At 34.8% G+C, this 550,541-nt stretch overlaps 202 protein-coding genes and 1 non-coding gene across 203 annotated transcripts in view; 90 read left to right on the top strand and 113 right to left on the bottom strand.

Annotated features, from left to right (window-relative positions):
* The window catches only part of RO3G_06268 (uncharacterized protein), a gene marked incomplete at both ends in the record, with an annotated part of 1,033 nt that extends 26 nt beyond the window's left edge, over window positions 1-1,007 (bottom strand). The window contains 4 exons of the mRNA XM_067660858.1: window positions 1-140; window positions 249-457; window positions 526-903; window positions 1,005-1,007. The exon at window positions 1-140 is cut by the window's left edge and continues 26 nt beyond it. Coding sequence (XP_067516959.1) covers window positions 1-140; window positions 249-457; window positions 526-903; window positions 1,005-1,007 — 730 coding nt within the window. The remainder of the gene's footprint in view (window positions 141-248; window positions 458-525; window positions 904-1,004) is intronic.
* Window positions 1,008-6,358: 5,351 nt separating this feature from the next.
* On the top strand, window positions 6,359-7,830 carry RO3G_06267 (tubulin beta chain; the record flags this gene model as incomplete). The annotated part of the gene is made up of 3 exons (XM_067660857.1): window positions 6,359-6,386; window positions 6,438-6,594; window positions 6,648-7,830. 3 exons carry the CDS (start codon window positions 6,359-6,361, stop codon window positions 7,828-7,830), a joined length of 1,368 nt encoding a protein of 455 aa, XP_067516958.1.
* Window positions 7,831-8,987: 1,157 nt separating this feature from the next.
* Window positions 8,988-10,657, top strand: RO3G_06266 (uncharacterized protein; the record flags this gene model as incomplete). The annotated part of the gene is made up of 5 exons (XM_067660856.1): window positions 8,988-9,257; window positions 9,317-9,436; window positions 9,492-10,178; window positions 10,231-10,533; window positions 10,586-10,657. The coding sequence occupies 5 exons, from the start codon at window positions 8,988-8,990 to the stop codon at window positions 10,655-10,657; spliced, it is 1,452 nt and encodes a 483-aa protein (XP_067516957.1).
* A 259-nt stretch (window positions 10,658-10,916) lies between these two features.
* RO3G_06265 (uncharacterized protein) lies at window positions 10,917-11,596 on the top strand (the record flags this gene model as incomplete). Its single annotated transcript, XM_067660855.1, has 4 exons — window positions 10,917-11,073; window positions 11,123-11,294; window positions 11,322-11,399; window positions 11,449-11,596. 4 exons carry the CDS (start codon window positions 10,917-10,919, stop codon window positions 11,594-11,596), a joined length of 555 nt encoding a protein of 184 aa, XP_067516956.1.
* Window positions 11,597-12,494: 898 nt separating this feature from the next.
* On the top strand, window positions 12,495-13,418 carry RO3G_06264 (uncharacterized protein; the record flags this gene model as incomplete). Its single annotated transcript, XM_067660854.1, has 2 exons — window positions 12,495-13,262; window positions 13,320-13,418. The coding sequence occupies 2 exons, from the start codon at window positions 12,495-12,497 to the stop codon at window positions 13,416-13,418; spliced, it is 867 nt and encodes a 288-aa protein (XP_067516955.1).
* Window positions 13,419-15,870: 2,452 nt separating this feature from the next.
* RO3G_06263 (uncharacterized protein) lies at window positions 15,871-17,725 on the bottom strand (the record flags this gene model as incomplete). The annotated part of the gene is made up of 8 exons (XM_067660853.1): window positions 15,871-16,325; window positions 16,372-16,475; window positions 16,592-16,708; window positions 16,757-16,775; window positions 16,921-17,167; window positions 17,219-17,365; window positions 17,421-17,570; window positions 17,618-17,725. The coding sequence occupies 8 exons, from the start codon at window positions 17,723-17,725 to the stop codon at window positions 15,871-15,873; spliced, it is 1,347 nt and encodes a 448-aa protein (XP_067516954.1).
* Window positions 17,726-18,801: 1,076 nt separating this feature from the next.
* RO3G_06262 (uncharacterized protein) lies at window positions 18,802-19,129 on the top strand (the record flags this gene model as incomplete). Its single annotated transcript, XM_067660852.1, has 3 exons — window positions 18,802-18,947; window positions 18,998-19,018; window positions 19,060-19,129. 3 exons carry the CDS (start codon window positions 18,802-18,804, stop codon window positions 19,127-19,129), a joined length of 237 nt encoding a protein of 78 aa, XP_067516953.1.
* A 334-nt stretch (window positions 19,130-19,463) lies between these two features.
* RO3G_06261 (OPT family small oligopeptide transporter) lies at window positions 19,464-21,770 on the bottom strand (the record flags this gene model as incomplete). The annotated part of the gene is made up of 2 exons (XM_067660851.1): window positions 19,464-21,482; window positions 21,543-21,770. 2 exons carry the CDS (start codon window positions 21,768-21,770, stop codon window positions 19,464-19,466), a joined length of 2,247 nt encoding a protein of 748 aa, XP_067516952.1.
* Window positions 21,771-23,747: 1,977 nt separating this feature from the next.
* RO3G_06260 (uncharacterized protein) lies at window positions 23,748-24,530 on the top strand (the record flags this gene model as incomplete). Its single annotated transcript, XM_067660850.1, has 1 exon — window positions 23,748-24,530. One exon carries the CDS (start codon window positions 23,748-23,750, stop codon window positions 24,528-24,530), a length of 783 nt encoding a protein of 260 aa, XP_067516951.1.
* A 578-nt stretch (window positions 24,531-25,108) lies between these two features.
* On the bottom strand, window positions 25,109-27,218 carry RO3G_06259 (uncharacterized protein; the record flags this gene model as incomplete). Its single annotated transcript, XM_067660849.1, has 4 exons — window positions 25,109-25,704; window positions 25,757-26,096; window positions 26,160-26,346; window positions 26,401-27,218. 4 exons carry the CDS (start codon window positions 27,216-27,218, stop codon window positions 25,109-25,111), a joined length of 1,941 nt encoding a protein of 646 aa, XP_067516950.1.
* A 1,597-nt stretch (window positions 27,219-28,815) lies between these two features.
* Window positions 28,816-30,465, top strand: RO3G_06258 (uncharacterized protein; the record flags this gene model as incomplete). Its single annotated transcript, XM_067660848.1, has 1 exon — window positions 28,816-30,465. The coding sequence occupies one exon, from the start codon at window positions 28,816-28,818 to the stop codon at window positions 30,463-30,465; it is 1,650 nt and encodes a 549-aa protein (XP_067516949.1).
* Window positions 30,466-30,863: 398 nt separating this feature from the next.
* Window positions 30,864-33,466, top strand: RO3G_06257 (uncharacterized protein; the record flags this gene model as incomplete). The annotated part of the gene is made up of 7 exons (XM_067660847.1): window positions 30,864-31,113; window positions 31,215-31,352; window positions 31,424-31,636; window positions 31,687-32,357; window positions 32,415-32,811; window positions 32,865-33,058; window positions 33,125-33,466. 7 exons carry the CDS (start codon window positions 30,864-30,866, stop codon window positions 33,464-33,466), a joined length of 2,205 nt encoding a protein of 734 aa, XP_067516948.1.
* A 1,358-nt stretch (window positions 33,467-34,824) lies between these two features.
* On the top strand, window positions 34,825-35,370 carry RO3G_06256 (uncharacterized protein; the record flags this gene model as incomplete). Its single annotated transcript, XM_067660846.1, has 2 exons — window positions 34,825-35,087; window positions 35,271-35,370. 2 exons carry the CDS (start codon window positions 34,825-34,827, stop codon window positions 35,368-35,370), a joined length of 363 nt encoding a protein of 120 aa, XP_067516947.1.
* Window positions 35,371-36,653: 1,283 nt separating this feature from the next.
* Window positions 36,654-37,743, top strand: RO3G_06255 (uncharacterized protein; the record flags this gene model as incomplete). Its single annotated transcript, XM_067660845.1, has 2 exons — window positions 36,654-37,188; window positions 37,271-37,743. The coding sequence occupies 2 exons, from the start codon at window positions 36,654-36,656 to the stop codon at window positions 37,741-37,743; spliced, it is 1,008 nt and encodes a 335-aa protein (XP_067516946.1).
* A 559-nt stretch (window positions 37,744-38,302) lies between these two features.
* RO3G_06254 (uncharacterized protein) lies at window positions 38,303-38,787 on the top strand (the record flags this gene model as incomplete). The annotated part of the gene is made up of 3 exons (XM_067660844.1): window positions 38,303-38,335; window positions 38,395-38,561; window positions 38,619-38,787. The coding sequence occupies 3 exons, from the start codon at window positions 38,303-38,305 to the stop codon at window positions 38,785-38,787; spliced, it is 369 nt and encodes a 122-aa protein (XP_067516945.1).
* A 187-nt stretch (window positions 38,788-38,974) lies between these two features.
* On the bottom strand, window positions 38,975-40,458 carry RO3G_06253 (uncharacterized protein; the record flags this gene model as incomplete). Its single annotated transcript, XM_067660843.1, has 4 exons — window positions 38,975-39,013; window positions 39,093-39,238; window positions 39,292-39,686; window positions 39,752-40,458. The coding sequence occupies 4 exons, from the start codon at window positions 40,456-40,458 to the stop codon at window positions 38,975-38,977; spliced, it is 1,287 nt and encodes a 428-aa protein (XP_067516944.1).
* Window positions 40,459-42,676: 2,218 nt separating this feature from the next.
* On the top strand, window positions 42,677-43,194 carry RO3G_06252 (uncharacterized protein; the record flags this gene model as incomplete). Its single annotated transcript, XM_067660842.1, has 2 exons — window positions 42,677-42,806; window positions 42,881-43,194. 2 exons carry the CDS (start codon window positions 42,677-42,679, stop codon window positions 43,192-43,194), a joined length of 444 nt encoding a protein of 147 aa, XP_067516943.1.
* Window positions 43,195-48,593: 5,399 nt separating this feature from the next.
* On the top strand, window positions 48,594-49,081 carry RO3G_06251 (uncharacterized protein; the record flags this gene model as incomplete). Its single annotated transcript, XM_067660841.1, has 2 exons — window positions 48,594-48,709; window positions 48,979-49,081. 2 exons carry the CDS (start codon window positions 48,594-48,596, stop codon window positions 49,079-49,081), a joined length of 219 nt encoding a protein of 72 aa, XP_067516942.1.
* Window positions 49,082-49,685: 604 nt separating this feature from the next.
* On the top strand, window positions 49,686-50,303 carry RO3G_06250 (glycine cleavage system H protein; the record flags this gene model as incomplete). Its single annotated transcript, XM_067660840.1, has 4 exons — window positions 49,686-49,773; window positions 49,816-49,959; window positions 50,024-50,155; window positions 50,200-50,303. 4 exons carry the CDS (start codon window positions 49,686-49,688, stop codon window positions 50,301-50,303), a joined length of 468 nt encoding a protein of 155 aa, XP_067516941.1.
* Window positions 50,304-50,386: 83 nt separating this feature from the next.
* Window positions 50,387-51,415, bottom strand: RO3G_06249 (uncharacterized protein; the record flags this gene model as incomplete). Its single annotated transcript, XM_067660839.1, has 2 exons — window positions 50,387-51,078; window positions 51,259-51,415. The coding sequence occupies 2 exons, from the start codon at window positions 51,413-51,415 to the stop codon at window positions 50,387-50,389; spliced, it is 849 nt and encodes a 282-aa protein (XP_067516940.1).
* Window positions 51,416-51,627: 212 nt separating this feature from the next.
* RO3G_06248 (GTP-binding protein ypt2) lies at window positions 51,628-52,567 on the top strand (the record flags this gene model as incomplete). The annotated part of the gene is made up of 5 exons (XM_067660838.1): window positions 51,628-51,637; window positions 51,955-52,128; window positions 52,180-52,245; window positions 52,293-52,387; window positions 52,436-52,567. 5 exons carry the CDS (start codon window positions 51,628-51,630, stop codon window positions 52,565-52,567), a joined length of 477 nt encoding a protein of 158 aa, XP_067516939.1.
* A 209-nt stretch (window positions 52,568-52,776) lies between these two features.
* On the bottom strand, window positions 52,777-54,900 carry RO3G_06247 (uncharacterized protein; the record flags this gene model as incomplete). Its single annotated transcript, XM_067660837.1, has 6 exons — window positions 52,777-53,926; window positions 53,977-54,122; window positions 54,173-54,243; window positions 54,412-54,442; window positions 54,493-54,620; window positions 54,774-54,900. 6 exons carry the CDS (start codon window positions 54,898-54,900, stop codon window positions 52,777-52,779), a joined length of 1,653 nt encoding a protein of 550 aa, XP_067516938.1.
* A 336-nt stretch (window positions 54,901-55,236) lies between these two features.
* Window positions 55,237-56,066, bottom strand: RO3G_06246 (uncharacterized protein; the record flags this gene model as incomplete). Its single annotated transcript, XM_067660836.1, has 2 exons — window positions 55,237-55,892; window positions 55,946-56,066. 2 exons carry the CDS (start codon window positions 56,064-56,066, stop codon window positions 55,237-55,239), a joined length of 777 nt encoding a protein of 258 aa, XP_067516937.1.
* A 292-nt stretch (window positions 56,067-56,358) lies between these two features.
* On the bottom strand, window positions 56,359-57,134 carry RO3G_06245 (small GTPase; the record flags this gene model as incomplete). The annotated part of the gene is made up of 4 exons (XM_067660835.1): window positions 56,359-56,486; window positions 56,536-56,616; window positions 56,664-57,053; window positions 57,098-57,134. The coding sequence occupies 4 exons, from the start codon at window positions 57,132-57,134 to the stop codon at window positions 56,359-56,361; spliced, it is 636 nt and encodes a 211-aa protein (XP_067516936.1).
* A 417-nt stretch (window positions 57,135-57,551) lies between these two features.
* Window positions 57,552-59,541, bottom strand: RO3G_06244 (uncharacterized protein; the record flags this gene model as incomplete). Its single annotated transcript, XM_067660834.1, has 5 exons — window positions 57,552-58,217; window positions 58,263-58,844; window positions 58,967-59,111; window positions 59,169-59,353; window positions 59,401-59,541. 5 exons carry the CDS (start codon window positions 59,539-59,541, stop codon window positions 57,552-57,554), a joined length of 1,719 nt encoding a protein of 572 aa, XP_067516935.1.
* A 1,012-nt stretch (window positions 59,542-60,553) lies between these two features.
* Window positions 60,554-60,931, bottom strand: RO3G_06243 (uncharacterized protein; the record flags this gene model as incomplete). The annotated part of the gene is made up of 2 exons (XM_067660833.1): window positions 60,554-60,724; window positions 60,857-60,931. The coding sequence occupies 2 exons, from the start codon at window positions 60,929-60,931 to the stop codon at window positions 60,554-60,556; spliced, it is 246 nt and encodes an 81-aa protein (XP_067516934.1).
* A 2,444-nt stretch (window positions 60,932-63,375) lies between these two features.
* On the bottom strand, window positions 63,376-63,699 carry RO3G_06242 (uncharacterized protein; the record flags this gene model as incomplete). The annotated part of the gene is made up of 2 exons (XM_067660832.1): window positions 63,376-63,524; window positions 63,573-63,699. 2 exons carry the CDS (start codon window positions 63,697-63,699, stop codon window positions 63,376-63,378), a joined length of 276 nt encoding a protein of 91 aa, XP_067516933.1.
* Window positions 63,700-65,090: 1,391 nt separating this feature from the next.
* Window positions 65,091-65,186, top strand: RO3G_06241 (uncharacterized protein; the record flags this gene model as incomplete). The annotated part of the gene is made up of 1 exon (XM_067660831.1): window positions 65,091-65,186. One exon carries the CDS (start codon window positions 65,091-65,093, stop codon window positions 65,184-65,186), a length of 96 nt encoding a protein of 31 aa, XP_067516932.1.
* A 1,891-nt stretch (window positions 65,187-67,077) lies between these two features.
* RO3G_06240 (uncharacterized protein) lies at window positions 67,078-67,521 on the bottom strand (the record flags this gene model as incomplete). The annotated part of the gene is made up of 3 exons (XM_067660830.1): window positions 67,078-67,186; window positions 67,241-67,281; window positions 67,441-67,521. The coding sequence occupies 3 exons, from the start codon at window positions 67,519-67,521 to the stop codon at window positions 67,078-67,080; spliced, it is 231 nt and encodes a 76-aa protein (XP_067516931.1).
* Window positions 67,522-69,289: 1,768 nt separating this feature from the next.
* RO3G_06239 (uncharacterized protein) lies at window positions 69,290-69,592 on the bottom strand (the record flags this gene model as incomplete). Its single annotated transcript, XM_067660829.1, has 1 exon — window positions 69,290-69,592. The coding sequence occupies one exon, from the start codon at window positions 69,590-69,592 to the stop codon at window positions 69,290-69,292; it is 303 nt and encodes a 100-aa protein (XP_067516930.1).
* A 2,051-nt stretch (window positions 69,593-71,643) lies between these two features.
* On the bottom strand, window positions 71,644-73,083 carry RO3G_06238 (uncharacterized protein; the record flags this gene model as incomplete). The annotated part of the gene is made up of 2 exons (XM_067660828.1): window positions 71,644-71,821; window positions 71,873-73,083. The coding sequence occupies 2 exons, from the start codon at window positions 73,081-73,083 to the stop codon at window positions 71,644-71,646; spliced, it is 1,389 nt and encodes a 462-aa protein (XP_067516929.1).
* Window positions 73,084-74,763: 1,680 nt separating this feature from the next.
* Window positions 74,764-75,063, bottom strand: RO3G_06237 (uncharacterized protein; the record flags this gene model as incomplete). Its single annotated transcript, XM_067660827.1, has 1 exon — window positions 74,764-75,063. One exon carries the CDS (start codon window positions 75,061-75,063, stop codon window positions 74,764-74,766), a length of 300 nt encoding a protein of 99 aa, XP_067516928.1.
* Window positions 75,064-75,418: 355 nt separating this feature from the next.
* Window positions 75,419-75,768, bottom strand: RO3G_06236 (uncharacterized protein; the record flags this gene model as incomplete). The annotated part of the gene is made up of 3 exons (XM_067660826.1): window positions 75,419-75,475; window positions 75,520-75,682; window positions 75,746-75,768. 3 exons carry the CDS (start codon window positions 75,766-75,768, stop codon window positions 75,419-75,421), a joined length of 243 nt encoding a protein of 80 aa, XP_067516927.1.
* A 683-nt stretch (window positions 75,769-76,451) lies between these two features.
* RO3G_06235 (uncharacterized protein) lies at window positions 76,452-77,672 on the top strand (the record flags this gene model as incomplete). Its single annotated transcript, XM_067660825.1, has 1 exon — window positions 76,452-77,672. The coding sequence occupies one exon, from the start codon at window positions 76,452-76,454 to the stop codon at window positions 77,670-77,672; it is 1,221 nt and encodes a 406-aa protein (XP_067516926.1).
* Window positions 77,673-78,090: 418 nt separating this feature from the next.
* Window positions 78,091-79,675, top strand: RO3G_06234 (uncharacterized protein; the record flags this gene model as incomplete). The annotated part of the gene is made up of 2 exons (XM_067660824.1): window positions 78,091-78,149; window positions 78,268-79,675. The coding sequence occupies 2 exons, from the start codon at window positions 78,091-78,093 to the stop codon at window positions 79,673-79,675; spliced, it is 1,467 nt and encodes a 488-aa protein (XP_067516925.1).
* Window positions 79,676-80,008: 333 nt separating this feature from the next.
* On the bottom strand, window positions 80,009-81,229 carry RO3G_06233 (uncharacterized protein; the record flags this gene model as incomplete). The annotated part of the gene is made up of 1 exon (XM_067660823.1): window positions 80,009-81,229. The coding sequence occupies one exon, from the start codon at window positions 81,227-81,229 to the stop codon at window positions 80,009-80,011; it is 1,221 nt and encodes a 406-aa protein (XP_067516924.1).
* A 1,169-nt stretch (window positions 81,230-82,398) lies between these two features.
* On the bottom strand, window positions 82,399-84,202 carry RO3G_06232 (pyruvate kinase; the record flags this gene model as incomplete). Its single annotated transcript, XM_067660822.1, has 8 exons — window positions 82,399-82,517; window positions 82,573-83,101; window positions 83,159-83,186; window positions 83,245-83,336; window positions 83,387-83,878; window positions 83,929-84,011; window positions 84,066-84,108; window positions 84,176-84,202. The coding sequence occupies 8 exons, from the start codon at window positions 84,200-84,202 to the stop codon at window positions 82,399-82,401; spliced, it is 1,413 nt and encodes a 470-aa protein (XP_067516923.1).
* A 763-nt stretch (window positions 84,203-84,965) lies between these two features.
* Window positions 84,966-86,830, bottom strand: RO3G_06231 (uncharacterized protein; the record flags this gene model as incomplete). The annotated part of the gene is made up of 5 exons (XM_067660821.1): window positions 84,966-85,070; window positions 85,131-85,349; window positions 85,404-86,039; window positions 86,172-86,468; window positions 86,525-86,830. 5 exons carry the CDS (start codon window positions 86,828-86,830, stop codon window positions 84,966-84,968), a joined length of 1,563 nt encoding a protein of 520 aa, XP_067516922.1.
* Window positions 86,831-87,578: 748 nt separating this feature from the next.
* RO3G_06230 (dynein heavy chain) lies at window positions 87,579-102,214 on the bottom strand (the record flags this gene model as incomplete). The annotated part of the gene is made up of 11 exons (XM_067660820.1): window positions 87,579-89,044; window positions 89,101-89,568; window positions 89,623-91,771; window positions 91,833-99,041; window positions 99,104-100,195; window positions 100,316-100,760; window positions 100,823-100,949; window positions 101,006-101,098; window positions 101,154-101,391; window positions 101,449-101,891; window positions 101,950-102,214. 11 exons carry the CDS (start codon window positions 102,212-102,214, stop codon window positions 87,579-87,581), a joined length of 13,995 nt encoding a protein of 4,664 aa, XP_067516921.1.
* A 3,353-nt stretch (window positions 102,215-105,567) lies between these two features.
* Window positions 105,568-109,093, top strand: RO3G_06229 (uncharacterized protein; the record flags this gene model as incomplete). Its single annotated transcript, XM_067660819.1, has 9 exons — window positions 105,568-105,636; window positions 105,693-105,788; window positions 105,860-106,066; window positions 106,123-106,218; window positions 106,302-106,508; window positions 106,565-108,552; window positions 108,601-108,730; window positions 108,780-108,963; window positions 109,023-109,093. The coding sequence occupies 9 exons, from the start codon at window positions 105,568-105,570 to the stop codon at window positions 109,091-109,093; spliced, it is 3,048 nt and encodes a 1,015-aa protein (XP_067516920.1).
* Window positions 109,094-111,480: 2,387 nt separating this feature from the next.
* On the top strand, window positions 111,481-112,771 carry RO3G_06228 (uncharacterized protein; the record flags this gene model as incomplete). The annotated part of the gene is made up of 2 exons (XM_067660818.1): window positions 111,481-112,515; window positions 112,607-112,771. 2 exons carry the CDS (start codon window positions 111,481-111,483, stop codon window positions 112,769-112,771), a joined length of 1,200 nt encoding a protein of 399 aa, XP_067516919.1.
* A 1,151-nt stretch (window positions 112,772-113,922) lies between these two features.
* RO3G_06227 (uncharacterized protein) lies at window positions 113,923-116,256 on the bottom strand (the record flags this gene model as incomplete). Its single annotated transcript, XM_067660817.1, has 5 exons — window positions 113,923-114,125; window positions 114,183-114,717; window positions 114,824-115,882; window positions 115,942-116,032; window positions 116,087-116,256. 5 exons carry the CDS (start codon window positions 116,254-116,256, stop codon window positions 113,923-113,925), a joined length of 2,058 nt encoding a protein of 685 aa, XP_067516918.1.
* A 1,787-nt stretch (window positions 116,257-118,043) lies between these two features.
* RO3G_06226 (uncharacterized protein) lies at window positions 118,044-120,153 on the bottom strand (the record flags this gene model as incomplete). Its single annotated transcript, XM_067660816.1, has 8 exons — window positions 118,044-118,210; window positions 118,266-118,384; window positions 118,437-118,521; window positions 118,582-118,668; window positions 118,849-118,888; window positions 118,952-118,974; window positions 119,099-119,127; window positions 119,288-120,153. The coding sequence occupies 8 exons, from the start codon at window positions 120,151-120,153 to the stop codon at window positions 118,044-118,046; spliced, it is 1,416 nt and encodes a 471-aa protein (XP_067516917.1).
* A 1,420-nt stretch (window positions 120,154-121,573) lies between these two features.
* On the top strand, window positions 121,574-127,639 carry RO3G_06225 (uncharacterized protein; the record flags this gene model as incomplete). Its single annotated transcript, XM_067660815.1, has 12 exons — window positions 121,574-121,659; window positions 121,718-121,844; window positions 121,913-121,992; window positions 122,049-122,341; window positions 122,411-122,517; window positions 122,588-122,701; window positions 122,757-124,188; window positions 124,248-124,363; window positions 124,419-126,139; window positions 126,207-127,077; window positions 127,128-127,469; window positions 127,571-127,639. The coding sequence occupies 12 exons, from the start codon at window positions 121,574-121,576 to the stop codon at window positions 127,637-127,639; spliced, it is 5,358 nt and encodes a 1,785-aa protein (XP_067516916.1).
* Window positions 127,640-128,212: 573 nt separating this feature from the next.
* Window positions 128,213-128,962, top strand: RO3G_06224 (uncharacterized protein; the record flags this gene model as incomplete). Its single annotated transcript, XM_067660814.1, has 2 exons — window positions 128,213-128,321; window positions 128,385-128,962. The coding sequence occupies 2 exons, from the start codon at window positions 128,213-128,215 to the stop codon at window positions 128,960-128,962; spliced, it is 687 nt and encodes a 228-aa protein (XP_067516915.1).
* A 7,845-nt stretch (window positions 128,963-136,807) lies between these two features.
* RO3G_06223 (uncharacterized protein) lies at window positions 136,808-137,650 on the top strand (the record flags this gene model as incomplete). The annotated part of the gene is made up of 1 exon (XM_067660813.1): window positions 136,808-137,650. One exon carries the CDS (start codon window positions 136,808-136,810, stop codon window positions 137,648-137,650), a length of 843 nt encoding a protein of 280 aa, XP_067516914.1.
* A 419-nt stretch (window positions 137,651-138,069) lies between these two features.
* On the top strand, window positions 138,070-138,195 carry RO3G_06222 (uncharacterized protein; the record flags this gene model as incomplete). The annotated part of the gene is made up of 1 exon (XM_067660812.1): window positions 138,070-138,195. One exon carries the CDS (start codon window positions 138,070-138,072, stop codon window positions 138,193-138,195), a length of 126 nt encoding a protein of 41 aa, XP_067516913.1.
* Window positions 138,196-141,883: 3,688 nt separating this feature from the next.
* On the bottom strand, window positions 141,884-142,980 carry RO3G_06221 (uncharacterized protein; the record flags this gene model as incomplete). Its single annotated transcript, XM_067660811.1, has 3 exons — window positions 141,884-142,510; window positions 142,655-142,799; window positions 142,970-142,980. The coding sequence occupies 3 exons, from the start codon at window positions 142,978-142,980 to the stop codon at window positions 141,884-141,886; spliced, it is 783 nt and encodes a 260-aa protein (XP_067516912.1).
* A 305-nt stretch (window positions 142,981-143,285) lies between these two features.
* On the bottom strand, window positions 143,286-144,394 carry RO3G_06220 (uncharacterized protein; the record flags this gene model as incomplete). Its single annotated transcript, XM_067660810.1, has 6 exons — window positions 143,286-143,588; window positions 143,639-143,734; window positions 143,786-143,853; window positions 143,912-144,052; window positions 144,109-144,193; window positions 144,251-144,394. 6 exons carry the CDS (start codon window positions 144,392-144,394, stop codon window positions 143,286-143,288), a joined length of 837 nt encoding a protein of 278 aa, XP_067516911.1.
* A 909-nt stretch (window positions 144,395-145,303) lies between these two features.
* Window positions 145,304-145,766, bottom strand: RO3G_06219 (uncharacterized protein; the record flags this gene model as incomplete). The annotated part of the gene is made up of 3 exons (XM_067660809.1): window positions 145,304-145,425; window positions 145,490-145,708; window positions 145,763-145,766. The coding sequence occupies 3 exons, from the start codon at window positions 145,764-145,766 to the stop codon at window positions 145,304-145,306; spliced, it is 345 nt and encodes a 114-aa protein (XP_067516910.1).
* Window positions 145,767-146,701: 935 nt separating this feature from the next.
* Window positions 146,702-147,107, bottom strand: RO3G_06218 (uncharacterized protein; the record flags this gene model as incomplete). Its single annotated transcript, XM_067660808.1, has 4 exons — window positions 146,702-146,743; window positions 146,774-146,863; window positions 146,923-147,027; window positions 147,102-147,107. 4 exons carry the CDS (start codon window positions 147,105-147,107, stop codon window positions 146,702-146,704), a joined length of 243 nt encoding a protein of 80 aa, XP_067516909.1.
* Window positions 147,108-148,845: 1,738 nt separating this feature from the next.
* Window positions 148,846-149,792, top strand: RO3G_06217 (uncharacterized protein; the record flags this gene model as incomplete). Its single annotated transcript, XM_067660807.1, has 3 exons — window positions 148,846-148,897; window positions 148,952-149,280; window positions 149,340-149,792. 3 exons carry the CDS (start codon window positions 148,846-148,848, stop codon window positions 149,790-149,792), a joined length of 834 nt encoding a protein of 277 aa, XP_067516908.1.
* A 320-nt stretch (window positions 149,793-150,112) lies between these two features.
* RO3G_06216 (uncharacterized protein) lies at window positions 150,113-151,396 on the bottom strand (the record flags this gene model as incomplete). Its single annotated transcript, XM_067660806.1, has 3 exons — window positions 150,113-151,005; window positions 151,066-151,255; window positions 151,304-151,396. The coding sequence occupies 3 exons, from the start codon at window positions 151,394-151,396 to the stop codon at window positions 150,113-150,115; spliced, it is 1,176 nt and encodes a 391-aa protein (XP_067516907.1).
* A 2,695-nt stretch (window positions 151,397-154,091) lies between these two features.
* RO3G_06215 (uncharacterized protein) lies at window positions 154,092-154,622 on the top strand (the record flags this gene model as incomplete). Its single annotated transcript, XM_067660805.1, has 1 exon — window positions 154,092-154,622. The coding sequence occupies one exon, from the start codon at window positions 154,092-154,094 to the stop codon at window positions 154,620-154,622; it is 531 nt and encodes a 176-aa protein (XP_067516906.1).
* A 330-nt stretch (window positions 154,623-154,952) lies between these two features.
* RO3G_06214 (uncharacterized protein) lies at window positions 154,953-157,296 on the bottom strand (the record flags this gene model as incomplete). The annotated part of the gene is made up of 6 exons (XM_067660804.1): window positions 154,953-154,979; window positions 155,048-155,433; window positions 155,492-156,629; window positions 156,680-156,898; window positions 156,951-157,034; window positions 157,090-157,296. 6 exons carry the CDS (start codon window positions 157,294-157,296, stop codon window positions 154,953-154,955), a joined length of 2,061 nt encoding a protein of 686 aa, XP_067516905.1.
* Window positions 157,297-157,684: 388 nt separating this feature from the next.
* RO3G_06213 (uncharacterized protein) lies at window positions 157,685-158,541 on the bottom strand (the record flags this gene model as incomplete). Its single annotated transcript, XM_067660803.1, has 2 exons — window positions 157,685-158,127; window positions 158,187-158,541. 2 exons carry the CDS (start codon window positions 158,539-158,541, stop codon window positions 157,685-157,687), a joined length of 798 nt encoding a protein of 265 aa, XP_067516904.1.
* A 3,732-nt stretch (window positions 158,542-162,273) lies between these two features.
* On the bottom strand, window positions 162,274-163,099 carry RO3G_06212 (uncharacterized protein; the record flags this gene model as incomplete). Its single annotated transcript, XM_067660802.1, has 4 exons — window positions 162,274-162,279; window positions 162,307-162,335; window positions 162,432-162,996; window positions 163,052-163,099. The coding sequence occupies 4 exons, from the start codon at window positions 163,097-163,099 to the stop codon at window positions 162,274-162,276; spliced, it is 648 nt and encodes a 215-aa protein (XP_067516903.1).
* Window positions 163,100-165,056: 1,957 nt separating this feature from the next.
* RO3G_06211 (uncharacterized protein) lies at window positions 165,057-167,005 on the bottom strand (the record flags this gene model as incomplete). Its single annotated transcript, XM_067660801.1, has 4 exons — window positions 165,057-166,256; window positions 166,311-166,648; window positions 166,700-166,808; window positions 167,003-167,005. The coding sequence occupies 4 exons, from the start codon at window positions 167,003-167,005 to the stop codon at window positions 165,057-165,059; spliced, it is 1,650 nt and encodes a 549-aa protein (XP_067516902.1).
* A 2,204-nt stretch (window positions 167,006-169,209) lies between these two features.
* On the bottom strand, window positions 169,210-170,055 carry RO3G_06210 (uncharacterized protein; the record flags this gene model as incomplete). Its single annotated transcript, XM_067660800.1, has 1 exon — window positions 169,210-170,055. The coding sequence occupies one exon, from the start codon at window positions 170,053-170,055 to the stop codon at window positions 169,210-169,212; it is 846 nt and encodes a 281-aa protein (XP_067516901.1).
* Window positions 170,056-172,864: 2,809 nt separating this feature from the next.
* On the bottom strand, window positions 172,865-173,714 carry RO3G_06209 (uncharacterized protein; the record flags this gene model as incomplete). The annotated part of the gene is made up of 3 exons (XM_067660799.1): window positions 172,865-173,251; window positions 173,303-173,447; window positions 173,494-173,714. 3 exons carry the CDS (start codon window positions 173,712-173,714, stop codon window positions 172,865-172,867), a joined length of 753 nt encoding a protein of 250 aa, XP_067516900.1.
* Window positions 173,715-174,020: 306 nt separating this feature from the next.
* RO3G_06208 (uncharacterized protein) lies at window positions 174,021-174,786 on the top strand (the record flags this gene model as incomplete). The annotated part of the gene is made up of 4 exons (XM_067660798.1): window positions 174,021-174,063; window positions 174,121-174,205; window positions 174,284-174,413; window positions 174,781-174,786. The coding sequence occupies 4 exons, from the start codon at window positions 174,021-174,023 to the stop codon at window positions 174,784-174,786; spliced, it is 264 nt and encodes an 87-aa protein (XP_067516899.1).
* A 511-nt stretch (window positions 174,787-175,297) lies between these two features.
* RO3G_06207 (uncharacterized protein) lies at window positions 175,298-177,025 on the bottom strand (the record flags this gene model as incomplete). The annotated part of the gene is made up of 2 exons (XM_067660797.1): window positions 175,298-175,740; window positions 175,789-177,025. 2 exons carry the CDS (start codon window positions 177,023-177,025, stop codon window positions 175,298-175,300), a joined length of 1,680 nt encoding a protein of 559 aa, XP_067516898.1.
* Window positions 177,026-179,469: 2,444 nt separating this feature from the next.
* On the bottom strand, window positions 179,470-180,303 carry RO3G_06206 (uncharacterized protein; the record flags this gene model as incomplete). The annotated part of the gene is made up of 3 exons (XM_067660796.1): window positions 179,470-179,889; window positions 180,042-180,131; window positions 180,283-180,303. The coding sequence occupies 3 exons, from the start codon at window positions 180,301-180,303 to the stop codon at window positions 179,470-179,472; spliced, it is 531 nt and encodes a 176-aa protein (XP_067516897.1).
* A 2,144-nt stretch (window positions 180,304-182,447) lies between these two features.
* Window positions 182,448-184,397, bottom strand: RO3G_06205 (uncharacterized protein; the record flags this gene model as incomplete). Its single annotated transcript, XM_067660795.1, has 2 exons — window positions 182,448-184,268; window positions 184,323-184,397. The coding sequence occupies 2 exons, from the start codon at window positions 184,395-184,397 to the stop codon at window positions 182,448-182,450; spliced, it is 1,896 nt and encodes a 631-aa protein (XP_067516896.1).
* Window positions 184,398-184,963: 566 nt separating this feature from the next.
* RO3G_06204 (uncharacterized protein) lies at window positions 184,964-189,058 on the bottom strand (the record flags this gene model as incomplete). The annotated part of the gene is made up of 7 exons (XM_067660794.1): window positions 184,964-186,181; window positions 186,230-186,783; window positions 186,880-187,920; window positions 187,975-188,426; window positions 188,485-188,668; window positions 188,720-188,843; window positions 188,897-189,058. 7 exons carry the CDS (start codon window positions 189,056-189,058, stop codon window positions 184,964-184,966), a joined length of 3,735 nt encoding a protein of 1,244 aa, XP_067516895.1.
* Window positions 189,059-189,750: 692 nt separating this feature from the next.
* Window positions 189,751-191,004, top strand: RO3G_06203 (uncharacterized protein; the record flags this gene model as incomplete). Its single annotated transcript, XM_067660793.1, has 1 exon — window positions 189,751-191,004. One exon carries the CDS (start codon window positions 189,751-189,753, stop codon window positions 191,002-191,004), a length of 1,254 nt encoding a protein of 417 aa, XP_067516894.1.
* Window positions 191,005-192,971: 1,967 nt separating this feature from the next.
* RO3G_06202 (global nitrogen regulator protein) lies at window positions 192,972-193,390 on the top strand (the record flags this gene model as incomplete). Its single annotated transcript, XM_067660792.1, has 2 exons — window positions 192,972-193,010; window positions 193,085-193,390. The coding sequence occupies 2 exons, from the start codon at window positions 192,972-192,974 to the stop codon at window positions 193,388-193,390; spliced, it is 345 nt and encodes a 114-aa protein (XP_067516893.1).
* A 977-nt stretch (window positions 193,391-194,367) lies between these two features.
* On the bottom strand, window positions 194,368-197,471 carry RO3G_06201 (uncharacterized protein; the record flags this gene model as incomplete). Its single annotated transcript, XM_067660791.1, has 9 exons — window positions 194,368-195,041; window positions 195,093-195,227; window positions 195,283-195,486; window positions 195,529-196,199; window positions 196,328-196,349; window positions 196,508-196,651; window positions 196,703-196,894; window positions 196,946-197,317; window positions 197,444-197,471. The coding sequence occupies 9 exons, from the start codon at window positions 197,469-197,471 to the stop codon at window positions 194,368-194,370; spliced, it is 2,442 nt and encodes an 813-aa protein (XP_067516892.1).
* Window positions 197,472-197,950: 479 nt separating this feature from the next.
* RO3G_06200 (40S ribosomal protein S17-A) lies at window positions 197,951-198,673 on the top strand (the record flags this gene model as incomplete). Its single annotated transcript, XM_067660790.1, has 3 exons — window positions 197,951-197,953; window positions 198,016-198,321; window positions 198,551-198,673. The coding sequence occupies 3 exons, from the start codon at window positions 197,951-197,953 to the stop codon at window positions 198,671-198,673; spliced, it is 432 nt and encodes a 143-aa protein (XP_067516891.1).
* A 1,321-nt stretch (window positions 198,674-199,994) lies between these two features.
* Window positions 199,995-200,777, top strand: RO3G_06199 (uncharacterized protein; the record flags this gene model as incomplete). Its single annotated transcript, XM_067660789.1, has 1 exon — window positions 199,995-200,777. One exon carries the CDS (start codon window positions 199,995-199,997, stop codon window positions 200,775-200,777), a length of 783 nt encoding a protein of 260 aa, XP_067516890.1.
* A 1,288-nt stretch (window positions 200,778-202,065) lies between these two features.
* RO3G_06198 (uncharacterized protein) lies at window positions 202,066-203,354 on the bottom strand (the record flags this gene model as incomplete). Its single annotated transcript, XM_067660788.1, has 3 exons — window positions 202,066-202,463; window positions 202,525-202,576; window positions 202,635-203,354. The coding sequence occupies 3 exons, from the start codon at window positions 203,352-203,354 to the stop codon at window positions 202,066-202,068; spliced, it is 1,170 nt and encodes a 389-aa protein (XP_067516889.1).
* A 4,801-nt stretch (window positions 203,355-208,155) lies between these two features.
* RO3G_06197 (uncharacterized protein) lies at window positions 208,156-208,658 on the bottom strand (the record flags this gene model as incomplete). Its single annotated transcript, XM_067660787.1, has 2 exons — window positions 208,156-208,415; window positions 208,598-208,658. 2 exons carry the CDS (start codon window positions 208,656-208,658, stop codon window positions 208,156-208,158), a joined length of 321 nt encoding a protein of 106 aa, XP_067516888.1.
* A 2,609-nt stretch (window positions 208,659-211,267) lies between these two features.
* On the bottom strand, window positions 211,268-212,101 carry RO3G_06196 (uncharacterized protein; the record flags this gene model as incomplete). Its single annotated transcript, XM_067660786.1, has 3 exons — window positions 211,268-211,330; window positions 211,385-211,571; window positions 211,623-212,101. 3 exons carry the CDS (start codon window positions 212,099-212,101, stop codon window positions 211,268-211,270), a joined length of 729 nt encoding a protein of 242 aa, XP_067516887.1.
* A 2,489-nt stretch (window positions 212,102-214,590) lies between these two features.
* RO3G_06195 (uncharacterized protein) lies at window positions 214,591-215,959 on the bottom strand (the record flags this gene model as incomplete). The annotated part of the gene is made up of 5 exons (XM_067660785.1): window positions 214,591-214,614; window positions 214,788-214,829; window positions 214,887-215,219; window positions 215,271-215,791; window positions 215,911-215,959. 5 exons carry the CDS (start codon window positions 215,957-215,959, stop codon window positions 214,591-214,593), a joined length of 969 nt encoding a protein of 322 aa, XP_067516886.1.
* Window positions 215,960-216,564: 605 nt separating this feature from the next.
* On the bottom strand, window positions 216,565-218,016 carry RO3G_06194 (uncharacterized protein; the record flags this gene model as incomplete). The annotated part of the gene is made up of 2 exons (XM_067660784.1): window positions 216,565-217,434; window positions 217,489-218,016. 2 exons carry the CDS (start codon window positions 218,014-218,016, stop codon window positions 216,565-216,567), a joined length of 1,398 nt encoding a protein of 465 aa, XP_067516885.1.
* Window positions 218,017-218,957: 941 nt separating this feature from the next.
* On the top strand, window positions 218,958-220,105 carry RO3G_06193 (uncharacterized protein; the record flags this gene model as incomplete). The annotated part of the gene is made up of 2 exons (XM_067660783.1): window positions 218,958-219,480; window positions 219,630-220,105. The coding sequence occupies 2 exons, from the start codon at window positions 218,958-218,960 to the stop codon at window positions 220,103-220,105; spliced, it is 999 nt and encodes a 332-aa protein (XP_067516884.1).
* A 1,593-nt stretch (window positions 220,106-221,698) lies between these two features.
* RO3G_06192 (uncharacterized protein) lies at window positions 221,699-222,379 on the top strand (the record flags this gene model as incomplete). The annotated part of the gene is made up of 1 exon (XM_067660782.1): window positions 221,699-222,379. One exon carries the CDS (start codon window positions 221,699-221,701, stop codon window positions 222,377-222,379), a length of 681 nt encoding a protein of 226 aa, XP_067516883.1.
* A 916-nt stretch (window positions 222,380-223,295) lies between these two features.
* RO3G_06191 (uncharacterized protein) lies at window positions 223,296-224,819 on the bottom strand (the record flags this gene model as incomplete). Its single annotated transcript, XM_067660781.1, has 3 exons — window positions 223,296-224,371; window positions 224,416-224,759; window positions 224,806-224,819. The coding sequence occupies 3 exons, from the start codon at window positions 224,817-224,819 to the stop codon at window positions 223,296-223,298; spliced, it is 1,434 nt and encodes a 477-aa protein (XP_067516882.1).
* Window positions 224,820-225,880: 1,061 nt separating this feature from the next.
* RO3G_06190 (uncharacterized protein) lies at window positions 225,881-227,278 on the top strand (the record flags this gene model as incomplete). Its single annotated transcript, XM_067660780.1, has 3 exons — window positions 225,881-226,291; window positions 226,358-227,023; window positions 227,075-227,278. The coding sequence occupies 3 exons, from the start codon at window positions 225,881-225,883 to the stop codon at window positions 227,276-227,278; spliced, it is 1,281 nt and encodes a 426-aa protein (XP_067516881.1).
* Window positions 227,279-227,633: 355 nt separating this feature from the next.
* RO3G_06189 (uncharacterized protein) lies at window positions 227,634-227,897 on the top strand (the record flags this gene model as incomplete). Its single annotated transcript, XM_067660779.1, has 1 exon — window positions 227,634-227,897. The coding sequence occupies one exon, from the start codon at window positions 227,634-227,636 to the stop codon at window positions 227,895-227,897; it is 264 nt and encodes an 87-aa protein (XP_067516880.1).
* A 2,041-nt stretch (window positions 227,898-229,938) lies between these two features.
* Window positions 229,939-230,847, top strand: RO3G_06188 (L-lactate dehydrogenase B; the record flags this gene model as incomplete). Its single annotated transcript, XM_067660778.1, has 1 exon — window positions 229,939-230,847. The coding sequence occupies one exon, from the start codon at window positions 229,939-229,941 to the stop codon at window positions 230,845-230,847; it is 909 nt and encodes a 302-aa protein (XP_067516879.1).
* A 777-nt stretch (window positions 230,848-231,624) lies between these two features.
* On the bottom strand, window positions 231,625-232,590 carry RO3G_06187 (uncharacterized protein; the record flags this gene model as incomplete). Its single annotated transcript, XM_067660777.1, has 1 exon — window positions 231,625-232,590. One exon carries the CDS (start codon window positions 232,588-232,590, stop codon window positions 231,625-231,627), a length of 966 nt encoding a protein of 321 aa, XP_067516878.1.
* Window positions 232,591-233,873: 1,283 nt separating this feature from the next.
* RO3G_06186 (uncharacterized protein) lies at window positions 233,874-234,122 on the bottom strand (the record flags this gene model as incomplete). The annotated part of the gene is made up of 1 exon (XM_067660776.1): window positions 233,874-234,122. One exon carries the CDS (start codon window positions 234,120-234,122, stop codon window positions 233,874-233,876), a length of 249 nt encoding a protein of 82 aa, XP_067516877.1.
* Window positions 234,123-235,949: 1,827 nt separating this feature from the next.
* On the bottom strand, window positions 235,950-237,380 carry RO3G_06185 (uncharacterized protein; the record flags this gene model as incomplete). The annotated part of the gene is made up of 4 exons (XM_067660775.1): window positions 235,950-236,024; window positions 236,147-236,351; window positions 236,739-236,742; window positions 237,338-237,380. The coding sequence occupies 4 exons, from the start codon at window positions 237,378-237,380 to the stop codon at window positions 235,950-235,952; spliced, it is 327 nt and encodes a 108-aa protein (XP_067516876.1).
* A 2,250-nt stretch (window positions 237,381-239,630) lies between these two features.
* Window positions 239,631-241,127, top strand: RO3G_06184 (uncharacterized protein; the record flags this gene model as incomplete). The annotated part of the gene is made up of 7 exons (XM_067660774.1): window positions 239,631-239,758; window positions 239,816-239,943; window positions 240,008-240,225; window positions 240,296-240,430; window positions 240,488-240,742; window positions 240,805-240,886; window positions 240,943-241,127. 7 exons carry the CDS (start codon window positions 239,631-239,633, stop codon window positions 241,125-241,127), a joined length of 1,131 nt encoding a protein of 376 aa, XP_067516875.1.
* A 310-nt stretch (window positions 241,128-241,437) lies between these two features.
* Window positions 241,438-242,347, top strand: RO3G_06183 (uncharacterized protein; the record flags this gene model as incomplete). Its single annotated transcript, XM_067660773.1, has 5 exons — window positions 241,438-241,536; window positions 241,598-241,821; window positions 241,878-242,015; window positions 242,075-242,189; window positions 242,240-242,347. The coding sequence occupies 5 exons, from the start codon at window positions 241,438-241,440 to the stop codon at window positions 242,345-242,347; spliced, it is 684 nt and encodes a 227-aa protein (XP_067516874.1).
* Window positions 242,348-244,016: 1,669 nt separating this feature from the next.
* RO3G_06182 (uncharacterized protein) lies at window positions 244,017-244,700 on the bottom strand (the record flags this gene model as incomplete). Its single annotated transcript, XM_067660772.1, has 3 exons — window positions 244,017-244,283; window positions 244,341-244,471; window positions 244,535-244,700. 3 exons carry the CDS (start codon window positions 244,698-244,700, stop codon window positions 244,017-244,019), a joined length of 564 nt encoding a protein of 187 aa, XP_067516873.1.
* Window positions 244,701-245,737: 1,037 nt separating this feature from the next.
* Window positions 245,738-247,349, bottom strand: RO3G_06181 (uncharacterized protein; the record flags this gene model as incomplete). Its single annotated transcript, XM_067660771.1, has 2 exons — window positions 245,738-247,229; window positions 247,303-247,349. 2 exons carry the CDS (start codon window positions 247,347-247,349, stop codon window positions 245,738-245,740), a joined length of 1,539 nt encoding a protein of 512 aa, XP_067516872.1.
* Window positions 247,350-251,290: 3,941 nt separating this feature from the next.
* RO3G_06180 (uncharacterized protein) lies at window positions 251,291-252,309 on the bottom strand (the record flags this gene model as incomplete). Its single annotated transcript, XM_067660770.1, has 6 exons — window positions 251,291-251,301; window positions 251,497-251,659; window positions 251,708-251,855; window positions 251,923-252,001; window positions 252,055-252,144; window positions 252,192-252,309. The coding sequence occupies 6 exons, from the start codon at window positions 252,307-252,309 to the stop codon at window positions 251,291-251,293; spliced, it is 609 nt and encodes a 202-aa protein (XP_067516871.1).
* Window positions 252,310-255,486: 3,177 nt separating this feature from the next.
* On the top strand, window positions 255,487-257,265 carry RO3G_06179 (uncharacterized protein; the record flags this gene model as incomplete). Its single annotated transcript, XM_067660769.1, has 8 exons — window positions 255,487-255,723; window positions 255,783-255,851; window positions 255,901-256,008; window positions 256,063-256,435; window positions 256,487-256,628; window positions 256,681-256,972; window positions 257,020-257,108; window positions 257,157-257,265. 8 exons carry the CDS (start codon window positions 255,487-255,489, stop codon window positions 257,263-257,265), a joined length of 1,419 nt encoding a protein of 472 aa, XP_067516870.1.
* A 2,602-nt stretch (window positions 257,266-259,867) lies between these two features.
* Window positions 259,868-260,179, top strand: RO3G_06178 (uncharacterized protein; the record flags this gene model as incomplete). Its single annotated transcript, XM_067660768.1, has 2 exons — window positions 259,868-259,963; window positions 260,009-260,179. The coding sequence occupies 2 exons, from the start codon at window positions 259,868-259,870 to the stop codon at window positions 260,177-260,179; spliced, it is 267 nt and encodes an 88-aa protein (XP_067516869.1).
* A 46-nt stretch (window positions 260,180-260,225) lies between these two features.
* Window positions 260,226-260,693, bottom strand: RO3G_06177 (uncharacterized protein; the record flags this gene model as incomplete). Its single annotated transcript, XM_067660767.1, has 1 exon — window positions 260,226-260,693. One exon carries the CDS (start codon window positions 260,691-260,693, stop codon window positions 260,226-260,228), a length of 468 nt encoding a protein of 155 aa, XP_067516868.1.
* Window positions 260,694-261,014: 321 nt separating this feature from the next.
* On the top strand, window positions 261,015-262,117 carry RO3G_06176 (uncharacterized protein; the record flags this gene model as incomplete). Its single annotated transcript, XM_067660766.1, has 2 exons — window positions 261,015-261,327; window positions 261,381-262,117. 2 exons carry the CDS (start codon window positions 261,015-261,017, stop codon window positions 262,115-262,117), a joined length of 1,050 nt encoding a protein of 349 aa, XP_067516867.1.
* A 4,751-nt stretch (window positions 262,118-266,868) lies between these two features.
* On the bottom strand, window positions 266,869-267,829 carry RO3G_06175 (ubiquitin-conjugating enzyme E2; the record flags this gene model as incomplete). The annotated part of the gene is made up of 7 exons (XM_067660765.1): window positions 266,869-266,893; window positions 267,083-267,156; window positions 267,214-267,251; window positions 267,307-267,566; window positions 267,616-267,661; window positions 267,715-267,750; window positions 267,814-267,829. The coding sequence occupies 7 exons, from the start codon at window positions 267,827-267,829 to the stop codon at window positions 266,869-266,871; spliced, it is 495 nt and encodes a 164-aa protein (XP_067516866.1).
* A 313-nt stretch (window positions 267,830-268,142) lies between these two features.
* Window positions 268,143-272,043, bottom strand: RO3G_06174 (uncharacterized protein; the record flags this gene model as incomplete). The annotated part of the gene is made up of 7 exons (XM_067660764.1): window positions 268,143-268,532; window positions 268,586-269,543; window positions 269,591-270,811; window positions 270,860-271,014; window positions 271,066-271,223; window positions 271,276-271,761; window positions 271,818-272,043. The coding sequence occupies 7 exons, from the start codon at window positions 272,041-272,043 to the stop codon at window positions 268,143-268,145; spliced, it is 3,594 nt and encodes a 1,197-aa protein (XP_067516865.1).
* A 731-nt stretch (window positions 272,044-272,774) lies between these two features.
* Window positions 272,775-274,369, top strand: RO3G_06173 (uncharacterized protein; the record flags this gene model as incomplete). Its single annotated transcript, XM_067660763.1, has 5 exons — window positions 272,775-273,068; window positions 273,137-273,500; window positions 273,572-274,005; window positions 274,070-274,170; window positions 274,234-274,369. The coding sequence occupies 5 exons, from the start codon at window positions 272,775-272,777 to the stop codon at window positions 274,367-274,369; spliced, it is 1,329 nt and encodes a 442-aa protein (XP_067516864.1).
* A 340-nt stretch (window positions 274,370-274,709) lies between these two features.
* Window positions 274,710-276,688, top strand: RO3G_06172 (uncharacterized protein; the record flags this gene model as incomplete). Its single annotated transcript, XM_067660762.1, has 3 exons — window positions 274,710-276,374; window positions 276,427-276,484; window positions 276,534-276,688. 3 exons carry the CDS (start codon window positions 274,710-274,712, stop codon window positions 276,686-276,688), a joined length of 1,878 nt encoding a protein of 625 aa, XP_067516863.1.
* Window positions 276,689-277,112: 424 nt separating this feature from the next.
* Window positions 277,113-277,820, bottom strand: RO3G_06171 (uncharacterized protein; the record flags this gene model as incomplete). The annotated part of the gene is made up of 3 exons (XM_067660761.1): window positions 277,113-277,129; window positions 277,201-277,459; window positions 277,506-277,820. 3 exons carry the CDS (start codon window positions 277,818-277,820, stop codon window positions 277,113-277,115), a joined length of 591 nt encoding a protein of 196 aa, XP_067516862.1.
* A 686-nt stretch (window positions 277,821-278,506) lies between these two features.
* RO3G_06170 (ATP synthase F1, gamma subunit) lies at window positions 278,507-279,612 on the bottom strand (the record flags this gene model as incomplete). Its single annotated transcript, XM_067660760.1, has 5 exons — window positions 278,507-278,538; window positions 278,590-279,210; window positions 279,260-279,391; window positions 279,466-279,506; window positions 279,566-279,612. 5 exons carry the CDS (start codon window positions 279,610-279,612, stop codon window positions 278,507-278,509), a joined length of 873 nt encoding a protein of 290 aa, XP_067516861.1.
* A 227-nt stretch (window positions 279,613-279,839) lies between these two features.
* Window positions 279,840-281,155, bottom strand: RO3G_06169 (uncharacterized protein; the record flags this gene model as incomplete). Its single annotated transcript, XM_067660759.1, has 2 exons — window positions 279,840-281,068; window positions 281,125-281,155. 2 exons carry the CDS (start codon window positions 281,153-281,155, stop codon window positions 279,840-279,842), a joined length of 1,260 nt encoding a protein of 419 aa, XP_067516860.1.
* A 1,687-nt stretch (window positions 281,156-282,842) lies between these two features.
* RO3G_06168 (plasma-membrane proton-efflux P-type ATPase) lies at window positions 282,843-285,713 on the bottom strand (the record flags this gene model as incomplete). The annotated part of the gene is made up of 3 exons (XM_067660758.1): window positions 282,843-283,267; window positions 283,365-283,575; window positions 283,623-285,713. 3 exons carry the CDS (start codon window positions 285,711-285,713, stop codon window positions 282,843-282,845), a joined length of 2,727 nt encoding a protein of 908 aa, XP_067516859.1.
* Window positions 285,714-286,798: 1,085 nt separating this feature from the next.
* On the bottom strand, window positions 286,799-290,079 carry RO3G_06167 (chitin synthase; the record flags this gene model as incomplete). Its single annotated transcript, XM_067660757.1, has 3 exons — window positions 286,799-288,776; window positions 288,951-289,517; window positions 289,649-290,079. 3 exons carry the CDS (start codon window positions 290,077-290,079, stop codon window positions 286,799-286,801), a joined length of 2,976 nt encoding a protein of 991 aa, XP_067516858.1.
* A 1,995-nt stretch (window positions 290,080-292,074) lies between these two features.
* Window positions 292,075-292,434, top strand: RO3G_06166 (uncharacterized protein; the record flags this gene model as incomplete). Its single annotated transcript, XM_067660756.1, has 2 exons — window positions 292,075-292,258; window positions 292,310-292,434. The coding sequence occupies 2 exons, from the start codon at window positions 292,075-292,077 to the stop codon at window positions 292,432-292,434; spliced, it is 309 nt and encodes a 102-aa protein (XP_067516857.1).
* A 660-nt stretch (window positions 292,435-293,094) lies between these two features.
* RO3G_06165 (uncharacterized protein) lies at window positions 293,095-293,836 on the bottom strand (the record flags this gene model as incomplete). The annotated part of the gene is made up of 3 exons (XM_067660755.1): window positions 293,095-293,291; window positions 293,490-293,612; window positions 293,659-293,836. The coding sequence occupies 3 exons, from the start codon at window positions 293,834-293,836 to the stop codon at window positions 293,095-293,097; spliced, it is 498 nt and encodes a 165-aa protein (XP_067516856.1).
* Window positions 293,837-294,367: 531 nt separating this feature from the next.
* Window positions 294,368-295,044, top strand: RO3G_06164 (uncharacterized protein; the record flags this gene model as incomplete). The annotated part of the gene is made up of 4 exons (XM_067660754.1): window positions 294,368-294,519; window positions 294,569-294,819; window positions 294,898-294,902; window positions 294,955-295,044. 4 exons carry the CDS (start codon window positions 294,368-294,370, stop codon window positions 295,042-295,044), a joined length of 498 nt encoding a protein of 165 aa, XP_067516855.1.
* Window positions 295,045-297,120: 2,076 nt separating this feature from the next.
* RO3G_06163 (uncharacterized protein) lies at window positions 297,121-297,814 on the bottom strand (the record flags this gene model as incomplete). The annotated part of the gene is made up of 5 exons (XM_067660753.1): window positions 297,121-297,128; window positions 297,282-297,433; window positions 297,507-297,564; window positions 297,665-297,693; window positions 297,762-297,814. The coding sequence occupies 5 exons, from the start codon at window positions 297,812-297,814 to the stop codon at window positions 297,121-297,123; spliced, it is 300 nt and encodes a 99-aa protein (XP_067516854.1).
* A 1,327-nt stretch (window positions 297,815-299,141) lies between these two features.
* Window positions 299,142-299,539, bottom strand: RO3G_06162 (uncharacterized protein; the record flags this gene model as incomplete). The annotated part of the gene is made up of 2 exons (XM_067660752.1): window positions 299,142-299,217; window positions 299,445-299,539. 2 exons carry the CDS (start codon window positions 299,537-299,539, stop codon window positions 299,142-299,144), a joined length of 171 nt encoding a protein of 56 aa, XP_067516853.1.
* Window positions 299,540-305,932: 6,393 nt separating this feature from the next.
* Window positions 305,933-306,901, top strand: RO3G_06161 (uncharacterized protein; the record flags this gene model as incomplete). The annotated part of the gene is made up of 4 exons (XM_067660751.1): window positions 305,933-306,305; window positions 306,361-306,383; window positions 306,449-306,801; window positions 306,865-306,901. The coding sequence occupies 4 exons, from the start codon at window positions 305,933-305,935 to the stop codon at window positions 306,899-306,901; spliced, it is 786 nt and encodes a 261-aa protein (XP_067516852.1).
* A 168-nt stretch (window positions 306,902-307,069) lies between these two features.
* RO3G_06160 (uncharacterized protein) lies at window positions 307,070-309,970 on the bottom strand (the record flags this gene model as incomplete). The annotated part of the gene is made up of 7 exons (XM_067660750.1): window positions 307,070-307,401; window positions 307,456-308,625; window positions 308,679-309,264; window positions 309,316-309,582; window positions 309,654-309,770; window positions 309,822-309,842; window positions 309,968-309,970. 7 exons carry the CDS (start codon window positions 309,968-309,970, stop codon window positions 307,070-307,072), a joined length of 2,496 nt encoding a protein of 831 aa, XP_067516851.1.
* Window positions 309,971-311,974: 2,004 nt separating this feature from the next.
* On the top strand, window positions 311,975-313,598 carry RO3G_06159 (H/ACA ribonucleoprotein complex subunit 4; the record flags this gene model as incomplete). Its single annotated transcript, XM_067660749.1, has 5 exons — window positions 311,975-312,052; window positions 312,103-312,219; window positions 312,273-312,497; window positions 312,550-312,834; window positions 312,864-313,598. 5 exons carry the CDS (start codon window positions 311,975-311,977, stop codon window positions 313,596-313,598), a joined length of 1,440 nt encoding a protein of 479 aa, XP_067516850.1.
* A 941-nt stretch (window positions 313,599-314,539) lies between these two features.
* On the top strand, window positions 314,540-317,229 carry RO3G_06158 (uncharacterized protein; the record flags this gene model as incomplete). Its single annotated transcript, XM_067660748.1, has 6 exons — window positions 314,540-315,075; window positions 315,128-315,315; window positions 315,365-315,516; window positions 315,648-316,355; window positions 316,412-317,065; window positions 317,134-317,229. 6 exons carry the CDS (start codon window positions 314,540-314,542, stop codon window positions 317,227-317,229), a joined length of 2,334 nt encoding a protein of 777 aa, XP_067516849.1.
* A 785-nt stretch (window positions 317,230-318,014) lies between these two features.
* On the bottom strand, window positions 318,015-319,811 carry RO3G_06157 (uncharacterized protein; the record flags this gene model as incomplete). Its single annotated transcript, XM_067660747.1, has 1 exon — window positions 318,015-319,811. The coding sequence occupies one exon, from the start codon at window positions 319,809-319,811 to the stop codon at window positions 318,015-318,017; it is 1,797 nt and encodes a 598-aa protein (XP_067516848.1).
* A 1,323-nt stretch (window positions 319,812-321,134) lies between these two features.
* On the top strand, window positions 321,135-321,998 carry RO3G_06156 (uncharacterized protein; the record flags this gene model as incomplete). Its single annotated transcript, XM_067660746.1, has 1 exon — window positions 321,135-321,998. One exon carries the CDS (start codon window positions 321,135-321,137, stop codon window positions 321,996-321,998), a length of 864 nt encoding a protein of 287 aa, XP_067516847.1.
* Window positions 321,999-322,313: 315 nt separating this feature from the next.
* RO3G_06155 (uncharacterized protein) lies at window positions 322,314-323,743 on the bottom strand (the record flags this gene model as incomplete). Its single annotated transcript, XM_067660745.1, has 2 exons — window positions 322,314-322,381; window positions 322,459-323,743. 2 exons carry the CDS (start codon window positions 323,741-323,743, stop codon window positions 322,314-322,316), a joined length of 1,353 nt encoding a protein of 450 aa, XP_067516846.1.
* Window positions 323,744-325,451: 1,708 nt separating this feature from the next.
* RO3G_06154 (uncharacterized protein) lies at window positions 325,452-325,737 on the top strand (the record flags this gene model as incomplete). Its single annotated transcript, XM_067660744.1, has 2 exons — window positions 325,452-325,584; window positions 325,643-325,737. The coding sequence occupies 2 exons, from the start codon at window positions 325,452-325,454 to the stop codon at window positions 325,735-325,737; spliced, it is 228 nt and encodes a 75-aa protein (XP_067516845.1).
* Window positions 325,738-326,069: 332 nt separating this feature from the next.
* RO3G_06153 (uncharacterized protein) lies at window positions 326,070-328,163 on the top strand (the record flags this gene model as incomplete). The annotated part of the gene is made up of 5 exons (XM_067660743.1): window positions 326,070-326,212; window positions 326,267-326,489; window positions 326,540-327,720; window positions 327,782-327,990; window positions 328,144-328,163. 5 exons carry the CDS (start codon window positions 326,070-326,072, stop codon window positions 328,161-328,163), a joined length of 1,776 nt encoding a protein of 591 aa, XP_067516844.1.
* A 392-nt stretch (window positions 328,164-328,555) lies between these two features.
* RO3G_06152 (uncharacterized protein) lies at window positions 328,556-329,457 on the bottom strand (the record flags this gene model as incomplete). Its single annotated transcript, XM_067660742.1, has 5 exons — window positions 328,556-328,584; window positions 328,655-328,820; window positions 328,874-329,006; window positions 329,057-329,208; window positions 329,257-329,457. The coding sequence occupies 5 exons, from the start codon at window positions 329,455-329,457 to the stop codon at window positions 328,556-328,558; spliced, it is 681 nt and encodes a 226-aa protein (XP_067516843.1).
* A 1,593-nt stretch (window positions 329,458-331,050) lies between these two features.
* RO3G_06151 (tubulin beta-3 chain) lies at window positions 331,051-332,605 on the top strand (the record flags this gene model as incomplete). The annotated part of the gene is made up of 4 exons (XM_067660741.1): window positions 331,051-331,078; window positions 331,143-331,159; window positions 331,241-331,380; window positions 331,435-332,605. The coding sequence occupies 4 exons, from the start codon at window positions 331,051-331,053 to the stop codon at window positions 332,603-332,605; spliced, it is 1,356 nt and encodes a 451-aa protein (XP_067516842.1).
* A 1,612-nt stretch (window positions 332,606-334,217) lies between these two features.
* On the top strand, window positions 334,218-334,607 carry RO3G_06150 (uncharacterized protein; the record flags this gene model as incomplete). The annotated part of the gene is made up of 1 exon (XM_067660740.1): window positions 334,218-334,607. The coding sequence occupies one exon, from the start codon at window positions 334,218-334,220 to the stop codon at window positions 334,605-334,607; it is 390 nt and encodes a 129-aa protein (XP_067516841.1).
* A 762-nt stretch (window positions 334,608-335,369) lies between these two features.
* RO3G_06149 (uncharacterized protein) lies at window positions 335,370-336,071 on the top strand (the record flags this gene model as incomplete). The annotated part of the gene is made up of 3 exons (XM_067660739.1): window positions 335,370-335,382; window positions 335,441-335,584; window positions 335,635-336,071. 3 exons carry the CDS (start codon window positions 335,370-335,372, stop codon window positions 336,069-336,071), a joined length of 594 nt encoding a protein of 197 aa, XP_067516840.1.
* A 1,942-nt stretch (window positions 336,072-338,013) lies between these two features.
* RO3G_06148 (uncharacterized protein) lies at window positions 338,014-340,347 on the top strand (the record flags this gene model as incomplete). The annotated part of the gene is made up of 7 exons (XM_067660738.1): window positions 338,014-338,382; window positions 338,431-338,580; window positions 338,919-338,939; window positions 338,985-339,092; window positions 339,137-339,221; window positions 339,267-339,392; window positions 339,437-340,347. The coding sequence occupies 7 exons, from the start codon at window positions 338,014-338,016 to the stop codon at window positions 340,345-340,347; spliced, it is 1,770 nt and encodes a 589-aa protein (XP_067516839.1).
* Window positions 340,348-340,362: 15 nt separating this feature from the next.
* On the bottom strand, window positions 340,363-341,491 carry RO3G_06147 (uncharacterized protein; the record flags this gene model as incomplete). The annotated part of the gene is made up of 2 exons (XM_067660737.1): window positions 340,363-340,923; window positions 340,985-341,491. 2 exons carry the CDS (start codon window positions 341,489-341,491, stop codon window positions 340,363-340,365), a joined length of 1,068 nt encoding a protein of 355 aa, XP_067516838.1.
* Window positions 341,492-342,594: 1,103 nt separating this feature from the next.
* On the bottom strand, window positions 342,595-343,278 carry RO3G_06146 (uncharacterized protein; the record flags this gene model as incomplete). Its single annotated transcript, XM_067660736.1, has 1 exon — window positions 342,595-343,278. The coding sequence occupies one exon, from the start codon at window positions 343,276-343,278 to the stop codon at window positions 342,595-342,597; it is 684 nt and encodes a 227-aa protein (XP_067516837.1).
* Window positions 343,279-344,125: 847 nt separating this feature from the next.
* Window positions 344,126-345,230, bottom strand: RO3G_06145 (uncharacterized protein; the record flags this gene model as incomplete). Its single annotated transcript, XM_067660735.1, has 4 exons — window positions 344,126-344,427; window positions 344,618-344,841; window positions 344,907-345,028; window positions 345,168-345,230. The coding sequence occupies 4 exons, from the start codon at window positions 345,228-345,230 to the stop codon at window positions 344,126-344,128; spliced, it is 711 nt and encodes a 236-aa protein (XP_067516836.1).
* A 1,567-nt stretch (window positions 345,231-346,797) lies between these two features.
* Window positions 346,798-347,927, top strand: RO3G_06144 (uncharacterized protein; the record flags this gene model as incomplete). Its single annotated transcript, XM_067660734.1, has 4 exons — window positions 346,798-347,001; window positions 347,063-347,309; window positions 347,383-347,870; window positions 347,922-347,927. 4 exons carry the CDS (start codon window positions 346,798-346,800, stop codon window positions 347,925-347,927), a joined length of 945 nt encoding a protein of 314 aa, XP_067516835.1.
* A 697-nt stretch (window positions 347,928-348,624) lies between these two features.
* RO3G_06143 (uncharacterized protein) lies at window positions 348,625-351,534 on the top strand (the record flags this gene model as incomplete). The annotated part of the gene is made up of 9 exons (XM_067660733.1): window positions 348,625-348,631; window positions 348,725-348,841; window positions 348,920-349,060; window positions 349,113-349,276; window positions 349,329-349,422; window positions 349,481-349,789; window positions 349,846-349,890; window positions 349,952-351,048; window positions 351,106-351,534. 9 exons carry the CDS (start codon window positions 348,625-348,627, stop codon window positions 351,532-351,534), a joined length of 2,403 nt encoding a protein of 800 aa, XP_067516834.1.
* An 899-nt stretch (window positions 351,535-352,433) lies between these two features.
* Window positions 352,434-355,663, top strand: RO3G_06142 (uncharacterized protein; the record flags this gene model as incomplete). The annotated part of the gene is made up of 2 exons (XM_067660732.1): window positions 352,434-355,448; window positions 355,619-355,663. The coding sequence occupies 2 exons, from the start codon at window positions 352,434-352,436 to the stop codon at window positions 355,661-355,663; spliced, it is 3,060 nt and encodes a 1,019-aa protein (XP_067516833.1).
* Window positions 355,664-356,035: 372 nt separating this feature from the next.
* Window positions 356,036-357,253, bottom strand: RO3G_06141 (uncharacterized protein; the record flags this gene model as incomplete). The annotated part of the gene is made up of 2 exons (XM_067660731.1): window positions 356,036-356,696; window positions 356,877-357,253. The coding sequence occupies 2 exons, from the start codon at window positions 357,251-357,253 to the stop codon at window positions 356,036-356,038; spliced, it is 1,038 nt and encodes a 345-aa protein (XP_067516832.1).
* Window positions 357,254-357,443: 190 nt separating this feature from the next.
* Window positions 357,444-358,404, bottom strand: RO3G_06140 (uncharacterized protein; the record flags this gene model as incomplete). The annotated part of the gene is made up of 3 exons (XM_067660730.1): window positions 357,444-357,752; window positions 357,911-358,253; window positions 358,307-358,404. 3 exons carry the CDS (start codon window positions 358,402-358,404, stop codon window positions 357,444-357,446), a joined length of 750 nt encoding a protein of 249 aa, XP_067516831.1.
* Window positions 358,405-358,872: 468 nt separating this feature from the next.
* On the top strand, window positions 358,873-360,062 carry RO3G_06139 (uncharacterized protein; the record flags this gene model as incomplete). The annotated part of the gene is made up of 3 exons (XM_067660729.1): window positions 358,873-358,963; window positions 359,015-359,164; window positions 359,290-360,062. 3 exons carry the CDS (start codon window positions 358,873-358,875, stop codon window positions 360,060-360,062), a joined length of 1,014 nt encoding a protein of 337 aa, XP_067516830.1.
* A 3,372-nt stretch (window positions 360,063-363,434) lies between these two features.
* Window positions 363,435-364,224, top strand: RO3G_06138 (uncharacterized protein; the record flags this gene model as incomplete). The annotated part of the gene is made up of 3 exons (XM_067660728.1): window positions 363,435-363,858; window positions 363,912-364,174; window positions 364,216-364,224. The coding sequence occupies 3 exons, from the start codon at window positions 363,435-363,437 to the stop codon at window positions 364,222-364,224; spliced, it is 696 nt and encodes a 231-aa protein (XP_067516829.1).
* A 453-nt stretch (window positions 364,225-364,677) lies between these two features.
* RO3G_06137 (V-type proton ATPase proteolipid subunit) lies at window positions 364,678-365,401 on the bottom strand (the record flags this gene model as incomplete). Its single annotated transcript, XM_067660727.1, has 5 exons — window positions 364,678-364,779; window positions 364,830-364,906; window positions 364,957-365,193; window positions 365,245-365,303; window positions 365,388-365,401. The coding sequence occupies 5 exons, from the start codon at window positions 365,399-365,401 to the stop codon at window positions 364,678-364,680; spliced, it is 489 nt and encodes a 162-aa protein (XP_067516828.1).
* A 299-nt stretch (window positions 365,402-365,700) lies between these two features.
* Window positions 365,701-367,095, bottom strand: RO3G_06136 (uncharacterized protein; the record flags this gene model as incomplete). The annotated part of the gene is made up of 4 exons (XM_067660726.1): window positions 365,701-366,192; window positions 366,244-366,757; window positions 366,814-366,968; window positions 367,036-367,095. 4 exons carry the CDS (start codon window positions 367,093-367,095, stop codon window positions 365,701-365,703), a joined length of 1,221 nt encoding a protein of 406 aa, XP_067516827.1.
* A 1,095-nt stretch (window positions 367,096-368,190) lies between these two features.
* RO3G_06135 (uncharacterized protein) lies at window positions 368,191-368,611 on the bottom strand (the record flags this gene model as incomplete). The annotated part of the gene is made up of 3 exons (XM_067660725.1): window positions 368,191-368,244; window positions 368,438-368,513; window positions 368,580-368,611. 3 exons carry the CDS (start codon window positions 368,609-368,611, stop codon window positions 368,191-368,193), a joined length of 162 nt encoding a protein of 53 aa, XP_067516826.1.
* Window positions 368,612-369,173: 562 nt separating this feature from the next.
* RO3G_06134 (uncharacterized protein) lies at window positions 369,174-370,192 on the bottom strand (the record flags this gene model as incomplete). Its single annotated transcript, XM_067660724.1, has 2 exons — window positions 369,174-369,673; window positions 369,829-370,192. The coding sequence occupies 2 exons, from the start codon at window positions 370,190-370,192 to the stop codon at window positions 369,174-369,176; spliced, it is 864 nt and encodes a 287-aa protein (XP_067516825.1).
* A 1,624-nt stretch (window positions 370,193-371,816) lies between these two features.
* On the bottom strand, window positions 371,817-374,472 carry RO3G_06133 (uncharacterized protein; the record flags this gene model as incomplete). Its single annotated transcript, XM_067660723.1, has 4 exons — window positions 371,817-372,310; window positions 372,474-372,977; window positions 373,520-373,664; window positions 374,086-374,472. The coding sequence occupies 4 exons, from the start codon at window positions 374,470-374,472 to the stop codon at window positions 371,817-371,819; spliced, it is 1,530 nt and encodes a 509-aa protein (XP_067516824.1).
* A 2,187-nt stretch (window positions 374,473-376,659) lies between these two features.
* RO3G_06132 (uncharacterized protein) lies at window positions 376,660-379,194 on the top strand (the record flags this gene model as incomplete). The annotated part of the gene is made up of 7 exons (XM_067660722.1): window positions 376,660-377,133; window positions 377,192-377,326; window positions 377,411-377,564; window positions 377,618-377,997; window positions 378,051-378,126; window positions 378,202-378,640; window positions 378,699-379,194. 7 exons carry the CDS (start codon window positions 376,660-376,662, stop codon window positions 379,192-379,194), a joined length of 2,154 nt encoding a protein of 717 aa, XP_067516823.1.
* Window positions 379,195-379,692: 498 nt separating this feature from the next.
* RO3G_06131 (uncharacterized protein) lies at window positions 379,693-381,104 on the top strand (the record flags this gene model as incomplete). The annotated part of the gene is made up of 3 exons (XM_067660721.1): window positions 379,693-379,800; window positions 379,852-380,415; window positions 380,610-381,104. 3 exons carry the CDS (start codon window positions 379,693-379,695, stop codon window positions 381,102-381,104), a joined length of 1,167 nt encoding a protein of 388 aa, XP_067516822.1.
* Window positions 381,105-381,214: 110 nt separating this feature from the next.
* Window positions 381,215-382,165, bottom strand: RO3G_06130 (uncharacterized protein; the record flags this gene model as incomplete). The annotated part of the gene is made up of 5 exons (XM_067660720.1): window positions 381,215-381,349; window positions 381,410-381,551; window positions 381,618-381,936; window positions 381,996-382,067; window positions 382,123-382,165. 5 exons carry the CDS (start codon window positions 382,163-382,165, stop codon window positions 381,215-381,217), a joined length of 711 nt encoding a protein of 236 aa, XP_067516821.1.
* Window positions 382,166-383,945: 1,780 nt separating this feature from the next.
* Window positions 383,946-384,227, top strand: RO3G_06129 (uncharacterized protein; the record flags this gene model as incomplete). Its single annotated transcript, XM_067660719.1, has 1 exon — window positions 383,946-384,227. One exon carries the CDS (start codon window positions 383,946-383,948, stop codon window positions 384,225-384,227), a length of 282 nt encoding a protein of 93 aa, XP_067516820.1.
* A 1,617-nt stretch (window positions 384,228-385,844) lies between these two features.
* RO3G_06128 (uncharacterized protein) lies at window positions 385,845-387,056 on the bottom strand (the record flags this gene model as incomplete). Its single annotated transcript, XM_067660718.1, has 2 exons — window positions 385,845-386,540; window positions 386,595-387,056. The coding sequence occupies 2 exons, from the start codon at window positions 387,054-387,056 to the stop codon at window positions 385,845-385,847; spliced, it is 1,158 nt and encodes a 385-aa protein (XP_067516819.1).
* A 431-nt stretch (window positions 387,057-387,487) lies between these two features.
* Window positions 387,488-387,813, bottom strand: RO3G_06127 (uncharacterized protein; the record flags this gene model as incomplete). Its single annotated transcript, XM_067660717.1, has 2 exons — window positions 387,488-387,596; window positions 387,650-387,813. 2 exons carry the CDS (start codon window positions 387,811-387,813, stop codon window positions 387,488-387,490), a joined length of 273 nt encoding a protein of 90 aa, XP_067516818.1.
* Window positions 387,814-388,437: 624 nt separating this feature from the next.
* On the bottom strand, window positions 388,438-388,539 carry RO3G_06126 (uncharacterized protein; the record flags this gene model as incomplete). Its single annotated transcript, XM_067660716.1, has 1 exon — window positions 388,438-388,539. One exon carries the CDS (start codon window positions 388,537-388,539, stop codon window positions 388,438-388,440), a length of 102 nt encoding a protein of 33 aa, XP_067516817.1.
* An 830-nt stretch (window positions 388,540-389,369) lies between these two features.
* RO3G_06125 (uncharacterized protein) lies at window positions 389,370-389,851 on the bottom strand (the record flags this gene model as incomplete). Its single annotated transcript, XM_067660715.1, has 4 exons — window positions 389,370-389,407; window positions 389,466-389,514; window positions 389,694-389,735; window positions 389,786-389,851. The coding sequence occupies 4 exons, from the start codon at window positions 389,849-389,851 to the stop codon at window positions 389,370-389,372; spliced, it is 195 nt and encodes a 64-aa protein (XP_067516816.1).
* Window positions 389,852-392,187: 2,336 nt separating this feature from the next.
* On the top strand, window positions 392,188-392,260 carry RO3G_19066. Its single transcript has one exon. It is a non-coding gene; the product is annotated as a tRNA-Gln (tRNA).
* Window positions 392,261-392,771: 511 nt separating this feature from the next.
* Window positions 392,772-393,295, top strand: RO3G_06124 (uncharacterized protein; the record flags this gene model as incomplete). The annotated part of the gene is made up of 2 exons (XM_067660714.1): window positions 392,772-392,778; window positions 393,144-393,295. 2 exons carry the CDS (start codon window positions 392,772-392,774, stop codon window positions 393,293-393,295), a joined length of 159 nt encoding a protein of 52 aa, XP_067516815.1.
* A 1,329-nt stretch (window positions 393,296-394,624) lies between these two features.
* On the bottom strand, window positions 394,625-396,834 carry RO3G_06123 (uncharacterized protein; the record flags this gene model as incomplete). Its single annotated transcript, XM_067660713.1, has 3 exons — window positions 394,625-396,132; window positions 396,192-396,399; window positions 396,478-396,834. 3 exons carry the CDS (start codon window positions 396,832-396,834, stop codon window positions 394,625-394,627), a joined length of 2,073 nt encoding a protein of 690 aa, XP_067516814.1.
* A 353-nt stretch (window positions 396,835-397,187) lies between these two features.
* On the top strand, window positions 397,188-399,015 carry RO3G_06122 (uncharacterized protein; the record flags this gene model as incomplete). The annotated part of the gene is made up of 3 exons (XM_067660712.1): window positions 397,188-397,332; window positions 397,465-397,910; window positions 397,966-399,015. 3 exons carry the CDS (start codon window positions 397,188-397,190, stop codon window positions 399,013-399,015), a joined length of 1,641 nt encoding a protein of 546 aa, XP_067516813.1.
* A 2,376-nt stretch (window positions 399,016-401,391) lies between these two features.
* RO3G_06121 (uncharacterized protein) lies at window positions 401,392-402,360 on the top strand (the record flags this gene model as incomplete). The annotated part of the gene is made up of 4 exons (XM_067660711.1): window positions 401,392-401,580; window positions 401,641-401,814; window positions 401,876-401,947; window positions 401,995-402,360. The coding sequence occupies 4 exons, from the start codon at window positions 401,392-401,394 to the stop codon at window positions 402,358-402,360; spliced, it is 801 nt and encodes a 266-aa protein (XP_067516812.1).
* Window positions 402,361-408,661: 6,301 nt separating this feature from the next.
* On the top strand, window positions 408,662-412,087 carry RO3G_06120 (uncharacterized protein; the record flags this gene model as incomplete). The annotated part of the gene is made up of 13 exons (XM_067660710.1): window positions 408,662-408,700; window positions 408,899-408,958; window positions 409,008-409,383; window positions 409,579-409,903; window positions 410,089-410,113; window positions 410,160-410,365; window positions 410,418-410,621; window positions 410,677-410,943; window positions 411,088-411,202; window positions 411,251-411,339; window positions 411,399-411,510; window positions 411,567-411,873; window positions 411,927-412,087. The coding sequence occupies 13 exons, from the start codon at window positions 408,662-408,664 to the stop codon at window positions 412,085-412,087; spliced, it is 2,286 nt and encodes a 761-aa protein (XP_067516811.1).
* An 801-nt stretch (window positions 412,088-412,888) lies between these two features.
* Window positions 412,889-413,263, bottom strand: RO3G_06119 (uncharacterized protein; the record flags this gene model as incomplete). The annotated part of the gene is made up of 1 exon (XM_067660709.1): window positions 412,889-413,263. The coding sequence occupies one exon, from the start codon at window positions 413,261-413,263 to the stop codon at window positions 412,889-412,891; it is 375 nt and encodes a 124-aa protein (XP_067516810.1).
* Window positions 413,264-413,730: 467 nt separating this feature from the next.
* Window positions 413,731-414,176, top strand: RO3G_06118 (uncharacterized protein; the record flags this gene model as incomplete). Its single annotated transcript, XM_067660708.1, has 2 exons — window positions 413,731-413,769; window positions 413,838-414,176. The coding sequence occupies 2 exons, from the start codon at window positions 413,731-413,733 to the stop codon at window positions 414,174-414,176; spliced, it is 378 nt and encodes a 125-aa protein (XP_067516809.1).
* Window positions 414,177-414,739: 563 nt separating this feature from the next.
* Window positions 414,740-415,278, bottom strand: RO3G_06117 (uncharacterized protein; the record flags this gene model as incomplete). The annotated part of the gene is made up of 2 exons (XM_067660707.1): window positions 414,740-415,125; window positions 415,179-415,278. 2 exons carry the CDS (start codon window positions 415,276-415,278, stop codon window positions 414,740-414,742), a joined length of 486 nt encoding a protein of 161 aa, XP_067516808.1.
* A 200-nt stretch (window positions 415,279-415,478) lies between these two features.
* RO3G_06116 (uncharacterized protein) lies at window positions 415,479-416,371 on the bottom strand (the record flags this gene model as incomplete). The annotated part of the gene is made up of 3 exons (XM_067660706.1): window positions 415,479-415,711; window positions 415,875-416,243; window positions 416,299-416,371. 3 exons carry the CDS (start codon window positions 416,369-416,371, stop codon window positions 415,479-415,481), a joined length of 675 nt encoding a protein of 224 aa, XP_067516807.1.
* A 460-nt stretch (window positions 416,372-416,831) lies between these two features.
* Window positions 416,832-417,316, bottom strand: RO3G_06115 (ribonucleoprotein-associated protein; the record flags this gene model as incomplete). Its single annotated transcript, XM_067660705.1, has 3 exons — window positions 416,832-417,046; window positions 417,094-417,259; window positions 417,314-417,316. 3 exons carry the CDS (start codon window positions 417,314-417,316, stop codon window positions 416,832-416,834), a joined length of 384 nt encoding a protein of 127 aa, XP_067516806.1.
* Window positions 417,317-417,576: 260 nt separating this feature from the next.
* Window positions 417,577-418,599, bottom strand: RO3G_06114 (uncharacterized protein; the record flags this gene model as incomplete). Its single annotated transcript, XM_067660704.1, has 4 exons — window positions 417,577-417,710; window positions 417,762-418,173; window positions 418,219-418,307; window positions 418,353-418,599. The coding sequence occupies 4 exons, from the start codon at window positions 418,597-418,599 to the stop codon at window positions 417,577-417,579; spliced, it is 882 nt and encodes a 293-aa protein (XP_067516805.1).
* Window positions 418,600-418,942: 343 nt separating this feature from the next.
* RO3G_06113 (uncharacterized protein) lies at window positions 418,943-420,846 on the top strand (the record flags this gene model as incomplete). The annotated part of the gene is made up of 6 exons (XM_067660703.1): window positions 418,943-419,015; window positions 419,082-419,363; window positions 419,412-419,656; window positions 419,708-419,835; window positions 419,913-420,338; window positions 420,498-420,846. 6 exons carry the CDS (start codon window positions 418,943-418,945, stop codon window positions 420,844-420,846), a joined length of 1,503 nt encoding a protein of 500 aa, XP_067516804.1.
* A 3,343-nt stretch (window positions 420,847-424,189) lies between these two features.
* Window positions 424,190-425,047, bottom strand: RO3G_06112 (uncharacterized protein; the record flags this gene model as incomplete). Its single annotated transcript, XM_067660702.1, has 3 exons — window positions 424,190-424,642; window positions 424,699-424,949; window positions 424,999-425,047. The coding sequence occupies 3 exons, from the start codon at window positions 425,045-425,047 to the stop codon at window positions 424,190-424,192; spliced, it is 753 nt and encodes a 250-aa protein (XP_067516803.1).
* Window positions 425,048-425,299: 252 nt separating this feature from the next.
* Window positions 425,300-425,977, bottom strand: RO3G_06111 (cytochrome b5; the record flags this gene model as incomplete). Its single annotated transcript, XM_067660701.1, has 6 exons — window positions 425,300-425,384; window positions 425,436-425,500; window positions 425,554-425,648; window positions 425,697-425,723; window positions 425,801-425,810; window positions 425,867-425,977. The coding sequence occupies 6 exons, from the start codon at window positions 425,975-425,977 to the stop codon at window positions 425,300-425,302; spliced, it is 393 nt and encodes a 130-aa protein (XP_067516802.1).
* A 1,983-nt stretch (window positions 425,978-427,960) lies between these two features.
* On the top strand, window positions 427,961-429,665 carry RO3G_06110 (uncharacterized protein; the record flags this gene model as incomplete). The annotated part of the gene is made up of 3 exons (XM_067660700.1): window positions 427,961-429,101; window positions 429,177-429,555; window positions 429,635-429,665. The coding sequence occupies 3 exons, from the start codon at window positions 427,961-427,963 to the stop codon at window positions 429,663-429,665; spliced, it is 1,551 nt and encodes a 516-aa protein (XP_067516801.1).
* Window positions 429,666-430,004: 339 nt separating this feature from the next.
* RO3G_06109 (uncharacterized protein) lies at window positions 430,005-431,223 on the bottom strand (the record flags this gene model as incomplete). Its single annotated transcript, XM_067660699.1, has 2 exons — window positions 430,005-431,151; window positions 431,204-431,223. The coding sequence occupies 2 exons, from the start codon at window positions 431,221-431,223 to the stop codon at window positions 430,005-430,007; spliced, it is 1,167 nt and encodes a 388-aa protein (XP_067516800.1).
* A 363-nt stretch (window positions 431,224-431,586) lies between these two features.
* Window positions 431,587-433,447, bottom strand: RO3G_06108 (uncharacterized protein; the record flags this gene model as incomplete). Its single annotated transcript, XM_067660698.1, has 2 exons — window positions 431,587-433,095; window positions 433,151-433,447. The coding sequence occupies 2 exons, from the start codon at window positions 433,445-433,447 to the stop codon at window positions 431,587-431,589; spliced, it is 1,806 nt and encodes a 601-aa protein (XP_067516799.1).
* A 616-nt stretch (window positions 433,448-434,063) lies between these two features.
* RO3G_06107 (uncharacterized protein) lies at window positions 434,064-435,875 on the bottom strand (the record flags this gene model as incomplete). Its single annotated transcript, XM_067660697.1, has 9 exons — window positions 434,064-434,133; window positions 434,241-434,419; window positions 434,473-434,557; window positions 434,610-434,725; window positions 434,772-435,111; window positions 435,167-435,318; window positions 435,378-435,552; window positions 435,609-435,702; window positions 435,749-435,875. 9 exons carry the CDS (start codon window positions 435,873-435,875, stop codon window positions 434,064-434,066), a joined length of 1,338 nt encoding a protein of 445 aa, XP_067516798.1.
* Window positions 435,876-437,225: 1,350 nt separating this feature from the next.
* RO3G_06106 (uncharacterized protein) lies at window positions 437,226-438,820 on the bottom strand (the record flags this gene model as incomplete). The annotated part of the gene is made up of 5 exons (XM_067660696.1): window positions 437,226-437,540; window positions 437,592-437,718; window positions 437,783-438,275; window positions 438,325-438,627; window positions 438,676-438,820. The coding sequence occupies 5 exons, from the start codon at window positions 438,818-438,820 to the stop codon at window positions 437,226-437,228; spliced, it is 1,383 nt and encodes a 460-aa protein (XP_067516797.1).
* Window positions 438,821-440,465: 1,645 nt separating this feature from the next.
* RO3G_06105 (uncharacterized protein) lies at window positions 440,466-441,494 on the bottom strand (the record flags this gene model as incomplete). Its single annotated transcript, XM_067660695.1, has 3 exons — window positions 440,466-440,927; window positions 440,987-441,283; window positions 441,468-441,494. 3 exons carry the CDS (start codon window positions 441,492-441,494, stop codon window positions 440,466-440,468), a joined length of 786 nt encoding a protein of 261 aa, XP_067516796.1.
* A 2,482-nt stretch (window positions 441,495-443,976) lies between these two features.
* RO3G_06104 (uncharacterized protein) lies at window positions 443,977-444,605 on the top strand (the record flags this gene model as incomplete). Its single annotated transcript, XM_067660694.1, has 3 exons — window positions 443,977-444,086; window positions 444,144-444,192; window positions 444,243-444,605. 3 exons carry the CDS (start codon window positions 443,977-443,979, stop codon window positions 444,603-444,605), a joined length of 522 nt encoding a protein of 173 aa, XP_067516795.1.
* A 377-nt stretch (window positions 444,606-444,982) lies between these two features.
* Window positions 444,983-446,252, top strand: RO3G_06103 (uncharacterized protein; the record flags this gene model as incomplete). Its single annotated transcript, XM_067660693.1, has 8 exons — window positions 444,983-445,079; window positions 445,144-445,350; window positions 445,404-445,531; window positions 445,579-445,614; window positions 445,666-445,837; window positions 445,892-446,011; window positions 446,070-446,137; window positions 446,187-446,252. 8 exons carry the CDS (start codon window positions 444,983-444,985, stop codon window positions 446,250-446,252), a joined length of 894 nt encoding a protein of 297 aa, XP_067516794.1.
* Window positions 446,253-446,566: 314 nt separating this feature from the next.
* On the bottom strand, window positions 446,567-447,489 carry RO3G_06102 (uncharacterized protein; the record flags this gene model as incomplete). The annotated part of the gene is made up of 3 exons (XM_067660692.1): window positions 446,567-446,578; window positions 446,682-446,800; window positions 446,853-447,489. The coding sequence occupies 3 exons, from the start codon at window positions 447,487-447,489 to the stop codon at window positions 446,567-446,569; spliced, it is 768 nt and encodes a 255-aa protein (XP_067516793.1).
* A 1,611-nt stretch (window positions 447,490-449,100) lies between these two features.
* RO3G_06101 (uncharacterized protein) lies at window positions 449,101-450,572 on the top strand (the record flags this gene model as incomplete). Its single annotated transcript, XM_067660691.1, has 3 exons — window positions 449,101-449,926; window positions 449,992-450,017; window positions 450,066-450,572. 3 exons carry the CDS (start codon window positions 449,101-449,103, stop codon window positions 450,570-450,572), a joined length of 1,359 nt encoding a protein of 452 aa, XP_067516792.1.
* A 493-nt stretch (window positions 450,573-451,065) lies between these two features.
* On the top strand, window positions 451,066-451,623 carry RO3G_06100 (uncharacterized protein; the record flags this gene model as incomplete). Its single annotated transcript, XM_067660690.1, has 3 exons — window positions 451,066-451,235; window positions 451,283-451,421; window positions 451,471-451,623. 3 exons carry the CDS (start codon window positions 451,066-451,068, stop codon window positions 451,621-451,623), a joined length of 462 nt encoding a protein of 153 aa, XP_067516791.1.
* Window positions 451,624-453,147: 1,524 nt separating this feature from the next.
* Window positions 453,148-453,365, top strand: RO3G_06099 (uncharacterized protein; the record flags this gene model as incomplete). The annotated part of the gene is made up of 2 exons (XM_067660689.1): window positions 453,148-453,187; window positions 453,238-453,365. The coding sequence occupies 2 exons, from the start codon at window positions 453,148-453,150 to the stop codon at window positions 453,363-453,365; spliced, it is 168 nt and encodes a 55-aa protein (XP_067516790.1).
* A 449-nt stretch (window positions 453,366-453,814) lies between these two features.
* Window positions 453,815-454,749, bottom strand: RO3G_06098 (uncharacterized protein; the record flags this gene model as incomplete). The annotated part of the gene is made up of 2 exons (XM_067660688.1): window positions 453,815-454,628; window positions 454,691-454,749. 2 exons carry the CDS (start codon window positions 454,747-454,749, stop codon window positions 453,815-453,817), a joined length of 873 nt encoding a protein of 290 aa, XP_067516789.1.
* A 3,517-nt stretch (window positions 454,750-458,266) lies between these two features.
* Window positions 458,267-459,084, bottom strand: RO3G_06097 (uncharacterized protein; the record flags this gene model as incomplete). The annotated part of the gene is made up of 2 exons (XM_067660687.1): window positions 458,267-458,368; window positions 458,452-459,084. 2 exons carry the CDS (start codon window positions 459,082-459,084, stop codon window positions 458,267-458,269), a joined length of 735 nt encoding a protein of 244 aa, XP_067516788.1.
* Window positions 459,085-460,911: 1,827 nt separating this feature from the next.
* Window positions 460,912-461,394, top strand: RO3G_06096 (uncharacterized protein; the record flags this gene model as incomplete). Its single annotated transcript, XM_067660686.1, has 1 exon — window positions 460,912-461,394. One exon carries the CDS (start codon window positions 460,912-460,914, stop codon window positions 461,392-461,394), a length of 483 nt encoding a protein of 160 aa, XP_067516787.1.
* Window positions 461,395-463,380: 1,986 nt separating this feature from the next.
* On the bottom strand, window positions 463,381-464,634 carry RO3G_06095 (uncharacterized protein; the record flags this gene model as incomplete). The annotated part of the gene is made up of 2 exons (XM_067660685.1): window positions 463,381-464,462; window positions 464,517-464,634. The coding sequence occupies 2 exons, from the start codon at window positions 464,632-464,634 to the stop codon at window positions 463,381-463,383; spliced, it is 1,200 nt and encodes a 399-aa protein (XP_067516786.1).
* Window positions 464,635-465,945: 1,311 nt separating this feature from the next.
* On the bottom strand, window positions 465,946-467,122 carry RO3G_06094 (uncharacterized protein; the record flags this gene model as incomplete). Its single annotated transcript, XM_067660684.1, has 3 exons — window positions 465,946-466,334; window positions 466,390-466,985; window positions 467,043-467,122. 3 exons carry the CDS (start codon window positions 467,120-467,122, stop codon window positions 465,946-465,948), a joined length of 1,065 nt encoding a protein of 354 aa, XP_067516785.1.
* A 446-nt stretch (window positions 467,123-467,568) lies between these two features.
* RO3G_06093 (uncharacterized protein) lies at window positions 467,569-467,962 on the top strand (the record flags this gene model as incomplete). Its single annotated transcript, XM_067660683.1, has 3 exons — window positions 467,569-467,606; window positions 467,658-467,743; window positions 467,910-467,962. The coding sequence occupies 3 exons, from the start codon at window positions 467,569-467,571 to the stop codon at window positions 467,960-467,962; spliced, it is 177 nt and encodes a 58-aa protein (XP_067516784.1).
* Window positions 467,963-474,798: 6,836 nt separating this feature from the next.
* On the top strand, window positions 474,799-481,761 carry RO3G_06092 (uncharacterized protein; the record flags this gene model as incomplete). The annotated part of the gene is made up of 3 exons (XM_067660682.1): window positions 474,799-475,072; window positions 475,151-477,546; window positions 477,613-481,761. The coding sequence occupies 3 exons, from the start codon at window positions 474,799-474,801 to the stop codon at window positions 481,759-481,761; spliced, it is 6,819 nt and encodes a 2,272-aa protein (XP_067516783.1).
* A 530-nt stretch (window positions 481,762-482,291) lies between these two features.
* RO3G_06091 (uncharacterized protein) lies at window positions 482,292-483,696 on the top strand (the record flags this gene model as incomplete). Its single annotated transcript, XM_067660681.1, has 4 exons — window positions 482,292-482,341; window positions 482,503-482,914; window positions 482,990-483,482; window positions 483,533-483,696. 4 exons carry the CDS (start codon window positions 482,292-482,294, stop codon window positions 483,694-483,696), a joined length of 1,119 nt encoding a protein of 372 aa, XP_067516782.1.
* Window positions 483,697-484,279: 583 nt separating this feature from the next.
* Window positions 484,280-485,608, bottom strand: RO3G_06090 (uncharacterized protein; the record flags this gene model as incomplete). The annotated part of the gene is made up of 3 exons (XM_067660680.1): window positions 484,280-484,586; window positions 484,770-485,116; window positions 485,171-485,608. 3 exons carry the CDS (start codon window positions 485,606-485,608, stop codon window positions 484,280-484,282), a joined length of 1,092 nt encoding a protein of 363 aa, XP_067516781.1.
* Window positions 485,609-486,913: 1,305 nt separating this feature from the next.
* On the bottom strand, window positions 486,914-487,826 carry RO3G_06089 (uncharacterized protein; the record flags this gene model as incomplete). The annotated part of the gene is made up of 4 exons (XM_067660679.1): window positions 486,914-487,264; window positions 487,327-487,420; window positions 487,469-487,569; window positions 487,632-487,826. 4 exons carry the CDS (start codon window positions 487,824-487,826, stop codon window positions 486,914-486,916), a joined length of 741 nt encoding a protein of 246 aa, XP_067516780.1.
* Window positions 487,827-489,415: 1,589 nt separating this feature from the next.
* Window positions 489,416-489,865, top strand: RO3G_06088 (uncharacterized protein; the record flags this gene model as incomplete). The annotated part of the gene is made up of 2 exons (XM_067660678.1): window positions 489,416-489,428; window positions 489,603-489,865. The coding sequence occupies 2 exons, from the start codon at window positions 489,416-489,418 to the stop codon at window positions 489,863-489,865; spliced, it is 276 nt and encodes a 91-aa protein (XP_067516779.1).
* Window positions 489,866-492,157: 2,292 nt separating this feature from the next.
* Window positions 492,158-494,622, top strand: RO3G_06087 (uncharacterized protein; the record flags this gene model as incomplete). Its single annotated transcript, XM_067660677.1, has 12 exons — window positions 492,158-492,384; window positions 492,436-492,475; window positions 492,539-492,575; window positions 492,742-492,765; window positions 492,820-492,902; window positions 493,025-493,043; window positions 493,098-493,280; window positions 493,341-493,389; window positions 493,446-493,540; window positions 493,601-493,847; window positions 493,898-494,017; window positions 494,178-494,622. 12 exons carry the CDS (start codon window positions 492,158-492,160, stop codon window positions 494,620-494,622), a joined length of 1,569 nt encoding a protein of 522 aa, XP_067516778.1.
* A 1,426-nt stretch (window positions 494,623-496,048) lies between these two features.
* On the top strand, window positions 496,049-496,417 carry RO3G_06086 (uncharacterized protein; the record flags this gene model as incomplete). The annotated part of the gene is made up of 2 exons (XM_067660676.1): window positions 496,049-496,131; window positions 496,312-496,417. The coding sequence occupies 2 exons, from the start codon at window positions 496,049-496,051 to the stop codon at window positions 496,415-496,417; spliced, it is 189 nt and encodes a 62-aa protein (XP_067516777.1).
* Window positions 496,418-496,943: 526 nt separating this feature from the next.
* RO3G_06085 (uncharacterized protein) lies at window positions 496,944-499,297 on the bottom strand (the record flags this gene model as incomplete). Its single annotated transcript, XM_067660675.1, has 6 exons — window positions 496,944-497,044; window positions 497,232-497,472; window positions 497,559-497,824; window positions 498,021-498,528; window positions 498,584-498,825; window positions 498,883-499,297. 6 exons carry the CDS (start codon window positions 499,295-499,297, stop codon window positions 496,944-496,946), a joined length of 1,773 nt encoding a protein of 590 aa, XP_067516776.1.
* A 6,271-nt stretch (window positions 499,298-505,568) lies between these two features.
* RO3G_06084 (uncharacterized protein) lies at window positions 505,569-508,295 on the bottom strand (the record flags this gene model as incomplete). The annotated part of the gene is made up of 9 exons (XM_067660674.1): window positions 505,569-505,640; window positions 505,690-505,803; window positions 505,853-506,224; window positions 506,277-506,457; window positions 506,511-506,636; window positions 506,696-506,776; window positions 506,834-507,840; window positions 507,896-508,182; window positions 508,292-508,295. The coding sequence occupies 9 exons, from the start codon at window positions 508,293-508,295 to the stop codon at window positions 505,569-505,571; spliced, it is 2,244 nt and encodes a 747-aa protein (XP_067516775.1).
* A 760-nt stretch (window positions 508,296-509,055) lies between these two features.
* Window positions 509,056-511,001, bottom strand: RO3G_06083 (uncharacterized protein; the record flags this gene model as incomplete). The annotated part of the gene is made up of 6 exons (XM_067660673.1): window positions 509,056-509,381; window positions 509,534-509,659; window positions 509,716-510,191; window positions 510,237-510,292; window positions 510,347-510,615; window positions 510,767-511,001. The coding sequence occupies 6 exons, from the start codon at window positions 510,999-511,001 to the stop codon at window positions 509,056-509,058; spliced, it is 1,488 nt and encodes a 495-aa protein (XP_067516774.1).
* A 1,381-nt stretch (window positions 511,002-512,382) lies between these two features.
* On the bottom strand, window positions 512,383-512,853 carry RO3G_06082 (uncharacterized protein; the record flags this gene model as incomplete). The annotated part of the gene is made up of 3 exons (XM_067660672.1): window positions 512,383-512,516; window positions 512,568-512,625; window positions 512,680-512,853. 3 exons carry the CDS (start codon window positions 512,851-512,853, stop codon window positions 512,383-512,385), a joined length of 366 nt encoding a protein of 121 aa, XP_067516773.1.
* An 896-nt stretch (window positions 512,854-513,749) lies between these two features.
* RO3G_06081 (guanine nucleotide-binding protein alpha-3 subunit) lies at window positions 513,750-514,447 on the bottom strand (the record flags this gene model as incomplete). Its single annotated transcript, XM_067660671.1, has 5 exons — window positions 513,750-513,821; window positions 513,871-513,898; window positions 513,958-514,196; window positions 514,250-514,379; window positions 514,428-514,447. 5 exons carry the CDS (start codon window positions 514,445-514,447, stop codon window positions 513,750-513,752), a joined length of 489 nt encoding a protein of 162 aa, XP_067516772.1.
* Window positions 514,448-515,589: 1,142 nt separating this feature from the next.
* On the bottom strand, window positions 515,590-517,586 carry RO3G_06080 (uncharacterized protein; the record flags this gene model as incomplete). Its single annotated transcript, XM_067660670.1, has 10 exons — window positions 515,590-516,123; window positions 516,168-516,295; window positions 516,348-516,515; window positions 516,564-516,637; window positions 516,693-516,783; window positions 516,837-516,919; window positions 516,976-516,991; window positions 517,045-517,064; window positions 517,124-517,203; window positions 517,350-517,586. The coding sequence occupies 10 exons, from the start codon at window positions 517,584-517,586 to the stop codon at window positions 515,590-515,592; spliced, it is 1,431 nt and encodes a 476-aa protein (XP_067516771.1).
* Window positions 517,587-518,738: 1,152 nt separating this feature from the next.
* On the top strand, window positions 518,739-518,991 carry RO3G_06079 (uncharacterized protein; the record flags this gene model as incomplete). The annotated part of the gene is made up of 2 exons (XM_067660669.1): window positions 518,739-518,897; window positions 518,956-518,991. The coding sequence occupies 2 exons, from the start codon at window positions 518,739-518,741 to the stop codon at window positions 518,989-518,991; spliced, it is 195 nt and encodes a 64-aa protein (XP_067516770.1).
* Window positions 518,992-519,319: 328 nt separating this feature from the next.
* RO3G_06078 (uncharacterized protein) lies at window positions 519,320-522,721 on the bottom strand (the record flags this gene model as incomplete). Its single annotated transcript, XM_067660668.1, has 6 exons — window positions 519,320-520,172; window positions 520,227-520,408; window positions 520,467-521,983; window positions 522,038-522,232; window positions 522,364-522,658; window positions 522,716-522,721. 6 exons carry the CDS (start codon window positions 522,719-522,721, stop codon window positions 519,320-519,322), a joined length of 3,048 nt encoding a protein of 1,015 aa, XP_067516769.1.
* A 166-nt stretch (window positions 522,722-522,887) lies between these two features.
* RO3G_06077 (uncharacterized protein) lies at window positions 522,888-523,998 on the bottom strand (the record flags this gene model as incomplete). Its single annotated transcript, XM_067660667.1, has 5 exons — window positions 522,888-523,187; window positions 523,236-523,394; window positions 523,452-523,673; window positions 523,723-523,867; window positions 523,919-523,998. The coding sequence occupies 5 exons, from the start codon at window positions 523,996-523,998 to the stop codon at window positions 522,888-522,890; spliced, it is 906 nt and encodes a 301-aa protein (XP_067516768.1).
* A 195-nt stretch (window positions 523,999-524,193) lies between these two features.
* RO3G_06076 (uncharacterized protein) lies at window positions 524,194-525,607 on the top strand (the record flags this gene model as incomplete). Its single annotated transcript, XM_067660666.1, has 7 exons — window positions 524,194-524,395; window positions 524,557-524,606; window positions 524,663-524,932; window positions 524,986-525,063; window positions 525,118-525,236; window positions 525,284-525,426; window positions 525,483-525,607. 7 exons carry the CDS (start codon window positions 524,194-524,196, stop codon window positions 525,605-525,607), a joined length of 987 nt encoding a protein of 328 aa, XP_067516767.1.
* Window positions 525,608-526,569: 962 nt separating this feature from the next.
* RO3G_06075 (uncharacterized protein) lies at window positions 526,570-526,966 on the top strand (the record flags this gene model as incomplete). Its single annotated transcript, XM_067660665.1, has 2 exons — window positions 526,570-526,644; window positions 526,697-526,966. 2 exons carry the CDS (start codon window positions 526,570-526,572, stop codon window positions 526,964-526,966), a joined length of 345 nt encoding a protein of 114 aa, XP_067516766.1.
* Window positions 526,967-531,538: 4,572 nt separating this feature from the next.
* RO3G_06074 (uncharacterized protein) lies at window positions 531,539-531,709 on the top strand (the record flags this gene model as incomplete). Its single annotated transcript, XM_067660664.1, has 1 exon — window positions 531,539-531,709. The coding sequence occupies one exon, from the start codon at window positions 531,539-531,541 to the stop codon at window positions 531,707-531,709; it is 171 nt and encodes a 56-aa protein (XP_067516765.1).
* A 1,273-nt stretch (window positions 531,710-532,982) lies between these two features.
* On the bottom strand, window positions 532,983-534,604 carry RO3G_06073 (uncharacterized protein; the record flags this gene model as incomplete). Its single annotated transcript, XM_067660663.1, has 3 exons — window positions 532,983-533,827; window positions 533,879-533,995; window positions 534,061-534,604. 3 exons carry the CDS (start codon window positions 534,602-534,604, stop codon window positions 532,983-532,985), a joined length of 1,506 nt encoding a protein of 501 aa, XP_067516764.1.
* A 4,275-nt stretch (window positions 534,605-538,879) lies between these two features.
* Window positions 538,880-540,441, top strand: RO3G_06072 (uncharacterized protein; the record flags this gene model as incomplete). The annotated part of the gene is made up of 4 exons (XM_067660662.1): window positions 538,880-538,897; window positions 538,926-539,198; window positions 539,394-539,483; window positions 539,887-540,441. 4 exons carry the CDS (start codon window positions 538,880-538,882, stop codon window positions 540,439-540,441), a joined length of 936 nt encoding a protein of 311 aa, XP_067516763.1.
* A 1,000-nt stretch (window positions 540,442-541,441) lies between these two features.
* On the top strand, window positions 541,442-542,167 carry RO3G_06071 (uncharacterized protein; the record flags this gene model as incomplete). Its single annotated transcript, XM_067660661.1, has 2 exons — window positions 541,442-541,553; window positions 541,695-542,167. 2 exons carry the CDS (start codon window positions 541,442-541,444, stop codon window positions 542,165-542,167), a joined length of 585 nt encoding a protein of 194 aa, XP_067516762.1.
* Window positions 542,168-543,004: 837 nt separating this feature from the next.
* On the bottom strand, window positions 543,005-543,241 carry RO3G_06070 (uncharacterized protein; the record flags this gene model as incomplete). Its single annotated transcript, XM_067660660.1, has 1 exon — window positions 543,005-543,241. The coding sequence occupies one exon, from the start codon at window positions 543,239-543,241 to the stop codon at window positions 543,005-543,007; it is 237 nt and encodes a 78-aa protein (XP_067516761.1).
* A 380-nt stretch (window positions 543,242-543,621) lies between these two features.
* Window positions 543,622-543,978, top strand: RO3G_06069 (uncharacterized protein; the record flags this gene model as incomplete). The annotated part of the gene is made up of 1 exon (XM_067660659.1): window positions 543,622-543,978. One exon carries the CDS (start codon window positions 543,622-543,624, stop codon window positions 543,976-543,978), a length of 357 nt encoding a protein of 118 aa, XP_067516760.1.
* Window positions 543,979-544,327: 349 nt separating this feature from the next.
* Window positions 544,328-544,693, bottom strand: RO3G_06068 (uncharacterized protein; the record flags this gene model as incomplete). Its single annotated transcript, XM_067660658.1, has 2 exons — window positions 544,328-544,610; window positions 544,659-544,693. The coding sequence occupies 2 exons, from the start codon at window positions 544,691-544,693 to the stop codon at window positions 544,328-544,330; spliced, it is 318 nt and encodes a 105-aa protein (XP_067516759.1).
* Window positions 544,694-546,841: 2,148 nt separating this feature from the next.
* Window positions 546,842-547,310, bottom strand: RO3G_06067 (uncharacterized protein; the record flags this gene model as incomplete). The annotated part of the gene is made up of 2 exons (XM_067660657.1): window positions 546,842-546,912; window positions 547,208-547,310. 2 exons carry the CDS (start codon window positions 547,308-547,310, stop codon window positions 546,842-546,844), a joined length of 174 nt encoding a protein of 57 aa, XP_067516758.1.
* Between the last annotated feature and the right edge of the window lie 3,231 nt (window positions 547,311-550,541).

Below are 550,541 nucleotides of genomic sequence, written 5' to 3'. Positions count from 1 at the left end.
TGCGGCTGTTGTTGTTGCTGTTGCTGTTGCGGCTGTTGTTGTTTTTGTTGTTGCTGTTGCGGTTGCTGTTGTTGTTGCTGTTGCGGTTGTGGCTGCTGCTGTTGCGGTTGCTGTTGCTGCTGCTGTTGTTGTTGTTGTTGCTGTGATGAAGATGATGTAGATATCATAGCGGAAGGGTCAGTGGACCTTCATCAAATTTATTCATGTTAAATCTAAACGCGTATATCTTTGCCATTATTTTTGCTTACCGAGTTAACTCATCATTACCATTGCCGTTGCTTGGAGTCCATTTCTCAGTTATTCTTTGATGTGAAGATTGAGTAGATGAGTTTAAGGGTGGTAAAGTAGGTAGCTCATTTCTTCCTGCTAAAGCTGGATTACGCACAATTCTACCAATGTTAATCGAACTATAATGCGTGCTACCATTATGTTGTGTCAAACCGGTGACAATATCTTGCTATAGTATATGTTTAGTAGTCTGCTGACAAAAAATAAAGTAAAAAAAAGGTTCAGTATATATCTTACAGGAGTATAATTCTCTGCGTTCGAATAAGACTGATGACCCTGAATGGGTGAATGTGGATTGTTGGCTGATTGTCTAATAGCACTATACTGTGGGTTTGAAAAGGGAGACTTTTCATGTTTGTTGTGTAAAAGCTGAGGGGATCCGCCTCTTAATGCTGCCGAAGCCGCTACTGCTGCCGAATTATTTGTTGTCATGTTTCTACTTGTAGATGTATGGGTATTGTTGCTGTTCATAGAAGGTTGAGAAGATAAATAAGTATTGAAACTTGGCAGATTACCGCGAGATTCAGGTGTCGTGGTAGTAGAGTAATGTTGTGCAGGCTGCTGATTAAAAGGTGAACCAACATTTTGAGGATATTGAAAAGATTGTTGCTGTTGCTGTGTTTGCTGATTTTGTGAATTCTGACCGTAGCCATAATTAGGTTGATACTGGTTTATTGTTTACTTCTTTTATATTTAACAGGCTCTATTTCACTTACCATGATTTCAACAGAAAAAGTGTAAAATTAAATGATTCCTTTTTTTTCTCTTCCGTTCTGCTGAATTGTGACTTTAATTTTTTGAGCTTGAAAGCTTTTTTAGGAAACTGTGTATCGTAATACAATAAACAATAACTTATCCGATATGAGGCTTTTAATTATAGCCATGGAATGTAATTTATCAACAATCAAGCGCAAAGGTATTGAAAGTATTGAACTTGTTCTAAGATACCCGCACAAGATCTTAGTTTTCATATTAATATTGTGATTAATACACAAAAACAATCGTAATTTCATTTCAGTAAAGTGAGATTAATCTCTGTGCTAATGAAGTGTCTTCTTCTTTATTATTTTAGTTTATGCTTATAGCTTAAACAGTCTCAAAGAGTACTTTTAGTAACAACACTTTTTCCTAAACCTGTAAATAATAGCAACGCAGTTAGTTATCTGGTTAGTAGCACAATGGATACATGTAGCTGCATTAAATAGGAATAGTGATCATGCACAAAAAAAATGCTGTTAGTGTATAAAAAAGCGTTATATTTCCTTTTCTCTTTTATGTATATATCATATTTTCATTAAATATATCAAATATAAACGTTAAGATCGTGCTAGTGAGTCAACATCTGAAACTATCAACTTGCACAACAAAAGCTTGAAAGAATAGAAATGCAAATGGCCTCAACCCTTTAGAGGTTAAATTGCTCGATGTTTGAGTTACTTTCTTAGTTTACTGTCTCAACTTGTAATTTAATGTCCTGTTCTTTTTTGTTACAACAGCTTCTAACATCTTGTATATAGAAAACTTTTAACAAGATTTACAAACCAGTGAAAAGTTAAAGACAAAATCGAGAACAAGCTCCTTCCTCTCTTGGGGCAAATTTAGATCGTCCAAGAATTCAATTTATTTACAAAGTGAAGTATATTATGGTTGTATGAAGTTTATATGAAGTAAGATATAAAATGGACAATCTGAAAACGTATCACAATGGGGTTTAAGGGAATAAGATCAACGTAACTAAGTATTTATATAATTAATGAATATTGAAAGTATTCATTAGCAAACAATATTGCATGTTCTTATAAATTGGATAAAGTCTAATCTCTTCTATCAAAAAGAAACAAAAAATAGGAGCATGTATGGCAAGAAAAAATTTATCTGGTAATCTTAAGTGTATATTCCTAATCTCATGATTATTCATGCCAATAGAAATCTTAGTTATGCGAAGTTTGAAGGGTTTATAATGTCTCAAAGAAGCAAAAGAGACCATAGATTCATGCTCAAATTTGGCCATTACCTTGCTAAACCTTCATTATAAAGGTGTTTCAAGATAGCAAGCATCATTATTACTAGTTAGTGACAATGAAAAATATTGAAAATAGAAATGCTTTAAAGATAAATGCGTGAAATTGAATTATAAAATAATATTATACCATATCTATGCTATGCTTGCAACAATATTCGTTTGCATTGGTTTACATTTAGGTTTTTTGGGTATTTGTTAATACTTTAATCATTTATTGGTAAATTTAAATTAACCGAGGAATCCGAATTACTTTTATCTTTGCTAGCTCTATCCTTATCTTGCTCTACTCCCCAAACCCGACCTTTTCCTGTTGATATGCTGTATCAAAATCTGTCAGGAACTAAAACACTTCAAAACCATCACACATGATGGCTTTGAGCATTCCCAACGTAATATTATAACTTTATGAAGTAATACGGGAGTGAGAGCTTTATATTCTTCTACCATAATAACATGCATAAAAATATAAACCCTATTCACTATGTATTAATCCTTTTATTTGTGTCATATCTATGATGTATACTTCTAAACGTCATTCATAAAAGTTTTGCGCTGTTTATCCAGGACTATTATCATTTCATAACCTACAACCTTTATTTCCTGCGTTATCGATTATTTGCTACATAATTTACCAAGCTAAGCTTATTAGTAAAGAGTGGTTACTATCAAATTATATCTAGCTTGTCTAAAATCACATCATGAGTACATTATCTTTGTCAGTAAAAGAAGCCTACCAATATTTTAAAAAACAATTTTTCAATAAAATCCAAGCAAGCAGGTATGAGCCAATTATTCAAACTTTTCTAGCTTCACTTTCTGTGTCTGCATGTCTCTATCTTTTGAAGTTTCTAGTGAACAATAAAAAAGCTGAATGGTTTTTGATTGGCTTATGCACGAATCATTGAAAAAAATACTTTCACTCAACAGTTGCTTTTTTTCTCTTAAAAAAAAATGTGTAAAGATTTGAATTAAAAAAGGCATTGCTACAAGTAAGCTCTTATTTACTTTGTTTGTTAGCTGATCGAACAAATCAATCTGTAACCGAATCCTCAATACAACCTGACGATGAACAAGATCTGGATAGAGTAATCTACAGTGATGAAGAAGAAATGTTTCAAGAAAGCCTTGATCTATCCCAAGTCACTGCTGACAATGTCGATACAATCTTACGCGAACAGTTTACACGCTTTCATCCTTCTTTACCAGCTGGTATCTTGATTCACAATACACCCATCTTTTTAGGATTAAGCAGAGTGATTAAGAAGTTTGGACTGTCTCAAGTACAATTTGAAGCCCTATTTCAAATTATAATGAATAAAAAACTAGGTAAAGCGAAATGCTTGTTATTGACAACAACAAAAGAAGCAAGGCTAAAACATTAATAGCTATTAGAAGGAAAATAATGCTCGTTTCGTTATTACTTCCAAGGGAAAATGTACCTGAAGAGTGTGTGATACGAGTGATTGCAAGCATACGCAATAGTAATGTGAAGTTGACAAAAAGACTGCTACAGTGGATTATTTCTATTTATGATATGGTCGATTCGGTGGATGGACAATTCAAAAATACTTATCCAATTCTGTTTCACTATTTAACAATAGACGCAATCAGGTACAACAGGGAATACAACAGCGAGAAAGGGAGATTTTAATATGTATATCTGTAGAACTGAAGTATGTCATTTACTTTATTTTATGACAAGAAAAGAAAGGGTGACCAGATATAGAATTAGAAAACTGTAAGCAAAATTAAATTCATTATACAAAAGAGATTAATATAATCATTAAGAAAAGAAATGATTGATAAAGAAAGAGATAATTCAGCATTAATTGCACTTTTAATGGTTTATAAGAGTTATGATCACTCAATTGAAGTGCCAGATAATATTAGATTAAAGGATACCATTATATTCGAGGTAAATGCCAAAATATACTCATTATTATTACTAATAGATAAATAGCATCCAGACCCAGAGTGCAGAAACAATTTAATCAATATAAAAAGGTTATGGACAAATACAGAGGATGAACTCGATTTACACAGACCAATTATTTCATTCTCTTCTTCAATATCAAACAATGATAAAGCAAGAAAAAGATCAAAAAAGAATAAAACCGAATCACCACTTACTACAAGGACTGTAGACATACAAGTACGTGCCATAAATAATATTTTCCTTTATTCTTACGCGCTTTTTTCTTTTCTTTAGTATCGCAATCTAGATGTTCAAGAAGTACTACACTCAGCAGAGAATATCAATCAATTACAATTTAATGAACAATTAGACACGATGTTAGGCGATAGAATGCTACAGCATGTTATTGTATGTAACCCAGATGATAGTCTCATATTGCGTATTGGATATTGGCTTGATCAAAAATTACTGTATCTCTTACGTTGGCCAAATCCAAAGGATCCAGGAAAAAATGAATTTAAAGAATTGTTGAAGAAATTGATTAAATTAACACAATTCACAAAAGTAAATAGTAGTTGTTCTATGTATATCCGGTATATTAATTATAAAAGTAGGCTCAACTTCCTATCGTTGAAGACTTTCTTCGAGAATATTTAAAAATCTGGAATGGATTTGAATTTCAAGATGAAATATTTGAACTTTTACCCTTCCTTAAACCAAATAGTTTCAAAAGTATGCTTTATATATAACTTACAAAAAGTCTAATGATATTTGTAGACATTAACGAGGATGTTTTAAAACCTCTTTATCGGCTATTTCATGTATCCGATGTCAATTGGAAGACAAGATTGGTTTTATGTTACACAGAATGGCTCAAAAATTGGGTCTTGTTAGATTGGAACCAACATAAAGCACTCAAAGCCACTGAACAAGAAGTAGATCAGGTGACATGGTTATTCAAAGGTCTATCGTTTGACACAGATTATTTTGTATCAATGCAAGATTTCATATTACATATTGATAGACTGTGTGTGATCGGATTGGCTGAGGAGCAAGATCACTCACTCTTTCAGCATGCCTCAATTTCATTCTTTGAACTCGTTTCTTCTATTTCACTGCAGCACGATATTCCCAAAATAGTGACACCCGCAGCGCCTTTTATTTACAGAAATTTCTTTTCTACTTCAGCCATGGCAGTGGATAGAATATGCCGAGTGATTTATCAATACAAGATGGCATTTGAGGAGAATGAAAGAAAATCAGACGATTGGATATCACAGTACAGTGAAGATTATCTGGCGGATTTTAATACATACATGTTGAACATATGTAATTCATTATGGAAATCAATTGGATTCCATGAAAAAGATAAAAAGAAACAGAATAATCAAGCCTTTTCTTTATCAACGTAAACAAGTATAAATGATGTAAATCTTACTTACTAATACAAAGCGTGTATGTGTAGATTGAGTATAGAGAAGTTAATTAAAACATGTGAAGAAAGAGGAACGGACATAGAAAAAATATTGTCCCTCGGTCAATCAGCCGCTTTAGCAGGATTCTCTAAAAGATTTATAAAAGTAAGTAAACTGAAAGAGTATGTAACAGAGACACTAAAAACAAGCATAAAAAAGACATTAGAAGAAGATCGTTTCATCCATGATGAGCCAATGACTACTGAATATTTCAATAGACTTCAAAAGGTAAGCAAAGAAATTAAATTTAGTTAGCGTGTGTATGATGCCCTAATGATAATATGTGTAGGAAGGAGTAATAGAAATGACCTATCAAGAGTATAGAATCAAATACTTGGAATATCTTAAAGAAGAAGGCTTGGATGGTATTTATGACCTGCTTTATTCAAGTATAAAATCATTGATCAATAAAAAGGAGAGACAAGACATGAGTTAAAGTTACACATACTTTTCAAAAAAAGGAAATCGATACTCGTGGGTGAGATTATTATTTTTTTTTTTGATGTTGTTTAACTTCTCTTTTTGTACTTCTTTCTTTACAATATCCTTTCCTTTTAATAAAACTTATTATTACAAGAAAAAAAAATACAATCCTTTAATGTAAGTTTACGCTATAAAGAAGAGGACACAGAAATATTTATTATTATTAAAGATAAAATGAGAGAAATTATTCATGTACAAGTTGGTAAGAAAGCATTTACGAAGCTTTTGTCAAAAGTCTAAGTAATATTTTTAGGTCAATGTGGTAACCAAATCGGTCAAAAATTTTGGGAAACAATCTCACAAGAACATGGTCTTGAACCCAACGGTAACTACACTGGCGACAATGATCTTCAATTAGAACGCATCAATGTGTTTTATAATGAAGGTTCTCAAGGAAAATATGTCCCAAGGTATTTTAACATAAGCAATAGAAAGGGGTGATGTACTAAACTATGCGCAATAGAGCCGTCCTTGTTGATCTTGAGCCTGGTACGATGGATGCCATCCGATCCAGTCCCTATGGTAAATTATTCCGCCCTGACAACCTCATCTTTGGTCAATCCGGTGCTGGTAATTCCTGGGCTAAGGGTTACTATACCGAAGGTGCTGAATTAGTTGAATCCGTCTTGGACGTTGTTCGTAAGGAAGCCGAAAACACCGATTGTCTTCAAGGTTTCCAACTTTGTCACTCTCTTGGTGGTGGTACCGGTTCCGGTCTTGGTTCTCTCTTGCTTTCCAAGATTCGTGAAGAATACCCTGATCGTATGCTCTGTACTTACTCTGTTGTCCCTTCACCCAAAGTCTCTGATACCGTTGTTGAACCTTATAACGCTGTCCTCTCTGTTCACCAATTGGTTGAAAACTGTGATGCCACCTTCTGTATCGATAACGAAGCTCTTTACGATATCTGTTTCCGTACCTTGAAATTGACAAACCCTGCCTATGGAGAATTGAACCAGTTGGTCTCAACCGTCATGTCTGGTGTCTCTACCTCTTTGCGTTTCCCCGGTCAATTGAACTCTGACTTGCGCAAGTTGTTTGTCAACATGGTTCCCTTCCCCCGTCTTCACTTTTTCATGGTCGGTTTTGCTCCCCTCACCGCCTTTGGTTCTCAACAGTACCGCAACTTATCTGTTCCCGAATTGACTGCTCAAATGTTTGATGCTCGTAACATGATGGCCGCCTCTGACCCTCGTCACGGTCGTTATTTGACTGCTGCCACTATCTTCCGTGGTCGTCTGTCTACCAAAGAAGTCGAGAACCAAATGTTGGCCGTTCAACAAAAGAATTCCTCTTACTTTGTTGAATGGATTCCTAACGGTGTCAAGACCTCTCTTTGTGATATCCCTCCTGTGGGTCTCAAGATGTCTGGTACCTTTATTGGTAACAGTACTGCTATTCAAGAATTGTTCAAGCGTGTCAATGAACAGTTCACAGCCATGTTTAGAAGAAAGGCCTTTGTGCACTGGTATACTGAAGAGGGTATGGATGAGATGGAATTTACTGAAGCTGAATCCAACATGAATGATTTGGTCTCTGAATACCAACAATACCAAGAAGCTACTGCTGATGATGAAGAAGAGTACTTGGAAGAAGAGGAATATCTTGAGGAAGAAGATGATCAAGCTTACGATGATGAAGAATAAAATCATTTATAGATTTATACAGTATTTTTAGTCCAACTTCGACTGAAGGGACAACCAAATCCAATTAATAAACAATTTTTGACTCTAATGGCAAACAAATTTGATTGGCTTTTTTTCTGTGAGCACTGATTTCAAATTGACCTGCTTTTTATCTTCATTCGTTTTGACCTTTTAAACACCATCGGAAAAATAATCCAGAGTGTTTAATATTGATCATCTTCCATTGTGAAAGTTTTGCCAGCCTCTTGGATTCTTGTAACCGGAACCGTTGTGGCTATTCATAGACAACCTTCTTATCATTGTTTTGGCCTTGGACTAGAACTCTTCAATATATTTCAGAAATAAAAGAATCCAGAGACAGATACGCAATTTAAAATACTCTTTTATTTTATTACTGTTGCTGTTTTGGTTTATGAATAGTAGCACTGGCAATTATCTTTTATTTTCATTTATCGTTATGATTTAAATGTTCATAGTATTCATCAGGCAATACTCTGATCATCTTCCTATTCTTTCTGCTTTCATTGCTTTGAGATCGAGGTTGACAACTCCAAGAATTCATGTCGTATCAACCAATTGAACCAAGGCCTCCAGTGCAGCTGTTTCTTCCTTTATAGATTGCTTTTGACTTATGATCCGTCAATATGTAATTTAAAATCAGAATCTATCAATCGCTTTGCAACAGCTCCCCCTCCCCTTTTTTTTTACGTCTCAATTTCAATACTTTCAGAAAATATTCGTTTGGATGCATTGTTGGGTACTCTTTTCAGATGGGTTGTATGTTTACCTTTGACGATATTTAAAATGTAGGAAGTGAGCAAACTACTTGTGGCATTATTCATAAAGATGTACATGCTTTGCTTGTACTGCTTTTTGGCTATCGCACTTACAAAGTGATCAGAGTTGAAGTGGAGCTTCAGACACCAGATTGCTGTCAAAGCCAAATTTAAGAAAAAAGAATAGCATTTTGCACAGAATGATCACAACCATATTCAACCGCATGCTGCATCATAGCACTCGGCTGTCTTTATTCTGCATTGGTATTCTTTGGCCAGGATAGAATTTAATGCTTTTTTTTATGCACGTGACCTTTTTAACAATTGCTTTAATGGAGATTGCTATTGTGTAATTATTATTTTTTTTTTCTTAACTTTATAATGAACACTTTTGACTCTACCCATTCTTCACTTGATTTTAATGAGAGCTTATTAGAATCGAACCCTTTTGCTGACTCTGTTCCTTCAGGTAGCGAACCAGTAGTAAATACAACAGAACAACATCAGCAACAACAAGAGCAGCAACAGGAAGAAAGTATATCAATTAAAAAAGAATTAAAAGAATTCAGTACACCACAGCTACAAAAAGAAGAAGAACCTATTCCCAACCAGCCAGTTTCATTACAAGAAGAAGAAGAACAAGATACCCAAGTAAAAAAAGAGAGAAAGAGAGACTTTTTGAAAAGCATGTTTTAATTAGCTATAAACAGTCAGAATCCTTGCAAATACCCAAAAGTGGATCACGACCTTATTTTGAAATAAGCATAGAAGATCCACAAAAAGTAGGCGATGCCATCAATGCTCATATTGTCTATAAAGTGAGAACAAAGGTATAGCGTATGATTTACGAGAGAGTGTGTATGGGATTGATGCTTTGCTTGTTAGACAAATTCTCCCGCTTTTCGTTCTTCGGAATTTATTGTAGCCAGAAGGTACCGAGATTTTTTATGGCTTTATAATCAACTTACCTTGGGTAATCCTGGTGTGATTGTGCCTCCGGTACCCGAGAAGCATGCCCTAGGACGCTTTCAAGACGACTTTGTAGAATCCAGACGGGTAGCACTCGAACGTTGTCTTCAAAAGATTGTTGCTCATCCCATGCTCTATGGTGACCCAGACCTGAAGGTATTTTTGGAAAGCGAGTCATTCAATATTGAGAAAAGACAACGAAGGGCAGAACCAGGTGAGAAGATTAGCTTTATGCGATCCTTTGGTGAAACGATCTCGAATGCGGCCACAAGTCCCTTTTCAAAATTCATCGAGGTGGATGAATGGTTTGCGTCCAAACGAAACCAGTTGGATGCGCTCGAGACCCAACTCAAGGGTTTATTAAAGAGTGTGGAGGGCGTGGTGAAACAAAGAAAGGAAGTAGGTTCCGCCACGGCTGAATTTGGAGAAAGCATGTTCCCCCTTGCATCGGCTGAATTGAATCACAACCTATCGACGCACTTGAAAGTTCTAGGAGAAATACAAAAAAAGATGAAGCAGGTACATGAAGAGCAGGCGCAGTATGATATCATTACGTTGGAAAATACGATAGATGAATACATTCGTATCATTGGCTCGATTCGTGTAAGTGGTTTCGATGATGATAATAGGTTGATGTTGATATGGATTCATATAGATTGCTTTTAATGCACGAGTGAAAGCCTATCAGACCTATCAACAGGCAGATGGTGAATTGCAAAGGAAGATGGCTATTTTTGAGAAAATAAAGGCCCAGCAAAAGAACAAACCAGAAAAACTGGCCAGTTCGCAACAGGAGATTAATGAAATGAAACAGAAAGTGGAAGAATTAGAACAAGAGTTTCACGATGTATCTAAATTGATCAAGAATGAGCTGGATCGATTTGATAAAGAGAAAGTAGAGGATTTTAGAGATAGTGTCCAACAGTTTTTACGTAGTATGATTGAGCATCAAAAACAGGTAAAGCAGTAGATTATTTTAAAGGAAGAAGCACTCATTTTTTGAACTATAGATTGTTGCTTTATGGGAAACCTATTTTGAACAAACCGCAGGATTAGATGATGATGATGATGAAGAACAATAATAAACAACATTTATCTTTTACAACTGTTCAATCCTATGTAACCTGTGCTCATTCTCTCTCTCTCTCTCTCTCTCTAATGAAACCAAACAATTGAATAAAAAGGGAAAACGTATTACTTTAGAATGTATTTGTCTTGGTTTATCGTTTTTATTTTCTGACAAGTGCTCTCAAGCGAACAATTTTACTGAGTTTTAATGAAGTGATGTGAAAGGAAAAAAAAAATAAAGTCTTGTTTCTTTTTTAAACAAATAGATACAATATGGTTAATCTCTCTTTACGTTCAATCCAAGCTGTCATCTTGTTAGATGGTGAAGGGAATCGCGTTTTAGCAAAATATTATGGCTCAGAAAAGACAAATCTTAAACAACAAAAACAGTTTGAAAAGGGATTATTTGAAAAGACAAAGCGTGCTCAAGGTAATTGAATAAGAGAAAGAGAGAGAGGGAACAACTAATGAAATGATAGGAGAGATAATCTTGTATGATAATCAGATTGTTTTGTATCGTTCTAATATTGACATCTTCTTTTATGTGGTTGGTTCAATGGAAGAGAATGAACTTATTTTATTAAGCATGTTGAATGCCTTTTATGATGCTGTCTCTACATTATTAAGGTTCGTTTTTATAAAGAAGTACAAGTAAAAAAATTAACTGTTTGACATTAGATATCAAGTAGAAAAGCGTTCTGTTATGGATAATTTAGATTTAGTTATTTTATGCCTTGATGAAACAGTAGATGAAGGGTAAATAAGGAAGGAAAATAGATTGAAAGATGACTTATGCGGAATATAGTATTATTTTGGAGACAGATTCGAATGCTATTGTTAGTAGAGTATCGAAGCCGCGTATGGATATGGTTGATATCCCTTTCTCTGAACAAACTTTGATGCAAGCTTACCAATCAGCCAAGGATAAATTTGCTAATCAATTATTACGATAAGTTTATTATTTTTTACCATTTTCAACTGTATTTCCGGTGAATAAAGTATTTTATGGAATAACAAGGAAATACATCATGTTGTTTAACGTGCCGGAAAAAAGAAAATGTCCCTTTTTTACAAACTTTAAAATGAAATAAGCTAATATGGTTTTATATACCCAAGAAATAGGGGGGGAAAAAAAAAAAAAAAAAAAAAAAAATAGAAAATAATAATAATAAATAATAATAATAAAAATAATAATAATAATAATAGAAAAAAAAAAAAAAAGATAGTAAAAAGAAAGAGAATAAATAGATGAATTGATTTAGGATGATAAAACAAAGTAAATAATCTACTATTTCTTTATAAATTTTGTTTATTATGCAAAGTATGTCCATATATGTTTATATTTATGTGAGACATGAAAGAAGAAAAAAAAAAAGACTCGCTTTGAATGGAACTGTTGTGTTTTTATTTGTTTTTGACCCTGAAAACAGACCTTTGTCATATCCCGCTCTTTTTTTATATCTTCTTTCTTACCTTCTCACTCTCTTTTCTCTACCCCTTAATAATACTCCTAAATGAAGCAAAAGAGATTGTATACAAAAATAAAGCAAAATAAAACAAAAAAAAAAAAAGAATTCTAGATGGGTTGATGCTAGACAACAGGAAGATCTTTTGATTGAGTGAATATCAAATAAAGAATGATTCTATTGGATATTATTTTACTATGGCCAATCGTGTTTGTTACCACAAATAAAATATTATCCCTTATATATCACAACAACCCCCTCAACTCTTTTCTTTTTCTTCTTTTGACCCCTTTTATTTCTTTTTTTATAAAAAGTCCACTGACTCTCTCTCTCTCTCTTTCTCTCTCTCTTTTCTTTTCTCATCATTTCTATTTACCTTCATTTCATGTCCTCTACCAATTCCGTTATCTTTCCAACCAATCTATATCCTCTCAATTTCTCTCACAGTCGTCCAAGATCTCCTTCTGATCATGACTTACTTTCCCTGACAAGTTCTTCCATGGACAATACTTCTTTCTCTACCGGAGATGAACAGACAATGATGGATTATTACACTATTCAAACTGACAAGAAATCCGTTTTATATGATCCTTCTTCTGTTCAACAAATCTCAGCCATTTTACCCCTTTTAACGCCACCAGCATCTTCCGACTCCATCTACTGTCAAGATCCATGGCAACTTAAAAGACAACAACAATACATGTGTGATCCTTACTGCTGTACTTCTTCTCCATCATCTTTTGACATGTGTTGTTCCTTTCCTAATTCTTCAGAGTCCATCTCTTCTTGTTATTCACCGACCTGTCATGAATGCAACCTGATGACGCCCTCAGAATCACCATCGATGGCTCACAACGTTTTAAAGAATCTGCTCGTTTACGATCCAACGCCCACCAACTATTTCCATCCTTACAAAGACAGTGATCTTCAGCCGTCGACATTAGCAGCAGCAACCAAAAATACACGCAAGTCAAGAGGTTACAATAAAACAAAGAGACAATACAGTATTGATTCCACATCATCCGAATCTGAATCATTGTCTGATAAAACGTATTCTTCTTCAGCGCCCAGAAGATACAAATGTTCTGTTTGTCCTAAAAGATTCACAAGACCGAGTTCATTAGCTACACATATGCACAGTCATACAGGAGAGGTATTGATAACAGTCCTATTTTATAATAAAAAAAAAAACTCATTATTTATATCACAGAAACCATATGAATGTGAACACGAAGGTTGTGGTCGTCGATTCTCTGTGGTTAGCAACTTGCGAAGACATGCTAAAATACATACAACAAATCATTCATAAAGAATATTCTTTTATTTTCTTATAGACTTTTTTTTTATGCCATTTTTTTTTTTTTTTTTTGTCACTGAATAACAAAAAAAAAAACTTTATTAATCCCTTTATCCCCTTAAAACATCTTCGGTAATCTTTACAATTTGGTAAACATGTTTCTTCCGAAAAAAAAAAAAAAAAAAAAAATGGCTTCAACTGTAATTACATTTCTCTCTGTTTTTTTTCTTTTTTTTTTCTTATAAAACATCCTCTCTCCCCCTTTATTTTCCTTTTCATATTATTATTATTACAATAAACAATCTTTAGTTGCATGCACTCTCTCTCTTTTTTTTTTTTTGTTAGTGTAGAGTGTAAATTTAAAATTTGTCTGTGACACAAACTCTTTTTCCACATGGATTAATATGCATCATTGTTTCCGGTCTTTTTACTCCCCCCCTTTCAATTATTGACAAAAAAAGCCCATCGTTCAAGGGGTAGGGGAGGGGTGTATGAAGAGGTACCCGAACAAGGGGGTTAAGAAACTTGTTTATGCATTTGGAAGGAGTAAGCAAACCGCATGATATATTGACCCCGCCTCCTTTTCTATTACCGTTTGTAAATGTCAAAAAAATTTTAATAAACAACAAATTGTTTAGCAGACAACAATCGATGCATTTTAAAAAGAGTGGGGTCATAAATAAGAGTCTTTTCATATCATGTTGTCAATCATAAACAAATAACATCCTCAAGACTTGAATCCTCATTTATTCATCGTATGATGTCTTGTCAACTTTTAATCTTGTGAAAGATGAGTTTTATACACAAATAAAAATGAGTTTTATTAAACTGGGTTGAATAGAAATCATTCATCATTGAATTTTATGATCAGACTCATTCTTTATACCTTTTTGAAACCATGTCCGTCTAGACAGTCGCATAAAAGATTCAGAAAACTAGATTTCCATATTTGTCCAAATATCTTTCTTTTTTTATTGACAGAATATTTAATAATTCTCTTACAAATGTTATCAATCAAAGCATTTTTATTCATCATTTTTTTATTATTATTATTCAATTGCTTTATTATTAAGGGGTTAAAGCATTATCAAAAAAAAAGTGACCATCAAAAGAATTGCATGCTTCTTGTGTATCAAATGACTCGCTTTGTTCTAATTGATTTTAATGCATCAACTATTTACATCATTCAATCTATTATCTGCACTAAAGGATATAGTAGCTATTTTTCACAGAAAATTAAAGATATCCTTTAGAATCCAAGACTGTTTTTATCATAACTCTATCTTTGATCAATCCAACTAGCATCTTTTTTTTTTTTCATCATCCCAAACCAACTTTTAGAAAGAACTCGAGTATTATTATTATTATTATTTTGACACTTCAGTAGACATACATTCATAATGCATAAATTTGCTTATATTATATCACACACACTCCTTCTTCTCCCTTATCTTCTTTTTAAAGTATAGATTATCAATTGGTTAAAAAGAAAAGTTGAATTACCATTACTGCATTTCTTCTCGTCACTCCTTCTCCTTTCTTTCCCCCCCTCCCTACTCCCCTTTTTTTCTTTTGAATTCATCAGATTTTATTGTTTACAACTTGCTATATAAGCTCAAATTAAGTCAATCAGTGACCCAGTGATATCTTTTAATATCAAAATAGTATGTGTAGATGCACACTTTCATATTCTTTAGGCTAGTTTTCATAATAAAAAAGTGTAATCAAAAAAAATAAAACACGGTCAATCAATAAAGAATCTAACCATTTAAATTAAAAGAGTCATCTTTGCCCAAAAAAAAAGGACTTTTTATTACTTTTCAGTGGAAATAAATCATTGAATACGCATTTTTCTCAATCAAACCCATCAAAACTGTACTCGTCTATGCTCAACCCTTCAAAGAGATCAGTCTATCTACTGAACATAAAGCTTCCCAAGACGCATCGAGACATTGTATCTTGAGCTGAATGAAAAAGAATGACATCAGCAAAGGAGGTGAGAGCAAGACTCAAGTCGGACTGCTTTTCACTCTAATTGCATCTCAATGTTTATCGTCTTTGTCTCGACTCACAGTACATTCGCTTTGCATGATGGCTATCTCCTGTCAACATACCGGCCTATCCTAGATTGGATTGCTTTTATTCAAAGTGACATCATATACTCTTCTTTCTTTATCATCACCTAGACTATTGATTCATTCCATCTCCAAATACCACACAATCAACTCTTTTGTCATCAGTGTATCAGCACGCGATCATCCTATTCTTTACTAAAAAAAAAATAATGACGCAATCCAATTTCAATTTGTTTGTTTGGAATTACAAGCTCATGTCTAGGGTTCTATTTATTTATCGCTGTACAACATGATAGCCTAGGAAGCAGTACGACAGTCGCCCTCTATTGTGAAGACTGAAAATGGATAAAAGTACAAGATCGCAGTGAGAGAGAGTTCACTGTACTTTTTTATTTTTGAACTTCTGCAATCAAGAATGCAATTTGTTCTGCCACATCCGAAAGTCTTTCTTGCTCTGAACTTCCTCCTCCAAAATGGCCTCTATCCAAATCCATCTTGAGCAGGGTCACGCTATGAGCATAAGCAGAGGGGGTAAAATATCGCATTCTGGCCACGAATTTGAGAGGCTGCCAGTAAGTCACCCGCTGATCTTTCATTCCTCCAGTGACAAACAGGGATGGCAGTACGTTGTTGTCTTTAAATAACTCGTCAGAAATATTCTCGTAAGGAGAATAAGAGGCGATTAACTTGTAAGCATCAGGATCTTTGGTAGGATTACCCCACTCGGGATACTCTATCTGAGTCAGGGGCAAATCTGGATTCAGCATAGAAGAAAGTGGATCCACAAAGGGAACGCGAAGAACCAGGGCTTTGAATAAATCAGGTCGCATATGTAACATGCCGCCTAATCATCTTGTTAAAGAAATAGAATACATCGAATGGATCTTTACCAACTAAAAGACCACCTGCACTTGTCCCCATGGCCGCTAACCGATCGGGTGCTGTCAAATTGATATCGATCAAATGTTCTGCTACAGAAATGAAGTCCTTGAAACTATTCATCTTTTTATCCAACTTTCCATCTTCGTACCAATCTCTGCCAAGCTCGCTTCCTCCTCTGAAAGAGTGTCAAACATCCTGATTCATTCCCCAAACACATCCTCTGCTTACCTGACATGTGCGAGCGCAATAACCCATCCTCTTTCTATCAGAGGGAAATGCTCTACACGAAATTCGATGTCTGTGGATGTTCCGTATGCACCATACGATCGCATCAATACTGGATTCCTTTGATAAAAAAATCAGTGACATACCCTTCCTACCCTTTCCACTTACTTTCCACTGAGTTCCATGTCTTTTTTGTGTATTAAAGTAACCGGTATCTGTTTTCCATCATGCGATTTCGCATGTAATTGTGTACATGTAAATTTATATCGATCAAACTCTAATTGAAAAAAAAAAGATTGAAATCAAAAACATGTCTTATGTTAGGTCTTTACTTTGAATCGTCTGAGTACGAATAGGTGTCAATTTTCTTGAAGACATGTCATAATCATAGGTTGCTTCGTGTGTAAAAGGTGATATGATCGAGAATCGAAATTGTTCAGTATCGAAATCCAAATTCGTACCAGGCTGAATCACACAAAACTTTTCTGGTAAATCCACCTCATGTATCGTCTTGGTACGTAAATCATAACATAAAATGACTGGCAAGCAATCTCGTCGACCATAAATAACCGCATGGTTCTATACAGCAACTATCAATCATTGTCGTTTCCCCTCTTTTTTTTTACATACCTGAAACAAGTCAACATCTTCTATTTTTTCAGTAGGCTTCATTGTAATCAGATTGTTCCATACGGTTTTGTCTGTGGCACAATCAAGTACTTCTACCAGTTTAAAATTCTTGGCATTATCAGCATTGGTCAAAATATAAAATCTATCCTACAAAAGAAGCCTAGGTGAATAAACAAAAGACGATGTCATGATTGGATCTTACATGATGGTGATCGACATAGTATTCAAGTCCTATCTCACGAGGTCTAATTAATTGTATTTCAGGCAATTGGCCATTCGTATAATCGTGTTCAGAATCAATGACACGCACTTCGGATGAAGAAAGTGAATTGGCATTGATCGTGACATATTTCTAAAGTAAGATGAGCATAAAAAAGGATAATCGAGAGATCTGTTTACATTGTCTTTTGTACTCGTTATATCAACAAAAACAGTATCATCAAGCTCCTCAAACACCAACACATCTTCTGATTGATCCGTTCCAATCGTATGAGCATACACCTTCATCAAAGGTTAATATCACTTTACCGTTTGCCCTAAAAGATTCAACCTACTCGATAAGGTCTTAGCTGAGAATTAGGAACGGTGTAATAGACTGTCTTGTTATTGGCCCACACGAAATTGAAAACATTTTCCAAGATTTCATTCTAGTCAACATCAATCAACAACCGTTTCCTTTGACCATACTCTTTTGAACTTTACCTCCCAATCCTCTCTATCTTCCAAATCTTTAAAATGCAACTCACCATATTCCATACCCTCTCTTTCTGTATTATAGGCAAATACAGTATGATCAGGTGACAGTAATACTTTTCTAATCGACATATTCAATGATCTCAGAAATCCTGCATTCAACAAAACTTGCTTTACAAAAAAAAAAAAATTAATATGGCCTTTCCATCCCAAATCCTCTAAATACCTCAGGCGCATCTCTTCCTTCACCTAGCTTCTTTCTTAAATAGATCATGCCATAGCTTGAGGCTGTTGAGTAATATTCGTACCCTTTTGCTACCGTCTTTAAAGGTGGCAGCATGTTTGGTAAATAAAGTCTTTTTTTCATCTCTTGCAAAACGACTTTATGCAGAAATTTATGCTGGCGAAAGAACTGACGTGTATAACTAGAGAACCAGGCTTAGTTTATCTTTTTATGAAGGTTTTCATGTACACTTACTTGTTTTCTGATTTGATATAGGAAGATATACTCTAAATCTCTGCCATAAGTAAATTCTAGTCTAAAGAGAAATAAAAACTTTGAAGGGGCTTACTGGATCGGTTGGATTTTCCATCCAAGAGAATTGGTCTTTTCGAGTTATTCCATGATGGGTTTGTATGTCTTCGATTACTTTAGATCTAGGCGGTTTTGGGATATTTCTAGTTCTGTACAGTCAGATTCTGCTCGAAAGAATTGTATACTTTTATTATTTGTACTTTGAAAGTAACTGTCGAAAAGAAAAGAATTGCCTCGATTGCTGACAAACAAGAATCCTTGTGTGTTGATGTTAGCCCGGTGAATTTCTTTTGCTTTGGTTCTTTTAATGATTTTGTACCGTCTGTGGTGCCCAACATGAGCTGATAGAACAAGCATGTGTCAAAACTGGAAAGTACCGTACTGTGTTTTAGACCAGCCTCCAAAGAAAAGTGAACTCTGTGACCGTCGAACTCGACCCAAAGCAGAACAGAATTACAACCAGCGACAAGCACTCACTTTGTTATGTCTCAATCAACCAAGGTAGATTAGGAAACAAAGCAAAGAGGATATCAAGCTATCGTGTTTTCAAGTCAACGAGATATTGAGAAAGGGTAAAATTCAATCGAGCACGTTACCGTGTTCTGTCCCAGAGGATATCGCTCGTCTCACCTTTACACCAGTCCATGTTCAAAGATCAAGAGGCCCACTTGGACTCTTTCTAGACAATTCATTGATCTTAATGCAATGGATCCACATGGTCAACAAGCAATTTTGTATTTCTACTGGGTTCAATCTCTATTAGCAAATCAAGTGCAAAATTAGATGAACCAGGTCGACCTACAAAGAAGCTTCAGGATAGACTTTGGTTCTATACATGTAGTTCAGTAAATTGAACTGTGAACGTTGGCGGTATTGTTGTAATGAATTCATACGCTTTCTCATTAAACTAGGAAGAAATAAATATTGTATATACATCTTGCTTTTATTGTACAAAGATATAAAAAGGGTATATAATTAGTTCATTAACAAAATAAAAAAAGAGATGAATAATAGGAGTTAAGCGTAAACGTCTACACCAGACCAATTGGCAGTAGCAAGTGGGCATTGATCCACTGAATCAGCATTATTACCCCACCAAGCAGGAAATTTGATTTCTGTATTCTGAAAAGCAAAGAAGATGACAATAGCACAGATAGCAACACCAGAATCCAATGCGGCAGAAAGGACATAGTTGTATTTCTTCCACCATGCATTTGCCCTTCTCTTGATGACATAATTAAATACAAATCCAATGAATGCCCAAACGGGTGCGACATTCGTAGGTGCAGGAGGATAAGGTGCGGGACCCAACATGAAGACAGGAATACTCACATGGCGAACCCATGAGTCGGGGTATTTTTTCTTCAAAAGATAGAATGGGATCGGAAGTAAAAAGCCACCGAGTAAGAAGAAGGCGATACCAAAGTAAAGTGAGGATGGAGCAAAGAATCGGCCAGGTCCGATGAGTCCCCAGATGACGGAGGAGGCACCAAAGAGTCCGGCATTAGGACACGTCCATGGGTAGGCGGCTTTTGTACAGATTTCGGGAATAGAATTCATCAAATAGTTGGTGGTGCCAAGGGAAACAAAGGAGGCAATGATGGTACCAACGACTTGAAACGCAAACATTTCACGAGGAGGAATCTTCATGTAGTGACCTAATTTTAAGTCTTGTGCAAACAAAAGGGCTTGACGCACTGTGATATAGCCATAGGTCTTGAAGATCATATTACCGATCGGGTGACCGGGACGAATGGCACCATAGACCCATTCGGTGATCATTGAAATCGTAGGAGACTGTGAAGTAATGGCGGTAATGATACCAATAGGAAGTAACCAGACAAAAGCAAGGACAACAGCCACAATCAAGGCCCACCAAGGCATATCAGATGGCCAGTGAACGATGGTAGCAAAGCTAAGACCAAGAGCGATAACAAACAACACAACATACCAGTAGTCGGGTACCTCTTTATAATTGTCCATCAATCTGGCATGAATATCATCGTCCCCTTGACGAGCACTCTTCAAACGCCTCCAGATATCTTTACCATTATATAAAACCGTATGCGTAATGATCGCACCCAAAGCAGCCAAGCCTTGTCCATAACAAATAGCAAAGAAGCCAGTGATACGGATTGGTGAATATTCTTCATAGGCGGTTTCGTTCAAGTATTGTTCAGGTGTAAGAACACGAGTACGGTTGAAGACCTGGCCATAGATATCGTATTGGTGTGTGTTATACAATGGAAATTTCTTGCTTTCCCAAGAATCAGTATAATAAATGATAGGGACTAGAATCCAAATGAAAAAGACAAAGCCGGCGAGCATATTTGCCTGAACAACCCAAGGGATAGCAAGAGGGCTAGGGTACCAAGCAGCCAATTGACTCCAATCAAGGGTAAAACTACCGATGCCGAGACCATTGACACCACTGCCGATTTGTGAAACAAGTACAGAATCTTTCTTGATCCAGCAAATCCAAGAGATGGATGTCAAGATCGGAATAATGTAACCAGGGAAGAAATACCAGCAAAAGGAAGCAGTGAAAGCAATCATAAAGAACTTGTTACGGCTCAATTTCAATCCAGGTGTTACAGCCTCAGCATCAGCAACCTCTTTAGGAACCTCTTTATGAAGTGTATGGAAAAGAGTGGCATTCACCAGATTGATGGGCCAGACCATAGAAGCAGGACGTACAAGGAAACGACGCAAGACACCAGCAAAGCCGAAACCCAATAAGCTTGTTGTCAGCACGAGCAAGATACCTCCACCGAAACCCCAATCTTGATTGTAATACAGCTTTTGAACAACAATGATATCAATAGCATCAAATGAAGTAGCAGCAGCATTAGCCATCACAGTGATCAACACATGTTCTTTTACATTAAATGGACATGGGTTTAAATTAAGCTTGAAGAAACCAAAAGGGATCTCATAATTCGGAAGAAGTTTTTCAGACAACTTTCCAGCCGGGAAAGCAAGCAATTGAACAACAATAACTTTAATTGTCAATGGATTTGCTCTGAACCAAAAAAACTAGAATGACATGTCAATATCATCATACGTCTTTCAAAAAAAAAATTTTGTCTTAATTACCTGATTTGTAAATGATATAGCAGCAGAGAATATAATTCCCCAAATCCAAGCTCTAAATGTTGCAGTAGGTAACGTAGGATCATCTGTTGGTGGAATACTTGCTCTGACTTCTTCGATAGGAGAATCCTCAATTGACAGATGGTCGTCTATCTTTGCTCTTTCCAATGACAAATCATCATTTTTGTCTTTACTATCAATTGATGACGGTAGATCAGTCTTGAAGACCATGATTTGATTAAATAAAGTTAAATAGGCAGATCAAAAAAATAAAGGGTCCAGTGTATTTATAAGAATTAAAAACAACTTGTAAACATTAATAATGAACTGAACTTTTTTTTTTTTTTATCCAATCAGAAATACTCTGTTGCTATTCACTGCCCTAAGCACGCCATCATTTACGAATAGGCGTACACTATTTTTGAATATTATTGAATTTCAGCAAGTATATTTTTCTTACGTAATTCATTGATCGCACCATGACAATGGTAGCTTTGGATAGATCTGTGCATTAGGTTTTGTATTCATTTATCTTTTTCTAGGAACGATTTTATTCACAAGTATGGGTTTGATGACTGCTGAATATTGAATTGAGTGCAATAAAATGACTATCCTTTCTATCGTAACTCAGCAGATGTGTAACGTGTGCCGGAGTTGTAGGTATTGACATTTACATTTAATGGTTCATGTTGTATTCCATTCAAGACATGTAAAGTACAAAGGTCACAAAAGTAAGCTTTGTAGCCCGGAAAGTCTCAGATTTTAATTAAACCAAGAGAAACATTCGTGCGCAAAAATAAAAAATAAAAAACAATGTTACAACGATAGTCAAAAATAATAAAGAATTGCGTCTTATTTTTTATGTTACACACTGCTTGACGCGATTGTCATATTTTTTTAACAATGCTGCTCCCACGGCTGTTTAGAAGGTTTAGATTACACAACCCAAATTTGGTTAGTATCTATTCGAGACTATATCCTATATTCTATTTGCTGTTTTGTGATCTGATAAAAATAAAAAAAAAATTGTTTAGACTTATTTTTAATTGAAAAGAATTGGGGATAAATATGCTTCCTTGAAATACACAATTTCATTCTATATGTGAATTCGTTTCTTTAAATCAAGTATTAAGTCTTTTGTTATTCCTTATCCTGCTTGTGTATATATCAAAAGAAAGTGCTCACTACTCTTTAAAACAAAAACTATTTCCAAGCTAATACTCCAATTTGGCTTATTTAAATAAAAAGATAAGGCTAGGGATTAAAATGAAAACCTTTTTTTTTTCAGTGTTTCTTCTTTTCAGTGTTTTTTTTTTCTAGTTTAGAATATAATAATACAAATAAAAAAAATTGCAAGTATTTGATAAAATTAAATTATTAAAAGAGAAAATAAGAAGGTATAAAATAAAATACGTTTTCAAATAAATCGACATTTATCTTTCTATGGAGAATATCAATAGATAAGTTTTCATTTTTCGCATTCTTTATTGCATGTGTTTTGCCATTTATCAGTTTAAGTCATGGTGCGGAAATACTTTTCTATTTAAAAAATAAGTGGTTATAGAGAAAGGGAAAATTTAGAATTGGACCATCTTTACTGTTTCTCCTTCTGATTTTTCCATCAAGGAGAAGGGTTTTTTCTTTATTTTGAAAAAGGGGAAATTTGAGAAGTAAAGGATCAGCATCCCTTTGAACCTTGTTTAAAGTATAACAAATCGATGTCAACATTTTCAGCCAAAAAAAAAAATGCGATAACACGTCCTACCTGCAGAGATGAATTCTCAATGGGAAAAGAGAAAGCCAAAACAAAGAAATATCTAATGATAATATGAACAGAACAAGTGAAATTATTCTACTCTGATGAAGAAAGTGATATACTAAAAGAGTAACCAAATTATAAACAATATTTAAAGAAATATATAAAAAAAGTACTGTTGATCCAACATTTATTTTGTTGAATCGAAATTTATAACATTCATTATGCATTATACATGGCAATTTCTTTAGGGGAAAGAATGATATAAAAAAACTTGCAAGAAAAAACTACTCCCTGCAATTATTCCATGCCTCCTTTTGATACAATTTGCAAATACTTTGTTGCCTTATTTCTGATATACCCCTAAAATATCAAAGATTTTCGATAAATTGAGACTCGAGAAATAAAAACATCGAGTATTTTGACCCATTTTTCTTTTCTTATCCGTCAACATGCCTCGAATAATAAACAAACGCGATAATAATGAAGATGCTTATACAACTACATCAAGGGGTGGATCAATTCCTAACGGTTCATCTAACACTAATAATAACAATAGCAGTAATAATAATAACAGTAATAGCAATAGTAATAGAAACAATGTAAACAACCAATATAGTAACAATAACAGCAATACTAACAATGGCAACAGTAACACTAGCACTAACAATGGTTACAATAATAGCCAGACATATAGTAATGGAAATAATAATAATAACAGTTATAACGGAAACAGTAGAAATAATTACCCTGATAACAATAATGACTCTGGATATCCTAGTAATAGTAACAGTGGTGGATCTTACAATAATAATGAAAACAATAATTATTCATCAAACAGTAATAACAACATTTCACAAAATGGTAGTGGTTACAATAGCAGCAATGGTAGTAGTAGTAATAATAATAACAACTGGCCACAAACTAATAATGGATACAGTGATAACTATAATGCCATACCTCCAGCTCATTTACCGCCTACTTTTATTGAGCAAGACAACAATGGTCACCAAATGCCTATAAAGATCATTACTATCATCATTGCAACAGTATGCGGTGTAGTCCTTATTTTTGCCGTCGCTTTATTCTATTTCTGCAAGAAAAGAAGGGAAAAGAAGAAGGAAAACATGGCAAATGCTTTCTTTGAGTTTTCTGCAGATAGCTCATCTGAAAAAACGACAAAAGTAGGTCCTTTTAAAAAGAAGATACAGACATCACCAGATCCTATCTTATAATCAATTATGTCAATACGCTATTATGAGCCTTTCTCCTTTCTTTGTGCTTGGTTATGGTAATTATATATTATGAGATACTAGGATTATATGCTTTGATATGCCTTATTAATCCTACTTTACGTACTTGCAAATATTACTACTTGTTTAAAATAAAATTCAACTGTGAAAAAACTGAACCTTTTCTCACTTTTTCATTCTTTCATCTTTGTTTTTTGTGGTAACAATGCTCTCTACAGTAGTAAAAAAAGTTCTATTGAGTGATGCTAGAGTACTATTTTTATTTAATATTTGTACAATTAAAATAAAAAGAGGGCCTTTTAGAATGCTGTGAAAATATAAAGTACAGCAATGAATGATTCGACTACAGATACTGGCAACTGTTTCAGTTTTGCTATTGTAAGCATTTCTAGTGGCAAATACATTATTCTCAAGCGTTATATCGTTTTTTACGACATCCTATAGAAAGTCATCTGTTAAAGTCTATATTATTGTTGGGTTGCGTATAAAAATATTAAAATTCTAACAGACAATAGATTTTTTAAGCTTTATTTAAATCATAAAGACAGTCTATGGCACCCTTAACAACGAGAAATAGGTGCAGGAGCTTCATTTTCTGCTGTCCATAATCCAATGGTTATAAAAGAAGTATAAATCATACAACCAACACCAAATGCAATAATGGCAATATCTGCAGCTTTGCTTCTCCACGTACTAGCTACCGCCTTGTAATGAAAGAGTGGTGGAAACAAAAAGCAAAGTGGGATGCAAAAGACTGAACCAATCAGGGATACAAATTTATCAAGGTCACCAGAGCCAGCAATAGCAATAACAGCACAAAGCAAAACAGTGGCAAATCTCAACATATTCTTTTGCCACTTGACAATAGGATTGTGTTTGCCAGATCTTGAAAAGAGACTGGTTTCGACAATACGGATGGCAGGGAAGAGTTGTAAGGGAATAGACAAGCAGATGGCCAATGCATACAATCCTTGAATGGTATTCACAGTAGCACTCACAGGCAAGTTCAATAAGATGACAGTTTGTACTTGATCACCAAATGCCAAGTAAGACAAGAAGCCAATGGAGATAAACAGAGCCGTAATGAACAACATGGTCCATGATAAAACTTTAGGAAACTTTTTAGGCTCTTTCATTGACTCTGTTATGGGAATAACTATAAAAGAAAAATTAAAACATATAGAACATTGCTAGCTTTTCCTTCTTACTTAAGCCAACGCCTTCAAATGTAAACACAGCAGTACCAATAAACATAGGGAAAGAGGAAGTATTAATAATCCATTCTACGTTACCAATGCCATTTAGTGCCAATGTGAAGAAATCGTAGTAATACAAATAGACCAAGCCAACCAAGATGAAAGCATCGGCAATCAATGCAAATATTGACAATTTTTGTATTTTTCTAATGATCGCAAGAGGCACAAAAATAGCCACCTGGCCGATAATAAGGTATTCGAGAGGAATATCCGTCTGACAATGTGTAATCGCCTTGACCATGGCTTGTAAACTTTGCGCTACAAACACCATATATGCACAAACAAAACCAATCTGTCAAGCATCATTTGTATTCAAATTAAATTGGTGCACGTTTAATAAACAATAATTATTTACCTGTGATGTTGTAATGGCCACTAATACAAGCATACGCATAAAGTTACCATACAGAATGCCACCAATATCACCAAATGAGGCGGGTATCTTGTTACGTGTTTCTACTAATAATAAGAAGCAGTAAAGTGATATAGCTGAGATAAATGATAAAAAGAGTGTCGAAAAAAGTAAGCCACCGTTGTAATACCTATGATGAAAATTTCAGTATTCTCGTCTTTTTAAAAAAAATTCAAATTTGTACGCTTTGGGTAAGAACATAACACCAGTACCAATGAATGATTTCAATAATAAAAAGACCGCTTTTGCAGGAGTCGCAGTTCCTTCAACAGCATTTGCTCTTGCTTGATGTAACAAAGCCGCTCTTTCATCCAACTCTTCTTCTTCATCACTTTCCATCCCTTCCTCGTCACTTAAATCTTCACCACCAAAATGACCATAAAGTGCCAAAAAATCCACAAAGGTATGAGTAATCCAAGAAGGAGGCTTTCTACCCTTTTTTGCAGCCTTTTTGATAATAAAATGACGACGAAATCCTCCGGGATCCTTTAGGTTAACAAGAGCAGGATCGGAGGGTTCATGACGAATAACGATCACCGAACGAGATCGTTTTTTTCGAGCTAATCGTTCTTGTTCAACAGATTCTGTCCATTTATAAATATCATGTGTAATTGCACCGCCGGGTAGTTGATGAACGCTCCGAACTTCTTCTTCGTCATTGTCACTGTGTAGACTAGGATGTACAGAAGGAGGGCGAAGATGAACACCCGAAGGAGACGTGGATACCAAATGACGTTTTACAGCTTTGGCTACTTCTTCATCATCCACCGTCAAGTTGTCTCCAAAAGGTGATTGAGGTCTACTTTGATCGTGTGGATGTGTACTGCCATATGTTCTATGGGAGCGTATACTTCTTGCAGGAGAGGTTCCCAAATAAGAAGGAATCGAGGATCCTAATTTTGCAGTTGAACTAGAGTGATTAAAAGAGCTAGCAATATTCCTTTCATCTAAAAAATGGGTATCATTGTCTCTTTTAGCATTGACAGGCAAGGGACTAGACATTTATTTTTTATATAAAAAATAACAAAAAAAAAAAAAAATAGAAAAGTAAAAGAAAAAAAGATCGGCGGAGAAGGGAAGGTGAATTGTGTACAAATCTTTAAATGACGGAGTTCTACAACACTTTTGAACAAAATTCTCGAGTTTAATTTGTTATGGGAGAAGGGAGATCAAACCATATTTGTTTAATTAAATTTATTCCCGAAGAAAATTATCTTTGCTTTATTCTTCTTTACTGAATATGTAAAGAGTTTCAACAAAACTATGTCATGATGTCTACAGCAACAGTAAAACAAAAAATATGTATATTTAAGCTATCAAAGTCAAAAGTCAATGATGAGTATTCTATACGTAGCTTTGATAAACACAACATACAACTAAAAAAGACTATTTAGCTGAAGGAACAGATAGGCACTTGATGAATTGAAAGGAGTTTGGTACAGTTTGACTTGCTAGTAAAATAAGATGGCGCTCGAACCAATCGAAGAAAGCCAAGAAAAAAAAGGAGGATTCTTTTGACGCTTTTGAGACCTAACTTTCGCGTTACTGGCATTTGAGAGAAAGATGCAACATAGAACAGCAGTTGTCATAATATTCGTAAACTTTATTAGCAAAACGACCAAAAGGCCAAAAGCATAGTAAATGAAGCAGCCATTTACTCATCCTAATTAATAAAGAAATAAAGGACTTCAAACCTGAAACAAGGGGAACTTTTAATTCAATGAGACACTTAAAATAATTATCACAGCAGGAAAAATTGAAGGCACGATGCAGTAGAGTGCAAATGTTCAACTATTTTTGGAAGTGTTCAACCCAAACAACTTTGTCCCGTCCCAAATGAATTTGGAAAAACAATGAGCCCTGAGTAGTACATTATCAGCAGCCGTAGTAAATCAATGGCTTTTACTTTAGTGTTACAATCTTCTACCAATAAACTGGTAAAAAGACCTGTTTAATGAAAGTCTTTAGTTTTTTGCTTGATGAGTGAAGAGATGAAGATAAGGTTAAATAAAACATGGTTGTGATTGATACAAATTTCTTTTAATGTTTTACTCAAGGCATCAAATGAAATACTTTTAATTATCAGGAAGTATCAAAGAGTATTTGTAAAAAGATCAATGGACCGTTTGAACTGCAAAAATAGATAAATAAATAATGTTTATTCAAGACACACATACAACAATCAACACACACGTCTATTTATATTCATTTGATTACTTTAATTACATTTACTTGGGATGAAATTACATGTAAAAAAAAATATCTTGTGGCAAAACATTAAATTTTCTGGTTTGTTTAACGTAAACAGACATTTATTGACTGGCAAGTTTGAGTATTAAGTTTCAAAAGTAAGCATTACATTCTTTGATGTTTAAAACTTTATCTTAAAATAATTTTTCTTCAAATGAAAAACAACAAGAAAAAAACATGTTTAAAGATCCATTCTTCTTTAAAATGTAAATAAATATTTTTAAACAGTTTGCTGCATTTTTACGCGTTATAAAAAAGCCAAAAATATGTATTTATACTGAGCAGTAACCTAGCCTTTCTCTTTCTTATTTCTTTTTAGTTTTAATTTCATAAACACATTCATTTCTTTATGGCACAGGAGCAAATTTACCGCCAATCCAACAATAGTCCAAAACACATTGACTTGTCATATGATACCTATCCTTCTATACAAGTCTATCACTCCACACCACACATTTCTCCTCTCTCTGTTTCTTCTACCCCACTTTTTACTCCCATTGACGATACCGATCTGTCATACAGCAATCTCTCTACTGCTTTCCATGAAACCGATTTAAACCACCAGATTATTATGGAGAAAAAAGAGCTGAGCAAGGACTCCCCCATTTCGCTGGTTGAAATGCTTTGTCACTTTCCTGATTTGCCTTCTTTTATATCTCATGCTGAATTTCCTAACTTTTTGCGCTTATGGTTTGATTTCCAAACGCATATTACAAAAAAACCAGGTCAAAGACAGATAGCCCAAGCTTGGATAAGAAATTCCCTAAATGAAATTCATCGAATCATGCTCTCTATCGCAAGCACTCGTCCTGATACAGCATATGATCCAGAGGCTGTGCCTTGTTCTATGTTTTTAGCTTTTCGTCAATTGAAAGATCATTTGGAAGCAATGTACCAAATGTTTCAAATAGTTGAAGATGATTGTGTTTGGCTCAATCAACATTCATTGGAGACAAGTAGTCCTTTAGTGGACATGACAGCAAAAGTCAAGCAAAATATTGACCAGTTTAGGTTGGACTCTCATGAATTACCTATTTTTGGAGACAGCTCGTTATTTATAGATGATATTCATGAAAATCTAACCGAACAAGTTTTAGAAGCTTATTTTTTATTGGCTTCCTCTTCAACTCATTCTACGGAGAGCACGACTTGTTTAGAGCCTGTTCAAGACGGCCATAGTCCCCTTTTTCATAATTTAAATTCAGCTGTTTATATTCCTCACCAGCTTAACCTGTCTGATTGTGATTATTCACATGTTGAACCATCCTGGATACAACCTCAAAATACTTGCTTTTGGGCTTCAGCTCCGGTGACACCTTCTGTTGAGCAGTCTCAGTGCCAACAGTTCATTTCACTCCCAACTACCCCCACGTGGACTGAAGACGGTTCTTCATTTACTGCCGAACACATCATCTCATCCTGTCCTCCAACTGATTCATGCGGCTTGTCACCAAAGGTTGAGAACGTGGAGAGATCCACAGGGGATGAAGATGAAAAGGAAAAAGAAGGGGAGGAGACGAGTGATGTGGAAGAAGAAGATGACGATGATGAATATATTGCTTCCTTTGAAGAAGAAGAAGAAGAAGTTTACAAAGACAGAACTAAGAGAAGACAAGGTCGATCATCTTTTTATGATAAACGATTTAATGGAAAAGGTGTATCAAGCCGTCAATTATCGTCAGAAAATAATCACACAAGACGAACAGCTACTTCCTATGATCCACAGACAACTCATTACCTCAAATCAATATTCTTTAATATTTACAGCAATCGAGATAAACTTACAAAAGAACAACGTAAACAAATTCAAAAAGAGACAGGGCTCAAACCACGAAATATCACTTATTGGTTTTCAAATCATAAACGTAGATTCCAAACTTCTCTTTTGGCTTTCAAAAAGACAGTAAAAGAAAGCAACGGAAAAGTTAAAAGTTATGATGACTTTTTAAAATGGAGAAAAGATCATGGCTTACCAGAAGATGTATTAGAAAATGAATAAAGGTTGTTTGTATCCATGGAAATAAATTTTCATCCAATCAAATCAATTCTTTTAAAATGCATTCAATTAGTTTGAGTGTGAATTGACGTTGTCATGTGAACGTAATCGACAGAACAATTCTCATTCATTCATTGGCTCAATCTATTTCCTAAGGAGACGAACGATAAGATTCAATAGGCGTGTACAGTAAAGAGTTTTGTTATTGGAAATAGAGTATGAACCATCATGTGTATAGCAGTTTTCTGCTTATTTAGCTTCTTTTCATATAAAGCTTTGCCTCTTCTTTACAATTACTGTTTGTTTATTTTTTTATTTGTCCCCCCTTAACTCCTTGATTTACTACTTAAAGCAAATCATTACTTCTGTCTCCTTTTTTCTTTATTTCGATTAAAATAATAATGACGATGTCTCATCTGCCACTTTTACTCAGGCTTGCTCTGGTTCCTATTGCCATGATAAGCATATACACAATTCAATTGCAAACTCAAGCTTTGAATTTATTTACCAACGAGGTTTATTCTCAATGGCTCTTTGTCTGTCTTTATATTGGTTCTGGTATCTCTTTCTTCTGGTTCATCGCTTGGAAACAGATCCAAATTCCATTAAAATTTATGTATTCATGCTTCTTTAAACCTCTTGGTGATCATGGTAATAACCAGCAAAGTCGCCTAGAGACCTTTTATCAAGATCAAGCAAAAAGTAACATAAAAATGATCATTTGGGAGTAATTCATTCATCTTTTCCTATAGTTTATGACAGTACTCGTGGCTTACTCTTGAGAGGCCGCAAAACTATGTTAAAGCTATGTGCTGCACAAATCAAGGAGCAAATTGATTCTGGCTTGGTGACCCGAAAGCCTATATGGATTGACCTTGGTGGTGGAACTGGTAAGAAATAGGTTTGTTTATCGAAAGATGACTGAACCTTTCCCTTTTTTCTGGTTAAGGTTGGAATATAGAGGTCATGAATGATTATTTTCCTATCGATCAGTTTGAAAAAGTGATCCTAGTAGATTTGACACCATCACTTTGTGAGGTAGCAATCGAAAGGTTTAAACAGAAAGGTTGGAAGAATGTGATTGTGCTTTGTCAAGACGCTTCGTCTTTTCAATTGCCTGGTTCTGAAGATACATTAGAGGGTCGTGTGGGATTGGTTACTGTCTCGTACGCATGTAAGATTATATTTCAGTAATGAATAATATTTTTCTAACGTATTATCAAGTATCTATGATGGATCATTTTTACCCAGTAGTCGACCGTATCCAATCTTTGTTATCGCCTGAGGGTATAATTGGTGTTGTGGACTTTTATGTCTCTGGTAAATCTCGTGCTCCTGCTGAAGGCTGGTCTCCTCAGCAAAACAGACAATGTAATTGGTTTACGCGTCACTTTTGGCATATCTGGTTTGAATTAGACCATATACAGTTAATCCCTGGTCGTCGCGATTATCTTGAATACAAATTTGGTACTATCAAATCTCTTAATCGCCGTAATCACTTTATTATCCCTTACTTGATTCAAATGCCCTATTACATCTGGCTAGGATGCTCAAATGCTCGTCAAGGAGACTTGTCTAGTTTAATAGAAATTTCAGAGGATACTGACAGTGTCACTAGTGGACGATCTTCTGTTATTAGTTTAGCTCGTGGTTCGTTCAGTTTTCAAAACAAACAGTGGAGACTGGATTATAACCCTCATTTGGCTTGTCATACACAGTTCAGGTCCTATATTTATGCTTTTACTTGGGAAGATCCACGGGTTGATTTAGAGTATTTGGATATATCAAATGATGACGTACTATTTCTTATTACTTCTGCCGGAGATAATGCACTCGAATACGCTCTTAAAGCACAGCCTAAAAGAATTCACTGTGTTGATATGAATCCTTGTCAAGTATGTAAAAAAGAAGTCGTGCAAAAAAGTACTAACCAGTCACCCATTATCTATTAGAACCATTTATTAGAGCTTAAACTAGCCGGTATCACTTGCTTAGAATATCAAGACTTTTGGCGAATGTTTGGTGCTGGTTTTCATCCCAAATTCTCTACTTTGTTACACGAAAAAATCTCACCGCATCTGAGTTCATACGCATTTCAGTATTGGTCTCACAATTCAAATCGTTTCGATCACAAATTTTATAAGACCGGATACTCTGGATTGGCTTTGTCTATCCTTGAATGGTGGATTCGTATGCAAGGACTGGAAGACGCTGTAAACAATATGGTATCTAGCAATACAATAGAAGAGCAAAAAATGATATGGGACAATAAGATAAGGCCAGCTATCTTTTCACCAATGATTCAAAAGGTTCTTCATAATCCTATGTTTATGTGGAATGCATTAGGAGGTAAAGTTGGTTTATTTTGTATTTTACATGTAATTAACTTGGATATTATGTAGTACCAATTAATCAAATGAATATGTTCCTGAATGAATGTACATGTCAAGAGTATATTGAAAATACACTTGATCCTATTCCATCATATAGCCTTTTTAAAAATGATCAGTACTTTTATTACCTTTGTTTAAAGCAATGCTATAGTCCTACAAGCTGTCCTTCTTATCTGACAAAGGAAGGATTCAATTTCTTAAAGGTATTTTTTTTTTTTTAAAAAAAAGGCGTTAATTATTGTGAATTAAACTAATAAACAATTCAATAGACTTCTGGCGTATTGGATGCCTTCCGTTTACATACTGAATCTATACTAGAGGCGCTCAGAAGCATGTCTAGTAACTACCTCACTCGACTTGTTGTAATGGATCATATGGATTGGTTCGATCCAAATGCATATCAGGAGTTGGAAAATGAAATAATTGAAATGAAACGTGTATTACAATCTGGAGGTCAGGTCTACTGGAGAAGTGCAGGAACAAAGCCATGGTACAATAGCTTATTCTCAAAGTATGAGTTTGTTGTTGAACCTTTATCTATTCGTCGTCCTGGATATGCTATTGATCGTGTTAACATGTATGCTAGTCTGTACAGGGCAACTAAGCCTTAAATAATTGTATAAATAAATACAGTGTGTCCACCATCATTTGGACACATGTTTGAAAATTTTAGTTGGATTCTCAAAAAAAATTCACTACTTTTTGAGCTTTATTTGGTCATCTGCTTGAAACTTATTTGTGAGAGCTATTCTACTAGAACTTCAATTTTCAAAAACTTCGGTAAAGCCTCTCATTGCAATATTTTACATTCATTTTCATGTTTTTAGCAAGGGAGCTCATGTATATCGTTGGTGCACACGAAGTTTTCCCAAGTGAGTTAATATAGTTGCAAACATCACTGTTACTTACTTTATATTACTGTTAGTATTCCCATTTGTCGTATTCAGCGCTTTTGAATATGTTAATTAATCTTTAACCAATATCCCAGCTTGCAGAAGAAATGGAATTTGATGCTTGGTTTATCAATGTTGTTATTCATCATGCCAGTTAAATCAAACGTCAGACTCATGTTAACAAGAGAAATGCAACTGCTGTTTTCCATATGTCCAAATAGGCACTGAAAGCTTGTTTGTTGCCAAAGGAGACGCATTACTTCATGTGTGAACACCGTGAAACAAAAACGGTAAAGAAGTAACCAACGTGTCAGTATTAGAAGGCTTGCCTTCTGTTGAAGTATATGAATCAAATAAAGTAACTACTAAAGAAAAAAAGAGATTCTGATCTAATCCGGGTGGAACGAAATATTATTTTTTTCAATGCGCCTATCGCGGTCTTTTATTTTAAAATAAAATTACTACAGATGTCGAAGGGACCATCAATAGTAATGAAACTAAACAAGAAGTAGTCTCTAGCCGCCTGAAGGCTATACAAAAAGGACAAGAACAAGTGAGATTTGATAAAGCAGTAACAAAATTTCTAAACAACAAGGTAAGGAAAAGGACAACGCAAGCTTACAACTTGAGTTGGCAACGCTGGGAAAGATGGTGTAATTCTCAAATACCTCCGGTATATCTTTTAGTTTACAATATCAAGAGCCTGTTAGAATTCTTTGTCTCATTTCAACACATGTCAACACAACAATTGAAGGTATATAGAGCAGCAATAGCATAAGTATTTCGCCAAATACATCCAGATCAACCTTCAATCGCAAGCAATCCATTTATCCAAGACGTCTTCCGAGCTAAGATGAAGAAGACAACAAGGATACCAAAGGAACATCAAATAGAAACCTGGGGCTTGAATATTCTGATTGATCACATAAAAAATAACTATCTCAACAATGACTGGTTTACCATTGAACAACTTCAGCAAAAGACGATCATTTTCTTATGTATTGCGACAATGTGGAGGCCAAGATCGGATATTGGCACGTTACAACCTCGAGATATACACTTCAATTGAATAAAAAATGGAGATATCATTGGAGTTACCTTGTATATACGAGCTCCAAACGAATCAAAGTAAAGCATTCCATTTTGGGGGCTTTGCAGGAAAAAATCATGTATCCAGTTATCGCGCTATATCAGTTCCTAGAAAAATCCAGAGACTTGAGAAAAACACTGCCTGTAGAGCATACAGCTTTCTTAGCTTACTTGGGAAATCCAAATCAAGTACGATCAATTCAACCGACAACAATAGCAAGTATTCTCAAACAAATCATGCAAGCAACAGGTATAGATGCAACAGTATTTGGTCCACACTCTATCAGATCAGCTTTCAGCACAAAGGCCGTACAGATGGGTCATACAATTGACGATGTCAAAACCATGCACATTGGAATCTGTCAGTAGACATATTTGAACGATTTTATCATAAACCAGCTCATCAGATACACAATAGTAAAGATATCATTAGCTCAATCTTCCCTGGTTCTGAAAACAATACCACATCTGAAGTCGAAATGGAGGCAACCAAGGTTGGAATAGGTACAACATACAATCGTACGGTTGCCTGAATGAATACGAAAGATATGGTACAATCCACCATTTAGTATAGAAAATTTATTTAGACAATTTAACTCACCACATAAAAAAGAAGTATATATATACATGTATACATGTACTGAGGAATCATACACATCTTTCAACCACTAAATAAACAGAAAAAATCTCAAAAACACGGCAAGAAAGTTATGAAGAGCAGTGATTTATAAAAAGTTTTGTATTTTATTATTTAAAAAATTAAAACTACAAATAAAATAACCCAATTGAGCACATAATCACTTCTGGGATTGAATTGCCCAGGTCAGATCAAAAAAAGGGACAGAACTAAAAACCTTTTTGATAGGCAAAAAGGCAAAAAGGAAAAAAGACGAAGAAGGGAAGAGGAAAAAGAAGATGTATCATCAAATATTAGATTAATTGTTGCACATCCACTTGACAAGCTTGACCCCAAGAGGGGGAGGGGAGTTTCAGGAGGGATCTTTCCATGATGCAATTAATTGAGTTCAAACAGAAACTGACAAATGGAAGGCCATCAAACTGTCCAGACAGCGAAAGGTGACGGATCGATGTTGACAGAAGGACCACGCCTTTTGCGTTGGGTTGGTAGCTTGTTCAAGAGGAAAGACAGTGGGTCAGGTTCAGTTGCGGGCATTTGTAAACGACGATGCATATGTAGACACCAGATAGCATGTAGTCGGGTAAGCATCACATTTGGATGGTAAATACAAGTTATGGGAACACCACCGGGGAACCAGCCAAGGCGCCAGCGTATCAGACAACTGCGTTCAGCGGAGGTAATGGGTAATCGGCAACCGTTTGATTTTTATTAGTGAAAATATTGTATCTGCTGTATTATGTATTCAGCATACATTTTGTACACATTGCAGATTGGCACCTCTTACCAAAATATTGTAGTCAATAATACACATAATCGTATATTGTTATTATTATTGTGTATTATTTTAGCTTTGAGATATTGTTCATAATAGTCTTATTTATTTTACGTTTATACGATGTTCACGACATAATGTCTTTATTTATTGTCTCTATTGAAAGAAAGTACCAATCATAATGCCATTTTCATTTTATTCCGCTGTAGGAAAATAATCTGTGTAATTCCATATTTCTCCGCGGCAATATTTTACAACGCAAATTATTAGAAGCTTGAGAAAAGTAATGTAAAACACAATAAAACATTGATCAATTTTATTAATTTTGTTTTAATCTCAATTCGAGAAACCTTAAGTATATAAAGCATTTAATTCGATGGGCAAGGTTTCCTCGATATCAGTAAATGCATTTCTCTTTTGGTTCATTTCTTTTGATATTTTCTCTGGTTATTGCACTAGCCACTGCAGAGAACATTAATGTTTGCTCGTCATGTACTTATAAAACAATTGGCAAGGCTCTTTCTTCTATTCCCAATAACTCCAAAGTCTACACCATTCTTATCGCTTCAGGAACGTACAATGAGAAGGTCACCATTACTCGCTCTAATGTTATCTTGAAGCCCTCCAGCGGTATAGTCACTATAGCATATAGTGCTGGACATAGCACTCAATCCTCCACTGGATCAAACGCTGATTCTGCAGTTTTGACTATCAAGGGCAAGAATGTCAAGGTCTACAACATTATTGTTGCCAATACTTATAAACAAGTCAGGGATATTGCCAATTTGGCCTTGAACCTTGAAGGTTCTGAGGTTTCCTTTTATAATGTCAAGTTATACGGTTTCCAGGACACGCTTTTGATCAATCGAGGTGGCTCTGGGTACTTTAAGAATTGTTACATTGAAGGTTCTGTTGACTTTATCTGGGGTTATGGCACCGGTAAGTAAATGACATTTTTATATAAAAAAAAAAGCTGCCATTGACATACTTTACATAATTGTAACCTTATATATCCTTTTAGGTTACTTTGATCATTGCACAATTGCATCCAACCAGAAAAGTGGTTACATTACTGCTCATAGCAGAGATTCTGCAAGCGCCACTGGTGGCTTTTATTTCAACAGTTGTACAGTCAAAGCTACTATCCCATCCGGTCCTTTATCAAAGACCTATAACTCCTCCCTTTCTTTCACTTCATCTTCTCAATTTCCAAACACTCACTACCTTGGTCGACCTTGGGGTAAATATGCTCGCGTTGTATTTATGTATTCAAGCCTCGGTAGCCACATTCGCCCTGCTGGATGGAGTATCTGGAACAAGAATGATCCTAGAACAAGCGACGTTATCTTTGCTGAATACAATAATGGAGGAAGTCGTCCCTGGTCTTCTTCGCGTGCTCCATTTGCTACTCAGTTGAGCGCTAGTCAAGCTTCAAAATACAGTCTGAACAGTGTGTTTGGTGGCAAAACCTCATGGATCGATACTTCCATATAAATGTTCTTTATAAAATAGTTTTACCGAGTCAAGTGCAATAAAAGTATACTACAATAAATCTATATCATTATTTTCTTCAAAAACAAATATATGATTTGGTTGTAGGAACCCTTTTTCTTAATTATAAAAGTTTTAACCAAAAGCCCAGGGCAAACATCAAAGAGTTCCCTTGATACTTTTTTTTTCTTTTACTTAAAAACAAGAAATTACGTGATTATATAACTGCATCCGACGCTTCACAAGCTATTATGTTTGGCATTTTTGGCTTTCAGGTTGCATCTTTATATAAAGTTTGGCACTTCAAAAGCCAAATAAACAATCTTTTTCATCTCTTTTAAGCCATTTCCAAAAGATATCGATCAATCCAATACCTTTTGATACTTCTCTTTTGTTATCCATCGTGTATAATAATATTTAACAACGCTTGCTATAGCAATGAGAAATAAAGGTTACATGCTAAACTGAGAGATAATTTAAACCCAAATCACGTTTTATATTAAGCACTGTTCAATTGCGGTATAAAGTTTTTTTTTTTTTTCTTAAAAAATTATTTATCTAAATGGCAACTCTTTCAGATGAGGCCATTCGAAAGGTAAGATGCTTCAGTTTGATTTTATATTTCTCATTCTTATCTCAACTATGGCTTTTTAGGTCTTTGTTGAATTACAAGCCAAGTTCATCCACAGTCAACAGCAAGTAAGCACTGTAAAAGCTCAAATTCAAACAAAACAACGCGAACGTAAGATGGCGGAATTAACTAGACGTGAATTGGACAGTTTAGATCCTCAAACAAAAACATATAAGCCAATTGGAAAGATGTAAATTTGACAAAGGTTTTTAAACACGATTTTTTTCTTTACTGAACTTGCATTTAGGTTCATTCAAAGCCCATTAAATGATATGAAGCAGCAATACGTTGATTCGATTTCTAAGACTGATGAAGATATAAACCAGTTGGAAAAAACACAAAAATACTGGGAACGAGCAGCTTCCGATGCCGAGGGAAATCTCAAAGATATCCTTCAGGGTCCAAGAACAATGTAAATAATAAAAATTTATTTTCCTTTCAAAATTTGTGTAGTTTTCATGTGCAAATATTGCTTGATGGATTTATTTGAAGGATTTAGATCACTACTTCCACTGCTTTCTCCGCTGAGTGTACTACTGTTATAAGCAGTGGCAGTTGAACTACATTTTTCTATTTCTTTCGTAGTCTTGGCACCAACTTGTTTTAGATAGTCTGCGATGGATGCAAGTCCACAGCTTTTAGCTAAATCAAGTGGAGTAGGTACCTGCTTTAGAATACAACTGTTTGGACTAGCACCAAGCTCAATTAGTGTCATGATAACTTTCAATTGCTTGTGGCGAACTGCATAATGAAGTGGAGTCTCTCCTTTGTTATCTAGTGGGTCTATCTTGACTTGACAATCTTCAACAAACAACGTAACGAAATGTGTTCTTCCGTTGATACATGCGTAATGCAGAGGAGTAGCCCCTTTATGAGTTCATGAATTAAAAAAATAGCTATAGTTAAAATCGTAAACTTACCAGCACGATCTGTCTTTTCAAGTAATTTGTTATGTGTTCTTTTCAGTACATAATCAACTATATCTTTTGCATTACTTCGGACAGCAGCATGAAGAACACTTTCACCTGATGGACCAATAGAGTTTAGCAAATCACCATCCGATTTTTCAACCAGTGCTCGAATGCTGTTCAAATGTCCAAATTTAGCCGCTAAAACCAATGGCGTGATCTGATCTTCTGCATTATCTGTTAACGGAAAAACATTTGGTTTTGCCCCAGCCTGCAAGACGCGCCTTAAAGAGGCTGTGTTCCTTGTGGCAACCAGCGCATGAACCAGACTATAGCCTTCTTTGACATTATTGACAGTGTCTGAACTTTTGGCCACATTTGGATCTCCCCCACGACGTAAATAATTGCTATAAAGCAAAAGAATTTTAGGCAACAGAAAAAACAAGCTAAAAAATCTGTTGTTTGAACAAACCTAACAAGTTTATCAATCTCTGGTTTATTTGATTTTCCTTGAGCAATTGTATTCCAAAATCCGTCATTGCAAGCAAACTTTAAAATATCCGTATCGTCTTTTATATGTTTATTTCCTGCGTTTTCGTTGTTCCTTGTGCTTTTTTGAAGTGGCTCAAGTGGCATGAGAGAAGATTCAGAAGCTACTAATGAATCGATAGGAGTGAATAAAATGGATGAAATGTCAAACTCATCATCGTTATCACTGAATAAATTTTCCTTTGATGATGTTGGATCAAGAAAATCGTCTATGGGCGAAGTTGGCGTAGAAGAGCAGCCTAAAGATCGTTCTGATGAAGGATTTGCGGGTATAGAACTTTCTAAAGATGAACATCTAATCAAACGATTACATCTAGACCTGTATAGATCTATCTCCTTTAGTGCCTTTTGATAATGTAGTGATTGGGTTTGGTATTGGTGCTCTAATTTAATGTTTGAACTTTCCAAATCTTTTAATGTATCAATCAAACTATTATGTTTTTCCATGTAATCCTGTATTACTCTGTCTGTGATTTTTTTTATTCTTTCCTGAAGGTTAACACATTCTATTTCAGCAATGGCATTTTGAAGCTCTACATGTAATTCTGTGTTTTGATATCTTTGAAATTTATGTTCATTATTAGGAATAGGTGGAAGGGATAGATTTTTATAATATTCTTGATAAGTCATAAGAACAAGAGAAAGAGAAGGCCAAAATATAGAAAGACAAAACTAAATTCTCTATAGAACATTTATGCATAAAACTATATAAATTTTAAAAAAAAGCAAACAATATTACACACAAAATGATACTCTTTACACTCTTCCTTATTCTATCTCCTCTACATCTGATTCCCCTTCATTCTCCTTTAATTGGTTTTCTCTTTACAAAAATCATTGGATCAAAGCAAACCATTTTAAGATTATGTAGCGGATAAACTTTTATTGTTTGCAGTGTAACTGTTTTGTTTTACTAAACAGTGGAACGTTTTTCTTTTGTTTTTTTTTGTCAGGTGTTCTAGTTTGCTATTTAATACCGTGACTATCACAAAATCAGAGCGCAACATTTACAAAAACAACCCAATCATGACCTCTCTTTCCCTTAATGATCCTTCTCCTTTTTTTTTTTTTTTTTTTTTTTTTTTTTTTTTTTTTTTTTCCATGACCTGCTGCTGCTTTCTCCTTTGTAGTTTTTATGATTTCCACTTTTTTAATATTTTTTCCCCCTGTTCTCTGAGTTTAATTACTGATCATACAACATGACTAATAAAGAGAGACATAAAGGGTTTAAGCTTCCAATATATGTACCTGCAAAAGATATTGCAGTAAAAATCACTCAGCAATATAAAATTGAATGAATTTTGAGGGCTATACATAATAAAGTATTTCTTAATCCAGTTCAATGTACCTGGATACTAACAATAGAAAAAAAGAGCTGATCATGATGATCGTCATTGTAAGCATAGACTACAGTACAAGTGCAAAAATTCAAGTTGGCTCATCTATCGTAAATTCATAAGCCTTGTTCAATAAAAAAAGGGACTCGATCAAGACACACTTATTTCTTTTACTTGTATCTACTGGAATAAAAGACTACACAAGTTGCCCATAATTGAAGATACTATACAATTTTTTTTTTGCGTACACACCGCAAAGTTCCCCAAAATCAAAATCACAGTAGCTGTTAATATTATAATAACAATCAACAAACTCTACAGTTGAATATTAACATGGATAAAGACACATGGTTTCTAGTCTGGATAAAGAAAGCTCTGTCTTAGCTTGAATACTTCTTTTTTTTAGCAAGCAAATGTTATGGACAACAAATGTTTTAATTTCAAACATAAATGAGGCCAGGTTATTTACACTCTAATAATATAAACCGTTTTTTAATGTTTATAGGAAGCATCGTACCCAAACCAGCATAGTATAGGATATCACAAAACGTCAATAAGCCTGATACAAGCTACACAATGAGATCTGTACCATTTCTTCTTAAAGACTTGAGGTGGGATTTTTATACAAAACTAACTTGTCAATATCAACCCTCGCACAATGCTTGTACTTTTTTTTTGATATTTTGTGATCTCCCAACCACTAATTTGGCTACAAATCTTAATTTATAAATAAAACCCATGCGTCAATCCTGAATCTCTAGATTGTGTTTGTGGTAAAGATAGCAAGAACCTTACAACTAATAAAAAGATAAAAAACGATGAGGTATTTACATGAGTTGAATGTAGCAAGGTTCGATCATCTCGATTGTTTTCAACAGTTTAGGATTATATATTGTATAAGAATACCTTTGAATTTGACTGTCTTCAGCTAACGTTGTGGACACTGAAATCAACTGTAGCAGCATCCTCTTGGATCAAAAAGAAACACAGGTGTTCCTCGACTGCCGGAGACCCAAACTTTTTTTTGTTTGTTTTTTTTCTCGTGTAATGGAAAAGCCCCCAACAACAACGGTAGAGGGACTGAGACTAGCCTTGGAAGGATTGGGCTTAAGTACAAAAGGACAAAAGGCAGAATTAAAACAGAGACTAAGAAAAGCAAAAAAGAAGTTGGCAACAGAGGAGAAAAAGGAAGTTGAAGAAATCAAAACAAAGTATACAAGGGCTTTTTCTCTCCCTTTTTAAGTTTCCAATTTAACTTTTGTAATTTTAGTTCTCAACCATTTGATTACTACTTATTTTTTGATGTGGAAGCAACATGTATAGAAAATGGAGGTTTTAATTATCCAAACGAAATTATTGAATTTCCTGTTGTATTGGTTGATGGAAAAACATTTGACATTGTGCGGATCAAAATATTTGTTTAGTGTTGATTTTCTTAATCATTTTAGTAGGTCGATGAGTTTAGATCTTATGTTAAGCCAACAATCAATCCAACGTTAACGGAATTTTGTATGAAATTAACAGGCATTACACAAGATACGGTGGACAACAGTCCTGTATTTATTGATGTATTAAATCAATTTCAAGAATTTCTTGCAAAATACAGTCTATTTCAATCTTCAACTGCAATATTTGTTACTGGTAAATACATGTATATACAAACACGATAATAACAGATGTCTTACTATTTCGTTTTCTTTTTTTTTTTTTCTTAGATGGTCCTTTTGACATAAGAGACTTTATAACAAAACAAATAACTCACAGTAACATTGATCCAAGACCTGCATACTTCAACTTGCCTTGGATTAATATCCGAAAGTTGTTTAAAGATTTTTATCATCAAACTCAAAGCAAGAATATAGCAAGCATGTTGAGTCATTTAGAAATGTCTTTTGAAGGAAGAGAACACAGTGGATTAGATGATGCTCGCAATTTAGCTTATATCGCTAAGCGTATGTTTGAGGATGGCTGTATATTTAAGTCAAATTGTAAACTACAGAAAAGAGAATATACAAGAAAGAGAAGATAATGTTGATCATTGAAACAAAAAAATTTTACTATTACTTTTCTATTGTTTTAATATACCTTTTTTTATATACAAGGTATGCTCTTATTCTACTATGAGCCTTTTTGTTTGCATAGTAAAGCAAGGAAGAGAAATTTAAAAGTGTTTGCTGGTGGTCTTGGATAAACACTGCTCGATTGGCTTCCCAATGTCTCTCGCTAGTATCTCTCACACTTGTCACCGTCTCTTTTTTCCCAAACATTTTTACTCTTGACCCCATAAGGGGTTTTTAGCTTCCACCCATTCCCTTTTGATCTGACGATGAAAACTAAATCATCATGCGTTCATTTGGGGTTTGATTTTATTTGTAATTAAAATTTTGACCTCACAACTTACAAAAAAAACTAATCACATTTTGAAAATAATAAATTGAAAAGATAAGCAGTTAACTTAACTACTTTTCAATCCTTTTAAAATTTGCAATATGACACAAGTCAGACTTGATATTGAATCACCCAAAAATAATGGTGATACATTATCCAGTGATTTTAAAAAGTTACAAGAGATCTCTGTCAAACACATTAATGAAACTAGAGGAGAACTGCCTCTTGAGTTATCTGTGTATGAATTGATGCAAGTAATCTTTCTCGACCAGTTCGTTTGATCATGAACTAACTATAAGAAAAGGCCTAAAGTCAATGTCAGAAAGTTTAGGAGTCATGTTAGATCAAACAAAAACATACGATCGTATTCACTCTGAATATTTGTACAAAGTACTAAAAAGGTCTGGCTTCCCAGATAAATTTATCAAGCGCATCCACGAACTTTTCTTTGGTAATTCAATTTCAGTCAACGTGAGCGGATCCTTGGTTGACAATATACGACAGCTACCCGGACTACGCCAAGGAGACTCGATTTCACCTATACTTTTCAATTTTACAATAGAACCATTCTTACTATCCATTCTTAACAATGAAATCATTGGCAGTTACTGTCTTAAAACTAGGAGGTCCAACTCTGGCTTATAATTAACAGCACCAAGATCAGTCAAATTACAAGCCTACACAGACGACATACTAATATTTATCAATTCTAAGGAAAAATTTCTGGAACTACAAAGGTGTCTAAAAGTATATAATGATGTATTGAATTCTTAAGTAAACCATTCCAAGTCTGTATCTTTTTCCTTAACCGGTGGATCCATGTTCAACAATCGTGAACTCAAAGAACTGATAAGTCATAATGGTCTCAGGTGGCTTGACTCTCAAGCATTAGGCTACATCAAGTGCCTTAGCTACCCAATATGGCTCAACAACAATCAACGATCTATATTTTATAAAGAAACTATCAACAAGCTCGAAAGCTCGGTTAACATTCATTCACAGTGCCAACTTGCCGTTTATGGCAGGATACACATTGCCAATACACTCATACTCTCCAAGCTGTGGCATTTTCTGCGTATTACGAGTCTTCCAAAAGCCTTTTATAACAAGGTGTCTTCTATTGTGTATCAATTCGTTATTCATAATCTGTTTCTTAGGATTGTTCAGAGCAACTCTAGAACAACCAAAAAACAAGGATGATGTTCATTATTGAATGTAGAAGTCCTGCAAAAGGTTTTAAAGTTTCGATGTATCAATACGTTATTGTTAAACTGTTATCAATGGATACCAGACTTCCTGTACAAGATGCTGATATTTACTTTGCAATCTTCAATCGACGCTCCTTCATATATCATCCCTATGGTAACATGAAAGGCCTCCATCCACTAATTCTCATGTTTAGTGCTTTAGGTTCCTGTCCTCGTTCACCTACCGAAAACGACCTGACAATATCACCATAGATTAGTCTACTCATTTCCTCCAAAGATATATGTAAAGAAGACCCACAAGAAAAATTCAAGTTTAGGAAATTTCTCCAAGCACAAAAAGCATATCATTTCTTTGAACGAGATTTCCTTTCGAATGGTATACAGTTCAAAAACAGGCAAGATCGTAGCTCTCCTAATATTCTACAAAAAATCAAAATGCTGTTCTTACTGGAAATTTTACTTCTCAAGCTGTTTTTTTGCATCTTTATTGTCAGCTGAACCGAATGGACTTGGATTTGACGATGAAGACGATTCAATTGAATCAAGTATCAACTTTGATCCATCCATTCAACTGGTGAAGCATGGTGATATCAATGTAACAGCGATGAAGAAGCGTCAACTAAAGACAATGTTCAGCTTCAACACAAATTCACAAATTCACAAATCACAAATATAAATTACAACAACTGGAAAGCTTTTATAAGTAATCCTATTCACCATATTCCAAGAAACTATTACTCAACCCAACTTGCAGAAAATCATTCCAGTAAATGTAGAAGACGAATATTGCCAATTATGCAAACTACTATAAACACAACATTATATGCTCTTTACTTGCATTCAAAAACAAGACCTATGGAAAGTGACTTTCAAGAAATACTTGTCAAATCCTAAAGATCCTAACTGCAACTCAATATTCCAAGATTTATTTCCACTTAGATTATCCAAGTATTACATCTTACATTATCATGACAAGTTTACAATCTATGATTTTTTTTTGCTACAGTCATTCGATTCATATGGAGAGCCCCTGGCAATAGTTTTTTGAACAGACTCCTGTCTTGGATGAGATGATCATCTGTTAAATCTAGAAAGAGCTATTGAAACTAGCTGCTTCCAGTTGCTATATCAATACCTTTTGTACTTTTATAAGTCACTGTTTCATAAACTTGCACCACTCTTAATCCTTATACTCTTTAATGAGCTTTAATACATTAAAACTTTCATTCATAAAAAAACCTCGACTTACAAAAAAAAGGGAGCACGCTTTTCACTTGTCCTCTATCCTTCTACCAACTGTATTTAGTGCTTACAATGACAACAATCATTATTTACAGATATCACTAATAGCAAAGACTTTGTCATTTTGATGAGCAAAAAAAAAAAAAAAAAAAAAAATCTTTCTTCTGCAATACTGCCTTGATTTTGTGCTTTTAGTCATATGCAGATCAGGTTTCTTAATGTGAGAGCATTTTTGAAAAAATAATGCTGATAACAATAATTATAGGAGAAACTTTTTTGTTCACAAAAAAAAAAAAAAGCAATTTTGTGTAATTTCTTTTTTTCTTGTTCAATGTTTTCTTTTATAATCTTTTTAATTGCTCTCTGGTCTTTTGTGGTTGCTGCAAATGCATTGCCAAAGCGAGGGCTGTACAACAAATTTGATACTATTGTTGCATTTGGAGATTCATATACAGACAATGGCTCGCTAGATATCTTTTATCAGGAAATGTTTGATAAGCACAGTTTGCAAGCACCTAATGCTTTAGTAAGTACCACTATGGAACTACTCAGTATTAAATATCCTTATCAAATGCTTAGCCGAAAAGATGGTGTGATGGGCGACTTTGGATTGAATACTTGCAAGATTTAATGGGCGTTTCAATTTTGTATGATTTTGCAAGGTCTGGTGCAACAGTAAACAATGTAGTTTTAATTCCGAGTTTCCCCCTTTTTTTTTATTGAACTTGCTCCGTAGAGTATCGTACCAAGGTCAACACAGGATTTAAACTCACAAATCGTAGCATATTCACAATCAGGCTTTGTTAATCAAAACAAAAACAACACAGTCTACTTTGTATGGATGGGCTTCAATGATATTCATGACTTGTTCTTAAGGTATGATAACAGAACTAAATTTATAGTTGATGAAGTTAGTTTATCTCTTCAAAACTGTTTGGTAATACGTATTCTTTACAGAGATTTGTAAGGGCTTAAACTGTTTTTCTAGAATAAGCTTCACAGGTTGGGAGCAGCACACATTATTTTATTAAATGTGCTTCCAATAGAAAAAATACCAAAGTTTTATAATATACCTGCTAAAGAAAAACATCAACTTGATGATATGACTAAACAATACAATAAAAACTTGCTACATAGTATGGATATATTAAATCAAGAAGGGCAATACTCGAATCAACGTATTCTCCACTACGACGTGTACACACACTTTGCTGAATTTAGTAAGAACATGAAGGGCTCACCAGAATCTTGCAATCAAGGAACTAATTGTCAAAAGTAAAAGCAAGTGAATTACTATAAAGCAGTCAACTAACCTAAACATAGCCTTGTTTGGTGGGATGACTTGCACTTGACTACAAGCATTCATTTAGCTTTAGCGAAATCGATTTATAATGGTCTTTTGAGCAAAGTTATGAGCGGGCTAACATAAGCACACGTAATGCTTATGTAGGTAAATAAATTTAAGTAATTCATCACACGGTTTTTTTTTCTCTCTCTTTTTTTTTTTTTTTTTTTTTTTTTTTTTTTTTTTTTTTTTACTAATGCCATTTGTTGCATTTGAATTACTTGGTACAAGAAACAAGCTGTATTTATCTTACGGAAAGCGATTCTGAACTAGTCTATATAATAGATACTTTATGCAGTTTTGAAAAAGTTATCCAACGTGTAGAAAAAGTTCTAAATACACAAAGCAACACATGTATCAATAGTCAAAAAGCAAGCATATTTTTCTTCAATTGGTATAATACCGCACTACGTGATTATATTGCGACCTCCTTAGCCGGAAGATATTGTCCACTAAAAAAGGTATTGAAGGCCACTTTAGTCAGAGCGCTTTACCATGAAGGGCTTGAGGAACCGATAGATGAGGACATGATGATGGAGGCCCTCAAAGCCATTGAGCCCAGTGCAACCGCATTTGATGCGCTGCGACTTTTAAACAATCATAAGGAGTGGGATGTGTGGATATTGTCTAGTAGTGGAACACATGAAGAAACCATTGAATTTTTGAAACATGTAGGACTCCTAGATTATGTCAATACTCATAACATCTTGTGCTGTGATAATTTACGTATCTCAAGGCCACATCCTAAAGTCTATTCAGAACTGATGAGGCTTGCAGTACATCAAACAAAGCGAATCGAGGTAACGTATTTTTTTTTAAAAAGAAAAAAGCATAAGCATGATACGTCATTTTTGATTTTAGAACTTTTATTTCGTTGGTTCATGTGCGTTTGATTTGGCAAGTGCAAAGAATGTGTCATTAAGGACAGTGTACCTGAATACCCATGAGAAAATATACACAGGAGGCATGTATAATAATGGTGCGCCCGATGTGACGGGAAGTGATTTGCTAGACTGCGTTAAGAAAATGATAGAATATGAAAAAGTAAAAAGATTTTTATGACGAATCTAATGAAAACGCGTTTAATCGCTTCATGTACAAATATTTTGAACAGAATTTATTAAACAATGGAAAAGTCTTTTTTTTTTAAATGAAGTAGTTAATGTTACTTAATACTTGTTCATTCTTGAGGTAGCCTCAAAGGTTTAGAGAATGTGTATAGCAAAGACATTATTACACTGAATTATGGCACTAAAGGTGTATAAAAAATGCAAATCTCCTCAAGGATTTAAAGAAGACAGCACTTTCTTTATACTTTCTATGACATTTCTCAAGTGGCGTGATAAGCTCAAGATGTTCAAGTATGATTTCGTCTATGCTGTTTTACTTGATGATCGTTCAAATCGCATCAAGAAAATTAGATGAACTTACAATTCAATTAAAATGTTGTGGATAGGGACAACCGTCCAAGGCAAATGTATGCTTTCATTTGCTGTGACAAATTGTCTAGTTATCTTGCTCTACCTAGAGCAGCCACTGCTATCTCTAGCTAATCTGAGGTCCTTTATTATATCTTGATGGCTGATCTTTAGAGTAGGAACTCAAAATAAATTGATCATGATATTTATAGTCATTCTCCTTTGTCTGCTGGTTCTGAGCGATTTATTTTGGCAGAATTCTCTTATGTTATTAATCTATTAGAAAGACTTAATCAATCAATACATCATTCATGAAGTTTACCAATGCTTCTAAGACTTAGTAAAATATACAGTGTGATGCTGGTATAGTTGCGATACTTTTATTGATTGAGTGGTGTTTATACTATTTCAATAGCATGAATGAACTTTGTTTTTCTTATATCTCGAATGATGGGAGGCTTCAAAATTTATCCAATGAATTAATATTTATTTGCTTGAGTTTTCAAAAAAAAAAAAAAAAAAAAAAAAAAAAAGTGCTGCATAAGAAATGACGTGAAATTGTGTAACATTTATTAAAATAAAGAATTTCTAGTGAATATAAAGGAAACGATTATTGATGTTGTATAATATTTATCTACTGTTTGATGACTAGAATAACACTAGAATCAAATATAGGGATGGATGGATTGCTTTGATTATGTGATTACATAAGATTGAAAAAAGAGTATGAAAAAGACGCATTGTCATCTCTAGTATCTCTTGACAGTCCTTTCGATCATGATTCTCATGAAATGAACCATCAGAACTTTAATTTTCAATGCCCATGTGTATAAATTGAGTGATGAATAGCACAATTGCATTTACCCCCCGTTTTTTAAAATAAATTTTTCAAATTTCTTTTTTTTATCTGTTTTAAATCATGTCTCTTCGCCTCTTGTCTTCACGCCTTATTCGTCCTTGTTTATTATCCGCTCCTAAACTGTGGATTGCTCACCGTGGATATGCCAGTAAGTCACTTTCTTCAAAATGATTTTAATAACATTTTATAGTCAAAAGATTTACAAAAGAGCACGATTGGATCTCTTTTGAGGATGGTGTAGGAACACTGGGTATCACGGATTACGCTCAAAAACAACTAGGCGAGATAGTTTATGTTGAAATCCCTGATGTTGGCAATGCATTTACAAAAGGAGGTAAGAAAAAATAATGCGTGTCTTGTCAAAAGAAAAAAAAAAAAACTAATAAAAAAATAAATAGAGCCATTTGGTAGTGTTGAATCAGTCAAGTCTGTAAGTGAAGTATACGCGCCTGTTTCTGGTGAAGTGGTGGCAGTGAATCAATTGGTATCAGATGAACCTGAAGTAGTTAATCAAAGTGCTGAAGAGGATGGTATGAATATAAATAAGAAAACTCATTTCTTATCGATCGTATAGGTTGGTTAGCCAAGATTCAACTGAAGGATCCTAAAGAATTGGATGCGTTATTAGATGAAGCGGCATACAAAGAATATTATGAGTCATTGGGTGATGAACATTAGATTCAGACATCAAATAAAGATGAAATGTATTTTTGTTTATAAAGCATGGTTAGATGTAGTTGATAAAGGGTTACACTGGTATTTCATGTTTTAATATATTTCTTTGCCTTTTGATATGACCTAGAAAGAAAAGGTTCTTCTTCTCTTGACCTTTCAGCTACCATTTCACATAAAAGATTGAAAATAGTACACTGAAGCCAACCGACAACTGAAAATGTTTCTTTTGGACTCGATTGTATCTTTTTTCTTTCACTGATGACTCTTGTGGATTCCAAAGATTCACAAACGGCATTCTTTTTCGTTGGTAAATTTGAGAGAGGAGGCAACAGTCGAGTTGAAGCTATCAATTGGTCTGTGTTCATTGTCATCGTGTGAGATAATACGATGGACATTAGCGCAGGTGCAAGCAGTGGATAATGTTTTAATAAATCAACTGAATCTGCATACTGTCCTTGTTCTTTGGATAAAAATACATGATTCCAAGTAGGCACCACTGCTTGTGAAATGAATGAATTCCCTGCTAGTCCTGACAAGACAAAGTCCCAATTGTCAAGGATACGATCGCTGCTATCGGGTGGTGTTGACAGATGCTGATGACTGGATTCATCGAGTGAGGTAGGTTGAGTGACAGCGTGGATCATTAAATCAAGTCTCAACTTGTCATTTTCGTTTTGTATCTCTTCCATTTTGGATTTTAGCCAATTTATTTCTAGTTTTAGTTGACTATTTTCTGCTATTTGTTCTTCTAATTCTTTTTCCAAGTTATTTACATACTCTATAAAAGGAAATTGTAAGAATGCAGTCTATTTTTTTTTTTTAAACAAAAAACCTTTTCTTTTATCCCTAAACTTTCTAGCAGAAATTTTATTTCGTAATTGCCGACGTTCTTTTGAATCCATTTTTGTCAATTGAGAGGCAGGCAAATTATCATGAATTGGTCTAAAATTCAATTTACTTGTTGAGCAAATAAGGTTTTTTGGGCATTTATTTAAATTTGATATATTTTCAATCTTATAATTTATAAACCCTTCTTTTTCATTTTTTGATTTATTTGGTTGATCAAATAATAATTTATAAAATTCACCATCATTTCTAGAGTTATTGTTATCCATTGTTAATAAAGAAAAAGAAAGAAGTATAGAATAGAAAAAAGGTTGGAAAAATTAAATTTCTATTCCCAGAAGTAGAAAATGAATCCGTCCAATAAAATACTCTTTTTTAATAGAATCTCTGAGAGAGAAAGGATTCAAATGATTGGCTGAAGTTAATAGTCTGTCGGTTCACCAGATTCATGCTTTTTATTCAAATAATATGAGTGGAAACCATGTCAAATTGTAAGCAATAAGAAGAAAGAAAGAAAGAAAAAAAAAAAAAAAAAAAAAGAGAGAGAGAGAGAGAGAGGTAGGTAATAGCAAATAATGCACGTGACATTTTTTGCAGAAAGAAAAAAAAAAGGAGAGAAGGTAAAAGGAGAAAGGGACTTGTTCTCCTTTTTTATATTCTTTGTTCTCTCTTTCTTTCTTTCTGTCTCTTGGGTGATAATGACGACGGCTAAAAGTGCTTCTTACGATTATTTAATCAAGCTTTTACTCATAGGAGACTCTGGTAATAAAACATAGTGTAAAAATAAACAACTAAAGAAAACATAAAGGTGTTGGCAAGAGCTGTTTATTACTTCGTTTTTCAGATGACTCCTTTACACCTTCTTTTATTACAACCATTGGCATTGACTTCAAGATTCGTACAATTGAACTTGATGGAAAGCGTATAAAGTTACAAATATGGGATACAGCAGGACAAGAAAGATTCCGTACTATAACAACTGGTAAATAGAAAGAATGAATGATAGATCGTATTCATGCATTATTATTATTAGCTTATTATCGTGGAGCGATGGGTATTTTATTAGTTTATGATACAACAGATGAAAAATCATTTGGAAGTAAAGTAGATGAATGATGATAGAAAGACATGCTTATTGATTGTTAGACGTGAGAAATTGGTTCTCAAATATTGAACAACATGCAAGTGAAGGTGTGAATAAAATTTTGATTGGAAATAAATGTGATATGGAAGATAAAAGAGTAAGTTATGCTGATGTTGTCATGGTGAATATTAACTTGGTATGACAGGTTATATCAAAAGAACAAGGTGAGGCATTAGCCAGTGAGTTGGGTATTCAATTCATGGAAACGAGTGCGAAAGCAAACATTGGTGTAGAAGAAGCCTTTTTTGATTTGGCCAGGTTTAATTTTAATCTTTAAAATGAGCAATAACTCATGAAGATAATAGGGATATTAAAAAGAGATTGATTGATACTCAACAAGCTCAACAAACTCGTCAAAGAGAAGAAGTCAGACTAGATCAATCGATGCCTTCAAAAGCCAATCAAGGTGGATGTTGTTAAGGGGAGGGTATATTTATTTATTTTTTTTTTTGGGGAGAAGTACAGTATATAAATAGGATATATATTTTATAATATAATGCAATTGTTTGCAGTATGAGTTGAATTATTTCCACTTTGACGATGAGTCGTGTTATTCATTCCTCGAACACTTCCAACCTGTCTCGTATTTAATGTTGTAGCTGACGTGTTTTCTTGAAAAGAATAAAAGCTTTTGATAGTCAGCATAGGACTTGCTTTTGCCAAAGCATTTTTTACGCCTGTTTCAGTAATATTTAAACAATCCAAGACTTTGAGATTAATCTGTCGTTCTCTTTGAGAAAAAAGACTGATGCCTGAATCAGTTAAAAGCAAACTTTCAGATTGAATTCGCTTTTGTGATTGTAAAAAGACGGCGATCGTGTTCAGGACCTCATCTGTCACCGTACAGTTATCGAGTTCGAGATGTTGTAGCTTATGACATACGCCATGAAGGATCAAGTGCGTGATGGCATCATCCGATATTTGAGTACAGTTTGATAAGCAGAACCTTTGAAGGTCTGTTTGATGATTGGCTATCGCCCGAACGGTGATGCCTGTGATTTGCTGCAGATCTTCTAGGTCGAGATGAACCAAGCTCTTGACACGAGAAGAAAGATAGCAAAAGCCTTGATCGGTCATCAAGACACATCCAGATAGCTCAAGATGTGTTAGATGTGGGGTATATTGAGATAGGTGACGAAGGGTGGCATCTGTTAATCGAGCACAGCTAGACAAATTCAAATGTGTTATTTTTGTCTTTTGGTTTGATAGAAAGGAAAGTAAGCCAGTGTCTGTAAGAGAAGTACAGGCGGCTAAACTGAGATGGGTCAAATTCGGCATGTGACGGCCAAAGGTTTCCATGGTAGCATCATCCAACTGTGGACAACCATCGATCTTTAGATAACGCAAGGAAGAAGAGCAAGAGGTAACCAAGGGAATCAAACCTTGACCGGTGATATTTCTACACCAGCTTAGATTAATCTTTTCAAGCCTTGATAGACTATTGACGGCAAGTGTTGAATTCTTGACTGTGTCCAATCCAGAGACATCCAATACACGTAATTGATGCGCTTTTTGTAAGAAACAAGTGATACTCGCAGCAGATAAATTTCGGCAACCGATCATAATCATCACTTGTACATTAGGACAATGCTCTGATAATACTCTTAATGCATGTCCATTAAATTGTATGCATCCTCTGCTTATTACGTTAATATAAGAGAGGGAGAGTATAAAATAAGAAATTACCTAAAGTTTGCAATCTTTAAAAATCCAGAAGAAGCCTTGATGAGTTTTAATAAATAATCAGTTGGGATCGTCTTGTAGAATGGAATTATATTTATCTTTGACCAAAGTGAACCATCAAACACTAGTTTATTCCACTTTCTACAGACCTTTGATAATCATGATTAGTAGTTAGCATAATAATAGCAGTAGTATTTACCACAGTTGACTTTAAAAGGTCTTCTAAAGGTAATTCAGAAAATATCTTTATTTGTAATTCATCTGGTAATTCTGTAAATCTTTTCATTATGTTTATTGAAAGGAAAAGAAAGAAAAAAAAAATAAAAAAAGGGAAAATTCTTTTATTTATATGAGTAATGTGAACCCTATTTTTATTATGATATTCTTGACAACCAGGTGATCAAAATATTTATGATTGAAAGTTCTCTACTAATTTACCAACTAAAAGATATTTTGAAGCAAAATGTTGCTATAATGCATTTTATTTAGTCTTTAGTCATCTTCATCATCCATCCTTACCTCCCATTCTCTTAAAGATTCCCACTCATCTGCAGATAAATCTTCAAGTTTATCAATCGACTCTTTAGGATCAGTCAGCATATCCAAGTCAAATGAATTCTTTGCTAGTCCACGGGAAGCATCATGTCCTGCAAAATTAGCATAAGGTCCTCCTAGATTTCTGTGTGTGTGAGAAAAAGAGTGATGGTGATGATCTCAAATACCTGGTCCATAAAAATTCCTTCCTCTTGTTACATCATAAATAGATCCATTCACTGCCATCAATATACGTCCTTCTTTACCATTTCCATCAAAAGGTAATAAATCTAATGGAGTATAGTTCTTAAAGACTAATACTTCTGGATGTTTAGCTTCTTGAATAGTTGGCGTAGATGAACTACTATATGAACGAACAAGATAAGCAAGCATCTTGAATAGAGAAAAAATTATTATTATTCTTATTATTATCTCCTTCCTTTTATATTACTGCTAATAAAGCCCAATTAACTGGATTCTCTATTGTTATCATTAATATCGTCAACAAAATATTTATGTTTAAGAAACCTTTCATTTGTTTTAATAATGTATTTAAAGTAGTAGTCATTGTACGTTGAGATGTCATTGCTATTATAAAAAAAAAGAAAAAGAAAAAAAACAAAAGCAAAAAAAAGAAGAGCAAAAAAAAGAAGAGCAAAAAAAAATAAAAAATAAAATGCCGCATAAATTATAAAGTGTATTACAACCGAGCCAATAAGATGTTTTTATTTAAAAAATGAATGGAATCACTGCCTTTCTTTGCTCTGGATAATCTTTAAATTCGTTTTTATACCATGCATGTGTTCTCCAAGCTCGAGGCATTAAGTTTGCTGCTGTTGAACCAGCAAAGATCAAAGCAGGCAGACTCGGCCAAGAAGCAAGTGCATACCCTGTCCATTCGATAATTTCGCTCAAATAATTGGGACAGCTCACATATCGAAATAGTCCACCTTGTGGAATAAAATATCTTTTCGTCTTGTCCTTCTTTTCGCGTAACTTGAAGAGGAGTGAGTCATGGTAAATGTTGGATAGGAATCCGATGAGCCATAGAAAGAGACCAACCCAAAATTGTGTACTGACCGATTGGCTGTGACGTCCGATCCACATACCATTGGTATATCCATTAATAAAGTTAAAGACAACAGAGCTAGATGAAGTAAAGATATGTATAGGTGACATGGAATTGGCGCGTAAGGGATAAATGATACTTCGATTCGTGTAGTGAATGATCCAAGCAGAGGCCAGCATGGTCTGAAAGGGCGTCCAGGTTGGTCGAGTGAAATAAAGTGAGGTGATGAATACGATGGGAGAAATGATCTCCATAGCACACCAACTCCATTTACCATTCATACTCCAATCAACACCCAACTTGCCAGCAAATCGACCTATCATATTTTATGTTTATCAACTATTGTTCTCTTTCTTTTCTGATTTTTACCATACGGAGCATTCACTAACAAAAGGGAAGGAACCATCAGGAATGGAAATGTGGCATAAACACCAAGTGTTGTATCATATGCAGACTGCTTCAACCAATAACTGGCTATATTTTCAAGCATTTTTATAATAAAAAAAAAAAAAAAAAAAAAGCAAAAAAAAAATTATTCTATAATCAATGCGATTATGGTTACCCAATAGGAAATCGCTGGAGATTGAATGCTTAGAGCGTAAAAAAAAAAGTGATGAGCTGATGATGAAGTGTACTCTTTAGAGATATTAATAAGTTATAGAGGACATTCTAATGACTAAAAACAACATTAGATCCTCTATTTTATTATTAATAAATGGAGAAAAAAAGTATTAAAAAAGTTATATAAACATTACACAAATAAGAAAAAAAAAGAATATAAATTAACAGCAACCTCCACCTTGCTTCTCATCTTCAGTTGGTTGATTAACATTAATCGTTTGTCCTGCAGTAGGTCTAATAACATCATTGGACGATTCAAGTGCTTTGTTGGACACAATTCGATAGATTTCTAATGCAATGATGATGAGCATTTTCTTTGTTTTACGTGTGACAATTACCTGTTAATATCCTTTGGAAAGCAAGTTCTACGTTACTTGAATCCAAAGCAGATGTCTCAATAAACGAAAGTCCATTATCAGCTATCATACAATGAATACAAAGACATACTTTACATTTTATCTTTTACCTGCAAACTGTTTCGCTTCTTCTGTTGGAACCGCACGTAAATGCCTCAAATCACTCTTATTTCCCACAAGCATCACCACAATATTTGAATCAGCATGATCACGAAGTTCTTTTAACCAACGCATCACATTCTCATATGTTTGATACTTTGCAATATCATACACCAACAATGCACCCACAGCACCTCGATAATAAGCACTGGTAATAGCCCGATATCTCTCTTGACCAGCCGTATCCCATATTTGGGCCTTGACTGTCTTGTTGTCGACCTGAACAGAACGAGTGGCAAATTCAACACCGATCGTACTCTTTGACTCCAAATTAAATTCGTTACGAGTAAAACGGCTCAACAGATTGGTTTTACCAACACCAGAGTCACCAATAAGGACCACTATTCTCATTAGCTGATATTATAGTTCTCTTGATTTATCTTACCTTTAAAGAGGTAATCATATTCGTCGTCTCTACTCATTTCTTGCTGTTGTTATAAAGAAGGAAGAAAAGAAAGAGAAAGAAAATAAAAAAAAAGGACTTTGAAGTAATTAAGATTCATTGTTACATAAAGAGAAATGTCACGGAATAAATGAATGTTCACTTTACCAATAAAACAGGTTTATTTCCTTCATACAACATGTATATCTTTAGTAATAAAATGATTCATGCTTTTATCTTTTGAAAACCAAGAATGATACATGTAGATGTATGTATGTGTTTAAAGCAATAACAGCGTTGTTTGAAAATAAGTGTTTTCTGGGTTTGAAGTAGATGCAAAAGTTTAAAGTATAGCCCTAGCCTTCCCCCTTCCTTTCGGCACACTTTCCCCCTCTTTTTTTTTCCCCTGCTTTTTCCTTCTTCTAAACAAAAAATGATCTGTAGTCAACATGTATGTTTATTCATCATGGTCGTTATGACTTGAAATATTCACTTTTTCCAATTCTTTTGAGATATTAGCCAAATATCTTGATTTAATAATCTCTTCATCTGTCCAACCATTAAAAACTTCTTCTTCATAGTCATCATCGCTTGTATCCTCCATTTCATCCTCCTCATTACTTGTATTTGAATCATACCGACGATGAATCTCGTCATCATAAAACATACCAAACACTTCATCATGACCTAAATCTGATAAAGAAGAAGAAGAGGAAGATTTTTGGCTTCCTGTCGTGCTCGATTTTGAAAGATGCGGGCTTCTTGTTGCTTTACGTTCCCCGTGTGATTCAACCACAGCAAATGACTTTTGTCGTTCACGTTTATTCCAGTGAAGACAATTTTGAAGAGAGTTGAACCAGTCAGTTGCTTGATCTTCTTTACAGACAGTTGGGAAAGGATATCTCGAAGCGGTTACTTTGATATGATCACCCTGTTTGAGTTCAACTCTGCCACGTCCATCAAAACTTGCCCATGCTGTATTTCTCGAGTTGAAGGGTACACAGATACGTAATTCCATGGAATCAGGAACGAGAGTGGGTCGAAAGGAGAGTGTGTGAGGACAGATGGGTGTGATGAGTATAGCATGGATATCAGGATGTGTTAGTGATCCACCAGCAGACAACTAATTCAGCGTTATTTTCAATTTCAATTTGATGAGAAAACTTACAGAATAAGCAGTGCTTCCAGTAGGCGTAGAAATAGCCAAACCATCTGCCTGCACAGTCGTCAAATGTTTATCATCACCAAATAATTCTAACAAGCTCACATATGGACTAGGTCCACGATCGATTACTAAGTCATTAATAACATGATATTTCTCTACAGGCACTGTTGTAAAGCAAGGCACCTGCCGCTCTTCTCCAATAGGTGCTGAAATACACCCCACTTGTTCGTCATCTACATCTTCACCATCCACTTCACCAAACTTCTTCTTCTTTATTTGCTCCTGCTCAGATTTTTGACACCACCCGCCCACAGTGAATTTGCCAGTGACTGGATTTCTGACTACATTTCTCAAATGAACAACTTTAGCTTCCTCGGGTGATTTACAATCCGGATGAGGCACGCGACGATAGACTGTACATGTCAGTCGACCTCTCAGGTTGATACGAACACCTGTTTCCATCGCTTTGTGAAGATGTTCCTTGTATCTTCCATAATCAAATGGAGTAAGGAACCCAAGAGAGCCTAAATGGAATGGAATAACCGGTGGAATATAGTTTTGGAATAGCCAAGAAGAAAATAAAACCTAAATTATGACTCTACGTTTAATAAACATTTTCCTTTCTATCGTCTCATTTACCGTTCCATCACCTCCAAGCTACAGCTTAAAGCATTAATAAAAATAACAAAAGCTATTCTTAAACTTACTGTGACAATAAAGTCAAAAAGTTTAGGTTGAGAAGCACATAGCTGAGGTGTCCAAAATTTAAGCTTATCAGTAGTTAATGGGTGGTTTCTTAGCAGCTTTTCGTATTTAAATCGTTTTGATTCTTTCAATTTCTCATCTACATATCTGTTTATAAAGTCAATAGGATGTATATAAACAGTCTGATGTTATCATGGATTTTACACTGTAATACCGCTTTCCATTCCATATCTTGGAGTTTCAATTAAAAATAACGCTAAATCGCGAGTTATTCGAATAAGTGAGTAGTCACCAGGCTTTGTAATCACCATTACTGTCTTGGGGTTTTCCCATTTGACGCGCGTTCTTCCTGTACAATTTATAAGTTGGCTGTTATGATAAACGTCGTGCTATTATTATTATTATTATTACCTAATTTTTTAGCTACTTCTCTTACTGCATCTGCAGTATCTGTTAAATAAGAAGTATGCTGCTCTCTTGGAATTGTTTTTACTGTAGAACGTCTTCTTCTAGGAGAAGTATTTTGTGCTAAAGCAGTCAAAGCATCAGTTAAAGCAGAACAAGGTATATTTTCCATGTTAAAGAAAAAGGAAGAAAGAAAAAAAATAAAGGGAAAAAAAAAAATTTGACGCAATTGCGCTCATTCAAAAAAGGAAATAAAGACTGAATGCGTTGCATAAATGCATGACTCGGTTTTTTATTATGTAAAGCAGTTTATAGCAAGAATACACAGGGAATTAACTTTTAAAATGTAAAATACAGAAGCTTTTTTTTTAATACAAACATGGGAATGCAGAAGTAGGTGTCATTGGTATTAAATAGTCATTAGTGCTATCATCTTCATCACTGTCAATCACCCTGTTCCTGACATGATTTGTAGATAATTTTGTTAGGAATAATGGACCCGCACAGACACTTGTGTCTATTGAAAGTTTAGGTTTTTTCTTATTCTTCATGGTTTCTCTATCAGGGCTTGCGTTGTCTTCAGAGTCATCGCTTGGTGATAATGGCGGTGGTGGTATGTCCAGTGAGAGTGTGGTTTTGATATTTGGATTTAATTTATATTGAATTGGGAATGAGAAGATAGAACCTCGGTCATAATCAAGAGGTGAATATGTATCAATGACGACTATATGTTCAGTATCAAAGCGGACTTGTTTTTGTATTCTTTTCCTTTTCCTTGAATTTATTAAACAAGAATCCATGGTTATTGTTGTTGTATTAAGGGCAATAGACATTTTAAATATTATATTTACAGTAAAGAGAAGAAAAGTAAAGAAGAAAAAAAAAACTTTTTTATATACTTTTTCTTTTCTATAATTGCTTTTGTGGTAAAAATAGCTTTTATTCATGTTACACCGATGTTGGTTAAAAATAGCTTTTTTGTTCGAGGCCAAGACTTTTTATTTTTGGCTTATTGTATTTACTACTTGGTCAATCACTTCACGTTCTTGATCAGTAATGGGCCAACACGCTATATGAGGTATTGAATATGACTGATGTATTCGCCAATACTATCTGCCTTACAAACATTCAACGCCATAAATATTTCAAGTACAACTTTTTTCATTTTTTTTCTTTTCCTTTAATCAATTATAGTATTCAATAATCACACTCAGCATCTTTGTCATTTCTTCTCTTCCAATTGATATTTTTGCAAATCCTTGTAACATTTTGGCTTTTTGTTGGTTTTGAATTGTGTCCATTTTGTGAAATGGATTGGGCTTGCTTAATTGATTATCCAATGAAGGTAAAAATAACTGTAGTACAATCAATGTGCAGTCTATTCGTATTGTTTGAAGCGGTCTGCATCTTTCTGCTTTTTTTAGAAGTACCCTTATCATTGTCACATTCATTTGAATCTGATGTAGTACTTTTCTTGTTTCATTTACTAGGAATGTTAGCTTTCTCTTCTTTTCTTCATCTGATGAAGATGACATTACTCTTATGACTTGAGAGCAACGCATTTTAGGATAGTTTAAAAAAGTATTAGGCTTATGCCCATCACACTTAAGTGGATAGTAAGTAGACACAGATGCAAGTCGAGTTATTGACCCCTTAGTAATCGCATACATTACATGAAATGCTCTACAAAGCAATCGGATGCGGTTCATACCTTTCTTTCTTTTGAAAAACTCAACAATTCATATGCAAGGCATAATCCTTTTGATTTTTGGCATAATAAAGCACGTCTATAATAAGCAATGATAAACAGAGTATGCTATAATTGTATGATTTATTGACACCTATCAAAACAATAGATTCCTATTGAACGAATAGGACTCCATAACACTTTTAATGTCTCTATTCCACACGACACAAACAGTAGTAGTAAAAATACCAAAGGTTGTGAGCTTTAATGCGCCTACTTTATTTAGGCTTCAAAACACTTTATAGTAAACAAATTGGACGTTATTATGATCCATTATGTATTTATTATAGACTTGTTTTTTCTTTTATAATTATATCTCTTCCAGAATCAGTCATCCTTAAGTACCTTATCTATTTTGCAACATGTTACCGTAAAATATAAGCACCAAGTCCAAATACAAAGTATATTTAGTCAATCTTGATGGACAGGTACATTACAAACTATTTTATAAAGGCAATATAAATTTTTTAAAAAAAATTACAGTGACCCAAATCTACATTTTCCATCAAAAAATACAATAAGATCCTTGCCGACTGATTTATATTTTCTACAAATATCGCAATATCTCTACAAAGTCAATGATGAAATCAGTAAATTACGTAATATAGTACATCACTCACCCTTGATTTTCTTGCACTCTAACATTGCCAAACGCAGATCAGTTCTTTGACAGCAGCATCTTTCCGCGGTAGAGCATAAGAAAAAAGAAGATATACTTGATACTGATCTCTACTGTGAAATACAGTTGTTTGTGTGATGAAATCTAGTGTGGGAAACATATTTATTATTGAGTACTTTGTTGAAAGCATTGTTCTCTGTTAAAGAGAGAAAAGAAGTATAATAGCAAAAATAGGCTTTTATTTATTTAATTTAAGGTGCTCAAATAATGACTTGAAATACCACGTAAGATATCTTTTTCAGTGAAAGAATAGTCATAATCCACTTTGATGGTGGATATTTTATACAGTAAATGAGTAACTATTCCATCATTTATACATTTTGATATAGTACGTTTATCTCTTTCGGTGAAAGAGGATCAAATAATATTAGTTTTTCTAAAAATAAATACGTAGGGTTGGAAAGGATACATGTACGCATTTACTTAATATAGGAAACAAATATTACTTTATTCGCTTTTTAGACATAAGACGTCCTTTTTGTCTGCTTCATAGCGTACAGTTGTATATCAGGTCAACTCGTTTATGAAAGAATAATCTTCACTTTCAAGGTATGATATGTTGTCTACGATTTGTTTTACGTGTCGGAATTTACTAAAATTAATTAAACAAGACCGTTGATAGATTGTTGAATTTCTATCTAAAAAAAAGGTAATGCCCTTTAAAATCAGTGGAAAAAATGGGATACAAGGGGGTTTTGCTTTTTTTAATGCTGTGCTGTAATGTTTCGTGCTATTATTTACACCCAGGTACTTTGCAAGCTGTCTATACGATTCTTTGACATCGTCAAATATTTCATTCAATTCTCTTAACTAATCAAGTGTCATTATAATAATCATGTTCGAATGAAAATCATTCCGTTCTAAGCAAATCTTTCGCTTTTTAGGCTTTCTACTCGTTTATAATATAAGTAAATATATGACTTGTTTTGGCAATTTGAATCATTTTTTGTATAACTTCTTTGTGTTGTCTTGTGTCTATTGACCTGGTCTATAACCCACTGGTCTAACTTACTGACCCCATTTATCGCTAAAGTGCTACAGCTATTTTCTTCTTGTCGTTTTTTATAATGTAAATAACCTTGTACCGTGATAATTTTTGATAAGCAAAAATTAACGATCGTTAGGTACGTAGCAATATCCCTTGTATTCATGTTTATATGTGTATTATCATAAATTGAGTTCAGTAGAGTGGATGTTAGTTCCACAGAAGGTCGTCGTACAATGTTATATCGATGAATAGCGATTGTTTTTAGGCAAGTAGAAAAAGCAAAAAAATTTGATTTAAAAGAATATGGTGTCTATACTTGTATTAGTGAGATACAATCAAAGACACATATACATTTAGTACTATTAGGACTGATAATTTTTTTATCTTTGCTTCAATCACTTGCTTTATTATATCTATTTGCACTGTGTATCCAGCATGAAGAACATCGCCGTTCAAAAAAGCTTCTAAACAATTCATTAAGATTGTATTATCCTAAAAATCTTGAAATTGTATTTTTATCTATCGTACAATAACATTCAATACTCTTTTCTTTATATATTCAGTAAAATTAATAAAAAATAGTTTTCACAGGTTACTTGAGTTGTATATACTGCTGCCACTCTTGGTGATAGTCCCCAGAGGGAACTGGTTGGCAAAATCTTGTTATCAAATTCTCTAATAATTCGCATAAACTCGTAAAAAATGGGTGACACGATATAAATGTATCCAAATCATCCAATTCTAATAAAAAAATAGTTTAGAAACTTGTATCTATTTTTATTTTATTACCTCGGCTTGCTTCATCTATTAGTTCCATGAATAGTCTGTCCAAGGTGTCTGCGACTATTTGCATTTTATCGACCAAAAGGACTTGCATAACCATCACTTCCTTTCCATCCTCTAAAACGCGAACCATGCTACTCTTCTTCTTATCTTAGCTGTAATGTCATGGATACACAAAAATTTCTTTTTTAGTTTGCCAAGGTTTAAGAAGAAATACCAGCTTAAAACGTTTTTTGATTTATTGTGCCTAATCAATGATGCTGATTTTTTAATAAATACTGGTTTTGTGTACTCTTCAGTTGACATTTTGTTTGTATTAATATAGTAAGATAACCTGTATATAGACTATATCGCTTTTTGCTGGAAACAAATTAGTTTTTCTTTCTTTCTGTGGAGAAAACTTCACATCACTCAATAGCCCTTTTAGGCTATTGCTAGCCATCATTTTTTCTTGATCAATTTTTAATTGAACTGTTTAATTTTCACCTTTTGCTAAGCAAGAAAGGTACGAGTCAATTTCTTTCCCATTAAGCATAGATATAAATAAAATATTCAATGCTTTTTATGGTTATTGCTGAGTTACCTGTTTCATTGTTCAGTGTCATACTTTTCGCAGTCAAAAAATTTCAAAAGGAGCAAGAGGCTCCTTTTATGCTTCTATTGTTCCTTTTCTCGTTCTGAAAGCACAAACTTCATGCTTACTGTTACAAGTTCCCTTGTAAATTGTATTTAAGTTGACGTTCTTTATCTGTATATACAGCTTTGTCCTTATTTGTGACCATCATTAATTACAGCCTCCTCTTCAATCATTTACTGTGACAAGAAAAAGAGTGCTGCAGTAATAACTTGGTTAAGCATTCGCTCACAAAAGAAAATTTATGAATCACTGCAAATAATACCGAATATTACTTGATTATTAAGAGCTTAGTGTTACTAATTTTAAGAACACATGGAATAAGCAATAATCTACTAAATGTTCAATCCAATAGTGACTCTGACAAGCATTTTTTATGACACCAAAACCATGAAAAGAATATTGCTGGTATTGGCAAAATATATTGTGGACAACATCCATGTATTTTGTTCGCTGTATACTTGGGTTTTTTGAGTGATGTTGGATTGAGGCTTGAATTAGCGAATTGTAAGATTTTAATTAAACTTGAAGATGAATGTGAAGTAACTGAGTTAATATAAATCATGTGTGAATTTTGAACAGGTCTGGGTTTACCAATTGATTATAAATTTAGAACCACAAGATGTAGCCTCCACAATTGACGACCAGAACTTCACATTAGTACTGCTTTCTGAGAGGCGCTCAAGAAGTTCAGGTGCTATGTTCTCCGAATAGCGCAGGTACTGTTTCAATCTACGAATGGATTTTAATTTGCGTATGATTCACACCAAAATAAGCTTACACATGATTGATAATCTTGATCACCAGAAACTCATCATTGGCAGCAGCCTTAAACCTGGAATAGGCCCTTTTGAGAATGTTGCTCTCAGGCCCTCTGCTTGCATGCTCCGATGCGTTCCTATCGCGATGGTCGTAACCGTTACCCTTTTGTCGCCTTTCTGGATGTCAAGGCCGCCTATGATACCGTCAACAGTCGTATCATATGACAATCCATGCTCACTTCTTCTGCTCCTTTCTGTGGTCTTGTTGCTGTCTAATTTCTTTGATGATGTCTCAGTGTCTGTCTTGCTGCAGAACAATGTCTCCACTCCTTTCTCTCTGAGTACAGGTGTACTTCAGGGCTCTGTCCTAAGTCCCCACCTGTACTTTATCTATATCAATACACTTCCTGTTCTTCTTCATTCCGATGCTTCCTCTTCAACCACTTTGGTTCTTACTTTATCTCCTTTTGGTCCTCCTGGTCCTGGGTCTATGGTTCCTCCTGATCTTCCTTTTGGTCCGTCTCTTTCTCCCTCTTCTTCGTCTCCGTTGCCCTCTCCCACCAAATGTCTATTTTATGCTGAGGATGTAGCTCTGGTTGGGTCTGCTCGCAAAGTTTGGCATATGCTAGACCTAGCACAGATACATTCACTCATGCTCGGTTACAGGTGAAGCCCTTCTAAATGTGCCGTGTTGAATCTGTTTGCTTGTTCTTCTAGTAGCTATGCCCGACCATCTCTCTACGGTGAGGACCTTTCTTCTGTAGATGGGCTCATATACTTTGATGTTCCTTTTGATCCCTATGAACTCTCGGCCCCTACTACGATCAAGCATCGTTCTTCTTCCTCCTTGATGATTATGGCCCAACTATCAACAATGAGTCTCAATCGCAATGGTTTCCCTCTCCTGTTCTTCTCTCGTATTTATGCCGCCTTTGCACAACCAAAAATTGAATATGGCCTAGCCATGCTCATCGTCCTCAAGAGAACTACAATGTCCTTGCCCATACTCATCTGATGCTTTGTCCTTCTATGTCGTCTTTTCTTTGGTCGTGCCTGCCGTTTTCGTCGGCTGGCTTCCCCTCCTACTACCAAAATCTTATAGTGCACGCTGCGGAGGAGACCACGGAATTAGTGTAGTTGCTTATTAGCCAGTGCTCCAACTACAATTCACATACCATTTCACTCTCTTGGTGCCTCTTAGGGGGGCTTGTACTTTTATCTCTGGGATGTAATTATAATGATCCATGATAACTTGTTAGTTATCCTTTCAATAAAGTTACACAAATTTTCGTCTGAGAATGTTGCTCCAGTTTTTTTGTTCGACCATCTATATAAAAACTACTACTTTTGGTTCTAAAATCCATGAAATTTTTTATCTTTAGTTTACAGACCTTTTTAACAACACTATCACTGATAAAATTGTTTTTTAATTGGGTGTATTAGTAGAGTTTAGAAAGTTGAGCATTCAGAATGTCGCGCTGCTCTTATATTAAGGAATTCAAGTGTTCCTCTTGTTTCGCATCCGTCAAATCAATAATATTGTTTAGCCCGCAACTATTAATCAAAAAAGCTAGAGAGTAAAAGATAAATTAATCAATAGAAATCCTACGTGGCAAAATATTGGTGACGGGCTGAGAGATTCAAAAACTGTTCCTCTTGGTTCAAGACAGTAATACAAATGATTGATATAGATATATTGGTTTCATTTGCCTTAACAGAGATGTTAAGCTCCTTTTTCCCTTTCTCATTATTCCTTTTATCTTTATTCGACTTCGAGGCGGTAACGACTCTCTTGATGCGACCACTTCCTGGGACACTCTTTTTAGTATTATAGTATCTTTGCCCAGTTTCAGAAGCAGTATTATGCCTAAATATGGTTGCTTCTAGTCGCTGTTATTTTGCACCATTCATTTCGCTACAAATAGCGACATCCCACTACACCATTGCATTGTCTAATTCAAGACATTAGAAAAAATGTTAATAATTGTCATATAAGCGCTATGATTAAGGACAGATTTTTTACAAGATATCCGGAATTGATAGTTCATTCTGTCCATTCTTTGGTATCCTTGATCTCATTTTGCTTAGCTACCATGTTCACGGTTTTTTTCTAAATTCATCCTTCTGCAATCGGTCTATGCTGCACCTTGTATGCACCTTCCATGAGGAATTCTGGTATGCCATTCTTGCTCTTGTAATTGCGAATGAGCCATTCTATTGAATTCCTAGTAAATAAATATCAGCGATAATACAATAAGTACGCCATGTCAATATGCTACCATGTTTCAGCCAATTTCTTTTGTGGATAAAAGACAATGGACTATTTACACTGAATTTATGACCTGATGACACTTCAACTTTTTTTTGTAACAGCATTTTGGCAGAAGGTCCCACTGCAAATAATACCAAATATTACTCGAATTTTGCTATTAGACCAAGAAAAGACGTTCAATCAGATTCATCTATGTCATCCTCATACCTGTATAACGTGTTTTGGACTACTTCCTCGATTGATCAATTGCATAACCTTCTTGTTTTTCAACACTTCTATATGTGTCATTGTCAATGGTTTTCTTTCGGTGCCCTTTGCACAGAGTCAAGGAGATTCTCTTTCGTTGCTGCTTTTTAATATTGCTATTGAACCTCTTCTGCGCACCATCTATGCCTCTGCATCTATTCCTAGCTTTCCTTTCCAAGAGGGCTCTGACGAAAACGTGTTCTTTTTTTTTTTTTAAAAAAAAAAAAATAATCTCGGAGTATTACTAGTATGCTTTGTATTGATAGATTAACCTAATGTTAACGATGAATTTTTTCAAGGGCGATATCACAAACTGCGCTCAATCTGGTTTGACAAGGTTAACAACAAAAAATAGGCAGTTAACTTTTTAATAGGAAAAATAATGATAGTACTTAAGCGTTTCCTTATATTCTCTTTGTATTTAATTTTGCGTTTATTATTTTTGGATATAATGAATTTAATGCGTCAAGGAGGTCCAGCATTGCTTTAAAATGTAAATTCCCATTCGGTTAAGGCGAATTTTTGTATTCCCTTCGCCCAGCTCTTCTTATTCATCTTTATATCGCTCTCTAATTCATAAATTTAGTATAATGATTCTTAATTTTAGTAATTGGTAGAATAAAATCAATACTCTATTCGATTACAAAAAGTAAAGACAAGTATAAATTCACGCAAAGAAAAGAATGAAAGATAGTAATGAGTGTTCCGTCTTGGGCCAAGCAGTACAATTCTTTGACTCCATAACATGATTTGAAGAGTAGTTTTAATCAAATGTTATTCTTATTAACATATGATGCCCAGTAATCACTTATACCGAACAAGTAGATGCTTGCTGAAAATCAAAAACTCCCATCCCCTTTCCCCTAAAAAACAAAAAAAAAAAAAAAAAAAAGTGAATAATGAATTAAGTCTTGTTAAAGAAGTCTAGGAAGAGAATAGCAATTTTTCAGCAAAAATCAACATATTTCAGTTGATCTAATCGTACCTAGAGGAAAAATATGATAAATTGAGCCGAATTCAATAAATCCAACGTCGTTAGTCAACGATGATATAAAAATAAATTTCATCTATCATTCTGTCTTTAAAACCACCATGCCTTTTGTTAACCTGCACATCAAGCTCCAAGTACATAATTAAATATTTATGGAGCAAAATTTGACAAGAGAAGCTTCTGCGCACACTGATATTAAAAAGCTTATTGCAAGCTTGAGCTATGAAGCACTGTTTAACTGCTACATTAATTAGCAAGTTCTTTATTTTCTTGCACTTAAACCGATCAGAGATGATATCTAGGAAGGAGTGAAATTTGGAAAGTGAATTGATAATGTTAATAACTATAGCATTTATTTTTTAAAAAAAAATGTCACTGCCATCGGATCAGTTGATAAATAAGGCAAGCAATATGAGCAAACCGGACAATAGCAAATAATTGTTTTATAAATATTAACATTACATCACCATACTAAATTTTATTACAGAAGAAGGAGCAGCTCACTGAAAAAAAATAAAGGAATAAAGAAAGTAGGAAAAGTTGTTTATAATCAATTCTAGTACAATCATTTCTTATTATAATAATCTACGCTATATGAGTATATCGTAGTCTGCAACAAAAGCTGCTATGTTAATAATTGACTGTTTGTCATGTAAGTCAGCACAAAGAGTATTTTTCTCCATTCATTAAACAAGTTATAAGATTGAAAGTAACAATGCCAAGTACCTTCATGCATTTTATATAAAAAAGACAGTAATTATATAAAATTAAGATAAAACGGGTAGCTTAGTAGTAAAGTGGTCTACAAGCATTTATTTATTAAGAAGGAATCAAACCTTTGAATTCTTCAAAGCTGATTTGACCATCGTTATTTGTATCCGCATCTTTAATCATATCTTTGATTTCTTCTCCAGTCAGCTTCTCTCCCAGCTCACTCATCACTTGCTTTAGCTCTTCTTCACTTATATGTCCATCACCATTTTTATCAAACTTTTCAAAGCATACTTTTAGTTCATCTGCTTCGTGCCGGCTCATGCTTCGAAAATAGCCTGCTTTATCTTGATTGCTTTGTTGGTCTTCTCTTGGGGTGGACACAGGCGACGAACTGATGACTTCTGTCATGACATTTACAAACGCATCAAAATCTATGCTTCCACTGTTGTTTTTGTCATTCTTTTGTACAACCAGTTTGATTTTTTGCTCATCAGTTTCTACTACGCCTAGACTCTTTAATATATCCATGAGCTGCTTCACGTTAATTACACCTTTATGCTCAGTGTCGTACAGACTAAAAGCTACGAGAAAACAGTGGTATGAGCCACATTGGGAGATATTATAAACAGAAATTAAAGTTACCTTCATGTAAGCTTTTGAGTTCTTCTTTATTAACTTTTGACATTTGTATTTTTGCGTAAAAAAAGAATAGAGAAAAAGAAATGAAAACAAGAGATTACGTAAATCCTGTTATTTAAAGGACAGAGATTAGGATCCCGCCTTTTGAACAGGAAAATAACTACACAAGTTTTTCTTTTTCTTGTTGTTTGGGTTAACTTGTAAGTATAAGACGCATTTTGCTCTCATTTTATTTTATAATAAATGCGACTGAATAAAATAAACTTGATCGCCACGATGACGATTTCAATTTTTTTATGCTTGCACTACATGATGCAATCTTGCCGTACATAGTGGGTTTATCAAGCTTTCGACGTATTTACTAGAGCTTCACTTTAACTATAACAGCCTGATGAAACTAGTACGAAAATAAATACTTGGTTATTAATACTTCTTTGAAACCATGCAATATAAATCAGATATTGAACAACGAGAGTTCCATAGATGGCTTATGGTAAAAGCTCTGAGCACTCTTCCAAGTAATATAGGCTTGGCAAAATAGTGGTTAAACTGACGATATCATTTATTTTTGCCTGAGATGTTACTATCACAGGCAGTTTGGGAAAATATCATAGCCACACAAAGTTGAATATCAGCCACGCAAGCTGTAACACAATATGTTACCAAAACACTCCGTACCAAATAACAACTCCTATTGTAAATCCAATAATACAGATTATATATTCTTAAAGGTTTATCCATTCAAACTAGAATTGACTCTTTATCCATGTACAAAGGTTACTTGTTCAAACGGACTCTTATATACTACAGTATAGCTTTCAGTCTTTGCATATTTGTATTCTTTATTGTTTAGGCGATATAAGAACGATGGCGTACGCACATTTTAACATTATGAATCTTTTTTTTTTTTTTTTTTTAGAAAATAAGTTTATTTAATTGAAGAAGTCGTACGTAAGGAATGGGGGTGTGCTTTAATAAAAGATGAATAGGAAGAGACGAAAGAATTGGAGTGAAAGAAGCCTGATAGAAAGATATAAATCAAAACAAACCTTTTTTCAACAGGAACCCCGTATTTTTAAGCCCATTACTGTCATTGAAGCTCTGCATTTTATCTGAGCATGAAATGAGGGGATTTTTTTCTTTTAATTGAAGGTTGACACCCAAATAAAGAACGAACATGCACATGTGAAACAAACTTGTAGTGATAAACTAACCTGACAACTTAATTTCAAATTTACGCGTCGTAGTTTACTAACCACTTATATTGCCATGGCAACTTCTATGAATTTTCTCTTTATTTATGCTAACATACTTACTACAGTTTCATAAATAAAATTAAATATTGAAAAGTTTTTTTTAATATTTGTATCACAGACGAAGTTTACATGCGGAAGAGACAAAGGTGTCTGTGCAAGGGTTCTTATTTTAGATACATTATTGCAATATTTTTTTTTATTATGAATGTATATATAAAAACAAGTGGGAATCAAGAAAGAGAATATTTTATGCTGTACAATTGAATTGATTTATGCCAAATGAACTAAAAGGAGTATATTCGGAGCTATTTTCAGTCTTATTTGTATGAATGATGCCTTCCATAAACTGATATGTCGTTTCTTTTGTTTCCACAGATTTATTATTCATTTTCTTTCTTTCTTTTAATTTATTCTCGTTATTGGACGTTTGCTCGGTTCTTTGTCGTTTTTTAATATTATCTGTTTTCATCGAAAGCGGTCGCTTCTCATGGTGTAATTTTAAGCTTTTTACAAATAAAAAATCAGTCAAAAATAAAACATCATGCACATATTTTATCCTATTTACTAGAGACCACAAGCATTACACAAAGGTGAACCATCCACATCTCGTCTCCAAAGTGGTGTTGTGGATGTGGCACAATTTGAACATATTGGCTGGGTAAAACTTTCTTCATCTTTAGCATCCTTTCTTGAAGACTGCGGTTTCAAATGCTTTGGTCTCGGTGTGTTGTGCAACTTTAAACTATTCAAATACATGAGAAGATGTTATATTTTACTTAAATAGGATACTTACTAGAGTCCGCAAGCGTTACAAAGTAGTTCATCCTCGGCGGACCTTCTCCATAAAGGAGTGGTTGTCGTGCTGCAGTTACTACAGATCGGTGTCTTTCCTTCGGCAGGTGAACTACTAATAGGTCCTCTTTTCATATGAGAGTTTTTCTTCAAAGGTGATAATGGCGAGGGTGGGTGAAATGTAGGAGAAGAGGCTCGAGTGGGTGGCAAGGATTTTGATTGATAAGACATGTTATCATCGTTATCATTGGCAGTATTTGATAATGGAGAAGTGTAAGAATGATATGCGTTTTGTGTATGCTGTTGGTTTTGTGGCAAAGACTGCTGCGTCAAGTGCTGTTGCTGTGATAATGGTTGTTGGGGCTGATGAATAAAGGGAGATGAGAAAGAAGAAAATGAAAGGAATGGTGTATTAGGTGTTGACTGAATAAAAGATGATTGTTGTTGTTGCTGCTGCTGCTGCTGCTGCTGCTGCTGCTGTTGTAAAAATAAATCATTTTCTGCTGATGATAGTATCAGTCTTTCTGCAGATTCAAGTGTCTCTTTTGGTAAGGTAGCTAATAACCTGTTGTGAAGAGTTCCAATTGGTATAGGAGGCATTGCTTCCGCCGAAACGTAAAGAGCAGAGCTTTGGTTGTAAAAAGCTTGTTGTTGGGAATAGTCTTGATTACAGGATAAAGCATAATTGCCTATTGGCCAATTTTGTTCCATCAGGATATTTGTACTCATCGGTTGCTGTTGGTTCGTTGCTGTGGTAATGGCATTTTCAACTGAGGTAGTATTGGTATTTAAGCAGCTCTTGAACATGTTATTCAGCTCAATAACTTGGCCACTTTCTTGATCTGACGTGAATTTTTGAAGAGTGAATTGCTCTTGCAAAAGTTCCTGTGCTTGCTTCTGTTGCTGGAGTTTCAAATTTCGCTTGTATTCAATTTCTTTTTCTTGGATATTTTTATTCTTTTTTTTATTAAAGTCAAAGTCGTCGGGAATCTTAAAAGCAGAGACGGCAGGAGTAACAGGTTTCTTTTTTTGATTTACATTATGTGAAAACCAAAGTCTCCAAGATAAATTTTCGAGTCTGGAGCCGTTTTCGAGTGAATCTTTTACTTTGGTACAGACTCTCCAAGTTTTTGAAAGATCTTCTGTTGAATCCAAATTACCAAAAGGTAAAGACTTAGTAGTTTCTTTGACTTTTAAAATGATAGGTGCCATTTGTGTTATCGGTCCTTTCTTTTTTTTTTCAGTGTTGTTGTTGCTTCTATGTTTTTTTTTTTTTTAAAAAAAAAAGGCAAAAAAAGAAAGAAAATTTAAAATAAAAATTTCTATTCTTGTTTATTAGCGGAGAAAGAAAAAAAAAAGAAAAAAGAAACAAGGGGCAATTCTTCTTTTCTACTCACACTTGCGATATATTTATCCAATGAAATGTCTCTTGTTTATCATCAATCACTACACTCATACATGTGATAATAAATACAAAAAATGAATGTGAGAAAGAAACATATTAACGTACAAACCGGCCCTTACAACTATAAGCAAACCAATTATTATAGCAAAAGTTGAAAAAAAAAAAAGAATATTTTACCATTTTTCTATCATGTCACTTTATATTCTTATCTTTTATTGTATTTATAGTCTTTATTATAGCATGTATTTTAAAAAAGAATGATACAGTTTCCTTTCATAGAAAAGAAAAGAAAGGTTTCAAACTCGTTTATGAACTGTACAATATTCATTTTCTAAGACAGGATGAATGTTTTCATGTGGAACAGTCAACCATTTTCATGTTTTCTTTTTGTTTCATTCTCTTTCATGCTATGGCTGTAACAGTATACTATTTTTCTACATAAAGTTTATTTACTCTTTCTTAATCAATTAATATAGCAATACCACTTCATTTTATTTTTATTAATAAACTGGTGATTATATTTTATGCATGGTCTAGATACACTCTGTCAGCCACATTTCTTTACAACTTATCCTTAATGACGCCATTTAAAGAGAAAAAAAAAAGACTTGGTACTGTTTTTTCAGTATAAATCCATAAGAAATTAATGATATCAAAGGATTGATTTTTCAACAAAACGTAGCTCTAGTGAGTCATTCACTTTTATTTCAAAACCGCCTATTAAAATGACTACGAAAAGTGCTGTCATAGATTAGTTAAGCACCCCATAAATTTCTTTGAGAGATGTATGAAATTCGAAAAGTATCTTTCGATATTTTATTGAATTTTCGGACTATGTTTACGTATTCCAATTTTCTTGCGTATTTTAAATTTAGCTTTGCGTATAGATATTATAAGAGTGAGTTTTCTAAAGTAAATGTGTTTATTTAATTTGGTTACACTTTCTTCAAAAATAAATAATTAAGCAGCAATAATAAAAATATAAGCATAAGGAGCAGAAAAAAGTATATGTATGAGTTAGATAATAAAGCGATGCGAGTAGTTAAGTTATAATACAACCAAACTTTTCTTTATGGACGAAGAAAAGAAAGGACAATGCGATCAAAGAATAAAATTTTAAAAGGGGATTGCTTCCATATTAAATCTAAATCAATTTAACAGTTGCTGGTATTATTATAAGTCATCACCCTCTTATTCATTGTCGTCATCATCACTGTACGAAATAACGGATGAGACATAGTGTTCAGCTACACAGCTTTCTTTTTTCTTCTTCTTCATGATCGTATTTTGATCTCATCATTGCCTGCTCTACACTATTCTTCTTGCAGATCCTGTATGTTGTTTGTCATACTCTAAAAAGAAATGCTATTAAGCATAATTATAGTATTAGAAATATTCTGTTTATTTACTTCAACAAGCGATAACCTATCATTCAATTTTTGAATAGCACCGCTTTTGATCTCGTGATGTGTTCTTGGGTAATTCATCTAATAAATGTCTTGTGCGGCATACAGGCCTTTATCAACAAGAGATAAACAACAGACGTGGCAGCTCAAGCCCATGATCTGAATAATTGAGATAGTGATCATTGGTATAATTTTTGGTGTCAAATGAGGGGCAGTGGTGATGATATGGTTGAGATGGCATTTGGCAGCTAAAGTAGCCTTGGAATTGTCATAATAAAGCTTAGATTCATTTGTGGCGGCTCGTCTAGCAAACTCGCCATTACAACAATCAAGCTTTTTCTTGCCATTTATGATGATTCTCAAGTTCAGACGAGAGGTCATCGAGTCCGTTTTGCAACCATCTAAGATGGTATCACTCCTGTTATAAACCAAGTCTAAACAAATGCTTTTATTACATTATATTTATTTCTAATACCTTAACATTGAAGAGACACATCAATTTTTTTGGAGAAGAAGGTTACAAATATAGTACCCCAGAACTTCACAATCAATGGCTGTTCTGAGCAATCATACAGGTACTCTTCAGAAAACATATAAAATTTAAATGCATGTTGTTCCATTCTAAAAGAACACAAAGTAAAGACTCATTCTTTAAACGTTTCTTCAACTTACACATGACTATATATTTCTTGATAGCCCTCTCGGAATTGTTCTTGGGCTTATAACCCTCTATCGCCTAATGCACTTGTTTGGCTGTCTGTGTATTTTTAGTCTTTATAGATATATTAGTTGACTAAAATAATAAATTCAATACAAAACATGGCCTATTAGACTTACTTTCTTAAAGCTCTTGATAATTCCGCCAATGTTGTAGTCTTTTAGACCATCATGGTGGTATTTGAATTTTGAAGATAAAAAGTTCTCTGCGTGTTTTCCAAGCATGATCATTTGTGAACCAGATGAGGTATCATTGATATCAATTATGCCATTAATACAGAGACTATAGACCAAAAGAATAGTTAACAGGTAGTGTATTTGACAAAATACAACAGCATGAACTTACTGGTACATTGATAGAGTTGACATACTCTGTGGTGGTGTGGATTTCTTAAAAGTCCATTAAGTTGAAACTTAGAGAGCGTAAGTAACGTACAAAATTGGGTTGTTTTTGGGTATCATGTGTCTTCACGAAACAGTTACAGTTCGTTGTTCACCTCCTGGCCACTACTTGGGACCAGGGAATATTTTTCAATCTAATAGGCGGCTCTGCTGCCGATGATCGCTGCATGACTATGTTGACCGACTGGTCAGATATTTTGCTGGAGAGAACCACATAAAAACTTTTGCTTGAATTATTTTCAACTGGGATCGAATTTTTTTAACGTTTGTGAGAAACTCTGAGTAAAAAACAGTGTAACAATCATTTACCCACGTTAAAGTTGGTATACAGTCATTTCAGAAAGTAAAGTCGCTAATTTTAAGTTTGAAGTCGTGCAAAAAAATTGTGCGTTCAACAATGATGTCGACTGATCCAAAAATAAAGTCATGCTCACGTGTCACGAATCTCGTTTATTTTTAATTGTCGTTTAGTAATTATCCAATAAAATTCTTGGCATTAAATTGCTATAAAAAAGGGGACAATTTTCTGTGTCGATTTAACTTCTTTCTTCCTATTTACAATTTATTTTTACAGACATTGAAGATGAGTATGCAATTTTTTTTATGAAGATGGGCAAGGGCATGTTGTTGATGAAAATGGAGATGAGCCCATGGACCTTGTTGTTGACGAAGAGCTATTCGCTATCGAAACAATAAGCTCTCGTACTCAATTTCTAATCAATAAACCTCCAGAGAGACACCTTCATATGATGCTCCCAGCTGCAGCTGAGAGGGATAGTGAAGATGCTGCAATGGAGCTATCTAATAAGCGGCAATACACATTTTACTCTGATGACGAGAAAACAAGATTTTTTCATTTATTTTTTAGTAAGTGCTTAAGTGCAGCTGCAGCTGCAAGACAGTTAGGGATTCATGTTCGTGCGGCCCAGCGATGGGTCAGACGTTATCGCAAAGATCCGGAAAGTATTTTCGAGAAAAAGAAAAGATCAGGTCGACGTCGTATTCTTGGGGAGGAGCATAAGAAATTTCTTTTAAACTACATTGATGATAATCCATCTGCTGTTGTAACTGAAGTTGTAGAAGATTTGAAACAAAATTTTGTAGATCTAAATGTTTCTCGTAGTACAGTTTACAATTTTATGACAACTCAGTGTAATCTTTCCATTAAGCAGGCGCAATTCCAACCAGTGGAAAGGAATAGCGAGGAAAAGATTCAACAACGCTACGACTGGGTCCAAAAGTGGCATCAAACCGACCTGGATTTCACAACAAATTGTGTCTTTCTTGATGAATCAGCCTTTCATATAAATCTAAAACGAGGTATGGCTTGGTCAAAGAAAGGAACGCCTGCAATAGTTACAGTTCCCACAACCAAGGCGAACACAACATCGATTTTAGGTGCCATATCCGCCACTGGTCTGATTAATGTTAGTTTGAGAGTTCCAAAACGTATTAAAAAGAGAAAGCTTGGGAGTGAGACGAATGCTTACAGCACAGGAACAGTGACAGGGCATTTTTTGAGCTTTTTAAAGGCTACTCTTGATGAAATGGACAAATATCCAGAATTGAAGGGGCATTACCTTGTCATGGATAATGCTCCTATCCATAGTTCAACTGATATAGGCAAGTATATTCACTCTCGAGGATATCGATATACTTATCTGCCTCCATATTCTCCTGAATTGAATCCAATTGAACAGTTCTGGTCGGTTGTCAAGAGTAAAGTCAAGCGAAATAAGTTCTTAGAAAAAGAATCATTAATGACTAGAATTGCTGAAGCCTGTGACAGTTTATATCTCAGTGATTTCAAAGGCTTTGTTTCTCATTCTGCTAAATGTTTTGGTAAATGCCTCAACAAAGAAAAGTTATAATCACAAGTTGCACACCTGTAGAGGAGCAGAAGAGCAGAAGAGCAGAAGAGCAGAAGAGCAGAAGAGCAGGATAATCGTGAATCCTGATTGGGCAGCGGTTTTGCAAAAAAACAACAGAAGAAAACGAAAAAAAAGGGGTCCTAAAAATGAACCTCTCCTTTCAATTTTTATAATTGTCATGACAACGCTTCGTTTATTCATCGACAACGCGTGCCACAAATGTGAAAAAGGTGGATTCCAACGTAAAAACAACTTGAGACGTCATTATGCTGTAGTGGAGAATGTCGTCCTTGATTCACTGGATACGGGGAAACGCATTCCCAACATTCCCCAAAAATACACACGCACAGGGCACAAGAATAATGCGGACGCCATCATGTTCGCCTGTCCGTGTTGTAGCGACATTTTTGATAACTTGATGTTACTTGGCAACCATATCGATAAACACATTCATGAAGGAAAAACTTCCTGTGAAACGTAAGATAACAACTCGCAAATCCAGTGTCTGATTTTTTTTTTTGAGAATTAGCGAAAACACAAAGGGCGTATTGGTTGCAGAAGACGACGGCTGAAACAATGATACTAATGACGATAGTGACGATTTACATCAAGAAGGATACAGCGTGAAAGTCGCTGAATTACCCATCATCGAACCATCGTTGGATTTGCAAGTTTCGCCCATGACAACTTCAACTATTTCATCCAGCATGCGCCGAACATTCGATGACGCGATCATTTATGCATGCCAAGATCAAGACAGCGACAAGGAAGACAAGGTCAAATCGCTTCATATTCTTGATAATATGCATCTACGCCCATTTGCAGTCATTGATAATGAAGGCGTGGAACACAATGCGCTCGCTCATGAAACTGTTATTCGTCGTCTTGTGTCGAAGCACGACACCATTCACCCGATTCTTCCATTAAAACGACCTTTTGGAGATGTTGAAAGTAGTATCAATTTGTGTGTCAAATGTACCCCTCCGATTGATACAGATTTAATGACGATTATCGCGCAGTCTCCGTATGCCAATCTGCTACGTCAACGAAAGTATGAGCGTTTGACCGACGAAGTTTGCTCAATGATGAACAAAGATTGGGAGTTTTACCCGCAAGTGAAATATTTTTCGGCAGTGGTATTGGCCGGTTCGATCCTTGTTAATTCGCGTAATAATCAAGCACTGATGATAAACACCATTGAAATGTATGGGAGAACAAGATGCATCGATCAGCATCGAGAAACTTTCGGCAAAATGAAAGATGGCGTCGTTGCCACGTCACATCCTCCCCCGATTCAAACCATCCATCATGGTGTCTGGCCAGTATTATTGAAAGGACGTGAAGGTCATAAGCTGGTCATTGGTACGGAAGTCTCAAATGCTTTGGTCACATCAAGCATCCGTCTAGATGAAAAGCACCATGCTTCCATTGGTGGAATAACGACCAATTTTTTACTCAAAAACATGCAAGACTCGCTGGCATGCAGAATCTTCGTGGATACTGAGTGCTTGAACAAAGCCAGGACGATTCTCTCTAACCCAATGGCAACATGTGTATCAAGCCACGGTAGTATGATAAGCCAACTGCGTCAACTACGAACCCACTTTGACTATGCTACCATCTACACCTTGTGTCGAGCAAGCGGCCCTCTGACGTCATCAACAATCTGTCATCCCTATACTCTCTTTACAATTGCTGAACATGATCGAGGGAGAAACTCTCCGGCAGTCATATTCCGATCGATTGCGGTGAAAATAATGAAACAGGGCAACACGGCCACACTGAACAAAGAAGATGTAAATTTCGACGCGCGTGGTAAAACGAAGGAAGTCATGGATAAGATCCGCGATCTCATTGGTCAAAACGATAATATTCCCATATTGAATAACCAAAACCTGAATGCATATCTTGAAGAACTTGCAAAACAAATGATGCCATCCATCGTTGCATGCAACCTGTCTGTGCAAAAACAGGTGAACGCAGTTTTTGACTTTCTGAGCTGATTTTTTTTTTTTCATTGATTATCGATACTCCATTCTTTTTCCTTACTTGTCCCATTTATCTTCTATATCCTTTATCATTTCCGTTACCTGTTTCATATCAGTATCCTCTATCATTGCATGTTTTCATAAAATCCTCGTGATTGAGTTACAACAACAACGATTTCCGTCGAAAAAAGTTTCTTTTGCAATTCAGCTTCGTTCTTTTTTTTTTTTTTTTTTTTTTTTGAAAAACGGAGTTCTGGCCAATCAGGATTCACGATTATCCTGCTCTTCTGCTCTTCTGCTCTTCTGCTCTTCTGCTCTTCTGCTCCTCTACAGGTGTGCAACTTGTGATTATAACTTTTCTTTGTTGAGGCATTTACCAAAACATTTAGCAGAATGAGAAACAAAGCCTTTGAAATCACTGAGATATAAACTGTCACAGGCTTCAGCAATTCTAGTCATTAATGATTCTTTTTCTAAGAACTTATTTCGCTTGACTTTACTCTTGACAACCGACCAGAACTGTTCAATTGGATTCAATTCAGGAGAATATGGAGGCAGATAAGTATATCGATATCCTCGAGAGTGAATATACTTGCCTATATCAGTTGAACTATGGATAGGAGCATTATCCATGACAAGGTAATGCCCCTTCAATTCTGGATATTTGTCCATTTCATCAAGAGTAGCCTTTAAAAAGCTCAAAAAATGCCCTGTCACTGTTCCTGTGCTGTAAGCATTCGTCTCACTCCCAAGCTTTCTCTTTTTAATACGTTTTGGAACTCTCAAACTAACATTAATCAGACCAGTGGCGGATATGGCACCTAAAATCGATGTTGTGTTCGCCTTGGTTGTGGGAACTGTAACTATTGCAGGCGTTCCTTTCTTTGACCAAGCCATACCTCGTTTTAGATTTATATGAAAGGCTGATTCATCAAGAAAGACACAATTTGTTGTGAAATCCAGGTCGGTTTGATGCCACTTTTGGACCCAGTCGTAGCGTTGTTGAATCTTTTCCTCGCTATTCCTTTCCACTGGTTGGAATTGCGCCTGCTTAATGGAAAGATTACACTGAGTTGTCATAAAATTGTAAACTGTACTACGAGAAACATTTAGATCTACAAAATTTTGTTTCAAATCTTCTACAACTTCAGTTACAACAGCAGATGGATTATCATCAATGTAGTTTAAAAGAAATTTCTTATGCTCCTCCCCAAGAATACGACGTCGACCTGATCTTTTCTTTTTCTCGAAAATACTTTCCGGATCTTTGCGATAACGTCTGACCCATCGCTGGGCCGCACGAACATGAATCCCTAACTGTCTTGCAGCTGCAGCTGCACTTAAGCACTTACTAAAAAATAAATGAAAAAATCTTGTTTTCTCGTCATCAGAGTAAAATGTGTATTGCCGCTTATTAGATAGCTCCATTGCAGCATCTTCACTATCCCTCTCAGCTGCAGCTGGGAGCATCATATGAAGGTGTCTCTCTGGAGGTTTATTGATTAGAAATTGAGTACGAGAGCTTATTGTTTCGATAGCGAATAGCTCTTCGTCAACAACAAGGTCCATGGGCTCATCTCCATTTTCATCAACAACATGCCCTTGCCCATCTTCATAAAAAAAATTGCATACTCATCTTCAATGTCTGTAAAAATAAATTGTAAATAGGAAGAAAGAAGTTAAATCGACACAGAAAATTGTCCCCTTTTTTATAGCAATTTAATGCCAAGAATTTTATTGGATAATTACTAAACGACAATTAAAAATAAACGAGATTCGTGACACGTGAGCATGACTTTATTTTTGGATCAGTCGACATCATTGTTGAACGCACAATTTTTTTGCACGACTTCAAACTTAAAATCAGCGACTTTACTTTCTGAAATGACTGTAAAGCGGGTAAATTTAAAAGTTAAGGGATCAATGATATCATTTAAGAAGTGAGGATATGCTTAACAATTTCACTTGATCTAGACTGATACTATGGTCTTTTGATATAAATCAAGTATCAAAGTGTTCATTTGCGCTGTATTATAAATAGTCTTTTAAAAACTAAGCCTGTTATTTTTAATAAAGTACCAATGATCCTTTGATTAATATTACCCATAATTGATCAATCAATATATGTAAACATCAATTGACCTGAAAGAAATCACATCTTTTGTGCAAAGTTATCCGAAACTAAAACCATTATTGTATCACGGTACGTGTTTGAGTTCTGGCAATTGTATATATTTTTCACTATAGAATTGAACCAATTAGATACAAATCAAGTTTGCACAATTATTTCTTACTCATATTCTTGTTTTAATCTTACATAATCAGTACTAATAGTAATAGCTATATATTATAAAACTTTGCTTAATATAAATCTAGCATTGATATACATAGGATGAGCTTGTTCTTCTATAGGCTTCCTTAACATGATAATTCCAGCCGGGGTAAATCTTTATGCTATCTGGTACGATTTTGTATCTTTCTTGGTGTCTGTTGTTATCAACAATTTGTTTTTTATCGTCTTTCATTTTTGTTTGGTAAGAAAAATAGCATCACCTTGTTTAATTGAGACTCACAGGAAGCTTAAAATTGATCATGTCATACTTTATTGAACGGATAATTGTATTATAAAGTAGATTTGCATGAATAGCCACGATATTATAATCCCACTTTTTTTTTAAAAACAAAATAAGGTTTTTATTTTATGGTTTGTCTGGAAGCTAATACAGATTCTTACAGACTCATGGAGCATAAATAATACGGAGAGTATTAGTGTTTCCGAGGCCACCTCTCCATCCTTGAACAGCAACAACAGGTTGACCACGACTAAGAAGACCGTACTTCATAGCTTGTTCCATTCCTATATAAAGCTTATAAGCATATCTTTCATGTGTTTTAGCAGTTCTCATGTTTACCCCATCGAATTCTATGATCAACGTCTTCTTGCCAAGGTGCATTCTCAACTGGGCTTAAATGACCTTGAGAAGAAGAATTTAAGAGAGAAGTGATAGCAGATGAGGCCTTTGGATAAAGGAAAGGGAAACAACCTCTATACAAGTGAATTTGTCGTGCGGTTTGAGGGTTACGAGTGACGACAACGATAGGTGCATTAGGCTTATACTTGGATATTAAACGAGCAGAATTGCCAGAAGTAGTCAACACAATAATACATCCAGCATCCTGCTCATGTGCAGCCGCGACAGCAGCACAAGCAACTGTCTCGGTAGTTTCAGTTGGTAATGCAGTAAGGTTTCTTAACTCATTGAATATGGCAGGATAGCAAAGTACGGATTCAGCTAGTTTACAGATATCGTGCATTGTTTTCACAGCATCTACTGGATAGTTGCCCTTTGCTGTTTCACCAGAAAGCATGACGCAATCAGCACCATCTAAAACTGCGTTTGCCACATCCGATACTTCAGCACGTGTAGGTCTTGGGTTGTACTAGAACATAGAAAACAGTTAGTTTAAAGTTTCAAGATTGGATTTAATAAACTTTACAGTCATGGATTCCAACATTTGGGTTGCACTATGTAAATAAAGAATAGTTTGTGTTTGAGCTGATTTAAACATTCGATTTTACTTACCAGATAACAGGCTTACCGGCCAGATTACATTTTGTAATCATCATTTTTTGAGCAATAAAGACGCGTTCCAGAGGGATTTCGATACCCATGTCCTATTTAATCATCATTAACACTACGATCAAGTTTTATATGAAAGGCTTACACCACGGGCAACCATGACACCATCTGTTTCTGCAAGAATATCATCAAAATTTTCAACGCCTTGGTGATTTTCAATTTTTGAAATAATCTTGATATTCTTTCCGTCTGGACCTAAGACCTTTCGAATATCACGAACATCTTGACCACGACGAACAAAAGAAGCAAAAATAAAGTCAACCTTTTGTTCGACACCAAATCTTAGGTCTGCCTTGTCCTTTTCTGATAAGGCAGGCAAGTCTACTGGTGTATTTGGCAAATTGACACCCTTGTGAGATGAAAGTTTTCCATTGTTCTTGGCAATCACACGAACGCTGTCTTCGTTTATTTCCAATACCTCAAAGGAAAGAACACCATCGTCGATAAAGATTGTTTTACCAACTTCAATCACTTTAGGTAAGTTTTTGTAGTCAATATAGATTATTTCTTCGTTTCCTTCATCAGCATATTGGTCGTCAACACTAAAGGTCATTTCGTGGCCAATAACAATAGGAATCTTGGTTTTCTTTAGACTTCCTCTCTATTCCCTCCCTATTTTCGTCTTACCTCGGCATTATCCTTCATGTTTCCGGTACGAATTTCAGGACCTTTGTTGTCAAGTGCAATAGCAACTGGACGTCCGGGATAAACTACAAAAGAAATAAGTACCAATGACTCTAATGGAAATTCAATAAACACTTTACTCTCAACGCTTTTACGAGTGTTTTCAATGACAGATTGATGATACTAACGACGTTTTGTGAAACGAATGAGTTACCCGTGACGAACCTGGACCACATTATTATGTACTTACTTCATAAGAACCATGAGAAAAGTTCATTCGAACAACATTTAACCCAGCATTTCTAAGTTGAGTAATCATATCAACACTATTGGTTTTGGGACCTGTATTGCTTGTTATGAATACACACGCGTAATGATAACAAAAGTGTTACCTATGGTTCCAATGATGGATGTTTTACGACCGTGAGTTGGCTCAACATCAACATTCATTTGAGCAACCCATTGAATGTTTGAAGTAATCTCGGGTTTGGAAAGAGGAGCCATTTAATAAACTATTTTGAAAAAATAAGAAAAGCAAAAAAAAAACAAAACAAATAAATCGTTCCCTTTTTATATTTGCATAGGTGTATTTACTGGATACAAACTCTTAAACAGGAAATGGTACGGTGCATATCATGACAGTAATACTATATTTAAACTGTAGTTGACATACAGTTATAGGTACCATTTCAAAGATACTTTATGCCTTATATTCTAGTCTTGGACATTCTTTGTACAGGCTTGTACTTTATACGAATTCCAAAATAAACAATAACACGATTTTCTTTATTAGAAATACAAAAGAAAGCAACAGAAAGAGTTAGGATAGCTAGTGAAGAAATACACAGATTTTTCTGCTGGGTAACTGTTGGCTACATAGCTACTGTCGTTTATGAAATTGAAGTGGTTTGATATAAAGTTGCATCAAATAGTTTGTTTAGTAAAGTGGCGATTTTGAATAATAAATATTTATTTTATTCACATAAAAGAAGATGCTGTATATATTTACATAATGTGTTATATAAAGATAATGTATACAATCAGTGTTTTAGTATCACTGATTCTGATCGTTCACGGAATGAATGACTCCCAGTCGCTTGTTCGTAAAGGATATTTTCCATAAATTCTTTATGTTCTTTTAAAGTCTATATGCGTAAATAATAAAATTTAGTTCCAATAAAGGGTTCTAAAAATCTTAAGCTTACATCAAAAGTTGACAATGAGTGCGTTAACATGTTCTCGCGTCTTTGTAACTGCTTGGTTAAGTCCTTATTCATCTCAATTTGCTCATTATAAATATTTTGAAGTTCATCCAATTTCATCTTCACTTGTTCATAATCTCTGCTTTTGTCTTCAAGATCTTTTCGTAACTCATAATTCAATCTCTGCAACATTTGCTCTGTTTTATTAGGTCTCAAATTTCCCTATTTTCTTTTGAAGTTATTAAACGCGTAATTTCTTTTTGTCTTTGAAAATACCTCAACATCTTTACGAGATTGGTCCAAGAGCTTATTCAATATCTCATTTTTATCGTTTGCCATTACCCACTTGTGCTTTAAAGCACGATAAGCAGTTAGTTGATCTTTTAACTTGTGCTCTAAATTAAGAGCTCTTTCTTTCCATTTTTCATCATTTTGAGCAGACTTTTTCATTTTCATTAATTCTGTATTATCCATTCTTTTTTTAGTAATTACATCCCTTAGCTCCAAAACTTGATTCTCTTTTTCGTTCAACTCTTGGAATACTAAATGTAATTTGTGTTTCAATTCCTCAATCTCTTCTTTTAAAAGTTCTTTTTCTCTTTGCATAGTGTCAGTCTGTGCCTCAAAATTGCCTTCCAACGTAGCAATTCTTACTTCTCTTTCCCTAATTGTGACAGTAAGTTCATCCAGCTTTTCTTCATATTCCTTTCGAATCTCTTCTTCCTTTTCAGCAAATCTATTCAGCTCCATCAGTAGCTCCCTGTTTGCTTCATTCTTTTCTTCTAAAGCCTGTTGAGTCTTTGTAATGTGTTCATCCAAAGCTTCAATATCTTCATCGTGTGATTTGTTCATGTTTTGTAACTCTTCAGTTAGCATGGATATCTTTTCATCCCTTTCTTGGGATTGCTGCTTCTAACAGCGTATTCTTTTCATCATTCTGATAACTGTTTATTGGCCTGTTTTGGTTATTTTCTTCAAAATGGGATAGAAGCTACACAAAAGAATATCAATGTAAATGCTGTTCAAATTAATTCATTTGCCTACCTTTATAATTTCCTCTTCTAATGCAGCGACCTCTTGTTCTCTGTTTTGTATTTCAGCAACCAATACTTCATTCTCTTCTTTTAGTTGTTCAATGGTTTCAATTAATTTTTCTTCGTTGTTACTATTTTCTTTGCTTAATTTTTCAAGTTCAGTCGTCTTTGTTTCTAATTGCTGCTTTGTATCATTCAAAATTTTAGTGTATCCATTCATTTCATTCTTCAGGTCCTTTATTTGCTTTTTCTTTTCCTCAAGTTCATTTATGAGCGCGTCTGTTTCAAGTCTTTGTACTCTAAGTTCCTATAAAAATATATATTTAAGGAAAGAACTTGTATGCGTACATCTATACGATTTACTTCTTCCAATCTTTTAAGTTTATTCAATGTAGAATAGTCTTCATTATATTGCCGTGAGGAGTTTATTTTTGACTGCAAGGATTGTATTTGCTGTTGTTGTTCCTGAATGGTGATCTGTGCTTGTCTGTACTTGCGATAGATATCTGTTTCATCGTGTTCAGATTTAGCTGAACGCAGAGTAGCACGCAATCGAACATTCTCTGCTGATATGTCGGCGACCATTTTGCTTAGCCTATCGTTTTCTTCATGATATTTTTCCACTTCTGAGACAGCTGCTTTCAATTCGTCTCTTTCTTCTTGTGTCATACCATGCTGCTTTGGACATGGTTTATTGACTATTTCAAGGGCTGCATTTAATTCTAAGATGATTTTTTTGTATTTCTTTAATTCTTGACTAAGCTTCTGAACTGTAACTTTTAGATCCACATTCTATTGTTAAAATATTGTTAGCGTCACACACATATTATCATGCGTTTTTTTACTTCTTTTAAAGCATTTTCAAGATTGGTAGGCGATAAGTCTTGTAGCCGAGTCTCCAAAAAGTATATCTTTAATCTCAAATCAAAATTTTCTTTTTTTAAAATATCTACAGTCTGTAAAAGCAGAAAAGCTTGTTACTATTGTTGTTTATTTAACTTTTGTTTGTATTACATTTTCTTGGTGTTTTAAAGGCACAGAAAAATTGCTTTTTGTAGGTTTTTCTTTATTGGCTAATTCAACTGAATCTTCCAAAGGTGTTTCCCCAACATTCCATTGTTCACTTGAATTACTACTGTTGTTGTTCTTACTACTTTTGCTGCTTGTACTACTACTATTATTCTTATTGTTTTTTGAAAAAGAAACAGGTGAACTTGTTATTTGTCTTGCTGAATCAAATTCCTCAATTAAAGAAACATTAGTTGTTGAAAATATATCGTCTTCCATATTTTTATAGTTGAAAGAAAAAGTGGAAATAAGAAATTTTTGGTTAATAGTAACAATAAATAAAATGATTGTAATTAAAAATATTTTTATTGTTTTCATGAATAAACAAATAAGGAGATTTTCATAATTTTTAAAAGGAGATGACCACAGCAACAGCTCTTTGGGGTATTCTGTCTTTCTCTTCCTTATTAGCGCACGTACGAATCGTAAATAACAAATCACTTCTGTCAGAGTTAAGATAAACAGGTAATTCTACAATATTTTCATTCTCTTCCTTTTGATCTTTTCTTATCCATCGAATGGTTGTCTTTGGTAACTTATTACTTGGTTCTGATGTTAAGCAAATCTCATTCTCGTTCCATTTTCCACCTTCAATCTTCATTCCGTGAATACGGTACCCTAATGAGTCCATTTGTTTACATTCCCCAATATCAACGTCCAATATTAATTCTTCAAGTGACCATTTGTATCTCTGAGCAGTTGCTTGTCTTGTAGCTGTAATATAAGCTTCTGGTGTAAATAAGTTTCCAATAGCAATATCAACATTTTCAAAAGTTTGCTCTTGTGCAATCAGCTCAACTTGTTCTAAACGTGTCTTGAGATCTGCAAGCCAGGCATTCAATGAAATGCTCTTAGGAACCTTGTATCGTTTCCAATGATCTGGTATCAATCCCTTGTTCAACCAGCTCATCAATTGTCTCAAATGATTTGTTTGCTTTAATTCACCAGCACATACTTTTTGAAGAGATATCAAGTCTTCTCGAATGACGCGTAATAAATTACGTGCAATTTGATTTTCACGTTCAAAGAATCGGAATAAAGGATCCATAATACCGTGGCTGTCACGCTGCATAGTCTTAATGTTTGAGGGAAGAAGAGATAACCAGTTGGTAATTGAAGCACTAAGAGCACGCATCCAAGCAGGTTGGTTTGAGTTTGAAGCGGCTGCTGCCGCTCCAGCAGAAGCCGTCTTTTGACCAGATGCGCCATCTTGCGAGAAGGCAGCTTCATCATCATCACTAAGGCTCTTCATCTTGCGAACCTTGTTCAACATTTGATTACCCTTGAGCGTCAAAAGCACACGCTCAGCATTGGAAGGTAATCCTAACCAGGTAGGTGGTTCACGGTCAGGCAGTTTATTGACCCATTCAAGGAAATGCTCAATCTTTGTTCCATCAGGTACAGCTAATGATTGTTCATTTTCACCGTTGCCCTTGACAACTTGGAAGTCAATGTCATAACATTCAGGTGTAAACAGAGTGTTTACAAATGAATCCAATAGACGTTGGTCATATTCGTTATCAATTCGTCCACCATAAATAGACTGCTTCAATAAGGATCGAATGGCATCCCATGGAATTTTTTCAGGCGAAATGTTGGCTCTTCCTGCTGATGCAGAATCTAACCATTTGTCAATGGTATTAAAGGCACTGTCTTGATCGGAGTCATTGAATTCATAAACTTTCGTCCAACCCAAGGGGACATAGCGTAAACGCTCTTGGACAACAGCATGCAACCAAGCCAACATAAAGTAAAGACGAGCTCGTTCAGTTGGTCCGCGAGATAAGCTAGAAGGTGGAATACTACGCAATGATCCTGAAGATTAGCCTTGATACCTGGAGGGGGTTCAAACATCAAGACGCGTGACATACGAAGCAAGTTGACAGGGACCTTGGGATTTGTTTCCATAGTCAAAAACAGACGGAAGTTACGGTGAGGCTTCATACTGTGAAGCTTCTTTTCAAGTTGACCAAGCCATGATGGTGCTAAATGTACGTTCTTGAGCATGACCCATGTGCCCGTCTTGATAGCAGCGGAGATAGCTTGATCAGCAAGACCAAAACCTTCAGCAGAACCCATGGCAACAGAAGTACAGCGATTGTTCGTTTCAGAAACTAAATTATCTACACGATAACTTGCATCATAACCAGGTACAGAGCACAAAGCCAGTGGAGTGGAGCTACCAACTTCTTCCAAAACAATTTGTTGTAAATTCAATTCACCAGTGTTCATAAATTCACCATCAAAGATTTCGGCAGCAAATATGTTTGTAGCAGGTAATAGTCTATCAGGTCTGAAGCACTTGACAGTTAACATTTTACGAAGAGAGTCCAAGATTGCTACACAAAATACGTCAGATAATGTTATTTTTTAATTTGGTAATGTTCACTTACGATTAGATCCAGCCCCATCCCAACATAAAGGAACAATTGTTTCTGGTTGGTTGTGCTCCATAAACTCTTTCCATACACCTTCATTTGTTGTAACATGATTGACTAATTGGTTAAAGCAATTAAGATTAGCAAATTCCTTGATACGTCGAGCAGTATCATCAGAAATGAAACTTGGGAGGTTTAAGCTTTCAGCGGTAACATTAGAGCTGACCACACCTTCACCACCACTCAGCAAGAAATCAAATTCAGTTTCATCCATATTTTCTTGAGTACCACGCATACGAATTTGACAAAGCAAAACGGCATACATTGGATAATCTTCATGGTTCAAAGAACGAGATGCACGCTTGTAGGCGGCAGAGAACAAATCACCAGACAAAATTTCCAAACGTCTATCAGGATCAGTAATGCCCTTCAAATTAGGGTTTGCATGAATGACATATTCAAAGATTTCATAAAAGAAATCGAGAGAGAATTGATAAAAGTGATTGACCAAATTAAGTTGTTCCATAGCAAAGAAGATTGAACTACAGGCATTGGCCAATGGTGTGTAAATGGCAGTTGTCTGCTCGACTTCTTGCATAATCGTGTTTGTTTCATCCACTTTACTAGTGATTTCGGCTGCTTCCTTCTTTAAAGTTTCCAATGTGTCAATAACCTTATCGTCGTCCAGAATATTACCCTTGGATTCATTAAGTGCTTGCAACAAGGACTTTTCAAGGTGACGAAGCTTAAGTTGGAATTCTCCTTGAAGTTTAATCAAGTCTGTACGCTTTTGATCAACATCTGGACGTTCAGTCTTCAAAACCTTGTTTAAACATTGACTCTGCAAACTGCCACGAGTGACGGTGAAATTGACAAATGTGACACGAGAGCAAATGTCTGGAGCAAAATTGACAGATGGATCACGAGTAGAAAGGAAGAGTGTAAAGGCGGGTGAAAAGTCAATGTCTTGGCTGCCCAATCTAATCAGTACACGGCCACCAGTACGACGGAGTTCTTTGTTGAGCACAGGATTCAAAATAGGATCAAGATGTTCTACATCCTGAATCAAAATGGGATTACCGAAACGCAAGGCACTTTCAAGATTCTTGATAAACGAGTCATCCAAAAAGCTAGTGACAGTTATCTTACGATCCTTATATTCGTTGATCAAAAAGTTGGTAGCTTGGCCTGAGGGATCAATGATCAGAGGGTATCTGTCATATCTCTTGAGCATGATAGCATTTTCAATACAGAGCTGGTCAGCTGGAAGAGAATTGGCTTGCCATGAGAGACGATCATCAGCAGAAGAAAGATATTCAGTCAGTGATACCTCATGCTTGAATTGAATGTTAGCCGTCAGCAGGTGATCCATCCATTTCTGAATAAGAATATCACGGTATTGTTGATCAAAGTAACCACCATATGCCATAAAAGCAGCAGCTAAGAGAACATCACCTACAATAGTACCCATTTGGCTTTCAAATGCTTGACTAGCAGATTCCCAACGCACTTTTTCTGACGATAATGAACTAAGAAGAGTGATACTACGATCAACCTTGAATTTGACGCGCTCCATTTCAGCTTTAATAATCTGAGTTTCACCAACAAGTTCTGCATATTCATCTCTATAACGACGAATACTGACTTCAAGATCAGAAATGACCTTATCCATTTCTACAGCCTGTTGTTGTGTATCTTCTGAGCTTCTTTGCAGTTGGTTGAGTTCTTCACGAAGAGGACCAACACGATCTAAGATTGAAGAAAAGTTGCATTGAGCAGTAACCCATTTGTATAAAGGACCACAAGCTTTAGAAGCACGATTGACCATGTCATAATCAAAGTTGGGGTTGTTAAGGAAGTTTTTGTTCATGTAATCACGCAATTGCTTGGTGATTTGAGCTTCCGTATCATAATTTACAATACTTGAAATGAAATCATCACGACGAATGATACCCTGTACTGTTTTCCAACTGTCAATCTTGTGACCAAGCATTGTACAAACAGATTCCATAGTAAGCTTAACAGCTTCAGGAGGGTTGCTCATAGATCTCACTTCAGTAAGGTGTTGCCTCTTGATACTTCTAACACTCATTTCAGCTTCTTTAACTGCAGGCTCAGCATTAGCTAAATCATTGTCTACTTCAATACGACGGGCTTCGATTTCCTATTATACAAATAATATATTGTCAGCCGGTAATACTTTAACTTCTCAACCATCAACTTACCTTTGTTTGGATCTTCAAATTATTCTTTATGATAAGAGAGTCGGCTTTCTTACGTTCAGCTTCTTTTTCATCTTCAACCATTTGTTTAATCTTTTCATTAGCTTGATTCTGCTTCAATTCAAGCTGGCTCTTTTTGATAGCAAGACTCTTTCTAAGTTCTTCCACCTTAATCACAGTATCCTTCAGTTTCTCCAAACCAACGTTAAGATGGCGTTGTTGCTCCTCCAAATCTTCACGCTTTTCATTGTACAGACGTACATAGTGGGAAATGAAGTCCAAGAAGTGGCGAGGTGTAGCATAGTTATGACGACCTTGGCGCTTGCTAAGCTTAGCATTAATCTCATACAAAGATTGGTGAACGTAGACAAGAGCGTTAACAACTGCTTCACGATGGCTAGGAGGAATGGGCAGATTACGGTATGTAATAGGGAAATTGAGAGGAGCAGCGTAGTTTGGCATATCAAGATCCAAAGTCTTTGTGAACTCCATACCCACTTGATAGAAGGCTTGATCAGGCCAGTCACCAAACCAATCAAGTACACAACGATTGAATAAGGCTGGAGAAGTAGCAGCACGAGAGGCAAGACCACCTTCAGGAGGATTCATAGTAAAGACAACGTGAAGGTTACGCATGACTTGCTGAGTAAACCACTTATAGAGTTCTTCATTTGAATCAAGCATTAAACCATCACGTTGAGCACCTTCTTTACAGGCAGTCATTAATGAAGCATATTCATCTCCTTCAAACAAACCGGGGACTTCGGCATTGGCCAAGAGTGTGTTCATGCGTTCAAGGAAACCAGAATCAAGAACATTAGATTCATCCATAATGAAACATATCTTTTCGCCTTTACAACCAGAACGACGAAGTACAGTACGTAAATCATCATCAAAATCAGCACCAGTATACTTATTGTGCACCTTTACTTGGAACACGCTAAGACCATTCATCCAAGCAACAAATCTTGACAAGGTTGTCTTACCGGAACCACTGACACCAATCAACAACAAATGGCCTTGAGGTTGTCTAAATACACGATCAATACGGAGAACATGCTCCAGTACATCATTGAATAGAACCAAAGCAACATCAAGTTCTTCTTCATAAAAGACTTTAAGACGGGCTTTAGCAAAGTCACGCAATTGTTCACGTTTGACAGGAACATAATGCTTAGACAGCCAGTTGGAGAATAAGATGGGCCTTTCTAGAGCTTCTTCATGATTAATTGAAGGGAAATGCTTATTCGCAATAGAGTCAATCATGTCATCAGTCCATTTACGTTCTTCTTCATTTACTAAACGATCCTGGAAAAGTCGTAATGCTTCGTGAGCCCAGATACGAACAAGACCTTCTACAGTTAATGTTTCTAGTGGCTTAATGGCTTCATAAATACCACGTATCCAACGTGTCAATTCACGAGGAGAGTAAATATAATGTGCTTGAATATCAGGAGTAAATCGTTTTTGAGAAGCTAAATAAAGCTCAACCATTGCACCAGTAAGAGATTCAGCGTAACCACGAAGGTTAGGAACCACTTTAAGCATGGCACGAGTAAATGTACCATAAATTTGCATGAGAGAAAGCTGACCAGCATAGTCGACCATAACCAAAGGTGCATGGCGAAGGAAACGATGAGAAAGAGGAACACGACCAGGATCAGTAGGAGGGTTACATGCACCTACAAATTGAATACGCTCCAAAGTGACCCAGGATTTATCACTTGTTCTCCAGAAACCATTATATTCAACAAGCTGTCTGAGGAAAGAGATGACACGTTGTGTGTGATACTTGTCAGTAGCTGGCAAATTAATTTCATCACAGAAGACAACAAGCCATCGACCAATGTTGAGAGGCGATAAAACAACACCATTAGGTGTCTTTCTATACTCACAATGTTGTTCAAACGTTTTAAGAACCAATTCGGGATTAGTTGCACTGGAGAAATTAAGACCAACCACTTCCATATCAGGAAGCTTTCTAAGAGCACTGAACAATGTCATAGTCTTACCAGAACCGGGCGGTCCACACAAAATCAAAGGCTTATGTTCAGACAGCCAAGAATACAATACTTCTTCATGACGAATTGTATCAACAGTGGGGATGATCATATCAGCATCAGATACCTTGTGTGTTTCAATTTCGATAACAGGAACCTTGGATTCCCAAGGCACCCATTGACCATTGGCCACGGAAATATCGTAGTCAATAATGGTATGACCCTCTGTAAGTGGAGGTAATTCATAGGTGGTTACTCCACGAACAAAATCACCAAGTACAGCACGAAGATCAAGCTTGGCATCACCAGAGAAACTCCAAATGATGGAATAAATGATACGCTTGTTGATATAACCCTCTAAATGATCGCCTGTCATAGGGAAATCAGGATGTTGAGAATTGTATTCAAGTACGTTGCGTACAGTCTTATTCAAAAGTGAAAAGAAGGTTGAAAGAACACGCATACGAGTGAAGTCCATGATATGTTCTAATGTCGATGCATATTCCAAACATTTAGCAACCAAGCAGTGTTCATCTGAAAGATCAGGAGCCATAGCATCAGCAATGGCACGCTGGGTATGCAGGTTGGGTGAAACGCCATCTTCAGTGGCGGCCGCACCATTTCCGTTTGCAGCCCCACTTTCGGTACGACGACGAGAAGTGGATCCTTCTTCTTCGATTTCATCCATGGGAACATTACGAAGCGTTTCAAGATAATTTGTAAAGATCATTGGTAAAGTAATAATGTCTTCACTGAACCATACCATACCACAACGAGAGACAGTAGCCAATGTAGCGTATTTAAGTGTTTCAACTTCAAACATGATACGAACATTGGGCGGCAAATTGAGACGTTCACCATTGGGCAAAGTAAGAAGACGATTATCATCAAGTACGGAATTCAAATTTTCTACCCATTCAGGATCAACATCACCATCAAAAATAATCCAGTGACGCTTTTGACTTTCACCACGAACATTATCGACAATCTTACGAAGTATATGAGTGAACAAACCATCAGTCCACTCACGAGTGGTAGAATCCAAAGTACCGTATAATGCATCTTTAGGAATAGCCTTAGGATCAATAGTGTAAGCAATACCTTCTACACCCTCAACACGCTCCAAGGCAGTCAATAAAGTTTTCCATGCTGTAGATTTACCGGCACCTGAAGGACCAACCATCATCAAACCATGGTGAATGTTTTGGATTTGGTACAATTGAATGACCTTATCCATCCAGGCATCTCCAGGTACAAAACGACGTTCCTCACAAACCTTACGTAATTCTTCTTTAAGACGATCAAGGTTAACGGGTGCATAGTGTACACCAGGAAAGACATCTGCAAGTAAGCTGGTCAAAAGAGGAATATCATCAGCAACCAATTTAGGCTCAACAGTTTCACGAATACTGGAAATCAATAATTGTTGTTCAGGAACAGGCTCAGAGATTTTAGCATATTCGGTTTGATCAGCCTCCCCTTTTTCGATGTCTTCACGAAGCAAGGTTAATCGATCACGCTTCAAGTTACCAGCACTAACCAAAACACTTTTAAGTGCACGTAAACCAAAATCATAGTGAGATTGGGGGGAGAGCTGTTCAGCACACAGATTGAATAAAGGAACCACCTTGGAAGCCAAAATTTCAGCAGTACGGAAACCTTGGGAATACAGCATGACCTGAGCAATCAATTCTCTATCAGGCTTAGTCATAGCCATACTTCTGAATAGCTTCTTCAAGTTATCTGGTAAGTTGGAACGACCGGCATAACCAGGGTTCATGGTAATGAAAATACCAGTATCTGTATTTACACGAACATTTCGGCCAACCAATTCGATTTCATGATTAGGGTTCTTTGTAGCTTCTTTAAGACCCAATTGAATAGTTTGAACTTGTTGTGAGACAGCTGACAAAATACGTTCTTCGAGACGATTGAATTCATCAAAACAGCCCCAAGCACCTACTTGACAGAGACCAATGAAGATACGACCCATAGCTTGGAAATCGAACGTTTCATCACAACAGAACACAAGAACAAAGCGACCAAGCTGTACACCTAATGCTTTAACGGATTCCGTCTTACCAGTACCTGCAGGACCAAATGGTGAACCACCAAGACGTTGTTCTAAAGCTTGAGTTAAAGTCAAATAACAGCGATCAGTCAAAGGAGTTTGAACGAGTCGATCGACGACACCAAGATATTCATAACCATAATAGAATTGTGCATTAGCCATGTTAATAGTCAAGCGGTGAATAGGATTTTCTACTGAGTGGTTAAAGTAGAATCGCATATGGTAAAGCCAGTTGAAGTCTCTAGGAGACAAAATATTATCAGCTACTAATTGGCGAGTAACATCACGTTGATGTACGAGTTCTGTGACAAGATGCTCACACTTCCTTCGCTTAATAACTTTCAAATCAAGTAATACCGCATCAGCCAAGATGTTCAAGTTTCTTTCAATCAAGCCGACTGCATGTTGCATAGGCGCTTGATCTGAGTCACCAGCTTCATCTATGGTGGTGAGTGCTTTATCAACAGATTGAGTCCAAATGATTTGAGCAGCCAAAACGACGAGTTGAGCGGGGTATCGATCAATCCACTCCATGAAGTCAGGAGAACTCATTTCTTCAGCATTGTAGATGTTCTCAAGTTCAGTTACAGCGTCGGTCAAGAGTTGAGCAAGAGAAACACGCATTTCATTTTCCAATAAAGTCAACCAATCGTTGATCTTTGGATTATCCTTAATAGAGACAGGTGTTTTGAATTTGACTTCTTCGCCTTCTTTTGATGCCATACCGATAATAGATGTTTGTTCTTCATCCAACAAGATATTAGAAATACCGGCAAACATTTTCTTGAAATGCTTTTGAATACGCAAGATATCCTTGCTGTTACCAATAATTTCAAGCAAATCTTCATCACCAACAAAGTAAAAACGTGGAAAAGAAGAACGCTCTCGTTCAAGATATTCACCCAAGGCTTTTTGAATCTTGCTCAATAATTCAGCAAGACGTTCCAAAGATTTTTGAATATTGGGGATGTTAAGTACATCTAAGACAAATGGTGATTTGTAAACCTTCTTCATCACAGTCAAGAATTCGGTGTTAATGCTTTGGAAACGTTGTGTTTCAACTGGAAGCAAATGCTTAATATCTACGCTACCACTGAAAATACCTTCAAGGTAGACCCATTGACGTTGAACATCAATCCAAACATCAAAAAGAACATGGATACGATTCAATTTATCTTCCCATGATGATGCGTCTTCTTCAAATACTTTGTAGTATGGTGATAATTTCATGGCAGTAAGAGAGTTAAGATGTTCACTTGACTTGCTGAATAAATCGTCCCATCCACGAATAAGACGACATCTATTTTGATAATTGACCAAGTCTAATACATATCCAGTCCATGTCTCCTTGATTTGCTTTAAGAACTCTTCAAGAGCCATTTCACCTTGAGCTTGCATAATTACATCTCTGACAACAGCTTCGTTACGTTTAAGATCAAGATCCCACAAGTGTCCAATTGTCATCTCAGACAAAGTAAAGCGGTTTTCAACTCGAAGAGATTTGAAAATTTGACGCCAATGGCGTTCGCGAAGTGCTTCAGATTTCAAGTCACCCACCAAAGGATTAACACGCAAGAGTTGACGAAGCGTGTCTTGCATGTACTCGTAAGCAGCATATTGACGCATGCGATTTGGCATTTCCTTTGTAGAATTGACGAGTTCGTCGATACTCTGACGTACCTTACGAGGAACGACTGAGGACCAAGGTGTATCACGAATTTCATTAAGAGATTGCCATACACGAGCAAGAGCGGTCCAAACAGATTTGAGATCACGAAGTTCTTCGAGAACGGGATCCAAACGAGCTTCTGATGTTTGTTCCAAGTCCAAAGCTTCCTTTGCACGACAGACCATATCATACTCTTCCTTCAAACGTGTAACCCGTCCTTCAAAGATAGAAAGTGTATTCGTGGCAATATCTGGTTTAATGTCACCTTGTACTGGCTTGGTCTTTTCCCATTCTGCACAAATATCACGAATCTTTTGCTCAACAACCTTATCTTCAGCAACAATCTTCATTTGCAAACCGGCAACTTGCTCTTGAATAGCATTATTCTTTCTGCTCAAAATCTCGTTGAAAGCACTCCATTCACCATCGACTTGATCAACATAAACCCAATCAGCAGGGAATTGGAAACGTTGACGTTCCAAAGTTTTTTGTCCTTGTCTGAAAAGTTCCACATCCAAAGTCCATTTAGCAACTTTACGCTTCAAGTCTTGTACGAATGTAATGAACGTAACAGCTTCACCAGTAGAATTACTTTCAATAGATTGCTGCTCAAGTTCATAGCGGGCCTTAGAAACTGATGTGTGGAAATCCTTTACAGATGTTCCCAAGAGTGAACCAAATTTGTTCAAGATTTCACGTTGCCATTGGTCATACTTTTGATTTACTTTACTTTGCACTTGTTCATAGTCAATAACAAGAGGACCAAATGATTGCTCGGTTTCAGAATTATCAAAGGTTGCTCTTGCCTTCTTAATTTCTAGCAAAATTTGCTGCCATTTACCAAGGTCGTCTTCGAGGATAGAAAAGACGTGACTGGATTCCAAATCCCACAAAGATTGATATTGCAACCAAATGTTAACGTAATCAGATACTTGGCGAATTTTATCTTCAACGATTTGATAAGCGTATTCAAGAGAGTTGTCACCCATACGGGTTAACAAGCTGGCATACGTCTTTTCAACAGTTGGATTGTCCTTAACACTAAGACCACCTTCGTAACGAGAGCTTTGAATGCGAGGAAGATGGCAAACAACGGCCAACCAATCATGAAGCTGGAACCACCAACTGGTTCTAGCTTGCTCAATTGGAGGATCAAGATACATGACTTGATTACGAATACGAACTTCATGCACAAGGACTTGAAGCGCAGGCTTGACATCGGAATTTTTCTGAATAGCTGTTTCCTCGACAGGAGCAATGCTATCACGATGGGCACCAGTCTTTCTCTTACGTCTTGATTTTGACATACTAGGTTCAGGCATAACAGCCTCTTCATTAATTCCCAAAAATGTATTTGTCCATGCTTTGATAGCTTGTTGCAAACGAGAAATTAATACGGTTTCAATACGTTTATCTAAACCAGCAACCCATTGATCAAGATTAGAGTAATTTTCAAGGTTGAGCCTATCAATCTAATGTATTATGATTATTAGTATAAGGCATAAAATGAAAGGCGAATATCTGGTATACTTACAATCTTTTGAATACGACCAAGAGTATCCTCAAATTTTTCAGCCTGATAAGGACAGGCTTTCATTTCATCAACTCCCTTTGTAATATCATCGTAGTAGCCAATCAAATCATCAACCTTATCCTGGAATACAGAGACCACATTGGCAAATTCACGAACAAACATTACATGTCTGTTTTCTCTAGCATCCAAGGGTGTACCGGTAAGATAAGACAAAGGACGATGATGGGCATCGTAAGTATTGACGAAATAGTCCCAGCGTAAGTTGATGCCCTTTGTGATCATATTATGTACTTCGTTTCTATAACCAGCTACAAGGGTCGAAATTTCAGGATTACGATTCACTTTATGGACTGTTTGTGAAAAAGTTCGAACAGTTTCCATTAAGCTAACAGCAAAAGGATAAACACGTTTGGCATCCTTTGCAACATTAGAGATTGTATGAGGCACTTGGAAGTTTAACCATAACAAGTTTCTGACTTCTTTAAATAGCGCAATGATTTGTCCATCAAAATTGACGCCCAATTGAAGTGCATTCTTTTGAACGCGATTGCGTGATATTTCAAAAATACGACCAGAGACTGACAAGTCGCGCTTGGTAATTTCTTGTAGCCAATTTTCATAGATAAGACGAGTATCAAGTTTTTTACGGAAACTGCTACTTTCGATTTGGAGCTTTTGACCTTCGGCATAAAGCTCCCATCCTTTACCAAGAACATCTTCTACACGCTTCATATAGAGAGAAAGCTGTCTATCAATCTGGCGAGCCCAAATGATAGCACCAGAGATAGGAGGAAGATCACGCAGTTGAGCCATATGGTATGCTTCTGAATTTCTATATTGCATCTTGAACTTATCGTGTAACTTATTAATATCATCCTTCACACTATCGATAAGCTGTGTTTGATATTCCTGAATGGCACCACGAATCTTTGGTCGAACAAATAAAGCATTGAACTTTGAAAAGACTCTAAACATTTCATTAGCGCTTTTTGCTGTACCCAAACGGTCACGTAAACGGGCGATAATTTGGTTTTCAACACGAGAAACTCTTTCATTGTAAGCGGCTTCGGCTTGAACCCATATCTCAGTACCCTCTATAGAATATTACAGTCTTGTTAGAATTAATTTAAAACGTGGGTCCTATGAAATACACTAACCAGGTGAAACGTCAAGCACATCAATGTTTTTCACACTTTCGTACGCCAGTTTTACTTCTTCAACCGCATTTACATCACTAATACTGACACTCTCCTCTTCTTCCACAACACTTTTGACTTGGCCATCTACAACAACTGTAGCTTTTTTGGCGCGAGGACTGGTCATGACACGTACAATAGTTTGATGTAACTGTTCGTGTTGCTTTCTAAAAGCCCGTACAAAGTTTACTCGTTCTTGAAGCTTTGCATGTGCTGGATTGATTTTGATAGGTAAAAATTTCTCAGATCGCTTACGAGTGACATCTCGAGCAACATTAGTGAATTCTTTAATCAAGTCATCCCATGTATGAAAAACAGACTCTGCACCAGATGTTGTACGTTCAAAGTCATCATACTCCATGTACATCATACGTCGGCTTCCAAGTACCTTCAAAAGTTGATCATTGAGATCTTTTGAAATAGCCTCTACTAAAGGGAGTGCACGACGAATAGGATAAGGTCTATATCAATAATTTAAATCTTTGTTCACAGGTTCTTTTTAGTGAAGCCAGAGTAAACTTACGATAACTTCAATTTCTTATTGAGATGTCCAAAAATCATATGCAACGATTCTCTGATTTTATCAAGATCTGTTGCTGAAAGAAGTTCATTTAGAGGAAAGTCCTTCATCAACTGATTGTATTTATGAACTATCAAATTCAAATTTAATATAGTTATAAATTTTAAAAGTATACAAAAAGTTTACCGCGTTCCATTCCTTCTTTCAAACCAGTATCAGCTATGAAGCTTACTGTAGCATGGAAACGTTTGGCATGCTTTAATATATCAAGTGTCAAAGCTATGCATAATAGTGATTAGATGTGAATTCATTTGTTTTGTTATGAGAGACTTACTAATTTGATCGCTTTTAAGCTGTTCATCTATCTTTTCTAAAGCACTCTCCATGCTTAACCAAAAGTTAATTTCTTGAATTGCTGTGCCACTTGCTGGGTCTCGAGACATTTTCGTGACTTTTTGAATTTCTTTAATCCAACCATTCACATCGCTTTGGAGTTTATTAAGGAATGAAGAATCAGAAAAAAGAGTCGAGTCAACTGCTTCTACAGTTACTCGCTTGTTTTGTTCACGACACTTTAAGAAAAGTTAATATTCATATAATATATAATCATATTAATCAAATTATTTTACCTTGTCAACTGCTCTTTGAACTACGGGATGGATATTTAAAGATATTTCTGGAATTTCAACGTTTTGCTGGAGATGAAGCAAACTTAATTCGAGTTCTGCCATTTTCTTTTTGGCCATAGGTACACCCATTTTGTTGTCTTCATTCTTGCTTTTAGAGCTAGTTTCATTTGCAGTCTTTCCATATCTAGCGTTTACATAGGCATCAAAATAGGGACTGACAGCTAAATGGATGTATGAATGCAAAAATTCATAAGCACTTGTTTGTCCTGGTTCACCAGCGTTAGGAGCACCAGGCAAATTAATTAATTGCAATTGATTTTGCAGAGGTCTAGACTGGTCAAGTGTAGCGGAGCGTTTAATAACAGCTAAAGAGCCAACATGAGAGGGAAGGTACGTTATTTCGTGAGATACGGTATATGAGTAAGTAGCGGGTGTTGCATCATCTACATGTTTTGTTTAATATAAAAAGTAAAATTTCAGGCATGCGGAATCAAGTGTTACCTTCATCTTTGACATTATCTCTTTCTTTGAGAATGAAAATGACAGGTGTTTGGGGATCATTAGCAAAGCGCTTAAATTTTTCAGCAGTGTCTGGGTAAGAGAAAAGCGTGTTTTCGAGATCGGACACATCAGCACCCAGTACCAACGGAAGCAGCAACTCAAAGTATTCTTGAAGCTTTTGGTAGTCAAATACAAGCAATACTTCGGAAGCAGCAGGCGCAGCAATTGAAGATGCTGGATTAAGAGTAGTTTCGTCTTCGAGCATTCGCTTTTTAGATTTTTTTTTTTTTGTTTGTTAATCAAATAAAAGGTATAAACAAACTTTAAAAAAAAAGTAAGAGGGAGTTAAATGAAAAGATGTTCTTTTTTTCAAATAATATACGTGGCCCTTTAGGTTTAACAAAGGCTAAAGTAATATAAAAAAAAAAAAAATAGAAAAAAAGTAACAAAGTTTCAAGTGAAGAAAAAAGAAAAAAAAAAAAAGGGGGAAGGCAGAGGGCGAAGGCCAAAAAATAAGCTTCGCTTAAGTTTACTTCGATGTGATTGGTGCGGTGTTTTATTTAACATATGAGGCACATTATTAACAGCTGTGGCTATTAAGGAAGAAGGGAGATTGGATATGATGAAAGCACCCATTCTTGCTTGATAATATTTTGCATTTACTTGTTTACACATTATGGTGCCTTGAGATTCACTGGCTCGATAGACTGAACATGCAGTTATATCGAGGACAAACCTGTTTGAATTCTGCAAAGTGTGCAACGGATTGCATGTACTGTAAACTCCGATCGAAGCACTGGTTGTAAGTCAGTATATTACCTATTCAAGCTCCGTTTTGGAAACCCCTGAAATCTTAAGCAAAACAAAGCGCGTATCAGACGATAAGAAACAGTAAATTTAATTGCTAACAAAGAATTTACATGATAATAGTATATGAAAATAATATGTAAATAAGAAATTATTAGGTGAGATATCTCATTTGACAATAAAACATAATTTGCAATAAGTTGAGCAAAGTTTTTCTACTCATAAACTTTATTGGTATATACAAAAAGTAGAGGCTTTTCTGTGTAGCAATTCAATAACGTTTATTAACCAAACAGCATGAAGCTGAGCTAAAGAATTAAATCAAAAACTTACTGAGAAGTACAAGGGTTTTACGTAGTTATATAACAGTATCCAAAGCCCACTCGACCTCTTTTGTTAATAAAATATCATTTTACTTTAATGTATTAAGAGATGATCCGAGCATAATATATATGATAGGTTAAGGTTTGTGTTTCACTATAATATACTTTCAATTTTGCCATACTTTCAAAGGAAATATTTAAATAGTGATGTTAAAATCGGAACAACTTTTTAGTTATAAGCTATGTTTGTTAGGAAAAAATGAGATATTTAACTTAATTATAAAGTGGAACTCAATTTTAGAATACTCTGCCTATCCTTCGATTTATATGACGAAATCAAAAATCGACTGTATTTATTAATAAAAGTATTATTTTTGTTGTAAACGCGAAAGTTGTATTCTCTAACCTTTTGTAATGCATTCAAACTACTTTATTTGCTATAACTTTCATTTAAGGATTGTTTATATTTAACGTACCACTGTATTTCTATATAGAATGTTTAGCATTACAAAATGTCCTATAAGCTAAAGTACATTATCTTGTTACTGAAATATAGTCACATAGCAACCATGCTTAAATTAAGCAAAAGCGATTGTTATCTACCAAATGCCCATCTATTATACAAGTATTCTTTGTTTTAGCTTTTGAAGGATAACTGATAGCTTTTACTTTGATTTTTTATTTTCTAAACTAACAGTTATGGTAATGTATTTAAGCGTAGCATGAAATATCAGAATAATTACAGCTTTAGAAGCTTTCACAATATTAAACGATATTAAAAATAAATCTAGTATAAGGAGATTCCTTGTGAGATATTTGCAGATAATAAAGTTGGGAAATAAGAAGGAAATAGTACTTGAAAATCTAGTGAATGAGTCTCTGACCTCTTTTTTAAATTTCAAGACGAGAAAGAGAACCCATTTAATCAAACTACGCCTTTATATAGAAAATGGAATTATTCAGGAACCAAAGTGAGTTCAAGGTCAATTTTAGTATTAAGCTTGAACAATATAAATATTGTAAATGAGTCTTAGAGAATATGTAATAAGTAATATCATGTATTCGGTACTTGTTATTTTTTATATAAGATTTGAGTAATCTCATACGAATAATAAGTATTTAATGATGTAAATACGAAATGTTGGAACAATGATCCTGTTTATAAGCTTTTACATGTAACAAAACTACGTGAAGAAGATATCAGACAATTTTTTAAATCGATAACTTACTTAGTAATGGTATGAAAGATGACTCCACTCATGAATAAAAAGAGATCGGTGTTCTTGGTATGCAGCATATTTAATTATAGTCACAGTGATGGATGACTACAATGACAGGAATTTCGACATTTTTAGTTGGATGCTCTTGTAAACAACCTTGGAGACAAAACCTTTTCTGCTAAGCTGAGGCTTGACACTAACAACGTTTTGACAGCTGTTTTAGATGAAACACATAGTCCGAATAATTTTAACGAGTTGTCTTTACAATATTTATCGACCTAAGCGAAACCGAAAATGTTTCTACTATCACAAGTAAGCTTTCGTAAAAACCTGATATAGGTATTTTCCCTTCAAGTTTTGTGTCGATAAGATCTAAATTGGTTTTCCCTTGAAAATCGGACTTGTCATCCGTGTCCTTTGGTTTCAATTAAGCAGTTACAGCCTTAGAGAACGAATCAACCTTGTAATAATTAAGAACTGGAATGTCCGATAATAGGTGATGCTATCTATCGGTAGGCTTTACAATACAGGTAAAACAGATAGAGAAAGACGAGGAGATTAATTTAATTATTTTAAAGCCAAAAAAGTGATTTTTACATGATTAATGATTGATAATAAAATGTCGTTCTTTTTAAATTATTTTAATCCTTTCTTTTTTTAAATCAGATATAAGAAAGATGTAATTATTCCAGTATTTCCGAGTAGAATGGGAGAACTCAGCCTTAAAAGAATTGTTAATTTAAAAAAAAAGTTTAGGCATGGAGGAAACAAATAATAAAATGTCACCTTCGAATCACTTGTCTACAATAAGCCTTGTTCTGAAAACATATTTCCTGAATGTTTGATTCGCTCCAAATGAAATGATTTCGTCCCTGCATGTAGCATATACTGCCATAAATATTATTTTTTATCGTTTCATATAGCTGCACTTTAGGAAGATTGGTAAAAAGAACAAGTGCTTGCGAAAATTATTTACTTTTGCACTGCCCATACATCTTTAGTGCTCTGTTTATCATTCTTATCATAATAGGTAATCAACTTTCTTGTGTGTCTATTTAATTTACACACGCAACAAAGGAAAGAAATTAACGCATTAATTTGTCTTAAAATCTTGATGCTCAGTGGCAGTGTGTAGCTTCAAATTATTCCGTAGCACAAAATCGGATTCGAGCGCGCTTGTGTTTTTATGACTATTTTTTTCAAACGCGATTTTTTATTATTTTTTTTTTTTGTTTTTATTTTTAGTTTTTTTTTTTTTTCATAAAACTATGTCAGCTATACAATTAGACCATAAACGTTTTCACAGAAGAATACGATATTTAGCCTCAAAATGGAAGGTACACGAGGAAAATATGGAGAAAAAAATTTTGATCGAGACTAATCTTTTTAATAGAACAACACAGAAGCCTTTCAAAATGTGGATGCCATCGCACTCATTGTTGGTGACGATGATTATGAGAATCCATACAGGAAGTCTATTACGCTTCAAGTAAAAATATTTTTCTTTTTCTTTTTCTTTTTTTTTTTGTTTGAAATAATTAACAATGCTGTTTTACATAGACCTGGTTATTAGGGTACCCCTTCTTTCAAACGCTCATGATCATTAAGCCAGACAAGATTACAGTCATTTGTAGTCAAAAGAAGGCAGATACTATTGAAACTGTGAAACAAGGAGACAAACAAGTTCCTGTGACAATTATTCGTCGTGGAAAGAACTTGGAAGAAAATGTTGCATTGTATAAATCGGTCATTGAAGACTTGAATGATGTAAGTGTCTGCCTGATTATATGATACATTGTGTTTAATCCTCAATTTTAAATTAGAAACGTGTTGGCGTAGTTATAAAAGATAAATTCAATGGCAAGAACATTGAAGAATGGAAAAAAGCATGCGAAAAGTACAACAAAAATTTTGAAGAAGTGGATATATCCGTAGCCATTTCTATTTGCTTAGCTGAAAAAGAGGAAGAGGAAGTGGTAGGTTTTACTTTATTTTATCTTAGCTGATAGTTGTTAACATGCAAAAATATCAGAGAACTGTTCGATTAGCAGCCAAAGCCAGCTCAAACATGATGCAATACTATTTTATTCCGGAGATGTCTACTTTGATTGATGAAGAAAAGCCAATCACTCATGAAAAATTAAGTGATATGACTGAAAATGTCTTGGAAGATCCAAAATTAGCAAGTCGTATCAAGCTCCCACATGAAGTAAATGATATATATAATCAAAGACATAGAAGTTGTATGACTTATTTTGTGAATAGATTGAAAACAAGGACGACTTGGACTGGTGTTATACTCCCATTATTCAAAGTGGCGGAAAGTTTGATTTGAAATCATCAGCAGCATCCAATAACGAGAAGCTTTATCCAGGTGCCATTCTTTGTAGTCTGGGTATTCGATATAAATTCTATTGTTCAAACATTAGTCGAACTTTTCTTATTGATCCGACTAAAATACAAGAAAAGAATTATGAATTTTTGCTTGAAGTTCAAAACAAAGTATTGGATAGCATTCACGACGGTGTCAAAATAGGTGATGTTTATCAAAAGGCGATTGCTTACGTTAGAGCCAAACGTCCTGACCTTGAAAAGAACTTTACAAAGAATGTTGGTTTTGGCATGGGTATAGAGTTTCGCGAAGCAAACTATGTGTTGAACGCAAAGAATACACGCGAACTGAAGAATGGTATGATTCTCAATATTCAGGTGGGTTTCTCTGATCTCGAGAATCCCAAGGCCAAAGATGAACGTGGCAAGGTTTATGCTCTTATGCTAATTGATACTGTACGTGTCACAAATGATGCTCCTATTGTACTGACTGCAGACTGCAGTAAAAAGCTCAATAAGGTTTCTTACTTTTTTGATGAAGCAGAGGATAGAGAAAAGGATAGTGAAGAAAAATCTCAATCAACTGTTTCCAAACCAGTCGCTACTACTAAACGTGAAGGTCCTGTCACTAAATCTGCTATTCTTCGCAGTAAATTTAGAAGTGAAGATCAAGAAGACGAATCAAAAGAGCAAAAGAGAAAAGAGCATCAAAAGCAATTATTTGCCCATAAATTAGCAGAGGGTCTTGCTAAATATTCTGAAGCTTCGGGAAATGACAATGACGAAGAAAAACGTGTTTTCCGCAGATTTGAAAGCTACAGGTCCGAGGCTAAACTTCCTCGTGAAGCAAAAAGCCTTAAGATTGTTGTGGATAAAAAGCATGATTCGATCATTTTACCTATTTATGGTATGGCTGTTCCTTTCCATATATCTACTTTGAAAAACGCAAGCAAAAGTGATGAAGGTGACTTTGTGATGTTGCGTTTGAATTTCTTGACGCCTGGGCAAGCAGGAAGCAAGAAAGAAGACTTTTCATTTGATGATGTCAATGCGACTTATGTTCGTGCACTGACCTTTAGAAGTGCTGATACGCATCGAATGGCTGAAATTTTCAAATCAATCACTGATATGAAGAAAGAAGCTACCAAAAAAGAAGCAGAACGTCGAGAAATGGCTGATGTTGTTGATCAGGGCACTTTGAATATCATCAAAGGACGTAAACCACACCGTCTTTCTGATGTTTACGTTCGTCCATTAACTGAATCAAAGCGTTTACCTGGTGAACTCGAAATCCATCACAACGGTTTGAAATACCAATCCATTCGATCCGATTCTTCCTTCAACATCCTCTTTAACAATGTTAAGCACTTGTTCTTTCAGCCTTGTGATAATGAACTATTGGTATTAATTCACGTTCACTTCAAGAATCCCATTTTAATTGGCAAGAAAAAGACCAAAGATATACAGTTTTACCGTGAAGCTTCTGATATGCAATACGATGAGACTGGAAACAAGCGAAGACGTCATATGTATGGTGATGAAGATGAATTGGAATCCGAACAAGAGGAACGCCGTCGCAGAGCACAACTCAATAGAGAATTCAAGCAATTTGCAGAAAAGATCGCTGAAGCAAGTAATGGTGCTGTAGAGTTGGATATTCCTTTCAGAGAACTTGGATTTCAAGGTGTGCCATTTAGATCCAATGTTTTATTGCAACCCACTACAGATTGCTTTGTTCACTTGTCTGATCCACCTTTCCTTTGCATCACCTTAAGTGAAGTAGAGTTGGTCTACCTTGAACGTGTTCAATTTGGGTTAAAGAACTTTGATATGGTCTTTATATTTAAAGATTTCAATAGGACACCCGTTCATATCAATACAATTCCCATGTCACAGTTGGATAATGTCAAAGACTGGCTTGAGTAAGTATATCCCTTTTTCAGAAGTGTAATAGCTTACGCCTATTTTAGTTCTGTAGAGGTTGCATTCATTGAAGGCACAGTCAATTTGAACTGGAGCATGATTATGAAGACCGTAAATGATGACCCTGCAGATTTCTTTAAGAATGGAGGTTGGTCTGTCTTGGGCAGTGGCAGTGATGTAAGCATATAAAAATAGTTACACACATCTCTTATTCATTTGTATATAGGACGAAGGCTCAGCACAAAGTGAAGAAGAAAGTGAATTTGAAATGAGTGAAGATGATTTTGATGAAAGCTCAAGTGATGATGAAAGTGAAGCAGACTCTTATGCTTCTGAAGAATCTGAAGAATCTGAGGAGCTGTCAGATTCTGGTGAAGATTGGGATCAATTAGAAGAAAATGCACGAAAAGGTAATAGGTGAATAGTTAAAAAGGATGAATGGATTTGACCTTTTTTTTTTTGTATTTAGCTGATGAACGTAGAGCTAAAAGAAAGGGTGAATTTGAAGAAATGTCAAGCAAAAAGAAGGGACGACGATAAAGTCTTTGTGCACATTAATAAACACTCTGCAAATATTTATATAAAATCATTAATATTTTCTTTGTTGATTTAAAATAATGCAAACAATTATTACTGAGGAATAAACTCAAATGTGATCACGTGAAATAAAACTGGTCTACTTTTACGAACATTCTCCTCAAGAACCCTTGAATTAAACTAATTGACATTAGCAACACACATAAAAAAAAAAAAAAAAAAAAAAATAGAAGCGTCTTTTTTGCTGCTGATAACTCTTTTTATATCTGTGGCAAATATGGCTTATTGCAATTTTTTTTTTAATTATGAATGTTTAGAAGAAGGGCTTGCTAAATATGCAAAATTATATACCGCTTGAACCATACCCGAGTGTCAATAAGATTGTTTGGGTAAATTTTGTACATGTCCCTTGTCTTTTTTTTAAGTATTAGCTAGCATATTCTATTCTAAGCACAAAGCACTGTCAATCCGCAAAAAAAATTAATTCAATTACGTCTATAAAAATCAAAAAAGACCGCAATTAATAAAATAGGAAAAACTATATTTTTAAACTTTTTGTGAAACGATCTCGAAACGGAAAACCCTATTTTTTTGCATTTCTTTATTTTCTTTTTCTTTTCGTCATGGCTACTTTACAGATTCCTTTAGGTTCAAACTTTTCTGATGCCTTTTGGGTAGAATGAAAAAAGAAAGAAAGGGATATTACTTTGGGGCATTAATAATGCTGTTTTTTAGGACGACCAATACAAAGGCGTTGACATAATTTCCAGTAAACTGAAAAGATCAAAAGAAACATGTGAAGAAATAAAGCGATTTTATGAATCAAGGTTTCTTTTTTGCATACCATTGACATATATGCACATATTCATTATTTAAATTACTTAGAGCACAAATTGAACAAGAATACGGTGAAAAGCTTTTGAAATTATCAGCCACATCCACATTCGATAAATATGAAGAAGGCAGCTTTGCAGAGACTTTGTCCTGTATTCCTTCTGCACTCGAAACAACAGCTCGTGCACACATTGATTTGTCTCAACAGCTGAGAGGTCATCTTGAAATGCCGCTGAATGAATTTCTAAAGGAACAACGAGAAATACGGAAAACGGTACTTGACGTTATGCGAAAAAAAAAAAAAAAAAAAAAAAAAAAAAGAAATGGTAGAATGCTAATGTATACAAATTGATATAGCAACAATCACAAATAGAAAATCTAAAGCAATTGAAAAAGTTACATCAAAAAGAGGTTGCACGAGTAAAGTAGATCAACAAACAATGAGATGTAATCAATACAAGTTAACTAAAAAGCAATTTAACTCATAGGCAAGAGAATATTACTTAAATGAAAGTACAAGGCTAATGACATTAGAATCGCATTTTGCTTCTAAAGTAAGCTTTGTTTTATATTTAAATCAGCATTTATTTTTACTATTTTTCCCTGTTTTAGAAAGAAATTGAAGAACAGAAAAAATCAGTCACTGTGGCAGGTAAAAGGAAATGTAGTCTAGAAAAGAGGGCAAACAAAAATTAAAATGGAACATTAGAACAAGTTTATAAAAGATCAGTTGATAATTTAAATGCTATAAATGAAAAATGGATACATGACTGGAAACATAGTGCTGAAGTTTATCAAGAATTGGAACTAAAAAGAATTACTTATTTAAGAAATACTTTTTGGTCGTAAGAATACATTGTTATACGTTTTATATTTGGATATAAACTAATTATAAACCTTTTTTTTTTTTTTTAGCTTTTCCAATATGATGACAAGTACATTTAGTATTGATGAAGAGGTAGGTTTATTTATAGATAAAAAAAAACATTGGTTTACACAATAAAAGTGCTGCGATAGAATACGCACTGCTTTGGAAATTACAAATGTTCAAAAAGATATTACTGATTTTGTACACTCTAATGGAACAGGCACAAAGCTTCCAAGTAAAAATAACAAGGAAAATAAGATAAACATCTTCTCTTACGTATGAAACGATAGGTCCTCTTCCTTACGAATTATTTTATAAGCCAGTCAATAGAAAGCCATCTTTACATCAAGCCTCAACTGAATCTTTGTCACACAGTATTATAGTATTGACAAATCCTGATGAAGAATTAAAGTCTGTGGATCGTCAGCTCCAACAATTGGAACAATCACAATCACCAACAATTGGAAAAATGCGACAAAAAGCAATGAGTACCTTAACAGATCAGGCTCCATCTAAAGAGCCGAAACAACCTTTACCTCCTATAATAGATAATAGTCTCAATCCAAACACACGTATATATACAGACCAATCTTCAGTAACTATCCATAGCGGACCAGGCATAAAAGAACAACATGATTCTATACAGAACGATAACCAAGAAAAAATAGCAGCAACACCACTACATGAGATGAAATATTCAGATAGCACACCTTCAAAAGACAAGCCTGTGTCCAACCCGATATTTGGTCATGTACAACCAGAAGAAAAGCTTGGCGAAATCGAAAAGTCGGCAACTGAGATAAATTCAGCGATTCAAGAAAAGAAAACAATCAACGATTCTCAACTTGAACAGGAGGAGGCATATCACAATAGGATGCCTAAACCATTACCAAAAGATGAAAAATGGGTTATTTCGTCGATTCGTCGTTCTCAGCAAGTACCAGTTGCAGCCACTGCGACAGATAACCAAATACTCACAGACAATGATTCGATTAAACAGGGCGCGATCAATATATCAGCCAGTAACTCTCCGGCTATAATAGATGATGTATCAGTAAAAGAGATCAAGCCGCGTCATCCAAAACTTCATAGACCCATCGTGCCTCTCACCATCGAAATTCCAAATTTAATGAACGACCCTAAGCCCCCTCAACTGGCCGCTCATCAGGCGATTGAAGACGCCAGAAGACATTCACAAATGTCTCCCATTGAAATTGACGTAAGTCGCTCTCAAAATAGACTGGATGATCACGGAGGCATCCGTCCTGCACCATGGCAAAGTAGTGGAATCATCAAGGAAAAGAATGAGGATTACATGCCTCAAAATAACAAATACTATTCTAGTTATCAGCCTGATCTTGCTCATAGCTCTCTTCCAAAAGTACATACACAAAGCCGTCTGTCTCAATCGTATGTGGCAGAGGAAGAGCATGGCAAAAAGAAGAAATCATCCAAAAACAAGTTGGATGCTAATCTCAAGTCTGGAAAGGAGCCAAAGACGAGTGGACGCTTTTCACTTTTCTTTACTGGAGGCCATAAAAAGGACAAGAAAAAAGAAAAAGGGCATCAGCTCGAGATACAAAAGCAACAACAATACATGTTTGAACAAAAACCATCAAATCACCAACAATCTATACATCAGCAGCCTAATACAACAAATCATCCCCCGATCGATGGTCAGGTTTCTACTAATCAAAGGATCAGCCATCGATTCCTTTGCTATGTAAGATCTCAATGGCCCTTTGAAGCAACGGTATTAAAACCATATTGTAAACAAGTGAAATGATATATTCATTTTTTTTTAATTTTCTTAGATTGATGGAGAAATGTCATTTAATCAACATGAGGTTTTAGGTATTCTCCATAAACAATCAGATGGTTGGTGGCAAGCAGAACGTTTGACAGGCGAAGTGGCTGGTCAAAGAGGTCTTGTACCTGGAAACTATATGATAGACGTCTCTCCTACTCAACACCACTAAAGAATATGTATATTTTATCATTAACTTATTATGTAACACGCTATACCTATATAATAAAAGAAGTCTTATTCCCCCCCCCCCTTTGTTTTATAAACTGTATGTGTTGAATAGTGTTTTTATTTTTTGTTCAATTGAAAATTAATGTCACTCAATAAATTATGATATCTAAAAGAGAGAAAAATACATATTAATAGGCTTCAAAAAGTAGTATAAAAAATTGAAATAGATGGGCTTTGATAATTATATATTGTTTACAGAATTCCCTATCGTAAAAAGTTAGAGTATGTTCTTGATTTTTTAGGAGAGACTCTTACTTGTGAATAATATTGAAAGGTATCATATAATCGAGTAAACACATTACAGCAGCTGCTCATGATGAGCTTATCAACAAACTCTTCTGCCTGTGGTTCTGTCAATTGTAATTGAAATCTGTCACGTAATTGTGACACGGTAAGTTCACCATTTTGGAAGCAAGGCAGCTTTGAGTCTTTGCACATCATCTCTGTCAGCAGTAGAATATTTTCACTGTGTTTGCGAATTGCTAAAAATGCCGCTTTCATCAATGCTTTGTATTCGGCAAATTTTTCACCATGAACTCCACCAAGTATGTCGATATATTCTTGCGGAAGCTTAAATGGAGCCATCTCAAATCCAACAGAGCCAGGTGAGTTTGAGAGCATAAATCCAAAATCAATATCTTTATGGCTATTAATATAAAGCGCACTTTGGAAAATTACAACTTACGAATTAAGTGTCCAGCATCGTCAATCAATAGATTACCATTGTGTCTATCTTTAATTTGTAGTATGTAGCAGGCAATTGAATAACCCGCTAGGCTTCTCATAAATGCGTCCTGCGCCTTTATGAATTCATCTGAATCTGAAGGTCCCCACAGCTAATGACTCATTTAATTTTTGTCCTAATTGAACTTTTTTTTTTCTTTACCATTTCAAAATAATTATATAAAGTAAAAACAGCGCCCTTTTCATTCCATTCCCTTGTATAAGCTTCCTTTTTAATAGAATGAATAGAGACAGTGTTTTTCAAAGTCTCAATTAAACCAGATCCATCTGATGTCACTAGAACTCTAAAGCTATCAACAAACGAGAAGTGTGAGTTTGATACACCTGGTGATATTTTTTCTTCATTTACTATTTGACCCAAACGTCTACATTCGTGTCTTCCCAAATTCTTTGCATTTCACGTATTAACTGAATAGCAAATTGTTCCTGACGCAAGTCTGATCCATGCTTTACAATGACTGACATTAACCTCCAATTAGGTAAATGGCCATAAGGCGATGCAGCTCTCAAGCGTGCCTTTTTAGTTTCCCAATTTTCAGATAACACAGCAGCTAGTGAAATGTAAAAAAAAATAAGTTCTTTGTTTTCCTATATGTAATATCTCTTACCACTTGGATCCTCTTTATTAACAACCCATGCAAACCGTTGTTCATCTTCCAGCATATCACCACCCGCGCCTTCTCCTCCTCCGCCTCCAATACCACTTCCAACGCCCTCAGTCTTCATCTTTTTCATTCGCTGCTCTTCCAAAGCAATCATCTCTTGTATAATCTTTTGACGAATCTGTTCTGTACCCTGTCTAAACCTTGGTTTGTTGTTACTTGATACATTGGCAATTGCCCCTTGCTGTAGCTGTGCCAACATGACAGCTGCGGTTCGCATGCGCTCTGCATAATCATCAGCGGATTTTGAATTTCGTCGGCTCCTCTCTACCTTTTTCTCAGGTTGCTGATAGTCGCTTATGTCTGCAGAGAGTTCCTTTGTAAGTGCCAGTGTTTCGATTCTAGGTGCAAGATGCTTTTGATTCTTGGATAATTGCATTTTTTTAAGTGATTGTCGTTTACGGTAAAGAGTAGAGGCATAGCCGTCATCTTCAAAACTGAGTTCATCATCCAAAACCTCAATCATTAATAAATAAGGTGCCTAATAAACAAGAAAATTTTTAACTTCTAAAGCCATGTAAAAATAGATTTTATATTACGCGTTCGGCTGAATTCAGTACAACAGCATCAGAAGGACTTATTCTTACTACCCGATGATGATAAGGTTTATCGGTCGTAGCAGGACACCAAAGAGGGAGGCAGATCTCGGCTGGTAAATTATGATTTAAAAGCGTCAATTCAGCATGCAGTGCACTCATACGTGCTTCCTTTGGTACAATGACAAGGCGTGTTGCAATATCCACTAAGGTCAATACAAACTGAATTTCTGATCTAAAATAATTGGAGCGCAATAAATTCCTTCGATTCTTAATGCTCATTTTGGACAGTGTTTGCTGCTCTTCTTCATGATCACTGTCTTCAGAGTTGAATGTCGATCTGCGAAACATGTCTTCTGAGGATGAGCATTCAGACAAGACGGGTGAGTCAGGAGCTGTATTGGTTGGCACAGAAGATTGTCCAAGTGCAGTAAGTCTTGGGTCAAATACAGATATAGTTTCAAAGTTTCTCTTAAGACTGGCTGTGTCCTTGTCTTCTTGTATTTGATTCATTTTTTTATTGATTTTTTGTTGCGCTGTTTTAATGTATCGCGCTACCGAGAATGCTTTACCACGATGCAAATCTTCAAGAGAAGGGGAACTAGTGAATGGATTAAAGTATGCGTGTTTCTTTTTAGATACAAATAGATTAGGTTGTGATGCAGACAGGTAGGGCTGATGAGGTGGTCGTACAATTTCTGAAGCAGTTGATCTCTTTGGTGGCGTTTCATCCAATGCTCTTGTTACTGATGAATTGTCAGTTGTATTTCTTCTTGTCAATGCTTGTTGATTGGTTGTGATACTTAATGTTCTGTTTCTGCGGCCCTGTGCAATAGCAATCTGTCCAGCTTGTCGTGTCATCAAGGGCTGTCCAAAGCCTGCTAGCATAGCACCTAGGCCAACGAGAGTAGGAAATACATTTTCCTTAACTTTTTGACTAGGTATAGGTGGAAGCGTATTACCATCCAAGGTATGTGGTTCATCGCCATCGTTCTCTTCAGAAAAGACGATGGCTTGACATTTGTTTAATACTCGTTTACATAAATCAAAAGATCCTTCATTTGGATTAGCGGAAAGATCAGACAAATAAGCTTGCAAATACCATAGTGACTAAATTTTGAATTATAGAAATTAGTGATCGTTTGTTTGCATAAAAATCATTGTTTTACCATAATGGCTATATGAGTTGATTTTTCACACATTTCAATTATAAAACATTCAAGTGCTACCGATTCTGAGGGTTTGGAGATCATGAGATGCCTAACAAGATGGATTAATAGGGAATTGTGAGTGACTATTGATTAAGCTACTTACATCAATTGAGGCAAAAAGAACTCAATTTCTGATGTTGGAAACTTTTTCAATTCGGAGCAAAGATAGTGCTGTATACCAACATTGTCAGAGTATCTAAAGAGATAGGATACAGCTATCCAAGAATTGAAAAACTCGGAAGTAAAAAGTCGTAATAAGAGTGCATTCGACATGTGAATAACTGTTTGTTTTATTTTCTACTAAATCTAAAATGGCTTGCAAATAGTTGTTATTTTACCAGTTCGTTAGAGATAATATTTCTTGTTTTAAATGAAAGTGATGAGCTCGTTTTTCTTCAATTTTGAAAACAAAAAAAAAAAGTAGATGAAGATGCAAAGAAAAGAGTGGGTTGAATTTCCGCGTGATTTTCGTGCCTCACAGGAAAATCATTTTATACGGAATTTAAATTGTATATTTTGATTCACAATCCACTTTACTTGCATTATTGTCTATTGATATCAGTTCGTATTATTTTGTTATGTTGTCTAGAAATGAATCTGTATCTTTGCAAAGCAATGTGTAAACTATTCTCAAAATGTCTATGAAATTGTGAATTCTAAAGGAAAAAAAATCTTGTATCACAAAAAAACTGTTCTCTAAAAGCGTTCCCATACCAGAATTTATTGTAACCTACAAATTGAATTAATAAACTGTTTCTTTACGATATCAATTAAATTTCGATTTTCGCACTTGATTCTTTCGTAAAACACAGAGACTAAAGTTCCTGCGTATTTTTATTTGGTTATAATAAAAACCTTTCTTTTTTTGCATTATACTTGTACCCATTTTAAATACTTTACCTTATACACTTTAATCTCATAGCTCGCAGGATTATCTCACAATTCAGTTGTCTTTTCTTCTTCTCCTCCAATCTATCACTTTTAGCTTTTTTTTATTACACCGAGGGTTTTTGTGGATAGTTTAAAATGGAGCGGACCCTATGTACGGAAAAGTATAACGTGAGATTTCTGTCATATATTAAATAAGGAGTTAATATGCACCCAGCCTTTTTTTTTCATGTTTATAACATGATCGCACCCTTACTTTAGATAATAAAATGGAAAGAGCTTTCACAAACCGTTTTCTGAAATGATTTGCTAACTTCATCCATTTATTTTTCTATAAAGGTTTTTATTTGTTGCTCCGCGCTAATCAAACGTTGGTCACTAATTGTTATAATTAAAGACTAAAAATATGCTTAGAAGATATTATCATATTTTGCAATAGGTTAAGTGACACTATCGCACGATGTTTGCGAACAGAAAGAAAATAATGTATCGAGTATGAAAAAACACATTACCAGTGGTCCTCATCGGATGTTTGCAAGAGCGATAATAAATACTTGACAAGAGTATTGGCTCTTTGGCAATAATGGTTTAATAAAAATCAAGCTGCTTATATTTATGCGAAGGTGACATCAAGCTAAAGTAATTATCTAATGGCATCTTGACAAACAGTTTTTTTTTTTTTTTTGCGAGGACAGACATATAGAAAATGTTTAGTGAAATAAGCGTATTGAGTACAAAAAAAAGAGACTTGCAAAGTAAAGTTTGATTAGCAAAAATTGATGGAACATAATCTTGTGTGAAATTTTTTATCTTGATAAGCCAGTGTATTATGCTGTGATGTATGTTTGTTAAACTGAGAGCAAAAAAGGTTAATCGGAAGCTTCATTTTTCTACATCGAGTAATTTGAGCTTTAACTGGTAAGTTGATACGCTGTATTGCTTGGTGAGCCCAAACCATGTGTAATTTGTATAATGATCCATATAACATGCACTACACTTGCTGTAATGAATATCGTATACATACGAAATCCTTGAGGAGAGGAGTAAAAAAGGTAGCTGCAAGTTGTTGGTGAGATAAGTGAAGAATGACTTTATGATGCTTTATTATTTGTTAAGAGAGATATGAATGGGGTTGAGAACAAATGAAGATGAACGTTGAAAGAAGAGGATGTTTAAAGTAAATAAAAAATAATGGCAGTAGCAATCACAATAAAAATAGTCCAACTAAAGGAGACAGTATTTACAGTACTATTTACGCTATTATTGTTGACTGTAGGCTTAGGAGTAGAAGTAGCCCCAGCTGAAGGTCTAGCTACAGAAGCTGTCATTCTTAAAGAGGCTTTAGAAAGGAGAGAGGTTAGCTCTGTGATTGTGTTTGAAAAAATCAGATTTACCTGGCATAGAAGCAGTCATGATTGAGACGGGAGTAGCAGTAGCAGCAGAAGTTCCAGACATGGAATTCATAGAGGTTTTTAATGCCAACATATCTTTTTGACCAGTTGTCATTGATGGCCTATATTTAGATTTCTATGTTAACAAATTGAAATATAAAAAAGACTTATTACCAATTGGCAACAAAACAAGCTTGTTCACAAGCTTCACCCGCATTATTCTTCTGACATTTAACCACACAACTATTAGCAGAAGTAACTAGATTAAAGAAAAAAAAATTAACTCTCAAAACAACTAAAATATGACATGTATCTTTACCACATTTATCTAAACAAGTTTGATCAGAAGCAGCACAATCACAGGCAGCATAACATGAAGCGATAAAAGCAACAAGACCAAAGAAGACTATAAATTTCATGATTATAATTTAAAATAATAATAAAAAGAATCTTTAATTGTAAAGAATATTTATACTTTTTTTATATGCTTTTTCCATATTAAAAAGAATAAATATCATCAATTATTCAATACAGAGGGAGAAATAAAGGGGATATGAACAATGATATGACCATAATGGGTTATTACATGTCTTTTGAAAGTAATAATAATCCCTTAACCCCAACGTCTAAAAAAAATCCTTATAATTCATCTCACCCCTTTCTCTCACTCCCTGTCAAGTTATGTGTACCATGCTTGTCCCTGAATTGAAAACTATTAAAAATAAAAAGAATGTAGACCTGAATCTATTTTTGTATCAATGAAGAAGTCCCTTTTTATTATAAGCCATTTATCTTCTTGTTGTTGCTTTTTTCCCTTTAATATATAAAATACGTACTCTTTATTATGTGTAAAAATAGAAACCCGCTTTTTAGTAAATCATAAATAAACAAAAAAAAACAAAAAAAAAAAGAATAAGCATAATGAAAGGCATGTCATTTAAAAAAATCATAAATTTTGTATATAGCGCCATGTATGAAAATGTGTATGTATTCATGGTAGCTTAAATGTTGTCAATTAAATTTACTTGCAAAGATAAAATGCAGACGATCTTCCTTTATATAATGAATCATTTGTTGAATATTCAGTTGGAGGTGTTGTAGGTTGAGAAAAAGATGAAGATGAGGATAGACTGGAAGGACTATGAATAGGTGGTACAGAGGATAAAAGTTCTGCTTGAACAGATTCAAAAGGTATATCATCCCATGACCAATTTGTCCAACTTACCAAAGATCGTACATCGACCTTGCGTTTAGCTGCTTTTATAAACAATTCGGGAGGTCGAATCTTGTTATGGCGAAGATAATAACTCTTACACGTTTCACACCAGTGGCCACCACCACACAAGTTACGATACCATTGGTGTGTCTCTTGAACACCACAATTAGCACAAGATTTTTTATGGTAGTGAGGCTCATTGTTGATGGGCGTCTTGGGAGCATAAAAGACCACGGGTAATGACTTGGGATCATCACAATCAGATTTTTCAATTAATTTGGGGCCCGGTCTGTTGGCAACAATTAAACGAAGGGGTCTTGCTTCGCCATGCTTGAGTTCATAGCGATAACAAGCAACACAGAGTCGACGTCTTGAAGCAAATTTTGTATTACAGTTTAAGCACATTGGTTTTAACTTTGCTGGTCGTGGACTATGCAATAACAACATTAAGGTTGCATATAAAGCCGGTTGAGAGGACAGATGAGCAAATTGAGATCTTTCGGCAGAGAATATAGGGCGAGGTAGATTAGGATAATCCAATCCAGCGACATCAAACAGAAAGTTTGTTAGTTCAATGACATGAGTCAGTTTGTTAGAATCAAATTTGTGAAAATTGAAGCGAAACATTGAGTTCAACACATGGTTTAAACGGTAAATGTGATCTTCTTTAGCCATGTTTGCATTTTCCAAGAACCTAACATCAGTTCGACCAGGAGTGGTACCATGTTGAGTATAGCGAAATAAATGAAGTAACCAAGTAGGAAAGAAGATGAAATCTGGTGATATTAATTGACTTTTGGCGTTTTCAGTACGAAAGAATACTGCCAACAGTCTCATTTGCTGATTGAGCTCAGTAGATCGTATAGGACGTGATGCTTTACTGGTACCAATATGACACCTGAAGGAACCATTTAGATGTCTACCTATGACTTTAATATGAATAGGTATGTCTTGTTGAATGAACCTTGACTTCACTATAGGCATCAATATATTATCAGTCAACGTATTTCGTTCATTGCAAGGTTTCATATTAAATCCAGTATTTAACAATGATCTTTCCCAGAGCATCATCAAGTCACTATCTTGAATAGGTTCATTGCTTAAACTATTATTGTTATTATTACTGATCAAGAGTTCACTTATATTCATATCTGCATAAGTAAAGATGAGGAAAAGAATAAGAAAGAAGAAAGAAAAAGTTAAGGGGAGATAGACTTTATAGCAAAAATAAAAATAAAAATAAAAAAAATGATGAAAACCATGGTCTTTATTTATATTAATTTTTTCACTCTCTCTCTCTTTCTTTGTCTTGCCATCCAATGAACCTGTGCTTCTTTCTGTTCTTTTCATTATTTAACTCGTGTCAATTCATGAGACAGTGAAATTAATAGCGTCCTCCTTAAACTTTTTTCATCTTTTGCTCTTCCTCCCCTTCAGTTCCCCTTCAATTCCCTTCTACACAACCTTTCATACCTTAAAATATTCCATCTCGAGACTTTATGCTCATATTTTGTACAACTTTCTTTTTTTTTTTATTTTGTTGTCAAGTTTGTGGCAGGAACAAAATTTAATATTGACAACTTTTTTCATAAGCCATAAGGTCTAAATCTAAATAAAGCTTGTTATTTTCTTTCTCTTTCTCTCTCTTTCTCTCCTTAATATTCACAAAGATAGAAATAATGTCTTGTTCGAGTTTTGAATAATAAAATGTTTGTTTTATGTTTCTAAACGCGTGTCATGTAAGAAAGGCACGCAACCATATTCAATCTCCGATAGTCATTTTTTTTTTTTTTAATTTTAACACTTCCACTCCTCTTTTTCTCTCTTCATTACTTTCTTTACTCACGTTGCATACATTAATACATGAATGGACAAGCAACTGAAGAGGACTTTTCCTCTTTATCAACAATAGATAAAATACAACATAAAGTAAAAATAAATTAATTCATCTACTTCAAAAGCATTTACTCATTTCTTTTCATAATCCCAAAAGTCATGGAAAGCTCGTGTATCTGCTTATGAAGAATTAACTCAACTATTTCGTAAAACATTAGAAGATTCAGACTTTTACACCTATGAACCGTATTTGAAGAAAATGGTCACTGATGCAAACGCTGTAGCTCAAGAAACTGCCCTAGGTGCTATTCTTGAATATGTCAGTAATGCCCCTAACGCAACCAAGTATATTCATATTTATATATTATGTACAAAATATCGCTTTTAACAAAAACCAATATAGCTCTCGTGAAGAAGTTATATCAAGCCTTGTTGAAAAATGTTTTGGTGCTGCAAAGGCAGGGACAAAGCAAAAAGCAACAGATATCGTTTTACTTTATGCCGAAATTGATCAACCTGATGGAGTTATTGTAAATGATGATGATTAAAAAACATTGCTATCAAGACTACTAACAAATGGATGATGGTATACATATAGGAATACCTTATACCTGGTACAACTGCAAAGCAACCAAAAGTAGTAACTCAAACGGTGCTTACCTTAAAAGAGCTCGTCAAGTAATAGTGATAGATAAGACAATATTGTGATATATTTATTTAATTATGCTTTATAGACAATTCGGTGCGAAAAAAGTGAATCCAAAACCATTATTAAAGCTACTACCAAAATTATTTGGACATACAGATAAAAATGTGAGAGCTGAAACATTTGCGTTAACAGTAGAAACATATCGTTGGGTGGGGCAGCCTATGATGAATAGTTTATCGGATTTGAAACCTGTTCAACTGAAAGAGTTGGATGAAGCATTTCAAAAATTGCCTGCTGGAAAACCAACCCCTGAGCGTTTGATCCGATCCGAACAAGCGGCAAAAGAAGAAGAGGAAGAGGTACAAGCTGAAGAACCAAGTAGGAGCTTATGGATAGATTTAGCATAATTCGTGAAATACTAAAGAAACTCGGGATTTTTTTCTATAGCGGAACAGGAAGAAGAAGTTGAACCAGAACAGGAGCTAGATGCTTATGATCTTGCTGATCCTGTAGATATCACTGCAAAGTTACCTGGCAATTTTTATGAATTATTAGTAAAATATTATACAGCAATTATTTAAAAAGCAGACAGTTGACTCTTGTTTTATTTTCTGCTTCAAATAGGCATCTAAAAAATGGCAAGAAAGAAGAGAGGCTTTAGATGCATTATTAGCTCAAGCAAAAACACCCAAAATTATGGACAAAGACTATACGGAACTCATGTCTGCGCTTGCCAAGGTACAGATAAAACTCATGATGAGATACAAGCTGTATAAAACTGATCGATTAATAGCGTATCAACGATGCAAACGTTCTACTCGTTGGTGTTGCAGCAAACTGTGTGGAAACCATTGCTCAAGGTCTGAGAACAGATTTTGCAAAATACAAACCTGTCGTGGCACCACCTATGATTGAAAAGCTAAAAGAAAGAAAGCCAGCCATCTTAGAACAACTAACAAATGGGCTTAATGCTGTATTTGCCTCGGTACCTTTGTCTGATCTACTTGAAGAAATCACAGCAGCTTCAAAACACAAAAATCCTCAAGTCCGATCGGAATGCTTTAAACTTGTCTCTAGAAGATTAAGAGAAATAAAAGAGATTCCTGGAAAAGTAGAAATAAAGGCATTCGGAGACATGTTTAAAAAACTATTGGAGGATGCGGATGCGAATGCTCGTGAAGCAGGTGCAGAAGGTTTAGGTACCATGATGAAATTACTTGGTGAAAAGATGATGTTGGCCTTTACAGACGGATTAGACGATGTGAAGATGAGCAAAATTAAAGAAGTATATGAAAAGGTAACTGTCAAGGCAAAAGCCCCCAAGAAACCAGTTGCAGCGCCACCTCCAAAAAAGCCAGCTGCTCCGGTCAAGAAAGCTGCACCGAAGCCAAAACCGAAGCCAAAGCCAGTGTCAGAACCAGAGCCAGTGGCTGTGGATGATGATGCGCCTCCTGCAATGGCTCCACCCAAGCGAAAACCGCCAGCTCGTTTAGTTGCAGGTCCAAAAAAACCAGCATTATCATCTTCCAAACCAAAGCCTGCTGCCGCTCCGGCCAGCTCAAAGAAGGCTGCCAAGTTACCAGCAGCTAGTGCGCCCGAAGAAATTAAATATAAATTTTCACAAGAAGATGCTGAAGCTCGAGCCACTGAATTTATACCTGAAAATATTCACAAAGATTTGCAAGAAAGCCAATGGAAACTTAGATTGGCAGCTATGGAATCGCTCTGTACACACTTTGAATCTGAAGATGGCTCATCAATCGAACCTGAAATTGTCATTCGTTCCTTTTCCAAGAAGCCTGGATGGAAAGAAATGAACTTCCAAGTAATGGGGAAAATGTTTTATTGCATCCAATTGCTAGCTACCAATTGCCCAAAGTTTAACAAGGCATGTGCAGCCTTATGTATGACTCCAATGTTTGAAAAGTTGGGTGATATTAAGTTGAAAAAGCCAGCCGGAGAGTGCTTGGTAGTCATTGCTGAAAAGATTTCATTGCAGTTTGTACTATCTCAAGCGTACCCTATACTCAAAACTGCAAAATCGCCCAAAGTATTATCAGATTCTTTATTGTGGATTCATAGCACTTTAATGGACTTTGGTATTGTTGGTTTGCAGGTGCGTGATTTGATTGACTTAATAAAATTTGCATTGGGCAATACAAATGCAGCCGTAAGAACAAGCGCGGTTACAGTCATGGGAGCTTTAAGACAGTACATTGGTCCAGGTATAGAAAACTACTGTACCCTTCTGCTACATTCTAAACTAAATTCAATACGTTGGTAGAGGTGAAATCGTTTATTGAAGATGTCAGTCCTGCTTTATTGGCTAATATTGAAACAGAATTTGAGAGAGTATCAAAGTTGGACCCACCTCAGCCTACCAAAGGACCCGTTACAGCTGTAATGTCTTTAGATAACCTTATAAAACTTTTTTTTTACTTATAATCTTTTGTAGATGGATGCTGATGGTGGTAGTGGTGCAGATGCAGGTGCAAGCGCTGCAAGCGCTCTTGAAAGCCTATTCCCTCGTGTAGATATTTCAGGACAGTTGAACAAGACAATTGCAGAATGTGGAGATAGCAACTGGAAAGTTCGCAAAGAAGGCCTTGACAAAGTGCAAAGTATCATTTCAAGCGCCAACAATCGTATAAAGCCATCTCTTGGTACAGAATTCCCTGGTGTTTTAAAACAAAGATTAAATGATAGCAACAAGAACTTGCAAGTACAAGCTCTTGAAATTGCTGGTCTTTTGGCTGTGGCGATGGACAAACCGTTTGAAAAATACCTAAAGACATTTGGAGCACCTGTGGTAGCTGTTCTATCGGACAACAAAGCAAATGTACGCGCGGCAGGTGTAGCTACATTAGATAACTTCAGGAAAGCATGTGGTTTGGACCAACTAACAAGTGCTTTTGGTACTGGTTTAGCGAATGAATCGCCTGCTCTTCGTAAGGATCTGTTATCCTGGTTAAATAAAGTTGTACCAGAAGAAAGTAAGGCTGCCAGTAGCGACTGGACATCACTAATCAGCCCAATCTTTTCCTGTCTGCAAGATCGTAATGCGGATGTTCGAAAGGCTGCTCAGGCTTTTCTACCTATGTTGGTGTCTTTTGTTGGATACGATCCTCTTGCTCGTAAAGCAACCGAATTGAAAGCTGCCCAGCGACAAACTATTATGCCACTAATCGAATCTGCAAAAGGATCGGCTCCTGTATTGGAGTCGGCGCCTACAACGACAACCTCCAAACGAGCATCACAAATAGAGAAACATCCGGAGGCACCCGCTAGTCCCAGTCGTACAAAAACATTGAAGAAGAAGATTGGTCTCCCTTCTCCGCGTCCTGTATCACAAGCGTCCAATACTTCTGAGCCTGAGGCTTTACCACCAGCAATGATCAGTGATTCTCGATCTAAACTACTTCGAGCCAAAAAGGAAATTAGGCGGCAAATCGATACGCCTCAATCAGATAATGTGGAGAATCTAGAGCCCGAAGAAGAGCCATTGCCATCAATCAATAATTTGCCTCGACTTAGTAGTCGTTCTCAAATTGGAAAGCCCCGAGGACTGGTTGCCCCACAAAGAATTTCTCATCATGTGCAGCAAAGTATGCCAGAACCCGAGCCGATGGAAGACGTAGTGGATGACTATGGGCAAAGAATCCCTGAAAAAGCAGCGTATGGAGCTCAACATGATATTCGTCAGATGAGATCCCAGCAACAACAACAGCCATTGATTAACAACAATTCTCAAGAAGATACTGTAGCTTACTTAATTACACAAATCACAAGCGGAGATCCACAAGCTAGTATTGAAGCTCTTAAACACTTTGATAAATTCATCACACAAAACCCGGATGTCATCCTTCCATACTTAGAAGACTTGATTAATGCCATCACATTCCAAGTGAAGGTAGCTTACTCCTCCATAGATCCTCGTCAACCAATTTCTACAAGACTGTGCAAACACTTGGTGAATGCTCTTGTTCTTTTATTGTCTAATCGTGAACTAGCCAGCGCTGTTTCACAAGATGCTTTGTATAACTTGTTACAGGAATTGGCTCACCGTTTGTTAGACCAAAAAGTGCTTGCTCTAGAATCTGGTCCACAGTTATCAAAAGCATTGAATGTTGCCATGGTTAAAATACTCGAAAATAGTAAACAAAACATGACGTTTAGGTAAAGCAGATCTTCATATAATATATCTTGAGCCATACTAACTTATTTTTTCCTTTTATTTTTGAAGTGCTTTGTTATCCATCTTGGCGACCTGCTCTTCTGGCCTTCGTCCTGGAGATTCTCCAACTGCAAAAGAAACCAAATATACCGAATTAATAATGAAATGCCTTTGGAAACTAGCTAAGACCATCCGAGAAGCGCTTCACAGTGGAGAATTGAATCCAGATGAATTATTGTACGAGATCAATCAATTCTTTATTATTACTCCCCCTACGGAATGGAAGCGCCGAGCAAACGAGAAAGTCCCTTTAGGAGAAATGCCTCTTCGTACTGTAAAGACATTATTACTAGAATTAGTGACTGGCTTAGGTGATTCTGTCCTTCATCATCTGACGCTCATTGCTGATCCACAAAAAAGTAGCGTTTACACATATCTTCATCATATGCTCGAAGCCTGTAGAAAAAAGGACAGTAGTATAGCACAGCAGCAACAAATGAAACAGCAGCAACAAATGCAACAGCAACAACAAATGCAACAAATGCAACAGATGCAACAAATGCGACAAATGCAGCAGTCTCCTATTGTCTCTCAGATACAACAACAGCAGCAACAACAGAATGAATACATGTCGCTCTCACGCAATTCATCCATTAGTAGGCCTACTTCAATGATCTCCGTTTTGTCAAACTCAACTGTACGATCGCCTTCTATGGCATCACATCGATCCAGTGACGATTATAGTAACAGTAGCATACATTTGGACAATAGTATAGCACACCAAAACTTTAATCCAGCTATGAATAATCAAGTGCAATCTATGCAGATTGAAGAAAATTCACACAATGAGAATAGAAATGGTATGTTGAATGAAATTGATCTGAATAATGCGCTACAAAGAATATTTTCTAAAATTGGCACTCGCGATCAGACAAAGCAGGTAAACCAAGAAAAACACGGGTAAAATAACTATTAAAATTTTTTATTTAGGGCATCATTGAGCTATATGAATTCCAAAAGGCTTACCCTTCAGCACAAGCCAAGGTTAATACGTATCTCGGTCAGACAGGAACATATTTCCAAAGCTACATCCGCAGAGGCTTAAGCAATTTAGCTGCAGAAGATAATGAAATGACTACAGCTTCTTCAATGATACCCGTCGTACCCACGACTGCCCCAGTAGCAGCAGTGACACCAAACGTAGTGAATTCAGTGAATACAAGCACCCAACAATTTAATTCTGCTGAACCTACCACAATTTCTATACCACCTGCATCAACTGTTGCGGAAGAACAGAAAAGATACTCTTTGGAGAAACCACAACAAACCCAAGTAAGATCAAGTGTAAATGAGGGTCGACCAACTAGCTACGCAGGAGGCAAGTTGTTTATATCGTGTATAAAATTTTAAGATTTCTTAATGTCAATTTTTAGATGATGCAGCAGAAATTAAGCAAAGATTATTACGACTTCGACAAAAGTTTGGATATAAGAATGAGGTAAATCATAATATGAAACCTTGGGACTATTCTTTAACGAAACATTGCTGCATTTAGGTTGAAGAGGGCACTAATAACAATACCTCGACTTAGACAAATATGCATTTCTTTTTCGCCCTTTCTTTAATAAAATACCTTTTATGTATATTTTTTTTACCTTCATCTTATTAAATATCTCTGTTTTTTCTTATCCTAATGTAAGAACTTTCTAGTCTGTAACACAAGATTCACAAACTTGACAAATTTAGCCTAGTAAGAACCATCACTTTAAATCATAATGATCGTACCTATAAAGCTTATGATGTATGGCTTGTGTCAATAATAGTGTATTTTGTTTTCTAATTGCTTTGTATTTGTTGTGAAAGTGGGCTCATTAATCTTGTTTTTTTTTGTCAACAATCAAAGTTTACCTCCTTTAACATGCACTCGGTGTTATTTACGTTTATGGACCTAACAGACTCCGCGAATGAGATCATTTTTAGGCGCGTATCTAGGATCTGATGTGCCTATAAATAACCCTTTTTACTAGATTTTTTTTTTTCGCCATCTTTTTCTCTATTTTCTCAAACAATAAAATATGAAGGTCTCATTTGTTGGTTTATTCGCTCTTGCTTTTGGTTTGCAATCTGTTGCTGCTGCTTCATGTAACTGTGATCCTTCTGACACTGATTGTTTGTCATCTTGTGGTAAATATTGGGGTTTAGAGCAGTTTCCACATTAAAATATTGATCCTTACGCTCTTTTACTAGTCCAAAACACTAACAGTTGTATCGATCAATGTGATGGTGATACTACTTGTTATCAAAACTGTATTGGTGGTTGGCCTGGCGTAAGCGAATCTGCTGATTCTTCTGCAACTGCCAGTAGCACTACCAACGGAGTTACTGCTACTGCCACATCTTCATCTGCAGACACTACTACTTCAGGTCCTATTGGCCCCTTGACACCTAATGTTCCCACATCTAGCAGTACTGAACTTACTTCTCCCACTGAATCTGCCTCATCCACATCTTCCGAACTTTCTTCTCCTTCAGTTGTCACATCTGCTGTAGCTTCGGCATCTTCTGAGACCCCAGCTGTCTCATCTGATGTTTCTTCTGCTGCTACGTCCGCTGCTTCTGTTGTTTCTGCTGTTAGCTCCTCTGTCGCTGCCTCATTTAGCTCAGCCCAACCCTCTGCCGTTTCTTCAGCTGTACAATCTGCTTCCTCTAGTCTTGCCGTCTCAGCTACACCATCTGCCACTACTGCATCTAGTGCTGCTGGCTTGGTTCCTGCACTTAGCATTACATTATTCGCTATTGGTATTACACTTTTCGGATCTGCTTAAATATACAAATACTTCATTATTTTTTACCATTTACTATGTTTTACTCTTGTACAATAAATAATTAAATTTCACTAAAGAATATCGAAATGAGAAGAAATCTTCGAAAGTGCTTGGTATAACAATTTAAATTACCAAGTTCCTATAAGATCCAATTGCTTAATTGTGTACCTTTTATTCTCGTATTATCTTTTAGATCCGTATTTAATGCAAACCAGTTTCTAAAGTCTTTAAAGCTTAAAACATGCATGAAAAGTGTAAATTTTTAAGCAAGCTCTACTGTCGAGAATTTTATGTAAAAGAGCTGCTATGTTTATGTGCCCTTACGATCTTGCATTTATAAGCTTATAAATAATCGCTTATACTTGTTCTCTCTCAATCACACTGTTTTTAGCGAACTTTGATGAACTAAGCCTGCTTTATTTAATACACTACAAAAGAAAATAAAAAATGTTTTTAAAAAGATCGTATGCAAATTTTGTTAATAAAATCTCTACATCTACATAACTCAATATCGAATCCTACTAGTTCTTTTTTCATGTAAAGTTACACGAGAAGAGTAACAAATGTGTTGTTGTACAGAAATAAACAGTATTGACTTGAAAAAAAAAGTGCTCATGATGTTGATCTAGTCACACCAAATTCTTTGTTTTGAAAATCATGTTGTATTTTATTTTACAAGAAACAGGATCACTTTACAAATAATTTGCTATGATCCTATGCAAGGATTTGATAACAAATGTTCCTAGCTTTTACATGGTACTAAAATGATCCATACTAAATCATACAAGCTAAACATAATAAGCTCGAAAATCTCGGATATCCGGGTTAGAAGCTTCTTCTTATTCACTATTACAAATACATATATATAAAATAAAGCTACTATTAGCTTTCCATGCAATAACTGTATGTTTGCCTACATTGCAATTGTGCAACTTATAAGTCATAGATTTTAAATATCGAAAGAACTATAACTACCGATTGTTTTTATAGATATAACTTTTCTTTTTCTGTTCTGTAGGATAATAAATAATAAAGAAAGCTATAATGTTATATTCTGTTAGCCAACTTACATCATCCTTAATTAAATTCTATAAAATAGTAGTACCTTATATCATATGACTTCTATGGAATGATGTGCCTCGAAATAGTGTAATGCTTTTTACACAGAGACAATATTGTTACACTTGGTCTTACAACTCCATCACACTCTTGTTAAAGCGCTTATTTTATTAAAGTTATTACAAACATCAAACTTTAAAGACTAAAATCACTATAGCTTTAAGCTATAGAGCTATACAGTTCTTCTGCACATATATATATCTTGCAAAAGTTATCGAACAACAAAACGATGTTAATCAAAGTCAAAGTTTGTATCACATAAAGAACATCAAGGTTTTCGTCATAATGAAAGAGTTTGTATTCAATATTGGTCAGCTCAGGCTGCTGCTATGCCGATGAAAAGCACTGAAGCCATTGTGTTGGTTATTCTTTATTGTTCATTGCTACTTTTCCCTTTTATTGTTCTCTGTAGAAAGCTAGAGCTTTGAATGATTTTTAGAACCTGTCGGGATACCCAGTCCAAGTTAGATGAGAATTTTCATCTGATCTACACGCTAGCAGACATGGTCTAGCCATATATACTGTGTAACTCTATTTACATCTCAAAACGAAAGAATCTCTTCGTTATGAGTCCTGCTTATAAGAAAATATCAATACCAGATTCATGTACTCATACAATAATATTTCCACTTTTTATATTCTAAGTTAACTATATGATCCGATTGAGGTTTTCCAGCTGACGTGTTACACGGCTTCTGTTCCGGACACAGGTATGGCAAGCTCCCGAATTCAAAAAATGTAACCTTTTTTTTTTTCTGTTTATTTTTATGGACAAAAAATGTAACTTTTTAGTATAGTAATCGGGAATAGAATTTGGACTTTTTATAAAAGTGTTGAGACTCTACTCAAAGTACACTGAGAAAAATTTGAAAATCATTTGGGATTGATTTGTAATTGTATGAGATGATATTTCAGATAACTGGGACTAGTTTTTGTCTTTGGAAAAAAATTGTGAGTGCATGAGACATATTTATAGTTCAGATAAGACATGTTTGTAGCTCATAAGGGACATATGGATAGGAAAAGAAACAAGCAAGAGAATTACATGAAGCTTTATGTTGTTAGTCTTTAATTAGCTCAAGTTAAACTGGTTGTAGCTGAAAAACTTGACATAGACAGCAGCATCATACCATCTAAGTCCTCATTTTCTTCTTTCAAAATGTATAACCATTTCGTTCACTATTACGGCTCCAACCATCCTGAAGATCATGATGCTCCTGGGCATATGTATATGACACAATAAAATGATGAAACCATAGCTTGCCTTATGGCTCTCGACGAAACGAATATCAACACTGATCCAAATCACGGCACAAAAAGTCATGCAAACGACAGGGAGAAGGAAAAATAAGCAAGCTCCTTCAAGTAGATAGTATGACAACTACTATTTAGAGCAGATCGGTCTTTTTATTGCCTCAATCCAAGAGTAGCGTCTGAAGGCTTCAACTGCAGCGAAAAAGGCAGGTATCGCTCGCAGTACTGCTTACAGAATAGTGAAAGAATGAAATAAAAGTGGAAGCACAGTGTTGCACAGTGAAAAGACTACTGAAACGAAAGAAAACAACAGTAGTCTCAATAAAGAACATTCAAAGCCTATTATCAAAGTCTTAGACAATAACCCAATAGCATAAAGCAACATATCACTCAGAGAATAAGAACTAATAACAAGGTGACATGAAAATCAAAGCAAGCTATAGAATTTATCACGCTAATCTTTATACGATCATATAATCTGAGGTTCTTATGTCTAGTATTTGATTGTGTACTGATATCTTTCTTTCGAACTACTGTTTCATTTTTCATTCTCGCATCTCTCTCTTTCTCAGAAAACATCTTCCTATGTACTCCTTTGTGTTTTAGACCCAAATTGATGACACCTTACTGTATTCTATAATCATACACGGATAAAGGTGTATATTTAAGCTATTTAATAACGAAGTTTCTGTTTATAAAAGTCATTTTATGTTATTGGCGTTTTCAAAATAAGCATTTGAATTTTAGATGGTTATTATTTATATTTAAATGTATTTGTTTAATAAGTGCTACCTGGACGAGCTTTTTAAATGCTCATTATTGAAGCTTTTTGGATGATTATCACAGCTTAACCGAAATGTTTTTAGACAAATCATGCCCGAAAGAAAAACTGTTTGGCTACCGCCTTCGCTCTCTACAGCTGTTCTATTTTGTTCATTCTCTTTCTCTAGCAACAAAAAGATTTTTATTGTCTTCTCGAGATAGCTCTATACAATTCAGTTATACTTATTACCATATCTTTTATCTCAAGATAGTAAAACTTATATCATACTTTGATATCCAAGAAAAAATTGATAAGAGATAACAAAGAATTACCATTGACTTCAAACTCTTCACTTAAGCTTACCTTTGTCTCTCGGACGAAATGATAATAATTACTGCTCTTCGCATACTTCATTGTCTAGAGGATATTGCAACAGTCTAGCTTCTATAAAAATAAGAATCTTTAAGTTTGTATGCATATGATTACTACTTGACTGAAGTAGATACAATTTTGCTTTTTAAATTGCTTTCCTTTGGTGAGCTCGAACTTTTTGGCGACCGTTTTCAGAATTGCCAAAAGAGCGATCATCCCTTTCGATTTATCAAAGGCGATTTTAGTATTGTCATCGTTTTTGAAATATCCTGATTCTTCATTAAATTCTACAAGTTTTAAAGACTTTGAAATAGGACATAATGACTTTTTTTTTGCAAACCGGCATATAAAGTCATGGCCCTTCACCCAAGAAGTTTAAATATATCTCACTTTTCAGCAGACATTATGATTTCTTTTGAGCGCCTGTCTTCTCTTCTGCCCCTTTGAAAAATCTTGTAGCTCCCTTTCTCCTTTTTACAGCAAATCAAGCAGTAAAATGAGCAGCATGTGCATTAACGAAATTAAATACACTTACTGTGAGCAAGTTTTTTATGATAAAATTGTGGTTCATCTTCAGTTTAACCGTGAAGTTTCATCTTTGTTTTGATAACAAAGCATAGTTAATAACACGTCAATTGAGGTCTTTCTGGACCTTACAAAGGGTTAAAAAGACGCTTCTGATAATAATTTTCTAGTTAAAAAGGTAATAATTGATTGCAGCCAGATTGAAGTATTCGCTATTCACAAAGTTTTTGATAAATTAATCAATGTAGTATTGAACCATTGAAATGTGAAGAGAGCATTGGAAAACACATAAGATCAGGTATTAAAGCTGTTAATTCTGCCATGGAGACTGTGCAAGTATACACTACAACTAAGGCATTTTTAAATATAATGATTTGTATTGTCAGTTTTGAATCTTTTAAAGAAATATTCCTCTTCTTTTTCAGATTTAATATGAACAAAAGACGAAGATGGAATCATCCTTGAAGAAAATATACGCTTTTGTTACAAATAACTATATTAAGTCATATCATAATCAGTTAAAATCATATTAATTTGCTAGCATTAGAAACACTCATATGGATAGAATGATCTGTGTTCTTTCACATGTTGTATCATTGGCTATCAACAAGATGCTATACATGTTTAATTTAGTATAAAAAAGAATATTTTATTAAGAAAAGAAAGAGATAGGTGATGTTGATGCTGAAAAATCGATTTACGTAGTCATAAAATATGTAAATGGTGTAAGTTGTTTAGTTTTTTAAGGAGACATAACTTGAGTGTTGTTGTTATCAAAGGTGAAGATAAAATAAAGGCTACGAATTTCACTTCATATTAGTAATGTATACATATAGAAGCGATATTGGCGAAGTAAAATACCACACGAACTTGTTGTGCACTGATGGCGAGAGCGCTTATATCTGTGAATATATGTATGAAATTGCAAAAAAAAAAAGTCCAGGTACTATGTGCTTTTAGCGATGCAAGCAGAAAAAGAAAGTCGAAAATGAAGAAAAGGGTGATACTTCTATGTAAGGTACCACTGAATATATAGAAGATGAATTACATTTCTTTGTTGATAAAGGAAAAACACCCGAGAAAATCTTTAAAATATCCAGGCAGTTCATGCTGCTCTTAAACTCCATCAAAGCACATACATCTCCTTTACTTCTAAATATCTTAAATTTACCAAAGTCATCACTCTCAAATTATGTGAGCCTTTGTTTATCGTTATAAGCACTACTATTAGTATACTATCAGCTTAATAACACTGATATCATCAGATACTACATGACGATAAAGATTGATCATGAAATGTAAGCATGTGAAACGTTTCTTTTCTATTAATAAATTAATATACCTTTATGGACAGCAAATCCAAATAAAACTCTAGTTGCTGATGAAATTACTCATCCATAACAAACTGCCACACAGTAGCCACCGAGTTGAATTATACAATAACAGGTGTACTCGTATCCAATTACTGGCAAATGATTAGGTGCCATGTTCATTTTGTTAAATAAAAAAAATATAAAACGAAAGTTTAACGTTGTGTATTGTTTAATTTAACAGGAAATTTGAAATAATAAAATGCTATACATACGAACAACCTATTATAGAAATCTTGAGCTGGCTATGTTGACGTTATCATATATGCTTTATAACAGACATCTCGGCGGGAGAACCATCGTCAGGGCTTTTTTTTTTTTTTTTTTTTTTTTTTTTTTTTTTGCAATTAACTTAAGAGTATTTTGAACCAGCATATTCATTCAGACAGCGTAGGGATGATTTCATGGTCTGTGGTGAAAAACAAATAACGACGCCCGACTTGAGGCAATCGCAATTAGTTTAGCCATGACAATCAATATCAAATTCGGCGAAAAGAGGACAAAAGATGTGATATTTGCAACCCTATGGTATCGACTACTTTTAACTTGATTGAATTTTGCAATTCAATGACCCATCGAAAAAAAAAGTTCCTTCTCTGAAAGGAAATTTAGAACCCTAACAAAACATATCTTTTAAAATGGCAATAAAAGGCAAAGAAGGAGGAAAGCAAGTTATGACACCATATTATTGATGCAGAAAGCCTTTTGTTGGATTTGCATAGAATTCTAGAGTATATGCAATGATAAAAGTCTTTGTTATACGCCTAAATAAAACAAGTCGTATAGTATTCGACGGCTAAACATTAACAAAGAAAGGCGTTATGACATACCAAACTTTTTTGGGGGATATATTTACCATCAAGCTGAACCAAAAGTATCAGTACTACCTATCAGTAGCGTGTCAGTCTTGTAATGCTGGTCATTTACACTAAAATTCATTATTTTCCCTATTTCATATAATAAGTAAAATTAAAATTGTTTCCCAAACTGTTATCAGTGAAGACATGTTTAAGCCAACAGACACTTCATATTACAAAAGAATGATATAAAATGATATTTAATCATTTTTTTGATTTAGTCAAAGCTGAAGGGAAGGACAATGGTCATAGATATGCGTTTTGTATCTGATTTTCTCTTTATCAAACCAAAAGTATGCTTTTAAACTTTCAACCATTTTCTATCATGCGAATATATATTAGTTTTCCTACAAAAAGTCAAGGTTCCATCAAACATTACTCAAGCCAAGCACTATCTACTTTTCTTTATCTTACTAAATAAAGCTAATAGTGCATCAAATGTTGGTAAATAGATGTATGAATGAACAACTTTAAGGAATAAATTAAAGAGAATTTCTTTATTAAATATGTTATTTTTTTTGTCTGACGTATGAAATATTAAGTGTTTGTTAATAAAGACTAAATTCATTATTGTTATTATCGTGCAGTTTCCAAAGGAAGGCTCGTAATATTTTTGTAAAATGCTGAGATTAAATTGTCAATCAATTTAAAGGCTTTGGATACTTGGTACACAAAAAAATTTTTTTTTGGGCTACTGGGATCTACAACTAGCACCAAAGCTTAAAATAGGTCCTTGATATGATGTATACTTTGACATAATTCATTCATAACAAAACCACCTTTCATGTTATTTGTGGAGTGAACAGTGGACAATAAAAAAAAAACTAAAAAATGTAACACCCTTTCATTTCCCTGCACAATATAAATATAGTTACTCAAATTAACTATGGATTCAAGCAGCACACAAAAAAAAAAAATTCCAGCCAAAACATTGTCTAGACACACAGTGGCCACAATTTTACTATTTTGTTTTATTGAAAAAAAAAAGTACAAAATATATCAGTAATATATTACACAAATAAATAACTTCCTTTGCCCACACTTTCTTTTCTTTGTTAATAACTGTTGATTACTTTGCGTATGTGTGCATCAAACAAAGAAATTCTTTATTAAAATCGGAGATAACCAGCCTCATCATACAATTGGTACAACCATCTCATTACAGAAAATACGGAAACCACTAATGAAAGTCCGGGTACCAAGTCTATTTATTTTTATCAAAAGCCAAGATCACCTAAAACATGGGACTTTGATATAGTTCACATCATGTTGACCTTTTGTTTAATCTTCAAGAGAATGGGGGAGACGATCTCCTATTTTAATCAGAAGAAAAAAAAAAGAAAGTAAACGTACACTGAGATTTAAAATATGAGACTTGTTGGCTTTATTCATTTTTTTTTGGTTAATTTATAAACACAAAAAGGAAATGTTATCTTTACAAGCATAAACCAGTTTGGTTGTCTTTTGTTCTCCTCCTTCTTTTTCTAGCTATTTTAATTTAAACTCAGTTAATGAGCTGCTTCTATAAATGACTGCTCCAGTCTTTTATTTCTCTTTTTCTTTTTACTGTAAATAACTTTTTATAATGAAAATCATTCTTTATATTTTGTTATTACTTATATCTACTACCATTGCTTTACCTGTTGGAACTTCAACATCTATTACTGCCGAAGAAGAAGACCTAAGCTTATCTGAAATAGAAGAAAGCTTTGGTGTTCAAGTGGATAGAATAGCACAACTAATAGCGACTCATATCCAGTTTGATCATTTAGATGCGGTGATCAGCAACATTGATAAAGAGATCGCCACCCAATTTAGACACCACATTCAAATTAATGTTCAGCCCACGACACTAACTAAAGAAAGTAATCAATTTACACTTCAAAAACAGTTACCAACACTTGACGTGATGGACCTTGAGATACTTAAATCACAAATGTCCGCAGCTATACAAGCTCATACAGAAGGGAACTTACCAATCACATGGGATAAATTTGCTGACAAGTTGAGCCGCCAAGCCATTGAAACATACATTCGTCAATTAATTACAGAAACCTGTCCAAGCGATGACGATCTCATTTCATCTCAGTGTTTGACTGATAATGCTGTCAATCTAGCTAAAAAATTAGACGATTATATTTTCACAAGTTTGGCAGATGCATTTGAAGCGCTCGATCAACACGCACTACCTGACTTATTGCAACACACCGCAGAAGACTTGAAAGGTATTCTCAACTATTTTAATCTCGCTTTCTTATCAAGTGAAAATCGACAATTTGTACTTGAAGTGATACCTTGGAATGACGATAACCATGATTTTAAATCAAAGTTATTAGACATAGCCTTACACCCTTCAAATGACATGCTGGAAGATAAAAACCATTCAACTTCCTTTTTTATTGAATTTGCTGCAATGGCAAGGGTCTAAAAAAAGTATAAATATTATCTTCCTTCTATTTATTACCTCCCTATTTATATATATAATTTAACACTTTTTGTACATAAAAACAATAAATATTCCAAAAGAATTCTATTCTTATATTTAAAGCCTGTATTTACAGTATTATCCTTTTATCCTTTACTACCTATCCAGAAACATACCTTCTTTCTAGACGTCTGAATACACTTATACTACATACATCAGTCAAAAATTACCGAGAAATTTATAAAATCAATAGTTATTTCAGAAAGTCAAGTCACGGTTTTAAATTGGTCGTCTTCTAAAAATCTGTGTGTCTAAAAATATTGATGATCGAGAAATGAAGTCGAGTTTCATGAATTTCATTTATATTTGTATAAATGAAGCGTTAGTATCTTGCTCCTTTTTCCTGTTTACAGATATTCAAAATGAGTATGCAATCTCTTTACGAAGATGGTCAAGGACACACAGTTGATGAGCACAAAGTTGAGCTAGTGGATCTTGTTGTTGATAAAGAGCTGTTCACTATTGAAACAGTAAGTTCTCGTACCTAATTCCTAAAGAATAAGTATCCAAAAAGGCCTTCTAATCCTGCGATGTGTCCAATCCTAGATGAAAGGACCAATGATGTTGCCATAGAGTTATCCAATAAGCGATGCCATGCAGTTTACTTGATGAGGAGAAAACTATTTTTTTTTTAGTAAAAGCCTGAGTGCTTCTGCTGCTGTTGCGAGATAATTAGATATTCATATCCGTGCAGTCTCGAGACGGATAAAACGATTTTTACGATGTTCCTGAAGGTATTTTGGAGAAGAAGAAAAGATCAGGTCGTCTTCGTATTCTTGGGGAAGAACATAAACAATTTCTTTTGGATTACATTAAAGAGAAACCTTCTGCTGTTTTAACTGATAGAAAACCCAATGCAAAACTTTGTAGACCTTAAATTTTCTCGTAGTACTATCTATGGCCTTTTGACAACTCACTGTGATCAATCCAGTAAGCAGACATAGTTCCAGCCTGTGGAAAGAAACAGCGAGGAAACAACTCAGCGAAGGTGCGACTGGGTCCAAAAGTGGCAGCAAACTGACTTGGACTTTACAACAAACCGTATCTTTCTTGATAAGTCAGCCTTCATATTAATTTAAAACGTAGTAAGGCTTGGTCAAAGAAGGGAACTTCTGCAATTGTTACGGTATCTACAACTAAAGCGAACACAACATCGATTTTAGATGCAATATCCGCCACTGGCTTAATTGATATTAAATTGAGAGCCCCGAAGCGTATCAAAATGAGAAAGCTTGGACATGCGACTGATGCCTATAGCACACGAACAATGACAGAATATTATCCAAGGTTTTTAATGGCTATTCTTGACGAAATGGGCAAGTATTTCGAAATGAAAGGAGATTGCCTTATGGATTATGCTCATACCCATAGCTCAATGGATATAAGAAAGTATGTCCACTCTCGAGGATATCAATGTGTATATCTTACTCTATATTTTCCTGAGCTGAATCCAATTGGGCAGTTTTGCTCTGTTGACAAGGATAAAGTTAAACGAAATAAGTTTCTGGAAAAAGAATCGCTAATGACCAGAATTAGTGAGGCATGCGATGTTTTATATTTAAGTGAATTTAAATATATTGTTTCTTATTCTACTAAATGTTTCGGCGAATGTCTTTACAAAGAAAGGTTATACTCTATGTCAACTCCAGGAAACAATTCCATCGGCTCACTCTTCTGACTATTCCTCTCTATTTTTTGTTATTATTGTTTTTTTTTCCTTTGTACTCTTTTTCTTCTTCCCCTTATACTCTCATTCTCCTTTACTTTTTGGAATGACTGTATGCAGTGATTTCCATTTGCTATTACGGACATTTGATTGACTGTTATGCGCTCTCAATTTTATACCTAGCATTAAGATATTTTTTGCTGACTCCCAGAATATTCTTGTGATGAGGTGCATCAATTCCAATGCCTGTATTCTTGAATGTATTTCGTTTCTATACAAGGTGTTCTTAGCAACCTTGTTATGGCTTAATCCGATATGATCTTTTTTTATATTTAATTTGAACACCTCTCTCCAAAACGCAGAACTAAATAAGATAATTCCATCTAACAATGAGGTTGTTTTTGCTTAAAGGTTCATGTTTGGCTGAGAACGTTTTGCTCATGCCCTTTTTTTTTTTTTTTTTTTTTTTTTTTTTTTTTTTTTTTCGCTTTTTTTAAGCTGTGATAAGTTTTTCCATAATGAATACATTTTTATTCATCCTTAACTGATGACACACACACCCTAATCTGTTTGTTCTTTTCGTAGCGTTAACTGTATATAAGCATTCACGTTAAATTATTCAGAGTGTAGTGGCTCAAGTGGGATTTCTGTGAGGATAATCTGTTTGAAAATTATTATTGTTCAAGGTTTATTATTTAATTTGTACTACTTGGTACGTCCGTTTTGCTATTGTTAATAATATCAAAAATAGGTTCAATCTTCCAGTTCTCTAAATCTAAGTTCTCATTTACTTTTACAAACATTTGCAATTAGGACATTTATGCGAATATATACGGCAAATAACAATACGTGTGTACTTATCATGGCTTTTCAACAAAGATTGGCTTCCCGTGTTGATTCATGCCTCTATACTTCTTTGTTTAGACTAGTTATGAATCCATTTAGAATAAAGAAGGGCATGGTCGTTTGATCGGTTCAACTCTTCTATTGCAAAAGGCTGGAGGAGAATAGCTTACTCACGTATTTTTATGACTTACTTGTTTTAACAACTTTGTTCCTATCTATAAGGTAATAGGATTTGTGATTTGCGTTAGAACATCCTCCATAGGTTAAAAATCTTTATTCCTTGTTCTTTATAAACATTTTCCTGCTAATCTTTATAAAAGAAAGTATTTGTCATTGCGAAATATTGAAACAAAAGTGAAAAAATTGACCCGTTTTAAAATCTTAAATGTGTATCATTTTTCTGGCCATTTTGATTTAACCCATTGTGATCTTTCCTTTACTCGAAAGGACAAATTTTCTTGGCATAAATGGACAAATAAATATTACTCTGGGACAATTATTGTTGGGTTGGTACCATTAATTTTCACATAGTAACAATATTCACGCTTCTCACTGTATTTGTAGCATGAATAGAATACCAAGAAATATAAATAAAGGAATCACTTGGGAATGTTAAAATCTAAAAGGAAATGTTAAGACGTCATTTAATAAAATAAAAGAGAAAAACAGCTTTTAAACAAAAAGTATTTTAAAATAGTGCTATAATCGATTAAAAAAATTCTCGTTTAATATATGGTTATTTTTCATTTGAGAATGGAATAATGCAGGGGAGCAGGCGGCGAACCACCCACTCCCCCTAAGCAAAAATTGTGGCCTCGAGACATCCGAAGATGTTCGCAGCAAGGCTAGCCGTCGCTGTGCAATGACAACCGGCCCTGCTGTGCATCCAGGGTTCTTGAGTCCAGATGCACGACCCAGGTAAGTATGAAGAGCAAGAGATTGCAATTTCACTGCCTTTTTATAGTTTTTTGGTTGTGACTGCTCACAAAAATTTTTTGAATTTATTAGGACTTGATTTTTCAAACGTCATTTGAAAACCAACTAGAACGAAATTCCCGGATAATTATTGATTCAAATTAAGGAGAGCTGCATGACACAAAGCTTTGTAAAAAAAATGTTGAGAAATGAAAACATTGAATACTTGTGGACATAAATTGACAAGAGTAGCTTTTTTTCTGAACATCCCAAGGGTCTCCTTTAAAAAAGCTCTTGCTTTAATTAAAAACCAACGGTATAGGATGAGTTGGACATCAGTCCATGGTATCTGACAAATCTCTTTTTTACAACATAATTCCCTCCTAATACTATTCAAGTATTTTAAATATGTATAAATCGGTTAATTCACAAAAAGAAAGCTCAAATGTATAAACTAATAATGCTGCTTTCATAATAAACAGGCTTTGTTTTTAATTCCTTCTTTATTGTTTGTTACGAGTGAATAAGAATGTATTTGAATAATAGATTCATTTTTCCTTTGATAATCTAAAAAGCGACTGTTTCAACCATTCATAAAAACAGCCTTAATATTAATAAATTATTAAAAGTACAAATCAATCAAAATCAATATCCAAACATTTTCTGCTTGGCTTAGAAGCAATTTTTTAAGTTCAAATGCAGCTTGTAAAGATATGCAGGTTTTTTTTATTTAAACACATCTTTTTAATTTAGTTCATGGCTTGAACCAAGTTGTTGATGAATTGTTCACGGTTACCAGCATCACCACCTTCGATGAAGTGACGGAACTTACGTTGCTTCCACATGTTGTTGGGGTTGGAGAGCTTGAAGGGCCAGAGGAAGTTGTTGGCCTCCTTGAAATGGGGACCAACAGTGGCAATTTCGTGGATGAGATCTTCAATACAGATGATACCATACTTGCCGAGAGCTTGTTCAATGACAGCGTTGTCGTGGATGGGGATACGTTGCTTGCTGACCTTGGCATATCCACGCTTGTAGATCAATTCACGGATGGTCTTCAAGTTGGGAGTACCGTAAGTAACGTAAGGTTGAACCAATTGGAGCATTTCAGAGGTAGCCTTGTTCAAACGGACAAAGACACCGTTGTTGATTTGCAAAAGACGCAAGAGTTGGAGAACCTTACGGGGCTTGGGAGCAATGTTGTTGATACCACGGATACGGACAACAAAGACCAACTTTTCTTGAGCGGGAACATAGTAGTTACCGTTGGACTTGGCTTGACGACGGAGAGTAATTTCCTTACGTTCGGCAGCCTTGTATTCAGCGTGGTACTTGGCAGCACGCTTGAAGAGTTCACGTCTCTTGACGAGCTTAGCCTGTGAAGACATTGGTTAGTGTTTGAAAAAAAAAAAAAAAGGTGTGTCTATTCGAGTTTCAGTCCCGAAAGATGGTTAACAAAGGAGACAGCATTGTCGTGCAAGACTAGTCCCAGTGGGTAATTCCCAATTGTCATCATTCACTCTATAAGCACACATTATAATATCAATACTTGCCTTGCGAGCAGCAACCTTGTCGGCAGCAGCGACTTCAGCAGCCTTGGCGTTAGCCTTGTTCTTCTTCAAGAGGGTTTCGGGAACGAGAACATCGTTGGCAGTGGGGACGTTGCTACAAAAAACATTAGTTCAATCGTTTACGGCAATTGTATGTCTAAGCCACCACATGTGAATGCAATCAAATTTGTTTTTGTTGACAATTAACACACGTTCATATATACAGTATTTGTATATATTTGCAGCGACTTTGACATGTTCCTGGCTTTAGTGAGAAACACTTACTAAGCAACCATATTGGTACTGTCTGAACTAATGGAGAAAGAGAAAGGGTTGCCACCGAAAAAAAATTTTGTATTTTCACTGTTAGGCCACCTCCGACAAAATAAAAACCCGACCGGAGTGATAAAATTTAGAGGTGAAGAGATTATTCTATTTTACACTGAAGATTTTGGACGAACACTGCATAGAAAAAACTTATTTGTTATTAAAGATAATGGGGTTAGGGGAGAAAGGGGAAACGGGGAGAAGGGGAACATATGATAGGATAAGACATGTAGAGTATTCATAAAAAGATAGAATAATAAAAATGAGGAAATATTTATACTAAACAGGTAGATACAGTTTTTGAGTGATTGGTAGTATTGGATAGGGTAATTGGTTGATCTGGTTGTTTACATGGAAAGCGATCGTTCTTTTTAATGAGAGAATGATATGTTTTTCTTCTTAATACTTTTGGCAATGATTTAAATACACTATAAAAGGGTGCTTTTTTCACTTTTGTAGGAGAAGACGTTTCATTAGGTGATGCTTCAATTAAGGTAGATGCAGAAAGTGAACGACGATACTTTGGTTTCGTATCTAAGTGAATACCCAATTCTTGTTCAATTGCTTTCACGGTATCCTATATAATGCGATTTAATATTGAGCTGATTAGTAAAACTTTTTTGTTACTTGTATACTATCCAATATGTCTTCAGATTTCATTTTTTGACGACAAGATGGTGTATTATCACTGTTAAAAGATGTAAAACTCTGCTCTACATTTCTCTATTATAAAGTATAACTAATAATTCTATATTCTGCTAATTAAGATCATACATCATAGACACTTTCCATCATACTCATATTATCGAATTCATCCATCAGGTCCTCCAAAGAATCATTCTCTACACCATTTGTGCTTTTAACAAAAATAATAATAATTAAATGATAAATATGTCTTACGAGATGCTTTGCCAGCAAAGTAGTGTAACTCTTGCTTAAGTCCAAATATGATATCATCTTTTTCATTCAACTTGTGTATATACTCCTCTTCAATTGCTATGATTTCATTCTCATACTGCGCCTGCATAGTTTCAATTTGCTCTATGTATTCGTATCAGAGAAAATAAAAGGTGTATTGTATCTATTTTTATATCTACCGCAGTAATAAGAGCTTGCAGATTCAGCTTCTAATGCTCTCGTTCTCCATTTATCAATTACTTCTTTCAAAGCAGATACTTCTGACTAGTAAATAATAATAATTAATATTCCTGCTGTATTTTATATGAAACACTTTATTACCTCCTTTATTAATAAAGCATTGACCAAGTTATCCTCATTATTTTGCTTCAAAGCAGAGTATTTACATGAATTAGCTATAACCATTTCATTTTGCTGCTCGAGACAAGGTTGTGAATTATTCTTTTCATATGATGAACACATCATATTGACCAAGTTGAATAATATTTGATTGACTTGGTGGAGTTTATAAACAAGTAATAGAAAAAGGGGAAGAGGGAATAGAAAGGCTCAAGAAAGATAAATTTTAAAGGAGAAAAAGAAAGAAATAATAAAAAAAAAAGCTCAAACTAATAAAGCAGATGGCATGCGCACGGGTCTTCAGGAGGGAAAATCTTTGATAGCTTCAATAAAAAATCACCTTTTTTTATTAATTACTTACACACGCTATTTGTTTTACAAAAAAAGAAACAAATTAATGCTTCTTAGTTGTTAACCTGTCTATACAAGCATAGATTTACTATAAAGCCCTTTTTATTAATCACATCTCTCTCTCTCTTTTTTTTTTTTTTTTTTTTTTTTTTTTTTTTTGCCACTTGATTCAAAATTTGGTCTTTTAGGAATATTCGGGATGCTGGGTCCCGTTTGCCCTGACTCTCGCTCTTTCTCTAACACCTTTCATTTTTTCATATATTTCAACAAAAGACGTGCTGTATCACTTTAATTAAATCAATAAACGTCAAGCATTAGTCATTTTGTTTAATTTATATCATAGAATTATTCAGTATTTTTTGTCTTCTTTATGAAATATGAAAAGAAACACAGTAATAGACATTACCAATATAAATACCATTCAGAAACAGCGATACGTTTCTTACTTTATATAGAAATTTTTCTTTTGTTTGAAGCAGTGCGTTTGAAAAAATTAATGATCACTTTGAGCGCATGATGCCTAATATTGCATCGTTTTCGCCCTGATCAGATCGGTAAAAAAATTGACTGGGAGCTAAAAACTCCTTTGGGGATCAAGAGTAAAAAAGATGGTAGGAAGAAAGAAGGGAACAAGTGAATGTTACTAGTGAGGGGAAGAGAATAGCCAATCGAGGAATCTTTGCCCTAGTTGGAATGGCGGTGACGGTTGATCCTTATCATGAAACAGGTAGTCAAGCTCATAAAATATAGTACAGATGACTGGCCATTAAATAAACCATGGAGAGACAGAGTGAGAGGAACATGGGCTATAGATTATAAGTTTCAAGAGAAAGTATAATTACATCACAGATACCAAGTTTATGTACTTACCTGAAGCATGTAGAAAAAAGATTTTAAGCTTCTTAAAAATTTCTTCAGAAGCATAAAAGAATTCGTCAGCTAACACCTTCAGCATTGCTAGACATCTAAAGGTTCCCTTATGATGGTCAAAATAAATTTTAACCATATCGGTGTTACCAAAGGAGCCTGATGTCCCCAAAAGCAATATTTCTAATTGCTTCAAATCATAGAGCTTAATGAGTCCATCGGCTTTATATTAAAATCTTTCGTCGCCTTGAATTTCTAATTCCTTTAATTGCTTACTCATAGAAACCAGGCAAGCTTCTCCAACTTTTAGTTCAGCACCAAATTGCTTCAACTTCGTTCCTTGTGTTACTGCTTCCAAAAAACCATGTAGGAAGAATGAGTTGAAAGTAGATTCTCCACCAGATATGTCTTGTTTTGTTGAATATATTCTAAGGCTTAAATAGATCATTAAGTAAGCTTACAAGCATACATAGCATTACTTACAAGGCGCGAAAAAGGTCTTGGAAGATTTCAGTATCATCTTGCTCATGGTTGCTTTCAAGAATAATATTAATTTGCTCTTTAAACGACACTAAGGCTAACTGTAAATACCGCTAGCATGAAAGCATAATTTTATCTGGCCACGCTTCTTTAACCTTACGCTGTCAATAACTTTGTTTATGTATTTAGTACATATTTCTGGGATTAGGAAATGTTGTTTTGTGTGAGTGCTGACATGTTCATGGTAAAGTTTTCTGGTATGATAGATGAGATGAGATATTTGCAGATAAAAATTGGGAAAATAAAAAGAAATAGTACTTGAAAAACTAGTGAATGAGTCTCTATGTAACCTCTTTATTAGATTTCAAGACGAGAGAGAACCCATTTAATCAAACTACGCCTTTATATAGGAAATAAAATTATTCAGGGACCGAAGTGAGTTCAAGGTCAATTTTAGTATTGAACTTGAACAATATAAATATTGTATATGGTTAATATTGTAAATGAGTCTTAGAGGATATGTAATAAGTAATATCATGTATTCGGTACTTGTTATTTCTTATATAAGGTTTGAGTAATCTCATAGGAATAATAAGTATTTGATGAGATAAATACAACATGAGATACACCTTGTCCACATCGAATAATATTATGTGATGTATTGCTAATAATTGAAAGGAAATTAATCTTAAGGCGGTTTCCAAGCATGGATTAATATAAGTGTGTTAATTAACTTTATCTGTAAGGATGGGAATTGCCCTTTTCTTCTTCCAAAAACTTTATCTACAAATTTAGAGGACCGCTAACCTCAGCATTGTCTTCATTCTTTTTCGTTTGGCCGACATCTTCCTCAACATTGCTTGCGTTAGCATCCTTGTCCTTGAGCTTTCTTGGACACTAAAATACAAATGATGAATTTGGGGTGTACACTATTCACAAAGAGTCTTGATACCTACGTTGAACCCGCTTCCATTAACGGTATCTCCAATAACAACATTGCCAGTTGTCTTGATAAACGTTTTTTTGGTTGTATTTCGCTCTTCGTCTCTTGAAGACTTCTTCTGTTAGTCTTACTTTCAATTCTGGATTGCTTAACTAAACACGTAAAAAGTAAGATGCCACTTTGCAGTTATACAAGCATATGTTAATACTTATAGTGCTTTTTGAAGATAAGGCCCTTGCATAAGCAGCTATTCCGTTTGTAATGTCATTTCTGTTTGCGATCCAGTCAAGATCATTACAATAGTTTGTCCTGATTATTTTAAATTTCTTTTCTTTATTTATTTTAGAATGTGTCAATTGTAAATAATCCTCAAAGGTCCACTGATCAGCTGGATGATCACTGAAAAACTTTTTTGATCCCTCAGGGGCATTTGGTATTTTATAGTTTACGCGTTCGTTGGTAGTGACATATTGAATGTGATACTAGATGATAAAAAAAAGAGCGGGGTGCTGAATCGGCAATACGAATCCACTTATTTCCTGCTCCTGTCGCCGAAGAATGAATGTTAAGGTGCGCAAACACTTTATAGTTCGGGTGTTGTCATAACGCTTGAGGCTATAGATCTACCAGTTTACCAAACAAGACGCGTTTGAATATGTTATCAGTGCCTCTTCTTACTATTGTTTCTTTTGCTATAATCTATTAATTTCTCTCTCTTACCTTTGTTCCTCAGTCTTCTAGATCAAACCATGCGGCCAAGAAAGGCGAGCATGCTATCGTTACTGTCCCAAAAGTAAAAGCAGCCAACATTACTATTTTGCGCACTATTGCTTCGTATGGTGTTTTGAATATTAGTGTAAGGTGTCCAAAAATAATCGAGCCTTCTAAGAAGCGAAAAGTAGGAGGAACATCAGTAGCAGTAACATATAAAGATAAAGGTGACATCGTTACAGGACATTACTTTAACTTCGTGGTAGCCACTTTGGATATTCTCGATAAAATGAGGAATTCAAAGGACATTATATTGCCATGGACAATTCTTCAATTCATTCACATCTGGATATTCAAAAGTACATCGAGAGCAGAGGGTACAGCTGTATTTACCTTCCACCGCATTTTTCTGAGTTAGATCCAATTGAATAGTTTTGCTCTGTGTCGTATATGTTACAAATTTCAGGCACACTACTATTTCATGCTACTGCCTATAGATTTTCTCTATTGGTCAGAAAAAGAACCCTCTTACCAAAATAAACTTTCTATTTTTATTTCCCAAAAATTCTATTTTCAAATGCAAACCATTGTAACAAACAAAGACAGACTTCTTTCCGCTTTCCATCACTTTATATAGCTTTTTGCCTTATTTGGAAAAATATCCACAACACCAGACCTGAACATGCCTACTGTAAAGCAGTTACGAGCAGAACTTGCTGCAGCCAAGGCTGAAATTAATTGACTACAGTAACAAAACGCCTCCCTTCTTGAGCGGTTAGCTCAAGCACCATCCACCACTGTACCTACGCGTCCACCTGTTACCCTTCGTCATTGCAACTTAAACCATCTACCCAACGTCCCCCACCTCCAGAGCTTGAATCTGCTCCCTTTCAAAAAGCTTCGAAATCTAAATACGCTCCACCACTTCCCAGCCAAACGGCTGCTGCTCGCACTTTCAGTCCCCCTTCCACCCATAAGGGATTTTTTAATTTCTTTTACATCTCATTTGATCTGGCTTAGACAATTATGGTATCCTGAGATACTGCATGCTCATTTAAGCCATTAAATAAAAGTATTATTATGATTTAAACGTAACAAAAAAAAGACTTGTTTCCTCTACAATTTTTTTTATATTCATGAATAAGCATGTGAATTTTTTAAAATCTATTTCTGACTCAGTTATTTTTGCTTAAATAAGATTATTTTCTTTCTTATATAATTCAAAATGCCCAAAGAAATTCAAAGTGATGATTCTGATATTGACGACTTATTAGACGGTAAGTAAAATAATAATAAAACATATTTGAGTTCTTAAATTGAAATACACGTAGATGTCTTGGATACCATGCATCAACCGACAACTGAAAAAGCCAAGACAACTGAAAAAACCAAGACAACAGTTACTGAAGAAAAAGAAGAGGAACTAGATGATCTGGTAGATAGCGACGAGTTTGCAAAGCAATTAGCTGCTGGAATGGAAGATCTTATGGGTCAATTTGAAAAAGAAGGAGAATTGAAGGACACATTTGAAAAAGTATGGGCTTCATTAGATAATACTCCTGAAAAAAATAGAGAAGCTTCCAAGGCATCACCTCAGAGTTTTCAAGAAGCTATTGGCAAAACAATGAATAAATTAAAGGATAGTTCAAAAGAGATTGATGTAAGGAACCTTGTAGGAATGTGGGAAGAGGAGAAAATAAATCATTAACCATCTTATAGTCATCTATCGCAGAAGATTCGGAGGACGCGTTTATGGCTGAATTGATGAAACAGATGGAGTCATTAGCGGATAATGGTGAATTTGAAAGTGTGTTGGAAGGAATGATGAGTCAACTGATGTCAAAAGAATTGCTGTATGAACCCATGAAGGATTTGGCTCAAAAATACCCAGAGTGGTTAGAGAACAATAAAGACAAGGTAAAGGCAGAGGATTATGATAAATACAGACAACAGCAAACGATTTGTCAGCAAATCGTTGCAGTATATGAAGCACCAGATTTCGATGAAAAAAATGAGGCACAAGCGAAAAAGGTGACAGACTTGATGACAAAAATGCAAGATTTGGGTCAACCCCCTTCAGAATTATTAGATGAAATGGCGCCTGGTATGAACTTTGGTAACCCTAATGCTGTTCCTGATATGAAAGATTTGGAAAATTGTAATATTATGTAATAAATTATGTTTATTAGAAAAGATTCTATGTCTTTGATATATCACGACTTAACGCAGTCTTCTTGATCCAATCCATCAAGACCAAGATTTTGTTTCTGAATGAGAACAGATTTGATAAATAAGCAGACCGCCAGAAAACAAATGTAGCTATTAAAAGTAGATTAGAAACATTCTTTTTTTTTTATTCTGTGATATTTACCAGCTCCTCCAGATGCAAGGTTACCTAAAGGTCCTAAAGGTAGATCGGCAATTGCCTTTTCAGATCCAATGTAACTATAATAACATGAGTGTCTTTCATAAGAAAAATAGGAATGGATGGTTTACCATAAGGATCCATGATGTGAATAATGAAAAGGTTTGATTTCCTTAACTCTTTCAAATTTCTTTTCAACCTTTTCTTTTTCTTTTTCTCCTAATCCCTTCTTCAATTGCTCTTCAAGCGCTTGACGAATGTACAATTGTTTAAAATACCTAGCAAGGTACTTTCCTTGTTGAGAAGCAACTTGACCGGTAGGAGCATATCGTGTGGCCGTAGCATCACCAAAGGCATAAATATCCTCACATCCTTTCAGGCGCATCCAGTCATCGACCACAAGTCCCTTTTTATGTGTCTGTGTTTCTGGAAATTTCTGAATCAAGTCATTCACCAAGGGCGTAGTGGTGTTACCAGTAGCCCATACCAAAAGTCCGTAAGGGATAGTCTCGATTGAATCATCAGGCGCCTTAACCACAAGTTCCTTTTCACGAACCTCTTTTACCATCGTCTTTGTATGGATCGTGATGTCTTGCTTTCTAAAATTGCCTTCGGTGTATTTAATCAGCTTTTGTGAGAACTGTGGGAGGACGCTTGGAAGCGCTTCGACCAGAGAGATCTTGACCTTATCTGCTAATTCAGGATACCAAGTACGTAGATCGTCAATCAAGAAATCATGAAGCTCAGCAGCGTACTCAATTCCAGTTGCCCCACCTCCAACGATGACCATATGGAGTAACCGTTTGATCTCTTCAGGTGATTGGCCAGGTAATGCAGCATTTTCAACACAAGCCATCAGTCTGTTGTGTATTTTGCGTGCATCCTTTGCCTCCTTTAAAAAGCATCCATATCTGTCCACACCCTGTACGCCGAATGTTGAGTTACGTGCGCCAACGCCAAGGACTAAATAGTCATAGGATACTGATCTTTCCGACTCTTTTACCTTGTTGGATGGCACGTCTGCAAAAGAAAAAAAGTTTAAGTTTTTCTTACAATGATACATGCGCATGCTTATTTTACCTTTGATCATAACTGTTTTGTTTTCAGGATCAATCCTAGTACATTCAGCTTCATAAACTTTAATGTCTCTCGTCTTGTGACGCGAAGTAAAACGAATTGGCTCAATGATGGATTTGAGGTCAACCGTGCCAACTGTACTACTAGGCAGCAAAGGCGTGAACAAAAAGTAATTTCGAGGAGAAATGACGATCTAATGGACATAAGTGACTTTGCAGCAAAGGTGTATTTTATTCTTTACCAAATTGTAGTACTTTGTATCAATATCTTTTAGAAATGAAGTAGAAGCCCAACCACTTCCCAAGACAACAATCGTTTTCTTATCCGGATCCATAGGAGCTTGTACGCGTGGATGACGCCAATAATACATTTCTATGAAAGCACAAAACATCTAGATGAACCCTCATGTCTTTTCTTTGCTTCTTTCTCACTTACTGTAAGCACCATAAGAAACAGCAGCAATAGCGCCATATTTTATGGATGACGATATGACTGAGAGGGATGGAACACTTCTGACTGTCGTTGTACTAAAATTGTTATTTTTTGTGACTCTAGTATTGAGAGGTTTAACTGTTTCAAGGTAGCGACGTGCTTTTACGCCTATGTAAACAAGTTGAGTTTTATGCATTGATACAATTTAGGCTTTTATTTTGCATGTATTACCATGAAACGATTTCGAGATTGTTTGCATGTATGTGTTGAATAAAGACAAATAGAAAAGGGAAAGGAAGAGAAATTAGACTAGAGGAGGATTTGTTGGTTATGAAGCCATCAGTATGATTCAAAGGTGATTCTTGAATGTGTACAAAAATGGAAAAGCTGATAGACTCACTTGAAACCGCTAACTCATTTTGGAACACGATGACACAAAATCAGCATAAAACTGGAGACTTCAGGGGATTTTTGCTGTGCATAGGTCATGTTGTGACTATGTGTATTTTTTTTTTTTTTTTTTTTTTTTTTTTTTCACTGCAAATTACAAACAATAAGTCATTGCCTTTTCTAATGTTTCTCCCATCCTTACTATGTCTGTAATTACCTACTAGGAAGTTTGTTGTTTTCAAGGATCAAATTTAAACATGCCGACCTGTGTACGTGACAAACTCAAATGCATATACCACAAAAAGAAAGCCTCTTTTACTTTCTTCTAAAATACGAGACAAATCATGATATGTCATCCCCTCTTTTTTGCTATGCCTTCAAACATATTTCTTTATTCCTTCTATTGTGATTTTTAATATTCTTTTTTAACTGTGGCCTTTACACAGATTCCCTTATGCTTAAGATACACTAAATTGGAAGCACTACCAAGCCTATTCATTTGCGCTTTTCTGTAGAATTTCTTGGAAAACACACAGCAATAATCTCGGAACTCCCTATGATGTGAAGGTGACATTGGTTTTATCGCCGCTATCAAATTACAAAAAAGTCTTTGCTTTTCTTCAAAATTGTCACAAAACAGTCAAAAGATGAAATTAAAAAAAAAAAGCAAAATGAAAGATGCCATATACTCTTAAATTCAGATCCTAATCTCGGGATCACAGAAGGAAAGAGGGACAAAAAAAATGAAGGGAGACCAAAGGATAACAAATGGAATAAAATAACTGGAATTTGTTGATTATATAATTCGCCTCTTGCAACATAATAACCTTTTAAATTATCCTCAAACTGGGTATGCGTAACACCTTTTTTTTTTTTTTCAAGAAAACCACATTAATAAAATGGGTTATCATTCAAGCAAAAGAGTATATAAATAAAACTCGACGCTCTTTATGACATATCTATTATAAAAAGCAAAAGAATAGTTTTTCCAAAAAGATTTAAACTTGATAGAAAAGTAAGATCATATCCTATAACCTGATTAAATGATGTAGAATTGATGTTATTGCCATCACTGTTACACGTATTTACTACTTTTCAGTTATGAAATGCAAAAAAAAAAATTGGATTTCCAAAAAAGTAAATTCGAGTGTTTGCAAATCGTCATAATAATGATTTCATTCTAATGTCTGCATAAAAAGGTTCTCTTGATATATAGGTTGTAGGGTTATTGAGATATAAAAAGATCTACTTGGGTATTTTATTCCTATTCTTTTGTTCTTTTTTTTTTTCAACTACTTTAAAACACTATTAATTAATATGAAAGCATCCAAGTTATTAGCACTTCCTTTAACATATTGCGTACTCCTTGCCTTGCTAGCTTCTGAAGCCAGCGCAAAAGGTAAAAAGAGACATCGAGTTTTGTATCCCAACTAATTTCTTTAAAAGAAGCGAGATCTGTAGACGACCTTAGCAATTGGACGAAAGACCAAGTCCAAGCCTACCTTGACAAGTATCAAATTGTTTATGACAAAAATGCCAATGACCAAAGCCTGTTGGGCACGGTCAAAAAGTACCGTGACGCGGCTGTGGCCAACACCAACATATTCATCAATGACAAGTCGGATGTGGTCAACAAGATGCTCGAGGCTGCCAAGCTCAAGCTCACTCAGAGCTACAAGCTATCCACAGAGAACGCAAATGCCTTGACGACAGACCTTCAACACAGCTTGAAGCAATTGGAATTAAGTGGCAGCTTGACGCGTGACAAGGTAAAGCAATCGCTTGATAAGTTACAACACAAGGCCGTCAAGCAAAAGATTATCACAGAGTCTCAATATAAGGAATTGGCTCGAGATATTGAAGACAACTTTGCTACCAGTCCAAGTTGGTACCAGCGTCTCTTGGGTTGGGCCCCTGCTACTTCTGACCTCTTTCCAGAGGATTCTTATCATCACTGGATCAAGTCCACGATCGGAAAGCGTTTAGAAGAAAACAAGGAGCTGACAAAGGACGAAGTCACTAGTGTGATCAACACCTTGAAGCTAGCCATTTCCTCATCTGCCTCCGACGTGTCTAAATTGGGTGATGCCAACTGGTGGAAGAAGGTCTCAAAGGACTTGGAGAAGAATGCGAAACTCAAGGAAAACCAGGTTGAAAGTGTGGTCAACTCGATCAGGGATGATGTCACTGCCTACAAGATCTTTGTCATGGACTATGCAAGTGAAACCGCTGATGAAACTCAGCATGCCTTTGCTCGTGCTGGCCAATATATCAAAGACACTGGCAGCAATCTTTATGAAGCCGTCCGTCATCCTCTCAAAGCTCATCCTGATACAGATGCCTCCGTTAGCAGTGCTGTTTCTGCTGCCTCCTCTGCCGCTGCCTCTGCTACAGATGCTGCCGGAGAATCTGCTTCCTCTTTACACGCCAAGGCAACCCAAGGCGTTCATGATGCCAAGGGCTCTCTTGGTAACTTTTGGCGTCAAAAGGAATTGGATACCTACCGAAAGATTGGCTATACGGAAGCCCACATCGAATGGATCCAAGGCTATCTCTCAAAGACATTCAGCGACAAGAAGAACTTGACCAAGGATGCAGTCTATAACGCCATTCGTACCATCCGTCAATATCTAATTCAAGCCAAGATACAAACAGCGTCTCATATCGATGCCCAATTAAAATCACTGGAAGATCTTATTGAATCTTGGAGACAATACACTGTGCGTGATGAATTGTAAATATTTTGTGTTGAATACTCGTGCAATCTATAAAAATAAAATACAAAAAAAAAATCCTGATTGTTTTGTCAGAATAAAAGGGGTATTTAAACAGCAGTGTCTGTTTTTTTATTGTCATTGTTTGTGATCAAGGCACCGATGCTTCCACCACTACTGGCTGTACTCATTCTATTATTAGTATTATTATTATTAACGTTATTATTATTAGGATCGCTTTCTTCCGCCTCCTCCTCTTCTTCTTCAACGGTCGATTCAGCAATCGTATGGGGTCGATTCAGATAGTCGTCTTGTTTTAATTTTAAAGCATCCATCAAGGTACGATACAAGTATTTATAAGCCCAAACGTTGCCTCTCATCCTACGCATATCCACAATATAGAGCCCAGGCAAGTTCTTGATCTTGCAAAGTTCGATACTAAATCTCACTTCATCTCCAGGATCCACCGAGGGTTCTCCATAGATCGTGCTCTTTTCTGTGAATGCCGGTGTCGTTCGCTCCGGCTGAAGCGTGTTGCTCGATCTGCGTAACAACATGCGTAGATTGGCATTGGGTTGATGCTGTGGTTGGACCCTCTTGGGTCGAACACACTTCAGCTTGTATTCACCTCCGTCACGTTTGAATTCTAATCCCATGGACTTTAGAGTCTGCTTGACTTCCATGAAAACTTGAGTAGGTGGTCTTGAAGTCAGGGCCTCTTGATCGACTGCACCATGATGCGTACGAAGTTTGGGATCATTGACTCTACTACTGCTGCTGTGGTTGAAAGATGCTGGGTTGACGTGAGGTGGATGGTTGGTTTTGTTCAGCGTACCTTTTTTTAAAAAAAGGGATCAGTCTTTTTTTTTTACCATACAAAAATGCAAACTTACTTTGTGGCTTCTTTTTGAACCAATCCATAAACTTTTTGCCCGCACTACGATGCTTATCTTTATCCGATGTAGTCTGTTCGGAAACGGAAGGTGCCATGTGAATCTCATCTTCTAAAGGACGTTGTTGCTGATGGCGCTTGTGGGCAATATTATCTGTCATCGAGTTGACCAGCAGACTGAGCGTCTTCTTTCTGGGTCCAGTAGAGGAAGGACGAACGGGAGGGGTTGAGCTGAGTCGATTGGGTTGTATTTTCTTGTGAGGCGTGCTTGCGCTTGCGTTGGGAGTTGGACTATTATTTGTGTGACGACGTTGCATGCTGGATAGGAATTTAGCTTGTAAAATAGATGAGTGGCTTTCATCTGCTAAAGACATGTGTCTTGTACGCTTTTCGTTCGTGTGACCTGACGTGTTACTTGAACCAGAAAGGAAATGGAGAACCTTTTCGGTTGAAGTAGACATTGTTGATTTCGGTCTAACCTTAATCTCCTCCCTTGTCACGTAAATGTCCTTTGGCGGAGTAGCTGGTGGTCTTTCTTCTTCAGGTTTGGATGGCACGCTCTCTTCTAGGTTGGTATCTTGCTTTGGTTCATCTTTTTCAATAGGTGCTGGTATTGTTTGATCTGCTACTTCTACCTTGGATTCCGGTACGACGGCTACATCTTCTGCTATCTGTTCCATCCTCTCTTCCTCTTCATCCTTTACAGTGACAAATAGATGTTTGTAAGCACTTAACCAAGGGTGATTCATGATTTCTTCCATGCTGCATCTCTTTTCTGGATCAGGAACGAGCATTCGACGAAGTAGATCGCAAGCTTCGCTGGATATATAATCTGGGAATATCAGTGGGGTATTCAATATGTACTTGTAGAGTAAGTTGATATTATGACTATCTGGATTAGCAGGATCGTCATCATAAGGCAAATACCCACACAGCATAGCAAACAGGATCACACCACAAGACCAAATGTCAACTGCAGGACCTACATAAGTGCCTTGATTCATAACAAGTTCAGGGGCAGCGTAACAAGGAGATCCACAGGAAGTAGACATTAGATCATCCAAGGCAGAAGAGTATTGATTGGCAAAGCCAAAGTCTGTGATCAACACATTTCTGTTTCTATCCAAAAGTAAGTTTTCCTATAGAAGAAAGTGAGTTTTATTTCATTCTCACTTTAAGATGTTATTACCAACTTGAGATCTCTGTGTACAATACATTTTTGATGCATATAATGTACACCACTCATCAATTGTGCGAATAATCTGCTGGCATCTTTCTCTTTTAAATAACGATGAGCTAATATATAATCAAATAATTCACCCCCGGTTGCACACTGTAAGATGATTCCAATATATTTTTCAGTCTCAATCACATCATAGAGCTCAACAATATTTGGATGATGTAGTCTCTATCATGAACGTATGAGAGATAATAATAATAAAAAAGGATCTATAGCTTACACGTAACACAGATATTTCTCTTTCTACTTTGGTCATACGTGATGAATTACCGATGCTATCTTTTCTAATTAATTTGATGGCTACCTAATATATAAAATAATATTATTATTGTTACTAAGACGAGTTGTATACTTTCTACCTCTTGACCCGTTTTAATTTCTATACCAAATTTCACTTTTCCAAACTCTCCTTCACCTAAGGTTTGTAATAATAAATAAGGTCCAAACACAGTAGGTTTTCTTCCAGGAGGTAACTGATAATGATAAAGTTGATAATAGTATTGCCACCAAGGTTGACTGTTTCTATTCTGCTGTTGTTCTTGCTGCTCTGCTTCTTGGTGTCGCATTTTTTGTAATTCACTTGGCATGGCAGTGACAGAATAAGCACGCTGTTGAATTCGAGACGGAGTTGGCTCGTCAAGAGTTGAAGGAGAAAAGTTCATGAATAATTCTTTATTTTTTTTCTCGAGATGAACAGGTGAAAAAGTCATCTTTTCTAAAAAAAAATAAAATAAAAAGGGCTAAAGTAGAAACAAGCAGAACGTGACAAAAATCCTTTTTTAGGAAAGAAAATAAGGGGTTAAAAAGGGCGGGTTGAAAAAGGTAAGTGAGAAAAAAAAAGTTTTTTTCATTTATTTTTCTTTTGTAACCATAGTGATAACACAAAGCAACGTGAACTGTACAGTTATTTACACACACACACACACACACACACACACATACACATACATACATTTAAACCCAAACACTATTATCTTTTGTATAATGATTAAAACTGAATTCGTCATCGGTTAATTCTTCTTCAACTTCGATTGTTTCATATTGATAACAAGGCGTGTAAAAGTAACAGGGATCAGGTTCATCAAATGAGTAAATACAATACTTGAGTGGACTTGAAGGTTTTGGAAATTGAGTCATGACTTGTTTCCAATTGAACACTCTATTTACATTATTTGGTAATTGTTTTTGATAATGATTCCAGTTGTATTTTCCTTGTTTGTCGTATAACAATATGTTCATATTCAGATGACTGCAGTCCAAAGCATGTTCAATTGAATCATCAATCAAGACATCTACACCAATCTCTTGACATACAACTGACTTTGGTTTTGAGATGTATTCAAGTCGTTCTTTTTCTGATAGATTCAAATTACAAAAATAAATACTTTCAAATATGCCTAAAAGAAAAAAAAAATCAAATAAGAAGATGTTATCCAACATAAGCGCTATTCATTACCTGGATAATGTCTATCAATAAATTTCTTTGTTTTTTCAGCAACAAATTGTTGTCTTGAAGTGATGATGACCAATTGAAAATGTCTCTTTTTCAACAATTTCAATGCTTCCAAAGCATAATCTTTAATGGGCTTAATACGATCAAAATGACTTGATGAATAAAATTCTCTTATTTTCCTACAACCCTCTTCTCTTGTTCCTCCCCAAACTTTCCAATAATCCAACGTGTTGAAGTCTGACATCATGAGATTTGTGTGGTAAGTGTCATTATGCCATTCAATTAGACATTCCAGTGTATCACTCAATGTTTGATCCAAATCAACCGCAATCAATTTACGAGCTTCTCTTACAGGCATTATTATAAAAAAGAATGAAAAATAAAACAAAAAAAAAAGAGTGGCTCTATTTATATCCTTTTCTTTCCATCTACAAAAAGGAAATCGGGAGTTTCAAATCTACTTTTTTTTTTTTTTCTCAAATCCCCCCACTCCCCTTAAAAAACGGATTACCCAAGAAAGACAACGTGATCTCGGAATGGCTCATAACAATAGTCGTTTTCTTTTTATTAAAATCATCTTTTTACTGAAATAGACAAGATTCATTCCGGAAGAATTAAAAAAAGAGAGAGAAGGGGGGGTTGGGGATGAGTTACGCTCATCTCTTTGATACAAACCAATCTTTTGAGAAAACACATAACAGGAAAAAAGAAAATGACGCTCAGATATAACCTCTTTTTTAATAAAGTTCAGTTGTGAACAAGACAAAGAATATATTTACTAATCGGGTTTAATATCTAAAAACACGAACAAATAAGCATCCAAAGAGCATAAAGAGTCTTGTGATTTATGCAACAAGGTACAATGCATTGACCCGTCGCTCTTGCTGTTACACGTACAGTGACCCCTAACCTCTCTCCAATTGGATTACGGACACATCTTCAAAAAGAGGAAAAGTTACCATGCCATCCATTGCTATGAGACTCATTCGATGAATCACACCTCGATTTGTTTACATTAAAAATACATTGTGAATTGAAGAGTTTCATACGTCTTCTTTACATCCATGACTCAATCGACGTCATTTGCATTAATATCCCATCCTGCCTCCAATAAAAACAAATGGTTCACTCTATTTCATCTATTCTTTCCTCAACCTTTTATTTTTTCTTTTTTTGGTTGTTGTAGAATTTCATTCCGAAACTAAAATGAATTACACCAAAAATAGATTTTGTATTCTTAAAAATAGAATGAATTGTTAAAAGTCTAGTTTATTCATAAAAATGTAACACATTTACCAATTATTCATTCAGTTGCCAATCCTTGCATCAAACGGATTATCTTGAAGATCATGTTTGACGTTTCAGCCCTTCCAATGTATTTAAAAGCCAGCAATGAGAAGTTTTTGCATAAATGTTCTTTTCAGGAACGCTATTTTTAAACATCAGTTCTCTAAATACCACCCCACTTTGTTGACTATGAATCTTATCAAGAACCATGACTTGTTCACTCTATTCTCCTCATCTGCAAGGGGGTAATATAAAGCAATTTACGCAATGCTTATGAATAGTAAAACAGAATATAACAAACAAAATTATGTAATTAAACAAGCATGTAAGCCTAAAAGATCAAATTGAATACAGAAACCAAACATCTTTTTCAAATGTCTCTTCAAAGTTGATGGACTACTGAGTGAACATATTAAAATGTAACAATAATAAAATCACTTTCTCCGCTTTTCTCTTTTTGTGCAAAGAAAGAGAGAGAGAGAGCGTTTGAAACAAGCGATGATCGTGTAACATCAGCATGAAATACCCCCAACCCATCTACACCGAATGCGCAGAAGATTATACTCCAACCACCTTGCGTCTAACGCCTCCTTTCGTTCTTTGGAGCTCAGTCCATTTGATTCTAGAACACGTTCGTTTGTATCAAGTTCTTGTTTTCCATCAGCCATCTTTTATCGGATGATGAATGTTTAGTCTGAAGCAGGCTCGTCACTTTTCACCAGACTTTCTCCGCACCTTCCCCGGAATCAAAAAAGGAACAGTTAAAAGTCAGGCACTCTGAATTTCTTTAGGTGGCCTTCATTCGTGTACTTGAAGATCATACAAGTAACATTTCAATTTATTTCATGTAACCAATTACATACAAAACATGCTTAGCTTGATACACATCAAATATATCTTTAACTCAATCAACAGTAAAGTCACACCTATCTCCTTGCCATCGTTATCCTCAAATGCATCTTTTATTCTTGCTGAGCTCACAGCGTAAGTCTGCGGGTTGGCATCTAGACAAAAAAAGAAATCGCAGTGCTTTCAAATTGATTTTGAAGAGTAAAGGAAATGAGGGATGCATCATTCTACACTTGCAAGTTAAAAAGCTAAACAATGGTCTGACAAAAAAAAAAAAAAAAAAAGATGAATTGTTGCACGTCTTCAAGCCAATTCTTTAGAACTCTCTCCGAAAAAAAAAAAGATTAAAGATAATCCATGTGAGGCGCAGTAGAGTATGACATGGGATAGAAAAGAGATGGTAAAAGTTGAGTGAATGACATGACTCTGAATGTCAGCAGCAGGTGAGGGAGTGTAGAGCTGCAAAAGATGACCATCAAGGCAACCATGACCGTTAGGGATGAGTTCAGCTGGATAGATGAATAGACAAAGCAAACGAAAAGTACACTTGTGCCTTGGGTACTGGTGATAAGTAGTGATGATGATATTTTGTGACTAGTCACTATTACTGTTTTAAGCAAAAGCAGGCTCGAATTGTATCAGATTATTTCAAGATAACCCAACTTTGACCTATATGGTATATTCATTCACTCCAAGACAGTTCAGATGACAATAGATTTCTTTGCATCACAACCTTCGTTGAGACCATTCATAGCTTGTTTGAAGGGGAGATGAATTATTTGTAAAATCCTGTGAGGTTACGATGGGTGATGTGTACTGATTCTGTTGGACTTTTTATTACAACTTTCATATCACTCTTAAGCTAGTACGCTGTATTATATTCACTTTTTCTCATCCTATTGAAAAGGATAGATAGAATGTTTGCATAAATATCTCATTTTCTCTTAAAAGTGATGCCTTGTACCAGTAGTTACCAAAGTACCCAATTGATTTACCCATTATTAACACAACTTTATTATTCAATAGGATCTGCCTATTTTTCTTTGTTTGCAGCAGGCACATCAAAGCACTTGATGTAAAAAAGTAATGAATCCAGCAGTTAGAATACAAAGCCAATATTAAGATATCTCGTGTATGAATCTCACATTACCCTCATCCTGTCTTATTACAAAAGTAAGCAAATGAACTATAAACAAATCAAAGGTACATATTGAAATGTAACAATAACAAAAAAAGCACATCACCTCTCCGCTTTCATGCATTTTGAGCACAAAGTCTGTAGAGAACAACATTGATAGCAAACGTCTAGTGGCAAAAGAAAATAAGACGTATAGATAGCTTTGACACAAATAGGTTAACAATAAGAAAATTTAAAATTATTTAGATCGTTTGGATTTAAACGACTTTGATCTACAAAAAAAAAAAAAAAAAAAAAAAAACTTAAACGCGCCCCCTTAGGTTTTGTTTCGTCTATCAAGTTATTTATCAAGCAACCTATCAAAAGAAGCATAACAAATACCAATAATAATAAGTTGATTTAAAAATTACATGGTCATCATCTTTTCTATACATTATCAATAAAAAAACTTGTATCAAGACCTTTCTCTTTAAAAAGAAGAATGAGGATAATGAGAAACTAAAGAGGAAGATGATTGTATGTGTTTTTCTTTCTTTCTATCCCCTTGATGCATATATAAATGCCTATGTGTTTCTGTCAAGTGCATAATGTTTTCACTTGTCTTTTTAAATGAATCCGTTTTTTACGTGATGACTGGTAAGAATAAGAAAAAAAAAGTTTAATTGTAAAGTAATCATGCTATATAAGCAATACAAATGTTTATTCAATTAAAGGTAGCTGATTGTTGAAATTAATTTAAATATTGTACAAACGAATGCATACTAAGCATAACAATAATTTATTTTATGTAAAAAAAGTATAGCAAACACATATATTTTATTTCTGTTGTACAAAATGAAATAGTTTTACATTATTTTCAAAATTTCCTTGAACGTAATCTTTTGACTTGCTTATTATCTATTTTATCTAATACACAGTGAGTTGTTTCTGGTCATGACATATGCACAGGTCCCCCCCCCTCCCCCTTTTTATACCTAATTCATTCTTTGACTTTCTTTTCACTGATTTATTCTTGATTATCTCTGTGTTATCGATTGCTAATAAACTTGGTAATAAACGTCTGCGAGCGTTAATAAACCAATTACTGATTTGATTTAAAGAAAGCTGTGTCTTTTCTACAAGTGATTTCTTTTCTTCGTCTGTTGGGTAAGGGTGCCCTGAGTGTTCCTTTAGCCACTCCTTCAAGACAGCTGTCACATCCTTAGGTAAGTTGCCCCTTCTTCTCTTCTTCTTTGACTTGGGTTTCTTCATCTTTGCTGGTTCTTCTACATCAGATATAATCACAATCTCTTCTTCATCATCTTCCTCTTCTTCTTGATATTTCCTTGTAGGGCTTTGATTAGATGATGACAAAGAAGGTGAACGAAAAGTGGAAGGTGTTTGGGGTGGAGAAGAGTAACGTGTGCTGAGTATCATATTACTCCAAAACTGACCATTTGATTTTAACATGGCATTGACTTGTGTCCTTTTTAATTCAATAAGATGATGATCACTACTGTAATTGTCATGAAATAAGATGACAGGACTAAATATACGAAACTATACATAAACACGTTTTAGTTTAAAACAAAATAAACATACGATAGTCTCTTACACTCGTATCTACTGTAGAAGGATGATGGTGAAAGGCTGAGTAAGACATAAGATGAGAGAAAGAATAAAGAAAGAAAGAGAAAAATAAGAATATATTTATACAAAAAGGGGATATGCAACTGAATGACAGACAAAATTATGATGATCGGCACATAAATATATTTTTATTACACGCACACACACTCACACTCACACACTCACACACTTGCACACTCACACACACTTGCACACTTTATCAAGACCTACTTTGGCCGATTTTTTAATTTTAATCATAACCTTCACATTCATCATTGTTTAAACTGAAAAAGCGCTTTTTTAGGGAGTCGGTCAATTATAGGAGAATAATAATAAGAATAAATAAGAGTAAAAAAAAAAATGTATGTTTACGTATATGAGCTATTTGTGTGATCATATAAACAATGATTTGCATCTCCTCTCACTCATTCACTTTTGTACTTTACCAAAAGTGTTTATTTATTTAATAAATCATTAAACGAAGCTTTATAGGAGAAAGAAAGGGGCTAAAAAGATGCTTTTGTTAATAGGAGCATCTTACTTGACAGTAGTTTGATGTTAAAGGAACGAAAGAATAAAATTAGATATGTGTCAATAATAGAGGACAATCAGTGAATTGAAAAAAAAAATAATGCTATGTCAAATAATTTTATTTGAGCTGGCTCATAGTAGATTATTTTCATCCATCGTATCTCTCTCTCTCTCTTACCATTCATTTCATTTTTTTTAGAATTGATTTATAACAAAGCCAATTCAAGCAACAAATGAACATTTCATGTCAGACTCTTTACATCGTCAATATCTCAACCAAAAAAAAAAAAAGAAAGCCTTGGTTGTCCTTTCTTCCTATAAAGATGCCTAGAGTCATGTCAGGTCTACTTTGACACAGACTGGTTGGAAGTTAGATGCCTGAAAGGTTTATTTTAGCTCGTTGGACAGTATCTATCGAGCCTGCATTTCTTTATAGCTCTTGCATTGATACATCCCGCCCACTCATTTTCTTTGTTACACGTCCATCAGTGACCCCCTGACAACACTTTATCCAACAAGGACCATACCCTTTCTTTTTTGGGGATGCACCCGCCCATCATTCGTACACAGGCTCTTATTTAACATTAAAAATGGTGCATCCTTTTTAAGCTTTATCTATGATTGGAAGTAAGGTTGGTTTAATTTGACATCTTAATAAGATGAGAAAATTAGATGCTGGAATGTGACAATGGATCAGGATAAAAGAGTTTCCATTCATTATAGCTTACACCCCCCCTTCTTTTTTTTGCTGTCGATAAGTAAGGGGAGGGGTGCTCAAGTTCAAAATGATTGATTTTTAATGTACTTGTATCAAAAACTTACATCATTCCTCTTTCTTTCTACACCTGTTTATTAACAAGTCATTATTATACCATACGTCTGCAAGTATATAATAAACCATTTAATTTGTTATTGTTGTCATTCAAAGACAACCTTTTGGATTCCGTATCAACATGTAAAGGCAAATGTCTTTTTGACTCAATATATAAAAAAAAAGGGACATCTGTCTCTGGTTGTTTCTCATACCAGCAAAAGTAATGGGCTGCATTTCTTTAGCGGAATAAAAGTATTGCCCTTGAGGATGTCTATTCTAAGCCCATCGAATGGTCAATTACTATTTGTTGAAGGTACCCAGTAGGGCCACTTTCCATTTTATGAAAGAAGGAAAACGACTGCTTTACATTGCACCTTTAAAATCTTTTGATCATAATGACCTGACACGCTTCTGTGTACCGTGTTACGACATAATTCTCTATTGTCCTACTTTTATTAAAAAAGCACAAATGAACGTTTCACACAATATTTCATAGTGAAAAAATAGAGTACAGAGCTTAAGATGCATATGCGGTTTATTTTTATTATACTTGAAGTATTCATGTTTGCATGTAAGACATAAGTGTATATACATAAAAGGAATTAGGCTGGGTATCTTATTATAAAAGTATGTACGATAAAAGAGTCTATGGTTGAGTCCATGAAGGAGCATTTGGGTTCAGTGTATGTTTTGGTACTTGTTCTTGTGGAATCTTTACAGAGTATCTAGACAATTGACCATTGATTTCGGCTGTAAATGTCAAATAGCCATCTTTTGCAATAAAGCTTTGTGCACGTTTAGGAGCACGTGAAGAAGCCTGTATTTGGTATTTGCAGCAGGCGCAATGCTTGATTGATTTTTGAGCTTTTTTCAATTCAGATTGTAAATAATCCAATTGAACACGATTGATGCTATCCACTTGTTTCAATTGACGCATTTCTTGTTCACACTCGGTCCTAAAATTCTCAAAAATGATTTGTTCTTGTTCAAATCTCAAACAGACTTCTTGATGCGTCTGTTCTAGTTCTTTGTACTTTTTTGCCCAGAGTTCGACATTCTTCTTGGCCTCATCTTCTGATTCCATGATTTCGGCCCATGTAATTTCCTCTTTTCCACCGCTACTCTTTCGCTTCACCTGACGGTTCTTGGTCTCTAATTCTTTTTGACACTCGGCCAATTGATCATTCAGCTTTCGGTTGGTCTGTTCGACACGAGCTACATGTGCCTTCAACTGCTTATTTTGCGTCTTGAGATCAAGGAGCTTGATTTGATGCTTCTTCTGCACCTCACTACTTTCCTCATACTGCTGCAATCGAGCTTCGACTTTTTCCTTATCGATCTGCTGACTCTTGATGATCGCCACATCAATCTCATGTTGCTTCTCCAACTCGACATTTCTGATACGCAGCGTCTCAAGTTCTTGTGATTGACACTGCGCTTGCTGCTGATGCCACACAAGTTCCTGCTTTAATGCAGAAAGATCCGCAGTGGCATCCACAAGGCTGGCCAGTTTCTGCCGCATCTCTTGTTCGATACGTTCGACCATGGTTTGAGCAAAGCCAAACACTTGGCTCTTTTGTTCCTCCCAAAACCGTTGGGTCTCTGCTTGACTTTCAGAGACACGCCAGGACATCTGGCCCAGGTGGTATTGAAGTTGCGCCTGAACCATGTCTGACAGCAGATCGGATTCTTCTTTCTCCTGGATGGGCGAGTTAGTGGAAGGAGGTGAAGGTGGGGCGATCGATGCAAGAGGTGGAGATGAAGATGGAGTGATGTGAGCAGAGGGTATTTTAGGAACAGGTGGTACATCCTGACTGTTGGTATAAGAAAGTCCATAGTTTGGCAACTGCAGTAAAAAAAGTGAATAAACAAAAATGTTTTTGTATGGTTGAATACTTACATTGGTTACTTCACTCAGCTTTCGAAGTGACATGAATCTTGGACTGACAGCACTGTGATTACTGAGTTCTTTTTGACATTCACTTACAAGTGAATGCTGTCGACTCATCTCTACGGGTGCTGCTGTTGTAGATGTTTCAGTATGGTTGTTTTTGGAAAACCTTCTGGCTTTCAAGGCATGAGAAGGAGGCGTTAAAGCATGAAGGATAGAGTCAGCTTGAGAAGAAGATCTTCTGGTCTTTTTGGCTCGTGTTGCAAAGACAGAAGCAGTATAAAGAGCCTCTTGAGCTGATAAACTATTGACGTCATCCAAAGAAAGGCTGTGATAGTGACCGATACCTAGAAAGAAGTAAGTCAAAATGAAGCATTCGAGAGCGTAGATCTTCTTACCGGTTTGATCTTCTCTTAATCCATCAAATGAAGTATGACGATAATTTGAATAAGCATAATGACCTTCTGAATCATCCATTTTAGATTCTAACATTAAAGACGTCATCTCCTAAAAATAACATTAGAAGCCGAGTAACCTTCAAACAGGATTTCATGACACCAACCTCATTTTCAAAAGAGTAGGTGTCGTCTTCTGTATCATCTTCTGTGTCTTGACTCTTTTTGAAATATATTACGTTATTGTTCTTTTTTAACAAAAAATTGATATTAGTTTGTGATATTAATGGCAGAAGGTCTAATTACCATATTTGTGCTTTCGCTGATTGATTCTTTGACTTTATTATTCAAATTGACACGTGGTGGCGCATCAGAACTTTGAGTGATGGCTGTTTCTGATAATGGTTGTTGGTTCATGATGCTTTTTTGTTTTCTATAGAAATTGTTGAGTATGTGTGTTTTGCTTAATTTTTACATTGTGTGTACGTGTATTGATTGATTTTATTTTCTAATTCGCCTGTGTGTTTGTTTTGTGTTGAAAGAAAAAAAAAAGGGGGAAGAAAAAGAAGAAACGGTGAGAATTAGAAAAGAAGATGAAAGAAGGTACTCCTTTTTATAATAAAAGTTTCTCTTGCCATAAGTGTGCCTAAAAAAGTGACACGACATCAAAGACTAATAAAAAACGTGGGTAATGTTACACGATAGCTACCAATGCAGGTTCATTGGATTCAATCCAAATTAGGACAGACAATGGTGAGGTAGATCCATCCAGACATAAAGAATGATTTAAATGTATTTCACGTGATTAGCTATCTGAAAAAGGCTTCTTTGCTTGTTTTAGTGTCAAACAAAAGGTTTATTTAGTTCCATGGATCAAGATTGAAAGTAAAAAATCATACTATTTATTAATACAGACACCATTTATTATTTATTAGTCTTGCTTTTAATTTTTAATAGCGATCGCGTTATTTAATTAAAATAATAAAAAGTGATTTTTAGCATTGATTACCCCATAAAATACATTATTTTCTTTTATTCTAGCGTGAACTTCTTCACGTGGTTCACTAGTCCCGCTTGTCAACTCCATCTGATTGATCCTCTCCTCTCCGCTGCTAAGCTTCTGCATACAATTAGAATAAGAATCATAAAGTAAGATGAAAGCATCACATCCACTCTCCCCCGTGTCTTCACACTACTTTCGGTAGCCAACACATTGAAGAGAGGGTAAACTCTGTTACCATGTGGTTGCCATGCGTATACTATTCTTAAGGGCTTTAAACTATCGGTCATGAATATAAATAGGCCTTTATTGTCACATGTATAAATACATTTCTACTTTTTTTTATTCGATTGACTCGTTTCATATTAAAAAATAGAATATTTTCTTTGAACTCGAGGCTCATTGTCGAATTTGCTTTTTTTTTTTTTCTTTTTTTAAAATAAAACAACATTCTTCTTGAATCTCTTTAAAAAAGTTGAACTTTTTAATCTAAAAAGGATACTTTAATAACAAGTCTCTTTTTCGCTCTTTATAAATTTGTATATAATATTTCCCGCTATTTTTATTTTTATTCCATTGGTCACAAAAAGTAATAATGCCAAACAAGGAAGTTCAAAGTTGGAGGCCAAGGCGTTTGTATGACAGGATAGAGTCAACAGATGAACTTTAAAAAGAAGCTGTAATGAGAAAAATAAAGATTGTTTGAATAAAAGAGTGTCAAAGTGATTATTTTGCTTTTTAATGAACATTACTTGCATTCCATTCAATCTTTTTATTTGTTTTTTAAAATGTACTCTTTACATCATCCTTCTTCACTATTTCTCACAGTTTCATGTTTTTCTTGTAAGACAAGGGCTACTAAGCGATCTATTCGATATCAACAAAGGTAATTATATCATTCTTGGTTTATTCTGAATGATATTCAAAGACAATCTTTTTTATTTTTCAGTTTGATGAAATACATGTAAAGTAAGAAATAATATATGGTTTAATAAAATAAACAAGATAAACTCACTATCATTTCTGATCTATAAAAAAGGGGAAGAGTGCATTCCTATCATAATAAATATGCACATAATCAAACCTACTTTCTGTTTTCTGAATCAAAATAAGTTATTTTTTATAAAGGAAAAGATGGTTGATAAAGAATACGCCATTCAGTTTTTGTTTTTTAAAAAGTGAATAACATATCTTCCTGTTTATTAATATATGCTTGAGAAAGTATCGAGTTGTGTGTATGTGTGTGCAGGATGCATTATGATTTAAAAAAAAAGATGAAACATAAAAAAAAAAGTACTATTTTTGTCAATATTTATCTATTTTTTATTGGTGTAGACAAACTAAGGAATAAGAATGCCTGTCTTTTTATCTTTGCTCTCCTTATTGTTAAAAAAGTAACAAATCATATCAAATTACTTTTCTTGTTTAAAGATTTATTTTGTTTCACCAACAAGATGAAACACTCCTTTTACCAAATATAGAATTGATAAACAAAAATAATAATTTTTTTATTTCATGTAAAGACAGCAGATGGAGAAGTATTATAAATCAAATCTTGAGAGTGAGAATTATAAAAGCAATATTTGTTCACAAAGTCAGTATAACTCATTTCGAAAGGATCTTGCTTTTGAATGAAGATGGGTAAGGTATATTCAATAGGTGGTGTTATAGGTGGTGAAGAAGGTGGTGAGAAATCATATCTTTTTGATAGTGTCTTCTTTGGCTGCGGTTGCGGTTGTGCTATGACTGGAAGTGCGATAGTAACTTGATAGTTCAAACCATTATTATTATCCCAATAGTCTTGTCCGTTGACTGAATATTTTAGTGCAAAATAAATTGTTTGTTCTTTTGCTTCAATCGGAATTGAGAATAAAAATCGATCCCAAGTATTGGATGTACTCGGAATGGATTCCTTAAATATTCCCGTTGTTTCTTGATATGTACTCCACAAGTCAAATGTATAACGGACGGTAACGATCTTTTGATAAGAAATATTTAAAGCACGACAGCGACCTTCCATCACAAACTGATTCTTTTTACAGTCTTCACCATCCAGGAGTTTTACGTTTTCCATACGAATCTTGTTATCTTCATAAAGCAGTCTTGTTCTTGATGGCCAATTAGGTTTAGTGATTGTACACTCATCAGCCAATATCACATCATCTTCTTGTTCATGAATTGACTTGGGTGGTCTTGATTTATAGAAATAAACGACTTGTTCAAGCTGTTCATCATTAAATCGAACACTTTTCTTTTTTTGTAATGATTCATTATAAATTGGATAATAGGGAATTGAACGTTTTAATACAATTCTTTTTTTATGTGTTAATAATGTAGTAGTAGTAGTAGTAGTAGACATTATGAATATAATACAAAAAGGGAAGTTTGATATTGGAGAAGGAAAAAGAGTGTTAATTTTCTTATTTTTATAGTGAAAATACGGATCAAATATTTTGTTGTACAACAAAAACTCAGTTCGACAAGCATTCTGGAACCCCAATTGATTGGCTGGAACCATTTTTGGTTTGATTTGATATACCCACATTATAAAGTCATTTTCCCGTTTACAGTTTTTTAACCTAAATTGAGACGATCCTCTTATTTTTTGGATAAAGTAGAAATAAAACCGAGACGGAAAAAGAATTTCTTTATAGACATTTAACATCTAAATGAGCCACACTAACTATAAGCCCTTTGCCATTCAATCATACGTTGATGATGATGGAACAGGATGCAGAATAGAGAATGAAAGTTGAGGGTTTAGCTTTCCAATATGGTGACACCATTAAACCAGTCAATCTTGACACAAGCCCTGTTCATGAATATCATAGTTGAAACATAAACTTCATAATAAACCGTGTATAAAATGTTTGGCACTAACGTAAGCATATCGTTATCTTCATATTGTCAGGCCTCTACATACAACTCCATTATTCATATCCCAAAATTGCACGACTATAAATATTGATTAATCCATGGGTACTTTTGCTTCTCTTACTATCAAGCTGCACCTATAACATGTAATAAACTTGGACATAATATCTTTGGAACCAATCATCCGATTATTGTTCCTTTATTATTTACAGCACTTGATACTTTGCTACGACAACATAATACGATTAATAACAAATGCCTAAGTATGTTTATTTGATTTACTTACCGCACAACCTAAAGACCTTTTACATTATTAAATACAATGTCAATAAGTAACCATACGTAGATGCTATACCGTGCTTCTTTTTGAATCCTTTCGAGGTTTCCCTATTCATAAAGTCTTATAAATGAATGTATAATATGTCTTGTTCTATCAAATCATGCTGTTTACTGATGTTATAATTTTCTTTTCAATAATATAGTTTGAGAAGTTAAAGGTGAAGATTTTGGATATTATTATGATTAAAACTATGTGTGTAATCAGCCAGGATTTTAGGGACTGGCTTTATAAGATCAATAGCATTCTTATCTTTTGTTTTATTAATTTCTTGTTGTGTGAAAAGTCCTTCTTGTAAATAAGTTTTATCATTCAGATCCAGTATCATTGAACAGACAAGATAATCTACTAAACACAATTAACCGAATTCGTACAAGGTATTCTCAATTATCTCGTCAGTAAACAGTTTCCATTTTTCTTAAAGTTGTTTGAAATTCGTGTTAAGGCCGGGGCGTGTATAAGACACTAAAAAAAAACCATGGGTTGGTGTATCAGAATATATATGAGTATACTATGATTACCTGCAGAGAGTATTGGCCAAGTGTTCTCCGGGTATATTAAGATCAACATAATCAAAGTTATACTATACACAATCATATTTCTAAAGTTTATAAATAAATTGCTTTCGTTAAGAAAAAATCAGGACAAGCCAAAAAGTGCTTGTAAAATGTATGTATTTTTTTTTTTTTTTTTCTGTCTTTCGAAATGTATTTTATGCTTTAAAAAAAAAACAATGTCAGTATTTATGTTAAATAGGAACTTGAGTCAGGATAATGTAATTTAATACAAAGGTTTAGGATATATTTTGATTAATTTGTGCAAATGTATTAAAGTTATTACTTTCAGCTTCCTGATGATGATACTTTGAGTTTAGTTTTTGGCCAAAATTCTTTTTATAAACATGTCAGGAATACAATATGAAGATAACGATATGCTTACGTTAGTGCCAAACATTTTATACACGGTTTATTATGAAGTTTATGTTTCAACTATGATATTCATGAACAGGGCTTGTGTCAAGATTGACTGGTTTAATGGTGTCACCATATTGGAAAGCTAAACCCTCAACTTTCATTCTCTATTCTGCATCCTGTTCCATCATCATCAACGTATGATTGAATGGCAAAGGGCTTATAGTTAGTGTGGCTCATTTAGATGTTAAATGTCTATAAAGAAATTCTTTTTCCGTCTCGGTTTTATTTCTACTTTATCCAAAAAATAAGAGGATCGTCTCAATTTTTTCTCGGATCGTCCAAAGATTGTCCAATCGTCTCATTTCAGGTTAATTATCTTGTACAAAAATTCCCGCTTTTTATGTTTGAAACATTTTTTCTACTTCGGCTCTTTATCCTGTCTGTTCCGATCCATGATAATCCTTATTTAGAAAAAAAATATTTTTTTATTTATTTATTTATAACTTGAATGCTTGAATGGCAGATTGTAGTACACATAGCTTTAAAAAGATGCATGGAAATAAAAGAGAAAGAGGGAAAGTTTAGGGAGTGAATAAAGAGAGAAAGGGGCTTATCTATCAAATCCTCAATGAAGAGAGATGATAAAATAAATGTACATTATTTTTAATGATAGATTAATAATCGTTGCGATTATTAATAATGTAATTCTATCTGAGGAACAATGATATGATTGATTTTAGAGTGGGAAACGATGAACAAGATAATAAAACTCTAGATTTCTATTTAAAATACGATTATTGTTCCTCTTATTTAATAAATAGGAACCATTTACAAAAGAGTTCAATTGAAGCATCAAGTTTTCAATTGACTAATGTCAAGAATAATGCTTCTCTCTCTCTTTTCAATCGTTTTGCTCAGCAGATCACGATTACTAACAATAAACAATACGCGGGAAACCATAGAAATGAATTTAGTTTAGTTTACATCCCGTTGTTTTACAATTCCGTGTGAACAGTACGCAATTTTGTTTTCAAACAATTTTATTATTCATCTTTAATATAATTGGCTTTATGTCGCCAACAAAACCTTCTGTCTTTATGTTCTCCTTTTCGATAACTATACTGAATCAAGTCATACAAGTGCTTATAGTAAAATAATAAATTGTCATATTGTCCGTTATATCCTTTCTCTTCATAAGCTTGTGTGTATTCTACATAAAGATAATAAATTGCTTCAATTGTAGATAAATAATTCACACTCAAATTTTGGTATCGCCAAAAGAAAGTCAGATGTGGTTCTATTGTCACTTTTTGAACTTTACTCAAAAGTGGCGTATCTCTGACCATTATTTTGGCTTGTTTCCATGTACCATCAATCACAATCAGTCTATCAAAGCATTCTCTTGGTATCTCACTTAATTTTTTAGCGTCCTATTGACAACCATTACCATTTTGTACTCTTAGAATGATTTAATAACTTACTGATCCAGGAAAAAGCATAAGAATACGCTCTGGTTGTTCATACTGTGGCATTTCTTTCCAGTTGTAAATGTTGACATCTTCAGGGGCAATCACTCGAGCATGAAGTGCTGTTGTTTTACCATCAAGCTCATACTCATGTTTTATACTAAGTACTGTGAGTTTATGTACATAATGTATCTTAATCTGATTACATGTCTATAGGTGCTGGTAGCTTAACAAAGGGAACTTGTGATCTATCCATTCCCAACACTTGGAAACAATGGTAGCAAAAATATTTCATTCTCTTGTTACATGCTGAACAAGTATATCTTTCTGTCTTTTTGTATAATTCTATATCGTCTTGTATCTTTAAATGTGCAAAAGGTGACTTTTGTCTAATTTCTTCAATCTCATCAAGATCAATAATGGCCATTGGTTGCAGTAATTTCTTTTTTTTTTTCCTTCTTTTTTAAGGAGTTTTAGATTCGAATTTTATTAGTGGTCGAAAAGCGGACACAGAAAACTGTCTTTAGTTTAGTCCATGTTTTAGAATGAGATTAGCAATGAGCGAAATGCAACTTTTTTTTACTAAAGATACAACAGACAAAGAAGCTTAAATGAGATTTACTAAAGATTACAACGAAGCAGAAGAAGTGGAGATTTTTTCGTAAGAAAAAATTGTTCTTGGAAAGTAGTTTGTATGAGTTTTGAAGCAGATTGTATAATCAAAGAGAGCAGAATGAACAATCATACAAATGAGTTGCGACTTCACCAAAGCGCCAGTAAGATAGATCTAAGGAGGGAGGAAATAAAGATAATAGTAAAAACTTTTGTGATAGAAAAGCATATCCAAAAACCTGCTCCTTGGAATACAGCATTGGATATTACAATGTTGGAACATGTAAAGAACAGGTTTGCCAATCCGTAAGTTTTCTAGGACAGAAGTAAAAGAAATGACAAATGTTGTCGATCGCTGTTTGGTAGAAAATGCACATAACAAAGTCAAAAGCTAGTAAGTGAGGTATATGAAGTGATGCCCGGTAAGGAAATTTTATATGCAGTAAACGAAGCCAGACATTCTTACTCTGATGAGGAATTGAAAAAGACCAAAGTAACCTTTCATGGATTGAGAGTAATAGGAAACGTGTTACTTATAGGGGGTTGATCGTGAGACGTAAGCTTCAATATAGTTTGAACGCGCTTTTTGGAAATTGCGCAAGGTGTAATCAATGTTATAGCTTTCAGAATGTGTGTATATATGACAATTGAGTGAAAATGAGCAGCATGAGAAATAAAGAACACGTCTCATAGTTTGAATAAGCGGTATATGCAATGGAGGCATGCAAATTAGTAAAGTGTTAAAATAGTAAATCGATAGCTTGAAAAAACAAAGCTCAAGGGCTACTGTTATTGCAAAGAACGGTAGTACAGTGAAGGACTGAATACTATACACAGAGAAAAATAAATAGATTGAAAAACTAGAAAGATTTTTATCATAGACATGAGCCAATAAAATTGAAATTCCTCTTGTTGAATGGAAGAGCCCAATTAGCCAAGACCACTGCAGCTGCGAAACAGACAAAGCAATAGAAAGCCGATCTTAGAGAAGGTACGATAGCTAATAGGAAACGAAGTAACTGAGTGTACACGAATCAAAAGGGACCAATGGCAGCTATTACATGCAGAACATTGCTTGCAGTAAAAAAAAGAAAAGAAAAGAAAACATATAGTATGATTGAGTTACTTTTGATTACAGTTGGTTGCGTGCCCTGAATACTTTAGAGCAATGTGCTAAACCAATTGCACATAGACTTATCATTTTTATTTTCTTTTGCCATTCTCTGCGAGCTATTACTCATGCGAACATTACAATTTGATGGGTATTTTACTCGTTTTATGTGATCAATATATGAATGATTTCTAAGGGGGAGGAGGTTTATAACAATAAATTGCTTTTGCTACTGCTCTGTATTAAAAAATATTTTTATTTCGAGAGAAATAATGGTTCATTAGGGTTTAATTTAAAGGTTTTTCAAAGTTACATTGATTAGGATGAAGTAAACACCATCGAGGAGCATTTGGCTCAGCACCAATGCCACGCTCTATCAATCGCATCACCCAATCATTAAATCGAGGTTGAACTTGCCCAAGTGTACGACGATTCCCCTGACGGTCATAACTACCCGACCAATATACTTCAGCAGCTGCAGAAGCACGAGGCCATAAGCGGCTGTCTAGCACAGTTGGCCCGGATTGCTCAGACCAAAGAGCTACTTCACCTCCCAAGACTTTTCCTTTGTCTGACTTGCGTAACCCATAAGTCATATCATAACTGTAGATACGTTGCCATGTCTTGAAGGGTGCGCACCAAGAACCGCCTAGACCACCATAATTAAAGGCATCCTCACTTGTTTGAGTTTGTATAGGAGAAATGTAACGTGTGTCGTTACCGACCCAACCTATACAACATATTCATATTTGTTCTATACTGTTTAATTCTTATTTACCTCCATGTCCACAGTCAAGATAAAAGTAATCGTAATTAGAAACAATCACATCATAGCCAGCCCGCGTATAATTAGAAGGTGGATTCAGCCATGTTTGAACAACAGCCTCAGTAGAAATTTTGCCACCATCCTTAATTGAGTCTTCCCAAATGATAGGTCGCTTCTTTTGCCGCTGAACATAGCCAATCACATCATTTGTAAAATCATACCAAATCTGAGAAAAGCTTGTGTTGTGTGCTTTGACATACTCTGTCATTTGCTCATTGGTTGGCCAACAGTTTGCATTCAATTCGTCACCACCAGCGTGATAAAGGGTATCAGGAAAGCGGCGAGTCACATCCTCAATAATATCCTTGACGAGCTTGATAGCTGCAGGATGGATGACGTTCAATTGGCCAGCGGGAGGTTCAGCTGCGTAGGTTCCCCACCAAAGCCCGTGACATGCCATGAGCTCAGGATGAGACAAGGCAATGGAGTCAGTATGTGCAGGCATGTCTATTTCTGGAACAATACGTATACCACGTGATTGGCCATACTGGATGATCTTCTGGACATCCTTTGGGCTATAGACCATTTTTGATGTATATGCGCCTTTTTGAGAAAGCTCTGGGTGAGATGCAATATAGAGTGGCCATGATTGAGAGTCAGTGATGTGCCAGTGAAGTACATTGAGCTTGTTGTAGACTAGAGCATCAATGGTCCGAAGGATATCAGCAACCGGATAAAAGTTTCTAGATGTATCCAAGAGAATACCACGATGGGGATATGTAGGTGAGTCCTGAATAGTGACTGTGTGAGCCGTGAGGCGTCCATCTTGTTGGATCACCAGTTGAGAAAAGGTTTCAATGCCACGAAGGGCACCCACCCATGTTTGAGCCTCAAGTGTCGCTTGACCTCCCTGGCGTGGGACAGTGAGTGTATAAGATTCATTCACATTTAAATCGAGCTTGACAACATTATCCTGAACTACAATTTGAAGACGTGAGAGTGTTTCACCTTGTTCTAATGCTTGTTTGGTAGTAACCTGAACAGGGACCCATCTCTCTTTATATATCAGGCGAAGATAGCGGTCTGCAGCTTCTTTTAAATAAACATGTTTTGTACCTATAATTTGAAAATCATTTGAAAGGGGAACTTGGGCATCTGTCCATGACACAACCTGAGGGATAGGAAATAACAGTGTCTTTGCATTTACTACAGCAAACAAAATAGCAGTAGTGATAAGAGTAAGTTTCATTTTTGATAAAGAAGGAAGAAGTAGAAATAAAATGAATTTTAAGTGTAATATTTATATCAAATGACCTTCGAATTAGATAATCGGGAACCCTTTCGTTTAGTCCCTGATTTCTTTTTTTTTTTTTTTTTTTTTTTTTTTCAGGGAAAATAGCGGAGTGTCAAACAATACCATTTGTTCATTTGAATAAGGAAATAACAGTAAAGAACCAATAAATGAGGTTAGTTTTAATACACAAACTTGTATGATGTATACAATGAAATAACCTATTCTGTAATAAGAAAAGTGTGTAATAATAAAGTGTAATTGATTGTGATATCGTTTAGTGATTCATGCAGATAAAATGCTTGAATATCAAAGCAACAATATGACTCTGTTGACAGAGAATGAATGTGAATCAATTCAGCTATCACTTAAATTGTGAGTTAAACGATTATTTTTTCTTACGAAAGAGTCATATCGCTTTCCTGATCGAACAGTGTATGATGTTAGTCTTTATTATAAATATACTCTATTCAAATATATACACAAATTGAGTAACTTAAAAAGCTATATTCATCTGGTTTGTGTAGCAGATACAAGTTAAAGATCTTGTTCATTTTAAATTATTTTCAATAAGAAATGCCGCTCTATCACAAACCACATTATCGCATTTCTTAAAAATAGATCCCATGTATTTTTAAATCAAATGCCACATCATCCAAAGAAAACAAGTCTTATTTTCCAAAAGTAAGCGCATTCTGAGAAATCAAAGAAATACTAGCTCTTCTACTACTTTTTGAAATTGACAATGATTGTTATCCTCACAGGCGTGATACAAGGACAATGCTATTGATTCAGGTTGAGAGACGGTGGCAAATCGGTAGAGAAACAATTTGACGAATCATTCATATCCAAAAATATTTGAGTGGATCATTATAATTCATCTTGCGAGGGATGATCTTTCAGACCTTTTCAGTGTTACCAAAGAAATCCCCAATATCTTTTTTCAGGATTTGATTGTTTCTTAATATATCCATAGAAGTCAAGTAGAGCTTTGAATCGTCAAATCATGTGATTGGCTACAAGTTACTAAAGAAGTTTTTCTTTTTTTTTTTTTTTTTTTTTTCACTGAAATCCCCCCCCAAAATAGTAATTTATTTCTCGTTTCAAATGACTCCAGATATCAGTGAGTTCATGGTATTGGCTACCTAATCGTATTTTGAGGTTTCTCCAGAGCAAAAGCTATGAGAGTAAATATAGAGATTGATCTGACACTTGGGAAGGAAGGTGGGTGAATACACTATTTTAATTAATTATTTGTAAGCTGCATTGAAGTAACTGGAAAAGAGATAAACATTGGTAAAGAAATGTAATAGAATTGACAAGAAAAAAGATCCAAATAGAAAGCAAAGGAAGTACCCAAATGTATATAAAATAAAATAAAAATTTGGATTTATCTTTGGTTGCATTGTTTAGTGTATTTATATGAAAGTGAGAATGATTAATGTGCGCATAGAGTTGAAAATATATATATATAAAAAAAAAGAAAACACGAGTAAGAACCCAGAGGTCATTATTATGTTTATTATTTACACTTAATGCATCTAAATGCTGAACAGCGATAACTGTTCAAGAGAAACTATTGGTTCCTAGGGAAGCTGGATGAATGCTAGTTTTGTAGGTCATCAAAATGCTCTTTGGGCCCTCTTGGCCCTCTTGGTTGTTGAGGAACATCATATCTGAGCCTTTCGAGGACCTAGGTATTTCCACAAAGCGAACGAACAACATGCAACATGTTGAGGTAGGCAGCTAATTTGCAATTCCAGAGGCGGAAGTGGTCTCTACTGTTGGTATCCCATTGTCATTATCTACTGACACTCGGCAGTTCTGATTTGTACATATTAATAGGCTGTGTCTAATAACTTGCGGGAGGGCTTGTCTTCTATAGGGATAAGGATCAAGTACCATTCGAAATGTTTCCAGAGCCATTTCTTCAGAATCTGGACAATATTCACTTGTACGAAATTCATCAATCGAAAGAATATGAAAGCCATGTTTCTGAAGAAACCTTTAAAAAAGCACACAATGGATGGGCTTATGAAACCTGGAGTTTGGAGCAGACCAGTTTCCCAGCATAAAGGTAGCATGATCGGCAAGCTGGTTCCTGAAACACGATGATAGCTGAAGCTTTTGGTTAATCGGGTGAATAGTAGCATAGTTGGTTCGTGTGTTCACATAATGAGCCTGAAGAACATCAGTATATTCAGAGCGTCTGCTAAGAAAAGCAACATAATATTCCAGCTCCAAATCTCTGGGATGAACTAAGCCATGTTCAGCTAGAGCAATTTGGTCAAGATTGATGTATCTGCATTGCATCTTCTCTTAAACAATAGATTTTCATTAGCACAGTAGAGTATCTCTCTTCTCCTAGGATCAACGACCATATAGAATCATCCTATTCGCTGCTAATTTGCTGAGGGAAGACTCTCGAGGTATCTTGTTGATTCACATTGAGCAGTACACCTTGAAGAGTAACGACCTTGAGTACCAAACCGCTTTTTGAGAAGAATCACACTAACGCCACCCGTCTGAATCGTTTTCAGGAAACGCAGATTACGATCTTGATCTCGAAAAAGTGGATTGTTTAAGTTAACCACTCCACGCCAAAGAACTATCTTGTCAATGCCATTTATCCATGTAAGGTCTAGGATCTTTTGGCACAAGATCTTGCTATTAATAGTAGCAAAAAAAGGTGACCTAGAGCGACGTAAAGGGAAGCGGATATAAGCCAACAAGTTCAAAGTAATAAAGGTCTGAGCAAATCGATAGAAAGCCTTGAAATGATCAACAGGGCAGGCTTTAACACCATAATAGATAATTTCAGGCTAAAAGTATAATTGCGATCATATGCCAGCAGAAGAGGGGCAAGCACAACCAAAGAACGACCATAGAGAGGATTTTCAAATCGCTGAGCAATCTCATCCATACCAGCTTGACTAATGATATGGACAAAGATGGCGTTTTTGAAGTTTCTTACAGGAGTAATGATAATGCGAGAAATTCCCATGGCAGTCGCCATACGATCTAGATTCTTTTCATGACAGTGACGTGTTGCCACCAAAGTAAGCTGATGAACATATAGTAGATAATTAACTGCTCATCTGAATATTGAGAGCATGAGCATTGTATATCATGGTGCTTTCATAGATTGAAATTTTTTGAGTGAATATAAACCAAAGTTGCTAGTATAGATCAGATAGGGTCTGATTGATTTATACTTGTCTACTTCTATTTTCCATTTTATTTTATTCGTCTTTCCTTGCGGATAAAAACCTGTTAAACAAATGGACTTGTGGTGGGCACGTTAAATGAACACGCTTAAATTTTTTTATTTATATTATAAAAAAGACTTGAGTGAACGCACGGTATTTTTAATACACTTTAATCGCCCAAGTTAGATCAAAAAGGAATAAGAGGGTTCGAAAAAACATCCTTTGGGATCATTAAATGAATATTATGTTTTCCAAATACATAAAAAATGTAACTGCATTAATGAGAATCAATAGCTTAAATACGGAAGAAGATAAACATACTTGTAGCTTCTTTTTCAATAAAGCCTCCCCCAGTAACAAGTTTATGAATAGAAGCATCATCCATAACAATATAATAACTTTTCTGCCCATTCTTTTCAATAACGTCCATTATATTGTCTAAGTAGTTCAAAGAAATAACTCAGTTCTTGTATCTATTTTTGCTCATGGATTCTATCCTTTGGTTTTCCATGTCCTATTTTCAATGCAGCGGATGCGTTCGATGGAGACTTGACTATTTGCCTAGTGACCAACCAAAGCCCTGTTTCAAGCAATTTGGTCTCTCTTTTACTAAAAGGTATATCATTCAATATCTCGATATGTATTGAAAGCTATAAATGCCAATTACTGTTGAAGACCCTTTGTCTTTCCTTTTAAACTTACTGCCCACTCGAAGACTACATAACTTTCAATCTGTTTCATCTTGGTTCCTCCCCTGGCCCACCATGTATCTGATTCTTTTTGAGCTCGATCATCTTCATCGTCAGCAATTGCCTGCCTCACCCCACTTTCTCCTAGAAAACGACTCTTGGACTGATTGCCCCAGAACTAGCACTGGTATCTATGATACGTCTTTCCCTCCTTACTCGTTCGCTTTTTTTTTTTCCTTGATCCCAAAGGATGCTTTTTGATTCCTGTACATTTTTTTTTATCTGGCTTGCCCGATTGATGTATATTAAAGACGCCGTGTGCTCATCTTAATATTTTTTTATTGTAAATAAAAATTTATGTTTAGTTGTATATTTAATGCAACTTCTTTTGATAAACTTTCTAGGCTCTTGTCTGTAAGATACATCTTATGACATTTGTTCTTTTGATAAATGCATTGTAAACGCTTTTTTTTTAATTATTTTTTTTATTTCGATATTATCTTTAAAACAAAAGAAAACGTATTGATATGATCTCTTTTTTTTTTTTTTTTTTTTTTTTTTTTTTTTTTTTTTTTTTTTTTTTTTTTTTTTTTTTAGTAAATTTATCTCCAATAGGAACAACCAAACTTGTATTGCACATACCGACCCTAAAACGCCAAGATATATAGAGCGATCCTGACAATCGTTTTGGCTATGACAACAATAAACATAACGTATGTTCTTCATCTCTCCTTAACCTAACGACATTTTTTGTTTCCCTTGACTTTTTTTTTATTGCATGTGTATTTAAACATTATTTAGATGTAATTAGAAGATATGTAGTTGAAGCACAATGGTTTAAACATAAGATTACTTATTTTTGTGTGTATGGTATATCAATAAGTACATTATAAAGCCACCTTCTATTAAATTGGGTTATTACGGGGGTGGCAATTGATTTTCAAAAGTTTTTTTTTTTGGAAACAAGATGTTAGAATTTACATTTCTTTTGTGTATAATGAGAGAGTAAGCCAATGTGTACATTTAACTGTATATAATGACTATTTCTTATCTGAGTATATGCAATACATTCCTTGTTATGAATCAAAGGGGAGGAAGAGATTAAATGTACTGTTTTTTTCCTTTGATAGTGAAAAGGATAAACAGGTTTTTATTAAGAAATAAAAATATGTGATAATAACAAATTTTAAGGGATGTGGTTAACGATAAATAAACAAGGAGTGCTTACCTTATCCAAAAATAGCTGTCAATTCCAACTTTTTTTTTGTTTATATAAAATGACAATAGATGATGAAAGGTAGGAGAGAAAATACTTCAAGGGTCCGAAGCATAGATTATAAACATAGGAGAGTTTATTTATAAAAAATGAGGGGGTATGGGTGAGAATGCATATATAGTGTATAAGTTGCCTACTCTTACATGTAAAAAACAAAAGGAGAACAAAAACTTTTTTTTTATTTAAAGGAGAAAGATAGAGGCGAACTAGGCTTGGGTCTCAACATTACCGTTAGTTAAAGAAGGATTATAAAATGTATCTTCCTTTATACTCGTAGCTTCTTTTTGTTTTTTACGTTCGGCCTTTTCAATAGCTTCAGCGATTTTACAGTATTTTTCAGTTTTAACAAATTTGGGAACAGAATCAGACGCCATCAGTCGACAGATGTGATCATTAACTTTATCAAATAACTTGAGTATCATCCTTAGGCTTTGTGAAGCAGAGGCAGCAGTGATTAAGATGGTGGGTTTTCCTTGTCCAGGATATGCAGGTATAACAGTAACAACAGAATTGACAATCCTGGCCATCTCTTGACAGAGTGAGTGTTCCACATTGAGCTCACACGAAGAGCCAGGCGCTAGATAAGTAGACCAGATATCATATGCATCCTCTAGGAGGTCTTTCTGGTTTTGAGACGGTAATGCCGGACTTTGGTTTCGACACTTTCTCCTTAATGTATTATAATCAATCCAGAAATCCAGATTTTCCTCACAAAAGTTGGCTCGTAAAAAGTCTTTAAAGGGAGAACGTAATTTAGCGTTTTCGAGGATGATCTGAAGTCGAGCAGAGTTACTCTCTTTGGGATCCATGCTTGTTTCGACAGCGATACTGGAAGGTCGTGGACTTTCATCTTCCCCTTCTTCTTCTGCTTCAGTCGTGACAGATTGAGTGATAACTAAAGAATCAGGATCTTGTGATAAGATCTCCCTTAAAGTGGCTTGATCTTCTCCTGGAACCTTGGGCGTTTTTTCCAAGATCGCGGCTTGCTGGGGTACTGCCAGAACAGGGCTGACAACTGCTGGTTGCTTACTTGCTTCGGATATCACTTGCTTTCCCTTTTCTGTTACTACAAATAATATTGCCTTAGAAGCTTTTAGAGGGGTGTCCTTGCTGTTATATTTAGGATCTTGATATTTTAACCAATTATGTTTTAAGAATTCGCTAGCCATAGCCTCAGCTTCTTCTCTACAAGAGGTCGTACTATAATCTAATAACCAATCGCAACACATTTGGGATGAGAATACAGTAACCATCGACTTGATTGTCCTTGGTGAAATCTTGTTGCTGTCTGATTTTGATAATGTTAAAAGGTAGTTCCCGAGCAATTGAACACGAGTATCACCGCCAGCAACAGAGGAAGCCATGGCAAATGGAGCACTCAAGGACGGTAAAGAAGATGAGTTGGCTGAAGAGACAGATGAAGTAGTTGAAGAAGGAGGTGTTGATACATTGTTGGTTTGCCTTGTTGAAACAGAAACAGAGCTAGCATTACCCGCTGATTCAGCACTCTCAAGTGGCAAAGAGGTCATCATGACTCGAAAGATGATTGATGCACAAGCACGATTGAGAATGAGCTGATCATCATCTGGGCTACGTTCCAGTCGAACGAGATGAATGGGTTCCATATGACTAAAGTGCTTTCTCAATGTGGTCACGTTCACCTCCGTTCGTATACAAAAATCTTGCAAGATACAAAGCCCCTTGGGAGTCAAATGCCAAATACCTTTATCACGAAACGTTCTGTTTTGAGGATCAACCGCATTCTCCATCAAACGACAGTTTTGAAATTGCTGACAAAGCGTCTTGGCCATTTCTCGTGCCATGTTGAAGGTTGTTGTGGTCGTTGTTCGCTGAAGACGGGATGGGTCATTGGGGTCAGGAACACTGACAGTGTGAGAGAAACGGAGGTTGCCTAGGGCTTGAATGGCATCCTCTGAAGAGAATGTGTTGTAGTAATTTCTGAAAAGATAACGATGCGTGTCCAAAGGTATTTGAACAATGAGGGCTGCAAATAAATCATGAATATCCTATTTGATTTCATTTTAAAAACAATACACTATTGAAAATAGTAAAAAGTTTACATTTAAAAATGGACGCCCATCAATAGTAAACTTCATCATTGAAGTATAAGCTTGCTGCGTTACACTTGATTCCATAATTCTTTATGATTTAAAAAATAAAAAAAAATAAAAAGAAGAGAGGATGTTGTTTGTTTTATTGAAAACAGCTTTTTCTGATTTTTATTAAAAGCAAGAAAAATAAGGAGAACGTAAAGGCCAATAGACAAGAAAAAAAGAAGTAATTGTGTTTTTGTTGTTTTTGCTTTACTTGATTGAATAAAGGGCTCCTTAACTCTATTTAATAACGTGTCCTACCTTTACGCTTGGACATTTGTTGTTACTTTTTTGGACGTAAATAGTATTCAATCATATTTTTATGCAACCCTCCTTTTTTCTTCTTGAACTCTTTACATTTTGATAGAACAAAGTGTCAATAGTTTAAAGCAGAAAGAATAAAACTTTTTTTTTTAATTCGACTCCATGTAATGCAACTAATTCATAAAAACTCTAAAAGGTCTTTTCATTCCTCCCTTGTTTGCTGTTCATTATATTTTTTATATCAAACTTAAAAACAACAACCCCTTAAGGTATTGTAACACTAAAGACATGTCAACCCCATTAAATTACAAGATGTAAAGAGGACGACAAACTAGATTATTTTATTAAGATTGATCGAGCAAAAAGTTTGTAGCCTTTTCCAGATCTTGATCATATCTGTCTAATGCTTCTTTGGCGGCTTTTGGATCAAATCCCATGTTTACTAGTTCCGCTATATGGCTATCATGGATGGTGCCGCTGTATTTATTATTATTTGCAGGAGTAGTAGCAGTTGGAGATTGTGTAGCTATTGGCTGCTCATTAGCAGAAGACCTATGTGATGTTGTGATCTTTGTGGTGTTCTTGCTACTACGTTGTGCTTCTTTTTCTGCTCTTTTCTTCTTCTTTTTCTCGCCATCAAATCCTCCTAATGTCTTTGCCCAGCTCACAATATTCTTCTTCTTTTTCTTTTTCTTCTTATCATCTATTTCGGGTGTCATCTCCTTTGTAGGGGCTTCTTCTTGTATTCCCCTGTCATGCTCTCCTAGGTTAATTTTTCTAGCTTCAGTAGTATTTAACATGTCTTCATTCTCGTGTCGTTCATCTAAAGAACTTGCAATAAGTGAACGGTTGTTTAAACCGCTATCATTCTCGCTCATCGACGTTTGATTTTCTCTGCTTGAGCCAAGAGAGGAAGTCGATGGACCTTCTTGTTCATATGGATTATTTGGCGTGGGTGAAACAATGTTGGTGATTTTACCATTTTTAGCCTCCTCATTTTCCAAGTGACTAGCAAACTGGTCATGGCTTTTATTGTTCTTTTGTTTGACTCCAAAAATAGCATCAAAATCATCCGAGCTTATCAAGGGTGTTGTTGACACATTCTGTATTGATTTACCAGGTGGTGGTGGTGCGGGAGGCTTTTTCGCGTGTGTACTTGGTTGAAGTCCCTGTGCTGACGATAATGGCACAGTGGGACGTGCATTTATGTCAAACATCTCAGATTCAGATAATGAACTGACAATCACTGGCTCCTCTTCTTCCTCTCTGGCTTTCGTAATTCCAAAGACATCATCAAACTCTGCAGCATGAGATTTCTTTGGTATGTGGTGTAAGCTACTGGGATGGTCAATCATGACAAATTCATTTTCATCTGCAGATGATGAGGTGGTGCGTGTATCTTGTTTGTGATCATTTATAGTATGTTTAGGAGGACTATTTGTTGAATTGCCAGTATCAATAGCGTCATAGAAATCATCCATTGAATCTGTTCCTTCAGCTTCAGTATAGCTTAACGCACATTGAAGGGTAGCATCGCCTTGGTTTGTTTTCAAGTTTTGTCCCTAGGTATTATAGTTAGTATCTTTGGGAGGATTTTATGAAAAACCTACATCTTCTAGGTCTGATTTGCTTGATTCAGTTGATCCTTGGCCTGTTTGTTCCTTTTTATTTGATTTGGATTCGTTTGTATTTATCTCAGTGTTGTTAATTTCATCTGTTATTTGTTTGTTTTCAGTTCCATCTTTTTTTTCACTTGTGGTGTTGATAGTCTCTGGTAAAACGTTTTGTGGTTTAAATGAATCCTTAATTTGTTCTTTGTCTTTCGTTGGAACTATATCTATTTCGTTCAGTTCATCTCTGAATGGCTGTTCATCATGAATGCCTTGTAATTGGCTTGGTTCCTTTGTATATTCTTTAAAGTTTTCGTTTTCAATGATCTCACTATGTCCTATTTGATTAGTAAGCGGGGTTTCAAGAACTTGAGATTTCTGGCTTTCTTTAGGAGTGTCAAAGAAACTTTGATCTTGTTTAGCCTCATTATGCTCTTTTTGTGAAACAAAATCCTCATCTTCCTTTTCAGTAGAAGGATTTGATTCAGACTGAACGGTGTCTTTTACTTCTCCATCCCCAACATTCTGCAGAACTTCTCGATCAACAAATTCATCTTGATTCAGGTGTTTTTTGTTAATGTTTTGCTGCTCTTGATCAATTCTCTGATGTTCCTCTTGTCTCTTGCGTTCTTCTTCCTCTTGCTTCTTACGCTCTTCCTCTTGCTTCATGCGTTCTTCTTCCTCTTGCCTCTTACGCTCTTCTTCCTCTTGCCTCTTACGCTCTTCCTCTTGCTTTATGCGTTCTTCTTCCTCTTGCCTCTTACGCTCTTCCTCTTGCTTTATGCGTTCTTCTTCCTCTTGCCTCTTACGCTCTTCCTCTTGCTTTATGCGTTCTTCTTCCTCTTGCCTCTTACGCTCTTCTTCCTCTTGCCTCTTACGCTCTTCTTCCTCTTGCCTCTTACGCTCTTCCTCTTGCCTCTTACGCTCTTCTTCCTCTTGCCTCTTACGCTCTTCCTCTTGCTTTATGCGTTCTTCTTCCTCTTGCCTCTTACGCTCTTCTTCCTCTTGCCTCTTACGCTCTTCCTCTTGCTTTATGCGTTCTTCTTCCTCTTGCCTCTTACGCTCTTCCTCTTGCTTTATGCGTTCTTCTTCCTCTTGCCTCTTACGCTCTTCTTCTTCTTGTCTCTTGCGCTCTTCCTCTTGCTTCTTTAATTCAGCAGCGACTCTTTCTGCCTCTGCCTTCTCAGCAGCCCGTTTAGCGGCTCTTTCTTGCTTTCGTTTATGTTTGGCATGAAGCGCATCTAACTGCTGAGAGTATCGTAAAGCATCGATTTGAACATCATGAACTGTACGACGCAGTCTTTCATTCTCATCTTGACCTTCCTTTAGCTCCTTTTGCGCTTGCTCTACCTCTACTCGAGCCGTCTCTAAATCTCGTTGAGCTCGTTCAAATTCCGTCTTCACCTGCTGCCAAACGGTTTCTTCATCCTCCAAAGTCAATCTTAATTGTTTCAGTTGTTCGGATTCCGTCTGTTTTTTAGATTGAAGTTGTTCTGATTGCTGCTGCAAATCATTTCTTTTTTCTTGAAGGGTTGTCCAAGCGAGTTCGAGTTGATGACGTTTTGTTTGGAGATCTTGTGTGGTTGTTTGTGTAGATTTGATTTGATTTTTAAGGTGATTGAGCTTATTTGTTTCCTCTGTGATTTTCCCATTATCCCCAAAATCACCTAATAAATCTTGCTCTGGTAATACTTTTTATATATAAATTAATAAATAAAAATATTTTGCTATTTTTCTAAATTTACTTGAAGCTACTGGCGGAGAAGAAGTAGTAAAAACCGTAGATGAAGGAGACATTGATTTCCCAACAAGTTGGGCATGAATGAGATGCATAGCAAGAGAAAATTGTTCCGAATCCAAAGCATTTCGGCCTTGTGGATCGGCAGTATTCCATACTTCAGCAATCTTCTTATCCGGTAGTTTTGAATTTTTAAAAAAGTTGATGGCCACTGCTTTTGTAATCCAACCTTTTTTGGTCTTGTCTAATTGACGAAAGAATGGGTCATACTTTGCTCTTTCTTGGGGTGTAATAGTAGAGTGAATTTTTTGATTGCCGAGAGCATCATGATAGATAGATTGAGGTAAAACAAGTGGTAAGGTTGTGATGGATTTGCTCATTAGTTTTTCAATATAATACATTGCAATTATGAATTCTGTTTCATTTAAATATCCACATTGACGAACATCAGCCAGATTCCTAAATGTATATTAATAAATACTTTTTTTTTTTCATTAGTATTGATACAAGTGCATACCAAATCTGAGCCAATTGTTCATTAGATAATTTTGATTTCAAGAATAAATTCTTGGCTGTTTGTGCATCAATTCCATTCTTTGAAGGATTTTGTGAACGGTAGATGGCTTGATACTTCGCTCGATCAACCGGAGTTATCGATGCATGATGGTCAGTGATATCTTTTATTCGTGGCAATGGCGTAACTATTTTACCGAAATAATTAGTAAATTATACAAATACAATTATTAACGTACTTGTAGAAAGTATATGTTTCTTGGGTTTAATATTATTTTGTGCACAAGCAATTAATTTGAGTGCAATAGCAAATGTATCTTGTGTAAGATAGCCAAGATTTTGTTCATCCGCAGTTTCCCAAATCTATTTTGCTTGGTTAGAAATGTTCATTAAATACCATTTCTTTTACTATCTACTTCAGATAAGGTTGTGTTTGGTAAGCCTGACTTTCCAAAGAATTGAACTGCTTCCATACCAGTAACAGCATTTGGTTGACTTGAAACAGCTGCTTTAAAACATTGTTTATAAACAGTAACTTCTTCTGGTGTCAACGTGGACTCCCATGTACGTACTGACATTATTTTAAAATAAATAAAAATAAGAAGAAAAGAGTCAAAAAGAAAAAAAAGAAAAAAAAAAAAAAAAAAAAAAAAAAAGTATCTCCGAACTAAACAATAGAAAAAGCTTTGAAATAAATCATGTGATGACACTATTTTTATTTAAAATACACCTGTTTGATGTGAATGTCATCTTAAGGTTGTTGTCTTGCGTTGCTTGCAAAGAAATAATGACATAATTTCAACTGACATTTAATTTCGCCGATCTTTTTATAACACAGAAAACTTTGTAAACTTAGTCATCTCTTTATGTCATATAACAAGGATGAATATTTAGGTGACCATTTTTATCAGGGCATTACACTAAGTAAATTCCTTTTATGGCTTTACTATTAATTTTTATAGTTTGTGTCTACAAATAAATATGATGCGCACTGTGAATTCAATTATAAGAAAGTGCGTAAAGATGCTTAAATGATTAAACGCATTCCGGTCCGTACCACATTTATTAAATAAACTCAGTCTGTTATTGGATAACGTACAGTTGGCCAATGAGATAAAATAACGTTGGAGAAGAGAACCTGAAATTAATAAATACATATTTTTAGCAACAATTTTTTCTTGTTTTTCTCTCTTTTTTTTTTCAGCATTAGATGGATTCAGAAACTAATAAAGAACTTGGCTTGTACATTGCTTATGGTGCCATGGTGACTATGGCTGCCATTCCCATCTACATGGGATCAGTAGGTTCCTTAAAAAGCATGAAGAGACCAGCCAACGCGCCTAAACCAAAGAAATCGGAAAGTCCATTAGAAGATTCAGAAGATGAAGATGAAACAATCACTGAAAGCCTTACATCCAATGATGCCTACATGTTTCCAGTGATTGGTTCCGGTGTCTTATTTTCCATGTACCTTGTGTATAAATACGTAGACAAAAAGTACATTAATTATGTCTTGACTGCCTATTTCTCTATTATGGGTTCTGCTGCTGTGACAAAGGCTTCCTTGGATGTTCTCAAGAAACTTATTCCTGCTCAATGTTTGAAATGTGTTGCTAAATACAAAGTCACTCTTTCTAAGCGATCTAAATGTAAGTTTGTAGCGGTTATAAGATGCCAAACTAATGACTCTGTAGATATTTCACATTTTAACTTTACTGTGATTCATTTTATGCTCTTGTTTGCCTCTATTGCTTTAACTGTTTATTACAGTTTAACAAAGAATTGGATTGCTTCCAACATCTTTGGTTTATCCTTTTCTGTTAATGCCATTCAATTACTCTCTCTTGACTCTTTCAAGACAGGTATCATCTTATTAAGCGGTTTGTTCTTTTATGATATATTTTGGGTCTTTTATACACCTGTTATGGTCTCTGTTGCCAAAAATTTTGATGCTCCTATCAAGCTCTTGTGGCCTAGAAATATTTTTGAATATCTTTTTGAAAACTCAAGTTCCTTTGCCATGCTGGGATTAGGTGATATTGTGATTCCTGGTATCTTTGTTGCTCTCACCTATCGTTATGATCGTCACATGTCTTGGAAGCGTCAGCCTGTAGGCCAATTTAGATCAACCGATTTTCCCAAACCTTATTTTAAGGCTTGCTTTACTGCTTATATTCTTGGCTTAATTACTACAACTGCTGTTATGCACATCTTTCATGCTGCTCAACCTGCTCTTCTTTATCTGTCGCCTGCTTGTATTCTGTCTGTTTTGATCACTGCTTTTGTTCGTGGTGAGATGAAAGAATTGTTTTTGTATACAGTTGAAGAAGAAAAGAAGGATGAAAAGTCGGAAAAGAAGACAGAAAAGAAGACAGAAAAGAAGGTTGAAGATGAAAAAGAGATTCTTAAAGAAGAAGAAAAGAAAAGAAGACATGAATCACAAATTATTGAACAAACAATTGAAGAAAAAATCATTGAAAATAAGGAAGTTGAAGTAGAAGAAATTGAATTGGAAGAAGATTGAAAGTTGTAAATACCCACTCAATGCATCTTATAAAATAAAAAACAAAATTTCAATTCTTTCACAATACATTCATTTAAGCAGTCATTCTAAAAGAAGCAAACCCTCTTTTGGTATAGATAAAGAGCTGTTAGTACTTGAAATATTACATTGATGAGCCAAACAACAGAGTGGAGTAATCCTCTGCTGTGGAATATAATAATATCACCATCTTATTCATTAACAAGCACATTTTCACGACTTGTGCTAGATTTTCAAGTTTACACAAGATGCCTCTTCCCTTCAAGTCATTGGCTTTCCATTAATAATCAAGTCTTCTAAAGCAACCGAGTTATTGAAGATGGATCTTGTATGTCACTGGATTCTTCCATAACTATCGTAACCCAAATGTATTATTAAATGAGGGCTTACCACAATTATTCGTTTCATTTATTTGGTAATTCATCTTTTGAAGTTCTTTTCCTTCAGCAACCATACCCTAAAGTTGTTGGATTAGTTTTTGCTTTGGAAACCCAAGGGTGAGGATATGCTGTCTATCTAACTTGAGTTTTAAATGAGTGTTATTTTGATTCAGGAGACAAGATTTCAAACACTCTTTGATCAGAAACAATTGGTGAATTATGTTCGTTTTCCTTGTCAAACCGGTACACACTACAAGTTTACGAACTGTTGTTCCTAATTGAATTTGAATCTCATCATCTCTCTTTTTGATTCATATTTAAATGGTTATTTTCTATTTGTTTGCATTTCTTCACTTGCAGGATTCTTTATATTAAATAAGACTGTTAACTTGGAAAGGTTTAGTTTATAAAAAAGCAATATCCATTGTTTCCTTTGTTATAATTGTTCCACGAAACATAGTATAACTAGAATATATTAACTTCAATAGCATAATGAATTTTTCCAATAAACAAACTTGGTGTGGCATGAATAAATGTGATATATATTAAACAATGATGAATACAGTTGCAAGGCGTACGTTTCCGTGACTGTGTGATCGATATTGCCTGGGCCAAACCTTTTGGTTAAATATAGCATGTAAAGATCTTCTTTTACTATGGAATTCATTACTTCATCCCTTAAATACCCCGTTGTTAATTTTGGTGCAATCATTCACCGTCTTGACCTTGGAACAATCGTAAAAGTCATTAGAAATAGAAAAGAAAAACGATTTAAATAAAAGAGACCCAGAATATAAACATTATGTATAACTCCTCAATGGAGTCAATTTATTTATCTTTGTTCTTTTTCTCACACTAGACAGTCAATAGCATTTGTACTTGACAATGTTCTATTGAAGTAACACACATCATCTCAATATCTGGCAGTGAAGATAAATAGATGTATCATTCGATTTATTCAGTCTTGACTTTATGAATACTACACTATTATTTACGCATATGTGAATTACTGTTTATCAATCATGTGAAATTTTATAATTTACAGAAAATATGTGAATGATAGGCTATCTCTGCCTTTGTGTTTTTCATCTGTCCGTTCATATCCGTTATCGAACGTCACTTTATTTATATAATAATTCTTGTTCACGATTGCGTACTTTTAGATTTGCACCATTGAGTAGTACAATTCACTCATTTAAATGAATCATTTCGCCATTCATGAAATAAACATATTCCTTTCTCTTTCTTTCTTTTATTGAATGCAGCAAACATTTCACATCCATACTTCTTTATTCCCTTATTCACAAGATGATAACACTTGTTGGAATTATAACGATCAAATTGATTTTAACAAGCCAGCTCTTGATTTAATTTTCACAAACAATGATTCATTCTTATTGAGTCATCAAGACTTTGTAAATGAAAATTTTCTTTTAAATCGTCATCATTCATTCCCTTATCCTCTTTTTATCAACCACACAGATCATCTATCCTCTTCTTCTTCTTACCCTTTAAATGATGAAATCAATTATTTACAAAAAGAAAATACTACATTTGATCTCGTAAAAGATGAAGACGTTCATTCCACTCAAAAAGCGATATCTTTTGGTAAAGAACATGATGTAATAAAAGTCAAGGAAAAAGAAAGAAAGAGAAAGAATAAGACTGTATCTAAACATCAGATCAATTCAACACGATGCTTCAATTGTCGGACTGGTAATACCCCTCTTTGGAGAAGAAATCCTCAAGGACAACCTCTTTGTAATGCATGCGGCTTATTCTACAAGTTACATGGTACAGTCAGGCCTCTCAGTTTGAAAACAGACATCATCAAGAAACGTAATCGTAATCAAACAAAACGTAAAACAACGCGTCGTAAATGTCAGTATCAGCAAGATGATGAGACTACTTGCTCTGAATTAGACGAAGAAGAATATGAAATGAAGACAATAACAAAAGACTATACTTTATCAAATGATTTTCTATAATTTTTTTTTTAAAAAAAATTGTGAATAAAACTTTCTATTTTTGTTGGAATTTTATATTTAAGGAAATCTATCATAAAATGACCTGCTTTTTATTATTAATATTTGTACAAGCAATAGGAACTTCAATCGCTAATAACCCACCATTTAACCATCTTTATATCTTCGCTTTAAACAAAAGGAGAAAGGAAGATCAAAAACTTTAATTTTTTTTAACTTTTAAATCAGTCAAAAGAATTTACTCATCTTATTTACTCTCTAATTTCATAATGCTTTAAGTTTTTTCAATTTCTGATTATAAACACTTTAGTGTTTACTTTTGGATGATAGCTCCTTAGACATTTACTTGAGTGTGCGTCTGCTGAAACTCTCGTCGATCCAGCCTGTCTTTTGCTCATCAGATATTCAAACGGTGGTCTGAAATTGTATAGAAATTTGAATAGTTTCTTTAGAGAATTGTAAATTCAACTCGACTGTAACAATTTAGTAACAATCTTTCCTCGAACATTTGATCATATTTTAGCGGATGCCAACAGTGTTAAAATTTTATTTCTCCTTTTACAATCAATCATTGTTTCTGGACAGTATCAGATATTAAAACACCGCATGTCTTTTTCTTTTTCTTTTTTTTTTCTCTTTCACTCTTCTTGAGTTGTTCTCTTGTTACTACTTGCTCCTCTGTTTATAAAGTATGCCGAATGATTCAAATAAACTACTGTCATATCAAAAATCCATTCTCCAAATCCAAGGTATTTTTCAACATAGCTACGGGCAGTTTTGTTTTCTATTTTAGCAGTGGCAGGACTACGGAAATAAACATATTAGAATAAAAAGTCTAGGTTAAGGAAAGAAACCACTGATTACTGAATGCCAGTCGAGCGTTTGATTCCAGCCAAAAGTGCAGAGATCAACACAGCATCAAAAACGTAATGTAATAATTTACTCATTAAAAAAAAAAAAATACGAAAAAAAAAAAAGATTTATTCTATTAGCTTTCTATTATTATCAATTAAAGACAATTTTTCTAACCATTTTGCAGCCAACTGATATAGCCATAATGAATAGGCTAATGATTCATGCTGCCACCAGGCTTTCACCAGTTCCTTTAAAAGGTGAAAACTGAGACCATATGTTCTCACTTTTTCTAATATGTGTCTCTTTGTATCCAACCATACTGCTTTAGAACAGTAGGATCCCATAATAACATAAGTCATGCGTTCGTCGTGTGTATTGCTCAATTTCTCGTCGACATGGCGTAACAGGTCATTGGTTTTAAGTAGCAGTAAGACCACACGAGGCAATTTACCAAGAATATCAGCCACCTCCACAATTCTTTCAATAGCACCTTCCGTCATTCTGCTTACTTCTTGTACTGTCCTAGCAGAATTCAAATCGGATTGATTGATCGTTTCCCATTCTCTTCCTGTAAGCATACATGCGAATAATTGATAACCTTCTGTTCCAGCAACTTTGTAAGAATATGTACGAATGCCTTGTTCATTTCCCTTGATCAATGAAGTCCACAGATGTGCATAATTTGATCGAAGCTCATTGGATAATTCTCTGTATAAACCGTGATCTAGCAAGACTAGATCAAAATTATATTTGGAATGCTTTGGATCTTTGGCAGGTCGAACAAATACATTTCCAGGATCTGGTGTGATAAAAAGTAAGTTTAATTATTAGCAACATCGTAGTCTCTTACGTGGATCGCAGTGAACAAATCCATGAACGAATATCATTTCGGAAAACACCCGAGTTAACTCCTTGGACACCTCATTAGGATCAATATTATGATGTTTCATGTAATCTAAATCATCTATTCTAGCTCCAGTAATAACTACAAGAAGAGAAAATTTAGCTTATACAATCCAAAGCATGTTATCCTTCCCTACACTCCATGCACATAATCCTTCTCTTTGCCCAAATAACTTTGGGAACAACTAGTGCAAATTCCTTTCTAATGCAATCTTCATAAAAGTTTGCTTGTACTCTTTGAGAATTTTCCGCTTCATGAACAAAGTCTAGTTCTTTAGGCAATGACTCCCTCATCTCATCTGCCAGCCAGCCAAATCCAAATTCAGGAAATACTTTTTTCACTATTTCGATAATAAATGACACTGTTTCCATATCTACTTTACAATAGTCGTCTAAATAAGGGTGCTGGAGTTTAACAGCGACCCATCTATCTTGCTCTTCTTCATCTTCCACCACTCCTTTCTTTAACTTTGCACGATGCACTTGAGCCAAAGAAGCAACACCTAAAGGCGTCCAATCAAACTCTTCAAATATATCTTCAACAGGCACACCGTAATCCGACATGAACAGTGCTTTAATATCTTCAGGAGGTGTAGAATCACACTTGTCCTGTAAGATAGCCATAGTTTGACACCATTCACTGGGCAAGATATATTGCATAACTGAGATATGTTGACCCAGTTTAACATAAATTCCTCCCAATCTTTGAATCGCTAACAATACTCTATCGGCTGAGCGCTGGTGGCAGTGACTTTTGGCTTGTTCTAACTCTAGCTCATTTTCATAGTCTTTGGAAAGCGTTCGATAATAATCGTAAGCGACATGAGCGCCTACTGCTCCTGCTACACTGCAGCGTTCTAAGGCCTTGACGACATGTCGAAATCGATCGTTGTTTTGATACAAGACTGTTCCACCAATGCCTACTGTACCAGCAGTAACAAGTGTGATCAATCCAGCACCTTGAAGTATTTTACGAAATGCATTCGGTCTTTTTACTGTTGCTGATGTATTTCTTCGTAGCAGTAAAGGGGGTTGTGTGAAAAGTACATTGTATCTATTAAATAATAATCGACTTCTGTTCATTAAAAAGCTGTTAAAGAGAGAGAGCTTAGTTTCTATCTAATCTTTTTTTTTTTTTTTTTTTGGCCGCCGGTAAAACCAATTAAGCACATGTTCATTTACTCTATTGGAGGAGGATGGCTGTCTTTAATAGGCGCATTAAATAACATAAAAAAGGAAAGCAAGTTGCTTGCGAAGCTTTCTTAATAAGACAATACAATGAGTAATGCAGGACCCTTTAAATTTCCCAAATGCGTTGCACAAATTTTTTTATTTAATCTTCATCCTCAGTTAATAACTCACGATTGTTTTCAATCACACCAGTCAAGAGCTTTCTGTAAAGATTCATTGTAGGAAATAATATGTGGCTGTAGTCCATATCATACCAATAATTAATCGCAATCACGCCCTCTTGGCCCTTTTGCAGTACTTGATGAAACCATAATGCTACAGATAGTATTAGCTGATGCCCTTATATATACATAAAACAGATTTTACCTGGAAGATAAAGTAAATCACCTTCATCAACCGTCACTTTAATCGGACAAGCATTCTTAAATCTTGGAAATCGATCCATATCAGGACAAAGGGGATTGACAGGTATCCAGGGTGTACTAGAATCAATTGGTTTTATTTCCAAGAGATTTGTTTCTTTGTTTGGTTCATAAATAGCATTTTGATAAACAGATTCTATATGAAAAATAATAATTAGTCTTCAAGTATACTATTCGTTGGCATTACTTGTACCATGCATACAATAATACTCTGAAGGAGGAAAGAGAATAAATTCCTTTTGACCGCGAATGACAGCATAACAATTCTCATATGGATCCTTATGTAGGGATGTGATGCTTTTATCGTCCCCAAACCAAAAATTGACTGCATCTGGCTTTTTACCAAGTGCTTCACTACACCACGCTATATCTTTATCAACATCGTTTTCAAGCGCACTATATTCTACAGGGAGACTCCCATTTTGTAATGAAATGTAGTTTGCGTTTTGAGATTGTTGTTTGCCTTCAATGATATCTAAAAACGAATTGAATGACATCTTTTGTTCGTGTGGCATAACAAAATATTCTTTTTGTGTGACAGGATCAAAGGTAACTGCATCTGCATATCTAAGCATATATGTATTAAGCATATACAATTACTCTTTTTTTGTTCTTTTTACCCATTGGGGGTTACTATAGTTTTATGAGAATTATTATTTTTTCCTTTTTGCTCTTGTCAAATTACCAGCTACTGTGACCGTAGATTTACCCATTTTTGTCCTTAAATATTCGTTTGACCAAGCAGTACGTGCAGGCCAATGATCAAAGGCACCTGCAACGAAAGGTTTACTGATCAACCCAACAAAACATGTATTTTTCTACCTTTTATAATAGCCGGTCTATTTGACTGCACACTTGTTCTTAAAAATTCAAGAGCAGTAGGAGGATTATCATACACACGAACATAAGTCCCATTTATCTCTATTACTGTCATAAGTAAAAGCATTCACTAAAAGTGCATGTTTTACCTTGATATTCTTTTACATAGCTTGTAAATACCTTTTCAATATCTTCAAGTGAAGGCATAGCTGAAAAAAAAATAATTGAGAAATGAAACTCCTTCAACAGCGTAAGAAAAAAAAAAAAAATAAGAAAAAAAAAAAGCCACGGAAGGTAGAACAATGAAAAATAAGATCTTGTTAGCATCTTCGTTTCTCGTTTTTCTTTTCATATTAAATCATAATCATTCAATATGGTAAATATAATGGACGGATGGATGGATGAATGGATGGATGTTTTTAACTCTGGATGATTTAGGGTCGTGTTAGAACTAAGACTGTCAAGAAGGCTTCTCGTGTAGTCATTGAAAAGTACTATCCTCGTCTTACTCTCGACTTCCAAGTTAACAAGAAGATCCTTGACGAGGTCACCATCATTCAATCCAAGCGTCTTCGTAACAAGATTGCTGGTTTTACCACCCACTTGATGAAGCGTATCTCTCGTGGTCCTGTCCGTGGTATTTCCTTCAAGTTGCAAGAAGAAGAACGTGAACGTCGTGATAACTACGTTCCTGAATTCTCTGCTTTGGATACCTCTGCTGTCGAAATTGATCCTGAAACTGAGGTAAGCCAATATCATACATGACTCCTCTTTTTTTTTTTTTTTCTTTTTTATGGGAAACATACTCGGATTTTTTTTCTTGTTTCATTCTCTGAGAATGAAGCTTTTAAAAAAGTTCGTGTGTCGGGTGGAGATCTTTTGATGGCCATACTGAACAAAAAAAAATTATTTTTTTTTGAGGTGTCAAGATCTCTCACAAACACATGAACCTAACATTTTGTATTTTTAATAGTCCTTGCTTAAGGCCATCAACTTTGAAAACCTTCCTGGTGTTAAAGTGACTGCTCCCGTAGCTGCTTTCACTCCCCGTGGTCGTAACACTCGTCCTCGTAAGACTGCTGAAGCTCAAGCTTAAATTACATAATATTTTATTCCAATAAAATTTGTGTGTGTACATAGAAAATGCTACTTCATGCATTCACACTGAATCTGAAAAGTATAGACTATTTTTTTGCTTTATTTATCAAAGAGGAACAAAAAATATACTTGATGTAGACTGATTCTTTTCTCCACATGGATTCGGATATCACCACAAAACATTTGGAAAGGTTAAACTTACACAGAAAGTGTCAGTGAACTTTTTTTTGGTACGGGTATTGAAATTATTTCAATCGCGTGTCCCATCTTCATTATATAATTTATTCTATATGACACCTATACAATAGTGGTTCTGCAATCAATTAAAACTCTTTGGACCAAAGCGTTTATTTGCTATTGCTACCAGTAATATATCAAGATAATTACGTGAGCTTCAACTAGTCGCTTTATATACATGAAATTACATAATAAAGCGTGTAAAATTTTTTTCTGCTCTTAAAAATCGATTGTAACGACATGTCGTTTCCAAATTGCGTAAACCGCTCTTCATGATTCTAATTCTTTACATCATTTCTTTAGCCATATTCGTGTGTTACTAGAATGTCTGTGTAATTATTATTATCATTTTGCATTAAACTTTATTAAACAATTAAAATTCCGTTACAAGTAATATCTCATGCAAAAGCTTGGAGTCTTGCTGGAAAAAATTCATATCTTCTGACAATGACCAGAGAGTATCATTGAGAACATAACACCAGTGAAATTGCCAGAATGATGAACAGGTAAACCCTAAAGGACGAATGATCTGAGCAAACTGTATACCAATTATTGGGAGAAGAAAGCGTTGCAAGAGCGAATCACACAGAGGTTGCGTCAGGAAATTGGTCTGTCAGGCGAAACAAAGACAGCACGGAGGACCGGAATTGCCACCTCAGTGGGCACCCTCCCATAAAATGGAATGTGTCTTCAACATTGCTATGACAAATACGGTATACAAGGGAAGCACACAAGGTAATGCTTCTCCGGGGAAGTGCGGATGCTACGGGCAGACTATCTTGCAGCAATTTCCAAGGAGTGAAGGCAGAGCTTGGAATATCGAAAGTCCAGAATTCCCTCTAGTCCGGGGGCCACCGGTATGGCGGGTGTCGAATGTGTATTACCAATAATGAATATAATTTGTGGAATCTGTGTTATAAATTGTTTGTCAGCAAGATAAATGTGGCTGAAGCATTGATGACAAACTAATGTTTCGTAATTAATCTCAAAAAGGAAACCATCTGTAACCTTATTGTTTGTATAAAAAGGAAAGCATGAAAAAACATCATCTTCCTTCAATATACATATTTAACTTTCAAAAAATGACTGGCGATCTTACCCTTTACGCGTTCAAGCTATCTCTTTGGGCCGGTGCACCACGACTTGCGATTCATGAACTTGCTATCCCCAATGTAAAGCAAGTTGAAGTAGACCTTTCCAAAGCTGAAAACTTTGCGCCTAGTTACTTGAAGAAAAACCCAAACCATACTGTTCCTACTTTGGAGATTGATGAAAACAACGACAAGAATTATTTACAAGACACAGAATCTGTTGTTGAATACCTTAACTCTTTGGCTGGCAATAAATTATCTCTTCCAAATAAGAAAGCTGAAATAGACGAGTTCATAAAAGAAATGCATGAAAAAGCAGATGTAGGCAATCCTCTTTTCTTTACTTCCGGAACCAAGGAAGAACTTGAATCCAAAAAGAACGACATCATTCCTTTTCTAGAAAACCGTATCAAGGGTTGGGAAGTTTATTTGAAGGAAGCACCAGAACATGCTGATCTTTACAAGAAGAACATTAATGAGACCAAAGCTGTTTTGGACATCTATAACGGTAGCGATTCCAATGCGATGTTCCTTTCAAATAAAGAGCTTTGGGAATCAGGAAAACAATTTCTTGATAAGGCTGAATCTCTACTGAAGTCCAATGGTGATTATCTCTTTGGTCCGTACTCTATTGCTGACATCCATTTCACACCTTACCTATTCCGTTCAACACTTGTACGTAAGCCTGAGCAAGTCTTTGAAAACCGTCCTGCCCTCAAGGCATATTATGATCGCATACAATCCCGTCCTAGTTTTTCTAAAACTTTTCAATAAAGTACCTTAATTACATTTTAAATAAATATATTGTTTTACATATATTCTCATTTATTGGTTGGGTTAACTTGCAAAGCAGAGCTCTTTATTGTTATTTGGCGTAATTTTCCAATTTTGAATTAAATGAAAAAGAGAAGATCTGGACAATACAATAGAAATAATAATTGCACGAGGATATATAAACTTTATCAACAGATACATATTTATTTATGAAATATATTCATCAAACAAAAATTACGCACTCTTATTTTGATTCTGACTATCAGTTCAATGCTCCAAGAGATCTCCTTTCCTTAAAATGTTACTGATTACAACAGTAGACAAATAAAAGCCAATAAATGCATTCAATTATCCACATTAGCTGTTTGATATTAACCCAAAAATTTAGGATTTATTTGATCTACTATGATAGCTTAGCACATACTTGATATCTGAATTTGTAATCATTAATTTATCTGTTATTACCAACGGCTTTAGCTCCTTGATAGGATTGTTCGTTTTGTTATACAGATCCGCTTGTATAAATCAATTTAGTGTATAACATGAGACGTCATACTCTTCATTACTGCAGCTCCTACTGACACTTCTCTCTCACTTATCTTTCTGTATTTCATTTTCATGTTTTCAAGCATGATTACTTTATCTCTTTGATACCAGATCAAGGTAAAATAACTATTTATATTAAATGGACTTTTTTACATTTAATTTTATGCTTTTATAATTCGATTAAGAATATACCTATAATTAAGGATGGATTCATGGAGACGTGGTATACATTGTTTATATTAAAAACGATCAAGTTAAATTATCCCTTGTAGCAAAATAGCATCTTAAATTTAATTTTCATGGATATAACAGTATTTATTACGTAGAATATATATTTTAATATTCTTTTTTCTTCCCCTCTAAATTTTATAATACATATAATAACTATTCTACTAATTCCATGTCAATGTTTGCAGCTGCTAAGATATCTAAATCCTAGCTATAATTTCATATCTCCTCCCTCCCTGCTTTTTAAATTAGAAGCCTTACTTGAAAACAACATAAAAGCCCCTTTAACGGACATTCTATATCCATGTTATTACTTGATATCTCACCCCTAGTATTCATTTATACATATCCATCAAATTCTTATAATAATCGTTATGGTTTTAATATTGATATCACTTTTTTAAACAATAATGATAGGAAAGAGAAAAAGGGAGATGTAGAAAACGTATTTTTTTTTTGTGGTAAACTTTTAACACATGAAAGAAAATTTTATTTACAATTTAAAGCAGTGTGTTTATATATAATGGGACTTTTGTGCAATAATACAGTGCCAGTTAATGTATGTTCTTGCTTGACTCCACTCTGCTGGAAAGTCTGCAATATAATCATCATATTTTTCATGACTGAGATTCATGACAATGGATAGCCACGGACGCAATGATTTTAAAAGAAGCATGTACTGACTTGACATGGCTCGAGAAAACTCAGAATAATTTGATGCCTTTTCTTGTTTTTCGGTGACGGCTACTGATCCAATTGTACTTGAGAGATTGGCGTCTTGAGTTACTTCCCAACCAAGGCGGCATGGCTGAAGGATGGTTTCAATTTGTTTGAATCCATTGATTGAAAGTACTGTGGGTAATCGATGGACAACATAAGGATCTTGTTGTCGTAAGCATAATCCAGTCATTACTTTGTATAAAAAATTTAGAGTTAAAAACTATATAAATACGTTGAAAGTCTTCACACTTACATTTATCGTTTAAGTCGCAATTACTTTTTGGACTATTCTGAGTTTCAAATTCCTAAGATAGATGAAGGTTATTAAACACATCAAAACAGGGAATGAAGTAAATATTTTACAGGCTCCATAAATTCAATCCATCCTCCAGGTTTCAAAATACGAAGGTATTCTTGTATTAATGGCTGCCAGGTTTTAGCCATCAATCCCCAATTCATATCCCTTTGATATATATAATCAATGCTGTTGTCAGGGAACGGTAGAGGCAACTGTTCTTGTACTAGCGGATAGCACGTACGAAAATGGCAGTTGCGTGGCTTAATATCCTTTGGAAAAAATGTGCTTTGATCAATACCTATGAATGTTGACTTTGGGAAAGCAGTGCTCATTTCCATGGTCCAAGTTCCTGGTCCACAGCCTACGTCCAAGACCACAATACCCTTCTGAAGCTGGGATCGAATTGGTGAGCAAAAGTCAGAACTAAATAACGTACGCAGTAGATAATGCTGCGTTACCATGCGGTCTTGTTCATCATTATCTTGTACCAACACATATGGATATTCTGTGATCAATGAATCTCGCCCCTGGTGCCTGATAGTTGATTCTTTGATCGGTATTTTTTGTGCTTGTCGAGTTGTGGTTGGTTTGGATAAAGCATCACTGAGGCGCTGTTGGTGTAAACCTAATCTCATTGATAGGGAAGCAGAACTGTCTACATGAGACACAGCAAGGAGTTCATTGAATTGTTGCTGATACTGCTTTTGTAAAAGTCTCTTGTCCATAATTTTTAAGATGTTCTCTGAGCTAAGATGTTTTTTCTGATGCTTTTTAATGGAAGGCATTTGTTGTGACAATGATGAAGTGGAAGATGGGTCTGATGAGTATTCAGTTGATGAAGAGAATGATAACGAAGGAGATGTGTTATTGTAGTAGCTTGTATTGGATTGAGGTTTGCTTTGACAAGCTACAGGCTGGTTATAAGTCTTTGTTCTTTTCGGTAGTTTATTGTTAAAAGAATAAGTTGTTGCTGCATAAAGTAAATGTCTCTCCTTCCATGAGTTAACCCTTGGGTTATAATCAACAACATTTGAAAGGCTACCATTGCGGTTAGATAAAGGGGATTTTTGCATTATTTTTTGGATAAATATTGGTTTTTCAGATGATAAATATTGGTTGACAGACATAATAGATGAAGAAGAATAAAAAAAATCAAACTTCTATAGTCTGTTGTCTCAAAATAATGTAAACTATTTATATTTTAAATTCAAATAGTCACCGCCCCTGACTTTTTGTTTGTCAGCATCTTAATGAAAAAAGGAGGATAAATGGAAGAGAATTGAAAGATGCTATTATTGATGCTGCTTCCTTCTCTTTCCTTTTTTATTCTTCTTCCTAGTAAGCCTACACAGGAATATGCAATTTTAATAGTATCCTTTTGTATCCACCTAATATGAAGTAAGATTGATTCTAATGAGTTTATAGAAATAAAGCAATTACCGAAATTAGAAAATAATTATATCGGGTTTAGCTACTTATTCAACAAGTTTGGGTACTAGCGGCCGTGCATAACAAATATTTACTTTTATGGAAATCAACTCCTCTTATTCCGTTTTCACGTAAAAAGAAATAAGTAATTTATGTATAAATATATACAAGCATATACATGTACTATTATATTCACTGATATTTTTAGAGTAAAATACAAGCTTGTAGATATACGAGGGTATTTTAAAAGAAAAAGATCGCGTGCGTTTCATCTATAATAATGGAAATGAAAAATAAGATTTTTTAGAGTTATTAAGCGACCTAATTTTCATTTTATTTCCGTAATCATTGATCTAGAATTACCGTTCCATTGTTGTACTGGAAAATTGTCTTTTATAGCATTGTATCAAAGTCAAAATTTTGTCAATTTCCAATCTAAATATATTGTCAAATTATTACGCAATCGTTATATTTCATAATTGAACCATCCTCATTTTTTGTTATGTTACCCTCTATAATAGAAGTTAACAAGAACTTGAGTAGCATTAACAAAATGCTTTAATATCCATTTGAATAAATAAACATTCTTATCACGGAGTTAGCGAATAAATTGGCTCATGTATTCATGTATCTGTGATATGTAAATCAATCATGACTGAATTTTTTTTAATAGCATGGCCTACTCTTAAATGAAAAGATACTCTAAATATTTATATCTTTTTATAACCTAAACCTTTAGCGGTATATGATTTTGACAAAAGATGCATTTGCTACCAAAATTTTAAATACTGTAAATCTGACAGTTGAACAATCATATCATTAGAAAAATAGCACTACAATTAAGATGAAAACAATAGAATGTTCAATTAAACAATTGTTTGAGTCACGAAGGCTGAATTCAATGTGTTTTTCATGCACACTTTTGGTTAAGTTGCCTATATCTGTTTAGATTCTAATTACAAAAACCTTGGTGTATTCTTTCAAAAATAGAAAGAACAGCAATTGATTAGACCTTCATACTTTATTCTTTTTGCTATAGAATGAAGATATATTCAACAATAAAAGGGTACCTGTGAATAAGTGCTGTAGAGATTGAAGAACATACTAATGAAAAAAAGACAATATACTTTGATAATAGTAGAAAATCTCAAGACATATGAATACAATAAACATTTACAGCTAACCAAAGTGCTGATGCTAGGTTTAATTACCAATTAAAAAAACGTATAAAAGTAGCAAGAAGACAGAAAACATACTGAGGGACAGTAATGGAGATTGTGTAATGAATGGATTTAATTGCTATCATGTAAAATTTAAGCGTCATATTTTATATGGAAATATTTAGTATACAAAGCGTAATTCAAGGCCGATCATAGTTAAGCTTGATAAATGATGTAGTCTTCATATAGTTGATATCAGAATGGAGTCTTAATGAATATATAAACAATACTATTATTTGTTTAGTATTCATTATTTCTTGTATAACATTTGAGTAATCTCATATGACAACAGCTGTTTACTTAGGTAAATGCGGCATATAAGTCGGACGTTATTCTTTAAATTATAAGAATTGCGTCGAAGCTTGTTGTTTCATGTAATCTTGAATATGATAAATTGAACGAAAAGAGCGTGACTCTGTTCTTTATTGAACAAACTTTGTTAACGTGTAATTATCTAAGCAGGTTATGCAAGTTCAAGGTAACATTTAAGCACTCATTGTATTCAAAATATTATGTTACTTAAACTTCTTTCTTTTTTAAGAATTGCATTAGGTTTAATCTAAAATAGTTTTAATTACATCGCAAACTTTAGTAAATCAAGTCTTTTATGGCCAATAAAATCGTTAAAATAGAAATCGCGAAAACAAACAGACTGATTACAAAAACTGGTGTCAATAAGCCAATGGTAGGCCAAAATGTCAGAGTGAACCCAATAAATGATATCAATGCATTTATACTTGCTATTTGAATATATCGACGTATTCTTGGTTCTTGTTGCCAGTTTTTATATTCAGCTCCTGACATTTGAAGTATTAAAAATACAAGACACATAAGACCGTAACTTATACATGATACATAAAGTAGAATCCCACTAAGCAAAAGATTAATGCTCAAAATATATAGACTCACATTTTTTGCTTACTGTTCAAAAAGACCCGAAGTTGAAAAATAAAATAATATTGTAAAGGTAACGCTAAGTTGTGGTAATGTGGATGTAATTTGTTGTATGGGATGCTTTCTAGTTTTTTCCAGCTTACGACTATCACTTATCAAAGGCACTCCACCATTTCTATTCTGTGTTGATCTTATATACATTCTAAAAAGAAAAAAAATATATATATATGTAAGAGCCAGTGCTATTTACTTTTCAGCAGGTAGTACGATTAAAGTGACTTTTATTTATATAAAAAATGTGTAAAGAGCTAAAAACCTTTTTGATAGGCAAAAAGGGAAAAAAAGACAGAGAAGGGAAGAGGAGAAAGGAAAAGTATGGTCGACTACTAGGTAGGTCTTGCCGAGCCAGTTCACCAACCAGCAGATAGTACGGTGGTTTGCGTTTGAAAGTAGATTCTTTTTTTCTGTAGATTACGTAGTCAAGTTTTGGGCTCCACTCTTTGAAACATTTCTAGGTATTGACTTACACTGGTAAGTTACACAGAAAGATCTATTTTATAAACTTTTTTTTCACACATGCGCAAAGGGGCGACACACAACCAAGCTCTCTCAAGGAACAAGGTATTCAGACTCGATTGGACATGCGCATACTTTTAATCGACATATTCATGGTTTCATTGGAATTTGGGTAATGTTAAAATAGGAGAGAGAGGACAGATGGGGTACAGGGTTTGCATTCAGTTACATTTTCGTTTTGTTCAGCATTATTTTGAAAACCGTGTTTAAGGGTCGAAAGAATTATGTGTGAAGAATGAAAACACTTGGTATTCGTGGCAAGCAATATTTTAATCCGAGTATATCAAGAAATTTGTACAATGCATATATTTTCGATCATCTTGTTTCCTCAAAGAATGCAAAGCAGCTTATCTTGTACTATTGACCATCCACCACCATATTTCCAGATATTCCAAAATATGAGCCATCGCGTGGAACAAAGCCTTCTCTATATCTGGCGCGCAGAGTAACCCATCAGCTACTGTTGCTATCAACCTTTCGTCTCATAAATGTACTTTTGTAGCGTTGTGAACGCCTTCAACTTGTCAGTAATCATATAGGGCTAGTTCCTATGCCTATAAGCTTGAATTCAATGATGGTTGAAAGAAGCTTATAGGTGTATTCACTGCTTTAATATGTTGATAAAATACGATGTAGATGAAGATGAAACAACGAATTAATTAAGGATAATACTACGCGCACAGCTTATATGCATAAAACTTTGAACTTGGTGACATCACGAAGTGCACTCCACTAATTTCTTTTAATGAGACTGGCCGAAGCCTGGCTAATATGTGCCTATATAGTTATCATTATTTTGCCCAAGAAAGTAAGGTTATTTTTTTATTGTTTATTTTTTACTTTATATTTCGAATAAAAAATCGCGACTCGGAGAGTCCTTCTCACTACGTCAGCTACAAAAAAAGCTTTCTTTAAAAAAAAATTCTATATTTCATAGATACTGGTCTTACAATATTGCTCCTGGTCTTTCAAAAATTCTATTTTCATTTTCCAAAAATATCAATATTGACGAAACGAAGACCGAAAATGTGATACATGCCCGCCCATGATACCGTTCCTTTTGGTAACCTTAGCTAGAGCAACTTATTAACCCTCCCATAAAAAAGTGTTACTAAGAAAATGATGTGCTAGAATCATTACGTGAAGAATAGAAATCCTTAAACAAAGGTGGAGGCAGAACCACTGAGCTTAGTACTTTCAATTACTTTCTTCAATTATTTATTACTGGTATCCTAGGAGAAAAGAAATAAGCGCTGAAATTAGGTTCCTGTCGAGGATGAGAATTATTCATATATGCTATGTTATTGGCTGTATTGAAGATTTCCTGTACGCATTCTGCACAGGCAGAAAAGAGGCACCCAATTGTGTGATTTTCAATATTCATGTATTCATGTAGCTTTCTAAGGATGTGTGAGCTATAGTTAATCGAATCTGCACATTGGATGATATGCAAGAGGTTTAAATATCTTCACTTTTCAGTGGCATAAAAACAGAAATTAAATGCCCTTATCATAAAATGGCTATTAACAACGCGTTGAAATTCAATAATAATTGGATGATGATCATTATCAATTGTAGAAGGAATTGGTACTAAATTAGATCGTGTACCATTGAACCATTCAGAAATATAGAGAAGATAAATCCCAGCTTCAGCGTTTAATAAAGCATATGAAATAATATCAATTAATTTGGGGTTACTGACTAATTCTTTGTACATACGATCAGCGCCTGTTCTGCTACGAGAAGTTCAAATACCCCTCTTCCACTTTTTATCAGCCGTTATACACGTTTGTTGAATTTCCATCTTTACTTTTGTCTTCTTGACAAAATTCTTGCAGTTCTCTTCTTTTGACAGCAAATTAAGCAGTAAAATGAGCAGCATGTGCATTAACGATATTAACTACACTCACTGTGAGCAAGTCTTTCATGATGAAAATGTGGTTCATCTTCAGTGTGACTGTGAAGTTTCATCTTTGATTTGATAACAAAGCATAGTTAATAACACGTCAATTGAGGTGTTTTTGTAGCTTACAAAGGGTTAAAAAGGACGCTTCTGGTAATAATCTTCCAGTTAAAAAGGCAATGATTGATTGCAGCCAAATTGAAGTATTCGCTATTCACAAAGTCTTTGATAAATCAATTAGTATAGTATTATACCATTGAGATATGAAGAGAGCATGAGAAAATACGTAAGATCTGATATTTAACTTGTTATTTCTACAATGGAGGTTGTACAAGCATAAACTACAACTAGAGCCTTTTAAATACAATGATTTATATTGTCACTTTTGATTCTTTAAGGAAATAGTCCTCTTCTTTTTCAGTTTTAATATGAACAAAAGACAATTATGGGCTCATCTTTGGAAAAAAAAAAATATGTTTTGTTACAAATAACCATATTAAATCATAAAATAATCGATTAAAGTCGCATTACTTTGCTCGCACTAAGAATACTCAACTAGATAGAATGATCTGTGTTCGTTTACTCGTTGCCTCATTGACTATCAATAAGATGCTGTACCTGTTCAATTTAGTGAAAAAAAAAAAAATGTTTTCATCAAAAAAGTCAGGTGATGTTGATGCTGACGAATCGATTTACGTAGTCATAAAACACGCAAATGATATAAGATATTTGATTTTGTATTGAAGTATAACTAAAATATTCTTTTGAAATAATCTTTTGGATGTAAATCCTTTTCTGACCTTATTCTCAAAATATACTGCTACAATCACGAGAATACTAGCTTTTTCGATGTGTTTTATGATTGGCCGAACATTTGATAATTCAACATCGTTGAAATTGAAATCAGAGGACATCGTGAAGCCCACTTTTCTTGCGAGAGCAAGTGAAAGAATTCCTCCCGGAAGAGCCACAATACGGTGCCGAAGTAGCAGTGTTGGGAGAGACATAGTAATAATGTCTTTGGCGACAATCTCGCTCCATGTAATCTTTGGTTGCAGCTTTTTACCAACTTAAACTGGGTTTGAAGTTGATGTATGTTTTTATTGGAAAGAAACATATGAATAGTTTTTCAACTTGTGTCGAAATGTGAAGTTTGGAGTGACGTTGATTTTTTACTACAAAGTAAAGGTGGCTGTAATGCATAAAAATCATCTTGCACAACTAGATGGCGAAATAAAATAAGCGTGGCATAAACACATAATACAAAAAAAATAATCATTTGTAATAAAAATAAAAACACATTTCTTTCGGTTTAAAAATAATTAGTTTTGATTGCAAGTTGGCGTATAGATTTCTTCCTCAAGTTAATCCTGGCCATTTTACAAATGTGGATGGCGAAAAGCGGGACTGGTGCTATATGCACATCTTCGTGATTTTTTTTATTTTTGAATTTGTATTTAAAGTATAAAAATTTTAGGTACAGATCATTTTTCGATCTCAGTATTCATTTACGGCTTGCGTTTTCTGTGTATTTACGGCTTCCAATCCAAAAACTATAGCTCCTTTAAAGACACAGATTGAAACAAAAAGAATTACATTCAAGTATATTTCCCATACACAAAGAAAAAAAAAAGTTAAAAGGTCGATCCAATTACTTGAAGTTACTTGCATACATCACGTTAGCCAACATAAAACTTCGCGAATATGTAAAATCGCAAATATTGTTATTCAATTAATCGAGTATAGCTCATGCTATCTGTTTCTTCAATCTGTTCATATATTATATGGCAAGCACGTAATTATTAGTCTGCATTTTATTAAGTTTATTCTTATAAACATTGACTACAGTTGTATTTCTTAATACAAATGCTTGGCACACAAAACTCTTTTAAGTAGAAGCGTGTGATTTTCTCCTAATTTCGTAAGCTTAACATAGGAACCCACACATGATAACGAAAAGGATATCTTAAGCTTAAAGTAACATCCAACATCGATCCTTGTTCAACGAGATGAACAGTGAAAGGTCTCGACTTGTCTGAGAATAAAATATGCTTTCGACCCTTTTTTTTCATCCATCATTGTTTATAATAAACAAATATTGTGCTTGTGAGCCATTACAATTCACTTTTAGGTAATTTATTCATACCATTACATCACCTGCCTTTCTTATCCATGTTATCAAATCCTTTTACTCACAGAATACAAAGATAGTTATACAACGGACCTCTTTAGCGAAAATATGTGATGATCTGGAATAATTTAAGAATACGAATAAACAAGGTTTGGCCCCTTTATTGAAAGATGGAAGAATCATCTGTTTTAAACAAGAGATAAAGGTGCATCAGTAAGCTATCCTTCTTTTAGATTTATCTCAAAAGAGGATGAAACTGGCTAGCATGTTTGGGCATCTTTGTGAAGGGTGTGTTGAGTCATGTTTAGAGAACTTTATTAATACAAAATTTCTGCATATGCTTAATAAGATAGAGTGATTAATGAGAGAGAAAGGTTAAAGTATTAGATTTCATTTTTGGTTCATATTAAGTAAATTTAAGAATGATGACTTTATACAATATATTTTGAAGCTCCTTTTTTTTGTGAGTGCATATGTTGAATAAAAAAGGAATGTAAATGGATTGGATCAAAGCAGTAGATGGAGTGAGTACGATACTTTCTTTTTTTAGTGAGATGAAACCCTGTTTGTTGTTTTAACAGGAAGTTTATGCTTGTCATAAAGATGGCACTATAAATTTGTTAATATTTTGAAAATGAAAGGGGCATATACTTCATATCTTACCTTATGAGCATGTCTATACCATAACATATAATTGTTTTTCTTTTTGCTATTGCATACAGGAACAAACTTTTGGCATTGATGACAAAGACCTTCAGTTATATCTCCTTTACCCAATCTTTGGTCTACAGGTTTCATGAATGGTTTACCAGTAACGGATGAAATACCATGATAGAATTGCTTATGATACCTATTAAAATATTAAATTGCTGTCCTTTATATTGTATACTTTTGTATATACCAGTAGGCACTGTTTTTCAATTGAAGCCATTTTCCAGAAGGGCAAATATCACAATAACCTTCTTTAAGGTGACCTGTATAGCGAACCCATTTGGGTGTATAGTGATCACCTTCATATCGTAATTTCTGACGACGCGGCATGGCAAGTAGCATTTGATGACTTTGTACTCCATCGTAAAACGAATCAGAAAAGGAATCTAACGCATTACTTAACGTAACGTAATTTGCAGGTTCAACCAACTGATGATGATCATTGTTATCATTTGAGCTACCGTCAGACGACGAAAAAGGTGACGACGTCATGGAACGATCGTATTGAAGTGATTTCGTACGTTTACGAGGTACTGGAGGATGATCGATATTATTCCGAATAGGCTCACTCATACTGGAAGCAATAGGCGATATGGGGTCTTGTTCTCTTGTCATATACCGTTTTTTCGTCTGTCTGTTCACTTCTTCTATTGCTTCTTTTGAAACCATTGCGCTGATCGGAGTGCTTTGTACAGATGGCGTATATTGATTCTGAGAATAAGTAATTGCAATAGGCTGCTCAGGCTTCTTTTGTAAAAAGATACTTTGTTGCCAGCTTAATTGTCCTTTTGAAGGAATGATCATTTTATCTTTCGTCATATATTTAGCCTGATAATAACTTGAATGATCCGTTACTAATTGATGATTGTTGGTTTTAGATGTGTTATTGGTATCTAATTTTGTATAACTTGGGTACATTTTATAAGACGGTGTAACATTTATTCCTGTATAAATGTTCTTCTCTAATAAACCATGGTAGCTTAAGAATGCTTTTATTATGTACAAATTAGTGTTAGCTAGTGAATAACTATAGTAAAAGAAATAGTTACAATCCATATCTTTTTGTTGATTATATTTTTCAGAGTGGTGCATTGAATAATTCCAATAATCATTATTAAAAATAGAAAGATCTTCCAATGATAAAACAGAGTTTACTTCAGGAGTAGGAATATTTGAATAATAAATATCTTCATTTACGTGTTGCTCTAATGTATTTTGTTGTTGTGGTTGTAAGTAAGGGTTTAAAGAAACAAAGTTTTCTTTTGTCCCTGGTCGCGTTGCTGTAAAAGACATTTTTCTTCAAATAAAAAGGAAAAAAAAAGAAAAAGAATGTATAAAATAGAGTTTTTCTTGAAAAAAAAGGAAAGAGAAAAAAAGGCGTTAATTTAACTCCAATGCCATTTTTTTTTTTTTTAAAAAAAAATTAAGTTAGCAATGATAAACCTGGCCAAATGTGACTATAGCATGTTGTATGTTTTTTTTTTCTGAGACACAAAAAAAGTAATTGAGGATAGATCCATATCATGGTGCCCTCATAATTATCAGCTCTGTGTGTTCATAAACTATCAGCTGGTTTTGCTATTGAACAAGAAAGAAAGCATGTTCTCCCCTTTATTTTTCTTTTACGGAAGAATGCAAGTAAAAAAAAAAAGGAAAAAAAAAAAAACCACAAATTAAGGAGTTGCAAGACAGACTTTTGTGAAGCTCAACTGTCTGTCAGATTACCAAAGTCATACTTATATTTCATTTTTATGTATACACAGCCATCATTCACTGGTTTCTTCTCATTTATTTTGATTTAACCATACAGTTTTTTATGCTTATTTGTCTTATTCCCTCTCAAAAGACAAAAAAAAAGATATTTTGGTTTTAGTTTAAACTACATCGGCATTTCAATCGGGTGAGGTGTGTACATGTTTATGGTGCTAGATCATTAAATAAAATAAATGAACAAAAAACAGCTTTGAAGTACGTGGATGAGATGATGAGTATAAATAATAAACTTACTTTATTGCTATTTTATGACATATTTTGTAAAACATTCACAGTTTTATCCTGTTCAATTTAAAACAAAAGGTAACGTATAACAGAGAATGCTCTCTTAATTGTATCTCCATTCAAAACAAGTTACACGTACAGCTCTATGCAATTGGACGCTTAAAAAAGAACTGTGTTAGACGAGCAGCGAAATAAAACGAAGACGGTTAAAATCTTAAAATGGTATGTTTACCCGAAAAGCACAATGTGTAAAGCACATGTACAAATTAAGGGGTTTTCAAAAATAAAAATAAAAAAATAAAAAAAAAGTGCAAGCGAGGGAATTAGATACGAGTAGAAAAGAATAAAAATATGTTGATGATTCAAAAAAAAAATTCGTCTGAAACAAAAAAAAGAGAGGATTAAAAATGAAAAAGCATCGAAAAGGCAATACTTACAGTTTGTAGAAGAAATCATCATTTTGCTAACATCAGAAAAAATACATTTCATTTGTTTATAGCCTTTTTTTTCATTTAAATTTACTATCCTAAGGAAGAAAATAGAGTGAAAAACAATTAAACTGAAAGAGGAAAAAAGGTTAAAAAAGAAAAAAAAACAACTTTACTAGATGGCTACAGATGGTAGTACAAAAGCACAGACAAAAGGATAGATTGTATCACGTAAACATGCGTCTTTCAAATGGTTGATCAATAGAGGGTCTATGCATCCCGCACGTTTTTCTTTCTTTCTTTTTTCAGATTTTCATGAACGACTCGACTTAATTCTTTTTTATAGAATACTCACTCTCAGTGACGCCCAATATCCATATTTGGTGAATAAAGAGATGATCGATTTATGTTTTTTGTGTACCCTTTGTCTATCTAATGTTACCTTGAAGTAAATTTTTTATTGTTATTAAAACAGTTAATGTAAAATGTGTTTTTGTTTATGTATGTAAAATATAGTAGAAAAAGCAATGTACAATGAAGAAAAAAAATGTTATAATACAAAAAAAGAGAAAAAAAAATTAAAATTCAAGACATCTAGTGTTTAAATCATATGCAAAATCCATGATTAATATTTTTCTATCCTGACTAGTACTATTTTAATGAAGTTAATATTAACAATAATACAATAGTAATACTATTTACCTAATAATCCTTTTTTTATCAAATTGAACGTCAAAAATCCAACTTGAATGTCCACTTTGAAAATTAAGTAAACATGCACCTGAACTAAAACAATAAAACGTCAATGTTTACTATTAATTAAAAATCATGGGGTCATTTGTGCTCACATACTTTATGTCCCAAACTCGGATAGTTTGATCATAACTTGCACTGACTATTCTGTTGCCATCAAAACATAAGTTTCTTACTAAACCAGAATGACCAGCAAATACCATTGTACACAAACCAGTCTATTTATAAAAATGAATTACAAAAAAAAAAGGGAAATTATTAATTGGTTTATTTACCTCAGCATCCCATACGCGGATAGTATGATCGTTAGAGCCACTCACAATATGCTTTCCGTCAAATTGTACACAGGCTAATCCATGTTTATGACCAGCAAATTCACGAATCATGTTGCCTGTAGTAATATCCCACATCTTCACTAATGAATCATTGGATGCTGACACCAAAAGATCTTTATGAATCTGTATCGAGTTCACTGCTCCTCGATGTCCCATAATCATTCGTATAGGTTGATATGTTCTCCTATCCCATATTCTAATGGAGGTATCTTTAGATGAGCTAATGATATACTTCTCGTTCATAGCAACGTCACTCACACCAGCAGAATGTCCCTATTTATATATGTTACACACATCTATTGCAATAATTTATATCATTTTTACATGTAGCTTTGCTCTAATTCGTTTAGTTTGCATATCCCAAACTATAACTGTTGTATCTGATGAACCGGATACAATAATTTCTTCATCGTATTGTAAACAAAGTACACTGCCTGTATGACCTTCCAAGGTGTAGATGCACTGATATTGACCGAGATCCCAAATTTTGATAGTCCGATCACGACTTCCAGTAATGACTTTTTCATCATCAAACTGAACACAGTACACACCATCTCGATGGCCCAAGAGATAGTGAGAGGCGACCTTTCCGGTATTCCATCTCATCTCGAGTTGATATCTTTGCTTGTACCAATAATACCAGCTTTGCTCTTCTTCTGCTAGTGTGACATGCATTGGGATTTTTAATCTCCAATCATTCTCTTGCATCTTCCATTTCCATAATTCGTCCACATAAAATAAACTTGCAAATCTTTTGGACACAAACGGAATAGACATTAAACTATTAAAGTCTAATAAAGAGATAATGTAGGAGCACAGTTCGAAAGGTAAAATAGTTGTGAAATCTATTAAAGATGTTTAGTTTCTATGTATTTCAGTATGAATAGAATCAAACCTATTCTTTTCTTTTCCATTACAATCCACTCTGTTATTTGTGGTTCAAGTTGGCGATAGTGTAAAATACGTTTGGATCGTGACTTGTTTACTGGTTGTTCAAAAGAAGTCTCTGTCATTTCAACATCTCGAGAATAAGGTGCTGCAATTGGAATGCCGTAATCATTATTCATACAACTGTGCATACTGTTATTGTGTGGGTAAACCATTTTCCAAAAAATTATTGTTGTTTTCTTGAGATTCCTCGTAAATGTGAAGAGTGCAAAAAAAAAAAGAAAAAAAAAAAAGAGAGAAAAAGGATATGAAACGAAATAAATATTTTTTTTTACAGAAAATAGAAAAAGCTTTGGTCAATAACTATTTCCATATTCTTTTAAAACTAAACAAAAATATCTAAAAGAAAGGTATTGTTTTGCTTAAGTCCCAAACTAGGCAATTATCCAAAATAAATAAACATCACGTGCTTTTTGGCTTAGTTACTCCTTGGGTTAGGAGGCAAAAAATCACATAAACATAAAATAGCATAACATCATTAATCTATCAAAGGCCAAGAGCGTATTGGAATGGCAGAACATGCATATGTATAAAAAATGAGATATGAGGGGTGAAGAGGAAAGACAATGGGAGATGCGTTTGTTATTGTTTATTATTTTCTGAAAAAGATGATCTATTTTACTGTACAAAAAAAAAATAGTTTCTATTTACATTATCTACATACACACAATTAAAGGATCTTGTTGTCCACCATGTATTTTCCCATAATTTTCTTTAATTGCTCAAAATAAGGCGCACTAAAGATTTCATGATGAGTATCTTCAGTACACAGACTATCATGACTACTTGTCACACTACTACATTGACTATGACTACTGTACATGCTATCGTTATCATCTTTAGGCAACAAACGTCTCTGTTGACCAACACCAAATCCAAATTTTCTTTTGAGTAAACCTGAAAGGATGGCAATATCCATTTTTGCTCTCTGTTGTACAGGTTGATTCATGGTTGTTGATATTAACTTGGCGATATCCAAACAGGCCGCTAACCAATAAGCTTCTACTAAACAAAGGGCTACATCAGCCAAGCGCGCATAGATTTTGGTGGCCGTATCCAGACAGACAGAGGCAATCATCAAGGCGCGATCCTCGCCGATACGAAACACATGAGCATCACCCGAGTTCTGCTGAGGAGACTGCATGATCTTTGATTGAAGATTTAGCCAATAGACATAATAGATCGCATTGGCTCTCAAAGCAAAAGGTATCGTACACTTCACCTCTTCCTCTCGTGTGTATTCAAACGGACCATTTCCGATTCGCAACTCGGGTGGTAGTGTATCTAGTAGCTGTACAAGAACCTGTTCGAGAGCATAGATAGAAGCAGACGATATATGATTCACCACACCACCAAAGTAACCAAAGATCATTCCACCTTTTTCGTTAATGTAAGACGGACTGGAAAAGATGCGAACAATAAATCGAAAGCAGCAGATTGATTGATACGTTGTCTGATCCGTCATCTCACAAGCCAAAGGTTCAGGTAAATGGTAGATGGGGATTGCCGCGTTGGTAAAATCGCTAGTGATTTTAGAATTCTTTAGAAAAATGAATTCGTAATAGCGAGACAAATAAAACGCACGAATGCGTACCTGTTCCTGAATCACAGCATCATAGTTGTCTGGTGGGATGGGTTTCATTCGGCTGATGATTTGCCAGCAGAGACTAGAGTAAGTCTGCGCCTCCCTGCCGTTCAAGTTGAGAATAGAGCTGAGACTCATAAACAGTAAGGCGCAACATACTTCAGGTGTAGGTTCTTGCTCAAATAGGACTTCTTTTAATTTCTTTTTGGCAATCGATTGACAATACTCAGTGAGTTGCCTTTGAGTGAATGAAAAGCCAGTGAGATTGACGTGATTACAGGTGGTGTATCCAATCAAGCCTGCAAGAGCACATGTCAAGAGTGAATCAAGATCATTGCTCAATTTGGGATAATAAACTGGGATTGGAAGAACAGGACTAAGGGTGCCAAGACAGCCAAAGAAATTTTGAAGCATGAGGTGTTTGAACAGTCGAGCTTGCTGGTCCAAGGTAGCATTGAACGTGAGTCCAAGAGGAAGGTCTGTTCTTGCTTGTTGTATGTTAATAAATATGTCGTTGATTAATAATTCGATTTTCATTATTGGATAAGTGACAGGCAGCATCCGTCTGCCTCCGGTATCTGAACAGCTCCTGATTGTGTTTTGCGTGTCAAAAGAAGCTAGTCCTTCCTTTAAAAATTTTTCCAAGTCTGATAAAGTCTTGACTGAGGTCTCTACATGAATACCTCGATTGCTGCTTGATATAGTTAGACTCCAAGAGTTATGTTGGCAGTTGAGTTGATTACATATTCGACATGTCGCTTCTCTTTTTATCTGTGAGAGTTGCAGCTGCAATCGTTCTGCTTGTTGTTTCAAGACCCACACAGCATTTAATAATCTGTGTTGCTCTGTCATTGAAATATTCTTTTTAGGTTTGGCTGGCCTTTCTATATCTTTGTATATGCAATTCACATTCATTCTATGACATCTTTCACAACTGGATTTATCTTTTGGGACACACTTTCGTCTTTGATTTCTGCACACTTCACCTAAATTTAAAAACTATAAGAAGCAGAATACAGTAGCTTTTTCTTCTTTGTTACATGGATTAGGTCTTTTTTGTTTGCCTGATTCTTCCATCCCAATGCCAAAAAAGTTATTCAATAAAAAAGTTTAAAAAAAAAGCGGGATAGTTTTCCCCCTGGAGACCATTTACTTAATTTGGCCGATACTTCCTCATACAGAAAAATTTATCTTTTGTTGAACTTCTTTTCGGTATTTTCCTTTATGGAACCAATGTTAAACATAATACAAGCTTTTCCTTTTTTTTTTATGGATGAAAATTTTAATGTTTATTAAAACTCATCAAGTATGTGCATACAAGTGATACAAGTATATTAAATAGTGAGCTTTTTTTTCCGCTTTACTGAAATTTCACTATTTGCCTTATTTGGAAAGCGTTTAACACCACAACTAAACATACACTACTTCGAGACTACATATACTTTCCATCAAGCTCGTCTTATTAGCAAACGCGCATGATGACTTCTATCCAAAGAGGTCTCAAGTCTTCGAAAACTACTCTATCGAGTGAACAAATCAACCACCTAAATAATCAGTTTGCTTCCACATGCAGACTCCTTGTGTGCCAAAGTTGCAATAAAACGGACTCCTTAAACCGCAATGGTTCAACTGCTGGTGATTATCCTCAGCCTTGTTTCATCTGCAAGTTCTGCAGTAAAGCCTACAATACCCACAACGTGGTTGAACTCGTCGAAAACGCCTCTAAGGCATCACAGAACTTTCCTCTTGTCATGGATGATATTGAAATTTCTCAAGAACCCGTCAGCAACTCCGACAACAACATTAATGCTTCCAAGAGCCAAGTAAATATTGAAGCTTTACTTGCCACTATCCAGCAACTTACTGCCGAGTTTCAGCAAGCAAAAGCAGAAATAAAAGAACTTCACAACCAAATTGCACGACAACCAAATCAACAGTGGTTACTGATACAGATACTCAATTCCCTTCATTGGGTACTGCCTCCCAAGTACCTGCTCCCTGGTGAGATATAGACTACCTTAACAAAATTAAACAACACAAGCAGCCAAAAAATCAAAAGCGTCATATCCAGAAGCAAGATGCAGCTGCTTGGTTCCTACAACCTCCTTTATATAATTAAGGATTCTAATATATTTATCTTCTAACCAAAGCTCACGTACCGGTTGGTCAACTGCGCAGCCGTTTGCGAAGGTTAGACATCAACAACAGTCACGTTTTGGACAGTAATTACCCCGCACATAATGTTGTGGCTCTTCTAGTTCACAATGATTATGCTCCTGAACTTAAAGAGCATCTCAAAAAATTCAAGGTACAAGCCAAAGAAGATTTTGATCAATGTGATGGGTCAATTCCGAGAGATCCTAAATATAAAAACAGCAGCAAAGAGGAGCGTGACAATACGGCCTATATGCATCATTGTAACAGAATGGAACGAACCCTCACTTATATCCATCCACCTGCTAAATTTGCCGTTGCCAGATACTTCTACGAACAAGACTGGATTGGAAAACCAATTTTCGACGAAATTGTAACATCACACCGCCCGCAATTTGCAGAACCACTATATATTGAAGAAGATGATGAAATGGACACTGAGGACCGCTTAGGCAAATTGTCTGAATTATAACGACGACTATGTCTATTGTCCTGTTCAACGCTACTGGTTTATCCAAACAAGCTATCTCTCCAATTTTGAATCTAGCTGAATCTTCTTCAATCATCTTGATTACTGAAACTTGGTTACTCCCCCAATCGATACCCTACATCTTGGAAACAATTTCATGCTTATGGCCAACCTTCTGGAGTTGAGGTAACCTTGGTATTATCTTACTTATTAGTTCATCCAATCCTTTCCCAGTGCAGCACATCCCACGTAATGATCCATTATTAGCAAAGTATACTTTATCTTTTACTATTTCGAAACTTTTGGTCAACTGTCTGTACTTACCTTCCTCTTTATCGCATACTGAAGTCTCAAGTGTCCTGGACAAGCTATTATTAGAGATTTCTGATACTACGTCAACCGTCATCTGTGGCGATTTGAATGCAAGAATGGGAGTGTACACAGGTGATACTCTTCTTACATACCTCGGACGCATACTTCACAACTGGATATAATCATACAATATGGCGATATAGAATGAGCGGCTAAAATATGGATGTCCTACGTATATGACCTATAGCGGAAATATCATCGTTGATTATTTCATTAGTACGACGGAGCTTGCATGCCCAAACCTAGTGATAAGGGAAGATCTCTCACTAGACTCTAATCATAAATTTATGACTTTCTCTTGTCAAATATCTACTGCCAATAGCTGCTCCCTTCCTCCAAAGAGAGTCCTTTGGCATCTGGGTAAACTAAAAAAAAAAATGCAACTTGTCTCTCAAAAAAGCTCGGTTTTAACCCATATATCGGAACAATGAGAAAAAGATTCTAGTCTAAGTTGTTAAAAATCGTGACTGCTGCAATAGATGGTTGTGTAGAGAGATTCATGTAGTAGGCGCTCAAATTCGTATTGATGTGTCTTCTATTCAACGCTCAAAATTATTAAATGCGGAATCTTTTGTTAGTCCAAAAGATCAGAAGATTGTATTAACTTTAAATAAAAAAAAATTGGCTTTAACAAAAATGATAGTTCATTTAATCATTCTTCTTTGGAGAAAAGTCCCTCTTATTTTTAAAAAAAAATTGAGACTTGAGGATAGATGAAATTAGCAAAAAAAAAAAAAAAAAGCAATGTTTTTTTTACGGAGAATATTTTAATTTGCCCATAATGATATCATTGTTTATTTTCTTGCTTTAAGCATGTTCTTTATTCCCACGCTTGAATAATAAAAAGTTAGGGTTTTGAAGACAATAGAGATAATAGCCCGTGTAGGGTGGATGTTAGTGTAAAAGAGAAAAGAAGAATGCTTTTGTCCAATAAAACAATGTTTAATGTGTAACCCGAGTGTTGTTGTTTTCTGTAACCCAATAAAAATAATTTCCTTTATTAGTCTTCGCTTTAATGATTGGCAAGAATCATATAGAAAACGGAAACAGGAAAAAAAGCATGGGTTTATGTGTATGCGTAACTAATCACTCATATACGCACACTCTCACATCATCTTGACATAGTTTTATGCGCGTTTCTTACACATATAAAAATGAAGAGAAAAAAAAAAAACAAATGCCCATATACGCATTTTTGCATTTATCTTTCATCATTTTTTAAACATGTGTAGCGAACAAGGAAAAACATCGACTCTTAAGGCTGGTATGGAACTTGCCTCTGGTCCCTTCATGAGCTTCAAGCCCATGAGTGGCATCTGTGAAAGCTTCTGTGGCATTCATCCTTACTCAAACGACATGAACCGTCAAATCATCTCTTACCACTATTGTCATCTTATTGATGAGGACAGACGTCAATGCCTTGTATACGACAGTGATTCTGTAGATGCAAAGTTGATCGCGGTTGAATATATTATCTCTGAGACGCTCTTCAAGTCTTTACCGGAAAAGGAGAAGAAATTCTGGCACTCTCACAAGTATGAAGTTCAAAGTGGTATGCTTTGTATGACTGGTAAATCCATGGTGCCAGATGCTGTGACATCCTCTGCTGAAAAGCCTGCACTTGAAATCCTTGTAAATACCTATGGTAAGACCTGGCAGCTTTGGCCTGTGGATGACAATGGCAACTGTTCTTCAAAAGTCCCTCTTGGTCCTCCTCAGTTATTGATGTCCTTTACAGCTGATGGTCAAGTCAGACCTGAGATTATTGATCGTAGAGATAAGCAGATGGGTATCTCAACTCAAAAGAAACGTGAAGAGAGAAAGGATATCAAGGGTAATCCTGTTGCAGAAGGTGCTGATCAATGGGAAAAGGGTAATGCTTTCCAGATCCCAGCTGATATTTAAAAAAAATTGTGTATCGTAATAATCATCAAATGTTAATAAATCGCTTTATCATTGTTATTTTGCATAATATTTGGGGTTTCACACTTTTGAATGGATAAGAAAACGTGAATAAATGCTAGTCCATATTTAAAATGATAGCTTTAGGATAAGCATAAGCTAGACAGTATCAATTGATTTACTTGCAAGCTCTAGCAGACAAAGTTGATAACCAAGTTTGACATGAAAAAGATAAAAGAGAAGCAAATAGATTTATCCATAGCGTTTCTTTGAGTTATGTTTAATAAGATCTGCTACAATCCTTATATCATTTATTACAAACCAAAAGGTGATTTGTCTAACGAATAGACCATTGATTTTAATTGAATCAATCGAAATTTATAATACATTTATCTTGCCTTCTTATCTGATCAAATCATATACGAAAAGGAAGTGCCACTCAAAACTTTAGTAAACTACTCTTTTTTGCGTTAAAGAAAAAGTTCATTTATTGAACCCTTTGTTACAATTAAAACAGTTGAAACAATCAATTGGCTGAATAGTTTTTCAGCACTTTTATAATACATTTGTCCTTGTGAATAACCACAATTTAGATAAATTCTAAAGTATTTATGCCATCATCGTTTATGCAAGGCTATTAAGTACACTTACTATTTCATGCCCCAGTATTTGTAAATAAGAAAAACCAAGAAAGAAATACAATATGATTTATGTGAAACTACATTACAAGTTAATGCAGTAAACCATGTTTAATAATTGATTAAAATAAACATGGTTTACTGCATATAATTTTTATTAACGATTATTAACAATAAAAAGTAAATATAATAAATGTATATTAAAAAAGAAGTAAAGGTAATTATATAAAGTGTATCTAGTTTTTTTTTTTTTTCAAAAAAAAAAAAAAAAAAGTTGGATTCTAGTCATTCTGATCATTAAGATTATCATTCTCTGTAATAATACTTTGAGTCGTACTATAACTCGCAGTAAATTTACTAACAATCTTTTGAAGTGCTTCATCCAACTTATTCCACTTGAACACCTTGAGATCCTTTTCAATATTCCTAGGTTTTGGTTTCGGGAACCCCATGACGAGTCTGAAAAAGTCCACGGTATCCTCTTTATGCTTACTGATCGTCTCGGGTTCAAACCCTTCCAGATTTCTTCGCACCCGGTTCTTTTCTTCAACAGTAAACATGACGCCAATCAAAAATTGAAGCAAGGAAATACAGTCAACTGATGTCACATAATAGTCTGCCTTCTCTTCCCAATAGATACAAGAGACCACAAAGTCGGGTGGATCTCCAGACCGTTTGGGGCGATGCACGTTAAATTTAGCAAAGATGGACTCAGTACCTTCTTGTCTTCGCCAGAATTGAACCAGACGACGTTGATTTCTTCTTTCTTCTTCTGTCCAGTCTTGAACCATCTCTGAGAGATGACCTTCGATCGTAAGCGTCGCGTTACTCAGAACGTTTGCGAAGGGGTCTGGTGGGAGTTGTCCAGATGCGACAGGGGTTTGGCTTGGTAAGGCGGGTACAATCGGAACAGTACTTTGTGGCTGGATAGGATGAAGTGAAGGTGGATTGGAAGGCAAAGGTTGAATCGGATGAAGTTGAGACATTGGTTGAGGTGAATAGATACCCGATTGATGATGTTGAGGCGTAGGAGGAGATGAGACATGTGCAAAGTGATGCGGAGGTGAAACCATCATGGGTGGATTGGACATCATTCCTTGAGGAGGACGCATCTGGATAGGACTGCTGCTGGGCATCATAGACATCATGAAATTAGAAGACGAGTTCTCAGGAAACTGTAATCCTCCAGAAGTATCAGGTGGTCTATAGTTGGGATAATTGAGTATTTGAGCAGCAGCAGCGGCTGCATCCATATCATTCACTCTTGATGAAGAGGAAGGTAAGCCCATGTATGGCATATTATAGTAATTAGGTGAGTAAGGCATATAAGATTGAGCGGATGGACTAAGTTGTTGATCTATAAGAAATGTTAATAATTTAATAAATAAATTAAACAATTACCTCCAATTCTACTTCTTTTAGCATTCACATCATATTCATGCATTGTTCTTCTTCTGTTGCTATAAGAAAAGTATCCAGCAAACCAACTATCCAGGACTTGAATATGATCTTCAGTACCTTCACGTATCATAACAAGATAGATTGGAACTTTTTCACTATCAGGTGTTGATGTTAAAGTGTGCAATGGTACGTGAGAATGAAATGAGATGATCTGATGAGTCGTGTTTATAGAGAAATGAGTAGGAACAATACAAGAACCAAATGTAATTCTGATCAATGTACTGTTTAAGTTATTTAATGTCGTATTAATCACGAATGGATCACCAACTTGTCCTCTACTTGGGCTATATTCAATAATAGCAGGCGCTTCGAATAGGTTGGTAGGTTCACTGTGAGGTAGCCATTGTTGATATTGATTATTATTATAATCTATGTTGAAGGTTTAATGATTTTGATAAAATTCATGCATTTTTTTATCTATTTACTCTGTGACATGAAAGAATAAAAAAGCAAAAAGGATCTTCCTTTTATGTTGATCTGTCAAATAATAGAGAAATAAAGTGATTAGTTTCATTGCAGTAAAAAGATAAAGAAGGAAGAATAGCAAAGAATACTTTATATTATTTGATCCCATATTATCTATTGTTATTTATTATTATGATTGTATTATGCAGATCAATTTAATATAAGCTTTTTATTCTTTACTATTTTTCTCTCTTTTAATAAAATTCATTTCCGACTTCCATAACGTCTAACGCATGGTCGTACAGGATGAAGTTTGTGTGGGAATTGATAACTCACCTTTATTTTTGTTTTCACGAAAGAGAGAAAAAAAAAAAAAAAGAGGAAAGAGACGCAGCAGGAAAAATGCAAAAGAGTTCACTTTGTTTCTATTCATTAAAAAATGTAAAACTCATTCAATAAGATATTCGAGACTCTTTAGCATTTTTGAAACATATTCAATTCCCAAGTGATATCATCGCCTCTTTAGAAAAAATGCACATCATTATTTGTGTGGCTTATGATTAACGTACCCCCCTCTCTCCTCATACACCCGCTCTGTTTCCCTCTCAGCTTTTTTTTTCTTTTTCCTTTCAACACATCTCTACACCAAAACCTCTTTTATATTTCCTTTTCCCTTTCTTTTTTTTTTAATATAAAAAAAAAGATATAAACGCAATCATAAGAAAAATAACCCTCATTTGTGGTATCCCAAGTAAATGAACTCTTTTTGTAACCTTTTATACATGTCCTTATTCATTCCTGCCCAGATTTACACTCATACACGCCTATACTTTCCCATCTTATCACACACATAACCTTCATACCTTTTTCTTTTTCTTTATAATAAATAGTTTTACACTCGCACATTAAAAGGTAAAATAGCGTTATTATCTAAAAAAAAAAGTCTTTTGAGGAGCTTTTTTTAATTTGCAAACTTACACGTGTTATCTTATTTGTTTAGATGTCAGATACTGAAAACATTGACAGAAGTAAGCGCCCTCGTCGTGAAGAAGATTGGGATTCTGAAAACGAAGGCGACAATCAAGATGACCGTCATCCTAAACGACAAGCTATTCCTGATCCCGAAACAAAAGCACCTCACTTTTTCCCAGCTGATGAACAACAAAAACCACGCAATAAAGGATATACGAGAACAGTAACAGTGGCTTCAGAAGAAGGCATGATTGCAGGCAATATCTCCCTTCGTTCCTTAGTAGGTATGAAGGATGCTGGTTTGATTATTGGAAAAGGTGGTAAGAACGTGAGTGAGATTCGTGATTCATCAATGGCTCGTGTGAATATTTCAGATATTGTACCTGGTGCTGCTGAGCGTATCTTGACTGTTGTAGGACCTGTGTCAGCTGTAGCCAAAGTATGCTTTTTTTTTCTTGTCTAGTTTTACCACATAAAAAGAACTAAACAACAATGTGTATTGTAGGCTTATGCTTTAGTAGCAGAAAAGATTATTGAAGAAAATACATTAGCTGAAGACAACAAAGGACCAATTCAGCAAGATGTAACAATTAAGATTCTTATACTTGCCAATCGAATGGGTTCTATTATTGGTAAAAGTGGCTCTGTCATTCGATCCATTCAAGAAACAAGCGGTGCTAAGGTCAGCGCTCAAGAAGAACCACTGCCTTTATCAACTGAACGCGTTGTAACCATACACGGTACACCCGATGCTATTGAACAAGCAGTGAAAAAGATTGGCGATATCTTGGTCGATCAGCCCAACCACCACGGGAATTATATGCTCTATAAACCTATTGCTGGTGCTGCACCACACACCAGTAGTTCCAACCACGGTAATGGACATCGTAATTATCGCAGATCCAACGACAACAATAATGCAGCTAGCCATGCTATGCCAACAGCAGCAGCAGCAGCCATGATGGGATACAGTGGTATGCTGCCTATGGGTAACATGTCGATGAATGGATTTTATTATCCACCAACTAATTATCCTGGAGGATCTGGTGGAAGACAAGGTGATTATCCACTGCCAATGATGCCTGGACTCTCAAATCTGAGCATGATGGGTGGCTTATCCAATATGATGCCAGCTACACAATCACAGCAAATTTATATTCCTAATGAGATGGTAAATTAGTTTGGTATATATGCGTGTGTTTTTACTTATTATATATGATAGGTTGGATGTATTATTGGTAAAGGAGGAATGAAAATTAATGAAATTAGACAAACCAGTGGTAGTCACATCAAGATTGCTGATCCTAGCACTGATAGTCATGAAAGATTAATCACAATCACAGGCACACCTGAAAGTAATCAAATGGCTCTATATTTGCTGTACTCTCGCTTGGAAGCAGAACAGAAAAGAGTTGGATCTAGATGAGTTTGAAATTAATTCAGTAACAAAGTTATAAATAAAACTTAAAAAATATAATTTTCAGCCTCTTTTTCTTTGGCTGTTTTTAAATGAATTTGTTACTGTTGGGTATATTTTATTTTCATACTCTTGTATTTTCTTATCCAAGTGCACCAGGAACAGTAAGTTTAGGTCTTTTATGCTGTGCGTATATATAAAACTGACAATTCGAAAGTGTAATTTAAGTGAAAAGAGAATGTTGAGTGTAGGTCATGGACCTTCTAAATCAACCTGTCCTGATTGTTACGGTGTCAGCATTAAACCTGATTCCTCACTTGTTAATATACAACTCACTGGGAAATTTGCTTACCAAGGCATCGTTATGCTTGTCAAAGAGAAATATACCAATAAGACAGTAGGCGAGTTCAAAACATTTGACGAAGATTTATTTACCTCAGTAGCATGTGATGACGATGAAGAAGAACAAGACTGGGTTGAGCCAGATACAACGGCTGTCATTGGCCATGTGGATGCTAAATTAAAAAATTGGCCTGTAAATGTCGGTTGGAATATAGATCTTTTTGACAAACAGACAATCGATTTAAAATTCCAAGCCATGGTTGTTGTAAGTCAAAAGCACAGATAAGCAGCCAATCAGGAGGTTTTATATAACAAACCATTTTGTTAGATTGATTATGAAAATTTTCATTTGTTACCAGAGACAGAATTCAAACTGAAAAGAAAAGTGATTGCCACGACAGAAAAGAAGGAGACAACAAAGCCTACAGGCATAATTCAACCAAGCACCTCATCAATAAGAAAAGAGATAGAAACACAAACTATATTAGAAGTAGAACGTAAGAAAGAAGATGTGATGGTTGAGCAAGAACATAATGAATTATTTATCTGGACTTTCCTTACTCTCTCAATCATATACTGTTCCTTCTCAATTTGTTTACGACAACTCATCAATAGACAAAGAAAAAGAAAAATTGTCGACAGTGAACTTCAATTAATACCAACAGTTAGTACAAAAGACAACTAGAAATAATTAATCAATAATGCAGTGCTTCCAACAAGCAATGTCGTAGCCAATCAAAATCAATACCGCTGGCCAATTAAAAAGGATGCTACTGGCCAATCAAAATCAATTTCATATATTCAGAAATAGAAGTCGTGTTTTTAGAAGCCACGTCGCTTGCTTAGAAACCATGTCATAGTCCTTGGCATTGGAAATAAATAGAGTATTTTTTTTTTTCTTTTTTTCTTTTTTTCTTTTTATGCTAGACTGTCTTTATGGCAACCAGCTCTTGTTTGAATGATAGCTGCCTTGTACTTCTGAAAAAAGAATGTCCATTTTTGATTCGACGCGTTGCTAAAACAAAGCAGCCAACAAAAATAAATCACTAGGTTTTCATCTTACGTTCAATCGATTCACAGTGGCAGACGCTTGTGTTTTAATGGTTGACAATAGTATAAGGTATTTATCATGTATCTTCAAGTCACTACCAAAAGCCTTGGAGGAATATGTTGCTAGGAAGACTTCCGTATTCACAGCGCTGTTGAAGAACCAGTATGCCAAATAACAGCCTATTAAGATTTAAGATTTGTCATCTGGCCTTTTCATATGAATGCTCAAACTTATAATATCTCATTGTAGTGAGATTCCAAACAACCATAGTGTGTAACCTCCAAGGACTGGAAGCGATAATCATGGAATTTGGAAATGATGTCTTTATTTTCAAGCACTTATATACTATTGATTTCACTTGTCCAAAAGGTTTCGTTGCCATTTTTTTTATGAGTAGTGAGGGATGCATTTATTTTTCGTACGCTTTACGGGACAACATGTTCTTGCTTCACTTGAGTAACAAGCTCTTTCTTGGTGTGAAAATCAGAAGTATATGACAAGCAAGCAAAATTGATAGAGGTATTATGATATTTTGAGGCATTCTAGGAGCTGTAGGCGAATGTGTTCTTCCTTTCCCTTTGGTCACGGGCTTGTCTTGGGTTTACAACTTTATTGTGGGCTTTAAAGATATGTTACCGGCCTTTTTGAAAAATTGAACGCTTCGCATCACAAATGGACATTCTTTTTTCAGAAGTACAAGGCAGCTATCATTCAAACAAGAGCTGGTTGCCATAAAGACAGTCTAGCATAAAAAGAAAAAAAGAAAAAAAGAAAAAAAAAAATACTCTATTTATTTCCAATGCCAAGGACTATGACATGGTTTCTAAGCAAGCGACGTGGCTTCTAAAAACACGACTTCTATTTCTGAATATATGAACTTGATTTTGATTGGCCAGTAACATCCTTTTTAATTGCTTATTGAAAGCACTGTATTCATATGCCAAATAACAAAACTTAAAAAGTTACGCTGAGCGTTTGTTTTCATAAAGGTCCCGAGTTGATTTGCCTTTATTATTATTATTATTATTATTATGACTACCAACAGGTCTATTTTAATGGAATGTACTCTTTTGGATTACTTATAAACCATGGCATCTATGCCAACAATGCATGTATGAATGTGCTTTTATACTGTTTTTTTAAGCGGTTCATGTCTCTGTGTGTATAACATGAGCTTGCAAGTCCGAATATGCAAACAAAAATATTTGAATCAACGCTCTATTTATTTTATTTTATTTCTTATTTTTCATTTTATTTTTCTTTTCTATACAATTCCATGGTACTACATTCAAAGGTTGCCATCATTGGAGCTGGGGCAGTAGGGGCCTCCACTGCTTATGCACTTATGTTTAAAAACATTTGTACAGAAATCATTATTGTTGATGTTAATCCCGACATCGTTCAGGCTCAAGTCCTTGATCTTGCAGACGCAGCCAGTGTAAGCAACACGCCCATTCGAGCAGGCAGTGCAGAGGAGGCAGGGCAGTCAGATATTATTGTCATCACGGCTGGTGCGAAACAAAAGGAAGGTGAGCCTCGGACAAAGCTCATTGAACGAAACTACCGCGTGTTGAAAAATATCATTGGTGGCATGCAGCCCATTCGATCAGACGCAATCATCTTGGTGGTAGTAAATCCAGTCGATATCTTGACACACATTGCTCAGACACTCTCTGGGCTGGCACCAAACCAGGTGATTGGCTCCGGTACCTACCTTGACACAACCCGTCTTTGTGTCCACCTTGGCGATATCTTTGATGTCAATCCTCAATCGATCCATGCTTTTGTCTTGGGTGAGCACGGGGATTCACAGATGATCGCTTGGGAGGCTGCCTCGATTGGTGGGCAGCCGTTGACAAGTTTCCCAGAATTCGCAGAGTTGGATAAAAAAGCGATTTCAAAAGCAATATCAGGTAAAGCGATGGAGATCATTCGGTTGAAAGGAGCTACGTTTTATGGCATTGGTGCTTGTGCAGCGGATTTAGTGCATACGATCATGTTAAATAGGAAATCAGTACATCCAGTTTCTGTTTATGTTGAGAAATATGGAGTCACTTTTTCTATGCCAGCTAAACTTGGATGGAGAGGTGTTGAAAAGATATATGAGGTACCACTGACGGAAGAAGAAGAAGCGCTGCTTTTAAAATCTGTAGAGGCACTGAAAGCAGTTGAATATTTATCATAATTTATACCCACAAAAATAAAAATGGTGTCATTCATCTATAAAAATCCCAAAAAAAAAGGTCCATACTACTTCCTTTTCCAAAAGTAACTGTTGATAATTTACAAATAACAAACCATGTTTCGCCCTGCTAGTGCATACATAAAGAGAAAGCTAATAGTCAGCTGTTATACTCAGTGTAGCTAATTTTATGAATGATACTTTTATGACAGATATTCCAACAAAGCAAAAATTCCATGAATAAATACACGAAAAAAGGTTATTTGTAATCTATTTTAGTTTACAATCGAATTGTAAATTGTACACAATTTTATGAACTTTGTTTATGCATTAAAGAATGATAAACAGAGCAGTTTTCTGTTTTACTTTCTTCAAAAACAATATTGTGTTTTAAATCAAAAACAAAACTAAGCCTATTGGCTTTATATAATGTATAGAAAAACTAGATAAAAGAGTGTGATTAGATAGAAACAATCTATGGTAATTTTGACCAATACTTCAAGCTGGAGCTGTTCTAGCTTATAGATAAAATAAAGACACAAAAGGATCTAATTACAAGCTATAGGTATGACATACAATTGAAGTTGGTGACTGTGTATGAGGGGGCATTGTTGTTGGTGTAAGCTGGAAATGCCTGTACCACAGATGTACCCGTGTATAATGATAAGAAGGGATACAGAAATTCAGTTGTTATCTGTAAAACCTTTATAGTTTACTCGTAACAATCTTTCTTGATAGCTCACTCGACAATATGACGCCCAAATATAAAAAGTGTGTTTATTATCCATGACTTAAAGGTAGAACAATAAGTTCCAATAAATCATTAATCCATCTTTCCCTGACCTGTACCCATTCTTCACTCATCACTAATGTATGTCTTTCTAAATTAAGCAATGCACCGGCCAGATGTCTCTCTGATCTTGCTGTGCTCACTAATGTGAGCCATGTCTCTCTTTCTTCAAGCCAGGCCTCAGAGACAGCAGTCCATAGTAAGGCCATCTCTAACTGGACAAGTTGGTAAGCTACTTGTTCAATACTGTTTGGTTCCCTTGATAGCCAAGTTTGTCGTTTAGATAACCATTTGGGTGATTTATGTCGATTGTTTATATAGGATTCGTAAAGCCTTATTTTGTTGTTTAATGCTTTTATACTGCTGAGTATAGATGTTTCATATGAAGGAGGTGCTTCATGTGATGTGGATGGTATCGAAAATGCAGGAGGTGGACTTTCTGATCTTATTACTACTACTTCGTCCTCTGTTGTTGGATTATCATTATGTTCTTCGACATATTCTTCTTCCTCTTCTTCATCATCATCATCGTCTTCGATATCTGCATCTGCATTTTGTACGTCTGTTATGATTGTTTGACTGTGTTCCTCTTCTTCACCTTCAGTTGTGGTTGTGATTGTGGTTGCTGTTATATTACTGGTATTGTCTTGATTGTTTAATAATAATAGTTTGTCTACTTTTTCAGAGAGTTGGTCCATTTTGATTTGCATTTCAATAGTTGTTTGAATGAGAGTATTTTGATATTCTTCTGGTACATGCGCTTCCCACACATTGTCTATAGTTGAACTGGAAATCAAGATTCTTTTTGGTATCAGCTCTTGCAAGTTCGAATCAAGTTGAAATGGTACAAGTTTTGAATTTGATAAGAGTGCAGTTGCTTTTGGTAATAAACTTTGAACATCGCTTAATAAAACAACTTTGTCTTGTTCAATGTTTCGAATAGGTATTTGATACATTGTATCTTTATATTCAATAGATTTATATAATGTCTCTTCCATTGGGATTAATTAATTAAAAGGAAAAAAAAAAAAATTAAGAGAACCCTGCTTAATACAGTTTTATTGTGTTACATCATTTATTTGTTAACAAAACATTACCGTGTTTGTCTATCACTTTCATAAAATATTTTGGTGGGATTGTACCATTGATACCATCTGATAATATAACATCATTTCTTGACTTGTAAAATTCAATTCCATCTATAAATACTATCAGTTTCTTACTGTAGTATGATTGATACTATGACCAATACCTTGCATTGCTTTTTCAGCATCAATGTAAATAAACACTTCACTTGACTTTCTAACCCCACTTTTCACTTTGGGATCATTTGGTAGTCCAATAGCGAAATGAATATGAATTCTATTCATTTTAGATAGGCCTTCCTTCTTGATTGTTTCCCATGCTTTTAATGTTGTACCATGAATCACGTCTGTCGTTACTTTATCTAATTTTTCAAGTAATTCGTCTGTTTGAACAACATTTAAAGAATGGCCTTGTGTAGCACGTATATAAAATTGGTCGTCTTCCTCCTTTTTAATTAATTCAAACCGTTTTTTGTCATTATTGTCTACTACAAGTTGAATATCTGGATACGTCACTCCTTTGAATCTTGGTAGTTTTAACTGTACACTATTATTAGTCAATGGTACATATAAAAAGTATAAGTTATTACCAAATCGTCTAATAATACAAAACCATCACTTGAAATATCTAAATTTTCTTTTAAGGCACCATGACGAAGAACATAGGATAACTTTTTTGAAAGACTCGTAATCTTGTTTTCTAGAGATGAATTGGACATGAACTATTGAAATGAGCAAAAGAAAAATTTTTGATGACAGTTGACAATATAACGTTTTTTTTTTTTGTTTAAACTCCGGCAACTACAGTGGAAAATAGAAAATAGTTTTAAAGGTAACTAAATATATTTACGTTGATATTTATACAATATAAGAATATATTTCTTAATAAAAGCATAATTCAAGAATATTATATTTCGGTTTACATAAAAATCATAATGAAAAAAAAAGGGAAATGTTACTAGAAAGGTATGAACAAACATTTTAATCATAAACACGTAGAGAAGCAGTAAATTATGAAAATCATGCAGATTGTTGAGTTAGAAATATTTTATTGTTCCGAATAAAACGCGTTTAAATTACAGGATAATGACCTCAACCTGAAAGATCATCCCTGGATCATAACCGTCGTTTGATCAAACGACATGCTTGATTATTTATTGTTTTATATTACATTCATTACTTACAATATCAATTTCTTTCTTATTTGTCATGTAAATCTTCAATTCCTTGGCATATCTTGCTTTATCCAATTCAGCCTTTTGTTTCCAAGGCAACCTTTCTTCTACAGACATTGCATGCCAATTGGCTGAGATCGATTTACTGATGGGCCCCACAGTAGATCCAGGAAAATTTTGAGATACTTTTGGGTAGACATCAATGAGGTAATGCAAGTAAGCAGACATGGGATGTTTAGGAGCAAATGGATGGTTTTGTCTCTTCTTTTTACGTCCTCTTGGGTCCTTTTGTCCTTCGGATAGATTTGACTTTCTCAATCTCTTTTTTGTAGTCGAAATATTTTTAGCTTTCATATTCGCTGTTACTGCTAAGGCTTGTTTACTATATTCAATATCCCGTTCTTCTTCATTTTGCCTTTCTTTCTGCTCATCATCGTCAACATGCTTTTTTAAATGATTTTCTTTTTTAATATGGAGATTAGAAATAGATACAACCATACTTACACTGGTCGATGCTTTCCAAGGCTTTCCTATGTGCTGATTAATTTCATTTTCTGTTACATTTGAATTGTCTTGTATTTGTGTATGCTTTATATGACTACTGAACAAAAGAAACTCATTGGGTAATACTTTATTGGATAATTCTTCTTTGTTAATCGAATGGCTTTGATTTACTGATAATCGCTGCTTCAATGCAAACAAAGTCGAAAAGTTCAAAAATGGTTTGTTTGACTCTTCTGCTTCTTCTTTTTGAGCTTCTAGGATAGCTTCAGGAGAAACGATATGCTTGGGTGCTTGGTCTTGATTATTCTATTTATTGTTACTATGTACTTTATATCTTTTTTTTTCTTTTTACTTGTGAAACATGATTCCATTGTTTGCTATAGAACGCTTGGTGTGTTATGTTGTTATTGATTGGTGGTAGATAATATGATGGTTTGAACAAGGTATTATTGTTATTTATTAACTAAATAAATATTAATTTGTTGTGCCTTATTCTTATTTTTTTTTTTTCGTTACTTTATATTCAGTTGGAAATGAATACATGTTGTCAATTTGAATCGTAAATGGTTCTTCACTGTTAAATACGTTTTCTTTACTCATTCAATCACAACAAGAAGTGATAATGTGAAATGAGAGAGAGAAATAAAAACCAGGTGGCGACTTTTTTTTTTCTCGCCTTACGCATTGCTAAATCAAGATGGTTGTGTATTACTATTGATTGGCTAATGATCATCTCTTTCTCTACTTGTGAAAATTAAAAGTCAGACTCATCATAAAGATGCATTCTTGAGTATCAACAAACTTTCTCTGTTTATTTAAACAGTCCTCGAATATTATACTTAAACAAGGTATTTTATTTGTAAAGTTTCAAGTGACTGAAATGGACTCGTGATGTCTTAAAGTATCGTATCGCCCGGGTCAGATCAAATTATGTTAACGAAACCAAAAAACCCTTTAGGGACAAAGGGAAAAAAGGAAAGAGGAGAGAGTAAGTAGAGAAAAAGCAAAGAACAGATTATAATTGTGAAAGTCAATCAAGGAATCGTTGCTCTGGATTAAATGGTGATGAATGTATCTTATCATGGCATAGAAACCTTCCGATGTTACGATGAAACAATATTTTCATACAAAGGCTTAAATAAGCACGTGGTAATTCAAAATATCATGATTGTCCAAACCAAATCAACTGAAACCTAATTGAAGCTCAAATCACTTATGAAAGCAAGGATAGAAAAAGGAAAGAAAGAGAATGAGTAAGAAGGGAAAGATGTGTCATAGATATTAATATGTATTCTATGGCAGCCAATCTAAGAGTCATTTTCTCGGAAAGAGTGTGTTGGATATTACATTTAAATTTTGATTTTTATTTATAATCAATTTGAGCGCATGATGTCTAATAAAGCATCGTTTTCGCTCTGGTCAGATTAGTAAGAAAACGAATGAAAACTAAAAACCCTTCTGGAATTCAAGCTAAAAATGAAAGGAAGGAAAGTGAAGAGGACTGTGTAAGATACACTAGGTTTGGGGAATTGCGGGTGTCAAAAACAGAGGCTAAGCTTGAGGAGGGATGGCAGTCATGGGAAAACATGTGTGGATTAAGGGGAGTACGGTCATAGATTGTAAGACCTATAAATGATCAAATATACGTCCATTGCGGAATGCATATGGAAGGGGGAAGATCAAAGGACTTTAGGTACTCGTGATCAATCAGACCGAAACGAAGAAAGAAGCAGACTGCTGTTTTATACAGTTTTGAAACGGCAAAGTGCTGGGCCGAGCCGCTGAAGAAATGCCCAGCGGGTATGTTCAGCCTTTCGATGAGTCGGTGCATTGATGAACTCAGGATCTCGAGCATTCTCTGGGTCAAGAGGGTCAAAGTCATCACGGACTAGGATGTGAACTTTACGTAATTGCTCGCGAAGCTCATTCTCATATCCATAATGTATAAGGAAGCTTACCACATGTCGATCAGGATATTGAATATCCAAAATACGATGGGTATTGATGTGCAAGCGGTGAAGGCTGGAGCGCAACTGGTTCAAAGGAAGTCGGCATTAAATAGGTAGATGAATAAATTTGAAACCTGTAGTAGGTAACGAAAACTGCTTGGCAATAGCTATTAGACTGTGGTGAGAAGTAGTGTATCAAGATGTCGAAGCCTTGGAAGGAGGCGAAACTTTATTTTGTTTGGCGAGTGAGGATATTTGTTGGTGGTGGGTGAAGAAGAATGGGAGGCGGTAGGTAATGAGGCATATTCATTTGGAGGAGAAAAGATTGCCGGTGGTGAAGGTAACAGTGCGAGTTGTTGGCGCAATAAAGTATTCTATTGCTGTAGTTTACGTATCTAATTACAATCAGCAGCTAATTTTGCTCGCAATCGTTGAAGTTGCTTGTTGTCTTGAGGCATGAACGAATTATCTAAAAAGGAAAAAACGACGAAAAGTGATGGAAAGCGGTTAGAGATCATATTGGATATTACAGTGGTTTCCAAATAAACGAGGAAAGTTATACTCGCCAATTGAAAATATGTGATAACTATTTTGAAAGCATTAAATACTTTTTTCCAAAAAAAAAGCAGCAGTTAAAGAATGAAATTAGGTGTCGTATCCTTCACCAAAGGTCTGTTGTATAAAGATTAAGGTAATAAGAAAAGAGGTGGAAACTAAGATCGAGAAATAACTTGTGTTCGTTTTGAGACTGATCTTTATTTCAGTTTAAGTTAAAGTAAAAATGATTCTAATTGAAGGCAGGTATTTATATCTTATTGAGTGAGTGGCTTGATAACTTCTATTGTAAGCGTTCTTCTAATCTTCGGGTACTTTAGCAAGCGTCATCTATAATTATGACTATGAAAACTCTTCATTTGTTCTTTTGTATGTCTGTCATAGATTATCTTTTATTCTAGGAATTCCTCACTAATTTGAATACCCTTCTTTTACGCGTTATTTCAATTATGTGAAAGATTAGCAATAATACTGACATTGGATTGTATTTTGTTATTTTAGTTGATACTTCTTCTTATCAAAAAATTCTCATGAATACAAAACATATTCCAAAAGAATGTGTTTAATTGGAATTGATTGTATGATGTTATTTAAATAAACTTATATTTATTAATGTCAATTACAATCAGTTACTGTTTTACAACAAGATCTACTAGAGTAACTTGTAAAGAAGCTTCTAAGTTCGATGAGTCAAAGCGCTGCTGCCATCAAAAGATCGTCTTTTAGCGCTACAAAGAGAACCTCTTGTTCATCTTGTCTGCCAAAAGAAGTCAAGCCCCTCTACTTCTAAATGACCCTCTTCTGTTGGGAATAACGATGCTAAAAAGAATATGGTCAGTAATGCTCTTTTATGTTGGAATGAATATGACACTCCGACATCTAAGGAACCAACTGAAGCAAATGTTTATGCAGGAGCAGCAGTGTCAAATTGATGTGTTTCTTTTTTTATTTGTTAGGATAAAGAAAAAGGAAAAAATTTCCAGTTCTGTCTGTTACCATTCTAATTGTAGATTAGCATACAAATTATACATCAATGTAGATAAATTGTCAAATGTGTCTTAAACAGTAATACTTGCATAAGAAAAAGGAATTTTGTTACTAGGATCCTTAAGTAGCTTAGGCTCTAACATCAATGGCTCTTCTTATCCTCTTACATTTCGTTTTTTTTTATTTTTGCATCAAGCTAAAAGACGTAAAAAGCTTTAAAGCAGACTGTAATGGCAGGACTAACAGAAGAGTGCAGGGATGATGTTCAAATCAATGCTCTTGGTTGGAACTGTTTTATAAATATCTATGCGATTTCCTCAATAATTTCGCAAAAAAGACTGCAAAGTTGCTCGGATCCAATTCGCAAGACTAGAATGTCTTTTGGCTCAGCTCTAACCTGAAGGAAAAGAGACTGTTGGATTTGCTTGTTTAACACATGAAGTTACACCGCGTTTTATACCACCTGAATATGAAAAGGGGTATCACATATTTTTATAAATCTTCATCCAGATCCATTTTTGGGGGGGGGCCTTTTTAATTGTACATTTAATACAAAGAAAATTAATTGTACGACATCATACCTCATTTTTGCTGCAAATTGACTAATAAGATCAATAAAAACTTGATAATGAATTATTCCTTTGTATTTGATGATATATAACAAAGGATACACCAAGTAATCAAAAGCAACTAAGTAAGTCAAGACGAATAACCATGAGCATAGACATCTTGCCAAAGCAAAAAGAAAAAAAGTTATTTTTGTGAGAAGGGTGGAAAATGAGTAACTTTATATCTATTAGTTACAAGTAGAGTTTTTTTTAAGAGAGAGGAAACTTCCTCTAGTTTCACACTGTCCCCTAAAACATCTATAACCTCTTTCTAGATTGTAAAACCTAGACCAACTGCAAAAGGAAATTTGTCACTTTTATATTTTACTTTATTTGGTTCTTAAGTCTTTCAAATTACCAGGAATATGAATATACAAGAAACTGACAATCGGCAACTATCATTCGCCTTATATTAATCTATCAGACAAATCATCACTCAAACACACACTTCTCTACATGATTCCTGTCATTTAAATAGCACATAATGTATCTCAAATCATGTTACTATTGAACCTGAGTGTTTTTTAGCTTATTTATACCTTATATTAATTAATCTAACCTTGGTGAGCAGATGACTCTCGTCAAATATTCAATTGCATTTTAAAGAAAAAAATTACTTTTTAAACAAAAAAAAAATTACGATACGCAAAATCATTGATTGTACTAGCAGGGTTTTGAAATAATAATATTATTAATATTTGTGTTGCATAATTTTTTCACAAACTCGAAAAAAAAAGTATGGGCATAATATTGCCAGCCACTTTGAAGCTCTAGAATCTAACAGGGCTTGTGGATTAATCGATTAAGATACTTCTTTTTCAATTCTAGCTACTGAAAACAGGGGAACAAAAGGCATTTAAGTGCTTTTCTGTTACAAAAGAGATCAAATCGGAATTTTTAAGGTTTTTTTGATCTCCCGTTATAATCGGTATTAAGGAAACAAAGGAGTTGTATACATTAAAGATTTCAAAAATAAAAGGAAAAATGGTTTATATATGGATAAACTTACTATATTGAGGAAGTTGGTTAGGAGATTAGGATTTACTCATTTTTTTTAGACCGTTAAGATTTTATTTAAATGTTTTTTTTTTTGTTGTTGTCTAGCTTTCCCCTTTTTTCATTAATTCAACACAATGAAGCTCTTCTCCTTAACTGTTTTATCTGTTTCTGCTCTTTCTGCCCTTGTAAGCGCAAGTCCCCTAGTCAGTAAGCGTGAAGCAGCTGCCTCTTCTAATTCTGAACGTCGACTTATCCAACTCAGGTACAATAAAAAAAAGGCATCAATGTAATCCGAAGTCATAACTTATCCATCATATAGTGAGGATGCCCCTGCTAAATGGATGACTGAATCCGAAAAGTTAGACTTGATCCGTGCACGTACCAAGTTCATGGATATTACTGATCATTCTACTTCTCGTGTTGTCTCTTTGGCTAATTGGACGCCTTGTAAGTAGCCTTACAACATATTATTTTAACAAAAAATAATTAAAAGATATATGATCATCATTAGACATTCCTACAAAGGCAGAGTATCAAAATGAGGTTAAACCATTTATTAATCAGCTCAACACGAAAAACATGGAAACCATTTTAACAACATTTAGTAATTTCAGAAACAGATATTACAAATCAACCTATGGAGCTCAATCTTGCCGTTGGTTAATTCAGCAAATCAAGGATGTTGCATCAGGTAATAGCAATGTATCTGTCAATCAGTTCGATCACTCTGTAAGTCTTTTGATTTTTTTTTGTTGTTGATGTCGCAGGTCAACGTTCATCTGACATAATTCAATTTTAGTGGGGCCAGTTTTCTATTATTGCAAGAATAGAAGGCTCTGATGCTAGTCTTAAAAATGAGCTGGTTATTATTGGTGCCCATCAAGATTCTATCAATATGTATTCTCCCATATCAGGTCGCGCTCCTGGTGCTGATGTAAATTATTATTCTTTTGAAATTTAAATCAAATTAATCGCATTTTTCTTTTATAAGGACGATGGCAGTGGCACAGTTACAATTTTAGAAGCATTTCGTAGTCTTGTTCAGAACGGTTTCAAGCCTGAAAGATCAGTAGAATTTCACTGGTATAGTGGAGAAGAAGGTGGTTTATTAGGTAGTCAAGCAGTCTCGAGCAAATACCAACAACAAGGAAAGAAAGTTGTCGGTATGCTACAAAACGATATGACAGGATACATAGGTAACAATAAAGAAGTCATTGGTATTGTCACAGATCATGTTGATGACAAGGTAAAAACAATTTCGTAAAACGCATGTATATACCTCTAGCTAACATTAATGGGTATATGTAGTTGACCAACTTCCTTAAGACTTTGGTTGATACTTATGCTAGTATCCCTTATGTATCAACTAAATGCGGTTATGCTTGTAGTGGTAAGAAAAGAAGAAAAAGTAGCAAAATACATTTAATTTAAGCTGTTCTTTTGTAGATCATGCCTCGTGGTTAAAATATGGATTTCCTTCTGCTTTTGCCATTGAAAGCACTTTTGAAGATTCTAATCAAAATATTCACAGTGAAAACGATGTAATTGATGGTCTTTCCTTTAATCACATGAAAGAGTTTTCCAAGCTTGCCCTTGGTTTTGCTGTTGAACTTTCCCATAAGCGTAATTGAATTATTTGAAATGGCGGTAAAAAAAAAGGCTAGGCTGCCTTATCCACCTTCTTTTAAGTGAATAAATTATTTAACAATTATAATAAAAACAAAAAAAGACCTTATTATTTATTAAAATATTCATATTTAATACTTGTAAAAAAAAAAAAACTGCTACTGCCTTGATTCTCAATTTCTTTGAGTTTGGTGGCTTTGAAGCAGTAAGTGAAAAAGAGAGAGAGAGAAACGAGGCACAGGATAACTTGTAAGCTCAGAATGACTTTTTTTTTAAAATTGTTTCTCTTTCTTTTATTTTAATTTTAAGCTTATCATGCCAAACCTCAATTCAATTTCTTTGATTAACAATGTCGAAGCAGCTTCAAAAGAGCTAGAGACTACTTTAGTGAAGTACATGGAAAAGAAATTAAATGTAACTTGAATAGCACGCAAAGAACAAAGAAAAAGATGAGTTTAATCACATTACTTGTTAGGGTACTTTGGAAGATCAATATGATTTTGATGAATACGAGCATGTTCAACAAATACTTGATAGACTTAAAGATATTCAGTCAACCTCATACACATCTACACGGGATAGTAAACAATCAACATCTGATGCAAAGGATTACATGGACAAAAAACAAGTTGAAATGCAAGATGTGATGTATGAAAAGAGACATATTCTTGAAGAGATTGTGAAATGTCGCGAATTTAGGTAATATTTTTTGTAAAGATGACGTGCATTTTTGGTTATTAAAGCAATGATTGTAGATCCGTATACCAGGACATTGAACTTATACCACTAGAAGAATTTCAATCAAAAGCAGGACCAGAATATCTTGTAGACTTTGACAACCAACACCAACTCATGATTAACAGATTGAAATACGAACTTGTTATACGAGCAGAGTAAATTATATAAGAAGTAGAATAATATTGACTTTTTTGCTCAACTGACACTGTCTTAGGTTAAAGGAGCAGCAAGAGGCGCTTCAACAAAAAAAAGCTCAATTGATTAAAGAGAATATAAAGACACAAAGAAAAGTGGACCAGTTTGATAAATTATTAGACGATTTTGTCGAGGTAATCATTTTAGACAGTAAAATAGCTTCATTACTCATCGCTTCATACAGTCTACTAGACCTGTTATAGACGCTTTGGAAGCAGAAGAAAAAGCAACTACAATTGCAGCAGAGGCAGAACAAAATGGAATAGCAGAGAAAATGGATACATCAGTATAAACCCAATAAAGTAATAAGTGTACATATACAAAATGTTCTTAGTGCCAAAATAATTCAGACAAGTAGAAAATAATAAAAAGTATCAGGAGAGTATGCTTTGTTCTATTTTATTTGATGAAATGAAAATGTTTGTGATTTAAATTCCCTTTACAGTAATCAATTGCTGGCTTTGAAGGTATTTAAGTATATAACTATTGCAATCGCATTTAACATAAATAAAGGAATCAATACAATAATAATAAAACATAACAGATAAAATTCGTAATATAACAATATAATCCCACATATAATACATCATTCATATGAAGGTCTAAAGACAAGCTGGAATTGCTCTTGATAAACATAAAGATATATTCCATAATAAAGCATGTTATTTTTTTACTTACAAGTATAGCTTAATAAAAATACTGTCTCCAAGTAAACATAAATGAAATTCAATAATCTAAAAAGGTATTTTTCAGGCATATTTTGGCAGACAAGAACAATAATGGACCGAATACTTTAGAGTCAGTTGACAACCCTTTTCCAATTACACCGATAGCTACTGTCTCGATCTTTTGCTGGGAAACAGTATGTAAATCACAAGACTGATGCAAATTTGGACATTTGACAGATGGCTTTCTAACAGTCTTCAGGGATTCATACTTATTTCCTCTAAAAATATCACCTTACATACTTGTACTATCGAGAAAGACTCGAAAGAATCTATTTCATTGAAATTTTCACTATATCCTTTTTGTTCTTTGAATGTTTGGTTTTACGCATACGTGAAAGATATCAAGTAAATAGTAGTTATTGAAAAAGTGTGTTATATCCTTTAATAATTGCGTACACGCTTTCAGTCGAGATAGCATTATTACTGTGAAAAATGGCTGTTTTTGCAAGCAATCTGTTCAACCTGGACTATCCAACTGTTTATTTGATTATTGTAGGCTTCTAGCTATAGTCATTAGTATATTAAAGCAAACTATTTTAGAAACCCAAACACATTTAAAGTATTCATGTATTTTACCTAGAAGTAGGACTATAGCTGATATTTTTAATCGTATCATATTTTGCAATTGTTATTTTTACGCATACAAATGGTACGTATCCTTAGGTATATTCAGGTATTTTCCAAGACTTCACAGCTTTTCTAGTGAAATAGTAAAGCATATACTGGATAGCTACATTTGATACTTTTAGTATTTCTTTTGAAATTCAAAAAATGAAGAACAATTCAGTATACAACACTAATAAATAAAGCCGGACAACTACTTGCAAAAGTGAAATATATTGCTAGGCTGAATATAGCAAAGGTCGAATTAAAATCCTATCCAAATCAATGGTGACTAAAAACTCTTTTTTGGCTAGTCCCCCCCCCCTCAAGTGTAATAATTCCCGGAGAAAATATAATGTAATTCAGAAAGAACATATATCTATTTAAAAACAATAATACTCGAAACGATATTGTAAACCACAATAAAAAGTATTGTATTAAGCATTTCTTTAATTTTTTTTTATTAATTTGCATCTGTTAATGATGTGTAATATAAAAAAGCCAGTAATCCGGAGGAGGGGGAGGTAAAGATTTACAGTTCTCTGTAGAATTCGGCGTACATCGTCATTATTTGTAAATGTTTGTATTCCTGTACATGAATTAAAAAAAAAAGAAAATAAGAAAATCCGTTTAAAAGTTTACAATAGCGAAAAAAAGAGCACTGAAAACGAGCGCTTTTGAGATATGCAAGGTATTACTGGCTGAATTACTCTTAAGAGCAGTGGGTGCTGAGCTTGAGTGAACAGGTGTGCTTGAACCAGATACACTAGGTATGATGATAGAAGAGGTAGGTGGTGCAGCTCCAATAGTTATGGGGATTGTAAGATTTGTTTCGGACACATGGTCAGTAAAGGTGACTTGATAAGAACCAGTTTTTGTATTGATAGGGATATGATACTATTTAAAAAATGCTTTGTTATACTTGTCCATTCTTCTTTTTGTAATGCCACTTACATTAAATTGATGCTCATAAGAAATAACACCACCAATGTTCTTTTGAAAACTGTAACCTTGAGAAATATCAGCAGAGGGATTTATTACGATAGACTTGGTGCCATTATTAAGCGAAATAGAAAGTTGAAGATCTGTTCAAGAAAGATAGCTTATCAACACATATTTATCGCAATAGTAGGAAGATAATACTTTACTATTTGAGTTAGTGTCGCCCGAAACAGTATAAACGCATGGTAGAACACGGCTTGCAACATAAGGAGCATTCGGTGTTGGAGAACTTACATTAAATAAACCAGTGGAAGACTGAACTTGAGCATAAGCAGCTGTTATAAAGCACGACAATAACACAAATAATTTCATTATAAGGGCTTATATTTCTCTTTTCTTTTTCTTTTTTCCTTTTAATATTTTGAAAAAAAAAAAAAAAAAAAAAGAAAAAAAAAAAAGAAAAGAAGAGAAAATAGGAAGAAGGAATACTAGAAAATACAATTGTAAAAGGAGAAAAAAAACTACAACCTTTCCGAAAATACCTACTTACTCCTTCTCCCCTGATTTTCTTACTCTGTAAATAAGACGTATGTTTAAACGCTTTCTTATGCAGCTTGCATCTAGCATCTTCGTAATAACAGGAAAGATTTTGACTTTACTACATTTCCTACTATGGGCCATTAACCAACCTTACAGCTCGATAACATGATAAGTCTTGGACGCTTGTTGATTCTACTCTCTAATTATAATAAAAAAGGGATAAAGGCCAGATTTATTTCTCTATTTTTGTAACGAATTTTGATAGAATATAAACCTTTTTTTGTAAATATTAGTGATCTTTATTTTGGGGATTTCCACTTGTAAAGGGCATATTTAAATTTAACAGGAAAAGACGCCCCCTTTTTTAATCGTATTTTTGTATTCCTTGATTACTAGGGAAGATGCTGCATAAAATAGCAAAATATGAATGTCGTGCACAAAGGATTTTCTGAGTAAAAACTTCAGTAACCAGCAGCCAATGCTACAAAATAAATAAAAGGAAGAATGACCATCAACGATGTGGTCCATGTAAATTGACAACAAATAGCTGGTTTTGGCGTAATTTAGAATCAAAATCTAATGTCTGGATAATTATGACGATAGAGTCCACGCAAAATAAAAGCCTAAGCAGACTCCATCTATATTTGTAAAATAAATCAACTTGTATCCCAATTGCCCACATAGTTTTCATTTTTATAATAGCAGAAAATGATGCTTTATATTTAGTTTTATTTCAAAAGTGTATCTTTTATATGATATAAACAATAGAAGAGAGGGGGATAGGGGATATACAATATCATGAACAAAGGGGATAAAATGTGTACAGAATAAAACAATGAATGCCAAAAAAAAAAGTTATGGATTTGGTCTTAGAAGGCTTTAGATGTAGTTCTTGATGCTTTTGAAAGACGAGAAAATGCACCAAGGTAGAACGAGACGAGTCGATGGTAGACAGAAGAAATTGCACGGGCAACAGGTCCTCGGAAACCATAGATACAACGAAGAGCAATCCACTGCTGCTGTCTCTTTGGTACCTTAGCACGAAGTGGAAATCCGGGGGAATTTCGAAGAGCAGGACCGATGGCCATATAGATTTCAAAAGCTGCACGGATACTGTCTTGAACTTCATCGGGTAATCCATCGATACCTTTCTGGGCTTTATCTGATATTTGATCGGCCAAATTAAGGATGCGAATAGCAAAAGACTTTAAATGACCTTCCCCAACTTGCATGGGGGTTCTGGCTACTTTTAAGAGATGGTAAACGGCTTGAGGAGGATGAGGCATGTATTGAAGTGGGACATAGCATCTACCCACGAGGCTGTCAGCAATGATGTCACGAGCGATATTAATCAGCTGAAGACATTGACCAGTTGCTCTTGCTCTAGACAGCACATCTTCTTTGCGAGCCGCTTTATCCCGGCCGCCCCAGTTTCCACGACCCGTTTTGTACATGATAACACAAGTACATAATTCACCAAAGGTACCAGATATCAAAGCAGCATAGCGTAATAAGTCATCTTGTTCTTTAACAGGGCTTCCATGAAGGTCAAGTTCCCATGCTTCAGTGAGTTCAAACATCGCACGAGGACAGAGATAATGAGAAATACGAGCAAAATTTCGAAAGATAGCAAGTACATCCTCATTAGGCAGCAAAGAGGCATAGTGATTCCAATCAATATGAGAAGGTAAGGAAGGATCGACTTTGCCGCTTTCTGTTACAAGATCAGTTTTCTCTGGAGACGCATCACCAAAGAATACATCATGAAGAAATTTACGAATGGTCACCAAGTTTTCCTCACACTGTTCTGGACTTGGTGCATCATCTACCAAATCGTCAGCGGTACGGAAAAAGGCATACAGAATACATAAGTCTTGACGAAGATTAGTAGGAAACAAGGCAGCCATCGTCGTCCATGAACGAGAAACAGACCCAAGAGCACGGATGGCAGTATTTAAATCTTCTATGGGGCCCGCATGGAGCTCAGATTCAGAGGGCATGTTCAAGATGAGCTTCAGCATGGCTAGCCAGTAGGAAGCAGTAAAGGCATTTTGAAATTTAACTTGCTTGTCTTTGTCCAATGTTATCAGATGAGGATAGGTGTTCAAGATGGCATCAAGGTGATCCAAAGCATTGCAAGCAATGACCAATAGAAAGGTAAACGCTAAACAGTCTTTGTAGTTAAAAGTATATAAAAGGGAGTGGCTTGAAGGATAGCAAGTCAAATGACAGGTAATAGACGAAAAAAGTACGGCAGAAAAGACAGGTTTCCATCTCCTGGCAAGATAAAAACCAGACAGGTACCATAAAGCACCAGTGGCGGCCAAAGTGAAGGGTAGAATATAATTAGAAGTTGATTGACTAAAGGGAGAAAAACATGTGGGAAAAAGGGGTTGATTAGCTTATATTAATTTGTTAATTGTGTAGAAAGTACCTTAAAATAGCAAGTAAAACGAGACACATGGAGATGGCATGACGCATGAAGCCAGAAATGTAGCTAGTAGCGCGAGGCTTGACAAACGTGATTGGAAATTGCCACCTTGTGAGTAAGCCGCAGAGTGAGACGGTGAGTACTGTGATTGAGAGAAGAAAAAATGAATCCTTCAGTGCTGATGTGTTGCTGCCGTCATTTAGTTGAGAGGTAAGATCGGTTGATGGCACAAACTTAAATAAACTTAATTCTTTGATGAGTGTTCCATTCATGCTGTATGAATTTGTTGTTTGAGATCGTTGATAGTTGGTGAAGGGCATAACGAAAGACAAAGACCCAAGTAGAATGTATTTTACTTTATCAAGGCTAGTTATAAAAGGTCGATATACAGAAAAGATGAATAGGCAGGCGATAAACGAACTGATGAGTGCTGTCATTTTTTTTTATTGTTTTTATGATTTGAAATAAAAAATGAAAAGATTGTTTGCTATTTAAATAGTTTTCAACCTTTTCTAATTTTACATTTCCCAAGAAAAAGTAAAATAAAGTGGATGTCTCCTTAATCTTCATTCACTCATCTCTTCTCCTGTTTGACCCCTCGCTATTGCAGGAAGATACAAAAAAGGCAAGCTCGATTTGCCTCATTCAAACCTTAGTGGAAGAGCGCTTGTTTTTTTTTTTTTTGTTTTTTGGTGAAAAGATGACAGTGCAAACACGCTGTTCTATTCTCAATTAAAGTTTTGCACAAAAGCAAGTAATTACATATTTCTCTCCTTCGACTTATCTGTAATGACGCACATATCGTTCATCTTATATTCCCTATTATTTTTCTTTAACACGGTGCTCCACTTTTTAGTTGAAGCTGTCCATTTGACTCGTCAATTGTCACACAGTACGGAAATTATTTTTGTACACCCGGCCTTAGTAAGTCTCCTACTTTTTTTTTTCTTTTTTTTTTTTTTTTTTTTTTTTTTTTTTTTAAAGATGCATGCAACAGCAATTACCCCCCAATCTCTATATTTTGGGTATACAAATATCTAAATAGTAAAAATATCGCCCATAGTTAATCGATCAAACAAGTTTTTTTTTATTCTATATTCTTGATTGACTAGTCTCATGATGTGTATTATCCATCTCTGTAATCTTCATTGTACTCTTTTGTACCTGTAAACAATAAAGCTGTCCTTATTTATTTGTAACAAGACGTCACTTGGTGATTCAATGTAAAGTGAAGAAAGCAGAATTTTTTTTGTCCTGTTAGCTATTCTCTCATCCCTCTCTTTTTTCTTATACCCCTAATCTATCTTTTTTATCTCAGTTTTGCCACCGTTTTGTCATAGATAATCTGATATATTGCTTATTTTATATATCTTTTGTATACATTATTCAACAAGGTTAATATTAGTTGAATAAATATTCAATCTCTTACTGCATATGAGTTGTTATTATGTTAACAAAGTACTGTTGTTATTGAGCTTCGTTCCTGAATATTCCTTCTTATCTGCGCTTAAAGTTTGCCACTTTGCGTATTTTAAATGTGCAGTAAAAGATTATTATGACTGAAAGCTTTATAAAGATAGAATAAATCTATAAACAAACTTGATCTTAATCATATCTCATTGGAATTGCTTGTGTTAAACAAAACAAAAAATATTCTTGTTGTATCCAACTGCAAGAAACCCTATAAAGAGGGATAAATCATAAGTAAGAAACACTTTAGCTTTACCCCTCATTTCATTTCCGCACTTATCCTGCTTATGGGTTTAGAGAAAGAGAGTGAAGGAGGATGATCTTTACGGGATTTAAAAAAGAGTTCGATTTCAACTTTCATAGCTTATAACAAATTTACTTTGAAAGCAGTGATTAGATGAAGAAAAAGGCAAGGTGGTATGGATCATAACTCTAGCTTTCACAGAGAGAGCGAGCGATTGTAGTTTACTATTCTTTTGATATAAATAAAGATGATTTCATCCATGAAAGTTTTTGTTTTTCAAGGGCAGTAAGTTTACAGTCGCTATTTCCCATTTTGCAAATCATCAAGCAACATGTATACGCGTGTTATGAAAATCAAATTTGATCGCATCTACTCGATTTTGCACAAACTTGCTAAAGACTATTTAACCCCATTTCTCATGTCAATGTACGTGACCTCTTTTGTTTATTATTTTGCTGTCCTCTCTTTCTTTCTCTTTTTTTTTTTTCCTTCTTATTTGTCGATCTGATTTGACATATAAACTTCTACTTTACCTTTTTTAATTGTGAACAAAAGATAGCTTATTTAAGTTTAGTTTCATCGTAATCAAGATAACAACGTCTTTTTCTTTCCGTTCAATCGAATCCAATTCAGACGTTAAACCTTTCTCGTGATTTATATGGCGTAAACAGAGAAGAAAGCTAAAGTTAGATCATGTTGCATAAATTGATGTCATTTTAGCTAATTGCTTAGCTATTCTTTTTTGCTGTATTGAATAGATAATATATCCCCTTTTCAAATCCGATATTAAACTTAAAGTTGAAAATCATGTTGAATCTTTTCATTTCGTTTTGGGATAGACAAATTCAATTGAATTTGAGTGACAATTTACGCGTTATAAATAGCCCACTTGAAATTTATGTGGCCTATCTTAACATGATCACGAGTTACAGCACATTACTGTATACAAGAGACCGCAGCGGATAGAAGGGGTTATAACAGCTTAACTTAATAAACAGCGTGTGAGGTAATGCATGAGCTTAGGGCTACAACATCAGAACACAATCGATTGTTGTCTAGAACACAGAAAGGGCATGACATAGTTCCCTATCGCACAGTTAAAAATTTATATTTCTAATTCAAGCAGTTTTTAGTTTAAAAATAGGAAAAAAAAAAAAAAAAAAAAAAAAAAAAAAAAAAAAAAAAAGGAATTGATACATCCTATCACATTCATAAGTTTGGTCTCTAAAATACTTGCATCTTCGAAGCCCAAGCAGTTACAGTATTGTATACAAACAAAATAAAAGAAACACACATACATACACATGTCTTTACTGTTAGACTCATGTACGTAGCATTTTTAGTAAAAATAAGATAAATTCACTAAACGTTGCTCTTTCTATCGGTCATAAATATAAAAAGGATAAAAAAATAAAACACATGTCATCTTATGCATCGAATCCTACTTGTTTAGGTATTTAAATCCAGGATCTTAAAGAAGTTTGCAATGGCATGATTGTTTATTTACAATAACGCATCTTTCTGGCTTACAGGGTATGCAACCTTAAGCACTCAAGAATTTGAAGCCAACATTTTTCTTAGAAAACTGTAGCACAAAGGAGCATCAAAACAAGTGTCGTTTTATGCAAAGAAGTACTACTTCTAATGCAATGCATGTATTGTGTCAACTGTAAAATGACCTTTTACTGTCTCGTCATATTATTAGTGTCTCTATCATCAATATTGCCATGACAGTAAGGAACTCATTTAAAACTTTTAGACACTTTCTTCTTCTTCTTCTAATGAAATTAATCACACTTCATTTGATGCACTGTCTAAAACATTGTACAATTTATGAGTATGAAATATATGCTTGAATTCATAGATTGTTCATGGAAAAAAAAAAAAAAAAAAAGCGAAAAGGTGATTGATTACGTTGGAGTTGTATCTCTTCAGGAATGATAGTTGATTGCTCATTTTATTTAGTGATAAGGTTCAAAAAACTAAAGTTGTATTGTTTTTTTTTTTTTTGTTTTTGTTTTTGTTTTTTTGAAAATATGAGCTCACAATCTAACACAAACAATCAGAATAGCATGAATAATAATTCCAACGGTTGAAATCAATCTTTGCAGTAATGTACTCATTCAAGCCATCATGATTATTTGTTATAATATTTCTTTTGGCAAATGCAAACCACAAGATAGTCAATCAATAGAAAATAATGATAGTACGATTGTGTTGGTGCTGACATGTTTACAAGATGACTTGATCAATAACTTGTGCAAAAAAAAAAATTGACTATTGTTGTGCTATTAATTAAATATCAAGATTTATTATTTAAAAACAATTTCATTTTCTAGAGGGAATAACAAAATTTGCCCATGACTTATCACTTCCCTCGGGCGCTTTAGGAATCAATCCAGTCGATGGGCGCCCTACGGCTAGCATAGAAAGCTGTTGCTGAAAAGAGGCCATATCAATCTTGTAAGGTGGATTGTTTTTACTGTCATTCGTTGTTTTTATGGTTGCAGTTTCGTGATTGGATACTTTATCCTGTCCTGTCTCAATCGATTTACATTCAGTAGTAGGATCGGTATAGTGGTGATGGTGACCAAGTTCTACACTGTTATCATTACATTTAATAACCTTTTGTATCTTTTCTGTCATCTAAAAAGATAGTTTAGTGGATTATTGTACGCCCAAAATATTCTTTACATTGGGTTGATTCTCAGTGATCTTGATATCTGAAGGATTAGGCACTTCTTCATTCTTTACCCATTTCTTTTGTTCATATTTTGCCTTTATCCATTTATCCATTGATCCATCTGGGATTTGTTGATCACCAAGATTTTCTTCCCAGTAACTAGCAAATAAAATAGTTATTTTCTTATCCACATCACACCTTTACAATTTATTTTGTTTTCTTTTACGCGTTTGCACGTTGATTACCCCATTGGATCATATTCTCAATTTGTTCAGGAACCCAAGTATCCAAATCGACTGACTTTACTTGAATTTTTGTTATATTTATGCACAACAACGACCCAATCCTCATTTATTACCTTTACTGATGTGCGTTCCCAGTGATCTGTGTATACCAGAACAACGTATACAAACAAAGATGCCTAAATTCCAAGATGCCCAACGAGGATCTAATAAAACTAGATGAGAAACTTGTTGAAAATGTTATTCTTTAAACCTTTTCTTTTGCAGTCAGCACAATTTCTATTATAAGGTTGTTGCAATAAATCAATTAGAATCTTTGTATGCTTCTCATTAGCTGCTTTATCAGCTAATCTTTCAAGTCTTGTCGACATTATATAACGGAAAAGAAAAAAGTAATCAAATCAGAACAAATATCTCAAATTTAGCAATTAAAGAGCCAATCAAATTGTTATATACAAAAATTAGGGGGTTTGTATAGTCCTTTTCTTGCTTAAAGCCAAGCAAAGTAAACATGTAAGAGATAACTAATGTAAAATATAGATGATATATCTTTTTAGCAAAGAAAATCACTGCTACATATAAACGATAAAAGTAATTTTCAAGCAAATTTTGGATATTCAATTGTTCATCATACAACTTTTTTTTCATCTACAAATCACTTTACAATATCTTGTTACAGATGGAACTGACAGTATGCACAATACCTCCATACCAAGTTGTCATAATCTAAACTTTATTCATCGTATTTCTTTATCATATTTTGTATTGCTATCTATTTTATAAAGCGTATTTTGAGGCTCTCAACTAAATCTTTTACAGATATTGTTTTAAAATTACAGACCATTTTATACAAGAATAAAAAAAATATCTTTATTTTAGGCAAACATACATGTTCATCAAGTTTACTTGAAACACAGGTTCATTGATAAAAGACGCGATGATTCAAATTGACCAGCTCAACACACCGTCTTTTATTTAAAAGAACTCAACATGAAAACAAAAGAAAAATGATTGCGGTTACGCAAAATCAATTAAGATTTACTAGGTTTTCGATCTTATTGTTAAAAACAATCTTTTGTCTCTTTTCCACATATTATCCTGTTTGATATAACCTATTTTAGTATACCATAACTTATATTTAAAACTATTTGAATCATTTTATTCCATTGTAGTCTTCACATAATCAACAACAATCATTATTTTTTTATTCTATTAACCCTTTTAAAAATATTAAACCGTCAAATAAAATATCCAATTAAAAAAAAAAGCTTACGGCTCGTTCAGCAAAGAAGGTACTGTAAGTCTAAATGAGTGTTCCAACCAATTTGATGATTTTATAGTTCAAGAAGTCAGTTTAGAAAAGTTGAGGGTATTATGGAGGATATGAGAGACATACCTGTTTGCCAATAAACGGATTTTTATTTTCTTTTGTTTCTTAAACTTTTATACAGCCGTCTTGCAGGATTGTCGATCCTTGGTGATCCTAACAAACACATTCTCAAACTTACGAAAGTCAGGCTAATAGAAGATGAGTTCTTGTTTATACAGGATTTCTAAAATGATTTACCGTTCATAACTGTGATTGATCAACTAGGAGAAATTAAACTTGCCAATGTTGTCAAGTAAATGAACCATTTCACTGTTACTCGATTACTTTAGATAAGTTTATTATTCTTTCTTGACAAAGAGGAGTAAGCAAAAGATCATGTTCAATACAGCCCAAAATAATTATCAAGTAAAATTGTATTGGAAGCTTTTATTTGTTAAAAAGAAAAATTTAAATTTACTATTTTATTACTGTCTTATTTTAGGTATTATATAAAACATATAAGCAAACCAAGTCTAGTTATCTTCTTCACTCTTTTGCAACCCATGCCTGTTGCTCACATTAGCAAGTCTATGCAGAACCTTATACAAAACTGTTGGATTCTTTTGGGTATAATAATTCACAACCTGTGAAAAGCACCCTTGCCATTCTTTTTTCTTGCCTCTATCTGTTATAATTATTTTGACTACTGCTGGTTATTGAATCATTCAATCATAAATATAAAAAACTCAAAGTGTTTCAATCTTCTACTTGAGATCATCATTTTGGTTGTATATGCCCTCTATCGCCGTCTGATCAACCTTCTTCCCTCATCTAAGCTCAAATCTATGCTGGAATATGTACGACCGTGTCATCAAACTCAACCGGCTTATCTGGCCTTGTCTATTGAATAAAAATCAATCTTATAATGAAATAGATGATTCAGCATCTATAGATGCCTGTTGCTCATTACCACAATGCATGAGTTACAAGCCTAAACCATTTTGGTTGTCTCTAATGCAACAGGTTCCACCGCCATCGATATTGCCACAAATACCAACATCCAAATGGTCACTTTTTTTGGAATCTGCCTGTTTTGTCTGAAAGCCGGCCTTTATGATATCCCCTATTCTACCGTAAACTCTATGCTCAGGTACTTCTCTCAAGACTCAACAGTAGCTCAACGCTCTTCACATTGCAAATTCTGCTGCACTAACATTCAAATTTTACAGTATCTTTTCTTGCACTTCCTTGCGAGATGGAAGGTATGGATAGATGTTTTCAATTGTTGTAGCTCACGCCTTACTTTTTCCAACACGATGTGTGTTCAACCCCCTAGTCTTTTCAGCAGTTTACCTTTTATCAACAGTACTGGCTTATGTATCCTCAACTGTGGTATTCTCTTGATTAGTTGGCGTACACACTAGAGATGTCTTATTGAGAGACTTTCTTTTATTGTTAAATAACTGATTATTCGTGTTAGGCCACAGTTTATCATCTTTAAAAGAGACAGGGTTATCCTTGACTAGCATGTTCAATCAACTACAGTCTGTTCTTTTTGGTTCATATCGCTCTCAGGTGTACAATTTCTTTTATATTTGTAAATGTAAACTAGACTATTTGTTTACAAAAAAAAAGCACATCTGATAAGATCTTGTTCTAAAACACATAGTTTAGGTTGAACTGTACTACGTTTACGGAAATAAAAGGAAACAGGTTTTAAAAGATAGTTTTGGAGATATATATATTAAAATGATTGGAGTTTATTAATAGGAAATTAGCAATGATAGAAACAGTGAATAAAAAGAAACGGGAGAGAGAGGAAGGAGATTGATACGGTGGCCCATGTTGAAATAGATTGATGGCTGAGGGGGCCCATGAGCTAATTATATAATAATATCTCACTTTTTAGGCTAAGTGTGAGGCTTAAGTTGTTTTTGAGATTTTATTTTCTAGGATGAATAGTAAGAATACTACCGTAAAAATTAAGCTTTAATAAAGAAAGACCTTGTTAATGTGATATAGTGAAGCATCTTTCTTTCTTTACTTTTACTTCCTCTTGCTTCCGTGACATTCTAAATATGGAAAGTGTACAAATAATATCAACTCAACAAGATTTTCAAAGACTAAACTGTCCGCTTTAGGTAAAATTACACACTTTAAAAAATAATAATTGAAGCCCTTTTTTGACGAGGCACATCTTTTTTCTTTTTTTTCTTTTTTCTTTTTATAATAAATAAATATGCTGAAAAATGAAACAAGACGTCAACGTAACGATTATATTGAACTGTCTGTAAAGAATGAAGACGATGAGCCTCCTGATCTTGAAGAACAAGATGACAAGAGTCAACAAAAAAAGGCTTTATTATCAAAAGAAGAGCGAGAAACTGGAGAAGAAAACATAGGCAGCTCCGGTGTTTATTTTGAAGAAACAGACAAGAAAGAGCCCGAAAGCCATGAAAGGACGCTTGCCATACAAGTAACATTAAAATACATGTACATGCGATATAAGCACAAAAAGCTTATGTGGTTCAATAGGCATTTCCATCATTAATCATCTCGATGATTGGACTTATCTTTGCTGGTGATTTAATGGATGAATTTCAGGTACAAAAAAAAATACCGATTCTGTTACTTCTTACTTATGAATATAAAGCATTGGAATATATTCTTAAATACCCCAGAATTATTTATTCTATTACCAGTTTTATTAAACCTTAAAGGAAATTTAGAAATGAATTTAGCAGCTCGTTTCTCCACTTCGGTACACAATACTAACATTGATACTTGTATTCATGTTCTGATAGTATTTCAATAGTCAAATCTGGGTGAATTGGATCATGGAGCAACACGTCGGTCTCTGATTATAGGCAATCTTTCTTTATTACAAGTCCAATCACTTGTGGCTGGTGCAATTGCTGGTGTAGCCTCATTCGCTCTAGGATTGATAACAAAACCCGGAAGTAATAATCCTAGTTATTTTGAAATGATGTTTATGACCGCTAGTGCTATGGTATCTGCTTCCTTTTCCTCTGCCATTTTGGGTGTGTTTATGTGCGCCTTGATTGTCCTTTGTAGAAAATTAGATATCGATCCAGACAATATTGCATGTCCTATGGCATCATCTACTGGAGATATTGTTACACTCATCTTATTAGCAGCATGTGCATCCACTCTTCAAGGCCAAATGAGTAAATAGAATAATAATTTGTACATATTTTTTTTTACTTACAATTGTACAGATACTGCTGTCAGTACAATTATTGTTACAGTCATGTTAGCCATGATCCCTTTATTTAGTCTTATTGTTTGGAAAAATAAGCATGTAAAGGAATTACTCTTTGCTGGTTGGACACCTATCATCTTGGCCATGGTCATCTCTAGGTTTGCTACTATTACTGTAGTGTTGTTATAATTGTATTAACGTTGAGTACAGTTTAGCGGGAATATTACTAGAAGAATATGTTGAAGAATATAAAGGAATTGCATTATTAACACCAGTATTGATTGGATTAGCTGGTAATCTTGGATCCATCTATGCTTCCAGAATCAGCACCTGTCTTCATGCAGAAACAAAAGAAAATTACAAGACAGTAGAATACACATTATTGCTCATGAATTTACCTGTTCAAGCAGTCTATATGTTTATCATTTGGGCCTTCAACTTGGGACAGTTACAATACAATTTTTGGTTTTTTGCTTCTTATTTTATTGTATCCATACTTTCGGTATGTTTAATCAAGATGCGCTTTGTCTTATACTTATATTATAATAGGCATGGATTTCATTGAAAATAGGCAAGTTTATGACAATTGTATTCTGGAAAATGGGATATGACCCTGATAATTATGTTATACCTTATTTGTAAGTGCCCATAGCATAAGTAGATATGAAATTTATATTTTATGTTAGAACGGCATCCATTGATGTGGTTGGAACCATTTTACTTGTAACTACCTGTGCAGGATTAACAACAACAGGCGCAACAGACATGGCAATGTCTACTTCGAGCAATTCTTAACTTTTTTTTTATTATAACATTTTTATACCATTGTCATCTATATACAAATTGCATTATATATTCACACATATAAAAACCTATATTTTTTTTTCTGCTTGTTTATTATTATTTACATTATTTAAAGCGTAGAATACCAAGTGGAACATTATCATCATCTTCCTCATTTAAAGATTTTGTTTCTATATGATCTTTTTTAAAAGTATATACAATATAAGTCGATGCATAAGGTTCCCTTTTAATTGTCTTGATCCTTTTCCTAGATTTCTTTGGTAAATAAACAGATCCCGGTAGATCGGGATCAAAAGGTACCCGTTTTATGTTATGCTCTTGATAGATGTGTGCTTCCAAATCTTGCCAAAATTTTCGAATATGCAATACATCACCCAATGCTTTTTTCTTGGTATTTGGTTGAAGTTTGTAACAGGTAATTCGATACAACCAAGATAGTGTTGTTGTAGTATTCGGTTCTATTCTCCGCTTATGAATTGTTGCCTTGTCATGGTTGATAGATAACCAAAATTTTGCCCAAGTAGCAAATTGAGAAATAAACTTAGTGGCAATTGGATAACTTGGTTTTTTATTATTAGAAAATTGTATTATATCCTGTTGTTGACTCGCCATGGTCATCATGAAAGCAAGAAAGAAGAAGAAAAAGAAGATTAAGGGTTTGGTTTGCTATGCCTTTTTTTTTGATGGCTGAATATAAAAAAGTTATTTCTGGAAACCTCCTCTATTCTTCCCAATTCATCACGTTTTTTTTTTATATCACAGCGGTTCGCTTTTTAAAGTTCCCAAATTTATGATAATATGTGAATGTGCGTGTGTTGTGCTATCATAAAAGTGTATAATCCCCTTCTTAGCTGCTCCTTTTTGTCTAAAATTCTGAACCCAAATAAAAAAGGGGGTTGTACAAACAATCAACCAATTAACACTAAATTAAAAAAATAGCTAAATATGGATCACAGTTCCTTTATTCCTCAGAGAGACGCGTTATATCTTTCTTTCTTATTTGCTTACATCCATCAAAAACCATGAAAAAAATTAAATACAAGAATGATACATATGATATATGTGCTTCATCCTTTGTTGCATTGTATAGGAAATAATTGAAATTTCCCAGGCATAAAATGCATGGCTATATTTTCATATTACAAAAAGTGCCATACTATTAAGTCAAAGAGGCAATTTAACTTTGTTTTTATACAAGGTAACAAAATGCGAAGTAAAAAATGTCTAAACCATTGCATACAGAGCTTTCATTATCATTATATATATATTTAATTTACTCCTATAGTCGATTCTAATGTTCCATAACAAGATGAATGGATAGAAATCCAAAAATATAAAGTAAAAGATAAGACTTATATCCTCTCACGGAAAGCTAAACCATAAATTTGTTACATAAAATGCGGATTGAAAGAAAAATAATAACGTAGGTAAATGCGAGTATGACAAAACTGTCGACAGGAAACTGAAATGAACGAAAAATGTATCTACTTTTGTCTCTGTAAGTTTTAAATTAGTTGATTATAGCCAAAAGACTAGTGTTACGATTCCTCTCAAAAATCAAAGAGGTCTTAAAAAATGACATAAGAGAAATTAATTGCGAAAGAGGAAAGATAAATCATACTGATGATGGTCAATGATTTTGTTGTTAATTTTTATGGAAACAAAAGCGGTTCCATTATTTTCACATTTAAAATATGTGTGTACTACAACATGAAATAGTGAAAGTGAGAATTATAAAATAAGCAACACAATATGTATAGATGAAGCCACTCTGTTATGTGTTTGCATAAAATTAAGTACTTTCTTTCTTTTTCTTTGCGATAAGTAACGTTAGCATTGTAAGTATAATACGTTAATCGCACAAGCAACTTGCACTAGCGTAACAAGTCAGGTCTTTTTATTGCCAATATGATCGAGCCTATTATCTCTGGCCAACATTTTAAAAACATGTTTTGTATTATATTCGATCATTGATCCCATCACATAGTTTAGGAGATAGGCCGACCAACTTTACGTAAGTATTCTATAATTGCAAGCATTTCAATTGAAAATATGATAAATTCGTCGCTGAAATGTATCTGGTACATGTCTTAGTATTTTTCAAAGGTTAGCCTATTCTTATTCAGTAATGAAATAAAAGGAAATTTGCAGTAAAGTTTCTCGTAGTAGACAAGGCCATTAAAATTTAAGACTCAAAAAGTAACTGAATGTATAATTATCTTTTGATGCTTTCATTCTTCATTTGTTTTTATCCCAAGTTTATTTTTATTGATATAAGAGCCTTTCTTTACAGCTTGATCCTCGTCTTATTTATAACAGCTATGATTTCATAACCTGATATGTTTATTTTTATGATATACGATTATAAAGCCAACTTAACAAGATACCATCCTTAATATATAAGATTGTACAACTATTTTTTCGACATCCAAAGTTTGACCATCAAGTTTGTATTGTTCCTCTGCATTTTGCATCAGCTTAAGTCGAAAGTTGACCAGAGCAATTTTATTGGATAAACGGGGTTTAGTTTGGAAAAGTAGAAATGCTACAAGGCACACATACAGTGACTTTAATTTCTTTCTGTACTGGCCCCATGTCAACAAAAGCAAAACTGACACTTGCAAGCTCTGTAGCTTTTTGTATTGCTTCAGTTACTGGTGTACATTATATACAAAACTCTGAAAAAGAAGTAAGCTCAAGTACAACCAAAATGAGAAACTCATTCTTTTTATAGAATTTAAGAGCAGGTGTTTTACAAGACGAAGAAAGAAGAAGAAAGAAACAAGAACAGCAAGCACTCAATATGAAAGAATTACAAGAACAAACTGAATTACATGAAGCCTTGCTAAAGACACAGTCAGTAACGATGCTGCCTTCAAATGATTCAGTTTCCAAAGAGGAATGATTTACAGATTAATAAAAAAAAACTTTTTATTCAGTAAAAAAAAAAATTAGGCACTTTCACCCTTTTGGAAGACATAGGTCAAGTGGCATTTACCACAGTATTGACGATCCTTGTGCTTGGCCATAAAGACACCAGCACCACAGGTGGCGTTAGGACATTCGCGACGAAGACGAGTAATCTTGCCAGATTCATCAACCTTGTAGTACTTCAAGATGGCCATCTTGACCTTCTTGCGCTTATGCTTGATCTTCTTGGGTGTAGTGTAGGTCTTCTTCTTTCTCTTCTTACCACCACCCAACAACTCGGCATTTAAGTTCAAGGTGTTGTTGTTGGCAATACCGTAAAGAGCAAGCTCGCCTTCGATAAGAGGCTTACCAGCATAGGACAAGCATTGAGAGTTGACAGGGAGACCTTCACGTTCTTCAATCAAGGACTTGACGGCAGCAACAGAGGTGTTGGAAGAGACATTTAAGGTAAGGGTATTACCTTCAAGAGACTTTACGAAAACTTGCATTGGTTCAGATAACTCGATTATTTTCAACGACTAGTTTGTATTAATTCTGTATTTTAGTGCAGAAAAAAATCTATTGATACTTTTATTAGGAAATCGGCTATGAAACCAAGATTCTCTCAACTCACCTTCCTCACTATCTGTTGAAGTTATATAAAGAAAAAGAAAAAAGCAAAAAAAAAAAATTTAAAATTTTTTTTACCGTGATTTGCACAAATCAATTTTCATTGGTTTACATTGATGACGCAAAAATTCACGTGACCAAGCTGAATCAAAAACGAGCGTCTTCACAATTCTGTTGTTTTCTTTCTTTTATTATTTGTAATGTTGCAAAAAGAAGGACAAAAGCGAAAACGATCAAGAAGTGGCAGTCGAGGTGTGGATACAAAAGATGATTTGAATTATGTAGATGAAGAAAGTGAATTATCTTCAGGCGATTTAAGCTCGAGTGATTTGGACCTTTCACATGATTTCACTACATATACGCCTAGAAAAAGAGGTAGACCCAAAGTTAATGAGAAAGCAGCACAAAATGATATATCACCACCGCTTGCAATTAATAATGGTAGTGGATATGTGAGTGAGATAGATGAATCAGGCGAAACAAAGATAGATAAATTTGGTAGACTTTTAGGAGGTAATAGAAAGAAACACACGAAAAATTAAAAAAGTATGCTCATTTGAATATAGGTCGTGAATATAGAGTGCCTGTATTTAATTTGCCAACACGAGGAGAGACTTTATATATGTTTTCTAAAGATCCAGCAGCATTACTTGGATATCGAGATAGTTTTGTGTTTTTAAAGAGAAATGTAAACTTAGTTAAAGTTCACATCAACAATGTCGAAAAAGGATATCTGGTTGATTCAAGGCAACTACGGTCCTCATTCCGTACACGTGAAATATCTGTGGTGACAGCAAGATCAGTTTTTAAACAATTTGGTCATCGCATCATTCGAAAAGGACGTAAAGGAAGAGATGATTACTTTTATACAGAAGAAGCGGATGAGCCAGAAGAGGATATACTGTCTGATGATGGAATGAAGAGACCAAACGAGAATAATATAAATAATAGATTAATATCTGCAAACACAACAATAACACAAACAAACATAAACAGTTTTGGTACGAATATGGCTACATTTAATAATACTGTACAACCAATAGCAATGTTGGGCAAAAATAGCTTACAATACGAAACAGCAAATCAATATGTGAATGAATTAAATTGGGTACACTGTGCAGCATTAACTGCACGCCAGTTTAATAGTTCATTATTTTCTTATCGTCGATCAAATCCGACTAATTATGATTTACTTACCAATGTTTATCAAATACCTAAAAATAAGCAAGTATTTAATGAAGAAAAACCCATCATCAAGAAAAAACTAGATAACAATACCCAAAGAAATCCTTTTACTTATTAGAACTACCTTTTTGCTCGCATTATAGTCATATAAAAAATCATTACATTTTTTATGAATTTCTTTTTAATTGTTCAAACAAATATTTAAAGTAACAGCGGGCTTTTTTTAGTCGTTTGAAAAGGCACGTCTTTGTGGTTCTTTTTTTCCATTAACCCTAAGAATATCACAGCATTATTTTTAAGGAAGATCATGTCGACAACTTAGCCTTCATTACACAATAGCTTCAACTGCATCTTGAGTAGTCTTTGCTGTTTTATTTTCTATTTTTTGGCAATGTCTGAATTTGATTCATAGTTTTTAAATGACAATTACGAAAGAAACTATGGGCTATGATACTATCGATGCCAATTGAAACATGTCCTAACTCTCATCAAGATTCAAAATTATATCGCAGAGTTCCATCATACCATTAGATGCAAAATATATTTTTCAACGTTTTGTTCAAATCTGTGATCAAGACACATAGAAATCTATTTAAAAACTGAGCAAAAAAGAAGTGTTATACAGCAACATATGAAAGTAAGCTGATTTAGAAGGGCTGGCTGACACAAATAAGTCAATTTATGCTTTAATGTCATTTCAAATTTCTTTACCAAATTCAAATCTCATAGCCATCTAGTTTTGTGGTAATTATGTAGATGATGGCGAGTTATTAAAAGCGGTCGTACCCAGCTTAAATAACACTGACGATAAAAAATGAATACTATACTTGTATAATAAAATATAAAGAGCAGATAGAGTTCGCAAGGATTAATACAAGATAATGCTGTTTAAATTTTTTGCTGTCTTTTGCAAAAGGTTCCTAAAATGCTACAAAAATTGAAATAAAAGCACTTGCTGCTTCAAAAAGCATTAAGGTATTCACTTGAACTGAAGACATTAGAACTATTGAATGTAAAATCCCAGGTTGTTTTTTTGTGTAATAAATCTCTTCTTCAGTAAATCAAATATTACTGATGTTATTAAAATGGAGCACAATTCTCGATTCCACCATATAAATTGAAATATAGATAGCGTACATCACAATCCTCCATGTTTTTCTTCTCTCAATTTTTTATCTATTATCCAAAAAAAAAAAAAAAAAAAAAAAAACCAAAAGTAACCGAAAGACTTTGTCTACACATAAATCCATAGTTTATCAAGAAAAAACACGTACACATAAAGTAATATAGATTAAAAAAAGTGGCTATATATAAAAAAGCATTTTATTTTATCTTTAGTTTTACCTTCATGATAGCTTTATCTATGTTTCGTAAAGATAGGCATATTTCCATAAATAATCTCGCGGAAAAGTTGACAATATGTCTCTTCTACTTTAGTATTTTACATAAATACACCTAAGCTTGAAAGAATCGCCCTACAATCAACGAGCACTTTATTTTAATCAATATATTAATATAATAAATTTATAAAAATACAAACTTATGCCTTTGTACGTCCGTCAATCTGGCTTGCAGTTCATAGTACAGTTGTTAGTTGATAACCTTGCGTATTTAATTCCACTAGTCAAAGATCCTTGTGTATATTTATATATTTTCTTTTCTAATCATGTTGATGTTCTATACAGAACATTGAAGAGCAGGAAAATCTAAATAGAAGTGATGCTCTATACCTACTCCTTTAATCTCGAATTCCACTGGCTGTTTATTTAATTTAGAATTCTCTATTCTGACTTTTCCTTTTTTTTATTTTTTATTTTTTGCTAAAATACTATGAGCTAATTTCGCATATACCAATTTAGTCAACTATAAGATCTAATTACTATATGCACGGCCATTTTTATGCGGAAACAAAATATAATAAGATCTAAACTACTTGTAGTTGCAGTGTAAATTTGACTCTAGGATACAACGGCCAAAGAAGAAGACGTTTATCATGGTGATTGTGATTGAATTTTTTTTATCAATATATCTTCAAAATGGATTGATTTGTAAAGCCTACTTGATCTTTTAAAGGAATATTTCAATTTTTTAAATAAAAGCTATAACCCTGACTCAAAGCACCCATCTTTTTCTTTTTTTTTTTTCTCGTGTATTTTGCTTTTAATAAATAAATGCGTCTTTTTTCATTTTTTTTTATTCGGAACCACATTTTCTCTTTGTTGGTTTGTTTTTCTTTTATTCAAAAAAAGGTATTTCTATTAAATAGACTGTAAAGCTTACTGTTATTTCAGCTTTACTAGTATCAAACTGAAGTTGCTTCATATTAAAAAAGTAGCTTGCATTTATAAATAAGACAAAAGTTCAAGATAAAGCATTATTTTTTTCAAAGTACATCATGCAATTTTGTTGAAACTACTATCATTATTTTGTTTATTTTTTTGTCTATTTTTTTTTTTTTTTTTTTTGGGAAGGATCCATAATCTAATAATACTCTTGAACCTCCCCCTTCAAAAAAAAGAGGAAGATCAGCATAAGAAGAGGATGAAACAGAGAGACTATTCTTATAAAAAAAATTAAAACACATTTCTCCAAAAAAATACTTGTGTTCTTAAATTGTAACGTTAATATGACATGATTATGCAGCAATGTTTTATTCCCCTTTATTTAAACTCATTTACTTAAAATATTTTAATTTTTATTACATTGTTAAGTATCAAAAAAAAAAGGAATTCAATTAAAAACAAATGCAAAGAAGTGTGTTTATACTAACAAAAGAGATAACAAAATCAAATTTGACCATGAGCAACTAATATTAGAAAGCTTCAAAAGGCAAATTGTTAACAATAAACTTAATTTTACCCACACACAGGTTTAGGTTGGAATTACATGTGACTCTCTCACCGCTCAGTGTTGAGAATGAAGAATTTATAATCATAGCTTTTGAAAAAATCATAAATATTGTAGTTTTCAACGAATTTTTGTGTCAACTGTTTCTTTTCAATTTCGGGCACCAAGACTTTATTTGTGTGATAATCATTCAAAAATAACTCCAATAAGCTTATTACCAAATAAACCTAATGAGACTTCACAAAATAATACCAAACATTGCTGATAATAGATATTAAGATGATAACTAATATTTTGTTGAATCTTTTGCATAAGAATTAAAAACCCATTATGCTTTGCTGTTCAGAGATATATCACTGTTTACAAGAAGTCACAGACAAAAATTCTCTATCCACATGATCAGACTTTGCGATGGGTCTCAAAGGTACCATAATCGCCGCATACTATCATATACATCTGAAAATTATCTTAAAGGATTTATGGAAGTAACATTTTATTAGCTATGTAGTGGCCCTTAATTTGAAAGCTAGTTAGACCAAAGACAACTGGCACATTATTGAAAAAAAAAGTTGCCAATCCAAAAGCTAGTGTCCACCATATTACGCACAGTTGAATTTGATGAAATTATATTTACCACGAATTATCCGATTGACTCCAGTCCTACTGCTATTACTACTAAGACACAATTAACAACAACCAGCAGCTCCAACAACAGCAACAGTACAAGCTGACATGAAAAGATAAAGAAAATGTTGCTGCAATGTACTCGTCGTTCCCAAGAAGCAGTATATGAAAGTTGAGTATTAAAGTGTCACCGAAAAGAAGATAGAAAAACTTGTTCATTCTTGTGCCTACAAGCACCTTGTCCACTCTCTTATTTTCAATCTTGGAGATGTTGTCTGATCGAATGACTTTTCATCTGAAGGGTTGGCTGAAATTAAAGCTACAATCCAAAGCCTCTACCAACTTTCCCAAAAAGAAACAATGAAACAGAATAATAGTTTTGAATTCAAATACTTTTGCCAAAGATTTCAAGGCTATTTATATTAATTTGGACAGGATTTAAGATAAAATGATAAAAGACAGTAACGATCGATATGGTTTGATATATACAAGGAAAAAAGTATTACAAATTATCGTTAGCAGTAGATTATGGAGGTTAAATTGGAACTTGGTTGTTTGAAATAGTTATGCTTATCAGGTTTTATTCTTATTCAAACTCATTTGTAAAGTTTTAATCCAGAACAATAAGATACAATATTACAAAAAAAAAAGTGATAAGCGAATCAGATACAAAAAGAAGCTGTATAGACTAGATAATGAATTGGATAATGGATCATATGATACACCAAATAAAAAAAAAACAAACGGAATGAACATCAATGTTACTAGAGAACAAGCAATACGCGTATTCTTTTATGAGGAATTTAATAAATCCGACAAACCAGATTGTGAAAAGAACTGATGAATTGAAGGACATGGAACTTTGCCATGAAAAAGGCCAGTAGCAGCTTATTTTTATTTCTCTCACATTAATGAATGCTTATACTTTCGATATCATAAAAATGGTATTTTTATCTGTAGGGATGCATTTGGTAACTGTGAATATTACCATAACAAAATGATAACATGAATAGTTATCACTCAGTAAGTAAATTTTATTGACTTTATATGATCTCATGGCCTCTTTACTAGCTTAATCTTTTAAATCCTGATAGTTTTGACAGTGCAAATAGTTTATTATAAACACTTTCGCTGTCTCTCTCTCTCTCTCTCTTTTTTTTTTTTTTTTTTTTTTTTTTTTTTTTTTTTTTTTTTATCTCTCAAGTTTTCATTTTTTTGAGAAGGGAGAAATAGTGAGATATACCTCTTTCATATCCAGTATTCAATAGCATGCCATTTATTGTATTTTAAAAAAGCAATTACTTTACAAAAGACTAAACTGAAATTAAAAACATAGTCTACTTAGCACTGAATCTTGTGCAGCTCTCATCAATATCGTGAATATTTTAAGCACCCTTTTCACTTAGCAGGACTCTCATCTAAACTACAACAATCAAAGTTATTTACGTGTCTATTGATTTATTCATTCGATCGCAAGACATTCTTATTATTAATCCGAGAGGCTTTATTTGTTTGTTATAAATGGTGGTTTAGAAAATAGATATTTGTTCTCTTGTGTTTGATATTCTCATCAATCAACAGATACAATATACACATACAAGTATTTTTTTACTGTAATCCTAAGGTTTTCAATGCATTTTCTCGTACGATTTGATTATACAGTTCTCTGTCTGTTCTCCATATTTTCTATTATATGAAAAAAAAAATTAATCAGTTTATCAAAGGTGTATGCACAAAGCTTACACAAGCATCCACATTAGCTCCACTCTCATCATTGGGTTCTATAAACAGTGATTTAATTCCTCTCATAGACTATCAATCTTCTTTTTAACTTACCAGCTAACATACTAACTACACTCAATAAAATCTTTTCAACACTTTGAACAGGACTCCATCTTTCTGAGCTACTTTCATACATATTTGGATCATCTCCTGGTGGATGTAATATAGAGATGCAAACAGTGCCGTTGGGATATACATTTGGATGAAAGAATTCACAAGTAAATTTCATTGTAGGCGGGCTCAATGGATAATCTCTTGGAAAAGTGAGTGTTGCTGGAAATAATCCTCCCTCAAATGGTGTGCCTTCAGGTCCACTACGTAAAAAGTTAAAAACTACAACTATACTGTCATTATAATATTTACGCAATTAATGCTTCCCATTCAAAAAAGTTGTTTTCATCAATAGGACCTGAATAGAGCTATGAGTAAGTTACAAAGTGTATTGCTTTGTTAGATTTTTACCTGCAGTAATGCCTTCAGGTGCATTAACAGTCAGCTCTATTCCAAAAAAAAAAAGAAAAACAAATGAGTACTAAAAATAAAATAAATCATTTGTTTTACCTCTATATTCAGTCATGAGACGCTTTAAAGCAGTTGCTCCTATTGTTCTATTTCCATTCATTTGATTTTTTAAATAAAGTAAAAAAAAAAAAAAATAGTTTGGTTTGAGCCAGTTACAGATATATTGAAATTCGAATTTCTGATTGGATAATGATATTCCAAAATCAGGTTACTTTACCAATAAAGGAGCATATAACATATAAAGTTGACATATTTCGTTTCTTTTATCATATCCGGCTATTCTAATGATTTAAAATGTATGTTTCTTTATAGTCGGACAAGAGAGTCTTTTTTTATTAAAGTGTTTTATTTTTTGTACAAAATCCTTATTAGAAACCAGAACGAATACGCATATCTTCAATTTTCTTTTGAACATCCGCTACTGAACGATCAAGCTCTTCGGCAATCATACGCTTCTTTTCTGCAGCTAGTGTATTGAATTGTTCACACAAATCACCATCAATAACCGATTTGACAGGAATATAATAACTTCTATAAAGTAAATGATCTCGTCCAGCAAGTGGAGGTGCTTCCGCACGCATGTGCATTTCAAGCATTTGAAAGAATTCTACATCTTCTTTTGATAAAAATGGAACATAAATAGAGATAGCACCAAGGAATGATGTCGTCAATACAACTTCTCTGCCTCCTGATAAAAGTGTAGTCTTATGAAGTGATGTAATGATATCTCCAGTAAAGTATTCACATAAACTGTCAATCTACCATACACAACTGAATAAAATGACCTCAGCCTTATAATATTCAAACATACCTTATTTGGAGCTCCTTGAAGGTAGCCTTTTTCATGATAGATTCGATTACCAGTTGTATCTTCATCTACTTCACGAGATATCGATCCAGGTAAACGAGAGACAAAAAAATTACCAAATTTATCTCCACCGGCTACAGTCTCGTAATCTACCATTGTAGAGCCTGTCATCCATCGAGGAATTGTATCATCGGCAAATACAACAAGTCGGTTATCTGCATGCTTATATATAACATAGTGAACTGATTCTTGTACATCTGTAGCTATAACTCTGTGGCCTTGTGTGTGCAGTGAAACAATGCAGTTGGGAATACTCTTTGTTTCACACTTTCTCAACATTTTCTTTTTACCAATGTCATAAATACGCAATGATTTGCCTGCGCCTACCAAAAGTCGACCTTGGAAGGCCAACATTGCATAAGGAACATCATCAATGGGTGTCTTGTGAATAAAATGAAGACGGAGTTGCCCTTGTTCACCTTGAACAACTCGGTAGACATGCAGGTAGCCTGAGGTGCACGAGCGAGGAGAAAGATTCACATTTTGACCCGTACCAACAATCACAAATTGTTCAGATGAGTTTGTAGCGTGAGGATTCTGGCGGAACTGGACCATGGCAACACTGAACGCAGCTTCATTGTCTTCTAACTCAATAGTTTCCAATGTTCTACCCTCAAAAGGTTCTATAAGACGAATGCAACTTGCCCATCTTCCAGCAGCGTTGCGTACATGGCCAAATTGAAGTGGGTCAAGGTTAGTAATGTCATCGTCGATTTCAAACCCTTCGTTTTCCTTTTCTATGATTCCCTTGGCTTTCTCACTAGGCGAGAATGTTGCATGGTCGCTTTCAATAACAACAAAGGTGCGTGTAGGTGCATGAAGAGCGAATTTTCTAGGCGTGTATTTTAAAGGAATAGAAACTTGATTAAAGATATTACCAAGTTTTTCTACTGTAAAGATTCTGTACAGCAGTCAGTCTGTAGTACATTTTTCATTTGTTTTATTTACCTTAATGTATTTCCTGCTACTGCTACTACACCTTCAGGACATTGTTCAGTAACAAATGCACTACCATGTTCCAACATTTCGTAACTGAGAGGCGTCAAATAAAGTCTGTTCTGGAAAGTGTAACTGACCCATGGTTTAGTAGACAAAGCCAGAACAGCAGGATGACCTTGAATAGATATTCTAAATAATTTTACGCTCTTGGCACCAATAAAACGAGCACGGGTATCGGATAATTGACCGGTAATTGTATCAAGAATAGTACGAAGAAAGATACCATTGCTAAGACCAATATTCAAATACTGAGTGCCATGTCCTTGCTCAATACCAGTGTCCATCATTTCAATAATACACAAGCTAGAGGGAACGCCTTGAAGCGCTTGCATTGAGATTGGTTCCAAGCATGAATCAGGATCAAGACTCAAGATACGAACAGTTTGATCTTCACAACCAACAGCAATATAACGAGCTCGTACACGGCCCTCAGGCACTTCTCCCAAAGCCAAAGTTGTAATATATGCAGACATCTGTCTATGCTCTTGATGTTCATTCAATTGTCCCATATTGTCCATTTCAAAGTAGACAATCTCTCCATTTGAAAGAGCAATGGCGATCTGTCGGCTATTGGTAGCTGCTTCAACAATGGTTTGACCTTGAGGAGCTCTCCATTCATTAACACGGCGATCTGCACGAATATGACGAATACCGTGGGGATGGACCTGAACAAGAGCATCTTCGCCTATTTGTTGAACGGCGAGAGTGGGTGCATTGGTCAAAAAGCCAGTATCAGTGACTTCCTCAACTGTTTCACCAATGGACAAGACAAGTGTCGCATTAGCAAAAGAAACAACGATATAGGCATGATATTGGTCATCTGCCCTCAATTTGGTAGTCCATACAGCACTTGGGTTACCTGGCAACTCACTCACGGCAAGCTCTGCTGCTTCAACACCTTGATTCAAGATACGAAAGGTAGATTGTGCACCTCTACCACAAATAGCATAGATACGAGGGGTTTCTTCATCTGCCAAATTGAGCACTTTTGATTCCATCAAAGGCGCCATCGACTCCAATTCATCTACAAGCGAAAGATTCTTTAAGGGTCGTGGTTTGAAGTAAACTAGAGGTATTCCTCCTTCGTATGTCTCCTGTTCCATATAGACTGCAGAAGAGATTTCTGCATCGTCATCGTCATCCCCAAGGCCTTCAAAGAAATAATGGCGACTAACAACACATTAAAAATCAGCATAACACTTAAATTTTCTCACTTACTGGTTGCCGAATTCACTTGCTGCAAAGAGGAATCCACTTTTTAAGATAGACAAAGAAATGGCGGGAGGAATTGTATCAAAATATTTGATTGTCAAACCTTGAACGGTACCCTGTACATGATCCATGGTCACCTTATATAAATCGCCTTCTTCAGACTGTAATAAAAAGAAAAATTGCGTCTTTTTATCAACACGCATTTTATGTACAGCAGAGGCAATGATGATAATACCTCTCTTTGGATCTTCTAATGGTTGAGCACGACGAGGAATAGGAATGCGAAGTTCTTCTGCATCAGGGTGCTTATAGGCAATAAAGTTTTCTGTACAAACCAAAACACCAGAAGGACCATCATTTCCACCGGGTACTATACAGACAATGAATATTTCTATGCTTTTACTATCTTTTTTCAAACTAACCTGGCACTAACAGATTAGCTTTACGATCCACAACATCACTCCATTTTCTAACAACGTGATTCAGACCAAGATCCAATTCATAGTAAGTCAGAATTTTTTCTGCATTTTGCGCGGCCTCGCCTGTTGAATCAGTATCAGCATCTGCGTAATCAACCTCAAGACAAGCAAAGGTTGGGTTTTCAAAACCGACATCCACCGCGACAATGTGATGAATGATGGCATGGCTTCTGTGAGCTTCTAAAGGAGAAGATATAGTCAAGTTGGCGGCAGAGTCACGATTGAGGATGTAAACTAATTTCTGCTTTTCGGTGGCACTAATCATTACAGCTCGACCTTTAGGATCTGCAGTCAAATATTGCCCAGGTACAATACGACGACATCCTGTTTTTCCGTATGTTTCTTGATGTACCTTTTCAAATATGTTCTTTACTGGATTGTATTCCAAGATTACAATGCGGCCAGAGTCGGAGCCGACAACGATGAAATCTAGTAATGCGTAAGTACATTACACATACTCAATACACGTCTCGTTAAATACATACCTTTGCTGCCACCAGTAAGACGAAATGGAGCAATACTACGAATTAATCCAAAACATTCGTGAGAAAGGATAGTGTGTATTTTTCCAGATGCTGCGTCAGGTTTTAATAGCTCTAAACGTGTTTGTCGTGCTACAATAATTTCTTGCTGTTTAGTGCCAGAAAAGTTGCCGTGAATTGCCTGGTTAATAGCTGTTGTTGGACTTATCGTAAGGTTATATAAAAACATATTTGTATTGCCTTTTTTCTTCCTCCTCTCCAATTAGTTAACAAAAAAAAAAAAGAGAAAAAATAAAAAAATACAGAAATACTCGTCTAACGTCACTTTATGAACCCTCTACTGGGATTTAAATTGTGGCTTATAAATTGCACAAAAGTAGTAGCAGGAAAAATGCATTTCTTTTTTTGAGTAAAAATGTCAAACATTAAAGTGTAATAAAAAGCCAGAACACTGTAAACACTCATTTTATTAACTAATTTATATCAATAATAGACTTGTTACTGGCTCAACAAATGGAAAATTCGGTGAATTGTTTACAAAGGCAAAACAGATTCATGAAAAATACGGCCCATTTGATGTTCATTTGTGCATTGGTGACTTTTTTGCTTCAGATACAGAAAATGAAGTTATTGAAGATTTAATAAATGGAAAAATTGAAGGTAAATGGGCTATGGATTAACTTATCATCTTGCACTGTTTTTGACTTGCATAATCTAGTTTCTTTAACTACTTACTTCATTACTGGAAACACGCCTTTCCCTGCACGCATTCAAAACCACATTGAAACAACCGATGGTGAGGTTTGTACCAACCTTTATTATCTTGGAAAGCGAGGCATCTTAACCACAGCACAAGATATGAAGATTGCCTTTTTATCTGGAACTCAACCCACCGACGATAACTCGACAAAGTTGACTGAATATACCAAGGACGATATCGAGAAATTATGCCGGACAAAAATGCCTGCTTCATCACCACCAGGCATTGATCTTTTGTTGACTTGTGAGTGGCCAAAGAATATTAGCGAGTCGCCTGTTGCTACTCTGGACGAGTCAAAGATGTCAGTGCATACGGCTCAGTTAGCCGCCGCTTTAAAACCAAGATATCATTTTGCAGCATCACAAAACCTATTTTATGAAAGGGAGCCTTACAGAAACATCAAAAGTGGATTGGCCGGTCCTGATGAAAGAGAAGCAAAACATACAACAAGATTCATTGGTCTTGGAGATGCTTTTAATACAGACAAACAAAGAGTAAACATGTATATGAAAGAAAACAGAATAGAGTGACTAACATCCGACTTCTTTTTTTTTTTCTGCAGTGGTTTTATGCTTTCAACTTGACTCCTATGACACAAGTCTCTCTTGAAGCATTAGAATCAGTACCGGAAAACACAACTGACTGTCCATTTACCTCATTACTTGGCAGCAAGAGAAAGCATGAAGACGAAAACAACGGATCCTTCTTTTGGGGTGAAGAGCAAAAACGTACAAAGATAGATGTACCAAAAGGCAACTATGTCTGTAGACGATGCAATGTTCCTGGACATTACCTTAAAGATTGTCCTGAAGCTTCCAGTCAACCACCCGAAAGCTATGTATGTAACATATGCAAACAACCTGGTCATTATATCAAGGACTGCCCAGAGAGAAATCAGCGACGAGCTAATTATGAGCAACCTTCATGTAAGAAAAAAAAAAAAAAAAATAGAAGAGAAAAGGAGACATCATCTCATTTTTTATTTTTTTTTCAATAGTGGATTCATGCTGGTTTTGTTTATCTAATCCCAAAGTTGAAAAGCACCTTGTGGCCTCGATAGGAAATGAACTTTATGTGGCATTAGCAAAGGGCCCCCTTTTTTCATCAAAAGATGAAGATTGCAAAGTACCAGGTTCAGGCCATGCATTGATTATACCAATAACACACTACCCTACCTTTGGAAAAATTCCTTTAGAATCTCAAGTTGAAGTTGTTGCTGAACTTGAGAAATACAAAAGTGCATTTAGAAAGATGTTTGAACAATACAATCACAGTTTGCTTTCCTTTGAAATCTCGAGAGAATCCTTCAGAGGCATGAGCCATGCACACATCCAAATTGTAGCTATTCCAAATAGCAAATGCGATATTGTAGAGCAGGTGGCAAGAGAACAAGGGGAGATGTTGGGAATGGATTTTACTGATCAAGTACCTGTAAGATAACCCATTTTATAATATGTTTATGATTGATTCATTCATTCGTCCTTACAAAACATAGAACAATCCAGAGATCCCTTATTTCAAATTGGATATGCCCAATGGAAAAACTCTTGTTCATATCATAAAGCCCAAGGAAAGATTTAATTTACAATTCGGCAGGTAAAAAAAAAAAAAAAAAGCAGTAAATAGACAGTTGGTTGTACTCAACTCTATTCCATCTAGATTGGTTGTCTCTCATATTTTAGGAAAGCCTGAAAGAGAAGATTGGAAGACTTGTCAACAAACAGAAGAAGAAGAAAAGAAAGAAGTCGGGTTGTTTAAAGCTGCATTCAAACCATTTGACTTTACCCTTCAATAAATCAGGTCACACATCCCCACCTTTTTTTTTTTTTTTTTTTTTTTTTCCTTTTCTTTTCTTTTTTTTTTTTTCCTTTTCTTTTCTTTTTTTTTTTTTCCTTTTCTTTTCTTTTTTTTTTTTCCTTTTCTTTTCTTTTTTTTTTTTCCTACTAAATATGATCTTGTCTGAACCACTTTTCTCAACTGACAAGGAAAATGAGCGTATATACCCCATCATTGCTAAATCTAAAGAAGAAATTAAAAATCAGTTGGATGAACAAGCACGAATAAAAAGAGAGTTATTAAAGTTGAGCAGTGATGATCCACTAAAAGAATTGAAGCTGAAAAGAACAATACAAGGCATGCTTAATGTCTTCAAGGGCGATCAACGAGAGCAAGGATATCAACAAGAGGAGGATAAAGAAGGGGAAGAGAACGCGCTTCGATTACTTTCTGTTGGATCATTATCCATTTCAAACGATGTTGAATCAGCCTCAGAACCTCTGCTGACTGTTGATATCTCGTCCTATAGAGAAAAAAGAAGAAGGATAGAACAAGAGCTTCCTACGCTGCAAAGATCACTTTTCTCGACGACAGCACCTGTCAACCGAACGGCCGAAGCAGCGGTGGAGACGACAGAAGCTGACAAAAGATCAAAAGAAGAGACGACTGCTTCTGAAGCCAGCCCAGAGCCTTACAGAAACGAATGGTTTGCAGAAAAGGACACTGTACGCAAAACGGACGAGCAGGGGACGAACATCAGGCTCTATGAGTATCTTCCTCAGATGGTCCCGGTCTTTGCCACAGCGGAACAAGCGGAAGAATGTGACAAGATCGCGGCCGCAGCCAAGCGAACGGATGCGACGTTTTATCTATCGGACTTTCGCAAGTCAATCGACTGTCTCAATTTCACCTTGTCTGATTACCACGCAAAGGACGTGTGGAAAATATCTGGAAAATTGCAGTTTTTAAAAGAGTTTTTGGATCATTTGAAGAATGAAGAGCTGGTCATCATGGTGCTTACAGAAGGCATGAATGAAGAGACGTGCATGTATGATTTTATACGAGAAGACTTGGGCTTTGCTTGTACTCGTATAGGTAATGTCTTTGATGATGAGTGGGATGGTGAATATGGCGTGTTTATAAAGACGAAAAAGAGTGAAGAAAACTTGAGGTTGTCTGAAAGTGGACTGTTCAAACCTTTGGCTGATTTGGTTCTTTGTATGGACATCACCATCGAGAGTGACCTGAGAACGTTCTTGAGCCTGAAGAGAAACGATACCGAAAAGCCTCATGTCCTTTGGCTTGTGACCATCGGATCCCTTGAAGAGAGAGCCTTCAAGTTCTTGCGGGAAAGCCAGCTGACTTTTTCCAAATGCGGTGAACGCTCCAAGACGCTGTTGCTCGAGGACAATCAGTGGCCAGTGAGATCAGATAAGGAGAGTATGATGAATAACCGATTGGCTGCCCTGAACTTGGCCTCATGGCTCATTGATTATAAAGGTGCTTTTGAATACCAATATCGATCGACCATTCAATTACCACACAGTCAGTTTCAAGCGACAGCAAAGCCCTTTGAACAGACAGTCGGTATTTCAGCAGGTGTTTCCGAAATGACAGAAAGAAATGAGGAACGAAGCCCTTCAGATATGGACACTAGTTCTGATGCAGATATTGATGAATCCAATATACCCACAACTCAATTGACACAACTCTCGCCACATGCTCCTCTTTCTTCTGCTCCTACCACGTCTGTCACTCTTCTTACAAGCCCCATGTCTTTTGCTCCTTCTGTTTCTATCCCTGCTCCTGCTCCTACTTCTATTCCTACTACCATGCCTGTTCCTAGTGCGATGCCTGTTCCTAGTGCGATGTCGGTTCCTAGTGCGATGTCGGTTCCTAGTGCGATGTCGGTTCCTAGTGCGATGTCTGTTCCTAATACGATGCCTGTTCCTAATGCGCTGCCAAACTTCACTGTCAATAGTCGTCCTCTGTTAAGCCCAAACTTGGCAGATTTTTTAGAAAATGTAAGATAAAAAGAAAATAAGGATGATGAGATATTGATGATGATGATAATAGGCTATATTCTCACCTGGTGAATTCATTGTGAATAGGACAAGAACACCCGATGGTTTGAGTAAGAAAGAAAGAAAGAGAGATAAAGTGAGATTAACGTGTGAGATTAGGTCCAGAAGAAGTGACGATTGCTAGAGAGATATTGAAAGACAAGGGAGCGAAATATTTAGAAGAGATGAAGAAACTTAAAAGTCAATTTCAACAACAACTTTATGTGCTTCGTTCGAAATACATTGAAGAAACAAAGCAAGCTTATTTCAGATGAAATTAAGAAAAGAGAAACTATTTTTATGTAAATAAATAAAGAATGTAGTTAATGATAGTAAGGCATAGATGGATGTGAGATGGATGAAGGCATATGTTTGTTTGATTTTGAATGTTTCATATGTGTTGATTTGATATGTTTTCTTAGGGATCTAGAATGATAATAAGCTTTATCACAACCAGGCATAGAGCATAGATAAGGTCGATTGTCTGAATGGGTCTTGATGTGTGTACAGAGTGAATCTGGTCTAGAAAAAGTTTTATGACAGCCTAAGAGAAGATGAGAAACAGAAAGAGAGAGAGAGAGGGGATGTGTACCTATCACGCTGCATACAAACGGTCTTTCTCCCGTATGAGTTCTGATGTGATTATGCATCTTGTGTCTCTTCATGAACGGTTTCTTATTTCTTGAACAATCTTTCCACTCACAATAATAACTTGGCTACATAAAATCATTGAGTGACAATCATTGACTTTATTGATTTACCTTGCCACTGCCAATATGATTATTACAAATATGAACCATGAGTTTTTCTAATGTGGGTGCTTGAGCATCACACGATGTCCACTGACAGTGATAAGATTCAGTTGATTTTGTATTCTTTGTGACAAGAGGTGGAATGGAGATAGTTTGAAGAGAGAGTCTTTTGGATTCGATCGGTTGAGGGCTTCTTTCGGACTCTAATCGGACGACACGTTCGATTAATTCTTGTTTGGATAGATGATGAAGGGTGTGATTAAAAGGGTGGGGCGGTAAATAGAGATGATCCTCCTAGGATGATGGATTAGAAGATTGTTTTATTGGATGATGAACTTACGGATAAAGAAGGAGAGTGATTAAAGAGAGAAAGAGGATCAGGTTTGACAGGATCATCCATCATTGAGAGATGATCTTCTAAATTGAAATCGATTGGAGGAGAACAAGAAGAAGTTGAAAGATAATCCAGTGAGGGTCGGTGAGAGAAGAATCCAAGGTCAGGAGTAGGTAGATCAAATGAAGAACTAGGACTGATGGAGGCTTCAGAGGTGTGAAATGAATAAAAAGAGGGTTGATCCAAAGGAATGCTTGTCATCCAATCATTTTCTGATAAGAGCACAAAAGAGGATGTCAAGTCATCCAATCGACTGTTCATGTCTTGTTTGTCATCAGAAAAATAAGATGGATCGAGTGATGCATGATTAGGTTGAGTGTCGTTTTTCATTAAAAAGAGAAAGAGATCAATCCGTCGTAAAGAAAGAGAAAGAGAGAAAGAGAGAGAGAGAATGATTTATATAAAATCTGATTTTATCGCGTGAGTAAGCAACCTTGATTGTTCACCCCACTGATCACTCTACTTTTTTTAAACATAAAAACCTTGTTACTTTCTTATGTAATAAACCAAATCACAAACACATGCAAAAAAGTAACATTCAATCTGTCTTTGAATAATAAAAAATCGTCAGAGATTCTCCCAGTCGGATAACATCGGCTTTACCTCGTATGATCCACACTTTTAATGATTTCCATCCACTCATTCCCTTCTTTATTCATTCTACAACTTTTTAATCAACATTTCACATGAAAATCATCCAATAAACATCCTTTAAAAGGTAAAAAGCCGAATACAACACTTTCTTTCTCTTTCTCTTGTCTACAACATATGACAATCATTATTTTATGCCACGTGATGAAACCTGTGAATCATCTTCATGTGACAAAAAGAAGGCAAGGGAAGAATCATATGAAATAAGACGACACTGTCAATAGAAATTTATTACAAAACATGTTTCCCTGCTTTTTTTTTTTTTTTTTTTTTTGGTTGAAACAATCTCTAATTATTTAAAGAGCAGAAGCACCAGTGATGATATCAACTACAAAATAAAATGAGCATTTCAAATCTCTCTAATTTTATAAACACTTACTCAATTCGTTGGTAATAACCGCTTGACGACCACGGTTATAAGTCATTGTCAACTTGCCAATCATCTCACCCGCATTCTTTGTCGCGTTCTCCATAGCAGTACGCTTAGCAGACATTTCAGAAGCATGACCTTCGACCATGGCCCAATAGATACTGTTGGCAAAGTTGAATTCTTGAAGGTTAGCAAGGACATCATCTTCAATTTCATAAACAGAAAAGTTGGGAGAGTTCTTGAACGTAGCTTCAGAATAAACAGGGATTGTCTCGGCTTCATAGGCAATCACAGACTTGAACTTGTTATACACAATGTTGGCAGTATCGTATTCGACACCTTGAGCGTTGATCACGTCCACAATAGAAGAAGCTTCTTCAAAAGTAGGAATGTTCTTGCCGATTTGGTTGAAAGTGATGGCAATGTTCTTGCGTAAAACACGACTCAATTGAGCCTTGGGCTTATCACCCAAAATGACCAAAGCGGATTCGGGTGATTCGGCAACAGCACGACGCGTAGCCTTGGAGATACTCGAGTGAATACCACCACAAAGACCACGGTCAGAGGAAGATGCAATATAGAGACTCTTGGCATCCTCAGCAGCCTTGGTTTCAGCATTGGTGAAAAGAGCTACATAAACCTTTAATCATCTATCCCCTCTCTCTTTTTTAAATCCTACCATTGGAAGAAGCACCGAAAGCACGAGCGGCTTCCATACCACGTTGAGCCTTGGTGACCTTGGTGGAGGCAATCATCTTCATGGACTTTGTGATCTTTTCAATATTTTGAACAGACTTCAAACGTTGTTGAACTATGTTTTTTTTTTTTTAAAAAAAAAGTGGCGTTTAGTTTCCTTTGGTTGTCAAATGGTTGAATTCTATTTACTTTCTTTCAAAGTGGCCATGTTACGAGCTTGGACAGCTTGACTATATCGACCTCTTTAATTTCCCTTCTTCTTTTTTTCTCTAAAACTTCTCAACCTTACCTGACAGGAGCAGCAGTAGGGCGAGCAATGCGAGAAACAGTGAACATCATCTTGTATCCCTCGAGTGTTTAGTTCAAATAAAAAAAAGGGCAAGAACAATTTTTTTTTTTCCTAAAAAAAATTGAAGGGACTGGCAACCCCCCAGGATAAAATCAGAGTCAGCTCAAGGACAAAAAGGATGACGTAGGACGAATGAGGTGTGTGCCAATCAAAAGATGAAATAAAATGGGGGGGGAGAGAAAGAATGTGGAAAGACTGGAGATTGTTTTTATTATTATTGGGCTTGAGCCAATTTAGGAGCATGACTTAAACCAAGGTATTCAAAAGGAACCTTGAGGTCATGAGAGGCCCTTTGACGAGCCAGTTGAGTGTAGTGATTCAGTTGAGCTTGAATGGTTTGAAGGACAGGCAAGACTTGAGATTGAAGTCCCTGAGCGACATTCTTGGCCTTGTCAATAGAAGAGATATCCTCACGTGCATACTCTGTACGAACCAGGTCCACTTGCTTATTAGCAATCTCAACCAGTGAATACACCCTGGTCTTTAACCACTCGGGTGTCTCAGTCGATTGAGCCTTGAGATACTCCATGACTTGCTGCAGCTGAGTCGATACCTGTCCGGTCAAGTAGTGAAGTCTCTCTTGACTGGTCACTTGAAGGATCTGGATCCGTTCGGTAGAAGGTAAACGTTGCTGAGCATACAGGGCCAGTGAAGCTTGCAGAGATTGAATGTTGGCTGTCGTTCTCTGAATCAGGGCAGAGGTCTCGGCCAGACGAGCAAGATCGGAAGGTGAACGAGGAATGTGTCCGGCTGTGGTCTTGACCTGCTCTTGAACATGTTGGGATAAACGAAAGGTGGCTTCGTTCAGTAAATAGTAGGCACGTATGGCTTGATTGACCTCTTGTTCTTCTTGATGTTTTTCATCAGGAGAAGAAGGAGGTAAATAACGATTCAAGACAGCCTCTACGTTATCAACCACCGTACCAAAACGTTTATTGGCCTCTTTGGCTACTTGATGAGCTGGTTGTGTAAAAGTAGAGTCAATCTTTACTTTCATACCATCCACCATTTGATAAGGTGTCTTTAGGATATCTTCTGTAGGTTGATTGACCACAGGAAACTTGGTTTGAATGATATCCAACGAGCGACATCCAAAAGCATCAGCCTTTTCAATGCGTGGTTGTATATAAGATTCATAATAGGATTGAACATATTTAGGTTGAGAGTATCTTGAGACAGTAGTCAAAGTAGAATTTGCAGTAGAAAGAGCTAATCGACCTAAACTTGTCTTGTTAGCAATCGCCTGTACGGTGGATAAGCCATCATGGACAACAGGAATAGATGAAACACGTGAAACAAATCTTGTCGTCGTCGGCTTGGTTGCTGTCGTTGTCGCTGAATGATTGTTATTATTTCCTTCTTGTTCAAGTAATTCAACAATTTGTGGTTCCTTTTCTTCTTGAACAACCACTGTTTCTTCCTTTTGGTGTTCTTGTTGATGGTCTATCAAAGAACAAGATGAATAAACAGCTACTTATTCTATCAACCTTTAAACTCACTCTGACTATTTTGTTTATGGTTTCTTGCCATAGTTTTCAAGTTGATAAAAAAGAAAAAGAAAAAGAAAGAGAAAGAGAAGGAAAAAAAAAAAATCACTTTATCACAAAAGTATTCATAACCTGATTTGATGAAACAAAAATAAACTTAATTTTTTTTTTTTTTTTACTTTTTTTTATTATTATTATTATTCGATACACACACAAGTGAGTGAGAGAGTACATCGACACACACTCACACGTGAAAAGAATAGAATAGTTTTATTCTACATCTGCGCGCACTTTTTTAAATAAAAATGAACACAGCTGATTTCAAATTATTGTTATTAAAAAACATGTTTATTATCAGTTTAACAAAAGGGATAAAGGGCCAACGTTTTTCACGTGATACTCAAGTGCGATAAAAGCAAGGCTTATAAAATGATTGAGATCGCAACACTTGGATTTTTTAATTCTCCGATTTAATGCAGTACGCCATGAGACAGTTGGGTTGTCCATCGACATTAAATTGTGCTTCAGTAGGCTTTGAAGTTTAAATGCTGATTCATTCTTTCATTTTTTTAAAAAAAAAAATCTTTCTTGCTCTTATTTCATGACACTCTATCCACTGTCAGTGAAATACTTTACAATGAACTCAGCAGTCGGTTCAATAACCCTTCTGGCTTTCTTTTAAGCAAAGTACGTTTGTGTTTAAAAAAAAAAGGTTCACACCCTTCTTTCAAACTGTACACTTGTTCACTTTAAAAGAACATTTAATTTGCAAAGAAAAATGTTTCTTTGGAACGACAGAATAAAAAAAGAAGGTTGAGTCAAAGTGTCAGTGTATAGGAGGGATAAGAGTCTGTGAAAACAAGAGCAAGTATGAAAAGACCTTGTGAAATCGAATTGACTTGTGTCCTTCTTTCTTTTCCTAATCAGATGCTGAAATGATCTTTCTGTTTCTACTGTTCATTGGTCTATTCTACCCGTGTCAGAGAGTAGCAGACTTGGTTCCAATTGATGCAGAACGATTCCAATCGACATACAGAACGTGTTTGATAACCAATACATTACTATTCAAACGATATTGGCTTTATTCAACATCAACTGAATGGACATTAGCAATTGTATAAAAAATAGTCAAACATTTCAGCTTTTTAATAGTTCAAATACAATTAACCCTCGCCCTCTCCCTTCAAATTAGATTCGCTTGTATTTATGTAGACTGGTGCAGATATTGAATTTTGTACATAAATATGCACCTGGACTCTCTCTTTTTTTTTTTCTTTTTTTGGTTAGAAAATAAAGTCTATGGATCGATATCACCCTCTCATTCTAGTATCAAACTTAGACTTCAAATTGTACAAGTGATTTACTGTTACTTGTCGCATCATTTAACATTGAAAATAGTTTTCGCATAGAGGAAACAATAACCATGCTATCAAGTCAGTTGGAAAAAAAAAGAGGCCAAAGTCAAACAATAAGCATGAGAGAAGCAAATAGAAAGATACGTCCATGTAGGCAAGAGGTTTAAAAGAATGATCATTAAATTTGAGCTTTTAAGGGGACCCTTATTGAAATCATCCTATTCATCATAGAACGTTCAACCTATCGATCGATGCTTTTCCTTTTAATTTAATGAACGAATCGTAAATGAGATTTGAAAAAAAAGATTATTTTATTGAATAGAGTTGATAATAAAGGAAGAAAAAGAGAAAAATACACAGAGAGCCTTCTATTGTTTAATTTTTATAAGAGTGGTTTTGGAAAGCAGCAATGATTTGATGAGCCTCAACAGGATCTATTAATTTTTTCCATGAAGCATCCACAGCCGTCTTTTTTTCTATCCTCTCTTTGCGTGTAGTCAATTTATTCTTTCTTCCTTTGGTAGGTACCATCTTGGCTGTCATTTCAAAACTCCATCTGCGGAAAATCTGTACTTTTACTACATCCAAAATCATAAAGTAGACCAGTGAAACGCCCAGGACAGCTAAACCCCAAGGATAACCACAGGGTGCTACACCTTCAGCTTCACCAAAGACACCGTACACTGAAAAGAAAAGGGCAACTATTTGTGTACCAATAATACAAGCTGTAAATATCCAGTTAGGCATATTCTTCCACCAATAACCAGGAACACGAGTCGAGAAAATGACAAAATGAGGAGCTGTGTGTTAAAGAGTTGTGAAAAAAACATGTTTACAACCATTCTTTTTTTTTTTTTTTTTTTTTTTTTTTTTTTTTTTTTTTTTTTTTTTTTTTACCTGAAGAGATGTGCAAATACATAATAGAGTGCAACTCATTGTCTGTCACATGAAATATGTCACGAGCAATATAAAAATGAGCAAAGGAAAGCAAAGCGAGCAAAGAAGCCAAGACGAAAGAGAGCGTTAAAAGTTGCCCAATCCTCCATTTGTCTGGCTTTTCAGAGATTTCAGTGTTATCAACAGAGATAACCAAAGTGGCAGCATCATTCTACAGAAAAGATTAGAAGTGAAGAATCAGGACGACCAGAAACTTACCAAGACACAGATCATGATCAACAAAACCGCGGGCATGGTCCAGTCTTCAACCAGAGTGATGATGAACATAAACATCAGAAAATGGATGGTGGATGTGATACGGTAAAGAGCATAAGATCGAAGCCGTTGAAAGATAGCACGGGAGGTGATGATACCATCCGTAATGGTTGAAAGACCAGGGGCAAGTAACACGATGTCAGCAGCAGAGCGAGCGGCATCCGTACAGCCCTCGACAGCGATACCTACATCCGCCTTTTTGAGGGCCGGAGCATCGTTCACGCCATCACCCGTCATACCAACCAAGAGACCCTTGTTCTGGAGCAGCTCAACCACCCGATATTTGTGTTCAGGAATCACTTGAGCAAAACCATCCGCACGAACACAGTGTTCAGTCACTTCTTCTTCACTCTTTGAGGGATCGACGAGATGGTTAGCGTCCAGGATGACACGACCCATCCCAAGACGGGCAGCGACTTCTTTTGCAATGATCAATTGGTCACCGGTAATCATCTTGACGTCCACACCCAGCGCATTGCACTCTGAAATTGTCTGGAGAGAATCAGGACGAGGAGGATCCAAGAGGGAGATCATGCCGACCAGCTCAAATTTGTCTTCATGACCCGGTATCGTCTTGGCCACACCAAGAGCTCTTAAACCACGACGGGCCAAGGCGTTGACCGCATGCACCGCTTCATCGTCGCCGCCAACAAGATTTGTGATCACTTGAGGGGCTCCCTTGGCAACGCAGAACGTCTCGTTCGTATCCAGGTCCCTGACGGTCGCTCGGGTCATCTTGGTCGTGGGATTAAAGGGCTCGAAGCCGATGACTTTGTATCCTGGGATTTCTCGAGGGTTGGTACGGTTCTTGAGAATGTCGACCTGGCTCTCTGCCGCACGACGGACAGCGGCTTCGATAGGGTCATTGGCACCCTGTTCGGCAGCAAGATAGGAATAAAGCAAGATGTCAGTTTCTGTAAAACCATTCGTCAGCCAAGGTTTATCGAATGTCAATTCATTCAGTGTCAGCGTGCCCGTCTTGTCCGAGCACAGGACAGAGACCGAGGCTAACTCTTCAACGGCGGTCAGCCGTTTCACGATGACTTGCTTTGCAGCCAGTTGCTTTGCACCGACGGCCATCGTGACAGACATGACGGTCGGTAGGCCAACAGGAATCGCGGCCACCGTCAAGACCAAGCAATTTTCCAACACAAGCTTCCAGTTTCCTTGAGGCGTACCACGAAAGCGCACCATTTGATAGACAAAGACAATCATGACCAAAATCACCGTGGACCAAATTAAAACATTTCCGATCTTGGTGATTATCTTTTGAAAATGACCCTCCTCAGCAGTGATAGCGATCAAGTTGGCCGCACGACCAATAAAAGTATCTGTGCCGGTCTTGGTGACCATGGCCAACTGCTGACCTTGCTTGATGATGCTCGATGAATACACTGTGCTGCCCTTTTTTTTAGAGACCAAAAAGGACTCGCCTGTCAGGCCCGACTGATCAATCATGAGCTCCGAGTCATTCTTTTCCCCATTGACACCCAATCCCAACAGTCGAGCGTCTGCTGGGACAATATCGCCGATCCTGAGCACAATCACGTCACCAGGGACCAACTCTTTGACGTCCACTTCCTTCAGCTCATTGTCACGGTAGCAGCGGGTCTTTAAGGCCAGGGTCTGTCTCAAGGCATCCAAAGCAGACTCGGCCTTGGCTTCTTCTATATAGCCAATCACAGCATTGATGATCAAGAGTGCCAGGATGATGCCAAAGTCAATCCAGTCGCCCACGATACCTGCGATCACACAGGAAATTTCAATCAGGTAGGAGATGGGACCGGTAAAGTAACCAAAGAATTTCAAAAAAGGGTTCGTCTTTTTCTCCGGAAGTTCATTCATGCCAAAGCGCTCTTGACGTTCGGCGACTTCTTGAGACGATAGACCGCAGCTGGGGTCAGTATTCAAAAGTAACTCTAGCTCAGGTGATATTTCATCTGTATGTTCAATATGCTTGTGCTCTTCAAATTCAACAGCTTCTTTTTTCTCGTCTGTAGTAGGTTTCGGAGGTGATTGGCTGTTGATTGTCATATGGATTTGTTTAAAGAATTATATAAAGCGTTTTGATTTCTATAGAAACGATAGAGACAATAGAGTGATCTGTATGTGTGTGTGTGTCTAGTGATTACTCTAAAAGTACTTTACGCATGTTAGTTATAAGCAGTAAGACTTTTTATATATTCATTCACTTTACACAAAAAAAGATTAATAATAAAAAAAAAAAAAAAAAAAAAAAAAAAAGGACAGTAAATTGAAAGAAGATGGGAAAGAGAGAGAGAAAGAAAGAAAGAAAAAAGAAAAAGAAGAAAAAGAAGAAAAAGAAAAGAATAAAAGTGATAATAGAAGCTGGTTGATTTATTTATAATTAGTGGGTGTAGTGTAAATGTGAATCTATCCTTGTTTGTATATAGGAAATATAACTCATGAAGCTAAGGTAAATGTTCTTTTTGACATGAATGCATTGGTAGTTTAGTCATCTCTCTTTCTCTTCTTTCTTTTTTCTTCCTCGAATTTGTATTATGTATGTATATAACATGAGATGAATCATAAAGCAACTTATTGAAATATAAACTATTTTATCAATTACAATAAATATCCGCTTTTCCCTTCAAAAGCAATACAGATAAATCTTAACTTTGAGTAAAATCCTCCTATTCTATGCTTTATAAATTTTACTTTTCTGTCTGCTTTTACTAAACTATCGGATATTTTTTTTTTCTCAATTTTAAAACGAGTCCGAGTAGATGTACTTGTTAAAACGGAAAAAGAGAAAAAAAGAAACGGTGCATACTTGTAGGAGGTTCTCTTTTATTTTAAATAACAAGAGATCTTCCAGGGATATATTCACATCTTTAACCCACAAACACGCATTCACACCCTTACATATTATTCTCTTCTTCTCCTCCCCCCTAAATCATTGTGTATATATTAAAAAAAGGGGGGATAGAGGCTTCAAGTTATTAAATAGAGCCAGTACCACTCAACATGGTACTCCTTAACTGTTCATGTAGTTGTACTTCTATCCTAGTCAATTACTGTTTTCTTGTCGTTTTTATTGTATCATTTTAACTTGAAACATCTTTCTGATTATGTAATGCAAAGTTTTATGATGGCCTTTATATCAAATTGAGGGGTGGTGATGAAGGACCATTCATTTTAACAGGCATATGATGACGTGCAGGATCTGCCCAGTCGTTGTTATCCTGACCGTAGGCTTTATCGAGTGCATGGTTCTGAATCAAAGAAGCTTTCATGCCTTCCTTAGTTTCTTTTGATGGTTCGATTGGATCAAATCCATACAAAGAATGAGTAGCTGCTTGAGTAAGAGGCCGGTTGGCGTCTTCAGAAGAAAGATCGCTATAATGTCTTTGTCGTCGTCTGATGCTTTCAAGATTTTCTACAAAGACATCCAACTGAGTGGAATGACGGCGAGAAAATCTAGGTAAAGGCAGCTGATTATCCTTGGCCGATTGAATTCGACGGTCCATTTCATACTCACTCCACTTCTTCATCGTAATCACACTGCTGTCAAATTCACCACTTTCATCTCCGTGGCCCTTGTCTCTTTTGATGCCTTCCACTTTACGTGTATCGCCCCATGAGAAATCATCAAAGTGCCAGTAGGCGTACATAGGCAAGACAAAGTTCCAGATGACAAGGCTAAGGAGATAAATCAGCATCCACCCAACGTACACCAGTTTACAGCTTGTCATCCCGATCAAAACAGCGGGTAGACCAAGCACAAGGGCAAGCAAAATAAGCGGCAATATCGCCGGCCGTCCGAGGATGGCAGAGATTACCAAATAAAGTGTGAAACTGATAGCAGCCGGCAAGGCCAAGGTACCAACGAGTTCCATAAAAATAACGAATTGCATCGAAAAGCAAAAGGTGCCACAGAGATCGTGAACGAGTAAGAGTTCAAAGAGGTTATGAATCGTCGAATTGATCCACCGGCGACGTTGTGAGAGAAGGACCTGGAAGGTATCAGGGACCACAGTCTTGCAGACCGCCTGGGGGACAAACATCATCTTGCGGTGAGGAAAGGTGCGAAGCATGAGTGTGGTCAGATATCGGTCCTCGCCGAGCAAGAGCAGGTTCTTGCGATGTAATGTGTCCACGATATTTTCAGAATAATGCTCTACAATGTCTGGGTTGGCCAAAATGGGAACCCAGTAGCCGTTAGGGCCCTTGGGTGCCTTGATACGGTACATGCAAAAACAGCCAGGCAGGCAGGTAACTCCACCAAAAACAGACTCAAACGCCTTGGATTGATGATGCGAAATGTAATACTCAAAGACCTGAATCATGGTCACCCAGCTATCTGTCTTGTTTGCAATCTTTGTCTCGCCACACAAACCAGAAATCTCAGTGTCCTTGACGGCCGCAGAGATCATACGAGAGAGAGCATCAGGAAAGAGCTTGGTGTCCGCATCCACCATCAAACAGATCTCATACTGATCGGCTGACACACCCGTCACACGCCAGATGGCATTAAAGAATTCATACTCCATCTTGGTCATACGCTCATCAAACATCACCTTTTGAAGAAACTGCATCAAGATGATTTGAGAGTCTCGTTTACCACGATTACCAGGCTTTGGTACACCCAGTTCCTCAGGTCCACCACACTTTACGATCGTCACCATCGGCACACGCGATTGTTGGTCAGCAGGGACCGTGTGGTCGTCAAACTTGTAAAATCCGGCATAGACCTTGGCACAATTGTTTCTTCTTGCACCATCCGCAATGGCCACATACGGTTGAGCCTCTACCTCGTCTGCAGGCACAATCAAGTCTCGCATCATGCCCACACAGATCTCTGGTGTCGATCTTGATTCACCACTGCCTGTAATCAGCCCGTCACAGATCACGATCAGAACCGTATGGCTCTTGGGATAATCGCTCATACAAATCGAATCAAGCGTGGTACGTATGCCATCTTCACCTTCAGAGTAACAGGTCACAAGGCACATGGTGTAGGCCAATGGGTAGTTGAAGGGCATGTACTCTGACGGTGGCTGCGGTACGACATACGGTGATAGAGGGAGTGGGCAAGACGACATGCCTTGACTTGAATGACTCAAGGTTTCATGGCTGTCAAATGAAAAGGAGGGTGAGGTGATGTTTTGTTGGTTGCAAGATAAGGTAGAAAAGCGTTGGGTGTTGCTTCCTGAAAAGGAGGCTGACAAGACTGAATTAGGTCTACTAAGACTTGTAAATTCTGATTAAAATTTTGTCTGTTTTTAACCTGCATTTCCTATAGCTTACTGTGCACTCTTCCATACTGGCATAGACGACCTTTCGGAATCAAAACGGTTTGTGCCATGCTCTAGTGGAGTAAATCGAGATGTCACTGGAAAGAAGCTTTTGCGTTTAGGACTCTGTTGATGCAGTGGAGAAAGATGAGTGACAGGCCCAGGACGATCCAAATCTCTTGCCCAATTTTCAATCTCTTCCTCACGTTTCATGATGGCCGAATAAGATCCGCTTTCTTTAAAGTTACCCAGCTTCCAAGAAAGGAACCATCCAAAGATAACAGCCAAAATGAATTTGGCTCCAATGACGGCCAAGATGACTATCAGTGAAACGTAAAGGACGATTTCTGACACCATACAGCCTACACTCATCGTGTCAACCTGTCCTATACTAATTGTCTTCATCAGACACTCTGCTTCCCTTTTCCAATCAGAGTCACGATAGAATTGAATGATATACGTTAAATCTTTTCCACCAAATGTGTCCATGTTATTGAGTATGCTGTCCACAAGACCATGGCTTTGTATTTGAAAGTAATTGGTAGGCAAAGATCTCAGCAAGTTAAGGTCCAATACATTACTAAATAAGTATGTCTTTTAGTCATTGCAGTTTCCACTTGATTTGTTTTTTCTTACTTGTTATAAATCATAAGATGATTGGTTGCATTGACATCTCTGTGAGTATAATACACTCGCGACACTTTGTTGTACCCACCTTTGTTTGGATTAGGCACTCCAGTTGTCGTAAACGCATCGAGTAGATTGATGGCTGGGGTAGACGTATGACAGTTGGTTCTGTTGGTATAATGAGATACGTCAGGAGCATCAGCTGCCTTGGAGCTGAATAGCTCACAAGGGAAATAATTGGGCTGAATTCCCTGTAGTGGAATAAACACACTGTCGCATTCGGCATAATGTTGAGGAAAAAGTAAAGAAGCATCCATACTGGTACCATTCAGTGTAGGATAGAGTACGTTGACTGTTCCGTTTGATCCTGGATGTCCATTCCAATCAGCCAACATGTATGCCCAACCTCTGATGATCACATAGCCTGGTGTGACATCAGTACCATGTATCGAAGCAGTCGAGGCAGGACAAGTTACTTGCGTAAAACCGAATGTCAAGAAACCAACAGCAGCCATTATGCAAACAATAACACTCACAAGTCCAATTTTTTCTCTCCAAGCTGTTTGTGCCTGTCCATAAGGTATACCTAATCCAAGACGTTAAATCTATACATTTCTTATCTTAAAACTGATAGAATACCCGCTATCTTTAGCAATTGAGATGGAATACAACAAGTAATTAAATAACAATAAGTCATCCAAAGACTAGGCAAGTTCCAATGGCTCTTTTCTTCTACTACGTAATTGAATGAAATGTCATCTTTTTTTTCTTCTCGACCTAATAAACTTTTGCCACGCTTGATGGATCGAACCGGTAGATTGCCTGTTCGGCTGGGTAGAACTGTCTCTGTATGGCTTGCAGCTTGTCGATAGTGATATTGTCTGTGATTTGGATCAACTCTTTCTCTTTCAGGTCGTACAAGAGATCTTCCTCTTTTCACCGCCAACGCGTCTGGTGCGAATTTATTGGATGTATGACTTGTAATAGAAAATTGTCTATTTAAAGACGGTGAATAAGAATTGATTTTTTTATTCGAATCCATGGTTTATTTCCTTGCTCCTTTTGTCGTCCTCTCTTATTATAGAAAAGAAGTGGAAAGAAAAGAAAAGGTCGAAAAGAAAAGTTAAAAAAGAGCAGAAGAGGATGCAAAAGTATAGAATTGAAATCCCCTTTAAGTTGGGTGACTTTATCGTTTGCTATAAATACATGTAAACAAAGCAAAGAAATCCTTTTTATAACCTAATCATGAATTAAATGGCAGCGGTGGACCCAATTCAATGGGCGTTTTATATTTAACGCACTTGTTTGTTTACAAAATATTAAAGTTCTAAATGAGCCTAAATGCTTTATTTTACAACATCTTTTTTAAAGCAAAAAGAGAAAGACAAGGAAAGTAAAAACCATTTAAAGAAGAACATGTGACGATGTGCCACAAACTAATGCTCTAATTGCAAGTACTTTTTTTCTCTTTAAAAAAAAAAGGGCGATCATTTTTGTTTATTATTGCCAATCACTTTATATGCAAAATTAACCCTTTCTTCCCCCTCAAGTACTTTTTTATTTGCAATTTTTGAATTAAAAAAATCTTTTTATAAACAATAGCTATTGGCTATGAATAATCTGCTTTGCTGATGATATTCAACATACAGTAAGCAAAAATAAAAGATGAACTTAATTTAGTTTTATTAGTACCTTTTCTTAATCCTAAAGTTACAGCATACAATGTATCTACACTGAAAACTACACTTACATGAATCAAAAGAACTGATTATGTCACTGTAAAGCCAACCTTTGCATTTTGCAAAATATAGCTTCGAAAACACGTAAATGTACAGAAGGGAAAGTAACATGCTTTTTTTTTTTCTGTAAATGTTTTTTTACAACAAGTGTGCATATTTTGCAGAAATAGCCTCTTTTTTTTTTTCTCGTTTTACACATAAAATTGAACATTTAAATAGACTTGAAATAATAAGAAAGTATGTGTGATAAAAGGAGAGGAGTGAATGTAACTTGATACTTGACTGGTTGGGCTCTTTCATTATCTTTGAATTACTATAAGCTTCAAATGTTCGTAATATAGTACTTGTGCTGCTTTTTCATTTAGGCATAAATGACGGGATAATTGAAGCAAGCTATGGCTTATTTGCTTGTAAAATCTATGCTGAGAGTGTATGTAACACAAAGTGTTCTTTTAAGTAATTGTTTTCTTCTTTTTTATTCTTTTTCGTTCACCTTTTTTTTTTTTGCACTCAATTTATAAAATGGGAACTCCTGAAGAAAACTTTGAAAAAGGCGTTGAGTATCGATTAGCAGGAAATGAAGCTTTCAAAAAACAGGACTATAAACAAGGTTCTTTTATAAAAATAGTTTTTGATTACTCTTATTCACATTAAATAGCATTGGCAAATTATTACAATTCGTTACTTTATTTAAAAGCAGTGGGTGGTCAAAAAGAAAAGGACAAATATAAACAAAGGTCAGAAGAACAGCTTGTGATGATCTATAACAATATGACTGCAGTATTTGCAAAGCAGGAACGTTGGGAGCGTGTATTATTTTATGCAAAAAAGGCTGCTGAATTAGATCCTGAAAATACAAAGACACAATTCAGAATGGGACAAGCTCAATTAAGGTTAGAGAATATTGAAGAAGCGAAATCTTTACTTGAAAAAGTACTGTCAAAGAATCCAGGAGGTAAAATAATTTTGTATAAAATATATTACAATATAATAACGACTCTATTAGATGGACTTGTAAAACAAGAATTAGCCAAGGTTGCTTTAGCTAATAAACAAAGAGAAGAGAAAGAAAAATTAATTTACAGAGCAATGATGACAAAGCTTGTTCAAGAAAAAGATGATGAAAAGTAATAAAGAATTAGTCGATATTAACTAATGCAGTAACCATAACAAAGACTACAAAAAGCATGATAAGGATAGCTACAGAATATCCCAACCATCCTTGTCCAACCCAAAGTAATCGTTTTACAATTTGTTTTTGATTTCTAAAATAGTTGAATAAGGACACGATTAAACAAGTGAATCCGAGTGCAATAAATATAAATGCTACTATTTTTGCATTAGTTGAAACAGGTCCTTGTGTCCAAGGTAGTGAATAAGAAGGTGCAAAATTCTTTGTGGGAAGATCGATTAATGTCATGAATCCTGTATTTGTTGAATAAGAATAATACAATCATTGATTAATTTACCTATGAGAGATAAAGTAGTACCAGTGCGTATCCAAGTAAGTAAATTTCTTTCATTTGCAAGATGGTCTCTTGGATCTGGTCCATCTACAAAAGTATGAACTGAAACATCAAGATATTTAAAGAAACGTGAGCACTTTTCGTCGTTGCATAAACCAAATTGTTTTGGTGCTTGAATTCCTTCTTCCATTTTATAAAAAAAGAAAAGAAAAGAAAAAAAAGTAAAAATACCAGCAAACCAAAAATAGATAAATCGGACATGAAATAGAGAATTACATAAAGAAACAATGAAAAAGGGGAATTTTGTCATATGAAAATGTATTATTTACACTTGTTTTCTTTGAATACGCTTCGATAACGCATTTAAATAAGGGTCTGCTTCGATTATTTCTCTTTCTAAAGTAAAAATATGCTTGGATCCAGTGTTTTGCTGCCATACAAGTCCCTTTGTTGTTGACTTGTATTTTAATTGTGATAACCACATGTTTTCTTCTTTAAATCTACCCCAAAATGATATAGTCTCTAATCCAATGAATTTATCCTTCATCTCCTTTGGTCTCTTTCTTTCTCTTTCTACTTTTTTAATATCATCGTATACTATCAATTTTGTGACATAGCCTCTTGTATAAAAATGAACAAATATTGCAGGTGAAATAGCAGATATTCCAGCTAATATAAAGTTACTCATCATTTATCATCCCATCCTTATCATCCTCTTACCAAGTGCTACACTTAACATAGGTGCTTGTCCTGTACTTATTAAGCCTGGAACAGCAATAATACCACAGATTCCAAAAAAGGATGCTGTCATCTTGTATCTTTTCATCGTTTCAGCAAATGGACCTAAACAGACGTTAGAAAATGAAAACATAAAGTGCTGTTTATATACCAATATAAACAAGTGTTCTTTGAACTTCATTTATATTATTCTTTGTATTCGAAGGTTCTGTAATCAACTTGTTGCTAGTAAATTTTCCTGCTGCTTGTTTAGGAAGTGTTGAGTATTTCACAAGGATTTGAAACTTCTTCAAAGGTGCATTGCTTCGTTTCAAACTGAGCAGCAGCATTCTTTCTTTTTTTTAAAAAAGAAAAAGTTGGAATATATCCATCAACAAGTGGCTTGAATCTTCTCGCAGGGCAGTTCTGGGTTTGAATCATCCTCCTTTCCCCCTTGTTTTTATTTCAGGACATCAGGTCGGTCTATTTGTCAAATGTTTTATTGTAAAAGATCAAGAGACATTAACTAGACAGAATACGATAAATAAGCTAGGGGTATTGTATCAAAATGATTATAATGTGTTTATTTCTTTTTTTTTTGTATAATTTTTTTATTTAATCGTTTTCTGTAAAGAAAATAAAAAATAAAAGCAAAATGGGGCCAAGTAGTGATTGATGATAACCAATGGATTATAATCCTTGCTACTGAATTTATATATAAAACAAAAGATCTCCTTTATGCTTTATTGATCCAATCAATTCTTTTTTGGCGCGAATGACCAGTCTGTGATTAGATTCGTTAATTGAAATATAATGAGTTTGATATCCGCGATATTGAACTCATCTTGTTTTCTTCTTTTTCTCTTTTGTCTCTCACTTTAATGAAGCTGCTTTTATTTACATTTATTTTTACGGCCATATTGGCTGGTGTCCAATGTTTACCTGGATTTTTTATGCAAGATGAAGTGGAAGCCTACATGAGTGACTCTACTACATTAATTACTAAATGTGATAGACAGCCAGATTTATTGACGTAATAAATGAACAAAGAAACAAGATGAAATATAACATGTATTTAATAGAATTGAATATATTCGATTGAATCCTGAAATTCCAGTTAGAGGAAAGAATCTCGAAATTGATTTTAAAGGTTATTTATCAGAACAAGTACCTGAGGGCACTCAAGTCGAAATTGTTGTTAAACTTGGATTGGTTCAGTTGCTTAGAAAGAGATTTGATTTCTGTGATAAAATTCAAGAAATCGATGAAAAATGTCCTATTCCTGAAGGTGAAGTTACTTTCCATAAAGAAGTTGAATTACCTAACCAAATTCGTAAGTTATATTTATACAATAATTATACCTTCTCATTCACATCCTTCTTTTCCTCTCACACTTTAAATGCAACAATAGCTCCTGTAAGTGAAAAGAATGATTTATGATATTAACAAACTAATTGCATCTTTATAGGGAAAATACACTGTCCGCGCTGTAATTGTCACTCCTGAGAACAAAAGAGTCACCTGCCTCGTTGGTACAGCTTTCTTCCCCAGAAGATGATTAAATAAAGAAGCTTTATTTTAATAAAGAGCTTTAATACTTGTTCTTCTCAACTATTTACATCACAATATCTACTGCTTTCTTTAATTATCAATAAAATTAAGCATACTTTCTATAAACATAAAATGACCCAAAAGCAAATCTCAAACTGCTAAAAAGAGCCAAAGGTCACTATTTATACTGAGAATGCAGGAAAAAAAAAAGATAACAAATCCAAGTGACAGTAAATTTTGCTATATTTCATTATCTGATTTCGGTACTTGAAGTATGATGAAATCAAAAGTAAACTGTAAAAGTCTTGTATTTTTTTTTGTATTTAAAATGTCTGAACGTTTATGTAAAAGTAGCAAGGGTAGTTTTATTGCATTTAAAGTAGACCATTTCTTATTTTCATTATTTCATATGTTGCTAATGAATAGCAAAGCGGTTGTTTTTCTCCTATTTGATTATTGCTGTTCAGTTACCGTAGTCCTGGATTCTCAAACCGTAGCTTTGGGAATATCTCTAAACCGCGGGTTATATTGGGAAATGGAGTTGACGGAATGGGATAATTTAAAGGTGCAAGCTTCGGTATAAGTGTTTCCGATCTATTTTCTATTACTAGAGTATATTTTTGAAAGCGTTACATCAAATAAAAATGGATGGTTTTCCGGAAATAAATTAGAGGCTAAGCAATCGATGATCGTCGATCAATTTTTTTTTTTTTTTTTTTTTAGTGAGCTTATTTGCTGTGTTTTTAGTGAACAATGTTTTACAATTTTATCTATATTAATGAATTGATTGTGCTCTCAACTGAGCTTTTTAATGTATTCTTCAGAAACAAGAGAAAAGCAGTTTACTTTTGCCGATCATATCAAGTATTTTGTAAATATTTTTCCTTTATTAAACAAGGTAGTAGGTTTACAAGATCAACATTATCAATCATATGTGTAAGTGTATGTAAAAAGCGTTAAATTTTGATAGATGAACGGTAAAGATATATCTTGGATCATCGTTTCATTAGAGTTTTTATTAAACAACCACGTTATTTTATTTTTATTTTATTTTACAAAAAAAGAGTAACTTTCCTTTCTGATCACTTCCGGGAAGCATCATTTCCAGATGTCCCGGATGGTTTCAATTGATCTAACTAAAAAGGGATATCGTGATCTAATAACTATAGGCAAGCCTCTGAAAATACTGTTGCTGTGGTTACTTTGAATAGTTTTTTATGTATTAAGCAAGAAGCAATTTTTATGAAGATTGATCTTTTGAGGATGGGTTGAGAGATATATTATATTGAACAGCCAAATTTCCATTTTGATGAGGAAAATGAGAATAAGAGGGTAAAGGCAAAGGTAATTTTCTAGTTGAAAGCAATCTATTTTCTTTCTCATCCTCACCCATAGGCGATATATGGTATAGTTGATCACGATCATTGGATAAAATATTTTGCATCGACATTGCAGAGGACTTGAAAAGTTGTTTTGGTGATGGTAAAGTGGGCTTAACGAAATAATCATGTCGATTATTCGAATAAATCCCTGTATAATCTATTGGGGAGGGTGGTTTATCAACATATGGAGCAAAGTGCGACGGAGGAGGTAGAGATGTTCTGTTTTCTATATACATTTCATGTACAGATGAAGTATCGTCTTCATCAGATTCATTTGTATGTCCTCTACGTCGTTTACTATCATATACACATGATGAATAACACATAGAATAACACTAAAATTTCCTATTACCCGGAACTATTTAGATGTGCACTTCTTGGTTCTTTTCTTATTCTTATGCGAACTCCCTGATCTGAGAAACATCTTGTTAAAAACGTTGACTCTAATGTAAAATGATTAGGTGTGTTATTTTTATGCCTTTTTTTCTCTCTTTTTACCTGACATGCCAGGGAAACCTAGTATTTAAATAAAAGGGTTAGTAAACATACATTTTTCTTGTTTCGTCATCTTTTTTTTTGTTTACTTTTTGGTGAATACACTTGAAAAATATCTGAAAGAGTAAAGCATAACCTACATACATTATTGCTATATCAACAGGGAATCAGTTAAAATGTCGTGCTTCTATCTGCGGGGCCTTTGGTTACCCTTCTATTCCAAAAAGAGTAAATTTTAGCCTATAAATACCCTCAAGTCGTACGCTTATGTCTGAGAATATGAAAAAGCCTCCATCTAATAGAGAATGAGAGAGTGAGAGATGAGTAACACACATCGATTCATTAAAAATTGCAAGGACTATTTTACCAGAATTATCGAGATCTTTAAGTTTGTGAAGAGATTGTACGACAGATCCAGCTGTTGTTTTGTTACCATTGATGAAATGTAAATCAACTTCGCCACTAGCATCGGTTAATGTGGCGTACAGAAAGAAATATGGGTTTTGCAAGAAATCATCACTGTAATATAAAAAAAAAGACGATGGGTACTCAATGAAAAAAAAAGAAATTATGTTGAGAAGAGAGGGCTTACTTTGATGAATTGCTTAGCAACTCAATGATTGGAGGAGGATCAATTGGCCTTCGATCCACTAAGAAAAATGAGATGTTTATGTAACTGAAACATTAAACTTTTTTCTAAGGGGTGTCTGTATGTACCTTTTTCTTTAAAACTACATAGCCTTGCTTTACTAGGTTGTTGACGCACTGTTAAACAATATCTAATAATTTCATATTAAAATCACAACGCGACGTTTTTTATGGCTTGTTGAAGGGGAAAGAGACATACGGAGAAGAAGAGCAATGAGGTTGTGAATTTAAAAAGTTGATTGCTTGGTTCATTGTGATTAGTAAAATAAAAATTTCCAACTTGCTGAAAGTTAAAGTGTTTAAAGCATAAAATAAGCTGAAGAGAAAAAAAGAGAGAAAGAGGGAAAAGAAGAGGAATAATATATAAGGTAATATCAAGGAAATCAGAATGTTAAAAAAGATTGCATATTTTTAGATATTTAGCTTCATATAAATAAAAATACACTTGTAGTGTAAAAACCCCGAGATTTTTTTTTTTTTTTTTTTTTTTTTGAAAGCTCTGTTTCTGGTAAAGCGGGTCAAACCAATCATACATGATTCTAAGAACCGATCCGGTACCTTGGAATACAAACGTGCTAATGAATTTCCTCATAAAGATTAATCTTCTATTTCTTGAATTTAAAAAGTCGTAATTGTTATAATTTCTATTTTGTGAGCATAGATTCAATTTTAGATTTCATTCCGAAAACTGTTGGATACGAACACAAAGAAAAAAAAAACGAGCTTGTGCTTTTCCATGAATTAACAAAGACAATAAACTATAGACAAAAAGCCAATTAAAAAGGAGACACTTTTTATAATCAAAAGGGCGGCTTTTTCTCTTCTTTTTTCTCTCTCAGAAAAGCATGTGCTGATTTAAACAAAAGTTACCCAAGACCCCGTTTTAACGTGTTGCAACCTTATAGAGTTTCTCAACCGAGTGCGGATAATGAATGTTACTTGCTCCCCTCTCTCGTGCGACGACTTGGTTTAAATAATGCGGTAAAATCAATGCATTTGGTTTCCGGTTGAGAAGTATTTGCACATTGATTACGTAAAACTTACCTAAACAAGCTGATCCCAGTTACAAATGCTCAATGAATTATTTATTAATTTTACTAACTGTTTAAACCCTATTCTATCCCTTTTAGATCTTTTTTGAATTTTTCCCAATTTCTTTTATGTAACAACGCGATTGAACGCTATTTTTGTGTTTGCTTTGAACAATCCTTTTTACACTTGATCTCTTGGTTTCAAATAAGCAAAAAAGCATCAAGAGCATCATTGTATTTACTACAAATAGTATGGTTATTGTGATAGCAATATGTTTATGCTTCTGATATAAGTAAGATCGACGGATATTTCAGTTGTAATAAGTGATACATAATTACGTTTTATTGTAATTAAGAATGACGAACCAAAGTAGATCTATGTGTTCAAATGATTCAAATATATCATTTTATCCTAAAATAAACTTTTTTTTTTTTTTTTTTTACCATTTGTCTTACTTCACCACAATTTATTTAACTTATATCGAGCTTAATAAGATTATATCCCAGTCGAACATGAAGCTTAACATAAATGATCTGATGTACAAAATTCAGCTCACTGGTAACGACAATAAGATATTTTTGGCATTGTTGATCTTATCAAGTTTTGTAAAACTCTCATATTTTCTATATTTATTTAATTAATTTGATTTTTTATATAAGCTCTCGACAATGGAGAAAAAGATTATATCTAAACAATTAAATGAATGTCATCTTTTTTATTCTTTATGTTGCTTGTTTAAAAGAATACACAGCCTAAAGCTTAAGTGCATTACTTGTATTAGATTATTACACAGGGCAACCTGAATGACTAGCAACTTTCTTTTTACCATCCGCATTTAGATTGGTTTCACCCAATGTTATCAATTATGATAGAGAAAGAGATTGAACTTCCGAAGCATTTGTAACTAGAACAGCATATAGCATTAATCAAGATTTTAGAAGCCATAACAGCTCATGTTCCTAGCTACAGTATTCCCAAATATCACAAATGATGGCTATCGTATTTATCTAACCTACCAGCATCTGTATAAGTCTCTGCTGAGAGAGAAGCTTTTTTTTTGTAATTGCTGAATTTAGTTAATTTCACACAATAGGTTTCACTACATGTTGTGCAACTTGAGTAAGTCTCTTGGTGAAATGAGGCGATTTTTATAAATATTACAAGTTCTGTTACACGAACCAACTGAGATGCGCAAGGAGTTGTATTCGTTGATTTTCAGAGAATACCCACACAACAAAAATGCAATGGATAGATTTGTATATATTTTTTTCGAGAAAATTTCTTTTGAAATTACTATCAACACAAATGCACTATGTATATTAAAGGCAACCTCAATCCAGGAATCTGGGTTGCAAACTATGAAGAGTAGGTTACAGTCGCCTATTTATATATCCGTCAATGTAAGTATAAGGTCCAAAACAAGCAGTATCGCATCAGGGTACTTCGATGCTGATGAACGTTCCTGTTCTAAAACGTTTCTTTGGTTACATACTGCCTTTCCGAACTTTTTTTTTTTTTTTTTTTTTTTTTTTTTTTTGCGAGGTTACTTTTAGAAAAAAATCATAGGCAACAATAACAAGAGCAATTCAGTAAAAGTATCGTTACTATCTAATGTAATAAGAAAAAACATTGGGGTTTAGAGCCGTGATTAAAAATACATAAAAATGGGAATAAGCTTTCTTATATTGGAGGAATGATATCCTAATTTCGCTTGCTCTGGTTTATGAATTATTTTAAATGTCGTTTATTTGGGAAGCTGGTGGAACACTCCACGTTCAGTTACAATGACCCAATTTTACTTACACAGAAGAATTGAAAGAGTATGGCCAGATGTTTTTGGTTACATTGGTTCCAGAAGCAATTTTCAATGGCATGTTATCCTGTTTTCCAGCCCTCGCTTTGTTCTTGCACAGGAGGGACAAATAGAGAGATTTCGCTCCAATCATTGTTAGAGACTGAGTTCCGGAATTGTCGGAAGATGAAGTTAATTTAGCATGCCAGAACAATGCTTTCAGCAAGTGTTTCTGGTTGACAGAATCTTTTGGCGGTTTTCAAATTCTCTATGCGAATTTAGAAAGCCTAGTTTGACTTTTTCTTTTGTCTATTGTGTTCTATTGAAAGCTAGTGTCAAAATCAAATATCTGTGTATTTCATAAAAGTAAGTGAGGGGAATTTGTAGGTGAGAGTGGAAGGATACAATGGGTTGGAAGGAAGGAACTGGCCCTTTAAGAAAATTAGCGAATTTTAGTAAATATCAAGGAATTTAAAAACCCGATTTTGAAATCTTGGAAAAAGGAGAGACGAACATGCTGTGTCTGTGTTTGAGTCCAGGCATAATTCAACCATTACTGCAATAAACCTTTATAAGCGATGCTTATAATTATAATCTTTAGCTAAGGATTTGATAACATTACACTGACAATAACTCTATAAAAATTATCTTTTTATTCAAGGAAACCACTTAAAGAACCTCAAGTATTTGTTTGTATTTCTTATTTGTGATGTCTATTCATCAAATAGCTTTCATTATCTAAGATACTAAAAGAAAGAATGACTCAAAATCATCTCTTGGAAAGAATCATAAAATGTATACATTTAATCAAAAAAAAATTTATGTAATATGTAAAAGTTAAGCTCTTGGAGACTGAGAAAACTGCCAGACAAGCAGAAACTCTTGAATGTACAATCCAAAATTAGGCAAAGGAGCTTGACAATGATTCTAGTTTTAATATATCGGAAAAGACGAAAGACAAAGTGATGAAGCTCTCAAATAGATACATATCGTTTTTTATTAATAAGGAGTACGCATAATAAATAATCTTCTCGCTGAAAACAGATTATATGAAAAAATCTTGTAACCACATGCTTAATTACACCAAGAATATTTTAGATAAGGCTACTCTTAGTGTTTTCAAACTCAATAATGTACCATGAACATCGTACATCCTGCAAGTTTAAGTCAAAAGAAGCATAGTATGCTTACGAAGCATACAGTCAGACTTAAAACTATTATCAGATCACCAATTTGTTCAGAGCTCTCTTCAGTATACTGCTTCACCATCTTGAAGCCAGAAACGGACGGACTAACGTTATGCACCATCTCTTGTAATTTTTCAAGTGTATCTGCATTAAACGCAACGTCGGATATTGAATTTTGGTTGTTCAACTCATTGAAAATATCGAAAACATAAACATGTGCAAAAACCTTGGCATATGTGACAATAAGAAAGAAGTCTGCTGATATTAGCTGAAACTCTGCTCATACCATTTATCACACAGATACATCATAGAGTGTTAAAGCTAATTGCATGTCTTAAGCTTTAGTGCTTTTAAGAATGTGCATTGAAGTTTAGTCAAGTGTTGATTAAGTCAATAGGTATGATAATACACATGGTGTTCTGCAAGTATGCTCTGACGAACGGTTCTGGAAAAGGCAGTCCTTCCTTTGCTTTTAATTGTTGAAATTAACTAATTTATTATTAGAAGTTCACCAAAAAGCAATCACAAGTGTAGCCAGAAGGTCAGTGATGCCACGCAGGCCCTCACAGCTAGCTCAAGCTGAGCGGGAAAAGGAATTTTTATTCTATTTACAGCTCATGGTAACATTTAAGACAAAATGTAGATGTAGAAGTATTAATACTGGTTTCAAATTGATTTACGGAATACTGAATGAAATTCCAAAGATATTCTACTTTGTCTAGCCAAGCATGATAATTAGATGAATTGTTCTTGTAAGATGGGTTTAAGACAGGATCAAAAGAAAAACACCTATCCGCTGCTTTGTTTATTTTGGTTTTTATATGTATTGCCATTGATTCGAATTTCTCCTTATACAGCGAAAGGCTTTGCAAACAAAGGAGCATTTCTCTACTGCTGGTGGGACATATTTGCACACGGATTCTTTTGCATACACGCTCTGTAATGTATCTGGAGGACAACTTGAGTGTGGCTTTGATCAAATCGACTTTTAAAATGCAAACTTGAAGGAAGAGCACAGAAAAAGAAGGTGAATCAAAGAAATAAAAGAGGCTAATAGATCTGAATCATTGTTTTCGCTTCCAACAACAATTTCATATGATCATCCTTCACATTTGTTACAGCTACTTGCTTGCCAACCTCAGTATTACTAATGCCAATGAACTTCTGGTTAATTATGACATCTAATTATAGTCTACTTTATAATCCATTTCAACGCTTGATAACACAGTATCTCCACTAAAACAAGTAATGCTGTTATTCAGCTGGTGTCTTTTATTTTAAAATACAAATTTTGTGTTTACATTTTGACTTTTACAACAGAGTGTGAAAAAAGAGATTCAGTTATAAGCCCCCACAGTTTAATATATATTTCTTGCTCGAAAGGGCCAGGAGCTACAATAATATTAAAGAGTGCAGCATTTGCGTAAAAGGCATTCAAACTATACACGTGATGAAATATTTTCAGTAAAGCGTTAAGAGCCTCACGTTAACTAAAGTCATACGGGATTTATACTGTTGAAACGATGCTATATAGGCAGCATCCTCTGGCGATCGTTGTTGGTATGAAAGCGTTCTTATGTATTTTTGAATGAGGCTGTAGGTTTCTATGATTGTAAATAGCTTTAATTAATAAGCCATTCGGATTATGTAACACATTATTACATTCACATACGCTTTGTGTTATATCTTGAATTGCTGTAATCAATTTGAGATGTGACCTTGGTAATTCTTCTAGTTCGTTGCTGTTGTTTCTTTCTAAATCTTCCCAATTACTTAATTCAGCTTGCTGAGAGGAATTTCTATGTTTTGATATATCAATAATACAGTTGTTAGTCAGCCTATACGAGGAAAAGATAAATCATATTTAGCAGCCATAGAGCGTAGTGTTTAAATTGGACAAAAGTACAAGCATTTGGGATAAGCGACGGTCCTTTTCGGTACGCTTTGTTGTCTAAATGAAGCAAGCGTTCTCTTGTTAAAAATTTTATTATATAATAATTGTATGGCCTATTTTAGTTGTTTCATGAGATAATACATGGCCAAGCTTTCTTTTTTCCGCGTTCGCAGAAATAACTTCCCTGATCGCGTTTGTCCAATAAAGATCTAAGCGGGTATTCTTCATCAATATCTAAAATACTATTAATCAAACGCGCTATGGTCTATGTCTTCAAAAAAAAAATTCGAACCAGAAAATCATTTTAAATATATTCCCCATATAAATAACTTTTCAATTGGTCATCCTGCATTTCATTACAGACAGATTTTACAGTAATTTTTAATTCATTTTCGGCAAACTACCGCGTTTTGAACCCAAAATGAGTATAAAAAGATTGTGGATCAAATTCTTCTCCTTGACTCAAGTCGTATTGTTTTTTGGACCTTAATAAATAAAATTTAGTAATAAAAGAAACAAGAGAACATAAACCATTGCATAATATACATTTTTGATTGGGCTACGGATAATTAGTAAGAGGAAATAGAGAGAAAACAAGCTGGATTAGGTGGCTGTGGACGCCAGTACCACCAGGTTTATGCAGTATTTTTAGCCCATCTTTGATCGAAGGGACAACTAAATTTGATCATCGTGCTCGTTAAATTTGACCAATTTAGTTATCCCTTAGGTCGAAGTTAGATTAAAAGCGCCGTAAAGCTTCAGTGGTCCGGTGGTGCGGGATGGGAAAAACGACAAAGGTGGAAAGAGAAAAGTTGATGCAAAATGCGTGTGTAAAATACTTACTGTATGTAATGATTTTAAATATAAATTAGAAGAAAAAGTTCTTATCAGAAGGCTTCCTTGCATAGCCAATAAGGCCCAAGTTTTCATTTTCCATTCTTGAACCCTGTCCAGATATCTCTTCTCTTGACTCAGTACATTATCAATCTCCTTCCCTTATTATATGAATAAATTTGTGAGCTACATGACTTTTATTCATATTTTAAAGTAATAGCTTACATCAGTAGTTCTGACTCAGAACATAAACTTTTCTTCTACATATCCTTCGTTCAGTACCGTCTGCCATCTTTTTTCTTTTTTGGACGAAAGGAAGAGACATGAAACCTAGTTGATGGGTTTTTACCCAACTCTTGAAGGCGCTAGTAGAATCCTCATTGTCATTAAAGCGACTTGACGCGACCGCAAATCTCGTCAGCAATCAAGGTTTCAATCAAGTACGACCGTGTATCTTCCTTGTCGGGCGGTCTATTCCTGAACCTTGTGTTAAGGAAGTCAAGGATATCCCTATCTCTATCATCGTTGCATTACATACAATAAATAAACTAAGATAAGATAAAACTTACACAGCTTCCCGTATTCGAGAGAAGAATCACTAATTGAATCATCTTTGCTAACCTCCAAATTATTTTCATTAAGATATTCAGTGTAGTGTGAAGGGTGTTTATTCAAGTAGGCATTCGTCATCAGAACCGGCTGCTCAGGATCCCCACGATGACATAAAGTAAGCCCATGACCAATATCATCTAGCTTTAAAAGATATCTCTCTTCATTTTCTCGTGTATGTGGATTTCCAAACAGCATGCAAGCAGCATGAGTACGGGATATTCTTATTTCGTTGGAGGACATGGCAAATACAGAAAGAAGAAGAAACCCTAAACTATACTTTAATAGGACCGCTTATATTATGACAGCTTTAATAACAAAGTGACAAGAAAAAAAATAAAGTATATTATACGTTAAAAGACTTAAACACGAAGTATCACTGGAGCTGCTATAAGAGCATAAATCATCCGTTACTAAGTGGTACTATAGCTGCTATGAGAGCTAAGTCCTCTGGAACCAGCTGATACTACACATTTAATCTCTGCTATTCATCCGGTACTTAAGCGTAGATGCAGAGTATATTCTATTTTTCCACCACTTGGTTGTAACTGAGATTTGTAAATATAGAATTTTACTTTTCTTATTTTAAGATATTCCTTTTGGGAAGTAATTGAATGTTCTTTTTGAATCTGGTTCGATACTTGGGTGTTCAAAAACGTGTAAATTTGAAATTCACTTTGTTCACTCTTTAACTGTTATTAATTCGCTCATTTTCAATACAAAGAAAATGTAGGCTTCAGTCAAAAGACCAGTACTGTTTGGTTGAATCTGATTTTAATCTTAAAAACTTCTTTCTAACTTGGTCAACGTAAGTGTTCATAAATGGATGAAACAGACAAGTAAAGCTAGTTGAAATGAGCCACCACTTTTGGTCGAAATTTAATTTGCAGGACTGTGAATTTGTCATCAGGTGTATAGATCGTATACTTAAATTGCATTATATTGCACCATTCTCTATTTTATTTCATTATCTTTTCCCCTTCTATTTATTATTCAAAATTTTCAGAACAGCAGTAAGAAGAATGGCTTTTTCCCCTTCCGAATTTAGATCTTTTCAACTAGAAAAGATCGAACGCATCAATCATAACGTCTCTCTCTTTCGTTTCAAACTTCCCGGTTCAAGTGATGTAGCTGGTTTACCAGTAGCTTCCTGTGTAATGTTTAGAAGCAACATCACAAAGGATGGTAAAACCGAAGAAGTAATTCGCCCTTATACTCCTACTTCTTTAGAAACAGCTGAGGGACATGTTGATTTTGTTATTAAAGATTATCCTAAAGGCAACATGAGCCGTCACGTTCATTCAATGAAAGTAGGTGATACGATTGATATCAAGGGCCCTTTTCAAAAGTACAACTGGCAGAGTAAGCCAGTTGAGTACGTTGGCATGGTTGCAGGTAATTTATGCTTCATCTACGAAAGACAACTTGCTTACGTTCTTATTTTTTATAGGTGGTACTGGTATCACACCCATGGTAACTTTTTATTACTAAAAGGAAATGATATCATTTTAATCAGTAATTAAATCTTTCTTTTATAGTTGCAATTGATACGAAAAATATTTGGTTCAAATTCACCTTACAAAAACACAAAGGTCACTTTAGTTTTTGCTAATCAGGAAGAACAAGATATCTTATTCAAGGAAGAATTAGAGGGATATGAACGAGAATTTCCAGGTCGATTTAAGTTGGTGAATGTCATAGAGAGGCCCTCTGACAATTGGCCAGGACCTAAAGGATTCGTTGATCAAGGCTTGATTGAAAAGGTCTTCCCACATCCTGACATTGAAGACTCTATCATCTTTGTTTGTGGTCCTCCTCCTTTCATGGAAGCTGTCAGTGGAGATAAAAATCCTGATAAAAGCCAAGGTCCTTTGAAGGGTATTCTGAAAAGGTAAGATTTTAAAAATGAACAACGGAAAAAGAAAAGGAATTTAATTATTTTGTATAATGTTAGCTTGGGATATGTTCAAGATCGTGTTTATAAGATGTAAAGCGTTTCAGAGCATTACAGATAATAAAAATGCAAGAGCTTTATTGATTTTATAGCTGAAAATATAATATAACGTTGATCATAGATAAGCTGCAGTGCGTTGTGAATATCTTTTTCTTCAAACAAAAGCGTTTATTTATAACATTTAAAAATTAAAATAGCTGAAACATTACTCTTCATCTGCTGCCGTGGGAGAGGATTCCCCTTCTTGTTTATCTTCAATGTCCAAAAGTGATTCTGGTTCTTTTTCTGTGAGTTCAGGGAAAAGATTTGGATATTGCGCTGGGTCGGCCAAACTTTCAGCAGTCTTCTTTCTATTCTTGTTTATGAGAGATGATTTCCAAAGACCAATCACCCTAGAAATTTGTTCTGGTGCATAGGCCCTTGCTAACATGGCAGCCTCAGGGATACGCTCAGTCTTGATTAATAAATCGATAGCTTCTTCCATAGCGCCCAATTGGAATAAACAGTTGAATGCAACATTATTTTTACCTTGTTCAACTATATAACCGAGTTAGTGATATTGTAATAAAAAAAATGAGTAAAATACTTTACTGGCCATTTCTGCCACAGTTCTAATGCCTGCACGGTTGTTGTTGGCAGTATAAAACAGTAGTAATCCGCTGATATCGTTTGCCTTCTTTAAGCACTCTTCGGCCAATTTAAAGTTCCATGATGATAAAGCAACATCCCCCAAGGATCTCCATTTGGGTTCACTATCCAATTGATGAGCAATTTTAGAAGCAATATCCAGCTTGCCAAGTTGAATAGCAAGATCGAATTGCTGGTCTACGTCGGTTGTAACTTCTAAAGCAAGTTCTTTTAAATCTTGTGATTCAAGGAATCGAGCAACACGTCCACGTTGATTATCTGGAATGGAAGGAAATAAAGTAGAAGCAGCTTCTAAATCGCCACGAAGAATAGCCGTTTGATATTGAATGACAGTTAATGAGAGACCATAACTGTAAATGTTGACATCTCTATCAGCCATATAGATTCTGTTGTCGCGAGGTGCATAGCCAAGCAAATACATAGGCTTATCAAAGTGACTGATGGTATATGTTTCGGTGCCAACAAGGTAGTTAATACGGTTGGAATTATTACTGTAAATGAAACAATCACCAGCCCAAGTACCGGTCTTGACGCTTTCAGATACTTCAGTAATGAACTCAAAAGCATCCTCAACACCTTCTTCACCAGGGTCTCCTCCGCTTTCAATAAATTGAGCATAGGCTTGAGCATTATATCTCAAGACGTAGAAGGAATTTTCACAAATAATAGCAATGAGATCACCGGCATCAGACCAGTATACGTTTCTAGAATCAACATCAATGCGACGCACTACTAATCCGCTTTCCCAATCATAGAAATCCAAAAAGCCATTGCCGCGGACACCGAGAAGAGAACCACCGTAGATACCTTCTGCACTATAACTTAATTTTGGAAGCAAGCCAGCCCTTTCCTTGAAGTTCTTGAATACTTTTACTTTGGTAGCAGATTCACGAACGGCATATACATTGGAATCGTCAGCCCAAACAAAGTCAAGTGCACTACCAAAGCTCTTATTTCTCCATGCTAAGGCAGTATAGATGATGTATTCACCATCACCGCAAACAACAACGAAACGGCCATTAGGGGAGTGCTGAAGAGTTTGTGGATAGACTTCACAACTACCAAGGTCCTTGATAGGTAAAGCCAAGCGCTCACCATCCTTGACATTATCATCTATTATAAAAATAAGTTATTTTCAATTGCTTGTCTTCTTTTATTTATCATACCAATGCCAGTTTTAATGTTGGTTGTTTGGATTTCTGTATGCTTTGCCCAAATGATCTTTCCAGATAAATCCATGGACACAGCTGGTTCTTCTCTACCAAGCTTGATAACTACAGTACCTTCATCGTAACCCAAGGCAACATTGTTACCGTTCTTTTGGGTGGCTACACACCAAGAACGTTCTAATCCATAGTTCAATGTGTTTTCGAGTCGATAAGTATCAGAATTCCAGATACGCACTGTACCATCTTCAGATCCTGATAAGATAATGGGCAGGTTGGGATGGAAAGAAGCAAAGTTGACGTTTTGGTTATGTCCTTCTAAAGTCTGCACACAGTTCTTATTTTGGTAATCCCAGATCTTTACGAGGTTATCATCAGCACAAGAGATCAAATAAGGCTTATCACCACCGTGATAGTAGTCGACAAAATTTACGCCTTTGCCATGTCCTTCTAAAGTGAAATTGGGAACAGGTGATCCAAGAGACCAGACCTTGATCATACCGTCAAGTCCTGCTGATGCAAACGTATTGGAATCTTTAGGGTTAAAAGTCAAGTGCATAACAAAATGAGCATGTCCTTCAAAAACCTACAGATGGGCGTGGGTAAAAGCTTCTTCCTTTATTTTCTCATTGTTTACCTGAACACATTTCCATCCCTTTTCCCAATCCCAAAGACGGATTGTCATATCATCTGAACCTGATAAAACAAGAGGTTGTGTAGGGTGAACGGCAAGACAACGAATATAATCAGGGTGAGTTTCAAAAGCAGCTACTTTCTCAAGTGTATTGTAATTGAATACACGGATTTGAGAGTCGTCAGCGCCAGTGATAATCCAATTTTTACGAGGAACAAACTTTGCAGCACGAACAGGTGTTTCTGATACTTCAATCGTCTTCACTAATGCCTAGAGAAAATAAACGAAATGTTAGAAGGCAGTAAATAAAGAGATGTGTTGTTTTGATAGTTATTTCTTACCTGTGTTTCATAATTATAAATTTGAACGATGCCACTGTATAAACTGGTTAACAGCCAAGGTTCGGTTGGATGTAAGTCGACACATTTAACACGTTCTGAACGCGATAATAATTTACGCTATTGAAAGATGTTAAATCATCTCGAGTCAAATAGATAATGTGAACTTGCCTTGATATCGATGCGCATACCCTATAATAGAAAATAACGAAACGTTAGTACATGTTAAAGGAACAGAAAAGAAGGGAAACAGTATTCCCAAATCTTTTCATCAACTAATTATTGTTCTTTTCTCGTTTTATAAAGGTCATTTTTACCATTTTCAAACTTTGATGTTTATTTCAGAAACCTAATGAGGGAAAAAATAAAGTAGATGAAAGGGTTCTATAACTAACAAGAAAAAAAAAATGGGCTACAGTATTTCCAAAACATTTGTGGACGCAAAAAACAATTTAGTGGCCGAACAGAGAGGGATTTTGCGCTCCGAAATTTTTCAATTTGCAGATGAACCACTTTTTATCAAGCTGAAAACAGGCCAAAACAGCAGACTGTTTTCCTGTTGTTGTTTCTCTCTTTTTTCAGAAACAGTACTCATGTTCCCCATGAAAGAATTCAACGGCAGTGGATTCATTTGATGACTCGGAGGCTGACACTAACATAATCTACTAAGGCCGTGTTCCTGTTATCTTTATATTATTTTTTCCCAGTGCCGTGTTAATACCTGTATGTGAAGCATATCATCAGCTACATATGTCCAAAACGGTACCTTGCCTATTATTCCACCTTCTAGACTACCTTCCAACTTGCAACCAACGTTCCTCTTAAATCTTGATATCCTGAGCTGCGTGCTGATCAATCATTTGTCAGATTTCTCTTGAACTCAACCATAATACCGCCACATTGATGACCAAGTTTCATCCACTCACAACCAGCATTTAATTGAATCGATATCAGACTTACATAATAAGCGCTAAGCGTCTTGTATCAGGATACATCTTTATTTCACTTATGTTCTTTACCCATGATTGCAGAAGGATCATTTAACCTCTTATTATTTTATTTGGTATTGGTCTGTTCCTGACAAACAGATGTAAGCATATTATACATTCAATTAGAATTTTATTTTATTTAATTTTTTGCAAACTACAAATTTGTGCAATGCTTTGGTTTCATTTCATTTCTACTTTTTAATCAATAGTAAACTAAACATTTCTTAAATTCCAAGGCAATAAGCGTCCAGTTAAAAATTATGATGCTACTTTAGGTACAATAAAAGTTAATCATCATGGATATCCAATCAAAAAACTTGCTCTGCTGTTTTATCACATAGTTTAATATTAGAAATAAGCGAGTAAATTCGTTATGGTAAAGTTCATACATCAACAGTACTGGTCTAGACTATTAGTATGGATATAACAGAATGACTAAGGAGAAGTCAAAACAAAGAAATCAATGAATGGCAAGCAGGAGTTACTTGCGTATTTCTATCATGATAAAAGGTGGTGATGTTCAATCCAGGATTATGACTATGTCTAGTAATAACTAACATTACAAAACGAATGCTTTAATTGTAAATTTGCAGCCAACGAAAATGAACAATTGAATATGTACAAGTACACTTAAAAATTTTATGAAAGTCTGTTGCATTATGCAGAATTTATTTAACATGACTCCTGATGATCATATACTTTTTGAAGCTGATAGTTTACAACCTTAGCATTAATGAATGCAAAGAGTATAACTAAATTCACGTAAAAAGTTGTTTTAAATATCCGAAATATTGATCTATTCTTGGCAATAAACTAATGTAGATATCTGTGGGCAACTAAGGCATATATTCTTTCTCCACTGTTTTATTAATAAAAGAACGAATAATATTGATTGTTTATTCAAATATACGTATTAATCAATGAAAACCTACCTTAGGTATTCGTTTTAACTTACGTATTGGTAAACTCTGATTATTTTATAGCGTATTTTTTATATATTACAAAGCACATAAAATGAAAGTAGTAGGTTTTATTTCTTATTTTTTAAAGGTTTATAAATCCAAACCTGCTATTTGCTCATAGTTTCTGTACTGCACATGCTGCTTGATAAATTAATTGTACTATAGTTGACCAAGCAAGCAGTCTGACTCATTTGGGCAATCTTGGGATGGTTTTTTTGGGCGTGCTTTTCATTTGTTCCAAATTGTCCAAAAACGGAAACAGTAGAAATCCAATCAAAATCAACGTCACAGCGTGGCTTTTTTTTTCTTGAAAATTAAGTGCTTTATTTTACCTGTCAATCTTTTTTTTTTTATTTGAAGAAAAAACTTTATAATGGCTGACGAAAGCACCATCAAGCCTACTGCTTCAACACCCAGTATTGACACCTCTAAATGGCCCCTTCTGTTGAAGGTTAGATTCAATTTGATCATTAAAGCATTTCAATTTAACTCCTTTTATAGAATTATGATCAACTTAATGTTCGTACTGGTCACTATACACCTATCCCTAGTGGTTCATCTCCTTTAAAGCGTCCTCTTGATGAATACGTTCGTTATGGTGTTATCAATCTTGACAAGGTAAGCCAATAAAAAGATTGGATGTACATTATCTAATACTATTTTACTTATAGCCTGCTAACCCTTCCTCTCACGAAGTCGTAGCTTGGATCAAACGTATCCTCCGTGTTGAAAAGACTGGTCACTCTGGTACTCTTGATCCTAAAGTTACTGGTGGTTTGATCGTCTGTGTTGATCGTGCTACTCGTTTAGTCAAGTCTCAACAAGGTGCCGGTAAAGAGTACGTTTGTATTCTTCGTCTTCATGATGCTATTGAAAGTGAAAAGAAATTATCTCAAGTAAGCAATAGAATATGAGATGACAGAATAAATCTTAATTTTTTTTCATTAGGCCATTGAAACCTTGACTGGTGCTCTCTTCCAACGTCCTCCCCTTATTTCTGCTGTCAAGCGTCAATTGCGTGTCCGTACTATTCATGAATCCAAGTTGCTTGAATTCGATAACGATCGTCACCTCGCCGTTTTCTGGGCCTCTTGTGAAGCTGGTACATATATGCGTACACTTTGCGTTCACTTGGGTCTTTTACTTGGTGTTGGTGGACACATGCAAGAATTGCGTCGTGTTCGTTCTGGAACTACTTCTGAAAATGTATGTGAAAAGATGATAAGTGAACATGTAAAATTTAATATGTTTTGTGTGTGTAGGATGATATTGTTACTATGCACGATGTTTTGGATGCTCAATGGTTATATGATAACACTAAAGATGAAACCTATCTTCGTCGTGTCATTCGTCCCTTAGAATCTCTTTTGACCAGCTATAAGCGTGTTGTTGTCAAAGATAGTGCTGTCAATGCTATCTGTTATGGTGCCAAATTGATGGTTCCTGGTCTCTTGCGTTTCGAAAGTGGTATTGAAGTCAATGACGAAATCGTATTGATGACAACAAAGGGTGAAGCTATTGCTCTTGCCTATGCACAGATGACAACTGCCGTTATGGCCACCTGTGATCATGGTGTGGTTGCCAAGGTGAAGCGTGTCATTATGGAACGTGATACTTATCCTCGTCGTTGGGGTTTGGGTCCTGTTGCTCTTGCCAAGAAGAAGCTCAAGACAGAAGGCAAATTGGACAAGTATGGCCGTGTAACTGAAGAGACACCTGCTGTTTGGAAGTCTACTTATGTTGACTATGCCAACAACACGGATGGAAAAGAACCTGGACCTGTTTTCGGTACATCATCAGAAAAAGTTGTAGCAGCAGCTGGTATGGCACCAAAGATCACTGTTCTTGATGTTGCAACCAAAGACAATACTACAAACGAAAACAATAAACGTGTTGCTGAACCTGAGAATGATGAAAAGCCAAGCAAGAAGGCTAAGAAGGAGAAGAAGGAAAAGAAGGAAAAGAAAGAGAAGAAGGAGAAGAAAGAAAAGAAGTAGAAATGAAGAACACGGTGTAATATTTATCTGTTTTTGTGTATAGTTTTTTTCTGTCAAAATAAATAAAAAAGAGAGAACGAGGATTTCATTTTTTTTTCATTCTCATTATTACAAGCATTCAACAAACTGTACATGTCTTTTTGCTTTGTGTAATTAATTGTAGGTCATTATGACTATTGTTTAATACACAGTAAATGTTATCAAAAAGTAGAAGCTGCTCTATTTAATTGACTTTTTGTCAACTAAAATGCTTATTTTTTAAGTATGTAGCAATGTTTAAGCATCAATTATTATTCTAATAGATTGTGTTCAATGCCATTTATCATTGAAAGCATATATTCAGTATTTATCAATGCAATCATGAGGACATAGCTGACTTGTACAATAACATGTTCTATTTTTAACCAATCTTGTATAACAAATATTCTATCACTCTTTCCCAAGCAAATAATGCTGCATTTAATTACAATTACAATCAAAGCATATTTTAATTGCTTGCTCTAATCATAAAGCCATAACGATTGATATACAGTCATCAGCTAATCTTTCATTTGTGCATTAATTTGGTATTAGCTTTGTGGCTCAGACAAACTCCGAATTTAAATAAATTTCCTGAAATAAGCAAAAAAAAAAAAAGCCTTCTTTTCTTTATATTTAATGAAAAATGACAAGATATTACTTTAAAATAAAAATAAAAAATACAAAATACACAAATATTGTGTATATTGAAGGTTTCTTTAATGATGATTTCAGATATGATTATTTAGAAAGAAAGGTTATTAACAATAAAAAAATAAATTTATTTATTCAATTTTGTGCTAATAAATCTATAGATTCGACAAGCATTTGGATTCAAAGATGATTTTTTATTTCGTATTGGTTTCGAAGACTATGATTCTGACATTGTTCTTATTCCCAAGGACAAATTGTTCTTAGATAGCATGCCTTCAGATTGTCGGTATAAAGATTGTGCTGATACAAGAGGAATCAAAAACCTTATTATCATACCTGAGAATCAAATTTTATTCTGTGACAATGATCAAAATCAACAACAATCAGAAGAAGAATCTGTAACTGAATCATTAACAGAATCTATTCAAAGTGCTTTTCTTGGTTTTGAAAAGAGTGTAGAAAGTATAAATTCGACTATGAAAGAGAGTGCCAAAGATATTACTGATACAATCGAAGAAAGATTAAGAGGCCTTATTAATCAAACTGTAGAAGTCAAACTAAAGGAGATAACTCAAACTGTGGAAAAAAATATAAGCACACTTGAAAAGAATATGACTACAACAGTAGAGAAGAATGTTTGTAATTCTACAAATGAAAATGTAGAAATGATTATTAAATCAGCCACACAGCTTTTTAACTCGATTAATAATTCACATATGAAATCAACAGCATCAACAAAAAACACTTTTAATGAATCACCTCAGTTTGATATACTTTGTAACAGTTGTTATGCTCCTATTCGAGGGTAAGTGATAGCTCTGTGTCTGGTATTATTTATTCATTTTTTTTTATTATAGAAAAAGATGGCGATGTGAAACATGCGAGGATTTTGATTTATGCAGCACTTGTAAATGCCATATGACTCATCACCCCGACCATAAATTCAAGTTTATTAAAGATGATGTAAAGAAGCCTACTTTTTATACTTGCGATTATTGTGATTCAGATATTGTAGGTATTCGACATACTTGTACTTCATGTCCAGGTAAATGATAAGGAAAAGAAAGAAGTGAATTTATATTTATTTTTCACAGACTTTGATCTTTGCTATCATTGTTTTGGTTTTGTGCAAGAAAACCATCCACCCAACCATACTTTTATTGCCCATCTTATGAACAATAATAACAATGAAACAAAAAATCCAAAAAAGATGCCCCAAAACATAAAAAAGAGTTCGACTTCCATTGTACATCACTCACACGTTATTTGTGATCACTGCGATACTGAAATTAAAGGCATTCGATACAAGGCAAGTTTGATTTATTTGCTCTTTTTTTTTTTTTTTTTTGATAAACTAAATTTTGTTGTTGAAATTAGTGTGGCCACTGCTGTGATTACGATTTATGTGAGAAATGTGAGGAGATATCACCAAAGATTCACGATGAACAACATGTATTCCTAAAAATAAGATGGCCAATTAAGAGTGAGACAAGAAGACCGCTTTTACCTAAATTCAATACACCAGATGTAATCGAGAAACCAAATGAAATGATGACTGATAAAAAAGTGCCTCTGATGGATGCTACTCCTCAACCACCTATTGAAATCAAACCCATGAAGCCCTTGAGGTCTAATAGTAAACTGACTGGTTTGCAAGAAAAGCTTCAAGCTGAACATGAGGCCAGAGCTATGCGCATGAAAGCTGTGGAACATGAAGTAAAGTCTGCTATTCAACAATTCAATGTAGGTGATAAGGATGTACCTGTTCAAAGCAAAGACACTTGTACACAAACCAACCTTACTAAAGTCGAAGATAAAGAAACCATTACTCAATTACCTGTCTTGAGCCAACACTCTTCTACCTTGCGTCAACTTTCTCCTACCCTAAGTCAACGTTCTTCCAATTTGAGCCAGCATTCACTCATCTTGAGTCAGCATGTGCCTGAGCAAAAAGAGGAAGAGCAAGAAGAATCAGGAGATATACAAGTAGTATCTGAACAAGCACCTGTTATTTCTGCTCAATTCCTTGCTGATCTTAATGTACCGGATGGAACTGTGGTTGTACCAAAAAAGAATTTTATTAAAGTAAATATGATTGACAACAAGAAATATGACAAAATAGCTTATTGTATGATCATTAGATGTGGAAAGTTAAAAACAATGGCAAGGTCCACTGGCCAACTGGTTCACGCTTGTTATTTAACGGCGGTGGTATTTTTAAACCTTATCCCATGTCTTACCCAGATGGTTATATCTTACCTTCACTTGCTCCCGGTGAAGAAGCCTGTATTACGGCCGAACTTCAATCACCCGATGCCCCTGGAACATACACCAGTCTTTTTTGCTTTATAACACCTGAAGGAGCACGATTTGGTGATGATTTATGGTGTAATATTGATGTCTCAGAAGAAGATGTTGCTAATCATAAGGATGATGACATGATCTATCCTACTATCTCTACTATACATCATGACAGTCAATCAACAGCTACTGTAAGCACCGATCTCGACACGTTGGACTATCATTCCGAACAAGACTCCAGCAGTAGCAATCATGAACTTCATTTTGGTCCTGAAGATTTCATAGAAGACAGTCATTCATCAAGGCATCACAGTGAAACAGAAGAAGAAGCCAAGTCAATTGTGGATGACCAAGAATATTTGTTGGTTGAAAGTGAAGACAATGAAGCGAATGATGAATTGTCGAGTAGTTATACATCGACAACTACTATTAAAATGAATAGGAAGAATGAGGATTTCAAGTATGAATCTGAACTTACAAAACTTCATGAAATGGTAGAATAATAAATACTTTTCTTTGTCTTTGATATTCAATATGCTTTATTTTCTTTAATCTATGATAGGGATTCAGCTGTGATGAGTTATCTATTGAACTTTTGAATATGCATAATGGAGAAGTCGATTTGGTTGTCTCACGAATTTTGGAAAATCTTTATTAAATGACATGCTTGTTTGCTTTTAAAAAACAATAAAAAAAAGGCTTTTTTAAAATGTAATTTAAAATGATACTTTTTTCCTACTACAACAGATTTTTCTTTTTTTTTTATTGAATTGATTCTGAACACAAACAACCATGCTCAGTACATCAATCTTGTTTCTAGGAGAAAGAAATGCGTGTTTGCATTCATGCTAAAAAGCTGATTTGTTGGTTACAAGAATGTACTTTAGTAAGCACGCCTCCCTAGTCTATTCTGTACACAAAATACGAGACCAGTTTTACTCATGCGACGATCAAACTTTCTTGAATAGTAAATTCATTGTGATGGCTTGATGATAAACTAAAAAGAAATTCATTGTTCCTTAAAACTAATCCCATTTTTAATTTATTTACGCCAAAAACATGGGCTTCTTATGTGAAACAATTTCCTCCTTTTTTTTTTTTTTTTTTTTTTTTTTTTTTTTTTTGGGCCATGTTTGTGTGCCTGTGGGGGATGCTTTAATGACCCAAGAAAATGAATTCTTGCAAAAATAGTTTGAAACATTTTCTCCTTTCCTTTCACTGCAATCCGAAAAATAAGAAATGGGGTAAAACATACCCTGTCCTCCCCCTTTTTTTTTTTTTTTTTTTTTTTTTTTTTTTTTTTTTTTTTTTTTTTTTTTGAATACAAAAGTAGCAATATTTAATATAAAAAAAAGTTAATGTTTTGCATGAAAAATAAAAATTTTAAATGTACTTTATGTCAAATTGACACCAACTGCTTTTAGAATGTATGAATTTAATCTTCTATTTTGTTTGTTCTATTCTGTTATAGAATGCCTTCATTTGTTGAACCATGTCATCTACAACAGGTGTTTCGTGATGTTTGAATGCTCGTTCAATGAATGGCACCCATTCCTTGATGATAATATCACATAATTTGCAAAGGGGTTCTACCCATTCTTTATCTAAAGGAACTAATACCGGCTCCTTTACTTCCTCCGTTTTCACTCGTTCCTCTTCTTGGTCATCATCACTGTCTTTTTCATACGTGAATCCAGCGTATTTATCTTCTGTACTTTTCATCACTACATCCATCACAATCGTCAATACCTTCCAGCTAGCAAAGAAGGCTGTCATTGGGTTTCCATGCGATGTGGCATTTGGATGGGAATGCTTATAGATCGTGTTGTTCAAGAACTCGATATAGACCAGAGCTTCCTCTAATCCCTTGTGTGTGAGTCCTAGCTGAGAAGCAAGCCCCTTGCCATACGATTGGGGAAAGAGTTGAAGGTGATAAGCAGCGAGCAAAGAGTGAATGAAACCAAATGTCCAGTGAGTGTTGGGCACAGGCGTATCCAAGGCGTCTATCAGATAGGGCTCAAGCATGCTTATTGTGTTTTGAGTGAGTTGACGGCCGCCATAGACACGAGAGACGAAACCCATGGCGGTATGAATCACCTTTTGCTCGCGTTCACCAGAGAAATCGACTTGGTCAAACTCTTGCTTACATTCAAAACACGTCCAGGTCTCCCCACGTTGGTAACATGCTCCAGAATGACAGGTACCGCAGTGGACACCTCGAGACCAATCCCAATCCAGACAGCGTTCGCATGCACACGTAAAAAACTTGTACTGTTCAAGCTTCGCCTGACGATCCTGAGCCGAACCACAGAGTAAGCCACCGAGGGTTGAACTATCTTCAGGCAAGTAACTAAACGAGAGGACCTCTCCCTCCTTGACAGGGCGAATGACGGTAAAGAACATGGCATTCTGCGCAGGTTCGTATCGCAAGAACATGTTGGGAGAACAAGAGTGGGCAAATTTAGACCCCCAACGAAGTAAGGCGATCGTCGGTTGATCAGGTTTGCCAGTATCTTCCTGGTGGCCACCCCAATACGTGGTCACATCCCCTAATTTGGATCGATAGAAAGCTCTGCGCGATCTCTTTCGGTTGTGAGTGGGCTGTGTTCGTGTGTGAGGTAAAGATACAGTGTGAGCATTAGCATAAATTTTTAATACAAATTGACAAAGATCGATCGGATTGACATGACTAAAGAGCGGCTCTGAGTTGACTACCTTTTGGGTGACAGTTCGGATCAATTGGACAGTCTTATGGTCAACGAGTTCATTTGGATAATAAAAAAATTCGAAATCATCTTTATTGAATTTATGTTGATTGCGAATAGAAATGTTTGAAGGAGGACAGATGCTGAGATAGGCGAGGATAGCCGCAGGTACTCCTGGGCAAAAATCAGAGTTCGCTTGGGATTCTTGCTCTTCCTCATCTTCTTCGTCATCTGAACTGTAATCACTCTTATCCTCATCATCGCTGTTAATTTCAATTCCTTCTTCTGATTGAACTAGTGTAGTAAGATTATTCCAAAGTTTTTTTGTGAAATAAGGTGAATTGGAAGATCGACAAGTGGGGTTTAAGCGATATTTGATCAAGGGTTCTTCAACAAGGACAATATCGCCAGGAACAAGTGATTTCTTTGTAACTAAAGATCGGCCTACAACAGGACATTCCTTAATAACTACAGAATTTTGAAAATGTTCTTTATTGACAACAGTTGATAAACCAAGATCTTGTACACTTGTCATTCTGTTCCCCCCTTTTTTTTTTTCCCTGTTCAACAAAGATTAGAAGAAAAAAAAAAGTTTTTCTTTGTCCAATCAAAAGAAGAATTTGGCGGCCATTGAATATGGACACCTTTTTCTCTCGTCTTTTCTTCTTTCAACACGAATCATAATGTTAACACTTGGACTTGGACAATTATTTTATGTCTTGTTGTGCCTTATAAACGCCATTGCAGTTTTGAGTGAAGAAAGATTTCTTGCAAGAAGTAAAAAAATAAAAAGAATATTATTTTATTAATCTAATGCTAATCTTTTATTTCATCTAGTTGGGTGGACAGTTCAACCAGAAGCAGGGTTTGGCAACGAACAATCTATAAAATACAAAATAGTAAACCTGATATCAGCAGTGAGAACATTAATGAGAAGTAAGTCCTTTCTTTTTTCTTTTTTCTTAATGTATATATGCACATATTGCATAATAACCGCGAGTATTTATATAGTTCCTTTAATTGGTATAAATATCCTTGTTATTATTTACGAGCTTATATTTGGATAAAACTATATATAAAATAAGAGAGAGAGAGAGAGATCAGCTGCAATTATTATTTGTTATTTTTACATGTAAAATGAAGTAAATATGCAGTTTACTTACAAGTTTGAGGCGTTATGTTATTAAAAAAGCAGTTATACGATTAAACAAGTACTACAACTCTCTCTTTTTCTCTCTCTCTCTCTCTCTCTCTCCTATTATAAAAAAAGAAGCGTAAACTTTGTTTTATTAAAATAATAATCATATTTTCTACAATTGTTATTTCGTGCTATCCATAAAAAAGGGTTTTCTTTTTTAATCAACAAAGCATATGCAACTTAACCCAGTGGTCATACTTTGTTAAAATAAACGGAGATTCACCATTTATAGAACAAGCGAAAAAAAAAGAATGAATATTTGTGTGTATATAAATCTGGAACATTTCATATGAGCTTAATTCACGCCATTCTTTAATAATTTAAGCCAGTTGATTATATAACAAACTTTTTTTAATAGTGAGCCCTTTCATTTTCATTCTTTTCAACACAAAGAAAAACCTCGATCAAGGGGAGAGTGAGAGAGAGTGAGAGAACATAGAGAAGAAAATCATACAAGGAGAGGGGGGGAAAGGTACGTTCTCTATCACACTTTTTCTCAGTACCTTTTTTTTTTAACTCCTTAAAAAAATAACACAAATGCAGAAATCAATGTATAAATTAAAAGCAGAAACTTTGTTTTTTTTTTTCTCTTTTTTTTTTTTTTTTTTTTTTTTTTCTTCTTCTTCTTCTTCTTCTTCTTCTTCTTTTTAATTCCATAAAATGCCAACTGCTACAATCAAGTCCAAATGTATTCTTCCTGTCATAATAAAGGCGATCATTGTTTCTTTTGAAAAACATGATCAAAAGACATGGTATACAATACAAGTTGAACCAGAACAAGGCAAACGATATAGGATAACAAAGAGATATGAAGAATTCATTCAATTTTCACAAAAGATACATGATCAGTTCAATAAATATACTACACATTTACCACCCAAGATTAAATACAAGCTACACTTGCTTGTCACAAACAAACAAATTCATGCTCAACGTGCCGAAGAATTGAACCAATTTTTATGTGCCTTATTTCTTTCTACCACATTTATAACTCAGTCATTCATCGTTCGAGAATTCTTTCAAGAGGTCCCCGTAGATAGGCATACAGCCGGTCTTTGGAAACGATTTCGATCCACTTCCTTTTTATCACAGCAGCAACCCTTGTCTTCATTTTGTACTCAAGCTGCTAGCAAACTATGGCATCGTCATCATCAACCTGAACCTTCTAATTCTACACCCACCAGAATATTAAAAAAGAGTCAATCTAGTCTGGTAAAGGATACGATCAAGATCAAGGTGATTTATGACGCAGACAATATTATTGTCATTCAAGTGCCTCGTTCTATTGGTCTCGTCGAATTGCGTGCACGAATTCTTCAAAAGTTTTCTGATTCTGTGACTTGTATTGAAAGTGATGTGATGCTCTTATTTCATGAAAACAGCAGCACAAGCAGTAGTCATCAACTCATTCAAGAAAAGGCACTGCTACCGGCAACACTGATCACAAAAGAAAAGGATTTGATTTCTTTAATGAGTACAAAGTGGAGTCAATTGGATAAAATCACTTTGCATTGTGTCATGTAATATATAATTTAATGTGTACATTATCTCTCTCTCTCTTTCTCCTAATAATAAACAAAGTATGTGTCTATATCGCTCTCTCTCTCTCTTTCTCTCTCTCTCACATTCCAGTCTTGTACTCCTTTGCCAACAGGGGGTATTTTGGTTTATTTTACTTTATTTGATATTTTCTTTTTTCTTTTAATTACAGCCGAAGTATCCTTTTTGAAAACAAGAATTTGTGAAGTGGTTACTTGTTGATTTTCTGTATCCTCTTTGATATTCATCCTCTTGAATTGATTTTGAATTTGTTCTGCATAAAATTTCATTTTAAAGACGTCATGAATATAACCTTGTGTCCGCTTGAGAAAGGTGAGGTTGATCTTGAGCAGTTCCTCTGAGATATGCTTGAATGAATCCAGATTGTATTGATGAATACGTTTGGCTGTATTGTGAATTGTGTAAAACATGTGGTGATACGTACTCTGGTCGCATCCCATCTCTTTCAAGTGCTGAAGGGCCTGAAGTAATTCGAGATTTGTCTCCAGGCAGTCAATGAGGATATCATCAGGTGGTGGATGTTGGGGGCGAAGGAATTGATAGAGAATGACAAGTCGCATCGAATGATAGCAGAGGTGGAGATGTAGTCTGGATGGAGAAGAGGTATAGAGTGGAAGTCTTTGATACCAACTTATCAGACATTCTGTGATTTCATAATAATGCCTTGAAGGTATCCTTTCATATGGGCTCGCAAAGATCTTGCCCGAATGGAGTAATCGAATGTATCGTCTCATGTAAAAAGTCAAACAACCAAAACTATAAAGTTGGTTACCGTCATCCTCATTCGATATCGAAATCTCTTGGATCCTCTCAATCTGCAGCCAGGGCACAAGATCGGGCAAGAGACAGTCCTGATTGAGTGTCAAGGACATCCATGCATCCACATAGTACCACCGAAGCCAGCATCCCAAGGTCAGTGGGTCAACCACGGCTCGTTTGGCGAGATGCTGCAGAGAGATCGAGGCCAGCCCACCCCAGATGCGCTGCTGTTCATAAAGTCGTAAGAGATTAGAGGTATAACTCAAACAAAAGTAAGATTGAATCATCTGAGGCTTCATGTCATCCAAAAAGACATCATCCATCTTGGCTCTCGCCTGCTCATAAAATGCTACGGCCGCCTGCTTTGAACAGTCTCGTTCGGGTTCGATGAGACTGACGAGACTGATGGACGCAATACAGTACACGATCGGCTGTGGGGCACGTCGCCAATCTTTGATCAGATCGACGCTGATGGGTGCTACTTTGAAGCCAATACAGCACCAGTGTTGTATGGCTCGATACATCAGAAAGTCCATGAAGTTTGAGTTTTCGATTGTGGTTCGTACGGAGGCAGGGATCTCCATGACTGCTGGTGGTAGTAGTGGATAGATGAGTTCTTTCTCACAAGAAGGATTGTACATGACCCGCTGATGCTGCTGCTGCTGCTGTTTTTGTGAATAAGGAAATGATGGGTCTGGATTCTCGAGATCTAAAAGAGCGGTTTGTAAGTCTGAAAAGCTGGAAAATTGCATGGTGATTGTTTGATTGGTTGATGATAATACATTGTTTAAAGAATAGTAGTAATAATCATAAGGATCGTATTCTGCTATTGTTATCGGAGAGCACTGTTCTGACTGATCATGCTGTCTTTGTATTTGTGGTTGGAGGTATTCAAACAAAAGCTCTTCAGTGGATTGTGGAGAATCGATTAGAAAGTGATCGTTGCTCATGTATAAGATAAAGAAAAGAAAAAAAAAAAAAAGCCCAATTTACAAAAAAAAATTTACTACAATTGTCTCTTTCTTCTCCCGCTTCTCCTTCATCGCTTATCCTCCTTGGATTCACTGTAAAACTGCTTTTTTGTACATGTTTTGTTTTTAAATTTGTTGTTTGTTCTTTTTTTTTTTTTTTTTTTTTTTTTTGGTATGCAAATAGCACATCGTTTGGCTGATGAACACTCTATTTGAAACACTGAAAACAACAAACATACTTTGTGACGCTTTTACGCTTTCAACTTCTTTGAACGTCGGATCTTTATCATCTTTTTCACAAGACATAGAGTGCATGCGTCTCTTTAAAAAACAAGAGCAGGTGAGGTGCATTTGAAACTGTATTTTACAGTGTATTCTTTTATCACTAGGAACGTAAACTTCACCTACTCTTTGGCAATACACACAACATACGCACACTATTTCATCTTGAAAAAGCATTTTTTTTTCCCACTCGCTTCGTATATCTGCAGTTGTCACACATTCAAGTTTTATTTTTTATTCAAATGCATAGGTTGACAGTCCATAGGATAATGCGTTCGTTGTTAAGAAATACTCAGAGAATGATCAAGAAACTTATTCTATTTTCATCTTTTTTTTTATTTTTATTCCTAATAGCAATATTCAGACTTTTTTTTTTGTCAATAAGGACTCCCTATCCCTTTTGCTTATAACAAACAAAAAAAAAAGCATGGGCGCCAAAGCGTGTTACACGCTATCTTGATATTGAACATAATCATGTCATTTAAGAAGAAAATTGAATATAAACAGTTGATAACAATCTGTCTTTTTCGTAGAAGAGATTTACACTTTTTACATAAAAAGAAATGCTCTTGAGCGATACAAATGAATCCTTGAATCTCTCTATTCATCTTTAAACACTTTTTTTTTCTTTTTCTTTTGCAAAAATATAAAAATGTGATTAACAAGTTTAGAATAAAGTGATTTACCTTGCATATATCATAATCGTCTAACCAATCATCTAAAAAGAGACAGGAAAGAATGCTATAAATCATATATTTTTTAAAACATGTTTTGTTTATTAAGTATGGCTTAATGAAGTGAGTTTATATTCGTTAAAAAAATTGTTCTTTACATTCTTTCTTTATAAAGATTAGCAATAAAATCTAGAACAGTTTTTATAAAATATGTTGAACCCCTTTTTAATAGATTTTACTTGATTTTGTGATTCTCAAACTTCCTTTGAGTAAAGCTGCATCCTTTACCAGAAAAAAAAAAGGTATTAAATTGCTTCATACTTTAGCTTCAATGATTACTTTAAATAGCTTCTTCTCCTATCCATTTTCTTGGTTACAATATGATAAATACTTCATTCTTTGAGATCCGATCGGCTTTCCTAAATTAGTTTGGGGCAGGGCATTGGAATGGGAGACATTTGGGACGGTCATTTCCTTTTTAATTTCGGCATCAACCTGGTTTATTTTCAAGCGAAAAAGAGTGTTCCATTGGGCTTGGATTGCTTAGTTTGCTGGTGTGATTATGGCGGAAATGCGAAAACAATAAAAAAAAAAAAAGAAATGAAATAAATGATATATAAGCTTTATCAGCCTGATTGTGGAGGACATTTCATTTTGAGACTGTAAAAAAAAAAAAAAAGCAAGTCGTTCCCCTTTTTTTATTTCTGTTTATATAAATTGATACAAATAAAATGGTTCAAGTTATCAATGCTATTGATAAAAAGACAGTTCATAGGATATGTTCAGGCCAAGTCGTACTTGATTTAGCAACTGCAGTAAAGGAATTGGTCGAGAATAGTATCGATGCTGGTGCTACTTCAGTAGGTAATTCTTGACAGGTGCACTATTCAGGCATTTATATTGAAATGTTTAAAATCAATAGAAATCAAGTTTAAGGAAAATGGTGTTGAAGGAATTGAAGTGTGTGATGATGGATCTGGTATTGATCCTGTCAATTATGAATCACTTGGTACATGATGTCAAAAAAAGAAAGGATCAAAAGCTGATTGTTTTTAACGTAGCACTAAAGCATTACACCTCAAAGATTAATGAATTTGAAGATTTGGAAAAAGTAATGACCTTTGGCTTTCGTGGAGAAGCGCTTAGTTCTTTATGTGCACTTTCACAATTAACAGTGATAACAGCAACAAAAGAACAAGCGCCCATGGGAGTTAAACTTGAATACGATGAAAATGGATTACTTGTGTCAAAGACACCAATAGCTCGTTCAGTAAAATCATTTATATACTTGAGTAATGTACATGTGCTTATATACAGCATAGATAGGAACAACTGTGCAGTTATCCAACATGTTTCATTCATTACCCGTCAGACAAAAAGAATTTAAAAGAAATTGTAAAAAGGAGTATGGGAAAGCATTGAGTATATTACAAGCTTATTCCATTATATCAACCAATACCAAGATTTCGGTATTCAATCAATCCAAAAGCAAGTAAGTAAGCAGCAGCAGCAAACATGATTCAGTGAAACTTACACTATCTAATAGACCAAGTACAAGAGTGATGTATACAAACAAAAATAAGGATATGACATCAAACATATCAAACATATTTGGAGCAAAGATCCTGTCACAAATTATTCCTTTTCAAATCAACCTCGACAAGGGCTCTGTAGAAGGATACATTTCCAAGCCTGAATGGGGCCTAGGAAGGAGCAGCTCAGATCGACAACATTTCTTTGTCAATGGTCGTCCATGTATTCTACCCAAGGTAATAGTAATGTTTATTGTATACGGCGTATTTATTAAACATAAAAGTAGATGGCAAAAGCATTAAATGAAATTTATCGCTCATTTATATCCAATCAATATCCATTCATTATAGCAGATTTTAAAATACCAACGGATGCCTATGATGTGAATGTGAGCCCTGATAAGAGAACGATATTTATTCATGAAGAAAGTAAAATTGCGGAAACAATCATGAGCCAATTAAGAAGCTTGCTGGAACCCAGTCGATCTACATTTCAAACCAACAGTTTGATCAAGACACCATCGCCAGTAGAATCACCGGAAGGCAGTAAACGAGAAAAGGTCTCGCTACAATCATTTGCATTGGCGAGTGGAAGCAGTTATAGGCCAACAACGGTCAATCTTGGCAAGAGACTGCATAAGGCAGGACAGGAAAGTACGAACAGTAAATCAATGCACGATTATTTGTGTAAAAAGAGACCAAGACTGGATGAGGAACCAGATGAATTGACAGAAGAATACGAAACAAGTGTTTCAAAAGAGCAGGCTACAGTTGTAACTGTTCAAAAAGAACTGACTGAGACAGATGTTGTAAATGATGTTGAGCAACAAGAAATCACTGTAGATAGTAGCGTTCAGGAAGAAGCAATAACCGCAGCACATAGCAATATCCAGAAAGAAGCAGCAACTGCAGTACATAGCAATATCCAAGAAGAAGCAACAATAACTACAGAAATGAATACGATTCAAGAAAAAGATACAGCAAACAATGTTACTCTAGGAATAGAATCAAAAATAGAAGAAAATGACGTACGTTCAGATGTCGAAGAGTTAACAGACGAGCAACAATTTATTGAACAAGACAAAGAAATGAAATCATTTGAAGGACATACAAAGACCAATGGGTGCACAATGATTATCAACATAAAGGATCTCGACACAATCCTTTTAGATATCCAATCCAGTGCACATAATAATGACATTTCAACTGACAAAGCAGATGTTTTTGATTTTTATGCCGGAGTTCAGAATACAGAGGACAATGATAAAGCAGTTGAAGCATTAAATCGAGTGATTCATAAGCCTGATTTTGAAAGAATGCGTGTTTTAGGACAATTCAATCTTGGTTTTATGATTACTTCATTAGATGACCAAGATCTTTATATTATTGATCAACATGCTTCAGATGAAAAGTATAATTTTGAAACATTACAACAAACAGTAAAAGTAAACAATCAAAAATTAATTAGGTAAGAAAAAAAAAAAAAAAAAGTCTCTGACAAAGTGATTGTGCTCATCCGATTTGTATAGCCCTCAAATACCTGATCTTACGGCTGCAGAAGAATTGATTGTGATGGATAATATTGAAGTCTTCAAAGCCAATGGGTTTGATGTGGAGATTATCACTGATAATGAGCCTACTAAACGTTTACGCGTTTTATCACAGCCTGTTACAAAGAAAGCGATGCTGGACAAAAAAGATTTTAGTGAGCTCATCTATTTACTAAGTGAGCATCCAGGTGAAATGGTACGCTGTAGTCGGAATAGAGCAACGTTTGCTTCAATGGCTTGTCATAAAGCTGTAAGGATTGGTCAACCATTGACTAAAAGTAAAATGACAAAGGTAAAAAGACATTATAAAACCATAAGCATAATAATAACCTAAAACATAGATTGTACGGCATATGGGTGAAATAGACCAACCTTGGAATTGTCCACACGGTCGTCCAACAATGCGGCACTTGTTTAGTCTTTCAGAATTTAAAAAGACGGTGACCACTCAAAAAAAACGAGAATTGACATTCGGTGGCACGCTTTTTAATTAGGTTTTTATTGTTTCCAAAACACGGTATTTTCTTTTAAATGATGATAGGCTGATAATGGTGCATTTAATGCTGGATGCATTGGTTGAATATTGGGCTCATTTAATAATGATAGTGTAGCTACTCCCATATATGAATGTATTAAATCTATTTGGTATGTTAGCCACTAATAAACAAAGGCTTTTTTTTTTGGTACCTGGAAATGAGTCGGGATCTTTAGCAAACCCACCTATTTTAGATTCACTTTTGATCAAGAATTCCTTTAATGAATCGTGATTGACCAGATCAAAGCTATTTAAAATAGATAATGACGCGCCTATCCAAAATCCATAGCAAACATCTTGTAATTTGTTGGGTCTACCTTGGAATCCACCTTGTTGACGAAACAAGCACCATTTTACCAATTCATCCCTATTCACAATTCCCTCATCCAACTTGCCCATTAATGATAATGCTGCTGTTCCGCAAAATGTTGATCCACCATGTGCTTCTTGTTTTGGACATTGTGCTATGCCATATTCATAAGACTAAAGTATATGTATAAGCTTTGATTGAATAATGCCTAGTTTTAATGTTTTACTTGTAATTGAACAATATGTTCCAAAGTCTTTTCTAGATCTAAGCCTGACCAATCATTAAGGATGTATGATATAGAAGATGCACAATAAATAAAACGAACATCCCTTTCTAAACTACCCGCAGTAGGTGCAATACTATACCGTCGTCAATAAAATGCTTAATATACTTTGGATGAGCAACAAACCTTCCATCTTCTTGTTGTAAATGTCTTAATGTTTCTAAAATAGCATGCTTATTAACGCGAGATAAATCATCACCCAATATCAAGAGATTCAACAAGGCAGTGTATGTGTTTGCTATATGACTTGAGTCATAAGGAATATATTCACATGTTGTCTACGAATAATAGTAAATAAAACAGCAGTTGAAGTCATCACAACTTACTGCGTAAGGCTCAAATGTTCTTCCTGACCAAGAAGACCCTCTAAAGCCACAAACAGCTTTATTATCATCACTGTCTCTGGCTGGCAAAACTTGTTGCGCATAAATCCAATCTATCCAATCCCTCTTGTTCTGTTCGCTCACATTATTTTCTAGTTCACCCAATAGACTTAAAGCTCCTAAACAAAAGAATGCAAGTGTCATTCTTTTTTAGATGATGAGGGAATTCCTTTCTTACTTTTTTATTTGTCAATTTTTACCTATTTGTCTCTGTTTGAGTATAGGGTGTTGGTAACATACAAAGGTTTGTTTTGAAATATTTTATAAGCTTTTCTCTATTATATTCTGTCATCGTGAAAGACAAGGGGTAGGAGAAAGAAAAAAAAGGGGGAAAAGAAAAAATTGAACTTTATCATCGGAGGTTGTATATTGTCTATTTCATTGTCAGATAAATTTATGCAGTTAAAGTCTCCCCGCTTTAGCTTTAATCTTTCTCTCTCCTTCTTTAATAAAGTCCCTTTATTTATTGTTGTTAATATAAAATTTGATTTTAACAATGTTTAGAGTAATAAACGTAAGATTATTCAGCTTGTATGTGTTACTCTATAAGGCAAAGTGACACACTCAAACAGAATTGATGGATTATTAAATACGCGTGTAGGTATTAACGCGTGGTTTTTATATTTCATTCGTACTACGTTATTCAGTCAACACGTTTGAACAATAGAAGATCGTGATTTAAAATAGAAACGCCTGTTTGATCTCGTTCAATAAGCAAGCTTCAATTGCAAAAATACAAGGTCAATAATGTAGTAGTCAAAAATATACCCTGACAAATCATGTTGCTTTAATCGAAAAAAGGGTACAATTTACCTTTTTTTTTTAGATCATCCTTTTCAATTGAAGATGAGAGAGAGTCCTTGCTATATTATAATCCAACATGGAATATAGAAGAGTTATGACAGACTATAGTTACATTCCAATTTAAAACTTCCGGAGTTTTTGATTACTGAGCTCTCCTTGATCAAGGAAAATGTGTGAGATAGCTCGTGTATGTTTTAGTATGTACCAATGCTATGTATGTAACAAGCAGACCTTCAGCTAAAAAAGGAAAGAGGTCGCAAATGACAGGTATCAATTCAGCTTGGAAATTAAGTTCATATCCTTTGCTTTGTAACTCGGGTACTAGGTGAATTTCGGTATTAGTGGCAATATAAACTTTTCACAAGTACTTTTGACAGCAATTTGAAGGCAGAAAGAAAGAAAAAAAAATGCTGCCCCAAAAAAAGAGACATGATTGTGGCACTATTTGATAGAGTTATCTCATGATCAAGCTTCGGGTAGCTGGGATACAGTTTAAAGTAAGAATCTCTTTAAAACTGACAAGCCTTTATGAACAAACATTCTAAAGACACCCTTCTTCAAAGTGCACAAGACAATGGTTATGATCATCTCTCTCAAAATAATAGTAGATTGATTCGGTCAGTCGATGAACATGAAAAAAAAAATCACTTGTAATTATTCTGAGTCCAAAATATTTCTTTCAACAATAAACAAACAACTCATTGGTGTAGTTTGAACACACATTGTAAAGTTTGTGTGACGTGTATGGCCCTTAAAAAATTTGTCGAGGTCTCTTTCCTTTTAATAAATAGAAGCACACCTTCTTTCTATTATTATTTTGTAAGTTTTTAATAATTCAAACAAAAAGGGGGAAAGCAAATATTAAACTTCTTTTTCTTTATTCTTTTTATCTTCTTTCTTTCTTAGTCGCTTTCCTTTAAATAATATATAAAAATGAGAGAAATTATTCACTTACAAGCAGGTAATTCATATATGCAATTTGTTGTTATCATGTTCATTAAACAAAACTCTTTTTCTTTCTTTAGGTCAATGTGGTAACCAGGTAAAGACCATAACAGTTTGAATATTATACAAGAATACTCACTCTATTTTTTTTTTTTTTTCTCTTTCTCTCTGTTTCCAGATTGGTCAAAAGTTTTGGGAAACAATTTCAGAAGAACATGGTATTGACACTAATGGCAATTACATTGGTGACAACGACCTTCAATTAGAACGTATCAATGTATTTTATAATGAAGGTTCTCAAGGCAAATATGTCCCAAGGTAAGCATTTCGAAAGCTGCGCAGAAAATCATATAAACTAAGTACCCCTTAAAGAGCCATTTTGGTCGATCTTGAACCAGCCACTATGGATGGTATCCGTAATAGCGCCTATGGTAAAATCTTTAGACCTGACAACTTTATCAATGCTCAATCTGGTGCTGGTAACTCTTGGGCAAAGGGTTACTATACTGAAGGAGCTGAATTAGTTGAATCTATTATGGATGTCGTTCGCAAGGAAGCCGAAAATACCGATTGTCTTCAAGGTTTCCAACTTGCTCACTCTCTTGGTGGTGGTACCGGTTCTGGTCTCGGTTCCCTCTTACTTTCCAAGATTCGTGAAGAATACCCTGACCGTATTTTGAGTACTTACTCTGTTGTACCTTCTCCCAAGGTATCTGATACCGTTGTTGAACCTTACAATGCCGTTCTCTCTGTCCACCAACTCGTCGAGAACTGTGATGCTACTTATTGTATTGATAACGAAGCTCTTTATGACATTTGTTTTAGAACACTCAAGTTGTCAAATCCTGGTTACCCCGACTTGAACCAACTTGTCTCTGCCGTTATGTCTGGTGTCTCTACCTCTTTACGTTTCCCCGGTCAATTGAATTCTGATTTACGTAAGCTCTGTGTCAACATGGTTCCTTTCCCTCGTCTTCACTTTTTCATGGTTGGTTATGCTCCTCTTACTGCTTTCGGTTCTCAACAGTACCGCAATTTGTCTGTTCCCGAGTTGACAGCTCAAATGTTTGATGCTCGTAACATGATGGCCGCTTCTGATCCTCGTCACGGTCGCTACTTGACCGCTGGTACTATCTTCCGTGGTCGTCTGTCTACTAAGGAAGTTGAAAACCAAATGTTGGCCGTTCAACAAAAGAATTCCTCTTACTTTGTTGAATGGATCCCTAACGGTGTCAAGACGTCTCTTTGTGATATCCCTCCTGTGGGTCTCAAGATGTCTGGTACCTTTATTGGTAACAGTACTGCTATTCAAGAATTATTCAAGCGTGTCAATGAGCAATTCACAGCCATGTTTAAGAGAAAGGCTTTCTTGCATTGGTATACTGGTGAAGGTATGGATGAGATGGAATTTACTGAAGCTGAGTCCAACATGAACGATTTGGTCTCTGAATACCAACAATACCAAGAAGCCACTGCCGAAGAAGAATTTGATGAATATGCTGATGAGGATATGGAAGAAGAGGAGGAACACATGGAAGAATAAGGAATTTTTGAAGAAGGAAAATATAAATATGGAAAGACAATAAGAAAAAGTTTTTTAATAATAAAGAAAGATTTAATCGAGTATACATCCAAGCATACACTCGTAGATTCAGCTTATGTATCATTATACAAAAAGAATGTCTTTCTGAAAACAACATTGAGAATTAAACTACCATTTTACTCTCAGCTTTTGTTCAAACGCGATCTATTCAAAAATGTAGAGAAAAAAAAAATTGGCGATAAAAATTACAAAAGATAATGACCAGAAAAGAATGAGAAAAGGGGGGGGATGAACCTAGTTTTCTTTTGTTGATCAAAGTTGAAATATGGACTTGAAACATTTGGTTATTGACCGATTCAAATGTTGTGAAAGATGTATTTAAAGAAAATCAAGATGATCAAAAGATGAATTTTACTAAAAATGTGTAGGAGTGCATTCGTTTTTGTCATTAGTGGATGTATAAATATTGAAAGAGAGCGTTACAGTAAATATGGCAAATAAGGGAGAAAAGAAAGTGTTTAAAAAAAAAGGGGGGGAGCGAGAAGAACGATGCAGTGTTAAGGAGATTTACGTTAGGATGCATTTGAGCTATTTTTTTAGGTATTATCAAATAAGAAAACAGCGACACAGATGACAACAGTAAGAAAGTTGATTACTTTCCCCTCCCTGAAATTCTATAAAATAGACAACGGTTTCTTGTATAAAAGAATGTAAGCACAGATTAAAACCGTTGACTCATTTTCCCCTCGTCCCTCCTCCTACTCCTGCTCCCTTTGTACTTGTGTACATTCAGTCATATATTAAATATACACTTCAAAGCAGATCTCCTTTTCTTTCTCACATAAACCCAGCATCCGTATTTTCTTGAGGTTTTTGTTGACCAATAAAATATTTTATCCGCACACTCTTTCACAGAAAAAAAAAAAAAAAAAAGACCTACTCTTGTGCCTGATGATTCTCAACCAAAAAATGCTGCTTACCTCTCCTCGACTCATTTACTCTCCGCTTCATGCTCTTTTTTTTATAGAAAAGATAAAGTAATGGGACTGATATTATTTCATCTCTTATTACTTGAGTCATCTTATGAAGCATACAATCTGTGTAAATAATAATAAACAGACGCGTTTATGATGTCAGTGATAGCTTATTACTTATGCAGACTTTATTTTTACCGATAAGCTCAGCTCAATGACTAAAGAATGAGACAAAGCAAAAAAAAGGGGGGGGGGGAGAGAGAGAGGAGAAATATCCCGAGCTCTATAGAGGATTGAAGCATGAATTTGACTCATGTTCTTGGCTGAAATGAATAGATGAAGGCGTATGTAAAGATGTCTTTTGTTCATTGGTTCTATTTATTCAAACTCAGTTTACAATGATTGAAGGCTCAGTAATGCACGAGTAAATTGGGTTTACTTCTCTTCTTTAAACACAGGGCGTGACCTAAAATATTAAACATGACTTATCACGTTCCATAGTCTATGAAGGGGATATATCGTACCTTATAAGCTTTTTTTTTTCTTTTTTTTATTATTGGTTTTCTTTTTCCTTGTTGTCTGTCGTTTATCTTTTTTTTAATTGTTACAAACTCTTTCTTTATTGTGTATTTTTTTATATGTTTTCTTCTTGGTTATCTTCTTGGTACAAACAATCTCAATTACAAGAACCCTTTAACGATCAATATGAAGTAGCAGATGATGAAGATTGGATAAAAGTGAAAACAACAGACGAACGACAACCACAGATAATTACCGATGAACGGCCCGTGAACGGTCAAGGAGCAGTAGTTGATTCTCCAAAAGAAGATGGGATCATCCAAAGTGAACAAGATGAAAGTGAGCAAGACTCGAACGTGGCCGAAAAGAAACTGTCGAGACAGGAGCGTAGAGCTCAATTACGATTAGCCACCAAAGAAAAGAAGAGACAAGCTCGTAATACAGCAAAGAGCTTAGGAAGAGCTACGACTTGTCTTTTATCAACAGGCCCTTTATCTATTGAACATTAATGGGTGTTGTGCAAATACTGAATTTCCCTTTTAGTTCTTTTCTGTGTAATAAAGGTACTACTACTCTTTATCTATTTGTAGTTTCGGGGAATTTATGTAAGCAGCAATCTAAAGGAAGAAAAGAGAATCGTTACTGCTAATTGAATATCGTGTTGCTACTTGGATTTTAAGTGTCATAATTAAAGGGTCTAAATATTATATGAAGGGTACACACATACAATGATTACTTTTTTAAAAAATAATTTATAAAGCCTTTCTTTGCAAAAGATAACAACCAATTGCACATATCACTTTAATATCAAACCTTGGTTTATAACCCTTCTTTTTACTTTGTATTCCATGACTCATATCATCTTTTAATGCGTCAATCACACTCCTAGTGGTGACCAACCTAACTCAGGCACCCCATATCCTGAAAAATAGAACAGTCTCTCTCTCTCTCTCTCTTTTTTTGGATAATTAAACTTCCGGCAGGGGAAACTTTTTTTTTTTTTGTAATGTCAACATTAATTTCCAACATCATCAAACAGTGGAAAAATGTCAAAACAAAAAAGAGAGCACCACCACCCAATACACCACACCTTAAAAGAATTATAAATAGACATCCTGATTCACTTGAAGCAAAAGTAGCAGTCAGTCCTTACGGTACACACACATACAGACACAAGCATACATCTTTTTGGATCGAATCCTCATTTCATTATATTCTTGATAGCTCGCATTTTAGCCTCTCCTCTCAGACACTGTAGTTTTCATCGTAGAATGTTTCCTTCAAGTAAATCAAAAAAAAAATAATAATTGAGTGTAAAATTTGATCTCATCTTTTCTATTAGAGTTACTACTTCGATTTGGAACTGGTTGGCATACTGAAACAAACATGCTTTGGGCATTTCCAACCATCGGTCAAAAAAAGTTACCGGGAAGAGGATATTATGTAAACCTTCAAAAAAGAGTACTTGAAGTATTAAAAAGAGGAGGTGAATGATAGCAGTCATTCGTACTTTTTTTTTTACTCATACCACTTTAGGGTTTAATGCTGTTTTCTATGGAACGGCTAATTATAGATCGGATATGACAGAACATGTAGAGAACTTGTTATTTAAAGAATCATTTCAACAATTCATAAAGCATCCAATAAGCTCATATCACATCTTGAAACCTCTATCAACTTCAGAATGGTCATCGTCTTTTGATAACACGATGGGATATCAGTGCATCCTCTTGATGGATCGACAGCATACTGGCAAAGTATGTGAATTAGGTCATCATATCTACATTCAATCCTCCAATCAAGTGCAATCCAATCTTCCCTGCTACAGCGTCAAACATCTTTGGACAGCAGAACAAATGGATCAAGTCATCCAACAATTCGATCATGATCATATTGCTCTTGGCATACCGAAATCTTTAAAGACAGTTGATTTGGCAGTGACATTATGGCGATGTAGAAAATTTCTTGTATAAAATGAATACCCTTTAAAGCTTTCTTTTTAAATAAAAGAAAATGACAACGACTTTTGTACTTTCTGATCGTCAAAAAGATGAATTGTAAAGATTTGATGTATAAACAAATGAGAAAGAGAGAAAGAAACGAATGGGAGTCATAAGCTATTTTAGATGATTTGAATCCTTGTGGTTTCCAAAAAAAGTGTTTGGTATTTAAAGACTTATGATGACTTTGTACCTATTTCCAAGTAAAAATAGGTTAGGCATTGAGTAAAGAAATGGACTGTTGGCATTCGTTTATATAAAAAATAAAAGGAATAAGAGAGAATGAAGACTATGGAATTATGAAACTAGTGAATAGGAAAGGACCCTGAAGGGGACATACAAAGGCTGCTCAAGTTATAGCGTTCGATGGAAAAGGCAATCATGAAAGTATAGGATTTTTAAGTTTGCGTCTCCAACTTTGTGCAAGTCTGTATATTTTGTACTATAAAATAAAATTCTGATACACAAACTTCCAAAAAAAACTACAAGTTTTCAATCATACCTTTTTATATTAATCATTCTCTAGTTTCATGTTCAACTGGTTTGACTATTAAAGTATGGAGTATGAAGAGTGATTACAAATATATCAGGATCTTGTATGGTTATGACCATAGTGTTTCTTTAGTGACAGATCTCCTTCTAGTGATCTCGGTGCTTCATCATCAATTGATAAGACGATTAGACTATGGAAAATGTCAACAGGGTAAGGATGACAAGTGATGATATAAGCGTCAGTTGTGGTCTTGGCTAGTTATTGTACAACTTGAGTTAGAAAACTAGTTTCTTCAATAGAAAATGGTTAATGAGTTGTTTTAATAACGAAGCAAATATAAAGTAGTGCTTGTTTGATCAGAACAGGTCGCTCATGTATAAAATATTTAAAATGGAGAGAATAAGATGGAATTCAGAGGTTGGGAGGATGTGGCTGAATATGTCATGTTACTCACTCCTACTTGTTTTTTCTTTTATGACTGAATGGCAAGTGATGACATGTTGAATAGAAACTGAGTTGTAGAAGATGAATAACAGTAAAGATCAATCCATCTCAGTTCAATAAATCATGACTCGTTTCAAGAGATAAAACTATTAAATTATGGACTGTTTCTTTTGGTTAAATAAGTTGAATGATGATGAGAATACATCATACGTAAGTCATGATAACTAGGTAAGAGGATTAATTATTAAACCAAATAGCAAACATCTTGTGAGTGTATCGGATGACAAGACAGTGAAGATATGAAATCTAAAGATAGGTTGATGTCTAAAGACCATCAAAGGTCTCTTCTCCACTATACTTCTCGTTGTACAACTATTTTGTCATGGTTACCAAAAGTGTTGATCAATCTCTAAAGGTTTGGTAGTCATGGCAATATTTATACCCTTTTTAATCTATTTTTTTTATTCATATTTTATAACATTCCAAAGGGTGTCTTATTATGCTTTTTGTTAGTTTAAAATACTTGTGATTTGCATATGAATAATAAAAAAGTTTGATAAACACATTTCATAAGCCACTATCATTAAGGAAGAAAAAGAGTGAGCGAGAGCCCTTGTTTTGTCATACTTTAATGCAAGATAAAAAGTGTGGCAAAAAAAATATTGTATTTTCACATGTCAATTATTTTTAATGTAACAATAAAAGAGGGGGAAATTAATAAAAAGGAAATAGACTTTGAAACATGAAATAAAAAATGAAAATGTAATCCTTGTCAGTTAAACAAAATAATAAAATACAAACAAAGCAATCATAAAGGGAAATAATAAAAGGAAAAAAAGAAAAAAAAAAATAAAAAAATAGATAAAATAGTTTAGCTCTCCGCAAATGTACGCGTGATTTCACATAAAACTGTTTACATTTTAGTCTTTTTTTTTATTCTTTTTTTTTATTTCTCTTTTTATTTCCTTTTTCTTTAAAATGCCATTATTCAAAGTTTATCAACAATCACAACCAGAAAAAGAACGATCAAATACGACATGTGATAATAGCAATAGCACATTTGAAATGATTTTTTCAAGATTGTTAGAGGCCCTTATATTTACATCAGCTATTGCTATCACTGCTTATACTTATATCACTGGTACATTATTCAATCAAAAGGCATCATCACTCATAGTAGAAGGACCAAGGGCATCATCACCACCGCCCATGATACAAAAGAATGCATATGATGATGATGACATGAAAAGAAGAAGAATACAGGCATGGGCGGAAGAACAAAAATTGATTACACCACAAACGACAAAAAAGAGACATTCTTCTTGTACTTTATTGAATGAGACAAAGGTAAACACGGTTCATCCACTCATTTTGATATCTAAATCCATATTTTAGGTTCAACTGCCTCATATGAAACGAGATAAAAAGAGAACACAATCCTTATCTTGTTTAGCTACAAAAGAACAGCAAGAAGAAATACTGTCAAGAATGGAAGAAAGATTACAATCCCTCATTCAACAAGGTCAAGAAGCCCTTTTGAGTCCTGTAAAATAGTTTTTATTTTTTTTTTTTTCTGTTTTTTTTTTTTTTTTCTTTTTTTTTTTTTTTTTTTTTTTTTGTTTTTCTTTTTTTTTTTGTTTTTATTTTTTCATTTCTCTCACTCTCTCTTTGCATTCACACTCTTATCAATAAAAGGAGTTTTTGGGTGTGACTTCTTTTATATCACATTCATGCCCTTTTCACCCTTTTTCTTTCTTTTTCTTTCTTATGCCCAATACCACAGCCAACAGACGTTTGAATCAAACAAAGACTATCCTGTCCTCTGTTGATAAGGTTTCTTTAGAAAAAAAAATAAAATAAAAGAATATTAATGTTCTATTTAGATGTCTACAAACAGTTTAGAAGTATGAACATCATTATTTGTATTCTTTATTCATTTGCTTTGATAGGTTGAAATAATTCAAAAAGACAGATTAGGACAGATCATTTTAAATCGTCCAAACAAGCTAAATGCTTTAAACCTTTCCATGGTTCAAATGATGACACCTCAAATAAAAGTGAGTAAATCAATATTCAATCGAGTTCTTATATTTCATAAAAGGCGTGGGAAAAGTCTGAGATGATTGATGTCATTTTATTAAAACATTCTGGTGGAAAAGGATTCTGTGCTGGTGGTGATGTGAAGAGTAAGTGGGGATGACTATTGAGGACTTTATTCAATGTTTTACTAGTGGTTGTTGATTTAGCTAAAGCAAAGGACCCGAATGCTGCTGAATTCTTTAGAAAAGAATATCAATTAGACCATCTTATTGCCACACTAAATACACCTTTTATTGCCATCATGAATGGTATCACAAGTAAGTCTCTCTTCTTCCTCACATGAGCTAATTTAAAAGTCAAGTGGGAGGTGGTGTTGGTCTATCGGTTCATGCCCCATTCCGTGTTGCTACTGAAAATACTCTGTTTGCCATGCCAGAGACCGCTATTGGATTTTTACCCGAAGTGGGAGGATCATTCTTTTTGTCGAGGTTAGATGGACAGCTCGGTGTCTATCTTGGTTTGACGGGTAAAAGATTAAAGGGGGCCGATGTCCTGTACGCGGGTATCGCTACTCACTATATCTCATCTTCCCGTCTACTTGACCTCGAACAATGTCTGTCTCGGTTGAAATCACCCACGTACGACACGATCAATCAAGTCCTTGACCAGTTCTCAGCCGATTTATCTCACACTCCTTTCTCACTAGCAGGATCCAGCTCTCGATCGATCGATCGATGCTTTAGGCATCACACGATAGCCGAGATCATTGAGGCCATTGAAAAAGAAGAAGCTTGTGAGTGGACAAAGGAGACCCTGACCTTGCTCTCTTCCATGTCGCCCACTTCACTCAAAGTGACCTTGGAACAGATTCGTCGCGGTAAAAGCATGAGCTTGACACAGTGCTTCCAGATGGAATACCAACTGGTTCAAAAGTTCCTTGCAGGGCATGACTTTAGGGAAGGTGTCTATTCTACTCTAGTCACTCGATCCAAACCAAACTGGCAGCCCAGCCAACTCTCTGAGATCTCAGAGAGCAAAATCATACAAGACTATTTTGAGTCACCTTCCCCACTTGACTTGGTATTTTTGAATAAGCGTGATTTTAAAAGTTACCCTCACCATCAATACATGCTTCCTTCTGAAAAAGACATCTTGAACATCAGGTTATCTCGTCAGCAAGTGATGGATCATTTCGTGAATGAATATCGAGGAAAACAAGGTGTAAAACAAAAAGTGTTGGATGTATTGGATCGATACATGGTTTATGAATAAATAAAAAAAAAGTTCCTAATCTTTATTTACAATCTCCTTCACCATCTCTAATATATCTTTTCCTTCATAACCTAATAATTTTGCAGCACCAATCAAGGCACTCAGACTCTTCATGAATAACTGACGCCCTGCTTCTTGATAATATCTTGTTTGTTCTACGAATGGTGTCTGTACTCCTGATTCTGGATAGGCACCTGGGAACTTTTCTATCTTGGCTTGCTGTTGTTGTTGTTGTTGTTGTTGTTGTTGTTGCTGAGGAAGAGAAGTTTGTAAGATTTGAGTCAATTCTGATAATGCGGCAGTGTGGGCATCCATCAGATTGGGTACACTAGGCACAGTAAAGAGAGGATTATAGGATTGGTCGTATTCTTCTTCAATCTCTTGCTGATTAATCACCTTCAGACTCTTTTCAGGACCGGGAGTTAACGTGCCAGGATCCTTACTCCATCTCGTATAATACTCATCTTCAGAGTCTTCAGATTCTTTCTCTTTTTCTTGCTCTGCTACATCCTCAGATTGACCCTGTCCTTCTTCATCAGAGGACCATTCACCCCAGTAATCATCCGGTGTAATTTTCTATTGTCATATTTAGCCATCGCTCACTCTCACTCTCTCTCTCTCTCTTTTTATACTTTACACTGTGTGTTTCTGATGCAAGTACTTTTTTAGGTCTTGCTACTTTAGTCAAATAGATTCGCTCTGCTTCTTCCAGCGACCTTGACCAGTTTTCAAACACATCCAACCACTCTTGTTCTGTCATTTCCTTTGTGTTGTGGTATTTTATATCCGAAATATCACTGTTACCTTCCTCCAACAACAAGATGACGACGAAATGCTGTGTGTCTCTTTCGGTAAATTCCACAATGGCATACAGAGTATCCGCATCCATACGATTATAATACACCGGTCGTTGATAGAGGTGGTCTGTGAAATCCGGCAAGGACACAAGTTCTTCAATCACCCGTAAGGATGTGTCCTTTTGCCACTGGTACCAATTCTCTTGAAGAAAACGTGCTCGCTGGCGTAAGGATTGTGAGGCAATGGGTAAAAGCTCTTGGTATTGACCAGTTGATATCTTTTCGAGAGCTGTAAAGGCTATAGAACGAACAATGTTTTCGTTCGCAAACTCATCAATCGCTTCCATCTCTCTTTTTTTTTTTTCTTCTCTTTTTTTGTGTATAAAGAAAATAAAAATCAGCTCATGTGTGTTTATGCGCAAAAGAGGCCTTTCGGTGTTTGTAATTTGTTTGGGTTGCACTAAAAAGTGAACCCTTTTTGTTTACGCTTGTGGAATTTGAATGATATTGTCACGAATATTCTGTTTTATAAAAGAACATGTTGATATATCCAATCCATGTATAACATGTATTTCTTACTATCTTTGAAATAGTAAGGTTGACTGTAAAACTTATTCAGATTGCGATATATCTCTATATGAATATTCGTGTCACTTGCTATGGATTCCGTTTGATTGAATAGAATGTGTTATTTAAAAAATGTAAACGAGTTACAAGTTATCATCACTAGTCAGATGGTGTTATTTATAGTATATTAACCCTGGGTCATTATTTGTTATTGTACTATGGTACAAGCTGATTCTCTTTTTAAAAAATTGGGGATCACTTGTGTTGTTTCACAAATAATAGCTTAATCTTTTGACAACCAAGCAAAAAAAGAGGGGGTTTTCTCTTTGAATATTAAATGGCCAAGGAAAACATAATTCAAATGGTGAGATCATCTTGTCCTTTGATAGACAAACTAATGTCAGAGTTCGATTTATACAAAATAAATATTACACTTATTATAGCTGTTGTGTTGTATTCATGGATTTATTAGAGTAGTTAGGACAATGGACAGTTTGATTAATCAAAGCATACAATATACTTGCAGTTAATGCCAAGAATACAGATGAATAAAGGAGAATGAGGGAGAAAATAAAAAAGATGCAAAGCTTTTACATGTGCAACTATAGCCGTATTACCAAAATGGTCTGGGTGTCTTTTATTGAATGAGACCGTAAGAAGATAATTGCATAAAATATAAAAACTATCTTCTTGTACATAATGACAACCAAAGACTATCAGAATTCTAATACCAGTAAACCTTTGGTATGTCCTTTGTATAACTGATCGATCAATTCAAATAAAATACGGTTATTAGAAACAATGATGTAAGCTAAATTTTATTTGTAATAATTATCTCTAGTTGTGTTAAATTATTATATTAAAAGCGAAAAGTGGATACAAATTAAATCTTTCCTTTAAGTAATTCACGAATAATTAATCTACCAGTGATGATGACAGTCTCAAAAAGAGTCTTGAAATCAAGAGTGGAGGAAAATGTATCAGCAAATCCAAAGGGCAACATGGCAGGAATCCAACCACGAGCATATTCAAGAGCCCAAGCATGTTCAGGAATCTTGTATTGTTGACAATCACCTCTAGGCAAGTGGTGCATCTCGCCAGGTTTATATACTTGACGTTCGACTTGACCTGCATTATAAGCCCATTGCTCACCCTCAAGAAGAATGAAATAATCATCAGCAATATAACGACCTGTATGACCTTCAGTACCAAGAGGAGTACCAAAGATAATGACATATTCAGTGACAGAAATATGTAAGCACCACATAGAACCCATTGCACCACCAGCATTGTTAAACACCCAGCGTTCCTTCAAGTCAATATGGCCAGGATATTTCTCTTCAAGATCACTAGCAATGTTGGCCATCATGCCCCGTGTGTCATTCTTACCAGCATACTTTTCAATGTTGGCTTGAGCAACTTGTTGAAGCACATTTGGATCAAAAATATACCAGTTGTGTTTGATTTGATCTAAACCAACAAAGATGGCAGCCAACAACGTAAAGATGAAAAAGAATTTAGTTAAACAAGAAACCTTTTTTGGTTCCTGAGATTTGGCACTTGTCATGTCGAAGATGATGAACAATAAAAAAAAAGAAAAGAAACAAGGGTGAAAAGAGGATATTTATTAAGGTGAAAAGGCGGAGTTATTTTGATTTCTCTGCTTCTTTGTCCGTCAATCTTTTTCTCTTCTTCAACGCATTCTTCTTTCTTCTCTTCTTGAGGGCTCTTTTCTTTGCTCGTTCTTTTGATAACTTTTCTTCTCGCTCTACTGCTCCCTCATGTACCTTTTTTGCCCATTCGACTGCTTCTTCTATTGTGATGGCCGGTGTAGGATTGGCACGGTGGTACCTGGAAGCACCGGTGATTAGCGCCGAAGCTTTCGAATAAGCCGAGTGTTTCAATAGGCTCAGTTCTCGATCTGCTTCTGCCTCTTGTCCCTGCTGATATCGGAAGGGTTCCTTCTTGCCAAAGATGTCCAAATAGATCGTCAAGGAGGTCACATTCGGTGTCTGTCCACTGTTATTGATCATGTCGTCCAATTCGTTTTGAGAGAGTGGAAAATGAATACAGTTCATCTCAATGCCTGACTTCTCACAACTGGATCGAAGCCATTGTTTGCCTCCATAGGAAAGATGTGAAAATTTCAATGTGTGAAAGATGACTATCGAAATAAGGCTGTATGAAACCATGCGACGATACCCCAAGGAGAGTCGAGATGTGAGGGATTCAAAGATGACAGAAGAAAGAGCGACAGCATAGTATATGCTGGGTAGTATATCTGACATATTAACTGTATGGGTGGGCATGAAATGTAAGCCTTGGATATAGATGAGAGTAGCAGGATAAAAGAAGGAAATGGTATCATTTGTCATCAAGTCATTAGCTACTCAAGTTAATATCACTTTCTATTACTATTCTTTGCATGATCTATTACCTGCCGTATTGATCCATGACAGGCCTGGAAGATTGATTTGTCGCTTTTCCAAAAACATCTTTAGGAGCCGAATACCAATGTATCCTAACATGGCGCTCCAGATGATATGTTGTATAGCTGAGTTTAATAAAAGATGAACAGAGAATCCTGAAAGTTCGTACCAAATTCGTAGGCTTGTTTTTTTAAAGAACCATTTCGAGGGAGTTTCTGCAAATGTAGCCTTTGGATTGATCGTACCATCGGTTGAGGTAGTTTGGGATCCAAGGCGATCAAAAACAACTGTTGGGTATTTTAACATCAATTGATGGGCTTCTTTAAACTTTTCATAAAATTTCATTTTTGGAAAAGAGCGGAGCCCTGTGTTTTCTACTACAAATCTGTTATTTTTTTTTTTTTTTAAAAAAAAAAAAAAAGAACGTACACTTTTCATGATAAGCAGATTCTATAGTCCAAGTAGAAACATGCTTACCGGCGCTGACCATACAAGTTACTTCCTGATGGCCATGTCCACCTGGTGAATCATAATAGGCGTCATGACTAATCAAGGCACAGCCACGGATATGAAACAATCTAAATTGCTGGTCTAATGCTTTCCATGTCATATTCATATCCTTACTGTGCTCATGTTTATCATCCAATAAGACTAGTGACCAATAGTCCTGAATATCTGATGTTAATCTATCGCCATAGGCACTATCCATACAAGAAAAAAAAATGAATAAGGTAACGCATCAAGATGATTTAATAAAAATACGTACGTCACTTCATGATGCTCTTTCCTATTTGTCAACTGTGGCCGTTCATCGTGTGAATGAAGCTTACGGGAAGAAGAAAAGTGTTCTAGTCGGATATGATCCCCATTGCGTACGTATTCCAACGGCTGTGAAGTATTATAGAGTACGGTCGCTTTATGGATTGTCCAAATATTGTTTAGGTCCACATAAGGATAAAGTGTCACTTCTTGCTCTAATTAAAATACATGTTAGCTAACGGCCTATTTCTAAAATAAATGCCCTTACGTGTGCTTCCACCCGCAAAGCGCTTCTGATGTGAATGAAGGAAACCACCAGGAGACCCTTCATGTTTAATAACAACCTGTGATCCATAAGCAATGCCTACAAGAGATACTTAGTATAAAACAAAAATAAAAACAAAACACTCAAACTTGGTTGACTAGGCTCAAAATGATTTCCATTCAAAGAGTATCGAAAGCGTGAACTGAGAATGAGATCATGATCTCCAGCATTAGAGGCGATATCAAAATGTATTTTGAAAATGAGCATGTAGATCCAAAAAGGGAACGCGCCAACAGTAAATAAATAAACGTATACTTTCTTGATGCATGAATAAACAGAATTCTTTTTATCAGAAAGTTGGTTCCACATCTCGAATGCAATAGAGCACCAAATGATAGGTAAAATTAAAGTGCCTGTCCATTTTGCACTAGGTTTATGCAAAAAGAGATGAATCAAAACAGAAAGGATAATAAAGCAAATGATAGGTTACCTAGTTGAAAGTCCAATACAAAGCCCAGTCATTACCTGCCAAAATAAACCATTGGATGTACTTGGATAAAGAAAAAAAAAGGGAAACAATTAATATTTTTACGATAAATTCAGCTCTATTTTTACAAGTACCTTCCAGACGTATTTTTTCGAACCATACTCCACGACCATGTAGCAAGGGCACCAAAAAACATTGAATGTATCTCTGGAGAAGCATATCTTGATTGCGTGATGTTCCCATTTTCTTCAAAAAGAACTAATTAGGGAAGCTATCAACAAATTATGACACGTACCAAATACCATTAAAATTGCTGCAAATGTAGCAGCAGAACGTGAATGACCAAAATTTCGAATAGTCATATAACAAACAGGAGCAATCAAGGCACCAACTATAGCAGACACTTTGCGCATCCCAACCAATGGAAAATTGGAAAAATGTCTATTAAAAAAAGAAAAACAATCAGATTTATATATGCACACATAAGCAAAATCTTCTGTCTGTTACTGTCCAGCATAAACAAAATCATGATTCCCATAATATCCAACAACAAGAGCCAGACAGGTATTGATCAAACTACTAAGAGGAGGAAATTTCCCAATAAAGTATTTCCCTGCCATATACCAATTCACCTGTTTACTCATTTCCAGCTCTATCTCTGTGATATATGCAGGGTATCCCAACTGCACTATTCTAGCATACAGGCTCAAACTTGTAAGCAAAACAAGTCTAATCCGGTCATCCAATGTAGGTGATTGGATGTGACTTTGATATCTGACAAGTTTCTTTTCATCACCTATTTCATTTGGTATATATGGGTCTTCTACTACTTTCCTTCTTCTAAATCTTAATGAAAACACCATGGTCAAGCAAAGAAAATAAAATGAGAGAGAAAGAGAAAAGAGTTGACAAAGGGAATGCTTTATGTGAAAAGGCACATAACTCAATAATTGCTAAATAAAGTTTAATTCATGCATTTTCAATGCAACGCATTGAATTTACCAAAAATATAAAAAAATAGAAATAAAAATAAAACTACAGCCAATAACTCCGTTTCGTGACGTAAAAATTTGAATTGCCAACAGAAAAAACTCATTTTCACTTTTTTATTGTTTGTTGTTGTGTGTGTGTGTACCTACTTTAAACATGTCTACAGTGACAAGAAGAAGAGTTGCCGGTCAATCATCTAATTCAGATGATGATAATAACAATCATAACTCAGCAGGACATAATAATCTCAATAGCGAAAAGAAAATTGCCTATGACCCGCATGATATTGATGAAAGAAATTCAACACCCAAGTTAACTTTAATGGAAGAAGTTTTACTGTTGGGGCTTAAAGACAAACAAGTAATAAAGCCTCCAGCTTCTTTTATTATATGACATAATATAAACTTGCCTTTTTTGTTAGGGATATCTTTCATTTTGGAACGACAGTATTAGTTATGCGTTACGTGGATGTATCATTATTGAACTAGCACTTAGAGGAAGGATAGCAATGAAAAAGGATCCTATGCGTCGTTCCTATCCTCTTGCTGATAGATATATCGAAGTTGTCAATGATACTATAACAGGAGAAGTTTTATTAGATGAAGCATTAAAAATGATGAAAACTAGTGAGCCTATGAGTGTAGGAAGTTGGATCGATTTAATGAGTGGTAAGGAATAATTTCTTTTAGTAAAGTAGTCAAATATGGAGTTAATTATTAATAAAGAAGTGACTATATTAAGGCGAAACATGGAATGTAATGAAGATTGGATATCAGTTGAAACAAGTGAGAGAACGTTTAGCAAAGGGTTTGGTAGACAAAGGTGTACTTAGAACAGAAAAACGCAACTTTTTATTATTTGATATGGCTACTCATCCTGTCGCCGATCCTGCGGTGAAAGAAGAGATCATAAAGCGTGTTTGCACTATGTTAATTACTCGTGTATCACCTACTTCTATTGATGCTCAATCGGATGTTCCTCACGCTTATCTTAGAAGCGTTAGTATGATCTGTGCTGCCTATGCAGCTAATGTTTTAGAGAATGCTTTACTTTATCTCCAACCTGATTTAAGAGAACAAGCATTTAATAAGGTGGATGAACTTATGAACGATTATTCATCATGGCCATTTTCAAACAGTGCTGGTAAAGTTGAGATACCTTCAGGAACAGAACTTTCTTTAGAAGTAGTAGCTAGTGCATTAAATGTTCTTGCAAAGATGGATGCTATAGTAAGTTTATTCATTTTACTTAATTTATAGCTGATTCTTACTCTTTTATAGTTGTAAATACATCTGTTACCCCCTTTTCCTTCATTTTTTTTTGCTTAAATGTTTTACAGTATATAAAATACGAAAAATTTCCTTTTGTTTCTTCATTCTTTCTTCAATTAAAGAAAATATTTTATTTAGATACTATCAGCTATACAGAGTTGTATTAATACTTGTAATGACCAACGTTTTTTGTCTTGATAAAAGAACTCTATCTGATTATAAGCCCAACCTTTCACTTCCGCTTAAACCTCTCATCTTTTTTTGATCTGTAACTGTTTTTTATATAATCGTTACACGAATCACATCAAAGCTAATTGTAAACATATGCGAAATTTACTAACGTAAAAATGTAAGAAAATGAACGTTCGTCGTAGACATTTATGCAAGCATTTTTCTTTTTCTTTTTTTTTTGGGAATTCAAGAGTTTCTACTTTTACAGTAAAACAATCTAAATTATAGAGCTTTGTACCTTATTTTTTCTTATTTGAATGACTAAATTTAATTAACTTATACTTATATTGCATTAAGTTGAAACTTTTCCAATTAATTAAAGCATGTTTATTGTTAACATAAACGAATAATAACACAGTTAGACAAATTGCTTGATAAAAGAGCATTGATTGCAATTCGAACTCAGATTATTTTTCTCATATTCATTTCAGGTTTTCCCTTTCCTTTTCTATTTTTTTTTCTTAACTACAACAATTACATTATGTCAGGTACAAGTTAACATAAGAAAACAAAAGAGGAATATTACTGAGAAAACAGTTTGTCAGACAATAAGTTAGTGATTGCTTATCATCCGTACGAAGCACAGCGAGAAGATGAAATCTCTTTTGAAAAAGACGAAACCATTCAAGTAGTCGATGATTCCGACCCTGATTGGTGGGTTGGTAAAAAGAAGGATGGTTCTTCTGGCTATTTCCCAAGTAACGTAAGTTGAATAAAAGTTATTGCTTATGAATATGTATAAATAACTTGTGCGAAAAAAAAAAAACAGTTTGTAGGCATAAAGGAAGATGAGAAGAAAGAAGTTGAAAAAGAAGAAGAAAAGGAAGAAGAAAAGGAAGAAGAAAAAGAACAAGAAGAAAACTTAAAGGAAAAGGTAGAAGACAATGAACAAGAGACTGAAGAGGAACCAACCAAAGGTAAAATTTTAAGAATCTCTTATTTGAATAAATATAAATTGCTGCATTATAGTTGACCAGGTCCTTGGTATGGCTAGAGTTATGGAAGATTATGCGATGCAAGAATCAGGCGAAATATCACTTCATCGAGGAGGCATTGTTAACGTGTATGAAATTATTGATGACGATTGGGCAAGAGGTGAATTGAATGGTAAAGTTGGAAAATATCCTATGAAGGTTAGTTAACAATACCCAATTTTTTGTTTCTTTCTATTAATCGTCTTCTTAGTATGTTGAAGACATCGATATGCCTGGACGTCCTGATCTTGGTAGACAAGAGAAGCCTCAAGGAACTGGAAACGAAGATGAACATTCCTCTGCTAGTGAGTTATATATACTAGAAATAGTATAGAAAAATGATTAATTGAAATACAATTGTAGCAAAGGGCGGTTTTAAATTAGCAGCCTTTGGTGTCAAGCAAGGCGGCATTGGAAGTCTGCTTGCTGGTGGATTCCCTGGATTGAAAAAGACGCCTACAAAACATGAAGAACCTGCTGAAGAAGAAGCAAAGCCAGCAACAAAAGTACTCGAAGAGCCCAAATTAGCCTCACCACCTATTCCTAAAGTACCAGAGCAACCCAAATTAGCTTCGCCAACGATTTCTAAAGTATCAGAGGAACCTAAGTTGCCTACATCTTCTGCTCATGAAGCGTCAGAAGAGAAGCCAGTTGCGGAAACGCTTAAATCATGTAACATATAACCTTACGATAAAAGTATTTCGCTTAAGCTCATAATCTTTATATAGTTGGAAAAGCTATTGTTTTACATCCATACGATGCCGATAATGAAGGTAAAGCAAGATATACAAGTACTATTTTTAGAAAATTTTTAATTAACAAGATAGTTATTAGATGAATTAAACCTTTTGAGAGGTGAATATGTTGAAATCCTTGATCGTGATGTAGATGAAGGATGGTGGAAGGGTACGAACGAAAGAGGAGAGACAGGTGTCTTCCCTTCAAGCTTTGTCAAGGAGCTAGAGGAAGACATTGTTGCCCCTCCTACTCCCGTACGCAGTGCACGTCCTCCAGTGACCAGTACATCTTCTTTAGCAAAGCCTCCTGCTACAAGGCCTGTTTCTCTGCAGCCAGATATCTCCACAAGGCCTATCTCAGTTCAGTCTCCTGCTCCTAGACCATCTACTGTCCAAGTACTTTCAAATGCACCTGTAGCCATCCCGCCTAAACCTCCTGTCACGCCTCAAAGGGAAATTGAAGATCAAGGAACGGACAAGCTTCAGACAGAAACAAAGGAGCCTTCAGCCTCTGATAAAGTCACTGAAACAACTGCTGAAGAAAGCATACCCGAAATTGACGCCCCCAAATCCCAAGTCTCTACTGAAACTGAGTCGTTGGTACCTGCAGCTGAGGTTCCTTCACCTGTAGAAGAAACAAAGTCTGTTGATCCCGTTCGACAGGATTCTATATCAAGCCATGCTTCATCTACCGAACAACAACCCATTAATGAAAACGTCCCATCTACAGTAGCCGAATCCACAGAAAATAAGTCTATTAATGAAAAGGAGAACCACGCTAAGGCTATGCCTGCCGAGACTGCACCTGTTGAAAGCCCATCTACTGAGATCAGCGAAGTAGTGCCAGCAGTAACAGAGGCTGAAGACGTAAAAGAAGTTGAAAAAATGGATACTGAGTCATCTATCCAAGAAGTATCTAATGTTGAAGAAAACAAAAAAGACACAGAAAAGGAGAAAGAGGAAGTTAAGAAAGATGCTGGTGAACAAAAGTCTGAAGAACCTAGCAACCCAGTTTCTGAAGAAGTTTCTGAGGAAGTTCAGGAGGAAGAAAAGAAGCAAGAAATCGATATTTTACCCAGCGGACCCAAGCTTACTGCACCTTCACGTGCTCGTATTGGTGTCTCTCGTCGACCACCACAAGTAAAGAAATCAGAACCTAGTCAAACAGAGATACTTCAAAAAGAAGTATGCGAGGTATATATAAAAAGCATTTGTATTTTGCCAAACTGTGTGTAACACTTTAATAAATAGGCACCTGAAGAAGAAAAGAAACCTGTCAAGGCCGCACCTTCTCCACCAGCCAAACCAGTTAAACCTATATTTGCTAAATTCCCTACTCCATTTGCTGTTGGAGCAGGAGAGATCTCGAAAAAGGTATTGAAGCCCACCCAAACTCGTAAGCCCTGGGAGGAAGAAGAAAAATCAGGAGAGACAGAAGAGACAGAGGCACCTCGACCTGTTGGTGTCAGAAATATTGCTTCAAGATTTAATGTTAGCAGCAACAATGGTGGAAATGAAGTATTGGAAACCAAGCTAAAGAATCACACGAAGAACGAGGTAGAGAAAATAAGAAAAGAATTCCAGCAGCTGTTGCAGGAAGAGCAAGAAAAGAGAAGTCAATTGGAAGGTCTTGTTCAAGATTTATTAGAAAGAGTCAAGCAATTGGAAAGCAAAGAATAAAAAAAAATATTTCTCTATCTTTTTCATTCATGTTATCCACAAAAAGTCATTTTCAATTAAGAATAAAAGATAAAAATAAAATGAAAAGCTAATATATCTTGACGCTGTCTACGACGTTATTTATCTGTTTTGTTATCTTTATCTTTTAACGATTTGCACGTAATTATTGGTACCACTCTAGTCTATGTCTGTGGCACTAGTATCTTTGCTGGGGTAGAGTTACAAGACTGCAAGTGTTCCATCATTGTATTGGTTACTTAATCTTAAGCTCGCCGTGTTAGAACTCAGCTTTGTTTTAATCTATTGCTTCCAGACAGATTTTGTTAACAATGGTGTCTATATTGATCATGACAAAAAATAAATTAACATACTATACTATCGAGCATTAGCATTTATTTAAATGATGATGTCCTAGCTTATTGTATAATACGAATTAATTGTTGAAAATTTTGTAAGCAAAAAACAAAAACAAAAAAATATCACGACACAATCATTGTGAGATATGACTGCTTAAATTTTAAATCTGATGATACAAAAAAAATCAGATAAAATATAAAGAATTTGATTGGATGGCTTTATTACCTTATGTTACATATAGATCGTTATCAGATTTTTGATGAAATGACAGTAAATTGAGCAGAATATTGGATACAAGCTCCTACTGCACTTTGCTTTATCCAGTATTTGGATCACTAAAACTTCACAGAAAAAAGGAGAAAAACGAGCAGAAGCAGCTTTCAAGGAGAACTTAAAAAAAAAGGTAGGTTCGGAGTTCAGATAGATGATTGAAAATAATTTCTCCTTTTTTCTCTTTCTCTTTCTTCTAAAAAAATTTTTTTATCATTGTGTTGGCTCAAAGAGATAGAATGGGCCTTCATCCTGATATGAGCATAACGCGTATGCCTGTACAAGGCATGACATGTCAATCATGTGTACGAGCTATTACGAATGCTCTGTTAGCACTAGAGGATGTTGAATCAGTTGATGTGGATCTTGAAGGCGCCTATGCTACTATTTATCATAACAAAGTATCATTCAGCGATTTAAAAAGCACAGTTGAAGATTGTGGATTCGATGTGCCTATTCAAATAGCCATTCTTACTGTTCTCGGTATGACTTGTCAGTCTTGTGTCAGATCGATTACCAGCGCATTATCTTCACTGAAGGGTATTGTATATTTAGAAATCAGCCTTGACAAGAATGAAGCAGTTGTCGTCTATGATCCAGACAGAATTGACGAATTCAAGGTTACTAATACTATCGAGGATTGTGGATTCGATGTCATCAACTCACTGCGATCACAAAGTGAAGAAACAAAAAAGCCACAATTACAACAGCCAGAGGGATACAAACAATCTATCAAGGTAGCGCAGTCAGAAAGCAAGGTAACCGTAGAGGTACGTGGAATGACTTGTGCATCCTGTGTCACTAGCATCGAACGTGTCCTTTACGCTCAAGAAGGAGTGATCAATGTTAGCGTGGCTTTATTAGCCGAGAAAGCAGTTGTCAGTTTTGATTCGACTCTTATTCAACCAGATCAAATCATAAACGCGATCAATAATGAAGCACAATTCACAGCAGCATTAGTTCAGTCTCAAGAGGATGATTTGCTTCAATTACAGATCTATGGTATGACATGTGCTAGTTGTGTAGCAAGTATTGAAAAAGGTCTGGGATCACTGGATGGTATCTTGGATGTCTCTGTCAATTTGATCACCGAAAAAGCCAAAATTCGTTTCGATCCCAAATTAATCCATTCGCGTGCAATTGTAGAAGAGATTGAAGCGCTTGGGTTTGATGCTACCCTGTCCAATAACTCTCGAAACTCTCAGCTAGAAAGTCTTTGCAAAGTACGAGAAATTCAAGAGTGGCGTGCAGCATTTATCGAATGTCTCTTCTTTGCAATTCCTGTGTTTTTCATTGGTATGATCTTACCCATGATCAGTTGGAGCCGCTATGTGATGGAAATTCAAATCTTCGTGCCTGGACTTTATTTATTGCAAATTGCCCAGCTCCTCATGACAATCCCAGTTCAATTTGACATTGGTCAGAGGTTTATTCGATCTGCATTAGTTTCCATTTTGCATCTTTCACCTACCATGGATGTTTTAGTATCCATCTCCACTTTATCATCCTTTATTTTCTCTGTCATGAGTATGCTGCACGCTGTTTTTAATCAATCACCAAATCCACCAGCTGTTTTCTTTGATACCTGCACCATGCTCATCACCTTCATTGTCCTTGGTCGATACCTTGAAAACAAGGCTAAGGGAAAAACCTCTTCTGCTCTCTCAAAGCTCATGTCGCTAACTCCTTCTAGCGCCCGACTTGTCACACTTAATGAACAAGATAGTGTGGTGACTGAAAAGATGATCCCGTCTGAGCTCATTGCCGAAGGCGATTTGATCAAGGTGCTTCCAGGCGACAAGATTCCTGCTGATGGTAATCTGTTCTCTGGCTCCTCCACTGTGGATGAAAGTATGGTCACAGGTGAGGTCAAAGCTATTCCCAAAGAAATAAATGATGCAGTCATCGGCGGTACCGTCAATGGTTTGGGTACATTCATTATGAAGGCTACCCGTGTAGGCTCGGATACAGCATTGAACCAAATCATTCGCTTGGTCGAGGATGCCCAGATTAGCAAAGCTCCTATTCAAAGCTATGCTGATAAGGTAGCTCGTTATTTTGTTCCGATTGTGGTGCTTTTAGGTTTGGTTACATTTTGCATCTGGTCGTTGGTTATCAACTTTTTGGATGTTAAACAATTACCAGTCTTTTTACAGGAGGAGATCGCTATGGATGGTTGGTTTTTTGTGTGTTTCAAAATCTGTATTAGTGTAATCATTGTAGCCTGTCCATGTTCTCTGGGTTTGGCAACGCCTACTGCTGTCATGGTTGGTACTGGTCTAGGTGCTGAGCACGGTATCTTATTTAAGGGTGCTGATGTATTAGAAAATAGTCAAGCAGTTAGCAAAATTATTTTTGACAAGACGGGTACCTTGACTTGTGGCAAAATTGATCTAGTGGAAACGCATGGTTGGAATATAGATAGTGATCTTTTGCTCGTTATGGCAGCGATTGCTGAATCTCACAGCGAACATTTGCTGGGTCGAGCTGTGGTGAATGCCGCCAAGGAACTTACTGAACTGAACGCGTTAGATGTTTTGGCAACTACAACTGAATTTAACAGTGTTACTGGTTTTGGTATCTCTTGTAACCTCACCTTCCCTATGACTTTCCCAGAAGACCTGGGGCATCGTGTCTCATTGAAACCTTTATTGGGTACACACCATACAATCGTCATTGGAAACAAGGCTTGGCTGGAGGAACATTATGGTATCGGGCTCTCGGATGAGCAAGAGGCAGCATATCTTGAACAAGGCATGCTCGGTCGTACATGCATCTTGGTCGGCATTGATGGTCTTCCAGCTGGTTATTTATCTCTTTCGGATCAGATCAAACCAGAAGCAAAGCAAGTCATTAGCGCATTGCATGACATGGGTATTCAGACAGTAATGGTCACCGGAGACAACGCATTAGCTGCAGATTGTGTTGCCTCCCAGCTGGGTATTGAAGAAGTCTATGCAGGTGTGACACCAACAGGAAAGACACAGATTGTAAAAGCTATGCAGGAAGGGCAGGCTTCACATATTCAAAGAAATGGCTACTTGCCACTCTCTCAAAATGCCAAAACAATTGTGACTATGGTTGGTGATGGCATTAATGATTCCCCTGCTTTGGTCGCAGCGGACTTAGGTATCGCTCTTTGCAGTGGCACGGATATTGCAATGGAAGCTGCTGATGTGGTCCTGATGAGGAACGACTTAACTGATGTTGTAGCCGCAATGGATCTGTCAAAATCTATTTTTAACCGCATCCGAATGAACCTCATCTGGGCTTCAGTTTACAATTTCGTAAGCATCCCACTGGCAATGGGCCTCTTTTTACCTTGGGGTTATCGATTGCATCCAATGATGGCTGGTATGGCTATGGCAGCTAGTTCAACCAGTGTCGTTTTCAGCAGTCTTATGCTGCGTTGGACTTATAAGAAGCCAAGTTTATCAAAGAATTCTTTCGAGAAAAGTCCTGTGAAAGATGCTGCTGCTCATTTATCGCTACTGGCCCGTGACAATGAAAGCCAAGAAGAGATTAATCTTCGCCGCTTTGATACAGCAGTTGACGAGGACGATAACATGGATACTGAAAGAAAGTCCAACAGCAAAACAAACCGCATTACGAATTTATTTTTATCCTTATTTAATTCAAGACGTACTCAGTCTTATACTGCGATTTCAAAATACGAAGTATAATATCTGTAATCCGTTCACTTTTAATATCTGTAAATAAAGCACAATATATTTTAATTGTATAATTTTTTTATTAAATCTTGTGTTGAAACTATGATACAGTGAAAAACTTTTTTATGGATTAAAACGTGTTCAAATATAAAATATGAATAAGGAAGTGTTGAACCTCTCTAAGATGAACTAAAAGAACGTTTTTAGAAAGAAGGAACATTGGTTCTTTCAGCCATGGGAGGATAAGAAGGACCAATACGCTTAATAACAAGGTTAGCAAGATAGTGGCCGGCTTGTACACAGCGAGCAGCATCATGAACACCTTGAGCGTATAATCCCATGAAGCCACCACAGAAACCATCACCACAACCGTTAGTATCAACAATTTCGCTTTCAGCAACCTTGATAACAGGATAGCTGTTAGAAACGTTGCCAATGGCAGTGACAGTAGATTGAGCACCGTGGGTGATGACAACCAAACGAGGCTTGTCATTGCTTTTTTCGAGTTGAGACAACTTCTTGGCAATTTCTTCAATATCATCGGTTCCCCAGTTCATTTGTTGGGAGTAAGTACGAGCTTCGTCTTCGTTACCAAAAAGAATGTCAGTGTTCTTGATAATGGAATCAAGACGTTCCTTGAAGAATTGAGACAAGAAGGGTGCACTCAAGTTAAGAGCAAAGGTCTTGTTGTTCTTGGCGGCATGTTCGGAGACCAATAGAGCAGATTGATAACCACCATCGTGGGTGATGAAGAAACTACCAAAGTAGTAGTACTGGGCTTCTTCGACGTATTTCCAGTTCTCTGGCTTTTGAAGGAAAGAGGCTTGGAACTTTTCGGCAGCAGCCAAGTTGGCAACAAGAGAACTAATAGAAATAGGTTTTGCATGAGTAAAAAAAAGATAACAAGCATGCATTCGAGTATAATAATAGAAAGAATAATCAACTGCACAGATAACAAAAAGATGATAAAAAAAAAAAAAAACTCATCTCTTTGAAAATCACTAGCCTTCCACTTTCTATTATCATTTTTTCAAACAAACTTACCGGTCATGACCAGTGATCAAGACAGCACAAGTACCAGTGGGAGCATCCTTGGTAATTTCATAGTTTGTAGTCAAACCATCAGCTTCAGCAGCTTCCTTCATTGTTTCAGCAAATTGGTCGTCGGAAACACAACCCATATAGATAACAGACTTGGGAGGCAAAAAGTATTGGGCGCCACGAGCAGTGTTTTGAGCAGCACCGCCAGCAACATATGCGACCTTGTAGTTATCAACAATTTCCTTGTACAAAGGTTGGTGAGAAGCGTCAGCCAAGATAGCATCGTTGGACTTCAAGTTGTATTTTTTGAGAAGTTCTTCGCTAGGGTTACATTGGATATCCAATAAAGGATTTTCCATGGCTAAAAGTGTGAAAGGCATACTGAATAAAGAGTTTGTTGAAAGTAAAACACGAAAAAAGAAGAAGAAAAAAAAAAACTTTTTAAAAAGCAAAAAAAAGTTCAGATCGGATTTTTAATTTTAGTAGAAGCTGATTTCCATCTATTATTTATTGATGTTGAACACGTATTACTTTATTACAGGTACATAATGATAAAGAAGAAACAATTATCTATTTAAAGACAGATTTATCACTCACTTCAGTCTCTCGGCTTTCTTTTGCCATTGAGAGTCGAGCATTACGTTCGGTGTTATTCTTTTGTCTAGCAGCATATTTCACAAGTTTACTCTTACGCATAGCAGCACGAACAAAGTTGGGGTGAACAAATTCAGGATTCTCATAAACAGTAGGGCCACCAAAGGAACCCTCAAAGATTCTGATAGGTGTAAGGCAGAAACGAGGGCCGATTTCTACTAAAGAAAGGTCATCTTTATCCAAATGAGTGTAACCTGGTGTATTTTGCTTGTTTTTTTCAACCACCTTTTTATTATTATTATTAGTTGAATGCTTGTTTAACTTATATTTCCTTCACTTGCCTGATAGTTTCTAAACCAAACACGATTATCAACAATTGAGAAAGTCAAGACATGATCAATGAAAGGCTTTGAGCGTCTTGTTCCTTTAGGCACATTAAATACTTGACCAAGCAATTCCTTCAATAAACTCCAGTGAGGTGCAGAATCAAATGTCTTGTCAAATGATAAAATATGTCTAGAACCCTTTAAACAATTGCCTGTCATTTTTAATTCGTCCATTGTATGTAAGTTTTGAAGGTGAAATTTAACAGAGGGGCCGTTGGGCGTCTTCGCCATCCAAACATACAAGTCCTGCTTTTTTCTGGTTTCAAAAAACACGGCATTATTGCAGTTATTTAGATCAGCTAATTCATTCAAGATATAAAGGTTGTTCTTTGTGTCTAGTTTGGCATCTTTTTTGGAATGAGGCAATAATCCTTCGAGATCGTTCATAAGGTGGCGATAACTATGGAAACAAAGTTATTACTGTTTTCAACACTTCATTCTTTTTAATGTTACCGATAAGTGACACCGCGAGAACAGAGCATCATGACCCTCTGCTTGTTGATTCTTTTGTCTTCAGAATTCTTTTTAGTTAATGCTTTATATGCTGACATTTTATGCAGTAGATCAACAGAAAAATAAAAAAAAATAAAAGGAGTACTTTTGCGGGGACTTTGAAATTTAGTCTGTGGCTTATGGCTGCCTCTGTGTAGATATGAGCCGAGACTTTATCTCTTTTTCTTGTAAGACAAACAAAATAGGTGTAATTGCTTATTTTAGTAAACGCTTTATTAAAGAAAAAGGAAAAGGCTGTTTCTTTTTTTTTTTTTTTTATTTGTGTATGGCATTTGATAAAGATATAAAAAGTATATTTTACTTCAAAATCTAATTATAATTACCAACATAGTTGGTATCCAGATATGTTAGGGCAATATTTTAATTATATGATAAAGCATGTCTTGAAAGCGTAAATGTATGAGGTCCGACTGATATTTACAAAGTTTCTCTCCCTTTTTTTTATTATAAATTAATGTGCTTGTTTGTCAAATAAAAATTCATTTTTTTTTCTTTTTCTTTAAAATATGTCTATTGAAAACTTGGCAGAAAGTTTTAATCGAGTTCATTTTAGTTCTGAATCATTGCCTCAACAAAGGCAATATAACTATGCAAGTGGTAGGCATAAATAATACAAAAATCTAAACCATCTTAACATATAAAACACAGGTCATAAAAGCAAAAGTAATAGAAATCCTCAATGTATGCCAAGTGATGATGAAAACTCTTCCAGTGAAGATGAAAAAGAAAAGAAAAAGGCTAGTAAGCATAGATCAAACCCATTGCCAAGTGATGATGAAGATGACAATGAAACATCAGGTAAATTTCTTTTTTTCTTCTTCTTGTTTTTATTCCCCTTTATTGCTCCTTTTTGGAATGATTACAAACTACTCGGAGCTTTGAGGAATTCCTGCAAACAATAATGTACTCACACATATACATAGATGATGACTGCCTGATACCAAGAAAAAAGCCCACAAGTAAATCATCAAGAGAATTGTTAAAGAAAACTTTACGTCAAACACGCTCTGATGGGATCACAAATGCGTATTCTAATAACAACAAATTATCTATGAACACTACTCGTTCAACTGATGATCTTACAAGGACAAGAAGAACCAGCCAGCAAATAGACAACGATGATGATGACGAAATCATTGGACAGCAATTGATATACCAGCAGCAGCATGATGCAGTGTATCAAATGCATCAATATCAACAACAACATTACCATGCTCAGCAAAGAAAACAGCAGCAACAGCAAATGCGCATGTCTGGTATGGATTTATTAATACAAAGAGAACAAGAAAAAGCAGAATCAAAACGCCAAAAGCCAAAGATTGTACCAGGCAAAGTAAAGATTGAAGGTTTATTAAGTAAATTACCTGAACAGGGAACACATAACATTAGCTTTCAACAGTTACAACTTCAACAACAGACTGTGTTAAAGCCTGCTAAAAAGGTACCTAAGGCACCGCAACAACAGCCAGCAATATACCCTTCCATTGACTATGGAAGGGTGATGTATAACCCTTCTGTGGGAGGAATGCCAAACACATTCTATCAATTACCCAGTATTCCCATAAGTAATGGAAACTTATACATGAATTATAATACTACTCAACCTCTAAGACCTGGAAGTGTTATGTCTACTAATACCAATAACAATAACAACAGTCATCGACAGTTACCTAGTTCTTCCATTCCTTTTGTATAAGTAGTATCTTTCTGTAACATCAAACATCCTGAAACTCAAAAAGGGGAAGAGTTTTAGTTAAGGAGAAAGGGAAAAAATAAACAAATAGGGTTTGGTTATCCCTTTTTATCTTAAATAGGATGCTTTACTCACACCTCTTCTTTCTTTTTTTTCTTTTTTTTTTATTATTGATTTGATAATAAATATATAATAAGTATTTTGTTTGGACCTTCTTTAAGCATACAACATTTACTAATTATTTTTTTCGCCAATAAAAATATTGAATTGAGGAAATAGCTATGTGAACAGTGAGTTGTTGAAAAGAGGTAGCTTTAAATACCAAAAAAAAACCTCCCGGCATTTTATACGAACAATCTTTCAAAAGCAAGCTATCAATTCCATTAATTAGCAAATTACATGATTTGACAAAATCTGGATGGTATGTACCGTCTTTATTAATTACTTTTGGATTTTTGATTTCAAAATGCAACAGCTGCTGTTCCAAATTTTTATATCTTGGTTTGAATCCGCCATCCGATTTTCTTCCTATCGCTTCCTTTCGTAATTTGCTATCAAGCAATTTCTCATCGTTTCTCACAATATATGATTTTAGTCATGCATAATCTTAAGTATATACAAAATATAAATGCTTTAAAGTAGTTGCTTTCTTTTAAAAACGGTGGTGTCAACGAAAGAAAGTACGTGTTTTTGAATTTATCTTTCAAATATTGTAAGCCTTTGCTGGAATCACATTCTCTTGTACTATTATAAAAATGGATGCTAACAAGCTTCTTTTTAAAAGCTAATAAATATTTAGCATACATATTTCCAACCGCTTCATACATCATTTCAAAATAACCACCACTATTGAACATCATTTTCATGGCGAGCATTCTGTCTTTAACAACTACTTATTAACAGACCAAAGTTAATAATGATCATATACAAATATTAATTTTTATTTCTATCTTGTATATCTTTCTTAACTAATTAAATTGAAAGTTTGTACTTCTCCTCAATCTCTTCAATCTTTTTATATATATATATTTTCTTGTCAAATTTATGCTTCTGGGGTTTTTCTGAAATAAAGAAAATACCATTCAAAGCGCTATAAATATTTAAAAGTACTAAGAACTGATAACTTTATCAATTTTAACAAATTCATAATTATATTTCGCCAATCGCAGAATTTATTTAGCCTGACTTGGCAGCTTTTTTTTTTGCAAACTTTTCTAAATTTTAAGAGTTTCTTGCTACCATCATACCCATCAATGTGTCACTTAAAAAACAAAAATATGTACAGTACATTTAGATTTATTAATATAAAGCTTATCTTAATGCTTTCAAAGACTGGTTCACCTTTTACTTCTCTGCCTTTCGAATAAGAACGGAATTGAAATATAATTGTGCAAACAATAATTGAAATCATCCGTAATTAGAATTTTGTTGTTTACGCTTTTGAGTTTATCAGAAATGAACGCTATTTGGATTAAACCATTGAAGAAAAGTTTTCTGGGCAGTCTCGAATAGGATGACCTTGTTCATTACAATTGAAGCGGTGTTTTGTATTGATGAGATCTCAGCAGTCAGCTCTACAATAACCCTTCCTTTAGCAGAATCGGTGATGGGGAAGCATCTCATCCTACGTAAGTAAAAGATCTCATTTACTGTCAATCTATTCAATGACACGACTATACTTTTCGAAACATTTATTTTTGGCGTTGAGAAAATCCAGATTAAGGACGGCGTAACATTGACCAACAAAATAGTCTCTACCTTTAATAATATTCTCATTAAAAATAAGGCTTGAGGAACAAAACTATTTGTAGGGTGCCACCACTAGAATCTCAGGCGGTTTTAATAAAAGTTTATTATGCTTTTGCTCGACAAGTCGACCATGGTAGATAAAAGTTTCTAAAGTGTTAAAGGAACTAAAGATTTTTTTTTAAATTGTGCCACGTCTTGAATAGTTGTAACATCAATCAAAAAACTTTCTTCTTCAAGACCTTTCATCCAAATTGTAATGCTTTTGGAAGAAATGAAAAAAGAATCGAATGTACTAGGGCTTATAGCGAATTTGGAGCAGAAGAATCCCTTTGTACAGGGATTACAGGTTTAGTACCCTACTTAGGCTCAAAATAAATAAAAACAACATACGATCAACAGGGTCTGTTCTGTTTGTCATTAAACTTGTCTGAGTCTAAATATATATATACATATGTGTGTGTGTGTTTTGTAACTGAAAGAACATTCCAATTTATAAATGGAGTAAATTTTTTTTTTGGAGAGCTTTAAAAAAATTTTGCATGTGTGTGGCTGATACTATTACTTGAACAACATTCGTGGGAAATTGCTGTCATTTTTTTTTTGATCCGCTCATCACTTAAAAAAGTATAGATTCTGTAGTTATATTTCTAGATCTACCTTTTCTATTACACACAAATACCTATTAAGTATACCATTTTTTCTATATTAAATCTCCCTAAAAACTAGTTAGCAGTAAGCTCAATGATACTCTCCTATTTTTGAAATATACAAAAAAGAAATACAAACATATTTCTCATTCCAAAAATGAAACTTGATCGCTTCAACGGATATAAGACCATAACTCAATGAAAAGCCGACAGAAATCGGATACCAAAACTGATTTGAACAAGACATTTGCTCATTGTTTATTAAGGAACTCATTTCTTTTTCTTTTTCTTGTGTTTTTACTTGCGTTTCTTTTTCTCATTGACTGTTCTGCTATCAAACTAAAGAACTCGTACAACTTTACAGATCAAACCAATAAAATAAAAAAAGACTATATTCTCTATAATTTAACATGATGTCTCAGATTCATTCGTTTTCTCCGAAAAAAAAAAAAAAAAAAAAAAAAAAAAAAAAAAAAAAACCGCTTCATATTTTTTTTTCTTTTTAAAACTCAACGGCCTTGTTCCTTCTTTAATTTTTTCGGAGGCATGAGTCAAATTCAAATTTTTAAAAGGCTTATTTTTCTAAAACCAAAAAAAATTCACCAAGCCACAGGTAAAAAAATAAATAAAATGGGATCAGAACATAAAACTGATTTCTTTGGGAATAGTATCTGGAAGATGTAACCAATATCATCCTCAACCCAATGAACAAGATAAATTGGAAGTTTGAAAATGATAAGATCAAAGGCAGGGATCAAGGTTTTACTGCCATTTTTAGTGTTGGTTCGGGTTGGGGCCTGAAACGGGAGCCATAAGGTTTACCCCTACGCCTTTAAGTCAAGGGGGGGGTGGATCCGGTTTATTCATTTTAGCCCTTAGTTGGATTCTGTCCGTTTGTATGAAATTCAAATTTTATAGCTTTATTTATCTGTATTAACAAAACCTTATATCAGATACTGGTGTCATCTTGATTAAATCCATGTACTATGATAATACGCGTCGGCTTTCATCTTATCAAGAAGTAGCAACAGCTGCTTTTGGCCCTATTGGTGGCTGGTTGGCTTTTTTCTTTACAGCAATTACACTAGTAGGCGTTCCAGTATTATATATCTTATTATCCGGATCAAATCTTCATAATGTCGCCAAGGGTACATCAGCAGAATTGACGTTCCCGATTTGGGTCATTATCTGTGCAGCGATCATTGCTGTTCCCTTTTTGTTTTTTAGGTCGCTTGGAGAAATTGCTATTCTCAGTTGCTTTGGTATGCTTTCAACTGTTATTGTTATCTTGATTGTTCTTGGTGTATCCGTTCAACAAATACCTGAGCAGGTGGATGTACATCACGATTCTGTCATTTGGAATATGTTTCCTATCGCCCTAAGTTCTATTGTTTTCAGTTTTGGTATGTTTACATTGAACTTTTTTTTAAGCATAGAAAATGTTAACTTTTTTTAGGTGGTAACCCTGTCTATGCTCATGTGGAAGCCAGTATGCGCCGACCTAAAGACTGGAACATGGTTTGCTTTACAGGTCTTACATTCTGTGTCATTCTCTACTTTTTAACTGCTGTACCAGGTTATTATGTGTATGGTACTGCTGTTCAATCCCCTGTCTATGACAGTTTACCTAACGGCGGACCTAAATCAGCATCTATCATCATCATCACCATTCACTTGCTTCTCGCTACCCCTATTTTATTGACATCGTTTGCTCTGGATGTAGAAAAGATGCTTAAAATTAACTCTGAGCATCGATCAAGACCTGTTGAGTGGAGCCTGCGTTTCATGTTTCGCGGTGCTCTGATTGTGGTCATCACAGTCATTGCGATTTATGTCCCTTTTTTTGGTGACTTTATGTCTTTATTGGGTGCCTTTTCAAACTGTGCATTGGTCTTTATTTTCCCTGTTGTTTTCTATTACAAGTTGACAGGAATTCGAGGCAAGCCATGGTATGATTATATCCTGGGATTCTTAACACTTTTGCTGGGTATCGTTGGTTTAATCTTTGGAACAATCTCCGCTATTGAAGCATTGAATAATGATTTCAAGAATAGAAAATAATCCACATCTCTTTCCACACTTTCATTTTTTGTAAGCATACATTATTGTTCTCAATTCACTTTGTACTTTTTTTAAAGAAAAAAATATGATTACATAAAAAAGATGTATAAAAATCTTTTTAATATACACGGTATAAAATTTTCATAATAAAATCATCCTTTTTACTGGCAAACACTTTCAGTGCCAGAGGCCTTCGTGTTCAAAATCAAAGCAACAATAAGACCATAAAGACCCAATACTTCAGCAAAAATCAAAATCAAGATCTATAAATACATTAGATATCTCTTGTTTGTTTTGCTTTGATTTCATTTACCATTCCGACAAACATTCTAGGTTGTTGAGCAGTTGCACGTACACCAGCATCACCAGTAATACCAATAGCAATACCAGCTATAAATAACACGTTATTTACACACATACAAAATGAAAATATAACATACCAGCAAGACAGGAAAGACCAACAGAAAGACCAGCAGCCATTTGAACAAAACCACTAAAAAGTGTTTGCTTCATAGCAAGCCCACCAGATAAAAGAACGGAGACAACAACACCATAAATACCCAAAATACCAGCCATGACAACAGGAACAATACACTTTAATACTAAATCAGGACGTAAAACACCCATAGCAGAAAGACCAACGCCAGATTTGGCAGTACCATAAGCAGCACCGAGACCTGCAATGAGTTATTATAAAGATAAAATCTCGTGAAAAAAGCAAAACTTACAGCTGAAGACAATGGCAGCAGCACAACCCATGGTGCCGAAGAAAGGAGCATAGACAGGACTATAGGAAAATATTAATATTACTGCTTCTCTTTTCCTCCTTCTCTTTTTCTTTCTCTTCATCTCGAAAATAAATTGCCCTTACCAATATTCACTCATTGTACTATATAAAGAAAAAAATAGACTTTGAGTTAAGTTGAAATTAGAAATAAAAAATAAGCTTTTTCTGCTACAACTTACGTTTAGTTTCTAAAAAGTTTCAAAAGAAAAAAAAAAAAGAGGAAAAAAGAGGGGGAAAGCAAAGTGTAAGAGAATAAGATTAGAAAACAGTCACGCCAGATGCGCATATTAATGATCGACTGAATAAGTGAGAAGTTTATGCAACAAAATAATAGGTTTTTTTTTTTATTTAACAATGATGAGGAATGAATGCTAAGGATACAAACGCATAAAAATAACTACGCAGGTACATGCATATTTCTTCTACCGAGCAACGTAGCATTGTTCATATTTAAATCGAATGTTTTTTTTACTTTTTGATTCACAATGGCTGGTTTATCCTTAAATGTTTGAGATTTCATTTTAGATGTAATATGATCTACTGTGCTTTCTCCTTCTGAAGTCGCGTATTCATCATCTGAAAGAGCGTCGCCTGAACTGAACATGTACCATTTGTTTCTTTTACGTTTATTTTCTTTTCTATAAGCTCGTTCCTCTCCTATACGATGAACAGCGCAAGATACATCAAATACTTCTTTCATGGAAGATAGGCCTGACAAAAAGACATCTTTTCTCTTAGTTCTTGTTGTGATTGGTGTGATGGATATGGTTTCAGTGGCTAAGGAAGTTGTGGTAGACGGAGGGACGATCAGACCAGGTGAACATATACTATTTTTAGTCTCAGTGACAGGAGCATCATTGTCATCATTATGAGACTCTGCGGGTGTATCCTATAATTATTTATAAGCTTTTCGTTACAAACTCTGACCTTTTTAGTTTACCCATCTATTTAACCAAGGATGAGCTAGGAATTGATCAATCGTATATCTCTTCTTGGGATTGATTTCCAATAGATGGCTGACAAGATCTTTAGCGTCATCTGAAATATGGTCCCACCAAGGGCTCAAGAAAGTATAATGTCCCTTGGCCACTTTTTCGGTGAGTGTATCAATGCTTTCGTCGTAAAAGGGTGGGAACCCGCAGAGCATCGTATAAAGCACACAGCCCAGGGCCCACATATCGACTGATTTTGAGTATCGTTCATCTCTCACAATTTCAGGTGCTGTGTAGCCAACCGTACCACAGGGTGTCATGGTTTGTTTGTCCCACACGATTTTGGATAAACCGAAATCAGCAATCTTAACTTTACCAATCCCACCGCCACCGATACCAGGTACAAATTCACCTTCATCTTCTTTGGGTTCATCGTCATTCTCTGGTTGTGTGGGAAGTGGACTATATTTTCGTTCCATAAATGGTATAGGTTCAAATAATATATTTTCTGGTTTGATGTCTCTACAAAATTGATGAAAATGAGAAAGAGAGAGCGTATTTAAAAATAGATTTTGTACCTGTGAACAACCCCTTTTTCTTCATGCAAATAACGAATTCCTTCAGCCACTTGCCTAATACAATGACGAGCCAAATCTTCACTAAAGTAAGTCAGCTGAACAAGTTGATGGAATATTTCTCCACCATCCATTAATTCCAGGACTAAGAAATAATGCTGTATCATTGTTGTGTAAATAAAGTTGGAAATCTACATAAACACACACATGAAATTACGATTTTACCTCTTGTGTTTCCTTGAAAAATAAAAATTTCACAACAGAAGGATGATTCATAGTACGCATGATTTGAACTTCTTTAAGTACACTCGCTTTCTTCATTACACACACAATATTCGAGTAAGTTTGTGTATCTTTAATAAACCCATGATTTTTTATTTACCTGAATTTGATTTAACTCATATTTTCGTATGATTTTAATAGCTACGAATTGATTTGATGTCTTATCGAAAGATTTGTATACGTTTGAAAATGCGCCTCTGTTTTTGTGTGTTGTTATTATTAATCAAATAGTTTCATATGAATTATATACTATTTACTCTCCAAGTTTCTTTATTAACGTATAATCTTCTAACCCTTCATATTTTGGTAACCTTGATTTAGCTATTGTATCTTCCTTTACAATACGAGACATAGCTTTATGTTTATTTGCTTTTTCTTCTTCTGATGATACGTCATGATTGTTATTACGAAAAATACTCTTTAATTGATTGAAGACTGACATTATTTTAAAATAAATAGTTAAAAAAAGTAAAAAAATATAAAAAGAAAGAAAATAGAAAATTATATTTAACTTTTTTTTTTGCAGAATCAAGTGCTTTATATAAAAAAGGGGTACATAACTCCGCAATAGGCATTGTAAGTGTCATAAATGATATCATTTTTATTATACAATAAGACGCTAATCCTTACATTAAAGGAGGCTATTGTTTCAATTCACCTAAAACGGCCTGTTTTTCTTTTTTGGAAGGTTCAATTTAATAACTAAATTCTATGTTAAGGAACCCAAATTCAAGACAGCCGATCTATTTAAACACAACATAGTTTTTCTTTGGATAAAATCAAACAAGCTTTTTTTTTTGTTTTATCCCTTTTTATGGTTTTAACTGGTTGTCAAGTTGTAAATTTTCTGTATCCATGGTAACTCAATCTCGACATGTTCAATACTTTCTCTCTCCCATTTATTGTTTCAATTTTTGCTCCAATTGCGTATCACAAATGTTACAAAATATAAAAGAGGTCTTGTTATAAATTTGGCGACAATGGCTCTGTAGAAAGTTCAAGAAAAAAAATTGTCAGCTGAAATAAAAAACAAACACCGAAAGCAGATTCAGGGCAACCACACACATACACGAAGTTTTTTTTGTTTAATCAATTCACTCATTTTTTTTCAAACTCGCTTTCAGATGGAATGGTATCTTTGGGATGTTTAGCCTATAGAAACGTATGAAATTCAGTTCTCTCTCTCTCTCTCTCTATAAAGAGACAGTCGCAGACTTACTTCGAAATGCTGAACCAAAAGTTTATAATTAGCAAGTGCAATAAAGCATTTAGGACACTTGATCTATTATTTTCCCGCCTCCCCAGTATTTAGTCTTAATTTTATTGACAACGCTTTTTCCTTTACCTGAAGACCAGCAGCACGAGCTCCTAACTGCGAACCTTTTGCTGAACGCTTAGCAGCTTCCTTTTGAGCTTTCTGTCTAGAAGGAGGGAAGATATTGTTCAAGCTATTCTCATTTCTCAATCACATAATTCCATTTTGTTACCTAGCTTGTTCCTTTTGATGACCACGAGCCATTAGTGAATTTGAAAAGAAGAATAAAAAAGAAAAGAAAAGAACAAACAAGTAAAAAATCTTTGATTGTACAAGTCACGGACTTCGAACAAGTACAGTACATGAACAGTAATATACAGTCGTTCCAACGCCAAAGGGCGGGTTTTTAAAAATCAAAAGGCAGCTTTTATTATCTCAAAGGGCGATTTTTATTCTCTCAAAGGACGGGTTTCTTTTCCCTGAAGTTCGATATCTTTAACGATCTTTATTTATTGAGTGTTGATTTAAATATGATCCTCATTTAAACACTTTTCAAAAACATTCACAGAATGTTGTACAAATGCATAGAGGTGATTGAGAGGGACAGAATCACAAGCTCCAGTAATTCATTTAGCTAGGTTCTCCTTGTCCTCAAACTTACTACGCTTGACTTTGTTCTTAATTATTGCCCAAAACTGCTCGATTAGGTTGAGACCTGGAGAATAGGATGGAAGATAAATAGGTTTATAGCCTCTCCTAGTTGTAAGTTCATCTATTTCTTTAGCAGTATGAATAGGCTCATTATCCACAACTATGTAATAGCCCTTCATCTCAGGAAGATAGTCCATCTCATACATAGTTTTCTCAAGAAATATAAGGTAATGGCCCGTAACAGTACCTCTAGGCACAGACTTTTTGCTACTAGATGGCGCTTTGCTTCTGCGATTGTAAAAATCGATCTTGATGCGCTTGGACCATTCCTCTTGGGGTTTCGAAGCTCCATGGACAGAATAAATTTAGAAGAAATGGCACCCAAAATCGTATGAGATACTGCTTTCGTAGAGGGAGAGGTTACAATAGCTGGTTTTCCTTTTTCAGCCCAACCACTTGAAGGTCGCATGTTGATATTGAAAGCAGATTCATCTACAAAAACGCGGTTTTCAAGATAATTCATATCTGTTGCAGTCCATTGTTTGACCCAAGCCAGTCGATTGCCAATCTTGGTACTATTGTCTCTAGCAACCGGTTGAAGTGTTACTTTCTTGAAAGAAATATTGCACTCGGTCTTCAAGAAGTTATGAACAGGAGTCCTTTTAATACTTAAGTCTGTAAAGTTGTGAGTGAGAGAATCAACTGCGTCAGTCAATCATGCTTGCAGGCTATCATCGAAAAAGTTTACTAGGTGAATTTTATGTTCTGGTCCTAGCTAAGGCTTTGGTCTATTAACCAAGTTTGTTTTTCTAAAATATTCCAGTCCTTACCTTCTTTAAGTCTTTTAGCCCACTTTTGAGCCGTTCGTTCGGCAATACCACCAACTAAGCGACTAGACTTCGCAGCATTGAATAGCTTAATTCTATTCATATATGCAAACAAAAGCTTTTGTTCGTTTGAATATTTATTATAAACCTTTCTCTGCAGCTTAACTGTATTTGCAATCTCCTCCACGTTTGCATTTAACTCCAAGTCAGGTTCCTGCTCACTTTCTTGTATTTCACAGTATTGTCTAATACGAGTTAGGGTGGTCAAGTGGAATTGAGTTACATTGTCTTCCCAGTCCATGGCATCATTTCCCAGCTCATCGACAATCTTTTCTTGTCCATCTTTGTAATAAAAACGAAAACTCATTTCCTTTTTTATGAAAAAGCATTCTTTGAGAAAATAAAACCCACCTTTTGACAAAATACACCTTCTTCAGAAAATTCGCAAAAATTATCGTGCACTTTAGAAAAAATATCGTATATTTGAGAAAAAAAAATTGATACAGTGATGGAATAAGTCCTAATGTTGGCGGAACGAAGTCGAATAATGTGATAGATGCTCTCTGAGCCACACTTTATTTTCCTTTTTGTAATAAACAATAAATTTCCCTTTCTTCCCTACATCTTTCTGCCTAAGCATATATTCAATTTTTTTAGGGAGGGAATAAGTTGCAAAGTATAATAATACGAATTAAAAGCCTAAGTATCGTCGATACCATGGGTGGGCAACTATCACATTATTCGACTTTGTTTCGCCAACATTAGGAACGAAGTTATATTTTTTTAGGGACATCGATAGAATTTAAAAAATGATTGTGTCCAATCATTTCAACAACTAAACTTTACCTACATTTTAGCAAACAACTAACTTCACTCTTGGTCTTCGTCATGTTTCTGCACGCCTGGAGGGTATTTTGGGTTTTTGTTTGCCCTCAACGTACTCGTCCTTTTTTAACCCCATCGAAGAATGTTGGTCCAAAATTAAGAATATAAGAAGAGAATCACTCGACAATTCAGACATGCTTACACCACGTATTGCTGAGGTTTGTAAACAGATTACCGTCATTGACTTTCATGGATGGATAAGACAGGCTAAGTTTTATCGGAATCGATGTATTCAAAAAGAAATGGGATTGAAATAGTCCAAGTAAAATACCCCTCGTCTAAAAAATATCGTGTCTATCTAAAAAATTGAAAATCATATAATATGCAGAAGAAAACATAGATGATTTTCATACTTGAATTATTTGCCTTTTGAAAATTATATGAATTGGTGTGAACGTGAATATTAGATCGAGATCTGGGAGATGAAAATCCTGTGACATTGTCGTATATCCTTTTATAAATGTCTTCCATGTAAGAATTTTTGGTACATACCGATCACAGAGTAATGTGGATATCACGGCGAATATAGTGTTTCCTGATACTAGCTTTTCTTCTTTATTGCAACTATACAAGGAAAAAAATACGATCTCATGAGTATTTAGTTTATATATGAAGATGGAAATGGCACTGTTGTCGATGAGCATGGCAGGCCGAAAACCATATATTATATTGTTGACGAAGGCAATATGCTCTTGAACAATATGTTCTAATTTGGAGTTTTAACAAAGCTCACGGTTTTTTTTATTTTGTTATTTTAATGATCAAGCTAAGGGAATCGAAGGGATAAGGAATGATATACTTTTTTTTGTGCCTAAAACGGTCAATAATCACATTGGTGTCATTAGTGATGGGTTTCAGAAGTTGCTATGAAATTCATCAAAGTATGCGATCTAATGGCAGTTTTAACGAGCGTAAGCCTGAAGGACAGCTTGTTTGACCGATTGATTTGCCCTAGTAATCGCAGGTGCTAAAAGATTGGCGAGTTTTTGAAGCTCATGGTTTAAATATTCGTTGCCAATAATGAGATTTTTTTTTGTATAAGTTTAAACTTTATTTAACAATTAAAATTCCGTTACAAGTGATGACTCAAATAAAAGTTTGGAATCTTACTGGAAAAAATTCATAGCCCCTGACAATGACCAGAGAGTGCCATTGAGAACACAACGCCAGTGAAACTTCCAGAGTGATGAAAAGGCAAACCCTAAAGGGCGAATATGATCTGAACAGATTGTATATCGATTATCGGGAGAAGAGAGCGTTGCAAAAGCGGACCACACAGAGGCTGCGTCAGGGAATTGGTCTGTCAGGTGAAACAAAGACAGCACGGAGGACCAGAACTGCCACTTTAGTTGACACCCTACCACAAAATGGAATGTATCTTCAACATCATTATGACAGATACGACATACAGGGGAAGCACACGAAGTAACATTTCTCGGGTGAAGTGTGTATGCCACGGGCAGACTATCATGCAGCAATCTCCACCAGGGAGTGAAGGCAGAGCTTGGAATGTTGAAGGCCCAGAATTCCTTCCATGACGAAACAGGTAGACGCAGTCCGGGGGCCACACGGTAAGGCGGGCGTAAAAGCCGGCGAGAACCTGCCAAAACAGGATGCCATGAACGGCGTAGCTCCCCAGGGGAAATTGATGCCAATAATGAGAATGAAGGTGGTATCATCAGAGAACTGAGTTAAAATCGATTGAAATATACCGTATACAGCAGTTCCCTTCACCTTCAGTTCTCTGCATAATGACAATATACTATGTTTTTCCAAACGAGGGTTCCCACAAATTGCATTTGTTGCAATTGTTTGAAAGAGCTTGGATGCAGTACGATAATCCGCATTGTCATTGCCATTATCCCATTCTGCGAGAGTATAGACGGTATATGGTCTAGCCGCCAAATTATCTACTGTCTCGTTGCTTGCTCGACAAAGAAAGTAGGTTGACTGCTGGTGAAAGCGAGTTCGCAGTTGGCGTAATTGGTATATTAAATCATAAGGAGCAATGGATGCTGCATTGTGATTTTGAGCAATTTCAACTGCTTCTTTCCAAGCCGATTCCTTGATGAAGATGACAGCTGTTTTTGCTTTGGAACTATCGCTCAGGTCAAAGGATACGACGTTTGGTCCGACTTCTGGGTTGGCAGGTGCATCCAAAAGCAGGCTTGAAGTTATTAACGCATTAAACGTCTTTGTTCCAATTACAAGTTTAGTGCCATCCGCATCCGTTATTGTTGTGGGGTACACGTTTTTGTATTTCGTGCCTTCGGGAGGAATTGAGGTAGACGATGATCTCCCCTCCCCCCGTTTTTTGTTCGAAATGATTCTCGATGAGCATCTAAGGTTCTTCTTCGACCAAACACCTCGACACAATTCACAAGCAGCGCTTTCCCGGTACTTGGGACCAGGGCATATTTTTCAATTTGGTAGGAGGCTCTGGTACCTGTGGTCGCTGCGTGTTTGCGTTGACCGACTGGTGAGAAATTTTGTTGGAAAGAACAATGACGACTGTACACTATCTATCAGTTATTGGTAGGCTGAGTTGAAATGATTGGAGAAGAAACGTAATAAAATTGGAAAGAATTCAGAGTAAAAATTGGCAAGAGGTCCAAATGGAAAGCAAAAAAAAAAAAAAAATACCCAAATAAATATAAAATAAAATAAAAAATGTTAGATGCGCCTTTGTTAGAACTGTTTAGTGAACTTACATGAAAATGAAAATAATCAATGTATGTATAGAGGTGAAACTAATAAAAAAGAAAAAATGGGTAAGAACCCAAAAGTTACTATTATTTTTGTTACTTACACTTAATGTATTTAGATGTTAAACAGCAATAACTGTTTAGGAGAGTCTGCTGAATCTTAGGGAGCGTGCTTGATGATGGCCTTGTAGGTTGCAAGGATGCTTTCGAGATCCTCTTGGTCTTCTTAGCTATTAAGGAGCACAACATCTAAATCTTCCGAGAATCTAGCCATTCTCATGAAGTGAACGAACAATATACGTCATATTGATGTAGGCAGCTAGATGGTGATTCCAGAGGCGAAAGTATTCGTTATTGGCGTTTTTCTCATTGATATTAACTTATAGGCACTTGGCGGTTTTGGTTTGTACATCCTGAATGGCCGTGTCTAATAACTTGTGGGCGATCTTATTTTTTATAAAGTTGAAGGTTGGTTACCATTCTAAAGGTTTCCATGATCATTTCTTCACAATGTGAATAGCATTTACTTGTTAGAAACTCATCAATCAGGAGAACGCGAAAAACATTCTTCTTAAGGAATCTTTGAAGCCCCACACCACAAATGAGTCCATGAAATCTGGAGACTGGAACAGACTAGTTTTCCACCACAAAAGTAGCATCATCTCCGAACCTTCGTCTTGAGCTGGCAGTCAGGGAATGGCCAACAAGCTGGTTCCTGAAATAAGACGATAGCTGAAGCATTTGGTGAATCGGGTGGGCAGTAACATAATTGGTTGATTCGCATGTTCATATAATGAGCCTGAAGAGTAGCTGTATGCTCGGAGTGACTCCTAAGAAAAGCAACGTAATCTTTTAATACCAAAACTCTGGAATGAACTAGGTCACGTTCAGCTAGGGCAGCTGTGTCGGACTTGATGTTTTGAAGAATACGACAGTGCTTTCTTGACTTACGAGACCTGTATTGCTGTGGCTTTGTGTATATTGTATATTCACTGAACGATAAAACCTTTGTGAACGCAGTAGAGTAGATATCTTCTTCCATGATCAACAACCACATTGTGGCTTTCCAGTTCTTGCTGGTCTGTTAAGTGAAGGCTGTCGATGTATCTGGTAGGTTGACGCAGAATAGTAAGCATTAAAGAGTAGCAGCCTTGAGTATCAACCCTCTTTTGAGGACAGCTACTCTAATACCTTCCACCTGAATTCCTCACTTCTGTCCCCTTGAAAAAATCTTGTATCTCTCTTCTTTTTACAGCAAATCAAGCAGCAAGATGAGCAACATGAAAATTAATGGCATTAACTGCAATCATCACAAGTAAATTTCCTATCATGAAAAAGTGATTCATCTTCAGTTTGACTATGAAGCTTCATTTTTGTTTTGACAACAAAGCATGGCTGATAAACACACTAATTGATGTCTATAAACTTACAATAAGTTAAAAAACTCTGCTGGTAATAACATTATAATGAAGATAGTGGTTGAAGCATGATTGAGATATACGTTATCTATAAAGCGTTTGGTGAAACGATTAATACATTATCGTGTCATTAGCATATGAAGAGAGCACGAGAAGAGCACAGGATATTAGTTACTAAAGTTGTTTATTCTACAATGAAGAGTATACAAGCGTACACAATAATTTTGTTGTCAGTTCTGATTCTTTTAAAATGAGTTTCAGGAAAAAGTTCTCCCATTTTTCAGTTATTACTACGAACAAAAGACAGCTATGGACTTGTACTTGGTAAAGATGATACTTTTCCCACTGATAGCCATATTGAATCATATCCTAATCAATTAAGGTCGTACTATTTTAGTCGCATTAGAAGTGCTCGTGCAAGTAAGCTACCTATAATTTTTTACAAGTTATATTATTGACTATTAACAAGAGGAAAGAAACAGAAAATAAAATTAATAGATAGACCAATTTATAGTCACTAAAATTACAGAATGTAAATTGCTTGATTTTTATAACAGAATAATTCAAGTGCTTTGAAATGATCTTTTAAATCCGAAATCTTTTTTTTTTACCTTGCTCTCAGTTATACTGTTACTTATTAAAATAACAGTCTTTCTGGTTATTCATGGTTTGATCAATTTGGATTATACAGGCGAATTTTTGCTCTTCAAATGAAAATAGAATAGTTACTTCCGCAACATATAGTTCCTACAATTAAGCATACAGTTTTTCCTGTACTAGTTTAAGGATGCTTTACTGCTGAGAGAGTTGACCTCCTTGCTGTCGTAGATGGCACATTAAATCAAGATGGATACATCAATATCTTGAGCCAGCACCTCCATGCTTAGGTTCAAGAAAACATATTTAATGGCTACGCATTTTAGGAGGATAGTATTCCATGTCATATGGGATTTTGTGCATAGTTGTAGAAGCGAATCATTGAGACCAATACCTTTGACATATGACCTTCACAAAGCCCCAATCTTAATCCAATTGAGAAATTTTGGAGTGTTTGAAAAGACGAACGATATATAGAAAGGATGAGCTTAGCACAAGAAATGATTCACTCTGTATGTTAAAAAAAGAGCGGGTCTGTATATCTGCTGAAGCATTAAAGAAATTAGTCAGTAATATGCCAAAAAGATGCCGGTCTGTTCTAAGAGCGCATGGTTATCATACCTGCTATTGAAATAAAAGTTATTTTTACAATGATGCTTTTATGTCTTTCAAGCTTTCTTTTTAAATAGTCTTATTCTTTGCTTATTATTAACAGTTATTTGAGTAATGGGGGCATTGAAAATGAAATTCCGATAGCGTATGCCGAGCTTTGATGATCTTGAATTCAGGCTTTTTTGTATGCAGAATGTAGTACTGTTCATATTGTTCAAGGCAATGAAGCTTTTTGAAAGTATTTTAAATGCAATGGTGTAGTTTTCAGAGTAAAGCTAATAAAATCTGATTGTCTACATTTGTATATAAAAAGTGTAAATTCTTTCTCATTTTATGATAATATTGATGAGTTGTGTCTACAGTACTTGCTAAATATTTTAAAACTTCCATGCTCATTATGCTAAGCCTTGATAAATAAGGACATTATTGTGTAGCTAAGATATTAAGGAAATACATTTTTTGTTTGAAGATAGTTGCAGAATAGTGATTTATGATTTGTGTTCTTTTTATATTTTTAATATTAATCTGAGTTTTGAAAGAATTCAACAACCACTATAAATGAACAGCCCAAATGAATCACCTTATTTCTTTTTTTTACACAAGAAGGAACAGTAGCTATGGTGAAACTTTCAAGTCTCACGGAGCTTATTACCTTTATTACATCCCTTGCCGTAGTGCAAGCCAGATACTTGGGGAAACGTGAGTCCAACCGAGACTATTATACCTTGCACTTGCCTCAAGGAGAATTGGAAGCAGTACAGCAGATTGCTCAACAATTAGGAGTTCGTTTAGAAGGACAAGTGGGCGAACTAGATACTTATTACATGGTCAGCTCTCTCAAGAGCCCATTTCAAAAAAGAGACGAAGAAGATCGAGTATTGACAGATTTCGATAAATACAAACGATTGTCAGCATCAAAGTGGAAAAGAGATGAACAAGTATGGACAAAGGTTCAGTCAATAGAAAAACAAATACCCAAACGACGAGTAAAACGTGAACCTATACCTCCTCTTACACCAAAAGAAATAGTTATAGAAACTCGAGAGGAATTAAATATCAAAGATCCATTATTTGACAAGCAGTGGCATTTGGTAATCAATACAGTTTTTCATAATAATAAGAGTACTAACGCATTGGTTGGCAACATAGATAAATCAGAAAAATCCTGGCAACGATATTAATGTGACAGGTGTATGGAAACAAGGTATTGCTGGCAAAGGTGTAACTGTAGTGATCCTTGATGATGGTTTAGATTTCAACAGCACTGATTTAGCAGATAACTTTGTAAGCTCCATTTTCATTTTTTTGATTTTTTATGAGCATCACAAAAAAAAATAGAGTATGGAATTTAAAAAGTTTTTTATGTAGTATGCCGAAGGATCTTACGACTTCAATGATCATGAGCCTTTGCCTAAACCAAAACTTTGGGACGATACCCACGGCACACGATGCGCTGGGCAAATCGCTGCTGTCAAGAACAATGCGTGTGGTGTTGGTATTGCTTATGAATCTAAAGTAGCAGGTAATAAGAGGCTTTTTTTTGTCAGCCTGATGAGCTTATTCCATACTTTCTAGGTATCCGCATTCTTTCCGGAGATTTAACAGATGCAGATGAAGCGCTCGCACTCAATTACGACTATCAACATAATCATATCTTTTCATGCTCATGGGGTCCGCCTGACAATGGTGAAAATATGGAAGCACCCAAGGCTATCTTGACAGACGCCATAGCAAATGGTGTTCGAAATGGAAGAGATGGCAAAGGGTCAATCTATGTATTTGCAACGGGTAATGGGGCCACATTGGGTGATAACTGTAATTTTGATGCATACACAAACAGTATTTATACCATCACTGTGGGCGCTATTGATCATACCAATAAACATCCTGCTTATTCTGAATCTTGTTCTGCTCAGCTTGTTGTTACCTATTCAAGTGGTAGCGGAGAATACATTGTAATATTTGCATCCTTGCGTGGCACATTGAAAACTAAAAAATTGCCCTATAGCAAACAACAGATGTAGGCCGCCAAGATTGCTTTGATAGACATGGTGGTACTTCAGCAGCTGCACCTAATGCAGCTGGTATATTTGCCCTTGTGCTTTCGGTACGGCCTGACCTAACCTGGCGAGACATGCAGCATTTATGCGTACAAACAGCTGTACCCATTAGTACAGAAGACAGTGACTGGAAAGAACTGCCTTCGGGTAGAATTTATAATCATAAATTTGGATACGGTAAACTAGATGCATATGCCTTAGTAGAAGCAGCCAAGGGATTCAAATCAGTTAACCAACAAACATGGCTTGAACTGCCTAGTCCTGTTAAGAAAAGAGCAATTCCTGATTCGACAGGCTTGAGAACTAGAAAAGCACTCAAGAGCATTGTCAAAGTCACAGAAGGAATGATAAAGGCAGCTGGGCTACTTAAATTAGAACATGTCACAGCTACTGTCAACATTGAACATGAAAGACGTGGTGACTTAGTGATTAATTTAGAAAGCCCTCATCTCGTGAAATCCGAGTTGGCCACCAGAAGAATACTGGACAAAAGTAAAGATGGCATATTGAATTGGAAATTTATGTCTGTTAAGCACTGGTAAATTGATAAATTTTAAAAAGGAAGATAATATTAAAATTTTTGGATGAAAATATAGGGAAGAGGATCCAATTGGTGATTGGGTTTTGAGTGTTTATGATGTCGGCAACCCAAAAAGTACAGGACATATGCTAAATTGGACTTTGACTTTATATGGTGAACAAGATCCAGAGTTTAAAGGAACTCCTATTCACACCACCATTGGATACCATGAAGATCAGGAACATGAAATATCAATGACTTCAACAGCTGCTACCTCTACGCCTACCGACGCTGACGATACTCCCTCAAGGCCTACACGAATCAAGCCTGATAGCAAACCATCTACTACTGAAAAAGAAGAAGATCAAATACCAAATAATGCAAAAGATGTGAATGATTATTTGACTGTTGTATACGCTATCTTTGGATCTATGGCTGTTATAGGTTTAGCGGTTGGCTTCTGCTTGTTTAAGCGTAAAAATTGGTATGTAGTCCCCACGACTGATAGACAACAATCAAGATCTGATGGTTACGAATTTGATGTGCTCCAGCCCTCTGACACAGATAGATGAAGAAGAGGAAGGAGAGGAGGAAGATAGACTGCTTAGAAACAATCACTAAAAAATAAAATTGTCCAGGCTCTTTTTTCTACTATTTTCTGCAGCCCCTGGTATTCACTTTTTCTCTCTCCGATTTTTCTTTTCTTTTCTAATTTTTTCTTACATTACAAAAAAATAAATTATGGCTTCTCGAGTTCATTGGAGAAAAGCCTCAGTGCTTTTCGCAGCAACTTTAAGAGGACAGGAAGCTATAAATAGACCTTTAGCAAAGCGATTTATTAGCACAGCTAAAAAACGTAAATAGTATAGAGATTTTTGACATTTTTTTTGACAGATCTTTCAATAGAGGGACACTGCATTTTAGGTGGTGCCTTCACACCTACATATCAAAAGGTAAGTAACAAATAAAGATACAAAGCTGCTTTATATTAACAGCTAATGTATAGAGATTCTTTCACGCAACTGGTAAATTCGAAAATTATGCAAAGGAAAAACGAGAAAAATATTGACATGCTCTTGAATGTAGCGCCAACTACCTCAGCCAAGAAAGATCCATATGAAATATTGGGTGTAAAGAAAAACGCAAGCACAAGTGAGATTAAGAAAGCTTACTATGGTGTAAGTTGAAAAGAATATGTTAAGAGAGAAAAGGCTAAACATACAGAATAGCTTGCTAAAAAATATCACCCTGATACCAACAAAGACAAAGATGCTCGTGAGAAATTTGTTCAAATTCAAGAAGCTTATGAAATACTCTCTGATGATGAAAAACGTAAACAATATGATCAGTTTGGGCATGGATTTGAGGGAGGAGCACCTGGCGGTGGTGGATTTCATGGAAGTGGTTTCCCTGGTGGATTTGACCCTAATGACATCTTTAGTCAATTCTTTGGTGGTGGTTTTGGTGGTGGTGGTCCTTCTAGAGACCCCTTTGGCAGAGCTTCAGCAGGTGATAACATTCAGACCCCTTTAACATTGACGTTTATGGAGGCTGTCAAGGGTGCAACCAAATTTGTTGATGTCGATCGAGTAACAAACTGTACAACCTGTCGAGGAAGTGGCCTTAAGCCTGGTAAGAGTAAGGATACATGCAAGGTTTGTCATGGTTCAGGTGTACAAACCATTATGATGGGTGGTGGATTTGGTATGCAGACAACTTGCCAATCATGTAGTGGTGAAGGTTTTTCTGTTCCTCCTGGCTGTGGCTGTTCTACCTGTAACAGTATGGGTAAAGTAAGAGAACGCAAGACTGTACAGGTGACTGTTCCTCCTGGCGTTGATCAAAGCTCAAGAATACGAGTTGCTGGTGAAGGAGATGCACCATTAAAGGGCAATGGCCCCAACGGTGACCTATTTGTCACATTAAATGTAACACCCAAGTATATAGCTTTTATTGTATTTGGATTCTAACATGTTTGTATGCATAGATTCAACCCTCAAAGATATTCCGCAGACAGGACACTGATATTTTTGTTGATGCCAAGATTCCTTTCTATAAGGCAATGCTAGGTGGTCGCATTCGCATTCCAACGGTAGATGGTGATGTTGAATTGAAGGTTCCTGCAGGTTCTCAACCTGGTGACAACATAGCATTAAGAGGTCGTGGTATTCAACGTCTTCGCAGTACAACCCGCGGTGACCAAATTGTGACACTTGATGTCAAATTCCCAAGAAGTTTAAAAGGAAGACAAAAAGAAATTATTGAAGAATACGCTAGTTTAGTAGATGAAGAATATAGACCAAAGGAAGAGCCAGTTAAGACATCCACTCCTGACACACCACCACCATCACCAAAGATGTCACCCGAAAGTGATGAAGAGAGTAAAAAGAATGACAAAGGGTTCTTTAAGAATGCCTTTGGTAAATTCAAAGACAAAATTTGTCCTGAAGATGAAGATAAAGATAAAAAGAAGGATAATTAGAACGATAGAAAGAAAGAGAAAAACAAAATAATAAATGTTTTTTGTTATATATACAAAATGTGCTTATATATTGAATGCAAAATAATTGGGCGTGAGGGTATTTCTTTTTGTTAATAGATATCATCAGTGAATTTCTTCAACTTTTTTTTGTAGCCTTCTTCTGCAACACAGTCGCTGCAATACCATTTTCCTACTGGGGGTTCGTAGAGTCCTACGCATGCATAATGGAACCATTCTTTCTCACACTTTTGTCACAAATAGGCAGATTAATTAATCCAAATCATGCTATGAAATTTTTGTCTTACATTTTCACCATCACAAGCAACCATGTCTCCAAAGGATACTTGGTTACAGTAACAATATTTGGGTTCATTTGGATCGATACCCATCACTGGGAAAACACCGTCCTGTTCACCAAGACTTGCTCTAAAAGAGGGTACAGTACGCCTAGATCAGTATTAAAAATGTTACAAAAAAGATATGGGGAGCAATATAAAGTAGATGAGGTTGTACCGTTTTCTATAAGAGTGAGGCAATGGCCGTTTTCTTTCAGTGTTTTTCCACTCATCATGTTCATACATCTTTCTTCCCATCCAATCATCACCTATATCATTCTTTGCCATTTGTGAATCAATGCGTTCAATATGCCGAGAGATAAGGTCATACATCTTTTTTGTCAAGTCAATCTTTTGGTCTTGCTTCTGAAGCGCGAGTTTATAGTCTTTTTCAAGTTGATATTTTGATGTAATCAAGTTGGTATCAGACGGTCCAGTATTCGATTTGTATATCTTTGCATAGATTCTTTTATGTCTCGTATAAGTATCCCTAAAACCTAATTTTCTTTGTCAACACACTGAGTTTTCTTTTAAAAAGCATAAAAAATAACTGTACGCTGGAATTCTTCGTCCATTCGTCTTAACTCTTGCATGTTTTGGTCAATTTCATAGGGCAAGTTCTGAAGACCTAAATAGCAAAGCTGAGCTTGTCTACTTTCTAGTTTCATTATGCATTATCTTACTCTCCACATAGTCCTCAAAAATGTCAGCAATGGACATTGTCATTTTTTTTTTTACAAAGCAAAGGGAAAAAACAACTAAAGGGGCGCAATTCGTAGTTTGAATCATGCGTGACTTTTGAAGGACCCTGTAATCAAAAACGCGACTTCAAAGTGCAACGCACATGATTCAGGCGACAGAAGATGCTGATGCATAATGATCAGTTGTGTATAATCACAACCATTATATAACATTACACAGAAATTATAGATTATTTGAATTGCTCCGTTTTTTATATTTCCTTTTGCCAAGTTCATTATCTTTACACTGTTTCCAGGAATTATTAGCACACTTCAGGAAACAAATTACATAGAATTATTTTCACAAGTGCTTAAATCAGATGACACACTCTTTGCAAATAGATTCTCACTTTTACTTACATGCATTTAAAGCGGTAATGTGCGTATGTTTTATCTACGAAAATGGGAAAGGTGAAGTTGTAGATGAAAATGAAAATGAGTATTTCTAGATGGATGCTGATACTGAAGCATATCCCGTCGATTATAGCGTCACCTATGATGAGCATTTGGACTGTAAACAACTTGAAAAAAAAAAGGAAACCCCCACAATGGAAAATGAAGCCTACATGAGAAGCATGATAAAGAAGATGAAAAGGAAGTTCGTTCATGCCAGAAATATGGTAGTGCTGTCAAAGAACAACTATTTTTTTTTAGTTTACGAAAAAGCCATAACTTCAGCGCAAGCAGCAACCAACTGGGGGTGTCAATAGGCGAACGATTTACAACTGGGTTAAAAAGGGCCAGGGAAATTCATCAGATATTCTAGCGCTAAGTAATGGAAAAAAAGTGAGTCGTTCTTCGATTTTGAACGAAGAGCATAAAAAGCGCCTTATCAGCCTTTATGATAATAACTAATTTGCTGTAGTTGACCAAGCCATGGATAGTTTGACGAATGAGTTTGCTAATTTAATAATAGAGAAGACGGCCGTTTATAACTTTATGACAAGTGAATACAAATTGACTTTCAAAAAAGCTCATATGTATTCGATTCAGAGGAACGGCCTTGATAATATTGAGCAAAGATTATATTGATGACGAGATATACATATATATATAAACTATAATCAAACATCATTCAAAGCATTTATTGGGAGACTTTTGTGTGCATTGGACTTGTACATGGTATTCTAATATACATGGTTAAATTCTCCTGGTCATCTTTATTTTCAATTGCTTCATAAAGGTACTTCATTGTGTTACTAGTAATCTCCTATTCGAAATACATCAGTATTACGTAAAAATTGTATTAAAAACCATTAATTTGAGCTGATTGAGTTTCTCCATTAAGGTGGGCAAAAGCGAAATATCATCAGGTGTCATTCCAATAAAGTTAAACTCGCTTATCTTCATCATTCAATATTGGCCATCGTATTTTAGATCCATTTTAAAAGCTGTTGCTATACGATTTATAACATATATTAGTGATAGTATAGTAGCTGTTACGAATATATGTTACTTCGTTTAACAAGTAATCCAACTACTTCTGCGTTGGCAACCCTTTGAAATATGAACTTGTTAATGCCAATCTGCACTTCTTTGTCTAGTTTTAGTAAATCAATTTCATTATTCCCTTTTGCATGGTTATCCTTTCTTTTCACTTCAACAAGCAAAGCTCGAAGGTATTTGAAGAATAGGGCTCAGCGAATAAAACGAAATCAGAGATTATTAAATGACTCTGAGGTAATTCTTGATTCTTGGCCATGAATGGATTTGCCGAACTTTGCTACCCCGCTATTAAGGGGTGGATCGACAGCGAGAGTGTTACTATGAGCGACATTAGCTTGTCCTTCTTTCAAAAGTTTAACTCTCCTGCTGTAGCAGACAAAACCAATACATATGGCATTTCTGATTTGGATGATCTTACTCAAAGCGTTGCCTTGGAAGCAAAGTTCCTGGCGACAGTCAAGTTCCACGCATATATCAATGAGACTCTTTCTGAAGAACATGACCGCTCTACTGGGCTTTCTACTGGTGCTAGAGACTTGACTTGGTCTCACACTTCCATCTTCGCTATTTTTTATGCAAAGGTTGGTTCTCCTGCTGCTTAAGATGTCTACTCTAGGAAAAGTTCCATATAAAAATAGTTTGATAATAAATTAATGCGACTAATACATTTGAACAATCATGACCTCATAACTGTTCGTTTGTAACTTAAACTTTCTTGTTTGCCTGATTCAGAGAAAAGAGCATGCAGTTTTGTTTTGAAACGAGTAAAGATACTCATTGAAACTTATGAGGGGTTTATCTGTGAAAATACGTTTCAAGCTGGATACGAGTAAGCAAGAAAATGAAGGGTTAGATAGATATATTGAAAGTGCAGACTAAACCAATCTGATCGATATAGTCTATGGGCCTGCTACTAATAAAAATACAAACTGTTTGTGAATGTAATGCCCATTTATTGTTGGAGTAAAATACAATACTTGCATTTTTTTTTCTTTTGTGGCTATTGAAGATAAACAAAGGCAAAACGGGGTAAACATGATGTTAATTATCATATGATTGTCCACTTCATTTCTATATGAAAAGTCAATGCCCCATAAATAAACAGAGAGAATATATAACCACATTTTCTTCTTATCTTAGTCAAGGCTTGATTAATCTTGAAATGTTGCAATCATTTGAATGCGTTTCTTTATTAACTTCATTCAACTTGAAACATATTCATATAATTTGTTGCACACACGTTTAAGTGTAACTTACCCCTTGCTCGGTATATGTTTCGAAAGCACAATGTCCCTTATTTGAACTTCATGATCTCTTCCTGAGCAAAACAAAACAAAATACTGTACATACAAACCATACTCTTAAACGAAAAGGAAAGAACAGAAAAGAAAGGTAGACAGCAGAAATAAGAATAGATCTTTAAACCAAAAGCTTGCAAAGTTATATGCTAGCAGAGAGAAAAGAAACAATAGGTGTAAACACTATTTTAAATTAAAAATAGCTTTTCTTGAAACAAAGAGGATAAATAAACAAGAATGACTCGATTGTACAGTATCAAAAAAAAAAGTTATTTAAAGAGGATCATTTTTAATTGAAAATTGTATTCTTCATCCTTTCAATTCATTTTATATGCTAGAACTGTAGATAAACACTCCCTCGTCTTTTTTCTTTTCGTGTGTCCTTATGTTTAATCATTCGATTTGGACCTTTAAATTGTTGGCTGTGATTATACCACTTTAAAATATGCAACTTTCGATAATCTCTGATTGGAGATTGATCTCTTCTTATTCATGATTAAACAAGACACAATTGTGCTCAAAATCTGCTACCAACATAATTTATTGTGCTATTTTCTGTTGCGTGCAAGTAAAAATGATCAAGTAATATGCCTATCTATAGATATATTTGTCATCAGCCAAACATATGGATCCTTCAACATTACTCAGTCGGCGTTTTTCTCTTTTACTTATTCTCAACTGCATGACTAATAACAAACATATTTAATTATATAGAGACACTTTTTATGATTTTTTAATCTTATTTAATAAATAGTAAAATTAATTTATGAAACTATTAGAAAGCCTTACCAAAAATTTTCAAAAGAAAGAATAAATGATTTATGATAGTATTGTCTTTATTGTGAAACATGAATGGTTGTTTAATATGCAATAAACATTAACCGACCAGCGGTTTATTGGCACTTTGTGCAAAGCGAAAAATTAATTGGCTTGAGGATTCTTTCTTCTGCCTAATAAAGTTGAATTTTCCATGCTTAATTCAATAAAGCTATTATGCTTTCTTGACTTTGCTTTTTTAGTTTTCTTTACAGAGTCCACATGACTCATTGCCTCTAGTTTTTTCTCTAATGCTTCCAATTGCTTATCCCTCATTACTTTTCCATCGCTTGCTGTAGTTCGTATGGATGAACTTTCATCAGTAGATTCTTCCTCTGTTGTTTCTCCTTCATTTTCTTCTCCTTGAGAGCTTATAGCATTTTTGAATAATGCACGCTGATCATCCCGACCGTTTCCCTTTAAGCTTTTACTTCTTGCCTTTTCTTCAGTCATACGATGAACAGTGTAAGAAATATCAAACATTTCCTTCATAGATGACACACCCGAAAATAAATCCCTGCGAGGAGTGGTCGCACCAGACGCAACGATAGACGGCGCACGTGAGTTAACACGGGAATTTACAACAGATGATATATTGGATGAGGGAACAGCTGCTTCCAACTCTTCTTGATCTCTATTGCGCTCCAAAACCATACGTTTATATGCTTCGGCTTCAGTCTCTGGTTGATCTTTTGTGATATCTTTATTATTTTCAGATGCTGTATCATCTAATATGGTGGACAAGTCACTGGAAAGAGTAGGTTTTGTTTTCGTGTCACTTTCTTTAGCCTGGGTTACTTTCTATAAATTACATGTTTTATAAATAAAACATAAACCAACTCTGCTTTCTCTTACCTGTTTCTTCATCCAAGGATGGTTAAGGAATTGATTAATAGTATAACGTTTTTCTGGATCAACACAAAGTAAATTTGTAATCAGATCCTTTGCTTCGTCAGAAATAGTGTCCCACCAAGGGCTCAAAAAGGTGTAACGGCCCCTTGCTACCTTCTCAGTCAAAATACTAATACTTTCGTCATAAAAAGGGGGGAAGCCACAAAGCAAAGTATATAAAACACAACCTAAAGCCCACATATCCACCGACATTGAATAACGCTCGTCATTGACAATCTCTGGAGCTGTATAACCTACAGTACCACAAGGTGTTCTTGTTTGCTGATCCCAAATCACTTTGGATAAACCAAAATCAGCAATTTTTACTTGGCCAATTCCACCACCGCCAACACCTTCTACAAACTTTCCTTCATCCTCTTTGGGCTCATCAAATTCATTAATCGATAGAGGTGTGTCTCGTTCCATAAAGTCAATAGGTACGAAAAGTAAATTTTCTGGTTTTATATCTCTAATTTATTGCTTTCAGTTGATATTACGGAGTTTAGTCAGGGTTTTCTTTGTACCTGTGAACTATCCCTTTTTCTTCATGCAAATATCGAATACCGTCTGCAACTTGATAGATACAATGACGAGAGAGATCTTCACTGAGGTAAGTAAGTCGGACAATTTGATGAAAAAGCTCTCCTCCTTCACATAATTCTAATATTAGAAAAAAATGCTGTATATAATTCAGTACGTGCACAATTGAATGATGCATATCTTACGTCTTTTGTTTCTATAAAATCTAATAGCTTAATAATCGATGGATGGTCTAATGTTCTCATAATTTGTGCTTCTTTCAAGACACTCGCTTTCTGTACAGAGAAATGTTAACTCCCTGTTATCATTTACATAAGCTAGCCAAATACCTGTTGAGTGTTTATTTCGGCCTTTCTAACGATTTTGATGGCCATTTTTTCGTTTGTTTCTAGTTTGATGGCTTCATACACTCTAGAAAATGCACCACTATACAGAGCATATGAGCTTGAGTTGAATTCGACATTGTTTTATTAACCTACTCTCCAAGTTTCGCTGTCAATCGATATGAATCAAGTTCTGGATAATTTGGCATAGTATTCTTTGCCTTATTTTCTTCTTCTACAATTCTAGCAGCTGTTTCATACTTTTGACCTCCAATATAGGAGTTCTTTATAAAATTCTTTATTTGACTGAAAACTGCCATTTGGTTTTTAATGAAGAGAAAGAAAAAGAAGAGAAAGAGAAAGAGAGATTGTTAAGTTGCCAAAAACAAAAGTTGAATGTCCGATCGTTTTATTAAATCCCAGATTGCAAAAATGTATGTTGGCTACAATTGATCTATTCATTTTTGCCATTTAATACATCATTTTTTCTTTTACGAGTGTGTCTTGTGAGCATGTTCTTTATAAATTGCCTGAGCTTAAAACAGTTTCTATTTTATGAATTTACAAAGGGTATAAATTGCAGGATATACAGGATTCATCACTTCAGGGTTCTTTCAAGGGTAACTTTGCAAAGGAAACCTTCTTTGAGTATCCACATTACCCTTCAAACTTACTCCTTTATAATTCATGATCATAGCTTTTATTCTTAAAACGTAACATGACACCAGGTGATTTCAAACACCTCGGCAATAACTATTCGGTTATAAATCCATTGGTTTTATGATTTTTTTTTATAATTTTACTGAATTCCCCCTTTATAGCCAATCGTCCTTTTCTTATCATTCGTTAGAAAACAATAAAGAAAAAAAAAGGGTAAATGGGGTCAATAAGGTACATTTATATTAGTACCAGTGTTTTATTTTTCTTCTTAAATGACACCACCTCTACATCTTCTTCACACGATGACGACGATGTTTATGACGATGATGCTGCCGACTGACTCCAGAGTCTTCTTCTTTAACTACTGTAGCAGGATATGTGACCATTCTATTTATAGACAAAAGTGGTCTATTACTTTGAACAGAATACGCTGATTTTATAGGAGACGGAATTCTACCAACATCCATTCCTGCTGAAGGTGGTAAACCCCTGACTGCACTAGACACGTGTATTGCTGGCGGTCGCACCGGTACAAAAGCTGTTGGAAGGTTTGCTTGGCTGATCTTAGAAAGACTCTCATTTGCTGTTTGATTAGCAGCAACAGAGGTTGCCTTCTAACACTAAACAGTTTTTGTAGAATGAAAAAGGAATAAATATTTTGTGTTTTACCATTCTTGAAACTGACGTGATGACAGATGATGCTGTTGGAATAGGATTGTAGTTTTGTTGTTGTTGTTGTATATTTGGTACGATTGTTTTTCTTTTTAATTTTTCATACATACTCTAATATAAATTATATGGCTTGTCAAGCAATATACTAAAGAAAAGATCGTTACTTGTAATTTCTGAAATTGCTTTGTCTTTTCTTCTAATTGTAAAGCTATTTGTTGACACTTTTTCTTTTCTAATTCCTTTTCCCTTAATGAAGCTACACGAGACTGGTTTAGAATACATGCTTTGGCTTGAACTTTGTTTTTCTTGTACTTGTCTGTTTCTCTTTCTCAACTTCAAAAAAAAAGAGAATATATATAAGATAAGGCACTCTAACCATTCTTCATCTTCACCTTTGATAATATGATTCAAGTCTCGGTTCATCATATTAAATTGCTCTTTCAAAGTATTGTATTTTTGTTCTATATTGCTTTGTAATATTGATTTGAAGCATAATTCTTGAGAAAGTTGATACTCATAAAATGCTATAGCTCTACCACTAATGTCAAGTATAACTTCGGGTTTTAAGCCAGCCAGCACAGACTATAAACAAAAATGTAAAAGGAAGATTCATCCTATTGGCAATCTTCTTTTTACTTACAGATTTGTATCGCTCTGTTGGATTTAACTGTGACAAAACGATGTCTCCACTATAAAAGAAGGATGAAAAAGTTTTACTTGTACTGATTATACAAAATATAAATTCATAGTTGCCTATCTGGTAAGGTTGTATTGCATGCAGGACAAACAAGGGCCTCAGTAAACATCCTGTTGGAGCATTCTAAACAAAAAATGTCTATGTTTATAGGTTTAATATAAGGTATTTAACTTGAATTTCTTTAATCGTACGTGAACATGATGTGACACATGCCTAAAATAATATCATCGTTAGAACACATAAATCGATTAATAATTATTTACTTGTGATTCTGTTGAAAGAGGCCTTCTACATTGCAATACGTTGCAATGTATATCTGATTCTGCCATTCTGTTTTGTATAAATTGAAAAAAGAAATATTAATGAAAAAAAAGACTAGCAAACCTATAAAATAAAAATTATATTCATTACTTGAAATTTGTGTTGTCATGCAGAGCTTTTTATACACGAAACTTTGAGTTGGCAACAAATATTTTAGTATATGCTGTGTTTTGTTTACGAAATAACAATAAAGAATAAGAGTTTAATAAGACCAAGGTATAAGACTATTTTACTTAATAATGTGTGATCAGAATTCATATGCCTTTTACAATGTAAATGTTGATATATATCATTTGTACTTATCTCTTTGTTAAATGTATATATAACTATGCAAGCCAATTCATAACTTCACATAAGCACTTGATCCATATCATTGGCCCATCTTAATAAGACTGTACATACGAAAAAAGTCTACTTATCCATAGAATCACATCGTTTAACAGACACTTGATTTTTATTCTCAGTTTATCTATGGAGTATCATATCAAAGAAAACTAATAATACTTTTAATTGCTATTTTTGAAAACATATACTGGCCGCAGTAATAACTAAGCTTATATTTGTATCTTTTTCTTTAAAAAAATGTCGCATACAAAAATACATACAGTACTAATGAACTTACAAGTTGAAAAAAAAATACTTGCTACGATTCCGTTAGTATGAATCTTAAAACCGTTTTAACAGGGTTTCTAAATAACAACACGAGCAAAGGATGTTTATGTTACTTATATGCTTCAAACCACTTGCAACCTCCCAATATTCCTTTTTACTAGGTCTAGACGGAGACAAACAGATTTAAACTCTTGCTTTTTTCCAGACTGTATTCTTGACACACGATTGTATACAGACAAGCTTTGTGTTGTGCTCCAACGATAATCATTGTACAGCAATCAAGCATTATTAACGATTAATGGTGTGAGTATATGGAAATGATGACTTATTAATATGTATATATATCTACCAAAATAGACTGGTAAATGAGGAGCAAGCGCTTATATTAAATCATGTAAAGATCTGCATAATAACATGTAGCGTTTAGCTCCCTGTATAATGCTTAGGGAGTTTTGCCATCTGCATAGTACATATATTAATATCTACACCGTGAAAAGTATATAAACTCTGGACTTATATTATTAAATAAAGTCATATATAATTTTGGGTCCTATTGAAATCTCCATTTTTATTTTTGTGAACAAAACATATTTCATCCATTGCTTTTTATATAAAATGCATGTAAAGGCCTGTGGCGATATCTTTGGAGGTAGGCTTCTTTGGTTTAGATGGCGCTTCTCTTTTGCGATTGTCAATATCAATTTTTATCCTTTTTAATGAGTGGTCTGTGTTGTAGAACAGTAACTGATTGTAGTTGACATTAATAAATACAAGTCTTAATACAAGATCATAATTAAAATAAAATATAAGTTTATTTAAATAAGATCATGCAGTCAATTCCAATTAAACATATTCTTTTAGAGTATGTATTGCATTCATGAGAGTTCTTTGATAAGAAGAAATATCAACTAAAATAACAAAATCCAATCCAATGTCATGAATATTGCTAATCTTTCACATAATTGAAGTAATACATAAAACAATGTTATTCAAATCAGTGAGAAATTCCCAAAATAAAAGATAATCTATGACAGACATACAAAAGTACAAATGAAAAGTTTTCATAATCATAATTATAGATGACACTTGCTAAAGCATCTGAAGATTAGAAGAACGCTCACAGTAGAAGACATCAAGTCACTCACTCAACAAGATATAAATACCTGCCTTCAATTAGAATCATTTTTACTTTAACTTAAATTGAAATAAAAATCAGTCCCAAAAAGTATTCAAACTGTTTCTTTATTTTTGTTTCAATCTCATCTTTTATTACCTTAACCATTATACAATAGTCTGGTGGGAGCAGTGGCAGGGACAAAGTGAAAATTTGGCTCGTTTGTCAAGATAGTGGTGGTGGTAGGGTTAGTGATATTGACTATATCCATACTGTACTTTAGCTTGCCGATTGGGTGACGATCAAGACCAACAGGTAGCAAGGGCGGAGAACGATCTGCGAGGGTGCGTTTATTGGCGGCAGAGGGCTCAGGGTCTGGGGAGACTTTATTGCTGTTGATATTCTTCTTCTGACTGTCTAAAGAAGTATTCTCTGGATTTCTCAACGGAATTTTGATTTTAGAAGGTGAGAGTCTTTGTTTTTTGTTTATCTTGGATGGATTGATCGAACTAATGATGGATTAATTAGCTTCCTGTAAACAGATGAACCCGGAAAATTATTTAGCCGGGAAATTATATAACAATCAAAAGTACAAAAAAATTGAAAAAAAACCGGAGAGGTCCTGTGATGTAATTGGTTAGCATATAAGACTCTGAATCTTATCATCCGAGTTCGAGTCTCGGCAGGACCTTCGATGTCGTTCAATCGAATAATTATTTCTTTTTGTTTTGAAATGTGTCACGATTGATCACAGAGAGTTTTCTTTATGGAATTTGAATGAAATACGGTGTGTCAAAGATTGTCCTTTTTTATTGTGACAAAGAAGTCAAAAAATGAAAAAAGTCAAAAAGAAAAAAAAAAAATTTAACAATATAAATATCCCAACTATTTAGATGAAGAAAAAGGACAGTACAGTTCTACTCACATTTTATTTTATATATTTTATTCAATAAACAGGCAACCTTCTCATAAAAGTTCCTTATCCCTTTTTTTTTTTTTACCTTTACCTTTATTTGATCTTAATTAAAAGATCTGGTGGTCACTACAGTACCTTACTCTAAAAATTTCAAGAAAAACTTCTCTAAAACACACAACCCAAACCAAACATACTACAAAATAACATTATTTAATCAAAATAGAGGTATTGCAACACACTGTAAAGATGCAACTATCATTTTTGACCCGAAGATACATAAAAATTAATGCAAGGTACAAAAGTTAGAAGGTGCATTAAAATCAAGGCATGCTTTAAATTTAAAGCATGTTATAAAGTTCATAAAAACAATTAATTCACTTACTTTTGATTATTTTTAAATAAATATTATTCAAAGCAAATCTCTTTTATTACTATTACTATTTTACTAAACACCAAGAACAAGTCAAGTCCCTTGAAGCCAGATATCTTCACTGTATCTAATTTAAAGCTCATATCAAGCTATTATTATCTTTATATCAAGACTGATCTACTTTAAAACAAGATCTGGTGGTCACTCCTATCAATAAAATACTCAAATATAACTACTTTATATTTAAAACTACTTTAAACTCTCTATAAATACACCAGGCCTAAATAGAAAACAAGCTATTACAACACGTAAAAGGAAAATTACAGACCTATGGTTATAGGAGAGATGCTATCTCAATAGCAAACGAAGCTATGCTAATAGCAAAGGAATTCAAGGACAAAAAAGAAAAGAAAACAAAAGAACAACCAAAAGCAGCATAAAAATATGAAAATCAAAAACATATAAATCTCAGTGTCTTTTTAAAAATATTTCAACCATTATTACATTACCTTACCTTTTTACGAATCAAAATAAGATTGGTCTACTTTACAAGGTCTGGTGGTTACTATATCAAACGAATCAAGCCAAATCTAATTCACATGAAGTCAATTATTATATCAATTACAACTCAAATCTCTGCTTATTTAAACCTTAACCTCATAAGCCCAACAATATTACATTATTGTAATAAAGAAGTTATAGAATGAAAAAGGTCAAGAAAAGGAAAGAAGTCAAAGAAATGAAAAATGTTGGAATCAAAAAATTATAGCATATATATATATATATCAACCATTCAGTCAAAGAAGAAAATCTTTAGTCAAGTTCTTTTATACTGTGACCTAGTAGCAAGTAAAGGAGTTACATGAACCATTTTGAGGAAGTCATCTATCACGCGAAGTCAATATGTGAAAAATGTCAGCAGAAGAAAAACTTCAGTATAAAAAAAATTTCAAAAAAAAAAAAATATGTATATATATCAGTCATTCAACCAAAGAGCAAAAGGATCAGTCAAGCTCTTTTATATCTTATACTTTACTCAACAAGCAGACCAACTTTACTAATAAAAATATCCTGATATCTTATTTTGCTTTTCCTTTATATTATTTTATCAAGAAACATTGTATTGATCTTACACGTAAGATTTGGAGGTCACTACTTATCAAGCATCCACTTAAAGTCTATATTAAACAACAGCCTACAAGGCAATCTTAACTTTAAATCAAGTTTTACAAGCAAACTTTACCCCAATTAACCCATAAACCTACAAGACGTCAGCAAATTAACACTATAGTCCATACATGTAGATTAATTTTGTTTACGGATAAAGAATGGATATAATGCGGATGGAAATGTAAGTTGTAATACGCTCTTCAAACAAATTGATCTGTTGTATCTTTCTTATGTTGTAAATTTAACGGTTTGGCACTGTCAGAATGACTGAGAGTACTGCTGATATCAAAATGTATCCTGAAATGTCAAGTCCAAAGGCAAGCAAATAATCACTGTATCCATTAAATTTTTAGTTATTATAAGCAAGTGAAAGAAAGCTTTTTCAAAATAATAATAATAATACTTTGTTAGAGACTTAAACTAGGGCTTGAATGACACTCCACAAAAGACTGGTCGCAATCACTTTTCTTAATGAAACAAGGGGGCTCTTAAATAATGATAAGCACAATTTCTTCTCCAGTCGTTATGATATCTTTATTTTGCACATATTAAGTTTGTTTTCTTATTAATTTGAAGGAATAAAAAAAATGAATGGTATCTTATGAAGGGGGTAATCCGCCAAGTTTAGCATAGCAGTTATCGCAAACACGTTGATGTTGAGAAGATAATACTTCCAATGATTCAAATGGTCCGCGTGGATCTTGAAGGATTTGAGAGGGTTGAAGATAAGCTCGGGACATAGAACATCGATCACAGTGAATTATACCACAGCATCTGCAGTGATGTCTTCGAAGTAAGAAACCAAATCGTCGTTTACAACCTCTGCATTCCTTAACTTCTGCATCCAATTCCCAAGTGTATTCTCTCGCTGTCATTTCTCTTTGAGGTGGATCAACCTCTACTTCTTCAATTCCATGACCAATCAAATCTACTTGACTAAGACTAGAGCTTTCCAACAAATTGTCTTGCCAGTTAACAATGATCGCGGTCTCTCTGGACCATGGATTTGAATCCAAGTCAGCTGTGCCAGTAGCAGCAGCAGCACCAGTCGTGGTTGTGCTAGTTGTTGTTGTTGATGTAGATACTGTTGTTGTTGCAGCAGTAGCTGTTGCTACAGTTGCTATTGTGTTATTCATCGTATTATTTGAGTTTCTCTTGTTTGTAAAGTCCAGTGCTCGGGCAAGCTCTGAATTTTGCTGCTGGAGTAAAGGAGAAATGGGTGTTGAGACAGTTGGGGCAAGTTCAGCAATCTGTTTGCTGAATCGATCAATTTGTAAAGTATAAGAAGTGAGGAGTGTAGTAGCTTGGTGTATTCTGTATTGATTTCCGTCATTTTTTATGCCTGCACGAAGTACTTGAACAGCTTCCTCCAACGCACGTAATTCAATTGTAAGCTGCTGAACTTGACTGGTTGTGTCGATTGAAATTGTTGAATCCAGTTTGGAATTTTGTACAATGTCTTCAGCTTTACTTAGATAATCGTCTTGCTCATCATGCATAACATTGCCCAAATGATTTCCTTTTAATAAATCCATTCTACGTTTCATCACTCGAATCCACTTTCGACGTCTTACCCATCCATATCCACTTGAGGGTGCTACTGATGTCCAACTTTCATCTGCTTCATCAAATGATCGAGCATATTGCCAACCTGAATTAGAATCCATACGTGGATCACTGAAATCAATTTGCCAATCAGTGAGCCAAAACCAATCTGAAGTGCCATGATCATTTTGAGGTAAATGGACTTCATCTTTTGTACATGGCTCATTAGAAGGATAGAGAGACCAGGGACCATGTCGAGTGAGTGTATTGGGTGAAAAGTAAGGTTTGGATAAAATACCCAACATAGAAGATGATTTTTCATTTTCATAGATAATAATCATGACAGTAACATGATAATCAAGTAATTGATACAAATCTGTATGTTGCATCTCCCACCACAGTTTTCCTGCTTTATAAAGCAAATCACAAATATAGGATTCCCCAGCAGCCGCACCCACATCATAAGCAGCTTCACCAAAGCTATTTTTTATCAGAGGATTTGCATGTGCTTCTTCTAAAAGGTATTTCACAATGCTCACATAACCCTTTGAAGCGGCGTTGACTAAAGAAAAAGATGAGTAAAAGATTAAAAGTCAGTGTATTCCTCCTCTTCTTTTTTACTAAGTGGGGTGTGTCCCATTTTGCTCTTTACGTCAACACGTGCATCATGTTCGATGAGTAAACGTGCAATAGGCAAATATCCTCTAGCACATGCATTATGTAACGCGGTCCAACCATCTTTATCTTTTGAGTGAACATTGGCATTTTTTGATAAAAGATATTTCACAACTTGAAGGTGTCCATTATAAGCAGCTTTTAATAAAGCTGTCTGTTCAAAAGAGAGAGAGAGAGAGAGAGAGAGAGACAGTAAGAGTCAACAATTTCCTTTTATGATTAATTATCATACCTCGCCTTCTCTATCTTTTGCATCTATCGTAGCTGAATAGTCATCAACAAGATATTGAGCAGTTTCTAAATGACCTCTTGAAGCAGCAAAATGTAAAGGAGTTAATCCAGTTGAGGGATGAGGCTCATTGGCAGCCTTTTGAGGAGCAGGTAAAAGAGGCAATATTTGTTTTAACAAACTCAAATTACCCAAAGTAGCAATAGAGTGAAGTGTGTTATTTGAAGAAACAGGTTTTTGTATCTTTGTGTGAGTGAGAGTGATGGGTAGCTTTATATATTTATTGTGTGCATTTCCATAATACTTGTGTTTTTGACCTGGAACAGGAGGCGTACAAAACTCTAGGATATCGACTCCCATTATGTTTTGTTTAAAAAAAAAGAAAAAAGAACAAGTTTCGTAGTTTGAAATTAAAAATAAATAAAAATTAAATAAACTTCACCCCTTCTCCTTTTTCATCAAAAATCCATTTTTCTTTTTTTTCTCTCTCTCTCTATTCAATGATAGACCAAATAGGAGATTTATTATCAAAAGAATATGAAGACTTGACTTTTGAAGAAATAGCAACAAGAATAGCCGAAAATAAACGACAAATAAATAAACTACTCAATTTAAATGACACAAATGAGGAAGAAGTACAAGATTCCTCAAATAACTGGACACTATTATTTCAACGTGCAACTTCCACTGGAGACATCTCTAAATTAAAAGAAATGCTGTCAAATCAAGAAATAAGATCTCACATTGATATTAATGCAGGAGATATGCCGCCATTAATTTATGCAGCATGTTTTGGAAAAATTCAAGTCATCGAACTCTTACTCGAAGCAGGCGCAGATATCAATATTCAAGATAGTCGTAAGCCGTTTATTAAATTAGGAAAAGAGAAAATGAAGAACAGATAAACTTATTGTTCCTTTTCAGTTGGATGGTCTGCTTTAATGTGGGCAACTAATAATAATCATTTATCACTTGCCCAATTATTATTAGATCGTGGTGCATCTCCGCAAATGAGATCGATGAATGGAAAATCTGTATTTAACTTTGTTGACTCAAGCAGCTTAAAAGTGACGGAGGATCCAAGAGATAGTACATCTTCTAGTGTGTCAAGCTTATTTCTTAAAACGAGTACCTGTTCATCTTCAAGTGAACACGAGTTTGATTCGCACGGTTTAACGGAGAATATAATTGGGTTTCAGTGGGATACGTGCGCTTACGATGAAATGCTTGTGTTTAAAGAGGATGATTTAGATTTTATACTAGATTTAATTATCACTCATTTTCAATTGCCCTTATCTAACTCGGAAGACATGTATATACCTGCTAATGTGATATTTCTGGCTGCGAGATATGCCTATCATTTCTCAACTTTAGAACAATTAGAAGAATTGTTAACTGGTTCATTTAGCAGAATTCGCAATATGATAAGTCTACAAGTGCGTACGTGTGTATTACACTCTTTGCACATATAAAGCTTATCAGTTAATATAGGACCAGAAAATTCATCTGTTGGCCTTCTGGATGAGCAATTTGACTCAATTGTTATTCTATCTTAAAAAGGATACAGAACTTGTGTTTGCTACAATAGAGCAGCAGCTTAACCTATCAGAACTAATGTCTGAACTATTTTCAGCCATCTCAAAGGACATAGAAAAAAGAATATTGCAAATCATTCACCCAGCCATGCTTGAACATGAAACTATACCCGGTATAGACCAAGTTCAGTTTGCTGATAGTTGGCAGCGATTTTTCTTTCGTAAAAATACTAGATTATCCATCATACAACCTGCATCAAACACAATTTCACCTCAATCTATCACACAGTTACTTTCTTCTATTTTGCACATATTACAGTCTTATCAAATTCACTCATCTATCATCACACAATTATTTTCTCAACTTTTTCATTTTATATCTTGCGAAGTATTCAATCGTATCATCACCAACAAAAAGTATTTGTGCAGAACAAAGGCAATACAAATACGCATGAATTTTTCTCAGGTGGAAGATTGGATCTTAATGCATGATTTCCCTACAACCATTTCCAACTGTTTGACTCCTATTACACAATTATTACAGCTCTTGCAATGTTTGACTCAGTTGGAGGACTTGCTTGATTTCATTCAGGCCACACAAAAATTTGATACACTCAACATGTCCCAAATCAGGCGCTGTGCGCTTTCTTACAGATATGAGGTCAACGAAAGACGGATACCTGATGAAATACAAAAGTATACAATACAATGTGTACAGGATACTGTAAAACAACAATCAATTCATGTACCAAGAGCAAGTATAAGTAGCGGAAGAGCGAGCACAAGTAGCGGGAGACCAAGCATGACTTTTTTCTCCAGAAACACGCACTTGACGTCCATCCCTGAACAATTGGATGGAGAGGAAAACAGTGAAACAAAATGTACAAAGTTCAAGTTGTCGTTTACTGTACCTACCTTAACACAAATAATACGTGAGCATCAGACATTACCTAGCATATCCCAAGAATGGATGAATAGATTAGATAGATCACAACCAGAATCATAGAATATATCTTTACAAAATACAAGTGTACATATATGCAATTCACTACATCAATCATTGATGCTAGAGACATACTTTTTTCTTTCAGATATATATTGTAAAGCTCATTAAAAAAAAGACTTGTCTTTGTCTAACAAGTCATTGTTTCCCGCAGAAGTTACTGATCTTTCGCTTATTTTTTTTTAACACCATTGTTCTTTGCAATACACAATTGCTGCAGAATTAATCTATTCTCGATTGGAAGAGGAGTGGTAAATTATTTAACTATACTAAACTGGTTCCCAACGTTGCATAGCTTTTTTAAAGTGCTGAATGTACTTAACCAAGCTAATTGTATCATAATCATTAGGACATGGATATGTACCAGTCCTTACATTTTAGTTAAGCTATTTAAATCCTGCACAGGAATAAAATCGCCGATAAGGTTTTGTTAAAAAATTATTATGAAAGCTAAAGAAAAACAAATCAGTATGAGCAATGGTTTTTTATGAGCACACTGACCCCAAAAAAGAGTTGCATTTGTATATAGTCAAATGATCTTTGCAAAAATTTCAAGGCACTTCTTGAGCAAGCAGCTTCTTTGTCTAAAGACGCTTTAAATAGTGAAGAGATGTTGTAATTATACCTGAATTAATATTGATTACTATTTATTGTTTGTAATAAAGTCACTGAGCACACTTTTTTCTTAAAGAAAGTACCGTAAATCTACCTAATAGGTGCACAGGCGATTTGTACAAAGATAAAATATTCAGTATGAAAAAAATATATACAGTTTGCATCTATTTTGTTCGGGAAATTTTATCTCGTTGTCTGTTATTTGTTGGAAGTGTTCAAATCAACTTTTTTTTTGGTTCAATCAATGGCTTATTTCCTTGATACTGCAAGCTTTTCTGAGACTTATTTTTTTATTTCCATAATGAAAAACTTTATAGAATTTCCTCTTATCTATAAACTGTAATCGGCTATCCATCCCCCAGAAGGTAATCAAGATGAAAATCGATACTTGTTTTTTCGTCAATTCGTCATTTATCCAAAAGATTTAACATAAAGTGCTGTAGCAAGGATTTGAGAGCTTTATCTAAAAGCTCAGATTCCGATAGACATTGTGTATTTGAGAGTTTTTTACCCAAATATATATCTTTACTATCAGAATTGTTTAATAACAAAGGTCAGTGATTGAAAGTTTTTGCTTATACTTACATTTCTTTAACAAATAAAAGTAGTCCTTTATTAGGACAAGCAGAACTCTCCAATGTTCCTCTGTTTAAAATAAACCTGTTGATAGCTTAAAAATAGATATCAGTAAATATTCATTTCAAGATATATATAAAATTTTACTTAGTTTTTATCATTCTTATTCAATGAAGTTTTCTGCAGCCTTGTTCCTCAAGTTATCATTTGTGGTATTGGTAGTGTGTATTCGATTCAAAGTGAAATAAAATATAGAGAGAATTGATAATCGATGAGTCTCTTGAACTTCCTTATTGGATAAAGACAGAAGAAGAAGCCTATTGAGCCCAAACTGCATCTCATTTTATGAAACTGATAACGAAAAAACCAGAGTTGAACTAATGTTATTTATATATAGTGGTGCCTATATAGCATGTTGTATTTCATTGAGTATTTCCCCATGGCCTTGCTTTACGTCCTCAATTGCAAGAGAGAACGTTGCTTTAATTTTTATATATGGGTAACAAAGCCTCAGAATGATAGGTTAGTACGGTTCGTTGATTAATGTCTCGGCTAATTTTGGTCAGTTGCTGGTTACATGCAAGAGTGAACTCTCTAATATGTTACTTTGGTTCAGTGTTGTAGCTGTAATCCATTTGTTGCACTGGGCTTGTGTGCTTTGGCGGACAAGCTTTACAGTAAATTTGAAAGACGGTTTCATTCGAATTACGGTATTAATAAGCTGCTTTTAGTAAAGACCAAAGTACTTGAAGCAATCCCAAAAGCATCATATTAGGCAAAAGTCTTGTGCACTCCATTTACCATTTCTAATTGTGGCATTGAATTTCAGATATTGCAAGAAACAACTAATCATGCTCTTTACTTTAGCTTACTTAGACCCACTGTTTCCAGGAATAGATGTCGCGTTCACCTGTCGCTTTTTGTATATATTGTATTATAAACTTTTTATAAATGCGACTTTACTTGTCGAAAATGATGTGCTTAATTAAATAAAAGCAAGCATCTGTATGCTTCCCAAGTAGACGTTCTCTGTATTTCTAAACCTCCCATTTTTGAATGTGCATCCGCCAAAAAATTATAAGCATACGTCAATAGCTCCGATTAAACTGCAAATGTTTTTATGCTTTTAGAAAATTGCTATTTTTTATTGATTTTCCTTTTTTTTCCCCGCTGACCCCCTTACCAAAGATGTCTCATGAAATGAACAGCAGCAAAATATTTGAAACAGAGGATCCTGCCAAAGACTCTGGCAATGATACTGATTCAGAAAAGCCTGCTAGACGTTCTGGCAGAAGAAAGATCAAGATCGAATACATTGAAGACAAGAACAGAAGACACATTACATTTTCTAAAAGAAAAGCCGGAATTATGAAAAAGGTATATGAACATACATATATAGTAATTTCCAAGATGGAGGTACTAACCCATTTTTATTAGGCTTATGAGTTAAGTACTTTGACAGGAACCCAGGTGTTGTTGCTCGTTGTTTCTGAAACTGGTCTTGTTTACACCTTCACAACCGTTAAATTACAACCAATTGTAACAAAACCAGAAGGAAAAAATCTTATTCAAGCCTGTTTAAATGCTCCTGATCCTAATGAACCCTCTACAGTAAGTTTGATCTCTGTTTTTACCTTTCCTCCTTTTTAATCACCTGGTTGTTTTTGAATAGTCTGGAGACGCGTCATACGCAAATACTTCACCCCAAGTGGCTGACACCAAGCCTAAGCTTGAAGACACAAAGGTAAGCGCTAATTTTTTTTCTCAATATTTTTTATTAATAAAACTTAGATTGAATCAAAGCAAGAGGTCGCTCAACCAACCAATACAAGATACAATGTAGGAGGAGCACCAGTTGCATACGCTGCCCCGCAATACGCACCTGGTACAAGTGCCAACAATACGAATAGCCATTTGCCATACAATTACCCTGCATATCAACAATCAAGTCAGCAGCAGCCATCCCAATATGGTATGCAGCAACCATTCTATGGTAACCAACAACATCACTACATGCCTCCTCAACAGCAACAACCAGGTTATTGGCAACAGCAACAAAAGCAACAACAGCAGACGCAGCAACAGCAGCAACAGCAGAGCACAAATCCGCAAACAGGGTTAGCAAAACAAGAAGATGAAAAGACAAGGATAAATTAAATTTGAATCTTTTTGGTCTTTAGTGATTTAATAAAGTGATGCCTTTTGTTATTTATTGCTTATAATCTTCTGGGAAAAGAGAGAGAAGGAGTGGCTTCGTGTGTTTGGATAATTGAAAAACACAACTCGGCTAGGCATACAGCTTACTTGATCCTTTTGTTATCTAGAAACATCAAATTGAATTCATTGAACAGTTTCGTTTGTTGACCTCCTTTTTTTGATTGCAGCAGTTTGACTAACATGGAAACCAGATTTGACCAAAGCCACCGGCTGTTTTTGATCGAATTTATTTTCCTATTTCGTTCGTTTGCGAGTACCTAATTCTACTAAAATGGAAACGTTTTCAACTGAAAAAAAAAAAAAACTTCCTAATTTGCATAGCAAAAAAGAATGAAAACGAAGCTATTTTGAATAATGATGAACTACATGCATGTTAGATGTTTGCAATTTTGATTGCAGAGGGTTTGGTTTGGAAATCAGCAGTTACAAATCTGTATTTACCAAGGTTACAACAGAAACTACAACTGCTAAAAGAAAGGGTTACAAGCAGAAAATAATAATATTGAAAAAGAATATCAAATGGTATGGATATACATGTTTAGGAGTCACATTGGTTAGAGAAATATGTTGTACCCTTTATCTATGCTTAAATCCTACATAAAGTAGGGGAGGAATTGGCTTGATACAGAAGCGAATGAAGACATTTTAAAAGCAACCGTATTGCTATAGTTGCAAAGCTATACATGGAATATACCGCATTTTTGTTAAGGATTCTCTTTCAATTTATTGAACAAACCATTGATGATATGCTTTTCAAGCTTAAATGTTCCAATATCTCCATATCGAAGCTGGAGAAATGTTTGTGGGAAAACAGTTTAATCTCTGAAAGTATTTACGAGAACCTTAATCACGGAAGTAAAAGGATGAGTATTTAAAACGCGTTGTATTGTCATGTTTATTTTTACATGTTACTCTATGTTTATTGATAGATATATGATGTAAAGATGATTGTGTAGAAAAAAGGTCAATCAAAGCATGCGTAATGTATTAATTTAAGGAGCTCTCAGAAGTTTGTGCTTTAAGTTTGTATATACGATTACTTTACTGCTCTTGTAGCTCAAAAGTATTTAGCATTTTATACCAGACTATTACATGCAACTCTCTGGTCAGAAATAGTTGGATGGGACAGAGGATTCATTAATCACCAAGCACACAGTATTGTGCAAAACAGGAATGGTGTTGGAATAGCCGTGCAATCCACTTTTTTTCATAAGAATTATTAACTTAAATAAATGAGTGTGAGCTACAAGTTCTATTTTATATGCTTAGAAGGGATTCAATATGCTGGCAAATTGAAACAGGAGACTACTGTATAATTTATTTAAGCTTTATAATAATTTCATTGTAAATGCTGTAGTAAATAGATAAAGGTAGCATACCTATTCATGGCCAATCATTATAAAAGTACATATATTCTTTTTTTAGCTGAAAGATGGGAAGGTACTCAACGATATCTGATTCCCAAGATTGTGTTAGCAGTTTAAATTGCCCTATATTTGTATTTAGCAATTGCCTATTCTATCGTTTATCAGTTTTAAAAACGTGGTTTAGAAGTAGTAATAAATCAGATTTGGGTTGTTCTATATTTTCTAATTTAGCTCCATTACAAACAAATTTGCCGATAGAAATCAAAGCCGTATATTAAAGCAGGCCCTTTCAATAAAGGAGTAGTAATTCATAATACAGTGTTCATATGTAAAAAGCCTTTTTTTCTTTTTTGTAAAATAAGTTATTTTTATTAAACTTTGAATCACATTGCGGGGTGGTGCGACTAGGCTGTTATTGCTTACATAAAACAGACATATAATGGTCAGAGACACAGTAGGAAAACGATAAGAAAGAGCAAATATAGCATGTAAAAAGTTGCAGTTTGTATATCACAAAACAAACTTATGCGGAATCAATTCGTAGTTTTTTTAAAATTAAAGGTAGTCTGAGCTTATTATCTAAAAGAAATGAAAGCATCAAAAGATAAGGTGTAAGGTGCTTTGTAGTTTGAATTTATGTAAAATATCAGTTGTTAAGCTTAAAATCAAGCATGACGAGCTTTCTACTTTTTTCTTTTTTTCTTGTCAATAGTTTGTTCTTAGCTTGAGGGCAATTTCCTCAAGTTATTATTAATAAATAAATCTGAAATATAACTGTAAATTAGTAGCAATAACTTGTTTGTTGAGAAGTAGTTATTACTCTCCAATATTTGTAACATCAACTCACAGGATCATAACGGGCTTACTGCTTCAAAAACACGTCGTATGATTAAGATAATGTCTTTAAAGCAAAAAAAAAAAAAAAAAAAAAAAAAAAAGGTTGATATGTCGTGTCAAGGTTTGAAAAAATATATAACAACATAAAAACTACTTGATGACAACCAATCATCTTTTATCTATTATAAACCATCAGCACTAAAGTGTTTGGAATAATGCAAATGGTCGAAAGTTCTCCTACCAAGCCAAATGGAAATAAAACTTATGGAACTTATACGGGCATATTTTAACTAAATAATTTTTGCCAAATAAGTGCCTGTTCTCTTTTGTTTAACTATTATAAAATATGCATATAAAGTCTGGTCTCGTTTCTGTCAGCGATACTTTACAGAAATGTTAACTACATGTTTTACAGTAAACAATCATTTGTTGCAATTGTAGTAACATGTTGTACACCCTTTCCTACCACATACTAGCAGATGCAGATCAATTAATAAGCTGATTTCGTGGATGTTATAGGAAATAGATCTGTGCATATCCAAGCTATATAGTCCAAATTTACTGCTAATACCTTATTTTAACCATAATAGCGATAAAGGTGTTATGTTGCAAAATGGTTATAAAAATATATAGTTATTTTTTACTAATAAAAAATCATACTCTTCAGTTTCATGATATTTATTGTACAGTTCTTTTTATTTTGTATTTCTTGTTTAGAAAGGCATAATGAAATATGGTTTTATGTGTATTTGTTGTTTCATGGAATACCTCTATTTGTGACATGTAATGTTATTTCAGGCACCGTATAACCTGAAAAATAGAATAGGTTTGCCTATTGTATATGTTTGAATGCTCATATAAATTTCAGGACAGAAAGTTAAGCATGGATTTCAGAAAAATAAACCCCCCAACAATTGTCTATGTGATTTTACAAAAAAACCATCGCCTTTAAATTATTCGGTTAGCAGATCGATTTTGGTCAAAAGGTATTTAAAACGCATTAAGCAAACTTTGCTCCTTCTTCTAAACTATAATAAACCTGAAGGATCTAATTTAAAAATAATTACCGTTACACTAACTGGAAACCAGATAGAATTTTATTACAACGTTGCAAAGCATTTTGCATTTCTTGGCCATTTTTGTGGCCATTATCCATGTGACGATTAATTTAAGCATTATGTGCTTGAATTAAAACTTTTGTCAATGTAGATTTGAGTAAATATGTTGAAAGTTAGGATCGTTAACTGAATACCATGCAAGCAAAATGAATGTTTAATAAAAAAAAAGGCCAGACCTCTTCCAAATTTTTTAAATTTTTCGAAATAGATTTTTTATTATCTAATCATTTTTATTTACTTCCTATTTCAAATAATGTAATAATGAAAAGCTGACTGTCTACAAATGGAACACTAAATAAGGTGGTACTCCCTATCAAGTCTAATAAGCAAAAGAAAAAAATAGAGCCAGACACCGAATTTTAATCTTAATTATTAGCCCTTCATGTTTTTTATTTACTGAAAAAAGTATAAATATTGATCCTTTAACATAAAAAAACGATATAATGCTTTTGAATTATAAAATACAAAGTTTTCAGACAGATTGATAGAAATTGATTTTTACTTTTAGTATGAAGCCTTGGCGTTTTTTTTTTTTAAAAAAAAAACTTTATAAAAATGCACAAGGCAGTTCTTATAGGCCAAAGCCGAATTTTTGTTGTTACATAACAGATTAGATACCTTAAATTTTGTTATTGGTTGAATTATTTGGCGAAGAATTTATGGGTCAAAGGCATGTTCCTGACTTGTTTATGCATGTTATTTGTGTAACATATTTTGTCCAGGAGAAATTGTAAATTGTTTGACTTGCCTTCCTCTTTATTTTCTTTTGTTCTTTTTTGTCAATCATGTAATAAGTCCTTTGGTAGGAAGTTAAGAAGCTTTCAATAAAAGAAAAGTTGATGAAGATAATTATTCCACGTCTGAAGAAAGAGAAGATGCACCTGGCTGTAAAAACTTTTGCTAAGTGAAAAGGTTGCCAATCAGACAACAGTCAGATGGTTGAATACATGTACGCATTGAAAGCAAAAACAAACAAATATTGTCGTAATTCATATAGTATATACTTGACAGTGTCTTTAGAAGAATAACAAAAAGAAAAGAAAAATTCCAAATAAGCAAAACTAATTTTTTTTTTTTAGTTTTGTCTGTATCGTTTCTGCGCAAGTGCTACACAGCCTATCATGACTTTTGCTGAGATAACTAATGACAGCTATCAAAACTATAGATTAAGAGCAATTTACTCGTCTTAAGTTTCAAAACGATCGAAAGGAAAGAAGAAAGACGTTGCTTTATCAAAACATATTACCTTCATTTGATCTAATCGTTGTCTTTATCAGCTAAAGTTCATCATAACATGAGTTAGAAAGCTCTTAAAACTTAAAATAGGCACTGCAATCCGGGTATCTCGGGTTCGGAATTGTTGTTTTCTTATGGCAAAACCAAAGTAAAGCTAAATTTGGATAGTTTAAATTTAGAGACATCATTGAGCTTGTTGCAATGGAAAAATTTATCATAGTAAAAAAAAAAATATTTAAATTCAAATCATACCATGATATGTCACCAAACATTAGGTCATTTAAACCAGCCGGTTTTTAAGCATAATTTTGTGTACAGTTTTCAAGTAGTAATTGTCACGCATATGATGGTGTATAGTGATTTAAATTTGCAGCTGCTTTCATTTTTCAATTTCATTTTCTTCTATTTCGCCTTTGGATATTTTTTATTATATTTATTATCAATATAATGAAGAAATTGGCAAAATATATAAAAACACAGGTTAAGCCTAGATTATTGAGTAATACATCTTTTGCTGATAGAAGAGCCTAAGTATAATGAAACAGCGAGTATATACAGCTCCTTAGTAGAAATAATGAGAAGAGGGAAATTGGTATAATTGATTGTTTGGTAAATAATATGATTCTATATATTATTTCACACAATATAACAAATAAAATATTTATAGTAAAAGTTCCTATTTTTTATGCATGGTCCAGGTAACCAAAGCTTATTTGAGTATAGCCTCCACATGAATCAAGACGTATACAAAAAATTATTAATGTATCTACCAATATTAGCATCTGTATACACGCTTCGACAATTTCCTGCTTTATTAAAGAAATATGGGTAACATTTAGTGTTTAAAAAAAATAGAAAAAAGCAACAACATACTAAAAAAGAGAGCGATATTTCTCTATGCTAACAAAATCTGTATGCAGTAAGCGTAAATAATGCTTGTAATAAAAACTAGCTTATTAGCAGTTTTTAGATCAAGTCTTAGAAATGACAATGACTCCAAAAAGCATATTGAGTCATCAAAGTATGTGTGTGGGTCAATTTTAGCTATGCAGGAAAGCCACCTTCAAATGAGTCCATAGAATCACATTACAGATGTTGAGAGCAATGTCATCAAAATTGATCAACGCATCATACTGAATAAGCATGTATGTTATCGCATGCTCACAGGCAAATGAGCCGATACCGAATCGAGACTACGAAAGTAAAGCAAAGCACGATAGTGAAAGTACCGAAGATAAGAGTCAATACAAGGATACCAAATGGGCTATTGCTTATAAGCTTACTGCAGTTACCAAGTTTGCTCACAATTTGCTCCAAAAAGATGAGGTTATGCATTATTGATTACACTAGTTTCTCAACAAAACCTAAATATGTGGTTATAATGCTGAAATGATTGATGACAAGATTAATGTATATGAAAAAAGCCAAACTCATATATTGAAAATGATATATTGAAAGCAAAGAAACATTAGATATACACAAATTAGGAATAGAGGCATAGAATGGGAATTCATTGCTGAAGAGCAAAGCTATTATTGACAATCTTAAACGTAGAACCGGATCTGTAATGAAAATCAGAATATTATCTATGTCAGTGGAATTATTATTATCTTTTATCGTATATGATTTCTCTACTTCTGCCTCTCAACTATATATTTCATTATCCAGTTAGTGATTATATCCATGCAGATTTTCTTCAAAGTCTACATCTACTGTGCTCCAGTAAATAAAAAACACCATCCAAATTTGGAAAAACTATTCAATTCCAGATCGAGTTTACAAAATAGTTAATCTTTACACGATTAAACCTTGCATCCTTCTTACATTAAAACTCCATGTCAACTTGTAGAGTCCTTATGGTATAAATAAAAGCAAACTCGAAAAGAATGGAGTACTACAACGTATAAATTTTTTTTATAGGTGGCTGAAAAGCCTTCGTTGGCAGAGTCCTTGAGTAAGCTGCTTGCTCCTAAAGGACAGGTAAATTCTATTTATTTCAAGTTGCAGCATAACAAACATAAAAGTTTAGTTTATAACCCACAAAAGAACAACACCTGTTCATGAATGGACAGGCCAATTTCGAGATCAATCTGCCGAATTTCAGTTCACCTCTGTCACTGGACACGTCTACGGTCTCGATTTTACAAAAGAACACAACTCTTGGGATATTGATCCTCTCCAGTTGTTTGATGCCAAAACAATAAAGCTGGAATCGAACCCCAAAATGAAGATGACATACCATTTACAAAATATGGCAAAGGGGATTGATTATTTGGTTCTTTGGTTAGATTGTGATCGAGAAGGTGAAAACATATGTTTCGAGGTGATCGATAATTGTTTGCAGTATATGAAACAACCATCAACAGGAAATAAGATGAGTCATGTCTTGAGAGCAAAATTTTCAGGTTTAAAAAAAGAAGCTTAAAAAGAACAAAGGTGTTTATGCATGAAACCATAGCTATTACAAAAGAGGATGTTTGGAGAGCAATGAATAATCTTTCAAAACCAAATGAGAACGAATCAAAAGGTACTAAAAGAAAAAAAAAAAAAAAAGGGAGGAGAAAGAGAGAGAGAGAACAAGGATATTAATGATATCTTAGCGGTTGACGCACGACAAGAGCTTGATTTAAAAGTAGGCGTGGCCTTTACTCGATTTCAAACACGGTTTTTTCAAGGTAAATATGGCAATCTGGATTCGACCGTCATAAGCTATGGTCCCTGTCAGACACCGACTCTGTCATTTTGTGTGGAAAGACATGATCGTATTCAAGGATTCCAACCTGAATCATTTTGGTCTATCAAAGTGACGGTGAAAAACTCTGATACATCCACAAACTTGACTTGGAATCGAGAGCGGGTGTTTGACAGACAGGTGGGCCATTTATTTTTTAAAATGACGGAGGAGGCAAAAGGGAATGGTGCCAGGTAACCAGTGGGACATTCTTTTCACAAGTGCTTGTTTTCATCATATAAATTAGAGTGACCCACGTCAACGTACAAAAAAAGTCGAAACCAAGACCTCATGCCCTGAATACAGTATGTAACTTGATTATCATCAACACATGTATTCATAGACAATAGGTTGAATTACTTAAACACTGTTCCTCTAGTCTTGGAATTAGTCCTAGTGAAGCTGTAAGTAACCAAAATTTTTCTTTTTACCTTTATTGACTATGAATAGATGAGTATTGCAGAACGTTTATATACTCAGGGTTATATTTCATATCCTCGTACAGAGACATCCAAATATCCTGAAACGTTTGATATCAACTCTGTGCTTGTACAACAAGCAAATCATCCACATTGGGGACATTACTGTGATGATTTGTTGAAAAATGGATACGATCGACCCTCTGGTGGTGTTGATGTAGGTGATCACCCGCCTATGTAAGAATAAGCCATGTGATTTAGCTTTTGAAAGGAATTAATGTTTGTTTAGTACACCTACTCGGGTTGCCCTAGAATCTGATCTTCATGGCGATACCTGGCGAGTCTATGATTTTGTGGCACGTAATTTCATTGGATCCATTAGTGCTGGATTGAAATATACGACGACCACTGTGAACTTCTTGATCGGAAAAGAAGAATTTAGCTGTAAAGGATCGAGCGTGACCTCTTTGGGATTTGCTTCTGTCATGCATTGGTAATGTCTCCTATTCAACTATCTAAATACAGAATTAACCTTTATAAAAACATAGGATGGGAAGAGCAGATGAGCATATTCCCGAATTCAAAAAGGGAGATGTCTTGCACATTGAATCCGTGAGTATTACAGAAGGAAAGACAAGTCCACCGGATTATTTGACAGAAGCAGAATTGATTGGTTTAATGGAACACCATGGCATCGGTACTGATGCCTCTATTCCTGTTCATATCAATAATATTTGTCAAAGAAATTATGTTCAAGTTTCAGGTTCATCAAGAAAGTTGGTGCCTACAAACCTAGGCATCGTCCTTATTCATGGGTAAATAAAAATATTGTTGTGTGTGTGTGTCTGCATGATTAACATTTGATAGATATCGTAAGTGCTGTGGTTGGGAAAAGAGATTCCTAATAATTTATTGTTACTAGAAAAAATCGATCCAGAATTATCACTACCTACAATGAGATCTGACGTGGAACAGCAACTAAACTTGATTGCTTCAGGAAAAGCATCACATAAGGATGTTTTAGATTACTTTTTGAAGATGTTTGAAAGAAAGTTTGAATATTTTACAAAGAGTGTATGTGTTGACTGCAATTTTCTTTTATAAACTAATAGCCACAAATAGATTGATTCTATGGATGAATTGTTTGAAGCAACATTTTCACCATTAGCTGCTACTGGTAGACCACTGTCTAAATGTGGTAAATGTAAAAGGTAAAATGATTTTTATTGTTATTATCCACACACAATAGGCTGATGATATACTCATTTAGATACATGAAATATATTGCCTTGAAGCCCAATAGACTTCATTGCAGTACATGTGATGAGACGTACGCTTTACCTTTGAACGGAAATATTAAGCTGTATAGAGAACTTCGTTGTGTAAGTTGATTGTATATGCAAGATGATGTGTTTATACTCATACGGTTTATGTATAGCCCCTGGATGATTTCGAATTGGTTCTCTATTCAACAGGATCTAAAGGAACAGGTTATCCTATTTGTCCTTATTGTTATAACCATCCACCCTTTGAAAATTATACAAAAGGAATGTCATGTAATCATTGTCCTCATCCTACTTGCCCACATTCAATGGTGACCAATGCTATCTGCCCTTGTCCCGAATCAGAAAATGAAACAGATCCTTGTAAAGGCTCACTTATTTTAGATGCCACATCAGCACCCAGATGGAAGCTTAGTTGTAATGAATGTAATATAGTATCATCATTTGTAGATACAGTCAAGAGTAAGTAACATCCTAGAAAGAAGAGCATTCGTTAAATAGCATATACAATATAGATGTAAACATTATCAAGAATGATATGTGTGAATGTGGTTCAGTTTTATTGAAGATTGAATTCAGAGAAAACCAAAATAAGGAACCAATGACTGGATGCGTTATGTGTGATAGTGAAATTGAAAACCTCTTGACTACTAGGTTTGCTTGGTTATACAATTAATTAAACTGTATGTGCTCATCCTATTTATATAGATTTGCTAGAAAGAATGTACATGTAAGATTTAGAGGAAGACGTCGAGGAAGAGGAGGACGTCGTAAAAAGTTTTAATAAAAAAGGGGTTGACGTTTTTTACATTGATTGGCCATGAACTTGCAAACTTTAAATTTTTTATTACTTGATTTAATTCACACGCTTTTCTTTCCTTTCTTTCTTCTTTTTCTTCTTCTTTCTTGATCTTCCAGCATAAATGATGATCAAAACCATTGTTTTCATTGGCATGACCTTCTTGGCGACTGCCATGGGCGAGATTCAACATCCATTTGAGAAAACGTATGAAACGCATAATGGACCAATTCAGACTCAGTTCATACTCACCCTCTTTTTGTTTTCAGGCACATGAAGGAAACGCATCAAATGGAAGTAGCAGACGAAGTCTCATTTTTTAAGATACATGATTTAAACAAAGATGGATTTTGGGATGAGAGTGAGCTCATGTCCATGTACGGCGTAGAAAGAGGCATTGACCCAAAAGCAGAACATATACAAGTCATCATTGAAGAGATTTACAAAGCAATGGATCTAAACAAAGATAAATTCATTTCTCAAGATGAATACATCTCAAGCACATTTCTACCTACAGTCACAAAGCAGCAAGAAGAAAAAGAAAAGGAAATAAAAAAGAAGAGCAAGAATAACACTAAAAATAAAAAACAAGACAAGAGCAAAAAGAAAAAGAAGCAAGATGCAGATTATGAATTTGTTGTGCCAGCCAAGTTTCGAGCATAAATAAAAAGTAGTGTCTTACAAGATTTTATTAGCATCCAAATGCTTTGTGAATTCAATCTTTTCTACTTTAACTTCATCATTGATCAATTTGTAAACATAAGTGACAACCACACTTGCTTGAATGTCCATCAGCACAAAGGAAGGTATGGACTCATCTGTATTCATGCTCGAATAAGCACCTGTCGCACTGCCTGGATTGACAAAAAATCGACCGCCGTTCTCATACACCTCGAGTCGATGGGTGTGTCCCGTCAAGAGAACGTCGACTTCCAGTTGTCGAGCGGTGATAGAAAGTGATTCATCATCACCCCAAGGAATGATTTGGTGTCCGTGAATGATGCCAATGTGGACGTTGCCTACTTGAAGTACCTTTGTTTGCGGTAGTTGCATATCTTGATCATTGTCACCCTTGACGACCGTGATATCACCCGCAATGGATCTTAAATAGTCCAAAGTAGACTTGTCCGTTATGTTGCCTGTGCAAATGATCTTTTGGATCTTTCCTGGTATCTAACAATTTTACTGTTATTTTCTTTATGGTTGTTTAGTATTATTTTACTAGTAGTTTTTTAAATTTGAGAGGAAGGTCATGGGCACGTTGTGGAATGTGTAAATCACCAATGACAAGAACAAGCTAAAGATGATGGTTAGTTTGATGACCAGCAAGATACACTTAAAGCTCATTACCACCATAATAATAAACTTGAGAGAGAAAAGAAAAAGCTGCTTTCATTTTCTTCTTATTGGATGAATAAAAAATGGGCCAATCGTGTGACGTATTGCTGGCTTTTTTTTTTACCCTGCAAAGAGAGTGTCTTTTTTTTTTTTTTTTCTAATTTCTATTCATCATCCTTACAATGCGTTTCACTCGTACTCTTTTCCAAGCTGTTACAAAGGTATGAAAAAAAATCAAAAAGAAAACCTGATTGAAAAAAAAAAAACCAATATTTTTATTTCCATGCAGCCTACGACCGGCATTGCCGGTGTTCGTGTTCAGCCAAACCCTCGACCTCACTTGATTCAAACTTACAACCAAACACTTGAAGCTTTATCTCGTCTTCCCACCACAGCCGTATACCGACAAGCCACTGAAGCATTAACACAACACCGTTTATCGATTGTTGAATCCACTGAAAATGTAGAGGAAATTGAAGCCAAGATTGATGTGGGTCAAATTGAAGAAATTATTTTACAAGCTCAAGACGAGTTGAAATTAGTTGGAAAGATGGAAGAATGGAAGGCTTGGGAGTCATTAGAAACACCTATTCCTGAAGGTCAATGGCAATATCCTTCAAAAGAATAAATAGACGTAGAGATTATTAAATAAACAGCTCTTTTGACTTGTCCTGTTCTCTTTGAATAGCATCCATACAGTAAAGATCACGGACTTGTTCATTGTAAGCCTAAAAGAGAGAGAGAGAGAGAGAAAGAGGGAGATCAGTGTATCTATTCTGCATGTGATTCAAATGCAAGTCATCATGATCGGTATCAACAAGATATGCTAAAGTATGTAAATAATGCCGTGTATCTCATCCTATAAAGGAGGGCATGAGATGTTTGATTTATTAATTTTGATGACTGTTTAAAAAAAGATTGGTTAGTTTAGTGTAGATCTTTTTTTTTGTAGTAAAATGGTAGTTATTTTTATAACTTTGAATGGTACACTGCAGTTGGATAAGAATAACTTTACTTGGTTTGATGTGGAATATTTTAATTTCTTAAAACAAACAAATAAAAATGTAAAGCAAATAATATTCTTGCACACTTTATAGAATGTACAACTCTATTTTTGGTTGTATAAGGAGGGCCTTTTTTTTATTAGTTGTGAACATGCTCACATTATTTTTAATTGATTAAAAAAACTTGTTAAAATACGATGACCAACAAACAAGTTAAGAAGAATAAAGGCGATGCTGATGATTTGATAGCATCACTTTTGAAAACAGAGCCTTGAGTAGCACTTGAGGATGCACCTGTTTTTGAAGCAGAGTTAACAGCAGAAGAAGAAGCCAAGGGCAAGATATTGATGGGCACATCAAGATGAGTATTGGTAAGAGAGTCAAGAAAGACAACATTGTATACACCAGAGGTAATGTTATTGGGAATATTGTAATTGACAGAATGTTCATAGTAAGTTGTATTCGCCTTGGTCTTTTGAGTGCCAGTGGATTTGGAAGTATCCAAATTTTGTGCGATCACATAGGATACGTTGGTATTCGTGGTTGAGGCAAGTGTGATAGAAAGAGAGATGGCTATTGACAATACGGTGTGGGTAGGATGGTGATGATAAAATGTATAGACTTACATGCAGTAGCACTATCAAATATATCGACAGTACAAGGCAATACTTGTCCAGCAACATAAGGACCGTTAGAAACAGGGCTAGTCACATTATAATTTTGCATAGGAGAAGTCAGTTGGGCGATAGCACCACTCACAGCCAAGCCAAATACAGAACAAATCGTAAAGAATTTCATTTTTTAAAATTAAGAGAAAGAAAAGGACAAACGGATAGATGCCTTTGACCCCTTTTTATTGATTAACAAGATGGTATTGTGTAACCTGTCGATTATGCATAGATTATGTTACACATTCATGAAATTAATTAAGCAAAAGTAAAATAAAGAGTGACTAAAATCATCGACACCAAGACCTTTCCAACGCTCGTTTGAGAACCATCGGAGGAAGCTAATGTACTTGATGTAGTACTACTGCTTGGAGAACCACTTGGCTTAGCCAAAACTTGACTAGACATTGTAGGACTAGAAGATACGATGGCTGAAGGAGACCAAGTACCACTACTGGCCGTGCTCATACTAACAGATAATGAGGATGATGCTATTTAAAGAAAAAAAAGAGATGAGTGAATGTAAAGGAGAAAGAGAGAGAGAAAAAAGAGAGAGGAGATAGGGAAGAGGGGAAAGGCAAGAAAGAGAAGAGGAGGGGAGGGGGGAGAGGGGAGGGGGAAAGTTTGGTAAATAACAAGAGAATCTAGATTTACCTTCAGAGATGGAGGCACTGGAGGCTGTTACGGATCCTGAAAACGATGGATCAGATGATAAAGTAGCCGAAGAAGCAGAGATTAAAGTAGTAGTTGAGCTATCAACCGTCGTACTTTGAGCTGAATCTAAAGTGGTGGTAGTAGTAGCACGAATCGTTTCAGTAGGCATGACAGTGGTCGTGGTCGTGATGGTGGTAGCAGCTAAAGTCTCCTCTGTCGGGTTTGCTTCTTGCTTTGTAGTCTCTGTCAAATAGTTTGAAATTTGATCTTGGCCCACGATTGATTTCCACCAAAAGATATCAGTGTTAAGAGGAGGTAAAGTAGGTTCAGCCATTTCAGCAGCGGTCATGGTGGCGCCATTGTCACTTTCTGTTGATAGTTCATCAGATCTTTTATCTTTTTTTGTTAGAATCTATCTTTATACCTTCAAGACCAAAAACAACCAGTTGTTGGATACTAAAAAGAGTCACTAAGGATAAAGCACTTGTAATTTTCATGTTTTGAAAAGTAAAATAAAAAAAAAAAAAAGATATACTTTTAGATATATTTATACACAAAGCAAACATAAACTCTCCCTGTTCTCCCTTATGTTCCCCCCCCCTTCTCTGTATTCCTTCAAAGTTTAAGAACATCCTAGATTCTACTAAACAACAGTTTGCATGGATCTACAATACTTTAATTCATGATTTTCATTTGTCAATCCATATTGAATACATGTTCTCTTTTTTTTTTAAAAAAAAAAGGAACCTAGTTCAGCCTGGTCCACTGAAAACAAAAGGTCTGTTGAAACATGAGAATAAGAATACATGAAAACATTTATTTACAATGAATTGATTATTTGAAAGAATGATGAACAAAATTATAAAAATATCTTTCACTTTGTCAATGCATCATTTGAACTTGTAAAATAAATGTTCTCAGCACTAACGATGATCATCAAGAAAAGTAAGAGTCAATCTAGATGAGAAGCTTTTCGATTTGAGTCTTGATATTCAAGATTTGAGGCTTCAAGTCAGAGGCTTCGTTGGTGGTGATAGAAGCAGAGATCACAGGACGAGAAACACCGCATGCACGACCCAAAGCAGTCTTGGAAGGAACAAAGACATAGGGAACATTCTTGTCTTCACAGAGAAGAGGAAGATGAAGAAGGATTTCAAGGGGTTCGGTATCAGCTATCAAATGAATCAGTAACACGTCATTTATTTACTTGCTTATTTACCAGCCATAACAATGAATTCAGAAATACCTCTGTTCAAGGTCTTTGTGGCTTCGTTAGCACCCTTCTTCAATTGCTTGTAGTGAGAGGCTTGTTGAACGAGATCAAGGATGGTGCTGGTCAATGAAGCATCAGCGAGAGGGAAGGCTTTGGGGTTAACAGCAGCAGACTATAGATCCAACGTTAATCCTATCCTTCTTTTGTTTCCTGTCTTTTGTTTTACCATGTTTACAAGTGAAGAACAATAAAAAAGATAAAAAAAAAATTACTTTAGAAATCCCATTGAAAAATAAAATTTTTTTTTTTAGACAGTCCTTCATGCCCAGTCACAACCGTGGTGAATTCATTTTCTATTTCTTTTTTTTTTTTTTTGTTTTTTTGTTTAGACTCAGATGCATTCCATTTGAAACTTCCAGAAATTTTTCATTTTTTTAAATTGAAACCAAAAAAAAAAAAAAAAAAGAGACCAATCAATAATAGCTCATTTTATTTGTGCTGCTTGATGATGATTGCGTCTTTTTGGGAAGCATATTCTGTCCAACTTCCATCATAAACTGCGAGATGTTTAGCGCCTGCTCTTTCAAGGGCCATGTATAAAATAGAGGCAGTGATACCACTTCCTATGAATCCATCAGTTGGTTATGCATATCGATCAACAGCATTCATTTTACCACAACTTGTCACGATCTCTTTCGAAAGATCGACTCCTTTTTCTTGAAAGATTTGGCATAATCTCTGGTCGTCAAAGAACTGTCCGTCGGGTCCGATGACTTCATGAAAGGCAACACTGATCGATCCAGGCATATGACCTGAACTTAAACCCGCTCGAGGTTCTCCTGCCTCTCCTGTGAACCTTGCATAAGGACGAGCATCGAGCACTTGAAATGCATGAGCACCATGTTGAGCCTTGCGTGCATTATCCAAGAGGGTCGGATAATCACGAACGATCCTCTGGTTCAATTGGGGACACTTGTATTCTTTTTCTTTTATTTCTTCAGGCACACCGCTTTCAACCGGGCCATGCTCTTTCTCCCATGCTGGTAATCCACCACTGAGAACAGAGACGGATGCATGTCCAAATGCCTATGGATGTTATCATACATGGTTTGTATCATCTGTTCAGTGTACCTTGAATGTCCAATAAACCCTACAAGCAGAAAAGGTACCCACCGAATCATAAACAACAACATGATCCTTTTCATCAATCCCCATTTTACCTAAGCATGTCTTTAGAACAGAACAAGATCAATTCAACCTATTACCAACAGCATCCGCAAACACTTTGGGTGAAGGTAGCATATGAGGAAGGTCGGTGGATGACTCTTTGATGCCATCGATATCAAAAAATCGACTGGTGACTATTCTTTTTTTAATGAATTCTTGAAAAGGATCACGATTCGTATTAGGCATATGCCAGGAACCATCCAAGACTTTGACGCGTTCAAGGTTTGACTTTAATTGTTCAGTCGAGATGAGACTTGCAAAAGAACGTTTGGGTTGTCCAGTCATTTTGTCTGTTATCGAAAACGTGTGTGTGTCAGACATTAATAAAATAACCTATTCTTGGTTTTCTGTCTTACACTGTTTTAAAGTAGATAAAGTGTGCCTCAGCATTCGTTTATTAAGGAAATGAAAAATAAAAAAAAAAAAAAAAAAAAGTTAAAACGAGATGGTGACGGTTGATTGAACGGTGCGACAGAACCTATCTTTTTTTAAAATTAACCTTGTTTGTACGACCTTTCATGCAACAAAAGATCTGTGTGCTTGTTTAATATAAATATGTCCACCCTTTTATCTCTTTTCCTTTTTTTCAAACACATTCTTCATTCACCCTAATTTCCTCTCACATAAAATGGTTACATTTGTTGATACCGAAAAAGGACTCAATTCAACCCATCCCAATACGGATTCAGATGAAGCCTGTGGTAATACAAATGTTAACCCCTTTTTTTTTGTATTCATTCCCCCCCTTTCTTATCCATGCTTTCTAGATCTTGGTGAAAAGACAAACTCAATGATAAATGGACAAACCATTCATTTTGAAGAACACTTGAAAGAGAATACAATCATCATTGAGGATCTTCCTGTTCCACCAACAAGTAAAAAAAGAAAGCCACTGGTCACAAACCTTGTCTTCTTTAAATGGATCTGTGATCAGTGTAAGGATGACAAGAACAGATATGCTTTTCAAATGGCTACGGCATTCACTTTAGCTGCTCTCTTTGTCGTCATTAAACCTGTTGCGCACATCTTTGAGAATGCATTCTGGATTGGTAATTTGCTTTGAGCTTTCTTACTCAACTTGACTTACTTTTCTCTAGGTGTGGCTGTGGTGACCATCTTGGATAACACCGTCGGTGGTTTTCTTACACTCAGTTTTCAAAGAATCATCGGGACCGTGGTGGGTGGTGTGCTGAGTATCATTGTCATGACCATCGTCCGTGCTATCTTTCAACCTCAGTGGGATGCACGAGCTGCGGTCTTGCTCTGTTTCTTTATGTTTGCTCAGGTCTTTGTGATCGCAAGACTCAAACAACTCCCCAATTACTCTTATGCAGGCGGCATTGTAAATAGATTCTTTCCGCAGTGGATGTTGTTGACTGACTGTTTACTTTAGGGTTTGTTAACGACCGTCATTATCTTGTTATCTGGTTATAACGATATCATTCATGGTCGGCTATCCAAAGTATCAGAACTTGGTGCATGGAGAACATGCAACTTGGTGATCGGTGTAGTGATTGCAATGTAAGTTGATCTGAGCCTTAAAAAAAAGAGAGAGGTCGGGTGTCTTGATATGCCAATCATTTCATTGCTTATCTTAGGATGGTTTCATTTTGTGTCTTTCCTGTGACATCCACTGGCATAATGAGAGCAAACCTCGGAAAATCAATGGAGAAATCCGCTAATTTATATCAAAGACTGGCAGAATTCTATCTTGATTTCAAACAAGGAGAATCAGATCATTCTCTGGTTTCGATGCTCGAACGTAAAGCACCGATAGAGGATGAACAAGAACCGCCTTCGATAAAAGAAACACTTCAACGTATCTTTTCAAATACCCAAATGGATCCACAAGTCAACCAGAACCAGGTCTGGACAAATGACGAAATCACCACTATCAGTAACGAGGCCATCGCCATCCTCTTTCAGCTCCAGACAGAATCCACACGCTTAAGAAACGTGTCCAATGAATACAACTTTCGGCTCTTTTTTTATTTCCTCGAGGGGGGCAAGGACCACTGCAAGCGGTACATGCGCCGTGCGAAAAGATACAATGAAGCGATCGATGCCATGAAACGGACCGTGTGGCCACTGGCTTCCTTTCGCTTGCTCTTTCCCCTCATTCACTCTGACCAAAAGACAAGGATGACGCCGACGAGAGAGACGCTTGAATGCTTTGCCGACAGTCTGACCGTGATGCGAAAACTCGGATCGATCCTGAAGGATCGTCAACGTCCGCTGAGTGATTTCAAAGAGGATTGGTTAGAGATCCATCGGATGGTGGCCGCTGGGAATGCACATGCTCAGCGCGAGCTCAAAGAGACGGTTCAAATCGGGATGAACCATCAAAACATGGATGGTTACAAGCTGCTTTCTTATTATGGTTTCCTCGTCAGATTTTCGGCGATTTGGGACGGATTGAAGACCGTCGTGGACTTGCTGAGCCCGTTGAACGGTACCTTGAGCCGTCCTGGTTCTGTTCAAAGTGAATCCACCTGCTTACCAAATAGGGAAGTGATTCATGTACCCGAATAATATATATTTCTTTATAATAAATTTTTTTTTTATATTTTGCTTATCTACAAAATCAAGGCGCATTTTGTTTGAGACATGTTACCGTAGTACTATTATCCATTAGATTATTTCTTTTTTTAATCAATCTTTTTAATTGTCATGGCTTATGGGTGTGTGACGCGAAGCACAGAAAAAGTAAAAAAATACTAAATCTAAAACAAGTCAAAGCGTTCAAAGGAGATAACAAAGCGCGATTTAATACTTTTATGGCGTAGATCATTCCCTTTTTTTTTTCATAAGCAAACCGATTGAGGTTACAGTATTTCCTCGTGAATTTTAAAATGTGACTTTAGTATCTTTTGATGATCATACTTTGTTTGTTAAACTCAGGGTTCTTGTTCTCGTCCTTTAAAAATAAGGAAGGTGGTCCATGCAAATTGAAATTCAGTTGTATTCACTTTATTGCCCTCCTTTTTTGTACTCGAACCCGAGATTTTGTTTATTTATCCCTGGGTTATCTTTGTTGTATGAAATAGAATTAAATTAAATTTGCTCACTCTTTGGTTTCATATCAAAACAAATGGGCTTCTCATTCACACTGCAAAACACAAATAAAAAATAGTCCTATTATGATCAAATACAAGTTTCATTTATCATAAAAGACTTGAATCTCTGCTGTCCTCACTTTAATCCCCCCCCCGAGTCAGATCAAAAGGGAGCACAAGGGAATTTAAAAAAAAGGAGGGATAAGAAAGGAAAGATGTGTCAGGAAGTCAAGTTCAAAGAGGATCAAGTATACGGCGAGTCAACAGAGAAATCAGGAAAAGATAGAATGAAACAAACATGGCTTACAGGGGCGAGTAGTAAGTTTGGAGGACAAGAGAACTTTGACAGTCAGTGGTATTTTAAACAAATGGATCAGTTGAATCCATTCTTTGCAATCTAAATAATTTTTTTAAACTGGACACACTTGATCTTTCTCGTGTTTCTTTTTGATTCTCAGTTGATAGAATGGAAGCAGTCTATGTACTCTATCTTTTCATATCTAAATTAAAGTAATCGTATGTTCCTTATTAAATGCCTCATGAAATTACTCAGGATCTCCGTGCTATACAATCTAAAGCGATGTCTACTTTTGTCTCTTCTTTTTACGTTTGATCATGTCAATGCTTCAAGTTCGCGGTCGATGCTTTTTCGATAAAGATAGCAGTGTATTTGAATGATGTTATAAGGCTTTGGGGGTCCTGTGATGGAAAAAATGTTTGACAATACAGGTTTAAGGCTGAAATAGCAGCATGATGTTTCACTCTATTTTTATTCTATTGGGGCATATTGTTAAAGGTGATACCATCTTGAAAATGAACGACGTGCTGTTTTAAGGACCCTCCATGATATCATTCAAAGATTAAACCAAGAAAAAAGAGGTCTTGGTTGCAAAAGCAAACAAGATCTTATCAATAATACTTGATCATTACACATAAAACAAAGTTACAACTAGTAGCTTTATGAACAAAGGTATCGATCTATCGACGTGATGAACGCATCCCAATTTTGTGATTTAGAAAGGATTACTACAGAATTCGCTCTGAAAGCATCTGGCTTTAGGTCAATCATGAATCCATCGTAAACTCTTTTTAAATCTAACCACGTAATCATGGCACAAGTGCCTAAAATACGTTTTACTCCATTCGTATTTTCAGTAGAAATGCCAAGAAAAAGCCTGTAAAAAGGACAAATACAACAAAGAGAAAGAGAATGACTTATTACTGTCAAGAATAAACGAATGGATAAGAGAAACTTGGATTCCTCATTCAAATAACCTGTTGGATTTTTAATATTATCATAATGATCTCTAAGTTTTGGAATAAATATCTCTACTTTGTTTACTACTTTTAGTATTGTTGTATCGTATTTTGTATGTCAATAGTGCATTGTGAAAGGAATCATTATTTTTATACGATGAAGTAGTATTAGAGAAAAACTTTTTGAAAGCTCTATCAATGTCATAATGAGAAGCTGGATAGCACTGAATACATCGGAAAAGAGAAGAAAAAAAGGTTAGATTAGCAGGGTTAAGAAAAAGATAAAAGATATATAAGTAAAGGAAAAAAAAAATAGAATAAAAGAGTCAATCCAGGGCAACATATTGTCTTTATTTTGAAGGAATGAACCATAGTTTATCTAAAATACAGTAAGAGTACTTTTCAAATACATGCAAGAATACAGGCAAAAGTTTGTAAAGAGAATTGCGAATATTAGATGTAAATTTAAAGAAGCGTACACAAGAGAGAATACAGAGAATGTAGAATAGCATTTGTCTCTAAACGATTAATTTAAGAGAACACTTAAAAGTAGTCTAAAGCTTTAATAACAGAAGGGATATTGTGTGAAATGAAAATAAGAAGAAGGCCATCTGGAAATCTGTGTGAGTATTTATTAAATAAAGAATATATCGGATGGAAATTGTTTAACAAAGAGAACGGTACCTGATATGTTGGGCAGAGAGAGAGAGAGAGAGGGAGAGGAACAGGAAATTTTCAAATTTCTTCTGTGATACAAAGTAATCAATAACAGGTACACTGGATGGAAAGTAAGATTCAAATGTTCGTTTTATAAATCTGATAACGTCTAAAATGATTTTAGAGGAAAAAAAATGTACCTTTGCGCTCATTGAAAGATTTCAATCCATCTTTTAATTGTCAAACATAAAGCTAAATATATTTCAAAGTTTTGATCAGATAAAATACAACTAGTTCAACATCTTAAAGAATCCGTGTCAAATCCAGTATCATGGATATCTCCGATGGTGCTTATTATCAAAAACTGCACTTTGGTAACGCTGCTCTTGAGTAGATGATATCCTTGGTTCTTCTTTGCTCATGGCTACTTGTGGCTTCCTGCAAGACAATTTTTCACAAAGACGTTCAAAATTTGCTGTCTATTTATTGTCCTACGATGTCACTAGATCCTGTTCTCTGGATTCCCATGTCCCGTGCTGAACGTAGCAGGTGTACCCTTTAAAAACTTGGCTGACTATCTCGTGGCAAACCAAAGCCCGTGTGCCAATATCCTAAGCACTCTTTTACCAAGAAGCCCGCCATTCTCGATATGTACAGTCGATTGCTGATATCAAGATCATTTACTTTCTGCCCGGAAAACGATGCTTGGTTTGGTTGTCTCAGAACCCTGACTGATGTCTTCACATCTTTCCTTTTTTATCCCCTTTTTTTTTTAAAAATTCTCTGATGCTCCCTTTTGATCTGACTCGGGGGATTCGAATGAGGACAGCATGCACTCGTTCAAGTCTTTATTATAAATAAAACTTATATTTAATCATATATACAAAAAGAAAGAAAGAAAGAATTTAAGCCACTAATTGTATATCTTGTCTTATCAAATAGGGATCAGATGAATTAAGAGTAATATTTTCTACACTTAATAATAATTTGACATCATCCAATTGCATATCTTGCCTAGGCATTGTATAAATAATAATTTCGACAAACAAAGGAAATTGTTGAAAGAAGCCTTCCATGTCTGCTGTAATAAGTGGTTGACCATCCTTTAGTGAATGATAAGTATAGACATGCCCTGTTCTTATCTTGATCAATATACGTGAAAGACCTGTCAATCCTCTAATCGAATTTCGTGACTTTAACTTGTTTACAATATCTTCTGCTAATAATTCAACAGAATCTTCCAGAATAGGTAATCGTTCATCATACGTTTGATAGCATAACTTTTGCTGAAGCCAATCTTCAAACATTCTAGAAATGTGTGAAGCTGCTTTTGTACTCGTGTTACCCAAAGTAGGTAGCTTAGTAGCAAAGTGTTGGTAAAATGATGAGTGGGAATATAAAATGAAAAACTTACAGAAATAAATCGATTTCCACCATCCATAAAATAAGTATTTTGATATTTTGATATTCTTGTATTTTCAGGATCATTCATGATTGCTTCAAATGAACACAGTGATTCTTCTTCGTCTTCATCTTCAATAGCTAATGTTCTTTCATTATTACTGCTGTTGTTATAATTATTAGTTGTAGTTGTAGTTGTAGTTGTATCATCCTCATCATAAACATGAAACTTGTCATCATTCAATGGTTCTGAATCTTTGATAACTATTTTATTTTTATTAAACTAACGATAGTATTGTTATCTATGACTTACTTTTTGATGAGCTATCAATAACCGAATGAATATTAGGATCAATCCACATAATAACAGAAATAAGAAAATAAATAAAAAAAAAAAAGATAAAAAAAAATAGAAAATTATAGAAAAAGAGGGAAAAAAATTAAGGTTTTAATTGTTCCAGGTTTTTTTCTAAAAAGAAAAAAGTTCCCCCGACTGTGTATAGAAGAGTAAAGAAAAAGGGACAGAGCCTGTTGAAGCTATAAGGTAAATGGTTTATTATCACTGCTAATCTTTGATAATTTAAACAAAAATAATCATGCGCAAATGAGCGTTATTAATGAGCCTTGGGTGCAAGTACAAATTTATAAACAAGGGCACCGATAATAGCAATAGCAGGTAAAATGATGCGCAAAGAACTACTATAAATTATTGAGTTGTGTTTATCAAAGTTTTATGATTCATCTACTTACGAACTCTTTTCTTCTGGTAATTCACCTGCACGAATCACATTCACATTGTATTCCTTTCTTTGTGACTAACAAAATGTGTCAATTTTTTATATAATTTTTATAATAAAAATATACTCACTGCTTCATCTAAAGTACCAATCAGGTAGTTTTCCAATATTTCGCGTGCTTCATCAGAATGTCCAATGTCTTCGAATGCTTCAGTAGCATCCTTGCCTGATATTATAATATAAATACTTGAATGATATCATTCATATTACTTACCTCCTTCATCAACCAACACTTCTTCACCTATTAAATAATGTTACTTTTTCAGACTTTATCTTTTTCTCTCTCTCTCTCTCTCTCTCTCTTTCTATTCAACTTACCACCAGGGTGCTTTTATATGTGTTAATAAAAGTTTTTTTTTGTTCCTTTTTTTTTTTTTTTTTTACCTCTGCAATAAAATGAGTAATGTCATAAACCTTGTTATGAATAATAACCCACAAGTCACTCTTAGTTCTGTGCTTGCTAACTTCGTCTAAACTAAAAATCTTGGCAGTCATCTTAATAATGTAACTAGAGAGAGGAGGGGAGATAAAGAAGAAGAAGAACAAGAAAAAAAAAAGGTGATGTTTGGTTTTATTGTCTTTTATGTGATTGGCTATTTATGTCGGTAAAATCAACCTTTCCGCCTCATCAATAATTCTTGTACAACTCAAGGCATTCTATCTATTTTATGCAGGGACTATGTCATAGCAGAGGCTTTTTGTGAAAGCATTTACTGCTTCACTTGTAAGATGAACCCCTCCCTTTTTTTTTACAAGGCATATCAAGAAATACCTTTTTTTTTCTTTTGCATCTCTTTCTCACGTAATCATTTTTTATCCTAAATTATATACTGCTTGTTGATTGGCTGAGCTATTATTTTTCCGTTGAACATATTTTTGGTTGATGCTGTGAAACGAGATATGAAAAATCCTAAATGATGGTTTTATCTATTTCTTTTGTCATTCTTTTTTGATGCTTATATAAAACATATATGACGATGGTTATATAATATTACATCAATTGTGCTCTATTTGTTCGAATAAAATTGAAGCTTTAAGATTGATTTTTATTATTCCCTTTCATAGACAAGAGCTCAGTGATCAATTGGACAGAAGTAAATAAAAAGTTTGTTTTCTGAAAGAGAAGAGAAATAATAAAACACGAGTGCAAACAACTGTATTAAAGCAAAATAATGTTGAGCATAATGATTTTCAATACAATGATAGTAAATAATAGAAAGGGACTACAAATCAAAATGATTTGAAATGGAGCTATGAGAAATATGTTTGTCCAATTCACTGAAAGACCATTTGTTATTGATAATATCCTAGTCTTTCAGATTGGCATGATCAAAGAGCTATTCAAATGCTTAAATCATAAACACATCTTCCTCCTTCACTTTTTATTCTTTCGCGTCTGCTTTTTACCAAAAAATTCTTTTCAAATTAAGAAAAGAAATTACGTGAAAAAACTTGGGGGATGAAGACTAATCTTTTGAAGTAATAAAGGAAGTTTAAAGAATGCAGTTAACGAAGAGGATAATAAAGCTGAATAAATTATATCCAATCTTGCCTTAAAATGTATAAAAGGCATGGAATAATAACCATACATTGGTATGTATAAAGACATATATTCTGTATTGGCTTTTGGTTTAAATGGACTTTGTACGAATCACTCCTAAAGAGTAACTTTTTGTATTCTTTGATACTGTGTAATAAACCAACTACAGTCAGCTCTTTCACTTTCCAAATTGAAGTATATTCAAAGCAATTGATAATCACTTTTCTGATTTAAATTAGTGTTCCTACTCATTCATTTGATATCATCATTTTCAAGTTATTCTTAATTTAAAAATCAAGCTATATGCCATAATCTGGATACAAATGCTATTTGTCGCTGGCCTTGGTGACAAAGACCAAGTTATACATTAACTTAAGAAAAGTCGCAAGTACGTCAAACTGCAAGTTGACGAATTGATTCATCAACCATTCATCTTTTGCGAAAATAAGACTTGCATCAACCACTGATTTTAAGAGAAAGGATTCATTGATAAACCATTGATATTTTGATACAAATAAAAGCTGCAAATACCAATCAAAAACCTAATTTTCTTAAAACATCGTCTTAACCAAATCGAATAAAGCTTCTTGACACTCATAATACATCGTGTTAAATTGGGAAAATAAGTCAGGTTATGTTGTTATACAAACCATCAATTAGTTGATCCCAGGTTTTCAAATATCTTCTCTTGTGTTCATTCAGTAAGTTCGAGAAAAACTCGTTGGACATATAGCCTTGTGAAACAGCAAAAATGAAAAATAAAATTTAAGCTATTTTTGCTTGATTTAATTTTTTTATTGATTTTTCTTGGTATATTTTTTCTACAACTTCCTTTGAAAGGAAGCAGGCATACTGTATATATAACAACTACAACAAGAAGGTTTTTATTGAATCAACTAATTCAGATCTTTGACTCATCGATCTTGTTTATTTTAGAAATGAACTCAGGAATCCAATCTATTGCCGACTTTACAGCCGAAACTAAACCAACGACAGGTGATATTCCGCCTCCTTTAGTAGGAGCAGCAACAGCTGCGGTTGGAAATAGTTTATACGTTTTTGGTGGAAGATTGGTCTCATCGCGACAGATGACTAACCATCTTTACATCTTGGATCTTGAAACACTATCTTGGTCTCGGCACATTGCCGAACCCGATTCTCCTCCACCACCTCGACCTCGTTATTTTCATTCAATGAATCTTTATGGGAAATACCTGATTGTCTTTGGGGGAATGAGTTACTTGAACAAACGCTCTTCTCAAAGCTTATGTGCATTAGATGATGTATGTCTTTTTGATCTGGAATTGATGGTGTGGAAATACCCAGATGTGCTACCTAGCATTTATAAACCACAAGCACGATATGCTCACTTATCTGTTTGCTCTGCGGGTAAATTGATCATCATGGGTGGGCAAGATATGTCAAATCAGTACATTGATGAAGCCAACGTACTCTGTCTTGATACCTTTCAATGGGTTACCGGTGGAGTTCTAAAGAAGCAGTACGGTGTCTATAGGTCTGTTGCCTTTTGTCCAGAAGATTCAGACGCAAAGCTCATCACTGAAACCCCATTTTGGGCTAAGGATATGAATGAGGATATGCCGACGATATGTGTTTATTCCAATCATAACTTTGCAGATGTCACAAGAGATCTCCAGAGCTTTTCATTTCCCATATTAGACTTTAAGGATCATTCTGCAGAAATGTCGGGTGTTTCACTGCCGCCCGGATTAAGATTCCCCTGCGGGTATTTGATAGGACATCATATGGTCATGACAGGAACCTATCTCACACCAACTCTCAAAGCATTCAATATCTGGGCACTCAATTTGACAAATTTGGTATGGGTCAGAATCGATGTAGGCTCAGTCTTGGCGCAAGGTTCGTGGAACAAAGGGGTCTTGTATGAAAACAAGAATCAGTTTATTATCTTTGGCGATAGAAATAGAGATTTGCTAGAGGATTATAGTCATCGTCAGGTGAATTACAATCATATTGCTATCGTGGATTTGGAAGCATTTGGGATTTGTACCATTCCCAAAGAAACATCTGCTCCAGTGGCACAAGAACTTGGCTTGAGTATGTTGAATGAACCAAGCATGGCGGATATGGAGATCATTACGGATGACAATCGCTCTATTCCTGTAAACTCAGGTGTCATTAAGCTAAGGTGGCCTTATTTCGCCACTCTTTTATCAGAAAAGGGGGAAGCGGCCTCAGGATTCAAGCGTATGCGGATGCCTGAAATCTATGCTGTCGCACTCGCATTTGTACAATACTTGTATACCGATCACCTAATGACAGCTCAGCAGCATCGACCCAACATACTTTCACGCCTTTTGCTCTTGTCTGATGTTTATCATTTACAGCGCTTGGGTGACCTTGCGACGCATGCTCTGCATCAGGCTTTAACTATTTCAACAGCCAGTATGATCTATGAAGTATCTGCCATGACCGGTCGGACCGCTCTTCAAATCCGTGCTTTACGTGTCATGGTCAATGCGAAAAAAATGATGCAGCAGCAGCAACAACAGTATAATGGACATCAAGCTACCTCTCCCTTGCTAGATTCACCTTCACTCTTTGCCATGCATTACTCAACTTCATCCCAGCCACAACCAAGTAACCAAAAAAGACCCATAGATGGTAGCAGCAGTCCACCAGGACCCTCCTCGCCCAATTCCCCTACCAATCCAAGATGGATAGCTGCCTCAAAGTCGTTTACAACGAGCACATCAAATCCAAACAATTCATTTTATACCACTCCTACACTAAAGGCATCTAAATCCAGTACATCCTATTATGCTTCTCGGAAAGTTCCACCAAGTATAGAAAGGCCAAGAAAGGCCAGTCTATCGCCATTCTCTGTACCTCATGGAGATAAAAGTACTGGAATGATGTCTCCAACTTATGAAGGATCAAGCTCAAAGCTTAGGTTCTAAATATACCTTTGAAAAGCTACATGTATTAAAAAAAGTGTTTTTATTCTCCTGAATGCAATCCAATAGCGCCTTCTTTTCTAAGTTTTTCAAGTTTTTCCTTTGTATATCCTAGTAATTGTTCAAGAACTTCATCGGTATGTTCTCCAAGAAGAGGAGGTGGTCTTCTTATGCTTGTCTTTGCTTCACTGTATTTCACTGGAGGACCTACGATTTTAATTTTACCAGCACGTGAATGCTCTACTTCATGGACTAAGCCTCTCGCTTTGATCTGAGGATGTTGAAATGTTTGTTCGATATTATTGATAGGAGCAAATGGAAAACCAGCACCGTTTAGTGTCTCAAGCCAGTGATGGTTGTCTTCTTCCTGAAAACGGTCCTGCAACAGTTGAATAAGCTCTTTTCTATGCTTGACTCTGTCCGCGTTCCTTTGGAATCGAGCGTCATCCAGAAGGTGATCGAGACCCATACGACGACAGAGCTTTGCAAACTGACCGTCATTGCCAGCGCCGATCATGACAAAGGAATCTCTTGTGGGAAAGACTTGGTAGGGCACAATAGAAGGATGTGAGGTTCCCATTCGTTTGGCTTCTTGGCCACCAATCAAATAATTAGAAGCGATATTGGCCAAGGAAGCCACTTGGGATTCTATCAGGGAGCAATCGACATGTTGTCCTTTGCCAGTGACAGAGCGTTGCAGCAAGCTAGCCAAGATGGCACTGTGAGCATAAAGGCCTGTCGTAAGATCCGTAATGGCCACACCCACCTTGACAGGAGCCCCCGAAGGTTCTCCTGTGATATGCATCAGGCCGGCTTCTGCTTCAATAATGACATCATATCCGGGTCGATCAGCATAAGGGCCGGTCTGACCGTAGCCAGTGATGGAGGCATAGACTAACCTTGGATTGATTTTGTTCAGTTGCTTATAGCCCAGCCCCAATTGATCCAGTTTTCCTGGGAGATAGTTTTCGACCAAGACATCGCTTTCCTTGACAAGGTCGTACAGTAATTGACGTCCACCCTCCGTTTTCATGTTCACCGTCACGGATCTTTTGTTCCTGTTGACGCAGAGAAAATAAGCAGATTCACCGTGGGTTGAATCCTTGGCGTCCTTGTTCTCTGCAAACGGAGGTCCCCATCCTCTCGTATCGTCTCCGCCATTAGGGTTTTCGATTTTTATTACATCCGCTCTATTAAATACAGGAATAAGTCAATTTTATCCACACCATTCTGTTTATTTACCCCAAGTCGCCAAGCATCATTGTGCAGTAAGGACCAGCTATATCATACTGTTTACTCAATTGATTCTTTTTACATTTTTTTGTTGTGTACCTAATACTCTTGTCAAGTCTAACACTCGAATTCCTTCCAAAGGACCGCGACTTGCAGGAACAAAATCTCGGAAATAAGTTGAGCATGTACTAAATGAATGTCTAAAGATTGGGTAAAAGCTTTTTTTGACCCCAAAAAGTCCTGTATTCAATAAAGCCATGCTTCTTAATGAGAAAAAGAAGAAGAAAAACGACAAAAACAAACTTATTCCCCACACTTTTAATTCACTTTATTAATGTCGCTTGAAACTTTTCCCTGATTTGTGTAACCGCTTTATTTGGATGGTGAGAACTCTAGAGTAGCAATTCAATAACTATAACGTGTGCCTCTGTCAAAACCATCAACGTATTTTTCATCACAAGCTGAGCGCCTACGACATCTACTTTATCTCCCAGGGTAAGATCGACCAGTGTTTGCGTCTCGAATAATCTCTTGTCATCATGATGAAAATAGATATAGGCATTTCGCGTACTTTCGATAACACAAGTAAAGAAAAGTGAAGGGTCATGTAAAATATACCGTGCGTCTCTTTTTGATGCCTTTACAAATGCAAATGCATCAAATGTAGCAGTGTGTTTTATCTGAATAGAATGATCTTTTCCTTCTGATAGCTCGTAAACAATACCGTCCACATCCATTTGAAGACATATCGAGGGAAGAGATTTAAAAGCGTCAAACGATTGGCTAATCCAACGATAGGCACCCGAGGAAAATTCCTCTACTTCATTACCTAGGGTATCATAAACGCTAAATACGACTGGCTGCCCGGCTTCGTCGATATCTTCATCCATATCTGTTGCAGCTGGATGTTGAGCAGCTTTCAGATATTGCTGTTCGCTGTCTTCTGAAGTAAACTTGACCAGCTTTTGACTTATCTCTGATAATTCAATGGCTGATAATGTTTCCAAGACGCCATCATCTTTATCAAATAATTGAGGCCAGCGTGTGTTCTCGTCTACTTTGCTCATAAACAATGTCAAGAGTCCTCGGTTGGCATCTAGTGTCCACACACATTCATCTACACGCACTGTACTCCAAAGCTTGCGAAAAGGAAAGGTGATGGGTGTGTCTTGTACAATGAGACTAAGATGATCATGAATAAATTTACAATTGATGGAGGACTTGGGTGTATTTGGTGGCAGTTGAATCCAGACAGTGATATCCTGCCCTTCTTGACTCCATTTGTAAAGAGGTTCCTTTTCGTCTTGTGAATCTACTTCCATTGGTGTTTCTTCTTCTTCAACAGCTTCAATCTTTGGATGAACTCTGTTGTATTTAGTTTCACTACCTAGTATACAGCGTTCACCCGAGGGTGTAATGGCACAATAAACAGGCACTTCTGGCCCAATTTGGATGTGAAGCGTTTTGAGATACAATTCAAAGGAGCCGTCCTCGACGTGCTTTGGTGTATGCTCCGTTGGAATTTCTATCTCCAGGGTGGCAATATTGAACTCGGTGTTTTTAGAAGCTGCACGACTGTAGACAACCAAGATGATCTTGCCCTTGACTCGACGAGCAGTCAGCAAATAACACGGGACAGGTTGAATTCCTTCATCCCCCTTTCCCATATAGCAAACAGATCCTAGCGAGGCGCCCAGTATCTTTCCATCCTTTTCCTCTATCCCAATCAGTTCAATATCACCTACACCATTGGAAGCCAAAATCAATTCATGACTGATAGCTACAATTGAAGATGATTGAGATTCAATTGGTACCCTAGAATCTGGTTCAGTAAAAGATGGTACAGAACCAAGAGGCTTGATGAGTTGACTTATAAAATGGAATTGACTTGTTTTTGTGCTCTGTAGAATATAAATGCATTAATTTAATAAAAAAAAATTATATTATTTATATTACCTTGTCATATAAAACCATGTGTACTTGGTATTCTTTATCAATAATAAAGCTACTTGATCTGTTTTCGTCTAAAGGATATCCATAAAATAGGTGACTTTGTCGAATCCTAGCTTGGAGATCTCGAAATCCGAGCCTGTGGTGATCTTTAATAGATATACTGTCTAGTTGTATTCCTCCTTCAGAGAGATCAGTACGAGATATGTTTGTTATATCTATGCAAGGTTGAAGTTTGTAACCTTCAAACTTTGGATTTATTTTAGTTGCATCATGAGCAAGACGAGTATTCATTTTTGACATTTTAAAAAAAAAAAAAAACACACACACACACACACAGAAAATCCGCGTTTACTTAAAAATTTACTATCCGCTGCATATGAAGTCTTGACAACACTGTCAGTGTTTCACTTTTTTCAAGGTTGATTTTCTTATTTAATCCAGCAAATAGATTTGGACATGTTATTGAATCATCCGGTATTTGATGAATGTGGCTTGAAATGAGAATAGATATTCAAGAGGTTGTTCTTACAAAATATGGTAATGAAAACCATTAAAATAATGTATATTCATAGTCGAGTATCTTTTTATACCCATTTTCAGTATGTAAAAAATAAAGATAGATCAAAAGAAAAAAAAAAAGTATTATCCAACTTGTTTACTACTTTGACTAGTACAAAGAAAACATATTTTATATGGATATTCTAACTAGACAATTTGCACTTTCGTCTACATATTATTAGAAGCTCCATAGACGAGAATAGAAAAGAAGAAACAGGCTCACAGAATTGAATGGGTATGTGATCTTTTTTATTTGTGCGATAAAGTAATTTACGAATAAAAATAAATAATATGCGTGTACATGTTTCAACTTGAGAACAAAAAACAAGCTATACGATTACGTTTTATATTAAACGAGCTACTTCTCTTCGACTTCTTCTTCTTCTGTTGGTAGAGGTAAGAATCCTTCTGAATTAGGCTTCTTTACACTATGATTTTGCATATAATAAATTGAAACCATGGATAAGATGAATAATACAACAAGCACTGCTCCGACTGTAAATCCTTTATCTATAATGTATAGAGCGTAAGTTACGTAAGAATATTTTTTTCATATGTGTATACTGTACGATAATAAGGAGCATCTGTCACTGGCCATAACAGTAATGAAGTCCACGTCCAGGTGAGAGAAGAGGATGTGTTCATAATTGCAATAGCCATTGCTCTTATTTGCATATTGGGTGATATTACCTCTGTTGCCCATGTCATTACCACCTATAATTATAGATTGTTACATTTAGTTTCTTTTTTTGTTAAAAAATTCTTACAGAGGTTAAAGAGCCCAAACCAGCGTGTGTTAGCAGAAAAGCGAAATACAACAAAGGAAATGGTTGTACAAATGCAGATAACATACTAATAAAGTACCATTTTAATATCCATTTAACCTATCAATTTTATCACTTACCTTATACCAATTAAACCAAAGAAAGCAGGAACAATAATACACCAAAGCCTTGTACGATGTCTATCACTAATAAAACCATTGCATAAACCAGCAATCATCGTTACAATTGTATCGGGCTATCATTCATTAGAAGGGAGCACAAAAAAAAAAAAAAAAACTTACAGTTGTTAAGAGATTAGCGGTGATAGCATTATGCCCCAATTTCTTAACCACAATACCGAGTACGTGCGAAGCGCCCAAAGCAATATGTATAGAAGACCATCCAATGATAAATGCATATAAATATTTGTTCTTTATCAGTAATTTAACCTTTTCCATTCTTGTTAATTGAGATGATAGATGACTATCGTTTTGCTGTTGTTGTTGTACTCTTTGTGTTGCTACCCATTTCTCTCTTTCAGTTAACCAATCTGTGTTATGAGGATAATCTGGTAAATACTTGTATCCAAAGTAAGCCAGTACAAGAGTGATTGAGGCATCAAATAAAAACATCCATCGCCATCTGATGTATGTAAAATATAAGTGTTTTGTGCTTTGTATCACAAGCTGATTCTTACCCACTAATACCAAAGATACCGTCCATTGTCTTGAGCATGATGGCTTGTACAACACCACTGAGACCACTTCCAAATGATCCACAAATGGTCAATAACGCTAATCTTTTTCCCAATTCTTTTTTAGTGTACCAAGTACCTACTAAAAATACAATCTAAAATAGTAGCAATGATCAACTTCATAATAAAGGAGTAAAGGGAGAAAATAACTTACGCCTGGATAAAAGCCAGCTTCAGCCAATCCTAATAAGAATCGAATAAAATAAATATTTTGTACAGATTGAACGCATGACATCGCAATCGTCAATAGACACCAGATAAGCTCCAATGTAGGAAGATATTTTGATGGCTTCATGTTTGAAAGTAATATGTTGGATGGTAATTGCATGCTATAAAGAATTTATCATTAATTGATTATAAATGGTTAATTAACACTGGTATTTACGATAAATAGCCAAGCATGAACAATATACCCATCCAATTATATTCAAGCCCTTTTACATGTAATTCTTCTTCCATACCACTAATATATGCGCTCGCTAATAAATAAGTATTAAAGTATACGACGTATTTACTTTTATTTACCTAAATTTGAATTATCCAAAGCTTTTACTAAATTACCAAACATGGCAAATAATAAAAGTCTTTTATCCAATTTGTGCACAAGTTCTCTTTCTTCATTTCTATTAAATGTTTCAATTTTTTCTTCCATTTTGTAAAATTTAAATCTGAAAAGAGAAAGGAGTAGGAGAGAAATAAATAGAAAGAAAAAGGGAGAATGAAAGTTATTAATGTATTGCTTTTTGAAATTATCCACGTTTATTGCATTAATTGATTTTATACGTGAAGTGGGTTTCACTGAATATTTTAATCTCAGAAGAAGAAGGGAGAGCAAGGAACCAAAAGATTTGTTAACCTGAATAACGTGCATACAGAAACTCAAATCAAAAAGTCCCTCTGTTATTTTCTGTATAACGAAGTACTAATACATTCAACTTTCTTTATTGGGGAAAAAGAATACCCTTAATTGATAATTATTTTTTGTACAGGGTTTATCAATTTATTTGCCACATCAGGAAAGTCATTTAGCTTTGTTTTGTCCCCTGTCAATAATGTATTTTCTTAAACATTACAATGCAATAAGGATAACTCGGCTACGTATAAGCATGTGTATGGGTCTGCCGAAAGCAAATAGTCCTGCAGAGAAAGCAGATCACAACATAAATACAGTCAAAGAATGAATGAGAACCGATGAATACCCGTTATTTGTGCGAGTCCATGAGCTCAAAAAGGGATGTTGATAGAAATATAGAATCCATAGAAGGATAAAGTATAAAAGAAAATAATGTAATGAAATCTAGAGGTATTTATAGTATCATTCTATAGCAGAGCCACAACCCTAGCATACCTTCCACTTTACTTCCTCTCTAAATAAATTTATTTTATAAGCTTCAATAATTATCATTCTTCATCAGTGAGCGTAGCTGCTGGTATTTCAAACTAATTTGTATATGGAGCACCAAAATCTCTACTGCCATATACTCTAACAATGTGCATTATTCTAAGAAAGATTTAGCGTAGCATTTGATTATGTTTCACGTCAAATTCTTGCAGCCTGTAAAGGTTATTAGAATGGTCAAAGTAGGTATGTTAATGACAATTGAAGATCTGAAATGTAGAGACTTAAAAGTGATGCTCTATTAGAGACTTAAGCCTCTCCTAAATATCTTGTGCTTAAAGAGTACTCTGTAATTAACTTTGAATGTTCTGGCGACAGGTCAGCTTGTGAAAAGTAGGCAATTTATCTAACCCATAATTAGGTTGATTGGTAGGGACTAAATCTAGTGCATAAAGGCAAATAGTTTTCTAATGTGGCAAATAGGTCCGGAAAAAATTTGAATAATTATACAACCTTAAATGGCTAGTCAATTATTGTTATCCTTAGGTGGATAATGAATTTTCTTCTTGTTTGACATTATGTCAAATAGTAGAAAATAAATATCGTCAATTAAAAATAACAATTGGATTCATTTTGCTTTTATTGGAGCGATAAGCGAGTATTTTAAATGAGTTCCATATAACGCTTCAATTCATAATCAGTTACTGCATTTTGCCACATATTCCATTCATGCTTTCTTGAGATAACATAATGATTTACAAATTCATCCCCTAACACTTTACGCGCCACAGAATCCTTTGCATCCATTGCAGCAGTTGCTTCTTGTAGTGTACGTGCTAATCTTGGGCAACTTGCAGCTTCTTCTGCTGTTTGACTTGGTCCGTGTGGTAACTCTTGCTGTGTCTTTATACCCCAATAACCACATCTAACTACAGCTGCTAATGCCAAATGAGGGTTCATATCTGCTCCTGGGACTCTCTGTTGAATAGGATCTTAGCTATAGCACATTATATTCTTGTTTATTTTTACCAATTCTAATTGAGCTGACTCTGGAGAGTTATAAGGAGGAACAAGCACACGAACTGCGCAGTTACGGCTTTCAATTCCCCATGAAACAGTTGTTGGAGCCCAAAAGTTCTCAACTAGTCTCTTATAACTAGTAATTTCTCAAGTTAATATTGATCATTTGTACCTGTTATCTATACATTTTTTTTATCTACCTATTGATTGTAGGTGCTAACAGTGGCAAGATACTAGGCAGTCCTCTTAAAAGACCGGCTAAAAACCAAACCATATTCTTTGTCATATTTGGTATATGGCTGGGTTCGCCAATTCCAAATATATTTTCTCCTTGCTTATTTTTTACACTGATATGAATGTGACCTGAAGTACCTGGATATTGTTGATGTGGCTTTGCCATGAAACTAGCCAGGATACCGTGTTTTTTAGCAATTTGTTTAGCGGCCGTTTTGAACAGCGTACATCGGTCACCCATCTCCTTTGCTTCCTTATACATCACCGCAGCCTCAAATAAGCCTGGACCATACTCAGAATGCCAACCTTCAAGGTCTATCTTGAACTTCTTTAGCCAATCAAACATGTTGTAGTAAAATTCTTGATTTTCAAGAGGACGGAGGATAGAATAACCGCTAGTGCCCACAGTGATTGGCTTTGGGTTTGCGTGGCCTTTTTCAACCAAACTTTCGATGCTTTCTGTTTGAACAATGACCTCACTGCATGGTTTCTTGTCTTTTGCACTTACCTTTAAAGCAGTAAAATTCAAACTCAACGCCACAATAGGGCGTCATACCCATTTCTTTTTCAAAATCATCCACAGCACTCTTCAATACATTACGCGGACAACAAACAACAGGCTTTCCAGTGATTGGATCGTGGAAGTTAATAAGAAAGAGAGGAACGTTGTCTTCCCAAGGTATCCGACGAAATGTAGCCAAATCAATTTTTGCAGTCATATCATTAAACGAACATCTGCTTCCAGAATAGTCGTTGGGTATTGAGTATAGATGATCTTGTACATCCCAACCAAGTAAAGCAGTACAAACACCTGAAATTTTCATTAAAACCCTGCTGTTGTCTATGCATATAAACTTACCATAGCCGCTTTTGACGCTTTTCAAAAACTTTTCTTTATGCAAAATCTTACCACGCAGCACACCATCCATGTCAACCATGACTACTTTAACCTTGTCATCATGTTCAAGTACTTGTTCAATGTTATCATATGTTAACTCTGTCATGAAAGGGATAATTTTTTAAAGAAAAAAAAAAAAGAAAGAAAAAATAAGCTTTATGGTTTTATTTAGATTTAAGCATGAACGGACTAGCAAAGATGCGTATGTTGTGTGACATTTGTAAGATAAATAAACATCTTCATATAAGCAACTATAACTGAGCATAACTTGGTGCAAGTACCGCATGATTATTATCAATCGCAAAGCCGATTTATTTGTTTTGACATTTTCGAAAATAGGATGCATAAAATTATAAAGTAGACCAAGTTTATGTTAATGAAAAAGTACTCGCTCGAGCAACTCATATGTTAAACAAAAAAAGAACTTTAGTACCAAAAGAACATTTGAATTTTAAAACTAGTTCCTAAAAAAAAAGACTTGCTAAGCTATTCCATGTTAGATGATACACCCGAACACGATGATTTTATGAAATCAATATTTGTAGCTTTTTATATTATCTACATCTAAAGCAAGCCTTTCAGCTACTTGTAACTAACCGGTTTATGTGAAGCGATATACCATCACCCTTTAATCAACAGCCTCAAAACAGCAACAACTTTTTTTTATTACTTAAAGCAACCTCTCAATTTATTAACATAGTGATTTTCATATAAAAAATGAAAAGGAACGGTTTATAAATAGAACTGAACCAATGAGATCCATACAAGTGAATAACATATGCATTAAGAACTCTTCTTGACTATTCAGTACGTATTCTTAAAACTTTACTAAATTCATGATCTTCTTTCAATGTTCTCTTTATTCCTCTTCCCTTTCTTATTTTGTATTTGATAAAATCGATCAAACAAAGAAAATGTTATTTTAAGATCTATTTGGTGTTTTACTGAAACAACAGAGTGATCTTCCTGACGAATGGCAAAAACATATTAAACGCTTCAAATCCTTAAATGATGATTGTAATTAATTAACCACGAAATATGATGTACATCCTCAAGAGAACCCTTCACATACTTTTCAATGATCAATCAAAATAGATATTTTGAGAAGTGCCTGAAAAATTTAATAAGTCAAACATGATGAAATCTTTGTTTCGCTTCTTTAATATTTAGTTTGTTTTATTCTTTCTTAATAGTTAAATACCGCTTACTTTGTTAATCATAATAAGGATAGAGCTATCACTATGATCAGAAACTGCAAGGAAACTATCAGTATCGAAAGTAGATATGAGTTTCAAGCAGAGTACAGATAATTATGCCGGACTACTTTACGAGAGTAGTGGAACAAAGCAGTTGACTGATGGTCTATTCAAAGGTTACAAGTATTAAATGGCATGTTTATATGCATAGTGGACCCCTTCCCTTTATTTATGCACGATCTTGTTACTAAAGCAAAAAAGCGGAAAGGAGGAACAGTCTTTCGAGTTTAATTTTTTTAATACACTTCCTTCTCAAGGCTATCAGTACATTTAATATGATTTTTTTTTATGCTTTTGATTGTTTATACGTGTTAGCATATATACAATGTATATATTATTATTAGCATTGCATATTGTAATAATCATTTCATTATACCTATTTGTTTAACCAGTGACGAGTCAATGATAGCAATGGCTATGATAAATATGACAATAATGTCTTTTAAATCTTTTTATTTGGAAATACTGTACAGTAAAAATATACACAATAAGGGACTAGAAATTAGGATTGTTATTATAGTGAACTTGGTCTGGATGAGGCATTACATGCTGTGGTGTTGGCATGGGAGAGAATTGAGTTGGAGGACTCGTATGGTATTGATTTGAAGGATATTGACTAGCATCATAGGGTGAGTGCTGATACTGTCCCATGTTGCCTCCTTCGTAAGGAGAAGAGTGCTGATAATGTGGTTGCTCATAATGAACAGGATTATTTAGAGGTGAAGACTCATGTTGATGATGGGTTGGTTCCTCCTCTTGATAAGTGGGTCTAGCGTATCCTTGCTCAACGCTTCCCTCTTGTTCCAATTTTGACTGTTTACTCATCCTGTGCTCCTTTAATCTATTTTGAATATCTTGCTTTTCTCTCCAGAATGAAATAAGGGTGCATAATAAAGTACTGAGCCAAATGATGCAAGTAATCCAAGCAAAGGCAGCGGCCACCTTGGCTAAGTTACACTAAAAAAGTCCTTATTTAGATCCTTTTGTCATCACAATGAGAGTTTTTTTAATTTTACCTGTGTTCCCCAAGCACTCACATAAGAATCACCATAAGCCTCTTGAATATCAGGATCCACCGTACAAGCGGAAGCATCATTTGCATAAACGGCTGTAGCAATACCAGCAGTAGCCCAAAGGAAGGAATTGAAACCACAAAAGATCAGGTTGGTGCGATTCTTGAGACAGAATTTACCAGGGCGTCTAAATTTGTTGTGGTGCTCGTACATCCAAGGAAAATAGACTAAAAAGAATGGAATAGGTAAACTGATGATAGCCACGAATAAAGTATAATTTGGTGCTGGTTTGCCTCCATCCTATTTTAAAACCGTTTAGATTGAGACCTTTATGATCTTTGACTAAACTCACCAAATAGCGTACTTCAGTTACTAACATAGGAACTACAATACATATCGTTAAAACCGTTGTAAGTAAAGTAACCAAGTGCAATATTTTCTTGGCTGTATCTATTATGCTTGTTGTCTTTTCGGATAAGTCTACTGGAACTTCTAACTTGAATCCAGCCATTTTTGTTTAAATTAAAAAAAGAAAGAAAAGAAAAAGAAAACAAAAGGGCTGAGGAAAGCATTAAATATCTTTGATTTAAAAATAGTAAGTGTTGTGATACAGTAATTCAGCCTCTTTTGGTGGCGACTACCTCATTTAAAGATCCGTTGCGGCCCGGATCAGCAGTTGCAATTTGCTAAATTCACTACTTTAACTAGTCTTCCATCTTTTGTTATTTTCAGAGAATAACGCCCAATAATGGCATAGGAATAGAGAGAAATCACATTTAACTATAATATACACATGATCTTATTACTTTTGTTTAGAATTCTACCTTAAACATCATGCCAAGAGTGATGACATACATGTTATTTTAGTTAGCATTAATACAGTTGGTCATTAAAAAAGAAAACAATAGCAAAGCCAACCTGAATTAAGTCAGGTATTGTCAGTTTTGATGACACCAAATTATACAATATAGAACAATTCATATTTTTGAATACATTTATTTTATCATACCAAAAAGGAATCGTTTTTGCCAAGACGAAAGAATTGGAAACCTTTTCTGTCGATTTGACAAAATTGAAACACAGTGTGGCTGACTGTGATAAATTTAGCTCCATTATGATAGACAAGAAAAGGAACAATGCTAAGCAGGCTATGCTTCCCTATTATATAGTTTTATTCTTTTTAGACAAGGAAAAAGGAACCAAGAATTTCTTATTTCATTCTCAATTAAGATAATTGTTATATTTTTTCTGCAGAAGGGAAAGTGCTGCATTTCAATGGCAGATCAGAGTGTACATAAGCATGTATTTCGATTTTTAAAGAACAGCCTTTACGGCCTTATACTGATACTATTGGCGTAGTTAAGTTAGTGTTAAAAATGGATATTTTGTTACTTTGAGAACTGGTAGACAAAGAGCTTAAAAAGGTGGAAATTGGCAAGTTAAGATTATAGAAGGACTACAGAAAGAAGAACCGATGAAACAATCATCGGAATAGTTGAAAAATAGTGTTAAATCATAAAAAATAAACTCGAATTGCAGACAAAGATATTGTTAGGCCAATTAAGTGCACAGTGAAGCAATATGCCTACATAATTCTTTTGGATAAAATAGTCTGCAGTTTGCAGGGTGTACGCCACTAATTCTACAAGATTTTCTTGACTAAACGGACTTGGGCTTATTCTTACCATTAAATGACTTAAATGCAAATAAAATTTATTTGTATGTGGCAATGCTACAAGAATTATAAAGCTATCTTCATATAAATAACATCAAAGAAAGTGAGAGTAACCTTAAATAGATAAAGTTAACAATGCTTATTGAAAAGAAGTATGTCAATGCTTGTCTTTTATGTTCTAAATCCATTGATAGGTATGGCTAGGAGACAAGAAATTAATTATTATATTTTATCTTATTACAAAAAAAAACCTACATTTACTCATATTACATTTATTTCATCACATCTAAAATCAAAGAAGCCAAGGACCTAACTATGGTAATATTTAATATAAAAAACTTTTTTAAATATTATACACTTCAGGTTATTGCTTTATGATATTTCATGCAAAAAAAAAAGCCTATAGACAAAAAAGTACTTTACTGCTTAAAAGACTGATTAACAACTATATGGTATTTCCTACATATCTCTCATTTGGTAATGGATCAAATGTATTTACTATACCAACGACTCAAGCAGTGTCAAGCTCTATTTTTGGATAAATTTCATCAACGAACATTGTCAATATAGAAATGAGACCTACAAATTCCTAAGAAAATTAAGTGGACAGATACTAGCCACTATTTGAATTTGTCTCACTTAGATCATATATGTAAGTTTCCAAAAATAAAATGTTTTTATTTCATCATGGATAACTCACCCTTTTATATTGCTGACATAGAGATTTTCGATGCATTTACCATCCATCTTATTCTTTAGAGCTCAACCATGTAACACAAGTTTGGACTATTGCTAAGAACAAAGCAAGGCGTAGCCAGTACGAAGATAAATAAATTCGAAGCCAAGGATAACCGAAGCTTGTAATAACACCCCAATTCATTGTCTTTAAATTTTTCAAAGGTATTTAAGCAAAGGCCGTGTTTAATATAATTGTTCTCTGCATAAATCAAACCCCCCATTTGATTTGTTAAAAGTCCATTGATACCACAAGCACTGGAATGAAAATCAATACCTTTTAGCGTACCTTGATCAACGTCACTATTTTTTTTTTTTTGGGAATTGCAGTTTATTTTTACTTTTTTGCCCCTTTTCCGTTTTTTTTTAAACTCACATAAATACACATGAACTCATTAACGAGAAACATAACAACGCAACTATTTCAAACAAGTAAGGATTTACTATTTTTTCCTTCCTTCAAAGAGACAAAAAGCTTACATGGAATTATAATATAGATAAACATTATAGATTTTATTCATCAATACATAACACAAGACGCTTAAGGACAAGATCTTCATCTAAACCAGAGCAAAAAATAAATATGCCTTATTTTGATGCTGAAAGGTTTGCTCGATTACTTGAAAAGGAAGGATTTTCTACAACTCAAGCCAATACAGTTATTCATGCTCTTGATGATGTAGTTGAAGAAAGGTAAATTGCTCTTTTCATATTGTTATTCCAATCTGTGACTTATTTCTTTTATATTAGTACCATTAATGTAACTAGTAATTTAGTAAGCAAAGCAGATCAAGAACAGGTAATAATTAATAAAAACTGGGCTACGTTATGGTTTGTAATATTTAATAGACAATCAGTCGATATAAACAAGATCTCAGTAAACTCAAGAGTGAAATAAGAGCTATGGAAAGAAGGGATGTAGAAGAAGTTAAATTTGCCAACGAGAAATTAAAAGGAGAAATTGAAAAGTTAAAAAAAGTGTTAAGAGAAGAGATTGTGAGAAGTCAAGCAGGAGTTCGATTGGATTTAAATTTGGACAAAGGGCGTATTCGGGATGAGACAGTAGAACAGCATAATAGACTACAAGAGACAGATGAAAAGATTGAAAATGAAATACAAGAATTGAAAAGGCAAATGGAAAGAATTAAGTTACAGATACTGCAATACATGATTGGAACCATTACAGGTGCTGGTTCTTTGGTGTTGGGTTAGTTTTATGATTTATCATTATATATGCTTATTATTAAACGCGTATCTTTGCATAGGTTATATTCATTTCTTCAACTAAAAAGTCATCGTGGGAATTTTATGTAGCATGGGAAAATGTATTTTAGACGCGTCAAAACAAAACATCTCATTTATAAATACAATTCTAAAACACAATAAAAGAACACAATACTAGAATGATGTATATAGTTTAATAGGTTTGTTTACAGAAGAAGAGAGAGAAGGTTATTACGTTTACTGCTACATATTCTGTATTAGCATGTGTCATGGTTAAACCAAATCCCGTCAATGATTATTTATTTTGAACTTTATTTTTCTCTCCCTTTTTTTTCCTTCACAAAAAATAAAAAAAACTTTACAAGATGCTTAGAAATCTCGTTAGTCCTGCTATTGTTAGACCTTTATCTTGCTCCAAGCTCACTGTTACTCGAGCCTTCTCTACTTCTTTTATTCAAAGACGTATGAAATATTCTTCTTTTAAAAAAAAAACGCGACATGAAATAACTTTTTTTTTTGTATACAGAGGCTGCTTCCACTAATGATGCTAGCTATACTCATATCTTGACCGAAACAAGAGAGAAAGTTGGTTTGATCACCTTGAACCGCCCTAAAGCTTTGAATGCTTTATGTGGTGATTTGTTTACTGAAGTGAATGATGCTCTTGATAAATATGATGCAGATGAAAATATTGGTGCTGTTGTTATCACTGGTTCTCAAAAGGCATTTGCTGGTAAAATAAACAACAGATAAGAGAGAGGCACACATGATTCATGTTCTCAATAGCTGGTGCTGACATTAAAGAAATGAAGGATTTCAAGTTTGTTGATACTTATACAAAGAACTTTTTGGGTCACTGGGCTCATATGATTGATATCAAGAAACCTATCATTGCTGCTGTAAACGGATATGCTGTAAGTCTTATCTAAATTATTGTATATGTGACTCATATCCTTTATAGCTTGGTGGTGGTTGTGAATTAGCTATGATGTGTGATGTAAGTTGGCTTGTAATCTAAATACATAGATAATAACCTTTTCTTTTTAAGATCATCTATGCTGGAGAAAAAGCTGTTTTTGGTCAACCCGAAATTAAGTTGGGCATCATTCCTGGTGCGGGTGGTACTCAGCGTCTTATCAAGGCCGTTGGTAAATCCAAGGCTATGGAAATGATCTTGACTGGTTCTGTTAACTTGAATGCTCATGAAGCTCACCAAGCTGGTATAGAATAATATTATTACAAGCTATAGAAATCCTAAAATACATGGTGCATAGGTCTTGTCAGCAAGGTTTTCCCTATTGATCAGCTTGTTGATGAAGCTGTCAAGACTGGTAACATAATTGCTAACATGAGCCAACCCTCTGTTCAAATGGCCAAGGAAGCTATTAATAAATGTAAACATAAAAGAAGATGAACAGGAATACATACAAGCTAACACATTTGACCCTGTAGCTTATGAAGTCTCTCTCTCTGCTGGTTTGCGTTGGGAACGTATCCTTTTCCAATCCCTTTTCGGAACTGTAAGTTTATATTTTCGGAAGTATAATCAAAAGCTCATTATTTTCATAGGCTGATCAAATTGAGGGAATGGGCGCCTTTGCCGAAAAGAGAGCTGCCAAGTTTACCAACAAATAAATAAACGTTTCATTTCTTTTTATACCTTTATTGTAATAATATGAGTGCTCTTTTATTAAAACTAAGCAGTGATATTAAGTGCACGGTCAATGATATGCATAACACCATTATTAAAAAATATGTTTGATCGAACAATCTTGGCTGTATTGTTTAAGTAGATAAGAGAGCCATTGACAACAGAGACAGGCAGTTTACTATTATTGTTGAAAGTAGTCAAGTTCCATCGTCCGTTAGTGCTGTTTACATTTTGAGTAAAGTTGGTACTATAGTAAACCCCGTGGACAACATGAGAGAGCGCCAGTCGTTGCAGCCTATTATAAGTCATCCTATGGATGTTTAATCTTTTGAACGCCTCATTGGTAGGAGCAAAGATAGTAAACTATGATAAGAATTAGGATTTGAGCGAAATAAAATAAGGCAAAAGCTCACATTGGTAGCACCATTAAGAGCACTAGTTAGTTTTGGATACTTGCGAAGAAGAGGAACAAGGTACGATACTTCCTTGACCTTAGGAATCACAATGGATGGCTTCGAAGGCGGAATAAGTACTTTAAAATATTATGTTTAGTACACATCTAGTTATTATAAAGGATGAATTACCAGAGTTAATAATGTTAAAGTAGCCATTCTTAGCTTTCAAGTCTTTCAAAACGACAATAGAGGAATCTACGCCATTACCAACATTGAATTTGAGATGCTTTGCATTTTTAGCTAACCAATTTTGATTGTTGGCATTTTCAAAAGTAGTATTTGCTTGAATAAGAAGGGGTAAGCTTAAGTTTGGTAAGCGATTGACTCTTCTGTCGTTCAATAAAGAATAGACTACGCTGACATTACCCTTTTTCAAGTTAGACAACAAGAAGCTATTGTTCACCATATGATACTGAAGAATATTCAGCATGCTCAGATTGTGGTAAGTCCAATTAGCAGAAGGATATCTCCTTTTAGTTTTGCTACGATGAATGCTGTTGTACTTTCTGTAATCATCAAAAATTTTGCCGAGGGCAGCATCATCAGGGACAAAAACAGTCAAATTACGAGTACGTTCAGACAAGAGCTGAATAATAGGTTTGTAGCCACTATCAGAGTTCAAAAGGTTTATAAAGCTTGAAGTTTTGTAAGTAGCGTTTTTTGAGGTCAAAAGTTCAAAGATGGTAGCATTAGTTCCATTACGACCTTGAGCAAGAACAGCATAAACACCAAAAAGCGCAATTATAAGATACTTTATGATTTGCATAATATAAAGTGATAAAAAATAGGACGATGTGGTATCGTACTGTGTTTATTTATACTCTTCTTTTTTTTTTTTTTTTTACATGAATTAACTCAACATTTCATAGAATTGTCTTTTTCAGAGAAAATAAGATAAAAATAAATCAAAAGAACAGTATGGCATAAAGAGAGAAAATTCATGCTATTTCTCATGATTTTATGGATTTTGATTTATTATGTTTGGAATAAAAAAAGAAATTTATTGAAACAAGTCGATACCACATCATTTACTCTACAGGCTATTTTTGCATTTTCCCCTAAATATACCCGAGTAAATATGATAGATTATAAGTGCTATTTATTCAACAACCATATCATGTTTCATCATAGCTTATGCCTTACTTCTTTTTGCTAAGAATGTGATTATAAAAGGCAGATGTATTTCATATTTTGTCATGCATTTTGGATGGATGAGATATATTTTCGATTGGCTTTTTTTAATTACGTAGAATGGCTTGGTATTTGAAAGTTTATTGGAAGCGTCTTGATCTATTTATATTTGATGTTAATCGAATCAAGTATAAACGTTCTCATTAAGCCACAGCCAACTTGTTTGAGTGAATGCTTTGTAGTAAATGAGTATTTACATCGAACCATAGAGTATTTAGTGCTTTAATAAAAACATCATTAGTTCTCCGTCAGAGCGTAAGTTACTGTCGATTTGTGTATTAAGGGGTTTCTTTGTCTTATTAGAGAATAGTGGCCTATGATAGCTGTTTCAATGGATTAAAATTGTGAGAGAAAAATACACCTACAAAAAGAGAAAAGTTTTGTATTAAGCTTCTTATATGAAGGTATATATTGAATAGTTCATAAGTAGTACCTAATGGTCAGGCCATCTATTTTTTTTTTCTCATAATAAATCATCATGCGTTCAAGGGACAAGTTAAAACCTGAGAATGCGACAAATAAACTTTTAAGCAAAGAATAGGCTCATATTTAAATAAGTATATCGAAAATAAAGCAGTGAGAGCTTCACTGTCCTTTCAACATCACTTAATCCTTCCCTGTGCCTCTTCTTTCTTTTTAAACAAAAGTTCACAAGAGAGACACTGGATATCCTCCCCCCCCTTTTTTTTTATTAAATCAAATCTAGGGTATTCTCCCTATCAAACTGTTTTTTTTTTTTTCATATAAAACGAAAGCAGGTTCCGTAAACAAAGTAAGCTACAATACAATTTTACTCTCTTTTGAGTTCATTTTGAGGTAAATAACGTGATGAGATCACGTATGAAAAAAGGAAAAGAAAACTGACTATTTTTCCTGCTACAGCACCACATGTTCTATTGAAGAAAAAAAGCTATTGCTTTTATGCAATGATTAGCTTGCTCTTGGTTGATATTTAAAGCTGTTACACATATTGGAGACTTTTGGTTCTTGGCCGCTTTTTTATGTAAATATTGTGTGCACGATACTCACATGTACTTGTAAATCCCTTTTTTGTTTTAAAATGACTGATGATCGTGTGTAACTTTTAAAGTGTTTCCTTATTCCGACAGTAAACAGATATGCAAAAATAAATGAAGAATTATTTATCTTTTTTCTTCTAATCCATTTCTTTCATTATAGAAGTATCATGTTTATAGGTTATCTATTACTGATACTAGCCATCTTTGGCTTTTATTATTCTATTCAACAAATCAATGGAAGCAGTATCTTTAAAAAGAAAAATTTACTTGATGATTGGATATCAAAGCAAAATACAATCAGCTTCAATTCTATTCTCAAAAATATCAATCCTTCAGGTACACCTCGAGGCTTCGTTGCTGCCTCTCTTTCTACTTCTTATCCAGATTATTTTTATACTTGGACTAGAGACGCAGCCCTTGTCGTCCGAGTCCTGTCTGATCTCCCAGAAACAGATGACGATGTATTAAAGGATTACATTGACTTTCAGATTCATATACAAAATACGCCAACCGTCTGTCACTGCTTAGGTGAACCTAAATTCAATCCCGACGGGACAGGTTACACAGGGTCTTGGGGAAGACCTCAAAATGATGGTCCTGCTGAAAGAGCCATTACGTTCATCAAGATTGCTAACCGCCTCAAGAACTCTGCTTATGTCAGCCAGAAAATTGTTCCCGCACTCGAAAAGGATTTAGATTATATCTTGCAGGTTTGGGAACAACCATGTTTTGATCTCTGGGAAGAAGTCGACGGTGTTCACTTTTATACTCTGATGGCCATGCAAAGAGCTCTTTTGGATGCCTTTGACTTCTTTAATCTTAGCAAATATAGGTCCACTGCGTATAGGATTCAGGAGAAAATTGAGAGATTTTGGTCGTCAGAGGAAAATTATATTAGGGTGACGCACGAGGTACGAGAGGGTGCAAATAAACCTTCTGGTTTGGATGTTTCCGTTTTAATGGCAGCTAATATGTTTGCAACTACAAGAGAAGGTAATGAAAAAAAAAAAAAGAGGGCAGGTACATTTGTTTAATCTAATGATATATTTTTCTTTTAGGATTCTTTACACCTGGTTCTGACAAGGTAATTTTTTAAGAATAATTGATGATGTCTGTTATTCATTTGTAACAGGTCCTTGCTACTGCGGCAGCCATAGAAAAATCATTTTCAAGTATATATCCAATTAACAAAAACCTACAACCAGATTTAGGGGTTGCCATCGGTCGTTATCCAGAAGATGTCTATGATGGATATGGATCATCCAAGGGCAATCCCTGGTTTTTAACAACCGCTGCTTATGTTGAGCTCTATTACCTGGCCATGAAAGAATGGAAACAGACCGGACTTCAGATTAATGCAGTCAACAAACCCTTTTTTGAGCGCTTTCTTCCGATTGATGATCATTGTATTTATTATAGCCCTGACAGTCAGCAATTGAAGGAAATTATTAATCTTGTCTCTTTAGAAGCAGATAAATTTTTAGCTACTATTCAATATCATCAACAGCGCAATGGCTCCATGTCTGAACAGTATAGTCGGTATGATGGATACATGCAAGGCGCAAGAGATTTAACTTGGTCTCATGCTGCTTTTATTTCAGCTATAAAAGCAAGAGAAGGAAACTCGGTTGCTTTTTAATAAAATACTTGATCTTTTTGTTTATTTTAAATCGTGAGGTCATAAAAAGTGACCAGTGAGGGTGCTTGTAGTATGAATCTGCATTTTACCCCTTTTTTCTCCACATCTCTTTTTTATTACTATTTAATGAGCCTCTCCATTGCAGATGTGTTTGAAGATTACATTGAAAGTAAAAATAAAAAAGAGCTATAGCAACACTTACGCTAAGCAAATTGTGTAGGTTTACAAAATCTACCTTTTGAAGTAGACCAAAACATGCAGGAATTAAGAAGGATGGATGACGATTTACAAAGTAAGTATACGTATAAAAACAGCCTCTTCTTTTTTTAAATGGCGACAATTAGAATATAGAGAAACGTATACGAAAAATAAGAAATCGTATATAAAGCAATATCGATTATCAAATTCCGTCAATTTGGCACCAGCTCGTTTACAACTTGAAAAGGAATTTAGGACTGCAATACAAAAGCAAGACCAGAAAATTGAGTTGGCAATGAAAATGTATGATCTTGTCACACGACATATTGAACGACTTGATTCCCAAGTGATAAAGACTGGTATGAATGAAGCAGATTGGATTCGGTCTACTACTACCTTGAGAAAGGGACCTCCAAACAACAATAGAAAAAGACCTTTATCTGCGTCTGATAGGCCAAGGAAAAAGTAAATAAAACAATGCTGCTATGAAAATAATACTGAATATTATACAGAATTCATTATTCTTCTTCCTCAAGACCTTCAATGATAGGTGTCGCTACACATGAAACAGAGTCAGATATAAATGAGCCAACTTATTGTTATTGTAACCAGGTATCATTTGGCGATATGATTGCTTGCGATAGTGAGAATGTAAGTAAAGCTCTATTCTATAATATCTTTTTTTATTTATCATTATCAGTGTGAAAGAGAGTGGTTTCATTATGCATGCGTTGGTCTTGTTGAGCCACCTGCAGGAAAATGGTATTGCGAGGATTGCAGAGCAGATCAATTCGGTTATAATGATAGTAGCAGTGATCAGAGCACAAGCAGCGATAGTGAGGATGAAGACTAGATGATCTAACCACATATTAGAATACCCACATATTTTCTATTATATACCTTTCTTTAATCAATTATTATAACGCTTTCCAAATAAATGAAAATTCATACTATTTTCACAAATGTATTTATTGTTCTATACTGATGATCGCTTTAGGAATTCGATTCAAACAAATAGTTGCTCTGTTGAATTTATTTTCAGAAAGAAGCCTAATAAAGTCCATTCAAATACTGATAAAGTGCAAAATGTCCTGACACCTAAAGCCTTTGTTGAAAAAATTAAGAACAATGAAACTCTTGTTTGGGGCGTTGATTCTGGTTCCTTATCTTCAAAGGAAAGAATTAGAAAGACATCTACCAAAGAATGTTATCATATGTGTGGTTTCAACCTTGCTATCAAAGAACATATGCGACTTCAAAAACACAACCAAGATTTTAGATTTATTAGCGAACTATCAATCTTCAAAATATCAATTTTAATCAATTTTTCAGATGCTTCTTCTGTCATACTAAAAAGCTATTAGAGGATATATGATGAATATGATAAAGATAAATGATAAGAGGCTTTTATTTGAGGACGAGTAGTTTATACTTACAACGTATATCTTTAAGTTAATCAAACTTAATTTCGAAGGTTATATCAAAAAACAAAAAGCTGCTCATGATATTGCCAAAAGCTTATTTGGTGATAGTATCAAGTAAAACAGTAACAACTCTAGTGGTGAAAAGAAGCAATGCTGTGATAATAAGCAAAAATGGATCCCACTTCCTCCAAAAGATATCAAACCAGCTATCTCTTACAAGAAAAGAATAATTTCTTATAGTGATGGTTCTTTTTTCTGAATCTATGAAAGGAAAGTTCCCTGCTTCTATTAGCCGCATTACCGGTACTATCAGAAAGGTGTCAAAGGATTCACAAAGGAAAGCTGAATTTATCTGTGCTGCAAACGCTTTTACTAGTCAAATATGTAGTCAAAGTATCAAAGCGAAAAGTAGACACTGTCCTCAAGTGCAACTCTTGTAGTACGGTATGCATTCGTGATATGATGGCTGCCAAAAAAAAACATACACTGTATTTTTACATACATGCCACAACATAATAATAAAAGGCCTCCTAAATACATGAATTTCACTCCTTTTAAGGATTGCATGAGAGCTCCATAACGAATTCTCATCCCTTAATTAGCGAGTAAGTTGTATATAATATTTTTTAGGATAATCTTTTACTAACATTAATTTTATGTGTTTATCTATTTTGATGTCTCTCTTGTACTTTTCACTAATTGTTCCATTTCAAACCACCTCAACTTTCGCTTATCAATTGCCATCAAAATTTTACTGCTTCACTTCCAAATTGCTTCATATTTTTTAAAAATATTTTAGTTTTCTCCCAAAATCCGAAAAACACTACCATCTATGAAATATAAGCACTTTGTTTTCTGCATTCAAGTTGATTTCAATGTCATTTTAAAGCACCGAAAACAACCCATAAAACGCACCCCTTCACAATATAACTTTTTTTTTGCATTTGTAAGCAATGAACTCTCTTCGTAAATTGACAACGCCCACTACACAAAGTAAACTATATAAAAAAAATTCAAGAAAGAAAACTAATAAGAACCCACAGTTATTCGCTCTTTCCACGCTGCTTATCCTCGTTTCACTGGAAAGACTGTTGAAGCTAACACAAAAACTTTTGATGAACTTGTCAGAAAGGCCGATCACCCTGTTATTGTTGACTTTTATGCAGAGTAAAAATATATATAAAAAAAAGGAAAGAAAGGTGACGAGAATTAACGCAACATACGCACAGCTGGTGTGGGCCCTGTAGAGTATTGACACCTTTATTATCCAAAACCGTTGCTGCCAACCCTCAAGTGACATTAGTTAAACTCAATGTAGACGATTGCCCAGAAATTGCTAGTGAATTCAAGGTAAACAGAAAAGAGAAATCTCTTCCCCCCCCCCGCTTTTTTTTCCTTTTTTTTGTGCTAATATCATTATGCACTAGGTTGCCGCATTACCTACTGTTTCTGCCTTTTATGAAGGAAAAGTCGTAGATACTTTTGTTGGAGCTCAACCAGCTAAGGTAGCCTCTTTTATTAAAAAGCATGCTGAGCTTGCCGAAAAATAAAAACTGTTTGTTATACATTGTGTCTATTAATATAAAAATAAAAATTATTTAAAAGTGTGTAGGGTATAAGTTATTGCATCTTCTTTTCTTTTTGTTTCCATCTTTCAGCAATACCACGCATTGCCCATTCCATGACACCTTCTTTCCATACCAGATCATGTCCTTCACTTTCCAATATCTTTAATCTCACATCTCGTAAACTGCTTGCTAATATATCAATTGCTTTTAAAGGAATCAAGCTATCTTGATCTCCCCATACTGCTGACACAGAAGCTGTAATATCTGAATAATTAAACCCAAATAAATGATATTTCTCCAACGCCACCATCACATCACATAGTTGTCCTTGACTATAAGGCTCAGACATACGACGCTGATTCATTGCTAAATAGAGTGACATGTGCTGTGGTCGGACGAAATGACGCAGGGGTCGATTGGTAGGAAAGTCCGTGGGTAGATCAAGCGGACCATCATCTAAAGAAGCCAGCAGCTCATCTTCTTCAAATGTAGCCATAGTGTGTCTTTGAGGCTTGTCAACTGTTTTATCAAATTCTTGTTCAATAACCTTATTAGATTTATTACTAAATATCCACATAACATCCAAGGCCAAAGAAATTGTTTTCGCAACCAGTGAAGCAGGCAATCTTCGTGTCCATTTGAATGTATTAGCAGCCTGTGCTGATACCCAAGGGGATATTAAATAAATAGGAGCCACAATGCGTTCCTTAAACCGATGGGCGATGGCTAATGCAAATACGGTGCCAACAGATTGAGCAATGATACTAAACTGGCAAATACCCATATGTTCTGATAACTGAATAACCACATCAGCCCAATCCAATGCATTGATCTGTTGTGAATTGCATTCTTCACTTAATCCATATCTACAATATGTGTATATGTGTAGGTGATATTGTGTGTATAACGGAGCTGATTTATTTTTTACCCAGGACGTTCAGGCCAAATAGTTCTTAATCCATATCGATAAGCAAGTTCTTCAAACATGATTCCAACTAACCGAGTGCATCCATATCCTCCAATAATAAAGACTGGGTGCCCTTGACTGGATCCATACTCTGCATAACCTACTCGGTGAGATTTTAACTTCCCGTCTAAAGGCGCCTTATATTCAAAGGTTTGATGAAGCCGAGGTTCTCGCAATACATTCAGTCGAGGAATGCCTGGTTGTGGTAGAGGTGGTAAAGGTGGTGGAATTACATCGTCGCTTGATTTATGTCTGCCTGTGTGTGGTAGGGATGACTTGTCGATCTTGCTTTGCGTTGATACAGGTGTTGACTGTGAAGCTGTTAATGGTCTAATGGAGTAGGATGTCATGTGGAATGGAATAAAATAAAGAAAGAAAAAAGATGAATACAAATTTTGTGATACCTTGAACCATCTATACTCTCCCTTTGACTTGTTTTTCTGCGTGAAAAATGAATTACAATTGCGTAGTTGTACTGATGCATTGTCGTAAAAACATCTAACATAAGCTTGCATTCATATAGTTTTTTATACTATTGATTGTGGCAAATGAAACGTAATCTAATCGATGCATCATTTGAAACAGGTGCAAAACTTTATTAAATCAAACTGTTGGATAATAACAATGTAAATAGAATAGTTGATATATCAAACATAGCATGCTGAATCGACAGTTTTTTTTTATTATTTTCAACTTTTTTTTTTTTTTTTTAATGGAACAAGAGACAATGAAGGCTGGGTACACCATATCCTTATTTAACAACCTTAATGAATGATAACCCTAAAAGGAAACCGCCTGCAATTTTTATTTTCCAGTTTTTTTTATAATTACTATTCGTTGATTGATGCAGAACATTATGAAGAAGACATTAATCATCTATCCATTTATTATTAATAAACAATGCCCTTGGCGAATACATTCTTCATGTCTACAGAATAACTGGTCTTCATTAAGAGAATACTTTAAGTATTCATAGGAAAACAGCATTTTCTGAAGAAAAACAATTATGGTTCCCAAACTTGCTGAAATGGACTTTAGCAAATGGTAGCAGCAATGGGATATATAATTAGCGAATGGTTTTATTTTGGCTGGCATCAATGATATAATCCTAGTAGTTCTTTTAAGGTAAGGATATGTACACATCACTCTTTGTACAGAAAAATCCTAGAGGAAAACATGAAAAGACGGATAAATGTATAACAAAAGAGAGAGAGAGAGTTCTGTAAGTTACAACTGATACTATAGCAATATACCAGTCCACTTTACTGATGTATTCGACTCACTTGATCATATTTTTTTAGTATTAGCCCGACAAGAAATACAATATAAATTCAGGGCAGATCTTAATCTTGATTGAAGCAATCATCTGTACTTTGATCAATAACAGCTACTATATTAGCTATAAAAAAAAGGGGGGTTATGTATCATCAGCATAATATAAATACGATTTAAAAACTTTGCTTGTAGAAATCAGAAGGTAGCTTCAACTTGATAATATAGAATTGTACAAAAAAATAGATATCTCTTCCACAGTTATACTATTCTCTCCTATATATTCCTTGTAGTTGAGACATTGTTTTAATCTCACAAAAGGAAATCAAGTGCAGTATTTGGCCCGTAGGACTCAATGAGACTCATGATTTTTTTTACCTCCGACAAAATTTTATAAAGCAATTTCCTTTTTGAATTTTTTTTTCAAGCACTGATGAGTCCTATCACTTCAGAAAATGCGAATAATTATTAAAAAACTAAAGCATTCACCTGTTGGGTCTCATCGTAACAGGTGCTAATATTGACTTATCAAAATCGAACTTTTGACAGTGGAGAGTAATTATCCAAAGACAGATTCAAACGTCTAAAGGGTTGACATGACTTAAAGAGATAAGACAAAGTCAACGAAGCCATCAACAAAGGCCACTCATTCTGACTAATAGTCGTTGAGTTCAAATGTTTAAATTAGCTTATTGAGAAGAAGTAAAAGTATAGAAATGTGCGTTTTCCAGACTTTTTTTTACGTCCGCAATTATGACTTTAAGGTGTTTAACACGCTCCTTCTCCTATGTAGTCACGGATTTTTAATGAATGCAAATGGTAATATATCGTTACAAGAGACTGAGGGAGAGCTGATTAGAAATATCTTGCCATCCTCTTTTACAACAGCCTTTTGATCTATCTCACCAATTACGATATAGCCGAATTTTACTAGTTTGTATCATTCTACTTTGTTTTGGGAAAATAAATTATGATTTATCTATGCAAGTAAAATCTAAAAATTCATCTTGTGCCAACAGCATCAACGATATTAACGTTGAAACTAAGAAAGGACTGAGAAAGAAGAATACGAAGACCATATTAAAGAATAGAAAGAGATATGAGGTACACTACATACAGCTTTTTTGTTGTCCAACATTAAACTAAAAAAAAAGTGTGATAAATGTTCAAACCCTGAGAAGGTAAATCTTATTTCAGATTTCTTCTAGAAAGCTACAAAAGAAGACATCTCTTTGCTTCTTTGCTAATCATATAGAAGAGGCAGATGTAGTTTTGAACTTTGATGAGAGAGTTACATTTATACCTTATCCTCTTTTTGGATAAGTTGCTTCAAGCAAATGTTAAAGAACGATCAATTTTTGCATCATAACTGACCTGATAAGATAAAAAGTGATAAAACAGGGGTACGCGTCGTGTTCCAAGAAAAAAAGACATTTAAAAAGAGTGAATGGAAAAATTGCTTTGTTTATTCATCGTTTTTTTTCCTTTCAGTTTAAAAACAACATGCGTAAAAAGAAAAAGAAAAAACCCATATTGTCTCGCTATATGGTCCTCTTCTTTCGCTATCTGGTCCTCTTCTTTCGCTATTTGCTCTTTCATTTATGGACATGGTCATACTCCCGGCTTCATTAAGCCTTTCTAAACAACAGTCAATTCTACACTGTAAACAAAATTCTTGCCGTTCTCTTCTGAAAAGGAAGCAGAACTAGGCTGCAATCGATAATTGCTTTACTTTTCGGAGGTAAGCACTTTTATTCTTATTTTGTTTATGTCTTGATGACTGAGACTGACACATCATATACCCTATCAGTATACAATTATACAGTAGAAACCTTATTTTTTATTGACCGAAAATCCTAGAATACTACTTGATGTATGCACTACCTTTCTTTGATATACCGTGTCAGTAACAATTAAAATGATGTTTCTTGACTAAAAGCGGTTTGTTACCCTCCTTTGTGTCTCGGTTCTACAAATTGTTGTGTGTGGAGAGGTATTTGTACTACATTTCTGGGGGGCTTTGCTCAATACGGCATGTTATAACTGTATTCATTCTTTTTTCCCCCTATTTTTCAATGAATATTTCTTGTTTGGTGTGAGAATACTGTTACCCATTTATCATTTAAGCTTTGTTAGAATTTTGAAAGAATTTAATAGTTCAATTTCCTATTGATGAATTTTACCCGCTTTTTATTGATTCTTTCTATTAATCTGTTCCTGTTCTTCAGAAGGCACAATGTGATTATTAAGGGATACATGACATGCTTAGTATTTTGAATTGCGTAACTCAAATTCAATATCCTTCATTAGGCTCAATGTCAAAAAATCCCAAAGGGAGCCTGGTAATGACAAGAATTTTATTATTTCCTTTTTTTATTATGTATTAATTGTATAAAGTATTTGAATTGTACGTCAAAGTAAAGAGGGGTAAAATAATACTCCTTGTTTACTTTACGATCCACTTGATATTCTAGTTTCCACAATAATTTTTCTTGGTTATTCTTTTGAGATGACGGCGAAAATGATCGAAACAATTGTACACTTTGACGACCTTCTTTTTTGAATTTACAAATTTTTTGATTTCTTGTCTCAAGTATTGCCTGTACATAAGTTTTATTCATTGGTATTTCACTTGTCACTTCATCAATGAGTTGATGATTCTCTTCCTTTTTGTCATCTTTTTCCTTCTCAAAAACCGATTCTCTTGTAGTAGCATTTCTTGTATGATCACTATTACTTGAAGAACGCGTTGAATTTCTTAAGGCAATTTGACGAATCGCAGGATTTTCTTTGTTGGTATAGTATCTTCTTATTGAAGGTGATCTTGCTACAAAGGATAAGCAGAGTGTGTCTAAATGGACAGTTTGGAATTCAAATTGTGTAAACGATCGATTTCGTCCTTCTTGATCAATGATTGTTTCTATACTGTAAGAGGGAAAAGTAGATTGAGACAGTATACCTAGGCAAAGACAGGACATCCTTTTGGAGACTTTCATTATGTTCAGGATTGTATCAAGATTTGAAACGAGTTGTGATAGAATAAGAATAATTACTTCGTCTGGCAAACTATTAAAAGTTGTCATTGTTGCTGTTCTTTCATTTTTAGTATTCATCAATGCATTATGTCGTTTGCGATCAGAAAAAAATTTCCTTTTAAAACTATTCGCGATTCGTTCCATGCTAACTACAAAAAGAAAGAAAAAGAGAGAAAAAGGGATTGGGAATCGAAAAAAGAAAAGTAAACAATTGATTTACTTGTATAAATCAGTAAAGTGTAAATATCTATTTTTATTTGATGCAAGCACACTGCCTCAGCTTCGTCATACTCACACAAATGTACACATGCTCTTGATACCAAAAAATATACGCTGTTTTGGAAACATTGGATTTCCAACTAAATTCATACACTCATTATAGTTGCTGCCTTTAAATACTGATAACTGCGCGGTATGTCCCTTAAGGTCCTTTATATTTATATCATTTTGCTATATCTCCTATCATAGCCATAATGTGCACAAACATGTAATGGTCATCGAATAGACACGTACATGTAGTAGATCTAACAGAAATATGTACATTTCGGCGTTTGAAATTATGCCTCGGAATAAAAGGTCAGGTGAATTTGGCTGGATGTAATTTTTGATGTTCATTAAAACTCATCAAAGAGTATAAGGATGAAGTGTGATGCAAGTGTATGAAATAGTAACTTATAAAAAGATATTAGCATAGAGAATTGTAAGTAAATGGTTTCAATAGTTTCTTGTACTTTCTGGATGTAATTTTTTATAAAGTATTTTAATTTAAAATGAGACGATTTGATGAAATAAATTAGACGCTTTAAAAGATAAAAGAGATGAACGCCAATTTTTTTGAGACAAGTGAACAAAGCAAATTAGACAATGCAGATTCTTTTGTAGTCGATTTTTTTTTGCCATGCTGTCATTAGCCACCTTTTTCTGTAGAGTACAATGCAATTGAGCAACTGGTTGTATGCACACATATTATTAGCTTTGTAGTATTGTATCTGAAATGACAGCAGTATAAGTACTTTCTTCATAATGTCTAAGAGGGACAGAGTTTATAATGCAACCAAGGCATTATGTTATAAGTACTGGACTATTTGATCATTATTCATAATATCATATAGTACAAGGTTATAGATAGAATTGTTTCATTGCTCTAATTCCACTCTATTAGTGATAATATGTTGTCAAAAGACAATGATAGCACAAATGACAACAGTAATAAAAAATGCTGTCAATTCTTTTTCTTTATAAAGTTCAATCGCTAATATTGAGTGGAAGCCACAATATATCTCGCTACTCAAGACGCTTGTAGCCAATATTCATACCCTTGTGTTACATACATTCTCCTTTTTGAAGTACGTCTTTATTCATGTACTGGAGAATAGCCTTGCGTTTTCCTTGGAGAATTTCATTAATGTTGGCTTTTTTAAAGAAGTCTTTTTGTCACTCCTCAATAACTACAAGCCATACAAACAGAAAGCTTCGACAAGATCAAGAACTTACAAAGGGTTAAGTACTCAACTATCGGTATCAATATTTTCAATGCTGTTCGTACGAGCCAGTTAATATGAAATATGCTAATCAGATAGCTTCTTATGAAGTGATAAAGATCGTCACTGCTTATCTGATTGGGATCAAGCTTCAATTCAGAAACAAAGTTCAAATGTTTCTTCACTTGCTCTTAAAGAAGAACGAAAGAATCAAGTCGCTGAAAAGCGAGATGAAGAAGAACGGGCGAACAGAGTGCGAAACGCTTCAAAACAAACCATTCAACTACTTCCCGTTTAGAAAGGGCTTCATATCGTCGTACATGACGATTGATACGTATATTTTAAATGCTCAAATCTTGAAGAACTCCATCATCAGCCACTTGGATAAAGTAGTATGGGGGCCGTTCTTGATGTTACATCAAAGGCGATGAAACCACAAGTAGAAAGAAAGTCCATAAAGTTTAGAGGTACGGTATATACGGATGGCGTAGGTGTGTCGGTGTTAAAGCAAAACCACGATACGAAGAAGAAAGGTGACAGCAGTGGCGGAAAGTCAAAGTCTAATGAGGCAGACGAATTCCCATACGTTGAGAAACTGGGAAAAGAAGGGTTGTTGGCTGGTGTTGGCAAATGTATATTACTTGGTCCTGATCGTCGATACTTGTTTTATTGTATGCATGAAAAGAGCACTGTTGAAAATAAAATGATTTACAGATACACAAGCAACCGAAAAGTAATCGAAATTAAATCCAGAAAATTCAGGAAGCTCAGGAACAACTTGAAGAGAGGCAACGTGATTGCAGCCGAGCTTTCCCTGTCGCATCTCAAATCTTCAACTGTCAACAAAGACAGGTTTGTCGAGTATCTTCAAGAATGAGCCAAATTCACCCCAGTCATGAAAGCGTACTACTTATAGGATTACAGACATATCCAATCAAGTTTATCTTGGGTATGAGCACTTGAATGGTTTCGCTGTTGTATTGTCATCATCTACTTGTAGAGTATTAATCAATCTTGACTAAAGGGTCATCGTGTTGTTGTACATATCCGCTTAGAACTCTTCCATTATATTAATGTATGTGGTATGCTCAATTATTTGATAATATTTTAATAATGATTGGACAAACACAATCACCTTCTCTCAGTCATCAGCTGTCTAGGGCTTTCGAAACATCGGTAAGCTTGTTTTGTCTCAATAGGTCATCCCAGGAGAGGGACGTGTTCATAGTTGAATATAGAATAGTCAGCTGCAATACAAACAGTTGAATTTATTTTAATGTACTACTTGCATAATAGGTATCACAGAAAGGATTATATAGAGATCATGAAATGTACCCCTCGAATGTGAGGACGATGTAGACTGCAATATCTTTGTGTTCTACAGTTCACAAAACTGTTTCCAGTTTTGCTCTAAGAAAGAAAGCTTTAGAAATCTAGTACATTGTGTCATTTGAGTGTAATATGATAGTTGTGCCGTTTGCTAATCAAGACAATGTAATAAAGAAGTATCTATTCTTTTTAAACAAAAAGCCACAAATGGTTTTGAATTTTTATAAAAATACTCAAATAATTGAAAAGAAGTTAATTAATTATAAATATAACGAAGCTACCTTCATGACGCATATATCACGGTAATAAATATTACTTTTTTTTTTATTTGCCTTGTTTATACTTTTACCAAAATGAAATGATTGCTTTCTTTTATGGTTGAAGTTATCCATACGTTTTCGTTACTTTATAGATTATTAATGCAAAAACGAGGCTTACCAGATGGAATGCTATACCTACATTGCATATTTCATTCTTTAATAATAAAAAAGACACATTGCATCAAGAGCCTGATCATAGAAATGCTCTTTATTACTAACGTACGTTTAAACATTCTACTCATTATTTTAAGTATGTAATACTGTAAAAACTGTGTATGTTTGTTGTTTAATGATTTATTCATTTAATATTGTTTTGATTGGTACTAATATCAAATTTTGTTTACAATTGCATTGCCCCCACCTCCACTGTTCATGTAATGAAATTCATAATTATTTTACAAATGTTATTTGTGAACATCGTGTGCATAGGCCGATTTACCACTTTATCGCACTCTATTAACCCTTCAATAAAACAAACAGCATTTTTAAGTATGGTATGATTATTATTGATTCATTTTGGGAAGAGGGGATTCGTAGTTTGAATGAATTTAATGTAATCTTAATTCAAATTAGTTTTTAGAGAAAGTAAGTAGGCTTGCATTTATTATTATTATTATTTTTTCATAATGCAGGATAAAAAAATTATTCATATTTAGCAGCTACATTTATCACCGCATGCACATCCTATACACAAAAGTTATCTCAAGTTTAAATTTAAAAAAGAAAGAAAAGGGTACCTTGGCCAGAGCCTAAGAAATAGAAAGAAACGTTAAGTCAAGAAATTAAAGAAAAATTGTATTCTTTTACCTTTGCATGCACATGAATCTGTGTGCTTTCCACAGCTTTCACACTTGCAATTTTCACCACAGTTACAATTAGAAGTATTACAGCTTAAAGACAATGAGTGAATAACAACCAACGTAATAGTATAGAAGGGGACCATATACTACTTACTTGCAGTTTTCTCTTTTACAAGGACAACCCATTTTTAAGACTAATGATTTTAAATGATAAAGAAAAAAGAGAATTTCACACAATCAGGAATTCTCCCATATTTATGCTTGAAATGAAACAAGAGGACCTCATCGGTTAAATGATACATGTATTACGAATCAAGCGTAATATTACGTCAGAATCAAACAAGTAGAAAAGAAGAAAGGATAGATTTATTATATAAATATATAGGAGTATTGAATAATAAAAAAAGAATGAAACTAATTCGGACCTGTCACATACATGGAACTAACACGTTTGGTTCTTTCTACGTCAGAAGCAGTGTTATCAGAGGGGACAGTTGCATAATCAATACAATGTCTTGGGAAGACACCCTTTGCGTAGTTTCTAGTGATGTTGATACCTTGGCACCAACCATCATCATATTCTACAAGCAATTCAATACGATCTCCTGGTTCAATTTCTAATTCATCACTTAATGTAGGTATATAAGTTGCAATCACAGTAAACGTGCCAAGTGAGGGGGTCTGTGTTTGCTCTTGAACAGGAGCCACAACAATTGGAGGAACAATTGGGTCGGTTGGTTGTACTGCAGCAAGAGACTGTTGTGACTGGTAATACTGCTGCTGCTGTTGTTCAATCATCTCTTTACTGTGATTATCAGGAGCAGCAAGGGCTGGTTCATAAGCACCATAAGCTACCGGTGCTACTTGTGGAATAGTCTCGTTATGAACTGGTTGAGGAGCAATGTTGTTGTTATTCTGATATTCTGTATAGTCCTTGGGATCACTGCCGTAGCCTCCTGAGTATGGATCGGCTCTGGTAGACATGCGTGCAGCTCGACTTCTCTTCAATTCTCTTCTTCTCTTTCTGCGAACAAATAAAAGTGCAGCTGCACCGATACCAGCTACAGCAACCACAGCAACAATACCTCCAGCAATAGCACCAGTAGATGAACTTGATGAACTAGAGGAAGCAGCTGCTGAGGCTGTGGTTGAGCTGGAAGAAATGGCACTACTGCTCGTTAAGCTTGCGGTGATACTGTTAGCGCTTGATATGGTTGGTGTAGCACTAATACTACTGCTGCTGTTACTGCTAATACTGCTGGTAGGAGCAGAAGTAGTACTGGCTACTGCAGTAGGGGTAGGAGCACTTGTACTAGAAGGGGTGCTGTCACTATTTGCACCAGTAGTTGTAACACTAGCAGATTCTGTGCTTTTAGCTGAAATGTGAGTAGTTGATGCGCTTTTCTCTTTTGTTGTTTTCTTTTCTGAGTGTGTTGTTGTTTTCTTTTCGGTACGTGTAGTAGTCCTTTCTTTACTAGTAGTACTGTCTTTATCAACTATATAAAATAATGATCAGTAGCTTGATTATATCTTGTCTCCTTTTAGTTTACATGCGCCTGTATCTTCATTTTGAAAATTGATAGCTCGTTTATCAGGTATCCACATTGCATTTGTTGTTGTAATGAGACCAGCTAAGGCTAACCACTTGCACATGTCATTACTGTTCATCTTTTATGAAAAGGAGTGGAAAGTGAAAGTGTGGTATTTTAAAGAAAGTAAATAACCACTTTATTTTGATAATGAGTGATAAAAGGAAAAAAAAAGAGAAAAAAGAGACAAGGAAAGGGTAGTGTAAGGCGAGGAGTATTCATGTTTTTGGTATACTGGAATGAGTTTATAATATGTGATACAAGAGATATTCATTGTGTAACATAATATATAAACAAGATCGACATCCTTAGCTTTTATTCATTAATGCAAAAGGCCAAACAGTAAGAATAATGGAAAAGCAAGATGAATTCTTATTATTTTTTAGCAAGTTTTATATGCTATTAAAGTAAAATGGTGATTAGATTGCATCAGTTACGAGGTTATTCTTTTTGTATAACATTACAAAGACACTAAAGCTATTTTTCATCCGTGAACAATAGAAAAAGTTCAGATGCAACGGGTAATCAATTCATAGATGCAGTAAATTGTTTAAAAAAAAAGTACCTTAATACGGACCCCCCTTTTTTTTAATAAACAACTTTTTTATATAAGTAACTTTATCTGTCGTTTTTTTTTTAAAAAAAAATGTATGTAGTACGTTATTTATGAAACTTACTCAATTATTTTTTTTCTTTATTAAATGCTCCCATCTTGCTTATTATCATAAAAATCTAACTTTTTTTCTTCAGTTTTAACAAAAAAATACGTAATACTTTTCATTTAAAGTAAAATAAAAAAACCTGGGTTTAAGGTTTCATCACTAAGAAAAACCAATAGCATTTTATAGATCATCTACTTTTTAAGATTTATTTATGACATTCTTTGCATTAGTATGAAGTTGGAATCCTAGGCTTACTAAAGATAGCAGGCATTACAACATCTATCCCCTGCATTAAAAAAGCAGTACGTTCAATCTATTGTTAAAATATAACTCAGCAAGACTGTAACTATGACAATCAGCAATGAGATTGAATGCTTATTGTCGATAGTGCCTTGGTAATCCTATAGAATAAACACTGGTCATAAATACAAATATGACCCTTTATCTTCAAGACTAGGGTTTATTTCTTTCTCCTTTCATTAAATATCCTAATTAGCAAAAGTAACTTATTAATCTCAACTCTAAACTTGTTTTACTATTGTTCTCTTTTACCTTACACAATCAGAAAGGCCGATTTTATAGTTTTACAATAATTTTTTATTTTTTAACAAATTAAATATGCATTAATATTACAGTGGACTGTAACAAAAAGAAAGAGGATGATTAGATTATGCTTTACATGATGAAAAAAAGAGAGAAATGAGTGATGAGAAAAATAAAGGATGATTTTAAAGTAAAGGGGCGATTGAGGGATTTTCGATATTAAAGGTGATAGGTTCAGCACCTAACATGGGTGAAGAGGATGCGGATGAGGTTTTGGAAGGTGATGAGGAAGAGGGAGAGGACAAGGAAAATAAAGAACCAAAGGAGGCCAAGGTTTGATTGAGTGCAACCATATGTGAATGTTCAATGTGATACTTTAAGCCATTCAAGTTCTTGTAGCGTTTTCCACAATCACCAATGGTGCACTGGTATGGTTTAGAGGCAAGATTTTCAAGGTCATCATTGGCAAGGTTGCAATGACCATGTTGGTTATGATATTTAAGACCATTAGGGTTTTTATACGCTTTATCACAACCAGATACAGAACATTTATAAGGTTTATCAGCATTCAAATCTATAATACAGAGTCAGTTTCAAGCTACTACTGGTGTGTAAAAATTATCACATACTCAAGTTAGCACTTGCTAATATAGCTCCAGCTTGTGCAAGGAAATCTTCATCGGTGATCAGAGAGGAGTGTATTTCAACACTATTACCAAAAGGGGAAGCCAATGCTAATTTTTTCACAGCCGACTGTGTCAAAAGTTCAAGTGCATTATTGGATGAAGTGCTCACTTGGCTGAAAGGTCTCTTTTTTCCGGAAAGCTTTTTCGATTCTTCTTCTACATTGTCTTCATCATCAGAAGAGGAGGAAGAATTACCAGGTTTATAGAAATCAGATAAATAAGCAGCTGCTTTCTTCTTTAACATATCAATGTTTTCAATCTTATTAGGCTCTCCAAAGTCAGATGCAACTTCATTGGTAGGTGAGAGAGAGGAGTAGGAAAGAGAAGACCAAGAATCATTTTCACTATCGAATAAACTGCTGTCTTCATCATCATCTAAGCAAACATGACATTCTTCATAGTGTTGTAATAAATCATGAAGATCATTCAATACAAGACCGCAGCAAGCAAAGTCACGACAGAAGGAAGCCTCGAGATCTTTGGATTCAAAAGTATCTTTTATATCGTTTTGAGGATTGCAAAACTGAAAATCATAAGTACTATAAACGCGTTTAATTAATAACAAGTTTTTAAAGTCTTTTTTTATGCCAACTTACTCAAAATTAATATCTTGCTTTGGAATTGTAAGAGTACTCATACGTCTAAGAGGATAATTGTATTCAAGAGGGACAGGCATTTTTGAGTAAAGTTAGAGAAAGAGGTTGATTAGATATTGCAAGTTCTTTTTTTTTAAAAAAACAAAAAGCTTAAATAAGGTGAGCCCTTTTTATAATAAATCAACAAAAGAATCCCCGACATCATTCTGTATCTTTAGTACGGTGTTTCAATCTTGATTTTTTTTCAATTGACGACATCTTATTTATTGGTTTTCAATGGATAACTTTCAAATAAAGAAGTTTCTGGTTATTAAAAAGAGATAGAAATTTAAAGTAACATTATTATTGTGAGAATGTATTTTGAAAAGTGCTTAAAATGTTTATTTTAACATAAAAACTAAAAGAGAATCATCAAATGGCAACACACTCTCTCTTTATTCGTGTTGGTATCTGTTTATTTCAATACGGATTTAATCATTTAACTATTTCTTTAGGTTTTTATTTGGTATTTTATAACAGTTTTCATATGTCTTTGCGTTTTCGGCAAAAAGCTGATTTCAATTTGTAAGGATAGAGACAGCGTTACACTGAATTCTATTTCCGAACGTTATACAGTCAGAATTCATTGAAAGGGCGGAGGAAACAGCTTAAGGGAACTGACTGTCAAAATCTTTTGTGTAAGAAGACAAAAAAAGAAGAATGTAAAATAAGATTTTTTTATTTTATGAAAACGAAGCATTATTTTAAAGCTAAACTTGTAAAGTATTAAATGATGAAAGTCTGAACAAAGTGATGTTGTGCCTAACCCACTTTAGTAAATATGAAATGAATATATCCAATTATATAGTTTATTGTTTTTATTTAAAGCAAGCAATATGAACTCCGGGTTACAAAGAATCGCTTTATCCGATAAAAGTTGAATTTTTCGGTGGATAACCCAACAAAAAATGTTGATAAATAGTGTGACAAGTGACACTATCTAAACAGAGTACAGACATAAATTACATGCAAAATAAGAATCCAAAGCCGATAGCAAGGTACTGAGACACTTGTTTAGAGAGAAAAAGAAAATAACACCATGTTACAATAGACAAGTTTTAAAACTCCGTTTTATTTGTCCCTTTCTTGTATAATCGTTACCTTGTTACGGAGTCGAATTTCGGATGTTTGTTATATGATTACCAAGAAAAATAAAAAACCTATGAGTTCATATTAATTGAGATTTAAATGCCGCTTCATGATAAAATAAAGTCCGTTTGTCAATTGTGATTCGATCTCTTACAAGTATTTCTCTTTTTCTTGAAATAAAACATGACATTTCTTGTTTCCATAACTGAAGATGAGCTACGTACGTTTAAACAAATGTAACACAATTTCTTTTGATAGCATCGCAGTCAAATAGCTTGACTTTAAATCATATGCTCTCCGCCTTCTTAGTCATTGCTAGGGAACGGTTAATATTACTTGCATTCTAGCATTGGGAATACTGTCCTTTTTAATATGGTAACCGTAATGCTTGTAAAGAGAAAAATAACTATTTTTTTTATCGTTACATGCCGACTCATTTTAGGTTGCTTACCGTTATACTATAACAACTTTTGATCTTGTACAAATCAAATAACAAATTCAACCAAGATATCTTTATTATCATTTAGAGAAAACCTTTTTTTGTATGCTTCTAATAAAAATTGATCACGAAGAGCTCAGAGTTGCATTAGACCCATATTGAATTTCATACGGAGAATAATGCACATTTTAATGAGAAAAGAAAATATTTTGCATAAACACTAAATCCTTGGAGCGCGAATAATTTGCAAATCCAGGTTTGATAAGCTATAATATGCAACAAAATGTAATTATCCATCTTTTCCCCTTGTTATTGGGTTGCTTGACAATATACCTGAGATGTAAAAAAATAAAAAAATAAAAATAAAAATACGGATAATCTATTTAAGACTGATGTATTAAGAAAATAAGTACGCCAGTTTCTTGAAGTACTTTAAGCATACCTGATGTATTGATTTTTATTCGAAACAAAATAGGGATTTTGTTTTGTTTATCAACTTGTTGTATCTCGTGGACAATCGTTTAAACTTAATATTCCTATAATCTGTCTCATGTAATCCCTAATGTCTCTCATATCCACTGCAGAGCAAGATCAATGTAGATTCAGGCACAGAAATGCCTATCCGAGGAAGGACAAGATTATTAATGAAAACAAGTAAGTTATTACAATTTATCTGGGTACAAACAACAAGAGGAAGACTTCTCTTCCACTACCAGATGTAAGCAATCTTAGGAACTTTCCAAACTTGGCATATTGCTCCATAAAAATTTTGCATGAATATTTAAATCGAGTTTTATAGAGTATTCGATAGACTTACATCCACTCTACAATGATTCAGGAACGGCCAAGTTTAGAGCCTACATGAACCAATGAATCGGCTTTAAGTAGTTTTTGTCTGATTGGTTATTCATGGCTGGTGTAACTACAAAAAGTTGAATTCTACCCACATGATTGGGAATTGTAAGTTTAGCAACTGCTCAACAAAAAAAAAAAGAAAAAAAACCCTTTTTGTAGTTTTAGTAATTCCATGTGTCGTTTATTGTACTAACTGCTTGTACTCCCTAAGGAGCTCAAGTAGGCAAGAAACCGATACAAAAAACCCCCAATTTTTTTATTAAGCGTGGCTTTTCAAATAACGAAAGTTTTTATCATCACAAACTGAGGACCTACAAATGAATAAGGCTTTCAAATGCACATCAAAAGATGAGCAATTCTAAATAGAGAAATTTATGCAATTATGTAGGGTGGAAAAAATCTGTACAACGACACATTACAACGTTTGTTTATTTGTTTTGTTTCAAGACTGTATTTGACCTAGAACCTTTCATAATCGCATTTTTCTCCATCACCCAATTGAGACATGTATGGTGAAATAGAAATGCTTTCCAAACTGTTTATAGATGTAAAGTGTGTACATTGTAAATTAGCAAATAAAATAATAACTTTACAATATAATAAATAGCATTCATTAATTGAAGAGCCTAGTTGAGAGAAAGACGTTTGCAATTCATGAACATTGAATACTTATCTAGGATCATACAACTTACTAGTCAAATTAAAATTAGACCTGAATAACTTACAAGAAAGAATAAGCGATTTTCCCTTCTCTTTTTTTTGAAAGAAACAATACTAGCGAGAATTGCTTTATAATCTTTTCACGTTCTAAACATACATTAAAGCATTATAAAATTGTATATTTATCCATTTATTGTTATCAACACGGCAAATTAAATGAAACAACGATTTTGATTACATGTATTTCAGAAAGAGGTTGTTAGTATGTTGATCTTGCATTTCAATGACAAACTCCTTAGCTTCACAAGGATAATTCTATGCAAAGTTGCATACAGCCCGATTTATTTACGCATTAAGATAAATATACTCTTTGCAGACATGTTTGATGGGATTTACATTTCTCAAAAAGTTATATTAGCAAGCAACTTGCTACGTATTGTCCTTTATAATCATTACATATTCAGCTTTGTCTTCAAGGCTCATTTTGAGATTATTTCAGAATAAAAACCTACAGCATCATAAATCATGTAATGTATACAGATTGAGTACTGTTTGCTTGTTTATTAAGTTCATGTTTAATATTCAATAACTGTCGCCTATAATTTACATAACACTTCCTTTATCTTATTTGTAGCTTAACTTGACAAACTTGCTTTAGTGAAAAGATAAGAAGTATATATTGTTCTTGGCAAATTAGCTATAAATAACCATGAGTTTAAGTAAAACTGACAATTTTACTGGACAACATATAATGAGTAACCATTCATTGCAACATTATGTGCGCATATTAAACACTTGTACTTGTAGATTGGCATAAAGGGAAACATAAACCATTATAGTTGCTTCAAAGGTCAATTCAGGTTAATGATTTCTATAATTGCATTAACCAATTAAAATTGGTTAGCGTGAAGTGGCTTACTCTTTCAAACATTTTCGAATTTTTTTAAAAAAAACAAGCTATACTTTTTTACGTCTTTACAACCAAATCTTAAAACAAATCGCTGTGAGGAAGTTTAACAACTACAATAGTCAGTTTTATACACAATCGCAAATGTCAGATGCCAAGGATATATTAAGAGACCGCTATTTGCAGTTATGGCTTAATGTCGTAAAGGAGACGCCAAAAGTTAAGCTGCATATGCATGGAGGAATTACAGTTGAAGGAAAATTATGCGCTACTGACAGTGAAAATAACCGATTTAGAATAGAACAGCTAGAATCGCCACTTGGTGTATACCAGAAAGCAGTGATTCGTGGAGATGACATTGATGTTATTGAATGGAATATTTGATCAATATTTGTTTAATAGTTTTTTTTCTTATATTATTCTCATAACAATACAATCTCTAGGGACTTATCAGTAATAATAAAACCAAAAATAAAAAGAAAGGTAGACGTCCGAGTAGATTACGACCATAGCAAAAAAAGAAGAGGTTTTACAAATACTTTTACAGAACTTGTGTTATTTACACTGTAAATACTTTTGCTTTAATAAACCATTTTGATAATAAAGAACATCTGATTTACTTTTTAAAAAAAATCGCATACAGCGCGTCATTTGTAATGTAAATTTAGATATGTGCTTAGCAATAGAAGGAAAAGGCTTCCGCTTGTTAGTTTTTATTGTGTTACAATTTTATATTTCTTAGATTCGGCTTTTGATCACAAACTTAATCAACTGGTGAAACCAAGAGAACAGATGACAGCTTTTAATTAAATCAAGACATAAATAACAAGACAGTCAATGTTTATACAAATATGGCCGCCACAAATCTTTACAAAAGATAATGAGTTCTGATAAGCTGTCAACATTTTAGTAGAAATGTCTTGATTTACTAAATCTTTTGCTGCAGAATTCTGACTTTATGTTCCTTTAAAGCTACGGACAAGGTCTGAGGCTGATTCACAAAAGATTTTGTGGATCCAAAACGTACGAGAAATTAGTATCTGGTTTCCAAACATGTATTAAAGTAGATCACGAGAAGGAATACGATCCGAGATGACGAAAAACTCAGGGGTAAAATAAAAAAAGATACTCCGAACAAGTCAAAAGCATTTGAAGCCGATATCGAAAAGGAGGAAAAAAGACAAATAATTCCGAGGACTTGCAGAAGGAAATATCGTGTTAGTCACCGAGTCAAATTAACGTTGATAATGGTCTCCATGGCAACGATTATAAGATGGTTTATAAAATAAATCAGAAAGAGAAGGTAATCAATGTGATGAAGATATATAACAAAAGCGTCGTTATTTTTCTAAGTAGACCAACGAAGAAAGTTAACAAACTATCCTTCCTTATAAGACATCTTGTAGTTATCGTATATCCTATTTTTACATAAAGCCATAAAGAGTTAATGAATAGTACATATTCCATATGCTCTTTAGGCATTTTAGATTTTTATAAAGGCAGTAACGTACTATTTATGAATAGTTGCGAAAAAGACTTGCAATATAATCGGTATAAATAATTGCAGTAGTTTTTTGAAATACAATGTGGTTTTATAATTGATCATCCATTCCTTAAAATCTTTTTATGAGTGACTATCTTAGAGGAAGCATTGATTAATAATAATAATATAAGAACTGTTTTGAGCTAGCTATGTGCGTTCTTTTAAGTTCTGCTAAGCTTGATAACAATCAGGAGAAAAGTATCATAGAAAAAGACATGTAGCTCACTAAAATAGTTAAAGAAAAGTTGAGAATAAGCAAAAATGGATGATGTATATAATAAGTTAGTATGATCAAAAGCAAAATGTTTAGCAAAAGCTTATGGCAATAAAATGCTACAAATGTTATTCTACCTTATAAGACTGTATATGTCATCAATAATAGCAAAAAATGGGATTGTTTCATAATATAGCAATCTAAATATTTAACACTGCTCGGAAACAAATGATGAAATAAGAATTTGTGTCTGTATTAGCTTATAGTCCCGGCTTTAGTTTAATAAAACAGATTAAACCGGACGTAGACAGAGGCGAGCGTGCTGCATAAAAGTCAAGATTATCTAAACCAATAAGCGCCAGTTCAATAATTAATCTTAAAAATGAAACTCAGGATATTTTCAATCCTGAAAAGTAATGTTTTTTTTGTGCTTATATGTTCAAATCAGTTTTTAGCTTCATGAAACAGACTTGAAAACATCTCTTTGGCATGAAAGAAGAAAGCAAGGGATTAAATTGCTAGTTAGATAACACTGTTTAAGATTATATTTGATCATCTACTCAATATCCAGATGCTAATCATCTTAGATGACTACTATAATGTATTATGAGCCTATTATATCTTTTCATAAATTTGTATAGGCTTGATATAATATAAACTCTAAAAGTATAAAATGTAAAAAGTGAATGACAAGATATGTCAAATGTATAGCAAAAACGTATTTATCAAAAAGTTTTATTCAATCACCAAATTTTTTTTTTCAGTACAACAAAAGATCGTGTTCTGAGCTTATTCGCGTCTATTGAAATAAATATACCAATCGGTGATACAATAAAGTTATATTTTTTCTGTGAATGAACTGCATTCGAGTACTTTAAAAAGAAAATAAATCAGTGTGAATAAAGCTATAAAAAAATCATAACATTCGATATAATGAACTAATCCATCCATTAATCACTTTTGAAATTTAAACTTGACATGCAATTGACAGATCTTTGATCTTGTGTAATAAATCCTTAAAAGTCAATCTCTCCGTTTCCCACCCCGTTCCTTTTTTTCCCGTTGATTTAGATTCTGGATCGGCAAATGCTTACAGCTTGATCAATGACCAATAAAGGATGATTGAAGTGGTCTGAGAGTAACAGGTTTCATTTTGGGTATTAATTATTTGTCTTTGATTTATTATCTTTCTTTATGCTTCCTACTTTTCATGATCAATTGCATCATAGGCAATAACACTAGTTCATTATTTCACAACGCGATCAATTTGATGGAACTATATGAATCATAACACGCTTTTATAACATATAAGACACTTCCACTTTCGATCAAGAGGCTATTGTTCATTTTCAGATTATTACAGCATAATCTGTTTCTCTTTAGCAAACAGTATTCATTCTTTCCAGTTAAAAAAAGTATGAAATGCGACTGCTTTTTTAGGTTACACCAAATGCACAGTCAATCTAAAAGCATGAGTAATGTGGCTTGTTCATCTATCATCTTTCCCAGCAGAAAGATTCTACAATGTGTATTAAAATTTGTAGTTTCATCATAAAGTCAAAAGTAAACAATATAAAAACAGGTACATCTTAAGCTTTATATTATCTACTTGACTATGTTTCAGAGCTATTTTCATGGATTTAAGATGAAATCAAAGTAGCGGTCATTAAATTACGAAAAAAAGTTTTTTTCCTCGAAAAAAGTATAAAAAGGGTCAATGTTTTCAAACCATTGAACTTTTCAGCTCCTTTGGCTGACGATCCCCGGAACACACTTTTTTTTATACTACCAATAAATCCCTCTTCTTCTTTTTTCTATTTAAAGAACTTCATTGTGTATCAACGTCAACCACGTGTAAAAAGTTTATTCATTCTCTCTTCATTGACAAGTCTTTAAAAGTGTAAAATATATAAGCGGGATATAATCTGACATTCATACTAACCATTGTCTCAGTCCTCCTGCTTATATAAACCATATCTTCCGTTCTAGTATAAAAAAGTAGCAAAAAAAATGGCATCTAATATTCCTGCTCCTCCTGTTACCTCAATGGGTACTGCTTCTGCACCTACCATGATTGGTTCCCACATTACGGCTCCTGCTGCCAATGCTACTCCCATAAGTCGTTCCCCTCGTTCTCCCACAGCTCCCCACCGTCCTGCTGCTGCTTTAGAAGATCCTAAGGATGTTACTACTGCTGCACTTGTTTTAAAGGACGGAACCAGTTTCCAGGGTATCTCTTTCGGTGCTGAAAAGAGTATCTCTGGTGAATGTGTGTTTCAAACTGGTAAGTGTTTATTTTAAGAAAAATGCGGGGAAGCATAAGCGCTGGAAAAAAATTGAATTAAATTTTTTTCCTAATTAGGTATGGTCGGATATCCCGAATCTATGACCGATCCTTCTTATCAGGGCCAAATCTTGGTTGTCACTTTCCCTCTTGTTGGCAACTATGGTGTTCCTTCTCGTTCTGAAATGGACGAAATTTTAAAGGATATTCCTTTGAGATTTGAATCAAGCCGTATTCATATTGCTGGTTTGATTGTCGCAAATTACTCTCAAGATTATTCCCATTACCTTGCTGATTCTTCTCTTGCTGCTTGGTTAAAGGAATATGATGTCCCAGCTTTATATGGTATTGATACTCGTGCCTTGACAAAGAAAATTAGAAGTGAAGGTGTCTTGTTGGGTAAGATTTTGTTCCCCAAGACCTCTTTTGGAAATGGTGCTTTGGAATCCGCTGCATCTGCCCTCGGTTTCTCCTCTTCTACAGAATCAACCACTGATCGCTGGATGAGAGATTATCAAAATGTGGATTGGGTTGATCCTAACGAACGCAATTTGGTTGCTGAAGTTTCTACAAAGGAAGCCAAGGTTTATTCTCCTGAACCTGCCAAGGCTATCAAGTTGCCCTCTGGTCGTACCATGCGTGTGATTGCTGTTGATATCGGTATGAAGTACAATCAAATTCGCTGTTTTGTTTATCGTGGTGTTGAGCTTAAGGTTGTTCCTTGGGATTATGACTTCCTTGCTGAACCTGAAGACTCATATGATGGTCTTTTCCTTTCCAATGGTCCTGGTGACCCAACCACCATTGACATTACTATCCAAAGAGTCCGTCAATATATTCAAAACATCAAAAAGCCCATCTTCGGTATCTGTTTAGGTCATCAAGTAATGGCCCTTGCCGCTGGCGCCAAGACCATCAAGATGAAGTATGGTAACCGTGGTCACAACATTCCTTGTACTAACATGATCTCTGGTCGTTGTTACATTACCTCTCAAAACCACGGTTATGCTGTTGATGCTTCCACTCTTCCCGAAAACTTTGAAGAACTTTTTGTTAACGCTAACGACGGTTCAAATGAAGGTTTGATCCACAAGAGCTTACCTATCTTCTCTGTCCAATTCCATCCTGAATCAACTCCTGGACCTCGTGACACTGAATTCTTGTTTGATGTCTTTATTAACAACATCAAGGATTGCGTTGAAAACAACAGCTTGGTTCCAGTTAAGATGCCTGGTGGTGTCAAGGCTGAAAACATTAAGAAGAATCCCAGAGTTAGCGTTGAAAAGGTTCTCGTTTTGGGTTCTGGTGGTTTATCTATTGGTCAAGCCGGTGAATTCGATTACTCTGGTTCTCAAGCCATCAAAGCCTTGAAAGAAGAAGGCATTTACACCATCTTGATCAATCCCAATATTGCTACCATTCAAACCTCCAAGGGCTTGGCTGATAAGGTTTACTTTTTGCCTGTCACTCCCGAATTTGTACGCAAGGTTATTGAATTTGAAAAGCCTGATGGTATTTATGTCACTTTCGGTGGTCAAACTGCTTTGAGTGTTGGTATTGCCATGAAGGATGAATTTGAGGGTTTGGGAGTCAAGGTTCTTGGTACTCAAATCGATACCGTCATCACGACCGAAGATCGTGACCTCTTTGCTCAGGCACTCTATGAAATTAATGAAAAGTGTGCTCAATCTTCCTCTGCTGTCACTGTTGAAGAAGCACTTAGTGCTGCCAAAGAAATTGGTTATCCCGTTATCTGTCGTGCTGCTTTTGCTCTCGGTGGTCTTGGCTCCGGTTTCGCTGATAATGAAAAGGAGTTGATTGATCTCTGTCACAAGGCCTTTGCCGTTTCTCCTCAAGTACTTATTGAAAAGTCCATGAAGGGCTGGAAGGAAATTGAATACGAAGTTGTTCGTGATTGTCAAGATAACTGTATCACTGTCTGTAACATGGAAAACTTTGATCCTTTGGGTATTCACACTGGTGACTCTATTGTCGTCGCCCCTTCTCAAACCCTTTCGGATGAAGACTACAACATGCTTCGTACGACTGCTGTTAATGTCATTCGTCACTTGGGTGTTGTTGGTGAATGTAACATTCAGTATGCCTTGAATCCTTTCTCTAAAGAATACTGTATTATTGAAGTCAACGCTCGTTTGTCTCGTTCATCTGCTCTTGCTTCCAAGGCCACTGGTTACCCTCTTGCCTTTGTTGCCGCTAAACTTGGTTTGGGTATTCCTTTGAATGAAATTAAGAACAGTGTTACTAAGGTCACTTGTGCTTGTTTCGAGCCTTCTCTTGATTATGTTGTTGTCAAGATTCCTCGTTGGGATCTCAAGAAGTTCAACCGTGTAAGCACTGCTTTGTCTTCTTCTATGAAATCTGTTGGTGAAGTTATGGCTATCGGTCGTACCTTTGAAGAAACAATTCAAAAGGCCATTCGTGCTATCGATTACCACTTCCCTGGTTTCAGTAAGGTAAAACAAAACAAAAAGAAATATAAACATTAGGGCGCTTTGAAAAACTCATTTTTTATTTTTTAGAACGATCAAGTTGCTGATGCTGATGTTGACTTTGAATTGATGAATCCCTCTGATCGTCGTTTGTTTGCCATTGCCAATGCTATGCACAAGGGCTACTCTGTTGACAAGATTTGGGAAATGACCAAGATTGACAAATGGTTCTTGAATAAGCTTCAACGTATTGTTAACTTGGATGGTCGTCTTGGAGGTTTCAACAAGACCAACGTTCCTGGTAATTTGATCCGCTCTGCAAAGCAACTTGGTTTCTCGGATCGTCAAATCGCTCAACAATTGAACAGTAATGAATTGGCTGTTCGTAAACTTCGTCAAGAATACGGTGTTACTCCATTCGTGAAGCAAATTGATACAGTTGCTGCTGAGTTCCCTGCTTTCACCAACTACTTGTACATGACTTATAATGCTGTTGAACACGATGTTGAGTTTGAAGACAAAGGTATCATGGTCCTTGGCTCTGGTGTCTACCGTATTGGTTCTTCTGTTGAATTTGATTGGTGTGCTGTACGTGCTATTCGTACTATTCGTGAAAAGGGTATTAAGACCATCATGGTCAACTACAACCCTGAAACCGTCTCTACTGATTATGATGAAGCTGATCGTCTTTACTTTGAAAACATCGATCTTGAACGTGTCTTGGATATTTACGAAGCTGAAAGATCCTCTGCTGTTATGATGTCCATGGGTGGTCAAACCCCCAATAACATTGCTTTACCTTTGTATCGTCAAAACGTCAAGGTCCTTGGTACTTCACCTGAAATGATCGATAACGCCGAAAATCGTTACAAGTTCTCTCGTATGTGTGATAACATTGGTGTGGACCAACCTCTTTGGAAGGAATTAACCAGCTATGAAGAAGCTGAGGTATTCTGTGAAAATGTTGGTTTCCCTGTTCTTGTGCGTCCTTCCTATGTCTTGTCAGGTGCTGCTATGAATGTTGTCTTCTCCAAGGATGACCTTGCTTCTTATTTGAAGGAAGCTGCTGCTGTTTCTCGTGATTACCCTGTTGTGATCTCCAAGTACATTGAAGATGCCAAGGAAATCGAAATGGATGCTGTTGCCTTGGATGGTAAGATGATCATGCACGTCATTTCTGAACACGTCGAAAATGCTGGTGTTCACTCTGGTGATGCTACCCTTATCTTGCCACCTCAAGATTTGGATCCCGAAACTGTTCGCAAGATTGAAACTGCCACTGCCAAGATTGGTCGTGCCTTGAACATCACTGGTCCATTCAACATTCAGTTCATTGCCAAGGATAACGAGATTAAGGTCATTGAATGTAACGTACGTGCTGCCCGTTCGTTCCCCTTCGTTTCAAAGGTCTTGGGTGTTGATTTGGTTGAGATGGCTACTACTGCCATGCTTGGTCTTCCTGTCAACCCTTATCCCAAGATTGACATCCCTAAAGACTATGTTGGTATCAAGGTCCCTCAATTCTCTTTCAGTCGTCTTTCTGGCGCTGATCCTGTTTTGGGTGTTGAAATGGCTTCTACTGGTGAAGTTGCTTGCTTTGGTAAGGATAAATACCAAGCTTACTTGAAGTCTTTGTTGGCTACTGGATTCAGTTTGCCCAAGAAGAACATTTTGCTTTCTATTGGTTCTTACAAGGAAAAGCAAGAGTTGTTGCCTAGTGTTCGCAAGTTGCACGAATTGGGATACAATCTCTTTGCTACCACTGGTACAGCCGATTTTATTTCTGAACACAACATTCCTGTTAAGCACTTGGATACCTTGGATGGTGATGGTGATGATAAGTTGAAGGCCGAGTACTCTCTTCAACAACACTTGTCCAACAACTTGATTGATTTATACATCAACTTGCCTTCACGTAACAGATTCCGTCGTCCTGCCTCTTACATGTCAAAGGGTTACCGTTCTCGTCGTATGGCTGTTGATTACTCTGTTCCTCTTTTGACCAACGTTAAGTGTGCCAAGCTCTTCATTGAAGCATTGGCCCGTAAGAAGGATCACGAAATTTTGACTGTTGATTACAAGACAAGCCACACTCAAGCACAACTTCCTGGATTGTTCAACATCAATGCCTATGTTGAAAATAGTGATGAATTCGCTGCTGTTGCCAAGGCCTCTTTGTCTGCTGGTTTCACTACGATCTCTCCTATTGCCCGTGATGTCAGTGACGAAGTTTCTCTTGATAAACTAAGCGATATTGCTCGCAAGTCTGCTTACACTGATTACTTGCTTAATATTACTGCCACTGATGACAATGCTGCTGATGTTGGTAAACACGCTTCTGATGCTGCTGTTCTCTACATCAACACAGATCGTATTGAAGCTGGTAAAGTATCCGTGTTTGATGCTGCTTTCTCTTCATGGCCCGAACACCAATTAGTGATGACTGATGCTAAGGGTACTGATCTTGCCTCTATCTTACTCTTGGCCTCTCTTCACAACCGTGTCATTCATGTTACCAATGTAATCAGCAAGGGTGATTTGGCATTAATCAAGATGAGTAAGAAGAAGGGATTGGCTGTCACTTGTGATGTCTCTGTTTACTCTTTGTTCTTTGCCTCTGAAGACTTTAATAATACCAAGCTCTTGCCTACCAAGAAGGAACAACAAGCATTGTGGAAACAATTGGATGTCATTGACTGTTTTACTGTTGGTTCCACTCCTCGTAAATTGGCTGCTGAACTTGGCCACGAGGTTGATGCTACTGCTGGTATCAGTGAATCCTTGAGTTTGCTTTTGACTGCTGTTTCTGAAGGCCGTTTGACCATCAAGGATATCACTGAACGTTTGTATGATAATCCCAAGTCTATCTTTGGTCTCTCTGCTCAATCAGATACCTTTGTTGAAGTTGCTATTGATCGTGCATCTGTTTGGTCCGCCAAGCCCAAGAGTTGGTCACCTCTTGACGGAACCACCATTCGTGGCTCAGTTGAACGTGTTGTCTTGAACGAAACTGTTGTCTACATGGAAGGCTCATTTGCCAAGGATGTCTTGTTAGGCCGTCATGTTTCTGTCCAAGCTCAATCCAGCAAGGAAACTACCAAGAAATCTGAAAAGCAACAAGCCAAGCTCCAAAGCCAAAAGGCTGAAGAAGAAGAGGAAGAAACAAAGGAAGTTTCTGTTGCTGATGAAGATGATCGTGTACGTCTCGCTGATTCTATTCGCTTGGCTGGTGCTGCTGATCAACAGCTTGTCTCTCTTCAAGCCCCTCGCTATGAAGTCTCTGCTTCCCTTGCCCGCGTTGTTAGTCGCTCACCCTTCTACCGCAAGCACATTTTGCGTTCTTCTCAATTTGATCGTGATGATCTTCACCTCTTGTTTGCCGTTGCTCACGAAATGCGTAACTTGGTTGAGCTTTATGGATCCATCAACTTGTTGCAAGGTCGTGTTATTAGCACCATGTTCTTTGAACCTTCTACTCGTACATCTAGCTCCTTTGAAGCTGCCATGAACCGTCTTGGTGGTAAGGTTGTTTCTGTAAGTGCAACCACTTCTTCTGTTCAAAAGGGTGAATCATTGGCTGATACTGTCCGTACCTTGGGCTGTTACGCTGATCTCATTGTTCTTCGTCACCCTCAACCCGGTAGTGCTCAAATTGCTGCCAAATATTCTAAGGTCCCTATTATCAATGCTGGTGATGGTATTGGAGAACACCCTACCCAAGCTTTCTTGGATGTGTTTACTATTCGTGAAGAACTTGGTACTGTGAACGGCTTGACAGTCACTTTGGTTGGTGATCTCAAGAACGGTCGTACTGTTCACTCCCTTGTCAAGTTATTGACTTACTATCAAGTCACTATCAACTATGTCTGCCCTGATTCTTTAGCTATGCCTAAGGAAATCATGGATGCTGCCACTGCTGCTGGTATCAAGCAAAACTTCTACTCTTCTCTTGATGAAGTAATTGGTTCTACTGATGTCTTGTACATGACCCGTGTTCAAAAGGAGCGATTCGAAACCGAAGAAGAATATCTCCGTGTGAAGGACGCTTTTATTCTCAATAACAATGTCTTGAGTAAGGCCAAGTCTCAAATGATTGTCATGCACCCTCTTCCTCGTGTGAATGAAATTGAACCTGAAGTCGACTTTGATCAAAGAGCTGCTTACTTCCGTCAAATGAGATATGGTTTATATGTCAGAATGGCCTTATTGGCTCTTGTCATGGGCACTCTTCGCAACTAATTTTAATAACAAACAATTGCATCTCTGTACATTACTTAATAAAAAAAAAAGGAAACTTTTTGTATCAAATAAGCACTTGTCATAAAAATATAAAGTCTTTAATTTGTCCATCAAGCAGTGGCTCATTTCTAGTTACTTTTTTCATTATACAGTGTCAACCATGCCGATTTGCGAAATCAAAGTGTTTTTGCTGTCTTTAGTCATACTCAAGTTGTATTTGGGTCATTTTCAATTTGGATACTCACACTAGACCCACACATTCAGCTTCTTGTGAACTGACACTCAAAACCTTAAAGATATTGCCGTCCATGTATTATTCCATTGGCCTCTTTTTTTTTCACCTTTGATCCTAAAAGAGTTTTTGGATTCTTTGTGTTCTTCTTTTTGATCTGGAACAGGCGAAACAATGTCTACAAACATCGTGTGCCCACTGCGGTCACGCAAAATATGAATAAGTAAATAATTTATTTGTACTTGAATCAGAACGCGACCTGTTTCATTTTCTTTTTTTTTCCCCTAACAAACAAAAAATGCTTTCGTCTCTACTAAAAATCGAACAGCAACTGAAATGTGATATTTGGTATAGAGAAATAAAAAAGAAGAAATATTGTAACTAAATCTTTAAAAAGTACAATGACACTTAATCAAGCTACAGCAGTTGGAGAATGTGGACATCGCTTTTGCTAGTAAATCTAAACATGCTTTCACTCAATTGAACACATTTAGCTGATATTTTAATAGTGATTGCATCTCTAAAAATCTGAACCAAGCATCAAAGTGTCCTACTTGCAATACACCTGCAAAATCTGAAAATTTATGCAGAGATCGTTTACATGATAATCTAGTAGATTATATTGATCAGCTAAAGAAACTCTCACTTACTCATTCTCTTACGCCTATGGAACTTTCTTATCAAACCAGAAGCAGCCTTTATGAAACACAAGAAGAATCAAGCATTAATGACTTGGTACCAAAAAGAAAACAGACAGAAAGCCTTTCTCCACGTAAAAGGCCTGCAACTGAAAAAAGAATCAACGCGCTTCTGGACAATCCGATGGAGGTACTGGTACGGACCAGACAAAAAGAAGATGTAGGTATGGAAGATAGTAGTGTTGGAAGATCAGAGACTGCAGAAAACAATGCGACATCGCAAGTAAGAAATATAAAGATGATGCATTATAAATTACAAAAGAAATAGAAAGCTAATTAACAGATCTATTTATCTCAGGCTACAAGTAGTAATGAACAATGGAAATGCCCTGATTGCCTATTTTTAAACCCTATTCATATACAAACCTGTGGTATATGTCGCAAGTATAAAAATACACCCGTCATTCAAAGCAAAGCAGATGATACAATAGAAACAAGGCCTTCCAATATTTCTAAAGATGATCAAAGCTATGAACCAACAGTACTTGATGATGATCAGGTTAAAGAAACTGCCACAATAAAACCACCCAAAACCAGAAGTCCAGAAAATAGAAAATCAAAAGAGGTTCATGTCATGTACACTGGTCTGACGCCTGAAGATGATACAGCTCTTGATAAGTTGGTCAATCATACTCTCGATACAAAACTCAAGATATTTGTTCATTACAAGATGAGAGATTTCAATGATGTGACGCATATTATTACTAGTGTAGATAAAGATCAGCTGTGTAAGAGAACATTAAAATACCTTCAGGGCATTCTCGAAGGCAAATGGATCATGACACCACAATGTAAATTGTAACCTTCTTTTTTCGTATGGCTTATGTGTTGTTTTTTGTAGGGTTGATCAAAAGTATTGAATCACAACAATGGTTACCTGAAGACCCTTACGAGGTAAAAGGCGATCATGTGACAGGGACAACACAGGGTCCTTCCAGAGGAAGAGACAGACAAAAACATAACGTAAGCATTTTACCCGAATCATCATGGGATCTCCTTATATAATTTGAATAGAAAAATCCCCTTTTTGATGGTATGAAGTTTTATTTCTTCGGTGATTTTTCGGGAAAACATAACAAGAATGATTTACTTGTGTTATGTCGAGCAGGAGGAGCCAAAATATTGAGTCGTAAACCGAATGGGCTAGGACATCGCATAGATCCCGCTATTGATCCTTTGGATCCTAATGAACCTATTGTAATCATGTGCTTAGAAAAGAAGAAATCGACAAGTGCATGGTTATATGAATCTCAAGTTAGAGATCCCTCATGGATAATTGAATGCATTAGCAAATTGGCGATTGTATAATATATATTTTATGAAAAAATTGTATGCACAATTAAAGGGGAAAATAGGTTTGAATGAACAAAAAAAAAAAAAGAATATATCGTCAAAATAAATGAGGGAAGCAAAGCAGGAATAAGTTAAAATATATATAATATCCATAAGAAAGAGGCATAAAAAAAGAACACAATAAAACCATAAAGAATCGGCTGCTAGCTGTAACTAAAACTTGCATCAGCATTGGTGAAAATAAATAAGTGTTGAAAGTGAAGAGAGATTAAAACTAGATAATACATTGATATTTTCAGATATCAGCTTGAAACGAATTTTCCGGCATAGTAGATGTGTACGATAAAAATTGATTGGGTGGCGGCGTCGAGCAACTGGATGACTGTATAGTAGAGGAAGTGGTATCGGATGCTGATGCTATAGGATTGTATGGATGATCTTGATGGTGAGAAAGAAGATCCGCTGATGATGCTGTCGAAGGACGCATAAATACGGCAGCTGCAGCTGCTGCAGCGGCAGCGGCAGCGGCGGCATTAGACGAGGGGTTATTATTATTTTCGTGACATGGGCTTACACTCAATGCGCTAGGATAGTATCCTGTACTGTAGAATGGATAGTCAGAGTAACTGCCATGATTGGCTTGATTTTGTGCATAGAATAAAGTGGATGGGTGCGAATGTTGGGTGAGTGGATGCATGGAACTAGAATGCTGCGGCTGTTGATAATCATTCCTGTATCCACCTACCGCGTGAGCAAAAGGATGAGTTTGAAGGGACGTATCATACGCACAATCCAAAAGTTCGTGGTCTTCTCGGTCATACATTGAGCTGAAATAAGGTTTTCTCGGCGAAGAGTTAGATGACGTGCAGGCATAATTTACGGGAGGTTCATAGCCGCTTACAGAAGAAGGTGGACCAGATGATAAATCACTTTCTTCCTTTAAAGATGACGGAGTGCATATGGTTGGGATACTAGAATCAAGCGAATAGGCATGTCTAGTGAATCGAGGAGGACTTGAGCTCTTGCCTAGCGAAGGACTATGTCCACTGTTACGACGAGTGATACAAAATGGGCAATGACGAACAAACCGAGCAACTAGTTCTTTAGGTATCCAAGAATATCGCCTACGAACCTAGTGTCATACAATTAATAAATAACAATCCTTTTTTTTTGGAAAAAATCTTACTAAAGCAGATGTTTTGTCACGTCCACCGTGATGGGCTTCTCGATGTGCCCTTACTAGAATGTCATATATTTGTTCTTTAGTAGCTACTGGCTTATTATCATGGCATACTATTTCTGATGAGCCTGCTTGAAGTTGAAACATCTTCTTAACCCAGAAACGGAATTGAGCGGTTGAAATCGCGGTATTTCTTGGATCTCTCAACACCTGTTGGATTTGTGCATAGCGGTGTTGATCTACCAATGCCTTGTCCCTCTTCTTTGGACTCAAATTGTTGAGATAATCTTCAATAATAGCACTAAATTCCTGAATGGTAGGGATTTGGTCATCATCATCAAAAATCTCATCAGGAGGAGTTGACTGAGAATAAAAGCGAGTACAGTTGTCAAAACGATAACCACCATAAGGGTGATGGTAATATGATGATAAGGTTGAGTTCATAAGGAATATTGTTTACTGAGTTGTTGTGTATATAAAAAGAAAATAAGTCTGTAAAATACAGTTATATATATATATATATATAATGGTGTATAAGAGAATTAAAAGAGAAAAAAAGGGCTTAGAAACGGGAAAATATAAAGGCTTTAATAAAAAGAAAGGGAAGAGAGAGAGGGGAGGGGGTTGGGTTATTTCTTTTTGTAGAAAAAAGGGGGAAAAACATGTTAAGTTGAGAAATGCTGTGGTATAATATCAAGGAATGAACTATTTAATCGGAACTTTGTTCGTGTGGACATTTATTATTCATGCAGCCGCACGGACCTACCTTACATGTAACAAAAAAGGACAATCTGCTAGTAGCAAGGAAAAAAAGATAAAATATAACATACAGTGAATTAAAGCAATAACAGAAAAGTTTATTACCGAACGCCAATACTTAAAAAAATTACATTCACAGCTAGTTTAAACGCGTCATAAGTATATTACTCTCAAAATTTTTTGTTTTTATTGTTCTTTGCTAGTATGTGTGTTGTCCTGGACCCTGTTTTTTATTGTAATAGCAAATATACGTAAAGAAAGAGAAAATTATGGTTTTTGGCGGGAAAATAGCCACAGGAGACGATCAGTTACATGAATTGTATTCACAGCTAGTCGATTAGGATAAAAACGCTTTTGGGCAATATATACAGATCTCAATTTCTACAGTGATACATAGCTTTATTGTTGTTTGTGTTGGCTTCCTGTTAGCTGTTTTTATGATATTTTTACGTAAATAAATAACTTTTTTGTTTCCCCTAAAGTACATGAACAATGTCTCCCCTTTCCGTATGCAGTATTAATAAGTAGGGAATAAGGGTAAGCTATTATATTATATTAATATGTATGCATAATACCGTGGCGTGTAACATTTTCTGTTTGGAAGGAATTACCATGTATAAAAAAAAAAAAAAAAAAAAAAAAAAGCAGAAAATGAAAGGATGCAATTCCGGGCAGTAAATTCATCTGTCTTTTTGTGATTTCTAACGTTCCAGCATTAATTGCTATAGTCTTTACTTTACAGATATTAGAAAGAATGCTTCTTGAAAGACATCTGAGAACAACGCACCTTTTTTTAGCGGCTAGCAGAAAAAAAAAACCTTTTTCTTTGGTCGCTCATACATGGATACCAGATAGAATACTTTTATTTGTAGACTAGAAGATGAGTTTATACATATATTAATAATGGATCGTATATTTTCTTTCAAATAAGAGACGGGTTACAATCTTTCTCAGCTCCAGTCATTTTGTCTAGTGATGAATTTAATCTGCTTAATTCAAAGCATTTTCCGTCTTCTCTGCAGCTTCTTGAGACTCTACTGTTTGTTGAATTGTACCTTCGCCATTTTCAGCCACTTCCTTTTTTTGTGCTTTTTCAGCTGCTTCTTCTGCTTGTACGTCCAAAAGTTCATTGGCTTCAGTCGTATGTTGATGTGTGCCATTTGTTTTTGGTGCCTCTACTACTTCCATTTGCTCATCGTCTTCATATTCTAATGATTCTGTCTGAATTTCTACATTATCAAAGATAAACGAGGCTTTGATCTGGTTAGCCTCGTTCTGAGTTGTGTTATTATCTGTACTTTTATTTACAAAATCTTTCCAAGAAGATGTAACTGTTATAATCTATAAATATAGGATATGTTGAATATTCTCAAAGCAAACACTAAATCGTATATACATGTTACCTTTTCAAAAGCACGAAGATATTTGACATATGTTTTATAATGTTGATTTGGATTTACAATCAACTCACAGGCACGCTGGATTGTAAAAGGGCAACTAAGTACTGTAAGGGAAAAGTATTTTTTTGGGTTGTGTTATACTTACTCTCGGAGAGTTCCTAGTATTTGTGAGATATTCATCGTGATTTTATCTATTTCACTTCTAAGAACATTATCGTGTATTTTGGGATCCATAATTCGAGATTGCTACATGCATAAAACATCAACAATCAGCGTGATGGTAAAATAAAAGATAAATACTTTCTAACCTTTGAAATAATCCGGTTCATCATGATCCTTAATTCCGACCAAGGAATAGATACTTCATTGGTTGCTGCAATGGCTGTTAGTACCTTATAGGCTTCTTCTTCTGAAGTTTCCAATGTTTTAAAGCTATCTTCAATTGCAACAAGATCAGGATGTGGTTTTTCTTTTGTTTCCGTTTGCCCACTTTCGGTTATCATGTTTGTGCTTTCTCGGGACATTGGATCATTTGATTCCAAAGTGATAATGTCGCTGTTGAGGTTTGACATTTAAAAAATAAGAATATAAAGAGTTACAAAAAAAATTTGTGAACTCATTCCTTTGTATGCGTTTATTGGTCAATAGCCCACACTGACAATTTATACTAAAATAGAAACATTTTTTGCTATTCAGATGCAAATAGCCTAATTGTTTAGAAGCAGTGTGCTTGTAAATGATATAAAAAAGGGCAAAAAGATCAAAGGTTGCTTATAACAAACGTGAAAAGACTCATGTTCATGCGATTGTAGTTTGATAGCGATGTTTTTAATTGCTGTGATTCCATTGTAGAATCTCTTATGCGAATGTGACTTGTGAAAAGCTAAATGTTACCATAGTTCAGTTGGATTGAATATTTTAGCTATTTACTTGTATGCCTTAGTTTATACATTTTATTATCTAAACTAATTATATATTCCTTTCCCTCTCCCTTTGTTGATAATGTAACAAGAAAGATAGCATATTGACGATAATAAGTTTTTTTAGTTAATTTTTATTATACTTAAAAGATAGGTGTGGCATTTACTTATATTTTATATAACTATAGCAAATGATTGAGTATTTTAAAAGCTAAGCATTTACAAATATGAGATGGTGTAATGACTTTTACGGTTTTTAGATGATATTTAAAAAGCTCAGATTGATTAGCACTTGCATTTCTTGACAAAAAGGGCCTCTCTTCTCAGTTTGATACCTATTTTTATAATCATAGTCTTGCTGAGTATCTTTTACAAGTGATTTTTCTTTTATCTTTTCTTATTTTTATATTTTTTTTAGAGGACAGGTCGCGCTATTTTTAATTTCTTTTCAAAGACGTTAATAATGATTTGTATTTATGGCCTTCTTGTCAACAGCTATTTGACAGTGTTTCTTTGCTTAAACGTTTTCTCATTGACTATCCTAACTTTAATAAATACAGCATGGTTTTCTATATATGGATAACAATGCATACAAATGCTCTTTTATTAAGAAGCTATGACAAAAGCACCAAGTGTCTATTGTGTTAATATGAAGATAATGTCGTATGGGGCTAGTTAAATAGCAAACACATGATTGTATATACCACTAACTTTTGAATTCTATAGTAATCCTTCAAAATCTTTTTTGACAGTAATATAATTCAGGTTGAGATAATATATAGACGCCAAACTAGTATTATATGCTCAAAAGAGATTCAATAGAACATTGTTCATGTTCTTTACCTTTGTGACCTCACCGCATGAATAAAAGGAACAAATCCATAAATAAGCATTTCATGTAGGACGAGTTTCCCACAAGGATTATTCTCACGCATCATTTCACCTCAAACATTTTAATCAGTGAATCGTTCTACAAATGCTTGTTTATAGCTATGATGTGAACACGAAATTTGCCTCAATTTGCTCCATTATAAACGGACGGCATTATATAAAAGTAAATTTTATCAAATGAAAACATTGTTTTATTGGATAACAGTTGTGATCCAATTGTTTAGGTTATGCGTCATTTTGGGTATCTATTTTGAGAAAAGCAAAATATTTAGTGAACCACAATGATATCAGATGGTATAGCTTATGATTTAAATGAAATGTTGCTTTTTGGTTTTTCAATATTCTAAGATAACTATTGATTTTTTTTTTCGATCAGTTTGCGCACTCTATAACTAAAATTCGTTTTCCGTGTGATCAGTTTTTCACTTTCTATCAAACCATAATTCATGTATATTCTATCCATTAAAGTGCATGACTGGACCCATGTACCTCTCGGAAAAGAGCCTATTTCAAGAAGCGAAAATTTAATGACAATTGTAGTCGATAGTATACCACACCACACGGTATCCGTCATCAATGATGTGGTACAGTCATGGATTTTGAAAGTTCAACACCTTTTTATGAAAGGATTGGGTAAATACAGTTTGGTATTGGAAAGTGAAATAAAAGAAAGTTATATGGATGGTGAGTGTGAAATTTTAAACAAGATCATGAAATATTTGGTGATATGATTTGGATAAATAATGGAATACATGAAATAAAACGACATTCATTCACAATGAATTGCGGTGAAAAACCGTTTTGAAGGCACTATAGACGCTTTAGCAGCTTGTTATGGTACCAAGACGATAACAAGTGGACCAGTCTGTCCTGTCGGGAACTATTATTTGGTATTTCTCCACAAACAACCAATCCATACTTTTGTCGTTTTGGAGTTTGACCAACATCACCGCAGTGTTCTTTCTGCTTTCTTCCATGTAGAGTTGCTTCATTCTGTTTGTAAAACGGGCACCGTCGTCTGCGCAATTGACCGTGCCAATCTCTATTAATATTGAAGAGACGGCGTGATAGAGCATGAGATTGTTGTAAACTCACTGCAAACATCATTCTTTTAATTCAGTGGAGCCCTCACTCAATCATTTACGCACCAACAGTGATACTTACTTTTGTAGGACGAATACGATGATTCAACAAAGTTGGCATTGTACAAAACCACCTGGTAAGCTCAAGGGTGGTAAGATTGGATAGAATAAAGGTCAATTCCCTTGGTGAAAATCATTCTTTTTCTAAAAACTGCTTCTCAAAGATTCTGTTCATGCCAAACAGAACGAAGATTAGCAGGACTTTGGTATTTTTAAACAAATTCAAGCCATAGTGAATATGTGTGATAAACAAATAGCTGAATTTGTTTTACATTTTCACGATTACTATTTGATCATCATCCGTCATGGTCGTACGTGGCAAATACATGACATCTGCTTTTCGTTTACCATATTGTTCACCAGGCTCAACATAGTAAGCATTACCATTCACACTATGGCTGATCAATGACGAAGTAATTAGATGTTTTAACTAGTTACCCCATAATAAAAGTTTGTTGAGCAAATCTGTTTCTGAGCGAACAGGTCATGCAGCTGTCAAGCTACCCACTTCTTGTTCCTCATCCTGGTAATCCTGATTTGCTGTCATGGCGATTATGTCTAGCCTTATTAGCCCATGTATAGTATTGCTAAAAAATGGAAGTTGAATGTGACCAAGAAAATAAAGAGTACCATAGTTTCTGAGACAACTTCAAAAAATTCACTGAATTAAAAAAAAACCATTTCAGAGCTTTTTTTGGATATGTTTCTTCCGTCATTATTCTTTATATATTTTATAAACTACCTTAATTCATACCTCATTTTAAAGCCTTCAATTCAATATTCAAGTCGTGTAACTTCTCTAGCATTTATTCATCCATGCTTATCAAGTTGCTATGGATAGTGTGCTAAAGTAGCTTTTCAATTACATACAAAAAAAAGATAAAGATGTCAAAGAAAGTCATTTTTGGCATGTGTAATATAAAATGTTATTCTGATAAATTAAGATGAGTAAATAAAATCTAATACGTAAAAGTGTAGTGTTTATTTACGCCCCATTCTTGCTTTTTTTTTTTTTTTTTTTTTTTTTTTTTTTTTTCCTTTTACAAAAAATGATACGATTTTTCCTCATCATCAATAAGTCATGCCAAATAAGATATTCAAGATATTATCATGATGCAATAATAAAGGATACTCAAGCATTTGAATCAGAAATAGCAAGAAGATGTATAACAAGAAAACAAAATCAGGTAAAAGGGTATTGTTTTTGGTAAAACTTCATGTATTTTTACAAATAATTTGGGAAATTTAGGTGTTGTTCTTTAACCTAAAAGAATATAAAATTGGTAAGAAACACAAGAAAATAAGAATCCAAAACTAACGAAAGTTTTTTTTTATAGTTTACCGAGTGTATGCTTCACTCTATTTCATTATTGGATGTGATTTTGAAGAGGTATTTTTTATAGAAAATCAATTTAACCAATGATGTCTTATCGATCGTGTAGAATGAGTTTTCAATCTTGGAATTTATTCAATTATGTGTAGGCAAGTAAACTTTTGATATTTATGAATAATAACAAAAGATGTAGAAGTAATGAATCAAAAGTTTGAAAAAGTGGTATAAATCTTATTAATTCAACAAGACTGTGTGAAACTGAGTAAAATAGAATAGACGGAACTTGATCTTGTGTTTAATCTCGAAAGGGTTCATATGATCATGGATGAGCTTGTAGCAAATGGGCTTGTATTAGAAACCAATCAGGAAAGGGTTCTTACTTCCTTCTCGATGTAATGTCCGATATTAAATGACACCCCGCCTATCTTTTGAAAGATAAAGAACAATCGCGTAACCTTAAAATAATAAGGGTTAGTTTCTTCAATTTTTTTTTTTCTTTTACTTCTTTTTAATTGCTTGTTTTTTAAATTTTTTTTTTATATATTTTAATGAGTAATAAATATACAGTGGAGCAAGCAAGTAGTAAGAACACTATTTATAGCTCTGACAAACCTCCAGAATATGAAAATGAGAAAGCAGACAACGGTTCATTTCATTCAAAACTATCAAAACATGCTATTGGTGATGAAGAAGATGTACAGTCACTTCAACATGGAACTCAAAGAGGTTTAAGTGCGAGACACATTCAAATGATTTCATTAGGTGGTGCTATTGGGTAACCATTAAAAATCAATAAATCATCTATTTTACTTATTCTTCTCTTCAGTACTGGTCTCTTCTTAAGTTCTGGTACAAATATCGCTCAGGTTATTATTCAGTTTATTTATATAATCGTTACAAAAAAATATCTAAAATTGTAAATCTCACAGGCTGGTCCCGCCGGTGCTCTGATTGCTTACTGTGTTGGTAAGTGTGACAAAGATTAAAACTCAAATTACGTGTAACTCAATTTTTTTTTTTTTTTTTTTACTAGTTGGTTTTATGGTAATTTATCCTTGTCTTTTTTTTTGATTTATCAGATCGATTTTTTTATATTTTATATGATAGGTTTATTGTATTATGACATGTTTAGGTGAAATGGCTACTTTTATGCCTGGTAAATAAGTTTTTTTTTAAAAAAGAAAGCAAGCAAAATACTCATTTATTTTAGTATCTGGTTCATTTAATCATTATGCTACACGATTTGTTGAACCTTCTCTTGGATTTGCTTTAGGTTGGAATTATTGGTTTTCTGTAAGTTGAATGATGAAAATATGAATAAGATTTTAACAGTTTCTTTTTATTTTTAGTGGGTAAGATGATTATTCTTTTTTCATATCACCAAATTTATTAACATTAATTTATATTTGTAAAAGTCTGTTACAATTGCAACAGGTAAACAAGTACAAAAAGCATAAATAGTATCATTTATTGACAGATTACAAATAGAACTTTCTGCAGCTGCAACTATTATTAAATTTTGGGGCCACATCATGCCTGATCCTGCATGGTCTACTATCTTTTTAGTCATAATTGTTGCCGTCAATTTCTTGGGTGTTAGAATTTACGGTGAACTTGAGTATTGGTTTGCTTTAATCAAAATTTTGATTGTTCTTGTATTCGTTATTATTGGTAAATCATTTTTAAGTTACAAAAAATGTAACTTCCTGTACTCACTCTATTTTTTTTTAGGTATCCTTGTTACTGCTGGTGCAGTAGGTGGCCACACAATCGGTTTTGAGTAAGCATAAAGAAAAAAAAATCGGAATTCAACTCATATCCTTCTTCCTACAATAGATATTGGAAAAACCCTGGTGCTTTTAACAATGGTGCAGTGGGCACAGTCAGTGTTTTACTCTCCGCGGGTTTCTCGTTCCAAGGAACTGAAATTGGTAAATTTGCTTCAAGTGGCACATGTGACCAAAAATAACGATACTAATCTCATTGGATAGTTGGTATCACCGCTGGTGAAGCAAAGAATCCCACAAAGACTGTACCTCGGGCTATTCGAAACACATTCTGGCGTATTATTGTCTTTTATGTTGTCACTATTTTCTTACTTGGCATGTGTATTCCCTATAACGATGAGGGCTTGTCAAATTCTGATGGAGGTGCTGGTACTGCCTCTTTTACGTTAGTATTCCAAGCTGCTGGTATTTCTGTTGGTGCTCACATCATTAATGCAATTGTCCTTACAAGGTAAAAAAGACTAATCTATTAATGAACTGTTCAATTGAAATCGACTCTAGTGTCTTGTCTGCTGCCAATTCTTCCTTGTATACTACTTCTCGTACACTCTTGGGTCTTTCCCGTGACGGAAATGCTCCTGCTTTCCTTGGTCGTGTGAACAAGCACGGTTCTCCTTACTGGTAAATTCTTTTGAGATATTTCTAATTTTTTTTAATCGTTTTATGACAGGGCTGTCATTGTTTCTTCCATTATTGGGTTTGCTTGTGTTTTCGTTTCAATCTACAGGTTAAAAAAAAAAAAAGGTGGGTTATTTGTTTACTAACCTGACCTGATTTACAGTGCTGAGCAAGGTTTCGTCTGGTTCCAAGCTATTACTGCTGTCAGTGGTTTCATCAGTTGGGCCGGTATTGGTGGTGTGCATGTTCGTTTCCGCCGAGCTTATGTTCGCCAAGGTAGAAGTATTGATGAGCTCCCTTACAAGTCCTTTGCCTATCCTTTCAGCGGTATCTTTTCTTGCTGTCTTTCCATTTTGATTGTTTTAGGTCAAGGTTATGCTTCTTTTACTCCTCAATTTGATGCTGTTACATTCTGTACTAGTTATATTGGTATCGTTCCTTTTATCTTGTGTTATGTTATTCATAAGGTAGTGACCAGAAAGAAGGTTGTTCCTTTGGAAGAAGTTGACTTTGAAACTGGACGCGTAACTCGATTTGATATCGAAAAGGACAATGAACTTGATGAACATCTTCCTCGCTGGAAGCGTGCCTTAAACTTGGTTATTTAATGGTCAGGTTTTAAAAAAATATTCAATGTACAAGTATAGTTTCATACCCAGTTCTTTAATCTTATAAAAATACAATCTTAAAATCTTTTAGAATCTCTCTTTTTTAATTGTACAACTCATAAAGAGCTCCTTTTTTGTTATTATCCATGTACAATCACAGAAAATCAAAATATAAAATACCTTATTTGTCGCTTCAGATTAAAACAAGTGGTTTGTAAATAATACAGCAAATAAAATTCACAAATACCAGTCTACAAAAATTGTTAATGCAACTTTATCATAATTTATTTTTTTTACACAAACACACAAGAAAGCATCCGATGCTATTAAGGTTCATTGAGACAGGCAATTGAAATAACAGGTGTGACGTGTACATTCTATGGTAATACATCGGCTCATAATCTTTTGATAATATATTATCTGTGACGACTTAACAATCTGAATAAAACTATCGCAAATTGTTCAACATTGGTTACAAGACACGTAGCACCCGTCCTAGAAGCACATGCTGATAAATTTGATGCCTTAACCTACTCCTGTAGCATTCCTTTGTTTTCAGTTGCTGCAAAACTAACAAAATCTTGGGGATCAAAGAAAGTAGTAGCACAGTTATGTATGAGGCTAATTTGCTTTAAATACCTCAGAATTTTCATTATAAAAGGACACGAACCTGAGTTTTATTAGTACCTACAACTCAAGACAAATGGAATAGGCAATGTTCTTATTCCCAATACTCTGCAGTGTAAGGTAGTTCTGAGAATACTGTAAATGTGCCGAGTTACATGTTACACTGTATCGTTATAATCTAGATAATCTTATCTCATTTTTCGTTGCTGTGGATTGCACAAGTAAAAAGAAAAAGGCACCAGTATGTGCTCAACTAACAGCATCCTCATTTTTCTGTATCATTTGTGCATTGCCATTAAAGAAGCATACTCGGATCAGTAGCACCAAAGCCCCGTGATGTCCACAGCACTTCAATTATGCTCACTTCTGTGTAAACCTGGTTAATTACATATGCATCTTGCTGACGGAATTTACCTAAAAAGGATACGACAAAAGACAAAGAGTGCACAAGAATGGAGGAAGCGTACTGATAAACAAAAGATGGATGAAAAGAAGGCAATTAAGAAGAGAGAAGAAAATATAAAAGCAAAACCTACCTAAAAAAGGTGCAGTTCAGCCACTTCAAAATACAAAGTCGCTGTTTTTGAATTTGGCGTCATGCAAAAGGTCTTTGGTGCAAAAATGATGCCAATTGATCCAGAAATTGAGTCGTGTTCAGATTGACTGAACCCTTATTTATTTTTACTTGTCGCTTAGTAACTACCATATAAATCGAAGCGATGGTCCTTTGTTCCTTTCTTTTTCTAATTTACAATTTATTTACAAACGTTCAAAATGAACATGCAGTTTCTTTACAAAGATGGACAAGGAAGCGTTGTTGATGAGCACAGAGTTGAGCCGATGGATCTTGTTGTTGACGAGGAGCTGTTCGCTATCGAAACTGTAAGTTCTTGTACTCAATTCCTAATGAATAAACCTCCAGAAAGACCATTCAATGCTTCAATGCAGCTAACTATAGATGAAAAGAAGAGTGAAGACATTGATATAGAGTTATGTAATAAGCAATGCTATACATTTTACTCTGATGACAAGAAAACTAGATTTTTCTTTCACTTTTTTTAGCAAAAGTCTAAGTGCTTCTTCTATTGTGAAACGATTAGGTATCCACATTCGAGTAGCCCAGGGATGGGTCGGGTGTTATTACAAAGACCCCGAAAGCATTCTTTAGGACGAAGAAAAAACAGACCGACGTCGTATTGTTGGGAAGGAACATAGGCATTTTATTTTAAACTACATTGATGAGCATCCTTCTGCAGTTTTAACAGGCATAGTCGAGCATTTATTGCAGAAATTTGTAAATTTTAACGTTTCTCGTAGTACTGTTTATAATTTTATGACAACTCAGCGTGATCTATCCATTAAGCAGGCATAGCTCTGTATTCTCCTGAACTGAATCCAATTGAGCAGTTCTGCTCAGTCGTCAAGGATACAGTTAAGCGAAATAAGATTTTGAAAAAAGAATCGCTCATGACTAGAATTAGTGAGGCATGCGATAACTTCTATTTAATTGATTTCAAAGGTTTTGTTTCCCATTCTGCTAAATGTTTTAGTAGGTGTCTTTGCAAAGAAAGGTTATAAAGTCTCAAACTACCTTTTTTCAGAAATCATTCGCTGACCCAGGGAAGCCAATTGATACTTGATCATATTATTTTAGTACACAATGAGTAAAAAAAAAAAAAAAGACTAATTACTTTTTATTTTAATTTATCAACCTTGTCTTTTAAAGCCTGATAAAGTGCCAAGCTTGATAGCAACTTCGCATCAGGAGATGCTTTCCAAGCATCTTCAAAAGAGACTAATTTCAATGTAATGCTTTCTCCATGATCTCGAAGTCCAGTCAATTTGCCTTCTAATTCATCAATTTCGGATTTCTTCATGTGTTTTATGCAAGTAAACAATCTTAAAAACTCATCTGGTAATACAAACAAGGGTGAGGATGAAATCTAGTCATAAGCAGACATGTAATACTAGATGGTTTTTACCTGATCCACCAGCAGAGGTATATACACCACGCCATTGATCACCATAAGCCAGCTCAGTCATATCGACAAGCTCTTCTTCTTTGATAACTAAGCCAGTTTCTTCTTCAATTTCCTTTGCTGCTGTCCCTGTAAAATTACCAGACCCATCTAGCATACCTGCAGGCAATTCCGGAAAAGCAAAATGTGGGACAGGAATACGTGGTTGAAGCGTGAGGATGACTTTATCAGGTTGATCTTTTGCCTTTAAAATAAGTAACATTGACACAGCCCCTCCTCTCTTGAATGATATTAGTTTTAAATACATTTTCAATGTTTTCCGTATTTTACCATGAATACGATGCCTGGAGCACTCTTGCCAGTTTCTTTATATTGAACATTAGCTTTGAACTTTACAAATCCAATTTTATCACCAAAGTAGTCAATACTTTGAATATCAATGGACTTTATATCGAATTCATTTTGGCGCGACTCTTCTTGTTTATTAAAAGCCACAAGCCAGTCCTTGAAAGGTTGAAAAGAAAGAGACTTGTTGACTTCTTCTTGAGAATATAAACTACATATGGGCACTGACTGATTGGCAATATGAACAGTTGCTTTTACTTGTTTTGAAGTCATGAGAGTGAAATGACGATGAAAAAAAGTAATAAAATGGCGCATATGTAAAATAATGCTAAAAACACAGCAATAAAAAACCCCAGTCTTACAATAAAGTTCAATGATGTATTTTTTTTTTTTTAAAAAAAAAAACTTATTTTTTATGTTTAGAAGTATTTGGTTTTGAAACTTTACCACCTTTACTACGCTTGCCACCTTCGAAACCCGGACGGGCTTTCTTTTTGTTTGGCTTGGCTTTAATACCCTTCTTTTTCAGTTTCTTTTCTTCAATTTTTGCTTTTATATTTTCTTCTCTCTTCTTAATTGCCTTCTTTTCATCCATCTTTTGTTTATCAGTACGCTTCCTCCATTCTTGTGCACTCTTTGTCTTTTGTTTTTCTTGTCTCTTGATTGTCTTTTTTAATAATTTAGGATCGTCTTTCACTTTTTCGCCAGTTGCTAATGAAAGTACTTTGTTCCATTCTTCCTTTTCTAATAATTCTTGTGCTTTTGATTTATCGTCATGCTTTAATTTCTCAAGCTTTTCCTTCTTTGCTTCTACCAGCTTAAGTTGCATTTTGGCGTCTGTGGGACCCTTCTTTTTCTTTTGCTGCTCTTTACCAACATTAAGCTTACCAAAGAATACGTCCCCATCCATTTTAATAGAGTCTGCTGAACGTTGTTTGTTGTTTGTATTGTTTGTCTAATCGTGATTTTATTAGTTTATCCTGACAGGCTACAATCAACCGTTGTAGTACCTTTTTATCTATTTGAATAAGTTCTTCTTGTGGGGCTTTGCTGCCTTTTTCTTTTTGTGCTTTGATTGCCTTCTTTCTGTCTTCTTTCTTTTTATTTCTAGCAGCCAAAATATCATCACGACTTCTAGGATTGGTTGTATTGGCCCCTGGTGCATTACGTTTTTGGCGTAATTGATTGATACGCTCATGAAGACGGTTACGCAACTGATCAATATCACTCTTTTCCATTGGCTGAAGTTGAACTGTCATGTAGATTGATTAATTTCCCTATACCTTCGCTCTCTCTTTTTTTCTTTTACCTGATTCCTGTGTACTGGTAGCAGTAGATTCAGTTGCTATTGATTCACCATCGTCAAGTCCACTAAAACCATTTGAGTCAATCTCCATTGATTCTCCTTCTTCTCCTTCCTCTTCTTCACTTCTTTTCTTTTCTTCTTCATCTTTCAATTGCTGTGCCTTTTCTTCTTGCACATCCATTACTGTCTTTGCGTTCTCGGGGTCCAGTTTTGCTTTTTTTGCTTTTTTAGTTGCTTCTTTAATAGCTTGCTTAGGTGCCTTTTTGCGTTTGTTGTGCTGAAATTTCGAATCGCCTATTTGTTCACTTTTGTCCATTACATAGAATTTTGTGGGTATAAGCTTTAATAAGTTATCAAATATTTGAACATCCTTTTCTAGGCGTTCTGATAAAGAATCAATCAATTGATTTTGAATCATAATGCCTTTCTTTCTGTTTTATGTAAAGAGAGAACGCTAAAAAATAAAAGGGGAAAAAGAAATTTTGTGGCAAATACTACAGTCACATTGTGACTATCTTTAATTTACTGCACTGCATTCTTTTCATGCTACTAAATGATTTTGCACTCACACAAATTAAAAACAGCAGTGCAGAATATTAAATCATCATGCAAAAGGATTTTCTCAAAAAAAAAGCTTTAGTAGGTACAGAGCGACAAAGCATAAACCTGTCTGTACTATGTATTCCACGAGCCCCAGGGTTCTTTTCATCAATTAACTTATTTTAATGAAAAATATTAGCTGTGTTTCGTTTTAATTAATGCTTTTGATCTAAATGATTATATAAACAATTGTACCTTTTATAATGGAAGTAAAAATCACGCACTTCTTTTCTTTATATCAATGGGTAAATTAAATAATATACCTGATCTTTATTAAGTATATGTAGGGTACACTGCAGATATTTTTTTGTCTATGAAAATACACAATCAGGGTCACAAACGCTTCTTACTAATTGTGTATGTTTTTTCTCTATTTTTGTTTCGACTCTTCCTTGCTATTAGCTCATGTGTTACGATATTAAGCTCTTAAGATGTATCCATTTTTTTACTTGCTATTAAAGGATTTATCTCGGTTAACATATTAATCAGAATATGCTATGCTCATTTTGCCTCATACTACTCTCAGACATGCTATACCTTTTATCTTCTATAAATAAGAATGCATAGATACATATTTTTAATCTTATCTTTTTTCCATTATGATTATAATACTATAGAATAAGTAACATACGTATGTTTTCTGGAGCGATTCACTGAACCAAGCACAACTAGCTTAGCGAAAGGGATCTAGAGAAATGAAACTCCTTGATACTTGCTATATAATGTATATTATGAAACCTGCTTAACTTCCTGCCTTATTTTGAATGTTAGTTGTCTTAAATATCACTTATATTCAGCCAACATGAAGAAGAATATTTATAAAAAGTTTGCACTTGGACTAGCAACTAAAGTCGATATTAAATTTAACTTCAATAAAATTATCAATTAATACTAAAGCAGATGATAATTTCTATTCCCAATTCAGTTTCATTTGTATCTGAATTTATATGACTTTATTTCAAAAATTAAACAGCTTGATAACATCTTATGTAAAATTTATGATAATAAAGTATATAAAAAAAGAATTCAGTAAACAGTAAGACTAAACATTATATACTCTATTTACAGCTATACGTATCATTTATATAAATAAACAAATAAAAAAGTTTTATGAAGTCTTGATGATTATATTACCTTTTCATAGTTATACCTGTATGCTTAATAAACATAGGGAATTTACGACTATACTTACGTCGATCATGAAATTGTTGCTATAGTCTAAACTTACTCAAGCATGTTACAGTTATGTCCATTTTTGTTTTCTATTAAACTCTTGATTGTAATTAAAACATTTTTGAAAAACGAATTTACATTTCAATCTTTACTTTTAGTAAACAGTTTGCTCGACTATGCTGCTTATATTACTGTAATATGAATAATAGTAATAACGAATTACTTGGACTATTGATAGGGCATTGTTCTGTAATTGGAAACTTTTGTTTTTTGAGGGTTTTTAATATCTCACCATGGTCATAAAATTTTATATCATTAAATAAAGGAAATAATCGATAATCTTTTTTTTATATATCTTGTTTCTTCTAATAAAGAACATCTAATACCAGATACTATTAAAATTATCCTTTTTTTATAAGCACATATATCATTACAATTTATTGAGAACCGAGCATAGTCAAGAGCAGCGAATTATACATTATCATGATTGTCTGAACATGAGATTAAGTTTAATAAAGAGCTTTCATCATACATTGATGGATCAATATATTAACAAAATTACCTTCCGGATTTACATTTATATTAAATACTTTATAAATAGATCTTTTTCATTTTTTTTATCTCTTGGACTAATCTATAATTAGCGCTACTTTGAGGAGAAATGAGGATATTTGTAATTAGAAATATATTTCACTTTTTACAATGTATCTAAATCAGCTTCCAAACACATGTTCCATCGTCTCCATTAACTCTTAGAATTTAAATATAGCAAATGGTTCCATGCCCTCTTTTTTATATTTTTGATATAAATAATATATCGACCATATGTACACTAGAATAACAATTGAAATTTATATACGGAGAAGATGTTGCAGTTGGAGTTTGATGATGTAATGATAATAAAAAGGAACAAATGTACCTCAATAAAGAAAACCTTACATTAATTCTATTAATCATTTCAATGTATACCATTTTCCCGAACATTGTTTCATTTTATTCTGTGGAGAAATAAAGACGTGAGTTGAATAAATTTCTGTGGAATCCTCTATATAACAGATATCAAGGAGCTTCATTTCTCTAGGTCCCTTTCGCTAAGATAACCTCGCTTGGTTCAGTGAATCGCTCTAGAAAACATACGTATGTTGCTTATTCTGTAGCATTGTATCCATAAGGGGGGGGGAAACATTCCATAGATATTTAATTTTTATTTCCAATTACCTTACCAAATTTACTAAAGAGGAAACCTCTATTAGAAGAAGAAAAGCCTAAAATGGCATCGTGTGTACGATAAAGTTGCCATGATAAAAAAGAATACAGCAAAAAGTATAATTGATCTATTAAAAGCCTTTCATTACATAAACTATCGTTTGTTTATGTAGCATACATCAAATAATTGACAACATATATAGAACATAAGCCTTGTATTTCATCTCTATTCTTTCAAATAATAAATAAAAATCATCGCACGGTTTTTTAAATGGAAAATGGCAAGAGTAGACGTCTAATTTTTTCTAAAAGCAATTATCTTTGGGAAACACTTTTGCATTTTAAATTCTCTCATAAGCTCTTTTACCATTTTTTTTTTTTTTTTTTGTTTAAAATCATGTATTAGTAAAAACATGTTGTCTTTTGTGTTATATATGGATTTGATCTTAGCAATCTCTCCTTCATTCTAAAAAAAAATACAAAATATCTATTTTCAAAAAGATCACATTTAAATAATGTTCATTATAAAGATAAAGGCCATGATATTTTTTTTTTCAATTTACGTCTTTTTTCTTAAAAGTAGAAACAAGAAATCTCTAAAATACCATCTGAAGTTCATATAAATTAAAATTTCAAAAATAAAGCTCTGCTTTTTGAATCTATAACTCATTGAAAGACAAAACAGCTCGCGTCTTATTATTTTGTGCAATAGTCTCCGTCGCTTTTTTTTTTTTTTTTAAAAAAAAAAGGAAGGATAGGGACTAAGGCCAAAGATAAATGTTTACTTTATTTAAACTTTTTTATTGCTACAATGAGATACTATCCTTTACTTTCTACATTTATAATAGGCTTTTTGATCTTTGTGTATTTAAAAAATAAAAATTAATCTCGGATATTTTTAAACCTTGCCAAATGTGAGTAGTTGGAAAAAAGAAAATATTATTTAATATACCATACTTGATTCAATACCATATTCACATATGCAGATAGATGTCTCTTATTGAGTCAAGCATCTATTATTACTAAGTAATTATTTGATGACTAGACAGGAAATATTTTTCATGCATTCTGTGCATCGTTTATCTTTGTATTTGAATTAAGAAGAATATATGTCTGTAAAGCAGTATGTGAAAATAGTGTATGAAATCTTATTTATGGTAAATAATTTGTAATAACATCACATATAGTTCGACTCCGATTTAATCTGCATAATAATTGTTTTTATTTAAAATTCTTACATATTTTTGCAAATAAAATAATGATATTAACTACATTTTCATCATAAGCTAGCCAGTTCATGAGTGTATATTGTTAAAATTAAAAGAGATCTTTGTTTGCGCTATAAATTACTTTCATAGATGTACTTACTGTTTTTTATTTATCTCTACAACTTTTGCTCGATTGATACTAAATTACACCTTCATTTAATTCATTGTACCCAAATATAACAAGCTAAATCTAGTATTTTATTTAAAAAAATAAAGTTATTAAAAGCTTCACAACGAAATCGAAATAAAATGTTTGTATTTTTACATTATCTGAAGCATTACCAAACAAAAACTTATTTATACTTTTACCATAAAGAAGATTTTATTTATAGTATAGCTCCTTTTTTTTTGAAAGAGTAGCTAGCTTCTTTTTGTTGGCAACCTGTGATATTATGGTAGTAATTCACGGAAACTAACCGAATGTACTTAAGTCTCTGACAGTTTGAGTTACCCAACGGCTGAATTTTCTCTAATTATCCCCTACTTTTTACTTCAAAAAAGCCTCATTATAATAAGCATACAGCAATAAGTGCTTTGAATTATTCTGTTTGAAGAGTGCAACATTCAGACACCCTTACTTTCTAATAATCAAATCTAAAAAAACAATCTAGTACAGCCAATGCCCCCCCTCCTTTTTTTTATCTTTAATCATAATATGCAACTCCAAATTGAGACATTGTTGTCTCCTCATTATGTAGCTTATTTCTTATTCTATCTCTTAATTTGACAACTGCTCATGTATTTTTAAATTGATAACAAACATCTCAGATCAAACAATCCTATTCATAATTTTCTATAAGTGCCTGTTACCGAATTATTGGAGCAATTCTTCTAAGCAGCGCATATTTAATAAACCTACACTTCTAAATAAGCGTTCTACATGATGAAATAACTATGTAATTATATTTACTTATTATTGATGAAAACAATATATGTTTTATGCTCAGGATTATTTTATTCATGGTAATATCTAATTCATCAAATCGGTTATTAACCATATAGTTCTTCTATACCTATGAGCATATTCACAATATTTTCCTGCTTAGAGGTTGGATTTTAAGCTTCATAAAATCTTCTTTTTTTTTTATCAAAAAATTGATTCCCCTAAATGAATGGGTTTCCTATATAATTATAATGTTGGCGAAATGAAGACAGAATATATGATGGTTACTCGTCTACGGTATAGAAAATGGTTTTTCACCCAATCTCACACTCGTCATCAGGGCTTAAAATCAAACTGCAGTTGTAAAAGATACAAAGAAATAGATAAAAAGAATTTATTTTATTTTTTCATTAAATTGAGAATAAAAGCACGGCTAGGAAGCTTCATTTCATTAAACCTGCTTTAAATTTAGCCTTGTAGTTATAATTCGTGCGGTAATAAATGAATAAAAAGGTGGACTTGGATTTATATTTGGTTTTTACTTGTTAATAGACACTTTTGATAGCACTATTACTACTGCTACAAATAGGGTTTTTGCTCTAGGCACTGTACTAACCCATAATCTTGACAATTAGTTCGATCATACTTTAATTATAGCTAATACTAGTGCCTTGTTAACTAACCTGGGCAAATTACCTTTTAATAAAACGGTTTTTGATTGTAAGGTGTTCTAAAAGGACTTGCTAGCATGATTGGCTCCAAAATGTTACATTATCCATCTAGGTCGATTGTAATTGACCTTGAATTCACTTTGGTTCCTAAACATTTCCATATTCTATATAAAGACGTAGTTTGGTAATACATGCCTTTTCCTTAAAATTTAAGAGAAATTATATAGAAACCCAATCATTAGGTTTTCAGGCACTATTTTCTTTGTATCGTTAATTTTACTCTTACTATCTGCAAACATCATACTATGCCATCGTATAAACCATTTTCCCAATGTATTTTGACTGTCTTTTTGTCAGAAAACTGTGTAAAGCTTCCACATTCACACAAATTTATATATCATATTGATATATATATATCAGTGTAATAGAGGATTCATTTACCTCTAGAAGGTTTCAGTTCAATTTTTTTTTAAATTATTATTCCTTATTATTTTATTCAGTTGATAAAAAAAAAAAAAAAAAAAAAAAGAGTATAACCTAATTAAAAATCACCACAGAAATAGTTTAAGAAACGTTGCTTGATACGTTCTAAGTAAATCACCTTTTTTTTTTTTTTTTTTTTAACGGTTTAGAATACGAACAAAACAAAAAAAAAGGGGGGTAGTAAATATATTTCTTTGTACATGTGTTTCCGTTGCAATTCATTGATAATGTTTGCAATCTGCTTTTGTTTCGACTCAATAAAGCCGTCTGATTCAAGTTAATAACAATTTAGGGGAAGGAGAGAATGAATATTAATGATAAAAAACACACAATTTATATTATAAAAAGATGAAAGGTTGATATTTAAATGAAAGAGAAATATGAGTGGGATCAAATGGAGTTAAGTTAACTTTTTGGTGTAGTTTTTGCTCGAGTTGAACGTTTTGATAAATCAGTAGTTTCAATTTCAAGAGATGCCTATTATAACTATAAGTCGCATACTTTTAGAATATTAGATGATTTTTACATTGTTTCTCTTTTTGATAGAATCAATAATGTTTGATTGCTGTTTCAAAATCTCGTTTTTCAATTTTAATTCTCTTGTTCCTTTTGGATTAAGCCAAGATAGCAACTGTTCAATCTAAAATATATGCATGAATATCAATCGTCTTTCATTAATGATGACTTACTTCTTCAGGTTCTGAATAGTACTTCCACCAGCCTTTATAACTGCCTGGATTACTAGAATCCAATTCATTCATACGATTCTCTAACCAATTACTTTCTTCTACTAACCCTTGATCTTTCATCAATCTCAACACAAACCAACGGCCACCACCATAGCCACAGTGACGCTCAGGCAAATCAGTTAAGTAATCTCTTTCCATCAAAAGTTGAATATCTGCATCCGAAGGGCTTTGTACATATAGTCGTCCTGATCCATATGTATTGGATACACCAATGTTGTCAAAGTACATGTATTGATTGTAAAACCGGTCCTTTCCTAGAGGACGTATTCTGAGTGTCATGTACCTTCTCATACATCTTTCTAAATGCTCTTCCTATAATAAAAATGAACTTTTTCATTCCCCTTTTTATTTGCTTTTTGTTTACCTTTTTCCTTAATATTTTCTCCTCTTCTTCCAATTTACGTCTTTCGTTTGCTCTATTTCGCTGTTCATCATGTGTCTTTTTACGAGTATGTTCTATTTCTTGTCTCTCTTGCTGCTTTTGTTTCAGCTTGTCTTGTCTTGACTGATGTTTGTGTTCGCGTGTCAAGCTTCTTTCGTTGGATCTATCGTATAGATAAACATCTATTCTCCTTTTTTTCTTGTCACATTTACTTACAATTCACTATCATCCGAATTGCTTTCAGATTCATTATCGGAATCATCACTATGACCAGAATCTTCATCTGCTTTTGATCCTTTTTCAGCACGATCTCGTTTATCCATTTCAGTTCTTTTAATAGAACTATTAAAAGGTGTAAGCATAAAAGCAATTCGTATGCATACATATATAAACTAACTTACAGAGCCTTGCTTTCCTTGTTGAGTTCAATTTTTTGTTTACGATATTCTGTTATCTGCTCTTGACAGTATTCCATATAATTCCTAGATTAACTATGTTATGCAAGTGCTTTCTTTTATTTTTTTTTTTTGATAGTTTACTTTATCAAATTGGATTCATTTACTACATTCACCAAAAATTCCAAAATATCCAATTTTTGCTTTAGACTCAAAGTCGGGTATTGCTTTTCTCTTTCAGCAGCTGTTGAATTGACGCGAGGAACGAGATGTTGTAAAATCTGATCCAGATCAGGAACCATGTCTGGAGTGGCTACATTGTTTAAGCAGCCAATCAAGCTTGTTTCCCAACCTCGACGTTCTGAACCTGTGCGTAATTCTTTATGATCCCACTTGTGACTAATCCTTAGCTGTTCTTTATCTTGCCAGCCTCTTTCTACTCGAGGAAGTACTGATGGTTTCTCTTTCTTGGTATCTTCATCATCCTCTTCATCGCTATCTATTTCCTCTTCTAATTGTTCTACATAATTTTCTGCAACGTCACCATTAATGATCTCGTTTGGTGTATCATCATCTCGTTCTCTGATAATCACATTCAGCAAACATGCATTATATTCTGCAAGCACCTTGGCCTTGGGCTGACTTGCAACTAAGGCCTGTTCAAATTCATCCACACTATAAGCCGCAACCTTCAATGGTTCCGCAAATACTGTCAAGAATGACCAAACAGCTAAAAACGAATCCAAGAGTTCGTTAGGTATGGCCGATTCCTGATGAGATACAGGTCTCGGCGCTCTTCCACCACTTGGGTAAGGAATTACCATGCTTTGCTGGTTATACTTTTGTGGCGACATGTCTACCAAGAACCAATTCAACAAAGGATCTTTACGATAGATGGGAAGATCCAAATCTTCCAAGGGGTATTTCACAGCCGCCTGACGTTTACGTTCTTCCTTTTGTCGATCACGCTCTTCTTTTAATTTAGCCTTTTGGATCAAACTCTCTTCCTTTCTATTGCGCTTTTCGGCAGCCTTTTCTTCGTTGGTCTTGGTCGTTTTACGTCTCTTGTTGATTTTAAGAAAATCATCTTGTGCTTCTTTCAAATGATTTGGTAAAGTGACATCAATAGAGTAAGCCTCTGCTACATTTGGCTAAAGAGCATATATAAGAAATGTACGAGTATAACAGAGTTCTTGTAGTGTATACCTTAATTAACCAGGGAGCACCCATATAGCTATCTCTATAAAGGCATTCGCGTATAAAGCATTGGATATTCCGAGGATTAAATGATGTATCTCTTCTTATAGAAGATTCTCCTACTGTACGAATGTATTCTTCTAATGATCGACCGTGTTCATCCACAAGTTGTACTTTATATGCCTTTCCTGTTGAAAAATGTTTTTCGGATTCAAAAGAAGATGGATGAACAAAGGCTTCAGGAAAACGCAATCGGCCTGTGGGCTGTCTACTAGAACTTGATGCTTGTTGAGCAGCTATAAAGTCTAAAGAAGATCGGTTTTCAGGTACAACGTCAACAATTCTAGCAAAATAACTTTATAGAGGTGTTAATTATACGCATATTCATTGTCATTCATACTGTACTCATTGTTATTTAATGTGCATTGAGCGATTTCGCCTATCAGATAATTATTTTTAAAATAGTTTATCATATCATCCACTAATTCATCCAAACGCACTGTCTCTATATTACAAAAAATAGTATGAGTAATTTGAATGGCCTGCTCACATGCACACACATACGGAACTGTGCTCGGATAAGCATCATTTTTCTTAATACTTCAGAAAATTTAAACTCGACTCGACTTGCTTCCATTCTTTCACTTTCCAAAGCTTGCTCATAAGTTAAATTCTGTCTACCCGTTACTTCACATTCCCAAATAGCCTGGTGATATAATGATAATTTATTGATATAGTCTCTATATACAACATTGAGTGACAAGATGGAATAAAAAAGTTTTCTTTTTTTTACTCATAATTATCAAACACTTCATTCGTTGACCTTAGATACCATACTTCTTTTCTTTTTCGTTTGGATTCATAGGGAATAGTGGGTGCGAGTGGAACCTTTTTTCTATTTAAAAGTGGCATGTCGCGTGTGTGTGTGTATGTATGTGTGTATCTGTAATGGGTGTCTTTTTATTTATTTATTGCGAGAAAAAAAATGTGTGTTTGTGTGTGTGTATATTTGCTTACTTTTTTTTTTTTTTTTTTTTTTTTTTTTGTAACAGTTAAAGTGTGACAGTTAAACACTACGGAGTTTTTTGTCACTTAGTCAAATCTACAAGGTGTGTGTAGCTTTCATATACTATCATATAGTAAAGTGTGGTCCTTTTTTATTATTATTATTAACTGTGAACATCTACAATACTATAGCCATCATCTTTATCATTACTACCATTGTTGTTACCACCCTCTAAACCATGACTGCCCATAATAACCCAATTGACTTTACCCTTTCTTAAGCTATCACAATAATCCGAAGGGAAGTGGTCGTTTAAAAAGAAGGGAAACAAAATACGGAATAAAATACGAATTTGATTTTCCTGAACGAGTCTCTTGATAACGTGTCTATTGAGTAATCCTGACAGATGAACAAATGAGATAGGTCGAACAGGGACAGGCTCATTGGTATGTGGGTTAGGTGGATAAAGCGTGATATTATACGCTGAATCTATAAATACCAATGTACCTGGTGGTGTACTATCCGATCATATGAGTATCTTTACTACTGTTAATATGAGAGAAAGAGGACTTACTAGTAATCAGAAAAAGTAGGTACTCTTGGTATAATATCATTATTATAAGCATGATGAAATATTTTACTTGACATTTGAGGACTAAACACCCTTGAAAATACCGCATCACCTATCTTTGGCTGCCCAAATGTATATAATCCTTCAAAATAGTCTAAAAGTGGACTGTTTGATTGAAGCATCTTTGCCAAGAAAACTATACAAAATTATTAAATCAAGCTGCCTCTTTCTTTTTGTGTATAGTTTCTTTACTTGTTCCCATGGCACCACCAAGTGAATGCCCTGTAATGAACAATCTCTTTCTTCCTCTTGTACGTCCGTGCGACGATAAGCCAAGCCCTTTGCTTTCTTGTTCTTTATGTAAGAGTTCCAAGATATATTGTTCTGCTTGACTGTACATGCTGTGTGACCGAATGTCTTGATCAGGTCCAATCCATGTATTGTCAATAGGTTCCTTGACATGATGAAACAAATGAACAGATAAGAATTGAAACATTTTGAAGACACCTTTCACGACAGAAACGATGGTTCTATAAACAGATGTATTATTTAATTCGATACGCAAGGTACGCTTAGAGAGTAATTTATTTTCCTTTGTCTTTGGTTCACCCATCGCTTTCCAAAATCCTTGGTGGACCTTGCCCATTGATACCCCTTTAAGTGATTGAATTTGAGTCATATTGAATGTAATGTTTGTAATATAGTTTTGCATATTCAATGGATTTGTTCTATTTAAAATGTTAGATGCTTTCTGTGTATTTTTCTTTACTTACCCTCTAAATACGAGTAGAATGTCATCATCTTTTTCTGCTATAAATGCACAAATATTCTATACAGTCTGTATAAATAATAGATTTGAAAAGAATACGCCTCTATTTGCTACCTTGTAGGCTATCGGACGAAATGTACGATCGATATCAAATCCAGCTTTTTTCAACTCATATTTAATCACCTCTACATCTTCATAAACAAGTTTACTGGCTATTGAAAGTGTATATGCCAACGAGAGTGAATATTTGGGTCTTTTTAAATCTGTTGCTCCTTCTGTCAAACGCTTTCTTTGATGAAATAAATCACTGTCTTCTAAATATTTGATAACTAGAATAGACTTATCAAACATATTTAGCCGTGGATCCATCGCACTTGTAATGGCTAAATAAAACGTAAGTTATCTTTTTATATGACTGTAGAAACTTACAATAATATCGATTGGTTGGATGTTTGCCAACGCACAACCTTAATACCATCCGAATCACATGATCGCTCATCAACAACACTACAAAAAAGGCAAAAAACCCTATACGCATCAAGCCAGCAAACAAAGGGCCAATCAGTCTTGACCTTGACAAGTACCGAGTAGCAGGCTGCAGCAGCAAATTGAGGTTAACCAACGTTGAGACAATGACGGGTCTACTGTGTTTAAATGTCTTGTAACCAAGAAACAGAAAAGTAGATAGACCAAGACTGATGAATGACAAAGCAAATAAAGTAGTAGTCATAAAAATCCAATTTGATTTCAAAGCATAAAATCCAATCATAGCAGGTATGGATGATATCACGAATGCCATTACAAAATATATTCTATTTCTACCATTCGCCATTTTTATAAAGTGAACAAAACGTGAAAAAGAAAAAAAAAGGTTTCCTTTTATTTTTTATATAAAATCAGGGTCACTTGTTCTTATGATCAATTGATACTGTTTTGATGTGTTACCCTTATTGTTTAATGATCTATAAAAGGGATGAATTTTATTTTACAAAGAAAGTAACGTTAGACTCGAACTAAGGTTTTCTATTTCTGATGTCTGCGGATTGTGTTTAGGATTGCTGCTGTTATGGATACTAACGTTGTTGCCAAGATTAATGCTGTTATCAAGACTAATGCTGTTGTCAAGATTAGCGCTGTTATGGTGTTGGTTCATATCGTGATTATTAATAATTTTTGCATCTATTTTCTTCATGTTGCAAGGTACATAAACGTTTCTATATCCTTCTCTCACTCTTATCAAAAAAAATGGTATTAACACCAACTAGAATATAATGTTAATTGACTTGTAGCATGTTGTACGAATAATACCATTGTATATATAATAGCACACAGTTTGGGATTTAAAGGAGCATGTATGACTACTTGTGGATACATGAACAAAATGATCCTAAATAAAAATAAAATGTGTTGCAAAGCCTTTTCTATTGCGTTAATATACGTGTTACGAGTTCATTTATAATTAAATTTACAGAATAAAGCTTCCAAAAATGAAAGCGTCGAGTCTCATTATACCAAGTATACAACGCTGGATGCCAACAAATGCCATAATACGCCATTAGATGCAATACAAATAATTCGCGTGCTCCATTTGTAATTGTCAATGTATCACAATAATCTCTACTTTTATCTTCAAAACACATCAGAATGATCTTGATATCACTGTAATAACTTGGAATAATCCATTTTAGATGATCGTAAAGGTAACGTGTCACGTCTTTTAAGCTTGGTATTCCAAATGGATACAACAGCACATCTTCCCATAAGGCATTGGTCTTAACGACGATCTGTGGATGACGATGCATATATAAAAAGAAGAGTAAACTCAACACATGAGTCAAGACCCAAATTAGACGCTGTGTTTTGAACTTTGTGAGGGATCGATAACGATAAGCCTCTTTGACAGTACATCGATCATATTCTGTTAATTCATGTTGTCGTCGTAATATATCTTCATCTTCCCTGATAGGTTCCATTTGTCTTGCTTGCCCATATTTTTTATTAAGTGTGTTTGTATACTCCTCTAATTTATAAAAGCAATCTTTACATAAATCATATCGGTTGTCAAGGTATCTTTTATATTCCACATATCTATTCACGCGTTCATTATAATCCGGTTGCTATCAAGAACATAAGCATAACAATCATAACCATTAATCATTCGTTACGTTTTCATCATCAGGAATAAAGTCATCAGCAAACCATCGTATTATGGATTGTTTATTAATACAACGATCACATAGTTTGGGTTTTGTTTTATCCAATTTATAAGGCACATATGTTGTCACTGTAAAAATAAAATAAATAAATGAGTGACTTTTTTTGTCCCTTTAGTTACCTCTGAAAGGAGGATCTAAGGTTTTAGACGGTACAGAAGGATCAATGATATCACCATTCTATATACGATATATAAGCATATAAAGCAAAGTTGTTTGAATATATCTTCTTACCTCATCTTTACGATTCACATTTTCACAATGGCTGCAATACCAATGTCTTTCAGATTCGCCTGCTTTAAGATCAAGATCTGTATCCTCACCACAATACCAACAATTGACAGTTTGAAATTGTGGAGGAAAAAGGTAATCCCATGTGGATTTTGATAATTCTGTTATGTTGGGCATAAACTGGGTATATTAATAATAAGAAAGAAAAAGAAGGTTCAATTTTTTTCTGGAAAAAAAAAAAAAAAAAAAAAAAAAAAAAGTTTAATGGCCAATCAAATTCCGTGTTATTTTATTGTTCATATATCATACTTAGAAAATATGACAAACGAAGACCGTAATATTGTTTATAAAAAGAAAAGGGAATAGAAATGATAACTGACTACAGTATAAATGTACTAAATAAATATTTAAGTATATTTTTATTTTACTGAAATCACATTCAAAAGACTATTATAAATGTAATATTTACACAAGCATTCTTGTACCAAATTAGATCATTTTCGGGACAAATGTTTATTTTATAAAAGTCTATTAGAAACCTAAAACTTTAGGCAGAATATGAAAAGTCAAAGTGATAAAAGCATCGTAACCAGACACTCTGACATATTTCCTGCTTTTTTTTTTTTTAAAAAAAAAAACTATGTTCTCGGAAGCAAGCTTAAATCGCATGACAAGCCACCTTTTTTTTCATTTCTATTTTATATACAAACTGTGATATACATATCACACACAGAATTGCACATAATGCCATAGGCTGGTACGAAGACCAGATCCTAACCACTCGGTGCACCCAATCCGTGTGTAGTAGCTCTTCAATTGTTTGACGATTTCAATGTTTCAACGATAATTACCGAGGCAATCATCTCACACGAATGCTTTTTATGTCAATTGTTTAATTCATTTGTGTTGTAAAGAAAAAAACTATTTTCGCAGTTTTCAAGCCCTTTTTATACTTTTTTGATTGAAAAAATTTTTATTAGTAAACAGTCACTTTAATAGAAGAACGAATGAGATTATAAAGATTTACAAGGTTATTATTAAGAGTAATTAAGTGTATATAAATGTACAAAATGTTATATCATGCCAGAATCTCGAAGTGCGTTTTGTAGTAAAGTTTCTTTGATAGCTGCAAAGACGAACCGAATCTATAAAAAATATATGAGATAACTTAATATTCTCGGGAAAATAACTTACATTTGATGTATCCGTAGCTTGAGTTAAACTATTCATACAAAACGATTCAGCAACAAAAAAGATTTTCCGGATTATAAATGAACTTACTGTGGATAAATGCTTAACTTATTTCTATTACATTGCAAGAATCTCCAAAGGATATATTTAGCCGCTTTATTAGCATCAGCACCTCCACCGTAATCTGGAAAATAATTTTCAAGTGGAGATACGGTTAATTTAGCTTTGAATATGTCCACTTTATTCAGCAGTAGCATGACTGAGGAGCGGATAAACCATCGACTGTTGACAACTGATTCAAATAGAGCTAAGCTTTCCAACATGCGATTCTAATACTAAATTAGTTTTCAATGTCAACAATACAGCGTCTATGTAATCTTACTTGGTTTGATTCTTCCAATAAGGCTTGATCATATTCACTAAGCGCTACACAAAATATAACAGAAGTCACATTATCAAAGCAGTGAATCCATTTTTTCCTTTCTGAGCGTTGACCACCCACATCAAACATGCTTCAAAAGGAATTAGTATCACATGTTTTTTACAGTCTATCCACTTACTGTATTGATAATCCACCCATTGGAAATTGTATTTCTGTTATTCCTGTCGTCTTTAGTCTTGCCCGCAAGACATCTTGTTCATCAGGTACATAGCTTGCTTGTCCTATTCTTTCAATCGCATCAAAAAAACTATGCACACACAAAATGAGATTTTATAATGAAAATAAATCTGTTCGACTTACTATGGAGCTGAATCCATAATATAAAACTTGTCTCTCTTTTCAAAACATGATATCACTGCAGGATCTTGTTTTAATAATTTAATAATGGCCACAATTTCTGGACTTAGTTGACTTTTTGGATTTCCTGATACTTTATAATCAAGTACTTTATCAACATTTTCCTAAATACAATGTACATGAACAATCAATTCTATTTTATCTTGGCAATCTTTTCTTTACTCGAAGTTCTCGTTTTTCATAAGAAAGTTCTAATTTTGCCATGGCATGGATTAAGGTCTGTGCACATTCAACCACATTACGGTAGATTATGGATCGATATGTAAATAATTCCTCTGTTGAATAACCATTCATGTTGATAATTTTCATTTGCTTTAAAATGGTTGATTTGCCTGATTCGCCACTTCCTAAAGTTATTCTTAACATTACTGCTCCACTCCATCTGTATTTTCTTTCCTTTCTTTTACCTAATAATAACACTTTACATTGTTTCTCTCGTACAATCTTTTCTTTTTCCAAATATCTATCGATTTCACTGCTCCTCTTTCTTTCTGGATCATCCTTTTCTGAAGAATGGCATATGCCCATGGTTTTTTGTATTTATTTTTCCTCAAAAATAATATCTTTTTCACTAAAAAAGAAAAAATAGATATTTTTGACGTATTTTTTCTTTCTTTTAATTGGCTATTTTTATTTTTAGGTGTTAAAAAAAAAGAATAAAGAAAAAAAAAAGAAAGAAATTAAAGGTAACAAAGAAAGAAAGAAAAAAATTGCTACTTTTGTGTATCAAGTCGGTCTATGTATTTATCCGGTTTTGTAAACAAAAACTTTTATCCTTTCTTTCCCAAGGCTCGTTGTGAAATATGCGCAAAGTAAATTGAACTTGATTTTTTTTTTCCTGTAGGGTCATCTACATTATTACTTTTACATTGAAGTTTTTTTATTAAAAAATATAAAATTTTTGTATTATATAAAATAGCGTATTATAAAGCCATAATAACTGTCATAGCCAAAGTCAATGCAAATCCAAGAAAGGGGCCTGCAATTCTAACAGCCTCACTACTCCTTCCAGAGGAAGCCTGTTGAGAAATAGAAGAAGAAGAAGAGGCAGTTCCTTGTGATGTTTGGTTATTGGATGAAGAAGCGTTGGTATTTACGGGAACAGCTGTATCTTGATAAGCACAAGTCGTGTTGGAGCAGAGACATTGTCCAGCCACAGGATCCCACCAGATACTATCACAATTGTTGGGTACCAAATGACGGTATTTAGCATCTGTACTAGCTACAGCACTTGCAGGTGTAGGGTTATCAACCGTAGGTGCATTAGCGGGACAGTTGAAGCAAGTAGCCCAATTCTCGGTATTGAAGTTGCAGCTGTTCAAAAGACTGCCAGACACAATATTATTGGCTGTGCTAATAGTTTCAAGACCGTTACAGATTTCCTTGCCAATGTTGGGTAAAGTGCATTGCATGTAGGGTTGACTGGCCAATTGACTGACAGGCACAGGGTTTTGCATCTAATGGATGTGTTAGAATAAGCGTCAACCCTTAATTTACTTACCCATTGTAAGAGTTGTTCGTTACTAACAAACCAAACATCGGGTTTGGATTGAAGGGATTGAATGAAATCGACAACAGCATTCTTTTGAGGGCTGACGTCTGGAAGGCCAGGAGAATTTGTCAAGTGAGCTGTAATAGGAATGTGAGGATATATAGACGTATATAAAAACAAAATACTTACTTGGATGAACGTAGATACCAAAAGGTTGACGATTTCCATTATAATGTCTATCAAAATTAGCATTGGACCAAGCTGTGACATTAGATGGACTTCCAGCCAAATAGACATCCATTAATTGAGGAGTTTTTGCATCATCCAAAACAGCATACATGGGGATTTCCCAAATACCTACAAAGAATATGAGCTTACTGAAGGAACAATATTATATTATCTTACCAGGAAGTTTAAGTTGAGTACCACAAACGTTATTCCAACAATCATTAGCTAAACCGTAATCCAAAGTATATGGCCTAGAATCTCGAATGTTAAAAAAGAACCCTCCCCTTTTTGAGGTTTTCGATTTACCAGTAGCAATCATCAACAACAGCAGTAACTGAAGTATCATATTGAAAACCTTGTTTAGAAATTTCTCTTAATGTATCGGTCGTATAGTTTACTATAAATTAATTATAAGACACTTTGCTGCTTATCATTGAAAAACGAACTTACAGAAAGGAGCACGGAAACCCTTGATTTTTCCAAGGGGAACACCACCATACTGATTCAACATGGCACGAGCAGCAGCAATTTCTCTATCATAAAACGTTTTAATCCATGTGTGTGTGTGTTTTTTTTTCTTATTCTTTACTGAGAAGAAGGAGATCCTATTGTATGGTGTTGTTAGCTATCTCATTGTTTCTCATAATGAAAAACTTACCAACATGAGTAAATGTATGACTATAATAAAAGTTATTTTATTAATAAGCATATATATTCATTTACTTTTCTAAACTTACTCAGCAACTTCATTTCCATTAGCGTACCATTGTTGAACAAGAGCAAAATCGGTATATTGCATAGACACATACCATGAACCCTATGCATATAAATGTTAGAAATAGTCAACTTTTTATTCTTACAAATGACTATTCTCTTTACCTTTGCAGCGCAACCATTAGGGTTCCTGCATAGTTTTTAAGGAGCAACATGTTAGTAACAAATAGACAACAAAACACAGAATACTTGCTTCACGTTTAATAAATCTTTTGCTGTAGCCAACAGTTGAGGTTGAATGGAATCATCAAATGTAATTGTTACAAATTGAGGTACATCTTTTGGACTAAGACCACCAGGAGGGGTTTGAGAAGGACAAAGACAATTGGGTAATTTACACGTATTAGGGTCGCAAGCATTGGTGGATTGTGCTAGAGTGCTAGACACAATGGCAAGAATAGCAGCACTCACGCTTAATAATTTCATAATAGAATCGGATTAAATAAAAATAAAGAAAAGAAAAGGATGGGAAATAGGAAAAAGTCGAGGGTTTTAAGAAAGAAAATCCTCCTTTTTAAAAGAAAAAAAAAAAGTACATGTAGGACAAGTGGTTTGAGTTTGCCAGACAAGATTTCAAACTCCTTATTTATGGTGACAACGATAATTGGTGTTACTTGAAACATGTACAAAATAGCGAGGAACATTTAACTATATTCATCTATTTGATTATAACAAGTCTTCATTCACAGGCTTGCTGTATACCATATAACTAACCAAACCCAACCCATCTTTTTTGTTCTATTGGCTTTATTACTACCATTGGTGTTTTACAAATATTTGTATTTTTAGACTCTTTTTTCCCTTTTATAGCCAATTTTTTTATAATTAGCTTTAACGATAACTTCTGAGTTCAATCATTGAAAACCCATAATCAATATTTACTTTTAAAAAAAAAAGTCTAATACTTTCTTAATAAAAGGAATTCATTATTTAATTATTGTTCATTTGTTAATAAGAAAATTAGGATCTACACTTACTGTCATGTTTTGCTGCTATCTACACAAAATTCAATCAATTTTGTTTGTGAATCATGTCACAAATTAAAAACAAAAAAGTAGAATATCTGCAAGCCAATAAAACAAATTTACCCGGAATTTGAAGGAGATAAAACTTCTATTGCAGAAACAATTTATGCTTCATTTACATGAAAGCAACAAGGGGAACATGATATAAAACAGATAAAAATGTGATATAAAGAAATAGGTTGTCAAGATGAATCAGTTCAACAAGTACATTTACAAATTGTTTCTAAAACAATGTTAACAAAGCTAGGTGAGAATGTATTTTAAAATCCGTATAATGAACTGTTACAGCAATTGCCATAGCAACCCTATTCTCTCCCTTTTCAAAACATTGATTTTCAATTGGATTGTGATTTTCAAATCAATTTAACATGAGTTACATTCAGATTACATAAAAAAGCAACTGTATTATTAGATTTGAGGCATCAAATATTAACCAGTAAAATCCTATTTCTTTCTGTTCACAAAGGGCTTACTGTGAAAATACGTTACACAAGCTTGATCCACACAGAAAAGAAAAAGATTGGGCAGGGGGTTCTTTCTCTTTCCATTAAAAATGCCTGCTGCTGCCTCTACCGGTTTGTCTCGTGCAATTTACACCACAGTGTTTAAAAAGAACTCTGTCTTTGTTACCACAGTTTTCGCTGGTGCCATTGCTTTCGAAGTTGGATTTGACACTCTTGCTTCTAGAGTTTGGGATGACATGAACAAGGGCGTGAGTTGATTATAAAAATACTTGATAAAAAGGAGAAGACTAAACTTGTATAAATTAGAAACAATGGAAGGACATTAAGCACAAGTACGAATAAGTTGTTTTAAAATAGAAAATAAATTATTCAGCCAAAAGTAAGATTGATAATACAAACTTGTCTTTCTGAATGAGTTTATAAAAGAGAGCCTTACATGTATGCTTGGAACAATGGACAAAAAGGGGAATTCGTGTGATAAAAACATTTTAGAGGAAATATCAGCACTGCAAAACCTTGTTCAATTGATCGAATGAAGAGAAAGACTGAGTTACTTTTACGAATCATATAATGTTCAATAAGTTAAAAGTTCAAGACAATGGATGTTTTATGAAAAAAGATAGATAAAACATTTTTATATAAAAATAACAAAATTACAGAATTTCTTTTTTTATGCACAAGCCCATTCAGCAACATATGAAAAGTTATGAAACTCTTGCTGCTCAATACGATTCAAATTGGAGTCGATGGGTGTCAACGCAGGTGTTTCATTCGTAAATTCTTCATCAAAGTTGGACGTATCCAAACGGCCTGTCACAGAGGGATAAAAGGGTGGTGGAATACGTTTGGCCAACATGTCTTCCCATACCACACCACGGAAGAAGGGGTGTCGTTTGATGGGCACAGCATCATCTGGTCCACCACCTAATCTTCTATTGGGATCACGCTGTAAGAGTTGTTGACAGATGGAAATAGAATCACTGGACATATTGATAGGGTATAAGATATCGTCTTCCAAAATGGCATCAAAGATTTCATCTTCGTCTTCACCACGGAAAGGAGATTGTCCAAGCAGCATTTCGTAAATGAGCACACCGTAAGCCCACCAGTCGACAGCACGACCATAGTTTTGTTCCTTCAAGATTTCAGGTGCCATAAATTCGGGTGTACCACAGAATGTGCCTGTGGTGTAACCGTAGCCCATGTTTTCTTTACAAAGACCATAATCAGCCATCTTGATATGACCATCCAAACCGAGCATGATATTGTCAAGTTTTAAATCACGATAAATGATGCCTTGGTTGTGAAAGTATTCCAACGCCAGTAGGACTTCACATGCATAAAATTTGGCTCTTCTTTCAGAGAACTGACCTCGTTGAATATGCCACATTAAGTCACCACCATTCACATATTCCATCACAAAGTAAACACGACTCTCGGTTTGGAAAGTAGAGTGAAGGTTGATCAAGAATGGATGGCGTGCACGGTTGGCAGCTTGGAATACACGTTTTTCAGATCGAACACTTTTTTGAATAGAATGAGCATTTCTTCTTTTGTGTGTATGCACGTTTTTTTACCTTTCGATTTCATCATTGTCAATAATGAATCGCTTCTTCAACATCTTGATAGCATACAGTTGTTTATCGTGCTTTTCTTCTGCCAACATGACTTTGCCAAAGTTACCTTTACCAAGCACGGCCAAGAAACTAAAGTTTTCTAAGGCAACTTTACGGTTCTTTTGTGATTGCATAGGTTGTCCCTACAAAGAGAAAAAAAAAGTTAAGGAGAGATAACACGATTGATTCATTCTCTATTACTTGAGGCACCATTTGTTGTTGTGGTTGCTGTTGATAAGGGCTCATGGGAGGACGCATCATGTGCTGCTGCTGTTGAGGGCTATAAGGCATTTGGGGTCTCATTTGCTGTTGTTGAGGAGGATAATAGGGTTGTTGTTGGTATCTAGGATCCATATTAGGCTGTCCATAAGGACTTTGAACATGAGAAGGAAGAACGGGTGGACGATGCTGTTGAGGAGGATACATTTTTTCCGGTTGAGGCATACTCATAGGTTGTTGCTGAGGTGAATAAGGTGATTGTGGTTGTTGTTGATTATTATACATGGTAGGTGGTGTTTGAGGAACAATGATAGGACTCTTGGGTGGTGGAGCCGGTGGTTCATCCATCGTAACTTGAGAAAGTTGAGTAGCAAGCTTTTCTTCTTCTCTCTGATCCCCTTCCTCAGCCATTGTTTCTTCGACTTTTTCTGTCTTGGATATACGATCGCCAGAAGATTTGGTTTCCAATGTTTTACGTTTAGCAGCTGCCTTGATTTCTGCAAGCATTTGATTTGCCATTTCCATACTCAAACCACAGAAATCAGGTACACAGCGTTCACAACGCGTATGTGCCGTGATGTCACATTCAGAACATTTCTTGGCACCTCGAGAGCCCAAGGGTAACATGTAACCACAATGACAACACCAATTAGCACCAATGTTTGTGATGGGTTCAAATCGATGAGGAATCTTATGGTTCAACTTGTCTTCGTCCGAAACTGTTTCTGTCGAATTCGCCATACATTTAGTGACTACTTTACTCGAACATTTCTTGTGACAAGTGTATTCACAATCTTCACATTGGTATCCGCTATTGACAAAGAACTCTTGGCACAAGGCACATTTCATGACATTGTAGAATCTGTTTTCCAAAAATTGGTGACCGTTAACTTCTACAACCTCTTCACGACGTTGACGCACAGCACCTGCACGACCCAGTTTATCCATCGGACGACGATTGCCATCCGCACGTACAAAGTTTAAGCGAAGGGCAATTTTACCTACTGGCTCTACATCAAACCATGCCTCGATACCATTATTATTCTCTAGTACATTATTGTTTATCGCAGGTGCAGCCATTGGGTTATCTTCTTCTTTTCCCGCTCCTTCCTCTTTATTTTGTATTTGTTGTTGTTGAGCCAACATCCACTGAGGAATCTTTCGTTTTCTGAGCCCTTCTGTGATATCTGTAATCTTTAACCAAAGTACACCAATAGGCAATGATTTCTCTGTTGATTGATCATAAATACTGATTTCAATTTCTGAGGCCTTATTGACGTGTGTTTCACAAAGTTCATTCCACTTGTCATTTCGAGTAGGTCTTGAACGGAAAACGACTTGATTATCGATCTTGACCAAGACGATTGTAGCCGGAGTACGAATCATTCGAGTAGGAGCATGTGCTAGTTCACATGCTTCTAACAGTTCCAACTGAAGTTTACCCGTCACTGGTCTTCTAAATCCAGGAGGTAAACGAGCTGAAGGTGGTGTTTCTAATTCTATAATTTCGGAATAAGCATTCAGATACGCGTAAAAAGTATGTAATATGTTACCATAATCATCTTCATCGCCTCCTTCACCAATATATAAACTCTTGTACTTTCTCAAAGCAGAATTCAATAAACTCAACTTTTCCATACTCTCATACATTTTATCCTGAATGTCCGTACGATTCCTTCGATCCCCTGTACTCTTTTCTAATACCTCTGCCATCCCTTTGATGCCTTTTAATACTGTCTTTTCAACGTCTAATTTATATTCCAATTCATGTAACTTGAGTGATACTTTAGGTTTATTGTACGGAGTTTCGGACATCAAAAGATCTAATAACTCATAATGAATGAAACATACACATAAGCTTGCGTTTTTTCGTATTTACCAAGATTGGAATATTTTGTCTTGTTTGAACCTGGTTGAACAAGAGTAGTCACATTCGTTGTCATGGAACTCGTTCTAGGTGGGTGCTGCTGTGGTATAGACAGTTGGTCCTGGCTTTCTTCTTTGGCTTCCAATCGATGCAACTCTTCTGTAAAGTAATCAATATATTTTTGATATTCTTTTATTTGAGTTTCACAGTCTGATATCACGTTCTTATCCTTGAGTAAAGGACGCATTTGTATGAATTTATCTCTCATAATTCGATTATGCTCGATTTTGGCTTCTAATTCTGCTTTCTAAAAGCAAGTATGTGAGTTGTTTTGTTTGTTTTGTTTTTTTATTACTTCTATTACCGTCATTTTTTATATAAAGAAAGGAAAAGAAAGAAAGAAGAAGAAGAAACGGTCTTTTTATGAAAGCAAGAAAGAAAAAAAAGAAAAAGAAAAAGAGGGGGAAAAAAAAGTTTTTTTTCGTAAAAAAAAAACATGTGCGATTTTAATGTGGCACCAAATAATAAAAATATTGCTACCATTTTTTAAACCAGAGTAAGAAATCTTTTGCTTCTTCAAATACCATAAAAGTAACTGCATTCGCAGGAGCTACTTTAATTAAAGAAGGCGCAAGGCCTTTATAAAGACTTCTCGCACCTTCTTGTTTAGCCACGTTATAAAAGCAGGTATACCAAGGAATCGGTGTGCCCTGAACTTGTAATCTTTTTCTCACCAAATCAAAAGGGTAAACAGCTATTTTACTTGTCATACCAGATAATGCGCCACTCATCATGTCATGTGTTGGCTTGTAGGCTGATGAGACTCTTTCGCTATCCTTTGTAATAATGTGAATACTTGAAAGTTGTCTTTTATTATTACTCACTCTTAGTTTCTTGAATCCTTTAGCAAATATGTCATAACTTGAAAATAGCAAACCCATATATGGCATGATTTGTATAATAGCTGGCCATAACCCTTTATAAAATCCTCTGTATCCTTCCTTTTTGTAAATATTCATAATTTCTTGTGGCACTCGATGATTCTATTTCTCATTGTTTAGTACCCATCTATTATTATCGAAAAGTATAATTTTATGTACCTTTTGAGCTATTGCAAATTGAGTTCTTAATAGATCAAATGGATAAGTGCTAGCTGTAGCAATACTACCAGCAATCATACCACATCCAAATGATTTTAATGTCTCTGGTATCTGTTTCTGGTTTGATTCTATAAGTTGCTCTAATTCCTTGTAAGACCAAAATTCAATCATTGTATATGATAAATAAAGATATTCTGCTGGCATATTTCCTTTATAAAGTCCCTTTTTACTGTTATTAATTAAAATACTTTTTTTTTTGTATGTATCTTACTCGTATGCCTTCTTCTTTCATGATTGTTTTTAATGTTTGAAGAATACTTGAATATTTGATTGGTTGTTTATTGTTTTTGACATGTACTGAGTGTGTTTGGAGTTGCATTCGTATCTTGACAACATCTAGTGGAGCGATGACAAATCTATAAAATAGTGAGTTGCCTTCTTCCTTTAATATACTTTCTGAATAAAACCTTGAAACAACGCCTGCTACACCGCCACAGAAAGCAAGTTGATTACTTGATAAATCAGCATCGGTTATATAAGAAGGCATTTTAGATTATTTTATCATTATTAAAGCAAAAAAAGAAGAAATTCCGTGGACAATTGCTCAAACATCTTTTTACGGTCTTGCTTAAAAGGAAAGAATGAAATTGTCTCAATATGACGCGTTCGTGCACACAAAAATATACCTTTTGGTTCAATATCCGACCTCTTTCTCTTCCTTTTTTTTTTCCAATCAATAAAAATGGGAGACGAAGCACCGAGAAAACAAGAAGAGGAGAAAGAGGAACAATATTACGACCAAATGCAACAATATCAAATGTTGCTTCAAAACGATAGTCACTCTGTCATTTTAGTCACTGCTGGATACGATAATACTATTCGTTTTTGGGAGGCATTAAGTGGCATCTGTTCAAAAACAATTAAACATCCAGATTCTGTAACAAGTTGGAATAATTTATATACAATTAACTAATAGTGAAAATGCATATAGCAAGTGAATCGTTTATGTATTTCTCCTGATAAAGCTATTTTAGCGGCTGCAGGTTAAATAATATTATACTCTTGCTATTAATAAAGAAAACTAACTGTATTTTTTGTTGATTAGGAAATCACTCTGTTCGTTTATATGATATCGCGAGTAGTAATGATAATCCTGTAAGTCATGTACAGAATGTTGATAAAAAGAAATGAATACTAATTGACAACTGTAGTTTGTGGTATTTGGAGAACACACAGGAAATATCATTGCTACTGGTTTTCACGGAGAAGGAAGATGGATGTTTACAGCAAGTGAAGACGGTCACTTGAAGATTTGGGATACTCGATCCGGAAGAAATCCAGTATTGACAAGGAATTTTGATAATGGTTGTCCTATTAATGACGCTGTGATGCATGCCAATCAAGGTGAATTAATCACTTGTGATCAAAATGGAGCAGTGAAAATCTGGGATTTGACAGCACACTCATGCACACATGAATTGGTAAGCAAAAAAGTATTGCGAAATATATGTATTATTGCCAACAGCAAACATAGGTTCCTGAAGAAGGTGTTCCGATGCGATCTGTCACTGTGGCTTCTGATGGTTCTATCTTGGTTGCTGCTAACAACAAAGTAAATCTCTCATTATTATATATGTATTTGTTCATGTATAAATGCTATTATTAGGGTACTTGCTTTGTTTGGAAATTATCAAGCGGATGTGAAGGAGGCGATATAGAACCTATTCATCAATTTCAGGCACACAGTAATTATATTTTGAGAGTCATGCTGAGTCCTGATACAAAGTAAAGGCTTATATTCATTATAATACTTTATAACTAATATGAAATAGATTATTGGCTACATGTTCAGCAGACAATACAGCCAAGATTTGGAACACAGAGAAAAACTTTGAGTTATATTTAACCTTACAAGGCCATCAAAGATGGGTATGGGATTGTGCATTCTCTGCAGATTCAGCTTATCTTGTTACAGGTAAGCAAGCATAATAGTAGTGGTAAATGCATAGACATCTAATATCATCATGATAGCTTCATCAGATCATGTTGCAAGATTATGTGAGCTTCAAAATGGAGAAACAATACGACAATATAATGGGCATCATAAAGCAGCTGTTTGTGTAGCATTAAATGATTTGTCAGTTGGTTATTCGTAGTTTGTCTCTCTATCTTTTTTTGTATGTGCATATACCTAGTGTTGGCGATGAAGTATTATAAAAAATAGGATTTTTAATTGTTCGCAACTACAACTATTATAATCTGAAACCAATAAAAGGATACTACTATGGAGAAGTTTATCCTGGATTTAACCTTCAGCTATGACTGTTGATGCAAATGAGTTCGTCGCTCTATGTAAAATTGAGTATAAGAGAATGTATTTAATTTGAGAAAATAATTCAAGTGGGATCCTGACTTGCAAAAAAAAAAAAAAAAAAAAAAAAAAAAAAAAGCTTTTGTTCTCCTTTTTCTTTATACAATAGATAATGGGAAAGAAAGATTTAGACAGCTCTTTAGATGACATTATCAAAAAAAGACAGCGTACAGAGACAAAAAGTCATAATTCACGAAACAACAATAGTAAAGACGCAAGAAACTTGAATGTCACTGCTCGAAGAAATACAGTTAAAAATAATCTCGTTCGAAACGACGGAAGAGGAATTCAAAAAAACAGCAAGTCATCTATCAACAGTCGATTAGGTGGCATAGTCACATCTCGTAAACCTTTTCATCAACCAGCAAAAGCTGTCAATAAAGAAGTAAGTCTATTAGTTTTTTTGAAAAGCAGTTAATCAAACAACATTAGATTACACCCATACAAAAGCAAAGACCCAAAATTATTGGTCCTATTATTACTTCAACTTATAAAGGAGAAAGTGCAAATGATAACAGAGGAAAAAAGAAAGAGCAAGCTATTAATCCAGCAACATTGATCATTACACGATCAGTGACGCCGACCAACAACAAAACACAGAATAAACCAAAAAGCTCACAACTTTACAACAACAATGATAATACCAACACCGCCCATTCTCAAAAGTCGAGACAGCCTAAACAATTGATTCGTTCAGCAGGACCACCTATTACTGTCATGAATCCGGTATACCACCAGCAGAAGCCAATGACTCCTCCTGAGCAAACCGGGATTGTTTTACTCTGTAATTTGGATCCTAGAGCAACTGCAGAGGATGTTGGAGTATGTATACTATACTTTAGAGTAATAACGTATCTTATTTTATGATTACTAGGAAACGTGTAGTATGTTTGGACCTATATTGAGCTGTGACATGTTACTGGATCCAATGGGCAGGCCATTGCATGAGGCAGAAGTAGAATTCATGTATCCACAATCGGCTCAAGAGTGTGCATTGAAATTGGATGGTGAAATTGCAGATGGCAGAGTACTTCGTGCTAGGTTACAATATAGACCTACACCACCTGTTATGCCACGATATTCTTCAAGGACTGTGGGCGCATCAGCTAGAGTTGAACCAAGATTTAATGACACCCAATTGTAAGCTCATTATTCGATAAACTGAATGAACTTCTCTCACGGTTTTATTTTTTATAGACCCTATATGGCATATTCACACCGTCCATATTAATATACATATTATGCTTTGCTTTCGATGTATTTACATTATCATTAAATATAAACAATCACTTTTTTTTCTGCAAAAGGGTTTATTCTCACATTGTTCTGTAAGTCTTTGAAGGCTCGCACGTATTCTTCAATAGAATCAATCTTTGTTATTAGTATCTTTACAAAGTCTTTTTGATTTTTTTTTAGCTTACTGAACAAAAGGTTAAACCAATTGCCCAATCCAGCTTTTGCATTAACACGATGGCGGTACGAATAAGGAATTCAGTTTTTGAATAGCTGATTTTGTTATTAAATTCAGGAAAAGCGCCTTCTAATATTAAATGTGATAATCTAAACAACCCATGGCAAAGATTGAAACAGTGTCAATTGGTTTAGTTGCTTTTTTATTTTTAATCAACGCACAATGAGGATTTATGCAGACAAAAGGAACTTTTTACTGTAGCTTTCATAGCTTTTCTTCCATGTAGTTTTCCGGTAAACTGGATAAGTCAATTGGGAGAAACAATAAACTCATTTTTGTGACAGCCTTGTTTCGTCAATTTTGCAAACACACATATTTTGGCCTTGAATATCCTGCTTCTGCTTGTTACCATACTGTATATAAACCTTGATCTTAGGGCCCACACCATAACTGCAGTCATCTATGAGTATGATCGGCTTAGGTTTGTGTTAAATATTTGTCTTCTCAGAATATAATGGTTACAACTATGTGATCAATGAAATTCTCACGGTGTTAGCCCTATTCCTCATGTTGATCAAATTTGTTATATACTATCTCCTATTCATTTGAAGAAAGATTATAATTTTTAAACATTCTACAACTTAGATTTGCTTCAACAAGAATGGTAAAAGGCTCATTTGAATACGATGTGCACTAAGATTTATGGTTGAGCTCCTTTAGTTCCGAAATAAAGGCTATTTATTAAATACAAATACTGATGTTCGAACAAAAGTTTATCATCTTTTTTTAAACCATATCCATTGTCAATATTTCTTTAGGAAGCGATGATGATGAGCTTTCTATCTGCATTCTTCTTCTTTTTTGAATTCTGGTGGCAGCAAAGTTGCAATTGGAAAACCATATTGTTCTCAGAAGACCACAACATGGTTATCAAGAGCAAAGACATCATTTTATAACTTGATTGTCATTGATTGAATGATTATTCTATAATTGATCATGTATTTTGTAAATTTTTGTATGCGTAATCACTTGCATATTTTTTTGGTCACACTAAAGACACTGATGTGAATAAAAGAGTTATATCGTTTTACAAGCTGTATCATTAACTACCGACAACATGCTGTACGTGTTCAATTGGATACAAAAAGAATGTTTAACAAAAAGAGAAACAAGAAAGAGTAGATAGCATTTAGGCTGATAAATTAGTTTGTGTGGTCACTAAAAATATAGATGATACAAGTTGTTTATTTTTTCTTATGTCAACATAATTTAAGTACTCCTTTTAGCTATAAACCTTTTTCTAACCTTACCCTCAATTACGCTGTCACCTGTCAGAACAACTATTTTTTGGGTTGTTCATGTCCTAATCAAGTTAGATTATACAAGCATATCTTTTGTTAAATATAAATAAATCTCTTACGTTGCTAGAGAAGTTAACATTTTATTGTCTCAATGAAGAAATGGGAGCTTAGAATCACAAGAAAATTATAGCAAAATTTCATCTAAACAATCAAAATGTTTTCTTTCTTTTGAAAAGTATAAGAACAATCCTAAAATATTGAATAGCAGGAAGCTTCAATAGAATATATGATACTGCCATTTCATCCAACACAGACCTCTAATAGACAAAATTAAATACATATTCCCAAAAATCTATAATTTAGCTTCTCTGTGGCTGCTCAAAAGCTTGAAGTATCTAAAGACGTTCAGGTCGGCTGGTCTATGGCTTCTCTCCATTTTCCCTCTTATCCGTGACTTCCGATGTTTCCAAATTAATTGCGACCCTCTGTGCCAAGCTCTCTTTCTCTCTTTGGAATAAACTCTTCTTGCCTATTTACTATTACACTTATAATTCAGAGACATAAAATCAGAAATATATATATATTTCAGCAGTCGCTTATTATGGCCCTAGCTGCTTTTAATGAAATCAGTCTTAAGTCTTTTATACAAAAAAAAAGACGCTCAGGCTGGCATAAATCTGTGTTTCAATCATATTTACAATTCAAATAGATGCTGTTCTTCCAAGTACACTTTCTGTTGTTCATATAAAAGCAATAAGGAGTACTACATTTTTTTTGTATGTTATAGATTCCTCAATAAGCATAGAATAGATACAAATGTGTTGCAGTTTAGAAATAAACCTGTTTTGAAGGAGATTACATAAATTAGCATTCATTTCACGCTCAAGATGAAGTTAAACAAAAATCAAGTTAAGCACGCATGCTTTTATCACACTCTATACACCTTATGAACCGATTTCAACCATCTGGGAATTTAACCACTCCAATAGAGTTTAATCAATCAAGGCACTTAAAGAGATCAATTTGACCTGTGATGAGTGAATGTCTTCTAGGATCGAATAAAATCAACCAAACTATTTGTATCGATGAGACATTGACAGAGGGCTGTTCCTGGGACCTTGTTGATTTATTAAGTGATGTTAACATATTGATCAATGAAGCGATGAAGACTTTTTTTTTCACGGGTCATTCGGCCACAGGCAATGAAATAAGAAATATATAGTTTATTGGCCCAAGCAAAATGACATTGTATGACTCATCATCTACTAAACACACAAACTCACTTTTTTTTTTCTTGTGAACCCTGAAGAACAAGAAACGGCATGTTTATAAGTTTGGTTGGAATACTTAGTTGTCATGGAAATTCCAATTTTAAAATCTTTTTATCACGCCAAAAATAATCCCTCTTTGTTTTATGAATAAAATAAATTGAAGCACTCGTTTTCTTTCACTTTATTTTTAAAACACTCCATCCGTGATGTTTGTGAACAATTGAGATGGATCTGTTGGCTGATTGAATTGTGAAAACTCTATGAACCCATATTAGAAAAAGGATTTTATCCAAAAAAAGAACACAAACATTTTCTATTAAAAGCTCAATCGCTCAAAGGTCCCTTTCCTTTTCCAATCAGGGACACCTCAAACGGTTTTCTTTCTTAAGCAATCGTCCTTGATGGCTCAAGTGACATTGTTGGTCGATTTTTTTTAGCAACACGCACTAAAAAAACTTTGTTGTGCAACATATTAGCGGCATTTGAACGGTATTTTTTTTTGAGTGGCATGTCGTCAGAGGGGCCAAAATGTGGCGGTTCTCGTGATATGAACAAAGATCAGCTAGTGCTATTCGTGTAACAATTAATAAGGTAATTTGTGACACCAAGAAACGCAAATCATGTTTATTAGCGTTGAACAAAGCTCAACGTTGAAGGAGAATTCGGGGATTTTTTGATATACAGCGGACACTCAACTTTGTTTGCTTGTCCCTTATCTTTTCTTGATCTGATAGAAACAACTTTAGATATAAATCATTTCCTTGAAAATTAACTTGATAATTTCTTTAATTTCAATAAAAATAATTATGTGATTCAAAAGATTGAATAAAACATAGGCTTATAAATGTTTTTGGTGTATTTTGTCCATTTTATGCAATAGTCAAAAAAAAATCAATTGATTTCATTTTTGAATTTTATTTTATACAAAGACAAACATAATATAAAAAAAATTAAAGCTATTTTAGTAGTGATTTATTTGAAGAAAAGTAAAGAATGAAAGCTTCTGATGTATATATCATTGTGTATTTTTATCATCTTTATGCATATTTTTTTTTGACTGCATTCATTTTTTAAGGTTACAGTTAAACAAAATGTAAGCTGCTATTTTAAAGCATAAATTACTTACCTCTGGAAACAATGACATGATTTAATTACAAAAATACCAGATCATAAAATATTCGATCCAAAGAAAAAGTCAATCAGCATGTTTATAACACAAAAAAGGCGATTCATTTATTGCTGCATGAGATCCACATTTTCTAAAGATTTTTTTTTTTTTTTTTTTTTACTTACATATTTATCAATCATCGGCTACAAAAAGCCTAAAAAAGAAGAGTTCCTTCACCGGTATTATTTTTAACAAGGCAGTTAATTGATTCTAATGATAAATGCCTTGATATTAACTAATATCATGCAGAAAAAAAAAGAGGGGAAGTAAAATGTGATCTGATAACGAAAGATTAAAATACATGGCTAGCTCAGTCGCCGTTTCTTGACCCTATATTTTATTTTGCACAGTAGAAAGTGTAACAGGCCATTTGAATTATGGCCAACGTCCTCTTCCTAAAACAATTTATGTGCAATAATTTTTTTTTTTAAAAAAAAAAGGTCTACTTTATAGCCAGAACGCTTGGCATTTGAGACGTACTCAATAAAACAGTTTGTCGGATTGAAAGAATAAAGAGTGCTGTTTTATATCTGCAATAAACCATGGACGAGTGGGTGTACATGGTATGCTGTCCATGGATGCTCCCTTCATTGTGGTATGCCTTGATGACGTTATCTACCACACATTGGAGGATGGAGTGAACAAGAAGGGCTGGCTTGCTTCCTCGCCATCACTGCTTTTAGCCATCAAATCCACAGGTCACACTTATTTTTGTCAATCTCAAACTTTTGAGTGATTTACATTTTTCAATATTTTTGCGTCTGTCATTGGAACACCTAATTTATCTTTAATTCCCTTAATTTTAGGCTGTGGAGAAAATTGATATCCTAATGGAATAAACAGGATTGTTAAAGTAACAGCGACAAGATGAAGAAAGCAATGAGGTCCTTTGGAGATATTCTTTATTCAAAGTTTTTATCTATAATTTCCCCAGAAAAGCTGGAGCAAGATATTTGAAATTGTTTGAATAATGATGTATGTGACACCGCTATAAAAATCGCCAGTAAAAATAAAGTGTGCTTATGTTTTTATCTCTCTCATTCTTTTTTTTTAATCTACTGATTGCATTAGCGATGATGATGATGGTGACGTCAATAATAGAAGTAATGGTAGATGTGAACGAGATACAGTAAAAGCAAAAGGCCAAGCGTTACACAGATTTTTTTATTACTTTGCATTTGAAATAAGGAGCTGGTGTTATTATAATGGTTCAAATATTCTTCAATTAAAAAATTAGCCTACTGACATGCTAGCAGTAGAAAGATTGATTTTTTTTATCGTAAACACATTACAATAAAAACAAACCCATATTGTAGGAATTTTAAAAAGAAGCTAAAGACTTTTACTGTCAACCTCCTTTCTCCTGTTGTGCTACGATTCATCTTTTTTATGGAGTTTGTAAAATTACTTTATGCTGTCCCTTTCACAAATTAAGAAACTGAAAAAAGGGGAGAAGTACAAAATTGAATACCCGTAGCTTATCTCGTGGTCTTGGGAAACCTTTTTAATCCCCTTTGCTACACAAAATGTTTTAATTTACATAAATTAATCATTTTCTTTTCCATGACAAAACAGGATTTGGCTATTAGTGGCGAGAAATATGCTAAATAGGTGTCACTTGTTCTTAAAAAGTGGCCTGATCTTTGGAACCAAAAAAAAAAAACTTTATTTTAAGTTTTTAGTCCGTGCGCAAGCATGTTCCTTTTTTTTTTTGAGCAATGGTAGCAATGTTTCATTTGACGAAAATAAGACAATCAATTAAAGTTTCGGTTGTTGAGGATAGATCAAGTTTAATTAAAAGCAGGAAAAGGTAACCCAAGGTCTGGTGAATTCCTTCTCTCTCTCTCTTGGAGCGCATACTGAATAAAATAATTTATTGTTTGTATAAATTAAAAAAAAAAAAAGAAAAACCATATTTACATAAGAAAAAAAATATCAATTACATATTTTGAAGTGCATGTGTGGATGTGGGTGTATGTGTACTGGTGTATAGGTTGCTTATATGTTGTTTATGCTTCTTCAGATTTATATTTTGTAATGATTTTTTTAAGGGCAAAAGGCAGAATATGCCACTGAAATACCTTGATGTCTTTTTCTATATTTCTAGGCTTTGGATGGTTGAAACCCATGATCAACTTGAAGAAATCAACCGAATCAGGTTTTGTCTTACTGACCGTCGTCGGTCCAAACCCTTCCAGATTACGTCGAATACAGTTTTTGTAATCCACGTCAAACCGGGTACTCAGCAGGAATTCAGCAAGATTGATGCAATCCACAGAGGTGATCCAATACGTGTCTTTGCCAGGCCACTGAATACAAGAGACGATCATTTTGTTATGTTCATGGACCGTATTTTCACAAGTAGCCTCAAATCCGCAATTGATCCCATAGGGATCCATCAGTCTCGCAAGCTTGACCAGACGACGGTGATTTCTGTTTTCCTCATGTGACCAGTTCAAGAGCATGGTAGTGATATCGCCCAGGATATTGAATCGGACTGGGTTGAGTATGTCTGGGTAAGGACTGTAGTTTTCGAGAGTGATCGAGTTGAAGTCGATAGGCGTCTTTCCGTAGCCACGAAGGTTACGTGAAACTCGACGATAAGGTGATCGTCGTTGGACATGCTGATGATGGCTGTTGGTACGATGAAGATTGAGTTGTTGATATTCTAAGGGCATATTTTGTTGGGAGGCAAGTGTGCTGGGGAACTCGTTATTAAAAGCATTCCAATTGGCTTGAAAGTCACTATTGCTTGTGGTGATTAATGGCATATGGCTTGTTTCTTGAGTTAGATGCATAGGTTGAACTTGTGGTGGGCTCGATTGGCTGACAGTGACAGGGTACGTGGTGAGTTCTATAATGGATAGATGAATAAAATGGATAAACGAAAAGAACAGATATTTACGTGTATTGGTATTATAATATGTAGTTTCTGGCACTTGCTGATTACCAAAGCTATTCATGGTGTTAAAAGTATTACGATAATAATTCCCATAAGACTGCGTTCCCATAAATGTATTTTCTATATACAGAAAAGGGAAAATTTAGTGTTTCAATTTTAGAAAAAGGGAAAGGATGATTAGTTACCTCTTCCAGAAGAAGAAGGAAAAGAAGCTGGCATAACATCATTTAATGATTGCTGATAATTATAAGGTGTTTGAATAACACCAGTGTTAGTCAGAGTATTGTAATCTATAGAGGTTGCGAAATTATGATTGCTGCTGCTACTACCACTGCTGCTAACTGATGGAGTGTAATCGATGGCTGGTGGAATATCTTTATAAATGAAATTACCAATGTATTGCTGACGAACAGGGACATCTGGATTGTCTTTACTCATAAAATTAAGATAAATCTGAGCGGTATTGGAAGTTTGCCTTGTCTTGAAGAGAGTGGGAACTTCCGCTAACAAAGATATCATCCCTTGGCTGTCCTTTCTTTCTGTAGGAAGCACAAGTTGATTAAAGGATAGTTTAACTGGTACATTGATAAATCCATAGACAATAACTGTCATCTTCTCTCCTGCAACACCTGATTGAGGATGTATATCACATTGGTATTTCCTAGTATCACTTTCCACTGTGTTCATATCGTGATTGTAATTAACTGAAATGTTTGCTCGTGGACGCATTTGTTGACCTGATACCAAAGAAATTGGGCGCGCTGAAATAATAAAGGAGAGAAAAACTGTTTAATAAAGAGAAACAAAGCTGATAGCGTTGTGAACTTACTGTCTAAGAAGCTAGTTGTATTGTAATGGTTAGATGTAGTCATAGTAAATGATATTTATGATTTAAGGAAATTACAAGCTTTGAATCAAAAAAGACGACTGTTTCTATGAAAAGAGAGGGGAAAAAAAAAAAAAAGAAGAAATGACAGAAACTGAAAAGAAAAAGATAAAGTTTATAAATTATACTAAAATCACTGACTATTTTTATACTCAAGCGGGGATCTTCCAAAAAAAAAAAAAAAAAAAAAAAAAAAAAAAAAAAAAAAAATGAAACATTCTATTGAATATATTATGCCGCATGCTACTAGGATATGATCCAAGTTTTAAAAATCAATTTTGACTCTGGGTTTGAGCTGATATTGAAAGGTAACAATAGATATAATCATTGGCTAAATATATTTGTGTAGTTTTTGTGTACCCAACAAACGTTGACAGTGAAGCACTTTGTTTTGTCGCATAAAAAACATACAATTTTATAATCAAAGGAATAGATTAGGCTCAAAACACGAACTTTATGGAACTTGTTTCATATCGAAACCCTATGAATAGACTCTTTTTAATAGACAGCATCTTTTCAGACCTGCTTAAAATGGTTGATTAGAAACAGTTGTTCCTTAAACAGGGTTCTTTTTTTTTTTATTGAAATGAATTTAAAACCCATGAGACTGAAAAATAAGGTAAATGACAGAAATGATACCATTTCTGTCATTTTGAGTTTCTATCTTTCTTTGTAAAGAAAAAAAATAAATGTGATTAATTCCTTTTAGCATAATACCATCTATTCGAGGGAAAGTGTGGTATTTGCCCAACAAATGTACAACTTTAGAAAAGCTGATTTCCTAATTTAGTTAGTCAATGAAAATCAATCTACAAAATTTTCCAGATTAAAGAAAGATTTATAATGAATATTATTAATTTCAGTAGATGAATTGTCTAACAGAAGCCATTTGTTTTCTTTGTGTTTATTTTTTTTTATTAACCTGATTTAGTGAACATAAACTGTTTTACCTGAAATTTTCAATAATAGAAAAAATCATCTTTTTCTATTCTGCTAAGATATTAAATCCCAGCTTACCCGCAAAACCATCTTACCAATAGATTGCTTACGTGGCTGACAAAAAAAGGAATCTCAATGTTGAACAAAATTTTTTTTCGTTTGTTGTCAATGTATCCGCGGTAATGATCATTGTAAAAAAAAAGAGATCGTCCTTAATGGGGGAATATGTCATAACTTTTGTTTTTGGAGAATTTAACTTTACATGTAATCTTATTTATTCCTCTCTCCACACACATATTATATACATGCGCGCTTAATATAAAATGCCAAGACTATTTTATTCTCGCAACAAAGTTTCTTTTGATGTTTAAAGCAAATCATTTTTTTTTTCAGGATTGAAACATTGAAGCACGAGGGATAGGGTAAGGATTAAAAAATAATCAGGTATTATAAGGTAACAGAATTTGTGAATAGACATAAGAAAGGTATATAATAAATTTGGTTAGACAAAGAGATTGTTACATTTTAATTTATTTTGTTCGTGTCATTAAACAACAGTGGCGTGTAATTATACCACTCTTTTGCTTCAGCCATTTAAAAGCTGCGAAAATAAGATATGAAAATATATGGCGAGAACTTTATAAAGTGTACTTGTAACTACATAAAATAGCTTACAATTAAAAATAAAATCAATCCTTCTTCACGCTCAAAAAACATGCTTAGATTATGACAAGAGGGAATAACCGGGAGAGTTGGCTTGGGCTGTTTAAAGAACACTACGCAAAAAAAAAAAAAAAAAAAAAGTCTGGTGGGATGAAGCATAGAGAGTGAAGGAGACAGAGGAGAAGGGGAGCGAGGATTGGTTAGAATTCAAGTCAGCATTTGAATACAATGCTATCGTCAATTTTAACAAAATATTTTACAATAAGAAGCGGATGTCGATATCCGGAAGGACGAATCAAATCCTTTACATAAGGCACGCTTTCTTTGCTTTAAATTGCCAAAATTGTTATACAAAGCTTGAACAGAAAGTGCTTTTTTTTTATTCCAGACCAACCGAGGCTATTTCATAAAGTTTTCCTTATCCTGTCATTGGCTGGCATAATTTTTTCCTTTCCATCAATCAATAATGAAACAATTTAAAGATGGAAAATGCTGATGTGCTCCATAAATTCATTTTTCTCTCTCCTCTTAAAGTGTTACAATTAAATACACAGTGAGGCTTTGGTTCTTTTTTTTCCAGTTAAATTAAAAATTAATGCTTTAGTAAAAGCAGACACATTCATTCTCCTTTATATGGCAAACTGTGTCATCTGAGCAAGGTAGCATTTTTAACCCTTTTTTAGAAGTCATCACTCAGGGTCTATGAGGTGTGTAACATTACATCACAGGGAAGAAGGATAGCTAAGAGAATCTTGATTGGTTTATGAATCTAAAAAAGAAAAATTCCAGGAATTCATAATTGACTGTGGGCATGTTGAGTTTTACATTGAATGTTTTACAAGTAAAGTAAGCTAGACTATAGAATTTCTTTCATTATATTGAAATTATATTAAAAAAAGATAAGCGGATCGATAGACAGAAGCATTTGCTTACAAACCATTTTAGATTCCGGATGAATCGAATCATAGCAAAAAATAAAGATCAAAGTTGAATAAAGATCAACAACATCCTTTGAATTGATATTGTTTATAGTGAATTCGTCTTGAACCTTTATTTAAGCCTTGGTTACTTGTAAAATAATTTATTATCAAAAAGTAGAAACATGAATAATGCATTGAAAGCATATTCACACACAACAATTGATCGAACCAATTTTAATTTCCACAGCTCTATGCCATATTAAGTTTTACAATTGTTTTTTTATATTCCACGTGCGAGTAAATGAAATGGTAATTATGTGTGTAATTAGTGTATTAAAGCAGCCATACATTTTTACCTTACAATCTCTATTAAATCCATTTTCCCTTGCTTTATTCAAACTACCTTGTCTTCACAGTCCATAAATCTCCATAAAACATTCATTTCTACAAGCCCATCATGTGTTTATGTAAACTCAGTAACAAATGTCGCTGTATGAAATGTGCGTAACATCGTGCAAGAGCCTTTCCTTCCTTATATGAAAATTACCTTTTATGTATTCATTCTTTTATTTTCCGATTCAATTTTTAGAAAAAAAAATGTCTTTTTTTAGATGTAAGCAGATATTAAAACTCAAGTAGAAAAGAAAAAATCAATCCATTTTGTTCTAAATGAAGAGAGTGATTGGATACTTGTTATGGATAGTCAACTTTTTGTGCATCACAAAAGACAGCATAAATCTGCTGATTATTTTTTGATGTTGATTGACAAGCCATTCGGCCATTTAATGGTTTTTAGCAGGTGTCACTTGTTCCTCTTGTCAATAGACATCAAGTTGATATTATCTATGTCTAGGCATCAAATCTATTCTCAAAAGAAAAGTCTGTATACTTCTTGTCTTTTCTTTTTTAAATTTATATAAAGTGTTCACGAGTAGGGTATTGGTGATCTTACAAAAGAAAACTGAATAATGACTGTAAAAATAGCGGCATGTCAAAAAAAAAGGGAGGAAAATCTGTAAATCCAAATGTTGGCGAAACAAAGTCGAATAATGTGATGGATGCTCTCAGAGCCACGCTTTATTTTCCTTTTTTATAATAAAATAATATTTTCCCTTTCTTCCCTATATCTTTCAGCCTAAGCATAAGTATTCATTTTTTTTTGGGAGGGAATAAGATATGAAATATAAAAATATATAGAACTAATTAGATTCCTAGGAACTGACGATACCATGGGTGGGTATCTATCACATTATTCGACTTCGTTTCGCCAGCATTTAGGTTTTTACTGAATTTGCATGAATGAAAAGACTTTATTCGTATTATGGACGTAGTAGTAAAACATGATTAAAAATATTACTTGAATTTTATAAGAAAACCTTTTTACTAGAAAACATATTATTTTAGCATTGAGGAAAGTGGAAATTTATTATTTAAAAAATAAAAATAAAAATATGAGAATATGATAAATAAGATAAAATGAATTGAAGAGTGAAAAGATGTTTTGGCTATTTATAAATTTGAATTGCTGCAATTATGTTTATCTTCATACGTTGCAGGACAATTTATTTTTTTTTGTTAGATTGTATATAAAAAAAAATGTCTAATAATAAACGTGTACGCCTTTCTTTCTCAAAAAATTGAGCTTTTGGATCAAAATGCTACTGGCCAGCTTAATCAAACAAATTTAAGTGAATGGGCTATGAAGAAATTCAATTTAGATCAACCACTTGCCCAACAGACTGTATCAAACATTCTCAAAAATGCTGAAACGTTAAATTGTAATAATAATGTTGTCAGTAATGATAAAAGTCTAAAAACAACAAACTATCCTCAACTTGATGATGAAGTAGTAAAGTTTATTGCAGACATGATTAATTACAATCTGCCAGTCAATCGAGACTCAATCCTTCGATATGTAAGACCTATTGCTTGAGTAAAGTATAGAATCCTTGAAAATGAAATTTTATTTTCTTCTGGATGGCTCTCCAAACTTTTTAAGCGAATTGAAAGTAAAAAGCAGGCTAATGCATGGTGAAAGTGCCTCAGTAGATATCACTTCTGAAAACATTCAGGAAGATAGAAGAACTCCTTGGGCCATATGATCCTGTAGATATCATGGACTTTGATGAAACAGGCTTATATTACCAGCAACCACCAAGAAGAACCATATGTTCCGAGTCGCTTGATGGCCGAAAAAAATGTAAAACTCGTCTAACAGTTGGATTGCTCTGTAACTCGGATGGGACTTACAAAGGGAAACCAATTGTTATCGGACAACACAAGAGCCCCAAATGTTTTAAAGCAAGAGCTAATTTGTTATCCATGACAGCAGTTGGAAAAAAACATGAAATTGAATACCATTTTTCTACTAATGCTTGGATGACAACATACGTGAAAAAAGTTAAATGTTGCCTTTGGAAGACAGAGTCGAAAAATTGCTCTTCTTTTGGATAATGCATCCGTTCATAAAACAAGAATTCTGCTCAACAATATTAAATTGATATTTCTCCTAGCAAACACGACTAGCAAGTTATAGGATCTTGATGTACGTAACCTATTATTTCTTGATAAAATGCTATATAAACTGTCTTTTTGTTTCACAGCTTTCTCATTCATATTTTGCATACACAGGAATTGTTGACAACTTTAAGACACGCTTCCGAGCCCAGCAGTACGATCGTGCTTTATGTCTGTATATCAGTAAAAAGTTGGATAATCCGAATGTTTACAAAACGGATCATGCTCAGGCTATCTTTTTTCTAGCTAATGAATGGCTTAAAGTAAAACCAGAAACAATAAATGGAATGCTCCCAGATCTCCCCAGGAACTTTGACAACAAAGTTACTGATGTTAGCCAGTTGAACTTTGAAGCAGATGAAAGCGAGATGATAGTATGTTATACAACAACCACTACTAATAATGAAGAAACGGCAGAAGGCAACATAGATGAAACAGAAGAAAATGATAATACAAGGCAAGATGAACAGTGTGTCGATATAGTGGAGTGTAAAAAACGGTTGAGAGAAGCCTATGAAACTATTCTCATGTACGAAGTTCCTTTGGACGATCTTGCTTGTAAATTACATCGCCGAATTCGAATGAGATTGGCTGACTCTTGTGCTGAATTAAATAAGTCAAAAGAGCAAACAGATCTTTGATCTTATTTTACAAAGTAAAAAATTTATTGTTAGAGTACTCCAAAAAACTGTTACTTATAAAAAATCTTCTATTTAGTGGTAAAGAATATTTTTGTTGCACCCTTAAATAGAATAATGGTACAGTAGTATTTATGCTGGGGACCTATGTCGTTCTTTAGAAATACACCCATAAATAGAAAATACCCTTAAATCAGACACCCTTAAATAGAGCGGCTACTGTACTCAAGTCAAGGATTTTCTTTTAAATGAGTACATTAGCAATGATTTTAAGATAATGAACTTTTCTAAAATGCAAACTGCCTTCTATTAACACTTGCCGCTTCAATAGATGTTATTGGAAAGCACGTATTTGGATATTTATTGGACCGACACTAACAGTGAAGTCATTTCTCGTAACATCCAAAAAAGAAAGTTAGACCATTTGTTAGTTCATCAATCCGCTATCACGGTAAGCCATACATTATATTATATAATTATCAAACAAAGAAAACTTACACAAATGCTTATATTAGAGACAAAGAAGCGAAAAAGATCGTCGGCTCTCCCAAACATTAGTATTCGATTTACCTTCTTTTTATTATTTTGGATCTTAATTTATTTTTTAATTATATAAGGTTAACTGACCACAACATTCTTGATCTTTCTAATACCGGAAACTCTTCTCAGATTCATGATGTTACAGAATGGAATAATGACTTGATTGAAACCGATAGCTTCATTCAACTTCCAAATCTTCATCCAAAACAAAGGAGGCTATTAAAGCTGCCACAGTAAAGGTATAGTTTTAAGTATGTTAAGCCACTCAGAATACAATTAATATTGGGTATTATAGAAAATAAGCAGCCACAAAAGATATACCAAGTCTTTATCTTATCAGCAACAATGTCCTGAAGATACTTTGTACATATATAAGATTATTCCTATTGTGTAAGTCCTTCTGTGGTATCATCTAATCTTTTTCTATGTTGATGCTTACTAAAATTCATGCTGCTATTGTAGAATGAACGCCCATTATACCCATACTTCATTATTTGATCTATCGGTACCACAAGACATTTCAGAACAAGACATCAACAATATAATCTGGGCCCCTATCTTTGATGCTTTGTTCTGTAATTCTATCGTAAAGATAAAATGGTAGCTATATTACTCTCTACATCTAAAAATGTGATTTAAACTAATCAATTACATGCATAGCGGTGATACTGTGCTCAAGGATGCAAATAAAAAATTTAAAATCGATTTTCGTCTAGGTGTCGTTGTGAATGGACGATTTGTTGACATCAGTAACATCGAAGTTGGAAAAAAGGTAGACTCAACCAAGGTCAAAGACGACCATCAAAAAATTATACTGGAAGCTAGCACCATCATTCGACGAATAATCGCCTCATATCGTTTCATTGATCCTACTTCTTTCAATGTATTTTCATTCCAAGTATGTCAACTAAAAGGCGATTTATTGCATACTCAGCTTACTCAGCCATCAAAATACATCATTAAACGATCTTGCACCAGAATCAGAGTTCCCTTGAAACCCACTGATGCTGATGCTATGGAGTTGTTTCTCCAAACATTGATGTTATTTAAGGAGCAAGTAGAGGAGACGGCTGCTAGTATCAAGGATGATATAATCAAGGCAATTGATAGACGCGGATCATTTGATCCCGTTCTAAACTGTGCTTTTAAAAAGAATTTGCCTCAATTCACTTCTTGGATTCAAGAATAAAATAAATTATAGCGTGATTAGTGATAGCCAGCTATGAGGAAAAATAAATATTTATTTGATTCGATAACAATAGCTACAGTCACCCCAAATTAATCATGGGACAAAGAAATTTATTGAGGAAAGTTTTATTCTCATAACAAAATAAACTTGTCTTTTTCTCATCCATTAACACATTAAAAAAACATGTCTGCTCAAATCTCCAAAGACTGCGCCCGACCTTTAATTATATCTGAAGATGAAACAAAAGAAAGTAAAGCATGGGGGTTTTTTATCTTCTTAGAACACATCATACGATTAGAGAGATTGCAGAGCTTGTTGGCTTGAACAAGTCCACTGTACAAAATATAAAAGCCAGGATTGATGACTATGGTAGCTCTTTACCTCACAGGCAAATTGGGCGACCATTGAAAATAAATGAAAGAACTGAAAGGCATTTGAAGAGGATAATTAGAGAGGATCCTTTTGTCTCATTTAAAGAAATAAATGTGGAATTAACAAAGCTGAATGTTTTTGTTAGCATCGAAACCCTTCGATCGTATGTGGATCGACTTGACTTCAAATCGTACAGAGCAGCCTACAAGCCTAAATTTGCTGCAAGACATCGCAAAAGTAGGCTTCGCTGGGCGAAGGAACATCTCAATTGGACGGAAGACCAATGGAGAAGCGTTGTTTGGTCTGATGAGTCGCGCTTTTGTGTAGAAGGCAGTAAACGCGGAAAAAGAGCGCTCAGGAAGGAAGGAGAGCGTTATGATGAAAGAAATATAATATCCATAGTCAAGTGGGGTGGAGGTGGTGCTATGATTTGGGGATGTTTTTTGGGGAGGAGGCTTCGGACCTTTAGAAATTATTGATACCAGTTCCGTAGACCAAGAAACATATATCAATATTTTGGCCAATAGGTTCCATCCTTGGTTTACAAATGTCACAGTGCATCAGGAGAGGGATTTTATCTTCCAAGAGGATGGTGCTTCCTGTCATACAGGTGGTTATGCTTGATGGTGGAAAGAGACCCACCAAATCAGGGGTTTTGAGTACTGACCTGCTTAAAGCCCTGATTTGAACCCCATTGAACATGTTTGGAATGCTCTTGAAAGAAAAAGATCGTCGGTCAAAAACTTGGAGCAATTGAAGGCGGCTCTACGAGAAGAGTGGGAAAGAATGGATGATGAGTTTGCCGACCGATTAGTTTGAAGCATGAAGAGATGGTGTGAAGCAGTTATTAAAGCTAAAGGCGGCGCAACAGAATACTGAGAATCATTTATGAATATATTTTTAAAATAAACATGTGAATCTTTCTTTTCTCAAAATTTGAAGTCCCAAGCTTAAGTATACACGTATTAATTGGTCTTGAACTTACATACCATATTTTTTGACCGGAAATTTATTTGGTGTGAGTGTAAAATTAATCCAAGCGCGCCAACATCGTCTGAAAAATGTGTATTTAAGCTTAGCCAATGACCAGAATAGAGCAAAACCGCTGTGTACTCTGGCATTTTGGTTGGCTACCTGATGATACATTCAGACCATGCTCCCTTTCATCCTTCACATTCACATGGAAAAGTCTCTATTCTATTCATTGTCTCAAGATGCATCACCGCCACCAATTGCCTGAAACAATACCTGATTCCCTGCCCTTTCCTTCTGAACAAACTATTCAACCAAACATCACGATCCTTTCAGTCCGTCCTTCCTTGGCTTCTTCGATAGCCTGTACCATTCTCTATGAGTTCGACTCCATACATCATGAAAAAGTTTTGCCTTCTCCCTCATCTCATCCCTCTGCAAAGACTCCTCGATTGACTCTCTACTGACTCTTTCACTTGGCTCGTTGACTTTGTGTGTATAGGTGTATTGTCCATAATCAAGCAAGGAGTTTTGCAAATATTCCTATCCGTCACGTCTTTTAAAATGATGGATTGTATCTTTTTTCGTCTCGAATTTTCCGCTTTCAACTATTTTTTTGTGTATCCCAACTACACCTGGCATAAGCTTGGCAGTAGATGCATTTGATAACCGAACGCTCAACTGAATTACCTCATGTGCTGAGTTGGCACACAGAATAGTATGTAAAACCATTCTTGTTTGTGGCACTTTGACAGCTTGGGTAGTATCTTCTTTGGGCCATTTTTGTGTTCTTTCATTTTGGCGTAGGAGCCAGATTTATCGGTAAGCACGCGGTTTTAAAGAAAATTCATATTTGTTTTCATCACTTCTGTTACCCCTTGTTCTCTTTTTCAGTGGTGTCGTCACTGTTTCTTTCAAGTAAATCAAACCTGATTCTTCCAAAGTAAAATGCATGTTATTTTTTATAGAACTGTGAGCAGTTGGCTTGGTGAAACAAAGTCCTTGAGGTCGAATTGTGGAACTACCCATGACTTGCTGCACAGTTACTGAAGAATAATTGGATTGGTAGTGTGTATGCTTATCATTCAGCAGTTTATAGCTACTCTATTGCTTTGGTTTAAAGGGGCTGTCAAGATTTTCTTTGTACCTATTCCGCCAATGTTGAACGTTATATACAGACATGTTGTATTTTCTTACACTTGGGGTTGCTCTTTCTTTTGGATGATTTGAAAATATACGTGAGATGAAGCCGTATTTATCGGTTGCAGTATACACAATGTAGTTCTCTTTAGAGGGTTTCTTGGAAATACTTAGTCTTGGTTTACTGTCATTTACATTATATTGCTGGAGCCATCCAGGTCGGTAATTGCTTGAGTTTCGAGCGGCTGTTGTAGATTATCAATGACATGAAACATTTAGCATCAACTACCATCATATCCTATCCCATAAATTTGACGTTAACTTCATTCTTCATGCCAGCATCACCATCTTTGTCTAAAGCATTGTTCGCTGTTGTAATAGTTCAAAATAATCTTGAAAGAACGTGCAGGTAACTTGAGATGGGCTGCTGATTTGATCACGATAAGCCGAATTGGACTTCTCAGCAAATTTAGCCATTTTTTTTTAGTGAAGATCGAAACATGGGTCGAAACTTAAGATTTATGGATTTTATCAAAACTCACAATTCTGTTTTTTTAAAGATGTTAAAATGATAAAAATAGCTTATCTAGTTTAAAACTTGAAAATTTCACTGCAGAAGAAAATCAAGATAACTCTTGACACTAAGAGGAGAAACAAACAGGTATTGTTCAAAGGGGTAGAAATGCATTGAAGGCTGCTAAGAATGAGGGATCATTTGTGATGGAATATTAAAGGTGAGCATTTTTGTTTTAAGTGTTCAGGTGTGTTCAAATACAGCAATGAATAAATCATGAGAAGCTGGCAATCATTCGATGGTCGCTGTGAATTCAAAAGTAATCAGGAACCGATCATTCTTTAGTGGCTGCTTTTATACATCAAAAAAGTTTATCAATTTTCTTATTATGACTGTTTGCTATTGTGAAAAATTTTCAACAAATAACTCTCAAAAAGCATTATACACTAATCATATTTGCTTACTGTTTTTTTTTTATTCTTCCAAAGAAGGCTTTGATCCTACCTGAGTTACTGCATAATTTCACCTAACAAAAAAATAAAATAAAACTAAAGAGACGATGAAAAAAAAAGGGGTTCTTTAGTTTCACAAAAACTAAGAAAAGAATTATCTGCACTTGTAACTTTTTTAAAATCCACTGGGGCTTACCCTTATTGTAACCATTTGCCTATTCTATGAAATAAAATCTAGTCATGCCATTAAACAGAAAACGCAATGGTATTAAAACGCAAATCCCAAAAGACTTGAAAGCCCCCCTTTTGAATCCTTTTGTAAAGTTGCAGAACTCCTAAAGTAAGCCACGGGAGGGAAAAAGCATATCTTTCAATGCAAAATGTCCTTGCTCTCCCTTCTCTTCTCCCACCATATTTTATTAATGATGTAACTACTTTTAGTATTTCCTGTAAATCTGTGTATCGCTTTTGACAGAGATTTCAGCACTTTTGTGGCGCAAGTGAATGATCGCGCGTAAACAGTTTATCCATTTGTAAAAAGTGGGTTCATTCTTTTTGACTTAAAAATCGGGCAAGATGAACTAGGCAGCTAAACAGACTTTATCCAGATTGTCGTCGTACATGGAAAAAAAAAACCGCGAAAACAAAGAATTGCGTCATTGACCCAGTGTTGGTATTCAAGAAAGATAGCCTGAATGATGGATAGTGCACATGTCCTCAAATGTATTAAAATGACAAAATTGAAGGCATACCTCAGACGTATTTGTCCTCAATTAAATTTTGTAAAAGTGTGATTTCATTATACTCCCATTGCAGCTAACCTCAGGTTTTAAACATCTCATGACACAGACTATAGTAATGAAATGTGTACAAGAAGGCCTAGTGAGGCTCGTCTAAGTCATGTCTGGTCTTTCTCAGCAGTAGTTTTTCTTTTTGCCTTTTTGTTCATAGTCTCGCTCATTTGCTACTCTTGGAAGTCATTATCAAAAGAGTGTCATGAGGCCTAAAGGGTATTTCAAGCTCTTAATGTTCATAATGACACGACTCACTCTAAGGAGAGTAAGGCAAATAGGTTGAGTAATAATTGACCAGAGACTGTCTTTGGTCAATAGACACTCATTAAAAGATGAAACACTTTAAACCTGTTTGTTTACATAAAGAAATTCTTTTATCTTTATTGGATGTTAAATGCACGACGAGATGACAAAAAACGTCCTTATATATTTACATGGCAATATCACTTCCACAAGTGGCGTGAAGAGTAGCTGTTTTTAATAGGAAGACGAGCAATCGTGCTGTAGATGTATGTTATGTATATATGTGTTTGTGTGTATCTATAGACAGTGCGAATGAAGGGTTAAACTGCACAGCGTGGGGTCAGACTTAATCTAACAGTCCTTTGAGGCTGATAAAATATCAATGTTTCTAATTCTTTTGCTTTTGGTGATGAAATACACTCAGTTTCCATGCTGTAATCCACTGAGCTGAAAGAGGAAGTGGATGAGCCTCGGCGTCTCCAAAAGAAGGATGATAAAGAATGGCCCGACGTGTAACGATGCATCCTAGGATTTTCTTCAAAGCTTGCTCTACTTTGTTCAATACTAGATGTCCTGCGTGCTTGACTATACGTTGCTGTTGTGTTTAAGAATAATTTTTCATCTTCACTTAAGTATGGAATATGATATTCAGTCATTTATGTCAAAAGCCTTGTAAAACGTAAAAAAAATGAAATTTAAAGGGAAAAAAGAAAAGGAAAATCTTTTATGTTTATAAAAAAAAAAAAAAAAGTGCATTTAGGCGCGTGGATGAATTTAAAGTTAAAGTTAAGGAATCCAAAATAAATCGTATATTTGGAGAAATAGAAGGTCACTCAAAAAAACCTGTAAGTCGTAATGAACACTTGATAAAAAAAAGTAGATATTCCTGCTTCTCCTATGATGTCCAGTGTTCCCTCTCCTTTAAAGTACTAAAGCTCCCTTCTTGATAGTAATGCTGCACTCCTTTGTAAATCTCCCTTTTGAATTAAGAGAGTTTACGTTTGTTGCTTTGTGAAATAGGTTTTTTTTTTATCTGCCGCAGTATGTATTGTTGTTTGTCCTCAAAGGGTACATTTTGCTATATTAAATTGAAAATAGAAATTATTAAATTATGAAACAAATAACAAGAATTTGTTATGAAAATCACAACAAATACACCAAGAGCTTAATAAGCTAAATCTACCTTACTCTCTCCTGTTATTACATAAACTAAAGACATAGACCCTTTTCCCCAGTTTATATTGAAGGGTGGTATAATTTATCACCAACCAATCAGCTCATTTTTATAAGGAACATCTTCTTTTATTGACTACTGCCACCCTTTTCTTTACGTCTAGAAAGATAATGATCAAACAAGTGTCAATAGTCGTTTCCCCTCCTCTCTCTTCTTTTTTTCATGTAAATCTAGAAATCAGGCTGTTTCTTGTTAACCTGGATTATGTGTTTTGTATAATCTTTTAATTTATGTCCCAAATTTATAAACACGAAAATATGCAGAACTTAATAGCGTATGCATTGACAGTTTAAATGACAATAGGAACCAGCACCTACCATATAAATCAGTTATTTCCTTTATAAAAAGCATATACGGATATATATTCATACCAAACTTGAATAAGCAATCCGAGTTTTTTCGACTAAAAAAAAGGACGTAAATTACAAATGATCCCTTTTACAACCAAGGCTTACCAGTAGCATGGCCTCCTATCTTCACTTGCACCTTTATAAGCTATGCCCACAGCAACTAATATCGCCAGGCTGACGATAATAGAGCAAAAAGCAAGAGAATAATACCTCCTTCGTAACCCAAGTTGTTTGTTTTCCAAAGGCATATAAAACTGATAAATCCTTTGTCCTATAGCTGGCTTTGCCTCCTTCAATTCTGGGTTTGATGATTGCTGAGGAGGAGTATATTCTGGGGGAGCAAATGATGGTGTATAATAAGGTTGAATACACGCTTTACCACTCTGTTGATAAGCTGGAGGAGGGGGGATACTCAATTCATTTTCCATGCTTAATTATTGTAATATGCTGCTTGTATGATGATAGTAAAAAAAAAAAAAAAATGTAAAAATGATTGTAAAATCAAACAAATTTAGGAATTAAATAGTATATTTTATTCGAGAAAAAAAAAAAAGCCAAAAATATTTATAATCAACAAACATGGAAAATAAATCAAAAATAAATAAGGATTACATAGTTTCTTTTCATGCTTGACCATATACGACTTGCGTTTGTAATTTAAATTACACTTTACTCGAAAAGAACAAAGAATTGTTATGTCATATCTTTGTAAAGGAAAAAAAAAGCTTTGTCAAATATCTTTTAGTATTCTTTTAAATCCTCACGTCGATTTTTCAGATGTGATAAATGGAAACCATAGAGATCTTTGTCGCTTGTCTATACTCAAATTTTTCAATCATTCTGTGCATGATGAATTACAAGGGTCGAATGGTTTTTTGAACGAAAAGTTACTTTAAACAGAACTTTTGTATCTTTTAAAGAAAAATAAGTAAACAATAAAGTATCGTTGTATGAAAATATTTTTTTGGTCTACTGTATTTATTGTTATTAGTTTAGTGATAGCATTGTATCCATCCAACAATAAATGAGTACTGTATGCATAGAAAGAATTACTCATACAAGATGGATTTTGAGCTCGACTTGATATTTTCTTTTAATCAAACATACTATTATACAATCGTCTTTCGTATATCATCAAAATGAAACTATCTTTCCGTGCATTGAGTTTCTTCTATTCTTTTAAGAAATATGAATGCTCGTATCAAAATAAAGCTGTAGTCAACACAAAACGCATGAATGTCGCCTTAAAATCCTGCATTTCACACGAAATGCATCTTATATATTCTGACCAAACGAAATTAAAAAATTATGCTAATGAAAGGATACAGTTAATAGATAAATAAAAAATGTGTAATTAGAAAAGAACGATTGTAAAATATACTGAAATGGTTCATTAATTATCAGAAAATTAAAATATCAACAGTACTGAAGTAGATCACACCAAGTGTAAAAAAAAAAAAAAAAAAAAAAAAAGTAAGCCAAAGAATCCATATCTTAGTGACGAATGGAATACAAAGGTCCTTGATTCTTTTATTGGTACTTGGGCATACAGTAGTAGTCTGCTTGATCAAAAGTCATGCTACTAGTGTGACTCTAATAACATGGTTGGTTTTTTAACTGTATCATGTAAGGCTACTGTTGATATTGAATAATGCTGTTTCCAGCACGATCGAGCCCAAAGGCCTAGAAGAAAGCGTTGAGTGTGAGGGCATGTGCCATACTAAAGTATGTAAATAGTTTTAATAGGAATATTGGAAATGACAGAGTTAAGGAGGAAAGGAATAAAATAAGTGTAGCTTGTAAACGCTTATTGGAATTATACTTATTTTATTTATAAATCATACGGGAGATGATTTATCACAACACGACTTTGCTATGGGTATAGAAATAAGGCTTCAAACAGGACTGTTAAAGTTTTTTTTTTTTTTTTTTACTTGGGGCAAAATAGTTTTCTTTAATCATCAATCATGAGGAATATATACATTGATAGACTATTCATTGAAAATAAGAGGGTAAATGAGAAACTTATCACCGAGAAATAGGTTTATATAACTGAAGGGAAAACCGAATGAAAAGCATTAGAAAGCTCAACAATTAATTATGACTGTCAATTTCAAAGGTAACGAGTTCAAAAAATTTTTCTCGAGAAAAAAAGAATAAATAGGACCAAATCTGTCATTTCTTTTTTTTTTGTACTTTATCATTGCTATTGAAGAAGAAAACTAATTGGTAAGTTATCGTTTTTATTTGGAGATGTGAAAGATGGTTTTCTTTTTGTTATGAAGGATGACACAGGCATTTGA

The sequence above is a fragment of the Rhizopus delemar genome, genomic scaffold (genome assembly GCF_000149305.1).
Source record: "Rhizopus delemar RA 99-880 supercont3.4 genomic scaffold, whole genome shotgun sequence".
NCBI lineage: Eukaryota > Fungi > Mucoromycota > Mucoromycetes > Mucorales > Rhizopodaceae > Rhizopus > Rhizopus delemar.
This window is presented reverse-complemented; position numbering and strand designations above follow the sequence as displayed.